Source organism: Malaclemys terrapin, chromosome 8 (assembly GCF_027887155.1).
Source record: "Malaclemys terrapin pileata isolate rMalTer1 chromosome 8, rMalTer1.hap1, whole genome shotgun sequence".
NCBI lineage: Eukaryota > Metazoa > Chordata > Testudines > Emydidae > Malaclemys > Malaclemys terrapin.
Genome location: NC_071512.1, coordinates 8,725,953 through 9,183,983, shown reverse-complemented (window position 1 = coordinate 9,183,983; position 458,031 = coordinate 8,725,953). Strand labels below are relative to the sequence as shown.

Below are 458,031 nucleotides of genomic sequence, written 5' to 3'. Positions count from 1 at the left end.
GCTGGGGCTAGGATAGAGAGGAGGAGGGAGCTGAGGGCAGAGAGGAGGAGGGGGAGCTGGGGTGGATGATGGGGGAGCTGGGGCTAGCATGGAGGGGAAGAGGGAGCTGAGGGTAGAGAGGGGAGCTGGGGCTAGCACGGAGGGGAAGAGGGAGCTGAGGGTAGAGAGGGGAGCTGGGGCTAGCACGGAGGGGAAGAGGGAGCTGAGGGTAGAGAGGGGAGCTGGGGCTAGCACGGAGGGGAAGAGGGAGCTGAGGGTAGAGGGGAGCTGGGGCTAGCACGGAGGGGAAGAGGGAGCTGAGGGTAGAGAGGGGAGCTGGGTGGATGATGGGGGAGCTGGGGCTAGCATGGAGGGGAAGAGGGAGCTGAGGGTAGAGAGGGGAGCTGGGGTGGATGATGGGGGAGCTGGGGCTGATGATGGGGGAGCTGGGGCTAGCACGGAGGGGAAGAGGGAGCTGAGGGTAGAGAGGGGAGCTGGGTGGATGATGGGGGAGCTGGGGCTAGCACGGAGGGGAAGAGGGAGCTGAGGGTAGAGAGGGGAGCTGGGGCTAGCACGGAGGGGAAGAGGGAGCTGAGGGTAGAGAGGGGAGCTGGGGTGGATGATGGGGGAGCTGGGGCTAGCACGGAGGGGAAGAGGGAGCTGAGGGTAGAGAGGAGGAGGGGGAGCTGGGGTGGATGATGGGGGAGCTGGGGCTAGGATAGAGGGGAAGAGGGAGCTGAGGGTAGGGAGGAGGAGCGGGTGAACTGGGGCTAGGATAGAGGGAGCTGAGGGTAGAGAGGAGGGGAGGATCTGGGGGAAAACCAGGAGGGAGCTGGAGGAAAGCAGGGGGTGGACGATGGGGGAGCTGGAGCTAGCACGGAGGGGAAGAGGGAGCTGAGGGTAGAGAGGAGGAGGGGGAGCTGGGGTGGATGATGGGGGAGCTGGGGCTAGGATAGAGGGGAAGAGGGAGCTGGGGTGGACGATGGGGGAGCTGGGGTGGACGATGGGGGAGCTGGGGCTAGGACAGAGAAGAAGGGAGAGTTGGAGTGAGATGGGGAGAAAAGGAATAGATGATAGACACAATGGAAGCAAATGGGAGGATGGAAAACAGTAGAAAATGTGCTGTAGTGCTTCAGTAGTGAGTATCAAGCCCTTCTCTGTTTGTGCCCAGCAAAGTCCCCAGTCAGAAAGCTTTATTTCTTTTTAAATACTTCCCAGGCACAGAGTGACTTCCAAACATTTTTAAAATGTAAGGAATGCCCCAGGGAAGGAATCTACCTGATGTGCATGGCATGGAAAGTCAGAGAGAAGTGTGATTGTGGTATTCATCGTGGGTAATACAGGGCCAAGCACATTGCTAATAGCGATCTGAGCACCTGTTTAGATTGAGCAGACTCAATTGTAATCTTTTAAAAAATGATTTGAAAGAACCTCACTCTTTAGGTAAACTACCAAAGCTCTGCAATGCCTTGAAATCAAACTAGGAGTCCTGAACATACATGTTAAGGATGTGTCTATACAAGGGAAATTAACAAATCCATTCTCACTGAGTCAGGAGAACCAGGGAGATTTGGGGGGGTGGGTAAATTTCCCCAGTCTAGACAAAGCACAAAAAAAGCATGGCATTGCAGTTAAGATTACCCAGATAACTATAACATGGCCCCCTGTCACTGCTTTCAGAATGACCAGAAGTGTAGAGGTAGCATTATCCCTTGAAATTGAAACTTGGGATAATTTAAGCAATGACCCCATGAAGTAAGAATGCATTTTTCTGGAACACCTCGTTGTTAACCTTCCTGTGATTGTGACATCCAATAACTTCAGTAGGGTTCCATGCAGGTTCAAAGCTCCACTCACAAAATTGAGGCCCAAGGCCTCATTAAATGTATAAATTATTTATATGTACTTTACTGACACAGGATTTCTGCCCTTTTTGTATCTGTAGTGTACAGAAAAACTGCAGATTTTACCATTTTCTGAATCAATTATCGAGAACAGTTATTCCTGAAAAGTATGCATGTCACCAGATTATAAGAATGTTATTTGAACCAAAAACTAGCATATCTAGGAATTAAAATTTCCTAAACCCAAATCTCCAAGGTCCTTTAAATTAAGGGCTTGTAAAGATTAGTGTGGTGACAGAGGAGCACACTGGAGACATGAAAAACAATACTCAAACCCCAATCCTTTGTAATAAATAGTTGCTCTCAACACAGAGACTGCAAAAGTATAGCAGCTTTTCCAAGTGTCAATTGGCTGTAACCATATGCTGCAGATTTATTCAAGTGTTAAGGAAGTTAACCTTTACTCAAAAATCCATTCAGAAAAGCCCTTGTTCGAAAAGGACCTCATCTTACAAAGATGATATGAAAGGATAGGAAGTTAGCAGTACAGATCAGAATGAAGGTTGTTAGGGTGAGATTAACTGCATATTCCATACTTTCCACTGTTTGGGGATCTTTTAAAAAGGAATATTAATTTTAAACATGTATTTTTGTAAACCTGGTCAAAGTTTTGAATTCAAAATTGGACAGAAAAAGTCACATTTTCATGTGAAATTTTCCCATTTTTAATGCTCTGTCTCTCTGCCAAAAGTAGTAGTATGATATTATGAGCTCTGTTTTTAACATGATGTTATGGTCAGGGAAAATGACCTCTTAGTGGGGTCTATATTTATTCACTGTCAATTGGCTTCCACAGCAGATTTTCCCACTTTAACAGTTACTAAGTTTTTCTCACTGTATAGCACTGAGCTCAGCCTGGTGTATGAAATTTAAGCTGTGCTCGGATTTTCTGATTTGAACCCCATAAGCAGCAATAAAGATATTGGAATCAGAACTTAGCTGGTGGTTTTGCTGATGATGCACAGGAGAGAATGGACTCCAGCTGACTCTTCTGCAGCTAGATTGGCCAACTGACAGCAGTAAAACCAAAGGAAATCTGACACAGAACAGGTGGGGAGGGAGACAGTGGAGGCTCCTCCTATCAGACAGGTAGGAACAGCACTGGCTTCACTGTTTTGGATCTGAAACAGTATACTCCTACTCTAAACTGACTCTGAGTGCACCTTTTTGTGCCAGTTTCTCCTACCTTCTTTCAGATATCGCCAACATTCTCTGTAGGGGAAAAATATACGCAGATCTAGGCTGCTGCTCTTAGGCCTGGTCTACACTGGGGGGGAATCAATCTAAGTTACGCAACTTCAGCTAGGTGAACAACATAGCTGAAATCGACGTACTTAGATCGACTTACCGTGGTATCTTCACCGCAGTGAGTTGACTGCTGCCGCTTCTCGTGGCGGTGGAGTACTGGAGTTGACTTTTCAACATGCTGCCTTGTGAAGTACTTTCCAGTGGTTTGTTTAGAAGAAAGAGAGGCTAAGTCCCCGGACTGAGTGTTGACTCTGCTCCTTTTATATTAAGATATAAAAACACTTTCCCAAAGTTTTCAATAGTGGCTTCTGATGCTGGGTGCTCAGTTTTTGGGTGCCCAGCTTGGGATGCCTTGGGCCTAATTTTCAGAAGTTCTGCAGCTCCTATAGTCTTCATTTATAGGTGTGGGTGCCCAGCATTTCCAAAAATCTGGCCTAAGGCATCTCAGTCTGAGCACCCAAAATTGAAGTCCACTTTTGGAAAGTTTGGCCTTTACTAACAAACTAAGCCCCACAACGTCCCAGTGCATAGGTTAAGTACATATTATCCATGCTAGTTGCAGTTCATTGTGCTGCTGTATAGCAACAGTGGGAGCCCAGATATAGACAGCCCTGGGTTCAGAAGATATTTGCAGACTGTTTACACTAGTAAACAAGCTCAGAGCATGTCTAACTGTCATGGAGCTAAAAACAACAGCTAGAGCATGTCTAACTGTCATGGAGCTAAAAACAACAGCTAGAGCATGTCTAACTGTCATGGAGCTAAAAACAACAGCTAGAGCAGTAGGGCTGTCTACACTAGGGCCTGTTTTATTAGCACTAGTGGAGATGATAAACAAGGCTTAACAGTTTAGTCAAGGAAACAATAAGAGCATATACTAGAAGGCAAGTGTCAGGTGATCTAGACATAGCAGTACTGCGACGTGACCAGCCTCCTGCCAGAGAGAGGGATTGTTGCCTCAGCTGCACACCCAGAATTCTTTGTCTCAGCCTGGGAACCTGTCTCTGTTCCCAAACATGGATATTTTTACTGGCAGCAAGACGGAACAAAAGGCACAACGTGATCTAAGAAAATCCTTTCAGTGAAGCTCTGTTCTGTTTTCTTTTTCAATTCTGCCAGGGACGGAGCAATCCTGGCAGGTGCTGATCACCCTCAATTGCGTTGAAGCCAATGAGAACTGGAGTACTGAGCACTGCATAGGGTCAGGCCCAGCACTTCTGATCTTAAAAATAAAAGCGTATATTTCCTTCTATAATCTCAAAATTAATCTACCTTGAGCACCAAAAATACCATAACATTTATGAAAATAAAATCACTTTCCTAGTTGAGTGGGTGTGTTATTTTGAGACGGCACTAACATGATAATAAAAATCAGTTGTCAGTTTATTGGCTCAGTTACAGACTTTGATCTGCCACAGCATCTATTCCTCTAAAGTGCTGCACTCTTAAGGGTACCTTGTCCCCTTTCCTCTCCACACAGAAAGGCTAGCAATCCAATTTCCATACTCATATCAACCTCCTCTGCATCCATTACCCAAAGAGAAACTGTCCATCTGTGTTATACTGAAACTTGGTACCTCCAGGCCTCATGTCTGATGGAATGAAGAGGGCTGAACACGGCATCCTCCAGGGCCTCTGAATGCTACAACCCAACTAGCCAAAGGCGTCAGTACAAGGTGTCTCCCACAGTAACTGAGTTCACCTGTTCCAAATCACTGCAGCCCAGGAGCAAAGAGACTGCCTGCCTTATCAATCCCCCCTTAAACTTTCCTATTCATTTGAGCTCTCTTTAAACCTTTCCTTTTCCCTATTACTGCATCCTGATAGTCTTTCCAAGTAGCCTTGTGCGAGAGGTGATGGCTTAGTGTTGTGAGTATCACGAGAGCTATGATGCACTGGAACCTAGGAAGGGTTGACTCAATTTACCACGGAAGGATGAAAGTCTAAGTAAAATGCAGTTTTTGCTATATAAGAGGTGTTTTTTCCTCAAAACCTTATAAATAAGGCTGTAATCAAGTTTTTGTGGCGCGTACAGTTCCCATGGTTTGGTGCATGTGTTTGTTTTAAATAAGTGGAGGGATTTGCTCTGTTGGGCTTGGCAAAATTTCTCCTGTCCCTGGTTGTTGCGGTGTTCTGTACATTGGTCAGCTTACAGTCTGCACCACAGAGATTGCTACATTTCCCTCGTATAACAATAGCTCTGAGAGCTGGTAATTCTCTGCGTCTGTTTCATTTAAACTATTGACTCTGAAGCCTATTGATGATTTCTCATAGCAATATCATTAACTATTTAACTGCTGATCATATTAGCAAATACAACCAACTCCACCGGGATTGCAAGTCTCATCATTCAGCTTCCCTAATATAACCCCTGACTGTACCCAACTCTGTGCAGTGCACTCTGGTCTGCCTGTCCCTCAAATGTTTTCTGACAGACTGTGCCCAAAGATTTGTATGGGAAAATAAGTGGCATTGTGCTGTGTGCAGCATCCAGAAACATGAAAGTGATGTTTGAGTCCAGTACATTTATTTCACCATAGTGAGTAATGTCCTAAAACTGTGGAAACTTAGCAGAGGCAACATGCAGCAGCAAAGGTGTTATCCCTGCAGGTGGCTGATGATTTGAATTCACAGTAGGCATGTTTCTTCTCATAATTACATAATACTACTAGCTAGTCCTGCTACAACCAAAGGGAAACCAGTCAGCTCAACAAAAAAATGTACCTGAAACTACTTTTAAAATACTAGACCTGCCCCAAAATTCTCCAACCAATTGGTGATTTTACAGTCACACAAATAAAACAACTCTCTCCTTTTGCTGTGTGCAAGACCCCTATACAAATAGCATGGGTGAGACTGGGGGTTGACTGACTCTGCAGGGGAAACAGTGAAACTGACTGTACACAGGAGACCAGATTCTTCAAAGGGCTCAGCCAGTTTTTCAGAAGACCTCAGTGCCCACAACGGGGGCCAGGTTGTCAAAAGTCTCCCGTTGCTCTGCATGTGAGCTTCTGGTTGCTCAGCACTTTTGAAAAATGTGTCGCCTCTCTTTGGAAAGTCTGGCATCTCTCCAGGGTGCTGAGCCTGTCTGAAAACTCTGGCCAAAAGTCCGGTCAGATGCAGAACCCCAACAATCTAAAAAACCAAAGTGTTTTCCCCTCATCTCTTTTAATCGTAACAACATAACTGTTACTTGTTACAATAGAAATAAAATATTTGTATAGATTCATAGATTTTCATGTCCGAACGGACCATTATGATTATCTAGTCTGACTACCTGCATAATAAGATGAAGTTGATGTGTCCCTTTAAAGGGACAGTCAGGTTGTTCCAATGCCAACTCTTAGTTACCATATAATAGTGAAGATTCCAGCAGCCATCTGCCTGTTCATTCCCACCTGATAGAAAGATACATTGTCAACCCCAATAACGCCTATATTTTCAGAGGGAGGGTGGGGGTGGAAATAACTGTTGCTCTTAGGTTTGGTTCTACATGTAAAAGTTGGACGATGCATATACAGAGCACCCCTCTTGGTCTGCTAATTGCCAGGGCATACCTCAAGGCTTAGCTGGTTCCTGCAGAGGGGGGACAAGAGGATGCATTAAAGAGTGTGGAAGTAGGTTTGTAGAGCTGTAATACTGATCCCAGTAGGTAAAAGGGGGCACTCATGAGGAGTTTATTTGGTATATTATGGTCATGATTTTAATGTAGGTGCATCTTGGCCAAAAGGGCAGGAGGCATTCTTTATAAATACACGTTAATTAATTTTCCTCAGTGCACAAAGGGAATTAGCATTGGCTACTGAAACCAATGGAAAGACTCCACATTGACTTAAATGGGCTTTGCATCAGGCTCCAAACAGCTAGGAATTCTTTTTTTTTTTTTTCTTTCAATCAATAACTTTAAAATAACTGGACTGAGAGTAGCCAGATTGAACAGCAAAAAGGATTACGCTGATAATCTTGCAGTGTATGTCCAGGGGTGCAGCTAAACCCCCTTGACAGTAGGATTTATCATCACAGAGATGCTGACGAATTGAGTGCAGTGGCATTAGCAAACACTGCTGTAATGCTTGGGACTAGCTGCGTTCCACATACTGTGTGTTCTCATTCAGCTATCCTATAAGATAAAATTCATTTCAAGGCTAAGCAAAGTACACTAAGGAGTTACCAACCACTCTTCAAAGTTCTGGGGTGGGGGGGAATCAGTAGTGCAGAGACATGATATTCTCCACGGTATTAGTTTCTCTCTGAAGCTAGGGAGTTCCTCTGGCAGCAGAACCAGTGGGATTCAATTGCATGAGAGGGGAAGCAGGGGAAAGGCTCTGCAAGGGCTTCTTGCACCAAGTTAGGGTCCGCTCATAGGCAAGTCTCCTGTTCTCCTTCAAGGGATGGTGGGGATCTCTCCAGAGATTAGGTTGAAGTAGCCTCTATGTAGCTTTGTAGCCCCTCCATGACTGGGAGAGAGATTCTTTGTCCCTTCTCTCCAACACATATTCCTAGCAGCCCTACTCAGGCCATTGCTGGTCTCTGGATTTGGCCCTAATTTTTTCCTATATCTCCAATTCAGCAAAGCATTTAAGCATGTGCTTAAGTTCCATTGCCTTAAATGGGATTTAAGAATATGCTCAGGTGTTCTGCTGAGTTGGGGGCTAAATACTATACTATGGTACATACCCTTTTAACTGCAAATGCTACATTATAGGATAATTCATGATCCAGGCCCCATAAAACAAGTGAAGGATGGGGAGAAAACTTTAGCTCTATATATCCTTGGTCGAGTGGCTTAAAAATCAGAATTGAATCTCCTTTTTGTGCAGGTTGATTTTTCCCTTAATGGCCTTCATCTCTTTTTTTGCAGCCATGGTCAGTGGTTCGCACAAGGGCTGAGATAGGTGAGCAGCAAACGAATCAATATTCATAGCGAGGGGACAGAGAGGAGGGATTAGTACGACTTTCTGAACCCCAGACTGGCTCAGTTATGAAGCAGCGGAGGAGAGAGCAGCAAAATGATAACAACATATGGCTTTAGTAGCTTTTCCTTGGTTGCGCCTGTGAATATTTACTTCTGGTGCTTCAATGCAGATTGCAGTAACATCAGACAGTTTTAAGGAAGGGATAAGGAATCATTTTATTTGCCATCTCTGAGCCAAATCCATCCATGAGGGAAGCTCTCTTGAAGTCAGTAAAATTACATACAGGATAACTTTGATCCTAAATTTCTACTCTAAAAAACAGCAGTTAGCGCAGGAGAGTGTTGACAGCAAAAAAGTGTTTAATACAGGTACATTCGCTGGATTTTTTTAAAAGGAAAATCTAATAAAAAACATTGAGCTTGCAACTTGAATATTGAGTGCAAGAGAGTTAACCAAGCATTCTGTGAACCAGTCCTCCCATTGTTAAGCAGAACTACTCACACCAGCTAAGCCAGAAGTGCATGTATATATTTAAAGTGTGCTTCAGGCAAGTGGAAACTTTTTGTTTTTTTAATTCCAGTCAGTGAGAAATCATATTTCAAATTATTTGCTCCTATTGGATTTGTGGTTTCACTGTTGGTTTACTGGTAGCAGATATTCTAGAAAATATTGGTGTGTGCTAAGTGAGAAGGGAGATTATTGTAAATTAATGCATTGTCTTTCATTAAATAGAAAGATATTCTTAAATTTCCATTTTTTGAATACTTTCTTTACACACTGATTCAGAAACAGCCAATACTTTCTCCTGCTGCTTGTTTTGAAAAATTGAACTCTTGGGAGACTTATCCCAGAATGACTCACATTAGATTGGTTTTAAAAGTTAGTTTTCAATTATTTACATTTTTAAAGCAGAAAATGTTTTACAGTGGCTGATATAGCACCAGCTTGTTTTTTCTTCCTTCGTCAGAACCCCTCATGTCTGACAAACCAGATTTTGCAGAAAGTGAAATGTAAAGAAAGTGAATGCATCTGAGGTTGATTGGACACAAGGCAACCGGCAGACAGTGTATTCCACTCAATATACAAAATGAATACTAATCAGGGGATTAATGGCCCAAATCCTTCTCTGGTTTAACTCTTAGTGAGAGGAGTTGCACCAGGGATTAAGTTGGTCCTCTGACTACACAAGTCATTAACTGATGTTTTGTCTGTACTTATGTGTTGGTATACTCACTGTGAGACTACTCCTGCTCTTATTGAAGAGAAGGTTACCTATATAGAAGCAGGATCAGCCCCTCTGGGTTTAACTTACTTTACCAGTCTCTTAAGAAACAGATACATAGTTTCAGAGTAACAGCCGTGTTAGTCTGTATCCGCAAAAAGAAGAACAGGAGTACTTGTGGCACCTTAGAGACTAACTAATTTATTAGAGCATGCATCCGAAGAAGTGGGCTGTAGTCCACGAAAGCTTATGCTCTAATAAATTAGTTAGTCTCTAAGGTGCCACAAGTACTCCTGTTCTTCTTTTTGCAGATACATAGTTGGATTCTAGTGTTAACACCCCTCACTGAATAGACTATATACTGTAGTTCCCCAAAGGATAGGCACATAGTCTAATCATGGGTTAGCAGCAAGTGTGTACCATTGCCCTCTCCTGGCTACCATGTGTCAGACTTGCTCAAGTGTAATTCTCTCTCTTGCCCTAGATGGGAGAAGCCTAGATTGTAGATGAAAACTACTCCCACCCTCAGCTAACCAGAAGTCTTCTTTAGCTCAGTGGCAGTGCCCTGTGTGGCTTTTTTGCCCACCCCCCAGAGCAGAATTCTGCGAGCCCTCTCCCTGCATGTGTGTGGTTGCTTGTAAATGTGGTTTGTATATATCTTTGAACTGTTACAATGGCAGCCATGGTGCACTCCTGGGCGACCTTGGTGAGTGGTTTTCTTTAGGGGGAGATGGCTGGGCAGAAAAGTAACCAAGGTCTCCTCTTTTGCAGGAAGTGTCCACCTAACAGTATCCAGCGACACTATGGTGGAGCCAGACTTTCTTTTAACAGATCATCTGAATGGCAGCACTTCCCCTACCACCAAAAACTTTCTGTCTGGGTATACAGCCAAGTCCTGGCTTGGGACAGGGACCTCCTGACATGCTGGTGCAGTAGTGCTAGCCACCACATCAGGCTTAATCCCACCAGCCAAGCACTGTCTGGAATCCTGGCCGCCTCTCTCCACTGCAGTTGTGGTTCAGTTGCAAGAGGAAGGAAGGTTTGTATACTGCACCCTCCATTCTGAGAGGCACTGCTTCGTGGCAGTATGGGGGACCTGGGGAGGAGATTTAGGGGTAGGGAGGAATGCCCAATGGGTCTGTGACTGCAGAACTGCATGGCGGGGGAGTGGCAGTGCCTGGCCTCCTATAACAGTGCCTGCCCCTGCCTAATGAGAGGATTCATTCCCCTCCAAACCTACACAGCGATCCCCTACTCAAAGCAACCGGCACACTGGTCCACAAGCCTGTATAAAGAAATAACATGAGCTCTATGGGAATGGTAAGGACTCAACTTCATCATATCAGAAGAAAAGGCACCTATATCCCCTCTCAAAGAGTTTCTGTACAAATCTGCATTTTGCAATCTGATCAGAACAGGACTTTATTGACACTTGGTTTTGTTCTCGAATCTGGCAGCTTTGAACAGAAAAGCAAAGTAAGCACATCCTGAATGTAAAACTGAAAAGATGACCGGCTTCTCATTCAGGGAGGGGTTGCTCCTGGTCGGTTCTGGTTTTTCAGTTCACTGTTCGGCGCCAGTTTCATTGTTTTAACAAATGTTGTTTATTTTTTGGTCTCTGGGGGAGGTAGGAGTTTTAATTAAGTATTCTGAAACCGATGAACTCTTGCTTTTGCAGAGTCCTAGAAGGACTGTGACTCAAAGTCCTGTATGAGCCTTCTATAGTGTATGTGTCCATGTCTAAGAGAAAATATTGCTCTTTGAAACTTACCAACACAATAGGTTTACAACTCTGAAATCCTTCCAAGTATTATTAATCATTTGCTTTAAACTAGCATCTGCAGGCCTCAGCCAGGTTGGAGCCTACCACACTCTGAGCCCTAAAGAGCTTACTATATGTAGCAGCTGAGTGAAATTCCAGCTATAGGCTATCGTCACAGTATACTGAAGTCTGACACAAAACCAAGCCCCAACCCCAACCTCCCCAGCATTTCCGCCAACATGGTGCCTGCTTGCCACAGCTCTCCCACTGCCTGTGCAGAAGGGAAGGAATGCCAACCATGTGGCAATTTAATCCCCATCAAAATCTCTTAGGCACTGCAGGGTTTGAGGCAGGGCTGAAAAGAAGCACTCCATGGTACCATCCCTTGTACTGCTGCATGGAATTCAGGGAGGGAGTCAACATGGCTTAATAACTCCTTCTGGGATTGCATTCGTCCCCTGGTTGAGGAGGGAGCAGTGCCTAGGAGCTTCCCATGCAGACAACTCTGCAGATGTGGTATTGCCTTTACACCTAGATCCCTTGGAGGAAGAGCTGGGAGGCCTATGTTCTTTTCCCACTCAAGCACTCCCAACGCTCCTCCCCCACATGGGAACCATTGGGCAGTAACTCCATGAGTTAAATTTCGCTGCCTCAGTGGGAGGTCAGTCTGACCTAACCTTGTGGGAGGAATTGTTCTCCAATTCTGCATTGTTGCTATCCCGCTCACTGCATCACTGAGAACAAGCACACCCATTGGCCCATGGATGGGTTACTGGGGTGGATCGTGGGCCAAATTCTGGTCTCATTCACACTGGTGCTGTGACTTCTCTGGAGTTACTTGAAACATAGACCCATTCAACAAACAGCATACAATCAGCCCAGTATTTGGAAAGCCTGGATAATGTTACTGAGCAGGCAGGGAGCTGGGGCGGGGGGAGGGTACTGTTTAGTTTCAATGCCTATAAAATAAATCAGCTCCATGAATTATATTCTTTGCCAATAAATTTCTTCCATTGTAGCCATGTCACAGATTATCTCCAGCAACAGCAGAAAACCAAACACTGCACTGTCTAAGGAGGGTATGGTGCTCTCTGTCTTACAACACAGAAGTCCAGGGATCTCAGTTATACCAATGTAACTCCACTGACTTTCACGGAATTACTCCAACTTAACTGCTGTAACAGAGCGGAACATAAACCACTATTGTCAGTAGCACTGACATTTTATCATGAGCCATACATTGCTATTATAACCAAAAATCTCATACACCCTCCTCTGCAGACCACATTCCCCAGAGACACCTGACTTCGGGGTTGTTTTCCATCTTAGCTGGAGTTTAGGATAAGCAACTATTCAAAGCAGAGATGGGAAACTCGGGAGATCAAGAAGTGAAGCAGAGGAAAGCCGTGCGATGTTAGAAAATGAGAAAGCAAAAAAAGTCACTATCTACTTCATTCCTGGTTAACAAGTCACAAATATCTTACTTTAAACATCCACTTGATTCTCCATTTGAGGATTCCTCAGTGTGACATTACGTTTTTCTACTAGTCAGAGAAGCAACAGCTCCCGGAAACTCAAATCCCACTCAGCCAGATAAGCCATTATAGTTCTCTGAAATTGCTTAGGCAGCATATCACAGTCCTTCTAGTGGGAGGCAGGAGGGAAGTTAACTCAGGACTTTTATACATGGGGGAAGTGACTGGCATAGCTATGTCTATCAATGGGCCATGGGGGAGCAGAGTAATTCTACTGCATGAGTGATTTGTATTCCAGAACAGAATATCCATGTGGTGAACTATACCAGTATAGTTCTATACCTCTAAAAGCCATGCCAGTCAATTCCCAAGCCCTTGGACTGAGTTTTATTTCAGTTGACAAGCCCTTCATTCTCTTGGCAGCCTGGAGATTGTATCCGGAGCTTTAGAAGTATTTGGACTCTTCAAATTAAGTTGTAATCACAAAAAAATTCCTTTGGTGCCACTGACAGTAGCAATTCTCTAAACATTGCAGGAAAACAGCCTTCCCCCTTCCTCTGGAGAAACCCACATTCCAGGCCACAGGCCTGGCCACTTTGCTTTAATAGATGTACTTGAGTATAGCGGGGAGAGAATCATTTGGCCAAAATAGGAAAGTGATGGGAATTTTTCCATCTCTGTGAATTTTGTGCTCACAAAGCAAAGAATTAGTAGTACACCTCTACCCCGATATAACGCTGTCCTCGTGAGCCAAAAAATCTTACCATGTTATAGGTGAAACTGCGTTCTATCGAACTGGCTTTGGCCTTTGATTGACAGACACCGATCCCCACTCTCTGGTCCCTAGCTAGTTTTCAGAGCTCTCACAGCCCCTACTCTAGGCTGAGAGGCCAGCATGACGGCAGCTGTGACCACAGCGGGTCTGAGTTACACAGTGGAGTTACAAGTAGCATAAGTCAGGGCAGATTGGCAGGGGGTTCCCCCTTCCATTGGGGTCAGGAGCCAGCCTATGAAGCTCTGTCTCCAGAGGCGAAAGGAAAACGTGCTAACTCACTGTAACAGCCAAACCCTCTGGATTATGGGCCCAATGCTGCTGCCATTCAAATCAGTGAGCGCTTCACCACTCACAGCAACAAAAGCAGGATCAGGCTCCTACTATATTGCAGCTAATAGAGCAGTACAGGGAGGAGTTTACATTGACTTGGGGGAGGGGGCACTTGCTTTCCCTCATGGCCGCCTCATTGGTTTGTTAGCTTTCTGCCATGCAGGAATCGGTATTGCTTCATACACGTCTTTCCTTTAATCCCTGAAATGCAGCTCTAGCAAGGCTATAAATCCTAAACCCTGACTTCTTTCCCCCGCCGCAGAATCTCTGCCAGTTTTGAAGACACTGATTCTGCAAGGGGTCCTTTCTGCTGCTGGCTGAAATCCCTTCAGTCCCATATCAGATCAGGAGATTTGGCTCATTTGAATTTCTGAACGCCCACCACGTTACTGTGCTCACATGCTAGTAACCCTCACTTGTTTTTTGCCCATTTCTGACTTTGTCACCTGTGCACCTCATATCACCAGGCTTCAGTGTCACTTCAGAAATTAAGGCCCTCCCCTGCCTTATTCCAGTGAGACACTTTGCCTGCCCCTTAGACTGGCCCTGTAGCTATCAGGGTGCCCACCCTGGATGCCAGCTTCCTGGGGCATCAGATCAACCATTAGGGGGAGGAGGACAGACGAATCAGGTTTGTTTTTTGTCCCCTCAGCCGTTCAAGGGGTACCACAAATATTTTCTACCCCAGCCAACAAACCAGCTATTTAGCTAGGGATAGTTCTAGCACTGAACTCTATGAGCTAGAGGAAACTAATATAAGTTTCCTACATAACTAACACCCCTTCATTATTTAGCTCAACCTCTTACTGCAAGCGATGTAGCAACAAGTTACCTTCCGGCCCTCCATAGCAGGTGGAGTTCCCACGCTACTCCTGGCAGAAAACACAAACATTATAATCCAAACACTGCTTTGCTAATTGACTGCCAGCACAAAGCCTGCTCCCACTCTGTCTCAGAAAGCTGCTCTCCGCTCTCATATCCTGGCTGGAGCTAACAGCATCCACCTGCCAGCATGAGTCAGCTGTAATTACTCTGCATCTTTATGCAGGATCCTAGCGCTTGATCACAGGGTGGCTCAGCACAGGAGCCCCTGCATTCCTAGGGGGATAATTATAAATAGAGAAGTTATGCAGTATCATACAGCTCATTAAACAGCTGCATTGTAGTACAGTAATTAGAGCTGGGCACAAACCACACCTTCAGATACAGAACCAAACTTTCTCACATACCAAATGTGGTGAAGCATTAGGTTGGCCAGATAGCAAGTGTGAACCATCGGGATAGGAGCTGGAGGGGGGTGTGTGTGAAGGGGGAATAGGCACCTATATAAACAAAGCCCTGAATATTAGACTGTCCCTATCAAATTGGGACATCTGGTCACCCTGTGAGGCATGCACTTAAAAAAAGTTGCAAGAGTTGACAACACTGTATCCACTATGCAGTTCCCGCTGCTCCCAAGACATGGGAGATCTTTCCCCCTAAAAAGGAAAGGAAGGCATGTGAGGGAGAGCCAGGCAGAGCTGAGGGAATGGCGTAAGGAGCAAGCCGGGCCTGAGGGAAAGAGGCATCTAATAGCGAAGGTTAGCGGGATCAAGGATCTAAGCTGCATGGGAACATCAAGGGCACCAGGGGAGCTCAGACAGAAGAGCTGGGTGGGAGCTGGAGGTAGGACTCAGAAGGAAATGCACAAGGCAGCAAAGACTCCAAAGAAAAGCAAGTGTGGAGCTGGTGGCTCTGGCCAGCTCTCAGTTTGTTTGAGGATAAAATTGGAGTAAACAGTGCTCCTTTAAAAAGCACTCACTCCTGCCGAGCCAGAGGGAGCCTCCTACACAGCACACGCCACTGCTTAGACAAAATAAACCATGTTCTCGAGGGACGCTGTGGTATACAAAGCAGACAGGACTCTGGCAACTCCACTTGCTCGCAGCCAGCTAGACGGCAAGCCTCTGTGACTCACGCCACTGACCCAGCCTCCCTATTTAGCACTCAGATGTGTCCCAGCAGTGAAACCACCTCTAGATGTAACGTAAAGTATAACCACAGCAGTAAAGGCCTGATTCAAAGCACACTGAAGTCAGTGATGCGTGTAGGGGGGAGACTGCGTCTCAATGAGCTTTGGCTCAGGCCCTAAGCGTAGTGCAAAGAGACAGTAGAGTCACCTGTTTGTTTTTATTTATTCAACATATATCTGCATTGCAAAACACTGTTCCCTCGTTCCCTTTTACCTGCATGTATCAGGGCACTTTGAAATAAAATTAGAGCTGAGCCTCTCATGTATTCACAGGACTCCAGGAGCTGGGGCTTTAAGAAAGCCATCAAATATCATGAGATTTGTGAGACTTGGCAACACTGTGCTGTGCGTGGATATTCTGGCCTGTGGATGGCAGTGAAATCCTTCAGACAAAACCCTGCCCTGCGTTGCATGGCTGCAATAGTGCAGAGTAGGCCTTGGGGAGACATTTCCCTACTGGACTCAACTCATCCAGCGCGGCTTCTGAATGCTTATGGTGGTGGTGTGGCAAATGAAGTCCTGGGCACAGCCCTGCCCCCCTCAAAGGGGCTAGTTCTGCTAGTGTGGTCGGGCCCCTGGCCGCACCCACCCTTGACAGCAAGCTCTAAAGGGAGCACACAGGAACAATGGGAGCAAGAGAGCACATTGGCTCAGTGCCGGCTGGATGGCTCAAGGGCATGTTGGGTGCCAGGTCCAGCACCTCCCCTCCCCACAGCTCAATAAGATACGGCCTGGGCTTTGCCCTTCAGCTGAACTAGTCACATCTGCCCTTTGCATGCATTTTGGTTTTGTTTAGGTCATAAGAATTTCCTGATCTAATCAGGCAAGATAACTGTGTATCTATAAAGCCTATTTGTGCACCTGCAGCACCAGCACAAAAGCCCACTCAGATGTGAAAGCAGTATGCAGCACATCCGTGGGCATCCCCAGCTGAGGCAGGAGGGATGGAGGAAGCCCAACTGCCCCTTGGAAACTCCGGCTCTTCTCTCCAGGGGGGAGGAATTAGCAGGGGGCTTCCCCTTCCATTCTCCCCTGTCCTCCTTCCTTCTCTGCCAGCCCAGAGGGAAACCTTTGCCGTGGTCCTTCAGCAAAGAGAGCACCCAGCATTTCCAGTGTCCGAAGCTGGGAAAACAGTTATTGAACTCTGTTGAGAGATTCTACATACGTGAGAAAGAGGCAGCAAATGACAAGAGCATATTGTTCTCTCCATTCAGGAGGTCTCTCTGGCAGGTTCAGGGGATCACTCTGCCAAGGCCAGGGACTCCTCCACAGCTAGGCTACTGCTTCATTTCGGCCCTAGCCCCTGGCCAGATTTTGCAGGGGACAGGACTCTTCAGAGGGCTGTCCCCTTTTAGAACTAAGGGTGCAGGTAACCCTTACCACCTGGTACCTGCCTTTCCTCTCCTCAACCGCTGACCACGCTACCTATTTGCACTCATGTTCCCAGACTAGGGCTCAGGTAGTCCTGGATTGGGGTGGTGAGGAATGGAACATGCCGAAGAGGAAGTCAGATCTCATTCTCTCAAACTGGCACAAATCTGGTGTCACTGCACTGACTTCCACAGTTACTCCAGATTTACACCAGGGTAACTGATGTTTGATTTTCACCCAGTGCCAGCCTAGTGCCTGGTGATGTAGTGAAAGGATGGACTCATTCTGCAGCTGGCTTTAAATGGGAAAGCAGAGCATTTCCCTGGAGGAAAGTGCACATGGGCTGTAGGTGAGCGGGACGTTGTTGTGAGCGCACTGAGAGCTGCCTTGTAAACATACGCATGCCCAAACCTCACTCCCATGGTGTGAGCCTCCAAGATATTCATCAGACATTTTTGCAGAAGGGTGTGGACCACATATGTCTTGGCTTTAAACAAAGAAGGGAGCCTTTTTTTGGGGGGGGGGAGGGGGGCTGCATATGGATCTTTATTTTAAGGCACCCAACTGAAAATCACCATTGCTTCGTTCCAAAGCGCATTCCACACCATTTTATTGTCCCAAGGGTTCTTTTTTAACAGCCCAGTCACCATGCCCAGTGCTTGGATCCCAATTTGACTTTTACAGCTTTTTTTTTTTTTTGTAGTGTGCTTTAAAAATACCTAACTACTTTGAAATGTCAGAACACCAGGCTCAGCTTTCTTTGCCAGCATGCGGGCTGCTCTAATGTTCACAATGGGTAATTGGAGACTGAATTGGCCCCAATTTGAAATACAGTGTGATTATTAGCGTCACACTGTGCTGACCAAGCTTTAGTCATGTTATTTTACACCTGTATGGCAGGGGGAATACAGCTGCAACTTCCTCCAAAGCCCGGTTTGGTAAACTTCGTGTTTTAAAGCACTCAGCAAAGCAAGGCCGTGGAGGAAAGAAGTGTGCTTAACCTCTAATATCAGTGCATGTATAACGTGCGATCTATGAGATGGATCCTACATCCATAGTAAAATACTAGGCCAGATTCTGATCTCCGTAACATGAATGTAAATCCAGTGACTGATTACGGCATGCGAGTGAGCTCAGAATCGACCTTGATGTGTATTGACGAGACAAGCTTTTACAAAAGAGAGCTCTATACTAAATCCAAAGAAATTATTTATTTCTCAGTACAACAGGGACAATATTAAAACAACTACGGCAGGACTGCAAATCCAATGATACTCACAGCCACATACAGCAGGTAAAACCCGGTCCCCATTAAAATCAATGGGAATTTTGCCATTGGTTTCCATGGAGCCAGGATGTCCCCCACTATCTTTGCTGTGCACCTGGAATTCCCACTGCCATCCATGCTGTTTCCGTGACCTCTATATAGCCTTTACCTTAAAGACACTGACCTCGTATGTGATAAATCGTTAGTGCCTACAGAAGACTGAAATCTCACTAACACACCATCATAATGCATGGGCATCTTATTAGCTTCTTGTGTAGTTCGCCTCACCACAGGGCAGTGCTACTATCCTCATTGAGCAGATGGAGTACTGAGGTACAGAGAGGCTAAGGGACTAACCCAAGGTCACACAGGAAGCACATGGCAGAGCAGGGAATTGAACTGGGGATGCAAAGGTCCTAGACTACTGCCCTAACCATGGCCCAGGTTTCCTCTCTAAAGATTCATCGCTGATTGAAGGGGAAATGGGGTCTAGCATTTAGAACACTAAACAGAGAGCAAGTACTCCTGGTTCTCCCAGTGACACACTGTGTGACATAGGGCAAATCACTTGGGGCCTGATTTTCAGAGGTGCTAAACACCTAGAGCACCCATTGACTTCAGCTGGAATTGTGGGTGCTCAGTGCCTCTGAAAATCAGGCCCTTACCCTTTGTGCCTCAGTTTACCCATTTGTCAGATACATATAATACCACCAACCTCAAGGGGATGAGAGGCTCAGGGCCTGAACCTCCTTCTGCTGAAGTCAATGGCAAAACTTCCATTGGCTTCAGTGGTCCTGAGTCTAGCTTTAATAAATGGACAAAGCACTTTAGGACCCTGGAAATGTTTTCTGCTACAGAACAGCCATGCATTGTCATGGCGGATATACCTTGGCCATTATTAGCGTTTGTTAAGGCACTTTAAAAAGAAAAGGCAGAAACGTAAGCAATTTCTAAGTAGTTTGTATTCACCTATCTGTGAGAGGCAGTGTGGCCTAGTAGCTAGCCTATACTGGCCTAGGAGTCCTGGCTTCTGTCCCCAACTTTGCCTGTTGGGTGACATTAGGGAAGTCATTTCCCCCATATATAAAATTAGCATAATGATACTTCTTTTGTAAAGGGCTTTGAGCTCTCCTGATGGAGAGTCCTACATAAGAGCTAGGTAATATCATCACTGAACCCTGCTCTCAATGAAGTTAATGTCCAAACTCTTCTTAACTCCAGTGTGAACAAGCTCTGGTCCTTACTGATTACAATTCATATTAAACAAGCACATGAATCTGTCATCTGCTGGCCTCACAGAGTTTATATGCAGACAAGCGTAATTTATCTTTAGAAGAAAACCTTCTAAAATGCAGGTGCTTCTCCCTTCGAAGAATGCAGCCACGTCAACCGTACAGCAACTGCATGTGCTTCACTATCTGGGTAGCCTGAAAATATATAGAGAGGAAAGTCAGAGAAACCAACAAGATAGCACACTTCAGAAAAGACTATGCAATCAGAGCAGAAGGATATTTAGGCAGGTTAGACCATAAAACACCTTGTTTTATTTCTCCCTCTATTTTCAACTGCTGCAAAGTAACTCTGCACCTGGAATATTGTATTCTTCCACTAGATGGTGCTTTGCTACCAAAAAAAATATTACCAAGAAAGCACATTCTCAAGTTCTTTCCTGGAACAGAGTAGGCAAATATATGAAGTCAATACAATTCATCTTTGGGAGCAGAACGTTGCCATTTGCTTTGATCAACAGCCAGTCTTATCATTAAAAACCAAAACAATCTAACTGGAAAGGCTCTCTTTTCATAAAATCTCTGGGGGATTCACAACATTTCTATCCTTTCTGAAATTAACGCTCTCATAAAAAGTTGCATGCAGTGTTGGTGTAGTCGTGTTGGTCCCAGGATATTAAAGAGACATATTAGATATAGACCTATAGAGATATTAGAGAGACTCACCCACCATATAAAAAGTATGCTATTGCACCCTCACACAGAAGTGCCCCTTCCAAAACTGTTGCATTTCGGTCTCTAGAAGCTAAGGTTAACACTTGTGATCTCAGGGTTGGGAGTTGTTAATGGAGGAAATTTACTTTCGAAGTCCCCCCTTGGAAGAAATCCAGAATGCAAAAGCTGACATGCATCGTCTAACCACAGTTTTTTTTACCATTTTTAAAGCTAAAACATCAAATACAGAGAATTGGTCACCAGTGGCCATATCACCTGACTGCCAAGAGCTACAAAAGGATCTCACAAAAATAGGTGAGTGGGCAACAAAATGGCAGATGAAATTCAATGTTGATAAATGCAAAGTAATGCACGTTGGAAAACAATGCCAACTATACATATAAAATGATGGGGTCTAAACTAGCTATTACCACTGAAGAAAGATCTTGGCGTCATTGTGGATAGTTCTCTGAAAACATCCACTCAATGTGCAGCAGCAGTCAAAAAAGCGAACAGAATGTTGGGAATCATCAAGAAAGGGATAGATAATAAGACAGAAAATATCATATTGCCTCTATATAAATCCATGGTACGCCAACATCTTGAATACTGCGTGCAGATGTGGTCACCCCATCTCAAAAAAGATATATTGGAATTGGAAAAGGTTCAGAAAAGGGCAACAAAAATGATTAGGGGTATGGAACAGCTTCTGTCTGAGGAAAGATTAATAAGATTGGGACTTTTCATCTTGGAAAAGAGACAACTAAGGGGGGATATGATAGAGATCTATAAAATCATCACTGGGGTGGAGAAAGTAAATAAGGAAGTGTTATTTACTCCTTCGCATAATACAAGAACTAGGGGTGACCAAATGAAATTAATAGGCAACAGGTTTAAAACAAACAAAAGGAAGTATTTTTTCACACAATGCAGTCAACCTGTGGAACTCATTGCTAGAGGATGTTGTGAAGGCCAGGACTATCACAGCGTTCAAAAAAGAACTAAATAAATTAATGGAGGATAGGTCCATCAATAGCTATTAGCCAGGGTGGGCAGGGATGGTGTCCCTAGCCTCTGTTTGCTAGAAGCTGGGAATGGGCGAGAGGGGATGGATCACTATTCTGTTCATTCCCTCTGGGGCACCTGGCATTGGCCTCTGTCGGAAGACAGGATACTGGGCTAGATGGACCTTTGGTCTGACCCAGGAGAGCCATTCTTATGTTCTCTCACAGATATCACAGTCCTCAGTCTATTGAAGAGATACTGTTACAGGATTAATCCACAAACTGCTTAAATATATATTAAAGCGATTACAGTTCATTGTTCCAGTTAGGAATGGAAACAACATCAAACATCTGCAACTGAACAAAGGGGATGGGGAGGCAAGGAGGATGAAGCTTTGTGATTATTGTTAGGGCACATGTCACCAGGTGCCATTGTTACACAAGTTCTTTTTCTTAGTGTGTGTGCAATGCCCAGTCCTTGGAGAATTGTGGTATTGTGGTTAGTTTTGTGATGCACATTATTTTGGGGAAACTGTTGCCAACAGCAGGAGAGTTTGCTCTCGGCCTCAGTCTAACTAAACTCAATTCTTAATGCAGAGTTGCTTTCTGGGAACCTGGCACTGGTTTTTGGGCAGAGAATTCTGATTGAAGGGATTAGCTATATGCCATTTGTGACCTCCTCTGTTCAAAGACTGGTGTTTATTAACACTAGATACAAGTGGCACTACGAAGATAACTATACTCCATGTCACTGATTTTTCCTCCATCAGAAAGCTGACTTGCAAGGCCCCAACATTTCCTACTGCTTAGCAGTGGGATGACATAAATAATAAGCTTTTATATAGCAGCTTTCACTTGCAGCTCTCAAAGTGCTTTATAAAATATCACGACCCCCATTTTTCAAATGGGGAATCTAAGGCACAGAGGCAAAGTGATTTTCCCAACACCACAAAACAGGTTAGTGCCAGAGTTGGGACTAGACCCAAAGTCTGTGGGAGGTAGAGAAAAGAAAGAGTCGGAGCATGAAAAGATGGGGGCAGGCCACAAAGGGGAAATGATTAAGGGCTAATTAAAATAGGGCTTGGAAGGAAATAATTAAGTGGGGTGAGACATTTAATAAATTATATATTTTTAAATAATCTTCTTCTGTATCCAGTCCCCAATCCCTTCTTGATTCTTGCCTGTTAGATTAGAAAGGCTCACCAACAGAGACCCATCCCCTTATTATACAGATGTCTGTAAAGTTGCATTCATGGCAATTTTTGCATTTCATTTTCCTTTAAAAAAAATGGGGGATAGGGAGGGAGGCAGGAAAAAAAGGACTTGCTCCTACTTCAAAATGTCACATGTAACGAGCCCTGTAGGCTTTGAAGGGACACCCCCCCCCATACACACACACCCATGGAAGCAAATAAAGTGGGGGGTGGATTCGGTCACTTCTTTGTGATTGCTATTGTTTGGCTCTCTGGACTGCTTGGTTACCAGGGTAGATGCCCATTGGTTAACTCTCGGATGGCTGTATCTTTGCAGGGGAAAAAGATAAAGGGTAAAACTTTCCATGGCTCCAAAGTGATTGAGGTGTTTAAGTTCCATTGAAAGTCATTGGGACTGAGGTGCCTAAGTCACTTGGTCAATGTTGAAAATTTTATCCCCAACCCTTTTTTATTTCTTGAAAGCTCTGAATGCAGCAAAAAACTTGCAGAAAGCCCAGGATTGCCCAAAGGTAGAGATGTATTCAGTCCCCATTTCACAGATGAGGAAAGTGAGGCACAGAGAGCCTAAAGCTGGGGTTTTCAAAGAGGCCTAAGGGAGTTAAGCACCCAGTTCTTACTGAATTTGGCCCCTTGTGCCTTTGACTCTCTCCCCATAAATCACTTGCTTAAGGTCTCACCCAGTGAGTCAGCAGTAGAGCTGGAAATGAAACCTACCAGGGAGCTTTTCAAAGGCACAAAAAGCAGGTAGATGCCCCACTCCCATTGACTTTCACTGGGCATTGAGTCCCTAACTGTCCTTTGTGCCTTTGAAAACCTCCCCCTATGGCTCTTGACCCATCTCTGCTTCTCTCTCCACTGGCCATTTTGTCTCCGGGCTACCATGAACTCTGCAATACAGTTACTGTCACTAAAACCCAACCACCTCTGGGGTGGGGAGCAAGACCAGCGAGCAGCTACAACTTCACAAGCATTCTAGCCAGGGAGTGAGGAATTGCTCATTCCATTGACACTACCAGGGGAATTTCGGGAGGGAGCGTGTGATCACCCCCTCCCAGCTCAGACAGGATGCTGGTGCCTCTGTGCTGCAGAACCACAGACAAGAACTTTATCAAGGCATTTGAGTCTGCAAGCTAATCTGCTTATTGCTCCCTGGCTGAGGAGAACAGGGTCTGTTCCTTTGGGGAAGGGGCAGGGAACAAGGAGGGAGGGAGGGAAGCAGAAGCTTGGAAGAGGGGGTGGGGTAGGAACATCACGAGAGGAGAACACAACTTCAGTTTTAAGACGTGTCATGTATGGGGGTGGGGGGAGAAATGTCCTTTGTCTGGTCCCATGTTCACATAGCCTTGGTCCTGTCATTAACAAGGTGCTGGCTAGGCTCCTGTGCGGCTGTCTCTCTGTCTAGGGGCTGTCGATAATGCCCATTAGATGGTCTGGTATGATCAATGTTTAACGTAACTGAATTCTCACACTAGCTATATCTTATCACAGGCTGCAAATTCCTCCAGCTAGCATTTCCATAGAATGAGTTTTAGAAACATATACCAGCCTGAGAGATAGCCAGAGCAAACAGGGCCCGGCCCATGTCATGGCAGGGCTAATCTCAGCATTTAACTGTACTGGAGGGCTAAAGAGGTGGCACTTTAAAAAAAAAAAATCTTTGAGAGAAAACGTACAGTTCGTTGTGAACTGTTTCCCTGGCCTTTGACTCTGACAGTGGTCCAGCAGCCTGAGAATGGGGCTGGAAGTCTGGGAAACGGGGCTTTACTCCTGGCTCTGCCAATGAGTTGCCATAAGTCTTGGGTAGTTGTAGAGAATCCATCACCTAAGCATCTAGGCTGTGTGACCTTGGGCCAGTCATTAAAGCTCAGCAAAGTACGTGGCGATCTCTGGATTAAAAGCACTACCTGCCACAGGGCAGAGACGTGTGTTTGTACAAGACTCAGCGATATGGGACTTGATCCTGATTGCAGCACTTGGATGTAATACAAGAAGTAGCAATTATGGAGGGGCTGTCATGGGGGCTGGGAACCTCTGTGCCTACTGGGGACCTGCAGATGGCCTGCAAAAGCAATGAAGTATCACTCCTGATTAACACATAAGAATAGGGTTGCCAACCCTCGAGGACTGGCCTGGAATCTCCCCAAATCGGCATTGGTCTCCTGGTGACCATTGAAAGCAATCCAGGAGATTTTAATAGGATATTTTAAGAAAATGACATTACATCATGTTGGGGAAAATAATCTCCTGGAATAGCTTCAGTCAGAGTTGGCAGCCCTACATAAGAAACATCATAAGAACAGATCCTCAAAGGTATCTGGGTGCCTAGCTCCCTGATTAAATACCTGAGGAGCTGGGCCATTGGGCCAAAGGATTTGGTCCTGCCATGAGTGCAGGGGACTGGACTCAGGGACCTGCAGATGGCCTGCAAAAGCAATGAAGTATCACTCCTGATTAACACATAAGAATAGGGTTGCCAACCCTCGAGGACTGGCCTGGAATCTCTCCGAATCGGCATTGGTCTCCTGGTGACCATTGAAAGCAATCCAGGAGATTTTAATAGGATATTTTAAGAAAATGACATTACATCATGTTGGGGAAAATAATCTCCTGGAATAGCTTCAGTCAGAGTTGGCAGCCCTACATAAGAAACATCATAAGAACAGATCCTCAAAGGTATCTGGGTGCCTAGCTCCCTGATTAAATACCTGAGGAGCTGGGCCATTGGGCCAAAGGATTTGGTCCTGCCATGAGTGCAGGGGACTGGACTCAATGACCTCTCGAGGTCCCTTCCAGTCCTAGAATCTATGAATTTATGAAAGGCTGGTTTCCACTGCGTGGTACCAAGGGACTCAAATGCATTCTAATCACAATGTCAGTGAGGCGAGGCCAGCTGCAGAAGGGGTGGAGCCAGAAAGCAGCATACTCCCCTAGGATAATCATGGATATTCACATGGATTTTGCCTTGGAAATTAACACTGTTCCCTGCAGCATTAACTTCCAGTCACAGCTTCTGCTCTCCCAGCTACGCTGCCATGGGGCAGAAGGAGCCTTAGGGCCTCATGAGAAGGGGCTACCGCTCGAAGGGCCATGGTGTTGGGGCTGGGATTCCTCAGGCTCACAGTTGGGAAACGGCGCTCTCCTCCCACTCAGGAGACAATGCCTCAGGCTATCAGCATGGTGAACCGCGTGGACGTTTGAAAGGATCCTCCATGCCTCCAATGGGTTTGTGGCGCTGGAAGGGAATAATCTGGCTCACTAATTGGAACCAAAAGAATTCATGCCAAATAGTGAAACCCGGCTGCTTACTGTGGTCTGATTTTCAGGGGTGCTGAGCAGCTGTAGCTCCCACTGACCTCAGAACCTCTGAAATTCAGGCCATTTCCAGGGAGGTGCCTAAATATGGAGTTAGGAGCCTCGGTCCAGGTAGGTTTCAACATTGCAGCCTAAACTTGCACATTTCAGTTCTGATGTGAACGTTGCAGTTCAACTTTAGTTAATTCACCCATATTCCTTATCCAGGCAAAACTCCCACTACATGAAGCACCGTAGGCTACTCACCTGCCTGGGGAACGTGGCAATCTATGGGGAGCCAAGGCAAATATTACACTCCATTTCCCCCAATGGGAGATTTGGGGCCTTTAGTTGGGAAGAGTAAAAAAATGCTCCTGTGTGGAACTGCATGTGCAGAAGGATTTCACCCAGGCCAGGGCTCTCAGCAAGGGACTATTTTAAAACAACACAAAATGTGGTAGGGAGAGAGCCATCCAGACACCCTGCTTGGGAGGGTTTCTGTATACAAACAAGTATATGGCATTACACGTGGGGACTCATGCTGGCTTCCCATGGAGAACAAAGCAGGTGAACACAATAAAATGAAGCCTTCCAGGAAGGGAGGGGGGATCTTTCTAATTACCCAGGTGGGTTTTTATTGTAACGAAGCCAGCAAGGCAGGATTTGACGCTGGGGGTCTGAATGTATCACTTGCTAAGAACAATATAGCCAATGTTGTTTTTATCCAGCTTTCCACCACCCGGGTGCATGTGTTGGGTTGGTTTTATGGATACATCGCTGGAAATGCTAGAGCCCTGACCACACTAGTGCTTGTTAGCTGCACCAGTGCTGAAGCAAAGATACTGGATTTTCTAATGGGCCTGGAGACATAGCCAGCTAGATTGCACTGAGGCCATGGTAGTGGTTGCAGGGCTGGTATTGCTTCTGCCACATGTTTCACAGGTGTTCCTCAGGGTCTAATGCCTACAATGACCTGGGACTAGAGACTTGGGTTCTACTCCCAGCTGTGTGGCTTTCTCCCAGCCTGTAGTTTGTCTTGTCTATTCAGTTTGTAAGCTCTTCAGGGCAGGGACTGTGCGTAGTTAAGCAATTATCACAAAGGGACTCTTGTCTTGGTTGGGACCTCTAAGTGCTACTGCAATATAAATATTAACAGAGCATTAGCCTTCTCCCAGTCTCTAGTGCTGGGTGAATTCTCCACACTGTCCACTATCTGACTAAAACATCTCCAGTTCACCTGTCCCAGAAACTACTGTGCCATCAGCCTCCAGTTAAACTACATGGTCAGCTTAATTCAGGACCAACAATTAGGTTTTTGGATACACGAGTTAAAAATCCTAATATGAACAGAAACATCTTCATTAATATTTCAGAGAAAAACACTATTGTTCCAGTCAATACAGCCCTTTCAGCTGAGCCTGACGTTACGGTCATCTCCCTGGTAAGAATTATCCTCACTTAGAGATGGGTTCAAGTCACAGCATATGTAGATGGATCCAGATTTCATACACACTGGAATCCAGAACATAGGCTGTTTTCTACAGCCCATTATAAAGAGAGGAGCTATTTGCAAACTCCATATTGGGATTCAGATTTTGAATACCTCTGATTGCAGGTGTGTTTGGGTCTTGATTTTGGTTCAGGCCCATCTCTTCAAGACCTCCGACACCTTCTCCTCCTCTCCCCCATCCTGCTGCACTCCACATCCACTCCCTCCATGCACTTTTCCACACTTAATATACAGTTTGTAAAATTATTGTTCAAAGAGGAAACAAAATTGGGTTAACCTGACAGTTACACCATGCCGGATAGTGGCTCCAATTCTCCTTTTTCTTTATTTAACCGTAGGGCCCCAAATTCTGCTATCACACATGTGAAAGCCCAAATGATCAAAATGCTAATCCAGTACAAGATGCTGAGTTTACTTTCCAGTCCAGCTGGACCAGCTATGACCCAGCAGATCTGAACCCAGATCCCAACCCAAACACCAGTGTTTCCGCAATAGGAGTGTGTCTATCTTAACAAAAACAACGTGGGGAGCTCATACAAACAACCCTTTCATGGTTGCGCAGGATTCCACCTATCGGATTTCTGAAATGTGGCCTTTAGGTTCCTGGTGAAAGACAAAAAAATTGCAATGAAATGCAATCTCACAAAATATACCCATGATCTGGGTGACAAAGCACACACTAAAGTCAATAGGGCACACAGGCGTAAGTACAGGCTGCATGTTTAATGAATGTCACAGCTGGTAGGGAAGGTGTCCATATACTTCATTACACTGATTATCTCCTGTGCCAAGGTCTGTGAAAAGCCCAGACCATGAGTGGATTAACAAACCAAAACAGTAAAAAAACCCAGAAACACCATATTAACATTTTATCAGTAAAGCCAACAGAATTCAGCTGAAACTCAATATCTACCAAACCACGGTGTTCTCTGGATCAATTGTTTCCAGTGATACCTGACACCAATATGAACCTTACTTGGTTTCATTGCAAACTTGAAACTGAGACTCAAGACTGGTTCTCGTCGTCCTGCTGCCCAACATAATGGACGGACGTTTGCCAGTTTATCAACCCACAATCACCCAGACCACATTAGACACTGAACATTTTGCTCCACCCAATTGGTGGCTTGTCGCTTTAGGCTCTGCTCAGACTGGGCATATCAAAAGGTTCATCCAACCTCTTCAAGTGAAAATGGGTTTTGATATAAAACAAGGTGAAAGTAACCGAGTTTTGCTTTGAGAGACGAGGTGGGTGAGGTAATACCTTTTATTGGATCACCTTGTCTCGCTACTATCCTGGTACTGAGACAGCTACAACACTATTTCATACAACTTTTGCTTTGAGATTTTAGGTTTATCTGAAGCTAAAACTCAAAGCAGATTTCTGGGTGATGCCAAAACCAGGCAGATCAAATGGTCAGTGTTCACACAGGTGTTAGTGAACTTCACCCATGCATGAGACTTAGGGATTTAGTGATTAGAGCACTAAGCTTAGTTTCAAAATACCTGTGTCCAATGGAGCTTTGTCACTGAATCATTGTGTGACCTTCTGCAAGTCATTCCACCGCTCCCTGCCTTGGTTTCCCCACCTGTAAAATGGAAATAATTCTAGTTACCCTCCTTTGCTTTGAGATCCATGGATGAAAAGCTTGAGAAGTGCAAATTATTATTGTTACTATAAATATCTGGAGAAAGCTCTCATGCCAGTCAAGTGACTCGAGCTCTGTTCACTTTTACACTGGAGGTAGGATAGGGAGAGAGAGGGAGAATTCTACAAAAATGTGAATATTTCAGTTCTACCCAGTTATGGCTTCATAGTCTTATTCTTGCCCTGAACACACACTGGGGCAGGTTCTGCTTTCAGCTATGCTGCTGTAAATGGAGAATAATTAATTGGAGCAGGCAGGCTGGTAAGAACATGTTTGTCAACGATAGGGTGATCAGACAGCAAGTGTGAAAAATCGGGATGGGGGTGGGGGTAATAGGAGCCCATATAAAAAAAGCCCCAAATATTGGGATTGTCCCTATAAAATTGGGAGTGTCATCTGGTCACCCTAGTCAACAACCAGCATAGGTGATAAAAGTTATAGGAGATTAAGATCCATGTGTTTTTAAGAGTAGACGGTGTTATTAATATCCCAGGCAGGCAAGGAAATGTGTGGTTTGAATGTAGGATTTTTAACTTGACAGAGACCCCATCAAATAACACAATCTCCCCCAGAAGAGTGCCACACCCCTAAAAGCTATTTTTCTATCACATGGTTAGGAGGATCAAGTATGAATTGAGGTAACTGACGCTCCAAAATCTTTGAGTTGCACAATCTCTCTCAGATAATGAACACTAACATGCCTGCATAGATAGTGGCACTAAAAACAAGAAAAGGCAGCTGGATATAAAAATGCATCATATAATCCAAGCTATTATACCTGGGCTTAAATGACTGAGTTTCTCTAAATACGCTAGCGACACTTTAATCTTAATACATTGCCCTTCTGCAGCTCTGTACGAGGAAGACGTCATTTCAGGATGTTAATAGTTAAGATGTTAACTCAGCCCTAGTTTTGTCATCCCTACAGGAATACACTAGGGCTGTGAACGCTCTGTGCTCGGGAAGAGGTATTTTTATTTTGCATTCTCACCAACCTACAGTTTTAATCCTCAAATTGCAAAATTGTTGTTTGAAGCTTTGCTACACTGGCTCCAGGTCTCCCTTACACATGACCTAGGGTGATAAGTTTCTTCTGTTGCTTGCTAATAAACCTGGAGCCAAGAGATAGAAATGATCTTTTCCTTCTGCTTTCCAAAGGAGCAGGGAGCTGACCCATATTTGTAGTTGTGGGTGTGTGACACTTACAGACACAGTGAGATGCAATTGGGTATATTTTTGCTAAGTGTTTCATAGATATAAGGCAGCCTAACTAATCCGTTGCAATTCTATGGTGCCTTTCATTTGAAGATCACCAAGTACTTGGCACACATTTAGTTATTAAACCAACAACATACCCTAGAGGTAGCTAATCATCATAACCTCCATTGTATACATGGGGAACACTAAAGAAGAAAGAGAGGCTAAATGACTTGCCCATAGATACACAGTAATTCAGTGGCAGACCCAGGAATAGAACCCCAGAGTACCTATTAACAAAGGCCTGCTGTCACCAATAGACATCACTCCAGCCTTGACACTATTGGTTTTTGATGCCCTTAACAATATTGCCCATACCTATATCCGGGACCGGATCCTTGGGACGGATTCTCCTCTCCCAAATATTGGCTGTATACTGGCGTAACTCTTTTAACAACAGTGAATTACTCCCCCCTTACACCCACATATGTGAGAAGACACTCCGGCTCCTCCAGTCCTGTGTTGATGGATACCTGTGAGGCTCACACATCTGAAGCCAGCACTGTGGTGAACTTTACTGTGCAGAACTTGCTTCTCCCTGAAAACTGTCCTCATATTAAAAAAAAAAGTGTGTCGCATATGGGGATATAGGCACGGAGCAAACCTCTCACCGACTCTTCGCACAGGGCTCTCAGGCTGCAGAAATGTAAATGAGTGAGATTTCCAAACATCCTGGAGGGATGAAATGCCATTTTTGCAGCATCTGGTTGCCCTTATGGAACACAAATTCTTTAATCGATGAAAGTGCGTGTGTGTGTGTGGGGGGGGGGAGGCGAGGGGATCTGCCTTTAAATAAATCCCTTCAAATCCGGGAGATCCAGCCCAACAGATCTTAATAAAACTGGCACTGAATGCTTCAGGAAATTCTCCTAGCAAGGAGCACTAAGCTAGTGGGGGAACTCTAGAAATGTGGTTGTTATTTGAGAGGAGCCAGGGAAGGCAGCCCCTGTGCAGAGGCAAAGTATCATGAAGAAGGCAAGTGGACCTTAGCTAGAGGGAGACAGGGAGAGATGAATGCTGGTGTGTTTAACAGAATGAAAGGTTGCCCATTGTTAGGGAAGTTTACTCTCCTTGAGAATCATCACAGGCTCTGGGTGACAACTGCTCCTGGGCTTTTGAAGTGCAGCTTTAGGCGTTTCCTTTGCTATCTTGTCACGCATTGGATCAGAGGTTTCTTTACCACATAGGGTCATTGGGTAGCAAATGAATAGGGGGTATTGGCCATTCAGAACTTCACCTTATAAATATCCGCGATTTGGATTCTTTTAACTTTCCTTGTCCTGAGTATCCCCCCTTTGGGTGTGGAGAGAAGCAGAGCTGCCCTGCTCAGTCAACCATCGCTGGTGCGGAGAGCTGTAGATCAGCTAGTGGAATAAAACTTCACCCTAGCTGACAGCCATGAAGAGCAACACCTTCATCATCTTCACCAGCATTGGGATCTATTGTGCTATTTTCCACACATCAGCATGGTAGGGGCTCAGCCCAGCTGAACGAGGACATTTTGGTGTTGCTTCTGAGTCTGTGTTAAATTATCTCACTTATCCTGTTTTATTTGCTACAGGTCTGTGAACAACTTTCTGATGACTGGACCAAAGGTAATTTATACATGGATTATTATGAATTTAATTATAGATTTTTCCTGTTAGCGAACCAAATGTTGCCTTTCTAAGGAACCACATTTACTGATGTGCATATGGGCACCAGCTCCCTCTGTGTAATGAGGGGAAACAGTTGAAACCCATTTGCATTTGCTTTCAAGTGGCCTTTTGAAAGGTTTGGGAGTTTCAGACCCATTCTTTTTCTATGCAAGGCGTATCTGACCTACTCCACCAGTGTGGCTGTGGGGGCCCATAGCGGGATTGAAGAATGTAAACACCAGTTCACCTGGGAGCGCTGGAACTGCCCAGAAAGTGCCCTGCAGCTCTCCACTCATAACAGACTGCGGAGTGGTAAGTGTATATTTAGAGGCAGAGCATGGATTTACCTACAGCTCCTTCCTTTCCTTCCTGTAATCTCTGTGTATGGGATACAGCCCGTTTCTATTTAGGTAGGATCTAGACTATATAGATACATATATTAGGATGACAGCAAATTTTGGAGCGGGGAGGGAGGGAGGCTCAACAGACAGATAAACTGCAGACACAGCCTCACACTAAGAGCTTGCTTGTTTACATGAGAAAGTTGCATCAGTTTAACCTCAGGTGTGACTTTAAACCCAAATTAGTTCAACAAATGAACACATGCACACACACACACACACTTACTTCGGCTTAAGAGTGGCTTCTTGCAGATTAGCCTCTATGATGGGAGCAGGTTTAAGATGAAATGAAACTTCTTAAAGTGAAATTAAAAAGTGTGTCCAGAGAGGAGTTTGCATGAGTTTAAAAACTGATTTAAGTTAAACTGATGCAACTTTACTGTGTAGAGAAGACCAAGCAGCAGCCCGCCACCAAATCAGAAAACAGACAGGGACAGAAAGCTGCTACAGACTAACCCTGATTGGATATCAAGAGAAGTCAGTGATAATTGATCTTGGTGTTAGGATCAGGCCTGTTATATAAAATCTCACTGTCACCATGAAACTCTTTTCCATACGTAAATACACACAAGGTGACACTTTGTCATGCCAGTAACCGTTGTTGAAACTGAAACAAAGCTGGCAGAAGACAGAATTCACAAGCACTTTGCCATGTTCTATGGAGGGTTTAATTCCCGCACCACTCTATCTTTTGTCCTAATTGCCTTATGCAAAGACTTCCCCCCAGCAATTGCTCTGTTGGAAGCTCCACAAGGGGGCCTTCTTACTAGTAAAATGAGACTGAGGGTTTCTGTTCTTGAGGGTGACAGAATCTCTTTTCCGTCTCTTTCCAGCTATCAGAGAAACCTCTTTTGTTCATGCCATCAGCTCGGCTGGAGTAATGTACACGCTCACCAGAAACTGCAGCATGGGAGACTTTGACAACTGTGGCTGTGACGATTCAAGGAATGGCCGTGTAGGTGAGCTGTGATTTTACTGGTCTAGTACCCTGGTCTGCTTTTGGCATCACAATTTTCAAACTTGGAAAAAGTGTAGGGCTACATTCAACTCTGTTCCAACTGTGCAGCCCCACTGACTTCCTTGTAACAGAGTGAGAAATTGGCTCAAAGGACCGTTCCTGCTTTTAACATTCGTAAGAATTACACGTTGAAATGATTCCGTGGTTCTTCTCATCCAGCTAACTCCCCGCCAGTGCAGGAATGGCTCCTCCAACATGTTTCCTAGAGCTCTGGGTTTACATATTGTACTGAAATCCACCTACGCCCTGAGCTTCTGCACATAGTTATTATTTGTGAACGATGCGTCCTTTCCTAGGTGGCCGAGGATGGGTCTGGGGAGGCTGCAGTGATAATGTGGAATTTGGCGAGAGAATTTCCAAACTATTTGTGGATGCTTTGGAGACAGGACAAGATGCCAGAGCTTTAATGAATCTGCATAACAATGAAGCAGGGAGACTTGTAAGTAAAAAAAAAAAGGTTGTCTGTATCCAAAATATCTTCATAATCAGCACATCTACAAAGCTTTAAGGCCCCATTCTCCAACCCTGAGTTGTCCCATTGACTTGCTTGCATGAATAAGTACTACTGCACGTGCATAAGGAGTAAGGATTTTGGAATCAGGCCTTAAAATCTGGACATCAGAAAATTATTGCACTAGGCTTCACTTGCACTTCAGTTCAAAGCAAAGCCAACAGCCAATATAGTGACATGCACCATTTCTCAAGAATTGTGAAACCTAGTCTTTGGAGTCCTGTAGCTAGTAAGCACTTGTTCAGACAGTAAAATAGAGCAAACCCTATTCTCACCTCTTGTCATGTGCAGCTCAAGGCCTTCTTTAGGGGAGGAAATGTTGTCTGTTGGTTAGAGCAGGATAGCAGGAGCCAGGCGATTTAGATTCTAATCTTGGCTCTGACAGTGGGTCCCTGGGCAAGTCACTTAATCTTTCTGTGCCCCAGTTTCCCTAGCTGTACAATGAGGATGGCAACATTCAGCATACCTAGTTCACAGGCTATATCAAAGCCTAACAATCTGACATAGATACTACAGTGTTGGCAACCTATAATTATCATAGAGAGGGATTGGTAGATGTTATTGGTGAAGTGCTTGGATTAAAGGTGCTACATAAATACTTAGTATTATTCTGTATCTAAGATTATTTCATATCTTCTGCGTGGACGGTGCTGGTTTGACAGCTCCGCAAATGAAGTTATCCACAGATCTGGGACAGCCCAAGTAATAGCATTACCTTGCCAATTTGCTTCACAAGAGGCCTGGAGAGACTCCACCTGTGGGGGTAAAGTAGCTCATGCCCATTGAATGTTAACATCTCTGCCAGCTCCCAGTTAGCAATGGAACATATGTCCATCAGGAGCTGGACTGAGAGCACCAATTCATTTCACATGGGCCACTACACAGTAATGACTTTCAGCCCCAACCAGCATGAGCTGGATTAGAACTGATGACTGAGAGATGAGCAACCCCTTACGCCACTATCTGAGGTTTTATTGCAACAGATCCTGTTTGTGCTGCGGTTTTCTGCTGTTCCTAACTGCTCTGCCTTTTCATCCCAGGCTGTGAAAGCAACAATGAAGAGGACGTGTAAGTGCCACGGGGTATCGGGCAGCTGCAGCATCCAAACCTGCTGGCTCCAGCTTGCTGAGTTTCGAGAAATTGGGAATTATCTGAAGCTCAAATATGACCAGGCCCAGAAGCTGGAGATGGACAAGAGGAGGATGAGAGCTGGGAATAGTGCCGACAGCCGTGGGGCCACAGCAGAGACCTTCAGCACTGTACTAGCCACAGAACTCGTCTTCCTGGAAGACTCTCCTGATTACTGCGTCAGGAATGCCAGTCTGGGCCTCCATGGCACCGAGGGGCGGGAATGCCTGCAGAGTGGCAAGAACTTGTCTCAGTGGGAGAGGAGGAGTTGCAGGAGGCTCTGCACTGAGTGCGGCCTGAAACTGGAGGAGAAGAGGACTGAGATTGTCACCAGCTGCAATTGCAAGTTCCACTGGTGCTGCATGGTGAAATGCCAGCAGTGCAAACAGGTGGTTACCAAGCATTACTGCTCCAGAAGAGATGGCTCATCCCCCAACACCACCAGGCGGCGGAACAGGGGGCACAAGAGATAATCGGCAACTTGCTGCTGTTAACAAATGGACTCATGACAAAGAGCTGCCCTTCCAAATAAGTGGGGATTGTCCAGGCAGGGTCAGGTGGGTGTACTCCACAAAACCAAGGAGCAGGCCAAGGGCCCTAGTGGACCTAGGGCCTTCCTGCCTACTTTCCTGGTTTTTATATTTCCTTGTAACACGCTTCTTCCTCATAGTCACTGTATTTGTGTATCTGGATAAAGAAGTAGTTTCATTTTTTGGTGATATCAGATGATAGTCTGTGGGCCTGATTCAGCTGTCATTTAACCACTGTCAATCTGGAGTAAATCCACTGAAGGCAGTGGAGTAACTGCAGGCATCAGTGTAACAGAGATCAGAATCTCGCTGTTCCAGGCTGAAATCTGGTCCCAGGTACCTATGTGCTTCCCTGTTGACTTCAGTGATGCTGCACAAGCCTAAGATCAGAATATGAACCTGTGTGGTTGATGCACGTGTTGCTTGTAAATATTCTTAATGCAATACTTACGCACTTTCTGATGTGAGAAGGGTCTTCACAACATCATGGTTTATATTGGGACAACTACAACTTTTTTCACCTTAAGTGCTTTCCTAGATTTACAGACAGTATATACAGATTTCATGCAATATATATTGTGTTATTTCATCCGATACAGATATATAAAACTGTCCGGGTTGAGAGAGAGAGAGAGAGAGAGAGAGTCTCCAGCTGATTTATATCGGATGAAATTTATAGTGCACCAATTGAAAAAAAAATCAGTAGAGAAGAATTTGGCACCCCTCTCTGCATAATATTGATTATTAAGCAAGTTGTATTATTGATTCAACACAATCTGTTTGCTGTATATATTTTCTGATGGTATCCAAAAGGTTATAATTTTGGACTAAATTTTGCAATAAACATTTGAATTAAATCAATGGTTTTTTCCTCCTGGACTCATAAAAGTACAGCATGAATATATTTATAAAAGAACCTGCCTCTTTTCCAACAAGTTTTAATTGCTAATCCAAAGCCTAGAAGTCAATGGGCGGCTTTTCCACTTACTTCAGTCTGCTTTAGCTTAGGCTCTAAATCGCTACAGAGGATTTTATAGGTCCTATCACTGTAGTATCTAACCCTCCCTGAGTACTAAGCATGCAGGCACTGGCTTGCTAAAGTAAATTTTGAAACTCCACATGTCTCTTTAATTTGTCTATGGCCTAACGTTCTACAAACAATGCAAACTCCTTTGTGCTTTGATGTGGTAAGTATCAGCACTTGTTGCAAAATTCTTTATTCTAAGGAACAAGATGAGCCCTTTGAACTAGAAGGCATGAGCGAAAACTTGGGGACAGTTGTGAATGTGTCTGCTAAGGTTCCCTGCTGATGCTTCTTATAAACAACCTGATGCCATGCATGCCTGGGAGAACAGGAGGAGACACTTGCTATTGCCGCTTATTTCTTAAGTGCGGATTCTGCCCTCCTCATTTGTGACATTGCAGTTATAATTTTGCCTTTGCTAAAGTTAATGGGCCTGATTCATCCTTCCACTGAATCAACAGGCTTATGTTAGAGACGCCTCCGCCGCTTTTTCTAGGGTTTAATTTGCTCCTAGTTTTGCCCAAGTCTGAGGTTGACATATGAGGTTTAATCAGGAAGCAAAATATTTTAAAAGTATTTATTTACCTGTTTTCAGATTGGCTGATTCCCTTGATATACAATGAAAATAGCTTAGTTAATAAATACATTAATCAAGTGATCAAGCAGTCCCCAGCAATAACCCCTTGCCCCTGTGGGAGGGACATTAAAATAAATACAGAGATATTGACCTTTAACGATCAGGTCTGGTTTTGTTTTTTTTAAATCAGTGCACTGTGATAAGGTTTTTTAACAAATGGTCAGAGCTGTCTAAGGACCAGCTCCTGTGTAGGGCACATCAGAGTGCTTGTGTGGAAGCAGATAGACACAAGAAACATTGGGGGGGTCCCCAAAAAAAGATTTGACCCCAGGAAGAGCCTAGAGAAGGAAGTGTGCCATGTGCACGCAATTGTGAGACTGAAGGCTTGTCTACACTACTGCTTAAGCTGATGTACCTAAGCCACCCCCGAGCGACACAAGTTACATCGACCTACATGCTGTCCACACCGCACTGTCGGTGGGAGAGTCTCCAGCTGACATAGCTTCTCCCTCTCGCTGAGATGGAATAATTATGCCAACGGGAGAGCACTCTCCTGTACACGTAGCGCGTCTTCACCAGACACACTACAGCGGTGCAGCTGCATCGGGGCAGGTGCACTGATGTATCGTGGTAGTGTAGACTTGCTCTAAGACCAAAAGTTTTAACAGCAGCTTGGGGAAGGTTTTCTACCAGAAATCACACAAAAGGGCTTTGTTTTTGCCAGGGGTGAGGGGGAGATTTGAGAGTGTGTATGTGAGAGGATTGTTTTATGCAGATCACAAGACAGCTATTCACTAGGCTAGGATTTTCAAAAGCATCTAAGGGGGATAGGCTCTTCTGGGGTTGTGAAATCCTATAGACTCTGGCAACTTGCTCCCTTAGGTGCCTTTGAAAACCCCAGTCTGTAAGATCTGAGCCCTTTTGTATTTTATTCTCCTTAGACTTAAATGAAGAGTTGCTCTAAGTTCCCCACTCCTTGTTCCTCCAGAATCTATAGTCATGTTATTGGTTTAATTTGGGCCCTGATCCTGCAAATTCTTATGAAAGTGCTTACCTTCGCACATATGAATAGTCCCATTGACTTCAACAGGGCTACTCACAGGTACAGTTTTTCCCCCAGTCCCTTATTACAAGGGACAGCCCTTCTTTTTTCATCTCTGTACAACAAGATCGGGAGTTGCTGAGTGCTGCAAAAAGCAGCAAGAAATACCCCTGCGAATGTAGGTGAGTACTGCTTATTATTAATTATTATCATTATTATTATTGGTGATTATGATAATATTGGGAGGATGGATGGGGCGGGGATGCTGAGAAAACAGTCCTTTATTTTTGAAATACAATGTTGACAACCCTACTCACAGGCCAAAAGTAAAACTCATCTGTGTCTGCAGGATCAGGATCATGGACTGTCAGCTGCTTGAGAGAGGGATCAATTGAAATTCCAGTCATTTGCACTGACCCAGTTCCCCTGATTTCAATGGGGTTGTACCTGAGAACACAATATGGCCCCATCATGTTTTCCTATTTATTTATATAGAACCATGCAAACCAATATTACTATATAAACAACCAATAATCATGCACTTGCAATATGTTCCAACCAAAGGCATAAAGATACTTTAACTCTGGTGGAATTAATTATTATTTGAAGAGGTAATATTAATGTCTGTTTCTTAGTCATTAGAAAAGACCTTAAGACACAAATGATAAACAAATTAAGTAAAGTTGCACCTTGAATAAAGCTCAATATTACAGTCCTTCAGTATTCTTTCTCCATCCATCTTGTTGCTTAGATACAGTACTCAATCAATCCCTGCCGGATTCAGTAAGAAACAATAGAAATTTAAGATCATCTCAATCCATCACCACACTGACAGAGAGCCATTACACCCCAGGGAGCTATTACTCACTTTCAACAATATTCACATTTGCAAATGTCATGTATACAAGTTGTCACATTCTAATAGTCCTTGAGGTTGCCCCTGAGACCCAGTCCAGCAGACCGATTTAGTTCTTTGAAAGGCAATTTTACCTAAATTGCTGCCCAGTTCGCTACATTTTATCCAGCAAAATTTAACATAACATAGGATGCCCAACATCTTTTTTTTAAGATTACAATAAGGCCTGCAATTATCTGTTCGCAAACCTTCTATCTCAGACTACATCGAGGGAGAAAACATTTGCTGAGACCAATGGTTATGGAATCACCATATTTTTAAAAGTCATTATTACTGAAGTCAGCTCAGACCTAGAGACCTGATTCTCAATGGCCCAGAAGGTCATTTGATGTTGCTGGAGCAAAGGTGACCAAGTGACTTTAAAGCTGCCCTAAAGAGGCATGCCATCGTGTAAGGAATCCTTATAGGCAGCTTTACACTGCCTGCTTCCGCCACTCAGCACTGGGGAGCTTGTTGGGGCCATCTAGAAGACACAGGAAAAGGATGCTCTTCTGAGACGGGAAGGGGGGTGATAGGGACTTGAGGAGGCAGAACTGGAACATGATATGTTTCACTGACCCTCACCCAGGGGATGATTCTTAGGGGAGTTGTTCTTGCCAGAGTAACTTAGAGCAGCCCTGGACATGGAGCCTTCAGAATCGGATAGTCTTTGCAAGGAATTTTTTCATGTGGAATACATTTGGTATGGGAAAAGTAATGTATTTTATAAATGGCTTCATGACTGGACTTTTGATTGGCCTAAAGCAGTGATTACATATCTTCAGCACGCACCTATACACAGTGTTGTGGGTTTACGCTCCTCTTCAGTGTGCTGTTAGCGGCTTTTATTGTGCAAAATCATTATTTTTTGTACTCCACATTTAGTGATAAACAGAGAGTTTTAAAAATAAACTGAGTAAAATTCATCCCTGGTGCAACCTCACTGACTGGAATGGGGTTGCATCAGGGATATATTTGGCTCACTATATTTAAGTCATACTGAACTATAGAATACTTTGAAAAATCGTTATTTGTTTTATGATACTCCCCCGTCAGGGCTGAAGGCCCCTTTGTGCTAGGTGCTGTACACAGGTATAATGAAAAAAAGATCTCTACCCCAGGAGTTGCAGTCTACATGGAGAGACAACAGGTGAAGACAAAAGTAGGGTGGCATAAGCCATAGGCTGAAGGCAGAGAAGATAAAAGTCAGTTCATATGTTGATTTGTTTTATACAGTGAACAGGCTAAACCAAGAAGCTTTCTGGGTCTCTGGGAACTGCTAGTTTAAGGTTAAAACTCTCCTCTCAGCTCCGTGCAGTGATTCTTGAATCTCTTCTCTGAAGTTCTGCTCCCTGTCCAGACACAGAACTCCGGTCAATGTCAATGGTGTGTGGGGGTGTGAGAGAGAACGCTTCCAGAGTGACTCGTGGCACCACAGTCCAACACCTTTGCTACCTCCCTACCAAACCATCTCCTCACAGGCTGGAACGAGTCATTATAAAGCCACTCTGCATGGGAATTCCCACTGAAGTTAATGGGACATCTGCCCAAGCCAGCTGCAGAATCACAACCTTCGTGTTCAGATTGGGCTCAATTCTGTTTACACTGGTGTGTGATCAGAGTTGGGCCCACTGGGAATGAAAAATAAGTCCACTGAAACAAAGAGTCACATCTGCATAGAACCATTGTAAGTGAGATCAATGTCAGGCAGGTGGAATCAACAGGAGCTTTTGCTCCTGACTGCAAAGAGAATGGGATTGGGCCTGTTGCCTATAACAGGTGCATGAGGGGCATGAAGGGTGGGTCCTGAAATAGCTAGTGTGAAGTTATGCTCTTTGCAAAGAAATTTGGAGGATGACTGCTCATTTGCACAGGAATACCATTCCCTCTGCATGCATATGAAGCCAGAAGGTAGGACTGGACAACAGAGGATGGATCACCTGATAATTGCCCCGTTCATTCCCTCTGAAGCATCTGGCATTGGCCACTGCTGGAAGACAGGATACTGGGCTGGATGAATCTTTGGTCTGACCCAGTAGGGCCAGTCTTATGTTCAGTTTCTCTCCCAATACAGACAATCGCTGCCTTTATTAAGGCCAGCCTCACTTCAGTTGCTTGTGTCCTGCAGAGGACAGGTCGTGCTATGTGCGCACTCTGTTGGCCTTTTGTCTGCTCTGCCAAGGCCCCACTCTGGTTCTTTCCTCTGTATTGGATGATTGTGCTGTATCCTCCCCTCTCATCATATTAAAGTGTCAGTAAAATATATTCTTTGGCCATCCATCTCCAGTGCTTCTGACAATTGTATGACATGAATATTATGGCTCTCAGAGTAGAGAATTGCCATCACTCAAGCTGACAAGTGTAAGAATCTCCTCTCTTGAACATGGTGAGTTACGTTTTCATATGCAGCGAGACTCGCTGGTCATGCCGCCTCTTGTTTAGTGAAACCAATGAGTCCCAGCAATTCCCTGAAGCCTTCAAACAAAAGTCACTGGCCCTTTTCGACTTGCAAAAACCTTCTTTAGCATGACAAAGTTAAAGGGTCTTAATCAGCACTTGGATGGCCTCTGTCAGCTCCATATACATGAATGGAGTGGAGGACAATGATGGTGTCTGCGAGATACACTATGCAGGATTTGTTGGCTGGGATTTTTAAAGGATCTTACAGGAGTTAGGTACCAAAATCCTGTTGACATTCAAGAGAGTTAGGTGCCCATCTCCTATTAGATGCCTTTGAAAATCCCACCTGTAATTTTTAGCTAAAATTGTTACAAGTGTGTGCTTGAAAAATGGCCCCTAAACCAAAGTGGCCTGATTTTCAAAGCTGCCAAGCATTTGCACTTCCCAACAAATTTAATTCAGGGAAGTGCAGTCTCCACACTTATTCCTGGGTTCTGGAGAGCAGGAGGTGCACGAGTGGCAATGATCCTTAACCCCCTTCACTCTCCTGTTGTTGTTTTTCTCTCTCTTTTTTCCCCTACATACACAGCAGTGCTGTATTCAGGAACATTCTAGACTGAACTGCTCGAAGGAAGCTGAAATATATTGCAACTAGTCTATAAGACTATCCACGTTAAAGACATCACTGAAAAAAACCCTCTTTTTTAGCAACAAAGATTTGCTCCAAAAATAAGATCTCATTAACGTAGCTCTTTGGTAAGCAAGTATCTAGATTAACTGTTTCCATTTAGACAGTGGAACTACTTTTGTGTGAGTTTTGATATCCATTCACTATCAAGGCCTATCTAATGTGTCATAGCCAGCACAATGCAGTGAAACCATATAAAGTTCTTTTCAATTCAGTCTCATTAGAGTCCAGATAATTAATAGTTTCAGCATTTACAAAACTGCTAGCTTTTGCAAAACCCAAGACAAGCGTTACAGGTATTGCCCAGATATTTTTCAGAGGGGAGAGAATACCTGGCATTGAAGGTATTTAACTTGGGCTCTGAATGACTGGAGAACACAACTTCATAATTATTAAATATTTATATTCTAATAGCATCCCTATGCCCTGTTCAGGATTGTACTAGAAGCTGTAACCAGAGGTAGGCACATTCCCTGCCCTAAAGAGCATACGACCTAAGATGATGAGCAATATGAAGGGTAAGGGGAACTGGAGACAACCAAATAAATATAACTTGCATATAAATTTGATGTTTCCACCCAGACCGCTAAAGTGCCATCAGTAAACTCATGACTTCATGAACAAATAAGGAGACAGTCCCTTGACCCCCAGTTGCCTAAAATGTCATTCTGAACAGACAAGTCTGTTTAGACCCGTGACAGGCCAGAAGACAGTTCTACATCGAGTGGGGACCCTCAGAAAGACCAGCACTGAAAAGCTTCAAAGATGAAGAGCACTTCCTGAAGAGACGGGCCTGATCTTTGGAGAAATTCAGATGTACAGCCAGCTGTATGGCTTGGATCCATAACTATTTTTCCCCCCGAGAGGTTATTGAGAGGGAGGACACTTGATGCCTGAGAAGTAGAAGGCAGCTCCCAAGAGTAGTGGCAGAGGTGAAAGTAAGCCGGTCCGGTCCGGCCTACTGGCAAGAGCCTGTGCACTGGCTTCCCCAGGCCCACAGTACTGCAGTGGAGCCCTGGGCCCTTTAAATTGCCACCCGAGCCCCACTGCTGGAGCCCCGGAGTAGCGGCGGTGGGTCTCCGGTGGTTATTTAAAGGGCCAGGGGCTCCAGGCGCCGCTACCACAGTGGAGCCCCAGACCCTTTAAATCTCCATCAGAGCCCCAAGCCCTGGGGTAGCAGTGGTAGCCGGGAGCCCCCGGGGCTCTGTCGCCAATTTAAAGGGCCCGGGGCTCCATTGCAGTAGCGGCGGCCAGAGCCCCTGGCCCTTTACATCACCCTGGGGCTCCCAGGGGAGGCCCTACCCTCAGCTCAGGACTCCGGCATACCAGTAAGTCCTTTAAGTTACTCTCACCCCTGAGTAGTGGGCAGCATAAGGACGACGAATGCAGCCAAGAGTGGGAGAAGACTTCCCGGAGAGTAACTAGGAGGAAATGAGAGCAGATATGTAGTCAGGAGCAGAGTGGTGCAGAACCTAGAAGGACAAGGAGCTGGAACCTGTTGTGGAAGGCGAGGAAGCCAAGGAAGAGGTTCAGAGAAGAGGGTTACATGGTGGGAGGGAAGAATGAACTGAGCAGTGGCCTTTTAGATTTCTTCTCATTTCTTTAAGAGTGCTTCCTTCTAGTCTCCCTTCAGTGCTTACTTGTGATTCCTGTTAACATTAATGGAAGCTATATATTGGCACATCCAGGAGAGAAGAGATCTTCGAGAGCCATATGTGTGCAAAGCCTAGGCAGTATATGGCCCTTAATTTCCTCCTCAAATGGTTTCAGTAACCCCTGGTATGCAATAAAAGATGACGATGATGATGGAATAAAGACTGTAAAAAACAGTGGGGAGAGACACAAAGGGTTAATGCTTTGACCTTTCACCTCAGATTGGGCTCAAACACAGGCCGTATGCAAAATAAGTTTGTTGGCTTCAGCCTCTTTTCTTTGGAGACAATTGGACTGCATCTCAAAATCACTGCAAGTGTGGCCCTGTTGAACAGGCTTGTCTCAACACAGAACTGGAGCATGCAAAGTGGCAAGTTCTGAAATGCAGAGCAGCTCATAGAATCATAGAATATCTGAGTTGGAAGGGACCTCAAGAGGTCATCTAGTCCAACCCCCTGCTCAAAGCAGGACCAATTCCCAGCTAAATCATCCCAGCCAGGGCTTTGTCAAGCCGGGCCTTAAAAACCTCCAAGGAAGGAGACTCCACCACCTCCCTAGGTAATGCATTCCAGTGTTTCACCACCCTCCTAGTGAAATAGTTTTTCCTGATATCCAACCTGGACCTCCCCCACTGCAACTTGAGACCATTGCTCCTTGTTCTGTCATCTGCCACCACTGAGAACAGCCGAGCTCCATCCTCTTTGGAACCCCCCTTCAGGTAGTTGAAGGCTGCTATCAAATCCCCCCTCATTCTTCTCTTCTGGAGACTAAACAATCCCAGTTCCCTCAGCCTCTCCTCATAAGTCATGTGCTCCAGACCCCTAATCATTTTTGTTGCCCTCCGCTGGACTCTTTCCAATTTTTCCACATCCTTCTTGTAGTGTGGGGCCCAAAACTGGACACAGTATTCCAGATGAGGCCTCACCAATGTCGAATAAAGGGGAACGATCACGTTCCTCGATCTGCTGGCAATGCCCCTACTTATGCAGCCCAAAATGCCGTTAGCCTTCTTGGCAACAAGAGCACACTGTTGACTCATATCCAGCTTCTCGTCCACTGTGACCCCTAGGTCCTTTTCTGCAGAACTGCTACCTAGCCATTCGGTCCCTAGTCTGTAGCAGTGCATGGGATTCTTCCGTCCTAAGTGCAGGACTCTGCACTTGTCCTTGTTGAACCTCATCAGGTTTTTTTCGGCCCAATCCTCTAATTTGTCTAGGTCCCTCTGTATCCGATCCCTACCCTCTAGTGTATCTACCACGCCTCCTAGTTTAGTGTCATCTGCAAACTTGCTGAGAGTGCAGTCCACATCATCCTCCAGATCATTAATAAAGATATTAAACAAAACCGGCCCCAGGACCGACCCTTGGGGCACTCCGCTTGAAACCGGCTGCCAACTAGACATGGAGCCATCCATCACTACCCGTTGAGCCCGACGATCTAGCCAGCTTTCTATCCACCTTACAGTCCATTCATCCAGCCCATACTTCTTTAACTTGGCGGCAAGAATACTGTGGGAAACCGTATCAAAAGCTTTGCTAAAGTCAAGGAATAACACATCCACTGCTTTCCCCTCATCCACAGAGCCAGTTATCTCATCATAGAAGGCAATTAGGTTAGTCAGGCACGACTTCCCCTTTGTGAATCCATGCTGACTGTTCCTGATCACTTTCCTCTCCTCTAAATGTTTCATAATTGATTCCTTGAGGACCTGCTCCATGATTTTTCCAGGGACTGAGGTGAGGCTGACTGGCCTGTAGTTCCCCGGATCCTCCTTCTTCCCTTTTTTAAAGATGGGCACTACATTAGCCTTTTTCCAGTCATCTGGGACCTCCCCCGATCGCCATGAGTTTTCAAAAATAATGGCTAATGGCTCTGCAATCTCACCCGCCAACTCCTTTAGCACCCTCAGATGCAGCGCATCCGGCCCCATGGACTTGTGCACGTCCAGTTTTTCTAAATAGTCCCGAACCAAGCTCCCCTAGGACTTGGTCCTGTTCAAGTCGGTGGGACTCTTGGCACTGATTCCAATGGGCTTTTGATTAGGCCTATAGTGCCTATCCACACCAGCTCTGGTTATCATTTGTGAGATCAACCTTGTCCCATGTGTATTCTGAAGAGGATTTTTTTGACATGTTTTTGCTATCTATTAATGCAGAGCACCCCAAGCCACACTACTCATTATTATTCACAATACCGTGCAGGGGCATTGTTGAAGGAGGCAAGGGGTTTCCCACAATCCCTACTCCACTCTGGACAGCAATAAAGCCCAGATATTCGAATCAGACAGACTCAGGTGGTGGGTCTTGTTCCCCCAATTCCATAGTTCAGTCCAAATTCCAACACTGGTGGCATCTGCCCAAATCTCTCACAGGTGCCAGCACTGATTGTTCAGGAATGCAACTCACAGCATAAAACATAGAATCGTAGGACTGGAAGGGACCTCGAGAGGTCATCTAGTCCAGTCCCTTGCACTCAGGACTAAGTATTATCTTCTAGACCATCCCTGACAGGTGTTTGTCTAATCTACTGTTAAACATCTCCAATGATGGAGATTCCACCACCTCCCTAGACAATTTATTCCCATGCTTAACCACTCTGACAGTTCTGAAGTTTTTCCTAATGTCCAACTTAAACTGCCCTTTGCTGCAATTTAAGCCCATTGCTTCTTGTCCTATCCTCAGAGGTTAAGGAGAACAATTTTTCTCCCTTCTCTTTGTAGCAACCTTTTATGTCCTCGACATGTACTTCACACAGACATGACAACTCCACTCTCAGTCCTGTCACACAATTCCTGCTCTGGCCCAGCTCCCCATTCCCACTTCAACACATCTCACTCCATCCTTCTTTTTCACGCCGGCCAATTTTCCTCAACCACTGTGTGGGCCTGGGATCACTTACAGGAAGTCCTGGTTTGGCTGGAAGCAGGAAGGGAACTAGCTGGCTCAACCCTATGAGGTGCTGAGCACCTCTTGCAAAATGCTGAACAATCCCAGCCCTTGAAACAAGATGCAGCGCTGCAGGCTGGGGACTGTGCTCTCCACACACCAGGGGAGAATTTAGTGGTGGCTCATGGCCACAACTGCGCCCACAGAAGCCCTGCAGCAGTAGCTCCTGTCCCACGGGGCTGGGCCCAGCTATCTGCTTTGGCGTTGTGACCTGGTGGCACCAACAACCCACAGCAGCTCCCTCCACCCCCCTCATCACCGGACCAGGATGAAAAGACCCCGGGGCGGGGGGCTGAAGCGCAAGCCCACCCCACACTCACCCAGCAGCAGCAGCTCCTCCTGACCTACAGGGCTGGGCCTAGCTCCCCGCTCTGGGCACTGAGACCCCATGTGCCATGCCGCAACACCACCCACTCAAATATGGCCCTGCTGGCCCAAACCTGAATGATGCCACGACCCTGTGCACCAGATCACAATGCCCAGAGCAGGGGGCCAGGCCCAGTTCTACAGGACAGGAGCAGCTGCTGCTGGGTGAGTGTGGGGCAGCCTCACTCTTCAGCTCCGTGCATTCGGGTCTGCCGCAGTGCCGGGGCAAAGGGAGCTTCGGTGGGTGGTCAATGCCCCCTCGGCAGTGCAAGGAGGCAGCAGTGGCCGGGGAGGAGTACTCGCACTGAATAGGGAGGTTACATCCGCCACTGCTGCGGCCCATACCTCTGTGACAGAGTTCAAGTTTAGCCCTGGGGCTCTTAGCAAATTGCAAATGTAACCCTCAGTCAGGCACGTGGGGCAACAAACACCCTTTTCACAAGACAGCATGACAGATGTTATTCCCATATGAAATGTTGGTATGTCTGCAGAGACAGCAAGCGTTAGTGCGCGCTTCCCTGGATCATGCATATCTAAAATTTACATCTACGGCAGAGGGGCTCAGGCTGTAGGACTTGAAGCTAGATTTCAAACAGCCCACAGTTCGGGGTTGATCAGATTAGCTATGTTAGTTCAGGCCCATCTCTCAGATCTGCAACTGTAAGTGTCTGAGACAACTCTTTTCCTGCATGATCAGGGGATAGGAAGAGGGCATGCATATATTGCAGCTTTATCTCATCAATCACCAGACAACTGTCACAAATCACAGTCCAATTCCTTTTAGGCAGTTGGAAGCACTAAATTGCACCTCGGGTTTCCAGAGCTCCTCAAATACAGGCCAGGTACCTTCAGAGAGATAACATAAATGGGTGATGAAGATGGATGCTCAAGACTTCCTGTACTTTAACCCAGAAAATGTCACATCAATAGGGAGCCTGCCTTAGGTCATCTCAGATTATTTCACTCTCTGAGGGATTGCCCTGAGTGAGGCATTGTCCACAGTTCAGAGCAGTTTCCCTCTTTGTTACCTGTTGGGAGTGTCTCTCTCAAGCTTCACAAAAATACAACTGCTTATAACACAAAATGCTATGATCATATTCAGCATGGATGTCATTCTAAACCAATATTGATAGAGCGTGGAATTTTGACAGAAAATATTGCATTCAAGAGAACTGGTAATGGCAGGAGTTCCTACTGATAGAAATTCCTGACTGCTAGAAGCTTGGACTGGATGACAGAGGATGGATCACTCGATAGAGTACCCTGTTCTGCTCACTCCATCTGAAGCATCTGGCACCGGCCACTGTCGGAAGACAGGATACTGGGCTAGATGGACCATTGGTCTGACCCAGTACAGCTATTCTTCTGGTCTTTTAAAGATGAACTCAGCTTTAAAAACTCTTTCATATCAGTGGGGCACTTCCATTTACTCTGTTCCAGAAAATAAGAGGGTGCTTTACAAAATCAAAAAGGAAACACATTTAAAACAGATGAACAGAAAAGCCCAGTGTTAAAGGATATTATTGGGGCAAATAGCTCACTAAATTCCTAAATAATTAAAGATCAGGCATTGATAAGAATAGGAACAACCTCTACACTACAATAGAATTACAAGGGTTATCAATCCTTATCACTTGGGACATGAACTGATCACAGCTGGCACCAGGAAGAACCTTCCCCTCAAGATATAATACTGCAAAGTTTGGTTCATTATAGGAGTTTCTCACCTTTTGGTGAGACATCTGGCATTGTCCCCTATTGGAGGCAGGATGCTGGAAGACGGATCATGAGTCTGTTTCAAATCCCATAAATGTACAAGCTGTCATCAAACAGGGACACTTATCCTGCACCAGTTGAAATCAGAATGAATTTTGCTACAAAATCAAACCCTGTCCCTCCATTTTTCCCCCCAGGGCTTATCATTTGTATCTAGCCTGACAGTGATCTCTAAAATCTGCCTGAGTTACTTAGGAGGTCAAAGAACTCATCTTTTGGGTGATTATAATTGTGAAATCATTTGTGCTGGCTTAGGTTCTGAAGCTAATTCTGCACTTGATAAATCAGCAACGTTGATAATGGTGATAGCCAAGTTCTCCCTTACATAGACCAGCTCCCACACAGGTGGGTAATTGTGCATGGGCATCTGTAGGAAGAATGTCACCTAGAGCTGGGAGATTATAGAATCAGAAATGTAGGACTGGAAGTTAAAGGGAGCTTAAGAGGTCATCTAGTCCATCCCCCCCAAAACTGATTTTTTATTTCAGTGGATTTCCCCATATGGGAAACTCCATTCCCACCAAGCACACAGATATTTTCAGTCTAAATGGTTTATTACGAGAATGACAAAACAAGAACAAGAGTAAAGTCTCTAAGTGAGAGCACACAGCGTATCTAGCTTCTGTAACAGTCTGTACTGACTTGAACACAAAATGGCTGCCAGCCCTCAGTTCTTACATTGAGGTGATTCTGCACCCCTGCAGCAATCCACAAGGCCCATCACACCCAGAAAACAATATAGGGCAAGCCTGAGGTTCTATGCCAGGCCTTCTTTAGCTCACCCCAGTGCTCCCCAAATAGGGAAGGCACCAGCCACTTCACCTCTGGTATTGCACTAAGCCCCAGAGTCCTTAGAGATTTAAAGGTGTAGTACACAAAGCCAGCATAATAGATACATAGATAAATATGACACAACATATGACAATTTTTATATGAAGAAGAAACCTGTTGACCCCATAACCTTTAGGGATATAAAAAGTCTTCTCTTAAGAGACATTTTGTAGTAGGTATTCACTCTGTATTGCTAGTAGTAAGGACTTTTTTGTAATTTGTATTGGTGCAGGGACAAAGTAACTGTTTTAGAAAATCTATTCTTTAATCGATATTTATGTAAGTGGGATCTGGTATATCATTAATCATAGTGCTAAGATATAAAATGCTAGTCTAGCCTGAAGAATTCTGCCTCATTCCATTTTCCAGAGTAAGACATTTAGAAAGCTGCACTCCTATTTTTAAATGCACATCACTTCTTAATAAAGTCCTGAAATACCCCTCTTGCTTGGTTAAATACGTACCACAGCACTGTTTTAGCAGGGTTCTAGCACTGTGTGGAACTGTACAGTAGCAAATCATCTCGAAAGTAACCCATTTTCATGTCACTGTGATTACTACAGTATTGTATGTTTAGCCACTGTGCCTGATAATCAAACTCTCTGCTGACAAAAATCTTTATTTCTTTTCTTTGAAACTTGACTGCAACCAGATGGTGGCTTCACCCTTGGGGAACTATGTCCTCCCAACTACTTGGTTATCTCCCTAGAGCTCATATTTCCTAGCAATGGAAGTACAGCTATGTATCCATAGGCTGCTATGTATTGTTGGGCTACTAAAAATACACATGAAAATACAACCATCCTTTCATCATAAGCACTTACTTTAGTTTAACTTGAAGGTTACAGTCTCATTACATCATCCAGCAAATTCTGCCTCAGTTTCCTTGACAGGCTACTTCTGTATTGGAGATGGGATTCGAGCTCCTGAAAAGACATCAGCTACTTTAACATAGGATGTGCTGACAACCATGGCAATATTATCTTTCAGATATTATTCACTAGGATAAATGCCACCCTGGATTATGGTTTGAATTACTGCTTTTTAACCAGAGCAGCGTGCCCATTAGGAGCCCTTCTAGAATTCTCCAAAACCTGTAAACATTTCTCCAGTTATTTTTAAAGACAGCATCCCCATTGAGTTGTAGTATTATTAACATTTGGCGTCAGTTTAAAAGCTTTTCTTAGGAACTTATACAGCCCCCATTAACCTATTATTTGACAGCCCCACAACCTTTAAAGTAATTTTATTCCTGTTTTACAGTTGGAGATACTGAAGTGCAGAGATACTAAGATACTACAAACTTTTGCCAACACAAGTTACGGCACAGTTAGTATATTTCTTGTGCATGTGTATGCTTGGCTCCTTGCATTGGCGCTGCATACGCTCATCAGGAGTGAGTGTTTCAATGCACAGTGTGGTGCACCACGGTGTAACGGACTGGGCTGTAGGCAGTCTTGCCTAGTAGTCACGGCTGGGCTGGTGTCCACATATCAAGCACAGCCACAAGACAGCAGTCAGGGATCAGAGGAATGGCCAGAGCCAGGATCAGTAAGCAAGAGTCAGGCTACGGTCAGATTTCAGAAGGCAAGGGATGATCAGGAACCACAGCAGAACAAAAGCCTGTGCAGTTACCCAGACAACTTCCTGGGACATCCTCCAGGACTAAATAGTGAGTTTGGCCAATCAGAGGGCCTCAGAGAACTGTCATTCTGGATCCTTTAGGCGGTACTTCCTGTGGTACCTAATCTCCAATATGCTCCCTGGCTATAGCTCTGCATGCACTCCTAGTAGCCATGTGGGAATATGTGCTGCCCCAAGCTCTGCAAGTCTGGGTTTTAGTCCATGAAGCCTTACACTAGGTATCCCAGGATGCAACTTGCCACCATCCAGCACAGTCCTTTGGGAAGTTTTGTCTATGCATGGTGGGGCAGAAGCAAGTCACACAGAGGTGACTGGCACTGCAGGGTCAAGTTCCCATCATGCAACTTTCTCCACCTCATAATGCCATCTCCTTTATCTCATAATTTTCTTACTTTATTTTGAAAAATCTCACAAACCTGTGTGGGACTTGTCACGGTCTGCCATCTCTGACGGAAGTATGGAGCCTGCACAGCTCTGCACTATTGTCATGAGTGTTGCAAGCACCGGACACCCGATCCGCCAGTATCTGTAGAGCCACAAGAAGAGCTGCAGGGAATATGATGATTTCCTGGAGATCAGACTGGTGTGGAACATAGTGAGAACCAATTCAAGGTTGTTAGTGGCATTCAAGGAGCAGCTGCAAACAGAAGAGCACCACTTCTGGGCCCAAGAAACAAGCACTGACTGGTGGGATCCCATCATAATGCAGGTTTGGGATCATGAGCAATGGTGGCTGCAGAATTTTTGGATCCATCAAGGCCACATTGCTGGATCCATGTGCCAAGTTCGCCCCAGCCCTCCAGCACAAGGACAGCAGACTGAGAACTGCATAGACAGTGGTGAAGCAAGTGGCAATCGCATGTGGAAACTTGCAATGACAGATTGCTACCAGTTAGTAGGCAATCACTTTAGAGTTGGAAAATCCAATGTGGGGATTCCGGTCATGCAAGCGTGCCTGGCCACTAATCATGTCTTGCTACGTAGGACTGTGACTCTTGGCATTGTGCAAGACATAATCGATGGCTTTGCAGCAACGGGGTTCCCAAACTGCAGTGGAGCGACAGACGGCATGCTTATCCCTGTTTTGGAACAAGACCACCTTGTCAAAGAGTATGCCAACAGAAAGGGCTATTTTAATATGGTTATGCAAGCATTGGTGGATCACTGGGGACACTTCACCAACATCAATGCTGTTTGGTCAGGGAAGCTGCACGCTGCTTGCATCTTTAAGAACCTAGCACTGTTCAGAAAGGTACAAGCAGGGGTTTCTTTCCCAACCGGACGATTACTATCGGCAATGTTGAAATGCCAGTAGTGATCCTGGGGACCCACCCTACCCCTTAATCCCTTGGCTCATGAAGCCATACACCAATCACCATGACAGCATCAAGGGAAGTTCAACTACCAGCTCAGTAGGTGCCGAATGACTGTTGAATGAGCTTTTAGTAGACTGACAGGGCCCTGGACTTGCTTACTCACAAGACTGGATTTCAGTGAGAAAAAGATTCCAGTGGTTATAGCTGCCTGCTTGGTCCTGCGTAATATCTGTGAGGCAAAGGAGGAAAAGTTGCCTCCAGGGTCACGGTGGAGTGGCTGTCTAGATAGACACAAGGGCTATCAAAAAAGCTCAATGTGGAGCTATACAGCTCAAGGAGGCTTTGAAAGAGCTCTTTAACAGTGGGTCACCGTAATGTGTTGTGGTTTACTGGGTTCTACCTGGCCCTGCAGTTTGGGAGCCTGTTATGAACTGCTTGGTGCACATCTATGAATGTAACACTGACAATGCACCTACTAATTTTGTGCTACTTGCTGTACATTTATGATTATTACTCTGTGTTTGTCAATGATCCTATGAGTTGTTTCAAAGTGTACAATGTCAAATAAGTGAGTGCCACCAGCCACGGCAGCATATGTTGTCAACTAATAAAGATGATTTATTTTCCAAACAATAGAGTTTTGCTAATTAATAAAAGCACTTCAAAAAAATTTCTGCACAAGTTAAAAGCAAATCCAGTAAAACCTTAACAAATGTATGGAACAGGGGAAGGAACATTCATGTCCATTTTAGCTATGCAAACATGAACCATGGCTCTCACAGGTCAGTGTACATGAAAGTTGGTTGTCCTTAATGTCCCCCGGTATGGAGTGGGATGGGTATGCCACATGGAATGCTGGGGGGGGAGAGGGGGGAGTGTTTGTAGGTGCTATAATGGAGTTCTCCATGGACTGCAAAGGGAGGGGAGCCTGGCATTGTTGAACCTGTAGGTCCGCAAGAGTGTGCAGCATCTGTGTTTGCTGCCGGAGAAGCCCCATTATGTCTTGGTGCAGCTCCCGCTCTGTCTCCTGCGCCTTTCTCCTGTCAACTCTTTTCTTCTCCATACAGTCTGCAATAGTCATGCTCCAGGCCCTCTGTTCATGGTCTAATGCAGCACTGGCTTGCAGGATCTTGCTGAACATGTCATCCTGTCCTCTTCTTTCTCCTCCTCATCTGGCTCAGGTGTTCTATGGGTGTGGAGTGGGGACCCCTCGAGCCCACAGCAGCAGCTACAGCTAAAACGCAAAGTAGTACCATTGTCGGTATAGTCACAACAGAAACTTGTTCCCCTAAAGTTTTAAACAAGACTTGCTTATTGACACTTCTGCTTCAGAGTGCTTGTGCACCGTGCCACTCACAGCTCCTGCCATGGTGCATGTGGCCTGCCAGGGTGAGGAAAATGAGGAGGGAATTGTTTGGTTGCATGAAACTATGAATACAAGGCAATAGCACTCAATACTGGCACCATTTTCCAGAGGTGGTAGTGATTTTAGCTGATATCTCGCTCTTGAGAGTAACAAAGGCACAGAGAGCACAACTGCTGCTGGCATCCCGAAGCCACCCTGGCCTGTATGCTGCTAGCCTGTTTACTGCAATGGTGCCTGCCGACGTTATCACCAGCTGGCATGGGAAAGTGTCCTGCTGCAGAGAAATAAATAAGGCTGCCATCCCTAGAAATCTTTGGGAGAAGATTGTGGAGTACCTCCATGAAAGGTTCGTCAAGATCTATCAGGAGAATTCAAGGGACATCCCTGTGTACATAAACAAACTGCTCTGTGTGTCCTTTTACCCCACCTAACTCTACAGGGGAATGAAAAACAGATGCAAACAACTCCAGCTCTCTTTGTTGTACCGCTACCTCTTCTAGCACAAGTAAATTAATGAAAAGTCAATAGCTGTGTCCTGCTAAGTTGGGGGTGCCATCACGGTAATGGAAAATAAATTTACACGCTTACCTGAGGTGCCTTTTCCCTGCATTAGGCTCCTCCATGCTCGACTGCCTGGACTGTGGTGGAGCCTCAAACAAGTCCTGGCTCGTGGCTTGGCTGGTCCCTCCCAATTGCATGACCCCATCCTCCTCTTCTTCCATCTCCACGCTGTTCACACCAGGGGCCTGTGACTTGGGCTCCTCTGAGGTATCTATGGTGGTCTGCAGAGTGTTGTGGAGTCTCCACCAAGTATGGTATGCAGTTCTTTGTAAAAGCAGCAGGTCTGTGGCTTGGCATTGGATCGACTGTTGGCCTACATGGCCTTCTGCTTTCAAGCAGCATTGCTGCTGATCCCAGTCGTACCCTTTTTCCTGCATCCCCCGTGGCAATCTGCTCATAGATGTCTGGTTTCTACAACTGGTCCATAGCTGTGCTTGCACAGCCTTTTCTCCCCACAGGCCCATGATATCCAATATCTCCTGTGTACTCCAAGCCAGAGTGTGTCTGGAGCGTGTAGCCAGCATGGTCGGCTGGGCCGTTGTACACAATAATGGAGAGATGCTAGGTGTGCTCAGCAAGCTGGCCAATCATGAAAAAGCATTTCAAAAATTCACGGGGAGGGGAGCGCACCTTCCGGTCTAAATCACTCCTGGGCAATGGAGTTCACAATTGTGACCAGAGTGATCAGTGTTGGGCATGGTGGGACAACTGCAGGAGGAGCGTTAGGACCAACATAAGTAACGCAGTGCCTACATTCGTGCTGCATTGACCTCAACACATCAACCATAGCTCAGGGCCATTCAGGGAGGTGGTGTTACTATGTCAGTGTAATGGAAAGCTTACATGGGTGGGAGACAGGTTTCAGAGTGGTAGCCTTGTTAATCTGTATCAGCAAAAACAACGAGGAGTACTTGTGGCACCTTAGAGACTAACAAATTTATTTGGGCATAAGCTTTCGTGGGCTAAATAAATTTTCGTCTCTAAGGTGCCACAAGGACTCCTCGTTGTTATTGGTGGGAGACAAATTTAAGTGTACATACATGCACAAGCAGGTCAATGCAAGGCAGCTTACGCTGACCGAACGTTGTAGTGTAAACCAGACCTGAGTCACTTGCCTAAAGTCACACAGGAAATCTATGGAGGGGATTCAACGCAGGTCTCCCAATTTACAGGCTACTATCCTAGATAATTGACCATTCTTCCTCTCAGCCTGATGCTACCCCTTGCTGAGCACCTTCTGTAGGAACTCTAGCCAAGCACCTCCTACAACTACATCACTGGCAGCCAAGGATACCCAGCACCTTGCAGGATCAGACCTAGACAGGTCTCTTCTATAAGGAGGATATAGAAGAGGGAACTTATTTTCCAAAGTCTGAACCTTTCTGAGTTTCAAAACAGTTTGATTAACTTTTTAAAATTTGTTATTAATTTAGCCCCACACTGCATTTCTGGTTCAGAAAAGGCTGGAGGGCTGAAATGCACCACTGAGATCCACTGCATAATTTTCGGAAGAAATCACAGTCACCAGATGATCTAGCAAGTCACCGACCTTTGGTCCCCATCCCCCACCCCAAGATCATCAATTTCAGAGCACAGCAACCTTTCCCTAAATATCTTAATTCTCCTGATCCCTCTGAGATGTTTCCACTCATCTATAAACTTGCCGTTGTTAGGCTGCAACAACTATCTCCCTTTGATGTGTTCTTACAGAGCCCCCAGCTTGCTGGCCAGCTCCTGAAGTGGTATTAAACGTGATAAGCTAAGAATTACAAGGGCAACCTAATAGCATGAGTATCAGTGGTAACAGACAGAAGAGAAATAGATAGCACAGAATGACATTAATGGTGAAAAACTCACCTTCCTTTCTATTCCTGCTCAGTGCACCCTGCTCTTCTTCTAATGTGAGGGGTGATCTGGGATGGACAAGAAGCCCAGATTCTATTGATTTGGCCTGGAGCTCCCATTAAGCAAAAATACCCCCAACACTGGTTTTGATATTATTTGACCATTTGCCTACTTCTCTGGAAGAGTGGACAACTTGTGTCCTAGACTCTGTCAGATTAGCTGGTGGCAAAAGTATAGGACAGAGTAATCTGTTTTCACAGTTGAATATGAATTTATCTGAGATTCCAGTTACCTTATGGACTACAACCATGACATTTTTCTTCATAGTCACTGAATTTTTAAAGTATACTGACTCGGGCAGTCCCCTGCAGATGAATGGTACATTTCATAGCACCGTCTGTGCTCTAATTAGGTAAGAGTGACACACCCATACAATCCTATGCACTGGTATGTGCACTATATAGTCATGTTCTAATAATGTTTTGAGTTTCATGACCTTTTGGTGCTCACAATGGGCCATAATTTGAAGCCCTTACTCAGGTTTTAGTGAGTTCTTAATGAGACAAAACTATCATTTAAGAAAAATTGAGGGAGGACTTCAGAATATTGTCCAAATGTGCTGGCATGCCAGGATTTGAGGAACAAGTCCATCAAAGCCAGTTCTTGGTCGTCTTTGAAGCAGATCAAGATACATCAACATGGACATGTAAGAGAAGGATGTGTTCAGGGAAGGAGGGAATTTATGTCCCCTGCAGTGGAGATAGGCTTAGTGATTGGGTCTGAATGGATAACAGACAAAGGAAGAGCCTGGTCTTTAGCTTCCTGCAGGGAAGACCACTGGAACTAATAGGCCTAAGGCTGAAACACAACATATGGATGAGTGATGGCTCTATTTAACTTGTAAACCAAGTCTAACAATTTAACTATCTTGCCATCATATGTAAAGCCACTGATCTGTTCCTACCACTTAAATCAAAACTTGGCTTCTAGGTAGATTAGTGCATTGGAAAAGATACTGAAAAGAACCACCTCACAAGCTTTTGGCAAGAGATTTCTGCTGACCTTGTTCTTTATATTGGTCTTTCTACAGAATGATATTTCAATCTACTTCAGTCCAATTGTTCTCAGGAGGCCTCCAGCATATCACAGAACTTTTCAAAACTACTACCACATTATTGGGTCCAATGCCATGAATAGTGGAACTGCATTAAGTATCACCATCCCCATTTTACGGATAGGAAACCTGAGACACAGAGGAGTTAAATGATCTGCCCAAGGTCAAACAGGAAGTCTGTGACTAAACTGGGGATGGAACCGAGTTCCCAATACCCAGACCTGAATTCAACTTTCCACGGGATGGCTGAGGCAAGAAATAAGAACAGATAAAGCCCATAATAAACTTTAAGGCAATTTTTTCATAGCTATGCTCAGTGGGTTAAGTGTGTAAGTCTTGTAACTTCAGAACACATACGACTAACTGTGCTGTACCCTGGTTATCCGGGTCATCCAAAATATCAGCTTTGCCCTTCAAAGAGTAGGACTGGAGGTCCTCTCAGGAAGCTCTGCCTCAGTGCTTTCAGCAATTTTGTTACAGGGTTAGGTTTCCAAAACTGTAGGGCGACTGCAGAAGTGATTGCTTTCCAGAGGTGGGAATCCAACGAAAGGCAACATGATGGCACTGTGAAGCAAGTAACAGATTACTCAGCCTATAGGCTTTGGAATATCCCAAATATCAAAGATCTTTGGGTTTAATAAACCAACTCTTTCTACCAAGAGATTCTTCAGGAGTCTTTAGTCTTCCCTCAGCTCTGGGTCCCTTGCTAACTAATTTAGCTGAATGGGTTAATTCTTCCCTCTTTCAAAGAAGAGATGCAGAAAGTTATTGCATTCTCCCTATGAGTCTGCACCCCCTGCTGTGACCTGAACTTAAGACACCCGCAGAGTTGCAACATTAGTTGTATTGAACTTTTTGGTTTTTCCCTTGGAAAACAGAAGAAATGTTAACATGTTTTGGTTACAGAAACCTGCTTCTGAGGGGGAATAAGAAAATCCTTGATCTGTGTATTTTAGGAAAGACTGTCCATTTTATGTTGGAAATGAAATTGAAAACAATGAATCCTTGACTTAAGGGATTTGCCTTACAAAATCGCCAGGGCCTAAAAGATAAGCAACTTTTCTTAGCCAGTTTTTATTCTCTCTCTTCAAAAATGGAAATTCTCTTACCTTGAACAGACTAGCCTCTCTGGGCCAAGTGTTCAGATCCCAGCACACCATCACTTGCATGTAACATTTTTGGCACAAATGACAGATTTGACTTGTGCAAAACCCATTGGTCTTATTTTGCATGGACAAATGAGTCGCAGATGCAAATGATAGTGATTTTGATCTTTTTATGTTCCAACTTTGTTAGTTGTAACTAAGGAGCAGTCTCTATAACAAAACAGCTAATCTAGTACAGAACTATGAAAAGCAGTTTCTCACTAGTAAGGTATATATTCTGATGGATAAATATGGGCCCAGTTCTCTGCCCCTCCAGTTTACACCGCCAGGGAATTTGACTGTGTATCTAGACAGCTGGCCAGATACCCAGCTGGTACACATCAGTGTAACTCCACTGACCTCAATGGAGCTGCAGTCATTTACACAAGCTGAGGATCTATCTCAATATCTTCTGTATGCATAAATCTATAAGCTATCCAAGAGCACACATCTGATATTATATTCTAAACATGGATTGCACAATACTCTTATCCCACACTGGGTCGCCCATCCCTAGCGAATAGCCTTTCCATTCATGTCTCAGGGTGGAGGAGGAGCTGTTTGTTTACTGTGTGTACCCAGACAACAGCAACTGGAGCACCATCAGCTGGGAAGTTCAGTTTCCCCCCCAGCCTGTTGGACATCTCCCAAGCTGTCCAAGTGAGAGCTGCCAACACTTAAAAATGCAACTGTTGCAAGTATTCACACTGAGTTGGGCGAGTTGAATGTGGCTACTCACGTACATACGTGTTTTCAGGGTGGAGGCCTACATAAATGTTTACGTTAAGTGATTGGTGGGAACAGAGGAGGAGGCTGGCTAAAAGCCAAACTGAGATGAAAGCAGATTATGGCTATATTACATACACCCCATTTTGAGCTGAATGGAAAAACATATTCCTTAATCTCCCCATTTTGCCTTCCCTCTACCTGTCCTTTTTACTTCATCACCCCAACAGAAGATCCACAGTGAAAGAGTCCCCAGCAGCAGTAGGATTTGACATAACGCCAGTGGTTTTTGCTTACGTAGCTGTGGCAGGACACCTCTATTGGGCTGAAGTGTGTTCTGAGCTTTTCAAGCGGAGAAAGAATCAGATAATTTCCAAGTGTTATTCATTTATATTATGCTTTCACATTTAGATCCCTTCTTCTGAGTACTTATTGGCTGCAACTAAAAGGAACAGAGAAAGGAAAACCAAGAGGTCGCTGGGGATGCAGCGAGTATATACAACATGTAGTTGATATAATACAATGCAATGGCTGGGAGTTGAAACTAGACAAATTGAGAGTGGAAATAAGGTGTAAATTTTTAACAGTGAGAATAATTAACCATTGGAACAACTTATCAAGGGTCTGTAAAAGCCGCAAAGAGTCCTGTGGCACCTTATAGACTAACAGACGTATTGGAGCATGAGCTTTCGTGGGTGAATACCCACTTCGTCGGATGCATGTATACGTCTGTTAGTCTATAAGATGCCACAGGACTCTTTGCTGCTTTTACAGATACAGACTAACACGGCTACCCCTCTGATACTTATCAAGGGTCGTGGTGGATTCCCCATCACTGACAATTTTTAAAATCGAGATTTGGATGTTTTTCTAAAAGTTCTGCTCTAGGAATTATTTTGAGGAAGTTCTATGGCCTTTGTTATACAGGACATCAGACTAGATCAGTGTTTCCCAAACTTGGGACACCACTTGTTTAGGGAAAGCCCCTGGTGGGCCGGGCCAGTTTGTTTACCTGCCGCAATTTGCTGCTCCAGGCCAATGGGAGCTGCTGGGAGCGACGGCCAGTACGTCCCTCGGCCCACGTCACTTCCAGCAGCCCCCATTGGCCTGGAGCGGCGAACCGCGGCCAGTGGGAGCCGCGATCGGCCAGACCTGTGGACGCAGCACGTAAACAAACCAGCCCGGCCCACCAGGTGCTTTCCCTACACAAGCAGCATCCCAAGTTTGAGAAACACTGGACTAGATGGTCACAATGGCTGCTTCTGGCCTTGGAATCTATGAATCCTCAGCTGGTGTAAAACAGCGTAGCCCATTTGAACTCACTGGAGCTAGTTTATACCACTGACGAATTGTTCTGTAAGCCTCATATTTTAACATGGACAGATGAGACATCTGCAAGTGAGAAATACACTCCGCCGTATTTGTTTGCAGAAATGGAACCCCTGGTTGTGTACATCATGCTCATGCACACACATACAAATGCTTTTCTTATGACTTTTTTTTACTTACTGTAGTAGTTTGTCCCTCTATGACCACCTCAAAGATTAGATTTCTTCCTTTCAGTTGTTAAAGTAATGCACTGGGAATAAGATAGTGGTTGCAAAACAACATATTCTATTCATTTACCTTCAGAACGGATTATAACATCAAGCCAGATGTGCAATTTACTGATTCTATAAGCTTGCAGTTCCATAAACTTTACTGTTAAAAATAAGCCTTTGTTGGACTAAAGCAAACTGGCCAATATAACCTGGTTTCGTGGGCACTGATTTGGGATACCCAGCATGACTCACTAATACCTCTGCACTGGTGAGTAAAGCAGTGATCCCAACTTTACTCTAAGAAAATCTTGATACCACTTCATATTCATGTATTCTCTACAGATATTTGGATGAGGGCCATTATAGCAAAACATTTACGAACACCGATGACCAAATTATCAAGGCCCTGAGCAATTAGTAAACTATGCAAAATACAGGCGTGAAACTCAGCACTTCTGTACACAAGTAGGTACTTGCATGTGCAGATCAGGTTACTGCATATGCATTTCCCATTTCCCTCCACAATTAGCCAAATTTCCACTCCAAAGTTTAGTGCCTGCAACAGGTGGATGTGCATTAGTCCCGTCTCTTTGAAAACTGGACCATTTAGCCTTGCAATTCCATTGTTGCTTGGATGGGAGGCGGATAATTACTCATCTATGTTACAGATAGGGAAACTGAGGCACTGGCCACACAGATTCAGTGGCAGAGGCAGAATTAAAATCTAATAGCCTTGACATGCACTATTCTGCTCTAGCAGTTAGGGGTCAGATCCAGCTCAAAGAAAACAGAAAGATTCCCAATGAATTCAGTCGATGTTAAATTGGGCCAGGTCAAATATTTAGTACTTATTGTCCTTTGATTACAAGCTGGTGCTTTTCACTGGAGACATGTATTTTAAAAATACGTTTGTAAATAACACGATTGATAGTGCAGAGGATCTGTTGTCATTTAAAAGAAATATTTTGCAGAAGTGAACTAGCAATTGAAATGGCAAAGAAGGGGCTTCATGTTGGCTTTGTAGTTCAGTGGCATTCTTTGCTGTATGTAATGATGGGTTTGCAGCTTTTGTAGCACTCAGTTAACATTTATTCAATGCAGACGCATTCTGCTCAGGGCGGGCAATATGTTTTATTGCAGTTCATAAAAAAGCAATAAAAGACTTTAAAACCATCAGGCTGATCTTAAATGCATGAACCTAATAATCAGTATGATAAGCTATCATTTACATGAATAGGAAATTGAATGGGGATTTCATTTCCTAAGCCTTTGTTGCTCCTATTGAATTGAGTTGATGGTGCTATTCAGGCAAGTCAGCATGGTGTCTTGTTTACAAGAGAAGTTTGCAAAACAAAGACAGTCATGGTCAAAACTCAATTCCATATATTTGCATGGGAGGCCCCTGGAGAAAAATGTATCCTGAAACGCCCTAATAGGATGGTTCCCTTGGAAGTGATAAGTTGACAAAGAATTATTTCAGTGCTTACCAGACCTGTGATGGGCAAGGAAAGAGGAAATTGGTCTTAAACTCAGTGGGCCTGATTAAACTTTCCTTGCAGGGGCAAACCCACCACTGATTGGGCTCAGTACTTCCATCAAAGTGCTGCTTGCCATAAGAAGGTGTTGCTGCACATTGGCCAAGATCAGCACTGGAGTAACCAGGCACAACTCCCATTGATTTCAGTGGGAATTGAGGGTTCTCTATACCTTCCCTACAAACAGACTATGCACTTCAGGTACATAATAAATCAGCTGAGCAGATCTCACTGCTGCACAGATTTTCATTTTTCCTTGTGAACGCAGACTATGGAGTCACTCTTCTGGATTCATACTAGTACAACTGAAAGCATAGTTGGGCCCAATGCTTTTAAAGCAGCCTTTGCCATGCCTAAGACTTTTCACAGCTCATTTGCTAAATTACACATTATAAAAATAAGTAACTGCAATTGCGGGACTGTGTTAATCTCAGAAGCTTAAACATCAGTCTGTAATGACTGCTTTCCATTGGTCTTCGGCAAACGACTTTATGGTGCATGCAGGAGATTTATCCACATGCGTATGTTAAAAACTCCTGGGAATCTTCTCACATAGAAAGAAGAGAAAAGGCCTAACACAGAAACTAAATAAATTCAAAACATTGCTGTCATTCATGCTGTAACAGAAATGCCACCCAGTAAGAAAAGGCTTTTACAACTCCTAAAGGAGATAAGAAACGCTGGCCAGCATAGCAATAACAAGATGCTTTTGGAAGTGCAGAATTTCCCAACCTGACAATCAGTACAACTTCTGGAAATGCCACAGAACATAATGGTCTCCTTATAAAGGAAATGAGAGTTTAGGAATTGACTATAAATGAGATTACAAAGAAGGATGGGTAATTTGGAAAATCCTTTTCCAAAGCCAAAAGAATTTAAAGCTAAATTTGGCCCTGGCACACACAAATTCCACTGGCTTCAAGAGTTTGCCTCATGTGAGCAACTGCTCACCCATGAGAGTAAGGGGTTCACAATCTGAGCCCAAGTTTCCTCTGCAGAATTTTTTTCTGATTATATGTGAGGAATTAAAAAATAAAATAAAATAAAAACAGCTCAGGTTTCAAATGTGAGGTTGATTTTTGAAAAGATGATGAACTGAAAAAACAAAACAAAACCTTAAAATCAAGCAAATCTGATATGGAGTCAGAGAGAGAGAGAGAGAGAATAAAAGTCTTCCCCATTTTTACTGTCAGGTTTCAGAGTAGCGTCACACACTAAACTAAGATGAGTAAACTAGTTTTCTCCATCGCTAGTTCTGCCACACATTTTAAGTTTCAGAGTAGCAGCCGTGTTAGTCTGTATCCGCAAAAAGAACAGGAGTACCACAAGTACTCCTGTTCTTTTTACACATTTTAAGATAATTTGAGGAGGGAAATAGAACACAGGACAAGACTATGTAAACATATCTTTCTAACAGGTCATGCAAACTATTTCATACAATAGCATCATCTCGCTTCAGCTGTGAAACACGCCTGTGAAGTAAAACTAAAGAGAATTCTTGGTCCTTCGGTGTTATCATTAGAATGTCATTTGCCCATTTGTCTGTAACAATGCCTCACCTCTGATTGGGAAGACCAACAAAAGGCTCTCCCCTGAGCTGAGAGCAGGAGGTAATAACACAAGAATTTGGCAGGCATCCTCTCTAGGAGACTACATATCAATCATGTTGCTGACACACCAAGCCCGCAGTGAATGGATCTCCAGAATTGAGAGCTTTCTGGGCTACCCGAGGCAATGGTAGGCCTTGCTGAAACAGAGAAGTGCACTAACCTTTAAATCTAATCAACTACCTATTTCCTGCTAAGCTCCAGTCTTTACAAATCACATTGCTACCTTGGTTTGAGAGCCAAGTGCATTTTATTAAAACACAACATAGCAAGTAATGGAAAATGGCATAAAAAGGAAAAACCTTTGTGGTTAATTTCCCCCTGCTCTTATTGTCCTTGTCATTCAAGCCTTCACTTTAATGAGTTAGTAGATGAGATGGAGCTTCTGTTGCCAGCGTTGCCACTTACTGTGTAACCTTGGACATGTCACCTAAAAGTGAACTACAAAGGAAAAATAATAAAAATGTGTTTTGCATTTTGCTTCTGCTTTAGGATGTGCCAAGAGTTTGGGTTTGTTTTTGTTTTCCCCAAAAGAAAAAACCCAACATGTTTTCTCCTCGTGTTTTACAATAGAAAGCTCAGAGGAAGTGGAGATTCAAGGGCTTGGAATTTCCAGAGGACACTAGATTGCTGCGAATGGCCATGGAAAACTGCAGTTTATGCTCCAGAGTGAGATGACTTATCTTAACCTGACTGCTCTGGTTAAGCAAGTTCAATAAAACCTCCTGTGTCTGCCTCTAGATAGGATCAGCTGTTCAAATGTAAGACTGAAAAGTAATTTGGTTTGCTTACTCTGCTCCTGTCATATCAGTCGGTTTAATCAGTTCATTAACAATGTGATGACTTGCTTAGGCCTCTAGTCCCTAGAGGGTGTGCAAGATTAGTAACTACTTTATTGGGGGGAAGAAGGTGCTACTAAATGGTCCCAAGAATTAAATTTCTCCTCTAGTCTTAGGTGAGAAATATGGGTTAGCAAATACCCATCTAAGTCTCTCCTTTCCTTATAGATGCTGAAGTCAAGTCAGAAGCTTCTGAGTAATGACTCCATCTGTGGAACTTCGTTCACTCCGAAGGCTGTGATCTCTGCCTCCTAAACTGGTTGATATAAAAGCAAGAGGGGAAGGGGCTTTGCTTGAAGTTGCTGCCATCTTAGAGGGTATGTTCAAGGCTCACTGCAGTTTACATAGGCTATTCTTAAAGATAAGAAATCACTTATCAGCCAAGGTGGACTGATGAGCAGCCATGCACTCCAATCTTGCTGGATCTGCAGTTCCAAGAATAGTCTTTATGGCATGTGGTAGGAAACAGATTGGATTTCTTGCAGGAGGATGATACAGTTTAATTTTTGTTGAAAAATAGGTCTAAATGTAAGAGGTTAAACTCCTTATTTTATAGATATAGGCTTCATGAGCTGTATTCCTGCATGTGGGTAGAGAAATAAATCTAAACAGGTAGTGTATCGATTTTGAGATGGTAAAGAAAGATATAAGTACCACCAGACCCTACATGGGGTATGTGCCAGGATTGGTTCACCTCTCCAATGTCAGGTCATAGTCATGCCTTGGCTTCTTCTCACCTTTGGGTAGCTGGGCTTCAGTGAGTTGGTGATTTGGTGTTTACCCCACCCACCAAACCAATCAGAATCTGGCGCAAATAAATATCTAAGTCAAAATCCAAATGAAACAGCAGTCCTTCAAACCTGTCTCTTGCTGGATCACAGCCCTCCTTTGAAGGTCTGTCCATCTTCTCAACTCTCCAAGGTGTAACAATATCTTACCTCCTAAGATGCCAACTTTTTGTCCACATCCTGCCCCCTTGGTTGTAGAGATTTTTGCATCATTAGGTGGCACTGTGGAGCGCTTGGGCCCTTCCATTACTCCAGGATCCAGCCTTGGAACCTGAAAACCGTGGTCAGATGTCTGTCCTCAAACTCCAAACTGCACTGTTTCCCAGGGCCACATGCTAGGACACCTTCCTTTTAAGTCTTCTAGGCCTTCTCCCAATCTTCGACCTTGGGCCACCTTAGAGTTTTCCAGGTTCTCCCTACTCTTTCTGAGTTTCTCACTATTCTGAGCCAGAGGGAGCTCTTTTCTATAGCCTGACATTTTCTCCAAGCAGGCCTCACTTCCAGTCTACAGTCACATGACCTTCCAAGGACTACAATTTCCAGAAAAATCAGTCTTTAAGAGGCTGGTACTTGGAACTTGCATGTGCTGGACCCAGCCCTGCCCTTAAAGGGACAGCATACAATGTGACAGTGATCCATCCACGAGAAGAAATGGTAACTACTTCTTTGTAGGGTTACCATACATCTGGATTTTCCCAGACAACGCCTCTATTTTAGCCTTTAAATTAGCACCATCAGCTGCTTCAAACCTTAAAGAATAGGACTCCTATATAGAGCTATGTGAATTACTGATTTGTCAGTTTTGTGGCTACACTAAGAAACCAGAAAAAAAAATCAACTTATACTGGTATTGTCAACTCTCATGATATTTGGTTTTCTTCTTAAAGTCCCAGATCCTGGGGTCATGGGATTATGGGAGAAACTCCGCTTTCATTAAAAAAAAAAAAAAAAAGGTTAATTTCTAGCTCCCAATGGTAGAGAAAAGCTTGAAAATGTGACCTCCTAAAGACTCAAAAGACAAGTAAAAAGCACCCACAACATTTATTATTTTTTTAAATATTATTTATTTAAGCCCCTCTCATAATAATTTCGGCCTGACTTGTGGGTTTTGAAAGCTTTTAGTTGGAATTACTGTAATATTCTCCAGTGAAAGGAGGGGAGAACAACAACAACTGGCTTGTGTTAAATAGTCACACTGTTCTAGTATGTCCACAACATATCAAAGTTCAGATACTTGAAAATTAATCTTGCTACTCCAGTAGATAGAAGAAAATACCTAACAGGAGGACATTTTATCTTGATGCAATATTCTGTGAATGTGGACAACTTATTTCTTATTCAATAAAAGCCCGCTCCTGCCATGGGAGCACTAAAGCAGTATGTAACATTGCTCATCTGGCTGGTATGGATCAAGCATAGCAGAATTGCAAAAAAGTTTCAGAACTGTTATGTTCAATGCATGCTAGCCAGGCAAACGATTAACTGACTGAGTGCTTGTATAGAAAGCCTAAAGGAAAAGGCGCTACTACAATATTCTAAATCAGCTTCCTTCCTTGAGAAAAGGCAGTAGATGAGGCGAATCAGCCTGTCACATTTTCAACAGTGCGGTTCATATCCCATTCTTGGTAAAACTCCCTATCTGTAGAACACATTAAAATTTTACTGTAAAAATAGAGATAATATGGAAAAATCAGTACTCAAGGTATACCTTTAACATAACTAAGGTAAAGCAATTCAAGAACTTTCTCACTAAGGGTAAGATTAAATTTTAACACTTCTTCCTACTAGCACATGCTGAAACAAAAATTGGAGATGGAGTAAACTATGGATCTCTATCAGAAATACACCTGCCTGTGGCTTTTAATTCGAAATCTTGGGATTTTGATTCGTAACTGCTCTGCCATTAGCTGCCAGTTACGGAAATCTGCCTTGAACTTCTTTCCTCCAAAGAGTATCTTGGCTAGAAACTCAGACACAAATGAATCATATTATTTCAAAGTAATTTTGCCACTTGTCATTGCTGATCGAACCACTGTGCTAAAATTGCAGGCATGCACACATGGTTCTTGGAGTGTATCTAGTCATTTAACATTATGTTGAGGTATAAGTAGATGCTGTAAGCAAGGCCTGATTTCACAAAGTACAGGTCACAAGTGTCTTTTGGAAACAGCCACTTGAGTCACTCATGGGAAACAATTGAATTACTTTGGATGTACGATGGTGTAAATAAGAACTTGGTTCTCTATGGGTAGGTTAAACCAAGGCAGAGAGGGAAAATGTCACTAAAAGTATGATGTCTTTTATCACCCAGCACAATAAGTTGCAGCATGTGATTCTATATTTATTAATTTAACGGGACTAGATCCTAAAACAAATAATTACTAGTTCAGCTTATCCAAGGATTACTAGTCAATTTATAGTTGGTTATAACACTAACATTTATTTCATGTAATATTCATTACAAATTCAAAGGATACACTTAAAATGATACTAATAAGCATCTAATTTGATAGTGTTTGACAAAATCTCCATTGGACTTTCATCCTTAAGGTTCTTCCACGGTTATCCGCTGCTGTAGCCTAGGTTTATTGGGATTATGTTCTATCAACCAATCAGCAAACCAAATCTACAGGATGAAAAGATCTTCAATGTCACTTCTATAACTATATAAAGAAAACATTAAAAAACATTTCACTCCCATAAAAACAGACCCTTTTTATTAAGGGCACTATTTTGATACAGACGCTACTAAACACACCCTTTGTTTGAGACACTATTAAAGTATGCAGAACTGTACATCCCAGTTTATAGTAAGCCATAAACTCTAGTTACCAAGTTTGCCTTTTTAATCTGTTCATACTACATATTGCTCTTCAGTCTTGAGCTGCTTAAAATGAATTTAAGACTTTTCATGTCAGGGAATCTCTCTATATAAGTGTTTGTACAGGGGCATTTTAGCCCTACCTCAATACAAACAATAAGTATGAGGATTCTATTTTGAAAATAGAATATGCACTCAAATGCTTACAGAAAAGTATTATTAATTATGTCAGTTCTATCAACACTGCCAGCTACTTCAACACGTTGAGCCCTTCATACAAAGTCAGTGTCACAACTTTCTACACTGCAATCATGTTTGAGTATCTTACAGTAACCCTTATAGGCAGGAAATGGAGCTGTAGAGAAGTCAACAAATGTGATGTTCTGGTACTTTTTGAAAACGCAGCACATCCTGTACATTTTCTAGCAAACTGTAATGGTATCTAAGCACAGATGTGAGAGGCAGGAATGCCTGAGTTCTAATTCCATTTGCTAATGACTCACTCTGGCCTTAGGCAAACTACTTAACCTTTCTGCCTTGATTTCTCCATTTGTAAAATGGAGTTTATCACACATACTTGCATACTTCATAGGGCTGTTGAACACTAATTAGTGGATGTCAAGTGTTAAGTACTGGTAAACTGCTTACAGTACTGTGAAGTGAGAGGAGAATTGATAGAGTAGTAGAAGGGAAATGGAAGCAGGGATTAGTATCAGATATGAACACAATGCTTTGTCAAGGGTTACAGACAGGTAGACTAAATAAAATAATCCTAGCAGGTTACAGGGAAGATCGAAACTGAAGAAGCAAAGGGACTAAGGCACTGAGCAGATCTAAACACAAAACAGTTGAATTCATATGCAGTGACAGAAAGCGGTGCAGTTGGGAGGCAGAGGTTATAGGTTACTGTATTTTAGAGACATGATTAAAACAACAAGAATAAGTATTTCAGCAGAGGGAGAGTCAAGGCAAAGAGAACAGTGATTGCAGATGTACAAACAAGATGATGTAGGAGTAAAAATTAGCATAGTTAAGGGGCAAGGAAGACTCCTAAATTTTTCAATTTGGGAGAAAATTAAAGATTTTATGTCCTGGACCAAAATTCATGCAGTCACATGAGAGTCTTTCTATTCACTTCAATGGGCTTTGGATAAGATGCTTATTTAAGGGGACTAATGAAGACAGAAGGTCAAGAGGTTTAGTCAGTGACTTGGGCCTTTATACCGAATTCATTGCAGCAATATAGATTACTGGAAAGGGGTCATAAGAAAACTGTTGGACACCTGTAGATGGTTTCATTGGAGAACTGCTCAGGGGTCAAAGTTTATGTTAACGAGGGTGAACGTGATCACATGACCAAGAGAGTCCCTACCTAAGATAAGCAGTGAATTGGATATTACTAATTGTAGCACATATAGCAGAAGTTAAAACACAGAAATCTCTTTTGAGGGAGCTTGCATATATTTATTTATTTCTAAAAAGCTGCCAAAGCTTCACTGCATATTCTCTGTATTAGCAAACTGTCACAAAGCATTTAATCTCACTCATGCTCACTGGTACCTGGTTTCTCCCAGCTAAACTAGGTAGAGAGGCAGATATTTGACATCCGTGTACCTTAGCTGGCCCTTGATTTCTACCAAAAAAAGAGGCAAAGCAGCTTTCCTCGAAATATTATAAGGAACCATGAACCTCACCATAAAGCAAACATAACATAGGTAAGAAGTGTGTATGACACAGTACATACCAATGGATCCGCTGGTTTCTGCTTACAAAGCTCGGTGAGCCCAGCTAGCAGTGTAGGATTGACATAGAGGTTCAGGTAATCCTTAGCAGCTTGTCCAACTGGAATTGGCTCAATAATCACTGGAAAGAATAGCCATGTGAATTATTGCAAAGCAAGTTGCTTATAATGTTAAAAAATTACTTTCCTTCAAAGGTTTATAACCGTGGTTATATTTTCCTTGTAATTGATAATACTTAACCCTTTGTATGGCTTCTCTGCAAGACATACACCATGACACAGAACTACTGCAGTGTGTTGCCCCCAAAGCAATTCTGAGAGGGATGGAGCTCCTGGATATTGTATCTTGGGTGATGGTACACTGGCGGTGGTTGGTCCAGGGGGGAAAAAAAGCACCCTTTCGTTGATTGGGGGAGAGGAAGAAATAAGACTAATTGAGGACCCACCCACTTCACTGGATATTTATTGGACAAAGGAGAGTCCATTGGGGGCTACTTCTTCAGTGCCCCATTACTGCTGTGGAGCTGGTTCTCGTCACCCTGAAGGACCTACATCAGATATTGCATTTTTATTGTGGGGCAAGGGACAGGATGTAGAATGGTTTACATGGGATTCTGAAGAGGGAAAATGCATGATCTCCAGGGGAAAAGAGAGACTAACATTCATACTAAAGAAAGACCTGCAACAGGCTTTGAGACAGGATTTCAAGTGGTTTGAATTCTGTTTAAACATTGTTTCAACTAACATGGTTTTAAACTCAGGACCACATGCTACTCCTGTTTGGTCTTCTGGTGTAGTGGACAGGAAACTCCATGAATATCTAATCATAGATTTTCCTTAGAATCACTCCTTTGAGGATTGTGTCATCTTTCCCCTCAACCTACGGGGCAAGCAAAGGGCTCTGTCCCTCAAAGCTCACAGGTGCCTTTGTCCACGCCAGTTGGAACTTGGCTCCTGAACTGTACTGCCATGTGACCCTCCACCAGTAGATGAGCATGAATCCCCGTACCCCAGTCTCAGAAGAGGGAATTCAACCATATCAGATCAACAGTAACTCCGGGGCAGATTTTCACTTGGAAAGCCACTCTGCTCCCAGTGAAACATGCTGAAATGAAGTAGCTCCATGGTTCTTCCCATTCCCTGAATTTGCCTGCCCCAATTCCAATGCCATAGAAGGGCATTTGCAGTCTCTGTGAGGCAGAAGGGAAATTAATTCCCAACCACTGTGATTTGGGTGGTTTGTCAAACAGATTTTGCTATTTTCTGCTCCACATGGCATAGCACCTCAGTCATAGTTTAGTTAGTCAATGAAAACGGGACCAAACTGTTCTAAAACATTTTTCAAACCCCCTTTATGAGCCTAGGTTCTATACTGAATGTTTGGCTACAGACAGGTAGGAATAGGGCAGGAGCCATGCGCTCCTAAAGACGACTTGCAGTTTACAGACAAATAAATGATAACTCTGTACCTTCAGGAAACATGAATCGAATTTCTCTTTCTGCTGAGGAAAATCGGATACTGCCATGAACTGCATTCCTCAGATCATCTGTCCCATAGATTGCTCTTAAACTAAAAGCAACAGAGAGAAGTGTTTGGATGGCTATTTCAAATCCCTTCCAGTATTTACATTCTCATTCAGATTGCAATAAATACAATAAGTGAGGTCCAATTAACAAAATCTTTCCAGTTAACAAAATCTTTTGCTTCTTTTTTGTGCCATAATTTGAAAATGAAAAAGGTTGGCCCAAACCTTTATTAATTTTATACAGTAAGGGTGAAATCCTCACCCTAGTGAAGTGAATGGCAAAGCACCCCTTGACTTCAATGAGGTCAGGATTTGACCCTAAATCTATTCTTCAGTAAGTTACCTGTCAGGGTGTGTTTCCTTAGCTCTTATGCTATTTGATGGTCCAATCAACTCTTTCCAGTAAGCGATAGCATTATGTCTGGCAAGAACCATAGCAACTAAAGGCCCAGAACTCATATATGCTGTTAAATTAGGAAAAAACATTTTGCCATATTGATCTGCATAAAAGTTGCTGCATTGCTCTGGGCTTAGTTGGAGCTTTCGTTTCTAGAAAACAAAGAAAAGGAAAAAGTAAGCTTCTATTTTAAGCATATACTATATTATTCATGGATGAACAACACCAAGATTTACGTAAAAATGCTATATTGCAGAATTTATATTTTCCAGCACTTGTAATGAATTACAACTCTCCAATTTCCTACATTAAGCTATTCATCAGCAGCCATTATGTCTTCTTTAAAACATGCTGAAATGTGACAAAATGGTATTGTGGGATCTCATGTTTGTGTCTTAGTAGCTTCTACACAAAATCTAAGCAACATACAAGTACAACATTTTTTTCTGACCGCCAACCCTGCAAGCTCAACTGGGCTCTGAAAGACCAGTTATATTTCTGTCTCAAGTAGTAACAAATATTCCGCAAATTGAAGTGTCAATTTCTGTTAATGTACAACTGGGCAAATAATCCAGCTCACTCTCCCAGAGCTGTATTGGTTCTGCAGTGCTTACAGGAGTAAAGAGTAGTAAAAACGTACTTTTTGTCAGTAAATTAAGCAGACACAAATCAGAATATACGCAAGAGCAGGTCGTCTGAGTAAGAAGATGTCATTTTAGTCAATTTTCTAACCATAAACATACTATGGCATTTTTTAAATTGATGTTTGATCTAATGCATTATTCTAATTAGACTATATACAAGAAACTGAATGTATTATCCGTGGTCTGTGGTTTAATTATTCAGCTCACCAGTACTATTTTGCACTTTTATGCAATCTCCTCTTCATCCTAAACCACTACCTATAAAACTGTTCTATTTTTCATTCAAAGTATATATATTTGTATATTCTCCAGAATAACTAACTAGCTTGCAGATAGCAAGGATTAAGGCAATTATCAGTGGGTGGGATGATCAGTGGCAGATTATTAGTGGGGAATGAGCAAGCATACAACATTCACTAAAGAAAGCAAGCAAAAGAAATTAAAGGAAAATTTGTGCTCTTTGGGTCCAACCCTCTGACATACGGAGCACCTTCAGTTACTATTGACTTTAATGTTGAGGTCACTGGGCATCTCACAGAACGCTTTAAGCACTGTACGTTACCAGGTCTCAGATTTTATCTTTGTGAAATTTGTGCATTACATGTAAAGCAAATAAAATATGTTTGGAGGGTGGTGGTGGGGGGAAACTTTGCTGATGTACTAAAAGTGATACAGAAAATTATAATTTTGAAAAAAAATAAAAGAAAGGAAAGTTTTCTAGTCCTCACTCCATTAAAGGTTCATATATAATTCCATAGCACAAATATACTATACTTGACACCTACTATTTTAGTAGCTGGAATTTAATAGGCTGAGAAGGAACATTTCAACTGAGCAGAATAAAAGGGTTTACTTGTCTATCAGGCTGTTTCTGAGCAGCTCAACTTGCTCCACTTAGGTTTCTGAACTGCCACCTCTAAAAGACAAAATAATTCAATACAGCTGTATAATGGTGACATCTAGTGGCCAGTTCCTAAAATCCAATGAACAGTAATTACTTTAAACCAGCGAAACCCAACCTTTACAGCCCGAGAGCTGCACAGATTGATTCAGAGGTCAAGAGACCACAATCCACACTTTGGGGTACATCTTTGCTCCACTTTGCTTCTTCTGCAGTGAAAAAGGAGCAAATGCACCCTATCGGTCTGCTACTGGGAGTTCCTGCTGGCATAGAAGTGGCACTGCCAACTCTTTTAACTCCCTCCCCACAGCTCCTGGAACATCCTCTGCTAGACATTTCCCTAGACTCAGCCACAGCCAGTTAATCTTCTATCTAGCTCCCACTGAGCCTCCAATGGCCTGCCAGGGAAGCGGGCAATGGAGGAGCCAGAGCTACTCTCTCCTCTCTCCCCTGCAATGCAGCAGGTGGCCAGGTGGTTGGCAGTTGTGGCAGTAAAGAGATAAACGCGGCTCAGAATGCTCCTGGTTCACATCAGAGCTGCTCCTGAGGCTGCAAGGGAAGGTGGTGCCTCTGCTTCCTTCTTGAAGTGACAGGGTTAATTCACTTCTGTTCTAGAATGAGAAAGTTTAAAAACCGCAGTGACTGGGAAATCCATTGCAAATCAATGAATTGCAATGAACTTAGCAAATGCACACAACAGAAAAGACTTGGTGAGGTTCTGCTGTATTCTTAGAAAAGTGATTCAGTTTAAATTGTTGCTTGACACTGCACGTGTCTGCTCCCTATATGTTGTCAAAGTCACGGGTACGGAGTTTATTGGCAAACCCATCGTTTTCCCTGCAACCAGCAATGCAGAGTCAATGTTTCTATGGAAGCTGCATTCTGTTCCACCTCTTGCAGCAGCAGCATAATCAGAGCCAATGAGAGGGGGGCAGGACCGGCTTCAGGGTTTTTGCTGCCCAAGTGGCGGAAAAAAAAAAAAAAAAAAAGCCGCAATCGCAATTGCGATCGGCAGCACTCCGGCAGCAGCTTCACCGCGCCGCTTTCTTCTTTGGCAGGAATTCGGGGCAGGTGCTTCCCTCCGAGAGGGACCCGCCGCCGAATAGCCCGACGTGCCGCCCAAAGCACCTGCTTGCTGGGCTGGTGCCTGGAGCCAGCCCTGGAGGGGGGGAAAGCCGGTATAAATTACCAGGACCCAGCAGTCCGGAAGGGGTCCCAGGGCCCGGCTTTCCCAGCTTCCCCCCCGGTCGGCCCTGTTTAGCCAGTCCGCCCTTGCTGGGGGGCCCAAAAAAAAATTTTCACCGGGGCCCAAACCCACTCTCGGCAGCCCTGAGCATAATTACCAGCTCATTTGTACTAACAGAATCTTTCCTTCTGCTGATGATGGTTGCTGATATTAAGAGTACTAATTGATTTTCAGAAACTATGTTTTATTTACAGTGCTGGCAGTTAGAAGAGTCTTGTTCTGACTTGTAAACAGTGGTGCCGGAACTATGAGTGCTGGGGGGTACTGCCGCACCCCTGGGCTTGAAGTAGTAATAACAAACACCACATACATGGTTTCTATAGTTTCTATGATCACCATCAAAATTGTTCCAACATCCCCACTTGTAAACTAAGCCATTTTATATGGAACTCCCAGGTATAATAAATATGAACCTCGGGATGTTATTGCCTATAGAACCCACTGAGACAATAAATATGGAACAGCAAGATGCTATTTTTTAAATCACTTTTCTTAGGCGTGAGGCAATTCTCCAAAAAGGGCCATATTTTTGGAGTTTAATGTACCCTCATTTGAAAGCTTATTTTATGTATGTTTAGATGAAGCATGAGGTTGAGCTGTCAAGTGGTGTCATAAGCCTGAAACTATAGTACCCAAAATGAGGAAGTATCATTTTTTGCACAGTTCTAGAAATACAACAACATGACTGTGACTACAGTTTTTACTGTTTAAATTAATTTCAACACCTTAATGTGGTGTTTATCAGTTACAGCTGTTTAGCATTTGGCAAAGACAGGGAATATCAACATTTTGCAACATACTAACGTGAAATGTTTTCACATTGCATATTCTTAATTGTCAAAGTGTCGCAAGTGATTATAATAGCTTTCTATTTCTTCAGTTGAAATTGGCTGACCAGATCAGTCTAACACTGAAGGTTGTTCACCAGTAACAGTAGATTGCGTGCCCATAATTTGTACTGCATAGTGGGTAGATATAAATATGTGAGAATTCCTAAAGGAATGTTTCTTAATTTGTAAGCTTTTGTACATATAATGTAGCATCTAGTCTGCCTCATAGAAGGTTTTAATTTATAATTACCTATACATGCAGTACTAGCCTTTGAAATATTCTAGAAACTAGCTTTTGAATTCAGTGACACTTATACACAGGTTAGTATTAGTGTTAAACAGGGATGAAAGTAAAATGGAGCTCTTACCAGTACGGGGCTGGCCCCACCGGAAGGGGCAGGACCTCGGGCGGAAGGGGCGGGGCTGGGGAGGGTCAGCATCACACAGCCAGTCCATCTGCACTCCCTGGCCCGCGCTGCCCGGGGCTCCAACGGCTATTTAAGGGGCCTGGGGCGGTAGCAGCAGCCGGAGCCCCATGCCCTTTTAAATTGCGGACCAAGGACAGCTATTTCTTTTGCCATCCCCCCATCCCGCCACAATCGGCGGCCATTTTAATGTCGCTGCCCCTTTTCCGCCCCCCATCAGCAGCCCTGCTGGGTCATCACTGCCCCTTTTGCGCCATCAGGGCCACCGATGGCGGGGGGGCACAAAAGGGGCAGCGACGGCAGCACTTTAAAGTCAGCAGTATGGGCCGGTACTGTCGGCTACCTTTTACTGGTACCACCTTACTTTCACCCCTGGTGTTAGAGATGACAATACACAACTTCTTATTATGAATATGCAAAAGCTCAGAGAGAAAGAAGTCACCTAACAGAAGTAGTGAAGACAAAGTCCACAAAGAAGTCCTTGCTTCTGTACTGTAGAGTGACGAGGAACATGTGAGAGATCTCACCAACCATATCATCAACAATATGACAAAAACTCATTTGACCCTGAATCACATTCAGAGATGCTTATCAATATATCTACTATTGTAACAGATGTACAAGATTCTCTACTGAAAATAGCAGATGTTGGTGAAGAACAAATTGAGAGATTTGTGAGAGGTGTACTTGATTCTGATGAGACACATAGCCTCTTCAGCCTAGTCAAGAAACCTGGCGTCAAAACATTAGCTGAAATGCATAGGTGCCGACTCCGTAGGTGCTCTGGGGCTGGAGCACCCATGGGGAAAAATTAGTGGGTGTTCTGCACCCACTGGCAGCCAAGCTCCCTCCCCCCCGGGCCCAGCTCCTCCTCCGCCTCCTCCCGAGTGCACTGCATCCCCGCTTTTCCGCCTAACTCCCAGTGCTTCCTGCCTTGCCGCCGCCAAACAGCTCTTTGGCAGCGTGCTTGGAAGGAGGGGGAGGAGCAGGAACGTGGAGAGCTCAGGGGAGGAGGCAAGGAAGAGGCAGGGCCGGGGCAGGGATTTGGGGGAGGAGTCGGAATAGGGGCAGGGAGGGGGCAGAGTTGGAGCGGAGACTTTGGGGAAGGGGTTGGAATGGGGGCGGGGCAGAGGTGGGAGGGGCTTGGGCAGGGATGGAGTCAGAGCGGGGCTGGAGACGGAGGGTCGAGCACCCACCGGCGGGAGCAGAAGGCAGCGCTGATGCTGAAATGGCCTAGACCAAATATAACTCTAACAAGGGAGAGAGAATCACAGCAGCTATCAGTCCAGAAATTGTTTTCTGCACAGCCCTGTCCTTAGCACGATGCAGAGATGATGTTTCAATGGCAAGCGTTCTTAGGGCACGTCTTCACTACCCGCCGGATCGGCGGGTAGCAATCGATCTATTGGGGATCGACTTATCGCGTCTAGTGAAGACGCGATAAAATCGATCCCTGATCGCTCTGCCGTTGACTCTGGAAATCCACCGCGGCAAGAGGCGGAAGCGGAGTCGACGGCGGCGCAGCAGCGGTCGACTCGCCGCCGTCCTCACAGCCAGGTAAGTTGACCTAAAATACGCAACTTCAGCTACGCTATTCACGTAGCTGAAGTTGCGTATCTTAGGTCGACCCCGCCCCCCGTAATGTAGACCTAGCCTTAGTCACCCAGTAGGACCTAAGTCTATGTCCTTCTTGTATGCTCATGGAACTCTGATCAGACAAAGCTTAATTAGGGCATCATCTGGAAACTCAAGCTGAAGAAATCCATGAGCTAAGAGCATGCAACAAAGAAATCAGTGTACATCAGAGATGACATGGTTTTCATACAAATTATGGCTGGAGACAAATTCCACACATTCAGTGAATTGGCTGCTGAATACCTGAGGCAGGTCCTAAAAGGATTTGAAAAAGCTGATTCTGTAACTGAAGTCTTTGACAGATATGACAACTGTAACTCTGTGAAAACTTCATAGAGAGAGAGCCAGGACAGGATCTAAGACTGGATGCAAGAAATACCAGGTGATTGGTGGATGCTCTGTGCTTCCATGGAAAAAGTTTCAAAATGTGGCATACAAGCAGCCACTTGTAAAATTCCTCTGTGAACATATTGTTCAAAATGCACTGAGAGGGTAGGAGCACCTCCAACACAAACACTCCTCGCTGGAGCCTTTTCCAATGGCAAAGTAGCAAAGTCCATCACTAGTAGACGTGGTGAAGAAGCTCAAGATTTGTACAGTACTGAAGAGAAAGTGGATACAAGGATGCTTCTGCATGATGTATGTGCCAACATGGCTTTTGGATCTCTTGGTGTCAAAGAAGCCATAGTAATTAGGTCACCTGATACAGATATTTTGGGTCTTGCTGGAACACAAAGATAACATGTAGATTGAAACAGGCACCATTACCAGCACACTGACAAGCACTGCTTCATACCCTGTGCATGCAATTTGTGACTCACTCACTCCTGATTTCTGCCACATATTTCCTGCTGTACACACATTAGCAGGATGTGACTCGGTCATCCCTATTTGGTATTGGGAAAAAAAATCTGTATTTAATACTGTCAAAACAAAGGGATCTTACTGCTTCAGAGATCTTGTCAAACTGGGAGAAAGTGATGGACAGCATGGAAGTTGGTAGCAGTGCTGTATGACCAGAGCAAGAAAGGAAAGGAGACCCCCCCCAGAGACATTAGTTGTTTGTACCTCAATCTAGCCATCAAAAAGGACAAGTAACTGGCCAACTCCCACCAGGTGAGGACAGTTTGAAGAACATGTCAAAAGAGCATCTTGGCAAACACAGATTTGGATGTCTTCACACATAGGTAAACAAGATATTGGATCACCATTGCAATATGGATGGAAATAGGTGGATGATGAACTGCTTCTTCAAGGGCCCAATGGCATCTGAGCTTATACAAGATCTTATCTGTGCCTGTAAAAGAAGGGATCGCTGCACAATCACTGACGTCTGTACTCAGGACAATCTTCCCAGCACAGAACGGTGTACTTGCTTATGTAACGAAGACTGTGATGATCCACGCCCTCTCGACAATGATGAACAAGAGGATGATAATGATGTTGACTAGAAATGTCCCCAGTGCTGTTACATTTCAGTCATACCTGTACAAATGTATTAGATTTTGTTGTACCCTTTGGATTGTCATGATGCTTTGAGGTAACAGAGAAATCCAATTTTATGTCTTGAAATAATACATAGATTCATTAGACTAACAAATGAATGCAAATATTTCATAGTGGCCTTTTTAACATGATGATGTTAGTGTTCGTGTTTATCCCCATTTCTGTGGTAATGGTACCAGGTGACAGCGCCACATCATACCTCATCTTAAAGTAGACATAAGCTTTCAAATGATGTATGTTGTGCATGTGTGTAGAAACGGTACATTAAGTCAACCAAATTGGTGGTGTTTGCATCTTGCTTATCAGACCATAAACAAACTTCAAATCAAAACCAACAGTGTGCAGAACCTTGTTTTATGTACAGCATATTACCTGAACAATGGTGAATCCTGATCTGAGAATTATATCTTCTATTTCTTCTTCTTTGTCAATTACATCTGGTTTGATGAGGGCCAGAGTTCTTTCTACATAAATCTGAGGCTCAGGCATTAACGCTTGCATCTTTGCTTCAAGATTAAATTTCCAGTGCTTCTCCCTTACAGAAAAGACAGTGTTTTATTATACTTACATTACATTCTTGTTACCTGAACATGCAATTACATACCAGCATCTTCTGTTATATTACCTTTCTAAAATTTGACAGATTACTCATACATAGGAGATAGAAGAGGAATCCCCCACACCCACAGAGGTTGCTCAGAAAGCAATGCTACTACTGGGCCACTGCCTGTAAGACCTTTCTGCCAAAGAAGGATTATGAGGAAGACAAAGTCTGATACAGGTGTTAGCTGATGCCCATGCGTCTGCTCTGCATATCTCGGCAGTGGAAGCACTTGCTCGTTTTGCCCATGAAGTTGCTATAGATCAGTGGTTCTCAACTTCTTTATCATTGTGGGCCACATATGCAGTCCACAATGTGTTATCTGGGCCGTAGGGGCTGGGTGGCAGGGCAGCGGCACTCTGGACACTGACCCAGGACCCTGTGTGGGGCCAGCTGGCTGCCCACCCCGGAACCCCGTCACATGGGGCTGCCAGCTGTCCTGGAGCTGGGCGACAGTCCCAGACTCCGGAGCGTGTGGGCTGCCCCAGACTCCCAACCCTGTGGGGACGGGCAGCTGCCCCAAAACTTGCAGGGCCGGGCAGCTGCCCCAGACCGTGGGTCCGCCTGGCAGCCCCAGACCCCTGACCCTGTGTGGCCAGGCAGCTGGGTAGCCCGGACCCCACTGCACTGGGCAGCCGGGAACCTGCACCCCACGCGGGCCAGCCCTTTAGCCCAGAGCTGAGCTGGGCCACAGCTATCTGCTAATTGGGCTGCACGCAGCCCTTGGTTGAGAATCGCTGCTATAGATCTTGTGGAGTGTGCCTTGATTCCTTCTGAGACTTCAGTAAGAGCATTCTTTGATTCTTGCAGCCCCTAAGGTAAGCTTGTTAATATGGTATCTGCATCAGGTTTTTCCTATTCCTCCCTGATCGCATCCTCAAAAGAGAAATACAGGATAACTGCTGCCTTGGGTTAAGATTTTGAGGAAAGGTATTTGCTTTGAGGCTTATCCTCGGGAATCTGCTCAGGATGGATCTGGATTGTGACCACAACCTTTTTGCACATGGCCTCAAACTTCACAGGGGGGAAAAAAGTTGTTGCATTTTTTACAAGTCCTACTCAGATTCAAAGCCTGAAAATCTCTCCTTCCTTGGTAGAGGAGTCCAAGTCAAAGGACAGTACCTTCTGGATTTTTTGTACCTATTCTTTCCCTTTTTAGTTCTTTTGGGCTGTTTGGTCTACTTTAAGAGGATTACTGCTCGGCTGTAATCAGGGCACGATCTTTTGCAGCTTGCCTTGTGCACAGCCCGGAGCTCTCTAGAAACTTCTCCTTCTGAGTCCTTCCTTTCAGTGTCCCACTCCCCCAAGCAGGGCATGGGGTCTCATTATCAGAGTTCCCTGGCTCTAATTGGGAGGGAAGGGGCTGGTTATAAGCCCTGCTTATCTTCCTAAGGCGCTTAAGACCCATTTCAAGACTTGTGGAAGAGGACCAGTAGCCCTGCAAGAGTCTTAACTGTGTGGTCCTGTGTGACCCCCAAGACTTACCTCCTCCTCTGCGTCATCTGGATAAAGTCCTCCTCCTCCTCAGAGCCTCTCCCTGTTCTGCTCTGTGACTTTTGCAGTGGACTCATGGCTATTTGGGGGGAGTAGGGGCCCCAACATGCCTGTCCCAACTCCGAGTCCTGTGTCCTAGCAGCGCTAGGGTCGGCTGACTGGGAGCAGGCTGGACATAATATACCCTCTGCCAAGCCTGGGAAAGCTCCCTCACATATTGAGTACCTTTTGTGCATTGCCTGTACTTGCACAGCTGCTGTGCCATGCCTAAAAGGGGGCAGAGGAGCTCAGCAGGGAAGAACTGCTGCAGGGGCTCCCCACAGCTGTGGCCTTGATGCTGCACCAATCCTAAACCACGCAGAAGGTTTGGAACAAAGAAAAAAAGCTCGCTATTGCCTGAAAATGGTTAAAAAAATCATAAAGACAAAAAAAGATTACGAGAAAACAAACTGCCCCTTGACTTCTGTGCCTCTGGGTAAGTGGGAGAAGGAGGAGTGGCCAGCAAACACTGTGTCACAGCTTTGCATTGCCTTCAGAAACTGCAGGATGGAGGGGAGCACCCAGACTAGCAGAACTGTGGGAGATGCAGGGCTGCAGAAAGTGCTCAATCCTGCAACCCGTAGCCACTCACATTGGCCCACTGAAGCCAAAAGCAATAAAGCACTGTTCCCTTGAAAGAAGGCTGGGACCCTTTTAGTCTGATCCGGCCCAACTAAACTTCAACGTCTTTCTCGCTTGTACAATACTATGCTCTTATGTTTAAATTAAGGGCTCAAGATTAGGAAATTATAAGCTTATCAAACTATGTCAGGCCATTAATGAGCTCATAAAATAAAAATACATACAAGCCCTTGTGCTAGGGTCCAATCCAAAACACCTGAAGTACTTGTCCTGGCGGACGTGTCAAACCACCAGAGAGAAATGAGAGGCTTATTCCCTGAAAATGGATTTTAACTGGCCAATACTTCATTCAGGTGAGAGACCACCGCGGTAGCCGTGCAGAAAAGAGCTGGTTCTTAGTTTAAACCATTTCGTTCTTTAACGCCGGGGTGTCGTTGGAAGAGAAGCAAAACAAGGGGCCCGATCCTGCAGCTCCCAGCGCTCCATGTGCAGTCGGTAGGAATCTGGGTGTGTGCAAGACACGTCGGATTGGACCCCTCCCCCCCCCAATCAGCGTGACACGGGAACAAAGCCAGGCTTGCTCTCACTCATCCAGCCTCACAACAGGGCTGCGCTGCTGGGGAGCGCTGCAGGATCTGCCACGGGAGACCGACCCACGGAGCCACCCCACCCCGCTCCCCTGCGGCGCTGGACGGGAAGGGGAGCAGAATCTGCCCCTGGTGCCCCCGGGGAAGGGCAGGGGGTCGCTGCCTGGCCCCATAGCCAGCCCTCTCCCCAGGCTACCCCGGCCCTGCGAGCCCCTCTCCCCGCACGGAAGCCCGCAGACCCTCAGTCCCGGTGGGTGAGACCCCCCCCAGGGGTCGGAGCCCGGGGGTAGAGCGGGCCACGCACTACCCCACACTCTGCCCTCGGCCCCCACCGACCTTCGGCCCAGCGGCTCCTGCCCCGGCTACGGTTGCTAAGAGACCCGCAAGGCAGCAGCCGAAGGAGCCGCCCCCTACGGGGTCGCACGAGGCCCGTGCCAAGCGCGCGTTCGGTGCCTCGGAGCCGTGGGCTGGGGCAGACCTGGCGGGGAGCGTGGGCCGGCGTTTGGGGGGAACGGCGGCGCCCGCTGCTCCAGACACGTCCTCGCGCTGGTTGTTCCCATAGCAACGCATCAGGGCTGGTGGAGAGCCACTCCCCAGGCCCTGCCCCTCACTCCGCTTCTGCATTGCTTTTTCCTCCTGCTCCTCTTTCTGGGGCAGAGCTCCCAGCCGCCCCGTGTGGACGTGCAGAATCCGGATTTGGGACAAACCCTGGCGCCTCTTACGAAAAGCATCGGGGGGAGCTGCGAGAGTTCTGCTTGTTGCATCCTGGATGCAGTGCTTAATTTATGTCAGGGCTGCGCCCTGGCACCTCTAGGCCTGGCAGTTCATAGCCCCAGCACCTCTGGGCGTGCTGCAACCGTTATGAACGTAAAAAAATTGCTTGAGCCCCGGCTCTTCTTTCATTACAAAATAACCACTGCCTGGATGCCAAGTACTGAGCAGCTGGCCATGGCCCATGGTCAGTCAGACCGAGAGACTCTGGCGATTGAGGTTTTGTGGGTTTGAGGCAGTTTAGGTCTTTGTCTGGTGACGAAGGGTTTTGGTGTGTGTGTGTCATTGAGACTTAAGTTTCACATCTCACTGATTTGAAATCTGGCTCATTTGAATTCTGCACGGGGGTCATACATACTATGAATTATTTATATAGCACCTCTGAGCTGGAAGGAGCCCCAAATGCTTTACTGTACTAACCATCAACCTGGTCCTCGAATTGCAGTTGAACACAGACGGGCTAAAATCAATGAGCATTCTGCATGTGGAGCAGTTGCTAGTTCATAACCTAAATATTTACAGCAGCCCTGCAATGCAGCCGCCTCTGGGGAGAGGATGGTAGTCAGGTGGCACACAACACAGAGGAAGGTACAGAAGGGAAAACTTTGGTCAGTCTGTGGAATCCTATCCAGTGCACTTTTTGTAAGAGAAGAGGGTTTGCCACCCTTCTAACATCCACTCCCCACCTTCCCTGGTATACTCTGTATACAATAGGATGGGTACAAGCAGAAAAAAATCATACACGGGCAGGGAGATAAAACTAGAAGACTGAAACTGTCTCTTCCATCTCTGATTTATAGGATATAGAAAACAACAAATGGTTCACTCCTGTTTAGTCTAAAAACAGCAAATGAGAAGGTAAGCAGTGGAGTGAGCTAAAATACTGGTCTTCAATTTATAGAGAAGTGAATTCAATCTTGTTTTATCACAGGAAAATAAATTTAGTGGTCGTCACTTTCTGGTCCTTCGTGCATATGTGTCCATATAAGGCACTAGTTAATATGGTGAGACATTCAGTATCCTCTAGAAATACCCAGAGCCTGGATTATTAGGGGTGAAGCAGGACAGGACAAAACTGAGATGGATAAGTGAGACACTATGCATACAGTTGAGCTTTATCTTTAGATACTGTACCAGACAAAGAATGTAAGTGGTTAGAAGAGGAAATGGGGGGGTTGGTTCTAAGTGGCCACAAGATGTCACTAGTGCGCCTCAGAAACCTGCCTCACTGTGTAGCTTGAAAAATATCCTGAAGTGGCAGTTAAGGTGTCTGCAACATTTCCGCTAAAATGTAGCATTCATCTCTACTACAAGAATTTGTTTCTCGTTTTTGACATGTTCTGCTTCACCCCTAATAATCCAGTCTCTGGGAATTTCTAGATGATACTGAATGTCTCACCATACTAACTAGTGCCATATCATATGGACAAATGACTTTTCAGAACAGCAGTTTCTTGAAACTGGTCTCAGAAACCCATTCCAAACACAAATATTGTAAGATCCAGATTCGAATATCTTTTCTCCAGTTTAGCAGCACCTTACTCAATAAGGCTACTTGTAGTGGAGTAAGGAGATTTACTAGTGTGTATCAAAATCTAGCCCTTGAAGGACAAGAAAGGCAAAGAAACCTTTCCACCAGTTTTAGTTTCTACCCTGAACTACTCACCAAAGAACAGTCATGTAAATACTTGACTTCTCTTATTCTTGTAGAATGCACAATAAATTTTGCATTTCTATACCTAGTTAACAAACAAATATTATGGAGTTGGTGCACTTGCAGCATACAGTTCTGTGCTACACTGAATGTTTCGGGGCTGTATAAAATTGAGTTTAACATTAAAATAAGTACTGATTATAATATTCACCTTCATATTTAATTCAATATGATGATTTCAACTATCTGAAAAGGGGTTCCAAAGAGGATGGATCTAGACTGGTGTCAGTGGTACCAGATGAACGAACAAGGAGTAATGGTCTCAAGTTGCTGTGGGGGAGGTTTAGGTTGGATATGAAGACAAACTTTTTTCCTAGAAGGGTGGTGAAGCACTGGAATGGGTTACTTAGGGAGATGGTGGAATCTCCTTCCTTAGAGGTTTTTAAGGTCAGGCTTGACAAAGCCCTGGCTGGATGATTTAGTTGGGAATTGGTCCTGCTTTGAACAGGGGGTTGGACTAGATGACCTCCTGAGGTCCCTTCCAACCCTGATATTCTATGATATTTTCAAAAAATTACTGGAATCCACTACAAAATTTCTAATCACCCTCTGATCGGGTGTGACTCACCACTACAGAACCTCCTGCTGACTGTACCAGCGATTAGCTCTGTTAGCCAGTGCACCCTCTTCTGGTGGTGTCTCACCACTGTCACTTCTGCTCCAGGACCCACATCACCCCCAGGACCATGGCATCATTTTCATGACACAGGTCTCCAGCTGTGCAACACTCTGTACTCTGCCCTTCCAGGGGAATGTACTGCAGCCCAATAGTCCAGCCACTTCCTCAGTGGCAAGGACCAGGAGGGGACCCAGGCCCGCCCACTACTCTGGGTACTGGCCCAGGGAGCTGGAGATAACAGCAAGTTGCATCTCCTTCAACCGCTCAGTCTATTTCCCTGGGCCACTTCCCTACAGTCCTAGCACCTTCTTCATCCTTACTTCAGGGCCTCAGCATGCCAGTCTTAACAGCCAACCAGGAGCTTGCTCTCTCTCCCCTAATCCTACCCAACACTGTCCAGGATGCTAGCTTTCTTCCACCTGCAAGGCAGCCAGGCCTCTATCCTCAAACTCTAGGGAGCTCTGCTACTAAACCTGCTTGGCCCTGCAGCTCTTCTTATGTGGGCCTGCCTGGCCCTCATTGGCTGCTCCTTGCAGCCCCCTCTCCTATTGGCTACTTTCTGCACAGCCTTTCTAGGGCTCCATTAACCCCTTACAAGCCAGTGTTGGGCACATGCCCCATCACACTTCCGCACCAGAATGCTGCAGAAATGAGGGGGCTTTGCTGCAGAGTACTTATGAGTCCTGACTCAAGAATCAGGGCCTTAGTTATATACGTACACTACGTTTCTGTTCAAGATTTCTTTTAAAAGACTAAATGACTAAATATTTGAAACTCCCTGAGCTTCCACAGCAAGTAACCTCTTTCCCCAAAATCTCTCTACACAGAGGAAAGGCTGAATTTAGTTACGTGTTTTCTCAGTTTCGGGGGAGGGAAAAACCAGGCATAAGTCAGAGCAGGAACCCCTTAAAAGCCATACTCAAACTGTGAAATCTGTAATGTGATCTATATCTACAGTAGGCCAATATATGCATGACTGCACGCCTAAGGCCAGATTTTGCAGCCTTGTGAGCAGCCCCATTAAAGTCAATGAGACATGTCACAGGAGTGCATGTTCATCATTGTAAAGATTGCACAACTGGACCTCTATTTTGCATATGTAATTACTATGATTGCATTGGGTTCTTGTATGCACATGACAAGAATTGGCTATTTTCATATGCAAATGCATAAACTGTAAGTGCAATTGTATTTAAAAGTTAGGCACACATTTTGTGAATCAAAAGCTTTCAAAAATCTGTCCCCATATCTACATCCTAGTATTAAATAGATTTCCATTTGAGAGGGTTCCAGTTCTGTTCTTCCCAATAATCTCTTTTTTTTCTTACGATCTGTGTTCCCATGTTGGCATTTATGCTATTCCTCCTGCTTGCAGCTTCCAGAAGCATTTCTGGAGATGTCTATTTTTAGTTTCCAAGAGAATCCTGCATTGACCAATGAGATGGCAATTGCATCCAAAGGTTTAGCCAGTTATCTTGGACTTTCTCATGCTGCACTTCACACGATGTCTTCATAGCCTTATCTTACTTACCAAAGAAAAGGAATAAATATTTCTCAGTTAACACGCATGAAACTTTTTATAGTATTAGACTCTGATGGAATCCTGCTGCTTTAAAACTTCTGACCCTACAACTTACTGCATTAATAACATTATTAAATATCATTATGATATTTGAAAAACTACTCAGGGTCTGATCCAACTCCCACTGATTTCAAAAGACTCTAGATCTGGCTCTTTGTTATGAATGAATAACAATAAACATGAGAGACAAAGTGGGTGAGTAATATCTTTTATTGGACCAACTTCTGCTAGTGAAAGAGACAAACTTTTGAGCTACACAGAGGTCTTCTTCAGGTCTTGGGACCAACATTGCTATAAGAACACTGCAATAAACATTACAATTACAGCATAATGAATGTCACTTACAGTTCTGAATACATCTCTGTGCATAGCTTTGCTGCTGTACTTTATCTGTTAAGAGGTTTAAGAAGCTTTACTTGTCCTTACTTATTTTTAGCCAGCTTGAAATATATATATATATAAAAACAACTAAAGGGTTCTGGTTGCAGGTATGTTTGCATTCTGGTAACAAAAATACAAATATAACTTTTAACCATCAATATGGTTTCAAAGCTTTGTATTCTCTGTACTGACGTAAAAATATGGAGAAATTAATTGGCTGTAGTTTTATAGAATAGTATAACAGCAAGAATAATAGGCTAAAGAAAGACTAAGGGAATGACGCTAGCTAGTACCATGAATAAAAAAATGTCAGGCTATTCATATTTGCACACAATCCAACATTATCTACTCTTTGATGTTATACACTGTAATAATTTCTGTGTGTTAGTATTAACTCACTGGCCATATATTGACCAAAATTAAAGATTTCTGAGGACAAATCTGAGGAACTGTCCCAGATTGAGGTATCATTAGAGGAGGTTTTGGAACAAATTGATAAACTAAACAGTAATATGTCACCAGGATCAGATGGCATTCACAGTTCTGAAGGAACTCAAATGTGAAACTGCAGAACTACTAACTGTAGTCTGTAACCTATTATTTAAATCAGTTTCTGCATCAAATGACTGGAGGATAGCTAATGTGACGCCAATTTTTAAAAAGGGCTCCAGAGGTGATCCTGGCAATTACAGGCTGGTAAGCTTGACTTCAGTACTGGGAAAACTGATTAAAACTATAGTAAAGAACAAAATTGTCAGATACATAGATGAACATAATTTATTTGGGAAGAATCAACATGGTTTTTGTAAAGGGAAATCATGCCTCACCAAGCTACTAGAATTCTTTGACAGAGTCAACAAGCATGTGGACAAGGGGGATCCAGTGGATATAGTGTACCTATATTTCAGAAAACCTTTGACAAGGTCCCTCGCCAAAGGCTCTTAAGCAAAGTAAGCTGTCATGGGATAAGACAAAAGGTCCTCTCATGGATTGGTAACTGGTTAAAAGATAGGAAACAAAGGGTAGGAATAAATGGTCAGTTTTCAGAATGGAGAGAGGTAAATAGTGGTGTCCCCTGGGGTCTGTACTGGGCCCAGTTCTATTCAACATATTCATAAATAATCTGGAAAAAGGGGTAAACAGTGAGGTGGCAAAATTTGCAGATGATACAAAACTACTCAAGATAGTTAAATCCAAAGCGGGAAGAGCTACAAAAGGATCTATCAAAATTAGGTCCCTAGGCAACAAAATGGCAGATGAAATTCAATATTGATAAATGCAAAGTAATGCACATTGAAAAACATAACCCAAATATACATATAAAATGATGAGGTCTAAATCAGCTGTTACCACTCAAGAAAGAGATCTTGGAGTCACTGCAGATAGTTCTCTGAAAACATCCACTCAATGTGCAGCAGCAGTCAAAAAAGCAAACAGAATGTTGGGCATCATTAAGAAAGGGATAGATAATAAGACAGAAAATATTATATTGCCTCTATATAAATCCATGGTATGCCCACATCTTGAATACTGAGTGCGGATGTGGTCACCTCATCTCAAAAAAGATATACTGGAATTGGAAAAGAGTCAGAAAAGGGCAACAAAAATGATTAGGGGTATGGAACAGCTTCCATATGAAGAGAGATTAATAAGACTGGGTCTTTTAATCTTGGAAAAGAGACGACTAAGGGGGGATATGATTGAGGTCTATAAAATCATGACTGAGGTGGAGAAAGTAAATAAGGAAGTGTTCTTTACTCCTTTTCATAACACAAGAACTAGGGGTGACCAAATGAAATGAATAGACAGCAGGTTTAAAACAAACAAAAGGAAGTATTTCTTCACACAACACAGTCAACCTTTACCAGAGGATGTTGTGAAGGCCAAGCCTATAACAGGATTAAAAAACAACTAGATAAATTCATGGAGGATAGGTCCTTCAATGGCTATAAGCCAGGATGGGCAGGGATGGTGTCCCTAGCCTCTGTTTGCCAGAAGCTGGGAATGAGCGACAGGGAATGGATCACTTGATGATTACCTGTTCTGTTCATTCCCTCTGAAGCATCTGGCATTGGCCACTGTTGGAAGACAGGATACTGGGCTAGATGGATCTTTGGTCTGACCCAGTATGGCCATTTTTATGTTCTTATGTTTCTACATATGTATTTTATAAGTTCTGAGCCATTACAGACCATCAGCTAAATATATACCGGGAAGTAAAGAGTTTTCAAAAGTTCTGTTAAAGGGGCCTTTTATGCTTATGTTAAATACATAAATAAAAACTGAAATCAAAGACTTAAAAAAAACTGCAAGGAAAATTAATATTTCAAGTTAAATGCACCACAGCAAGATATTCAAAGTTAAGTGGCAGATTTTTAACGGCATAATTTTATATGTGCCCAACCATCTTTAGAAACTGCATGCATGGAAATTTGATGTGGATCCATTTTTGCCTTTAGAAATCTATTCCTAAATGTTTCTGGCATCATTCATACATTTTTTCAAATAAGAATAATATTAGAAACATGTGAGGATTTCCAGGCTTTTGTAGAAGTCATATCCTCAGTGCTCCTTTACAACGTTTTTTTTTTCCTGCAGCTGAAGTCTGTGTATTGCATGAGGTTCAATTTTGCTATCCTTACTCACCTAGGGTAATACCTTTGTCCACAGATACATAAGGTAGCACTTATAAGAATGGCAGAATTGGGCGCAGCATCAAGAGGCCATACACAGGAAAAACTCACATTGATTTCAATGATAAATCATCCTCAACAAAATCATAATTATTGCAGGATCAGGCACACTGTGTGTGAAAACAGGATGTTATTTTTTCACAGCAGTAGGCATGCTATGTAAGGAATAACACACAAGAGGGTGTGTGGTTACTGGGAAATAACCACACCCTTTAAATACAGAGTGAAGCAGAAGACCAGAAAGTCTAGTTACTCTAACATCCCGGAAGGATTGTCCAAAACAACTCCTAGAGCCTTAGCTGTGACTGTGGAGCGTGCAGCAGGCAATGCAGTGGGATATACGTAGGTATACAAAAGTGATTTTTCAGTCCCCATAATCCTAAAAGCCACTCTAATTTGTGTCAACTGCCAATGGTAGCCAGGGATTGTCAGGATACAGCTTTGCTGTTGGATTTGGGGAGTTTGGTGTATCAGAGAGAACTGTACAGTTAGGAATGACATTTGGGACTGACAGTTGAAATGGGGCAATTAGGAATGGCAGCTAGAACTGGACAGGTGGGAGTAGCCAGCTGGAATTGTCTAGATAAGTGCGAGAGTTGGAATTAGCCAGCTAGAAATGATAGCTGGCATGGGGCAGTTGGAGAAAGGAGACTTATAGAAACACTTTCCATTTGTAGAAGATAAGGAAAGAAGAGTCAATGAGTCAACGTTAATCAGAAGCAGGATAATGCGTGCGAGAAGAGCAGTATGAGGGACGAGAAGGTGAGGTAAAGAAATGAAAACTGATAGAACATAACAAAAAAATCAAGAGAACCAGGGAAAAAGTGAGAGGAAAGAAAGGAAAGGAGAGGGAGAAATCCACCTGAAAAGAGAAGTGTGTAACTCCTGGTTAATAACGGTGTGTGAAGCTAACGGCTTGTCTACACGGGGACACTCAGCAAAATTAATTTGAATTAACTAATAATGTAAATTTAAAGTGGCTTAGCTAAACCACATTAAAATCACAGTAGACACTCTTATTCAGTATTAAAATAGTCATAATTCAGTTTAGTTTAGTTTAATTCACTTCCTAAACGAATTAAGATGAATGGAATTAAACTCAGTTTAAATAAGGGCTTGGCTATATGGGGACACAGGAAAATTAATCTGAATTAACTAAAGGTGTGAATTGAAAGTGGATTAGTTAAACTATATTTAGGCCTGGTCCCCACTAAGTCCCCACTTCGGACTAAGGTACGCAAATTCAGCTACGTTAATAACGTAGCTGAATTCGAAGTACCTTAGTCCGAACTTACCGCGGTCCAGACGCGGCAGGAAGTCTCCCCCAGTCGATGCCGCGTACTCCTCTCGGCGAGCTGGAGTACCGGCGCCGACTGTGAGCACTTCCGGGATCGATCCGGGATCGATTTATCGCGTCTTAACCAGACGCGATAAATTGATCCCAGAACATCGATTGCGTGCCGCCGGACCCTCCGGTAAGTGAAGACAAGGCCTAAACCTCTATGTGAGGCTGTCATACAGAATTAAAGTGGCCTTACTTCAGTTTAATTTTAATTTACTCCTTGGGCTGGAAATTCATTTTGAGTGGTCACTGAATTTTAAATTGTTTTAATAATTTTGTATTTGTAATCAACAAGAATGTGAAAATAAAAAATAGGTTTACAAACACAGACAATATGGCTGAGAATTTAACCACACAAAAATGAAAAAAAAAATTAAGTTACAATTTCACCAGCAGTTGTTACTCAAACATTACACATGGATTCATGGAATCAAAACATAAAACTCATCTTGGGCCTTTAAAATTCTGTTCATGGCAAGTGCCACAGGCATCAAGACAACAGGGGCTGGGAAGTGCACTCAAAATGGTGAATTCTTTGTTAGGTTGAGAGGCACCAGATTTTTCAAGTAAACTCAAAACTATCTAAGTTTGCTTATTTATTTAGAAATTCTCCATTAGGTCCTCACCCAATGACATCTTTTTACTGACTTCAAAAGGAACTGGATTAGGCTCTTATTCTAAAAATAGCATGTTATGGGATTGTGCTTATCCTGAGTACAACATTATTCTGCAATCCTTATTCTTTGCTTGTTACAAAGACATGGAAAAAACCCGTATTTTTCTGTTATGATCTTAATTTGAAAATGGATGAGGGGGCCAAAAATGTTTTGAAGTGATTTGTGTAAGGATGGCCTGGATCTTAGATCTGGTTGTCTAGCAAGAAAATACACCATCACATTTTTATTTTTTGTTAACCACAACCAGCCACCTGTGTTCCTCCTGAATTGCAGTAGAGAGTGCAATTACTTGAGTGGAGCCAGAAGAGAAATTTACCAGAGTCCGTGGGCAGACAGGTAAATAATCATTTCGCTTTGCCAATTAGTAACATTTACAGAGAAACTTAGGTGGCAATTGTCACTTTCATCCTTAAATCAAATCAGGGCTTGAACAGGAAAAGTAAAAAAGGATGGTACTCTCTGAAGCTCTGCCCAAAAGCCAAGCTCCACCTTCATGAGATGCCAAAATGGGATACCAATGACAACAGAATGTGCAGATGTTGAAAATATGATCACATGGGCTCTCTTGGACTTCTCAGGCTTGGTTTTTTGTCAGTGAGAGTCAGCCGCACTCTAGGGAGAGCCAGATTAAGGCATAGGCTCTAGGGCGCTAGCTCCCACGGTCACATGATAACATCAGAATCTAAGGTTCTATTTAGAAAAAACATTTCTAGTCCTCCTGATTGCAAAAGCTGGAGGGTGAGAAACATAAATAATCGGGTTTAAACAGAAATAAGAATGTCCACATAGCATTTTGCACCAGTTTAACTAAATCAATGCATGTAGACATACACACTAAAGCCATGTCTACACTAAGAGTGCTTTACCAGTATAGGTACTATACTGGAAAAGGGCTCCTAGTGTGAACGCAGCTTATATTGGCAAAACTGCACTTCTACTGGTATAGTTTTTACCTTGGAAGCAAAACCAGCTGTATTAATAAAAGCACAGTTTTGTGAGTATAACTGCATCTACACTAAGGGCTTTTGCTAGCGCAGTTATGTCAGTGTTCACACACCTGACCTACAAAGCTATGATGGCAGAAATTTGAGATGTAGATATAGCCTAAATCAGTGGGACTACTCAGATACACTTACTTATGTAAAAAGCAACAGAGGGTCCTGTGGCACCTTTAAGACGTCTTAAAGGTGCCACAGGACCCTCTGTTGCTTTTTACAGATTCAGACTAACACGGCTACCCCTCTGATACTTTACTTATGTAAATTGGTGCAAGATTGGGCCCCAATAATTAAAAGTCACTTGTCTCAAAGGGGTTTTGGTTGTACCAGGCTGAATGGAATAACCCTTCCATAGTGGTATTATTTGTACTATGTCAATGATGCTAATGAGCAATGAAAGATCATTACATTGTAATGTGAGATCACATCAACTACATTCAGGATTGTATGTCCTGCAAGCTGCAGCCATTGCAGAATGTGGGGCAGACTTTTGACTAGCCTGAAAAATTGAGGATGGAGGACAACCCTAGCAGGTTTCATACAAGACCAAGTCAGACTTTATAGTTTAAAATACAAGCAGCTTGGTAACTATGAAATTTACAAATTAACCCCCCCCCACTCTCCCAAAAAACCCTAGTAACAACCTAATTTTCTTTCTAAAAATAAACAAACATGTTGAAGACAATATATGTTTTGTTAAGTGATGAGAAACTTTAATAGTAATTATCTCATAACACTGCTACATACCTCTGTTTTTTTGGCTCTGTTTTTCTTCAAAATTAGAGAGAGGCATCTATGTTTATTTACACAGATAATATGAAGGCCTACTTGACAGAGCATTGGCCTGGAGCAAGGGGTAATCTTAGATAAATCACTTTGCCTCAGGCCAGGTCTACATCTAAAATTTAGGCATAACTACAGCCCTCAGGAGCGTGAAATTTTTTTCCACTAGGTGCAGAGTAGTTCGGTTGACTTAACCCCTAGTGTAGACACAGCTAGCTACTCCCTCTTGAAGAGGTGGATTATATCTATATCAGCGGAAAAACCCCTTCCACTGATGTAGGGAGCACCTATGCTACAGCAGCACAGGTGCAGCAGTGCCTGTGCGTTTGACTGAGGGGAGGCAAAGCTTCCAACCACAGACAAGTCACCAGCTTCAAGGGGTTGATCAAACCAATTCTCACCATCCCCCCTCCTTTAAACAGAGGCCAATGGGGGAATTAAGGAGACCCCCCGCCGCCAAGAGGTGGGCAGGCTGGCCGCTCCCCGTCTGCTCAGAACGACCTCAGCACTCAGGCTGGGGGGCTTCATTCCACACGAGGGCCAAGCCCGGGGGAGGGGAAGCGGCCCCGCTGGGTACCAGGCTCGGTCCCCAGCCGCTTCCTCCCTGCATCGCCTGTCGGCCTGACCCAGGCTCAGCCCCACTGTCCGCTCTGCTCGCTCCCAAACTCCCCCCCTGGGGCCAGCCCCCCTCTTGGTCTGGAGGGAGCCAATGAGAGAGGCAAATCCGCCTGAGTGGCAAGCGAGGGCAGCCAATGAGCAGGCGCCTTGTTGCCGGGTGGCTCGAGCGCTCGCTCTCGCGCTATAAAGGCGGCCGCGCGCGGAAGGCTGCGGTGCGGGCTGGAGAGTGCGTGTCTCTCGCGGGGGAGGGGTGACGGCGGGGCCGGTCAAAGAGCAGCCGAGCGCCGCGCGAAGGGATCCCCGATCGAGCTCACGCGGGGATTTTAATCCGATTCCGGCCGGCCCGGATTTTATCGAGAGCGGGTTTTAAGGTGAGTCTCGCCGGGCGGGCCGGGGCCGAGCCGCGGGGCGGGCGGCAGGACCGCGGCCTTTCTGACCGTGCGCTACGCTTGTGTCGCAGGCGGTTCTGTCTCCGGCCTCGGGAGACGGGCAGGATGTCCGAAGTGGAGCAGCAGGTGGCGGATCCCGCCGACGCCACCCAGAACGGGCACGAAGCGGCCGAAGGCGCCGGGGAGCAGCAGGCCGAGAGCGGCGGAGCGGCGGCGCCGGTGGCCGCCAGCCAGAACGGAGCCGAAGGCGACCAGATCAACGCCAGCAAGAACGAGGAGGATGCGGGGTAGGTGTCGCCCCTCGCCGCGGGCCCCGCTCTCCGCCGCCATGTGCCGCGCGGTCGCGGATCAGTAGGCCGCGCGCGCGGCTGCCTGTCGCGGTAACGGAAATGGCGGGGGAGGGTAGGCGGCCCGGCCGCTCAGACCGTCTCGGCCGCTCGGGGTAGGGCCGCGGAACGGCCCCGCCGTGGAGGGCCGGCTCGGCGCAGCCCGGCGGCCAATGAGCGGGCCGGGCGCTGCAGCAGCCGAGGCCTTCCCTTTGTTCGGGAGCTGCCTTTTGTTGGCGCCATGTGGAGGCTGGGGGAGGGGCGGGGATGCCGCCGGCTGGCTCCGCGCGCTCTGAAATGGCAGAGTTCGCCTCGCGCCCCGCTGGCTGCGGCGCCCGGGTCTTCCGAGCGGGGAAGCGTGGCGGGGCCTCGCTTTCCCCGCTGTACGGGCTGGAGAACTTCCTCTCTGCGGCCTGGGGGCCGGGCCCCTCCACTAGTCATTCCAATCCCGCTACTGGCCGGGTTTGAATAACGTATCGGAAGAGCCCGTCTCCCTGAAAATGGTTGGTGGGAGTCTAGGAAAGTATCTGGGGAGAGATGGCATCCTAGGGTAGAAAGGGAACGCGTACGTTACATGCCCTACACTACTTACTACAGTATATTCCTTGGTGCATTGTCTGCTAACTGGGCTTGGCTTCATTTGAAATGCTTCAGTGGCATAGTTGCAGCTGCACCACTGTGGCACTTCAGCTTAGATGCAACTACCTATGTTGCTGGTAGGCGGTTTTGCCTGTTGGCATAAGTAAAGCCACCAGCCCAGGAGATGGGGGGAAAAAAATTTGTCAATCTAGCACTGCCATGCTGGGGGCTAGGGTGGCTTAATTATGCAGTTGAGGTGTGAATTTTTCACCCCCTTGAGCGATGCAGTTAAGATGACTTAATTTTCTAGTGTACACAAGGCCTTACTCTCTCGTGACTTTGGGAGAGAGGGTGTAGTTTTTCCAGTGTTGGCTCTCATCCAACTATCTCTTGAGACTTGCTACTATTACCACCCCCATATTGGTGCCTACTAGTGCACAATTATGCCTGATTTGAAAAATACACATGCGCTGTATTTTGGAGAGTTGTGGATTATGCCCTCTTTTCCATTCAAGCTTAACTTCTGTCCTTAGTTTGAAGCCTTGTGATTAAGGTCCAAATACACTCACATGAGCCTCCAATCTTTGGATGCTTCACAATGGCGTGGTTCTGCTCCTTATGACAGTTTGCTTGTCCAGCAGGCCTGAGGAGTGTGGGAGCTAGGCCACTGGATAACATACTGTGCAAATCAGTGTGTAGGGCAGAATTTTTGAATTCTCTGAAGTGCAGTGCCAACCTATGGTTGCAGCAGAGTAGGAGATGTGATTGTGCTACTGTACCTGCTTCCTCATGGGGGTTGATCTTTTTTCAGTGCAGGGACTAGAATTTGCCCCAAAATCTAGGGATGAAACTGTCAGAGATCCTTGTATTATAAACTATTTGAAAGCATTACAGGATATTGTAATACTAAACTGCCAGAATTCACCATACAATGCAATCTCTAAAGTGTAACTACAGAATTGCCTTGCCATTAAAGCAAAAGTGCCACTGTAGATTACTCAAGCCTATTTGTCAGTCAGTGCAGATTAAAGAAGCCTTGCAAAAATTCAGATTTACATGATTTTCACACCTCATGGTAAAGGGTGTATGCCTAGTTTGGTAAATTTAACCATTTTGCAAGGGTGGGGTTAGTGTGGCTGTCAGGATGAACTGTTCAAAAACACATTCTTACTTTCCAGTTGGACTAATGACATGTATACTCTTTAAAGCAGGTGCAAACTAGAATCTCTCCATCAGGAAATGGTCCACTTGCCTGATAATTACAGCTCTTTTTGGATAAAAAGATAGATGGAGTAACATACATTTTAAGGCTTTTTCCTTGCTGGGAACACTTAAATTATCAACTAGATTGAATTGGAAGCCAAAAAGTAACATCAAATAACTTCAGTTCACTTTGCTGGAGTTCCTGTTGGATCTTGAATTGTTTTCTGAGCTCTAATCTGAATAGATGAGCTGGGGGAGCTGAATATCCTTTAAGTTCTAAATTTCTTGATTTAAATCTCTTCCCCATTGGTGGCTGTTTTCACTTCCTACCCTTGATGTCAATTTCACGAATACTCAAATTTTCTAAACTAGATAGTCTTAAATTTACTATGCAAGAGAGTAGGGAAACCCCTTTCTGGCTGCTTTTTCATAAACCTTTTTTAACAAAGAGCTTTCAGGGTTCTAGCTATAGAATTGTAAGTTGGTTGTTCCCTGCCTCTGATACCATTTTGTAACCATTTGTCATGTAGATGTGACATTAACCATGTTGAGGAACTGGGCCAAAATCCTTGAATACAAAAGCACATGTTTCAGCTTTATGGATGTTAACTCTTATCCCAAAAACTAAATTGAGAATATTAAGTACTCCACATTTATTTTTTTTATAAGCTAGAAAGTTATAAGTGGCAGTCAGTAAAGTACTGTTAACAGAATATTGAGGCTTAAAGACTACAAACCTTTGTTTCGAGCAGTAACTGAGTAATGTCTCTGCTCATCTTCTTGCACCAAGAACTCTTAGGAAACACTGCATAAATCCTTTTAATTTGGATAAAGGTCTTTAAAATGAAATACAAAAGATTGCCAAGTCCTTTAATAGCAATACCTTTGAAATGGCATATATTAACAGGCCATTGAATCCACTTCTTGCCTTTGGCCTTGTTCCTCACAATGCACAGGAGGCATATAGCTATTCATGTACATCATACTGTCTACTGCTGTAACAATTCTTAATTTAATAACTTTACCCCTATGAAATTTCAGGAAAATGTTTGTTGGTGGCCTCAGCTGGGATACAAGCAAAAAAGACTTGAAAGACTACTTCACTAAATTTGGTGAAGTGGCTGACTGTACAATAAAGATGGACCCGAACACAGGAAGATCAAGAGGTTTTGGATTTATTTTGTTCAAAGAAGCTGGAAGTGTTGACAAGGTGAGTTTAAGATTATACCTCTGATCTTTATAAATTCTAGTGAAAATCTCCTTTTACACGAATTAATCTTGCCATACCAAATTATTTGCAGGTATTGGAACAGAAAGAACACAGGTTAGATGGGCGACTTATTGACCCCAAGAAGGCCATGGCAATGAAAAAAGATCCAGTGAAGAAAATTTTTGTTGGTGGACTTAACCCTGAAGCCACAGAAGAGAAAATCCGGGAATACTTTGGAGAGTTTGGAGAGGTATGTAACTTTAATCCCGGTACGGGCTGAAATACAGCAGTATATGCTGTAATTATATTTTGTAAACTGAACATAGACTGGATCTTCAAGTTTACATAACTTCTGTTCCAGAATACCTTGAACTATTCAAAACGCTAAGCATTTGTTATAGTAGTAACTTAAAATTATAAGGGTTTGACTTTCAAAAAGTCATGCACGTAAAAAGATGACCATCACTACAGCTCAAGGCAGAAATTGCCTGATGTGCACTTGACATTTTTGTGGTCTAATTGAGTACTTGTTCTGTAATTTGGGAACATTTATCCCCATATTTAAATCCTATTTTGGAAGGCTGGAGCTCTAAACTTGTATGAATTGGCTTAAAGAAAGTTTATGCTATTCTGTATCATAAATACCATGATAATGCTAACATGTTCGGGCATGAAATACAGAACGTAACAATACAGTGAAAAGTAATGGTCCTGAAATTGTAATATTTAATGTTTTTCAGATTGAAGCAATTGAACTTCCAATGGATCCAAAGACCAACAAAAGGAGAGGCTTTGTGTTCATCACTTTCAAGGAAGAAGATCCAGTCAAGAAGATCTTGGAAAAAAAATTCCATAATGTTAGCGGAAGCAAGGTAGGAAATGATTCAACTTGAAGCAATTATTTCCCCAATTTCAGAGGTTGGTATCTAGTTTAAACTGAATCTCATGCTTTCTGAAATAATTGTTGTAGTGACTCATTTCTGGTCTTCAGGTACACGGATGCAGTAAGGACAACTTGTATTTCATTAATTAAGTTGGACTATTACTTGAAGGGCTCTGGCAGGCATGCATGCATACATACTCTTCTGGGATTTCTCAAAGAATAGACTTTTCCGCTGATACTGCAGCAAGTTTTGTAAAGGATAGTGTTAACCTCAGAAAATGAGTTCAGCTGCTACACTTGTGCAAGTCCCCTTGTGGTTTTAAAATAACTTTAATATTTTAGGGTAGGTAACTTACTGTGAGACCTACACCAATAAATTAGCTGAAGTGCTGTTAAATGCACAAAATTTAAACTTAAAATCACTACAACAGCTATTAAATCTTAACATGATCATTTTGACTTCAGTCTGACTGTGCCCCTTTAATAGCACTCCCTGGTGACCTTGCAGCAGTAAACAGGAGCGGAATATCCACAAGCACTGTTGATTTAAAATCTCAAATCTGCAAAAGACTACCAATTTAAACTTCTGGGATCTCTTTATTTGGATCCTCTTGACCAGTGGCTCTCAAGGAGGAAGTAAGCAATTTTTCAGAAATAGTATTTATTTTTGTTTTTTGTAAGGTGAAACTTGAGGTACACAAGACAAATCAGACTACTGAAAGGGGTACAGTAGTCTGGAAAGGTTGAGAGCCACTGTAGTAGACCAGTAAAATCACAGCTCCCCTACTTTACATTTTCAGTTACAAAGGCAGTGTTGTACTTAAGCACACTGCTCTTCTTGCTTTTTTTCAGTGTGAGATCAAGGTAGCGCAGCCAAAGGAAGTATACCAGCAGCAACAATTCAGTAGTGGTGGAGGAAGAGGCAGCTATGGAGGAAGAGGCAGAGGTGGAAGAGGTGGTAAGTGTTGCACACGCTACTTAAGTATGGACGCATTCAGAACTAAGACGCTTGTACTAAAATGGGATTTTGTGGATGGTTTTCCCTTCTGTAGCTCAAAGTCAAATTTGGAATCCAGGTTATGGCAATTACTGGACCCAGGGTTATGGGAATCAAGGATACGGCTATCAGCAAGGTTATGGTGGCTATGGAGGCTATGATTATTCAGGATGTGGGTATTATGAATATGGACCAGGCTATGATTACAGTAAGTAAAGAGAAATGTATTGGGTATGAGCACCATAAGTAATAGCAGCTTAATGCATTTGATCTCTTGTTTATAGGTCAAGGCAGTGCAAATTATGGGAAAAGTCCAAGACGTGGTGGTCATCAGAATAATTACAAGCCATATTGATCAAATTTATTCAGGTATGCAGTGGCATGGTCTCTTTTAGAAAATGACTGCATAGGTTTTGTACTCAATGCTGTAGATGGATATTACAATTATGTACCAAATTTAACTTTACAATAAATTTCTATGGCCTGTTAAATGTGCATCTTACTCAAGAGCTCCCTGGAAATGTCTTACATGTTTAATATTTACAGATAACTAGTTGTCTAGACAGTGTGGTGTGTAAACTTCAGTCTTGCTGAAGATATTAATTAATGATTTTATTAATAGGTTAAACTGAAACTGATTTTGAGGGTCTGCTTAAAGCTGCAGCTCTGCAACTAGGGACTGCCTCTTGGAGTTTACTATGGACTCTGCATTACTCCAGTTGTACAGAATGAGATGTATCTTAGGGAACCAGTGTCACTTTCCACCTTTTTATTTTGTATTGTTTTTGTGTCATACATTTCCTGTAATGGAAGTGTTAATTTTACTGTACTTTTTGGTACCTTTTTGGAATCTAATGTATTGTAAGGTATTTTACATGTGTTCTGATTCACCATGACATGGATATTGAAGCTATCCTAGCTTTTGAAATAAAAAAGGTGTAATCTAGTGTCTTGTGCTATTCTTCAGCTGTATCAGTACAACTTGGGTGTACTGCTTCCAGAACTGAAGTAAAATTAGTTGTTCATAGCAATTTCATCACAGTTAAAGGTTGGACTTTAAAACCAGACTGTGTTGGTCAGTGGTGTGCTCACACTTGAAAATGAGCATCTGCTCCAACTCAATCGTGAGTTTACAGAACAGAAAACTCAGTAGAAATCCCTCACTGAAATTGAGCTGTCCAGGAGTGGTGGCAGCTTTTGAATATCTTGTTTTCCAGACAACTGTAATGATCCTTTAAGCTTAACTATGTGTACTAGTAGTTGACTTTGCCTTGGCTTTCTAGAAAGAAGCCAAATCCTAGGCGAGGAGGGTTCTCAACCTATTTACCATTGTTTTATGTGGGGTGCATCCAATACTACCTGTATGGCACTAAGGATGTCACATGAGCTACAGCTCTGTGCTGATTGGGCCGCAGGTTGAGAACCACTGATCTAGGCAGAGACTGATAATGGATGTTTGCAGGTAGCTTCATTGAAGGATCAGAACTGTGGAGGGGGAGACTAAGGGGAAGAATCCCTCTTTCTCCTGCTTTTAACAGGCATTGTTAAACGGTGTCTTAAATAGTGACTAAAAAATTTCCTCATTTGTGTGCAGGTCTCATGTCCTTGAACTTGTGACTTAATCTTTCTCTCCCCCCCCACCCCCCCGGTTTCTAGCCTTCCAGGAAAAGTGGGATAGACAGAACTTGAATTTCTAATATAAAGACAAACAACTTTTCTGACTTGATATAAATCAAACAACCTGTAACGATGGAACTGGCATATTTAAAATGCCAGTCCAAAATTGTGCAGGTTACCCTATTTCTCCAGGGGTAGGAATATCAATTCCTCACAAACTCTTGTCCTGCATTGTACCTACTCACTGCAGTATCTCTTATTCTAGGTTTACTGACTACTCCAAATACCAGCTCAGAGTACTCTAGTTAATGGCACCTACTGTTGGGCTTTCTTGATGAGAACTGGAAGAACCATTTCAAAGTGACATTGCCACATACCTAGCATAGCTTTGATATTTCAATGTAGCAGAGACACCTAAATTTTAAGCAGTCTGGCTGAAATTTTAGTTCTTAAAAGGATTAACCTAACAGAGCACCTGAAAACCAAGACTACAAGCTGACCTTACACACAAGTAACTGACTCTCTCTTTAATGGTTCATTCTCTCTTGTATGGTTTTTAACTTCTGCTGCATTTCCTTTCCCACCTTACAATAACTGCATTCCCTAGTACCGAAGGTAAACTAAACTCCATTGGGAGTAAGTGTACCTAAAAAGGTCAATAGTGTTAATGGAGTAATGCCAGGGGGCTTGGTGGAAACCATCTACTGTAGAAGCATTTGTTAAATTGTCAGGACTAGCACCAGATTTAGTTCTAGCACTCATTTACTACCTAAAGGTTTACAAATTAGAGCTTAATTTAATTTTTTTGGTAAGGGTTTTTTCTTTTGGTAGAATGGATTTAGAGATGTTAGTTTAAAGGACACTAAGCTTGACTTAATGAAAAATAACTTTAGCTCCTAAAGTTGTTCCCTGTCTCTGGCTTTACAGCTGCACTTTTTCCAAATTGCTTAATACAGCACAGAGATGGGCTGTTCTCTATTTCCCTCTCTCCTATTTCCCACCCCCCCCCCTTTGCAATTTCCAGAGGCAGTCTAAAGCTGTAGCAGGACATGTGCATTTCCAGACAACTCCCCCACCACTCCTCTTACCTCCACGGCTGCTTAATCTCCTGCTTCTGCAACAGCAGTCAAGCACCACTTTGCTCCCACCTGTTCTTTGGCAATTTTAATTTTCTTCTTCCTCTGCATAATCAGCAGTGGGATAGCTTCAGCCACCTTGAACCAACAATCCACTACTTATTTCCAGACTCTTCGAGCTCCCCTCAGCCATGGCAAAATGCTGTTCTAGATTAATTCTGCAGTACTAGCTCATACAAAAGATATAGTAATCATACTGAATATCTCTCCTAAACAACCACCTGATAGAGAGATAAAAGGGACTCAAGGTTTCAGGGGCCATCCTCAGACTATCCTGCCCTTTGGAAGAGCCACAGTAGCCTAGTTATGAAGGACGGGCCATCCTAGCAGCCTTGGTGGCAGATCACACTTGCTGCAATGAGACTTTAGGCAAGGGCCATAGCATCCACCTCAGCAACCAGCGGTCTACCCATCCCTGGACAAATTCCTCACAATCCAGGACTTGATATTGATATTGGTAAAGTGCATGAGACCATAGTTAAATATTGACACAGATGCTGATTTTCATGCACAGAAATAAACCCATGGACAAGGTCCCCTATACATTATCTCCAGTACTTCCTAATAAAAGCATAGATCCATTCACAAGAATGCATGCATCAGGTGCTGGTTCTGAGCCATGTGTTGAATACTCAGCTAATGCATTATCCCCCAGAACATCTCCCTGTATGCATTCCAGACTCTTGGTACTTGTGCCTAGATGGAATGGGAAGAACAGCTGGGGCACAGGACAGTGCTAGGCACCTGGAACCCTGGGGGAAGAAGCATCAACCTGTGGAGCTCAAATGTGTAAGCTAGTGCAATGGAGATTTCAGAACTAAGAGGGCTTCTGATCCAGTCAGACAGGACTCCCATTCTGGTGTATATTAACCTATGAGGAATGTGGAGTAACTACTTGCAAAAGAGGGAGAGGAACAGGCACAGAGGATTCTCCCTGCTAGAGGAGCAATAAATGTAAAAGGAGAGCTGAACCAAGACAGACTTGGCTCAGAACAGTGTCTGACTCAGGAAGTCCATTCTGATTTTGCACAAGTTCAGCTTTCTGGTGGTCAACCTATTCACCCATCACAAGAACAACAAACATTTGAAATAATCTACCAGAGGAATCCCTGGGGATGGATGCTCTTTTGCAGATGGCACTATAGCCTGTATATGCATTTCTGCCCTTTCTACTTCTAGAAGAGATGATACAGAGAGAAGCAGCAAAGCTGATACTAGGTCTTCAGTGGCCAAGGAGAGCATAGTTCTCCAACCAGATAGAACTGAACTTGGAGCCACTGTTGCAGCTACCTGTGAGATGAGACACCCTTTACCAAGGCATATTCCTCCATCCACACCCAAATCATCTACAGCTGATATCCTGGCTCTTGAGATGGGAAGTATTAGGTGTGCTAGAGCTATCCTCCACTGGGTGGGGAATTGTCCTCTTTACTAGGTGAGCTTCAATACTAAAGGTCTACTCCTCCCTGTGGACTAGGTTTAGCTCATGGTGTCAAGAACAGTACAACAAATATCAACAATCCTGGACTTTATTCAGGAAGATGTAAACAAGAGACTTTAGCCCAGCACCATAACATGCCAGGTATCCGCTTATAAGAAACATCCTATTTGCAGGATTATCTGGTTCCTTGACAGAACCCTCGGCTATCCAGATTTCTCAGAGTAGTTCAAGTGGTTCAGCCAATAGTTGTGGAAGCCTTCCAGTGGCATTAAAAGCCCATACCACAGTGGGGCCACTGACTTGTATCTCCATTCTGCCTATCTACGAAAACTGTCTTTTAGTTACCATTATGTCTGCTAAGTGAGGTTTCTGAAGTGGCACTTCTATACCATATAAGAACTCTATTGTAACATGACACCATGCTGCTAAGAATCCCAGAATCATCATTCCATACCTCACAAGGAAATTATACTCCCTTCATTCTGTCCAAAGCCACAGCACCCAACAGAAAAAACTGTAGCACACTTCAGATGGTTAAAGAGCACTAAAGATTTATATCAGGTGTACTGAACTGACAAGAAGATTGGGCTTTATTGCCTGCCAAGGTGTCAGTGCTTCTGTTCCCGATGGCATCCAGGGTCACTCCACAAGATCTATGGTGACTTTGTGGGTGGAAAGAGCTTATGCTTCCACAATACAGATATGCAAGGCAGCAACATAATAATCTGTTTAACACCTTTATTAGACTCTGTAGAAAATAGGTTCTCTGTTCCCTGTAACAGCTTCCATGGTCTAGTAGAGTAGCACTGCCATTTTGTGCAATTAACTCTCTCTCTTTCCCTTCCGTATTTCAGTTCACTGCTCACTACTTCTCATAAGCAATGGAAGTGGGGGAGATTTTGCCCCAGATCCCTAAGTGGCCCCCTCAAGGATTAAACTCTCAACCCTGGGTTTAGCAGGCCAATGCTCAAACCACTGAGCTAGCCCCTTCCCCCCTCCTAACAAAGTATAGATTAGACCTCCTCTTTCCTCACTAAACATGTCCTCCAGAAGGCAATTCATAGGGAACTTTTGTACAGTTTGGGACCGAGAACCATCTGTTTGAAACCTATGGCTGAAAACCAGTCTAGCTCTTTAGACCTTATATTGGCACAAAATAAATCAGGTGGTGTACCTGGTGAGACACTGAAGTATGGCAAAATAAGGACAGATACACATGATTGTTGGGTTCTATGGGATGGCAGAATGTTTGGCCAAGCTCAGATGGTTATAGTCACTGAAATAGCTCAAACCAGAAAAATGAAATGCTGCAAAGTGTGGGACATAAGAGCTAGAATAGGAAAATAACTCCTGGGTAGTCATTGTTTTCTGAAACTGGCTGCTAATTAAGTGAATCCCACACCACCTTTCCTACAGCTGAAGCAAACTATATCACAATGCCTATGTATTTTCTCTAAAGCTTTTCACCGCTACAGAAGCGTTACTAAACGTTGCAGATTCAAATGTAATTGTTTAGCCTAAATGTGCACTAGTTATGGGGATTTAATGATCCTTTGTAGTAGATTTTGTCAAATTAGTGTCTGGAACCTATAGATGAAAGCTAAAACATTGTAGAGTATGTATCAGGTTTCATATTTTTCTTAACATGAAGGAAATTAACCAGGTCAATGCCTCTCCTCCTACATTGTATTTAAAGCAAAGTTGCAGATTCTGCCATGTACTGTAGCAACTGTTTCTTCTATAATGATATAGGAAATAAGCAACTAAAAAGGAGAACTACCTTCATAAAGTTTTTGTGATCAGTTACATTGCATACACCTGAAAGCTGACATCCAGCCCCTACAGCAGTCAGCATCTCTAATCTTAATGACAATTAAATCAGGCCTTAAGATTTCTCTACCCGCTGTTTAATTTCACAAATCTAGACTAAATACTAGTTAAGGTTTGCTGCTTATATGTTAATTCAGAAGCAACTTTTTCATGCTTGAATAAAACAGGTAATGTGGGCATGACCTGCTGTAGCTGATAATACAGCCTTTGCTTGAACTAAAGTTAACTTCCAGTGCAATGCAGAAGCATCTTAGTGTTTCTCCTTAGTTCACCACATTGTGTTTTTGCTTCTGGTCTTATTGCCACTCCCTTTACTGGCAAAATTCCAAATGACATCAACAGAAATAGGGTAGGGTCTATGCCTTATAGGAAGCTCAGAGTATTTGGTTTTTCTTCTTTGATTACTCCAGGAGAATAGAGTAGATTCCAGAATGGACCAAGTTGCGCTTGCCTTACTCAAGGGTTCAGTAGAGCAGTCACATAAGCAGCAACCAACACAATGAAATACATTGAAAATCAACTACCCTCTCTATCACCATAAACAGACAGCACAATGGGTGATATTCTTTTAATAGCAGCAGGTTCTAAAGGATCCAGCTGCTATTGGAGTAGTCAAATTTTGAAGTGCTTTAAGGATAAAGATTTAATTATATCAAAAAACAGGCATTTCACTTGAGGGAGAATAGATGGTTGTGGGGCCTGAGAAGCTGAAGTGATCCTACATAAATCAAAATAGTGATTAGAATATCAGAAGGGGTCATCTATTTTGAAAAAAATGTGACAAACATTTGATTGCTTAGATCTTTACACCAAATGCATTGTTATTACTAGTGTAGTGATTCTAATTAAACAAACTGCAAAAGATAAAATGCTTACCTGGCCAGATAGAGCTGAGGCCTGAAGTTAATGGTGATTTCCTACTAGCTCACATGTCTTTTCTCTTTCCATGTCTGAAATGCAAGCAAATTCATAACAATGTTCAGACATAAGACATTAATGACCCCACTGAGCTAACTGCAAACGTAAAAAAAGTTAATAGTTTAGAGATGCAAAGTATTGAACTCATTCTCAACATGTGCCTGGTCAGCAGATAAATATAATGAACCTGTGCAAGAGACCACCTTTACTAGGTATCCCTCTGTTCTAAGAGAGCCCCACACAGTTATCCCCCATTAAGTACAATTGTGTTCACCTCTTAAAGAGCTTCACTGGACAGGTTAAGGCCAAAATTTTCTAAAATGGCCTTCAATTTTAGGTGCTTTACTATAGGTAATGATGGCCTAGCTTTCACAGGTGCAAAGCAGTTTTGAGAATTAGGCCCAACTGCCTCAAATTCATCACCTAAAGTTAGAAACCATCTTGAAAAAGTTGCCCTAAATGGCTTCCCCTTGGTCACACTACAATAGTGACAGAGCCAAGATTATTAGAACAGGAGAGTTCTTGCTCAGCCTGCTAACCAAAACTGCTGAAAATTAATCTGACAGTCTTACCTGTTAATATTTCATCCATTTTGTCCACAACTAATTTGGCATTGTCCATAGTAAAGCACAGTGGAGGCTTGAACTTAAGCACATTTCTTCCTGGACCATCTGTACTTAACAGAATATATTCTCTCTTTAATCTAGAGAGGGAAGAAGATTTGTCTAAAAATCTAAATACTTTTTAGGTCAAATTATTAAATGTAATCCATTTATTTTTCTTAATATTTAAAATATTAATTACTGCAGTGGCAGCATAATAGAGACTCCAGAAAAATTCTCTGTCCTCCAAGTGTTGTGGTCCAATCACCACAAATTGTCAAGTTGTAGATAATATTCAGGATATTTAAGTAGCTTAGATGAGAGGGGATTACTTTATGTTTTAACAGAAATTCACATTAAGGACTGCATGCAAGATACAATCCAAATTACATTCTCTGATGTATACACTGACATTTTATATACCAAGTGTCAGCACAGTGTAATTTGAAACTGTTGAAATCCTCAATGCTTCTTTTTATAGGTTAAAGAAACACCAGCCCACTGGCATACACTAAAGCCAAAATTTCAAAAAACAGGCGTTATTGGAGCCTCAGTACTTTTTGAAGAATTAGGTGTCTTTATTTAAAAGTTTGGTTACTACATAAGTCTTATTCTATCTATGAAGTTTACGCAAACTTCCCAATGACATCAGTGAGTCTTCAAGGATAAGACATCACTTTGAGCCGTATTTGGAGATTGACAAGTTTAGTGTTAATACCCATTTTATCATCTTGGTGTCTGCATAATATTTTAGTCCCCGGTGGCTATGCACATAGTTATATATATGCTGTATAAGTGTTGAATGATTAGTACTTGCCTCTCACAACATTGTTTCATTAAGTGCTACAACATTGTTAAATCACATGGATTAATGTATAATCACATATGTATGTACTTAAAAAAAATACCTTGTTATTAAATACTCAGCTTCTTTAGTAGCTGGGGTCCTTTTCTCTTGATCTTTTATCAAATCCACTCCAATAAATAATCCAACACCCCTTTAAAAGAAAAAACAGGTATTCAGTCTAAAATCAGCTAGAAGGAATTAGGAATAATTTACAAAGAAGTGGATCAGCACCAAAGAAAAAGTGAGAACTCTGTTATTCTCCGACAAGCGACTGTCCTATGAGCATATACTGTTGTAATATTTTCATATTTCACTAATTCTATTCCTAACGTGATTAGTTTGTTAAAGGGATAGAAAAAGGGTACTACTAGCTGTCTTAACATAGACGAGGCGCTGTCATTAATGTAATTAATACAGCAAGACAAGATTTTAATTTTTTTCCCCTGCACACTCTAATTCCCCGATTGAGTTCAAGTTCTGTTTGTGAATTTAGTGATGGCAGAATCAATGCAAGTTTCCATATCTGTGTTTTAACTTGGATCTGGCAGTGCCATCATAAGGCACTAGGCCAATTCAAGTCTAGACATTTTAGTCAAGTGAAAGTCAGTCAATCTTTGTAGTAGCTTGTATGGGGGTGGGGGAGGGAAAGAGATACGCAAAAAGTATTTGTGATGCTGAATTGGTGAAGAATGCAGACCCACTGTAGTTCCATATTAGAATGTTAGTTGATGCATTGCCTGTTAACACAAGATTTAAAAAGCTTGCCACAACCTTTGTTGCTCCGATTTGATAAATGCTGACCTAAATCAAACTATCTGAAAATGTGAATTGGTTGTTGATACCTGACATCACCAATGATAGGATGCTTGACCTTCTGCTGATTCAGTAATTCCATCAAGAAGTTGCCTACTTGTGTGGCATGTGCTCGAAGATGTTCCTTCTCAATCACATCTAAAACTGCTAAACCTATTGCACATGAAACAGGATTTCCTCCAAACTAAGCTCAAAGGGAAAAAAAGACAGTGTCAGGCTCATAGGGAGAAAAAAAATTAAAGCACAGTTTTTACGTATCAATAAATATTTCAACGTTAACAGCCGAAAACTTTCCTCCATTGTTTGTGGACTATAACAGCTCAATGTTGCTTTCAGTTAACGTGTTACCTGTATCCTACAGGACTGTGACACTTAAATAGTGATGTCCTCTTTTACATTTAGTTGGTCATGTAATCAGAAAACAATGATTTGGTTAACTTTTCACTTACTGTATTAAAATACTCCACTCCAGTGTCTGCAAATGCTTCTGCAATTTCTTTAGTTGTTGCTACACAGGCGATGGGGTGCCCATTTCCCATTGGTTTGCCCATAGTGACAATATCAGGTACGAAATCCTCTCCCTGAAGCTGGAATGCCCAAAAACATTTGCCAACCCTGCCAAAGCCGACCTGAATTTCATCAGCAACAAAAACTCCTCCTGCCTTGTGTACGTGTCTGTAACATAATAGGGACATTTTAGACTTTTGGCACTCAACTTCCATCTCTAAAATTTGTAGCATAAAATTGTGATACTTCAATTGATACATTAATTATACTGCACATTTATACAGAAAATATTTTAACCAGTTAAGAAATAAAAACCCGATATGCTTGTTCTACATTACATAAAAATAGTAATAATATTGCTGCCCTGAAGAGCTTACAATTCAATAGGACAAAAGCATACTAAATCTAAGCTATTTGCATGTTGTGATAAAGACGGTGGTGTTTAATCTCAGTTTAGATAAATAAGAACACAAAACATGTATAAAGGGTTCTGAAGGGATCTACTTACTCTGCTATCATCTGGAAATAACCTTCTGGTGGAATGATCTGACCACCAACACTTGGCAAAGATTCGATGAAAAATGCAGCAATCTGGAAGAGTAACGTGCAACATTTGAACTAAATAGTAAAGGTTACTGCAGTAATATAGGCAAGTTGCAAACTCTACATAGCTGGATGAATAGTTTTTAAACTATTACTTTGTTATATATATAGTCAAATCTTCAGAAATTATATCTGATGGATGTAATACGAAAGTATAATTGTCGTTTATGCAATCTACATGCTTCTTAATTCCCTGACATGGATGGTCCTGAAATGTCTATTGCTGTTGATAAACTCTACTACTCATTCCCACTGCTAAAGTCAGCAAATAGATGAGGAAAGATCTTTTCACCTTTCTGCCCTTTTTTTGTGCTTGCTCAATTATTTTTTTCACTTCGTTGGCATAGGCTAGGACTGAATCCTTATGGTCTTCTCTGTATATTCCACGGTATGTGTCTGGGAGAGGAGCCTGAACAAAGGAACAATGCCTTATGATTAGTATGCCACAGATGAGGTGGATAATAAATTAACTGAAATAGTCAAGGTATATAGGCTGCAATATGTACATACCACGTGGACCCATTCCTTTTGTCCTTCTAGATTTCTGAATTTATATGGACTTATGTCAATCAAGGATGTCAGATGTCCATGGTAAGCACTTAAAACAAAAACAATATAGCAGCAGAGCTAAACAGTAATTTCCATATTATCACAGTTTTCTAGAATTCCAGCTGACCAAGATACAGTCACATAGCACAAAATAGCTGCACAGGAATTTATCAGCCAGGTCGACTGTATTTGGGATTTTGGCCCCTACTTTCCACCCCTGTTTACTTGGTACAAGAAACTGACATCAATCCCCCATTTCTTTGGCTTTTCAATGGCTTGTTTCTACTATCACAGCAGTGTGTATCAGGATGATTATTACCTGCTGGTGGTGATCAGGAATCAAATCAGAATTAAGCTCCAAAACTCCAGATGCAGAATATTTGCTGTTTCTTATGTCTGCTTTGCTAGCTACTGTGTTTTAAAAGGCCTATTTTTTGTTATACATCTTTACCTCGATATAACACTGTCCTCGGGAGCCAAAAAAATCTTACTGCGTCATAGGTGAAACTGCGTTATATCGAACTTGCTTTGATCCGCCGTAGCACGCAGCCCCCCCGAGCGCTGCTTTACCGTGTTATATCCAAATTCATGTTATATTGGGTCATGTTATATTGGGGTAGAGGTGTAGTCACTAGTTCCATTCGGACCTCTACAGGGCAAAATTATGTCAAAGAAATTTGCAGATGGGGTAGTTTGAATAAAACTGTGCCCTTTCTTTAGAAATGGCAATTAAAATTACTAAACAAAAATAAAATACCATAGATATTATTAAACGTTGTTTGATATACTTACTGGTCCAGAACAATAACATCCTCATGTTTTGTATATTGTCGTGCCAATCTCAAAGCAAGATCATTGGCTTCTGATCTGCAATTGAAAATTCAAAAGCTATTTCACTGCACATACATGGACAGGATTTGAAACCTTGGCCTTCCTTGCTGTGCCATTTTGCATCCAAAATGACATCAGTTGTATAGGCAAATAATCACAGGTGCAAAACTGCAGGCCACTGGGCTGGAATAGGACTAGGATTATGATACTACATTGTACTTACTAGCTACAGGCGTGAAAGGATTTGAGTGTTTATGGGTAAATGTTCACTGTACATACACAACCAGATAGAAAAATATTTCCATCTAGGATAATCAAAATAAGAAAAATGCTGCTTGAGAACTTAGAGTTTGAATCAAGGATATGACTTTGTATATTCTGACGTGATATTGACAATTTGTGCTTTAGCATTTTTCTTAATGTTTGTCATTAAATAGTTGTCTTCGCCCCCATTTTGCGTAACTGAAAATGTAAATAGATTAAAAGAAAATAAATAAAAATTGAATTCTGCCAAGCCTAGTTCTATAGCACTTTTCAGCAGAAGATCTGAAAGCATTTTACAACAATGGGTAAGTACATGATATAAATTACCAGAGAAGCAGGCCAAAACAATCATAGCCGTGATTAGTTTGAAAGAAAAATTATCATCTCTGAAAACAGAAATGAATACCCTTATACAGAAATCTGACTACCCGAAAAGAACTATATTTTAGGGTAGGAATTACAGAGAGCCAAGTAAGGATAATAATAGCTAGAATGCTTCTTTAACCATAGGATGCTGTTCCAGGAAGATGATTTGCTGGGAAAAGATGGGGGTCCACCTGAACAAGAAGGGGAGAGCATCTGCATACAGTAACTTACCAACCTAGTGAGGAGAGCTTTAAACTAGGTTCAAAGAGGGCAGGTGACAAAAGTTAGCATAAAAAAGGCAACTTGATCAGAGGGCTAGGTGTTGGGGTGGACATGGAAAATTAAAATGTGGTCATAGGAGCAACAAGAGGGAAATCAGTGGGAGAGTCTGCTCAACAACTTTGATGCCTATACACAAATGCAAGGCATATGAGAATAAATGGGAAAAACTGGAAGTATTAGTACATAAGCTAAAATATGACTTAACTGGCATCAGGGAGATTTGGTAATACAAATCTCATGACTGGAATATAGGGGTATAGCTTATTTAGGAAGGAGAAGCAGGATAAAAAGGGAGGAGGTGTGGCATATCACAAGAATATATACACTTGTTCTAAGGTTCAGGAGGAGGTGAAAGATAAACCAGTTGAAGGTCTTTGATATAAGGGGGGTAAATTGGGATGATTCATGGTAGGGGGTCTACTAAAGACCATATCAGGAAGAGGAGGTGGATGACGCATTTTTTAGAACAAACAGAAATCTGAAACACAAGACCTGGTAAGCATGGGGGACTTTAACTACCCAGATATCTGCTGGAAACACAATATGACAAAAGACAAAATTTCCAGAAAGTTCTTGGAATGTATTGGGGACAATTTTTTGTTTCAGAAAATAGAAGTAACCAGGACGATGGCCAGCTTAGACTTGATTCTGACCAACAGTAATTAGGGTGAAAGTGACCATGAAATTATCCTTTTCTTAGAATCATGAAATCTAAGGGGGGGAGGGGGAGAGCATAGCTGAATAAGGACAATGGACTTCCAAAAAGCAGGCTTTAACAGACTCGGAGAACTGGTAGGTAAAGTCCCATAAGAAGAAAATCAAGGGAAAAAGGGGTTCACGCGATCTGGCAGTTTCTCAAGGAGACAATATTAAAGGCAGAACTGCAAACTATCCCAGTATGGCTGCATCAAGAGCTCTTCAATAATCTGAAAAATCAAAAAGGAATCCTACAAAAAGTGGAAACATGGACAATTGCCAAGGAACAAGACAAAAGAACAGCACAAGCACATGGGGAAGGAATCAGAAAGGCTAAGGCACAAAATGAGTTATACCTAATGAGACATAAAATGTAGTAAGAAGTTCTTTAAATATATTAGGAGCAAGAGAAAGATGAAGTAAAGTGTAGATCCTCTACTTAGCAGGGAAGGAGAGCTAATAACTGATGACATCAAGAAGGCGGAGGTGTTTAATACCTATTTGGCTTCAGTCTTCACTAAAAAGGATGTAACCAGATACTCACCACAATTAATATTAACAGCTGGGGGGAAGGAGTAAAAACCAAATAGGGAAAGAACAGATTAAAGAATATTTAGATAAATTAGATATAGTCAGATTGGCCGGGCCTGATGAAATTAACAATTCTAGGATTCTTAAGGAACTAGCTGAAGCAATCTTGGAACCCTTAGCAATTATCTTTCAGAACTTCTGAAGGACACGTGGAGCCCCAGAGGGCTGGAGAAGGGCAAACGTACCCATCTTTAAAAAGGGGAACAAAGAGGACCCAGGAAATTATAGTCCGGTTAGTCTAACTTCTACGCATGGAAAGATACTAGAATACATCTGTATGCATCCAGAGGATAATAAGGAATAACCAGCATGGATTTGTCAAGAATAAATCGTGCCTAACCAACCTCATTTCCTCCTTTGACCGGGATACTGGCCTAGTGAATGAGGGGAGCAGTAAAAGTGATATAGCTTGATTTTAGTAATGCTTCTGATACATGACAAGTATCAGTGCTGAGGGCTGAACTCACATGACATTCTCATAAGCTAAACAAGGGAAATGTAGTCTATATGAAATTAATATAAGGTGGGTGCACAACTGGTTGAAAGACCATACTCAAAAGAGTAGTTATCAATGGTTCATTATCAAATTGAGAGGATGTATCTAGTGGGTGCCGCAAAGATCAGTCCTGGGTCTGTTACTATTCAATATTTTCATTAATGACTTGAATAATGGAATTGGAGAGAATGCTTATAAAAATTGGAGATGACACCAAGCTGGAAGGGGGTTACAAGTACTTTTGAGGGCAGGATTAAAATTCAAAGTGGCCTTGACAAATTGGACAATGGGTCTGAATTCAACAAAATGAAATTCAATAAAGACAACTGCAAAGTACTTCACTTAGGAAGGAAAAATCAAATGCACAACTGGTTAGGTGGTAGTAGTGTGGAAAAGGATCCGGGGGTTATAGTGGATCACAAATTGATTATGAGTCAACAATGTGATGCAGTTGTAAAAAAGGTGTATTATGGGGTTTATTAATGGGAGTGTTGTATGTAAGATGGGGAGGTAGTTGTCCCACTTTACTCAGCACTGAGGCCTCAGCTGGACTACTGTGTTCAGTTACAAGCGCCATACTTTAAAGATGTGGACAAACTGGAGAGAGTCCCGAGGAGAACAACAAACATTATAAAAGATTTAGAAAATCTTAGCGATGAGGAAAGGTTTAAAAAACGGGCCTTTTTGTCTTGCGTAAAGATGACTGAGGGGGAAGATTTTCAAATATGTGAAGGGCTGTTATAAAGAGGACAGGGATCAATTATTCTCTATCCACTTAAGGTAGGACAAGTAGTAATGGGCTTAAGCTGCAGCAAGGAAGATTTTGGTTAGCTATTAGGAAAAACTTCATAACTACCAGGATAGTTAAACTCAGAAATATGCTTCCAGAGAGGCTGTGGAATCCCCATCACTGGACGTTTTTAAGAACAAGTTGGACAAACACCTGTCGGGCATGGTCTAGGTTTACTTGGTTCTGCCTCAGTGCTGAGGGCTGAACTTGATGACCTCTCAAGGTCCTTTCCAGCCCTTCCTTTCTATAATTCTATGATAAATCAGTTTAGACAAGAAGCTATCAAAGCTAATACTATGAAAATTAAATTTACACTGACTGCTTTTATTGCAGTATAGATAGTACTGCCTTTAAAGATTTACAATTATTTGAAAAAAATTATTGCCTGATAGAGCAGAGCCTTAGAAATAGAATAAAATGCTCTTAAAAACCAGAATACTTTTAATAGTTTTTTGTATCAAAAGTGTATTTTACTTCATATCCTAATGTATAGTATATTTTCTTGGCAAAAGTAGTTAGCTGGAATTGTATGTGTTAGTTGATACAAACATGATGGAATTTAGTCTTGTTCTGTAATTCAATCCTGAGATAATATAGTATACATTTCTGTTTAGTGCACGGGGAACATTAATAGAAACATTTAAATGCATCATTAAATGTAATAATACATTTTCAAATTTCAGCATCCAGCGCTTGAATATCCCCATACCTCAAAAATAATTTAAAATAAGATTGGCAAGTCCCACGTAAGCCAGAGCAACCACAGACAGAGCAAGAAAAGGAAAAAACCCTTAGTATGACAGAGTGAGAACACATCTAAATAATATAAACTGTTCGTGTTTTCTTTTATAAGCTGCTTTTTAAAAGCTTTTCAAAACCATTGTGTCTGTGTTTGCCTAATAATTTGGTAATTTAAACCTTTAGAGCAGCAAAAGTTTAAAAAGGATAAAATCCAGCAGCTTTCTCAAAAAGTCTGAAATTATTATCTCGTCTGCAAAACCAGACAATGCATGATCTACACCCAGACTTACAAGATCCTGCAGCTATGAAGTGTATAGTCACTATACCTATACCTCAGGTATAGCTACGAGTTTATCACTAGTAATACCTCATACTTACCCTGAATTCAAAAAATAGAATTTGCACAGCTTCTCAGGCAGTGTTTTAGAAAGTCTCTTTGCATAATCCACCAAATTGTCATGGAGATAGCGAGAATTTGTATTTAGCAACCGATTCTGTTCATGTGCTGCTTTTACTACATCCGGATGGCAGTGCCCAACTGAAAAAAAGGGGAGTTTTAATGTTCTCTCCATTCATACAAGTTCTTTCCCTATGACATTTGTTGTTGACAAATAGATAAATACACACTGTCTTTGCCCACTGACACTACTGTTGATACACTACTGCTGCAATAAAGGGAACACACTGCGGGTATGCTTGGAGAGTCTACATTAGGGTGCATCATCTGGTTCACAAGTTGTTCTGGTTGTATTTGTTAAAAAATGGCTTTAGTTCATATTCTTAATCAGATTTCCGGAATCCTGTGTATCAGCTTGCTAAATCGGGTAGTATCCAGTTTGATCCACTGAACTGTGTGCGCACTCTGCCTTCTAAATCCTTCAAATGCATAGCTCTGCATAGGGCTATAAGCCTTGACCACTTTGATAGATTCCAAATACATGCAAGAGGAAACATGTTTTTCCACTGAAGCAGCAGTCAAGGAAAAGCAAATAAACAGTCTTAGGGGAGAATATACACAAAAACCCCTGCCTTACGGGAAAACATACACAAATGGAACAGACCATATAAAGTAATTCATTACTTACAGCTAAACAGTTGATCTACTTTTGGCTGCCTAAGCAGGAATCTTGTGAATTTCAGTTTACTGCGTTTTTACAAAGATTGGGCAGAAAGCAAATGGGGAAAATTTCATGTATCCACACCAAGAAATCAAATGTATTGCCCAAATTACAGACCCAAGAGATGTTTTCCACCCTTTTCCAATCAAATGACAAAAAAATTGGGCTTCTGCAATGCAACATAGTATTGCCATAAGAAAAACAAATGCTGTTTTTATTCTGTTTGGTTGAGTTCTCCCAGAATATTGTTGCCTTCATTTAGAACAACTTGATAATGAATAATGTTATTTTAAACTTACCATGAGACACATTGTTGATACAGTCAAGGTATTCTCTTCCATGTTCATCATATATATACTGGCCTTTTGCCCTAACAATCTTCACTGGATCTTCAGGAAAAAAGAGCTTGCAGGAAGAGCTGTACCAAACATCAAAACCACAAAACTTCTTGAACTATAAGATCCTGATAAAACATCTAAAAGTCACACACAATTAACTATTGCCAATCTTTTTGTAATTTTAACCAAAGGCAAAATGGAAGCAATATTTTCTCAAAATAAACTAAACATGAACTGCCTGCACTCTACTTCAGTCCCCTCAAACAAACCATGCGCTAACAGTCAGCCAACTTAGGTTTTGGTGGACCAGCAGGGAAAACCAACTTCAGATTCACAAGCCCTTCACTGAGGATGTCTGACCACCAAACTCCAGCATTTAAATATAGGGACTTGTATCTAGTGTCTCGTCTGATTTGAAATGCTGTGGTCCCCTCATTACATTATTATTACGTTAAAATTGTATAGAGAGCTATATGTCTCCACTCCCTTTGTCTCCTTCAAGAGGCACATACACTAAATTCTGTTAAGATTTCCTCCCAAATCCGATCTTCTCAACTTTTCGTATTTTTTCCCCACCTTCCCTGTACTCTCTATATGGTTCTGATCCTGCAAATTGGAACCACATGGAGAGACCTGTGCCCACATGCAACCTCGGTGACTTCTGTAAGTCTCTGCATGGTTGCTGCAGTCTGCCCACATAGTTTTCTTTGCAAGATTGGGACCTAACTGATAAGTGTTCTTTTATAATGAGGTGCCCAAACAAGTAAAGCTCCTAACTGCCTGCCCGAGGGAGCAGGAGAGATCATTCTTACCTGATGAAAATATGTAATTTCAAGTAGTTATTAAAAGAACAACATCAACTTGAAATCTAATCAGTGAAGTAGAATATGTTCTAGGTAAGACTAAGCTTTTGTCATGGTTATTTTTAATAAAAGACATGGACAGGTCATGGGCAATAAACAAAAATTCACGGAAGCCGTGACCTTTTGCTGCTGCAGCTCCATGGTTTCTCCCACCACCGCGGAGGCTGGTAGCTGTGGGGTTCCCCTCCGCTCACGGCGACTGGGAGCTGCAGAGTGACCATTTTTCCCAAAGAGAAAATGGGATACCCCATCTTTGTGCCTGAGGCATCCCCCTCCTCCCACGCGAGGCTGTTGCCCATCACTGGAACCCTGAGGAGGGCCTCCTCAGGATTCTGTCGCTGGAAATTTTCAGGGGGCCCCCTGTTGCCAGAACTCTGCCAGGGCCCCACTGGCTGTCAGCTCCAGAGTCTTGCAGCCCCTGGGACTGAAGCAGAGAATGTCACAGAGGTCTCTGGAAGTGATGGATTCTGTGACTTCCATGACCTCCGTGACATAAATGTAGCCTTAGTTATAGTACCTGTGCCAGTTTGTGTGGGTTTATAACCATATATCTCTATTGTCAAAATCTATTTTTCTTGCCTCTATTGCTGTGTGAAAGACCTACACAAACCACAGGGGACACTGAAAATGCATGCACACAAAATGCTGTCAAATACACAAATACAATGAAAAAATAGAGAAAAAAGTTTTTCTCTACTGTAACTCAGTGACAGCAATCTTACTGGTAACAACAATATAACAATAGTAGGTAAAAATACTCTGATTTTTCAGTTTACAGTGTTCCTTTTAGCACTTAGAAGATAGCACTTATTAAGAAATCTGGCTTCCAATGTCGATGACTGTGGACATATCAATTATGAGAAGATTAAATTCTGAAAGATTGTTCCTCATGTTGTGTGTACGACTGAACCCATAACACATTTCTTCTAACACCAGAGCTCACTTTCCACCCATATCCTTCTTGTCATAAAACCTTTACAGATTAAGAAAAGCCAATTGAGAGAAGTCTGTCCTTAGTCTGGTCTTTAATACACAACTTAATTTCAAAGGTCAACAGTCACGTAATCCAATTCCTTGCTATTGTCTTTGTTGCATTCAACAGCTCTATGGGGTTTTGTGATCTTTTTGAAGTGCAAAGAAATGTCCAATAGTTCATTTTCTTCTGTTGCCAATTAATTGAACTCTGCTGAGGAAATCTAGTACAATAAAGGTACTTCTGTTTTGTAAATGTCTCAACTACACTTCTGGTTTTGGGCTGTAGTATTATAAAATGAAGTGGAATATGTGAAATTAAATATATGAGAGACATTTTGCAATATAAACAAAAGTAGCCTCATAACACATAAGAATGGCCATACTGGGTCAGACCAAAGGTCCATCTAGCCCAGTATCCTGTCTTCCAACAGTGGTCAATGCCAGGTCCCCTAGGGAATGAACAGAACAGATAATCAAGTGATCCATCCCGTTGCCCATACCCAGCTTCTGGCAAACACAGACTAGGGACACCATCCCTATCCATCCTGGCTAATAGCCATTGATGGACCTATCCTCCATGAATTTATTTAGTTATTTTTGAACCGTTATAGTCTTGGCCTTCACAACTGTGACGTTACACTTCATATTCTTAGGTTGACTACCTTGTGTGGAAAAATACTTCCTTTTGTTTGTTTTAAACCTGCTGCCTAGTAATTTCATTTGGTAACCGCTTGTTCTTGTGTTATGAGGAGTAAATAACACTTTCTTATTTACTTTCTCCACACCAGTCATGATTCTACAGACCTCTATCTAAGAGCCTGATCACCATCTCAGCTCCACCAGCATAAATCCATATAAAGCATATCAACAGCACTGGTGTTGCTCCTAAATTATTCTAGCGTTAATCCAAAATAACCATTCTGGATTTACAGCGATGTAACTGAGGCTACCTCTTCACTTATGGAAGTGTGTAGACTACAGACACAGCACACCCAGCTAGCCCAAGTATAAACAGCAGTATAGACTGTGAGACCTGGCTTTAGGCAGGGGTTCTGGAACAATTTTTATAGTGAGGGATGCTGATGACAAAAACCATATATTTGGTGTTTGTTAATGCTATTTCAAGCCAGGTGGTGCAGAAGCAACCCCCGTTCCAGCAGTACTGGGCTTTGGTGGGTAGAGTGCCCTGAACCCACAGGTCATATACGCCACATAGCTCTTTATCTACCCAAGAAGTGCTGCTCCTGTTTAAACTGCTATTTTAGCAATGTCGTATCCCACTGCTTCCTGCTGCCAGAGTCTTTCCCCACTGCTGGAGCCTGTCCCTGCAGTGGTGTAGCTACCCACCAGTGACAAGTGTGGATGCAGCCTGCCTTTCACTGCAGCCTGTAGTTACCCATGGAAGGCCTCTACTCTCCCCCCCACCCTGAGTGTGGACATAACCGGAGATCATCATCAAGACAGTGAAAGTGATTAAACGACAGTCCTTTCAAGAACAAGTGGATTCAAAATGATTTTCAACTGTTGAAAAAACTGAAAGAGGGAGGGAATTCTGAAACTCCCCAAATCGTCAGATCCGTGAATGAGGGAAAAAGAAACCTAACGATTTTGGGAGACGGAGCAAAGACCCTGGGGGCGGAGGGTTATTATTTCTATTCGGTATAAAGCACCACAGCTGTAGACGTGAAAGAAGAAAGAAGCGGTCCCCGAAGAGCGCCGCTCACAGTCCCCGCTCCTAGGAGGCGCAGCGGAGCCAATTTCTGCCGTGAAGTTTCAAACTAACGCAACCGCGGCGGGAGTTGCGTCAGGAAAGGGGCCGCCCGCCCCGCCCTGCCCCGTCCAGGAGCGGGCAATGGGCGCCTCGGTGCGTCCCGCACAGTGTCGCAGCCCGCGGGCTCCGCTGAGAACCCGGCTCCTTGCAGGCCGGGGCAGCCCGAGCCGCGCCCGAAGGGAAGAGGGACCCGCTTATGCTCCGCGCCGTGCCCGAGCCCACCCCGCCGCACCTACCCGATGAGCCGCCGCCGCAGGGCTAACGTCTCCTGCCGGGAACTCGGCCGGGCCTGCATGGCTCTTCTCTTGGGGAGAGGGGCGAGCGGCGGCCCCGCCCCGCCGAGCTGCCTGCTCTCCGGGCGGGCTCGGCTCCCGCCCCGCCCCGTCCCGCCCCGCCAGGGAAGCGCCGCGCTCCTGAGGGAACCCGCCAGCGCAGCGGGCCCGGGCCCAGGGCGCTCCCCGCCAAGTCACCCCCCCCCCTTCCGTCTCCACGGGGCCTGCTGCTGCTGAAGGCGAGAGGAGCAAGCGTGGGGCGAGGAGCGCTGGCTGGAGAAGGGGGGTTAGAGTGGCCCCCTCAGGGGCATTTCTGCCCTGTGCCCGCCCTGCTGGCCTGGGCCCCACGGGCTCCCCCAGACCAGTTCTCTTCCTGCCTCCCTCTCTTGCTGCCCCAAAGAGGGGATGGGCACGCTGGAGCCGCCTCATTCTCAGGTAGGGTGACCAGACAGCAAGTGTGAAAAATCGGGACACATTGTGGGGGGTAATAAGAGCCTATATAAGACAAAGCCCCAAATATTGGGACTGTCCCTATAAAATCGGGACATCTGGTCACCCTATTCTCAGGCCTGCCCCTGCCCTTGCTTGTGTGTGTGTGTGTGTAATCCAGTGATGGAATCGCCCTCAGTGGAGATTAAGAGCAGGTTAGACAAACACCTGTCCGGGATGGTCTAGATAATACTGAGTCCGGCCATGAGCGCAGGGGACTGGACTAGATGACCTCTCTAGGTCCTTTCCAGTCCTATGATGCTGTGATCACTTTCAGACCTCTTGTCTGGATTCTGTGGAGATTATACCAGTGAAGGAGGTGACTCGGCTTTAGAATTCACATGGTGTTAATAATTATTTTATGTCATTGGCCTGGGCCCTTCCAAATCCTCATTATCTGTGTTGTAAGGTTTTCGCTTTTGAATATTTGTATTTTAAGGCAGGTGTTTCTAGATCTAAAAATTAATTGTGGTGTGTGGTTTTGTGGGCTACCTTTCAGAACGTTGTCCAATATCACAAACGTATTAGTAGCACAATATATACCCCATAGTCTTAAGCAAAGAAAAGTTTGTCTTCCCATATTCCTGTGTTTGCTCAGTGAAAGAGTAGCAGAGCTGTCAATGCTGGAGAAAAATGGCTTACTCTCAAACTGGTAAAGAGGGAACATGAACAACGGGAAATACTATCATTAATTCAGATTGGTCACATTAACTTATTTGCACAGATTTGTTTACACTGTGGAAGAACTATTGAAAGCCTGAGGGGAATTCTCCCACCCATTGCATAAGAAGTTTGCCCTGTTTTAAGCGTAAATGTTACAAAACAATGCCTACACCCACTAATGTTCTGGAGTAAGCAGTCTGCAGAGATTGCAGGCCTGAGCCCTTTTGTGAACTGTTTGAAACAGCTTGATAGATTTTGTTACTGATTAGAAAATAGGGTCATCAATAAATTGCATCTTTAGTTGCAGCTGTGGACAGATTTACGTGATAAATACAAGAGGAATTTAATTTCTGTGTAAATGTGAATGATTTGGAAATGATCTATCATGGCCTCAAAACTATGTTGATTTTAAAATCAAATTCATTTGTTTTATATTAGTGACTTGTTGAATAATTAAACATACATTAAAGGGGAAATAAATAAGGTGGTTAATTTTTATTTGAATTCTTGCCTCATTAAAAACATTTAGTAGTTATTTAAAAACAAACATTTAGAATTTGGAAAGTTTATTCTTAGTTACAGATGCTGCAGTTTAATATACATATTGACACCATCATAAAAACAACTTGTAAAGGGAGGCAGTTTTATTTTTTTTTAAATCCAAATATTAATTTATTACAGATTAAAACACAATGAAGCAATGGTTTTGAGGGTTTCAAAATAATGCACCGTTCATTACAGTTATAAAATAGAAATAAAATGATGCAGTACTAGTTAATACCATTTTAACATAATAAACAATGGATAAGAAACACTATTAATGCCTTTTTTAAAAAACAAACGAACAGTTGTTCCCCAACATTATGACTAAATATAACACTTCTCTTGGCATGTACATTATAACAGTGTATAAAAGGGTTTAAAAATAAAACTTGCTAAATAACTCTTTTGTATAAAGGTATCTATTTTTGTTTTAGAAAAGCAATACATTTTACTGAAACTTAGGAAAGCTTTGTAGAAGATACTATGTAAATACATTCAAACAGAACTGTTATTCACAAGAAGCCCAATATGCAAACACTTACTCATGTGGGTAGATGAACAGATGCAGCTGAAGTGAATGTGATTACCCACATGAATAAGGAATGCATGCATAGCAGTTTATAGGATCAGGCCCTACTGACATACTGAAACCAGGTGAGCTAATACACTTATTTATATTCTTCTAAATACTGTATAAATAGGTCAGATTTTCATTTAGTACAAAATACTAACAGTTGTAGCTTCTTCAACTGCAGATAATTGCACCTAGATTATAAAATGAGTGCAGTTTAAAAAGACTTGTATATCCACCCAAAATAAAACTGTATGGGGCAACAGATAGCAGGTGGTTTTGTTTGCACTTTGATTATTTGGATTGTAACTGTGATTGTAGCCTTAACTTCCTGCTCAGTGGCATTTCCAGCTGTATGTTTTATCATACTGAATATATCTTTTTTTCCTGTGAAATGCAGAAAGTAAAACATCAAAGGTAAATGGAGAAAAAACAAACAGTGCAAGATAAAAATTATTGTATTCTGAGAATTTCTACAATATTGCACTCCACCACATTGAAGTTACCAACCAGAATGCACCCCGTAAGAGACTGATCCAGCTTTCATTTTAGCCAATGGGCCTAATGCTGAAACTCAGTGAGTAATTGGGTGCTAAGCACTTTGCAAAATCAGGTTCTAACTATATTTATGTTTAACTAAAGAAAACAAATCTGAAAATACAAACTCAATTTTACACACACAAATAAAATAAATTGCAAAACCTAGGTTCTGTACATATCACTTTTTGAAGATGTGTACAAATCAGTGTTTATCATCGAAAAAGCAGCAGGGCAGGTCTTAGTGAGTTACAGATTATGTATTTTAAATATATGCATGAGATTCCTCCATTTTTACTTCACTCTTTTTAATAAGTCTCTGTTGTATAATGGAGCCTCACAAAAATAGTTAGCTGACTGTTCACATTACATGAAGCTCAGCAACAATGAGGCAGCCTCTACCAACCAGCCTGTAGTACACCTCTACCCCGATATAACACGGTAAAGCAGCGCTCCGGGGGGCCGGGGATGCACGCTCCGGCGGATGAAAGCAAGTTTGATATAACGCGGTTTCATCTATAACACAGTAAGATTTTTTGGCTCCCGAGGACAGCGTTATATCAGGATAGAGGTGTACACAGGAATTCATTGGTTTTACAGCAGATGAAAGGAGAACTGTAAACTGCCGATATACTGTTCCCTACAGTCAGTGGTTTTGATAACTGCCAGTTCTAACATAAGAATGGCCTTACTGGGTCAGACCAAAGGTCCATCCAGCCCATTATGCTGTCTGCCAGGTGCCCCAGAGGGAGTGAACCTAATAGGTAATCAAATGATCTCTCTCCTGCCAGCCATCTCCACCCTCTGACAGACAGAGGCTAGGGACACCATTCCTTACCCATCCTGGCTAATAGCCATTAATAGACAACCTCCATGAATTTATCTAGTTCTCTTTTAAACCATGTTATATAGTCCTAGCCTTCGCATTTCTAATGCATTGAAAGCTGATGCCTCAATATCTTTTTCTGGCTCCCCCTAAATTCTCTAGAATACTATATAGTCTCTGCCGTATATTCTCATGTGCCTTGACCAGGTCAGTTTAAAATTATTTTGACCACTTACTGTGGGCTCATATTCCACAAAATAATACTAGAACATTTTTGCTCATGATGATTACATGGAATACAAATTCGTGCAAGAATCACACAAAACTATGTATTAAATCATGAACCAACTATAAGCAAGAGAGACTGAGTGCAAATTAAGAAGAGTAACTGTACTCAGTGATTTACTTCGATGTTCAGTAGACTACAAAAGGAAGTAGATGAAACTACTAGTCACCAAAGTATTTAAAACTGGATTAAATTCATATATGGGATTTACAACAATCTTGGGTACAGCTGCCAAAGACTGGTTGATCCCCTAACAAAATGGAGTGAGGATGGACTAAAGTGATCAGTTGTTCTTCCTTCCTAATTTTCTGCGTTCCTAGAATAGTTATTCTTAGCAGTGAAACAGTTCAGCTCTGCATAAAGGTTGTCTTGTAGGGCTGCCAAGGTCAGTAACACCCAAGGTAATATGCCACATCTGTGCCAGTTGTGCAAATTAAAGTGACTTGGGCAGCTTGAAATCAGTGAAAGTATTTCATTAAATAATTTTAAAAAGATTCTTGCTAACAGATAAGAAGCCCAGTTCTATTTATTAAGTGCACCAGCAAATATTTACCTATAAATCTGTTTTTATCATTGTCCGGTAAAAAATGCTTATGAAGTAAAAACAATCACATGCATAAAATGAGGGAAAGCAATCCTGAGGATACAGTGCATCCTAATTGAAACAAGTACCATTAAAAAAAAAGCTGGCCAAATTCTACTCTTAGCTACACTAGCGTAAATTCTGTTGAGCAGAATTGGGCCAAGAATATATAGTACTTGTCTAAGGATCATTTTTTTAAGAGCAGCTTTTATTGTTTACATTTTATAGTCAGATTTTTAATTCTCTTTATTTGTACATTTGGCTCATTGTTCAGATAAATCTGTTGACAATATGGAAAAATATTTAAGAGTGTTCTCTCCTCTCAAAGAAGGTTGGCGGGTAATCTCAGGCAATTTTTTTTTGTCTATCTAAGAAGCACAGTGAATTAATTACTAGGACAACAATTAAATAAGAACAAATGAGAAGCTTATGGTGTTTCCCATTATGGTGACATGTCAGAAAATGTACAAACTAAAAAAAAAAATTGAAAATATGAAACTGTATTTAAATAAATATTCTGTTGTTTTACAGAGATATTTCAACCATAAAAATACATAAGCGAGAGAGTTATCCATACGTTCCCCCCAAATTAACATGAGAAAAATCAGATTCCCCTTTCCCTGACATAAAGCTACTTATTTCTCTAGAAAACATATCCTCTAGGGGGCAGCATTAAACAACCATTCAGTTGCCATGCAATCTACCAAAAGATGGGTACTACTTTATACCTCTAGTTTTGTTTATTGAATTTTCATGCCAAAAGGATGCATAATTATACATTAGGAAAGGTTATTTATAGCAGAGGCTGGCTGTTTGTCATGGCAATAAATCTGGAAGTGTCATAGCGTAACAATACTTTAAGTTGTTTGCCATAGGAAGTGATGAGAATATTTAAATAAATACTATTTATTTTATTGTGAATTGCATAACACAATTTAGTAGTGTTTAGCTAATAGTTGAAAACTCAAACTCCACTACATGGTATGTAGAGAACACCAAAGTCCTGATCCTGCAGTTGGATCCTTGTGGGTGGAAGAGTCTGCCTGCACAGGTCTGACTGCAGGATTGGGGCCAAAATTTGTAAAAAATCATGAAGGATCCTTGCTCCATTGTGGACTGATGCCAGTTTTACACTATCTAGGAATTTGATCCTGTGACTAAATAAAACAAAAACATAAACAAGAAAACAAACGAACAAAAAAAAAAAGCAACCCTAAGAACAGGGTTTCTGTCATGGAAGTCTTGGCCATAACAAACATACAACCTTTTTATAGTAGATAACCATGGTAATATATCTGACAGGCATAAAAAATATGGAATATGCTTAATAGATATTTTTGACATGGGTAGATTCCATCCTTTTCAGTTTTAGCATTAACAAGAATGACCAGTTCAAAAAGCACATATCAATGATTTGTTTAGTTAAAGACCATCAGACACCAAACATATGAAACTATAAAACTGAAAAGCTGACTAAGAAACATTTTATCCTTTGGTTTTCTAGAAAACACATAAGAAATATTTCAGCTTTAGCATTAGGAGAAAACATTCATAGATAGAGATTTTAAATATACAGGAGAAATAAGTTCATCATCATTATATATACAGAAAATGTTAGCAATCTGTGAAAGAAAAAGTATGTGGCAACATCTTGATTTCTTAATCTAACTACCAAAAATAACTATCAAGGCTTGGAAAGAAATATTTTCAGTTTGGGTTTTCTCCCAATCTCTTTCCTAACTAGGAGAAACATTCCTTGATTAACCTCTAAGTATGTAATTGCATCAACTGCAAACTACAGTTCCCCCCACAAGGGCAGGCTTAAATCATCAGGTTGTTTAAAATGCTGGCAGTGAGTCTACCTCAGGCTCCCAATGTCTATATGCTTGTGGCACTGAATTGAAGCTTGCAATGATGTGAAATATTTGGAAAGTAGTCAAGGCCAGAGGATATCTTCCCACTGGGAATTATAGGAAGATCTCCCACTACTACTATAGGATTGGTGCAATCACACTGTTGCTTGCATCGACTGTGCTACACAAATGCTAGACCAACAATGGAAGATTTCCCTAAAATTCTGCATAGACTAGGCCAGACAGGGCAACTGTACTGGAACTGTTAGCAAGAATCGGGCATTTAACATGACTGAAATGACAGGGTGCAGCATACGGCCAGGACTGCCCTGAACAACAGTGAATGAAATAAACCACTCTAGCTTTAGGGCTTGTTTACATTGGCTTGGCAAAATGCACTGGAGGAGTAGTGATTTGTAAAGCACTCCAGTATGCTGAACTCTAAATGCCCCATGTAGATCCTGTTGGCGTGCTCTAAAAGATATCTAAGTTCGTGTTAACATAGTCAAAACAGGACTATGTTAACATGAACTAGGGAATTGAGTGTGTACTGCCCTTTGTGCCTTTCAGAATCTCCCTTTAAAGTGATAGCTAACCTCATGAATTAGAAATAATTAAAATGACCTATTTCTTGACCTATTAGTTTATCTGATTTTTAATCAATATAATTATAGAGAAAAGTAAAAAATACAATATACACCTTTATAGTCTTTAAACAAAAAAAGACAAGTAATACAAAATCAGAGTGGCTGACAAATATAAGAAATAAAGTTAACTGCATATTCCTGTGAATCTTTTATGTAGTCCACATCTTCTATCATGATGAGCTATATGTCCATTTCAAACATTAATCAGTGTACAGGAAATGCTCTCTGTTGTCTAGGAGGCTTTCCTAAATAAATCTAGTAGAAATAATGCACCAAAGCATGGATGATAATTCATAGGCATCATTCTGAAAATTTCTACTATCTGTCTGGAGACATTAATGGAGAGCAGCATACAGTACTGAGCACAATACCCTTGTTCATATTACTAGAGCTGGAATTAACTCTGCACTAGGTTAACTTGTACAAGCAAAGCTCAATAATTCTTGCCTTTATCCCAGTATCCTCACTTCATCACAAGCCTGCATGTGCCCAGTAGACTCAATGGAATAATGATCTAAACACAAGGCTTGGATCAACACAGTAAGCACGACAGGCACAAAATTTTGATGTTTCCTCTCTCATTGTTCTTTAGTTACATTATGCTACTAAAGAAGTGCATTGGGAGGAGCACAGAGGTCAAAGGATTGCAATGCTTTGCCATGCAACTTTTTCCTTTTAGAGCCAACTCTCCTCAGCCAGTTCTAGAGCTCCTTCCAAGATGGGAACGCCATCCCTTCCCCCGTGGGTGGCACGCTGCTACTCCACTCTATATGGCTAGGCATGCAGTTGCAGCTCCTGTCCAAGACCAGTGTACTTGATGGCTATGCAATCACTCTAGGTTTCTCCAATCTGCCTGGCTACCTTACTGCTCCTGTTCCCTCACCTACTAGTACATCACCTACAAAATCAGCATGTCCTAAATGCCTGGGACTTGAGCTTTTGGTTAATTAGGCTTTACCTGATATAGGAAATAGGCTCTGATGACCTGTTTACCGGTACATCCAAGTTTTGTCTGTCCACTTTTCAATGTCATTGGCGTCTACTGTTAAGCCCTCTCCCCATCCCACAAAGAGAAGCCATTAGGCTTTCTGGATGTTCATTTCTTCAAGAATGGAATGGAACTGGTCAAGCTAATTTGCAGAATGAGATTTCTGTGTCACTGTAATCTCAGGTCACCCAGTATTTTTGAGTGGGTAAGTGGTCTAGACTGAGCCGGAGTTCAAACTCACTTACAGCAAAGAAAAAGAGAGACAGGGAGAAGGAGGTGGAGGAAAAGTCTGAGTCTGCAGATCAAATTGTATAATGTTCACAAAACAAGCCCCACCAACCAAGGGAATTGAATACCATATTTCATACTATGCCCTCTTCCAAGTTTTGGGATCCCCCCAGTGTAAGTGCTCTCTTGCTTTAGAAAAGATTAGCAGAGTTCTCACTATGCGCCAAGCCTAAGATAGCAATTTTTTTTAAAAGTGTGTTTGGCAGATGAGGTTCTCTGGATTCTGCAGTAACAAAGACGGAATCCCCAGCAAGACTCTTGCAACTCTTCAGCCACACACTCCAGAAGGTTAAAAGTACGTTTCTTCCCGAGATACAAGTTTTGTCATTAATAGTTGAAGCGTGCACAGATGGCCGAGTTCATCATATTGAGCCAAAACTTTACTATTTCCATCAGGGTGGGAGCATGTAGCAGCGAATGGGGTTGGCTTTGTTTTCTGTGCCAGCTGAAAGTCCTTTCACTCAGCCAGATGACAAATTAGTTTCTTTCATTTCTAGGGCTGCATTCTTCTTTTCTTTTTTGCTTTCAGCCATGTTTTTTCACCCTTTTAGTGAGTGTGCAACAGAAATGCAGAGTTGAAAGCCAAATTTAGAAGAGGGATCTTTCTCCTCCATGCTCTAAGGCACACTAGGCAACAAATTGTCTCAGTACTGTTAGTCCACACAGTAGCATTAGCAGCAAATACGATTATTCCCATCCACTGCAGCTTGTTTGTATATAAACTCCCAATAGTTCCATGCATGTCCTATGGGCTTGGGAAACTTTATAACATTTTAAAAGTCCTTAAATGACAGCATCCAGTATAAAAAAGTTCAATATATTACTGTTGATATTTTTTTACAAAAATTAAAAGATCAAAATATGTCACATTATTTACATACTTTATGCTTCATGGTTAGAGATCACTGAAAAAAAAAACACACAGACAATGTTTTAATCACAAAGACAGGAATGTTTCTTTACACTCATTCACTGCAAAGTAGTTAATTATTGTTAATGCTGTAAGAATTGACTCCTTTTGACTTTTTAATATTAAACAACTAAATGAATCAACATAGAATTAAATATGTTCCTTTAAGGCCCTGCCCACATTCTGAGTTTGTAACCAGCTAGTGATGTGGTCGACTCTGAACTTGATTTATATCCCCATATCACATGGTTAAAATCTGATTAGTAACTGTGTCAGCTACCAATGTCCCAGCAGTGCCAGAGTGTTAGTCTGCCTGTAACTAGTTTACAGTACTGTCCTTTAGTGGTACGGAGAAAATGCTATAACCATATGCAGGCAATTGGTTTGGGCAGTCCTCCTTCCTAGTTGTCTGTGCACTAGGTATCCCACAATGCACTGTCCTGTGTGCATGTCATTTAGGTGCTTTATCCCCACTACTGAGGAACTATGGAATAGCTGCCCAGATTTTCCTAGAATGCACTGATACAAACACTTTCAGGCAGTGTGGTAGGTGTGGACACATTATTGTGATGGCAGAAATATTTCTGTATTGGGGTGCTGGAAGTAGAGGTGTTGGGGGTGCAGCAGCACCCCATGGCTTGAAGTTGTAATAATCAAATACATGATTTCTGTTTTCAGCACCACCACGATAAAAATTGTTCCAGCACCCCTATCCTGCATGGAACCGAATGATTTGTAACTTGGTTAAAGAGACCAACACTCTATCTGGTTTCAAAATCATGGCTAAAAGCTAGAGTATGGGCAGGGCTTAACAGAGAACTGTAAAGCTAGAATGGACATGAAGTTAAACCCAGATTTCTGAGCCAACCACCGTCACTAATCAGGTGGCAGGGGACATTCAGCACAGGAACGAGCTTCCACCTTTCCCGATTCATTAAAGTTATCCCTGACAGTAATTTCACATGCACTATGGCATCCTTGAAAACCATGGTATCTGGGCTGTCATAAAATGATACGCTCTCCAAAATTGCTATATTCTCAAATACTTTGTGGTTCGTTGATGGGATCAAGAAGATTTTACACTGGGAAAAAATAATTTTAATACATTTATTTGAAACTTATTGCTGAGGAAGCATTTGGCACAATCCCCATTCTGAACTGCCTGGTTAGAGTGGGGGATATTTATCTCAAAAATCTGGGCTTAACTTAGTTTTCATTTGAGCATAACAACTTCAACATTTAATTTTTTTTTCATATCATTATATTTCCTAAATGGACTATATATACATGTTATACACATTCCCCTACACTCTCTGGGCAAGATTAGCTGTTTGGCAGGTGCAAATATTTGTCAGTGTAATGTAGGCCACTTGGATGCATAAACATCTAAGGGCTGGTCCACACTAACCCCCCAAGTTCGAACTAAGATACGGAACTTCAGCTACGTGAATAATGTAGCTGAAGTCGAAGTATCTTAGTTCCAACTACAAGGTACTTACCGCGGGTCCACACGCGGCAGGCAGGCTCCCCTGTCGACTCCGCGTACTCCTCTTGCGGAGCAGGAGTACTGGTGTCAACGACGAGCACTTCCGGGATCGATTTATCGCATCTAGACAAGACGCGATAAATCGATCCCAGAAGATGGATTGCTTACCACCAAACCTGGAGGTAAGTAGAGACGTACCCTAAGTGTGCCTACAAACCAGATACAAAGAGCTCTAAGTGACCCAGGGCTCAAACCTGCAAATTTTTATACACTGCGTAGCTTTCTTTACATGAATGATCCCACTCCCCTAAATGTGAGCTACCCATATTAATCAAGTTACTAAACTAACTAACTATGCACATGACTGGGTCCCTAAACTGGAAGTGCAAAAATGGAGCCCTGGTAAAGCCAGGCCTGAAAAACACTGGTTCTTTATGGACAAGGTTTATGAGTAAGGTATTCAGCAATTGTCAGCTGTTGCGTATCTTGCCCTTCCTCTGTAGCATCTGGTTCTACTATTGTAAGAGACAGGGATACATAAGTTCTGCTCTGATCTGGTAGGGCAATTTCTACGTCAGGTTCCTTCTCCATTGCACCGTTTAAGTGAAGCTCAGAAATACAAACAAAAACTCAAAATGCAACCAAATTCAAACCACTGACAAAGCAGGGAGGTTCACTGTACCTTGTGCCAACATCCCGGTACTGGCAGTCCATCTGGTCCCTGAAAAAATTAATTCACAGGTGTCATTTCTGTTGGAAGTTACCTAAGTGTCATGTTGAAATAAACTCAGGCCATTCATCATGATGGTGTAAGATTCAGCAGAACAACCGACAAAGACTGACTCTAATTATCATGCAAAACCATATATTTGTATATAAACAAAAATACATATGCAAGAGAAACAATCAGTGTATCAGGAGTAATAAAAAAAAACTTGGAATCATAGTGAATTCATTTCACAACCTGATTTAAAAGGCGGTGGGGTTTATGCTGTCAGAAGCATGTATGAAGGGAATTCTGCAGGAACACACATCTTTTGGTGGTTTTCTTGTTTTAGTTTTTTTTAAAATGACATCTCAGTTTCTTTTAGTCTGATCCTGCAACACTTAATCCCTTTGAGAAGTCCAGAGTCGTTCCACTGATTTCAATAAGAGTTCACTTAGATTGTAAATGCTCTGGGGCAGGGCCCATCCTTTTGTTCTGTTTTTGTACACCACCCAACACAATGGAGTCCTGGTCCATGACCAGGGCTTCTAGACATTACAGTAATACAAATAATAATGACTCATGGACTAACAGACTACTCAGTGGGAGCACAGGTGTAAAGATTGGGCCTTTTATGCTTCGTTACTGACACACAGACGTATCAGAGTCCTGTGAAGATCAGAAAGCTGATAAAGTTTGGCTATAGTGAGGGGGAAAAAATTAACTGTGTGCATGTGACACATGAATTAATTAACCTATCCTTAGAAGGGAAAGGGGCTAGACATGAATATGAACCAACTCTCCAGTTCAAAGCCACATTGGAAGAAATAGCACATTAAGACACCAGTTTTTGGTGCTGGAGTTTTAAAGAGCATGAGGCCCATCTGTGTGCATTTCTGCACATGTAATTACTGTGTGTGCATGTGCAAATTGGGTGTTCACACATAAGTCGGTAGAAAGGTAACTAATTAGGTATTGTGTGTGAAAATACCAGGTCTGTGTGCAAATATAAGTGAAAAATGCACATGGACTTGGGCCGATCCTTTTAAAAAACAGGCCCCTACTGTCCATCATTTCACAGCCTATTACTTACATTTTGCATTAACTTTCATAAGATAAGTTAACCTAACCTACATGAAGCCCAGTGTGACAGATGTGGCAGGGGAATGACACCCTCCCAACATTACTCATGTCATGATACTCAGGTCATGCTATAGTAACACATCGATAGTAACACATTTGAACACTGTATTTGCTAGAGGTAAATTCCTGCCCTCTGCTGCCGGGGGTATAGTAGGATGGGAGGAGCTTGGAGGATTGGAGTAGGAATCCAGCTCTTACATTCAGACACCCAACAGTCAAAGCCAACCCTGAGCTCACTCTGTCTTGTCCTGCACTTTCTGCTGGCAAGATGACTCAGGGTTCAAGTATGACCTATTCTTCTCCTTTGGCTCTTGCTAAGTAGAGTAAAGTCAGCATCTTGCCCCAGACAGAAACTTTTCATTAAAAATACACAACTCATATATTTACTTTGGCAATAATAATAATCACCTGCATTTATATAGTACCTTTCCCTCCAGAGGATCCCAAAGCACTTTAACTTAAAAACTAGTTTGCAAACACTACACAGGGAGCATGCTATCTACTCCCAGACTGAAACCTGTTCAGTAGCACACAGCAACATTATGCAGCAGGTTAGGAAGTGCAGGATGACAACTACTCAAATGCAGGAACTTGAAACAATCAGGTATAGGTTAATCCTCATGCATAGTAGTTAGGAAATGAAAATACTGTATCAGCAAGTGTATATACTGTCTACATACAGAAGAAACCAGATTCCATATACAGTGAATGCCATTAAAATCTTGATATTTACCACATCTCGGTATTTACCTGTACTGAAGTATTCCCTGCAATTTGAATGGGAAATACTTTGGTAGATAAAACTACTCGGAGGAGCAAAGGTCAAGAGTTCACTGGCGTCTCCTGCATATATTTGGTTTCCTTGATCCATGTGGGAACAGAATGACTGTGTAATGCCCTTTGGTTGCTTGGAAGAAGAATATAGACCAGCTAAACATGCATATTTTTTTATGTTTCTCACAGCAAGCTCCTTCAGTTGGCCATGCAGAGTCACTTTCCACAGCACAGCCAAGCACACACCTTTTCACATAATCTTTGCACTTTAACCTGTTGACTTGACAGCTAATATGTGCGGGCAACTGGGTTCTGACACAGCAAATGCTCTTTCAATGCATGGCCTGTCAGTGTACTCCTATGACCACCATTCCATAGAAGTACAAACTGGCTCTGAATCTTAGGGTAGGTCCACACTACCCGCCCGATTCGGCGGGTAGAGATTGATCTTCTGGGATCAATTTATCGCGTCTCATCTGAATGTGATAAATTGATCCCAGAAGCGCTCCCCCGTCGACTGCAGAACTCCTGCTCGCCAAGAGGAGGAAGCGCTGTCGATGGGGGAGCTTGCCTGCGCCGCGTGGACCCGCAGTAAGTAAACTTAGTTCAATCTAGGAAACGACGACTTCAGCTACGCTATTCTCGTAGCTGAAGTTGCGTTTCCTAGATCGATCCCCCGCCCCAGTGTGGACCAGCTCTTATGTGTGTTTCCTTCTCTCTTTAGGGAAATGCACTCATATATCCATCATGAAAGGGCTTTGCAGCTTCAGAAACAATTAGACACACGAGCCATGCAAGAAAGGAAAAGAGAGGAGATACTATACCAAAGGGCAGGGTATGCTCAACCCATGCAGGCCTGGTAAGCCTGGCTCCCCTTTATCGCCTTTAATATTACGATCTCCCTGTTTAAAAATGAACTGCTTGTTGAGATTGATGAAAGACACAGAAAAGTTACTTAAACAGGCATAATTTCATCAGCAACAGAAAGAAAATGGATTCAAATGACTGTCAATCTAATTTTGATGACAAGAATAGCAAGTTCATCTAGACACCATCAACTCTGTCATCAGACAAACGTCTTATAACTTTATAACAGCAAATTTAAAACCATGGAAGTAAAATAATTTGACACACAAAGAAAGCTGATTCACAGAAGCCAAAATGAGTTACAAATGCTGGTATAGCTTATGCCAGTTTCCTGAACAAAGTACGATATGCCGACAAAAGCACTTCTTTGCTGGTATAGCTGTGTCTACACCAGAGCTTTTGCTAGCACAGCTCTGTTGGTCAGAGGTAGGGAGAAGGAAGAAAAAAAAAAATCACATCTCTGACTGACAAGCTATGTTGGCAAAAGTTTTAAGTGTAGACCAGGCCTAACAAAGAATCATCTACCGTACCTTGTTTAAAGCATGTACCTCACAGTAGATCACTATGGCTGGAATAAGTTATAACCACTGATTTTAACAATGTTACTTTAATAAATAAAAAAAGTAACTTTCATCCATAATTCTCAAAGCATTTTACCAAGATGGATAAGCACCAACACACCCATTCTACAGGTATAAGGAAAACAGTAGTTTAGAAAAGGAGGACTACCTTGACCTGGAGAGCTTTGTGTAGCTGAGAGCTTTCTCTTTCACCAGCAGAAGTTGGTCTAAGAAAAGCTATTAACTCACTCACCTGTCTACCTTGACATAAAACAGAATCTAACTGTGCTATCTACAGGGCCGGCTCTGGCTTTTTTGCTGCCCTAGGCAAAAAAGCCACCCGCCACCCCCACTCCCCGTGCGGCAGGGGAGGGCGTCGAGCCCGGCTGCGGGCCCGCAATCCCCGATCGGGCCGAAGCGCCGCCCCCCTCCAGGCGCCGCCCCAAGCACATGCTTGGTGGGCTGGTGCCTGGAGCCGGCCCTGGCTATCTAGGCCAGTGGTGGGCAACCAGCAGCCTGTCAGGGTAATCCGCTGGCGAGCCATGAGACTGTTTGTTTACATTGACCGTCCATAGGCCTGTCCGCCTTCAGCTCCCAGTGGCCGCGCCGCATTCTGCAGCTCCCATTGGCCGGGAAGGGCAAACTGCGGCCACTGGGAGCTGCGGGCATCCATGCCTGCGGACAGTCAATGTAAACAAATTGTCACGCAGCCTGCCAGCGGATTACCCTGATGGGCCGTGTGCGGCCCACAGGTCACAGGTTGCCCACCACTGATGTAGGCCCTATCTAATTAATGTGAAACTCTGGAAACATACACAGTAAGTTTGATTAATGTTGGTGTCTAAAAACCAGCAATTTTGAGGAAGTGGATGGAAGTTTCTCGGATTCTCTCTCACTCTCAACCAGTCCCAATTGCTGTCTGAGGTGAGACAGCCCTTTGGTGCTAGTCACTGTCCCATTCTGAGCAGCTGTCAGAGGGACCACTCAATGGCATGCCTCTTCCCCTGGACTCACTGACAGCTTGGGGAATTCACAATGAAAAGGTGCCCCTGGTGCATGGTAGCACAATGTGCCAAGACTGCCAAACCAGCCCTAAAACATGGCCTTTGGACTAATGCATGAGCTGTCCTTATTTCGCAGGAAAGGGTGTCTAATTTTAACCTGAGTTAATTTATAAATTGAGAAATTTGCACTGCAATCAACTATAAACTTCTGAAGAAAAAAACAAGCCAAATTCAACCCCAGTGCAACCTCACTTAAGTAATGTTTGGTGACTTGCGGAATGAATTTGACTCAATATCTAATCTTCTTCTCATAGTCCTCCAATCCCCAAGATCTGAACAGAAATGTGCTGGGCTAAAAACACTCACCACTCTTTTAAAAGGGTGAACTACCTACTGCACATCTATCTTTGATTTTTAAATATAATGAGAAGGTCCTTAACACAAGGTCCTTATCTTTATTACTGCAGCCAGCTCTTATCTGGCAAGTAAAGGATCATTACATTGAGCTGATATGTCTTGAGCACTGATGCCTGAGCAACGCAGATTAAAAGAAACACTGAAAAAAAAAGTCAGAAAACAATAGCAATCTGTTCTGATCTAGTGCAAAATAACTGAGCTGTCAAACAGAGCCCTCCAACTGATAGCAGAGTGCCATGGGTACTCTTGGTGCCATGGAATGTAAGGTAAAGCTTTCCCCTTGTGCAAAATAATCACATACCACTGGACAAGGCTGATCCAACCCAGGCGGTCCTGGTTCTCCTTTTTGCCCCTTGGCGCCTTTTCTGCCAGGTATTCCTCTTTCTCCCTGTTGACGCCATAAAAAGATTAAACCACACTTGACATAGAAGGATGACAGTTCAATTTTAATGTGAGCAAGACTTCCAGTGTTACCATTTTCACGGAATGATTCACAATGGTGTAGATACACCGCGGGAGTTACAGTGATGCAAACCCATAATTAGAACCCGTCGGAAATTTTCCAATGGGATGGGTTTCTGTTGGAAAATGCCGATTCATCAAAATCTAAATGCTGGAATGTTGATTTTGATGAATTTCCATTTGAAATGAGGCAAATTTCTGGTTTTCTGCCAGCTCACTTGCCTTCCCGGCAACCTGCCTGGTGGATTGTCATGGAGCCAGGGCTCCCAGAACTTCCAGGCTCCCCAGCTCCCATGCTGGTTGGTTCCCTGGGCTGCCCAAGTCCCAGGCAGCCCAGGGAGCCATCTGGCTTGGGAGCACTGGTTCCTAAGTTCCAAGGCTCCTGGTTCAGCTGGGGCTCCCCAGGGCTTCCATGCTCCTATCTCCCCATCAGCCCACCTACACTGGCTCCAGAGCTCCACGGCTCCTGGCTCAGCTGGGGCTCCCAGTTCGCTGCCAGACAGAATTTAGTTTTGAAATTATTGAAACAAATTATTTTGATTTTTCAAAACAATTCTTTCCGCCTGGATTTCTGTGTCATGGAAAATTCAAAATTTGGGGGTTTTGCTCCAAATCAGAACAAAACCAAAATTTTAAAAACTTGAAATCCTCCATGAAATGGAATTACCATTCTTCACCCAGCTCTACCTCAATGTAGGTACACTGCTTTGACATAAAGAGGGACTCACACCAGTGTAGGCCTTGCTTCACATTGATGCAGTGCACATTTCTCTATTGTGGACATGGGCCCTGTAGTACTAACATGTTAGAAATGTTTAGTCAATTCCCATTCACCTTAGTCAGTGAAACCTGCAAGATAATATTTATACTTTTAACAACTGTCTTTACCTGGGTTACAAGTACACCTCTACCTCGATATAACACTGTCCTAAGGAGCCAAAAAAATCTTACTGCGTTATAGGTGAAACCGTGTTATATCGAACTTGCTTTGATCCGCCGGAGTGCGCAGCCCCGCGCCCCCGGAGCACTGCTTTACCGCGTTATATCCAAATTCGTGTTATATTGGGGTAGAGGTGTACCTTGGATCTGTACATTAGAAAGAGTTTTAAAGCATCTATGGACAGAACCTGAGACACTGACTCAATTTTCACTGGGTCTTTGCTTGTGCAAGATACCACTGAAGTCAGAACTTTAGGATCTGATCCCTAATTGATGTTTTTCACCACTGATGAGGTTTCATTTTTTTTTTTTTTAAACACTTCTGGCAGTTTGGTCAGTAAAATAAAAATTGATTAGACTACGTCCTCTTCATTCTTTGGTTCTCATGCTCTAGGGCACAGGGCTGCAATGTTTGTGTCGCAGCGACTGCAGGAGAAATTATTATTGCGGTGAAAACGTTTCTATTAAATATTTTATATACAATGTACAGGTTTTTTGTGTGTATGTACATATAGATGCACACAAAAAATTTCATGGATAAACTTTGGGCAAACTTCTTCTCTTATTTACATTGTTTTAACCTTGTTGGCTTAAAAGGGTTGCCATGACTGTGTGGACAGAATCTGGCCCTTTGTGACCAGGAAAGACATAAAATATACTGACCTTCTCTCCCCTTTCACTTTTATCTCCTTTCTCACCTCGGAGACCTGGGAAACCCTATCAAGAGAATTTTAAATATGAGAAAGGTATTTGTAAGTTTAGTTCCAAACAACTCCATCGAATGCATGCTAGCTCACAAGGTCAGTTAGAAAGAAACCACATATTTTGCACACATCAGTGGCTGATTTCTTTGGGGGAAAGCTAATGGTTAATATACCTTCATGGTACCATATCCCCTGGACCAGGATTTTGATTTTGTTAGTCTGATACATTCTTAATGAAGTTGAAATTCCTCATCCAGCCACTAGGTAGCATTCAATCAAGCTGTGGCACAGTTACATCCGTGGGGCATGAAGTGGAGTGGTCTAATGGCTGTACTGCAATAAGTGTGTTACAGTAAGTCCACTTCTCATCCACCAGATCACTCCTCTGGGCACAGCAGACTTAATTGAAAATGAGAGATAAAGTGTTTGCTATATTTCCTATATGGAAAATAAGTATTTGTAAAATTAAAACACCACCCATTTTAATGTTTGATGTTCGCAGATGCCACAATTAAAATACCATATGAAATACTTACATCTAATCCTGGTTCCCCTGGCTTGCCCTGGGGTTATAAAAAAAATAAAGAAGAAGAAAAGATGCCATGTTAAGTGTTTCTTATGTTATATGTAAACTTGGAACTATTTGGCAAAATAACTAAGTGAACTCTGTGTCTTGTAGTTTTGTTGGGACTCAATATAAATGTATATAACTAATGTTTAGGCAAACAACGGCTGGAGAGAGTTAAAGGGAAAGTATTTTTTGCAGCTCTCATATGCAAATGATTTTGTATTGCTGTTGACAATAATTCTCCTTAAGGCAGGTGCGTGGTACCTGGGAACATGGGAAATGTGGACAAGCTAAACTGTATCATTTAGAATCTTCTGTATGAGAAAAGTAGGTCAGAATTGTCCCTGGTGTAACTCTATTGACTTCCAATTGATAGGAAGTGATAGAGAGAGAACAGCAGCTAGATAGATCCAGATAATAAGGGACGGGATCACAGAATGCAGTAGTATATGCATATTAGATTTCTGGAAAGCAAATTTGGGGGAATTAAGAAATCTAGCGAGAAAGGTGTAATGGGAGAAAGCATTAATATCTATTCACATGGAAGGTGACTGGAGAATCTTAAAGACACTGTAATTACAGCACAGCTGACTACAGACTACTTTGAAAAAGAAGAAATCCAGTAAACTAACCTCTTTGGATTTATAGCAGGGATGAATTTGGTTCAGTAAGTCTATGATTGTCTTTATCTTTTTAAATATATTAATGCCCTGGAGAACATGGCAATCTCAGAAGACTCAGATGCTATCATTTGTGTCATACACATCTACGAGGAGAATAAAAAATGTGTGTGCAAAAGGAAAACTGGAGGGAGGTAAAGGGCCTTATGCTGCATTCTGCTGCTCAGAAATACATTTGGCTTTCTTTTCTGTCTTATGGATAAGCTCCGTAGATGCAGCCCTGCTTAGCCTATAAAGCTCTCTCATCAGATACCTATTCGCTAGTGATTTAAGTCCTCTCTGAATATATGTACTATGACATTTATTTAACAGGGCTAACAGGAACCCAGTGATTGCTGAGGACTCTATGGCTGATAGTCTACTTGTCAGCAAAAATGGATTTTTTTTTATAATTAAAATGACAAGATAGCCTATAATTAGGGTATATTTGGTTCAGCTTGAGAGTTAGATCTTTAGGAATTCTCTTCACTCCATTAGCTAATTGGCTTAGGAGATGGATGCCAAAGCAGACGGCAGAGTGGATTTCAAATTAATTTTCTATTTTTGCCTCAAAGTAAAAATGTCTCAAAGCAGGTGTATACCCCTTAAGGACTGAATTCATTTGATTTTGAAGTACTCATAATCCAACAATTCCACGGGTACCTAGGACTTCCTCTGTGTCACCATGCTGTAGGCTGTGGCCACTCTGAACGTCAAAGAAATAGCAGGAATAGAACTCAGATCCTGCTGCTCCCAAAACACAGGCCTCTGCTACTGGAGCTAAAGGAGCACCTGTTAGTGGTTAACAGTATAGTGCCTTTGACCCACAGTTTTGCAATTCTGATTATACCCAGTAGAGGGAAGGTTTGCATATACACTAGCCAGTTCATTATAATTACAATATATTTTCATCTTCTCTTTCCCTGCTGAATTATTACCTTCTCCCCTTTGGTGCCTGGTAAGCCAATAAGTCCCGGGGGACCAGCAGGACCCTAAAAAGAAAAGTGATCTATCAGAAGGATTTGGAAAATTGCTAGTAAATGTTTTTTTGTAGCAAAAATGCAAGCTAGCAGATTTCCCACATACAAACCAAGCTACTCACAGGTGGCCCAGTGTCACCAGTTGTCCCTTTCTCACCATGGTCACCTTTTTCTCCCTTTACACCATCCAAGCCCTGCATGAAAAGATAGTGACAATTACCAAGGGGAGACAGTGTACATAAGAGCATTGCACTGGGTAGGTTATAAATACCCTGGGCTCAATGTAAAAGTGAACTGCACTATCTATGCATCCGAAGAAGTGGGCTGTAGTCCACGAAAGCTTATGCTCTAATAAATTTGTTAGTCTCTAAGGTGCCACAAGTACTCCTGTTCTTTTTGCATTATCTAGGATCAGAATTACAGTACTTGGAGAAGGAAAAGGCCAGTTAGTACATCAACTCCATTTCATGCAAAAGCAGAAATGTCAATACCTCTGATCTATCTGAAGTTTATCTCCCTGCCTCCCTGTAAACATATAATACTTTGCATTTATATATACAGTTGAACAGTAAGTTTTCTTGAATACATCACATGAGAAATGTTTGGAACTAAAAGTTTAAACGTATGGGTTAGGAAACGGTTTACATCACACGTTCTGTGCATACAGAATCACAAAGAGGATTCAAGTTCAGAAGTCCATTTGGAGGAAATATTGCTGATACAATATGGGCCTAATTTTCAAAAATGTTGAGCCCCCACAACTACAACTGAAGTCAATGCATGCTTTTGATGCTCAGCAATTCTAAAACCCAGCCCCTATGTTGTGTTCTCTCTCAGTCATGCACCAGCAGCCTGGAAGTCTGGTGTGAAGAACACTTAATGTGTTGACTCACCTTGGGACCTGGGATTCCTTGAGGACCCTGCAGGGAAGACAACGGTGTATTTGAAAAAAACAGATTTTTAAGTCAATTAAATATAATCAAATACAATTCCCCAATCATTTTTTTGTGTTAGACCCGCAGATCTGTCTTTGGCAGTGATGTATTATAATTATTTAATCTCAAACATTTCTTCTCAAGGTGGATGGTAGTTTTTTGTCTCTCCTAGACCAACTCAATAGGAATGAAAAATCATTTCTTGCATAATGTACAAAATCCTTTGAAATTAACCTTGGATAACGAAGGCTACAGAAGGCTTTCTGAAGAGGGAAAATTATAAAGCATTCTGCTGCTTAACGTGCACCCCAACATTAATATCCTTTTGAATCCAAGTGAATTGGAAAAGACCTTCGGGATCCCTTCTCCTGAAACTATAGGTGCTATCTTAATTAAACTGTCTATCAGAAGTGCTCCCTTATTCAGTGTCTCAGAATAGTTCCCAAGACATGCTGCCTCTTCCTCCCACCTACAAATGTGCTCAGTACGTTGACTAGTCTGTAATCTTCTGGCATATCTCAAGGCTCTGTTTTGTCCTACGTTTGCCACCTCCCAGACATCTTAGAGGTCTCTGTTGCATAAGCTCAGGGGGTGTCAATCCTGCAATGGCAAAATTCCCTTGACTTCAGTAGGACCAGAATCCAGCCTAATTTGTACAAGTGTATATGCTGATGGCAGTTCTGGCCATTTCTATTCCTAAAATGCCGGGGCATGCACTGTTATCAACTGCAAATACAGTTACACAAGTGCTCAAACACATTCCTGATTCAGGGCCTGAAACACAGCATTCAGACCTTTCTAGAGAAAACTTTACAGAACACAAGAAATAGTGCTCAAGCTAGTTTGGAAACCACATTATGGCCTGTTAGTCCCTAATTCTTCAGACTGCTCAATGAAGTCTAAGGTGCGTAGGATAGCAGACAATAAAGCGCCTCCTTCTTTAATAAATTTAATGTGTTAATGAATTTTCAGACATTCTCTACTGTAAGTGCCGTTCGTCATAAACTTACCATAGGGCCTGGCAATCCAGGGGGTCCTGGTTCTGGTATTATCTGAAAATAGGAATTTCATTATGTATTAAAGTGGGTTGGTAGCATGTACTGGATTGTGCCAAATTAACACCTGAATAGTGAGGTCACTGATTATTGTTTAACTAGTTTTAGTTAATAACACCTGGATTCACAAAGGGACTTGTCAAGGAGGAGAAGAATGACACCTGCTGGACCAAGATGACAGCTGAATTATGGGATATTCTGAGATGGGTGCCCCTCAAGCTCTCCTATTGAAGTTGTTCCACGTTAATTAAATATTGATTGGGCCAGAGAAAGTGAGAATGACTCTACGGCCTAGTGGTTAGGGCATTCACTTGCAAGGTGGCATTTCCCTACTCTAACCTCTTCTCCTCAATCAGGCAGGGGTGGGAAACTTGAACTGGTGGTCTACCCTATCCAGTGGGCTAAAGGAGATAAGGGATGTCCTCCCTCCCTCTCTCATTGTATGTAGAGCTAGGTGGCCTCTGAGCACGCCTACCTGACGGGGCCTCGCAGGCAAGTTAGGTGTAAAGTGCCTATCGTCCCCCTGTTCGGGGATCACGCTGGCGCCTAGAGGGAGGCAGTAGTGCATATGCCCAGAGGGAACTTTTACTGTAAAAGTTTAGGTGCTGAGTGAGTTTAGGTGCTTACAAGGTGAGGCAGCAGCCAAGCTGGATCATAGTGGTGTCTAAAAACAGGACTTGGGCATCTAAGTACCTTTGTGGATCCAGCCCTAAACATCTGAAGAACTTCACAAAATACAAGTGCCTGAATGTGATTTCTCTAATTTTCTTAGGAATCTATCCCCTTTCATGCAGACCTGAGAAGAATGGCTTCCTATTTCATTAAAACAAATAATCTCAGTTCTGGTGTCATTAATAAAAAAGCTTTAATTGAAACCAACTTTAAAAAAGAATTTAAAATGAGCAAACAAAATATATATGTAAATACTGTAAAATCGCAATAAAGTCACAAGGATGTTTTTTCAGAATAGGACATAATTACCACATCGCTGCTCAACACTTCCATGACCAATGTACAATCTGAGGCTAAAAAGAACATTAACTTTGCAGAGTTATCCACAGATGCATCGCAACGCTTCACTCTGCGAGGAAGAATTGTGCATCAGTTCTAGTTGAAAATGCAGTGTTTTGCTCGTCACCATTACTGCTACATGTACCTAAAGGACTAAAAATACAACTGCAGCCTATGCACACGCCAGCTTCTTTTAATATTGATAGTATCAACAACACTGTGCTAATGTCTTACATGATTGTTCTGCAAACACGGGGATCCGGTTTCTCCTTTCTCTCCTTTTGGCCCATCGATTCCCTAAATGGTAAAAACATAATGCTGAGTTTACACATCCAAGGCTTCCAAAAAGGCTATAAGAAGAGAGACAAATATATTTTCCTCACCTTATCCTGAAGTCTTTATTCAAGCAAAATTCTTATTCGCTTCAGTGGGACCGTTACATGAGGGAAAGGGGTTTTGCCGAAATAAGGTTTTTAACATGGGCTCCCTACTGGGACAGCTACTGTTTCCATTGTCTTGCTGAAGCTCAGGGATGGCACAGGCTTGTCAGGCTCTGATCCTGCATGTTATGTTCTGCCTGAGCAGACCCTCCCTGTCATCACTGAGCTGCACTGATTTTCACCCACACGGGGCAGCTTGCACCACTGGCGCCTTAATATTTATGGCTCTGATTCAGCAAAGCAGTTAAGCACATGCTTAACTCTAAGCCCCCAAAAGGGCTGAAAGGGTCTTCAAGAAGTCGTCGAATCCAGGTCCCTGGGCCGAGGCAGGACCAAATAAACTTAAGACTATCCCTGACAGGTGTTTGTCTAACCTCTTCTTAAAATCCTCCAATGACGGGGATTTCACAAATACCCTTGGAAGCTTCCAGAGCTTACCTACCTTTATAGCTAGAAAGTTTTTCCTAATATCTAACCAAAATCTCCCTTGCTGCAGATTAAGTCCATCATTTCTTGTCCTACCTTCAGTGGACACAGAGAACAATTGATCCCCATCTTCTTTATAACAGCCCTCAAAATATTTGAAGACTATCATGTCTCCCCTCAGACTTCTTTTCTCAAGACTAAACAGGCCCAGTTTTTTAAACCTTTTCTCATAGGCCAGGTTTTTTAAACCTTTTATCATTTTTGTTGCTCTCTTCTGGACTCTCTCTTTCCTAAAAAGTGTGGTACCCCGAACTTGACACGTGCCTAAGTCCCATTGACTTCAAATGGCAGTTAAGCACATAATTTTAAGTGCTTTGCACGGGTCTATGAGAACTATGTTGTCTGGGGACCTGAGAATGTGTTTCTGCAACTTCCACCAAAAACCTCTCTAGACATCACAAATAGCTCCTTAATAAATCAGCACAGTTCTGTCCCCTCAAGTGAGTTTGCTTCACATTTTCCAAGAGCTAGTGCATTTTTCAACTTACATTACAGTACTGATGGAAAACAGGTTGAAGAACAAGGTACCTTTCGTGACAGCGCTACTCAAGATACAAAACACACAGGTGGAGAAAGAAGAACATGGGGAGAAAGCCTAGCATAAGTTTGTACAATAATAATCATATCTTACTGTATTGATTGTGGTATTACTGCTGAAGAAACAACACTGGTGGTGAACATGCAGCTCACTCCTCATGCCCTTTGCTAAAAATGTACCTCTTCTTATTCAGTTAATCACCTTTGTTTTCCATCAGCGAATCATTTCATGTATTCTAAAAGTGACTTTAGCTAAGCAATGCCATTTGCAAATATTTCTTCAGCTCCTTGAGAGTTCTGACATATCATAGCATTAATATTACTGTTAACAAGGAGAACTAAGCTTATGAGTTAACAGTAATATTGGTTTGATAGGGATATAATTTAAACTAACAAAGCATCTAGATATATAACACACATGTATGGAAACAATATGCTGGAGGCAATAAACCCCATGTATATATTGACAGACAGACATACCGGTAGGCCAGACAAGCCCATCTCTCCGATCTCTCCTTTTTGTCCCATTATCCCAGGATTTCCTGGGTCTCCTTTAGATCCCTGCAGGTCACAAAACAGAGCTTTATTAGGAGAAAGGTAGCTCTCTATCTATAGATACAGCTCTATCGATCTATCTAAATATAAAGGAGCAACAGATACCTCCCCTTTTGCTCCGTCTTCTCCATATTACTACTTCTTCAGTACACATCAAAACATCCCTTAATATTAAACATTGTAAATACTGATTTTGCAGTGCAGTAGAATTTAATTTAGTGGCTGAAGAGAATGCAGAAATTTAAGATTTACTAAAGAATTTGAGAGAATGTTTCATGAGCTACACAAAACTAATTCAACTTGTGTGGGATCTGAACAGCATCCTGGAAACTGCTAACTGCCCTACCAGAACAGTTATAATGTTATAAAACCATACATCTGGTACCTTTTCTCCATCAACTCCAGGTGTACCAGGCAATCCAAGCTCCCCCTAAAGCAGTACAAACGAATAAAGGTATAACATCAGGTGAAACCAGAAAATAATTTCACAAAAGAATTGGATGTAAAAGTAAATTCTCCTTTTGTACCGAGTCTGACGGCCATCAACTCATGAGCAGCCTGAGGTAGAAAATGGCATCTTTTGATTTCAAGTGAAGTGCCAGATTTCATTAGTCAAGTAGAATTTGGATTGAACTGATGGGCAGAGATATACATTATTCTGAACCAATCTAAATATCATTTCCTAGTAAGATACTTTTGTGCATATTTGTTATAAGAAATTATAACTGATTGACTATTATTTATTGCCTATTGATCTTGACCCTGAATGCGGGTGACCATTTCACAAGGAGTGGCTGGTACTGGTGCTGGTACTGTACAATACTAAATATGTGTATGTGAAACACTAAGACATGCTAGGTGTGAGAACATGGCTTCTGATAGGAGAAAACAAGATAAAACCTAGAATTTAGGACTATCAATAGCCAAGCACAGTGCATGCTCACAAGTATTTTCTTTATCAATAGGTGTAATACAGACTCCACTGAGTTCAGTGGCAAAACTCCCATTGACTTCAGTGGGGCCTGAATTTCACCCCAATGTATACAGGAATGTGTATGGGCTCACTTCCAAGTACAGTATAACACATTCATTCAGACAAGGCCGGCAGAAGAGTGTTGGTCCAGTGATGGAGTGAAAAAAAACAAATATACTTTTGCATCTAGGTAAAAGGCTTCTGTTGTTCAGAGAGGAGGGGAATTTAGAATGCTCTCTTTCCTGCAGACAGACTCATGAGTTAAAATACCCAGGTTCAGTCCTTTCCTGCCTCCCACTCCTTTGTGATTTGGGAGACATTTCTCCAGTCTTGCTCTAAGATGTCATCACCAGGGGACACATCCCGCCATAGTTCCGCATGGAGAACTCCCATTGATTTTGATAGGAGGTTTGCATGAGGATCAATGTCAGGATGTGGTGAGGGGGTACTGTATACGCTGCATGCCACGAAATACTGTCTGTATAACAGAGGTCAATCCAACCTTTGGTCCTGGAGCTCCTTGAGGGCCTGGTGGCCCTTGGGGACCTGGTGGGCCCTGAAAACACAGCAAAGAAAGATGGCATAAATAGAACTGTCTTGAATATCATTACTAATCCAGCACACGTTCACTTCACTCTGGAGATCAGCCATGAGCGCAGCTTCTCATATAGGCTACGTCTACACTTGGAGCCAGGGGTGTGATTCCCAGCTTCAGCTCATCATGCTGGCACGCTAAAAATGGTAGCATACTTGAGGTAGCATGGGCAGGAGCAAACAGTGGCACAGGCTAGCCTCCCTGAGTGCGTACCCACAGTATACCCACACAAGCTGGGAATCAGCCCCCTACACACACTCCAAATGTAGACGTAGCCATAGATTTATAGTAAATATTTTTCTAAATTATCATAGCACAAATGTCCATGACAAGATCAGCTAATATTAAACACACAAGGCTGTTTCCCACAACACAGGAAATGTTAGCTCAAAAAAGACTGTGTCCAATTTGGTGTAGAGGGCCGTGCTAGCACTGAAATACTCGTGCTTAAAAGGCACACATTTCTAGATATAAGTAGTTCTGGTCCAAAATCTGCCTTGTTGCCTGTGGGATCTTACTTTTTCCATCCCCTCATTACTGGCCAACCTTATGCTGGAAACACATCCAAGAGGAATGGTGCCTACCAATTCAGATGGACAGTAGACTAGATAGGCAAAACTCCCTTATCTATGGCTCAACGTGACCATGATGTTTGAAATCAACCAGCCAATTCAACTCAACTCTACTGGTAGGTGAAACACGAATTCCATTATGCCACATATGACATGATTAAAAATAAGTAGAAACAGAAAAGTGTACATGAATACTAACAGCAGGAAAACCTGCTAAAAGTTTGCAAGCTCATGCAAACTATTCTTCTTACCAGAGACCCTTGCAAACCAGGAGTTTGAAAACCCTTTGATGGGGATGTATTTTGTCATTTATAAGGGATCCCTAAATGGCACCACATCAGACATCTACCCCTTCAGCTCGAAAACCAACCAGCAACATGTTGCATTATTCTGAGCTCCTAGTCCCCATTAAAAAGCAACAGAGGGCCCTGTGGCACCTTTGAGACTAACAGAAGTACTGGGAGCATAAGCTTTTGTGGGTAAGAACCTCACTTCTTCAGATGCAAGAAGTGAGGTTCTTACCCACAAAAGCTTATGCTCCCAGTACTTCTGTTAGTCTCAAAGATGCCACAGGACCCTCTGTTGCTTTTTACAGATTCAGACTAACACGGCTACCCCTCTGATACTAGTCCCCATTGTTGTACTTCACAAACAAAACAGTTTTTAAGAGGCCTGTTCACTCAGAAGCCATGAGTGGGTAAATAGGAGAAATGGCTGAGATCCCAGCGAATAAGCAGAAGGACGGTAAAGGCCAGGTCAGTGACATTTTAATAATTTACCCCTGAGCATCTCAACATGCAGCACACAGTAAACTCAACCGTCTCAGAGACTGCGGGTCATTTTGTTAGTAAACTGAAACTCCAAACGTTTGGTGGAAGCTTTCCAATGATCTCAGTCCACAAATTCCATTCACAACGCCACATGCTGTGCTATTCTGTCCAAGCAACCCATGCAGACATCTGGCATACAGTAATTACCATCACTTTATGTTTCCCTGCAGCCTGTTATAAAACAATAAAATGGTTTTCAAATGTGTCCGTAATTAAATATTTATTCTACTCAGCTTCTTTAATCTTTGCTAAATGGCAGCATTAAACATGGTCTCACTCCTTTTCTTGTATAGCAAGTAGAGGCTACACAAGGGGGGCATAATTTTCCTTTACACGAACTTCAGGAAATTTTCCTTCTGAATACACTGTCTTATTGTTTTAATTTTATAGAACTGACAGAGACAAAGGGGCAAATGGTGCCTTCCTTTACATGTATGATCTTACTATAGTCATGGGTACAGACCAATTTTGGCTCAAGCCACTTATGTGTCATTTACTGAACAAACTACTTCAATCATCTCTAGTGGGGGGGCTATGCAAAATGTTTGCTGCAAATCCTGAGACTCACCTGATTCAAGGTTTTGTGGTGACTCAAACTTGATTTACATTTGCACATTTTTCAGGGCTTCTGGGTCATGTTTTGTCACTGCACCCAGTCCTTCCACTCCCAGTCAGCACCAGGCTGGGGCCTGCAATTCCTCTGTACTCTCAGCTCCAGTATCTTCTGGGGCTGGATGACTACTCCGCCTACAGTCTCTGCTTGGTTGGGGTAAGAACACCTGATTGGGGACTAAGGGAAGCAAACCAAACAGGTCTTCTAGGGACAAACGTGCCCACTTCCCTCTGCATTTCCTCTCCACCCTGCTGCATTTGAGCAGGAAAACCTCTTGTTCCTACTGTTGTGGCTGCTTTAGCCTGGAGCCTTAGCTAATACTTAGTCTAATTGGTCTAGATAATACTTAGTCCTGCCATGAGTGCAGGGGACTGGACTAGATGACCTCTCGGGGTCCTGTCCAGTCCTAGGATTCTACGATACCACAGGCTACACCTGCATGCTTGACAGGGAACAGAATGGCATCTGACCTCAAACCCGCTCACAGTGACTCAATGTGTTCATGCACCTTAGCCCATATTGTAAACATTAGCAAATCAGGCTGAGGTAGTCTGTGCTGCTCCTGTACATCCATCTAACCAAGCCCTCTCTAGTGCACACATCAGCATGGTGTCTGAACACTGCAAACTCCTAGGAACTCACCTGATGCCCTCTGTCCTCTCACTCAGCCCTCCTGCCAGGCCACCCTTGTTCCTTAAATGTCCTCCTGGGTCAGGAGGAAGCATTGGCCTATCGGCTCCCCATTTCTTCCTAGAGACTGGGTGACCTCTCCATCATTTCCCCACATCTCTGGGGGCACTGTGTGGTCATTCCTACAAAGCAGTGTCTTGGGTGTGGCTATATGGTTAGGGCAACTATGTCCACTGTTTAGGCCCCTGCTCCTCTCTTCTATCTTCTGGAGGGTGTGATGACTCCCCCACTTCCAGTAGAGCAATGAAAACAAGGAAAACACTTCCACTCCCACTGCCAGCCAGCTCTACTCTGTTGGGATTCTACGAAGCCTCATAATCCTTAGCACAGGTATTCCCTAGCAATACACACTAGCAGTTATGGAGCATCTCGGCTTTTCGGTCTCTTTCCCAGCAGCCATGCTAATGATTATGGGGCTTCTCTCAGGCCCAGATCTATGGTGATCAGTGGGGAAGGAGTAGCTGGAGGAAAGAGAGGGTCCTGTGTGGACAATGTGAGGTTCAACCTTCCTAATTATCTTGCAATTCCTGCTCATCAATCTGGAAGCTCCCGATCACTGCATCAACCAAACTCTGCAGGGTGAACTAACTTCCCCAAGCTCCTCTAGCATATGTTTCAAGATCAGCTCTCTCACAGATTCACTGGATTTCAATTGGTGCAGTAATCTCAGCTGGTTAATTTAATTCCAGTTAAGAACAGGAGCACACAACAAATTATCATCATCATCATCATCTTACCTTGAGTGCATCCAGGATTCTGCCATCATAGTCAATTATTACAGTATCTCCCTGTTCGCCCTTCAGGCCAGGTGGACCCTGGAGACAACGGCAAATTGCAAACTTTGTGATAACAACGATGGTGTTAGCCCCTGAAAACTGGGCAGCATGAAAACAACAGCTAGAACAGGGTTAAGTACTATTTTGGACCCTAGATACTTTTGTATTTGTCTCCATATAAATATTACACATGCAATCGATACAAGAATGTAGCTATACAGAGCAAATTCTGAAAGGACCTGAAAGTATACATTGAGTGACAGGCAGAATGTAATAACCTAAGCTGGAATTTGACTGGTACAACCTCATTCTTACGAAAAAAAAGTCATGGGATCTTTCAGTGACAGCAAGCGGTCAGCACCTCTCTGAGGTCAATAGTAAAACTGGATGCAACTTAACTGACTTCACGGGAGCTATCTCCATTAATTTGGCTCAATATCTATATGGTGATTTATTTTAATATGATCCATCTTCCGTATTATTCTTATACAGTACTGAACCCTTCAACTATACAGCAACAGATGACAGACAGAGTTGGATGGAGGAAATTGACCCATGTCAAGGAGAATACAAGAATCTAAATTAGTGAAGCAAAAACAAACACTCATATACCCTTGGTCCAATGGGTCCATCTCCTCCTCTCTCACCAGGATCACCCTGAAAATGAACATCACATTTATTAGTCAGAAATAATAAGGAAAGTCAGAAGTATTATGAAAAAAGTCATTTACTGCATGACAGTCAAATACTTATTTTAGGTAAAAGTATAGTCTCAATAAGAAACTCCAACTGGTCAAGGACAAATGGATTTTAGATATTTAGACGCATATGCCTTGCTAAAATAACCTTAAAATAATCTAGCTGGCAACAAAAGAACCCAGCCTGATCAGATATAAGACAGCAAAACCATTTATACAGATTTGACCTCCCACTGAATATATTTACAAGTCACAAAGTGATGCCGTTTCAATAGCTAAGCATTTAAACCCTGAAAGTAAAAGTTCCTAATAGAGTGATACCAGCTTGAAGCAGAAGCACCAGCAAGCACAAACCAGCACTGCTGCTATGGATTTAGAAGTAGAATGGCCAAGAGCGGTCTCCCGGTTTTGAATAGTTTCATGCATGACAGGAGCATGACTGCTCTGAGCATAAACATACTTGGATGCAGATTCCATTAAAGCAAAAGCAACTGTAGAGAACCAGCTGATCATGAAGGGCGGACCTGTTCTGTTGTCACTGCTCAATACAGCTAGGTCATGTTGGTGCATTTCTTTTCAGTTGTGAAGAAAAAGTAAAACTGTGAGACACACTAACACTAGCTATGTAGAATGGATATAGTATTAATCAACACACGCGATGTAGAGGACAGAACTTACAGATTTCTTGCAAGATAATGCAGCCAAAAATGTCAGAAAGTGGTGATTTGGGAACTCTATTCTCGGTCTCAACCCACCATGGAAAGGTAAAATGCTAGTGAAAATTTACAGGCTATGTTTTGTTTTTTGCCATTTTAATGCAATTTTTAGAAAACAAATGTTTAAAACTCTTGTCGAACTGAAACCCACTGCCTCAATGCTGTTGTGACCATCTTCTAGCTTAATGAACCTGTCTTTTATTTACCTTTGATCCTGGCAATCCATCTAATCCTTTCTCTCCTTTGGGACCTGGGCTTCCTTGCTCTCCCTGAAAATAAGATAATTCACACTGAACCTTACCAGGTATGAACTTTGAAGCCAAAACATCTTAAGTCTAACTTGATAGGACAGAAAGCAATTTTCTTAAGGTTACAGTGCTTTTGCCTTATCTTAAACTTCTACACAGATGCCGGAATTATCAAAGCTTTGCTTTTATTCTAAAATGTCTTCAAGTGCTGCCCGTGCCCAAAAGGGAATTTGAAAACTAAAATGAAGCTTTCGGGCTTTCAAACGCAATAGTGGAGGACACGTTCACCAGCAAACCTTGTCCCAAAGTGGCAGCCACCATGAACATTTAGGCCCTACAATGGGAGACTTCCATGGAACAGAGTCTGCTACACTTTTGAAGTGACGTTATTATAAGGACCACACACATCCTGAATTTCCAGGTCTGGGAAATTCCCACTGGCTTTGCCTGATTCAGTTCTGCAAGATCAGGTTCTAAATGACAACTTGCAGCGTATGTCTGCACAACAATCACAAGTGTCATTTAATTAATGTCATAATCTGAGTTCTGACTTGCAGGGCTAGCCAGTGCTGAAGCTTGTGCAGCTGCAGCGTCACTGCTCAGGTACCCACGCTAGCTAGATGAAAGTGCAGGCATGTCCCCAAAAGCTGCAAATACGCCCTCGATGGCCGTGGAGACAAACCCTGTGTTTTCATTTAGTTAGTGACTGTCAACACTTTCAAGTCAACAGATAAAAAATGACAAGTGAAAATATTTGGTATTGGCATTAATACCCTAGGCGTATAGATTACACGTCTATTGTGCCTCTCTTTGTTCTTTTTAGTTTCAGATCAAAAGTGTCTGCTTATGGCTCTCTGCTTTAGGAGCAATCTGCATTGACTGTGATATCTGGCCAGCAACAGATACCAGATGGTAAAAATAGCCACCAGGCAGACAGATATAGAGCTGAAATAATTTACCTTAGGCCCTTGAAGCCCTGGCTGTCCTGGGGTCCCATCATCACCCTGGTAAAATAAAAATATACATAGAGTGTCTATCAAACCGTGAAAATACACAGGGGTCAATAGGCCAGCCAATGTTACCATTGGGTAAGAGCTCAATTATACTTATCACCATAACTCTGATGCGCTCATGGGATAGGGCCAGATTTACAGGGTTTTTAGGCGCCAATTGGGATTTACATAAGAACCTACGCAGGTTAAGTGCCTAACTCTGATTGGAAGTCAACAGGCCTTTGCGAATCTGGCCCATAATATACATGAAGATTCTGCCTGCATTTCGGAAATCGAATGCATTATATTCACTAAGAATTCTAACTTGTCAAAAAGGAGATTCACAGGTTTAGCTAGTCACTTGCTTTCATTGTTACATTTAAATTAAAGATTGTTCATGAGAATGACAGAGTTTAACCCTTATATATTGAAGATTCGGAGCCAAATTCTGTCCAGAAACACACAAGCCCTTGATTGCCTTAAGGGAAGTAAGGATGGAATAAGGCATGAGCCTTTTGGAGTTTTGGTTTCAGTTCTCTGGGAGGCATTGATATAGAACAGACTTGGGCACCAATATAAAAACTGGATAGGCAGGATTGCTCATGCAAGGCTCCCTGGTCTTCAGTGGGCTACTCAGAGCAACCGTTTGTCCTCCTCGATGAAAGGCCAGTCTCTTGTAGAAGAGCAGACATGTGTTTGTGAGCTGCTCTCCTTCTTGCCAGAGAGCATACTTTCTCCAAACACAGAGATTATGTCCAGTGGGCTCCGCTCCTCAGAGTACGGTGATGTCTGTTTGGTCAGTCCTATGAGAGATTCAGACTGACCAACGCTGGCCTGATGGAGAGCAGCAGTCTCAAAAATTCACCCATTTTATTTTCAATTAATTCAGCAAAAGGGCTCACCCCTTCAGCCTTTATTCTTTGTTAGGGTTACCATATGTCTGTATTTTCCTGGACATGTCCGGCTTTTTAGTTCTTAAATCGCCATCCGGGAGGAATTTTTAAATATCTAAAAATGTCCGGGAAAATACGGACATATGGTAACCGTAAGTCCAAAGTCCCGGGGCTAGCGGTGCTTCCTGGGGCAGCTCCCGGCGCCCGCCCGCCAGCGGGAGCCTGCAGTGTGGGCGGCCCCAGGCACAGAGGCGGAGTGGGTCTCTGTGTGCTGCACCGGCTCATTCCTGCCCAATCAGAGCTGCGGGGGCGGGGCTTGCAGGGGCTGGCAGCGGGCAGAGAGCCCTCCGCCCCTCCCCCCCAACCTGACCCGACCCTAGGAGCCAGAGAGACCTGCTGGATGCTTCCCGGGAGCCGCCCCAGGTAAGCACCACAGAGACTCCCCACCTCACCCCCTGGCAGGTCCCTCTGGCTCTTAGGGTCAGGACAGGTCAGGTCGGGGGGTGGGGGGGCACGGAGGGCTCTCTGCGTGCTGCCGGCGCCTGCAAGCCCCGCTCCGCGGCTCCGGCAGCTCCCATTGGTGATTTCCCCAGCCAATGGGAGCCACGGAGCTCGCACTTGTGGCGGACACAGCACATGGAGACCCCTCGGCTGCCCCTGATCCTAGGAGCCAGAGGGACCTGCGGCAGGAGGGGTGAGTAGATGAGTGGAGGGGTGTGTGAAAAGGCCAGTGGCGGGCAGCCGGGGTTGAAGAGGTGAGCAGCAAGGGAGCCAGCAGTGGGTGGGTGGGCGGGGGTGAGGAGGCAAGAAGCGGTAAGCCAATGGCAGGCGGGGGTTCTCAGGGCAGGCATGGGGGTTTCTGACAGGGGAGCAAGGAGGTGAGTGGCAGGTGGTAGGAGGTGAACGGTGGGTGGGGGACTGAGGAGGGACGCAGCAAGCCAGCGGTGGGCCAGGGGGTGAGGAGGAGTGTGGTGGCGGGGCAGAGCGGGGAGGGGTGGGGCAGAGTGGGGGCAGAGCATGGGAGGAGCGGGGGTGGACTCTGGGCGGGGCTGACACCCCCGTGGAGTGTCCTCTTTTTTGAATGTTCAAATATGGTAACCCTATTCTTTGTTGACGAGGCTAATGTAATTACTGCTTCTGGGCTGATCACCATAATGAAAAAGATGCTGATGGCACAAAAATGTCTATTTCAAGGTCACAGAATTGCTATTGTTTAATTGAACATATGCTAGAAATCCTGAAGAATATAAAGTGTGAATCAGTGCAACCAACCATGACTAGAGCCTTGCTCAACCTTGTTTCTGCAAATGGCTCATTGTGTGTGATGAACATCTTTTTTTTTTTTTTTTTTTTTAAAGAAAGAAGAATCAGTATCTTACCTTTCTCCCTGGAAAACCAGGCTCACCCTTCAAAAACAAAAAGCAAAGGAAGGGAAATATAGTAATGAGTCATATTCATTTTTAAAATTATCAGTTGAAGTGGAAATTTTGTTCTCCTATTGATCTTCATTATCTTCTCCTGAAATGCCAAAAAATCCAGTGTGCCTACAGTATGCTAAAATTAAAAAAGCAAATTCCCCCCTCCTCATTCTAAATTTCATTGTTTTACTTCTCTTAACAATTAGCATACTTTCTGTCCAGAAGATGCAATAAAAAATTAACTTTTCGGTTTCCAGATAACGGCCAATTTGATTCCCTGGAATTCTTAGATGCAATTGATGAAGAGGAGATTACATCAAACTGAAAAAATGTGTGCAACCCTGCCCAGGCACATAGAGGCATTCTGAAGATTCTTGCCTTGTTAATATTAGAGGTATAATAAACTATTTACTACCTACCTTTAGTCCTGAAGGTCCCCTTACACCCTGTTAAAAGTAAAATTTATCAGTATATTTATTTGGAAATAAAAGCATAACAGGATTTAAAAATATATAGCTATAAATGTTTACAGCTCTGTAGAAAATGGCGAGGATGCCTCTGTCTGTTTTCGGTTCTGTATGAACATTACTACAGACAAACATTCTCAGTATCAATGCACTTTACCCCACAAATAATAAAGAAAATGCTCTCTAAAGATTTATATTTTATGTATGAAAAATGTCCCATAAATTGTTTTGGAATCTGACTCAGTACCATAACTCCGGGCTAGACCTTCGCATAAAACAAATAATTGAAATGTTACAGGTGGACTTGTAGAGCTTGGTTATGTGGCTATTTTATATATTCCATAGTGGGGCTCAAAAATATGCTCAACGGAGGATGTCCACAACATCAATGCTTTCCAAAAATCTGCTGGTGGGGAAGCAGGTGATTGGTTAGTAAAGCAGCATTAGAGTAGTTTGTAAATATAGCTGTTTATGAGATAATATAGACTAGATTCCAGGCACTGGGGCGAATTCATCCCTGACATAAACAGGCACAACTCCCATGATCTATTTTCACATTGTGAGTCAGCAACACTAGTTATTTAGAGTGGGTTTCAGGATCTTAACGGACAGGTTTCCAAGAGGCTATCCTATGCGAGGAAGGGGAAAACGGTCCAAAGGGTGTTAGAACAACTGTACCTAGCTGGGAAGGAAGTTCCTTCACTCCATGGTTTGAGAAGATGAATTTAGAGCTGTTTGAGTCATTGTAACAGGTGGAAATGAACTACCATCACCACAGAATCATAGAAATGTTGGGCTGAAAGGGACCTCAGGAGGTTATCTAGTCCAGTCCCCTGCTCTGAGGCCGGACCAAGTAAACCTAGATCATCCTTGACAGGTGTTTGTTTAACCTGTTCTTACCCCCCTCCCCCATGATAGGGATTCCACAACATCCCTTGGAAGCCTATTCCAAAGTTAAATTACTCTTATAGTTAGAAAGCTTTTCTGAATATCTAGACTAAATCTCCTTTGCTACAGATTAAGCCAGTTATTTCTTGTCCTACCTTCAGTGGACATGGAGAACAATTTATCCCCATCCTCTTTATAACAGCCCTTAAAGTATCTGAAGTGTTATCAGGTCCCCCCTCAGCCTTCTTTTCTCAAGACAAAACACGCCCAGTTAAAAAAAAAAAAGTCTTCAGGTTTTTTTAAACCTTTTATCAATTTTGTTGCTCTCCTCTTGACTATCTCCAATTTGTCCACATCTTTCCCAAAGTGTGGTGCCTAGAATTGGACACAGTGCTCCAACTGAGGTCTCACCAGTGCCAAGTAGAGCAGAACAATTACTTCCCATGTCTTACATACAACACTCCTCTTAAAACACCTCAGAATATTAGCCTTTTTCACAACTGGATTCCATTTTTGACTCAATTTGTGATTCACTAAACCCCCCAAGATCCTTTTCCACAGTACTACCACCTAGCTAGTGTTTCCCCATTTTGTAGTTGCACACGACCTTACCCACTCCACTGTGGGTGATACCTATTCTAAACCAAACATATCCAAGTAGATTCGGCAAAGATCTTGCAGCACTTTCTAGGATGGTCCTCTGGGGCCATCTTTTCCTGTATCTCCAGGGGGCCCTCTCTCTCTTCCATATCTTCTTTGTCTGTTGACAATAAATTCTTCACAGTCTTCACAGTGATTTCTCTGCTTTTTCTCCTGTTTCTACTTGTGATACCCAGCATAATTTTTTTTCTATGGTTCTTTGCCCAACTTTCAGATGCTCCACTGCCTTGCTGAGTGATCTTGCTTGTTGTTGCATATGACAAAGTAGGTAATCCACAGATGTAAAATAAAATAAAAAACAAAAAGCAAAACCTAATATTTTTTAATGCTGCAAAGGTGTAATACTTCATGGCCTTCCACATGGTTCAATGCTCAGAACTTTTTCTTCTCTCAACCTTCTTTTCTTGGTTTGAGGAAGGTGTGGGAAAACAAGTGAAAATAATCCACGTTTACCAACGGTGTCCCTTAAGAATTAACCCTCCCCTGAAAAATATAAACTTTGTCCTAGGGGAAGTGGGTGGCACCAATGAATCATCATCTGTCAGCCAGATTCTGTTCCCAAATTTTCACAATTCGATCCTTGTGAAACTCAGCTTGGCATCGTAGCTGCAATGACGCCAGTAAGTAGCATTAAGAACGTTTTCCCCAATTAAAAACAAAAGCTCAGCGGAAATAAAAAGTACCCCAAAATTCACAAAAGGCTTCCTTGACTCATTAGAATCCAAATTTTGGAAGTGTGGGACATCACAGAGGAGGCAGGGGTGGGGAAAGAGGGGGCAAAGGAGCGTTATGGAAGAGCTATAAGAAGAGAGACTCACCTCTTTTCTTTATGGTGATGCAGGGTCTTATGGTGCATCTGAGAGGGCTGAAGTATCAAGGCAGTATCTGATTGCTTCAGTTTCCTGTACAACTTTCTAAGCTCAACAATTGTCCATCTCTGGTCATGTGTAGCTTAGCGTAATAGCGCTGTACTTTTTAATTAGCAAGCAATGGCACAAACAAAATAATTTGCTCTATGTGGTTATGGAGGGGAGTAAATAGGACACCCAAGCCCAAAACTACATGCACTTCTGAGCTAAGCAAACAGTCCACACTAGTGAAGCATAATTAATCTGTTAGTGCTGACACTAAACACGGCAGGAAGAATACTACTAACCATCACTCCAGCTTCCCCCGGCTCTCCTTTTAAGCCCTGGGGGAAAGAAGTTAATCAAGTCAGTGAAGTTGATTACAGATATTTGCACCAAAACCCTTCATCCTCCAAAAAGTTAAAAAATAATTACTGAGAGGTTCATTGATTTTACATTCTGATTTTTTAAAAAATGAATTACCAGTGAGTTGGAGGTTTGCAATGGGATGGGTGAAGGTTACTCATCAGGGAGGAAATAAACTTTGCTTTTTTATAAATTTTAAAAAATATCCTGACTTCTGATTTTCTGTTCAGAATACTACACAACCTCCTTCTCCCCATACCTCCCATCTTTAGCCCACAACTTTTCCGGGATAATTACCATAATTTCACTGATTGTGAAGCTACCATTTCTCTAACAACCAGACAGTTATAGAGAATTAAAGACATTTGTCAGGTTGCATCCAGAGGAATCATTAGAAGTAGCTCTGAGGCCACCGATGGTGACTATTCTCCTCCAGTTGTGATAGGGAAAGAGAAACTCAAACTTTGTGGGCTAAATCCTGCCTCTGCTAAAAGCCTAGCAGTGGTGAGCACTGCTAATAACCAGAGCCAGTGTGCTGGCACCATGCAGGATGGGCCCTGTGGGCAAGCAGCCATGCTGCAGGGTAGGGTACACACTTTTGCCCTCTTTAACGAGAAACACACATCCCCTGCTAGCAAGTGCTGGAGACCCTGGGGCCTGGTCAGACACCCCAGCTGCCAGACCTAGCCTCCTGGCAGCCACAGTTTATTGACCTATGTCATAGCTCCCTTTCCTAATGATCTCAAGTGCTAGGTGAGAATCCTATCCTGATGCAGCATCACAGGGCGGGGAAAGGCTCCTTATATCCCCTTCCCCTACTAGTACCTCCACATGGCCCAGACAGGCATGGCCCTGTGCCAGGTGGCTCCCAGATGAAGTACACTGTGGGCATTCTTAGAGAGCACCCATTCTGTTTTACAATGTGAATACTCTGTATTCTTCATTCCTTACAGGGAGGCCTTGTGGTCCCCTGGGGCCATCTTTTCCTGTATCTCCAGGGGGACCCCTTGCACCCGGTGGTCCTGGAGGACCCGGTGGGCCAGCAGCTCCATCTTGACCTTGATCACCCTGTAGGAAGTTCAGACAAACATTGTGATGTGGAAAAAAACCAACACAAGTGCTGACAGCAAATTAACTACTCTGAGTAGGAGAGAAACCAGCAGGGGGCATGCCAGGGGGATAGGTCTTTCTGATAGCACCACCAAAATTGTTTGAATGGCTTGTCCCATAGTGATGGTTAAGATTTGAAGACAGCCAGTTATGGTGCTTGTGCGCACATGTGGGTGAGGAGAGCTCTTCCATGTGGATCATGGATCACAGCTCACCCTAGCTTTAATGCATGGTGACAATAAAGCAAATTTGACTGGATGATTTTTAAGGTGAATGCCCTGGATACAGCCTTATAGTAAAGGATTACAGCATCCTGGAAGAATGGTCCCAAACACTGCATGGGGACACTGCATGATTTGGGTGAAATTACTGTAGGCTACTGAAAGGTTTTGTTTGGTTAAATAAGAGACAGCAGAGAGAACCTGTGAAAAGACTCAAATTCCTCCGAAGTCCGCAAGAGCACCATGGCATGCAGGGGTGTGTTTAATTAGAAGGCTACAGCTGTAGGTCAAAATTCTCTGTTCAGATCTGCCAAGCAGTTCTCATTTCTGCTATATGCACAAAGTTGATGGTTTCTGCACATATCCCAGAGAAGTTTGCCCCGTAGAAATTTATTGGCATGCAGGGTATCTTCTAGCTTTGTGGCTGACCAACTAAGTTAAATAATCGGGATCATGGCCAAGATTTTCAAAACGGGGTGTCTAATTTAGGCTCCATAGTTAGGCACCTGAATAACCTGATTTTCAGATGTGCCGAGTATTCAGCACCTCCCTTTGATCTGACCCATATTTTTCCAAAGACGATCCCAACGGATTTTAACATTGAATGTCCCAATCATGCAGTACCTATTCAGACAAGACTCCCAATGGGCCATTAAGGTCTTTTTTTCAATTTTTAGTAATCCCTTATTCAGGGTTTTGACCCACACCTTCCAGCAGGAGTTTTGTCTGAGTAAGTTGTGCAGGACTTGGCCTCATAGCAAATATGAACATAGAAAACACTAGTTAAACATTAATGCCTGAATATTAAATCACATACTTGATATCATGCCTACTTCAAGCACGGTTGTACTACCACCATTTAGTAGATAATAAAGGAATCAAAACATATTTAATGACATCCCTCTAGTACGGTGGTTCTCAACCTATTTGCCACTATGGGCCGCATCCAATACTACCTCTATGGCCCTGAGGATGTCACATGAGCTGCAGCTCTGTGCTGATTGGGCCGCAAGTGGCCACAGGTTGAGAAACACTGCTCTAGTACAACTGAAATGTAATGATATTAAAATGCTCCACTTGCACCATACTTTGCCAGTAGATCAAGAAAAGATGAGTCTACGTCTCTACTTGCAATTTTAACACTAAAGAATTTAGTAGTGTACACTTGTTTCAGTTAAACTGCCAGAAAAGCTTGGTCAGAAGGTGGAGCACTCCTGATCTCAGAATGAATTTCACTACTCAGATGACCAGCTACTGATCCCCTGGTGAACTCCAATAGCCCAGCCTTTAGGATGCAAGCTGGTTGTTCTGACATGTGGAGTTAACAGTAAAAATCCCCATGAAAAGACTGGATCATAACTCTTAACAGCATCCGGACAGGATACCAATCTGAACAACACAGGAACAGAATTGTGTTTAATATGGTCCACCCACAAATCAGGGACCAGGGTGGGATTTTCAGAAGTGTCTATGTGAATTGGGAGCACAAAGCCTATTGCCATTCAATGTGATTCATTCTCCTAAATCATTCAGAGACTTGAAAATTCCACTGCAAATCCAGAAGACTCTACCCAATTTTGTCTCAGCCAGGAAATCTCCCATTGAATTTTGCCTAAGTAAAAATTCAAGTTAGGACTTGCGGATTTGGACTGATCTATTTCATTGTGCGATTACTACTATTATTCATATGGTACAAGTATAGCATATAGAACTATCCTTATCCCCTCCTCCCCCCATGACTCACACAAAGAGCCAGACCCTCAAGGCCTTAGTTTTCACTCCTTCCTTACATAGGCAGAACTCCCACTACGTTCACATGGAATTTTGGTTGAGTTAAAAACTGAGCAGGACTCTCTGGATTTGGCTCATCGTATTTATGACTTACAATGGCAATAAGGTGCTATTAGCTAATAAGGAAACATAATTCAGACAGAAGCACAGCAAGCCAGAAGACGTAGATTCAACACATCTACCTTAAGGATTCATCGGCTAAAGACATGCTGGTCATTAGAGAGAAATCCATGATTGAGGCGAGGGAAAACCATCTAGCCAGGTGAGTGAAACGTAGAGCGTGAAAGATCAAGAAGTCAAGACAAAGGTTACAGCATGGGAGTGATTTTTAAAAGGTTCAGTTAATATTATCTAACAAAGTAACTTCACCAAGGAATAAAGAAATGACACTGGAGGAAATAACCAAGAAAGAGAAATAGTGAGAGCTTTAAGGTCGTTGATTCAATTGGAGGCTTTGTCAGTAGCAAACACACAGATGAGAGCCAAGTCTTTTCATTAGCTTAATGCAGAGGAGGGACTTCAGAGCTGGCAGGGTACAGAAGGTTCCCACATGCCAGAGTTTCACTATACAATAAATACATTATTCCAACAAGACACAATGGAAGATATAGCCCACTGGAAGATATCCCCCGATCTCAAGATAGCAAATATATTATATTTCTTCAGTAGATATAATGAATATTAATTCAGTCATCTGCCCCCAACTCGCTAATAAATCTCACAAATTTAGTGGATGAAAAACAATCCAATCAAGCAAATGTCATTATTCATTGCTGCTTTTTTTTAAGCGGACATCTGTAGAGAAGTGCAAAAGACATTTAATTTCCGAAGAGACAAGGTGCGTGAGGTAATATCTTTTATTGGACTAACTACTGTTGGTGAAAGAGCCAAGTTTTGATTTCCACAGAAGTTGGTCCAATAAAAGATATTGCCTCATCCACCTTCTCTCTGATATCCTGGGCCAAACACAGCTAAAATAATGCTGCAAACATTTCATTTCTTAATAGCGCTCTTTTTTTTAAGATTCATGTGCATGAAACTAACAAAATATCGTGAGCTGAACGTAGTTGTATATGACAGATTTGTGTTTTATCTTTCTATTGGCAATTTGAGTTTGGCGAGTACAGATCACCTAGTTTTCCCTTCTTGAGAGAAGAGCAAGGGATACTATTCCAACTTCCGTCTCAACTACCGACTGTGGGAACATTTTTGTCAGCTTAACCATGCAGCCTGTTGCTTGCCAGTGTCTGTTTCTATAATTTCCCAAGGTACCAGAGGGATATAACACACATTATCAATAACATCTTTCTTCAAGGAGCACTGACAATGCTGCGGACAAGTGCTGAACACTTAACTGAAGGTGGAAGTGCTCAGTTATTGGCAGCTGAGTGGTATGAGACGGAGTTGCACAGTTCTTGACACCTTCATGACATGTCCAGATGATAAGTCCTGTCTCCTAAACTGCTAAGCCAATATGATGTCAATTAAGTTATCATCAACTAGGCTGTTATCTCCTGACAGGGAAGCGGCTTAGTAATTTTTGGCAAAGCTTACAACTTTCCCTTAACCTGACGTCCTCCGATGACTCCCACTGTAGTATCTTTCGCCCTGCTGCTAGGAAGTCTATTACTTGGGCCAGTCAGTAATGCATACACAAAAAGCATAAAGTTTTTTCCTTCCCAAGAACAAAGCATGTCGCTCTGGCCACACAAAACAAATCTTTGCTGGCCTAAACATTCCCAAGTCCATCACTTGCTTAAGCGTAAGTCACTTGTCTACACATGTGTATTGTCAGAGAAAATGAGATCATATGATGTGAGACAATCTATAAATCTAGAATGGATAAAATGGGGGCTTGAGTAGAGAGAATAACCATACCTTTGGGAAATAGAACTACATATTTAAGTGGTGGATAATAAATTCCCTATGGTAATATCCGGCTGAGGCCAGTTCATCTCTCACAATATAATGCTGGGGTCCAACATGAGATGAATATCTACTGTTCATCTCTCTCAGTAAATAAATGAAAGAAAAGTTCACAGCTAAAGTTATTGATCCTGAAAAGACTTATGCATACGAGTAGCACTACTAAGGATAGTTACTCGCACGTGTTTGCAGAATTGGCCACTCAGTTCTCAAAAATTAGCACATAATACTTGTATAAGGTAACTACGTGAGCAAGAGTTACATCCATTTATGCAATTGTGTGTTTTGGGCACACATTTTACATAGGTGCCAGTTTTAGAAAATTAAGCCCTAATAAAGTTTATGACACCCAAGAACAGAAATAGAGTGCATAGCAATGAATTTTAGTAGTTATTCTTTATCTGCATTGATCTCCTTTTCATTGTTTGTTTTCTCGAGAATATTCATGAGTATTTATTTTTTTCTAGTCTTTCCATACTCAACATAGTGATATTATTTTTGTATTAAGCTTTGCATTAAATAGGCCCTTTCCTCAGCCATCCTATTTTACAGATCAGGCTCTTATTGGATACATTACCAGTTATTTATCCTTTTTGATTATTATTACCAATTATTTATTCTATCTGATTCTTTATTCTTTTTGATTCTCATCACACAGAGCTGTGACACAGCTTCTTCTATCAGCTAGGAAACAACTTTAGGAAATAAAGCTACCACTGAGACAGCAGAGATAATACAGACTAAAAAGCGACAAAGAGTCCTGTGGTACCTTATAGACTAACAGACGTATTGGAGCATAAGCTTTCGTGGGTGAATACCCACTTTGTCAGATGCATGCAGTAGAAATTACCTGCCTCTGGAAAGTCCACTACATGCATCTGACGAAGTGGGTATTCACCCCTGAAAGCTTATGCTCCAATACGTCTGTTAGTCTATAAGGTGCCACAGGACTCTGTCGCTTTTTACAGTTCCAGACTAACAAGGCTACCCCTCTGATACAATACAGACTAAGTTATGGAAACAGAACTACTCTAGGCCAGATGGTATCAAAGGACAGTATGTTTTAGGGACAGGAACAGAGATGCTGAGCAGTGAGTAAGTGCCTGAGAAACCCAGACACGTCTGATTTATTTGTGAACCACAAACTTTTAGCACCAGAATCTGATTGCTTAACTGCTGAGGCCCCAGAGCCAGGGATTCCCCAGGGACACAACACATTGAGAAATTGGGGCACAAACATATTTCATAACATGGACGCTTCTGAATGCACATTGTTTTTACATGTAATTGACAACATCTGTGCATTGTTTTCAGCCTATTTTTCGTTATATAAGACAACTGCTGCACAATCACTCAGGAGGTTTTGTATTTAATCCACCACTGTGACACTCCAGGAAAAAGCAGAACAGCTCATTGTAGAGTCAAACCTCATCAATCACTAGACTCCTTTGTGTTTTTCTCTTGTCAGACAGGATCTCCTTGTTTGTTTGTTTGGCACTTTTTTAATCTAGCAGAAAAAAGCATAATGAGATCAAATGATTGGAGGATGAAGCTAGAAAATTCAGACTAGCCAGAAGGTGCAATTTTTAACACTGCCGGTAACTAACCACTGGAACAAGTTACCCAGGTTTGTGGTGGATTCTCCATCACTTGAAGCCTTTAAGACAAGAGCGGCTATCTTCCTACAACATATACTATAGTGCAAAGAGAAGCTATGGGGTGGATGCCAACGTTACTAGGTAAGGTTCTCCAGCCTGTGTTCTGTAGGAGGTCAGACAATGGTCATAGTAGCCCCTTCTGGCCTTAATAATAATCTCTTCGGTAATTCACATAGGCCCTGATCTTGCATTGTGATCCGTGCAGGCCATTATGGGTCTCTATTTGGACAGACTGGTGTTTCTGTTCAGAGCCACAGAGTTCATAATCTGGAATCAGGGTCAAAGGGTAGAAACCACATCCAGCACAAGGCTCACACCCCACTGAGACCATATTTTGAGGACTTGGGTGGGAATTTAAATGGTGCCTAAGCCTGGTGCTGACCCTCTGCACAGGGGTGAACTTCATCCAAAGAGAAAAGGGACAAATCTTGGAATCCAAATCTGCTCTAGGTGTTTTAAAGATGGTGGGTTAAGCATTTCAAAAGGACCTAAGTAACTTAGGAGCCTAAATCTCCATTTAAAAGTCAATGAAACTTTGCCTTGGGCACTTAGGAGCCACTTTTGAAAAATGAGACAACCTCCCAACTGATTTAGGAGCCTTTGAAAATTTTACCCTGAATTGTCAGTTTACCTCAGTCACTGTGACACCAGGTAGGGTTATAAAATGACATCCAACCGTAGGAGCCTGATTCTGCTGAATGCTGAGTGCCACAGCACCTTGTCAGAAGAAGCCCAAAACTTTTTAGCTCTGATTCAGAACTTTCAGTAAACATTTAACAAGCGATTATCTCTGCACCATGTCAAATAAAGCAAAATATTCCTCATGAGGATGAGAAAAAAACCCAAAGATCATTCCTACATCTCTTTCCTGTCACACATGGCCAGTAAGTGTATTCCTGGTAACCTGGTCTCACCTCTGAGTTATACAGGAGGAGTTTATATAATTTTTTGGGCTGTCAAGCGATTAAAAAAAGTAACCATGATTAATCGCACTGTTAAACAATAGTAGAATACCATTTATTTATCTTTAGGTGTTTTCTACATTTTCAAATATATTGATTTCAATTACAACACAGAATACAAAGTGTACAATGCTCACTTTATATTTATTTTTGATTATAAGTATTCGCACTGTAAAAAACCAAAATAAATAGTTTTTTTCAATTCACCTAATACAAGTACTGTAGTGCAATCTCTTTATCATGAAAGTTGAACTTACCAATGTAGAATTGTGTACAAGAAACCTGCATTCAAAAATAAAACAATGTAAAATTTGAGAGCCTGCAAGTCCACTCAGTCCCACTTCTCGTTCATCCAATGTTGCACGCTTCCTGTTTACAATGTCACCTGAAAGTGAGAACAGGTGTTCTCATGGCACTGTTGTAGCTGGTGTTGCAAGATATTTACGTGCCAGATGTGCTAAAGATTCATATGTCCCTTCATGCTTCAACCACCATTCATCCATGCTGATGAAGGGTTCTGCTCGTTAAGAATCAAAAGCAGTGCGGACCGACGCATGTTGATTTTCATTATCTGAGTCAGATGCCACCAGCAGAAGGTTGATTTTCTTTTTTGGTGGTTCGGGTCTGTAGTTTCCGAATTGGAGTGTTGCTCTTTTAAGACATCTGAAAGCATGCGCCACACCTCGTCCCTCTCAGATTTTGGAAGGCACTTCAGATTCTTACACCTTGGGTTGAGTGCTGTAGCTATCTTTAGAAATCTTATATTGGTACCTTCTTTGTGTTTTGTGAAATCTGCAGCGAAAGTGTTCTTAAAATGAACAACATGTGTTGGGTCATCATCCGAGATTCTGTAACATGAAATATATGGCAGAATGCGGGTAAAACAGAGCAGGAGACATATAATTCTCCCCCAAGGAGTTCAGTCACAAATTTAATTAATGCATTATTTTTTTAATGAGCGTCACATCAGCATGGAAGCATGTCCTCGGAATGGTGGCCGAAGCATGAAGGGGCATACGAATGTTTAGCATATCCGGCACATAAATACCTTGCAATGTTAGCTACAAAAGTGGCATGCAAATGCCTGTTCTCACTTTCTGGTAACATTGTAAATAAGAAGATGGCAGCATTATCTCCTGTAAATGTAAACAAACTTGTTTGTCTTAGAGATTGGCTGAACAAGAAGTAGGACTGAGCGGACTCCATAGGCTCTAAAGTTTTACACTGTTTTGGTTTGGAGTGCAATTATGCACTTTCACAACAAAGGGATTGCACTACAGTACTTGTACGAGGTGAATTGAAAAATACTATTTCTTTTGTTTATCATTTTTTCAGGGCAAATATTTGTAATAAGAAATAATATACACTGATTTCAAATAACACACAGAATTTAATATATTTGAAAATATAGAAAAACATCCAAAATATTTAATAAATTTAAATTGGTATCCGATTGTTTAACAGTGCGATTTAAACTGATTAATCATGATTAATTTTTTTAGTCGCGATTAATTTTGAGTTAATCACATGAGTTAACGGGGATTAATTGACAGCCCTAATAATTTTGTTTGTAAATAAAGAAAAAAAGATCATTCTTCACGCCAGAGATGCGGAAAGACCCTATCACAAAATACCACAATCCACAACTGCATGGTGACAAGATCCACTAGAACTTTAAACCCTCTTTTTAAGGTGCACCCACATTTAATTCTAATAGTCTGCTGGCTCAGTTTAACAGGGGTCTGTTCTCCCCCTCAGACACACCCCAAAACACTTCGCCTGCAGAACACAGTTCATTGCAGCAAGTTCCCAAGAATAAGCTTGTGAGGAAGCAACAGGGAACTCTGCAGATCAACCATCAATTTCCCTGGAAACTGTTGTGCTAGACAGACAATGATAGCGTATCCTCACAATACACTTTCCACAGACAGTGCTGTGCAGTAATAGAGTAATTACCACACAAGTGTTCATTTAATTGAGTAATATGGAAAAGCCACTTGGGTGGTATAAAGTTCCCTCCCCTTTTCAGGCTGAAGGGGTCCCAAGAGACCCTTCATTTTATCCACTCTTCTCTCCTTCATGTCCCTACATTGTGATTGCTGCTCGTTCCTCTAGGGGATGGACACCACTCCGTCGGATGCCTACTCCTGAAACAGCAGAGAGGTGTCGGTACAGACTCTACCTTTCCTGCTGAACACGCCGATCCTAGCAACTGCTAACCAAAGTTCACGTCTGAATCTCAAGGGCCCACCTACCACATTCTGCTGGGTAGTTGGGCAGCCCTCATTTTGTTGTGATTTTTTTCAAGGCCTACGCATCTTTGATTGTGATCTGAAGATCGGCAGGAATTTGTTTCTCTGCTCCCCATGTGCAGACTGTGACCAGCTCACATGCTGCCCAGCCATCAGTAATTAATACTCTTTGTGAAAATGATAATATTAACTATGTGGTACAATCAGAGTGGCGTGGGATATTCCGAGACTCCACAGATGGAGGGTCTGGAGGAAGCCTGGAGTCCTGGATCTTCTTAAAGTGACAGAACCACTAACAACAACCTCTTCCAGCCTCAAAGGAAAGCCGCCAGAATGTAAGAGAGACTCAAGTCTGAACACAGCGGTGCAAAGGAGAATGTTGTATATTTAATAATCAGGAAGGACCCATACGGGTTTTCTTTGCAAAATGCTTACCCTGCATTTAAACACAAAAAGAAGATTCCAAGAAACCACACATCAAAGCAGCCGCTGAGCCATCTTTCAACAGCCAACTCCTAGGTTACTCTCTCTGTATCAGCCTCTAGGCTTAGAGGTGCACACTAATTTAACAACGTTGAGCGTTCCCAGGCAAATCCAGCAGACATAGGAACTCCAGCTCAGCCTGTCTCTATACATTGCAGGCTAATTAAACTTTTACTCACTTGAGTAAAACATAGTACTTTGGAAAGCACGTCTGATGGCACCCACACCACATCATGTCTTATTTCTTGACATATTGAGCCTTCACTTACCATACCTGTAACCAGCTGCTCCATTCTAGCTAGAGGATTGATCCCATATATTTGCTGAAGGAACCCACACTGTTGTTCTATTTTAAATGATTTACTTCACAGGTTAGAAAAACAGTGTCAGTTCCACAACAGGTCATTAATTTCCATAAGTTATGGCGGAAACTGTTGTCTCTCCTCACTTGGGTTGGTTACCTTTATCCTCAATCAGAGGCAGCCCAGAGCAATTATATATAATAATATATGGATATATACCTATCTCCTAGAACTGGAAGGGACCCTGAAAGGTCATTGAGTCCAGCCCCCTGCTTTCACTAGCAGGACCAAGTACTGATTTTGCCCCAGATCCCCGAGTGGCCCACTCAAGGATTAAACTCACAACCCTGGGTTTAGCAGGCCAATGCTCAAACCACTGAGCTATCCTTCCCTCCTACAAGTAAGTGAGAATAGATCATGGAAAGAATCCACAAGAATGGAAGAGACACCAAGAGGAGAGAAGATGAAACAAACTTATAACACCAATAACCTCACTGGTACCTCACACTCCCACATGTGTCTGTTGTATCTACTTGCTGTCTCTCATCAAATACTTACATTGTAAACTCTGTAGGGCAGGAATAGAGTCTTTTTCACTATACGTATGGGTACAGTGTCTAGCACAGAGGGGGCCCTGATCCCTGACTGATGACTCTAGGTATGACCCCAATACAAATATAGAACAATAGTTGTCTCAAGTGAAACATGGAAGCTGATGGTATTTCTTTGTTCTCCTTTCTCAAACAAAAGAAGCTCTAGTAATGGGAAACCAACACAAAAGTGACCTGGGCTCATAGGACTGAAGGTTCTTAACTAAAGCTTTCATGTCGCCAGACCATAATTATCTGGGGAAGAAAAACGATGCCCAAGAATCAATACTGAGGGTAGAATACAATGTTTTCTAAACCTTCACCGCATTACAGCTTGCACTGACAAATAGTACACGTAGATTTGCTTTCCTTTATCATAGTGGGGTTTGGTTGTGTTTTAGAAAAATAAGTGAGTGCTATTGGTACTTACCCTTGGGCCGACGTCCCCTTGTTCACCCTACGTCACACAAAACAGCAAGGTACAGCAATTAGAGTTCAAATCTCAGACATGCAAGACAGAGTGGAAGGCATGTAGACTATGGAATGGTACCCCTTGGGAAATGGCAAAGAACCCCATAGCTTAACTCATTCAAAGCCAGGCCGGACAAAGCCTTGAGACAATGTGACAGGGAACAATTCTGCATTGGCAAGAGATGAACAGATACTCCAGGTATTTTCCATTTTTAAGGCTCCCACAGCCACTGTCTGTAACCTACATTGAAAAAAGGTGCCTGGGCTAAGATAGTTTTGTAACAGTAGCCACGTTTCAATGGTTTTTCTATCTCTCAGTGGGGGAGCTAGAGCATAACATGGAAAAAGGAGAGCACAACCACTAAGCTATCTGTGCTGCTGGAGACAAGGATGGCATGTGGATGTCTCAAGGTGTGTGGGGATGCTTGTATGCTTGGATGAGTTAGCATCTGCTAATTCTTTCCCCCTCTAAAGAGAGCGCGACACTATTTCTACCCTGTCATTTCAGAGCATTTCCTGCTGTAGCTTTTTCCATTCCATGGGTTTTGCCAAGGTAAAGGGAGAATTTAGCCTTATGGCTCCATGCTCCACTATGAAACAATTAGAAGACAGGACTCTACCATATTAGGTATTCTTAACTAAAAAAATCCCAGTGCCCACGAAACAATAAGTATTTGTTAATGCAGCGTAGAGGGTTTTTAAAGATGCATTTTGGTGAGTTTAGTCATTACCTTTTCCCCTTTTGGTCCGGGAGGTCCCTGTAAATAGAAGTGAGAGCAGAATAAAAAAGCAGCATATATAATCAGCATACACATCTCTGCTCCAGTGTCTTGACTAGAAAGAATAAAATTCTTTATTCATAATTTGATTCCCATTCAGCTCTATTTCTCTTTCTTTTTTATTAAGCTACATGTTGTTTTACATAAAAGATGCATGTCTAATGAAGCACCAATGAGACCTCCATTCTGTTTCCCTCTCATCAGCAGGAAACCCCCAGACTAAAAGAACAGAAAAAACATTTTAATCTGCATCTCAAGCACACATGATATTGATATGTACTATAAGCAAGACATTGCTTGAGCTATTAAACCATTTCTAGCAACACATGCTCAGTGTGTCATTACAGGTATGTTATTCCCAATTATCAGGGCCGGCTCCAGGAACCGGCCGAGCAAGCTGGTGCGTGGGGCGGCAGCTTGTAGGAGGCAGCAATCCTAGGGCGGCACAGCCACTTTTGTTGTTGTTGTTGTTGTTCTGCTCCGGCCGCCCTGTAGGGGGCAGCGGCGTGGAGGACGGGAGCGCCCTGCAGCAAGCCCAGCAGGGCAGCCTGCATCCTTCCCTCCCAGCTGACTGGAGCAGCGCAGAACCCTCCTGGGAGGGGGGGGGGCGCGTGGCCGCCCCCCTTCTCTCTCTCCCCCCGCTCCCTCCCCCCGCTAGCCAGGGCACATCTGCAGCGCAGGGAGTCCCCCTGCACCCTGGCTCCAGCCGCGTCGCAGGTTTCTTTGGTTTTTTTGCTTTGTTGTTCTGGCCACCGCGGTTTTTTTTTTTTTGCTTGGGGCGGCCAGAAAGCCAGAGCCGGCCCTGCCAATTATACAACTGTTTGAAATATATAAGGAGGGCAGGCTGCTTTCTTTGGCCTATTTGCTGTTCCCCCAAAATAGCTCTGTCTGAGATGGGCAGGAAGAGATGGGTTAGAGCCCCAAAAAGCCATGAAAAATGCTCTGATGTGTGTTTCACTCAAGGTTTAAGTCAAAAGAAGAATTTCATTTCCATTCAGCACAATTAATGGCGTGAGCATTAGCTAAAGCAAGGCCTCATGTGCCCCAGGCTGGAGAGGAGGCAGTAAGTCAAAAGGGAGGCACAATGGCAGAAGCATTCGCCTACTTGCACAGCAGCCCATTCGCTGCAAGTCTGGCCTCAGGCAATAGTGCTGGCCCCTTACTTTCAAGGGCATCCCATGGACGAGCTCAGGAGCGGTCTGGTCTCAGTACAATCATTTGATGGGCTAGGTTTGCTTTTTCTTTCAGTTTGGTTTTTGTCTCCCCAGAGGAGTCTCTTCCAGCCTTGGGGCTTGCATTTAACTTCTGACCATCAACACAGGCACAGAGAGGAGAATGGATCCTGTAGCGCATGTTGTATGTGTTTGTGGTTTCTGTTCCTTCTTTTAATTTATGGGTCTTCTTTTGCCTTAGGGTTTTGCTAATTTAAGGCCAGATCCCATTGGACAGCAGAATGCTCAGCGTGTTGCACAACCCGGGCCCCTAGTTTCTTGGGTTTAGGGGATTTAAAAAAAAACCACATTTGCCTTTTCTCTATTCCCATGTGTTCTCTGTAGAGATGGGCAATAGCCAGAGCGGGTTGGCTCTGCAAAACTAATTCAAGCTATTCACATCCAGTAACCATTCCCACCCTTCCCACTGCCACCAAAGCGTGAGGTGGGTTCGGAGTATTTAAAATGGCTCCAATGTAAGTCTATTGCTATGTTTTTCTTTCTCCCCCTTCCCCTCTCTTCCTTAAGGACCAAAAAAGTGAGGTTTCTTTCTTTCTTTCTTTCTTTCTTTCTTTCTTTCAAGATTTTAAACATTTGTTGAAATTAAAAGCATTACTGCTGAAGAAATTAATATCATTTGGAAAGAGAAAAAACCAGATTCACTTGTTCTCCTTTTAGGCCAAGCAAACCCTGTAATTTTATTGTATTTTATTTTTTAAAGAAAGAAAGAACTGTTAAATATTTCTGGTGGGGAAAAAACCTGAGAACAAGAAGTATGGGACATTAGCTCCAATTCTGCAGGAGAGTCCATGCTGATGGATGGAAAGAGCCACATTGCAGGGGATTTAGGGGTCTGCCTCTGGAGCCTGTTGCAAGATCAGGGTTATAGCCTATATTTGCTCTACACATGGATATCCTGCTTACAGACATTCATAGATTTTAAGGCCAGAAGCAGCCATTACAATGCTCTAGCTGGACATCCTGCCTCTCTATATGTCGGTGGATGTTTACTACATGGACCAAAGGAATTATTGGCCTGTAGAAAAGTAGATCACACTATAAAACACGTGGGTTTCATGCCCCTCTCCTCACTCAGAGTCCTATCCTGCAAACATTTGATTCCATGTGTATACTGACAACAGAGGAGCCTAGGGAAATCTATTCAAACTTCTTGGCTGAAATTTCCAAGGAGCCTAAGGAAATTAGGCATTTAGGGATAGATTTTTAAAAGGTATTAAGGTGCCTAAGTAGGTGCCGACTGTGATGTTCAAAAGCACCTAAATCCCATGGAAATCAATGGAAGTTAGGTGCCCGGATGCTTTTGACAATCCCACAAACCACCTAGCTACCTTTATAATCTGACCCTTAGGTCTCTCAGCCCCTTTGAAAAGCCCATCCTGTGTGTCCTGAAAACGGTGCTGGAAAACACACGAGACCTGGCTCTTTCACGAAACTTCGGCGATTTTTTTCTTTCCAGATAGACCAAAAAATACTGAGAACAGCACAGAAAATTAATTTTGTGAATATAGCAATAAAAACATACACCAACTTTTTCAGACCTCCAAAAAAGTTCAATTCCGGATTGGTTTGAATAATGGGCAAAGACTCTCGTACTGATCTAACTGGTTGGTCTGCCCCCAATTGTTTTCTACTAGTAGTCTTTTTTTTAATATAGCAACAGAAATAGAGCATATTTGCAGCTATAATGAAACATTCCCAAAGTGGCTAACAAAATATCTAGAACGACTTTGCAACTGAATGAATTAGCCTCTACGATCTTTCTGAATACAGTCACAATGATTTGTAGCTTGAAAAGATTTCAAATGCGGCCCTCTAGTGATCATGGAAGGAAATGCAGTTTGAAAACAAAATACACACAAGTGACAGTTCTTAAATATCCTCTATGAAAAAAATCAGAACTGACCAAAGTTCAGTCAGCATGTTATCAAAAGGCTCTGATTTTGTAAAGACAATAAGGAGATATGTACCTGGATTTCCAATAGGCTTCCAAGCAAAAGAAAGAAGTCAAGAGAACATCATGTAAAAATGAATTCCAGACTGTGCCCCATCCCAATAATTCACAAAATGCTACTTCAATAATCATGCACACTGAGACCAGTTCCAAACCACTCTGGAGAAATGTACACCCCTACTCAGCAGTGTGTGTATTCAGAGAGACTGGTCACTTTTGCAATTTAAATAATTTATTATGACTTTTTACTCCCATTAGCATCCAGCTAAGAGTGTGCACTTGATTTTGTTCCCTCCAGTGCATCAATGGAGTTGCTTTTTAAGTTCCAATTACAGGGACAATCTGTGCAAACACATGGAAAGCAATGGGGTTCATCAGATGTTACTGAGGGCATAATTTGTTTGACTAGAGATGAAGCTCAAGAAGGAAGAACCCAGCTTTGCTTCCCAACCAGTCCCAAGTTGAGTTTATAGGGCTGGCACTTAGAAAGGTACATCTTTTTATTTATAAACTCAGCACACTGTATATAAAAATTACTGAGACTCAAAAACCACAGAACTCCAGAATGACAGTGTTATGTTACAGTCACCTTTCAGAGCAAAAGCTCACAGAGGCCCCGATCCTGAAAAGACTTACAAAAGTGCTGAACTTTATACACGGTGATTAGTCCCATTGAAGTCAACAGGGTTTCGCCTGAGTGCTGCAATTTACCCAGATGCTACCATTTGCAGGATTAGGGCCTAATCTGATAAATCCTAAAATCAATCTGTGTTACAAAGCATAGAGTGACCTTGCTGTACTGCACCTTGTAATAATTATAATGCAGAGCTCCATTATTACAATATTTGGGTCTGCATGTATGTGTTTCATGGAGTAACTAGAAATAAATAAATGGTATATTTGACACTTAACGCACTACTTACTGGCTTGCCATCCAAACCAAGGGGCCCCTGAAAAGGGAAGCAAAGATACCAGATTACAAAAGGAGATTAATTTGTGAATGCAGCTATTTCAGTCATGCTCTAAAACAGGCTCTAGATTAGATCTAGTGCATTGTGGATTATATTAATAGATCTTATCACTTTTTCAAGATTCAACAATATTTCTCAAGAGAACAATAAAATAAAGGATGTCAAGTAATATATAATACAGAGTATGAAAGGGTGTGAAAAGAAACAAAGGCATGGTGGGAAGAATAAGATGACTCCCTTCATGCACGGTGCTTAGATCTGTCAGGGATTTTTAAAGCACCTAGCAGAGCAGCACAGAACCCAGGATGGATCCCACATGTGACTCAACTTCAGAACTGGGCCTTTATTTTTTTAAAACAATAGGGACAAGAACTTATCATTTACCCAGATTCTATGGGCCACCTATTGCTCTGCATCATTCCCACTGACAGCAACGGGAATCCCACTGTGCACAGAGGCAGCGTATAGCATGGGACTTTAGTCTCTGATCCCGCAACACATACACAGATGCTCAGCTTCACTCACCAGAGTAGTTGCATAAAGTCAGATGCATGAATAAGTGTTTGCAGGATTGGGGCCTTAGCAATCTTACCTATCCTTTAAATCTACCCTTCTAGGATTCCCAAAGGAAATGCACAGTAAGTACCCCGAGTAACGGTTGATTTATTATTTACAATCACGTCGTCCCTTACATGGCGGTTAAATGTCATTAAACATATGAGGCCAAATTGTGTCTGGCCCTTGAGCGAGTGTACATGAGGAGGGGAGTGTGTAGGTCCTGAGCACCGGGCTACTGCTGCTGTCTAGGAGAACCTGTGCAAAGGCTAGGGGTGGCTCCAGGCACCAGCGCACCAAGCGCGTGCCTGGGGCAGCAAGCCACGGGGGGCAGCCTGCCGGTCGCCATGAGGGCAGCAGTCAGGCTGCCTTCGGCGGCATGCCTGTGGGAGGTCTGCCGGTCCCGCGGCTTTGGCGGCAATTCGGCGGCGGCTCTGCCGAATCCGCGTTACCAGCGGACCTCCCGCAGGTGCGCCGCGAAAAGCTGCCTGCCTGCCGTGCTTGGGCGGCAAAAAACATAGAGCCGCCCCTGGCAAAGGCACTGACTTTAGTCCTGCTACTCCTCGACCAGAGCAGTTGAATAGTTGCAGTAAATCCCTGGAAGGACAGTGCTGTTACCGGCTGGTCTACTTGCCACCCAGATAACTTCATATCTTCTGTAACTGGATTTATAATAATCTCCTAAACAGATAAGGGACCGAGGCCCGATTCACTTTGGCACCTGCTTAAGTCTTACAGACGTCAAAGGGGGTTAAATATAGGCCTACCTTTAAGCACATGATTTAAACACTTTGTGAGGTAGGGATTGACTTAAGCATGTGTGAAATACTTTGCTGAATCGGGGCCTTAATAGGTTAGTTTTAAACAACTGTGCCTTGGAGCATAGCGATTCTCCAGTGGCAAAGTCTAATCCAGTTCAGCAGTGTGGCTTGCCATTCTACAGTAATTTTAGATGCCATTTATGGTTCAACTTCTGTTGGTCCAATAAAAGATTAATATCACTCACCTGGTCTTTCTCATATCCCGGGACCAACACCACTACAACAACTTTATGGTTCAGCCTTTTCCCTATGCTGGTGAGCAGCTGTCACTTTGTCATGTGAAAAACCCAACTACAAGACTCCGACACAAGAACCATGCGACCCATATTCTCATGCAGCTGAATTGCTCATTTGTGTCCCCAAACATGCAATTTTGATCTACAGTATGTTCCTATCACTGAATGTGATGTTGCTTTCATCACTTCATGGTAAGATAAGGGCCATGGTCACTAAGTTATAGCTTGGAATCAATGCTCTTTTATATTTCCACATCACAGCTACACTGTATGACATATGTCTTGGGTCTCTCTCTCTAAGCAACACTGGACATGACAGTGATGTAAATTTGGAGTAAACCTTTTGAAGTAAACAGAGTTTGGATCACTCCTGTACAACAATATATGGTCAGGATTCTCCAGATTTCATAAAGTAAAAAATAGGGTAAAACAATTCAGTTCAGCTCAAAGTCGTGTGATGTTGTAGTTAATTTAAAAAAAAAATGGTGTAAGAGAATCCCAAGCAATACATTAAAAAGTCTCTTTCCACCTAAACACTTGTTAACTTCGGAAGTAATCTTGAAAAAGTGTGATTCTGTTTTCCTTTATGTGTACACACTCTAGAGATTTTGTATGGTGTTTTAATCTTGTTAGAACAATGTTACCCAGTGAACTTTTTTCTGTTTTTTAACCAAATAAAAGGCAAACAGACATCAGAGAAGAATTCACAGGGCATGCGGAACTGGTTACATTTTGGTAGAGCCTGATATAAAGTAGCTCTGGAACCTGGAGCAAATTCTAGTTTTCAGAAGAAAGTTATTAAAAAAATAATGCAAGTATTTCAAGATGCAAACCATTTCATTTCAAATCCCAATCCAGCTGTTTTTAATTGCTATTTTGTACCAAACACACAAAGCAGTACCCAAAAGGGATTGGAAGGGTGGTTCTCTTAAGGAAAAACATTGTGTTTGTGGGAAGGTGTTTAATTAGTGTTTGGTACAAAAGGCATCTTAGACCAGATTGCCAAAGGGTCCTCATCCCAGCTCTGACATCTGAGTGCCCCCAAACTGAAATTTGCATATGCATCTAGTCTAAGCCTTGAATTCTCAAAAGCATTCTTTTACTGAAATCACTGGTCTACGCAATTTGAATTTGGGGCTATTTATTCCAGACACAGTAGAGCTATTTTTATTAAGTTTTTAACAATGGCTAGTGTGGGCCAGGATAGCTAGAGTGTGTCTGCCTGTACAAAGTGCTAGTATAAGGCCTATGCAACACTCAAGTCCTTAAAACAGGGCTTACATTGAATTTAAATGGTGCTTAGGTCCCATGTCATTCTGCGTAGGGATGAATTTCACAGAGGAAAGTATAGTTTTTACTTTTTAGATTAGAAATTAAAGAGTCTTGTGGCACCTAATAGACTAACAGATGTATAGGAGCATGAGCTTCCATGGGTGAACGCCCACTTCTTCGGATGCATGGAATAAATGGAAAGCCTTGAGGCAAATGTCCATTTCTGACTGGTACCAGAGAAACCCCACCCACCAACGCTCTTCATGAGGGCCTCCAGGCGCAAGCAGGACATCATCAGAACAAATTCCCATTGGCTAAACAAGCTGTGAGGACAGAACGCTTTCCCCTGGTAATTGAACCCCATTCTGTGACTGGTTCAGTACTGAACATTGCCTGTCTTGGGGCTGAGACCAGTGTAATTTTGTGGGAAATAATCCACCTTTGGAGGGAAAGGAAGAAATATTTCTCTGTCAGTTTGATTTAAAAAACCCAACATTTGTTTGGAGCCACTCAGAGGTTTCGAACAATAGAAGTGGCCTGGAAGGAGGGACTGGAGATGCAGAGTGCAGGTGATGGGGTGATAGGTGCATATATTCACCTTGATTCTACGATCTAAATGGTACATATGCACACAGAAAGACTTCTTTTCAGACTAACAATAAAAACCAGGGCCTATCTGTTCTGCCATGGCGTGTATGCAATGGTTTGTTTATAGTTTAATTTAAAACGTAGAAAGTAGTAAAGTAAGATGCGGGGTTTGGGCTGGGCCATCACCATTTGCTCCATGTCAGCACTTGGCATGCAATGTTTCAACCTCAGAGTAAACCGATTTATTCAGACATGTTTTCAAACAAATAATTGTGGCTGTTTTATCGTTCAAGCTGGGGAGGGTGAGAGTGGAATGCCGAAACGTCATTTCAGATTTATCTTTTAATTCTCAGCGTGTGAACTTCACGCCTGTGCAGAGAGCCAGCTCAAGGCCTGTGAAACATTCATGCCTTTGGCCTGGTTTACACCTAAGCTACGCTGCTCAAGAGAGACCCAGAAAGAGACACAGTTAAGCCAACCTAAGCCCTGGGGTAGAGACTGCTAGGGTGACAGAAGAATTCTTCCGTCAACCTAGCCACTGCCTCTTTAGGATATGGATGTACTACACCAACAGAAAACTCCTTCTGTCGCTGCAGCAAGTCTCTACGCTACAGCGCTGTAGCACTGCAGATGTGCCGCTGTAGCGCTTGTAGTGTAGACATACCCTTCAAAATAGGGCCTACGTGGGACTTGAAAGGTGCCTGAGTCTTCGACCTCTGGACAGGGATAACGTTACCACCGGTGGGTGGGTGGACGGACATGTATGTGTGGTTGCCAGTATAGCTATCCTGGCAAATCTTTTCTAGTGGAGATCTGGCCTAAATGAGCGCGCCTGCCACCTGTGGAGGAAGCAGTGGGAGGAGCCAGCTTAGCGAAATGAGGCTGCTGACGGCTGCTGCATGGAGGATTAGTTTGTGATTGCTGTTGGCAGTTACAGCCTTCTCCTCTGCTCAGTGCTTGCATGTGACTGAAGGGGGCTGGGAATAAGAGATGAATGGCCCTTCTTTTCCCCTCCCCACTTTTGCTTTATTCAATACCATTGACAGTACTGGGGCAGCGCCAACAGGATTGTAGTTAAAAGAACGTGTTCTCATCTCGCTCTAGGTTAGGTTCAGTTGGTATGTGCAGCATAACTGTTAATCGCTTCAGTTCTGTACTTACACTCTGGTGAGAATTCAATAAAACAAAGCACATAAGAAAAAGGGAAAGGGAAAGTTAAATTACTTTGCTCCTTTGAACTTAACAATGGGGGAGAAAAGGGGAAGATCAGGAAATGAAGGGCCAAATTTTAATAACCTAGGCAGCAACACGAGGCCACTGGCACTAACACTGATTAAGCCTTGTAGCCGCAGACACAATTGTGGTCATGTACCCTTTGTAGTATGACTAGCACCTAGCCCTACACCAATACCAATTTACTTGGTACTTCCTCCTCTAACAAAAACAACAAGGAGTCTGGTGGCACCTTAAAGACTAATAGATTTATTTGGGCATAAGCTTTCGTGGGTAAAAACCTCACTTCTTCGGTTGCATCCGAAGAAGTGAGGTTTTTACCCACGAAAGCTTATACCCAAATAAATCTGTTAGTCTTTAAGGTGCCACCAGACTCCTTGTTGTTTTTGTAGATACAGACTAACACGGCTACCCCCTGATACTTGACCTCCTCTAACAGTTTATAGTGTAGTTTGGATTGATAGCCATTTTAAAAGCATGTTTCCCTATTAGGTTTAACATCACCACTCTATAGGAATTGTCAGTCATTTTAAATGGTAGCAGAAAGGATTTTCAGACTTTTTCAGAAGTGGGTTTTACTTGCAAAATGAGTAAGATCTGGTCAGAAATTGGAAAAGGCCCTGCCCACACTATGACTCAGACTTTGTTTAAATGTGATTATTGCTAGCATGGACTCCCCTGCAGAAGGATTCCCCTCCTCCGAGAATCCATATTATAAAATCATGCTGCTGATTGCTAGCGGGTTCATCTGTAGCATGATACTGGGCAAAAACATCCAAATCTTTATTGTTCAGGGAAGCTTGTCAGGAACATGCTAACAGTAGCCATATTTAAGCTTTAAATATGGTTGCAGCTAGTTTGATTTTAACTGCCGTGCAGACCTAATGAGAACGGATTGCTGCAAAGCACAGGACAGTATAGGAAGAACCCTAAGACTTGGCTAATCTACTGTGCTTCCTGATTGTTACCAAACCGTTTTATTAGCCCTGGTAATTATATATAGACACCATGGTTTGGTCCCATCTGCAGAGGGCTAGCCAAACTCAGTTGTCAGCACAGCTGGGGTGCTACCTTTTAGAATCCAATCTCCCAACAACAAATTAGAATCCTGATGTTGGTACAAAAGCAACAGTGTCAGCTGGCAGCTCCAATGCCTGCACACCCCCACCCCCGAGTGCCAGTCCTCATCCTATACTGCCCTGTTCCCATATGGTGCTGTGGCAGGGGTTGGCAGACAGAGGGGTGGCACTTTCTCCCTGAATATAATAAAGACCCTCAGCTGCTCGCTTTAGGACTGTCCAGCAAGTATTGCTGGGCTGCCTGCAATGGATTAGGCAGTTCCTCCAGCACATGCTGTAAGAGGGAGGTGTTCCAAAGAGTGCTACAATCCAGCTGTTGCAAGAAGCCAGAAACAACTTGGGAGAAGCAGGAAAAAGCCCTTTTGAGAGCCTCCAACCCTGGCACTACAAAGCCATCCTCCTTGTTTTACATTTAGAGACCCAGTTAAAGGAAACCTATTGAACTCTTCCGGCCTGAGTCCCGTCCCACTTACGCTAACATAGCTCTGTCTTCATTGTAGTTACTCCCCATTAACAGAAACGTCAGCCGGGCCTGTCCCTTAGTTTACACACTTCACTGTGGGAACGTGATTTGTTTTGTTCTGACCAGGCTTGGTGTTCATTAGTCAGCAAGATTGCAGATCTCGGGGAATACTGGTCCTGTACCCACCCATGGCTCGCCTGACCCATCATACAGCCCCACTATACTAAGGAGAAAAATCATGGAAGCAGCATATACATCAGGGGTAGGCAACCTATGGCACGCATGCCGAAGGTGGCACGCAAGCTGATTTTCAGTGGCACTCACACTGCCTGGGTCCTGGCCACCCATCCGGGTGGCTCTGCATTTAAAATTTAATTTTAAATGAAGCTTCTTAAACATTTTAAAAACCTTATTTACTTTACATACAACAATAGTTTAGTTATATATTATAGACTTATAGAAAGAGACCTTCTAAAAACATTAAAATGTATTACTAGCACGCAAAACCTTACAGTGGATAAATGAAGACTCGGCACACCACTTCTGAAAGGTTGCCAACCCTGATATACAGTTATTAGCAGGACTAATGCTGGTTTCAGCCAGGTGAGCCTGTTGCAAACTCCTGGCTTCCTGAGAGAGTAGAGCAAGAATGTTGCAAACATTCTGAGGGCTTGTCTTCACTACCCGCCCGGATCGGCGGGTAGAAATCGATCTCTCGGGGATCGATTTATTGCGTCTCATCAGGACGCGATAATCGATCCCCGAATCGTCGCGCGTACTCCACCAGCCCAGATAGGAGTAAGCACCTTAGTCGGGGGAGCCGCGGTGGTCGATTTGCCGCCAGCCTCACAGCAGGGTAAGTCGGATCAGATGCGTCGAATTCAGCTACGCTATTCCCGTAGCTGAATTTGCGTATCTGAAATAGATACCACCCCCCCCCCCCCCCCGTAGTGTAGACGTAGCCCGAGATGCCTTTCACACCCATAGGTCAGCAATGAAGAACTAAAGTAAAGTAGCAAGGTGATGTAACTTAAGTTTTCATTTGATCTTGATGCAACTTGTGTGTATGTAAAAGGCTACATTAGTGTCTCCCAACATTATGAATTAAGTCTCTAAAATATTATGCTGCTCTGAAAATGTATAAGCAAGCTCTCCAACTGGAAAGGGATTTACCACATTTTCTCCACCCCCACTCCCCTGCTTTTGTAGAACTTATGATTTAAACCTCAAAAGCTAGACAGTTTATTTTTTAATGATTGCATAACTAACAAATACCTTCATTTACAAAAGAACCTGCATGCGTCATGTTTCATGTCAGTGTATTTGCATAAAAATACTTTCACAAAGCAAATTATATTTTAAATGATTGAAATTAACCAGCGCGGCATCCCCAAAAGGAACACTGTTCCCCTTCTTAATATTTTCTGTGTCAATCAATCACATGTTTTCCTTGTTAAAACTACTACAAAGAGCATCATTCCAAAGCCAGTCTTGGCGAATTCCTTATTGCCAGATTTAATAGGCAAAACCATTTGAATTCAATGAGGTACCTGATATGCATGCGGCTGAAATTTAAATACATCGCAGATGTTCACAGTTAAGCAGAGATAATTTGCAAATATTAATATTTACACAACAGAGATGCCCCACAGGAAACCCAACTGCCTTCTGAATGAAACTAAGCCACAGGATTTGCTTTATTCTCATGATTACTGTAATGCCCAGAGTATGAAGGGCACTTTCTGGGCTCTGCTCCTAAAGGCCCAATTCCACAACCCAGTCTCGTCCCGCACAGATACCAACTCCTACAATGGAGTTCCACTCAAGCCAATGGGACTTGGCATGTGTACCTTTTTTCCAAGATCAGGCTTAATGCAGAGATGTGCAAGAACTGAGCAGCATAAGGGCTACTCTAACTTGTGGCAATTTGTAATAGCAGCCTAATGAACATTACAGTGTTAAGAATCCCTGGAGCATGGTGCATTCTGGCCCTGCTTCTACCCCCATCCGGCGTCCGAAATACCTGCTATCCCACGGACTGAGGGAGGACTTTGCACCAATTCAGGATCCTCATATAAAGTTTCTTTGTGCCACTCGAGCAATGCAAAATAACCGCAGCATGGGCCAAGGAATTACCCGGCAGGACTTACACAAAACGTAGCAGCACAAAACTTACTTCATATAAAAAAATGCACCTGTGTATGGCCGTCAGAGAAACAGCAGCGATACCATCAGAGTTATGTGAAGACCTTTGGCTCTTTAAGTAGGCAAGGGAGATATTTAGTTTGAAAAATAACAGCAGGTGTGAGGGAAGAGAGAATTTTATCACAAAATGACAGAGGTTTTGAAGTTGGCTACAGTCCCAACATAACATAAAACAAGACTTGGGTGGACAAATGGCCACCCTCCAGCCAATGTACTGTGAGCATAATTCATTCCTCATTGCATGGACTCTCTCTGTCCTGATAGTAAATTAAGCAGAAAGATTTATGTCCCTAGCATTACTGCACCAGCGCTTAGAGAGAACAACACTTTGCATCTGCTGTACAGCTTTGAAAAGGCATTTACTACTCTCTAACCGACGATTACAGGGAGGGATTAGGCCAAGGTGTTGTGTACACAGTATCAGCTTGGAGGTGTATGGATTTCTCCGTTTGACAGGAAGGCAAGATATCATGGGAAGAAGGGATAAGTAAGAAGTGGTTATTTATTTAAACGGTCATATTATTGGAACGAAAGCTACTTCACGTCTTTGTTCAGAGGTCGCCAGCCCCATCACCATGAAAACAGAAGGAGACAGTAATTACAATGAATAGAGACTGCTCTCTCGCATTTGGAAGTGATGCTTGATTTAAGGGCCCCATGGGAAGTAAATGCATTTCACAGAGCCTGTGGCTTCTTAAGGAATTTGCACAGTATTCCACTTAACTTTATTCTTATGACAGCAACCTCTCTCCGCAGCCTAAAACAAGGAAGGGCATTGAAAATGAGACATTTGCCTTCATTATCTATATGATCAGCAAGCCAACTTGTTAGCCTAAATTCTGGGGACATTTCAGTGTTGCTTTTGTTTTGTGATTATACTTCTATTTTGAGCCACCCAGAATAAAGGAAATAGTTACCAGATGATTGTTTGTTCTGACTAGGTGGCACAAATGTTTACTGAGGAGTTGCTTTCCTGACAATCTTTCACCTCAAGCACATGGTGCTCTTACGATCCCTTTTTGGTGCTGTTCTGGACAGAGTCACAGCCAGTCTCTCGCTGTTCAGCTGACATACTGCACATCATTTTAAAGTATAAGGGAATTATGGGTTCCATGAAATCCATCCCCCTGGAACTCACGAAGTCCTGCACACAGTACCATATACGACCCCAAACAAACACTTTAAGAGCTTCATTTTTTGGTTCCAAAGGGATTATTTGAGCAACGTTGCAAAAGGAAGCCCTTAGCCCTCCACACTAACGAGAGAGTTTCTAAAGCATTCCCTGGGGACTGGGCTGCTGCCACCATCTTGCATTTTCCCTGGGAAAGAGTAAAGCCTTGTATGGGTTTTTAAAAAGGCCACCTGTATTCACTCCACTCACAGAAGACACTAAAGATGGCTCGCCAGATCTGGTTGGGACCAAGGAAGTCTCCAAATCCCCTGAGTTTGCCTCACAGGATTACCACATTTTCCGGGATGGTGCTGTGTTCCATACCAGAAGAAAGAAGCAACAAACTCTCTCCACAGAGGTATCAGATGACACATAACCAAACAACCTCTGATAAGCCAGAGTTCTGCTTTAAATGGAGGTTAAAATTCCTCACTCTGTTTCTAGGAAGATACACACCCAGACTGCAGAGCTCTGGGTATCAGTTCCCTGATGGAAAAAGAGCAGAAAGCAACAATAAGTTGCTAGCACCAATATCCATGATACAAAACAAACAGGAGAATTCTGCAATTAAACTCAGCCGTTGCAGAGGTTGTGTTATTTAATGGAGGGCGTATAGTCAAAGTATTGTTAGAATCCAGTGTTGCAGCTTTACATACTACTCTGAAGGAAGCTTCACTCTGTTCTACCTAAGGAGGAGACAACTGGCATTGAGCAGTGGTTTTCAAACTGTGGGTCGTGACCCAGTACTGGGTCGTGGAATGTAAGGCACTGGGTCGCCGCAGCTCTGGTCAGCACTGTTGATCGGGCCGTTAAAGGTGCTGCCCGGCTAAGGCAGGCTAGTGCCTACCTGTTCCGATACTGCGCTGTGCCCTGAAAGCGGTCACCAGCAGGTCCAGCTCTTAGGTGGTTCCTGGCCAATGGGAGCTGGGGGGGGGCGGTGCCTCTTGGTGAGTGTCACACAGAGCCGCTTGCGTGCCTCCACCTAGGAGCCAGACCTGCTGCTGGCCACTTCCAGGGCGCAGTGTGGTCCACGGTGTCAGGAGAGGCAGGAAGCCTGCCTCTGCACCCCGGCTGCACCGCTGACTGGGAGCCGCCTAAGGTAAGCCCACGCCCCAACCCTGCGCCCAAACCCCGTGCCCCAATCCCCTGCCCCAGCCTTGAGCCCCCCCCAAACTTGGAGCCCCTTCCTGCACCCCAATTCCCTCATCCCCAGACCCAGCACCCCTAGCCTAGAGCCCTGACCCCCTCCTGCACCCTAACCCCTGCCCCAGCCCAGAGCCCCCTCCCACACCTCAAACCTTTCATCTCCAGCTCCGTTGGGTTGCGGGCATCAACAATTTTCTTCAACTGGGTCACCAGAAAAAAAGTTTGAAAGCCACTGTCATAGAGGACCAACAGACTTCACTAAAACACTGAGGACAGGATTCAGATGTTCATTTTACTGAGAACATGACTTTGATGCCCTCAGTGCCTGTCCTCTGACCTATGACAACTCCTACCTGGATGCCCCAAGTCTACTCTCAGATGTCTGTCTTAATGAGATTGTGGAGGACATGATTGAGACATGGGCACAGGACAATGATTTTTTTTTTATTATTATTATTGCTTGGGTGGGTGTGTTCTCCAAAACGTTAAGGAAAATACCTGGAAGTGTAATGCTAAATAGCAAAAAGGTAGTGATCTGAAAATGCAAAATTCTTGAAGACAGAAGCTAAAAGGGGTTTCTGGGTTTGTGAACGAGACAGTGATCTTGAGTAGTTCCAACAACAGAACAATTTATTTCTTCCACTCTCTCCAATGAAAATGGCAGCGTTTGAGGAGTAGTAGTAGCTTATGGCAAGCCCATGAACCAAGTCACTGTAAGCTCTGAAAGGAGAGCCCCACCCCCCGCCAAGATCTCTGACGTGCACATCTTCTCCTCAGCTGCTGAGCTTCATGTCAGAAGCCACCACTCGCTCATCTGTGCATCACATTGCACCAATTTTCCTCCAGAACAACAAAGTGCTTTTATGGGGGAACCAGTCCCAAGGCTCCCCTCAAATTTCTGAGACTTGAAATGACTTCCATATGTCCTGCACAGTTTTTTTCCCAGGGTTTAAACCTCGGTTGGTATTTCACCTACTGCCCAAACACAGGAGAGGACACAGATTCTGTGCTGTTTTAATGCAGGTAAGCCACTGTTTTGGAGCAGTGTTTCATGTAGGCATTTCATCTCTTGATTCCTTTATATATTTTTTTTTCTCCCCAATCCTTCCTTGTTTTTCAATGCTGCTAGATTCCAGCTGGGTTTCCTCCACATTTGCTGCATGGGAGTAAACCTTCAGCTTTCCTTGTGCAACAAGCAGAACCTCCAACACAATTTCCACTCACAAATGCACTGGAAGTAGGAAAGCAGACAACAGTGGAGTAGAACTGGCTGGGTAGCAATATTCCAAACAAATAGGGAATATCCAAGACTGGTGGCATGAGCAGCCCAGGAAAAAGGTACGATACTAGGATGGGGGTAGACACCCAAAGCTTAGCTTGTGTATACATTTGTCTTTCGAGTATGTTGGATCCTGATGTAGTCAGTGCACTTTGTACTGGTGTGGAGGAGCAGGTTGGAGATAGGCTGTAAGTATCAGTGACCCCTGGCTGGGGACTGTGGCAGTACTGTGGTCTAAAGGGGTAAAATGAGAGATTTCATAGCAAGCTCAGGTTTGAACACAAAAAAACCTCACTAAGAGTGGGGTTTATTTCAGAAGTTCTGGTTTAAGCAGGAAAACACCCATTTGGCTGAGGACTTTGTATTCCGTCTATGCAGCATTATAGCAAGTAAACTCCAAAGCAAACGCACAAGTCAACAAAGAGAGCAGATCTAATATTTCTTCAGAACTCCCTCCTTTGGTGTCTGGTCTGTAAAACCACTTTATCCTCTTCCCATGGGCTGAAGCTAGCCCCCCACCCTCCCAACACACTTTTAAGATGCTGAGCTGAACCAGGCCCAGCTGCACCTAATTAGCTCCCAAGCTGAGAGCATCTCCTTGAACTGATTCTCTGAACACTTGCTGGAAAGGTTACTCAAAAAGCCCAAGGCCCCATCTGGCTTGACACTGTTTCCTCTGAGGGGCACCATCAAGATGGGGTACTGGAAGGATCACTTAAAGACCTGGATGTGATGCCACGGGGGAAAGAGAGAACCAAGATTTGGCAGAACACCATCGGCAAGCCTGAAGAGTGCCCAGCCAGACCACGCTTAGCCAGTGTCGTTAGAACTTTGGACACATGGGCACCACATTCAGAAAGAGAATGGCAACTCATTGGGCCAAATTCATCCCTGGTGTAATTAAATGGGCTTGAATGGAGTTACTCCTTTGGTCTGATGATATATGAAACATATACACCTTCAGAACCAGAGAAAGCGTTTATGCCTATGTCAAAACCTGCTTCTGTAACCTGTACCGAACAATGCTCATCACCATAGAACACAAGTGGCTACTACAGTCATCGCTGCTAAGACCCTCACTGCCTTGTTATGCCCACTGGAAAAAAACAGGGATCAGAAAGACTAAATGAATGCAACTGCAATGTCCCAACAGGGTGGGATGGGGTGGGGTCGCTTTGTCTTGTATTTAGGGGAAGAACCACTCCTAAATACAAGCATAAACATCCTGCTTCCTCAGAGAGCTGGTCTTACAAAATTAAAGTTGTCCCCACTTGTATTATTGTTAAATGAACACGGCAGAGAAATTCACAGATATGTTCGAGGGTAACTTTCTGCTTAAAGAGTTTTTCTAAAGTCACATGTCACTGACCTGGGCACAGAGAAAAAAAAGTTGCAGTGAAAGACAATAAAACTAATGCTACTCTATAGATTACCTCCATCCCCTTGTATAAATGCATGTTTATGCCACTATGTAGGTCAGGTTCTCATTGAGAGATCCTGAAAGCATGTGCATGTGTGACTTTACATAGGTAACCCCACTGAAGTAAATGGAACTTGTGTGAGTAAAGCTACTCAAATGGGTGTTTACGGGATCAGGCCCTAAATTATAGAGTTATAAACCATGGTGAAGCTACCTAGGAAAATTAAGTGTTTAACACAGTAGCCAAAATCCTCATTTAAAAGATGGACACAGATTACAGCACATAAAACACAAATGATGTCTTAAAATACTGAAGAGTTAAACAGCTGCTCGGTATGCTATTTCGTGCACAGAATGGTCTGTGGCTACGCAGTACCTGCAGCTCCGTTTCAGACATATTCCTGAATATGCATGGCTTAATACTCTAGGGGGGTATCTTGAATTATTAGGACTAAGTGATTATCACTCACCTGTTGACAATTCATCAAATTATCAGACTGTCAAGTTGTGAGTAACTTCTAAATTCTCTCTGTAAAAGCAGCTTTTTATGGTGTCACTGCTGGCATTCATGTAACCTTCTTTTTGAAAAGTCTAGCTACTCATGTGTCTTGGAGTGTGCGCTTTTCTGGTACACTAATAGACTGCCCTTCATTAGGAATGGGGGTTCTCTGAGGTTTTATTCCTTGGCATATGTTATTCATTTCTTGTAGATCAGCCTGTCTACAGTCTTAACACATTTACTGGGTCTTAGATAGGCTTTCCTGTGCTTAGTTATCTACACAAATTGAAATTCCTAATAGCTCAGGGAAAAAAAACAAACTTGATTGGTTACGGCCATGGTCTAAAGCTGCCCTCAATTCCATTATTCTGCTGTTCTACAGAGCTTCTGCATTAGGGATCTTACTAACAGGGATCAAGTTCCTTTTTTGCATTTACTCCTTTCCCTTCCAGACATAAGCTGCCCAACATTAGGCTTTAATTTTTGTCTTTAAAATTAAATTAAAAACGGAGTTTACCTCCCTTGCATATTGTGTTCCAGTTCTACCAGGTCTGCCTCATCATACGCTGGGGTTACGTTCCGCAGTCAGTGCGTAAAGCGAAAACCGCGTATAGTCAAAATTAAATTGAGTGTAACGGAGGGCGGAATCGCCCGCACTACAGGAACAGTATTTAAATTGTTATTTTTCTCATTTTTTCTGTTTTTGTTTTTGCCGACCATGTAAAGCTGAATTCGCACATGTTAAATGCGCGTAAGATGTGACAGACCTGTATTTCTACCCACACATAACTGACTTCGGTGAGATAACCAGAGTTACAGGAGTGGCTCTCAAAGAAGATTTTAGCCCACTGTATGTATCTTTAAAACCTATTTCATTTATTTACTTATTTTTAAAAGAGTCTCATCTGTTCGGTTACAGCACGTCATTACTGGGGCTGATCGTAACCTTACAAGTAACGTTCTTCCCAGTGAAGAACTATTTAGAAAATTCATCTCGAACAACTCATTCTTCATTGGGCAGCTATTCGGAGAATAGAAGAAATGGCCCTATGGCACAGACGCACTGCATGGGAGTCTCTCTTTGTTCTGTCTCTACAACGGCACCCGTGGCCATGAGTAGGCTCCTAGGTGATTGCTGTTTATTATTTGTACTGCAATGGCAACTTTCTCTCTCTTTTCTATTTTATTTGATTGAACAGTTTTGGGTAGGGTCAACCATCAACTGATTCTATTAGCACAAGTGTCCATCGTAAGGAAAGGTGGTTGTTACTACAGAGATTTAGGCTATTGTATTAGGCTAGGTCTACACTACCTGCCTGAATCGGTGGGTAGAAATCGATCTCTCGGGGATTGAATTATCGCGTCTCGTCGGGACACGACAATCGATCCCCGAATCGACGCACTTACTCCACCAGCAGAGGTAGAAGTAAGCGCCATCGATGGGGAGCTGCGGAGGTCGATTTTGCCGCCGTCCTCACAACGGGGTAAGTCGGCTCCGATACATCGAATTCAGCTACGCTATTCACATAGCTGAATTTGCGTATCTTAAATCGACCCCTCCCCCCCCCGTAGTGAAGACCTGCCCTTAGTTTGGGTAGGATCTCTGAATTTCCTTCATTAGAATTCCTTGAATTTCTTAAAATTCAGCCAAAAGCTGCAAAAGTTCCAACTGACCACAAGTCAGAACTTAATTCTAGTTTTCCTTTTCCTGCTCTGGTCATTCCCCAGGAGCTCTCATCACAGTAAGAAATGAGTTCGGTGCACATGCAGCACTCATGACAACTACGGTTTATAAAACTCTCTCACAATCAAAATTACAAACTAAGGAGCCAAATTAATAATTAACACCACTCGTGTCACTAATGCTGCAAGGAAAATTTAGAAAAATAGGAGACAACTCTTTATTACACCACATATGTTCTGTAATTTGCTCCCTCTGTGCTTTCTATTAATAAGGCCATTTGCAAAAAGACAGACTCTTGGTTCCTGAATTCATCTGATCCTGGTGCTTCTTTCTCAACTCAAAGACATAATCCTCTAATCTGCAACATCTCCATTAGTTGCTATGAGATTGTGAGGATGTTACAGAAGGATCATGACATCAGGTGGTGAATAAGCAGCAGAGGTACATGAAACTCCTGCAGAACAAAGATCCCAGCTTCAAAGCTCTTCTGAAATGAGAAAAGGAAGAAAAACCCAGTCCAGAAACAGAAGATCTACTGTGTGAAGAGAATCATTCCTTAACAGTAGTGATGGGTCTGAATCAAACCTCCAGACCCAGACTTGACCGTGAGCCTCTCTCTACATGCGGAATGTGAACACACTGTACCTTCCGAAAGTTCACATCCAGATCTCAGCTCCCTCTGTTTGGATCCCACGGATTGGTCCTGCTCTTAATAGAGATGGGAAGTTCAGTTCAGAACCAGGATTTTGGATCAAAGCCAAAAGCTATTCAGTAGCACCAGGCTTTTTGTTGAAGTTTTCCACGTGGCATCAGTGAGTCTTTAGTAAAGCAATCATCATCCTGGCTGCTGGTACCACAGTGCAGCCACCCGCCTGGAACTGCCTGAAGCCAGGCCCCCAGCAGGACCGAGCCCTGAAGTTCGGACATGCGGCTAGAATCTCAGAGTGTTTCCAGAATGGTGATCACCGCACCCTGATTGGGCTGAGCGGTGATGGTTCAAAGGCACCTTCTCTAGTAGCTGGGAAGCATATTAACCTCCTCTACTATTGAGGCACCGTAGTGGGACTTCAGGAGCCGTGCTGCATAGCATGATGTGGACAGTTAGCGGAGCTGTACGGCGACAGCAGCCTCGAAGACGAGACCCATTCACGTGGCAGCTTCTGTCTCTGGGAACTTAGTGGGGCTCCACAAGGAAGAAGGCGTCCCTGCATCTAAACATTCCACCCCCCCCAAATGTTTAGCAATGATGCCTCAGAAATTCCACAAGATTCACCTGACAGCTTTCCTGCCCCTCTTGCACGGGATGTGGGTTTCTCAGCAGGAGGGGGCCAAAGTTTGCATATTTTGCCCCAATCTATTCCCAAGTCCCAGAACACTGTGTAGTAAGGCACGAGTGTGAACGGCTAAAGGAATCAGGCTGCCCAGAAACTAGAGTGATGAGCATGCATAAGAAATTATATAAAATAGAATGGTGCTTATTTCTTCCCTACGTGACTTGAATTCATTAATTGGCTCCATAATGAGACGATCTCACTGCATTTAAGTGTTAGCGGGAAAGGTCTATGGTATTCTTCTTGCATCTGGTCTTCATTTTCTCTTTACTTCCTGCAGATTCGCTGTCTACACTGCTAACATAAGCAATGGAAGGCATCCCTGTCTTTGCTTCCTATAAAGTCAATCTGTATACTGCTGTTTCAGCTTTATGAAGATAAATGCCCACCAACAAGCTAATAGTGATGGGCTATCAAATCAACAGTAACTGTTCCAGCCCACATGAGGACCCGTCTAAGCCATTAAATCAAGGGTAAAGAGCTGAGCTGAGAGCTGGAAATGTTCTAGGCCAGATTTTGCCACCCTTCATTCCATGCAGTAATACCTTACTCCATGAATGCTCTCACTGATTTCAATGGACTACTCACAGAGCAAAGTCCTACTCAATGTGAATCCTTACGGAATCCAGCCCTGTGCCAACATTTTAGCAAAGCAGCAATCCAGTTTTGTTTTCCTGTGTCCTTTTTGCATTGACTTGGCCCCGAGCCAAAAATGGACTTTGGGACTGAAGCTGAAATCAGTTTTGTGACTCAGCGAAATTTGTTTTGGTGGAAGTGGAAGCAGCAGGCTTCCTAATTTTCCTGCTCCATTTCATCCAAAGGCAGTTGCTGTATCCTTGCAATAAATGGCAAGACAGAATGCCAGAATGTGACCATGAAACCAGACCCATGTCTGTCTCCTTCTGGTGGACCCGCTGCTTCCTCAGCTCTTAATCATTGCATGCATAACGACTACCAGTTGCAGCATCCATATTTACCAGAACAATGCGTTAGGGAGACAGGCTTGTTGGGATGTTCCACGGCCCCCTGACTATGAGGATCTATTCACGTCTTCCCCCACTAGGACCGTGCATTGACATATGCACCTCAGTTATTACGTGTCAGAAACTGTGGTGAATGGTGATGGAAAACCAGAGAGCTGTAACCCCAGAAAAAATTATGTATGAAATGTCGTACGTTGCACACTTCCTAACAACACAGTGCCACGGGAACTGTGCTACTCCCCAGATCTCTGGCCAGAAGGCTCCAGTGGGGAAGAGGGGAAGATATGGGGATCTAAACACACTTTTTGAAATAGGACTGTGCATGCACATCCATGGTGCAATCCACAATGATCATTATTTGTACTGGAGTACTGCTCGGAGGCCCAGTCACAGACCAGGCCACCATTGTGCTAGGTGTTGAACAACTGCACTGGGCGGCTGGAGATGCCATAGCTGGGTGAGGTGTAACATCAAGCTCCTGACCAATCCTGGTTATTAAAATCCCATGGGACTTTTACAAGAATTGGCTCATTATTTCCAACTAGAGGAGAATGGGGCGTTAACTTTCCCCCTGGCCGAATTTGGTATTTTCTTCACTTTCTGACCTGAATGGTTCATTGGATAGCTTTGCTCTCAGCTGCTCCACAACAAAGCTGGTTGCATTCCCATGGTGGACCGAACGACCCCTGGCCGTGCAATTGGTAACCGTTTTGTAGAATGTTTTGGGATCTTGGGATAAGGCCCCATTATGCTCTGACTATCAGTTATTAACAGATGCTGCATTTCCACACTGAGCAGCCATCCATTATCCAGATCTAGGCACGGTTAACTCAACAGGCAGCACAAACACTGGATGAAAATATGTAAAGAAAAAATATTTACCACATGTATGCAAAACTGGTCTTTGAATCTGTTTTTCTTTTGAGCTTAAGTCATTGTAGCTTTCTTACCAATGCACGTTTCTCAAATACTGTTCAGCATTTACAGTGAATATATTACAGCTGATAAAAAAAGTGGCAAAAAACCCTTCTGAAGCAATAGAAGCCATGCATGCATTCTGCGCTTTCTTCTCTCTCTAAACAAATCTGTTGTTCCTGTTTGCCTACAGTGCCAGCCCATCCCTCCTTTCCCTTAGGCACTTGCATGCTGGAGCCAGGGAAGACTTAGCAGAACCAGCCACGTGGTGGTCAGCTATGAAGCCCCTTGATAGTTTTCTCAGTTGGCCTGTTGCCAATGACAATCATTGTTTCCAGTTAACTCGAAGGTCTTTGTGACTTGTGTCCTCTCCATCTGCATTTCATCTTCTCTGAGGATTAACTGCTTAACACCCATTTGCCAGATCTTGTGCTCTCTGGACACAGACTAGCACTGAGAATTTAGAAGTAGCTTAATGCACAGGGAACTGTTCATAGTGGGCACTAATCTGAGACAAGGAACACAGCAGAAGCAGCTTGCTGTCACTCAGCAGTCTGCGAAGCACAAGAGGGCGCTTTTAAACTTTAAAAAATGCAAACAGCTAAAAGAAAGCAAAGCAAGTCAGTTCTAAGTCTCTTAGCAAGGCAGTTCCGCTTTTCCGTGCACCTAAGTGTCACCCATTCCTGGAAAGCTAATTGTGAAAAATAAAGACTCTACTGATGACAACAGATTTTTTTCATATATAGCGGTCATATTCCTCCAGTAAAGAGCAGAGAGAGTCATCATCTGCTTAAAAGAAAAACTCCTGTATTTTCCTAGGAACATAGTTTTGTTTCAACCTCTATATTTTCATCTTACTGCCAGAAGGGATTCAGAAGACAACAGTCACATCCATGAGGACTGGTATGACTCTGATCTGTCCCCTTTCCCTGCCTCTTCAACCCCCGGCTCACAGATGAGACTACTTCCCCAGAGGGTACGTGTTGGGTCTCATGCTGAAGGCAGGCAGGGCTAGATTGCAAGGTGGTTCTGAGGAGTGATGAGAACTCTGAGTAGTGGACTGAAGAAACTGGGAAGTGGAATGGAGATTGGCACTACCGTTTCTTATGTGGAAAAGGTTAGGGTTACCATTCGTCCGGATTTACCCGGACATGTCCTCCTTTTTGTGCTAAAAATAGCGTCCGGGGGGAATTTGTAAAGCACTCACAATGTCCGGGATTTCCCCCTCCCCCGGAGCGGCTGGGAGGGGTGCAGGAAAGTCCCGGGCTGGACTCCGGAGCAGCTGGAGAGGAGCTCCGCCCTGCATTCTGAGCAAGTGTCTCAGCACAAAGTGCAGCCCTCCCCTTTTGCAACTGGGAGCGGTTACTGCCATGCAGCGTAGCAAAACGGGAGCGAGAGCACTTTGTGCTGATACAAGGGCCGCTCTCCCCTGCAACCCGGTCCGGGCCAGGGACCGGGTTTTGTTGTGCAGGGCCAGGGACCGGGTTTTGTTGTGCTGGGGAGCTTAGCCACGTGTCCGGCTCACACAGAGCCCAACACCCTGTTCTGAGCAGCAGGGTAAGGGGGGCAGGAGAAGGGGCAGGGAGGTTCTGGAGGGGGCAGTCAAGAAACGGGGGGGGCTTTTTGGGGGGAGTGGAGAAAGTTTTGGGCAGTCAGGGTACAGGTAGGGGGTAGGGTCCTGGTGGGCAGTTGGGGGGGGGGTCTTAGGAGGGGGCAGTTAGGGGACAAGGAACAGGGAGTCTTAGGTAGGGGGTGGGGTTCTGGAGGGAAGTTAGGAGCAGGGGTCCCAGGAGGGGGCAGTCAGGGGACAAGGAGCGGGGGGGTAGGGGGCTGGGAGTTCTGGGGGGGAGCTGTCAGGGGGCAGGAGTGGGGAGAGGGATCGGAGCAGTCAGGGGACAGGGAGCAGAGGGGTTTAGATGGGTTGGGAGTTCTGGGGGGGGCTGTCAGGGGGCAGGAGTGCGGAGAGGGATCGGAGCAGTCAGGGGACAGGGAGCAGAGGGGTTTAGATGGGTTGGGAGTTCTGGGGGGGGGCTGTCAGGGGGCAGGAGTGGGGAGAGGGATCGGAGCAGTCGGGACAGGGAGCAGAGGGGTTTAGATGGGTTGGGAGTTCTGGGGGGGGCTGTCAGGGGGTGGGGAGTGGTTGGATGGGGCGTGGGAGTCCCAGGGGTCTGTCTGGGGGTGGGGGTGTGGATAAAGGTTGGGGCAGTCAGGGGACAAGAGGCAGGGAGGCTTAGATAGTCCTGGGGGGCAGTTAGGGGCAGGGGTCCCAGGAGGGGGTAGTCAGGGGACAAGGAACGGGGGGAGGGTTGGGAGGTCAGGGGGGGCGGGAAGTGGGAGGGGCAGGGGCGGGGCTAGGGCGGGGCTTCTCCCGTCCTCTTTTTTGCTCGCTGAAATATGGTAACCCTAAAAAGGTACAATTTACTAATCGTCACGAGAAATTCCTGAACAGCAGGAACACACAGGAAGGACTGGTTTCAGAGTAGCAGCCGTGTTAGTCTGTATCCGCAAAAAGAACAGGAGTACTTGTGGCACCTTAGAGACTAACAAATTTATTAGAGCATAAGCTTTCGTGGACTACAGCCCACTTCTTCGGATGCATATAGAATGGAACATATATTGAGGAGATACAGAGCACAGTACTTAACACTGGAAACAGTCCCAGTGATGCATAGGTGCTGGAACGAGGGGCACTGAGGGTGCTGTCGCACCTCCTGGCTTGAAGTGGTTTCCATGATATACAGGGTTTACAGTTTGGTTCAATGGCTCTCAGCACCCCCACTATACAAACTGTTCCAGCCCCCCTCCACTGATGCCAATAGGACCACTCCTTTAAAACCAGAAGGGACTATTATGAGAGTCATAATTCCAGCCAGAGAATGGCACCCAGAGACTCCTGCATTCAGCTAATACACTGTGGTTGAACTAGAGTGCATCTTTTAGAAATGTTCAGTCGTGAGCGTCTGCAGGATCAGGCCTTAAACAGGGACTCTGATGTGGATGTGCAGTCAGTTTATGAGTGGAAAAGAGTATTTTCTTCATTCAGATGAAACCTTATTATGGAGACTCCTCTGTGCTGTAGTTTAATTGGGTCAGGGAGGGGTAAGACAAGTTTTCATGGCCTTGCTATTACATTTTCCAGGGAAGACATATGTTTTACAACTTGCTAATTCTGGCTAAAGGGCTCCATGGAAATTATTTAGGATTTAGATAGTTATGGGTTTACTTCCTAGCCAGGGTTTAATCTCAATCTTGCTATATAACTAAAGTGGCTGTTAAGATATGAAACAACATATTAAATGTATACATAGTATATCATTTTCATTAAACAGGCCTCGTCTACACAGTACACAAATATAACTAGGTCCGTTGGAGATACGATTTTATTTTCCTTTCGCTGAAATAGTTACACTTGTACAACCCATAGTGTGGACACAGTTATATCAGTATAAAAGGGTCTTACACCAGTATTGATTATTCCCTTTCTTATAAGGGAATATTGTACACACACACACACACACACAGTATGTACACACACCATCTGCATACAAACAAGTGACAGACTGTCCAGGTGCAGGAACATAAGAACGGCCACACTGGATCAGACCAAAGGTCCATCTAGCCCAGTATCCTGCCTTCTGACAGTGGCCAATGCCAGGTGCCCCAGAGAGAATGAACAGAACAGGTAATCAAGTGATCCATCCCGTCGCCCATTCCCAGCTTCTGGCAAACCGAGGCTAGGGACAGCATCCCTGCCCATCCTGGCTTATAGCCATTGATGGACCTATCCTCCATGAACTTATCTAGTTTTTTTTTTAACCCTGTTTCAGTCTAGGCCTTCATAACATCCTCAGGCAAGGAGTTCCACAGGTTGACTGTGTGTTGTGTGAAAAAATACTTCCTTTTGTTTGTTTTAAACCTGCTGCCTATTAATTTCATTTGGTGACCCCTAATACATGTGTTATGAGAAGGAGTAAATAACACTTCCTTATTTACCTTCTCCACACCAGTCATGATTTTATAGACCTCTATCATATCATTAGTCATCTCTTTTCCAAGGTGGAAAGTCCCTGTTTTATTAATCTCTCCTCATATGGAAGCCGTTCCATATTCCTAATAATTTTTGTTGCCCTTTTCTGAACCTTTTCCAATTCCAATACATCTTTTTTGAGATGAGGCGACCACATCTGCATGCAGTATTTAAGATGTGGGCGTACCATGGATTTATATAGAGTCAATATGATATTTTCTGTCTTATTATCTATCCCTTTCTTGATGATTCCCAACATTGTTTGCTTTTTTGACTGCTGCTGCACATTGAGTGGATGTTTTCAGAGAACTATCCGCAGTGACGCCAAGATCTCTTTCTTGAGTGGCAACAGCTAATTTAGATCCCATCATTTTATATGTATAATTGGGATTATGTTTTCCAATGTGCCTTACTTTGCATTTATCAACACTGAATTTCATCTGCCATTTTGTTTCCCAGTCACCCAGTTTTGTGAGATCCTTTTGTAACACTTTCCAGTCCACTGGATTGGGCATTGGATTGGAAATTAAGTAATCTGAATTCTATTTCCAGCTGTGCCACTGACCTGCTGTGTGACCATAGGCCAATCACTTCTCTGTCTCGCTTTCCATTCCCATGGTTTGTCTGTCTTATTTAGTTAGACTGAAAGCCCTGTGGGGCGGGGACTGTCTCCACTGATGTGTTTGTACGGTGTCTAGCACACCGGGCCCTGATCTCATTTGGAACACGTAGGCACCTTTGTCATACACTGCTTTAGAAAAAGGAGAGAAGCTAGCCAAAATGATCAGAGTTAGTTTTACTGAATGGACTGGAACATTGCACTCACTAGTATCTCGGGAGGATGTTAAACAAAGCCACTAAAGTTTGACATTTTTATATCAGCAGGTCCAGATAATTTGAATCCAAGTATTTTAAAAGAACTGGCTGTGGAGCTCGCTGGACTGCTATTGTTAATTTCCCAACACTAGAGAAGTTCCAGAAGACAGAAAAGAAAGCTAATATCGTGCCAATTTTTCATATGGGTAAATGGAATGACCTGAATAACTATAGGCATGTCAGCCTGGCATTGATCTCGGGCAAGATAATGGAGCGGCTGATTGGGGACTCGATTAATAAAGAATTAAAGGAGTGTAATGTAATTAATGCAAATCAACATGGCTTTACGGAAAATAGATCCTGTCAAACTAACTTGATATCGTTTTTTTAATGAGATTCCTAGTTAGGTTGATAAAGGTAATAATGTTGAAGTAATATACTTAGACTTCTGTAAGACATTTGAGTTGGTAGCGCACATTTTGATTAAAAAACTAGAATGATATAAAATTAACATGGCACACATTAAATGGATTAAAACCCGGCTACCTCATAGGTGTCAAAATGTAACTGTAAATGGAGAATCACCATGCAGGTGTGTTTCCAATGGGGTCCCCCCAGGGATCAGTTCTTGGCCCTATGTTATTTAACATTTTTATCAATGACCTGGAAGAAAACAAAATCATCACTGATAAAAGTTTGCAGATGACATAAAAATTGGGGGAGTGGTAAATAATGAAGGGGACAGATCACTGATTCAGAGCAATCTAGATCACTTGGTAGACTGAGTAAAAGGAACCAATATGCATTTTAACATGGCTAATGTAAATACGTACATCTAGGAACAAAGAGTGCAGGCCATGCTTACAGGATGGGAGACTCTATCCTGGGAACCCGGGACTCTGAACAAGATTTGGGATCATCGTAGATAATCAGCTGAACAGGAGCTTCCAGTGTCATGCTATGGTCAAAACAGCTGGGAGGCACAAACGGGAATCTCAAGTAGAAGTAGAGAGGTTATTTTACCTCTATATTTGGCACTAGTGTGACTGCTATTGGAATCCTGTGTTAATTTCTGATGCCCACAATTCAAGATGGATGATTATAAATTGGAGAGGGTTCAGAGAAGAGCCACGAGAATGATTAACAGATTCGAAAATATGCCTTACAGTGACATACTCAAGGAGCTCAATATATGTAGCTTAACAAAGAGAAGTTTAAGCAGGGACTTGATTACAGTCTTTAAGTACCTACATGGGGAACAACTATTTAATAATGGACTCTTCAATCTGGCAGAGAAAGGTATAACATGATCCAATGGCTGGAAGTTGAAGCTAGACAAATTCGGAGTGGCATAACAATGAAAATAATTATTATTACATTGGAACAATTTAATAATACAATTATTATTACATTGGAACAATTTACCAAGGGTCACAGTGGATTCTCCATCATCAACAATTTTTATGTCAAGACTGGATGTTTATCTAAAAGATCTGCTCTAGGACAGACATGATCACATAGTGATCTGGCCTTGGAACTTCTGAATCTACGAATGATGGAGAGAAAGAGAGAGCAAAATACAAATCATTTGTGGAGGGAAGCAATATCTCTGATTTGTCTTGTTTGTCCTGATTCTGGCATTCTCTCTTTAGTCCCAGCCACACTTCTGGGTATTTTAAGAACTATGATAGTCAGACTCGGCTATCAGTGGCCCTGGTAGTCTATACCGGGGTTTCATAACATTTCAGAAAATAAAAGAAACTACAGCTACATTGATAGCAAGAAATCTTACTATGGCCCTGATCTCACAAAATTTACGCATGTGCTTAACTTTACACATCTCAATGGGACCACTTGCTGCACGTCAAGTCTTTGTAGGATCAGGGCCTATAACTGTACTAGTTAAAAATGTCAGATGTTAACATGGTTCCATCCATTGTATGGACAGGGTTAACACTAGATAAAATATAAGAAGTCAAAGTTTTATAGTATTTGAATTAGGAGTTTTTCTAGGCAAAACTTTTTTGTGGACCTGTTCCACGTCTAATCTAATAGACTTTTAGAAACTGGGACTTCACCCTCACCCTCTGGTTTTCAGGCTACGTATGGGAGAAAACAGTAGATTAAAATTCAAATTGTTTTAATTCCCCGAGCAGAGGGGAGAAGTAACAGTACTCCAAGGAAGTCACTAACCGCCTACCCCAATCATTATAATTATAATCAGACTATTGGATTGAGTTAAAGTGCTTCACAATAATAACAGTGCATCTCTAGAGGATTCAGTGACACGAGGCATAATGAAAACACTTTCCTCTTCACCTCCCAGCAGTTATGAGAACGTTAAGAGACAATAACAGTTGATCACTTTGGCAATGGGTAGGATAGTTTAATAATCTGTATAAATAAAATTGTTTCCATAAATATAGCTACAAAAAGAAAGGCTGTTTTCTGCTGTGTTCTTTGCCAAGAATGTTACAAAGTTTATTCCTTTCCAATTTTGAACCAAATATATAAATGCTAAAGTTAGTCTTCTGACAATTTACTAACTTTACTATTTTGCCAGATGAAGTCTGCATTTAGAATAGCTCAGAAGCTATAATTAGTGATTACATCGTAGCCTAAAACTACCTAAGAAGTTTTGGGATTTTTTGTTTTTAATTGCAATCTACATAGATGAGCACAATAAAATATTTTTAGTTGTTTTAGAGCTAAAATGAAACATTTTACTCCTTCAGCTCTCCTTAGTCTTAGATCTTGATCCAATGAAGACTGTGCATAAAGCTACGCATGTGCTTACGTCGTCACAGTATCTGGGCCTTATTTTATACATAGGCTTGGCAGAATGTGCTTTTTATTTTTTATAATTGCAATAGATAATATCAATGTTTATTTTTAAGCATTCTTTTTCAATTTTTATCAAATTAGATTTTCACAGTTGCAAGAAATTACAGGGGATGAGAAGTTATTTAATGACAATAGATGCTGAGATTCAAAGAGTTAAAGCTTTACAAACCATTAAAACAGAAATCATCAACATCATACATCAAAATATACAAATTAAATACCCTTAAACCAACAAATCATACCTGTTTTTATTACTCATTTGCTAGTCCATTTGTAACAAGCTTTACTGGAAAGTCTAAATCACTGGATAGTTACTCTATTAAATTCTTAATTTGCCTATCTATAAATTTCAGTTATCATCAATGGAAATATTTTGTTGTTGGCTTGTGTGTGTGTATGAAATTGACATTTATCGCCGTTTACTAATAAAAATCGAATCCTCCCAAGCCTATTTATAGTGTCTTTAAAACTGGTTTTCAGGAAGCTTTAAAGCAGTGGTTTTCAACCTGTGGTCCATGGAATTTAATATAATATTCAGCCATGTGGTAGAATTGAATATAATATTACACCTCTGCTATACAATTTTACAGTATGGTGCAAAAAGCTTCCTGAAAGAAGGTAATTCACTATTAAATTCTATATTTTTTCTTATAACCCTATTAAATTTCTATAGAACTCTAATTGGTTTCATTCCTTTCAAATTCTACAACAGTTATTTTATCTTCTTATAGAAATAACTTTATCAACTCAAGATTAAAATAGCCATATATGTAACAAAACACTCCAGTACATCTGCTGGATTCTACTGAGATCCCAGAAATGTAAGTGTCATGTGCATTTATGACACTGGATGAAGAACCATTTGACTTAGACTTGTTATTTCCTAATATGCCAAAGGTTACATGTAGTTATTTCATTGGCTGAGGGATATATAGATGAAAAGGAATTACTTTCAACTTTTTTTAAAAATACACTGTTCTTGGAAATTTAGAAGACGGTAGAAAGAGCATCCCTCTATCTGCTCAGAGAACTACATCCAGTTCTGCCCTACGTTACAGCCATGCAATCCTATTGGCGTGTACAGTTGTAACTGAGGGTAGAATATGACCCTAAAATGTAAGCTACATCAATTGTCAAAAAGCCATGTGTGGAATAGACAGCAGACATCCCATCCATGCATCACAACAGATGGAGGACTTTTTAATCCTCCTTTAAACTCATGCGACAGAAACAAAGCCAAAATTTCTTTCTTCCACAACAATGCCCGTTATTGAAAATATTAGGGCAGTTTTTGTATTTTATTTTACTGTCAAAACCTCAGGTAGTGTAAATATCCAGCCCCCCCACAAATGTCCTGCAGTGTTCAGAGCTACACTTATCGTGAAGGCAAGCAGTTGAACTGACCTCACCGCCAAACGTTTCCCATCTGTATATCATAAATTCACAAAAGGGCATCCTGACACAGTGATGATCACTAAAGGGACTGCACATGAATTCAGGTTTCCATATGCAGTATGAGACAGCTAGAGGACAGAAAGCAAGCCCGCTAGCTAGCTAATCTCTTTTTTATAAATCACGAATGAGTAACAAAGTTAACCGCAGCCGCATGTGGAGCACAGACCATCTTCCAAGAATCTACCTGTTCAGGAGTGACTCAATCATTAGACCAGTTTGATTAAGCAATTGGATGCGATGGAGGCCAGGATGCGATGGAGGCCAGCACGTGCTACTACTGAATGTGAGACACGAATGCCTGCTTTTATTTAATCTAACCCCTTTCCTCTCCAAAGGGCACTGGACTCTTCAGAAAAGAGAGATACTTTTGCCTCCTTCTTAGATAAAGCTACTTATTGTGCTTACAGCTCTGTGGAAGCAGTGGTCTGGGGTTCGGATGAGTTCTGGCAAGTCTCACTGGCAGGTTCAGCTCACTCAGTTTTGCAAATATTTTGACCAGGCTCTTAAAGCGAAACTGCATGAGCTACCTGGAGTGCAGGGCCTAGTGGGGTAGGAGGGAAACAGCAGCCACAGTGGGGCAGCTACAGGGCCCTGCCCTCCTGCAGGCAGAAAGGCGGGGTGAGGAATAGGTGGAGCTTTGACTCTGTTTCCTTCCCATGTTCTGACCAGCCGAGCTGTGGTAATGGGGGCACCAGGAAGGGGATTGTGACTAGTGTGCTCCCTCAGGGCAGATTGTAAGGTTGCATCCGAGCCCCGTGTAACTGAATTATTTATTTCCTTCCACCATTTCTGGTTTTCAGGAGCCTGTGACTAAAACAACACTCAGCAGTGCCAAAAATATCATTGGGATAAAAAAAACCACCACCCCAAACCCAACAAAACAATATTTCCCAAGGGCAGCACTAATTTATACATGGTTAGTCAGCATCCTGCTGAAGAAGAAAGTCATTCTAAAAGTGCTATTGAATGGTCCAATTAGAGCAAAACCTTCACGCTTAATCTTTAATAAATTAAATTCTTAACTTCTGATAAGCCACTTAAGCATTTCTGTAAACTGCTGTTCGGTGGTGTTTGCTGTTCTTCAGAAGGATTTCTACTGGTTGTTCCCTGGCACGTCGCAGTTTGCAAAGAGTTGTCTGTGTTGCTATGAACATTCATTCTGGGGTTGGCATTTTCTCCCGGTCATGACAACTGGGTCCTTTTGAGGGGAGAGGGAGGATGTGTAAGTACCTGAGGCCTTGCCAGCAGTGCTACTCTGGGCAGAAAGTGCAAGGAGCTTAAGAGAACTCACCACCCTGTTGCTGGATTGTTCCTAGAAACCTTTTCCACAGCTATGAAGAGGTTAACTCTCAAGCTGCTGCCATCTGCAAAGTGTTACCACGACCTTGGAGCCACTGGCAATCAGGATTGGTTCAGGCAGTAACCCTGCCTGCAAACATCCTCTCAAGTCTTTAACCCGGAGTTCACACAGCCCTAGGAAGCTACTCTATAGTGGTGTGTGGGGCAGTCAAGCAACTCAGGAAAAGCCCATGGTGCTATGTGGGGGAGGGAGCAGGGGATGATATGGTCAGAGCAGGAGTTGCAGAGGCAGAACAGGTTTTAAAAGGGAGAGTCACTTAGTTTTATGTATAATTTTGACCAAAAAACACCAAGTGACTTTGGACACTTGTAAGAATCCTCACGCTGGATGTGGTGTAGTGAGTACTCAGTGGTCACCATTAAAAGGCCAAAAAACCCAGGAATTGCTACACTCTGTCAGATACTATATTAGAAAACACTAACCCTTTAAACAGACACTCTCCAAATACCACACCCTTGCATTGGCTGTCAGCAGGGGGCACTGAACCTGGGAATCTTAAAGCATGTGCCTCTACTTGCCTGAGCTAACAGACTTATGTCTATTAACCAAAGTTGTAGCAGGCTCATCAACCACTATATGCAACCAGCCACCACTAGAGGGGGACAGGGTACCACTCTGAGTGGGTGTAGGTTACATGAACGGTAGTTGTAATTTCCTCTGGAAATAAGCAGTCCGGTTGACTATAAAGTATTACAAAGAATCTTGCAGGTCTCCTACTGTTCCTTTCAGAACGGGTTTTTATACTGAGTTTAAGTTATTAAAACCAACTGGAAAGGCAACTACATACTTTCCTGCTATTGATGTAATGGAATAAAAGGCTTGTCTTAGAAATTCATTTACTATTACATTGCCCAATCTGGGAGGCCGGCGTCCCCGAGGAAATCTCTGATCTTTTCCCGGGGCGGCTCAAAAACAAGTCCCGGGGAAAATGAAAAGTGGAAACGCTTTTCTTTTTCCCTGTAGTCATTTTTACTTCAGCCGTTCGTCCATCGCACACTGAAAATTTCTGCTGTTTGCAAAGTGGAATTAAGCCAGAGCACAAGGAGGAGGAAAACAAGAAAGTGCATTTTCCCAACAGCTTCTTTTAAAAAGATGTCTGTCATGGCAAGGAGAAGCCTAAATAGTTTTCTGTCTCTTAGAAGGGGAACATCAAGAAACCCTGACAGAGATTCAAGCTACATAGTGTGAATTGTACATTATTCACAAAAGCAGCTGCAAAACTGCGGTGCACTGTAACACTAATGGACGTACACTGTGATTTCACTGACTGATTGCACACAGCATATGGAGCAATCACTTCGCTCACCACCGAAGTGCAGGCACTTGCTCCATTCTGGGGTGGAGCATGGCAGGTGTTTAAAAATGCACAGTAGTTACACAACAGGGTAGAGGGGCAGATGTAAATCCACAATTTGGGATTTGGCCAGAATCAGGTTAATACTCCTACTCTTCAGTGTCACAAAGTTGTTACAAAAGAAATAGCCAGGACCTTGGTTTAGTCTCTCCTCAGAAAGAAGACACCCTCTGGCTGAACAGCATCCCTCAGAACCACTGCAAATGGGAACAGCACCACATACTGAATTACCAGTACTGCTCCATACCACTCCTGAGTCTTCCCCAAGTGAGCTAACTCCCAGCATGGCTGTCTCTAAGGGTGCGGGGGGCCTGGGGCGGACGTGACCAATCCGTCACTTCCAGGACCGGACTGTCACTTCTGGGATGACTGCACCAGCCAATCGCACTGACCGCAGGGCCTGGAGCGGTCGCCCTGATTTGCCGTACCCAAAGGACGGCTCTGACTCCCAGGGACTGAGGTCAGCATTGCTTAGCTGTGAGATCACAGTTGGAGGTGCTAGGGTGTCACATGCTGTAACACACTTTTGAAGAGAACAGTTGGTATATTTTTAGATATGGATACATCAAGGCTTATTTTCAGGTATCTGTGCATTTCCTTCAGAAAATCAACACCCAAACTAGGCCCCTCTACTGCTGAGCATTAACATAGGGACCTATCCAAAGGTCCTCACTCAGTTTATACTCTGGCAAGCTCTCAGTGGTTTGCTTGAGTGAGGCCTCCCTACAAATATGCAGGGAGTCAGGATTTAGCCAATAATCGTTAGTATAAAATACACAATCTGCTCTAGAGCTGTAGGATTAAATCCCATAACTACTGAAGGGAGAGGAAAGGAAAAAAACCAAACTGAGACAGGCAAAGAAGCGATGGCTGATGGAAAAAGAGCGAAATGCGAGGAGTAGCTTAGAAGAGAGTAAAATACAAACGGCATGACAGAGTTACCGGGTAGCCATCTCGTCCTGACTGCCCCTGTGTGGAGTGAATAAGCGAGACAAGAAGAAAAAGTCAGTCACAGTAGCATGACAACACATTGCAATATGTAAAACTCGGAGCCTGACCCACGCAGAGGGCTTAGTCCCTGCTGCATCCTCGGCAGCCAGTGGGAGGCGCAAGAACTCAGCAACATTTAAGGTGCAGGCTCTTACAAGAGGAACTTTTCCTACTGGAGGGGAAACTGACACACGTGTGACTCAAATACAAATCTCTTCACCTTTCATTTGTTTTTGACTTTTTGTAAACATTTGCTACTTACCAAAGGCTTTGTTCCCACACACCCATCCCCTCCTCTCATGCAATCCTACGGTGGAGACAGGGACATATTGCCAGGCCCTGCTGCAGGCCAGCAGGCAGAGTTCCCCACAGAAGTAATGAGGAACATTACTCCGCTTTAAGCAAACTGATGGCAAGATATGGATGTGCTTTGGCACGGTGCCCCCTCTGGGTTGGGGACCCTTTCTTGAGAAAAGTAATGGGGAGAAGCAGGAGGAACCCTGGCACTGCGTCTCCGTTTGTGTGTATGGCTTTGTGTTTCCCGGTCTGTGAAGACCTCAGGGGAATCTACAGGATTAGGAGCCCAATCTGTGACCTGGGGCATTTCAGCAGTATGTGGGGACAAACCCCAAACTCCGCCCTCACTTGATGGAGGGATGTGGGTGAAGCACTCCTGTGAGGATTTCCCCTCTCCACATCCCCCTTCCATTGTTTTTTCCATGGGAGGGGGAGATTTCCCAACCCCACTCAAGGTTTTGCATCTGTTTAGGGTGAAGCTAAAATAGAAGTTGGGCTCTACACAGAAAATATCTTATTTAATCATCCAGATCTGCAACATCAGCAAAGGGACACAAAACACAGCTGGCCAAGGACATTTCTCATTTTCTATTCTCCTTGTTTTTCAAAGTAGTGTTTGCAGCTAGATATAGGGTTAAACATGTAGTTAGCTGCCCACTAGGATATACAAAAAAGTATCCAAGTTATACAGATTCCAAGTACAGAGCTGTTAAATTTCAGGGTTGTATCTAGTACAGCAATGTCATGTGACACTGTATACATGGACTTTATTGGCATGGTGTTATTATACAATGGTAGCTGCATTCATACATTTCTTATTGCATCAACTTTCTATATTTTCTCCTCAAGTTTCCTCTAGTCTAAATACAGTAGCATCCACGTCTACTAAAGAGACACTGCAGTATTTAACACACACTCTACAGAAATGTAGGTTCTTCCAGGAACAAGACATTAATTACAATAACAACTCATTTAACAAATCATAGACTTCAGATAAAATATACAGTAAAATTTTTATGAAGGTTTATGAACACTGAAGCATAAAATATGTAAGTAGGAAACACTGTGTAAATCACAACCCTCATTTATTGGTAAGTTTCCATGGTCTGTACCTTAATGCATAAAGTGTTTGTTAATATCTGTTACAGTAAATGTTAAATTATAGTGTATGGTAAATCTATCCTTCAGATTGTAGAAATTTCCTACTCGGCATGTGATTTTAATATCCTCTGTAACTGAGTCTTTATAGAGTAGTTGACTAGCACACTCCTTATCCTACAGACAGAATGATCCATCATCTAACAGCCCTAAGTACTGTACCACAGATTCTAATACTTCATACATGCAACTAATTTATGACAGCTAAAAATAAAACACCAGAACAACTATTACTAGTGGCCAACATAATTGAGAATGCATTTTAGCATAATATGACGCTATATGTATAGAATGTAATCAGTTCCTTATGGCCAAAAATCAAGAAACATAAGAAAGCAATAGACTTAACTGCAATGCTGCTGACATAAAATAACATTGTGTTTCTGTGGGTTTTAGGACTTTTTTTTTTTTTTTTTTTTTTTTTAAAAGAAAGTCTTTGTCAAGAGTTGTAGTTTAAGCCACAGATTTAGGGCTTATTAAGAAAAGTTTTACAAAAGGTTTAAAAAAAATGTAAATGGGTGTAGGCAGAAAAGAGTCTTGTTTGTGAATAAAATGTTTGTAGTTGTGTAGCTGCAGGAGCTCCCCCTAGTCGACCTTCCTAGCTGCCTGACATGGCTGCGGGTCTCCCCAAGAGGAGGAAGTCTCTGTCTCCAGTGTCCACGGAAGTGGGCGCCAGCCCACCAGCTAATTGTTCCATCAGTCTTAACCCCTTCGGGGGCTACTGGAAGGGCTCAGCCCTGAAACATTTTGATGCAAAAAAGGAAAATCAACTCAGTACTGGACCACCCCCAAGCTTCCCGTGGGGTGTCCTTGCCCTTTCCTTAGGGTTTGGTTCCTAAGCAGTCTCTTAGAGCATTGCTCTCTACTGGGGGCTAACTGCTCCTCCCCAGGGGCTGCTCCAGCTAACCTCTCCACCAGCAAAGCTCCGTTTGTGCAAAGAGACAGAGCTCCATCCTTCTTCCTGGCCAGTCAGCCCTGGACTGGGCCAGGTTCTCTCCTTTTATTCCTTCAGGCATGGCTAAACAGCGCACGGTAACCAGCAAGTCAAAGTGACTGGAGACTAAAAGAAAATAGTTTCTAAATTATGTTGTTCAAGCTAAATCGGATTAATAGAAGTGAACAGACAGCACATACAGTGACATTTCAGGCCTCGATCCTGAACTTGACAGGATGCAGGCAGACTGCAGACACCTTGTGCTATCAATTGCAGGAGTGGAGCCTAAATTGTTAACATATTCGCTTTTAATAATTTAAGGTTCGGTAAGCAACAAATGCAAAGAAATGTGTCTTTTAAAATATATAGGGAGTTGGAAGCAGATCATCTTTTTAATGTTTACCTACAAATAAACTAAAAATAATAATAATAAAAAAATATTTTTCTGAATTCCAATCAAATTCAAATCATTTCATACATTGCAGAACACAAATTTAATCCAGAGGTAGGGTGACCATACGTCCCATTTTGGCCAGGACAGTCCCTTTTTTAAGCCCTGTCCCGGCCGTCCCAACTTTTTTGGCAAAAGTGGGCATTTGTCCCATTTGCTCTTGCCAACTTGATCACTTGACAAACGCACATGGGACAAATGCCCAGTTTTGTAAAAAAAGTGGGGCGCAGAGGAACGTGCGGGGAGGCGAGCAGCGATGCCAGCCCTGCACGGGGGGGGAGGCGGGGCTCGCACAGGAGGCAGGCATGGCTCGGGCGAACAGCGACCACAGTCTCATGAGGGGGGCAGGCAGGACTCAGGCGAGCAGGGATGCCAGCCCTGTGTGGGCAGAGGGGAGGACTTGGGCTAGCCCCAAGCAGTGTCCCGTTTTCCCTTTGGGAAAAATGGCCACCCTATCCATAGGGTACTGTAGTCATACTGGGGAAACTGCCCAAAATATACCATGAAAGCTCTCGGGGGTTAAATTCTGCTGGTGTAAATCCAGAGTAGAATGTCTCAAAGATGGAGCCTTATGGCTTAGCGCTAGTAGGTCAGGGTGTAGAATGATTTTGCTGAAGAAGCAAAAACATGCTCTGGATTTTGTGCATAACCGGGAAGTTCAGGAACCAATACCCAGCTCACCTCAGTGCCAAGTAATCTGGAATCACTTGCCTCTAAATTGTCTTTCCCCCAATAAATGTTCCCTCGCTAATATTACAGAGACCCATATACTCATTGTAGTATGTGGATAAACAGACTATGCTGAACTTTTTAATTAGAAAATATTTACAGGAAAATGATTTCACTGACAGACTAAACTCCTAAATACCAGCAAGCTAGGACAAATTCATTTGCCGGGGCTTCTGCAGACAGATACCCACACTGACTGATTGCTAATACCGTGCACAACTTTTATAACAGAATGTGTGCCTGGGTAGGGTTTCAGACAAGCCCCATTTCCCTCCCCTCAAGGGGGTTATCGGTCAAAATCATCGTTAACTGCACATTCTTCTATGGTTCCCACTAAAATCCAAGCCAACGTAGCAGTTTTGCCCACATTTCTCCAAGTTTTCAGATTAAAAAATGAACCTGAAATAAAAATGAAACCTCAAGGGACATAAACGCACATTAACTGAAAGTATAAACACAAAATATTGTTCAAACCCACACGAACTAACACTGTTGAGTTTTACAACCCTAACATTTTACTTGTGTTTCATCATCGGTTCAAGGTTTTAAATGAAATATATAGAATTGGAGATTAACTAGATCAAAAGATGGTTTATCAATGAATTGCAAAGATTACAGGAATAACTCCCTCCCAGTCTCGTTGGGCCTTGGCAGGAAGGGAATGGTATTTGAAGAAACAGACACTGACATTACATTGCTCATCAAGAAAAGCACGGCAGGTTTGAAATATAGAGTAGGACTTTCAAAAGCTGTTGAAGGTTTTAGATGCCTTTCATTGACTTTCAGAAATCAATGGAGGGTGGCCGGTGCCTAATTCCCTTAGGTTCATTTGAAAATCCCACCCATGACAGAATTTAACTGATGCCAGTAAGGCTAACTTCTCACTGTAGGAGCACTGGGAGAGTAACAGATTTGGGGATTTCATTGGAGGGGATAAAGACGGATGTGTCTGAAAGTTTTCTTAGGAGGAGGGATTAGCACATATTCAACTGCCATCCCTTCAAACAATGCAGTCACCATAAAGGTTCCGGCCATGCAGCGAGAGATGTTTATTACTCACCAAACAGGCCCGAAGAGAGAAGAAAGCCATACATTTTTTTGGCTGAATCACAGTGGTGTGGGGCTATCAACATCACTAACGACATGCAGTATCAACCAACTGAGACACAATAAATGGGAAAAGCGAGATGGACAGTTTTCAAATTTAAAACATCAAAACATTAAAATATTAATACAGTGTGCAAATTTTTTGAGCATGGAGACTGACCAAAGAATTCTTTAAAAAAAAAAAAAAGAGAACTATGTTTTTTTACAGAATATTTGCTGGGTTTTAAATTGCCACAGGCTCCTTAGGGCAGCGAGTTAAGCATTTTTAAAGCTTTTTTTTTTTAAACTACTTGTCTACAATCAAGAGGGGGAAAAAAAGCAGCATCTGGTACCAATTTTCCTTCCATACACACCTCTACCAAAAAAGGCTGTTCTTGTGAAATGATACAGAAAGGGAAAAAAGAATTGCCTTAACTTTGTTGACCCAAGAGTAAAATCCACGGTACTTACTGCAGGTCCTGAAAAACAAAAGCAAAACCCCAAACACTTATTAACCACAAGAAAGCAAAGTATCATTCAATACAACACAGTATGTGGCAGGGAGGGTCAGGATGTCAGAGCAATATTTCTACTTTGCATCAAGTTTGGTGGCATTCCACATGTAGATAAAACACAGCATCTACGACCCGGTTCTGGAGTGAGTGTTACGCAGCTGTACATGAAGATTCAATTTTATCCTAATGTGGGAGTGCTCGTCTCTAGCATGTGGGCCTTGGATAAGGCACGGAGCTGGCAACAGCAAGTGGCAATGCTGTAGAGCTAAAAGTCTGTGGAATGTTCAGTTGCCACTGTGGAGTTCTCTGCTCTCATCTCTGGTGTCTGTAGTAGGAGGCCAGGTCTACACTACAGCCTTCCGCTGGCATAGCTATGTCAACTCACGGGGGTGAAGCGCTGTGTGGACCCCTGTCCGACACAGCTGTGCCGGCAAAAGCCCCTAGCGTAGATGCCGTTATGCTGGCACAGCCGCGCTTCTGATGGTATTGCTTATTTCAGTTAGGGGTAGGACTGCGCTGGTTTTGCTGGGATAAGCTGCGTCCCCACTAGGAGTGCGTTGTTGCTATAGTACATCAGTATACCTATTCCAGCCAAGCGCTCCTAACGTAGACCTGGCCGATGGAAGGGAGCTACTGATGCATAGCAACTTACGAGGCACAAATTCCACCACCTCTGACCATTTGTGCAGCACATTTCACCTACTGATCTCCATGCTTCACTGAACATTCTCCTGGCTCCCCCTCCTGCCCCTAACCACTGGGTCATGCTGCTGCTGCTAACTTATGTTGCCATGAGAGGGGAACATGCCGTGAGCCAAGTACAGGGCAAGGTAACTGAAAACAAAAGAAAAAGACTCCTCTAGACTTCAATGGGCTTTAGATCAGACCCACAGAACTCAGGTCTCAAATGGTGATGGTGGCAGCGGGGAACACGGCATCTCCTGCTGCATAACCATCTCCACCATGCAGCTGCCTACTCCAGACCAATTTCTGCAGCATTCCCACACTCCCCTCCCCTCAGCACTGTGCAGCAGAGGTGAACATTTGGGCTGTGGACCAATGGCATCCATGTTCCACTCTTGTTTGAGAGGGTTTTTACACTGTTTTTGGGCCTCTTCATGCTCCATTTCCTACATGATCAAAACCAGAAATGGATTCAATGCAAAAAAATGTGGGAGAAATTAAAATAGAAAAAAAAAAAAGCAGCTTACTGGAAACTCAATTGTAAATGAAAAGCATATTTCTGTTTCTTTTTATGAGTCTTTTCAAGCTCTCAATTTTTTTTAAAACTTACTTTAAAACATCTAAGTGTTTAAAAATGAAACAATAAAAACCAAGTAATTGTGCAGAATTAGGATCCAAACCAACTATTTATTACGGCACGGAGTACATACTGCCAGGAACTGGCCTGTTAGCATCAATAGGCCAGCTCAATGTATTCAGCAGAAGACCTGGTAGCATCTGGGTCTGAACATGGTGAGTTCATTGTGAGTTGTGAATGCTGTAGGTTATATATTAGAAGGGCATACATCCAAAGTTTCATTTGTTACGGGGGCAACTTGGCCTGTCTCCGGATCACGACCATTGTCTTTACCTTAGGATATGTACATGGCTGTTATTGTACGTTCACAGGTTTAAATTCTTATGAGCAGATCCTAAGCTGTTATACATTCGTAGCTACATTGAACTTACTGGACCTAAGCCAATTTACCAGCAGAGAATCTGGCTCTTAATGTAAACCTGATTTATTAACTAATTTCAACCAATTTTCCCATGCAAGGCCCCTTTTCATCTTAATGAACAACAACTTAAGTGACGTGGTCAAGACATTTTAATATGGGATTGCAATGACATACCTAATTTCCTTAGGTTTTGTTGTCTTTTTGCCTTAATTCAGATACCGTGTCCCTCAAATATATGCAAGCAACTATGACATCTGATGTGCCACATGCTCTTATAAAATGCCTCAACCTTGGTCATGAGGCTCAATCGAATTGAATGGATCGCTGTAGATCATCTTTTGCAACATGCAGCTCAGGGCAGTAGAACTTTGATGTCCTGATTGATATCAGAATTATGTTAAACTTTTACTGATAAAGAACAGAATTTGGCTAGGAATTTTCATTAATACTAAAAGTTATAGGAGTCCCTCAAGCGATTTATGAATAAATCAAATTTGATTTAAAAAAAAATATTGTCCAAGAACTACATCATTTCTGACTTGCTCAATGTTTTTCACAGACCGGTCATGAGACACTTGTCTGCTACAGATGAAAGTCATTTTTTTTTTAACAAGGCAATAAGCAAAGAAGTTAGTGATGTGCCAAGGGGCTCTCTATCCTTCCCTTAGATGTGGGCACACTGCATGAGGCCTTCTCCCTTTTGAGAAATTTGTCAAAATTATGAATAATAAAGTTGACCAGTGAAAATTATTTTCAATGTTCTACAGACAGACTGAAATCAGTTGGAAATTATTATTATTATTATTATTACAAGTAAAAATTGGAAACAGCCTTTGTAAATTTGGGATTCCATAACAAATTACTTCAGAGGCATATTTCATAAAGGGAAATAGGAAGACAAAATAACCTACGGAACAAAATCTGAGCCATGTCTGACAGATACCCCATTAACAAACAGTGTTGGCAGGATGGCATTCTTATTTATAACCTGCAGCATTTATTACTTCTAGATTTAAACAACTCCTATAATTATGACTTTACCTTTAATAGCCAGAGCTCTAAATGCATATAACAGTATTTGAAAATGCTCACAGGCTCCCAAAGGTGGATGTGTTGGAGGAAAAAGAAGTCAGATTAGTTAGCTAACAATCCAGCTTTAGTTATTTAATATTAATACATATTTAGATTGTGGTAGTGCCCAAAGGCTTACCAGGATGGGGCTCTGTGGTGCCAGGCACGATACAAACATATGGTAAGTGACAGCCCCAGGCCCAAAGAACTTACAATCTTTTGCTTTCATTATTTTTGGAATATAGCTCATTCCAAACATGCTGTGCTTCTCTCGTCGACAGAATTTCTGCCATTTGCGGAGGTCAGAACAGAGCATCTTCACCAGACGCACTGCAGCACTGTACGTAAAGATGTGGCCGTAATCAGTTAGACCTTATCTACACTGGGAAAATGTTTAATGTTTGAAAACATATTAACATGATGTTAACAAGATTTTGCCCTTAGTGTGGAAAAGGACAGTTATATTTAAAAAATATATTAGCTAGCTATAGAGGATAACCATGAACAAGCGAACACATTTTTTAAATATCACTTTTCCTTGTCTATACCAGGGTGCCGAGTTGTGTTAGCTAAAACATGTCAGCTAACACATTTTCTAACAGGATGCGTTTTCCCTCTGTAGAAATTGCTTTGATGGCAACACCTTGGATGAGTTCTTTAGCTTAGATCCTATTTAACTGGTGCTATCTACATTGGTTTCTTCCCCGTGCAGATGAGAAGCCACCTGTGTTGCAGATGAATCAGCTGAGTCAGCCCTCCTGCAATGCCTTGTATATAGAAAATTATCCTAAAGCCTCCTAGTCCCCAGTGCTGAGCACTGTGGGATAAATGCTTCAGAAAGCTCTTGGACAGCCATGTACCTGTAGTACGCTCTACAGAAACATACTGTAGCCGTTCTGTCCAGAACAGTTTTGGCTGCCTGAACACGTCAAACGGTTGCAAAGATAAGCGAGACCCACAAGCCAGTCAATATTCATGTAGTGGCTTTCTTGCTTTCTGTAGACACACCTGAAAGGTGAGGCTAGGATGGTGCTTCCCAAGTGAGACTGATTAGTTGTTTAAAGTATCTTGGTCCCATAGTAGCAACATTAAGATACACTGATTTTTTTTAAAAAGCAGCCTCTTCCAGAAAGCTGTAACCTGAATGCCCATTACAAAGGTGATTCCTTCTTTGTATATAGCTTTGAGACATATGTGCAATTCATGGCATTGGCTGCTCCTCTGTCAGAGACATGGAAATAATTAAATAAGAGCCAGATGACTGCAGGAGTAAATAAAATGGGTCAGAGAGAGTCAATGACTCAATAAATCTGTGGACTGTTTAACTGTACTGACACTGACAAAAATGCTTTCCAAATCTATGCATTGTTCCTGTTTAAACCTGAAGGTCGGTGAAGACCATTAGAAGAAATCTGGGCTGTAGCCAGGGGTGTAAAAGGCAAGAAGGGTTTGGGGGACTCAAGCAACCCCCAAATTCACATTTGCTTTGCATGTTCCATAGACATTTTCACAACACTCAGACCATGTACAAACGTGCCTGTGCATTTACTTTTGAAGTGTACAGTCCTGGCTCCGTCCTAACACACTTATGTCCTGACCAGGCCAAAGGACAAGAGCAGGCACATGCAATGGAACTCACAGGGAGAGAGTTTCAAACTGCCCCAGTGCAAGGAGAGAGTTTCAAACTGCCCCAGTGCAAGGAGAGAGTTTCAAACTGCCCCAGTGCAGGGCTTCAGATGGGTTTATGGGGAAGTTTCTTTCCACTAAAGGCTGCCTCTGCACTGAAAATTTACAGCACTTATCCCACTGATAGCCTAACATGGTCCAGTACTGGCAGGCAGGCAGGCCTATGTATGTGGGGTGGGGAGGGGGCAGCTCTGGAAGGCTGTATCAATTCCAGAAGTGAGCAGCTGCAGCAAGACCAGGAGCCAGGAATTCCCCTCCTATTCCTCCCTTCATGGGTAGAAACAATTTCTCTTTTTGTCCCCAATCAGTAAGAGCAGAGGCGGAGGGGAAGGTGATAATCCCTTTGGAATGTGGTATTTAGCACCTATCTGGTTTGGTAAGAATTGCTGAATTCCAAGCAGATTAGCAGAGTGAACCCATTTACGTTTGTCTGCACTAGCACTTTTACCCAGTGTTGGTCTAGCACTAGGCAATTTCACCATGAGTAGCAATAGTGGAATTGCTAGCATGCCCAGAATATCAGCAGTTTTACCACCTAACTTTGGTTTGCATTTGGCCCAATGGCGCCACAGTTCAGACATGTCCTTTAAGTACTTTAGTTTTTCTAAAGAAATTTTAAATTAATTTTGAAATAGTATTTTATCCACCCCATAAACAATGCCCATCATCAGTTGTCTTCAGTGTGCTTCAAGAGTGACAAACTCTCTGTAAATTCCTATTCATTTATAGCTGTCTAGTTAATTTTTATACTGTCCAAATCTAAACAGAAAAGAAATGGAATTCAGTCGTGTTTTAAATCAAGAAGTGGGTGTGGTTGGAGGAACCAGGCTGATCTCTCCAACATCACTGTGGAAAAGCTGCTCGATTTTAAAACAAATTTATTGAATGCCTCATATGTATTAGAAAGCTTTAACATTATAATTTTAACAGCTGCCAGAGAAAGGCCTCCCCCAGGGCAAGCCTGAATCAGTGCTGAGCCTTCTGGCACTAAGACAGTATTTGTCTGGAGGCTGTGAAGTTGTAACCACATAGAGTCTCCAGGGAGGGATGCTATCATGCTAGGCAAACAAAATTTTATTCCCATTTATCAGCTGTGGTGAAAGAACAAGGACCTGGTTTATGTGTGGTAAGATTCTGAAACAAATATATAAATATATGTTCAAGCTATCTATGAAAACAAACTTTTGGCAGCTATGCCAAAACCAATACGCAGAGGGAAGTCTGCTCTTTGCCTTTCTTTATATCTGTAATACAGCATGACAATTCTCAGGGGCTTCATTACATAGGCTGTGTGTAACCACTTTGCTGTATCTAGTGTATTGCGTTGTGTGCTTTTGTTCAGTCTCAGAGTAAGGCATAGTTTAACCATCTACCACAAGTGTGCGCCCTAGGAGCCTCCCTGCCAAAAATAACTACAGTTTCTCCTTGGTTTCTCTCCTCAATTACTGAAAAATCTAAAGAGACATACTTGAGTCTCATTAATTCTTTATAATTCCTCTGCTGGTTGTCCGCTGATCCCAGGGCAGTTTTCTGTTCCTTAAGAGGAAGGATATTCTTGTGGTTAATGCACTGAACTGGAACTCAGGAGACCTCAGTTCAAGTCCCTGCTCTGCCACAGACTTCTGTATCACAGTGGGCAAGTCACTTAGTCTCTCTGTGCCTCTGTTCCCCATCTGTAAATTAGAGATAATAGCACTTCCTTTCTCTCACTCTTGGTGCTGTATATGTAAAATGTAAGCAGCTTTTTGGGGCAAGGTTGGTCTCTTACCGTGCCTGTACAGTGCCTAGCACAATGAGGCCCCGATCTCACATTGGGACCCTAGATGCTATTTTAATACTATTGCTACTAGCATCACAATAATCTTATTTTCAGGCAGTTCACGTGAAATATTAAAATGTAGTTTGAGTACGAATTCTCACAGGTTGTCATCCTGAGCCTCAGCGTTGTCTTTAAAATGTCTGATGACTAAATAGATGGACAATGTCGTAAGAGAAAATTCAATAAACTGATGTATTTAAACACTATTCATTGTTTGAATGTTGCAGTTAGCACTTGGTTGAATCTTATAGTCAACCAATAACTTTATGGAGCAGAGTGCAACATTAAGAAATCAAAGCCACATGACAGGATACTCCACCTCGACAGTTGGGCTTAGTCAAGCAGAACAGGATTCACTGTAGCAGACTGGATCGCTGTCCCATGAAGTCCAATATCCTTTTGCTGGTTGCAACAATCCCTGATGTTTACCTGGCCCAGTATGTGACGCTCTCTAGCCAACAAGCGAAGGAAATTATTTCCTGACCTCTATGGCAATCAGTTCTATGGCCTGAAGTGCATCATTTACCTCGCTCCACCTCCTCCTAACTGTAAATACTGATGGTCATAAAATTATCCAGCCCATTCTGAAAATTCAGCTAAAGTATTTGATTATATGTTCTCCTGCCGCACTGAGTTCCACAGGCTGACACCATGCTGCACTTTTACGGATACAAAATTTACCTACCCTTAATTCCATCATGTGTGTTCTAGAAGTTCATAACTGAGTATTTACATCGGTTTGGGATATGAACAGCTTGGGCTTATAGCAGGGGTGGGCAAACTGTTTTGGGCCGAGGGCCACATCTGGGTGGGGAAATTGTAAGCAGGGCAGGGGATTGGGGTGTAGGAGGGATTGGGGTGTGGGAGGGAGGGACTCAGGGCGAGGGAGGGGTGTATGAGGGGGCTCAGGGAAGGGAGTTGGGGTGCAGGAGGCGTGCGGGATGCAGCAGGGGGCTGAGGGCAGGGGATTAGGATTCAGGACGGGTGTGGGGTGTACGAGGGGGCCGAGGGCAGGGGATTAGGGTGCAGGACGGGTGTGGGGTGTAAGAGGGGGCTCAGGGCAGGGGATTAGGGTGCAGGATGGGTGTGGGATGTACGAGGGGGCTCTGGGCAGGGAATTGGGGTGCAGAAGGGGTGCGAGGTGCAGGCAGGGGCCTTAGGGCAGGGAGTTGTGGGGTGGGGTGCAGGCGGGGTTCGGGTTCCGGCCTGGCGCCGCTTACCTAAAGCAGCTCTGGGGTGGCAGCGGTGCGTGCCGGGGCAGGCTCCCTGCATGCCTGCCCTGTCCCTGGCCCCGCACCGCTCCAGGAAGCGCTGTAGCCCCTTGAGGGGCCCACAGGGCTCCGCGCGCTACCCTTGCCACACCTCCAGGTACCTCCCCCTGAAGCTCCCATTGGCTGTAGTTCCCCGTTCCCGGCCAGTGGGAGCTGCGGAGGGCTGTGCCTGGAGGCAAGGGCAACGTACAAAGCCCTCTGCTCCTCCTCCGGGGGGGCCGCAGGGATGTGGAGCCAGCCACTTCCGAGAGTGGCACAAGGCCTATGGTGCCATGGCTGGCGGTGCCACGGGTCGGATCCAAAGCCCTGATGGGCCGGATCCGGCCCACAGTTTGCCCACCCCTGTCTTATAGCAACAGATGTTGGACCATCTGAGAATATTTTCGGCTTGCCCTTGAAATGAAACTATATCCAAGGCACAGCAAACAGAAGCCCCGTTGCTAATTAAAAATACATATTTACAGCGCCACATTTGCTTAGACCAAATTAGAAGGGCACTGTTAAGGTTGGGAGGCCAAAAATTTCATCCTCCTTTAATTTATATAAATGTTCCCAAACTCCATGTAGTTCTTTAGATAGCTTTTTACCTTCCCAAACCAAGTACGTTCCACTCTACTTCCGTAGTACCTTCTAGCTTCAAAGCATAGAGCAAACAATACCCTTTTGAAGCTGATAAAGAAGCAGCATTAGCCCCATTTCACTAGAGAGGCAGAAAAACAAAGTCTTCACAAGGAAGACAGGTGTGTTCTTATCTCGAGTTAGCTAAAACATGGTGATTAACAAAAGTGGAAATCCTAGCGAAGGACGAGGAAGTTTATAGTTTTTACATGAGTTAGCTAGCTGAGGTAAAGGCTATGGGTGAACATGAATCTCAAGAATTTGTGCCCAAGACCAACACAACAAGTTAGGCTTAGAATTCACTCATCCCTGACTCCCAGTCTGTGAACATTTTAATAGACCACACAAGGTGTATAATGTATAAGTAATCCTAAAATAACAAGCCAGTGTATGGTTCCCGAGACACTGTACATGTGCCTTTTATATTTCTCTCTGTATTATTACCTGCTATGACTGTTCACATGCCTACCTCCCTTCTCCCTGTCCTATCTTTCTTTGAAAAAGAATGGGGCACACATGGCAAAAGGAAAAAAAGCAGCAGACTAATAAATTACACACAGACAGACACACACGTGTGTAATCAATGTGGCAGTGCCCCTTTAAGTCACTGCGGCTAGGTCAGACTAGAGCTGAAGGGTTTTAACATCAGTAGATAACCTATTGTGCATGGGAGATCATTGGACTTCTTCGTTTCACAGGTCAATTAGATAAAAGTGGCTAGTATCTTTATCAAGCAGTTCAAGTACTATTCCAGTTATCACTTGGGTGCACCACACTCCACAGGAGGAAACATGAGGCTTACCAGGTTCTCCTCGTCGACCCGGCTTTCCCCGCCTTCCTGGAGGGCCTGTGGAAATGAGAGAAAAGAGCTATTTATTACATGGAAATCACTGTCAGAGGAAATGAACCTCACAGGCAACAGGACCAGGAGAGAATATGCAACAAGCCATTCCTTTTAAAGTCAAAGCTTCCTCACATCTGCGCCATCCTCCCCTATGAATCAACTGAAAAACAGTAGGCCCTAAAGACACATTTTAGTATGTCCAGTATCGCAAAAAACTGTTTTGGAGAAAATGCCTCTCTTTGCTGATTCATTGCTACAGCACATGAAGGGAATGCTCTCCCCTTTACCATTCCATTTGGAGGGGAGTTCTCTGCGACGTTACACCCCATATTCTTCATAGAAATATGGCTATGATATGAACATGGTATAACTAAGATATACTTTATGCAAGATGGGTCTTGTAAGAGGACAGTGCAACCCTGAAACAATCAGTCCCCCTTACCATTTTGAGGCTCCCGTGGGATATGCGTGCTCTGTTTCGGACGGGAAAATTATGCTATTGTGTGTAGACCCTATGTGTTTTCTACTCCTTAAGTGCAGGGGGAATCATTACTCTGTCTGGTATAAACAATGCTGCCTCTGTTAAATGTTGCATTTTGCCTATACAGCTGCATCAACCTTGAGACCTCAGCCGTACCCCTTTTCGCCTGCTCAGAGACTGCAAAGACTCAAGAAGAGACCGCGAAAAAGCAAAGAAGACATGCTGCAAGAAGTGATGCGGCAATCTATTAAAGAGAATGAGAAAGCACAGGACTGGAGGGCGAGAGAAAGCAGGATCTGCCAGGAAAACGCAGCGCACCGGCGGCAAAGCACCGCGCACCGGCGGCAAAGCACTGATAGGGTGATAAGCATCCTGGAGCACCAAGCAGACGATATCCAGGAGCTGTAGCCCTCCCCCCCCAGCCCTTGTCCCAAAACTCTGTCCGTTGTGCCCCACTGTCACCTCCAACCCACTTTCCCCAACTTCCGTGTTCTTCACGCCACCCGCTGCCTCCAACACCAGTATCTTCACCACCCAGCCCTGAAAACCATGACCCTTACCCTCTGCACTCAACCCCCATCACCATGTAGTATAGCTGTCCTGAAGTGCAGCACTCACTGCACAGCACACCAGACAGGACATACGCGAATCTGTGATTGTACCGTTCCCCACTCCACTCCCTTGTTTCTTTTCAATAAATATTTTTTTTTCTTTTCAAGAAATGGATTCTTTGGCTTTGAAAACATTCTTTATTATTGCATAAAGTAAAAGACTCCTTAGCCCAGGAAATAAGGCACTGCAAGTCTGCTTGTCTGCTAAGCAGACACTGATTCCTAAAGATTGGAACTACTGTACTTCACTCCCGTGCAGGGCACCAGATATCACTGCTGGTTTTCAGCCCCAGATTGCTCCCTCAAGGCATCCCTAATCCTTGCAGCCCCGCGCTGGGCCCCTGTAATAGCCCTGCTCTCTGGCTATGCAAATTCAGCCTCCAGGTGTTGAACCTTGGAGGTCCATGCCTGAGTGAAGCTTTCACCCTTCCCTTCACAAATATTATGGAGGGCACAACACGCGGATATAACCGTGGGGATGCTGTTTTCGGCCAAGTCCAGCTTCCCATACAGAGATCGCCAGCGGCCCTTTAAAGGGCCAAAGGCACACTCCACAGTCATTCGGCACCAGCTCAGCCTGTAGTTGAACCATTCCTTGCTGCTGTCAAGGCTCCCTGTGTAGGGTTTCATGAGCCACGGCATTAACGGGTAAGTGGGATCTCCAAGGATCACAATGGGCATTTCAACTTCCCCTACCGTGATCTTCCGCTCTGGGAAAAAAGTCCCGGCCTGCATCTTCCTGAACAGCCAAGTGTTCCGAAAGATGCGTGCGTCATGCACCTTTCCGGGTCAGCCTGTGTTAATGTCAATGAAACGCCCACAGTGATCCACAAGTGCCCGGAGAACCATCGAGAAATACCCCTTCCGATTAACGTACTTGGATCCTAGGTGGGGTGGTGCCAGAATAGGAATGTGCGTCCCATCTATCGCCCCTCCACAGTTAGGGAACCCCATTTGTGCAAAGCCATCCACTATTTCCTGCACGTTACCCAGAGTCACAGTTCTTCTGAGTAGGATGCGATTAACGGCCTTGCAAACTTGCATCAACACAATTCCAAGGGTCGACTTTCCCACTCCAAACTGGTTTGCGACCGACCGGTAGCTGTTTGGAGTTGCCAGCTTCCAGATTGCAATAGCCACCCGCTTCTCCACTGGCAGGACAGCTCTCAATCTCATGTCCTTGTGCCGCAGGCTGGGGGCAAGCTCCTCACACAGTCCCATGAAAGTGGCTTTTCTCATCCGAAAGTTCTGCAGCCACTGCTCATCATCCCAGACTTCCATGACGACGTGATCCCACCACTCGGTGCTTGTTTCCCAAGCCCAAAAGCGGCGTTCCACGGTGCTAAGCATGTCCGTGAATGCCACAAGCAATTTCGTGTTGTACGCATTACGCGGCTCGATAGCATCGTTGGACTCCTCACCCTCACTTTGGATCTTAAGGAATAGTTCAACAGCCAAATGTGATGTGCTGGCGAGACTCATCAGCATACGCCTCAGCAGTTCGGACTCCATTTCCCGCAGACAGATCGCGCTGCACAGAAACCGTTGAAAGATGGCGCCAAAGGTGGACGGAAACAAAGGGATTTCTGGGATGCGAAGCGATGCATCACGGGGCATTGGGACAGGACCCAGAATCCCCTGCACCCACGCCCCCTTCCCACAACCCATGGCTCCAGAATGGGAAAAGGTGCTCTGTGGGATAGCTGCCCATAATGCACCGCTCCCAATAGCACCGCAATTGCCGCAAATGTGGCTAGGACAGTGCGCTGGGCAGCTATCAGTGTGGACAGACTGCAGCGCTTTCCCTACTCAGCTGCACGAAGTCAGGTTTAACTCACAGCGCTGTACATCTGCAAGTGTAGCCAAGGCCTGTGTCTCCAGCGGGGTGTGGCCCTGCCTGTGTGTGTGCTGCAAGAGGCCAGAAAGCCTAATCCAGCAAAGCAGGGAGAGGGAACCCAGGCTGGTTGGACAGGAGAGGCTCAGTTAAACCCCAGCACATCAGGTGGCATCCCGGATGGAGAGGTGGGGTGTCCAACCTGTCGCATTCTCATTATTTAATATTTTGCAATCGCCCTGTTGGAATAAAGCAGCCATTTTTCTGAGCTGGCAATTCCCATGATCCTTGAGACATGTGAATTGCATGATGAGGTCAAAAGAAAACACATGTTTGCAGTTGGTTGTCGACCCTTAGCAGGCTGGTTCTGGAGGAGTTCTCACTGTCTGATACGGACAATGAAAAATAAAAATCAAGAAACGGCATTGCTCATTTTCATCAGGAAAACCCCAGTGTTTCCCAACTATGCGGCTATTCTATTTCCAGCCCTGCCTACTGTTGTTTGATGGGGAGAGAGAAAATGGAACGGAGTCATTAAATATTCCTGCCCCTTTTACAAAGAACTCACAATTTGCATGAACGATTCCTTTTCTTAATAAGTAATGGAGTCCCTAGCCAAGCTCTGGAGTTCCCCTTCTCAGTGCTAATACACTTTTAGGCATAGTCTCCAAACATTTTATTTGCAAGCCTCCCATTGACACAAACGTACATTCCAGAGGCAAACTGAAAGGAGGATATTACTCTTCAGTGTTGTTTAGTATCAAGAAATTGAATTCCATTTACAAAGAAAGGATTTTTAATTTCTACCCCTCATTCTTGTGATCTGCAAATCTTTTTGTTTTAGGTTCCAGAGGTTTGCTAGCCAAAGGAAAAAAAAAAAAAAAAAACACATTAGCTAAATGGTCATAGTTTTAATTCACTGCAGTATGTGGTCTCATAGTTTTTACTCCAAAAGATGACAAATTTCAAAATTTTCTAACATATTTTCTAACAAAATTTTACTGAACTTACACCCAAATACCCGCATTTAAAAGGGTGTGGGAAGTACAAGACAGTGGAGAACTTTAGACCTTTTTCTGTACTCTGAAAGAATCTGTCTCTGACATTGATCTAAAAGGAACTTTCCTTAGTAAACAGAAAACATTGCCCAGATTTTCAGAAATGTTTCACGGCACCTAGTCCAAGTTTGAAGTGAACCTAGGCAGGGTCTTGGCTTAATTTGGAAACCATGGATGGATTATAGGTTCTGCTTGGTTTCAACCCATAGCAGACCTTTAGTTGCGTTTTGCTTTGAGTCTTTGGGTCTGATTGAATCCAAAACCAAGAAGGTTCACACAAAATGTTATGACCCAAAACTGCTCAGTTTTGCAGAGCTGTGGTCTCAAAAACTCTGTTGTATAACTTGAATAGCCAATAGATATCAGCTGAGCAAGCATCACAGATCCCTTCTACCCTGACTTCTGCCCATGAACCATGAACTTTCCCCCAAGGAATGAGAAGGTAAATTGGTCTTTATGCTGAAACAGCTTGCTAAAACTGCACTGCAGTTTTCTTATGCTGATTACCGGACAGTGGACTTATGTTGCAAAATTCTCCTTCCTTCTAAGTGAAGCCATATGAAACAATCCACTTTACTTGGCGTGCTGAACCAATCAGTTGGTTCAGGCTATCCTCTGAGATGACTCACTTTAACTTAAAAAGGACTGACTAATAAAGACAACTTGAAGAATGGCTAGAGACCCTGGGATGGTGGGCAGGAAGGGGGAATAAAAGGATTTAACTAGTTCAAGCTAAAAGAGACGAACAGAAGAGAATGGAAAGTCCTAAATCATCTCTCTAAGTGGAACTGGCATAGTGATATAAAATCTATTTCCAAAGTAGAATACAAACTATGTAATTGCATCTGCAAAGAAACAGGGTCCAAGGCAAGTTCACTAACTATACAATTATGATTATTTATTAAGTGGTAATGTACGCCACCCTTCCCCCCTCCCCCACCATGGTTTTGTGAATCTAGCCACTTGCTTTTGTGTAAAAAAAAAAAAAAAATTGTTACAATGGCCTGGGAACTAATGTTTCAGTTTTGGTTTGAACAAAATGTTTTTGTTTGTTTGTTTATTTTAACAATTTTTTCTATTCACAAAAAATTCTGAAAATTTTCATTTGCAGCATGATCTGACCCAGTTTTATTTTCGTGTTTTAGAAATTCCAGTGAACTGAAAAAAATCAGCTATTTGCCCAACTCTACTCACAGAGCAATGAATAATGAATGTGCCTCAAGTGCAGGTCAGTTCTTGGAATATGATATTTTGCTTGGAAGACAGACAAAATGAATGCCTCTCCATCTAATTGTGCCCTATTCGTTTTGAACCATACAGCAGCAAAAATTAGACTAAAGTTCAAGGGCCCCAGGGCTGAAAGTTCTCCCACAACTAAGACTACCATTCATGTCAAAGGGGAGTTTTGCCTGCATATGACTGCACTATCACACACTTGATCATGTAGTGATACATCCTGTTCACCTTACTTTTGCAGAACTCCAATTTACTTTTTTTTTTTTTAGACAAGGATAAGGTGGGCAGAAGTTTACCCATAAAGTATCAGTGACAAATGCCAATTATACCTTATCACAAGAACAGGAATGTGCACAGGAGACAAAGGTCAAGGAACCAGATTTGATTTGATTACGAGGGGGAAAGAGTCAACCACATGTGGCACAATGGGACCTGCTTTCCTGGTATGGAGAGAATTATGGCAGTTCATTGAGCGGGTCTGGCACCGCATTGCCCTATTTGCAACTCCCTTGGGCAGACTAGCTCAACTAGCCATAATTTACTGAACTGCTGGAAAACGTATGGCTTGAAACTTTCCCAATATTTTACAGTTCATTAGGAGTTCTAAAACAGTGTTGATTTCCATGTTTCATTTACTAGCCCACTGTTAGACAATATAAATGACCACTACACAATATAACAACTAGTCTGTTCTATGCTGCAGTGTGAACTTTTTACCTTGTTACTGAATGGCATTATTTCATTGTGCATATCAGCTATTCCTTGTAATGTTTCCAGACAGCAATATTTTTCATGCTCTTTTCTTGTATTCCAGTTACTAAACTTGCAGTCTTACTAGAAAGCTACTAATGGTTCGTTATTGTCAGTGCTCACGTCTCATGTGCTGGAATAAGACTGTTTAGTTTGAATGTGACACGATGTTTAGAAATAGACTGCTTTATGCTTTGTATTTATTCTCCTCTCCAAAAATATCTTGCATGAAAATGTAAATAAAGAACTCTCAGCACTGATATGGGATGGCCGATGAGGTTAGAAAAAAAGGCATAGCTATTACCCAAGTGACAGTAAGGCAACATAAATCTTAATTATATTGAACCAGCATCAAACTACATGAGGTTAAACAACAATTTATAATCCTTAACAATTATCTTCAAATGAATTATAAAACCTCAATTTTCTTTGTGTTCTTCTAACAAGGACTGAAGTAGGATAACTAGGAAAACCTTAATTCCACACTACACAGGAGTTGAAACTAAGCCTGGCTTTTTAAGTCTTTTCTACACTAGAGAGATTTTTTTTTTTTTTAAAATGTTTCTTGCCATTGCTAGCATTCAGCTGAACTGGAGATAACAACATTGGGACACCAGCTGTAGAGACAGGCCACTATGAGCTAGTGCTTAGGGTAGCACCACATCATTCTAACCTTGCATGCGAGCAAGTCTAATTGAAATGATGCTGACAATCTCAGCAGCAGCCCACAGCCCATGTATAGCCGATGTTGGCAACGTTGGTTTATCTGATCACTTTTATCGACAGCGGGAAGTTTTTCAGAAATGTCTCTAGTTTAGCAAAGAATTAAAAGATAGATAAGTTATTCCCAACTTCTGTGTATTGTGTGTGTTTTTATAGAGAACAAAAAAAGAATAGGAGTACTTGTGGCACCTTAGAGACTAACAAATTTATTAGAGCATATTATAGAGAACAAGGTTGCCTACTAAATTTGTAGCTTCGGAGGACCATGGTATATCTTATAGTGAGGTTACACTATCCCGTATTTTATAAATGCTAGTGGGGGCAGGAACTCTGATGCCTTTGGGTTCGGTCGCTTAGCAACCCAATGACTCCACTGGGCCCAATAAACCTTCACTAAGTCACTGTGCTCCCTGATTGGTCAGAAGAGCCAACTGATCACCATTTAAACCCGGTAGCAATACAATGGGTGCTCAATGTGTTGTTCTACTCCTGCAGCAGCACCAGACCTACTTCCTGCTTCCTGTCTGGCCCTTGCTCCAACCCCTTCTGCTCCACTCCTGCCCTAGTCCCTGCCTACCTCTGTACTTCTGATTCCTGACCCCGGCTTGTCTCCTGACCACGACTGCAACTCTGCCCTTTGGTTCTGTTCTGGCTCCTGCTCCTGGCTCTAACTACTGGCTTGTCTCTTGACCACATCAGTGGTTCTGCCCTCTGATTCTGCTCTGACCACTAGGCTAGACTCCTGCTCTGACCACTAGGTCGCACTGCTTACACCTCCATGTGTGACTGAGGTTTTTTTTTCCCCTCAGTTTGGCCATACATCAGTAATAATGGGATCATCAATAACTTGAAAATAGTGACTAAAGTTGTCTTGACCCTTTAATCGGTATCAAAACCCCCTCTCCTTTGAGTGCATCATCCATGTGGAAACGAAAGGCAGTACGACTGCTTATGACAACTGCCAAAGTAAGTATTCAATACTTCAAAAATCCAACTTTGCACCATGTAACCTTAGATAAAACCACCGAATAAAACAAATGAAATGCACATTTTCCTTCATTCAATTTGTTTCATGTCTTCCACAAGAGCACTGTTCTTGCAATTTCATGTGTTACACACATCCTGTAGCATTTGCTGGAGTGTTAGCAAAAGAAAAACTGCGTTAGCTGAAGGCTGACATATTTTAAAAGATGTATCAGTTATTTTAATTGCAGGTTATCAAAATTCTTCCCCCCCCATATTATGGAATCCCTTTCCAATCAAGTAGTATTACACAAACTCTGGCTTTCCTGGTTTCACTCACAGGTCTCTGAGCAGAATTAGGATACATCAGCATAAAAAGCTTCAGTACAGGGAAATACATTTCCATCTACCTAGTCACAGAACAAGTCACATGGGTTTTCCTGACCACATTTCTGAAAAAAATTGACTTGAGGATAAATGTGACCAGCACCATAAAAAGAACACATTGCACTTACTACCTTTAGGCCAAGATTTTCTGAAGTGATTCCTGATGTGGGGTTCCCAACTTGAGACACCTGAAGCGGATGTGGTTTGCTGAAATTTTTGAAAACTCACCTTTTGAAAATTAGGCCTCCGTAAAGCATCTCAACACTGGGCTCCCAAAAACGTAGACACCCAAGATCACTAATCACTTTTGAAAAACTTGACCTTAGCCTCCAATAGCTGCACTAGCAAACTTAATGAGAAACTTTTCATTTTCTAATTACTACTAGCAAAAGGGCTGAAGCAAGATGACACCACTATGTTAAGCACATCCAACAGGATTCAATCAAAACACACCAAAGGATTAAATGAATGGGGATGTCTAAAATGAACCTTCCCACACCATTACAGAGCGGTCTGTGCACATCAAAATAGAAGCACATTTAGGAACCACTCTCCTCTCCCTTTACCCAGAGGTCAGAATGTATCAATTAAGAAGGTTTATGTAAACACCAAGGCAGGCAATAGATTAGTTTTAATTGCTCAACGTTGTCTGGTCTGGAAAAACCGGTAAATTAGAATCCCAATTTCCCATTCAAAACCCATTTATTCTCAGCCCTACAGAATAAGTCTTTACTCCCATACGTTGCACTGCCCAAATACTACTGGTTATGAGACTGATTTAATCATCCTGGAAATACACATTTGAAATTTATTTTGATTTTTTCCTCCAAACATAACATAATATTGAAGAAAGGAAACAAGAAAATCCTCTCTCATTCACAGTCTCTGTTCCATTGATTTCAATGGGATCGCATGGAGGTCGGGGTGGACAACATGTGTCCCATGATCAGGAGAGATCACATGTTCTATGTTTCAGTAGCTTGTGACCACCGAGTGGCAAGGTGTCCCAGTCTATTCACATAGCCTGAAACTCACTCCTGTGCAGAGGACCAGCACAAAGAGAGGTGCGTATGTGGTGCATAGGCCAGGTTCTATCTCCTTGTCTGGGGAGTGAATTTCACCCTTTAAGGAAAACCAAATAACAGTCAATTGACATCAAATGTTCACTGAGACTGAGGAGAGCGATGCACTTTAACTAAAGACATTACAGCTCATCTAGAAGGCCAGAGGCATCTTTGGGGACATCCCATAATATAACTGATTTTCTTAATTCTGGTTAACTTCCATTCCTCTTACCTTAAGCAAACTCTTTTTGCAATGAACATTTGAAGAGTTAACTGAAGTGGAATCTTAGCATTTTACCACATGTTTAAACTACTGAAAAGCCCAACCCTGCTCCCTTTGGAAGTAATGGAGATTATGCCATTGCTTTTAATGGAAGCAAGTCTGAGCCCTAAAACTGCAGAATTTAATGCTGTAATATATATTTTAGGAAATTGGTTCTCTTTTCTACCCTCACCAGGCAGCTTCTTCGGATTGTCAGTGGCTTCAGCTCTTTTGTTTATTCATTAGCGTACAAGATAAAAATGAATTTTTAATTAAGATATACGTTAAGAAGTAACTGGAATAAAGCCACAATTGCACTTAGGTTGATTTTTCCCTTTCTTTTGTTATGACTGCTCTCTCTCTTGCTATTTTCAGATAACACCCTGGCATGGCTGCAGCACAAAACACATATGGTAAAGGGCAGGAATGGAATTATGGAATACATTTTTTTTTTAAGACAAGAGGACGCTTATGTTTTGGCAGCTGTGCATCCTGCCATATGCGGTTGTACCGTTTAAATGATAGATTTCTATTTCTCACATTTGCTTCTAGACAGCTGCTTCAGTGCAAATCCAGGACGAGGCTGATCACTTTGAAAATCTTTGATAAATTAAACACACACACACACACACACACACACACCCCTTCATGTTTCTTTGTCAGCACAATGGCGCTTCCCATTCATCTGACCCACCAGGTAAAAACAGTGTATGCAATGACAGATTAATTTACTGCATTCCTAAAGGAAATCTACTTTCCATTAGTTACAAATGTGATTATTTAATTATTTAGAATTAAATAATAGTAAAGAAGATATCTATACAAAAGCTCTTTGTGTCCTGATGCTTAACTGATGTTTTAATGTCACCATGGCACCCAGCAGCATTAAAAAGCAATCGAACTGAAACAATTAACTCACTTTAACAAGCAAATCAACTACAAGAAACCACCTTTCCAACCCTCATCGTTCTCCAGGAACATACCACTGCTCTCTCCAAAAACCCTGTCCAAAACTAGCTTTTCCTGTGTGTCCTCAAGGTCCAAGGCCCCCAAATTCTACTTTTATCAGACCAAAATAAGAAGCAAGTTTTAGATTCCTAGATCCCTCACAGTTTGTTACTGAATTCATTAATTTAACACTGCTAAATGCAAATGATTGTCAGTAGCTTCCAATGCAACTGATTTGCATGGCAGTAACTTATTTAGAATCCAGGGCCATCTGTTCCTTTATTCAGAAGAAATGCATTAATTAACATGGCACTTGGGCAACTGACAACTCAGGATGATAAACTTAATCCAGCATTTCAGTCAAAGGATGGGAAAGCCTCAAGTTGTTAAAATAAACATTGAAAAGTTTAGATATTCCTGCAAACTATCAGACCCTTGCTAGGTCTGCAAAACTGGCCTGGAAAATTTGACTAGAACAGAGTCCCACTTACCATTGTAGCGGGAAATGAAAAATAGAAACATTCATCTGGGCATTTCAAAGCCTCTAAAAGGATTTGGATCAAAATTAAACAGACTAAAAGCCCTTTGTGGCAAAGGCCATTCTTCTGTTATGTGGATACAGAACCTAGCCCAGTTGGGGGTCCCTGTGTCATGACTAGGCCTCCTAGGTTCTACTGCTATAGGAACAATAAACAATAAGCATAAGGTCTTCTCGTTTTATCCCAAAAGGTCTATTACTATCCATAACTTGCCCAAACACCAAAGTAGAGCTATCTTCACATAAGAGCTCCTTATGATTTCAGATTGGTTCCAGTAGAGAGACAGGTCTGGTCTACACTACCGCAGTAAATTGATCTAACTTGCGCAACTTCAGTTCTGTGAATAACGTAACTGAAGTCGACATAGTTAGATCCACTTTCCGCAGTGGCTACACTGCGCTGTGTCGACTGGAGAGTGTCTCCCGTTGACTTCCCTTACACTTCTCGGGGAGGTGGAGTATACAAATCTCCCATCGATTTAGCGTGTCTTCACCAGACCCACTAAATCAGCACTCACTGCATCGATTACAGCAGTGCCAATCTACCATTAAGTGTAAACATGCCCATAGTAAACAGATACCACAAAATAAACTAAGGAATACCATTCTGTACAATAATAGATATATGGTTCTGAGTTACATTTATTAGGAGCCCATTGTATTGTGGAAGTAGTGGGTTGCAAATGTTTGGAACAAAGACAAATCACCACAGGACTCAACATGTGCCTGGGAAGGTTCTGCCAATATAAGTCAGTGACCACAACCAGTTGGCCAACTCCTGTTATTTGAGAGCACAATATGAATCTTATGATATTATTCCATTGTCTCATGTGGCACTGTACTATGTCTCAAGGGTGGAGCAAATCAAACATCATAGCAGCGTCTTGAGTCTGGAATGAAAGAGACTTGCACTTTCTGCCATACATCAAGGGGAAATGGTTTAACACTCATCAACAATGACAATAGTGAACAACCAGAAATCCTATAATGTACATAAGAAGGAGTTTGTTCTCCTTGCTTTGATAAGAATTAATCAATCATACATACACATCAACACTATGTCACTTGTAGTGCCAAGGGTACTGTGTGGGTGACTGATTCTCACAGTAACTTGAAATACCACCACATGGTCAACTACAACAAGGTCAAATTGATGCATTTGGTCAACACACAGAGATAGCATTTGTGGGTAGAGAATAGAATTTTAGGGGCAAAAACAACACAAGACCACACACTGGAAAGCCATTCTGGTTTGATGGACTTATTTAAGTATACAAAGCAAAGGATTGCTCTAGTTGAGTAAGCAGATTTGCACATACCAACTCTGAGCTTGTTTACAAACAGTCAACAGGCGTACGTGCATGTGGAGAACATTCCATATAGCTAGTGTGTTTCTAGTAAGTGGCAACAATGTAATTCATTTTCCTGATCGCTCCTAGAACTGCAAGACATTTCCATAAACATCTATAAGATGATATAGTTTGTTTATCACTTTACGGTATTAAGTTACTTAAGTCAACTTAGTTATATTTTTAAACTCTAATGGGGCACTTACAACTGACAAAGTTAGAGTCATCTTTGGTAAGAGATGCATTTTCGGACCATTTAAATAATTAAGGAAATTTATACCATGTGCATTAGCCTCATGTAATCTCACACCAAAGGAAATTTTCTTGTTCAATCTCCAGTATTATTCAATGTGACAGCCCATCAATCAGTGAGAAACTGACAACAGATTATGACGACAGATGGACTGTGCAATGGTTCATATATCCCAGGAATGATCCCCATAACGACACAGACAAGTGCGTATATGATAAAGGCTTAAACCAAAAACCATGTCCTTTGTATTTAAAAACATTGTTCCATCTAGAGCAGGGGTTGGCAACATTTGGCACGCGGCTCGCCAGGGTAAGCACCCTGGCGGGCCGGGCCAGTTTATTTACCTGCTGACGCGGCAGGTTCGGCCGATCGCGGCCCCCACTGGCCGCGGTTCGCCGTCCAGGGCTAATGGGGGCGGCGGGAAGCGGCACGAGCGAGCGATGTGCTGGCTATGACTTCTCGCCACCCCCATTGGCCCTGGATGGCGAACCACGGCCAGTGGGGGCCGTGCTCGGCCGAACCTGCCGCGTCAGCAGGTAAATAAACTGGCCCGGCCCGCCAGGGTGCTTACCCTGGTGAGCCGCGTGCCAAACGTTGCCGACCCCTGATCTAGAGTGAACACATTCAAGGACACGATTAATGGGCAGTACAGAATTTTGACAAGATTTTCTATACTCTGTCTCTACGCACTCTAAAAGAGAAACCTGGCAAATGCAAACCATAAAGAGCTTGGGGAAAAGAGACAGATTTATCTTAAATATAAGTCCATGATGGTTGCATGGGCAATACTAGCAGGCGCAGCTATCATTCATGTTACAAATGATGTTTAACAAAATTAGTTTTCCTGTTTCAAAATTCATCCAGTCTTGCACTATTTCATAGCACAGTTTCAACATCTTTTAAAAACTCGTTAAAAACATCACATTTCCTTTCTGTTCCAAAATCCCATCATAATGCCTTCAGCATGCAGAATATATTTATTTTGACCTTTAAAGGATTAACATGTTTTGCACGTGTTACCTCACAAAAGCATCATTAGTAAGAACCTGAACTCCTTTCGAATAAAGGGATCGAGAGTTATATAAGTTTCATGCAAAAATGTTTTAGACAGCTTCTGGAAATGCTAATTATTTCTATAAATATACCTTACGGAAGAAAAAAATCCTTCCATGTTCATAACATATGGAATGGAAGCACCATAGTTAGTAAGTTTATTCCGTATGTAGATTTAGCAACACCCACATGATGGTGCCAGGTTATGCTACCGCACGTATAAGTCAAGGGAAATTTGAGAATACTAGTCAGAGAAATTTTGCTCTAAAGTGACATGCTGTGATTTTACTAATACTGCCCTTTGACATTTCCATGCCCTCAATCCACAAGGTCAACGCAAACAGTAACAATTCATCTTGAAGATTAATAATGTCAGTTTAGATTTCTGTAGGGGACTTGGAACTCTCTCTAATCAAGCCAAGAGATGAGCAGCAAGCTATTTCTGATGAGGCTTATGAAATTTAAGTAGAAAATACACTTAATCTGTTATGATTTGTATATCAGTTTATTAATGAACACGGAAAGATAATACAAATAAATCTAAGGCCTTGCTCTGGTTAAAATATGGGTAATGAAGGCTGTTTCTAAGTACGTTTACCCTTTATAAAATATATAGTGAACCGTATAACGAAGTTACAGCACTATCTACTGAAGAATCCAACATCTTTCATCACTTAGTGGAGAACCAGACACAGATGATAGATATTTAGGAGAAAAAACGATAGCTATTTGGGATTAAAGAACACCAGACAAGAGATTCTGATGCATGAAGCTACATAAGATATATCTAATCTGAAGAGTTTACTAAACAAATGTGCAATATTGGCAGTACTAGTCAAGGGAGATCTCGTAAAACAAATTTCAATTTCACAAAGAAATTATTTAAAAACAAAAATTCTGATATTCATGACATAGCAAGCATCTCATTTATAGAGGGACACCCAGCCTCTGTGACACTGCACCTTGCCAACTGCTTGGCAGCCGCACCAAATTTGCATGCACAAACTTACATACTGTTTTAAAATGAACATGAACACAGACACACTCAATATTTGCTTGTATTTGCATGTGTGGGGTGTGTGTGTGTGTGTTTTAAAGAGAATGTGGAATAAGAACTCAATTGTATTTTAAATTACAAAACACACACCAATTTCTGCCCTGCCTTCACATACCACTGTTCACATAAAGTTGCTGATGTTCTGGTACAGGCTTCTGTTCACTAGAGAACCAAGTGAATTCTGGGGAAAGAAAACCATATGTTCCAGAAGCATTATTACCATATTGGCAATGAGAAAGGTGTTCCCCTCAGAGCGTATCACAAATTGGGAGGAATACATCAGACCTATGGCAATCCCAAACCTTTACCTCAAAGCTGGATAGTTGTTGTATCGGTAGATACATTTTCAAACACCATTACTTGATGGTCACTATCTCCAAACTCTGATTTTGTAATTGCTTTCTAGTTCCAGGGATCAACTAACTTTTCTATACAGTGCAGGAAATTCCACAAACTCACTCTCATTCCAACACCCCCTCCCTCTCCAGAAATACAAGGAGAAATTTCTGGGTACAAAAGGGCACTTTGACATAGCAAAGAAAGCCATAAAAACAGATGGCTGGAAGTTGTAACCAGACAAATTCAAATTAGAAATAAGGCATGATTTTTTCATTGAGAGAGGGTGATTAACCATTGGAATAAGCTACTAAGGAAGTGGTAGATTCTCCATGTCTTGAAGTCTTCAAATCAAGACAGAAGGCCTTTCTGGAAGATCTGCTTTAGTCTACCACAAGTTATTGGGCTCATTACGGGAGTCACGATGAAATTCTGTGGCCTGTGTGATATAGGAGGTCAGATTAGCTGATCTAGTGGTCGATTCTGGCCCTAAAAATCGATGAATTTACACTAAAAGTAGTAGACTATTTCATAGATTTTAAAAGCCAGAAAGCACCAGTAGAGCATGACAGTGCAAAAATATGACATGGAAATTGTGCATATTAAGAGAAAGAAAATATAGTGGCAGATGTCCTCTTTCCTGGACAGGGCTCTGACCTTGCTGCTGCATTGTAAAAGGGGGTGTGTGAGCCTGGGAGCCCCTCAATGCCAACTGGCAGAAGGCCCACAGCACTAACTCATATCCGACCTGGCATACTTATTACCCCCAAGACATAGTTGTCATCATATGTATGTAAAAGGTGTCATGTATCGTATGTAAACTGGTGACACGCTGGTCCTGAAAAATCACTGAGTGATGTATGCATGGGTTGTGCACAAAGAGTTAGATATATGTGCTGGAAATAGGTTCTTAAAATGTGTTTGGGAGACAGCGCATGAACCCAGCCTGTCCTAGGCAAAGGAACGCATATTTACCTGTCTGACTGGCTTCATTATTGGCAGAGGACAATGAAAGCATATTTACACACACAATGAACAAAGCTATCAAGCTGGGGCTTAGTGAGCACATCGGGGGGACAGAATCTGCACCTCAGGAATCCTTCCTGGCTTTGGAGGCAGAGACAATAGACTCTGGGTAATATTCAGGGAGCCCAAAGGCATTTTAGTTATCCATCAGTTAGGGAATAAAGGGAACAGCACCCTTTGGTTTGGTGAACGTTGGGTCCCTTGGCAACTTGATGCGAGAAAGAAAACTGCTTAGGCACAGATTGTAACTTGCTAAGTTTAATTTAGTCACTGGAAATCATGTTTATTTGTAACCATACCTGTCTCCTTTTCTCTTGCTTAGTATCACTGAAATCTCTGTTCTTTGTTAATAAACCTGTTCTTGTTTATTACAAAACCCACTCAGTGCTGTGTATTAAAGTGAAGTGAGAGTCTTCAGCTAACCCAACAGGCTGGCGTGTGCTCTGTCTCTTTGGAAGCAGCAAGAGGGACTGGGCACTGCAGAAAGACGTCTCTGGGGGAACTCGTGTTCACTGACTTATCTACAAGGCCAGGTTCAGACTGGCAGATTCCTAAAGAGCAGACAGGCTGGTGTGTCAGGGAGCTGACCGGCACCTTGGCAGCAGCAAAGCTCTCACTTGCTGAGGAAGCAGGGGTGACACAGTGGCTCCTGATTCTGGGCGTCTTGAGCAAGATATCACAATCATTTAGTTTGACCTGCTGTTTGACCCCTGATTCCAGTCCAAGAGCAGTGCCTGAACTAGAGTATATATTGTTTTTTAAAATATCCTGTCATGGAAAATCCACCACAACCCTTGGTAAATTGTTCCAGCGGCAAACTACCCTCACTGTTAAAACAATGCACGATTCAATGCAAATTTATATCTGCAATTACAATGGTAACAGCGCTACATGAAGTATTTTTAGCAAATATTTGGTAATGAAACTGGATTGCTGCAAACTATGCCAGCAGAGCACACCTTCCTTCTGTTAACAATAACTTATTAAACCAAGGTGCAGATTTTGGCCACAATTTAAGTTCCCCCCACCTTTTGCTACTTCATTTGTAATAAATCTTGCAGAAACTAAAAATATAGCTGTATTCCAGCTACACATTTCGTCTCAATGTGTATGCAATAATTTATTTTTAGATTCTGTGGAAATCAAAACCTTTTGTGCAAGGCGAGTATCAAACAGTGTATTCTGCAGATACACAGTGTGTGGCTGAGAAGGTTCATGGGGATATGCTGCCAATGGTGTAGCAAGAGAGAGAGACTCGCTTCTTGGCAGTGTGACATCACATTCTTAAATGAGCTACCGTAGGTCTAAGTTCATATTCTGAGACAAACTGTTGAGCCAGAATACTTTATTTTTGTAATCTTCAAAAATAATGTTGTAATTGGAATAAAGGAATTCATCTATGTGGAAAAATTAGTCCTATTGCAAGGCCTTCTACCTCAGATATATCAACTCCTGGCTTTCTACTGTATGCAATAATTCTCATCAAATAATTCTCATCAAAACACCTTTACAAAACCCATTTGCTAACATTAACATGGCTGCGCTGTTCCAAATTAAGCTCTTCCCTGAAGACTGTGGCGTCTCTAGGGACAGGTGGCTTATTAAGTTAATGTACTAACCAACCTTTCGGCGCAACCTGGTTGCAAATTTGATTTGTGGTCTCATGCAAGTTCCTCATGGAAAAGTCTTCATGCAATAAAAATCAGACATAATTTGTTACAATGCAGTGCAATTGGCAGTCTGTGCTCGGAAAACAGGCCCAGTGCTGCAGCCTGAAAGCAACTAAGACTGGCAATGACAAGCTCTCACAGCACCTGCCAGCATTACATCTGGCTCAGATGCCTAAACCTTGCTTATCAGCGCTAAAATTCACTTACTAAAGGCTAGGAAAGTCAAAGGGCAGCCTGGGGAAAGTCTGAAGAGAGACAGATAAGAGGGAAGAAAACTAAAGAAGAACAAGGATAGAAAAAAGTTGAGAAAAGAGAATAACTAAGTAGAGAGAAAGTGAAAGTCAAGTACAACAATGGCTAAGATGGAATATTTCTTCATAGCATTTTAAAGAGGAAAGATGTGCATATGCAGACAGAATTTTGGGGGTGTGGGAAGGGTCTGCAAAGGTTTTATTTTCCTACCAATCCTCAGGATATATGTAGGGTTACCATACGTCCGGATTTTCCTGGACATGTCCGGCTTTTGGGGGCTCAAATCCCCGTCCGGGGGGAAATCCCCCAAAGCCGGGCATGTCCGGGAAAATCGGGAGGCTTGTGCGGGGCTGGGGGCATGGTGCCCGGCCGGGAGCCGGGCCGGGGGCCAGGCCGGGCCAGGGTCGCAGTGCCGGGCCGGTCTGGGCCCGCGGGGCCGGGGAGCCGGGCCGGGCCCGCGGGGCTGGGAGCCGGGGGCCGAGCCGGGCCCGCGGGGCCGGGGAGCCGGGAGCCGGCCCACGGGGCTGGGAGCCGGGGGGTGCGCCGGGGGTGGTCGGCCAGGGCCCGAGCCGACCCAGGCTGGAGCCGCCGGGGGCCAGCCTGGGCCGCGCCTCCTCCCCCCCCTCCCCCTTACCTGCTTCAGGCTTCAAGCAGGGGAGGGGGCGGAGACTTTGGGAGGGGGCGGAGTTGGGGCGGGTGCGGGGCCGGGGCCCCCGGGAGTGTCCTCCATTAGGAGGCACAAAATATGGTAACCCTAATATATGTGCATGGGGAAAAAGTCTCCGAACAGTTTTGGGTTCTCCCATTAAAGTTTAAATTACGTGAAAAATCAAACAAAAAGGTTTCACTTCCAGACCCGCAATAACAACGCGCTTTGTTCTAACAAATTGGGACCAGGAGATTGGCACAGAGACTCTGGCACAGAAATCGTTTAGCTTCACATTTGAGATCAGGGCAATAGCATTAGATCACTTCGTCAAACCCAAGTTGTGAGCAGCTGTTTGGCTTTCATTTCACACAAAAGTTTATCCTGTAAGAGAAATTCTGGCCCAAACCCAAATGCTATATTTGTTTGCAAGCAGTGTTCTTATATTTTAGTCCTGATAATGGAATGAAATCAGCGATGAAAAATTTTAACAGGAAAGATGAAAAAAACTGAGGTTTTTCTCTCAGCTTTGATTCTGTTGTGTTGAAATATATTAGTTCTTGAATTTCCAACAAATTAAATAGGATTTTAGTCACATGGACTTTACCTGAAAACATAGTTACAGTGCGCCCCCCACCCTCCTCCCAGGATTATGAATAAACACTAATTTCACTCTGTTTCTAACCAGTTTGACCAGCAGGGAGAGATGCTTTTAATAAAAATAAAAATCTGGAAATGAAGTATAGGTTTTATGGAAAATACAGCATCCATTATATAGAGAGACAAGGTGGGTGAGGTAATATCTTTTGTTGGATCAACTTCAGTTGGTCAGAGAGACAAGTTTTTGACCTTACCAGACATGAAGAAGAGCTCTGCGTAAGCTTGAAAGCTTGTCTGTCTCACCAACTGAAGTTGGTCCAATAAAAGATAATTACCGCACCCACCCTGTCTCTCTAATATCCTGGGACCTACATGGCTACACCACCACAACATAGCCAATACATAATTATCTACACTTGCAAATAGATGTAGTCCTCTGAAGCATTAAGCAAGTATGAATGATCAGAACAATACAGTAATTATTTCTAATGCAGTGTGTTTGAACTGCATTGTGCAACTTCCATCAGAAACATAAGAGGAGGTCTCAGCTGAAGATGTCAGCTGAAGTGTAGTTCAGCCCTAGGTAGGAAAGAGAAAAATATGGTTGACATGATGGATCAAGAAACAGTGTTTCAGTGTATTAAGTTTTTTTGTTGGTTGGCTAGGAATTCCCGATACAGTACTACGATCAAGTTCAAATTTGAACCAATCATGCAGCAGAGGGATGACAGCTAATGCAGAGGATTTATGAAAAAAAAAAGCAAAATGAAGGAAGAAAAGCATAATCATTTGCATTTGGAAGACATGCACCAACTGCACAAGCATCTGGGCATCTTTACAATTAACAAAAGTGATAAGCAGCAAGCAGACCCTCACCAGATTAACCGCAAATACCATAATAATGCAAGGGAATTAAGAGATGCTGCAACCAAGCCGTCATATAGATACAAGGTACCTCCTATCTAAATCTTTAGTTATGCATAGGCTTGAGTAAACAGACAGGCCCCGAAGGTTAACAAATCCCAACGTGATGTTCCAGAATCAAGGACCCAGTTGCAATGGATCTAAATGAATGTAAAATAAAGAAGGCCTGGAGAAATGAAAGGCACCTTAGCATGTATAAAAACATAGCAGAGGCACCAAAGGGTATGCTGAAGGCTTTCTGGCAGGCAGCATGCACAATAGGTGCTTGGCACTAGGTGGCAAACAAGAGAAATGAATGAAGTGCCATGGCCCTGTATGTCCAAAAACAGTCACTGAGACCATAATGGTACTACATTCAGTGGCTCTCACTTTCTGGGCTCTCTGGTGACACAGAATTCGGAGTTGTGTTACAGTTTTTAATTCTAGTGTTAAAAGGAGATTGTGTGTTGTTTGCGAGCAGGGACGTGGGTAATGATACAACAATTACTGTATTTTAGACAGAAGACTTCTTAGGAGCCATCAGACTGCACAAAACGAGAGAATTATATGATCACAATCAAGTACTGGAGCTGCACAGTTCCTCAGGCCTAAGAGATGCTCCATGGATCTTTGCAAGCTTATATTCAACTTGTGAATTAACAAATTACCACCGTGATTTGTTTAACCACGTTTGTTGTGCTTCCTCACTTATTTGATTAACAGTTTGTTTTATGTGGCTGCTTTATGTCAACTACTCTCAAAAATAGCTTAGAATGGTATAAGAAAGCTATTATGAAGTGACTAGCATTGCTTGGCTGCTTCTTCCAGATGCATAATTTATTATCTGCAACTGAAAACATCTTTCTGTGTGATACACTGGCCATTTCAGCTCCAAAGCTTCAGTCCTCTGTTGAGCAAAGGGGCTATAAATCCTTCTTTTATGGCAACCAAACACTTTCACTCTTAAATATTTCACAAGAAAAGACAGACCAGGATTGATACAACAACAGAGGAGATGTTTTCCTCCACAAAAAAGTAATGTACATCTCAAAGTAAAATTAAACTATTTATGACAATATTTGCAGGTAAAAAAATTGCACCTTCAGTACTTTACCTCACAACATCTGTACAGTTTACAGATCAACAGAATGAATGATAGATTGCTGGTTTGACTTACAATACAACATTCAGGAAAGGCTCACAGTTTTAGTTGTGATGAAGTACTGCTGTTCTTTAAATGTTGAGAGCACGATGAAAAGAGAGGCAAGTATTCTGAGTGAAACTATACAAGATGTTACTAAATTTGTACATCACTGTCAGTTTCCACTTGCACTTGAAGTGTCAGAATTGGAGAAAAATTATACAAAATATTGTGGAAACATGAAACACAGCCAGAAAAATAAAGACAGGAAAACATTCACAATAGCCAAACTTTTCCCCTTTAGTGATGGAAACTGAATGGTAGAAGTTAATGGATGGAGGTAGTTTGACTGGGGAGAGAAAGGTCATGTAACACAGACAAGAATTACAAAAGTACAGAATCAACGAAATCAGCACAATTTTGGGATTCATTTCCAATTATACTAATTTGGGGCTGCTATTTGGCTTAATTAACAAATTTATCACTTTATGGACAGCTTCTGATTTTGGACTGGCAACATATCTTATGAACATGATGTATGTATTGCATGCAAGGTTTTTGCTAAACATCTGTTCTACTGTGATATCATCTTTCAAGAACAACGCCAACGATACGCCTTTCTACAAACTGGGGCAGTGGGGATGGCCTTAATTTTTGTTTTATTGATTATTGTCTGGGACCCATCTCCACCTCTTGCCAATAAAGTCAAATTAGTTTTAAAGGTTAGTTTGCAAGACAATGGGCAGAATTCTGTTTCCAGTTATATCCACACTGATGACACATGGACTGCAAAGGACCCAATTTTAGGCTTGCCTATGGAGGTGAGCTGGTTCAGCCAATAACAAATCCAGTCACAAGATGGTAGACTTCATTACTATAATTAGCTAAGTCCAGACTGTTTGGACACAGTGAACTTCACTTTCTGGTTCTCAAGGCAGATTTATATAGCGTAGTTTATTTCATATGAGGATATCAGAGTGCTTTTCAACATTAATGAACCCTTAAAGCTCTGTGCAATGTTAGGAAGTGCTGTCATTTCACAGTAAGATGGATAAATGGAGGAACAGAGAGGGTGAGTTACCTAAAGATATGTAACATTACTGGTGGAAATGGGAATAGAATCTAGTAAGATCCCTGGTTCCAGTTTCCCGCTCTGGACAATGCTTCTTTCCTGAGATGATAATTTGCCAGCATAACATGTTTAATTCCGTTGTCCCAGGTGTGGATACATGCTGCTTGATTATTAACAATTGTCAATTAGCCTTTAAACTTTAATCACATTCAGTTTATAATGTACAACACAATCAGTTTGGGTGTTATGAGATAGGATTTATGTTCTTTTAGTGGGTTTTGAATGTTATAATTCTGCAGCAACAGAAACCAAGTCTGAATAAAAAAAAAGTTTTTCTATTCACAAAAATGTTTTGTGAAACCCTTATATAGAAAAAAGGCCCATAGAGCTGAATAGATATGAAATTAACAGGTTTCTACAGAAATTAAATGAGTTTCTAAAGAAGTTACTCTAAAAACAACGCAATATCATTCTCTATTAAACAGTCCTACAGAATTTAGCAGAGAATTATAACCCGGCATTAAAATTCTATAGGTTAATTAAAAAATTCTGCAGAAAGCTTGTAAGATTTTACCATAAGGGAATACACAATCTCAACTCATCCAAATTACTAGGCAGTCTCCCTTTAATTATATTACCTGTACATAATCTGAGTGGTTACTTTTCAGAGTAGAAGCTGTGTTAGCCTGTATCCACAAAAACAACAGGAGTACTTGTGGCACCTTAGAGACTAACAAATTTATTTAAGCATAAGCTTTTGTGGGATAAAACCCACTTCATCAGATGCATGCAGTGGAAAATACAGTAGGAAGATATATATACACACACGCACACACACGCACACACACGCACAGAGAACATGAAACAATGGGTCTTTCCATACACACTATAGCGAGAGTGATCAGTTAAGGTGAGCTATTACCAGCAGGAGAGAAAAAAAAACCTTTTTGTAGCGGTAATCAAGATGGCCCATTTCCAGCAGTTGACAAGAAGGTGTGAGGAACAGTAGGAGGGGGAAATAAACATGGGGAAATAGTTTTACTTTGTGTAATGACCCATCCACTCCCAGACTTTATTCAAGCCTAATTTAATGGTGTCCAGTTTGCAAATTAATTCCAATTCAGCAGTCTCTCGTTGGAGTCTGTTTTTGAAGTTTTTTTGTTGTAATATTGCAACTTTTAGGTCTGTAATCGAGTGGCCAGGGAGATGAAGTGTTCTCCAACTAGTTTTTGAATGTTATAATTCTTGATGTCTGATTTGAGTCCATTTATTCTTTTATGTAGAGATCTCTATCAAGTGTTCTTACAACTACAATATCCACCTGCTGAAGTGAAGAAACAGACTGACAGAGCCAGAAGAGTACTCAGAAGTCACCTACTACAGGGCAGGCCCAGCAAAGAAAGTAACAGAACGCCACTAGCCGTCACCTTCAGCCCCCAACTAAAACGTCTCCAGCGCATCATCAAGGATCTACAACCTATCCTGAAGGATGATCCATCACTCTCACAGATCTTGGGAAACAGGCCTGTCCTTGCTTACAGACAGCTCATGCTGTAGCAAATACTCACCAGCAACCACACACCACACAACAAAAACACTAACCCAGGAACCTATCCTTGCAACAAAGCCCGTTGCCAACTCTGTCCACGTATCTATTCAGGGGACACCATCATAGGACCTAATCACATCAGCCACACTATCAGAGGCTCATTCACCTGCACATCTACCACTGTGATATATGCCATCATGTGCCAGCAATGCCCCTCTGCCATGTACATTGGCCAAACCGGACAGTCTCTACATAAAAGAATAAATGGACACAAATCAGACATCAAGAATTATAACATTCAAAAACTAGTTAGAGAACACTTCAATCTCCCTGGCCACTCGATTACAGACCTAAAAGTCGCAATATTACAACAAAAAAACTTCAAAAACAGACTCCAACGAGAGACTGCTGAATTGGAATTAATTTGCAAACTGGACACCATTAAATTAGGCTTGAATAAAGTCTGGGAGTGGATGGGTCATTACACAAAGTAAAACTATTTCCCCATGTTTATTTCCCCCTCCTACTGTTCCTCACACCTTCTTGTCAACTGCTGGAAATGGGCCATCTTGATTACCGCTACAAAAAGTTTTTTTCTCTCTCCTGCTGGTAATAGCTCACCTTAACTGATCACTCTCGTTATAGTGTGTATGGTAACACCCATTGTTTCATGTTCTCTGTGTGTGTATATATCTATATCTATATATATCGTCCTACTGTATTTTTCACTGCATGCATCCGATGAAGTGGGTTTTATCCCATGAAAGCTTATGCTCAAATTTGTTAGTCTAAGGTGCCACAAGTATTCCTCATTCTTTTTGAGTGGTTACTGTTCAACCAAATAAGCATGTATACTGCAATATTTATTTTTGACAGCAGCTTCTATTTTGGATCCAATATAGTATACTACATAATTAATAGCAGGTATCTCATCTGACTCATACATCTCTCTGATGTGTGAAACCAAAGCCAAGCCAATTTGACATGGAGTAATCCACTTTACTATATTCGGGAGTGAAAAACAATCTCTCTTTCATAAAGCAAGACTTCAGAATGACTATCTGCTAGATTGTTAGGAATAAAACTGACAAGAAGGATTATCCCAGGAGAACCCTGATCCACCCATGATTATCTGCACCTGTGAAAGGAATACATTTAAGTGTCTTTTTACAGGATTATGTGAACAGAACAAATTCCCTTTCACTTTGGTGACAGCTATCACCCTTTTTTGGGATACTTACTGCTGTTATGTTAGTAGCCAAGTTACCCCCTAAAACTGACTTTGTGCTATGAACACCTGACAATATAATTTTACTCCTGTGCCTCATCTTCATAATTCATTTCATTCTTGGAACGATCATCAGTGATTTCAACTATTCTTTTGAGGCACAGCTGCCTTTCACAACTGTAGTTGCCTGTAAGTACTTGTAATTTATACTCCGCAATTGTTGCTCTACTTCCACCTAGCACTCTTTAAAATAGACTGAGACACATGTTTTCAGCTCCAGGTGCCACGTCTAACAAACAACAGACGTGTACTTGTTGCGCCCACAAACCATTTAATTGCACACCCACACTCGTTAATCATGAGATTCCCCCAATCCAAGTTTGGTTCATTGTTGGTCTTATGAACCTTTTGTTGAACAAGGGATATTTCGAGCCACAAAGACACAGACGCAGTGATGCTCAGTGTCACCACACCTAACTTTTAGGCACCTAGAAAAATCTCTGGGATTCACAAAGCCTGGGTTAGGTGCCTAGGCTCCCTGTACAATGAATGGGGAGAGCTAGATGCCTCAGAATGGGTTTCACAAAAGGCAGCATGCAGGAGGCACCTCACATAAGACAGCCAATGGGAGATGCCAAGCCGAGGGTTGTGTGCTAAGCCTCACTCCCTCTCTTGGAGATAGGCGCCTAAGTCTGGGCATCACTGGACCAGAGTGAGCAGGCAGGAGAATGACTCTGTAGTCTGCTGGTGAGAGCACCCCCATCTGTGAGGTGAGAGACCCAGGGTCCAATGCCCCTGCTCCAATGAATTTCTTATTGAGTTATCCACAGTGGAACAGCTTCAACAGGAGAGAGGGAGCCCTACCTCAGAATGCCCACAGCTTAAAAACTAGGGCGCTCACCTGAGAGGTGGCAGATCCCTGTTCAAATCCGTTCTCCCCCTCAGGTGGAAGGGGGGAACTTGAAGCTGAAAGTTATAAGGAAGGTTCTCCTCCTCCACCTCCCTCCTCTCCTGGCCATTTTGTTTATAGGGCCCTGATCTGTATTCTTAGTAGGACCACCTACCTTCTGGTTTGGGCATCGCTCTGGGGCTCAGGCATCTGGCAGAGGCAGAAACTCAGGTGCCCAGAGAACTTTTATTGCAAAAATTTAGGCGCCTACAGGCAGAAACTGAGCCAGGGTTTTATGAGTCCCAGTTGGGCCTGATTCTGGGTGGCAGTTAGGTGAAATCCCTTTTGTGAATCTAGCCCTTCATTATCAAAATGCTGATTGGCTGAGAATATGTCACCCACTGAGTAACACACAGTGCTGTAAGAAATGGAAAGAATATTATTCAGTTTGTACAGAATGTGATTATGAAACTTCTCTCTTGCATCCAGCCAGGAACTCAACCATATCTATTTATTTAACCCTTCTACTTGCATTTGAAGGTAAAATGAGTTCCATTTTAGCAGACAAGGCTGCAAATAGGCTGACAAGGTCACACCACAGGCCCCATTTTAATAGTCAGCACCATGGTGTCTGAGACATTCCAGTATTTCCCTATACTTAGCAGAGGAAATTACCAGGGCATCTTAGATAGCATGATGCGGTAGATGTTGGTCACTCTTTGTTCTATCATGGAATCATAGAAATGTAGGGCTGGAAGGGACCTTGATAGGTCATCTAATCCAGTCCCCTGCACTCATGGCAGGACGAAGCATTATCTAGAGCATCCTTGACAGGTATTTGTTTAACCTGTTCTTAAAAACTACCAATGATGGAGATTCCACCACCTCCCTAGCTAATTTGTTCCAGTGCTTAACCACCCTGACAGTTAGGAAGCTTTTCCTAGTGTCTAACCTAAATCTTTCTCACTGCAATTTAAGCCCATTACTTCTTGTCCTGTCTTCAGTGGTTAAGGAGAATAATTTATCACCATCCTCTTTATAACAACCCTTTATGTACTTGAAGACTTATGTTCCCCCTCAGTCTTCTCTTCTCCAGACTAAACAAACCAATTTTTTTCAATCTTTCCTCGTAGATCATGTTTTCTAGACCTTTAATCATTTTAGTTGCCCTCTTCTGGGCTTTTCCAATTTGTCCACATCTTTCCCAAAGTGCAGTGCCCAGAACTGGACACGAGATTCCAACTGAGGCCTTATCAGTGCTGAGTAGAGTGGAAGAATTACTTCTCATGTCTTGCTAGCTCCTGCTATTAGGTCCCAGAATGATGTTTGCTGTTTTTGCAACAGTATGACATTGTTGGCTCATATTTAATTTGTAATCCACTATAACTCCCAGATCCTTTTCTGCAGTACTCCTTCCTAGGCAGTCATTTCCCATTTTGTATTTGTGCAATTGGTTATTCCTTCCTCAGTGTGGACACAACCTCCAGACACATTATATAACACTGTTCTGGAGAAGTAATAACCACCACAGAACTTCTGAATCAGTGATGAAGCTGGTAAATAAAGCTGTTATATTAATTTCTCTTTAAAAAGTTCAGATTTCACAAGCTTCAGCTACTTTGTTCACTTGCAGCAGTGAGGCAAATACAGACTGCAGCTCAACCCGCTTGCCTCCTTTCCATGGTTCTCTTTTAAATCTACTAAACATCTTGCTGACAATGCCTGGATTCCATGCTCATTTTTTCCTGGCTATGGTGAGTTACACATGTTTACATTTTGCTGTAACAGTTTAAGGAGAGTAAATCTTACAAACACTTCTGCTGAAGCCATATAATGATAAATCAGAGGCTCAAAAAAAAAAAAAAAAAAAAAAGAAGGAATCCAGACTTCAGATGGAATAAAGGACAAGATGGGGAGTTTTTAAAAAACACACACTTCAAATGTTAACTTCTCTCCTTACACCAACTTCTCAGGACCTAGAGGTAAGTTGCCATTTGCCTTGACTGACACCTCTGCAATAAATATTCTATAACAAATGTGATGTTGATGGACAAGTCAGTTTCCTTCAGTTATCAGATTTTGCTTGATAAACCATGTAAAAGGAGATGAACAAATACTATATTCCAGCAGTTCTGTGAAACTCCTGCCAATTCCATTTCCCCCTGGAGAAGCTGATGACCTTATTTATAAGAGTTGGGGAACAAACTGCTGAATTTCCCGTCCATAATAATTTCATCATTGTCCTCACACTGAAAACTGGCTTTTACAAAGGAAGTAGGATCTAGTCACCAGTCTCATTTTCCAGCAAGAGACAAATTAATTTCACCCGTTTAGGAAGCCTATTAGAGTGCAAACCAGAAGGCTGTATCTAACGTCCGTTACAATTCCTGTTCTTTAGGGTTTAAAATTTGCTCTAGCACTTTTATGTATATTTCTCAGTTGGGGATAACATTTCTTGGAAAGTGTGCTAAAGTGCCATTTTACTGTAAAAAGGGAGTACATAAAAGTGAATGTCCAAATCAGGCCTTCTAAAGAAATGCAGGAATTCAATGGCTCCCCAGAGTTTGGCATGCTAAGAACAAAGAGAATTGTTTAGGGAGAAGAATATCTTCACATTGAAAAAGGCAAAGGAAAATGAAGTCCCAGCCCACCTATATTCAGTATTGGTCAAATTCTGCAGTATTTATTATTTTTATAACCCCCAAAAGTATTCTAGGCACTTTGCAGAAGAAACAGAAAGACAAGGACACTATCTCAAAGAGATTCCAGTCTAATTTTATACATGACACATGAGTGAGGCTAGCAAGCAATAGAAGGAAGAGGTAAAGAAGGTACAATACCACCACTCCATGATTACTCAATTCCCGCCGGAGTGCCTCCCAGTGGTTGCATTATATCTAGATAGAATTTTCTTTTTAATGAGGGAGAATTAACTCACTCTTTGTAGATGACATGGCTTCGCTTTTTCAGTCCTCACACTAGGAAAAACTCCCTTTGAAGTCAAGGGGAGGAGTGAGTTTTGCCTGAGCAAGCGCTGTGGGATGCTTACATGAAGCAATTCTCTTGAGAACCATTATTTGGGAAAATATTGACTGCAACAGGAAATTGCATAAAATGAAAATAAATTGGACACTTGACAGAATATAGAAAATATTTAGGCTAAAATAACTACCACTGCACAAAGCAAACAAATAGTTGCTGGAAACACAAATTAAGTTGCTGGAATCGGAGAAATAAACAGAAGAATAGTAGATGGAATCGGTAACAAAATCCTCAGTGTGCATAGAACTGACATGGTCTGCCTATTGCCGCTGAAAGAGCTGGCTTGGACGAGTCTGCTCTGCTCCTGACTGGACAGTCTCCCTTCCTCTTGAGTGCCAGATGCATTTCATAGAAGACGTAACATTGGACATATTTTAAGGCTTGATTTAAAAAAACGACAACCTTAAAGTCTAAAGAAATAATTAATTCCTCCTGCCCTCTGCTCCCACTAATTACCATTGCTGTATTTGAAAGATAAAACTCCCGCATGAGACACTGGAGAATTCATTCAATTAAGCAGCATGATTGGATTTATACCTGCCTCAAAATACCAACAGCTGCTGGAATTGAAGCAAAGCTACTGTGTGGCTAACACAAGGATTCTTCTTAGCCACTATACCTTCCTTCAGCTTCTGATGAACGGTAATTCTGAAGTTTATCCTGGCACTGTGAGTGGGGTTAGCGTCATTGGATTCAGAGTCTTTACAGCCAAAAAAAAGGATCGGGGAACTTTTTCTTCCTGTATAAGATACTCTTTGGAGACATATTTTGAGTTCATGGCTCTCCTTCAACCATGCTGCTCAGAGTCCTTCATCCCCCAAACCCCTTCTCTTGTCACCAGAAGTGGGTGGGACACTAGGAACAAACAAGAAATACTTGTGTGACAGTAGGAGTGAGGCAGTCACGCCACCATGCTTCAGCACCCAAAACCACACAAAAATGCTGAAACCTGGAATTATTTGGAATCATGTAAGATTGAAAAACAAACAGGAATTTACTTCAATGGACATTTGATTGGAACCATTATGAGGGCTATATGGCTGAATGGGAAGAAAGCAGTTTTCTACAAGCAGCACTATAGCCGTGGCTGGACCTCAGTCAGGGCCGGTGCAACCCATTAGGCGACCTAGGTGGTCGCGTAGGGCGCTACAATTTGGGGGGCGACGACCGCAGCGGTATTTCGGCGGCGGGACCTTCTGCCGCTTAGGGCGGCAGAAAACCTGGCGGCGCTCCTGTCCTCAGTTAAGGCAGCTAACTACTGTGCATAATATAATGCTGGCTAGTTGGCTGCAGTTCTCTTTCTTAATCACTAGCTGACACTGTTACAGATGAGTCCCAAGCTACAGATTAGGATGTGGAGCCAGAATTCTTCAAAATTCAGGGGTGTGTTTGGATCCTGTGTTTTGGTTTGAGCCCATCTCTTGTTAGAAAGTAATCACATGTAATAAGGGTTTGGCCCAATGGGTTTTTATTTCAGACTTCAGGCTGCTCTTTTTCTCCCTGCTCTGACATATTTTATGGCTAAAGCACACATAGAAGAATTCAAATATTCAGCTAAGACCAATTTTGTCTCACCCACTCTACTTTCACAGAACAGCTTCTGGACAACTTAACTTCTAACTCTTGCTACTTTACAAACTGTAGTTCATGTCAGATAAATATTTTTCAGTCACCCACTGTATATTTCTGAGTTATCCAGTGGGAAAATGAAATGTCCTTTCACCAAGCCAGTCAGATACCGCAGTGATGAGTGTAATATAAGAACTTATCTAGGAGAGTTTAGACAAGAACACATTGGGGAACAAGGGATATTACAATTGTTCAGAGGTATTAATCCCTTTCCCAAATATCAATCAATTTGGTATTTGCTTACACATACCAGTATGCATGAAAAAGTTCCCTCCCTGAACAAATAATTTTTGACCATTTTCTCTGGTGCTTGAAGGATCTGTAATTCACATCAAATATTAGCTTTAAAATGTTTACCTCAATGGTGGCTATTGGTTTACTTCTGGTTTTCCAATACAGTCTTTCCGAACAAAACAAACTCCATTGTAGATGGATTAAGGACAGGGTTCATGGCTGATTTCAGGATGCAAAAACTAGCAGTTTTCTGAATAGAAATGGGCTACAAAGCCCATTTGTCATTACAGCCAGCTTAAGAGCTCTGTCCATTTGTTTCTCCCTCACATCCATCTCCATCCCAATCCCAGGTGAAAATGTATATCAAATATCTGCTAATTATGCATTTACCTGCTACCCTCCCCTATACACAAATGACAGGATCCCAAAAATACCATATTTGATTATGGGATTTCTAGGGTGCATCGTTTTTTATTTTGATAGCCAGCCTAGTGGTGCTACAGATGATTTTCTCCACACTTTTTTTATAATCCCCTATTTCAGTATCAACATCTGGCTCTGCCAATTACCCCAACCCTGACCCAGAGAGTGGTGAGACAATCCTCTCCCTGAAACATTTCCAAGCTGTCCTCTGACTGCCAAAAAAAAGTCCGCATTCCTCATTTTCTATCACCCTCAGCTGTATGGCTTGTCAGTTTGAATTGTCTAATCATAAATACAAACATTTTTGAATACATCCCCTGGAGGGAACTTGTATTGCTTTACAGTGGTCCACAGTGATCACAAACACTACCAAATCAGACTTGCATATTAATTTCACTGAACCAGAAACCTTCTACATAGGTTTCGAGTTGTGGTTGGATGTATTCCTGGAGGTTTCATCACATGACAATCTTTAACTAAAAAGATTAATCTTTATTGACAACCCTACTTCTACATGTGCCTGGCACACAGGCTTGACTTTCCTCACCAGTGTATTTGGATAAATAAGAAGAGACTCCAAAATTAGTCCATCCCTTATTTCAAGAATGAACTAAACTTCTGTGGAGGTTCAAAAAGTTTTGGTTAATGTTTGTGTAGGAGTGAAGACATCAGCTACTCTGGTATTTCTGACCTAATCAAACTAGGGAAAGACCAGGAATCTCAAGAGAAAACTCGGTTTTCTAACCTATTCTATAACATGAAGTTCACCCATTACTCACTATAGACCACACTCCTCTGACCTTGTATAACCCACACACCTCCTGGGTGTGGTGTTCTGTCCCATCTAGTGGCACTGAGACCACTTAGAGAGAGTTAAATGAGCCTGCTCTGCAGCCTTAACTAACAGCCAGTTGGCTTTTAGTTCATGCGGTAGAGGCTCATGCACTAAGCTCTAGAGGTCACTGGTTCGATCCCTCCCGCCGACAACCAGGGTCTGGCAGTGTTACACTTGCCCCTTGAATAAGAACATAAGAACGGCCGTACTGGGTGAGACCAAAGATCCATCTAGCCCAGTATCCTGTCTACCGACAGTGGCCAATGCCAGGTGCCCCAGAGGGAGTGAACCTAACAGGTAATGATCAAGTGATCTCTCTCCTGCCATCCATCTCCACCCTCTGACAAACAGAGTCTAGGACACCATTCCTTACCCATCCTGGCTAATAGCCATTAATGGACTTAACCTCCACATCTGTACGCAGTATTCAAGATGTGGGCATACCATCGATTTATGTAAGGGCAATAATATATTCTCTGTCTTATTCTCCATCCCGTTTTTAATGATTCCTAACATCCTGTTTGCTTTTTTGACCGCCTCTGCACACTGTATGGACGTCTTCAGAGAACTATCCATGATGACTCCAAGATCTTTTTCCTGATTCGTTGAAGCTAAATTAGCCCCCATCATATTGTATGTATAGTTGGGGTTATTTTTTCCAATGTGCATTACTTTACATTTATCCACATTAAATTTCATTTGCCATTTTGTTGTCCAATCACTTAGTTTTGTGAGATATTTTTGAAGTTCTTCACAGTCTGCTTTGGTCTTAACTATCTTGAGCAGTTTAGTATCATCTGCAAACTTTGCCACCTCACTTTTTACCCCTTTCTCCACATCATTTATGAATAAGTTGAATAGGATTGGCCCTAGGACTGACCCTTGGGGAACACCACTAGTTACTCCTCTCCATTCTGAGAATTTACCATTAATTCAGACCCTTTGTTCCCTGTCTTTTAACCAGTTCTCAATCCATGAAATAACCTTCCCTTTTATCCCATGACAACTTAATTTACGTAAGAGCCTTTGGTGAGGGACCTTGTCAAAGGCTTTCTGGAAATCTAAGTACACTATGTCTACTGGATCCCCCATGTCCACATGTTTGTTGACCCCTTCAAAGAACTCTAATAGATTAGTAAGACACGATTTCCCTTTACAGAAATCATGTTGACTTTTGCCCAACAGTTTGTGTTCTTCTATGTGTCTGACCATTTTATTCTTTACTATTGTTTCGACTAATTTGCCCGGTACTGAAGTTAGACTTACCGGTCTGTAATTGCTGGGATCACCTCTAGAACCCTTTTTAAATATTGGCATTACATTAGCTATCTTCCAGTTGTTGGGTATAGAAGATGATTTAAAGGACAGGTTACAAACCCTAGTTAATAGTTCCGCAATTTCACATTTGAGTTCTTTCAGAACTCTTGGGTGAATGCCATCTGTTCCCGGTGACTTGTTAATGTTAAGTTTATCAATTAATTCCAAAACCTCCTCTAGTGATACTTCAATCTGTGACAGTTCCTCAGATTTGTCACCTACAAAAGCTGGCTCAGGTTTGGGAATCTCCCTGACATCCTGATCGCCATATTTGGGGTCGGGAAGGAGTTTTCCTCCGGGGTAGATTGGCAGAGGCCCTGGAGGTTTTTCGCCTTCCTCCACAGCATGGGGCAGGGGACGCTAACTGGAGGATTCTCTGCTACTTGAAGTCTCTAAACCACAGGATTTGGGGACTTCAACAGCAGAGTCAAGGGAAAGGGTTGGGACGGCTTTGTGGCCTGCATCATGAGGGAGGTCAGACTAGATGATCATAATGGTCCCTTCTGATCTTAAAGTCTATGAGTCTATCCTCAGCCATGAAGACTGAAGCAAAGAATTTGTTTAGTTTCTCCGCAATGACTTTATCGTCTTTAAGCGCTCCTTTTGTATCTCTATCATTGAGGGGCCCCACTGGTTGTTTAGCAGGCTTCCTGCTTCTGATGTACTTAAAAAACATTTTGTTATTACCTTTTGAGTTTTTGGCTAGCCGTTCTTCAAACTCCTCTTTGGCTTTTCTTATTACATTTTACACTTAATTTGGCAGTGTTTATGCTCCTTTCTATTTACCTCGCTAGGATTTGACTTCCATTTTTTAAAGGAAGTCTTTTTATCTCTCACTGCTTCTTTTACATGGTTGTTGAGCCACAGTAGCTCTTTTTTAGGTCTTTTACTGTGTTTCTTAATTTGAGGTATACATTTAAGTTGGGCCTCTATTTCTGGAGAAAGTCTGTTTTGCTGAAGGAAAACCCAAACAAAAGCAAAAACAAACACGCGGGGTTCCCAAGGGAAACTTAGCATATAGCACCTAGGAAACTACTGTGGATTCAGATTTACGTGCCAGCTTAAACACTTTATTGACTTTAACCCAAGAAACAAACATTCTTCTTGTACCCAGTTATTGGGTATGGGTACAGCAACACAACATCCTCTGTAAGTCTAAGAGGTCTATCCTCTCTGTGAGGAGAGCAATGAGGGGGGACATACATTTACTTAAAAAACAAAACAAAAAAAAACACAACAAAAGATACTTCAGTCTGTTTCCTGCTTATGAGGAAATAGCTGCTTGCCCCCTGGGCTAAAATAAACTTTGGGCCAACTTGGACTGTCATTAACTATTTTCATAGACACCTAGAGTTTAGGGGCAGAAGGCCCCATTACGACCATCTAGTCTGACTCTGTGGCCATGGAATTTCCATCAGCCAAATTCTGAAAAAGCAGGGGCCCCTTTAAGATCTCTGAAGTTGGGCACCGAAAAATTGAGACAACCCTATCACTAATAACTTTTTAAAAAAAAATTGTAGGACTGCAGGTTTATAAACTACTTAGCACAACTGGGCCCCAGGTTGGTTGAAGCCTCATAGCGCTATCCCAGTGTAAATAATAAATGTTTACCAGCCCAGAAAAAGGCTGTTACCAAGTTAACAGAATGTTTTACTTGACTCTCAGATATCCAGCAAGGTTCCTTAGGATATAAAGGTACCTCTACAATATAGTTGAAATGTCTGCCCTAGTGTAGAGTCATCAGTTAGAGTTATTGTTTTTCTGGATGAAGTTCTAATTTGCATTTTTAAATTTTTATTTTTAATGGCTATTAACTATGATTACGACAATCATCCTCCAGGCCAAAGAGTTACTGCCACCTAATGCCCAATTAATTCGCCGTTCAGAGGGGAGTGATCAGAAAACATTTGGGAAGAATGTTCCGTTTCTATGGCTTTACTCATTTCTTTACTAAGCGTTACAAAAAGGTCTCGGGTGCACCACCAAGTAATCGATTTTTTTTTTTTGCTGATCTCCGCACATCCGTCAGTGGAGTTATTTTGGGAAGAGTCTTTGTTTTTCAGCGTAGGAGCACAAACAAAGCTTATAGCAGAAGCCTCCTCACCAGGCTGGGAGTGCTCCTCTCCTGCATGGAAGGAAAGGCCCAACTACTTCCACTGCAACGTCTGCCCACTGCAGACATTGTTGAGTATGCTCGGTGGGACTAGCATCAGTGGAAGGATGGAACTGGAGAGACTTCATGAGGATCCAGGGGGTTAAAACCTGGGTCTGCTGGTCCCTGGACAACTGCCGCATCTATGCCAACACCCAAAAGCTCTGGCAGAGCAGCAGTTGACAGGCTGTGAGCCTTGTGGACCCAAATACCACAGGAGACGCTGGCCACAAAGGGGCTGATTGGCAATGCTCCCAAGGTCCCCAGATTGGTCCAGGCACACTACTTAAGTTTGGAGAGGACATCAGGAAGTTGTTTGTGCAACCAGGCAGATTCCCCAACAGGCTGCTTCTGTGTCCTGGCCTCCAACTCCAGCTTTGGCTCTGCTCCCTGGCTTCTGACTCTTGGCTCTGGTTACTGACTTCTGACTCTGGCTCTGACCCTTGGCTCCTGATACCAGCTCCACCCATGTCCCAGCCGTGACAGGCTGCAGGAAAAATGGGTAAGCCCAGGGACCCTGCTAGCAAGAGGAAGATTTCCTGGAAAAAAGTTAGGGGTTGTGTTATTTTTTCCACTTAGACTCTTCTGTGGGGGGAACCTTCTTCTACAGAGGTTCCTAGAACAGCTGCGGTCAGCAGAGACACTAGCCTAGTCTTCACTTACCGGCTGGTCCGGAGGCACGCCATCGATGTTCTGGGATCGATTTATCGCGTCTGGTTAAGACGCGATAAATCGATCCCGGATCGATCCCGGAAGTGCTCACAATCGACGCCGGTACTCCAGCTCGCCGAGAGGAGTACGCGGCGTCGACGGGGGGAGACTTCCGGCCGCGTCTGGACCGCGGTAAGTCCGGAGTAAGGTACTTCGAATTCAGCTACGTTATTAACGTAGCTGAATTTGCGTACCTTAGTCCGAAGTCCGGACTAAGTGTAGACCAGCCCACTGGTAATGCACAATCGAAGTTATGCTGGCAAAAGCTGCTGGGGACAAACAGATGATGCAGAACCACAGGCTTCCAAAAGGCCAATGTTGCTTGACGCCAACACTTGGGTGGTGCACCTCCTTCCCTCTCCCCAGCAGAGCGCTGCCTCGTACAAGGCCCAATTTAGCCCTTATTCTACAGGATGCATTTCTGAAATACAAGGCCAGGGGTGTAATTAAATGGAGCTGCTCGTTTAATGACACTCTTCAGAAAAGACAATTAATAGCTGAAAGGCATACCCTGTTCTGGAGCAGCAAAATCTGTACTGCATTACAAGCCAGCCTGCAGCAACAGGGACAAATGGGTCGCAGCATACAATGAACGCATGTGTGGCCCAGATGACCGCACCCCATATGCCAATCATCCAAAGCAGCACTTCATTCTAAAGGCTTGTCTACACAGTATGTTAGTGCTCACCAGAGTGGTGCAAATTGTAGTGTGCCCCAAATGTGTTATGCACTAACTGGCCCACGTGGACCCCGCCGGCGCACACTACAAATTCCCTAGTGCACACGTTAACGTAGTGCATGCTATCAAGTAGTAGGAAACTTTTGGTGTGCACCAGTGGGGTCCACGGAGGCCAGTTAATGCATGACATGCTGGTGCACACTAGAATTTATACCCCAGTTGATGTAAATAGCTAATATAGTTCTTAGCACTTAGGTAACACTTTTTATTTGAGATTTTCGAAGCACTTTACACTTTTTCGTATCATTATCCACTTTTTATTGATCAAGAACCCGAAGCACAGAAGAGTTAAGTGACTTGCTTAAGGTCACTGAAGAAGCCAGGGAGAGTTGGGAACAGAAGCCAACAGAAGGTCTCTTGGGTTCCAGTCCAGCGGGCCAGACTGCTTCTTTGTGTCAGCCAAACCTTCTGTACTACAACCTTCTGCCTTACTTACAGCCTCTCTTTCTTTAATCAATTGCAAGGACAGTTCAAGTTCTTCCTATGTTGCGGTAACTTTCAGATACCACCACATTCCAAAGAGAGCCATTAACTCAAGGTAGTATTTCTGTAACTATGCTCACATGCAAGTTGATGTGTGCTAATTTAAATGCATTGAGTACTATTTGGAGCAGCAGTTTGTAGAAAGCAGCTCCACCTTTTACATTTAATTCCACCCTGGAATAATGACCACACTCCTTAGAACCAGCCAATAGATATGTCTGCAGGATTCATGCTGGTGAAGCCTCACAAAGTCTACATCAACCAGAAAGGAAGAGAAGAGGTCAAGGTCACACTTCCCAAACAGCTGAAGGATGAGAACAACAACAACCTCCAAGTTTAAAATACTGAGGTCTAGCCAGCTCACCCGCCCACCCCTCACTGAAATTTTTGAAAAACAAACAAAATTATAATTTTCATTGAAATTTTCAGAAGAATTTTAACTTTTACTCAAAAAACTGAAAACACAAAAACTGAAAGCTTTGGGTTTTGGCCAAAATTTTTGTTCTCTAACCAAAAAAAATAAAAAATCCTTTTCTTTTTTTTAGGAGAGCACTTCCAATGAAAAAACGTGTCTTGTTGAAAACTAAATTTTCTGCTTTAAAAAAGAAAAAAGAAAAAATTCTTTTGCCAGCCCTTCTTCTCAAGTCCAATTACCTGGCTGTACATGGCTATCATGGACACAAGAAATGCTAGAGGTACAGTAACAAGGAGATGCACAAGACTAAGGATCATAGATCAACTGTCTATCAACAGAGATGTAGAATCAATATGAGCAGTAATATCCAATGTGCATCACATCAGAGATTACAAACACCTAATTCCAGTAACGCAAGTTCTCTCTCTTCCAGCAACTCTAAATTACTTCATTGAAAGTGGTAGTTTTCCTATTCCCACTCAATGCCTTTAGAAAAGCAGTGTTCCAAGAGAACAGAGAAAGCCTTTGTGTCCCATCTTATATTACTGCTTACTAAGGAATCCTTTTCAAATAAAAATAGGACACTGGCTGTGTAAAACAGTCTAACAAGAAGACCACATTGAAGTAATGTCTAAAGTCAAGGCCTTGGGCTGTTTTGAGAAGGAACATGCTTCTATGTCTTTGACCATAGTAACAAAGAAAGACAGTGACAAGCAGCAAGACTACATTAGGTGCATGTTTAAAAACATTTGGAGTTAATAGAGGCTTGTCTTCATACCAGTGCAGAATGACACATTGAATTTTGAATATGATTCAGTATTATGAACATTTAAAAAAAATCTTAAAATTGGTTATGAAATTCCGAGCTGCCCCCCCCCCTTCAAATACAAGCTTCAGGCCACAAGTCTCTCTCCCCATCAGCTTATCTGTTGCTTTCAACTTCTGTCAGCGCCTCATTTTACTCAAAGAAGAGAAAATCTTGTATGTTCCAGTTAAGGTCTTTTTTGTACTATAATATAGCTACACAAGGCCTTGCCATTTTCTGGTATCTCAAATGGATAAATTACAGAGTTCATGAGAAGGACAGTTTCTTGGAAATCGAATCATTTGTCACTGTGTCTATAAGAACCTACTCTGTTAATCTTGTAGATGATTCCAGAACCAAGTGCTTTGCCTTCTATACGAAGTCCCAACTCCTGCCATCAGCTCTACAGGTTGTATAATTGGGGGAGGGGAGCAAATCAAGCAACCAAAGGTGTGAAATCAGACTGAGTTCTGTTGTCCTCCAAAGTGGGTGGTTCTGCAATCTCACATTATCCCTGTCTGTTTTCTCAGACACCCCAAAGAGGGTTTTAGTTTGGTTTTTTTTTTTTTTTTTTTTTTAACCCAAAGCAGGCAGAGTTAGTAAAACATGGACGTTTATAATGTTACCTTCTTTACTAAGTGCATTTGGATTCTATTTCAGAAAATTAAGTTGTAATTGACTTTTTATAGATACACACATTCTGGAGCTGCCTCAGATGTTCAGCCAATAAGCAATTGTCTGTGTTTTTATAGCAACGTGTGTTTTGACCGGTTTTTAACCTTTTCCTCCAAAAACATGCGGGTTTTCAGAACGGATTTTGTTGTGTAACAGTGTCTAGTGTATGGGTCTATCTTAGTATGGTTTTGGAAAGGCTAATGCAAAGCCAACTGTGAAAGAACATTGTATTGATGGTTTACCAAAGACAATGCCAGATGGTAAATTCTTCAGGGCAGGACTCTCAGTGTGTGTTTGTACAGTACCCAGCAGGGACAGGACAAATAAAATTAGACCATCCCTGACAGATGTTTGTCCAACAGCAGTGAAGATTCCATAACCTCCCTTGGAATCCTGCTTGAATTTAACTACCTTATAGTTAGAAAGTTTTTCCTAATATCTAACCTAATTTTCTCTTGCTGCAGATTAAGCCGCCTTATTCCACCTTCAGTGCACATGGAGAACAATTGATCACTGTCCTCTTTATAACAGCCCTTAACATATTTGAAGACTTATCAGGTTTTCCCTCCACCTTCTTTTCACAAGACTAAACAGGCCCATTTTTTTTTTAAACTTTTCCCCATAAGTCAGGTTTTCAAAACCTTTTATCATTTTTGTTGCTCTCCTCTGAACTGTCTTCAATTTGTCCACATCTTTCCTAAAGTGTGGTGCCCAGAATTGGGTATGGTACTTCAGTTCAGGCCTCATTAGGGCTCAATAAAGCAGGATAATTACCCTACCTTGTCTTACATACAACACTCCTGTTAATACAACCCAGAACAATATTAGCCTTTTTTTTGCAACTGCATCACATTGTTGACTCATATTCAATTTGTGATCCACTATAGCCCCCAGATCCTTTCTAGCAATCCCACTGCCTAGACAATTAATCTTCATATAGCAGTTGTGCATTTGATTTGTCCTTCTTAAGTGCAGTATTTTGCACTTGCCTTTATTTAATTTCATCTTATTGAATTCAGATCAGTTCTCCAATCTATAATGGCTACCCCCACTGCTCTGGACTGGATAAGAGATGAACTGTAGTCATGCCATTGCTTTCACTGTTCCACTGTCACCATACAAAAGAAGAAGTTCTTCAATTTGTCATGGTGATTTTGAATTCTGTCTTCCAAAGTACTTGCAACCCCACCCTGCTTGGTATGATCTGCAAATTTTAATAGGCATTCAATCCTCTCTATTATCCAAGTCATTAATAAAAGTATTGAATAGTACCAGACCTAGGACTGATCTCTGCAGGACCCCACTAGATATGCCCTCCCAGTTTGACATACCCTTGAGTATGGTCTTTCAACTAGCTGTATCTTTCCAGGTATCAACATTAGGCTGATTGGTCTAGAATTCCCCAAGTCCTCTTAGTTTCCCTTTTACAAAGATAGGTGTTACGTTTGCCCTTCTCAAGTCCTCTGGGACCTTGCCCATCCTCCAGGAGCTCTCAAAAGAGAATTGCTAACGGTTCTGAGATTGCTTCAACTAGTTCCTTCAGACCTTAGGATTAATTTCGTCAGGCCCCGCTGACTTGAATACAGTACAATGTCCTTTAACCTATTCTTTCCCTATTTTGGCTTGCGTTCCTTTCCCTTTGTTGTTAATATTAATTGTGTTGACTGTGTGGTCACCATTAACCTTTTTTAGTGAAGGCTGAAGCAAACTAGGCATTCAGCACCTCAGCCTTCTTGAAGTCATCAGTAATTAGCTCTCCTTCCCTGTCAAGTAGAGGACCTATACTTCCTTCATCTTTCTCTGGCTTCTAATGTATTTAAAGAACCTCTTCTTATTGCCTTTTCTGTCTCTTGTGAGGAGTAACTCACGTTATGCCTTAGCCTTGGCTGCTTATGCTATTGTTTTGTATTTGTGGAAGTTCTGATCTATTAAGCATGATTTGCATAATTCTGTTGACTTTAAGAACCCACTTGAAAATGGACCTGATAGAGAGGAAGGATGGTTCAGTGGTTAGGATACTAGCCTAGGATGTGGGAGATCTTCCCAGCAGAAACTTCCTGTAAAGTGGGGATACAATGGGGTTTAAACAGTCTACCAGTCAGTGAGGATAAATTCATTAAATAGTGTGCAGTGCTCAGGTACTATGGTAATAGCTTCATGTAAGTACTCAAGACTGATCGTGTCTTTTATTGTTTGACGTCACAGATGGCCAAATGCTGAACTCCTGATCTTGTCTTCCAAACCTTCTCTACTGCCCACATTCCCTTTCAATGTGGACACCGTCCTTCTTATCACTCAGTTCAATTACCATTGGGTCATCAGACTCCTCTCTCTCTCCCTGCACGTTTAAATGGAGATGGTTCAGGGTGATGGGGTGATCTTGTTTTATATGACCTGATTCATCCACTCTCAGCCATAAACAAGTGTGAAACGAAATGGATACATTTAGTTTCTACGGACACACTTTAAGAACTGCAAGCATAATTGTATTAATGCCAGAGGTGGGTCTGAGCAGCACAGTTCAGATGTAAATCCAACCTGCCCCAAACTTAGGGAGAGTGTTTGGATCTGGGGTGCTGGCTCAGATCCAGGTCTCATTATTACTGTTAATTACCATTTTAGACACTAAGGCATGCAATCTTTGGAAATAGGAATAAGCAGAACATCTAGTATTTGGACAGCACCCACCTATTTTCCTTTTAGAGCTATTTATCCTGATCTCGGTCTCTCAGTTATATGCCATTGGGAGTGGGAGAGAAGACATCATCAATGCTACAAAAGCACCAGCTATTATTCTGCTTGCTTCAAGTTTCAGTTTTTCCTCAAATCTGCCTGTGCTAATTCTTGCTTTCATGAGAGGACACAAAACAACCACATGATGGAAAAGCGGAATGGTGAGAGCCAAGCCTGCTCTCACGTCACAGTGCACATTCCTATCCCACTAGGGAACACAACCCAACCCAACAACACAAACCTTGCCTTACTGTCAGCAATCAACAACCCTTTTCAGAGACGTGAAATAGGGACTCTATTAGTACAGTAAAGAGAAGCAGCAGCAGCAAAACAAGGTCCTTCTACATGTTTGTTCAATGGAACGCGTGCAACATTTGCCAGAAGTGACTTCAAAGAGAAATTCTGGTCCCTGCCTGTGTGCTGTGCTAATCAATCAGCATGTCTGATGAGTCAGAAAACCCACAGGGTGACATGTAGAACATTTTAAATTCTGCCTGGGTGCCTTGCCAGTCAACCACATTCTGCACGCTATGGGTCATAAAACCCAATGAGTAACATGAACCAAATTCCAGATTCTGCCCAGTGTGCTATGCCAATCACTCAGAATGTGCATGACAAATCATCACACGTTCACCGGGCGCCATGTGCAAGCATTCTTGGATTCTTCTATGACACCTCCCCCCACCCCCAATCGTTACTGCGGGGGGAGGGGAGTTTATTGCTCTCTCCACAAATTGAAATTAACTCTACTCTTGTTTATAATCCTATGTGATAGGTGCTCTTTATGAAAAGATCTCATAGAGGACTTGTGTGGGCTAACGAGATTACCCACTATTCCCAACACATTTACAGACCACTACTCTGGTGAGTGGACTGCACAGTTTTCCTACACTTCAGAACCCAATTTTGCAAGGTCTTTCTTACGCAAGTATGACAGAGATGCCAATTTCCTGCACAAACCCTATTGAATTAAATAAAATTCTACTGAATTAAGTTCAAGTATCTTTGGCAAAGTGTACGTAGTATTCTGGGATTGTACATAACTCTCTCAACGGGAGTGTGGCCAATGTAAATCTTGGGAAGTGTTATGAGCATCAACTATTTTAAAAGTGTGCCAGACAAACAAAGTTAAGTGGGTCCTTAGGAAATACCAGGTGGGAGGTAAATGCAAATTAGCACCTCCAGTTATGCAAAGATCTGGCACCTTTTGAAGCTTCACCCTGAGGAGGGGACCATTGTCTGGCCAGTTACCTAGTCACTATCTCTGTAGATCAAAGACCCAAACTGTCTAAAGGAGTGACCCACAGATTCACAGGCGTACTTGTTCTGACCTAATGGCTGTTATCAACTTGTGATAAAAAAAGACCCCTTGCTGGAGTTCAGGTGATCTCTGGCAAATCTACTGGAGAGCACATGGGCTATTGTTTTAAATGGGATCACCTGAAGAATAAATGTGATCACTGATATACCTATGGGCAATTATGTGGTTAATAGCTTCTGAGGAGAAGGCAGAGCAGGTTGCTTAGATAATCTGACTTCTGGGGAATTGACAGTATAGGCGGGGAACTAGGTAGCTTTGAAATACACCGGTCCGGAGGGAGAGAGTCCCAGGTCTTTGCCCAGGAGAGGAAACTGCTGGGGAGCCCAGAGCCTACAGTGGGTGTCCTTGGTGGACTACGGGGGGGAAATATATATACAACTTCCCTGAACTGTGACAGCAAATATCCTCAGTGACTTACTCTTGAAAGTAAGGGTTTGATGCGTGAAAGTCACACTGGCCTCTTTCCAGGCTCTTGTCCAAGGGCACTGGCAGTCTAGACTCTGCACTTTTGGCCCTGTAAATTTTGAAATGCAGTCTGAGCACCTGCGTCATTTTTAATCCCATGTTTTAATCATCAATCTACAGGAAGAGAATTCAATATATGCCTTCAAATTGGGCATCACTTTCCTTTGAAACGTTATTGAAACAATAAAACATTTCAATAACCATACAGCTGCAGAACAGCAGTGCTAGAAACACATGCTGAGTTAAAGCCCCCAGCAGATTTTTATAACTCAGTTAAAAAAGAAAACAAAAAACCTTCTGTGGTTCAAACCCATAGATGTATACACTGGGCAATCACCAAATAATTGTTCTGTAAAGAGCCAGTTCAACACACACACACACACACACAAACACACACACACACCCCACATTGGTGGAAAAAATACCCAGTGCATTATAAATAGCCCAACTGAACATTCTTCCCACTGCAATTTACGTAATGCTTTAAAGCACCGCATCTGAGCCCAGGGACAGTTGGAGTGCCCGTCGTTGGTTCAGTCTGAGAAGGTGCTTGGAACTGCAAGGCCTATCAGTCATGGCCAAACACACAAGGCCAAATCCTCATTGCTTACATAGCCTGGGGGAATGAGATGTTCAAAGGGCAGGGGGAAAAGGGTGATGGGGGTTGGAACTGAACTGACCACCCCCCCGTGACGCTTTTTTGGGGCATCCAGAACTATACACCACCTTGCTATACCTCTAGCCCGTCACTGGATGCCCACAGAAATATCAAGTCCACTGACTCCAAAGGAACAGAATAAACACCAGCCTGCAGGCTCATCTGAGGTTGCTCACCTCCCTGTAACGTAACAGCACTGAGATGGATTTATACTAAAACAAGAATAAATTTATTAATAAAGACTAGAGATTAACTGCTGCTAAACAGAGATACAGAAAATGCCTACAAATATAACGGAATTATAACATATGCTTCAAAACACTGAATATAACCATAGCAGGCTCCTCGTTTGTCTAAGTTCTCTCACTTTCAGCTACTTTTGACAGGTTTCAGAATTGTAGCCATGTTAGTCTGTATCAGCAAAAACAACATCAGCAAAAACAACAAGGAGTCCTTGTGGCACCTTAGAGACTAACATTTATTTGGGCATATGCTTTCGTGGGCTAAGGCCCACTTCATCAGATGCATGGAGTGAAAAATATGTATATATATCTTCCTACTGTATTTTCCACTCCATGCATCTGATGAAGTGGGCCTTAGCCCACTTTGGGAAAGCTTATGCCCAAATAAATTTGTTAGTCTCTAAGGTGCTACAAGGACTCCTCATTGTAGTTACTTTTGAGTGTCCCCACCCCACACAGTTGGGGATCCACCATTCATGGATGCAAAGGTTACTGACCTCTTTGGTCCCTCAGTATCAGATAACAAGATGCCCTTATACTCTCCAAAGTGCATTGTCTTTGTCGCAAGAGTCAGATGATCCCCTTGGGTTCAGACTGCGGGGTGTTCGCTGGTGTGCTGATACCAGGCTGTTTCCTCATCCTCCTGCCACTTGCTGTTTATCTCAGATGCAAATGAACTGTCCCATTGTCTCTGGCATCGCTGTGATTCCAGACACAGGCAAATCAACCTTCCTTTGCCTAGGACAAATGTGTTTACCAAGTCTGCCCCCAAAACATATTTCAGGAACCTATTTCCAGCACACGTGCATAACTCTTTACACATCATCCATCCATACATCACTCAATGGTATTAATGACCAGCGTGTCACCAGTTTTCATTTGATAACTCACACGATGCTCTTTACATATAAATATGACGATAACAATGTGTCAGGGGTAGAGAGTACATCGGTCAGGCCTCAGAGGAGTCAAAGAAGAGTGGGAGCCCTCTGCCAGTTGGCACCTTAGGTTACACCTCTGCCCTCATAGCCAAAGACTAGGGAATAGCTCAACCTTCCAACGGGCAAGAGTGGGACAAAAACCCCTGGGGTGGGCAGAGGGAGAGAGAAAAATCATTCAGGTCAGAAACTGCAAAATGCTCTGGGATGCCTTCCTTTAGGACTCTCTCTCTCCACCCAATATGGTGTTTTTTATTTCTAAAGGAATTCATTTTCAACACTAAAAGCCACTAGGCATTTGTGTGGCATAGCGGTAACTGGGTAGAAGAGGAGGAGTGCCGTCCCGCAGACTGGGGTGCAATTGTGCAGTGTGCTTGCTCCTGGCTAGGACTGCATCAGCTTCTAAAGCTTCTGTGCCTCCCTTATGCAGGGAGAGTTTGGCTAGCGGATCTGAGGAGTTGCAGATTCTAGTTGCATTAATCCCGAAACGTGATCATTCTAAACCGAGGGGGAAAAGGCTGTCTCACCCCACTCCTCAGCAGGAATTAACTGTAGTAGGGAAGTCTCCTATTTCCCAGGCTTTTAAAGTCTAACAACAGGACATTTGCAAGCGTGCTATGAATTGTGATCAGAATAATTAAAACTGAACACTTGGAGGGAGCGCATGCTTGCCAAGTGCTCAGCTTTTGCTCTGTTTGAGGCAGAGAAGCCCCTGCCCAGGGCACAGAAACGTGCACGCTGAGCGAGAGGGAAAAGCTTATGCGTACAATTAAATCAATGCTAGCGAGCAGGGGCTACTTCTGCTGCCACCCTAGAGAGCTGCTTTTCCTACTTGTGCAGAAAGGGTGCCTTTAGGAGAAAGTGTCTCATGACATGTGCTGGGCGCACCAGCCTGCCGGCCTTACCCAGTCTGGTTACTTCATCTGACAGAAGTAGCCGCAGGTGTATTTAAAGAGTAATATGATTCTGCTTCTCTCTACATTTGCACAAGTGTCTTCTCACATGCATTGTTTTCATGTTAGAAACACCAGTGCATCTTTTGTATTAATTTTGGGCAGCTGAAACAGAGGAAAGAGGGCTGCAAAGGGGGGGGGGGGTGCTGGAAAAAGGAAGGAAATGAAAGGGAACGAGAAAATATAAGGTTGGCTTTTATCAAAAATATTCTTTGTGGCAAAATATTCTTGTCCCTCACATTTTACTCTAATTTCTAGCTCACTATTTAACACTTTTAGCCTCTCCATCCTCACTCCTGACTCTGGTTAGAGAGCACGGATAAGAAAAACAAACTATACAAACCAACAAACTGGTGGTCTGAAATTTTCATTCAACTCACTATTCATATAGTAACTGACAAAGAGCTCTGATACCATCTCCTAGGCCTAGATAAAACCAGAATTTCACACAAGCACCAATGAAGTTCTTTAGGAGTTAATGACATAGGCCCCTATTCTGCAAATGCTGACACACATTAGTAGCTGTATATTCATCTAAGTGAACTTAATGGAACTACTCACATAGCTAAGGGTTTATAGCACAGGGGCCACAGCTTACGTCTCCAGGGCTATGTGTGTTCATAACTATGCCCTCTTTGGTCAAACTAATTCTTCATCCTACAAACTGTGGGTTGTTTGTATGAGCCCCTGCTACTCCTTTAGCACAAGTAGCAGAGCATGACCGGATGTGATACATGTATGTAGGGATTAGAAAAGGGACAAGACAGAGTCTGGATGTGAATCTGAACCTCTCAAAATCTGAGGGAGGGGGGAAGTGGATCTAAGTTTTCCAGTTTGGGCCCATCTCTAGAATGGACAATGTTATAACCATTTCAACCTTTTCAGAAACGCTCCAGCCATTGCTTCCAGGATGAAACTGAGGTACAACAAAATCACTTCCTGACCATTTTTTTGGCAAATAATGGCACTCCTTTACGCACAGTTTTATTGAACAGAGCTATTGCATTTAAACACAACAAATGTAAACCAAAAACATTCATGGCTCAGGAAGAAAAGGGCCTAATTTCCATGCCTTTATTAGCACCGAAGCTATTTGTCTGCTTTGGCAGCAATATGTATTTATAAAAACACCCAAAGCTTTGCAGCCCCAAGGAACATTAAAGTTCACTCTGTAAGAATTTTGCATACATATCAAAGAGCAAGACAACGCAGTGAAACTTTTCAAATAGCTCATTTTTCTCTTAGCAAAGCAAATTTTCCTACTGTAAAAAAGGTGCACACAGAGTCAGATGTACTCTTGCAAAACCCAGTGTAAGCTACACGTAAGACTGACCACATGTTCAAAGAACCGATCTATCTCCTCCCATTTGGCAAGTCAGATACTGGAGTCCTAAACACACTGCTTTGAAAGTCTGAAAAAAAGACAGAGAGGCTGGTCATTTTCACCACCTTTCCTTGGTGAGGAGGAGGAGTGAGGGGATTGAATCTTATATTAAAGTAATATGTGCTCTAAAGTGACTCTCTGAAACCGAACACATTCTCTAATTCGATTAAATAAAACAAAACAAAACCTTTCCTGTAACTCAACATCTCTGAAACGCTATTGTTTGGAGCAATGGTGGGCAACCTGCGGCCCGTCAGGGTAATCCGCTGGCAGGCTATGAGACAGTTTGTTTACATTGACCGTCCGCAGGCACGGCCGCCAGCAGCTCCCAGTGGCTGCGGTTCGCCATTCCTGGCCAATGGGAGCTGTGGGAAGCTGCAGGGACGTGGTGGCTGCTGCTTCCCGCCACTCCCATCGGCCGGGAACGGCGACTGCAGCCACTGGGAGCTGCAGGCGGCCTTCGCTGTGGATGGTCAATATAAACACTGTCTCGTGGCCCGCCAGTGGATTACCCTGACAGGCTGGGTGCAGCCCTCGGGCTGCAGGTTGCCCATCACTGGTTTGGAGTATATTAATCTCTCTACTAAAGAAATTGCCATATTTCACAACTCCCGGCACTCCTGTTCCCCTTCTCTTCTTTGAAATCTTTCATATTCCCATTCCATTTCTGTAAGATTTCTCCTTATACTAGTGGCCTGGAATTTATGTACAATTATTTCTTTCTCCAGATTTTTGTCTCAGTAAGCCACTAGCTCATTTTTAAAGCAATTTTAGAGCTAGCTCTTTAAAAAGTCATCATTCTCTTCTCCCACTGTGCCCCCAATCTATTTCAATTTCCAATGTCAATCAACTATTTCTAATACTTTTCAGCTGGTATATAAATGTTCCATCCATTTTAGTGTAATGGTTATAAGAGACTTGCATGTAACAAGCACAGTTCTGTTTTATATTAGTTAGCATTATGAAATATATAAACACATATTTGACTCCCCTCTCCTCCACTGATATTTTCTAAATGAATTTATTGCTCATGAAAGGTTCAGTATGACAATCCAACCCACAGGACAGATGAAACATGCACAACAGCAGTGAATGCTCTCTGTGTCCCGGTGTGCCTCAACTGACGCTGGTTGAAAACCATTTTTTTTGTGAAATATGCATTCACTTCAACCCGAAACAGTTGGCGAATTTATGCCAATTTTGCTGAATTGTTTTGAGGGGGGGGGGGGAACCTAAAAATACTCTGGAAAAAAAAACATTTCCAAGTTGGTGCTGTTTTGTGGCCCCCTGAATGCTGTGGCTCTCCGACATCGGATATCGGTCACTTTCAACCTCTCCCAGCAACCGTCAGGTCTGCCCGCAACCTCTCTGAACATTTCTTCCCTTAAAAGCTTGAGACCCCTATGCTGCTCCCAGTGCGTAGGAGAAGACTGTGGATGGAAAAAACCATCTTGGCCATTGTGAAAGACTTAGTGCTCTGAGAATGCCAGAACAATTTGCTGGTTTTGACAGCGCCAAGCATAGTTTTGACTATTTATTTATTTATTGTACAGCTTTAGTCCCTAAGGGCCTCATCCAGTTAAAGATATTACCAGTTTTTGCAATGCAGAAGACATTAAAAAAAATCTAATTTCCTATATTATCCTTTATACAGCAGTTTTGGGGAATATAAGAAACAGACCTAGTACATATTGTGACAAAGTTCCTCCTCTAAATTGGTGGGTCCTGCGCTTATTGGCGGATTTTCTTGCCTCAGAGATTCACCATGTGGGTTGGGGAACAACCCAGAGACCTTCCCCTCTGGGAGAACCCACAGTCCAGGTCAATTGGGAGGTTTTGGGGGAACCCGGGCCCGCCCTCTACTCCGGGTTCCAGCCCAGGGCCCTGTGGACTGCAGCTGTCTATAGTGCCTCCTGTAACAGATGCATGACAGCTACAACTCCCTGGGCTACTTCCCCATGGCCTCCTCCAAACACCTTCCTTATTCTCACCACAGGACCTTCCTCCTGGTGTCTGATAACACTTGTGCTCCTCAGTCCTCCAGCAGCACACCCTCTCAGCTCCTTGCGCCTCTTGCTCCCAGCTCCTCACAACTCCCACCACAAACTGAAGTGAGCTCCTTTTTAAAACCCAGGTGCCCTGATTAGCCTTCCTTAATTGATTCTAGCAGCTTCTTCTTAATTGGCTCCAGGTGTCCTAATTAGCCTGCCTGCCTTAACTGGTTCTAGCAGGTTCCTGATTACTCTAGTGCAGCCCCTGCTCTGGTCACTCAGGGAACAGAAAACTACTCATCCAGTGACCAGTATATTTGCCCTCTACCAGACTCCTGTACCCCACTGGTCTGGGTCTGTCACAATATATATTATAGCATCTGGAGAACAGAATCTTGGGCAAAATCAATCAACTACAGTAACAAGGCTCACTTTATTATAGCTTTTGAATAGGCTTTTGGGCACTGACTACACATCAGCTACCCAGGAGTAAACTAAACCATATCTGGAATGGATGATCCCTTGCACTTGACTTACCATGAGAGTGATCTAACACGCATCTGGCTTTCCAGCACTCTCCCCAAACGTAGCAGAAAAGCCTTCCCAAGTTTCCCAACAGTTTTTTTTTTTTAGAATACAGTTTTATAACAGACAGTTATAACTACATTGCACAAGTACAATTCCAGCAACCCTGTATAACTATACACTATGTTTCAGCCATTCTGTACAAGCAAAGTTCCAACCGCCCTTTCTCGGAGCGTGTTTTAGTCTCAGCAATGCCATCTGTTGGAGATCATGCTACAGCAGACCTCGTTTCAGACGAGGAAAAGGTTGTTGTTTTTTAAAAACACCATCAATAAGCAAACTGTATCAAGCAACATGGTTTATTACAGAAAAAGCCCGTTCTAGAAGACAACAGGCTTTTGTTTTGAGGTTGTTGGTATTTTTTGCCAAATTCTTTTATTCAAAAAATGATACAGTTTACTTCCTATTGTTCAGTGTTACATGTGCTAAATGGGGAAGTGAACATATGTTCCAAAAAGCAACAGAGGGTCCTGTGGCACCTTTGAGACTAACAGAAGTACTGGGAGCATAAGCTTTCGTGGGTAAGAACCTCACTTCTTCAGATGCAAGTCTGAAGAAGTGAGGTTCTTACCCACGAAAGCTTATGCTCCCAGTACTTCTGTTAGTCTCAAAGGTGCCACAGGACCCTCTGTTGCTTTTTACAGATTCAGACTAACACGGCTACCCCTCTGATATGTTCGAAAAGCAGCACTTACATTGGTGTTTGACAAAGAAATCTCCCAGAGACCTCAAAGTATGAATCTGGTAGGAGAATTTGATCCCTCTGGGGTAGAAGACCCTATCCACCCAGCAGGGCCGGCTCCAGGCACCAGCCCACCAAGCATGTGCTTGGGGCGGTGCCTGGAGGGGGGCCGCGCGGCGGGGCACTCCGGCCCGAGAGCGGGGCCGCAACTGGGCTCGCCGCCCTCCCCGCGGTGCTCCGGCCACCGGGGAGAGCGGAGCCGCAGCGGGCTCGCCGCCCTCCCCCTGGCGCTCCGGACGGTCAGGGAGAGCAGGGCCCCGGCCGGGCTCGCCGCCCTCCCCCGGCGCTCCGGCCGGTCAGGGAGAGCGGAGAGCCCCAGCCGGGCTCGCTGCCCTCCCCACGACGCTCTGGCCGCTGGGGGCTCTCCACCCTGCTCCCGGCGCTCTGGCCGCCGGGGGCTCTCTGCTCTCCCCCCGGTGCTCTGGCCGCTGGGGGCTCTCCGCTCTCCCCCCGGTGCTCTGGCCGCCGGGGGCTCTCCGCTCTCCCCCCTGGGGGTGTGTGTGGCTTTTTTGCCTAGGGCAGCAAAAAAGCCAGAGCCAGCCCTGCCACCCAGGCCATGCACATTTAGAAAGTATTTATTCTTCAGAGAAATCCTTTGAAGAAGGTGCCACGCTCTATCACTGTCCCAACTGCTTCTTCAGTTGCAGCTGGAAAGAGACATAGAGAGAGCTTGGAAGTCACCTTGAGGGGACAAAAACCAATTCATGTTCTCCTGGGAAAAACGAAAGGTTCTCGTGTGAGGCTGTGTCCCTGGCATGTCACATGACTAATACATGCGACTTCTCAGCTCTGTTTCAAAGGGTTTTTTTCTTTAGAACATTCCAGCTACACTTGACAGTGGAAGTTGGATACTGTGAGAATTGAGGCTGGATTTTAGCCAATTACATCAACTGTAATCAGAATATACAGTAGTGACTTCAGAAATCAGAAGCATGTTTATTATTTATTTATTTATTATAAAGAACTAACCAGATTGACATTACTTTGGCCTAGCTAAGATAAAATAGTCTTCGAGTCATTTTATGATCCAGATCAGTTACATACTAGGTACAATATGCATAATGAAATGACCACATTTGTTACAGTCTATTTGTAAGCAACACTTGCAAAAAGTTAAATTAACAATAGTCAGCCCTTTCTGTTCCTGAGAATCTCTCTATACCCCAAACAAATCAGTTTTATAAAGAGAAAAAGAAAAAAAAAAGGCTCATTAATCATAAGCACAGTTTGCTAAGTTTGAATATTTGTTGAATATTTGTTGAACTCCTCTAAATTAGAATTGAAAGTAGTAAGCTAACAGGCCCTTAACTATACCCAACACCGAAATAATACCAAGCACAGTACTGATTTTTTGGTTTTCAGCCAAAAACTTTGTCAGTTGTTAGTTTTTTCTGATGAAAAATCAAAATTTTCCACAGAAAGCTTTTGGACGCGCCCTTCCCCCCCCCAAAACCCATCTAATTGAAAGCTCAAATTTTCCATCAACTAACAGTTCGGATGAAAAATTTTCAACCAGCTCTAGTTAGTTCCACCTTTTAGCTTACTTGCCAGACCTGCTGCTTAGACAGAGATTCTTCTCTAGGTCTCATCTGTAGTAATGTACATGGTGCACAAATCCTGTCTCTGACACAAGCCTTATGGCTTGTCTGCTCTAGTGTCTGGCTGATAGATGCACTAACAGAAAGGGAAGAAAATGGAAAATATGGATTCTACAAATTCCAGATGAGATTTTTCTTGCATGTTTCCTACCAGCCTGGCCAGAGGAGATTCCCTCTTGGTTCATCTGAAAGAGCTGCCCACAAGACCACAGGCATCCTAGGCTGAGTTCTGAAAAAGTTAATATTCAGGATATCCACCCAGCGCATCCTAGTTCCTGGTTAGAGACTCAGCCAGATGGTTAAGTCCATTCTAACGTCTGGTCATCCTTCAACAGACCAGGCTGCCATCATTTTAGCAAATTGCTACCATACTGCATCAGCTGCAGATTTTTCTCTTATGAATTTGTCATTATTCTGCCTTATTAAACCTGCCAGTTACATTTTTTTTAATCACCACTACCACTGGTTTGATAATGAGTTTACAAAGTATCTTACGTATAACATAGGTGGGAGGGATCACATGTCTACCCTGTGATAGGAATTGGGATATGCTAAGGACAGATTTCAGCCCCAATCCTGTTAGAGTGTAAACTCTGACATGCCAGCCAAATTCCAGTTGTGTACTTTCATTTGGTTCAACTAACAATTCCCCCTGCAGTTTTGGCGGGACACACTTTTCACATTAAATTTCCTATGCTATGTTAATGTGGACTGTTAAACAGCTGTTATGTTTGTTCTCCTCAACCCATATTCCAAACTGCATTTCAACAATGGGCGAGTAATCTTTATACTGCATGTATCAAGTTTGTAAAATGCTTTAGGATGAAAGGCAGTATATAAATGTAATATATTATCAGCTGTAGTATTTCCAAGCCTTTCTCAATTCCACCAGCTGTGTCTGACTGATCATCTTCTTATGTCCTAGTTTGGACAGAGATTTAATGACAAGTACTTATGTCACCACTGAATCAGACAATGTTTTAACGTCATGTAGTACATTGTTATGCCAACATTCCTCCCTTCACAACCTCTAGGTGAAAATGAAAATGCGCTGAAGAAAATACAGACTTTAAAATCTACATTTGTTATAGGAACTTTTTGTAAGCTCAAAGATTTTCTTCAGCATAAGAACTCCTGAATCATGAGGTTATATAAGAAATCTAATAGGCAGAGCTCACACATCTAGTACAGTTTATCATATCTGTTACTGATTTTACATTTACAAGACTTGTTTGTAGGATTCCAGATTTAACAAAGCAACAGGATTTGCAGGTAAAATATAGAACATGTATTTGGCTTCAATCTTTCTACAATTATTTCTATAGTTAATTCAAGAAAATCACGCTTCCTATATTAGTTCAGAAATGCAAACTGATTTAGGATATTACAGATTAAGAAGTTAGATGGATTCATCAATTTCTTTGTTGTTGTTTAGTGAAAAGAGTATAATTCCGTCATTAAGGTGGGGGTTTTCAATGGAGTCTAAGTGAGTTAAGTACCTAAAATCTCACTGAAGTTCTATGGGAACTGGGCACCTATGTCCCTGATGCTTATTTGGAAATCCCACCCTAATATACGAAGTCAAAAAGCAAAGTACACAGTAAATATGGTATACTGATAAATAGCGTTACAATAGTATTATAAGAGGACACTGAAAAGGTAAAGAAAGCAAACAAGATTCTTGGATAAATACTGCAATTCACTATAAAGTAAATGAGATCCTGCCACAATACAAGACCCATGTCAGACCTAGTCAGATCTTGTGTACCAAACTTAAAGGCATTCAGATGTTAGAAACAGCGCGTAAGTGAACAATACGGCTAATTGGTGGCACAGAGGGAATGAAATATGTTCAGTCCTGAAAAAAAATTCAAGTAGGGCTGACATATGCGATTGAGCACAAGGTCCTGGCCAGGAATCTGTTACCGCTACATTACTAACCTAGACTTAATCAATAAATCTTTGGCTCCAATGTTAGGCAGGGCTTTTTTAAATCCTGTAGATTAGATACATATGAATAAAAATAGCCAATCCAGATACACTGGCTAGTGTAAAAAAAGACAAATGTTATCAGTCCTCATGCTTCAGGGCATAAACGGATCACCAGCTGGGGGTTAAGCAGAAGTTTCCCTCATACTGAGCAATTGTTCTAGTATCCTATGAAGTGTCCTCCCACCTTCTCCAGAAGCATCAAGTATATACCGCTGTACAAGCAGGATACTGGAGCTATGTAAACCATTAGTTTATTCTGACACAGCAACTACTACATTTCTGAAGCATATTTCTTTATATACTTTGTTTTCTTGGTCCATTTCTATGATAACCAAAGTTGATAAATACTTAATGACTAAAGGACACATCCAAAAACACTCGCTAAACAAACAATAGCCCTCACCGCAAAATAGGAAAACAAAGTTTAGAGATTCCCTCCCTTCAGGCTTATGTTTGCGTATATAAAACCATACTTGTCTTTAATACCTTACAATTTATTTCAGCAGTTTTAAAATAAGTACCGATACACTTAGTGCAAAAGAGACAAGTCATCTTAAACTAAACTTCGTAATCAGAAGATCTGAGTAAAGGATCCTGTTATCTCTGAAGCTGACAATAAAATTCCCACCTTTTTCAATAAGAGTAGGATTGAGGCCACAGGGGGTACAGATTGTCTCATGCTATTGGATTTTTCAGTTTCATTGATCGTATACTAGACAGTGGAATATTCTTCCCAAAGGAAGCAGCATAAGCCTTATAACTGGGGATATTTAAACCAGACTGAACAAAGAACACACACAAAAAATCTGTCAGAGGCAACAATCGTGGTTCAGGAAATGGGATGGGGATTTCCATCTCTACCCTTGGCAATGCTGTTATTTTGCTCAGGGTGGGTATCTCAGTAAAAATATGTTCAGTCTCTGCCAGCTACAGCAGTGTCAATGAAGTTAGGAGACTGCATGAAATGTCACTTGGACCTGGCTGCGAAAGCTTTGGGAGCAAAGCAGCGTTTGCCCAGCCTGTTGACTTCTGGTCCTTGTGTGTGAAATATGGTTCTCTGGAGAGAAATACAGAGAATTGAGGCTACTTATGTTCAGCTCCCTTCTTTCAGCTTTATATCTTGACCTATGCAGTAGTGATTCCTCTACAAAAGGCTGCAGTGAGAACGCATTTACTAACGAGAAGTGAATAATCTGCTATAAGAAAGGGGGGGAAAGAATAATAATCAGAAGACAAAAATGCATTTAAATGTTTACACAGCTGGTTTCAAGACAGCATTTCTAAGGACGGCTGTTTGCACAGTTCAATAAATAATTTTACCACACAACCAGCAGTTTAGCTGTAGTGACAGAAAAATGCACCGTACCCATGCTTCATTTGTCCCAGTTCAAATCCAGGTGCATCTTCAGCATGGAATAAAGATATCCTCAATCTATTAACATTTCTTAAGAGTATATCAGCTTCCTAGGATGACCATGGTGATTAGTAAATTGCTCCAAGTTTTGTTTCTTTTCCCTTTAAAAACAAATAAAGAAAGAAAGAACCCAAATGATCCCAATAAATAACTCTTAAAACCAACCTCTCTCCCTTTTGAAAAAGAATCATAGTTGGATTTGCTAAGGTTGAGGGTGGTTTTTTAAAAATATGTTTAAATGATTCAATTGCTTAACGGCAAGTCAAGGCTGCTTACGAATAACGTCAAAGTAATACAACTGCATCTGACTTTACTTTAATTCTCCGTGATTTGATGCCAGCACAATCACTGCTTAGAACTAGGAAATAAAACAACAGCATGAGATTTTCACCAAAGTCTGTGCATCATCTATATACATGCACTCACACTTTGTTTTAAAAGAAAGCTCTTTTGATCCATACCAGAGTTCTGACACTTGCCCACCCCCAGCCCACATCTCTCACATATTTTTTAAATTGCCATCAGGAAATAGAGTAGAACTTTAAATAAATCAGACTCTGAAGAGATCCTTGGTTCACTGTTGCATTCTGAAGATGGCATTTAGTGGAAGTATTTAGTGACAGAATTTCATTGGCTTGGTTTTACATACACTTAAGAAATGGAGCTGGTCATTAAGCCCCTGAGTCGTCAGTTCATTCCTATACTGCAAAGCACTTAAGCATTTGCTTAAGTCTCATTGACTTCAAAGGGACTTAAACATGTGCATAAATGCTTTGATGGATTAAAGCCTAAGAACAGAATCCTGCAAGATGCTGAGTGCCCTCAATTCCCCCAGAAGGCAGCGCTTCATTTCCTCACAGGGCATCAGAGCTGGTGGATTCTTTACAGCAATGACCTTTTCTCCCCTGAGTCACTAATTAATATTAATCTGTATTTTCTACATGCTCCAAGGACTCTACATCAGACATTGTGTCTCTTTGCACAGAGAGGTTTTCTTTCCCTTAAGCATAACTTATGAGGGAGGATAAGTGCTTTGGCTGCATGGTATTCAGCTGAAACGCCATACAAAACCCCAACATTGGGTTTGAAGGGGGAGGAGAGTGGAGTAAGTATATTGTTCTGTATGGGTTTCTAACACAGGAATAGTAACTCCTCTTTCTAATTGACCCAAGGCTGGTCTTGGTCCTAAGAAACAAATCTGCAGCCACACTCAGAAGAGGCTTAATACTGCACAAAACACAGACAAAGCAGATGGTTCAGGATCAGGACAGTCCACTCATGCCAATATCCCAGATGTTGCCACTTCTGATGTTCTAAAAGCTGTTGCCTTCAAAGCCAAGCCCAGAGGACGGAGCCCCTAAGAGCTGGTGATCAGCAAACCTCAAAATGGATCAGAGGCTGAGTTTAGAGTTTCTTCCCGTGCCCTACCAGCACTACAAGCTGGTCTGTTACATTACATGCTAGCATACTTAGTTAAAATGCCATGGCGTTTAATGTGGGTGTATTCTAATTCAATTAATCAGGGAGCTACTCACATAAATATCTGTCACAAGAAGGTAACTCCATGGTCAAGAGCAGTTTGCAAGTTACTAGAATGAGCCTTGAAGTTACATTTTAAACAAAGCCCTTTGTTGTTCATGTGTATTTTGTCTTTTGAAACTTTTGCTGCTTTTTAACTACCTCATCTTTTATACAGGGAAGCACACGGATTAAAACCGGGTTTTTTATTAATGCTATTTAATATTTATACTGAAGTAGCAACCTCAAGATTAGGGCTCCATTACACCAAACACTGTACAAACTTATATGAGAACAAGCAGGTCACTGCCACAAAGATGTCACAGTCTAACCTTTCCCTTCCACTTTCACCCCCACTTATGGAAAAACTTGGTCTTACCAGCAAGGGTTTTAAAATGTCTTGTGGGCAGGATAGACTCACAACAAGCCTCATGAGAAGTCAGAGTAAGAGGAGGCAAACATGTGACACACTCATGAAAGATGCTTTGGCCAAAGACCACCTCTTATAAATGTGTGTCAAGCACACAGACAATCATATTAGTAAATAATATTAATCAATAGCCTATAAATATTAATAAGAAAATAGTTTGATGCACTGTTTGAAGCTTGCAGTGGGATACAATTCCTTCTTAAATGCCTTCTTTATACTTCGAGTCCATTGGTCTTCCGGCCTAGTTTTTCCCCATTTTAAGTGATTTGAAACGTATCCGAACAAAATGTAGTTTTGTAAGTTGAACAAAAAGCTATCTGCAGATAGTATGTTGGAACACACTCCGTATAATTACTCTCCAATCACCAAGTCTGACTTTCAATAAAAAACCTGAGTCTTCTTGGTAATTATATCTCACTTGTGTGATTGTTGCAACATAGGAACTGGTTGTCTGATCCACACAGACTTGAAATGATTGCTCATGAATATTACTTTACATTTGTAGTTAACACCATCTATTCATTTCTCTTCCAAACATCAATTGCAACAGATTTCTAAAGGTAAATAGAACACATCAATTTGAAACAGTAAACTGATGACATATCTTCAGAACAGGAGACAGTACAGCCAGAAGTTGCTGGGAAAGAGGAAGTAATTACCGTACTTAATATATATTTTCTCATTAGCCAATACGTACTGATCAGTAATTTCTCTATTATATATGAAATTAGCCAGGTTTTTTGCACCGTCAGGCCAAGCACTAATTCGGGGTTTCTTAATACTCAGTGCCCTTTCTGGGATTGTTTCTTGATGACAAAGATGAATACTGACAGTGTCACTTTTTTGTAAAAAGTACATAAAATATCAGAGAGAGGGAGAGAGAGAGAAAGAGCAATCAGTCGCATAGTATTACAGCGGTTTGAAAAGACTGTCTTGAAACCAAACAGTGATCAAAAAAGTATATGAAACATCATACAATAGGATGACAATATTTTTTACTATTAAAACATTCTGCATTACAGGTACCACTGTAAAGGGATAATACCATGCTGGAAAAATCACTTGAATAATTCTTATCCGTTTTAATAATAAAATCTAAACATTGTGAAGTTGAAAGAACTTTAATTTATACTATTTCTTTACTTACTGCTGTTTATACTACTTTGGCATTTAAAATGTTGTGTGTTTCTAGTCAGTTTCACACACTTTATACCTGTTCCAATAGACACAGAATTTAGGTTGCAAACATGGCACAAATGTTTTGAAAAACACTTTCTCCGATTTTTAAAAAAATATTAAAATATTAGTTTGTAATGTATTTGTTTTTTAAAGAGAACCAAAATTTGGAGCCAGACTATCTGGCAGTGACTATTTAAACAATATAAGGGGGCAGCACAGATGAATGGACATTTTATTATATGCAGATACAGTACATCATTAATGTAAGAGGAATAGATTTTTAATAGAGAGTGTAATGTGATCATTTGTTAGTAGTTTAAACCCTGTTGAAAAGTTTATCAAAGCAGGTATGAAAAGTTCAAGTCCACATAAATGGAAGGAAGAGATTAAGATAACGTATCAGAGCTTTAGTAAGTCTTTCCACTAAAATGCTGATAAAGGCAGATAATTAATTGTTTCACAGTTGAAAATTTTCACTTTTGTATAGAAACTCTGATGTTGAAACAAGGATACAATGACAAGTTTCAGAGTAACAGCCGTGTTAGTCTGTATCCTTAAAAAGAAGAACAGGAGTACTTGTGGCACCTTAGAGACTAACAAATTTATTAGAGCATAAGCTTTCGTGGACTACAGCCCACTTCTTCGGATGCATATGCATCCGAAGAAGTGGGCTGTAGTCCACGAAAGCTTATGCTCTAATAAATTTGTTAGTCTCTAAGGTGCCACAAGTACTCCTGTTCTTCTTTTTAAGGATAGAATGGAAAGTCTGGAAGAAAGACTAGGTCATTTTATTTGGTCCCTTTGAAGAGATCTAACTTAGCTTCCCCAGAACAAAACTGGAAAACAAACAGACTTCAGTAGCTTTCTAGAACTCCCCAAGTTTAGTTCAAGATCATACTTTTCTTCTGGAGTATGAAGAGGGAGATTTTACTTTTGACTTGAGGTATTTCTTGTGTTTGACTATCCTTCTCTTGCAACCAGATTACGCCCAACATTATCCTATCATGCCACAGGGTGTGAGCAGCAAACATTTACACACATGAAAACCTTTACGCATGTGAATAGTCCAAGTGAAGTCACTGAAAATACTTGCATAGGGAAAGTTACTAATGTGTAAGTGTCTGCTGAACTGGATTCATAGTTAGTAATTTGGGAAACAACAGTTTAGGCAGGGGTGTGCAAAGGATATTGATTAAAAGCTTGTGGGAGACCTAAGAAACCAAATACAAACCAAAAGCTTACACCCTGTAGACTAACTGTTAAATGCTTTAACTGTATGGGTACAGTTAACTATACAGTTATGGTTAAAGCAATATAACCCACCACTCTCCATATGGATGCAATTATACAAGCACAGCTTATATCCATACCTTTCTATCATATAACTGTGTCCACCATTGCGGGTTGTGCCAGTAAAAATATACTGTTAAAAATCACTCCAATCAACATAATTTTACCAATATATGAACTGTGTGTAGACCAGGCCTAAGTTTACTAGCTGAAGTCAATGGAGCTATGCTGTTCTAAACCAGCAAAGGATCTGGTTAGTCATGTCAGGTTATCCACAGAGCTATTCTCAGTCTGTAAAATGAAGAGAAGAAAGGAAAATGAACTAGTCTTCTGATCTCATTGAAACACATGTAGTTGCTGGGAAGGAGGCGCATGATGACACCAGGATGGGAAACACCAAAGATGGGAAGGAGAGTCAAAACAGACCTGCTCCCCAAGCATTGACCAGAACATATATAAATCTAATAATGTCTTCATCCTAATTTTCATTCTTCCAAGGAAATAACCTTTTATTATTTTTCAGGAGTTCAAGCTTGAACTCTTCACACCCATGTCAAAGGAAAATGTTACTCCTCCACTTCTGGCTTCCAGTGCAATTGAACAGTGTGGAACACGAGGAAAGAGCTGTTTCTCTGCATTTGTTTTCTTAAACATGTTTTAGAACACGCAGTATGGTTAATTAGTTGGGCTGCATTCAAGTTTTACAAGCCAAGCAGCATATTGAGAACAGACACCACCATCTAGGGCAAGAGTGACTATGTAAATCATCTCCGAATGACACGGTCATCCGCAGATGAGGGCTGCTTTGATTTGGAATGTGCCAAATGCTGCTTTTTGCCCTGGTCTGCCAGCATCTATGCACCAGCCAGCTACTCCCTGGGGAATCATCATTCTTGCCATGGACAAATGCATAGCAGATGCTAAAATCGTCATAGAGATAGCAAAGCAGCCATTGCTCAGGTCACCGGCGTAGCTGTAAACAGTCACGAGCCTCTATAATACATCCAGCTACCGACACCCAAAGTTGATACAAGGAAAATTGGCTGAAGGAAGAAAAAAAAAATCAGTGAGTGAACCAAAACCGTAAGCGTTCAAAGCTCAACAGTCCTAGAATTCTAGAGACATATAAAATAGTTCTAGATTTTAGAGAGCTATACGATCTACTAAATCCTCTCATCCGTTTCCTGGATATTATATTGTACGCTCAGGTGCTTTGCCTACTCTAGGATTAAATGCAGTGGCAGCTCTAAATCAGAATGTCGGGTGCTTTGTTTCTGTGCGTACTAATTAAGGCCATTTCTGAAAATGCCTTAGCAAGCTGCTGTGGTGCCAAACTGTTCCCTGAAGTTCTCTTATTGCCTGGCAGTCCATGGCAAGGGTGCATACAACAGAGCCTAGGACTTGGAAATGAAAGATCCATGTGGGGTATCATCTGTCAATTTTACCAGCTGTGAGTGGTACACAGAACTGGGCTCATGGCCAACGTATTTCCCTTTGTCTGATGGAGAAAGTACCCTAGGGTGTGCCAATAGGAGAAGCGAACTGACGGTTGGGATAAAACGATTGAAGGACTTCCAAACAGTGGTGCTTCCACCTTTTTCCTTGACAAACCATCCTTCTACCAGACCTCACCATTAAGAAAGTCATCTTGATATGTAATCTGGGGATATACTCTCTCCTATCATAATGAGAACATGAATCCTTTCCATCAAAGGTCTCATGACCACACTGAGATAAACGCCGCTGCTGCTCTCAGTTACACTAGTGTCAACCCATCAGGGCCGGCTCCAGGGTTTTGGCACCCCAAGCAGCCAAAACCAACCAAACAAAAAAGCCGCGATCCTGATTTGCGGCAGCAATTCGGCGGAAGGTCCTTCGCTCCGAGCAGGAGTGAGGGACCGTCCGCCGAATTGCCGCCGAACAGCTGGACATGCCGCCCCTCTCCGAAGTGGCCGCCCCAAGCACCTGCTTGGTAAGCTGGTGCCTGGAGCCAGCCCTGCAACCCATAGTGATTCTGCTGAGGTCAGGGGACTTTCATCTGGACTGACCTCAGTGCAACAGGCATAGAATTTGGCCATTCAATGTATGGTGTTGCGTAATTTGAAAGACTTTTAGAAATGTTCTCGCTTTTCTCAGACTGCTACACATAGCAGATGACGTGATTAGGAGAGGAAAAGCTATTTGCTTTGACAATGCACCAACTCAGTCATCATAGAAAATTTGTACAACCATTTAAACCAGTCACTCACTCTCTCTATCCGATGAGAAACCACACAGCATGTCAAACTGCCTGGAACTACAGTAATTTAAGATGCTCAATATTTATCAGATTTCAAAAATAAACTTAATTCTGAATTAGCATGGGCCTGGGATGGCGGGGGAGAAACAGGAAACTTAATATCTCTGTACAAATGCATATTTCATACTAATACCTGTATCTATGCATTGAGAGATATAGTGAAAGGCTAACATGCCACTCTAATGCATGCTACTGGCTGCCAGTAACTGGGATAATGTGCAGATCTTGAAAATCTGTGACTGACATGGTGGACCACAAACAAAATCCTACTCACTCCTGGGGACATTAGGGTCATGGTAGGCACTGATCTCCTACATACCTTGCACAAGACTGTGACTAACCTCCGTGCATAGGCATGAGTAGGAAATACTTCTTGTGTCCTGGCCTTGTGTGCAGCTAGCCACAATCTAGCCCTGAGTAACATTATGTCTATTATCCTAGCCAACATGGGATCACTGCATGGAAAATATGCTGCTGGAGATGAGCCTACTGAGGAGTGACTTTACCATAACAAAACTACAGTCATTATCTTAGGAAAATTTACTCATACTGTGAATCACCAGAATGAACAGCTGGTTTCTAAAAGCTCCTGCAGTGCTGTCAAACTATCCTCTGGGGCTGGTTTTCATAAACTGTCACTCTGTTAGCACGTAACGCATAAATTTCAAGCTTGCCAGGAGGAGCACCGCTGCCAGATTACTGACCAAAGCAGAATGGGTGGTGCAGAATGCTACCATTGGGGAACCAGTTTCTCAGATGCTAACTTGAATGGCTGTTCTGTAACAGGGCTGGGGAAGGATGGCGTTTTAGTTAAACAGAAAGAGGCCTCCCCACCCCTGCTACACACTTCTCCTACACAAGCAAACTTAAATAATTAGATGGGAACATCAGAAGTTAAAGATGGGTACAAATAACTGTAGGCCTTCTCCTAACGTAGTGTAATGTGAGCTTCTTATCAAAAGTTCCTATAGCTCTTGCCTTCTAAGTATAATGCATATTTCTCATGAGAGATGGCTTGAGACCAAAATGCCCAACCTGCTTGGGGTGTTGTCATAATGCCCCAAGTTAATCTGGCCCTTTGAACGTTGCTAGTTGCATATTTGGTACCCAAAAGAAACCATCTGGGCATAACGGCCTGGGCTTAGACCACCTCCCATCTCATCAGCATGGAAGGCCAACTGGCACAGCATAGAGGCAGTCACCAAAATAGCAACAATAAAGCCACTTGAAGAACTAAAACTAAATTGTGCTTATGAATTTTCTAATACTTTATAATTGTATTCACAATAGATAAAGTAATGGACAAAAATAAGATCAATTCAAAAGCAATAGAGGATCTAAGATATACAAGAAAGTTATGGACAAGTTGATTATGGAAACATGTCCCATGAAGCTAAGTAAGAGATGAATAAAATATATTTCCTTGTGCTTAGAAGCCACTAAGTTAGAGAACAATGTCTACACAGGATTTCAAAGAGGAATGGAGGAAAAGGATATCTAAGAACTCAGAAGACAAAACATTTTATTGCGTTTTCTTTGGCATTTTTCCCCCCCCTCAACAAATAAGTTCAACAAATCATCCAACAATGCTCCACCACAGGCCTGCAATGGCATACAAGTGAGTTAGAACAGAGCTTCCTAACTGTGATGGACTCTTACTCTTTTTTCAACTGACTCTCCTTTCCTCCCCAGGTTAAACTGAAGGAAAACAGCAATTTATGGATTCGATTTTGGAATTGCTCCATCTAATTAAATAGAAGAGTAGATAATTTGTTTCCTTAGCTAAAAAAAATAATATTAATTAAAGGAGGAAGCTGCCATTTTACCAGTCTGACTAAGAACCATGTCAACTTCAGTCCACTCTCAACTCCTATTTGCATCAATGGTCCATTCACACAAGAAACAAGAGCAAGATTAAACCCATAGATTACAATGTACATATGTTGCTAGACATATGAAGGCGTTAGAGAAGCTAGAGCAGTGGTTCTCAACCAGGGTTACCCATAAGTCTTCCAGGGGGTACATCAACTCATCTAGATCAGTGTTTCTCATCCTGGGGGTCGTGATCCCAGGGGCGTCACAGGACAGGCTTAGGTTCGCAAGTGCAGAGCTGGTGTTAACGGGTGGCAAGCAAGGCAACTGCCCAGAGCCCCTTGCCACAGGGGCCCCGTGAAGCTAAATTACATGCTTCAGCTCTGGTCAGCGGGGCTCGGGCTTCAGGGGTACCGTCGTCTGAAAAGGTTGAGAACCACTGGGCTAGAGACTTCCCCGGTTGTTTTAAAGTAAGCTACAGTGATCCAAGAACTGACAATGTTGCACTCAGTGCTGCAACGGCACTCTGTGTTGAGCAGCTTGGTGAGCGTGGGCTCACTACACAGAAAACCTGCTACTGCCAATGAGCTTTCTGACTGAGGAGTTCTTAAGCTTTGCTATTTCATGAGTTACCCAGGCAAGTAACATCTGATGCCACTGGACTTGTGGGGTGTGGGGGTTATGGTAGAGAGGGTTTAAAAATAGGAGTAATACGGCTATCCCAAACTCATGCCCATAGAACCCCTTATACTATCTCATACCATCCTGTGTTTTATTCTGTGGATCAAACCCTGAAATCTTTTATTCATAAAACAGCACCCAGAGCCTTCAGTATCTCCTTTCCCCTCAGATATTCGGTTTTAGTTAATATTCCTTTAATGATATAAGGCGTTGGAACGAATCACTACAGGTTTCCTTGAAGTAACTGTACCTGGCATGTATTCTGTTCTGCAGCTGGAGTAGTAGTGGCACTCCTACAAATGTATTTTTCTGGCATATAGATGAATCAGTTTGTATTTGAAAACTGGCTACCCAGAAACCGAGCAGGGGGAAAAGGTGGTGATTGCGGGTTGGGGTAAGGAAGAAAATCACCCACAGATGTTTCACAGAAAGACCAAAAGAGCATTCCGCTCTCTGAAAAAATGCAGCTGCCAACAAAGCCTCTCTGATCGGCTACATCATCCAAGGTGCAAATGTTTGCAGCAGATGTATAATCTGAGAAGATTCCCCTGTTCCTCCTGAAAGAGTGAGGTGCTTGGTACAGCTGAATGGCAGGGAGAAAACAACATTTGCCGGAGCTGTTCGGAGAATTTAAAACAAAGTAAAGTAACAATCCCATTAACAATAGCAGGTGCAACCTCAAAACCTGTTCGTGTTCTTGTGCTTATTTGGATGGTTATAGTAATTGCTAGCTTGGGTCTTGTCTCACCAACCAACCTGAAGTAGGGCTATGCAGGCAAAATCATTCCCTCCCACTCATTGGGAAAATTTTCCTGGTGAAGCTCTATAGTTATCATAAAAGATCCTTTCAGTATATTCTGGGCTGAGATTCACTGGAGGACACTCCAGTGTGTGCTTCATTAGTGAGTCACCTTTGGGACCTGTGGTGGGGCAGCTGCCCCACCCCCATGAGAGAGGGGGCTAGAGTAGGCCAGAGCAGCTGCACAGGCCAGTAGCCAATTAGGGAAGGGCCTACTGAGAGCCAATCAGGGCCGAGATTAGAGCCAGTCAATCAGGGCTAGGCTAGGCCCTATATAAAGGCGGCCCAGGAAGGGAGCAGGGAGTCCGTTCCAGACTTTCATGGGGGAAGGTCTGTCTCCAAAGCAGGAGACCAGCACCTCAGACTGGGCAGGCTCAGGCGGAGCATAGTAGGGCTCCGGCCCAATACCTGCCATACTGTGGGCCCAGATAGAAAGGGCCTAGAGGATGCAAGGGGCCAGAGGGGAAGTGGCCCAGGGGCAGTTGGACAAGGGGAGAGAAGGAGGGCAGGGATGCTGCCACTAGAGGGTCCCTGGGTCCCCCCCTTCCCCCTTGTACCACACCTCGTGGTGGAGAAGCAATCAGAGCAGGCTGCAACCAGCCCTTGAGCAAGGGGCTAGACTGCGAGGTTGCGGGTGGCCACTGCTATTAACCCCCTCCAGAAGGGGGTGAGGGTGGACTAAGGGGCACTGCTGGAGGGCAGTGTCCTGAAGAGGACGCCGCTGAGCAGGGAGCAACGTGGGGCCGGACACCGACGGAGGACAAGAGACGGATGGGACACCGCCAGCAGAGGACTCTCCAGGACTATTAAGAGCTAATTCCCGGACTGAACAGAAGGAGGAGCTGCGGTGGTGAGTCCCAGAACCATCACACGACCCCATAAATGGCAATCTCAGCTTTCATTTGGGGAAAGAGCCCTTCTCTCTGTCGAGAGTCTTGAAGACGTAAATTGATATAAGCATATTATTAGAGCTAAAAGGAACAAGGAGCTCACTTCCTCTTAGGAACATAGGAGTTGCCATGGCTCAGGAGACCAGTGGTCAATCTAACCCAGTATCCAGGCTCTGACAATGGCCAGTATCAGTTGCAGGAGGTTGGGAAAGACCTCAAGATCCATATCCTCTCCTCAGCCCTCACCACATATACGTGCTAACCTTTCAAATGAAAATTGACCCACTGAGTTTCATAGGAAACTTCTCTGCAGCCCTTATCAAAATCCTTAGGCCTGCCCTGTGCACAGTGGTGGGATCATGGAGGACAAAAATCTGTAGGTTTTTGGGTAGCAAGGGCAGCAAAATATAGTTTCACAGCCCCCGTTTTCTCCCCCCCCCCACCCCCCAGTAATGCTAAGCCAAGTTAAAATTTTCAGCCCTTTGAGGTTGGGACTGAGCCCCATTGCTGCTTTGCTTTCTCAGTCAGGAAGCTCCTATACCACTTTTTTGACATCCGCTAGAATTTAAGCATCCTCATAGCTCAAACATCTCTATTGGTGGCTTTCCAATCTAATATGACCTATATAAGCCCCGTCTATGAACCACATCCTGAAGTCCTTACTCAGCCCCAGGGGAATTATCCTGGAGGGAGAAACAAGCAAAGATTTACAACACTTGGTCATATTATTATTAGTGAGCCTACACACTTGCACCCAACAGCTGTGCTTCCAGACTTGATATTTTTACAAGCCAAAATGCAGTGATGCTGTCCTAAATATTGGCACGGCTCTTGCTAGATGCTCAAAGCTCAGTGAGGGTATGAGTCAACTTACAAACCAATAAAAATCTCATTATTGTTGATTATAATTCTTTTGTTTACACCCCATGTAAAAGGCTAACCAACTGCTTATGTGACTCACCGTAGGAGCCTGATTTACCAGCAATCTGGTAGTGATTTCTATCACACTAATATGATTTAAAAGGGTATCCTTAAGATGAAACAGAACCCACAAAGCATTCCTCCAAATTGTTAGCAAGTAAGGAAAAGACAACTGAATTCAATTTCTTACTCATGTGACTGTCGAAATGGTGCTTGGTCTGCAATGGTACTTGAGTTTTAAAAAAACAAAACAAAAACCCAAGCCTGGTTAGTGCCCATTAGAGGATATGTTTCATAATCAAATCTTAGAGTCAGACAGAAACAGACAAGTTTCCAATATCTTTTCCTAATTGATTAAAATCAGCTGGAAGGTGTCTATGCAGAGATTGTTTAAAAATAGAAAGAAAAACAACATAGTTATGTACCAATGGAAAGGAAAAGGATTTGGGGAAAATCCTAAAAAAACAGAATATAATTAAGTTCCAGCTTGAAGACAGCAGTAAGTGGTAGGATTTTCTCTCTGAGTACATGGCACTGAACTAACTCTGGCCACACATGGCATCAGTTTTCTGGTCTTCAATAGACCCGTCTAGTACAGCAATTCCTGCTGGAAAAGAGGTCTGATTTAAACACAGTGGGGTGCATTTGACAATGATCGCTCAACACAGGGCTAAATACTTAAAGCTGAAAACAGCCTTTTTGCCTGCTTTTTGACTCTTTAAATCCCTCTTTAAAACACTTCTTTGCCAGGATGCCTATAAAAAAAATTGACAAAGCTTAGGCTGCTAGTGCACTGATACGACTGCCAATCGTGCTAACTAATACTGTCTCATTGTTTCCTTGTATCCCCTGTTCAGTCTGTCTGTAAACTCTCTGGAGCAGGAACCAGTGTTTGCACAATACCTCGCACAATGGAATCCTGGTACTTGACTGGCGCTCCTAGGACCTATGGTGACAAAAATGAATAATAGCATTGACTATGGCCTACAATTATTAGCAGAACAATTTTAAAGAGTCTTAAAAATCTTCTGATTTGTTTCACCGCCTATTTTTATGCCCCACCCATTGCCATGGGATTCAGGTGCCATAACCAAATTGAAAACATACAAGCAAAAACAGAAAGTAAAAAAAAAAGTGCCCATAAAAGCCCTGAAGCAAGCCAGGGCATTGGGGTATCATGGCTAAAACATCGGAGACTGAGTCAGGGAATGGTTGAGAATAGGCAAAACAAACATAAAACTGCCATTTTAGTCAGCCATTTTAGTAGTCCATGCTGTTCCACACATGTAGACATCTCCATGCAAAGGAAAGAGTGCAAAAGTTGCATAAGCAGCAAGAAGGGGAGCAGTAGGGGATGGGACTTGACACTGTTTTGGGAGGCACATACTTTTCCCTTCCCCTTAGCTTGTCTTCCATACAGAAGGGCAGTAATGGATGTTCAAGGCTCCAGCCCCTGGAGCACCTCAGAAGAAAAGAGCAACAGGCCAATTGTTCCTTTAACCAGAGTGGCAGCCCTGGAAGCACAACTCAAGATTTGTGAGCCCAGTTTGTCCCTTCTAGACGGTTTGTTTGCTGAAGGTCCAGGTGCTTCAGGGAGCTCTGGAACCACATGCCTGAAGCTCTGGGAGGCAGAACCACCTGGCAGGCTATTTACGGGCAGGGGCACTCTTCTTCTGCCAGCAACTGGCAGGATCTGTCCCCAAATCATGTCGGCTGGAGGGCCAGTGTAATCTTTGTATCTTAGGGCAGTATAGTAGAGAAAAGAATACCATCCCATTGGGAAGCAAAGTCTAGCTTTGAAGCTGAAAGACACTCCAACTAGAGCCCTAAGAATTGCAGACATGTCACTTTGTGGCATAATGTATGAGTGAGGTTCAAAATGAGACTGCAGAGGGAGTTAATGTGGCTCACCACAGCTTGTAAAATAAGGAGCATGGTGGTAGGCATATCCAGGGATTCTCAAGGTTAACAAGACCACCCCTTTCCCTAATAATGGTTTATTTCAAGGTGATTTTCAACATGTTTTATAGTAGGTGGAGCACAGATAACAGCAGGGAGATTAGCATGGACACTTCACATATAGATATGGAAGTTGGTATGGAATAAGTTTATACACTTTCAGCATTGCTCATCTAAGCAAGTAATGCCATGGAATCCCAGCTACTGAAATTACAATATCAACAAGCATCTAAGTGGGAGTAGAAAGGACAAAGGCAATTTAACCCACACAACTGTTAGTCTAAAACAAGGATCCTCAACAAGGGATCCTGTTGTCTGCAGAACCATACCTTAAAGGCTGCACTAATCAACCTCCTGAACAAGTGGCTTAGTTTTGTTACTTGCAGCATGCACTGGTATTCCTGGTAAGAAATGATTCGGTATTATTTGCAGTTAGGTTGGGTACTCAAATAGCCCATTGCTGGTCACTCTACAGTGGATAACAGAGCAATGAAATACATATTCTGTCTGAGCAGTAACTGTGCCCGCAAGAGGGGACAGGTGGGATTGTGCCCAGCCCCAGGTGCTCAAAGCGCAAAAGGTGGAAGATGGTGCTTGAAGACTTCCTTCTCTTGTTCCCTTGTACAGGAGCTGGAGGTAATCTGAACTTTGAATTTCATTGCGAGCAAGGAATCCATGATGCCAGTACACACAGAGGCAGGTAGCCTCCTCAGGGGGCTGGAAGGGGTCAGCCTGTGACCCCGTATCAGCAGTCTGTTCATTCTGTTGGATCTCCAGAAAATCAGAACCAACACTGCAAAGGGTGGTGCCGCAATCACTCCCCGCACCACACACACACTTGTGTCTGCCTGGTGCACAATGTCTCCCATAGCTCTTGCTGGGGTGGTGGATGTGTGCACTTGCCCCTATGTATGGCCTGCCTTAAAAAGCACAATATAGACCCATAATAGATGGGAACATCCTTAACTAAACGTAATGATCTCTCAAGTATGCAGCTTGACAGAGGGACAAGATGGGAAACATTACCTGCTGACCAGCCAAAGATACCACTTAGTTTAAACACAAGTGGACAACGTAATGAGCTACGAAAAATTAATTCTATAAATTTAATTTGTAATTTGAGAATAAATATTGTAATGAGGCATGATACTGAAAAAAGAAACACATCCAGCATTATCTCTTCATGTAAGAGCAAGGACCTGCTAGTATTACTGGGGACCAGAGGATATATCTATATATATATAGAAACCCTCCAAAACCTCCAAATCAACCTCTCTCTCCCCAACAGATTTCTAAAGTGAAAAATGACACTGTGTGTATTAAAATCCATCAACTAGGTCATTAATCTTTAAATCCTGGATTTCTCTAAACACTTTTCTGGCAAACTAAGTCTCCTACAGGAAGTGACCCAATGGCCTGAACACCCAGTTGTCTGTGCTTTGAAGTTGTGGAGACTTCTTAAAAATGTCTCTATGACACCTACTCTAATGTCCTTCCTCTGAACACCAGATTTTGACCTTTCAGCCTTGTGAAGGCTTTTTGACTCTTGCCCTGTCTTACAAAAGAATGCCTTTTCTGTGCATTTATAAAATAGTTCCAATTTCTACAGCTTCAAAAGGCCAATGAAGCACTAATCCATATACATTTTACCAGCCTGATAGTGTTACTACAAGTTGATATCCGGTTGTATTTAAACTGAAAATAGGCCATGCTAGGTCAGACATTACATATCTGGGAGCCCTGGTGGGAATAATTCACAGTGGAAGTCTGTTTTCCTGTGGGGTTTTAACTGCCAGTTTTGCAAATTCTTTTAGCCCAAAAGGAAAATATATTTCGAAAGTTCAAATGACGCCATAAAGACAAACTGCTTTTACAAGATACTTTATTTAACCTGGTAACTAACCCCTGATTGCTGTTTCCCAAAGTAAAGAAACAAAAAGTGTAAGGATTTCAATTGTTTCTACATAAATGCAAGTAAGGAATTTGGTCATTCAATTACCCTAACATTTTGAAACTGCCTAAATAATCAAGAGATAAAACATTCAGCTTTATCCAAGATAATGTCCATTCTTAAAGGAATAGACTCGTTAGTGATTAGTATTGCTTGCAAACTAGCTGGAAAGTCCTGAGAAAGAGGGCCCACATATAAGAATAAATAGACACAAATCTGACATCAGGAATCATAACATTCAAAAACCAGTAGAAGAACACTTCAACCTTTCTGGTCAGTCAGTAACAGACTTAAAGGTGGCAATTTTGCAATAGAAAAGCTTCAAAAACAGACTCCAATGAGAAACTGCTGAACTAGAATTAATTTGCAAACTAGATACCAGTAACTTGGGCTTGAATAGAGACTGGGAGTGGCTGAGTCATTACACAAATTGAATCTATTTCCCCATGTTAAGTATCCTCACACCTTCTTGTCAACTGGCTGGAATGGGCCATCTTGATCATCACTACAAAAGTTTTTCTTCTCCTGCTGATAATAGCTCATCTTAATTAATTAGCCTCTTAGAGTTGGTATGGCAACTTCCACCTTTTCATGTTCTCTGTATGTGTATATATCTTCTTACTGTATGTTCCATTCTATGCATCCGATGAAGTGGGCTGTAGCCCACAAAAGCTTAAGCTTATGCTCAAATAAATTTGTTAGTTTCTAAGGTGCCACAAGTACTCCTGTTCTTTTTGCACATATAATCTGTATGTTACTAAATATTAACAGTGTATGTGTGTGTGCTAGGCACCTTGTAGACACAAGGAAAAACAGACTCTGCACCCTAGAATTTACAAATCCAATTAGACAATTTGCAGAAGGGGTGGGAGGAAATAGTTATAATATAAGATTTTTAAAATATCTAATTGTTTTATATGTTGCGCCTAATTCACAGTTTTTATCATTACTTGACCCCATACCTAATTGCCCCCGTTGTGATCTGTAATTGATTTTGTTATGAATCTTAGTCTATTGTCCCATATTTGCTTATTTCTATTTTAGGCCTTAGTGGAATTACACTATTCTACAAAACAAGGCAATCTCAGAGAGTGCTACTCACCAGCAACAATAGCAGGTAAACAGAGTTATGGAACTGCAGCAAGCTCCAACACACTTGTGATAAGTGGTGAATTTAAGAGTGAGTTCCCATATGTAATATAACTCAGGCTTGGCACTTATATAGCTTTTATTATCAGTGGAACCTGAAGCACTTTACAGATGTGGGATTTTACAAGTAAGGTAACTGACGTGCCCAAGGTCACACAGCAAGTCAATAGCAGAGCTGGGACTGGGACCCAGGTCATCTCACTCCCAGGTCAGTGTCTTAACCACTGGACCATGCCACCTCCCTCTAGCTCACTGCACAATCAAGCCCTCAATCCGTCTTAGACAAATATACACCTTCCCAAACCGATTTCCGAAGGAATGAGAGTTTGGCTAATTGCTGCTAAGGGGAAACCTAAGATGTTTGATTACATCAATGGGAGATAAATTGTGCCTGAAATGTCTGTCAAAACTAGTCAAGTATCAGGGGGTAGCCGTGTTAGTCTGTATCTACAAAAACAACAAAGAGTCTGGTGGCACCTTAAAGACTAACAGATTTATTTGGGCATAAGCTTTCGTGAGTAAAAACCTCACTTCTTCGGATGCATAGAGTGAAAGCTACAGATGCAGGCATTATATACAGACACATGGAGAGCAGGGAGTTACTTCACAAGTGGCGAACCAGTGTTGACAAGGCCAATTCAATCAGGGTGGATGTAGTCCACTCCCAATAATAGATGAGGAGGTGTCAATTCCAGGAGAGGAAAAGCTGCTTCTGTAGTGAGCCAGCCACTCCCAATCCCTATTCAAGCCCAGATTAATGGTGTTGAATTTGCAAATGAATTTTAGTTCTGCTGTTTCTCTTTGAAGTCTGTTTCTGAAGTTTTTTTGTTCAATGACAGTGACTTTTAAATCTGTGATAGAATGACCAGGGAGATTGAAGTGTTCACTTACTGGCTTGTGTATGTTACCATTCCTGATGTCCGATTTGTGTCCATTTATTTGATTTGTGTCAAAACTAGTGTGCATGTGCGTGAGTGACCTGTATGACTCTTCAAGCCAGACTATAATTGAACCTTTGTCCAAAGCAGAGAGCATTCAGAATCAACAAGTTACCAGAAATGAAGCCCTTATCAGTACATCTAATACAATCACTTCTCCTTCAGAAATTCCTATCGTCTCCCACTCAGGGGGGGTTCAAGAAATGCCGTTTCCAAACCAGACAAAATTGCACAACAAGGGATGGTAAAAGAGTGAGTTTTATAAGGACAATAATTTGGAGGTTGTAACAACAGTTCTTGGTTTACTTTAAAAATGGCATTCAAGTGATAATAAAAGCCAGATTAAAAAGTAATATGAAAGGGATAATTCTACTTTCAGTCAACACAACACTTCCACATCTTGATAAACTCCTGCCATGCAGACCGGGAGTTGCTGCAGTCTGACTTCTAGTGACTAATGTTTTGAAAGCAATGTGGGATTATACTTCATATTGTCCTTGTAGCCCGAGCTCTTTTAAATACCTCACTTTAATAGTTAGCACAGACACACAGAATCATACACTTTGCTTTCCAGAGTCCTGCACAGTACTTCAGCAGAGGATGCCACTTCCGTAGCTTCAACAACACTGAACTGTCCGTAGTTGCGACATGAATCCATAGATGTCATTTAAAGTATATCTGTCATTTCACAAATCAGTGTCTGAATTAAGTTTTTTGTTGAAGTTTCCATATTTTGGCAGTGACTGGAGCTCTGAGGCCATCAGGAAACATTTGCAGAGATACAAGGTTAATCATACTTCTTAGTGAATCAGTATTCCTTCTCTCTCTTTCTCCAATGTTTAGTTCATTTCCCCTTTTCCCAACACCAGCAGAATGTCTCCATGTTCAAAGTTAAGAGAGATGAAAGCTTCCAAGGGCACAGAACTTAAGGCAGATAAAGCACTGTTCACTCATTGGCTGGATGTCAAACTGGAAGCTCCCAGCAAAAGATATTGGTCCCACTCCATATTTTTTTAAAAATCTAGCTCATTAGAGAGCTGCTGGCGGTGAAATCACAAAGGATGAGCTTCCTTTCCACAGATCTGGGGATCTCACAAGAGACACAGGGGCAAGTCTGTAATGAGAGTTTTACAACGACCATTGACAAACTATATGGTGGATGGTGTGGTGCAAAAGATGATGGTTTAAGTGGTCAGTTTGGTTGGTGAATCAGTCCCATGCAGGAGAGTCCTAAGGTAGAAGATGTGAGAAGTATGTTGCAGACACAAAATAAAGCCAAAGAGAAGGAAAACGAAGAGGACCGGTCCAAAGTCAAAGAGAAAAGAAAGGACAATTCTGAAGCAAAAGGAAAGAAAAAGAACAAATCTAAAGTCAGAGGTGAAAGGATTCCAGTAGGAAGCCAGCTGAGTAGCTGACAGGTCTTTCTGCCTCCAAGTTCTGGTACACAGTCCTGTCCTCCAGTTAAAGTTAGACATTAGGCCTCATTGGGCTTTTCATTGGCAATAAGTGTTTTGAAGTGGAGTGACCGGGGTGTGCTGGAAGAACGTGGGGATTTAAAACTCCAGTCTTACTACACTCAGAATAGTGGCTGATCCAAAGCCCAATGAAGTCAATAAGAGCCTTTCCATTGACTTTAACAAGCTTTCGATCAGGCCCTCTCTCTCTGATCTTGTGGCAGCCATGGGTACATTTCTGGGCCCCTTACTTCTTCCTGCCCCACCACATGACAAACACTCATCATTGCTGCCTTTTGACAAAATGGAGGAAAAGGTAAACACAATTGAGAGAAAAGAGAAGGGAGTAGTGCCCCCTGAATCAAAGCAAGGATAAAAACATTGGAGAGTAGTACAATTGGTCAAACAGACCAAACAAATACATATCATCTCAATTATCAGGAAATGTGTTATCTGGGAGATACCATGGGAGAGGTATGCAAAAGCAAAGTGAAAGTTAGGTGCCCAACTTCCATCAAAAGTTAATGGAAGTTGGGTACCTACCTGCCCTTTTGTGTCTTTGGAAAACTGCCTCCTCCATTTCCTCCAGGTTAAGCTCCTCTTGTGTTTTGGATGCCCATCTTTCAAGGGTTACCATTCCCAGCAAATCAATGTTCTACTCCTCCATTCTCGGCATATAAGCTGACTTGCACTTTTGAAGGAACAGCCACTCAGCTGAGAGAAATCATGACTTAAATGTTTATTCAGGCTTCTTTTCAAACTGGAAAGGCCCAAAATAAATATTTCTGGTTCTGAGATTTGTCCACATGCTCACGTCCCTCCAAAAAGTGATTACTTTAGAACATTTCCAAAGCACATGGATCAACAACCCTATGACTCTTCCAACACCACCATCAGTTCTCTGGGCCTTTGATCCCTGCTTTTAAAATCTAGGAGGGAGTCCAGTGCATCTGAAATAATCTTTGCTGTATCAGGCACAAGTAAGGATCTAGAGAAGATGGCCTCATATCACATCCTGTGCTCATATCATGTCCACAGGGCAGTTTTAATTTGCTCTTTGGCTCAAATACCTTGCAATAGGCAGTAGGAAGTGAGATAATGAATAAATACGTTTTGAATATTTGCGTTGTAGAAGATTCACTCAAGCATTGAATCTACAGCTCAGAAAATCTTAGAACAACATGTATATGTATATGCTCCTTTTAAAAAATGCTGGACATTCAACTATGTATGACTGTTTCCTTAAGAGACTGGTTTTATTTAAGATGAATTAGCTACAAACGGCTAATAGTCACATTTTGAAATGAATGCGTTATTCTTACACCTAGAATAATTCAGCAATTGGCTGGGAAGGGCCACTTTATAAATGATTATCTTTCTACTTAGTATTTAATGTATTTCAAATGCTTTGTCTTTGTCTTTGCATTTATAGCAAACGCTCTCCAAAAAACCAACAACTCCCTCCCCTTCAAAAAGCCTTTGAAGCTTCTAAATGGGTATAGACACACCACAGTGGAGTGCACAAATGTGGAAAAGGCTAAATTACTGACAGCATGACAATGTATGGTGTCAGAGCAAAGACCTAAAATATGGAATTTATTAATATGTTTGTTTAGTGAATACAATACCACAGTGTCATCTTCAAAGAAGACTGGTTTTATTACTTGGAAGGAACAGTCATATTAACAACAACAGTACTTAGATTGTGTTTTAAATCCCTTGTTTTTCTTTTCAGAGTTCAAGCCACAGATGAGGTGAGCTTCTTTGGTTTAAGTGAGTAGAAATTTTAATTCTCCTCTAGTGACAAGTACAGAGGCTTAAAAAGTGTGGTGGAAATTCAACTGCACCACATGCAACCCCTGTTACAAATCTGTTACTTCAGTGGAGCGAATCCATCCAGCCATTCCAGTGCTTTGTTCCTTTATGCTGGAAGTACCTGGCTGAAAGCGGACTGTGTTGGCTGGCTTGCTTGTCGACTATTTAGATTTAGGGAAGAGTTTTTCATTTTTAAAGCTGACATGAGCTAGAGCAGTGTTCCTCAGCCTGCACTCAAAACTTGAACCAAAACCTTTTTGTTGAAGTTTGGAAAAGTCTGGCTTTTCATGTTATTTTTCCATTTTCAGGCACCTCTAACAATTCCTGGTTCTGGCCAGGAATTTAGGACATTTCCATAACACTTGATGCTATGTTCATGTGAAAGGCCATTCCAGCCCAATATTGTAAACCCAGGGAGGGATGGTTTGAATAAAGTTTGCTTAGAGAAACATCACCTCTGAATCTTACGAGGCCCACTCAATGCTCAAAGCTACTGGGGGAAGTATAGGCCCAAAGGTTACTACTGATCCCAGTGTCTGTCCTGTCTCAGGGCTTTATACCTAGGCCAGGGCACACATGCTCCAAACCCAGCCAATTAATTTACAGCATAAACACCAGACAGTTTAACAAACACAAATGAAAGCAGTAAATTTATCAAGAAAAAGGAAAATGTACTAGACTTGTGTCTCCACACCACCCACCAATGTCACATGTCCCTCGCCCACCACTGTGTTCCTCCACCAAATAAACGACTCTGTGTTTGCCTTAGACAAGATTAACTTATTTAGATTCAACGGAGCAGCTGTCATAAATCAAAATGAAAGAAAAATATCTTAAACGTAATCTCTGTTTATCTAACTGTTTCTGGCAGTGTCTCTAATTTCTTATTAACTCCACACTGGAGCCTTCTCATGGTTTCCCAGAGGCTGCCACAACTCTATCTCATTAGACAGTTTGATCGACAGAGGGAATACTACCCACTAGTGGTTTGAGTGAGCGGGCTTTTAATCAGACTCACCTCAGAAGTCCACTGAGTACATTTCAACTGCCTTTTGCTATATGTTAGTACATCATTGACGGGCAACATGAATTCACCCAAAAGAGCTAGACTACACACATCCACACCCTGGTTCTTGTATAAACCTATCACATTTTTAATCAAGAAATCTAACCTAATCCTCATGAAAACATTGGCTGATGAAGTGTATTGGCAACTGCAAGATTTCTGTGGGTTGTTAAGCTGTTTAATTCTGCATAGTTGTCCTTCACATAGCATACAAGCAGTGCCAGTTTTAAGTCTCATTGGTGATTGTGTAGGCAAATAGAACAGTTGTTAGCAAAAGCTCGCATATAACTTTGGACCTCAGAACCATTTTTTTTTTTAACCCAGAGGAAAGAATACAGGACCCTGGGGTTATCCGATACATCTTCTGAACATACCATGGAATCTTTAGTTTCTATCTGGACAGCCACCAAATACAGGTTTAAGAGACCTCTCAACATTTCATCTGAATGATGGCAAATCTCACAGTGCAACTTTCTACTAGCATTTGAGTGTGAACATTGTGTACAAGCCCGAGTCCCAGAGTAGGTTATGAACCCATTGCCTTTGCGCTAAGAGTTCACAGAGCTACTAAAAGAGCTACAGGGAAACATTCATCATATATGCTATGCTTCACACTTTCAAATCTAGTTCACTTGTGAACATTATGCATTCATCTCACTTGATTTTTTAGGAGGGGTTTTAACATTCTCTGAAGCACAATTTCTGGAGCTTGAAATGACTGTTCTGTGCAAGTTATAGTTTACACCATTCAACTGCTTCTGAATGATGATGTGATGACATTTCTATGTATATCGAATCAGGGGATATTCAGAGGTATAGCAATTTAGGCTTATTTTCAACCCCTATTACATAAACAGTGGTTTGGCTTTTCAAAAACATATTTCTGAAATCAAACATAGGCTAACATTTGAACATACTCTCTGTTGTAGCGTGGTTATATTTTGCAGCACTGAAGCATTAATTCTGTCACATCACCAAGGGGGACAGGGGAGGAGAAAACATACAGAATTTTTCCAAGATTTACTTTAAACATCTTCACTTAATACTGCCTAGCAAAGGAAAGGTCTAGTCCTGTAATGCTTTACTGATATGAGTAGCCCTACTGACTACACATGAGTATGGGTTTGCAAGAGCAAGTTCTAAGTTAGTATATGTTTTCACTCTGAAAGCATTGCCCTGCTTGGCAATCTGGCTTATAGTTCTTACTGTGGGCTCCTGGGCTGATTTTAGAACCCCCAGGCAAGGTCAACAAATCAGACAGGTTAACTGGCAGGATAACAAAGCCCACTTGCTTGGCCCCCTGTTGGTCCCGGATGAATTCCAATAGCAGAAACAGCAATAGCACCAGCATGGAGGAGAATGCTGTTAGCCCAAAAGGTTTTCCCCCTGAACTCTGAAGAGCCAGTACAAGGATAGAGGAAGGCCATAAATGAATCCCGTCTTTGTAGCATGTGGATGGCCCACAATCATCAATGATTACAAAAACACAACCCTTGTGAGGTAGGGAAGCATGACAGATATATGGGGAACTGAGGCCCAGGGCAGACTAAGGGTATGCAAGCACTGCTGCTGGGACCAACCTGGGTACACAGGCTTGTGCTAGCAGTATGGATGTTGCAGCTCGGGCTCTCAAGCCTAGGGGATCGAGTGGGCTTGAAAGCCCAAGCCACATTGTCCACGCTGCTATTTTTAGCAAGCTAGCTTGAGCTCTGCTAGTACGAGTCTGTCTGCCCAGGTTGGAGGCTCGCTCCTGGCTGCAGTGTAGACGTACCCTAAGTGACTTGCCCAAGATCATATGGGGAATCTGTCGTTGAACAGGAAATTGAACCCAGGTTTCCGGAGTCTCAGGCCAGTGTCCTATTTAACGGGACCCTCCCTCTTCCTATGGATAAGTGGGCTTCACCATGCAGTCTCGTGTGTTTATATTTAAGGTTGGTGTCAGCATCAGAACATTATCAGAAATAGCTAAATTAAAAGGGTTACTGCAATACAATGAGTGCTGAAAGGAGAATACTAAATATGGCGGTCGGAGGGGGAACATGCAACAGTGAGATCTGGCTACGGAAACAAAGAATCACAATCTTTGGCATCTCCTGTGGAGGCCCCACTGGAAAATGAAAACACAACCTCTAATCTAGGGTGTATTTATTCCATGTTTGTTTATTTATTTAACATACGCACATCCTTTAGGATTTTCCCAAGAATATGAGGCAAATAATTGTTTTCAAAGCTTAGGAACCTTTGTTCTCCTGCAAACGGTTCTGCTTTTCTATTTCGTATGTGTGCGCAATAAAAACCAGACCCATCCTGGGTGGTACAGAATCTCCCCAAGTCCTGCACTCTGTACCACGCGACACACTGTTTTATTTGATGCCAAAGAAGAAAGAAAGGGGGTTAGGAGGAGGGAGGGTGTGTAGCACATTCTCTTCTTCCCTTCCTTGCCCTGGTGCAGTCACTTTCCTTAAACCCATCAGTGCAGCAGTTTCCACCCAAAGGGCACTCACATGGCCTCTTGGACACATGTTCTATATCTCAATAAAACATCACCAGAAACAATTTAAAACAAATGCAACAATCTGTTCTCCTGAGGTTACTATCAGGAACTACATCAAATGGGTCAAGAGCAGTTGTTACAGTTCTTATGAAACCTTTCCCCAGTACTTTGTTTTTTGTTTTTTTTTAAATCTGTATAAAAATTATGTATAGAACCTAAATGAAACAGCTACATTCATGTTCAGGAACTAAATTACTGAAGCCAATGGGTAGTAAAATGGGCAGTTTTGCTCACTGCATGCTTTCCTTTTACTATAATTTAAGGCCATTGAATTGACATTGAACTCAATGACACATCATTAATGGGGTTTTAGTTCAATTTTCAATCAGATGTTTTTCCTGTTTCAAATCTCTCCTTATAAATCTCAAATTAGGTTTCATTCAAGGCAATTTATCATTTAAAATATAGGGATAGCGGATGCCTTCACTGATATACTGTAACAAACCATCAGCCACAGAATGCAGGCACAATGCTTTGTAGCATACACTGTGGGTTTTGTTGGAAAAGGCAATTTTCACACTTTTTCAGTGGGAATGAGATGCTGAAATAATGGTGAATGAGACCTAGTTGGTGAGAGTGGAAAGAAAATGAGACAGGAGTCTGCAATGCAATATGGTTGCCAAGAAGAAAAAAAAAATCCAACACAATTTTAGGCTGCATACACAAAAGGTATTATGTCAGAGAATAGGGAGATAACAGTCGAATAGTCCCACACTCTTCAGCTCTGGCATTAATGCAATATTGCTATTGATTCTATGCACCTAAAAATGTATTGAAAACCTGGAGTTCAGAGAAAAACAAAAGTGATCACGTGGCTGGAGGAAAAATTAACAAGGACTAAACAGCAACTGATTAAGCAGCACTTCAATGAGGTATAAACTGACAGGAGAGGAATTACCTAGTGTGGGTTAGAAATCATCATCAAAAGGGACTAAGTAAAAGGTGCTAAAATTTAGGCTGACAATCAGGAGAAATATCCCATCAACAAGAGCCATTATACTGTGCAATAATTTCCCAAGAGAAGTGGTGGAAGTCCCGTCTCTTGGTACTTTAAATACACGAGAGATGTGGTGGAGGGAACAATCCTGCGTTGGTGGAATGGGGGTGAAGGAGGACTAGAGGATCTAAGAGGTTTATCCTATCTCTAACTTCTGAGAAAGGCTATTGGCACATTTGTTGATGTTCTCAGCAGAGAGTACGTTGACTAAATGGACACGGAGGCTGAATTCTCTCTGATCTCTTCCAAACCAAGATTGTGGCATGTTTCCTGGGCAGTACCAGGGGCATTTATACTGACACAGACTGGTTCCATGAAGAACAGCTGCTGCAGAGAACTGGTTCAGAGTCCTGGATAAAATCCTTACACATCATTAGGGTTTCAAATCAGAATGTACATTAACATGCAAGGATGATGAGAGAACAGTAAGGGGGAATGAATGGCTCAGGGGACTGGCAATGAGGTATATAGTCTTTCACCTCCAGGTGGCCAGTTCAGTTCCAACCCAGACTGGAAATGACTACTAGTTTTTACTACCCAACAGGGGTCTAAAAACCTAGGTTAAATGAGTCTGTGGTCTCACTCCAGTTGCCTGGGAAGAGCTCTCTATCAGTACATCAATAACAGCATTGCCATCTCTCACAATTTTATCTGAAATCTTGTGACACTGGGGGTTCTCATTAAGTTTCTGGACTCCCATGATTATGTGACAAACTGCTTTGTCTGAAAAGTACATTTCTAGCCCGCCCGATTGCAGAGAAAAGCTTGACAACATGAGCTGAGCATCTCCTAAAGGCTCAAAAGCCAGAAGGCCAAATATATATATATTAAATCTCACGATTTCTATCTAAGCCAATTTCTTCATTTTTGAGGGGTAGGGCTGACTCGATCTTTCAAAGCTTGGGGTTGGCAACGTCAGAGTGTATATATAATTTATTAAAACCAAATACTCACCAAACCAAAAGTAAACCATTGCATGCACCATTCCCTCTCCCCCCCACCCCAGGGAGAGAACAGGAGAAAAGAATGAACCACAAGTGACCCAAGTTGGTCACATCACTTAATGCATTGCTGCAAGACGCTCAGATGCTACGGTGACGAGGTTACTACAAAAACCCATTAGAATAACATCAAGTCTAACTAATATTGCAGAGAAGAAAAGGACCGAATAAAATGGAGAATGAACTGGCTTCCCACAGGGAGGTGGACTTTTCAGGATAAGTCTGAGGCATGTTGGTGACGGGCGGGGAAGCTTCCATTGCACTGCCTATGCCTTACCTGTTCGGAGGAGATTTCAGTCTGCAGAACTTAATCTACTCTTTAAAGAGCAAAACTAGCTAGGAGAGCAATAGGAAGAAAACCATATTAAAAGCAGCAAGGCACTAACATCCCAGTACAGTAGGTACAGCCGCAAAGTAACTGTCTTTCCTTTCCCTGCTCATTGCATAGACCCACCATCTTTAAAAAAAACAAAAACCCCTTAATTGCAAACAAATGACAAACAAACACTGAGTCTCAAATGACTAATTTTGGCTCTGAATTTACTTCTCTTCTCCCCCCCCCTTTAAAAAAATAGCTGCTAAGGTTTAATGAAAGCAACATGTTAATGCAACGAGCCAACTGCAGAGCATTTAGCGGATCTGCATTATGTAAGGTTCGCTGAGATTTACAGCAAGGCTCTGCTTTGGCTCGGGGTGGAGGGAGTCAAATAAGCAGCACTGCTTGAACTCAGGCACAAACACAACTGAAAACGCAGAGCATGCAATTTGGCTGGTCCTGTAGGAGAGATACAAGATTAAATTCTATGCAAAAATATAGACGTTTGTGGCTGTGTTTTCCCTTTTTTTAACATCCAAGATTAAACAGCAGCAGGAGGCTTGTTTTCAGTACAAGATTTCACTCAACAATGTGACTTTAACTGTTCAGCTTCCACTGTTAGAAACCATGGGGCTGATTCTTTTCAGGCTAAGTGGTACTGTTCTCCCAAGTAGTTCCACTGAAATCAACAGAAATGCAAAATAAGACTCCTAGGGTGAAATTCTCCCCTGCAGAGAGGCCAGTTCAAGACCAGCGCACCTACTGAAATCCCACTTAAACCCTATTTTGATGTAAATGGTGCATAGTCCTGTGCTGCCCTCCACATAGGGGTGAATTTCATCCCTAATGAGTAAGAGAGTGGCAGAATTGGGCCATGTATCTAGGGGCTAACCTAGCAGTCTAATGGCAGCTCAACACATGTGGGAGATGCAAGTTCAACTTCCTCTACGAGATCCATCTCTCCTGGAATAAACAGGGACTTGGGAGGAGCACGCTGAGCTCCACCACAGGAAGAATGACTGTATTTGACCAACTGAGGAAGAGATGACAGACTCTGGGTTGAACTCTTGCCAATTCTCCTCGCCAGAGAGTAAGCCAGTTGATATGTTGCAGGATCTATAGCAGGGGTTCTCAAACTGGGGATCACGACCCCCTGAGGGGGTTGCCAGTGGGTCACATGGGAGACGTGAGCTGTCAGCCCCAAACCTGGCTGTGCGCGGGGGCTGTCAGCCCCAAGCCCCAGTTAAATTAAAATTAAAAAAAATAATTTTTAATTTGTAAGGGCGGGTTGCACTCAGAGGGCTTGCTGTGGGAAAGAGGTCGCCAATACAAAAAGTTTGAGAATCACTGGCCTATAGGGTGGGGGAGAGCATAAGAGTTGGGAGAAGGGTATTGTGGGTGGCACCCTTCCAAGAATATGCATTTAGAAAAACAATATAAACAGTTGCATCATAAAAACCAATGGACCTGACCATACTCCCACTGAAGACAATGAGGGTAAATGCAGGACAGAACCATAATGGGCTCTTCTATCTCACAGACATAGGTATAGCACAACCTAATGGCTGAAAGTTGAAGCTAGACAAAGTCAGACTGGAAATAAGGTACAGACACCCCCCTGGTTACGCAAACCCGACTTACGCAAATCCGCACTTACGGAAAAAGTTTGTTTTTTGTTTGGTTTTTTGGCGTAATGGTCGGGTATACGTTTCCGACTTACGCAAAAATCGAGTTACGCAAGGCGTTTCAGAACGGAACACTTGCGTAAATCGGGGAGCATCTGTATACATTTTTTTAACAGTGAGAGTAATTACCCACTGGAACAGTTTACCAAGGGTCATGGTTGGTTCTTCATCACTGACAATTTTTAAATCAAGATTTGGATGTTTTTCCAGAAGTTCTGCTCTAGGGGTTATTTTGGGAAGTTCTCTGACCTGTGCAGTACAAGAGGTCAGACTAGATTATCACAATGGTCCTTTCTGGCCTTGGAATCTCTGAATCTATAGCCTCATTGCCTAACCATCCCCCCTTTGCAGAGCCACATGCCCCAGGAATTAGGGAACGAGCAGCCCCTGTGGTCTCAAGTACAGGGACTGGTACATTGCTTGGCCTTTGCGCACACTGTGCAAGGGATGGGGATTCTTCTAACAATCCTCTTCCTCTCCCACCCTGGGCACCAGGCAGTATCTGGCCCAAAATTACTCATCCAGTTAGTAAAAAAATCTCTATTGCCATTTCAAGTAATTAAGCCACTATATATGTATTTAATTTCTTATTTTTTATCCTTTCCCTTTATTTCACGTAGTTCCTGAACTTTCTCTCAGCCCCGTGCAGTTATCAAAGCAATTAACTTCCCACTTTAGATTATGGAAAGACGGCAGCTTTTCTCTGCATAAAAAAAAAAACAAAAAAAACTGTTAGCCCTTGGGATTATTTCAGACAAGATTAGAAGGCTGGAATCTAGACAAATCTCCTCCCCTCCAACGTCCTATTTGAGCTGATGATAGGCAGATGTCTCAGCTGAACAATGACCTCAAACAAAAGCAAAGATGCTATGCACGCTTTGTTGAGCTTTTTTCAGATGCTGACCAAATGACACTGTCTCCAGAGCTGTGATGACATCATCCAAGGAGGCCGATGCACAAAGATGCTTTGGCATGGTTCTCTAGAAGCAGAAAGGGCTGTTAAACAAAACCAGGCATGTCAACGTCATCCGCCTTCAAACGACATGGTAATATTTGCCAAATGGGAAAGGGCAAAAATCGGTAGTTCTTCACAGAAGGATCCTATGCCACAGAACCAAAAAGTGGAGTTTTATGTTAGAAAAAGGTGGCTTAACATTGTCCGAGTCTCTAGGCAATACATACTTGCTCCTTTACAGTCAATTAATAGGAAATTTGAATTAAAGCTCACTCTAACTAGAATAAAGAACAGTATTTCTATTTATTTAGTCTTCCTAATTTAGGAATTTTAAATAATATATCAAATATAGACATTCAATTTGGGGGGGGTTATTTTTCAAATGTAACTACAATTGACACACTCCAACCACCATTTAAAATTTCAGTAGGATTCATCTCTATACATTTGCAGAAGATTAAGATTTTGCCTTACCATTATGTTTTAAAGATTGGAATAAAAAAAACCCATGCAACTTTAGTAATTACTACGAAAGACTAGGAGCTATGAGAGTTGTTGTTTTTTTTTTAAATCTAAAATAAGCCATTGATTCACTGGGTGACCCAGGGCAGGTCACCATAGACTTCCTTTTGCCTTCGTCAACCCAGCTGGAAATTTGGGTAAAAAAGGCAGGACCGTGCTGAAAACCAGATGCTACATCTCAGCTGATTTTCCCTGGGTAAATAAATAAACTAGAAAAAAAAACCTCATGCACTTTGGAGTCGATCAGTGGAATTGCAAAATCCAGAACACCCTATGTTCATGAATAAGACTACCACATTATATAGGCAAGACGACTAGTGTAAGAGTCCAAACCAACAATCCCTGCGCACACAGAACTCCAATCACCTTTAATGGAACTTGTGAACAAAGGGACAGAGGGAGCAGGCCCCAAGTGTGCATTGAAATGGATTCTGCTGACAATTTTCCTAGAAGACTATGCTGCATGTCATCTGATTGCTATATTACTTTATGTGGCTAGTAAGTCAAATCCTGCTCTCTGATACACCTGCATAATCTGAAGTAACTCCTGATTCTCGGCCATGTAATCAAGAGCAGACTTGGGCCCAGCCTCTCGAGTTACAAATCTTATCATGTATCAGAGGGGTAGCCGTGTTAGCCTGAATCTGTAAAAAGCAACAGAGGGTCCTGTGGCACCTTTAAGACTAACAGAAGTATTGGGAGCATAAGCTTTCGTGGGTAAGAACCTCACTTCTTCAGATGCAAGTAATGGAAATTTCTTATCATAGAGCTAGAGATATTTTCTAAGCTTTTTCATTTCAATCTCAGAGTCTATTTGCCAAACCACAGACCAATACAAGCCATTGCCTGGCCATGGTATTTTGTGGCAGGGTATATAACAAGAAAGTTTGGAATGACCTCTTGGTAAACTATGCACATGAACTTATTTCAAAGCCACATAAAACTTCATCATGTCATAAATCAAAATGATTTCAGAGCTTATGCAACACAACATTCCATGGGAGAATTTTTAAAAAACATTTGTCATTAGAGTTGTCTAAAACAGTAACATGGGCCTTGATCAAGCAAGTTGATTCACAAGCCTGGACCCTGTGCTCAAGAGGAGCATCAGTGGCTGCTGGGGGGCTCTGGATGGGTGCAAAGGTCCATTCACATGAATCAACTTGCAACACTGGAGCTTTGGTTTGTATTCCCCCATGTGCTATTGTTGTCTATCTTTCTCAGTTGTATGAAACCAACTAGCAACATTGTCAGTATAGAGCAGGTGAAGTACATGCATTCAATTCCAGCAAAGATGGTGACATTTATTATGAAATGTGTACTTTCTTTACATGTCCTTTTTTAAAAAAAATACTGGAAAATCATTCCCCACTGATTATACAGCCCCTGTTATAATGAAAGCACACTTGAAATCTGTATTCAACTTTTGGTTGAAAAATCAAGACAGTTGCTGAAATTAGCAGTTCATCCGTTAGTCCAATGTGACAGCAAAGGCCATACTATGCCCTCCTCTTTGTGGCAGAGAGGAGATAAAAGGAGAGGATATTCATCTCTTATGTCCCACAAAATGACAGTGAGCAGAGGAGACCTTATCATCGCTAGCAGACCTTAGAAGTTCTTGCGGGTGATCTCTAATTGTGTTGCTGGCTGCAGCTGCTCTACACAGCACCGTCCTCCCCCCCACCCACCCCAAGTTCCTATGGGAGTTAATGTTGACAGTCAGCATTAACTTGCACAGCATTCTGCACTATGTAGCCATCAACTGGAAGGCTTAGACATTCAGCGACCCAGAGAATAACATGAAGGTACTAGTCCTCCATGCACATGCCCACAGGACTTGGGACATCCTTCTGTTGGGTGGCCAAATCCATTGGCCCTTCTGCTTCTTTACTGACTAGAAGGGTCACCTCACAGAATTTCCCATGTGGTTTTGTGCCCTGGAGTTTTATTTCAGTGGGAGGATATAGTCTCAGGATGGATGATAGTTGAACACAACTTTGTTAGTCAATATTTTAACCTGACCATTAACATATTCCCCTTTTAAATCAGAATATTTTATCGAAGCTGTTGATAGTGTTACAAAAATCAATTTCTAGCACAGCCAAGGAATCTCAGTGCTACCATGTTTGTTGTTACTACTTCTCTTAGAGGAAGTGCCAAACATTTTCATGGAGTTCTGCCTCCTCAGCCCACACAAGCTGCTATCTTGAACGAACAGGTGCACAGACACAATTATCAATGTTCAAAACAAAACAGCGAGATTAATGTGCTAAAATGGCCAGGATTTAAGATTGAAAACCATGTCCACATCCAGCCTTGCTGGGTCATTTAAACCCTGACCTTGGCCTGTTGAGACGCCTTAAAAGAAACAGGACCTTCAGAACCAATTCAGAATTATTCATTGGAATTCTGACAGAAACAACAGCATCACCAACTTCCATCTATTGACATAGTTTCTAACATCCCCATAATTCTCAAAACTGCACATTCTCCAAAGATAAAAAGGAAAACAAGTAGTAAACCAACACCCTTTCCTGAAGATGTCCTCCCTGGAAACCTATTGTGTTTGGCATTGAGCCACTCAAATTCATCAGAGACAAGGAACTGTTTATTAGTACACCAACTACATCTTATTGTCTCTGGAAGTAGTGTATGTAAATTGTCAAAGTACAAATTTATTTTTCCACTGGCTTCAGGTTTTTGTGCTCTATGCGGACTATATTCCACAATGCCTATGTACACGCAATGTATGTTTAAAACATCAAATTTTAGCATGTTGTTTGTGTCCATTAACACTTCCCTTGCAAAAAGTCATGCTGGATTCAGGATATGATGTGTTGCCAGTGACATACACGGCCTCATCTTCAGGTGTGGTGAGCTCACGTACCTCCTACTGGCTTTGACTGGAGTTGTGGGTGTTCAGTGCTTAAAATCAGGCCCCTGATGTGGAAGACAAACTATTACTGGCAATCTGGCTCTACACGCTGGTCAAAAACATTACTTAGCAGTTTCTGCAAATATTTTGTGAACTTTACCACTCCAAAATTTGTAACAACCAGTTGCTACAAAATCAATAGTGTCCAAATGAGAAATCTTTGCTGATACAAAGCAAAATGAAGGAGCCGTTCACTGGGGCTATTAAGAAAGCTAGGATTAAAGACACAGGTAGATCTCTCTGCTCCCAAAGTGAGGGGTGAATTCTGTGGCATCTTTAGACAGGGGAGCCACAAACTGGGCTGAAAGGCAGAGGCAGCAACAGAGAAGTGATGCAGAAGAAACCAAATGGATTATTTAGCAGTAGAGGTGGGGTGCTGGGAAAACATAAGAAAGGTGGAGTTGAAGGGTATGTCTACACTGAGTCACATCAGGGCTGGGAATGAGATAGGGGAAAACGTGGGGAATAACAGGATGATTTGGCACAAAAAAGACAGGATTAGAGCAGGGCTTGAGACAGATTAAATGCACCATAGTCCTCTGGGTAGGACACTGGCCTGAGTCAGAAACCTTGGGTTCTACTCCTGGCTCTGCCCATTGCTGTATTCTTGGGCAAGTTACTTCTCTGTTTCCCCTCCCATACTTTGTCTTGTCTATTGAGGTTATAAGATCTTCAGGCTATGGACCATCTTACTATAGCTTTGTAGTGTCTAATGCTTTGGGGTCTAGGCGGTACCGATCTACAACAACCACAACAAGAAGGCAAAGGGATAAGTATGGATGGAGTTAATTGATGGGCTTTTCGAAGTTTTTTGTAGCTACACAAATGCTCGGGTTTATACATAATGGAGAAAGCCAAATTTTATGTGCTCCAGTTTCTTTTGCAAGTTTCCATGGATTACTATAAAAACCAGTGAGTAATTATTTAAAAAATTTATAGAAAAGTCTCAGGCTCCTTGATGTGATTTCTCATGTTCTCACAGTAGGAGAACACTGAAGAGCTTTATGACAATATTGTTGTTTAATATAGAAAGCAGATGAAAACAATAAATGAACTAGAAGTGGTGTTTTGGATTGGCACCTGTTTATCATTTAAAGCCCACATTGCATTTAGCATCCCTGGCCACGAAAGCTAGCACCAACGCTGGACTACTCGTTGGCATTTAAGTTTAGCGTGGCCAAGTGTTACAAACCTGTCTGGGGGAATTTGACCCCACTACTTTGGACATGGTAGCAGTGTCTCCCTCTCAGAATCCTAATTTTAGTTTTTCTTCCTAGTAGGAAAACATTCACTGCAAATAATAATAAACCCAAAGGTAAATGCCAAAAATAATCAAGAACACAAATGTGTTCTTCTTTGTTTTTTTTTTTAAATAGATTATCAAAGAACCTCAAAAGAAGCACTATAAAGCTAACAAACCCTTTTTTGGCAATAAATAATAAAAAGAAACCCTCACAAAACTTGACCTTATGGTCTGAAAGGTGATCTTTCCTCTGATGGAATCCAACTTCCCTACTCATTGTGAGTCCTAGATCTCTCTGAAATCTAGTGTGATTGACAGAATAAGTAGGAACTAAACAACTTATAAGCCTGATGGGGACTGAGCAGACTCTTATTTCAGTGCAGGTTTTAGACTTATTTAAAACTGCAGTCCATTAGATAAACACTGCTGCTTTCAGCAGTCATCTATCACTTCACAACCTTACCACGGTTGTCTGCAGGCTTCTCTGACATACTTAGTTGTGTAAAAAAATCTCGGGTGTTTTTAGGCAAAATATTTTCACAGGAAAATATATGTTATCAAAGAACTGACATCCCATTTGACAGGACATTCACAGACTGGCCTAAATTCTGGTAGTGAGATGAACGTTTTAGCCCTTGATGAGCTTATCTGATAAAGACCACTATATGTTTTGGCACAGCTAATATTCTATAGCCTGGTGAAACCCAGCACTGAGGTAATTTACAGATTGAAGTGTCCTTTTTGCAACCAGGGTCCTTGAGCTTGAGATTATAAAGTTATGAAGTGTGACTATAGTACAACTCAGCTGATATCTAAACTAAACGAAAGAAAGTACCTCTACTATCTGAGGAAGAGCAAACAACGTTGTTTCCAGGCTCTCTCCATGGCTTGTACCACTGAAAGTATGATGTAATCCATGGATTCGTAGATCCCAAGGCAAGAACGGACCATTGCGATCTGATCATCTAGTCGGACCTCCTGTATAACACTGGCCATACAACTTCCCCAAAATTATTTGTAGAGCATATCTTTTTAGAAAAACATTCAATCGTGGTTTAAAATTTGTCAGTGATTGTGTGCAGACAGATAACTATCATATTTAAAATACAGGATAAACAACTCAGTCCATCCTAAAAAGTAAATTGACAACAGCTGAGCCAAGGTGAAGATGAATTCTTGGTTATTTCAGTATGACTGATGCCATTTGTTAAGAAAATTGTTGTAGTGGCAGAATTTCCGGCAAAAATTATAAATTTCCATCTTGTTATGACTCCAGTTCTACATGTACCAGATTTTGTGGTGTTTTCTGGAACTGAAGTGATACATTACGGTTTGGCAGTAGTGCTAATAGTTCCTTCTCATTTTCTGTTGTTCATTAAACTTGTTGGAAATAGGACATTAGTTGTTGATTTCTGTATTGCAGCATAACTTAGAGTAAATGGATATCAGAAGGGAGGGAAGCCAAAAGGAAATAAAAATAAATAAAAATCCCAGACACACAAGAACAAAAATCAAGTCAGAAAAGTTATGAAGAACTAAATCAAGAGACGGGTCAGGTGTACAAAAACAGGAGGCTAGAGTGTTCCTCGTAACACAGTACTCCTCTTAACACTCTTGTAAGCCTGACTGCTTGTCCAAAAGGAGGCAAAGAAGCAGATATGGTGCTAATTCTTGGGGAGTCCTTGGGGAGTCCTTGTCAACACCATCTGTGTTCACGTCAAGCTCTTGGATGATATCAAGATAAATCAAATTCCCTCACAAGAGGCAGTTTGTAAAAGCTAGAAGGCAAAACAAGGAACAGGGCTGAGAATTAGCCTTAGGGTTGCTTTGATTGTCTCAGTTACAAAACAATAACAACCCATTTATTTCATTGAAAGCTCATTCTTGTTGTCTCACAGTGCTGCAACCTGCTAAACACAGCACTCTGGGCTACCAACACTGTAATCTAGTTGTGCCTAAAGAAAAAATAAGACCACGGTGCCATAGAATGAACTTATCTCGTAAACCTTGTACTATTTGCATTCAACTAGATATTCTATATGGAAGTTCCTAGCAATTTCATACCACACTGGTAGCAAATCCATGTCTTGGCTACAAATCACAGGGTGGTGAGGTAATCACAACTCACCACAGATAGGTACAAAAATGGCCACCACATTGCTTCCATGCAATCATATAACTGAGGGGCGGGATGGTCCCATGGTTAGGGAAACGGACTGGGGAGACCCAGGTTCAGTTCCCTGCTCCAACCACACACTTCCTGTGGCCTTGGGCCAGGCACTTAGTCTTTGTCCCATCTGTAAAATGGGAATAACAGCACATCTCTACCTTACAAGAGTGTTATGGAGATAAATACATTAAAGATGGTCAGGTGCTCAGATATTACAGTGATTGCCGGACATTGAAGTACCTTACATAGATAAATACAAAAATCAAATGCAGAACCAGCCTTTTGACAGACTTCCTATTTTCTAATGCCAAAGCTGACTTCAGATTACTTGGCATGGGTGAATAGAATTGTGAGACCACAATACATTCAGTTTACATAACTTTCCAACACTTTTTATACATGCATATGTGTGCACACACCACACAAAACCATGTGCATAATGCCCATTAGTGTGGTGTATACTATGCCCAACGTACATGTACTGGCTAACATATGAATCAACAGATGTGGGTGTGTGTGTGTGTGTGTGGGGTGGGGTTACGTAGCAATTGCTAAATGGGAAATACACTCACCCACCTACTCCAAAGGAAGGAGGAAAATGTCTTTAATGCGAAAGGTCAATTGTGCAATACTGCACCCTGGGGGAAATTTTTCTCTGTCAAAGCAGTAACTAAAATAAATAGATCATTCTATCCACTGGTCACTTAGAAGTGCAACAGTCCAACATCTGTATGTGAGTGAATTTTAAAATAGGGAGTTAGCCTTTAGAAAAGGAACTCCAACTCCTCAATTAATAAGTTATTTCCCATTTATCACAATAGGATAAGGAGAGTTGGACAAAAAGCAAGCACCATTAAGCTAATTAAAAGACTCATAAAATCCCAAAGTAGGAGCAATGTCAACAAACTGCATCATTAAAATAGAAATTTTCTGCTTTAACCTTTTTCCTATTTAAATATGTCAGCCAGCTATAATATTTCTCTGCTTAGCAACTGTGAGCCATAACCTATTTAGGAGTATAAGGGAAAACTTCCACAGTAAAACAAAATTAGGCCAGAGTGCAGATCCAAGTCGCTTGTTACATTTTATAGCACTGGACAGGGATTCAAATGCTTGAGCCAAATGTTATACGCTGAATAACAATGAATCTGCTTGAAATTTATGAATATCTTTCAATTTATTCATAAGCGAACACATTGCTGAATGTCACTATGAAAAAGTTACATTAGAATAGGTTTGTTATTAATGCAATCTGAGAAGAAATACACTAATGGAATTAATATTTAGCCACACAGAGCTACATTGTTCTTTCCAGAGGCAGCTTTTGGTAGCATGAACACAATCTCCTAATCATCCTGAGCTTTAAATGTAAGTTCACAAGAAGCAGTCATTTTTGCATTTATCTCCAGCATCAAAGCCCTAGTACATTTCTTGTACCTATATTTTGACAGCCATCACGCTCAGCGCTGTCTTGAAGCATCAGAAACCTTGTTCCATTTTAGGGGAGATGGAGGAAAACCCCCAGATACATCCTAGGTATAAATGAGCTGTAGCATGATCTCTTCAACCCAGTAATCAGCACCCCACCAATGGATTCCTTTAGCCCACAGGAGAGGAGTTAAGTGGATTCAACCTATACCCTCCTGAGAAGCCGGAAAGTCAGATTTAGCAAATTAGTCGGTAAAAGAAAGCAACAGGAGGAACTCTTTCAACACCATTCACTGAAAGGCACACTGGTTGGTTTTTTTTATTTATCATTATACCAAGCTGCCAACAAATGTTTTAGCAAAACAAATACTCTTAGACGCACACCACAGTTCTGAGGCTGAGGGGCCAGGAGTTGCTGAAAAGTGTCTGGCATTTTCTGTCACTCTTGTTTCCTGAAGAGGCTTCTAGGAAATTTTTCCCCTTCTGCAGAAATAGAATTTCTGTGGATCCTCACTACTTCAACTAAAACAGAAGAAATGTAGCAGAGGACTTACTACTGGCTTTTGTCATTTCCCCTTTTCTGAGAGTCATCCTCTTTTAGAAACCTCAATGTTAGCGGTTTCAATAAATAAAATAAAATTAGTGCAATAAATATGACAGTTTAAATTTTTTTCAATAACCAACTATTTATTGAGCTAACACTATTGGGCAGAGTTTTCTAACTCCGCTTCCCTAAAGTTAGGTATATAAAATCCATATTTAAACACCTAAATAAGTGGTCTGATTTTCAGAGGTGACTTCAAATGACAGTTGCAAGTATTCAGACCCTTTGAAAGTCTGAACACTTGAAGCAGACTTTCAGAAAGTTAGGCCTTTACTAAATTTAGGTTTGTAAATAAAAAGCTCTAGAGGCAACATTTTCTAAAGTGCCTAAGTGATTTAGGAGCTTAAAATCTCATTTTCAAAAACAATTAAGCACTTAGGAGTCTATTGGGCACTTTAGAAAATCTTGGCTAAAGTTAGGCACAATGGCTAAATACATTTGAAAATTGTGCTCTTATGTGCACTTAAAGACGCATGGGGTGTGCAACTCAGCAAGCAAATTCTATCATGCGAGTTATAACAGAAAATACACATGGATCCATTAGGTTTATTGTGAAGTCAGGTATATGGTTATAGATACATATCTACCCCTACGAGCACTAGCAACTTCTATGACTGCTGTAATCACCCAAATTAGTATTTTCAAAGGAGACAAAGGAAACGGGGCATCCAAATCCCTCAGGGCTCCTTTGTAAATCCCAGTTTAAAAGACTCCCACGCAATACCCTGATTGCTTAAAAGGGAAAAATAGTTTAATTTGTTCCTCCTATACACATCAGATCTGCATATAGTTTATGCCATTTCATTTTAACAAATGAATAATTCTGAACATTTACATGGCATCACCAAGAATCCCCCTGCCCCCTTTTGTCCCTTGAGAATCAGCTTCGATAGCTTCAGAGAACACTTTTTAAAAACAGACTCCTTGTTTGGCATCCAGCGCCCAAAACTGAAAATAGAGCTCGGGACTGCGTGAACAAAACCAAAACCAAGAGAGGGCTTACGTTAGTCCCCTTCAATGTGGGCAAAGGAGAACGTCACACAGCTTTGATCTCCTAGCCCTTTCCACTTAATTAACTGATTGAACAAATACGCAGTGTTAAATATGTCTTTTCCAGGTTGTTAGAGAAATTCTAAAACTCTGCTTGCCCTGAGTACACACCATTAAAATCAATGGGAGTGCTACCATTGCAGGTCTTTTAAAATTCATCCTAATAGATGGACCTCTGCCTTAAAGCTAGCTAGCCATGTATTGTATACTCTCAAATATGCACTGGGTTAGCTAAAGTTCTGTTTGAAAATTCACTTAGCCACATCAGTGCATGTTTGTGTGTAGACATTCTTATAAGAGTAGCTTTTTTTCTGTTAAGCTTTACAAAATGGATTAAACTCAACAGAAGTCACACTTTTATTCTGGTTCAAGTATCTACACACAAACGTGCACTGATTTGACTAAAATTGTTTAAAACCATACATTTAGTTACATTGGTGCAAATTTGTGTGTAGACAAACCCACACTTTTCCCACAAGTATTACCTGCACCTTGACAGCCTGTCTAAAATTATAGGATACCAAACTTTGATAGATTTCTCTTTGCTCTGTAAACAAAGAGGTACAGTAGCTGTTCATCAAACCTGCCAGTTCCTTATTCAACATCTCCAGTTCCTTTTTCCCTTTTTTCTTGTGTCTATCAAGAACAGATTTGAAAAGCCCTTTAGAGACTATTTTTCAAGCCGTACTAATTTCTCTACGCTTCCCTTATTAAACTTTTAACTTACTTCTGGTTATTTTTATAGCTCTCCTGATGCTCCTCTTCTTTGGATTGTTTATATTTTTAGAGTAGAGTAGTCTTGCTTATTGCTTATGCTAATCTTTATAGCCTTGCTTAACCACATTGGCCTCTCTTGCCTTTTATCTTGTTTAGATTAAAAGGGGATAAGTTACAATTACAGCTATTCCAACTATTTTTAAAATATTTTTCACTTGCTCCAGGAGAATTCCCAGACATTAATGAATTCCCATCAGAATTCCTTGGGTATTTCACATCCCTTCAAAGCTGGCTTTTCTATAGTCAAAACCTTCTGCTGCTTCCTCTTACGTTTGCCATGAATATTTTAAATGGAAGAATACTGTAACTGTTAGATCCTAGCTCTTCCCCTACTTCAACCTTATTTATCATACTAGGCTCACTTACTAAAATTAGGTCCAAACTACCTCTGACCCTGTAGACTGTTAAATCAATTGTTCAAGTATGCAATTCCAATCAAGAGTGGGCTACAGACAACAGTACCTCTAAAAACAGGTCCTTAGTTTTGCACACTTGTTATCCCACTTAATACCCTAAATTAAAAACTCTACTCAATCAAAATGTGGACCATTTTACACTTCTCAGATCTTAAAAGAAACATCTTAACTGCCTTGGAGGTCTACAGTAACTGCCAAGAATGACCCAGTAGCTATCTTTATTGTCTTTAGCTTCTGTCCAAATGGTCTATTCTGTCAGCCAAAATGCTTAGATCACATCTCTCTGCACACTCAGTGTTGACATCTTCTGGTTTATTTTTGCTTATATCTTCTATAATTTGTGACCCTGAAAAGCCAGTAATTTTTCTTGGCTCACTGTTATTCTAACACCATATTTATTCTTGAAATTTGCAACCTTCTCTCTCCTAGGATTACCTACTCATTACATCCTACAGTTTAGCCAGATCACATATGACCCACAGGCAGGTGCCCTCCATATTCTTTACTTGCCTCACATTAATATACCACTTCTGTTTCCCTCTCCAAATTAGGGTGACCAGATGTCCTGATTTTATAGGGCAGTACCGATATTCAGGGTTTTTTCTTATATAGGTCCTGAATTTTCACACTTGCTATCTGGTCACCCTGCCCCAAAGAGACCTTAGTAAAATAAGAATCCACTGGAATGTCACACTTCAAGGGCAAAATTAGGCCCAAAGCATCTTATTTTGTTTAAGCACCAACTATATGCTCCGTCCCATTTTGACACAAAAGGAGACAGTCCTGGCCCCAAAGAATTCACCTCACAAAAGAAAAAAATTTATCCAATATACTATCTGATTGAGAGTCAGGTTGCTTCCTGCTCGCAACAGACCTTGTCTTCATTTGGAAGAATTTAAGTATGTTCTTCTCTCAAGATAGCTAACACATAACAACTATAGGGGGAAAATCCTACCTGCGATTTTGCCATGAATTAGGATGTCAGGGTAAACCCTAAACTCCCATATAATCTTGATCTGCCAACTTGAATTAAAAACTGCAGACTGCCTTGTCCTCACTAGGATTTTTCCTCCTGATAGTTGTTACACATTAGCTAACATGAGATAAGTGAAGATTCCTAGTGAAGACGCATCCACAAAGGCTTTGTCTTCCCTGACACAAACGTGGAGTTTTTTACACCAAGATAATAAACCTGCAATAATTATTTTGCTGTAAAACCCTAAGTGGAGACAAGGCACTTGTAATGTTTATTATGAGCTAGCTAGGTGAGGTCAGCATCATATTCTCTGGCCTGTATTTGACCTCATCTAGTTTACCTCACAGTAAAGCTAAAGTGCCTTGTCTCTACTACGTTTCTTCCAGTGGGATAAGCAACATGCATTGGTTATCTCATGGTTAAAACATATCTTTTTTCTATCAGTGAAGACAGCCAAAGACTATCATGAATTTCAACGAGAGGAGTGCTGGCCTATGGCATCCTCAAATCTAGAAAATGGAGGAGCAGCCACCTGGAAAACCCATGATGGAGTAACCAGGCTCACAAAAGGACCACGAGACAGGTCACTGGATCCCAGGAGGCAACTAAGAAAAGGGATGTTGAGGGTGGGAGTGACTAGGGAAGGACTTGGGGTAACAGAATGTGTTCCCCCTTCTACAGAGCCCAAACCTCCATGTGAACCAGCGAGAGTTGTCCCAGTGCCAGCCCCTTCAGGATCTGATTCACCTATCCCACAGTCAACTGAATATCCTGGGATTCATTTCCCACTAGTTCCAAGGCCATTTGGATTAGCATCAAATGGAAAGCAAGGGGAGCAAACTTTGTTGAAAGGACCAGACACTGATGGATTTTGGATGAGAACTCCAAACGCAGACGTGTTAACATACAGAATGAGCAGCAACACAACGGTGCTGGCAGTTGAATAAAGGACTGTGGGTGCCGCAGGATGTGATTCAGAGATTTGCACAACCTGAATTGACATAGCCACTTTTATGCTTTGAAGAGTATTACTGTAAGCGGTCTCTGTTGAAATATGCATCTCTCATCCATAATGAAGCATTTAAAAAGTTTACCACTCAGAGGAACAAGTTCAAAATGGAAGCCACAAGCTAATACAGTGAGATAATACATCTCCCTCAATGCAGGGACTTGTGGGATTGTTACACTTAACGTGCCAGCCCTGTAGCAGGGGGTTTTAAAACAGGAGCTAGCCAAGCCCATGAAAGAACAGTATTTTGGGTTTAGATAAATAAATAAATAAATAAATACACATTTATATTCCATTGCAGCACTGTTTAATTTCGAAACAATTTACAAACTCTCTCACAACAGCATTGTGGAGGCAGGATCAGAAGTATCACAATGTTGAAATGGGGAAACTGAGGCAGATATGCTGAATTACTGACCCTGGCTAAAACACAATCGTGTGAAACCTTGGCCAAAAGAACCCAGGAGTCCTCAGTTATGTTTATTATTCTAGGAGTACTATCTAATAAATTCCTCTCTGCAACAAAGCCTGCATGAGCAGAATATACAAGTTTAGTTAGTATTCTCTCAACTGAGAAATAACACGATTTTTCAAGAAATTTGGATTCCTTGTTTAAATACAATGGCATAAGATAGCAGATGCCGTTCACTGCACTCTGTATAGCCCTGACCCTACAATCTGACTCAGGCAGGCAGATCCCAGTGGGGTTCCATATGGACAGAGGGGATCTGTCCACCCGGGTAAATCAGAATGCAGGACCAGGTTGTATGTTTGCAAAATTGAAGTCCTGATACGTGCAGCAGGAATTGCCTCAAAATTCCTTGGATTCTGTTTTTAAAAATAAACAAAACCCTAGTTCTCAAGTCAGACTCATGTTCCAATAACTACCAGACCTTGCATCTCCCTGCTGGGTACAACTGCTAATCCAGATATAGGGATAGATACACAGAGAGAGTTAACATCTTTATGCCAATCTACAGTTTCCTTATTTTCTAGACAAAGCAGGGTCAGGTTTTTTGGTTCACAGTCAACAACTGCACGGCAAACAACGATCATTGCTTTCTGAATTAGTAAATTCTCTCGATTGTAAAACTGGCCACCTGCTGGTTTATAGATGGAATTTTAAGTTGTTGGTTTTAACCTATGAAGCCCTCAACGGCTTGGAACCTTGATGCCTGAGGGTACATCAATACTGTGGCAAAAAACATGGCCGTGAGCCTGGTCAACTCACTCAGGCTCATGGGTCTTGCACTCTGGAGCTCAAAATAGCAGTGTAGATGTCCCCACTCGGGCTAGAGCCTGTGCTCCGAGACCATCCCCACTAACTGTGTTTCAGAGCCAGGCTCCAGCCCAAGTGGAAATGTCTACCCTGCTACTTTTAGACCCATAGCATGAGCCCAAGTCAGTTGATCCAGGCTATGATCCTCACTGCAGGTTTTTTTTGGTAATGTAGACTATCTTGAGAGATCACCTCCCTCCCTGTATGATATCCCTATAGCTGTGATCACTGAAGGTGCTTAAGCTAACAGTCCCTTTGGTTCAGAGAGACAATGCTGCAAAAAGGCACTCTTCATGAAGGACCACAGGCTCTGGAATTTCATTTTTCTTCCACACAGAGCCAGAATTTGCTAACCTTCAGAGCTTATTGTATGTCAAACTTATCTAAATTGGTGAAGGAAAGGGCTGATGGGAGGAAGGGGGTACTATTAATTTGTACAGCAATTTGGTGGGAAGAACTTGTGTGCGTTTCTGTTTTAAGTTTTTGTAAACAGCCCAGGGAGCCATGGATAATTGCTATTACATTAAATATAAATAGGGATACATATCTAAATCAAACAACTTTAATCCATTATCTGATTTGAAATATTTTCTAGGTTTTGGTTTTTGCTACTGGAAGAAACAGGATGCTCACAAGCAATTATGCCGGCCTTACTCACGTCAAGAAGTTGGATCCCATTAGCTCTAGATCAAGAGCTTATAACGATCTTCAGCCATTACCATCTACTAGAAAGAAACTTGTTTAAAAATGTACAAAAAGGTTACAAAAATCTGAAAAAGATGCGCTAATCATGGGCTCTATATTCCTCTTAAACGTGGAGACACAATGCATTTCTGACCAAGGGAGCAGAATTTGGGACTAATGCTCCACTTCCCCTTTCTCTCGTTGACTCGTGTTGAAAATTGTAAGCACTGAAGAAATAAGGCATTTCTTGCTCCTGTGAGTAAGGAAGGCCTCCCGTCACTATCTAGCCACCCATTCAGTTGACACAGTAGCAATTTATGAGTAACAGTTTATGGGCTCCAGAGAGCCACAACCAGATCTCCTCATCTTAAGGGAAAGTGAAACCAACGTGCAGTTGAGGGAAAGGGGAGACAATAGCAGACATGTAAGGCTCCAAGGCCTAGAAGACAATCCAAGGTGACAAACATGGCAGCAGCTATATCTTGCGTCCTAAAAGAAAAGGGTACTTTATCTTTGGCCAAAGTGGTCTGAAAGCAGCTACTTCTCTAAGCACTGAATGGATGCACCAGGAAAGAGTTGCTGAAGGGCAAACTTCCCCTTCCCTTTCAAAGGCACATGAACTGAGGAGTATATCACTTCTGGGATTCATTCAGCATGCACTGGCTTTGGGCCCAGGAATATAAATTCTGGATTGAGTTTGTTTCAGTCTTTCAATTGGATGCAATCCAAAGTGCTGTCCATCCTTACATCAAGCTCTTTATGTACCCGTACCTCTGTCCTTCGCACGGTTCAAATGCAAAGTGTGCTGCAAACCTATTAATGTTGTTTGTGGAAATATACATCTTGCCACAAATGGTTAGTCAATCTTACAAGATGTCTTCAAGAAAGGCCATGTCAGGTTCAGAAGACCCAGAATGCTCCCACATTTGTGGTACCTTTTCATTTGCTGGTAAGAAGGAAAACTCATTAGCACTTCAGACCATCTATCACAGTCAACAGCATGGCTGAAAAAAGATTTCTTGTGGGAATGTAGAGGGCAACCTGGAGGCTGAACTTGTATTTGTGGAGACAAGCTCAACAGATCCCTCCCCCGGCACCCTCCACATCCCTTTTTCCAGCTTTCTTGAGTTTCTTATTATAAGAGAAAATAGAAGCAAGACCCCGGAGGATCAAAAGACAAAGTGTCAATGTCATGATTCATGACCGCCTGGTTCCTCTTCATTTCAAGAGTGACAAAGTAAAATAAATGAAAGCCAGCTGACTAAAACAAGCCAAGCTAATTCATGGATGAACCTGGGAGAATCAAAAGCGTATGACAACATTAGCAAGAAAGGCTGCTTCTGCATGCAAACACCACTCACTGTGTAAATGGCCAATTAATTTATGGGAGCCAGATGTTCTTGTTTACTGGAGATGTTTACCTTGCTGCTCCACTCTTTGGTGGATTGATAGATGTCACCATTTTTCAGCAGTGGGTGACCAGGAGGCCTGGTGCCTCTTAAGCTGAAATTCCCCCACCCTTTCCAAGCTTTACAATGTTCTTCTCCCCACGCTTTGCCCTCTATTTCCAAATTGAAGGGTCGTAGGAAAACAACTTCTCTTAGTAACACAAAGATGTTTCTTCCCCCATTAAACAAATCCTTGCACAGGGCCAGAGCTAGTTCATGTTGCAATAGGCAAAGAGATAGATGAGGTTTCTACAATGCACAGGGTGGAACTACACTGCTGAAAATACACTTTGTATTAAATCAAAGCTGATCAAAATGCAACAACTTAATTAATTTCTTTTAAACAAGACAATAAATATTGTAACAGAAAAGACCATCAGAAATAGCCACCTACAGCAATGAGAGATCAATAGACTTCCAAATGGTTTAGCACAATAAAAAGCCAACAATATATATAGACTACACATTAAAAGCAGGATGTCAGGCAAATTGTAAGCAGGTTGGCAATGTTAATTTAGTCATCTCATTGTGCTTGCCTGGAATGGCTACCTCCACAGACAACAAATTAAAGAAAAATATAGGAAAGAATAACAGCAGTTTATCGATAGAAAACAACAAAATCCAATCAAGGTAAAAAGTAGAATGAACCGATAAATGAATAAAGAAGAATGGCAATATTCACTGGATCCATGTCTAAGCAATTACTAACCCAGCAATTTAATAGAGTATATATTCTATCACTTAACACAGTGTGTGTGAAAAGTTACCACAAATCAGTGTTAATCATGCTTGTGATCGATGTATAATTGAAATCAACCCACATTGTGGGTAGAAATTGTGCCATTCATTCTGTGCATCATCTCTACAGGAGAGGTAATGTTGGGCATCAACAGAAAAAGCAACCCTTCAAAGTGAATGGAAAATGCATCATCACCGATTAATCAAAACAGGTTTAACACATGCTGATGTAACACCGAACTACTTCAGCAAGAGGTGCTAAAATGACACTGGTGCTAACAAGCAGGCTTTTTTTTTTACTATTTGAATGACAATTATAACATATACTTATGTGGACAAGAACAATAACTATGCCCAATATCACATTTAATACCTTTGCATCTACAACTGTTAATCCACAACATTTTAGTCTAGCTGGTGACTCATTTACAAGGCAAATGATGAGTTTGAATTTAGCCACTGTGGCCTAATCATGAAGCGAATGTTGGCATTTGAATCATCATCACTGGGCATCACTCTTCCCTGAGATTAACTGGGCAGTTCACACCTCTCAGAGCTATTGTTCCAGGCTCTGCGCTGACTCAGGAAAACATCTCTGCATGGGTTACAATCAGTTCACGTTTCTGAGGTTGTCTTTGCAATCGTAACAGCTAGCAACTTAAAAAGAATAAAATAACGAAAGCAGAGTTTGTGCTGTGATGCTGCATACCAGCGGAATCAGAGACCTGCCTTGTAGCTAAGAAAGAGTCCACAATATTATTGTTTGGAAACAGACGGTTTGAAGCATGCCCACGGTTACCAAGAGTGTCTGGTTTTGAGGTTCTCTCTTGCTTGGCATACAAAACCTAGATGTCCACTGTCCTTTCTAATTCTTATTCTAGTCCTCAAGCCCCTTGCAATTGTTGGTAATGCTGAAACAGAGATATTGAAGTGGAAGATGAGGAGCAAGAGACAGCCATAACAAACATGTGCCTGTGAACAACGTGCACTGCACTTGGCAGCTCATTTGCCAGGGAAAGAATGTAGGGTATTTAGAACATATGCATATGAACAATAATTTCCTTTAACTTTATCCTTTGTACACCAAACCCCAGCCTTAATCACACAAACTTAAGCAGTACTTATCCCCTATCCCGCAGACGGCAGGGCTACATACACACTGTAAACCAAGTCATTACAGAACAATTCATCCAGATGGCATTTTGCTATCGTTTGACAATTTGGATGCAACACTAGAAACTTAATTACAGCTCTAGAGCAGTTTGCATATAACCAGCTGGGAAGGTGAACTGGAATAAGAGTGAAATTTTGCCTTTATGTAGGGTTCATCCTAATATGGCCTTGAGTGAGTAGCAATTTCTCCAGTCTCCCTAAAAATATCAAATGGTCAGGGAGAATTAAATGAGAACTTGACATTAAGTTCACTCCTGTGCAGACAGCTACAGCAAAGCCTGAGTGCTTCTTAAACCCCATTTAAGCCCTATTTTGAGGACTTAGGCACAGGATGGAGAACAATGTTGGAGTAATATAATGTCAATCCCAATTTTACTCAGATAAGTAAATCTAATGGCATGGGGTAAATTAAAACAACCCCAATGAGACTACTTAAAATGACTTATTAAAATGACATTTGTCCCTCTCCTTAATTAACGAGCTTCCTCTAGTGTTTCCCTAGAAGTTCTTCAAAAGCATAAGTAATAGCATCAGACAATGAAGAAATACAGCTTATTCTATCACCACCCACAGCACCATTGCACATGGGAGCATTACAGCTTCCAAATACTGGATATTGTTATTTGTCACATGGCATGACATGTCGGTGCTGGTAAAATTAAATCCTGCCGTGAAACAATGGACGGTGCTCGAGGCAACCATAGTCCATCCACATCCTATTGTATCATTAGTAGTCCGGAAAAAAAACAGCCCAATAGTAATCCAGTATGAAAATATATTAAAATTGTTTGGGCCAGATGTCTTCATATTAGTAACACACATTTCTTTCCTATCTCTACTGTGGAATCATCTTTCCACATGGCTGTGGGTGGAGAGTAAAGCTGGGTTTTTGAATTGGTAATATTGTTATGGCTATTGCTGAAACAAAAAGCCATTAACTATTTCTGGGTAAGTGGCAGTGATTGAATTCTGCTCTTGATGACAGTGTGTATCCGGGGGAATGCTGCTTAGATTAACAGTTACTCTGGGTTTACACCAGCATCACAGAGCAGAATTTGGCCCACTGTGTGTATACTGAAGTAATTGCGATAATAATGTGAAGAAAGTTATGGTATACACAGCTAAGTAGTCACAGTCAGAAAATACCTGCTCCATCTTAACTCTGTTCCTTTGTGCTGATGTGCTGCGATACAGGGGGAGATTCTCAGCTGTACTCCGTAAAAACTTAGCGCAGCTGAGAAGAAGGGGTTGCCTGGGAGTCAGTTGTGGCTTCCTGATCCCAAGACCAGTACTACATTGGTCCTACACCTATGGGCTGCTCTAATTTACATTGGTTGGCTATGGCTCCCAAGGGGACATGCAGGGCTTTGCTTTGCTGCCTACGCCCACCATACAACGCCTGCGCCAATGGTTCTAGTCAGATACTGGCATAGAAGCCAACTGTGCAGATTCAGTTGCTGTCCAGCCGCTGTGTGCCAGCTGAGCCGCATTGGGGGCTGGATAGCAAAGAATCTGGTTCAGTGTCTTTAATTATATCAATCACATACAAGTCTCACATTACTAGAAACCGATCTGCCCAGCAAACCTGTATGGTTCCCATCCACTCCACGTCCCTTCCACAAACCTTTGTCCAACTATACAATATTTTAGGAAGAGTAGGAAATCTTATATACAGCTGTCAGCGTTGAAGGGGTTAAATCTTTTTCTGCCAAGACATAAGCATCTAAGAAAACATTAGATTTGGTACAACTATGTACAACTTTAGGGCCTGATCCAAAGCACACTGAAGTCAAGAGGAGCGTCTCAATGTGTAGCAGTTTATCCTTATGGGGGCCATAGAATCCAAAAATATTTTATATGAAATAATTCAATCTAGACAGTGGATATGGTTGAGTTCTTGAGTTTAATTGGAAAGACACTGTTAAACTACTTTATGAGAAGTTAATGTCTAATGGAATAGCTACCACGAAACAATGATCTTCAGAATGTTCACTGAGAAGATTCTGCTATTAAGATTCTGCTATTTACAGCTGCTACCCTGAAGTCCAGCCGCGTGCATTGCTGACTTACCACTCGGACTGTTCATAAAGTTTTAGCTATATGCATCTAACTATTCAGCTTGCCACGCAGACTGCAGTACGAAGGTGAACGTTACATTTTTCAGTTATCCGCACTGCTGAACTTTAATTGCAAGCAATCCTTGTTCTAGAATGTGTGGTCAAATTGTAGTATTTCCAGCCTGCAGCTCTGGTGACAATGCAGGAGAGATTAAATAGGGGATTCTCAATAAGCCCAAGGGTCCCTTTCTTGAGCACAGGCTACTGGCTTTGCTGACCTGTGAAGCAGGCACAAGAAGCCAGATTTACCAGGGTATTTAGGCTACTTACAGAAGTGCCTTGGGTAATTAGGGCTTAACTCCTATTGAAAGTCAGTGAGCACTAGGCACCTACAAAGGCCATTTTAAGATCGTGACTCTGAGACCAACCTCTCTGATTCCAGTTTTCCCCACGACAGGACAGGGTTAGCTGTTATGGAGGCTAATGGGAATTTCTCACAACCATAGGATCAGAGTATCAGGCATCTAATCTCCAGAGACGAAAGGTTTCCGGCTGTGCCGCTTGGAGCACAGCAATTCTTAGGGAATTTCTTTCTTGCTTAGCTGTTTACAGTTTTGCACAGAGAGCTGATGACACGGGCAAGGAGGTAAACCACCACATGCCCACAACAGTTGCAATTCCTGATTTATTCAAGAAGCTTAAGACTATAAATTAGAAGATTTTATCATCCTCGATTTAAAAAAACTACAATGTTCTTTAGAACACGTGTTTGGCTTTGACCTGGAAGAAAGCTCTCACTGGTAAGTTTTCAGCAGAGGTTTCCCCCAGGCTCATCCTGCTGTCATGGAAACAAAACGGCACAGCACAGGTTGCCACTCAGAGGACTGCTTTACCCTAGGAAGTCTGGAGTCAGGAAGGAGGTCATATACTAAGAGCTTGTCTACACTGGCACTTTACAGCGCTGAAATTTTCTCGCTCAGGGGTGTGAAAAAACACCTCCGAGCGCTGCACAGTGCCAGTATAGACAGTGCACCAGCGCTGGGAGCTACGCCCCTCATGGAGGTGGGTTTTTTAGAGTGCTCCCACCGCTATGCCGCGACTACACAGCCACGTTAAACGCTGCCGCAGCAGCAGTGCTTTAACATTGCCAGTGTAGACTAGCCCTGAGTCTGGGGGTCTGAAGATGGGGCTCAACTGAATGGCTCTGCCGAGAGCAGAATTGGTTGATCCAGCCTTGTCAGGAAAAGATACTTTAAAGACTCCTCCTTGCCCCCCCAAAAAGTGCAAAGAAAAATAGGATTCCCCAGAGGTGCTGTCAGAGCTCCCTGTCCCACAATCAAAGTTACCACCCTGCTGCATATTCATAACACAGACCTTTTATTTTGCTTGTGGAACATTTCACAGTAGTAATAAGAATTCATATGTTTCAGACTGGTCAGAAATGAAGAGACAATTATCAAAAAGAAAAAATCTATGCCAGTAGTCCACAAACTTTTCAGTGTCACGGCCCACCTTACCCCTGTCTGCGCCCCCTCCCCAAGCCGGGGCCATGGCTCAGGGGCGGAGGGTGCGGACGTGGGTAAGGGGGTCGAGGCTGGAGCCACAGCTGGGTGAGGGTCTGGGTCCAGGAGTGGAGCCACGGCCAGGAGCAGAGCTGGGGGCAAAGTGGGTCTGGATGACATTCCCTCCCCACTCCCTGGGGGTGGGGGGGCTGGCCCAGACCCTGCTGTGCACCTCCCAACATTCCTCTGTGCCCCCCTTGGGGGATGCACCCCACAGTTTGGGGACCTCTGATCTATGCACTGTTCTCTCTTCCGTATTCCCTATTCGCTGTTCTCTTCCATGTAAAAACTGTGCTGCAATGTGATCAACTGCATTCACTCTGCCTCACCTGCATGCTGGCTAGAATCCACCTCCAGTGGGATCATTTCTAATCATTACAAATTCTGAGCAGCTTCTGGGTCTCTCTTTTTTCTAACTGCCAGGGGAATGCTTCCATCTTCCCCCCAAAATGTGCAACTTCTCCATACCCTGAAGCATAATTACACTGGCCTGGCCACAGTCAGAGGTTTGAAAGGTCAATATCTTATGATCTATCAGGGCTAAACAGGAGAAATGGGAGATTCCCAGCTTTCCAATGGGGCCCATAGCCCTTGCTTCTACACCTGGAAGTGCTGGAACCAGCACATTTTAAAACCAAGACATTTCTATGCGACCAAAAAAAAACAAAAAACAAAAAAAAAAACAACCACCCACCAACAACAACCCACCCAATATCTTAGGTTGTTTTGGGAAGATTTCAAATTATATAGTAGAATTAAGTTACCCAATCTGGATATATGGTACTAAGAGAAACTCAGAAAAATATAATCCAAACATAAATTTTGGAAATTCTCTAAAAAACTTTTTTAAAATACACATGCCACATTCAGAGTAACTAAAAATGATGTGGTCTGAAGGTTTCACTAATTCTCACTAGGGAAACATAACTCATCTGTAGCTTCACCCCTCAACAAAATCAGCATTAGTTTGCAATGGCTGCATTAAAGGGCCCAGTTGTTTTACTCAGGTACTTTCACTGACTTCCGTTATATGAATATACCTTCCATGCGACTAATCTTTAAAAAACCCAAAATCTTTACACTACACTATCAAATTCTCTCTCTCTTATACAAAGATGTATAAATGCATTGGTAAATATGTAGTACATATACACAATATATACCAAATCTTACCTGGAAGTAGTGATTTCATGTAAATGAGGGACCAAGAAGAGTCCGGGCAATCGAAGTGGGTAAACAAACATGCAAGGAAAAGAAAAAAAAGGGTACACGCATTAATAATGCATCCACTTTTTGCATACTAAGACCCTCCCTCAGAGTCTACAGCCTGATAAAACTCGGTGTTTACATTGCTCATGAAATACTAGTGGAGAGAGAACAGGACAGTACAAATTTCTATAACATTTTTATTGTGCTCTGTTTGGGACAGCCCAGTTGAGTTAGGAAAACCTTCAGAAACAAGAGACAATAAAATCTTTACAGCATCTTGATCACACAGTGTGTTTGTTTTTGTCCTCTTTAAAGCCTCTCTTTGGTTTATCCCCTTTGAAGTGCATTAGGCTGGAAATGTGTTAGCAGTTTGCAATGCTATATGTGCCAATGAACTTTTGTTTATAAGTAACAGTCAACTTTGTTGCCCATTTTTTTAAAATAGGCCCATTAAAACAGTGCACCTCACTCAGTGTTAAATCCGAAGAATGACCATTTGACAAGAGCCATCCATTTAATATCTCCCTGGTTTGGGTTTGTTTAAATTGATTGGCATAGCTACGGCAGAGGAATTATGCCATAAGGTAGCTTATTCCAGAAAAGAGGTCCATATAGGGGAGTTATACTGACACAGCTATAGCAGTATAATTATTCCACTATAGCTATACTGATCAATTTTCCCATGTAGACAAGCCCTTACATGATCATCAAAGAAGCCCAACAGCTGACCGTTAAGTTCCAGCCTACACAAACGTACAATGCAAGAGATTTAGAGTCCCAAATCTTATGTGACCACCTGTTTCTCAGACAGACACTTCCTGAGTGGCTGTCATGCCACAGCACTCGCACTGAGATACTGTTACACTGTCGTGCGCATCATGCCATAAATCCTGAGTGCAGTCTTTTAGTTATCTGCATTAATATTAGGTGTTATGTTTACTTCTGTAAACAGTGCCGTGTGTGACATCTCTACCTTCCTGGAGCTCCCGGTGGACAGCGAATTATTAGCAAGGGAAGTAAAGAAGTCAGCCAAGTGATGATTCCTCCAAATATGCATCCTTTTTGATCTACCATTTGTATCTAAAGTGATCTTGGGTTGTGAAGCTGTCATGTCAAGATGCTGGAGAATGACAGCTGCGAAGTTGGAACTCTATGTTACTAGCAGTCTCTTTGCTGCATTCTGCCCTTGCGTAGAACCAAAGAGCCCTGGAAGGGAAAATATTTTAAATCTAAATAAAAATATTTTCATATTCAGATCTTAAAAATAATCCTCCCAACTGCTTCCGTCTCTAAATTTGTAATAGGCTCCTCTCTCAATCACAGGCACTCTTGTGTGCTAGCAAAGAGCCCATGCACAGCAAGGACTATATAGAAGGTATTGTACATGGCCTTAAAGCAAAATATTTTCTTCACTTAGTTTTTGAAGACAATATAGGAACTCTGATGTCAACCATAAGGAGGTTAGCTAAATACAAGGATGTTTCATTGTATTTGGACAAGACAAGTAGTGACATGAAAGAAATCTCTTCCCCCCCCCCCTCACTTCTTAGCTGTGAATTTCAATGCCAGCAGGCAAGATATCAGCTTTAACAACTGAGGTAATGTTGCAGATCTGCTGCTGATACCATTAAGAAGCAATGACAGAGATTACACAGTTGTGCAAATGATTTTCTCCTTCGACTAAACAGCTGGCCCCATATTCTTTATCAGAAGCAGCGATCTGTACACTCTGCCCCCAACAGAAAATCACGAGGTTGCCATACTGAATTCCTTTAGCAAAGCACAGCCTTTTCAAAGAAGACAAAAACAACTGAGGTGTTTTGGCAAGAGAACATAGGCGAGCAGGCCACTGCTGCTATCGATCAGAACATTTATTCTCAATTTAACAGTTGACTATACACCAAAAAGAAAGAATTGCTAGACACATTTTCAGCACTGTCATTAATTTTGATGAAGCCCACTTGTTTTTCTTCTTATCTGGCAACCAACTGCAGCACTGACATATGCAGAGACCACGTTTGTAACTTTGTCTCTGAAAATGGAGCATGTGTAATTTTTGAAAAATGTGCACAGAAATGAGCCACGTAGGTGCTGACATTCAATTATATTCTAATCTGTGTCTCCTGCCTGGATCGCGAGGCCCATGGAACACAAAGTGATGTCATTGGAAAAAAGACTCCACATTCACAACTCTGGTAAACAAATGAGAAAGAGAGCTGGAAATAATGTAGTTTGGCAAAGAAAGTCACACCATTTAACTAGGAGATCAAAAGATAGGTTCCATAACCGAGTACTTCCTTTCGTCTCCAGATCATACCCAACCCATCATGGTAACGATTGCAAGGGGCCAACATTCCACGGCTATTCATTGGCCTCGTGCAAGTGGCATCAAACCAGTTCCCAGTGTACAGAGGGGCTACATAAAACAACCACTATAAAAACAGTGCTAATTGGCTCCATTATTATTACTACTTGTATTACAGTTGGTAATCTCAGCAGAAAGGCTAAGGACTGAAAAGACCACAGAGGCAAAGTTTTACACTCACCCCTAGAAATGGATCTACCATCTCACATCACTGGTTGGGAAACAAAGGGAAGTTTATACTGTCCACGATGGATCTGTTTTGTGGCTAAACAGAAGACTTCCGTCTCCTGGGAGCTGGCAATTTTTACCCAGGTGGTATAGGATTGATCTTGACTTTGAAGTAACAACTACCTGGGTCTCGTCTTCACTGGGATTTTACATTGAAATAGCTATCTCACTAGAGCTACAAAACAAAAACAAACAACGCCTCTTCTGCAATGAAGACAAAGCAAAAGTGCTGAGCACCATCCGCTGCCCCACTGTGAATGCGCTGACTATTCTTGGTACTGAGGCATACATAGGGCCGGCTCCAGGCACCAGCCCAGCAAGCAGGTGCTTGGGGCGGCCAACGGGAAGGGGCGGCACATTGGGCTGTTCGGCGGCAATTCGGGGGCGGGGTCCCTCTCGGAGGGAAGCACCTGCCGCCGAATTCCCGCCGAAGAAGAAAGCGGCGTGGTGGTGCTGCCGCCGGAGTGCTGCCGATCGCAATTGTGATTGCAGCTTTTTTTTTTTCCCCCCGCCGCTTGGGGCGGCAAAAACCCTGGAGCCGGTCCTGGGTGTACACAGTTGTAAAAGTAGCATGCTGTGCGATAGCCTTTGATAACCAGTTAGATTGGTTACGTGACTGGTCATTTTATTGCACAGTAACACTTCTGTTATTTGTCTCGTTTTCGCTGCACCCAAAATGCAGATGGGAAATGAAATTCCTTGGGAACTGGAGGGCTTTTTTGCCAATTTTGCTTCCTGCTAGGTGGAGCCAGCGATCTTCCTAAGCGAGGGATTTCCTGGTTCAGGTAGAGGAAGAAACTAGGTCTGACAAGATCCAGTACCAAACAAAAGGGGACATGACATAAGATACTAATCTGTGGGAAGTGATCGGAGATAAATATGAAAGGAAAAGAAAGCCACCATGAGACTAACAACTTGTTTGTTATTTCTCTCATAGGAAAAGCTATCACGTCAGTAGTGTATGTTATTACACAGGCCACACATTCTCATTCTCCCCAGATCTGTGGCCTACAACAACTGTTCACATTTACTGCCAATCTTAAGACACAGACAAATGCGTAATACAAGGTAACAGGTCAAAGTATTTTTGAGCCATTGTGTTGATAAGAAACAAACCCTCCAGATTTGAGGTAGCTAGGGTTACCATTCGTCCGGATTTACCCGGACATGTCCTCCTTTTGTGTGCTAAAAATAGCGTCCGGGGGGAATTTGTAAAGCACTCACAATGTCCGGGATTTCCCCCCTCCCCTGGCAGAGCGAGCGGCTGGGAGGGCTGCAGGAAAGTCCCGGGCTGGACTCCGGAGCAGCTTCCTCCTCCCACCCCCCCCTCCCTGCATTCTGAGCCGGCCGGCAGCTCCTCCTCCTGCAGCCCGCTCCGGCAGCCCTGTGCAGGGCCAGGGACCGGGTTTTGTGTTGTGCTGGGGAGCTCAGCCACGTGTCCGGCTGGCACAGAGCCCAACACCCTGTTCTGAGCAGCAGGGTAAGGGGGGGCAGGAGAAGGGGCAGGGAGGTTCTGGAGGGGGCAGTCAAGAAACGGGGGGGGCTTTTGGAGGGGAGTGGAGAAAGTTTTGGGCAGTCAGGGTACAGGTAGGGGGTAGGGTCCTGGGGGGCAGTTGGGGGGGGTCTTAGGAGGGGGCAGTTAGGGGACAAGGAACAGGGAGGCTTAGGTAGGGAGTGGAGTCCTGGGGGGCAGTTAGGAGCAGGGGTCCCAGGAGGGGGCAGTCAGGGGACAAGGAGCAGGGGGTAGGGGGCTGGGAGTTCTGGGGGGGAGCTGTCAGGGGGCAGGAGTGGGGAGAGGGATCGGAGCAGTCAGGGGACAGGGAGCAGAGGGGTTTAGATGGGTTGGGAGTTCTGGGGGGGCTGTCAGGGGGCAGGAGTGCGGAGAGGGATCGGAGCAGTCAGGGGACAGGGAGCAGAGGGGTTTAGATGGGTTGGGAGTTCTGGGGGGGGCTGTCAGGGGGCAGGAGTGTGGAGAGGGATCGGAGCAGTCAGGGGACAGGGAGCAGAGGGGTTTAGATGGGTTGGGAGTTCTGGGGGGGGGCTGTCGGGGTGGGGAGTGGTTGGATGGGGCGTGGGAGTCCCAGGGGTCTGTCTGGGGGTGGGGGTGTGGATAAGGGTTGGGGCAGTCAGGGGACAAGAGGCAGGGAGGCTTAGATAGGGAGTGGAGTCCCGGGGGGCAGTTAGGGGCAGGGGTCCCAGGAGGGGGCAGTCAGGGGACAAGGAACGGGGGGAGGTTGGGGGTTCTGGGGGGGTGGGAAGTGGGAGGGGCAGGGGCGGGGCTAGGGCGGGGCTCCTCCCGTCCTCTTTTTTGCTTGTTGAAATATGGTAACCCTAGAGGTAGCTAGGTTAAAAAACAAATATCAAAGGTTCTCAAAAGTCAGCATAGTTTGGTATATTAGGAGAATATTGTCAAAGGCCCAATGCATCTAACTCCCACTAAAAATCAATGGGCATTAGGTGCCTACATGCCATTTGTGCCTTTGAAAATCTTCTCCTTTTGGTATTCTACTCTGCAATTAATAACCCACAGCTGGCCATGCTAGATGACTCAGACTTGTGGGGCTCCTGCTAACAAGCTGTTTACCTGCAATGTAGATATTTCCCTCCACCCTCACAGGGTCCTAGAGCCTGGGCTCTAGACTGAGCTTCAGTGTCTACACTGCAATTAAACAGCCCCTTAGCCCAAGTCGGGCTGGCCTGGGCCAGCCCTGGGTTTTGAACTGCAGAGTAGACATACCTTTAGAGGGAAAAAAAAGAGTCTTGAGATCTAATGGAATGGCCAAAGTTGTTCCTAGTAATTCTGACACTGATGCTTTACAAATGTGTGCTTAACATTTCAGGACTCTTTCTATTTAGACCAAGGCCGTAACCAGGGTGGGGCGAGCGGGGCAGCCGCCAAGGGAGCAAAGCTGTGGGGGTGGAGAAATGATGGGGACCCAACAGCAGGGAACACAAGTATGCTTGCTCTCCCCAGGTGCTGAAGAGCCTAGTTATGGCTCCGATTTAGACAAATGCTCTGAGAATCTGCACTGTCTTTTTAAAAACACACGGTATGAAGCAATGAAAGGAAAGGAAGAAAAGAACAAATGTTCTTTTAACAAAAGAGTTTGAGAGATTTCAGGAGAAAAATACATTCATTCAACCGAAGTGATTACTTCAAACCACCACAGAGTAGCAGGCAGCAAACATATGTTCAATTTCTCATGCATGAAGCAGCAAGAGTATCAAAAAGATTTTCCAATAAAAAGCCACAAAAATATTTTCCTCCTGTTAAAACTTCTGGAAAAAGAAGAACTTATTTTAAATAAAAAAAAGTCTCCATGAAGTTGGTTTCAACAGGGGGTTCTTCTCTCCAGGAAGCCATTTTGACAGTGAGTAATAAGACTTTGTACAGCATTTGGGGTCAGGCAAGATAATGAACCATATGGTAATGTAGTTTTATCATCACTTAGAGAAAACACCCTTGCAAAGAGAAAACACTCCATGGACCCGAGTCTACCAGCTTTACCCATGATAAATAGAGCTCACCAAGAAAGAAACTGCTCTCCATGGGTCAGAGTGGCAAAAATCAGGCTTTTAGTGATTAGTTGCAACTAATCTCCACAGAACTTTAAAAAAACAAACAAACAAACAAACAAACAAAAACCCACAATCCCACTGCAACTCAAGACTAGTGGACACTAGCTATCCTCTGCAAACTGAACCCCAAACAATCAACTAGAGCATGTGAACAAGGCAATCCACATCTGTGTTATGTAGCAAGTCTGTTCTTCCAGGTCCATAATTACAATGAACATAACTAGCTGTCTGGCATCTGCCTAACACCCAATTATAAGAACTTTTCTTCTGGGAGCTTCATCAAGCATGTTATATGATATGCCTGGATATTTCAGCTGTGATTGCACAGTGATACCAATTCATGCTGACAGTGAAGAGGCAGACAGCAACCCAGGCCACCAGGTTGAGCTGTAAATATCATGCTCCTAATTAGTTTAAGGCTTTTAAAAGCTACAGGCTCTTTCCCCGCCATGGGCACACTTCACATTTTGTACATGATCACCTTATCAATTGTGGTAATTCACAGTAGTTTAACCTAGGTACTTGTTAACACATCCACTTCACATTGGGTTAGGGTGGCCAGCAGGTAAGACATGATCCCATCCCAAAATATCTTGATGTGCCATTAGACCACAGCCTTACATACCACCTGCACCTAAAAATGATTCACAATGAAATAAAGATGCATGCAAATCTCATCCAGAAACTGGCAGAACAACCTGCGGAGCCGATGCAACAACTCTATGAACCTCTTAATTGGACCGTGTCTACTCTAGTGCAGAATACTGCTCACCCATCTGAACACAGCTTCCACACACCGCTCGTCAATTCTCAACTTAACACTGGTATGCAGAATATTATGGGCCTAGAAAAAAATCAATGCTACAACCTTGGCTTCCCACACTGGCACATATCCAACCACCCCAAATTCATCGCAACATGAGAATTGTTCAGGAGTCCCATCATATTCGAAGGAACAAGGATCTTCCAAATACAGTAAGACCTAAATACCACGATTCCAACTCAAAATCGAGAAAACTCTTTTGGCTTGCAAACGCAAGAGCTCAAAGATTCAAAGGTTTTTCCTGAAGATCAATAGTAAGCAAAGTGGAAGGACACAACATCCCAAATAAATACCTCATCAAGGATCCAAGCAAAGAACCCAGTGGCTTTTCACTCCCCACGGAAAATATAGTCCACTATGAATCGCATCACATAGCGGATGAGCCTAACTTCACCATAAATGAGGACTGAGATACAATCCTATTTGTAACCGGGGAAACAGACTTAGAAGTATGGAACACCTCATCAGTCAATGCCCCAAATGATCTTATCTTGGTGATATCTCTGCCATCCACTCTGCATCACATGAAGCAATCAACTGAATAACCACAAAGACATCCAACATTGATATTTTTAAGTCCTGTGGAAGAAGACGACAACGCCACATGAAAACACACAGGATGCCATGACGTCGTCGTTGGCGGCTCATGCATTTTGCACTAAACATTCCTGTGTTCATGCCCTGCTATCAACCCAATGGAGTTGTTTACACATGCAGGGGCTGCATAGACATGCATACTCTAACGCAAGTCTGCAGAAGCTGCCCACAGCAGAGGCGGTAGATTCCGATCTGCAGATCCACCAAGTACGGCCCATTTCAGAGGCAAGGTGAAATAGTGGCAGCTGAGCAGACTTGCTGCTACCCAACAGACTATGATGGAGGTTTCCTACCTCCTGCTCCATGCAGAATCCCGTGGCCAAGCCCAGCTACCTAGACAGGAGAAAGAAGATTTACACTTCATTCACCTAGAAACCAAATAACTTATTATTTGGAGAGTTGATCTTGCCCTGTATGACTCTGCACAACATCTCATTCCAGTCTAGCCTTAATTTAAAATAAGGCTGAAACAGAGAAATGCCTCACAAGATTCAGTGAAAAGCTTCTCTTTAGAGCATTTCCCCATGAATGGTAAATCTTTTGGAGTGTACAAACTCCATCAAGTGCTGCTGTGGATCTAGTTCGTTACCTAACTCCTTCCCCGTATCAGTCTGATACCATAAATTTCCCCGGAATTCTTTCTAGCAGATCAGTGCTACAGATAAGTCAGAACAGGGCTTCTGCCCAGTTTTAGACTCCATTTCTGGTACTTCTCTTGCATTTTTTACCAATGCAAATGGACTGAAAGTTTATGGCACTGACAGGGACACACAGCTATACAAGGTAAACCTTGTGCCCCCCAACTTTGATTATTGGCCATTAAAGTATCTTTTCCTTTCCATCTTGTTCCCCATTGCTACTCTAAATATACACACGTTATTGCACTTTGACCTATGACACAATGAACATTACATGGTATTCTCTCCCAGGAGACCTCCATTTATTTATTTGTTTGGTTTTTAATTTTTGGCCTGGCCAGCAGCAAAACTCTGCATTTGTGGGATAGCCGAGAAGACTGCAGTGTGTTTTTCAGCAGGCTATCCTTAGCGCTCTCCATATGCTCCTGATCTTTCAACCCTGCTTCATTTCCTGCTCTGATCTTGGAGATAGCTGGGGGGGAAAATATTTCCCAAGCAGAGCCTTCTCAGGCAGGGAGGGGAGACGGGCAGGGAACTCCTTGAAATCCCCTAGTGAGCTTACCATGCAGATTTACATTTCTGGGAAGTGCTTGGATGCGACAGTGATGGGTCATACAGGAAACCCTTAAGTTAGGTTAGATCAGATAAAAATACTTTGCATCTACTCACCAAAGTGCAACACTAAGTTATTCAGAAAAGGAGTGGGATAAAGGACAATCCCTCCCTTGAGGGCTTCTGCATTAGAGCTGAACTGGCAAACCCAGCAGGCATTGCAGAGGTGAAATAAGCAATCACTTATGGCAGCAGGTCAATTGACACCCTGGCAACACAAGGAATGGGTCTGGCAATTGGCTCCATTTACGAAGAAGGCAGTTCTTGTCTGCATCTCTTCAAGAAGAGCACCAGGCAACAGCAGTAATGAAAGACGGTATCGGGGGGGGGGAGAGGGAAAGAGTTATGCTAACCCTTCCAAAAATCAGCTTGGAACAGATTTGCCAAGGCTGGGTTTTTTTTTTTAAATACATTATGAGACAGGTCCTTAAATCGCTACCCTCTTCTCTAAAATTATACCATTGCAAATGTAAATCCCATCAACAGAATCCCACGTGGACTCTCTCTCTCTCTCTCTCTATACACTCAGACTCACACACACACACACCCCAACTGGCCTCAACAATTCTGATTATTCTCCACAGTGAAGGGCAAGGCACGTTAGTGAGCACTAAGTAAGAGAGAGGTGGGGGGTCTTATCTTGTAGTATCAATAATATTCTATACACCTACGGCCCAGCTAAGGAACCACCCAGCTGCTCAGGAACACCCCCCCCTCTGGAATGTAAACCCAGAATGATACTGTCTTGTGCTGCACAGAGATCTGTACAGTGTAAGCTCATGAAATTCAACCCCTCCCTCAATGTGGAGAAAGAATATAAAACAGCTTTTTGCCCCAAGTTACAACTCCCACACACTGGTTTGTGATAAAGCAAAAACAAATTTATTAACTACAAAAGATAGATTTTAAGTAATCTAAGCTTAATATACTAAAGAGATTGGATACGAGTAGCAAATTCTCACCCTAAATGATGATTTAAGCCGTCTGCAGGCTCTTAAGGGCAAGCTGCACTTGCTTGCAGCTTAAAACCCCAGGTATTCCTTTCACAGACTAGAAATCCCTCTAGCCTGGGTCCAGCACTTCCCCCACAGCTTAGTCCTGGTTCCTCAGGTGTTTTCAAGAGTCTCCTTTGGGCGGGGAAGCAGTGAAGAAACACGATGATGTCACTCCCCTGCCTTAAATAGCTTTTGCATATGGTGGGAACCCTTTGTCTCCAAGCTTGGTTCCCACGCCTGGTCAGTGGAAAAATACTGGTATTCCAAGATGGAGTTCAGTACCAGGTGATCTGGTCACATGCCCCTGTAGTGTCATAGCAGCCATGACTCAGAGGCTGTTTGTAGCATCCTCAGGAAGGCTCCCCAGTGGGAGATTAGCTTCTTCTAAGATCTGTTCTCCCTAATGGTCCATTGACTTGAATGGGCCGTTCCCAGCCAGCCATCTAGACTGACAGTCTTTTGCCTAGTGGACATTCCCTGGGTGTAAGCGCATTTGTAATAGATACATAGACAATATTCTTAACTTCAGATACCAAAATGATACATGCATACGAATAGGATAATCATATTCAGTAAATCATAACCTTTCCAATGATATCTCACAGGACCTATTTTGTATAAAATACATCATAGTTATGCAATAATCATATCACCATAACAACACTATGAATAATATTGGGCGTAGTGACACGGACATATTAAAATGATAGAACAGAATTCTCCCTATCTTCTGACCAACACACAACTGAGGTGGAAAACATTTCCCAAGCTCAACCCAAACTGGATAGAGCAGATGGGAAAGGAAATGAACCTGACTGAAAAAACTAAATTGTTTAGGTTTCAGATTAATTTGTATATTAACTTACTGAGTTTACAAACCAGAAAAAAAGGCAGAAACGTGCTGCGTCAAGGTAAAGATCCAACTTAATCCAAATTTCGCTTTCTAAACATTTTTTTTAAACGTGAACTGGAGGCAGATGGCACGATTCTTATAGCTTACAGTTTACTGAGCACTTTAAAAACACCTGCATTTTTAAATATACTTGTGCGGCACCCAGCCAAGTCACTGGATGCTACAAATGCCTTTGCTGCTGCCTGGGCTGCAGAGATTAAGGAGTACTGGTTTATCATGGGCTGCGGTAGGCAGCTGCTTTCAGTTTTGTGACACATCACCTACTTTATCATCATGTCTAATCCTTTCCAAATTGGAGTATTTGTTTTACCTTGCAATTGATTTCTTGATTAACCAATTACAAAAACCAGGGTCAACAAAGAACAGTTGACAAATCCAACAGAGTTGATAGCATGCTAAAATCATTACCTTGCATCTGGCAGGACTCCAGATTATTTTCCTTGAGCGCCCAGCTGCTTGCCCTGCTGTTTACATCAATGAAACGTCAACAAGAATGGAAGTGATCAGACCAGAGATGGCAACACTATCTTTTATTGATTCAACTGTAAATACAGGTTCTCTACAGAATCGTCACCTGCTGTGCTTAGTTCAACCCCCTTCTGTGACAAGTTACAACCCACCCTCGGTCTAATTTTAATTCAACATTATATACTTGTAGGAACAGGTTATTTGTAATTGCAGCATCCTGTATTCTACTTTTGTTTCCTGTAATAAAAAAACTATTATTTTTCCAGACTACAGCAGAGCAATTCATTTGCAGAGAATAATTTACTTGATCAATGTAGCCTCTTTCTGCTTGTGGAATGTCTGGGAGCAGAGAAAAAACTTCTTTAAAAAAATTATCCACTGTGGTGATGTTTGTTTTTAACTGAAGTGCCCACTCCTGCAATGAACTCTCCATGGGCAGACCATTTCTACCACTGAGAGCAGCAGTCTGTCCATGCATGGCTTATTGCAAGATCGGGGCCTTTATCACTAACCATCCCTTCAAAATTTGATCTGTGTCACTGAGCTCTGATTGGTCACACAAGTCTCCTGATATTATTTCTGTTCCCTGATTAGAAAAGCACTATTAGCAGCATTATAAGGATAGCTTGAAGAGGCCACTGGGGCTTTGACTCTCTCAGAGCTGGGAAGCAGTTTAAGGAAAGATCACAAATATTCCAGATTAGGGGATTTCAATTTTACATCTTTTCATAGCAAATATGCCAGTGGGTGAATCAAAAAGTAAGCAAAAATGACAAAAGAAATTACTTTTAGACACAATGGACTGTCATCAGATGGAAAGACCAACAAAATCCTAAATATTCTCTTAAGGAGTATGAGGTTTTAATTTTACAGAAAAGTAAAGTAACAATAATGAGACCTGAACTCATTCCATATAGTAGAAAGGCAGAGATGTCACTTAAAGGAGTTTCATGGAAACATGAACAACAAAAGAAAACTAAGCCCAAATTTAGCTCATAGCGACTGAAATACTTTGAAAAGAAAAATCCTTTTGTGAACCACATAACGGAAAAGATTTCTGCTTCACTAAGCCCCTTTCCCTTGCCTTTCACCATTCAGGAAGCACCTCATTAACAGTTAACATCTACATAATGGGTCACATTTTACCACCACATGATTTTAAGTTCACCCAGTCAACCTTGTCAGGAGAAATTGTAACTTAGACCGCAATACTAATTATATAACCTGCCCATCAGTTATCTCCGCTTTGCTTTCATCTTTCAAATCCAATTCAAGACTACTTGCCAGGAGGGAGGACAGTAACAGTCCCACTTAGCACTGGTTACGTTTTTCCCAGTCCTTCCCTTACAATTGGATACATTTCCAAGCCCATATAGAAACATATTCTTAATGTTAAAAGCTGCAGATGACTCCTATACATACTTTGATAATAAACGAATCATCATTCTTACCGTCCCCTCCTATTTGTCCCCGTAGACAAAGTGACAGGCAGTTATGTCACTGCAGTTTCTCACTTTCCCTAAGAGAACTTCAAAAGCAGCTGCTAACTCACTAACTCAGGAGCACACATACACTCAATTCAAGTATAAACTACTCCGATTTCTTCCCTATAAATCCCCCATCTCTTGTGCGAGGGAACCAAGTGAAAAAACCACCAAAACCAAAAAAACAAAGCCTGTGTGCCTCTAGCATGTCCAAAGAGAATGGAAATCCACTGATAACAGATCCTATATGGTTTTCACCTACATTTTGTTTATTGCTAAACTTACGTGTCTAATGTTAGTATAGGGGAGAGAGGAACTAGTTCAAATGAAAGTCACAAAAGCACCCTTGAACTATGGCTTAGAACAGCAGCTCTTCATCTGAACCTTAACATTTTTGAAAGCTTAGGTACATGGGTTCTTTCAATTCCAGTTTCTGTTTAAACACTTTTGGTTCCAGTGCCAAATACAGCAAGAATGGCTGCTACTGTATTATCTGCAGCCATTCATGGCTGCAGAAGTGCAAGGAAAATCATGTCAAAGCCTGTTCCTGTTAGTTTTCCATCCCCGTTTTGCAGACTCAAAAGGTCTGAACAGTTCTGATAAACTTTGAGTACAACTGCAAAACTCTGTGTGCTAATCTGAACCTAAATTTTAAGCCTTTGCCATTTACCCGTAACTATTTAATATAATCAGTGATGGATGAACCTGGAGAGATGTCAGACAGTTACTATCAGAGCCAAGATTAGAACTCAAGAGCTCCTGGCTTCCAGTTCTGTATGAGACCTTGCAAGATTTATTTATCCAGTTGAAACTACAAGAGGAATTTAAGCAGATTAATACTTACTGGCTTCTTGCTCTACAGGTGTCCACTGCAGGCCAGAGTGTGTTTATAGCACTTTTCATCTTCAAGAACCATGCAAATATTAACTAATTAGTCACAATAACCCTTAGCCTTGGGCTCAGTTTTCCTTCAATAGGTGTCTGGGGGGAAAACTGCATGAATCTCTAGACTGCCTTCCATCTTCCATGCCATTTTCTCTGTTGAATTTTATACATACATACATACATACATACATACACACACACACACACACCCCATGTGGGCTAAGCCCAACGTCAGATATCACATTGAAACTAAACAAGACTGGGAACCAGGAATTCCTAAATTCTAACCCGGTCTCAGAGACAGACTCTTCCTATGGCCCTGGACAAGCCACCTGCCACACAGTGTCACTCTCCACCATCATTTCTCCACCCATCTCTTAAGGGTGTTTGTCAGAATCAGTTTGCAAGCCACTTTGAAAATGACATGCCCTCTTTTAGTGGTAGGTATTAATTTATCCCTTTCTCCCTCTCAAACACCAGGGTGTATGTTGCTGACTCAAAATAGCTGCATTTTAGAGGTGGATGAATGATGCCTATGCACAGAGACTGTTAGAAGAGCATGCAAGTGACTGCTAGAATCAGAAGGTTCTAACAGCAGGAGGCTATTTTTGCTTGCTGTGAAGAAGCTGTTTGTTAGTCTTAAGGTTGTACCGCTAGCTCGGTAGAAGCCTCTCCTATCTCACCATTGTACAGATGGAAAATGAGACAGTTTGTAAAATCCAGGCGATCTTCACAGTTATGATACACTCTGGGATAATCGCCAAGTATTGTGCAGTGTTTTTTCTGCGTTCTCCAGGTATTATTCAAACCAAACAGAGCACTTCCTACCAAAATTGTATAATGCACTGAGATGCATCAGTTTGGATACGTTTACTGTGCCTCACACATGGTCCTGGTAGGGCTCCCCGGTTTGACACCATGCCTTCCTGAATCCTACCTGTCTCCTGCCTGTGTTGAGTTTTTATTATAGTGATTTTTGCCCCTCTGCAGTCAGCCTTGTACCATGATACTGACTGTTCACTTGATTTGCTTATCCTGTGTGACTGTGGGGTTGAGTTCTATCTCAATGTCGTTAGCAAGGCTTCACTGTTATGTTATAGCTGGTTGGTTGAAATTTTCTGATGGAAAACAAACATTTTTTTCCATCAGCAAATGTGTTTTTTTCAAAACCGAAAATGTCAATTTTGACAGTCTTTTGATTTTCTGAAGCGACATCGGAACACCGATTTGAAACGAAACTTTTAGCTGCAAATTGACATTTTGTCATGTTACGTCAAAATGGGAATTCAATATAAAAGGTTCACTTCAAATCAATGTTACAAGTCAAAATCTTGAAATGGTTCATTTTCAACAGAAATGAAGTTTTTCTGCTCAACAGTTCCAAATCAAACTTTGTTACTTTTCACTCCATGACAGGTTTCATTATTTGAAACTTTTCCTCCTAACTCAGAACAAAAAAGAGGAAATGCCAGCATTTTCCACAGCATGGATATTCCATTTTCCAATCAGGTCCAGGTACCCAAAGTACCTGATCATCAAATAGATATCACAAGAAACAGAACATCAGCTTCACTGGGATTTACACAAATGATTTAATTTTTTCTGGATAATCACATTTTCTAGTGGGAATGAAATGAAACAAAGCATGAAGTTCATGGTATGTGCAGTGCTGAAGGGCTCCGCTAGATTTGAAGGCAAAACACGTGTGCATAAGCAATGTATCTCCGAGTCACTGAGAATTTGCTCAAACAATGCCACCATGGAAGCAGTGTTTTCACAGGCTAGACAGGTCTAAACAGGGTATTACTTTCCCACTTATATTCAACTCTAATTTAACACGTCACGCAAATGGCACAGGAGGGAAAATGAGATGGAAAAATCCCCTCCATACCCCAAAACTAAGAGACCATCTGCCGTTTCAAAAGAAATTCTAGAGAGCACAGACAGCATCTGCACCCAATTAGGATTTAATTTGAAACTTTTGTTATTTGCTATCTCTCTTGTTTTTCTGGGGACAACTGCTTTGATGTATGCCAATTGACAAAATATGTAAGAAATTTGTATTTAAAAAACCCCTGCTGATGGAAGATAGAGGGGTGAACCTCCACTGGCTTACCAACAGGTAACAAGGCTAAACAAACAGAAAACAAGACCCCCAACTTCTCACGTGCCTTCCTTCTAATTTACAGCTATGAGGACAGGACTGGCCAGATGGCTAACTTGTTCTTTATTCAGCACTGTGCTCACTAATCAGAATTCTCTGATCAAAGGGTGCTCATCTCACAGCAGCAGATTCTGGAGAAGAGGATAGGGCCTTGCCAAGTCAGAGCAAGTTATATAGTTTCTCAGTAGCATGCCAGCTCTTGCTCTCTATCTCTATCAGTGGTTCTCAAACTCTTGTACTGGTGACCCCTTTCACATAGCAAGCCTCTGAGTGTGACCCCCCCCCCTTATAAATTAAAAACACTTTTTAAATATATTTAACACCATTATAAATGCTGGAGGTGAACTGGGGTTTGGGGTGGAGGCTGGCAGTTCGTGACCCCTCCATGTAATAACCTCATGACCCCCTGAGGGGTCCCAACCCCCAGTTTGAGAACCCCTGATATATCTATAAATGGCAAACATTCTATGCTTGGAGTATTTACGTATTGCATACTACGCATGCACATTGCTTGCTCAGTCACGTATATTGGTGCAGATCACACATTTCTTCCCAATCTCTAAGTGCCTATCAAAATATGAAATTTTATTATTAAAAAACAGCGTGTATGCAGAATTTGTCAGTCAGAAGACAGCAAAGCAACTAAACAGCATTAATGCATTCTCACAGCATTCCCGGAAGGAAGTCTCATTATGCATTTGTAAAATGCATAAACTGAGGCCCAAGAGGTTAAGCGGCCTTGCTTAAACCAAGGCGGGACAGAGGAGGGATGTGAAGGAATCCTATTCCCATCAGATACACATTTTGAACCTTCATTTTTTGTTCTCCATACAAATGTCAAAGCCAACAAGCGGACTATTACCTCAAATATCACATTACCAGATTATAAACGGTGTATGAAAAGTTAATTAAATCTGTGTAAAGAAATGAATCAAGTCAAACAATTAATTTTGAACTTGGTAAAACAGATGTCCTGCTATTTATGGGTACAACTTTTCATCTCTTTACTCCATAGCAGACCACAAAGGTATCATAAAAACATGTTTGCTTCTAAATAAGCCAGGCATCTAAAAGGTGATGTCCCCTCATGTGTTTACTCCTACTACGTGACTCGTTTTACTGTTTTCCTTATAATGAAATTCTTGTCCATTGAAAAAACGTCTCTACCTACGTAGGTACTACCCATCGGCTGAAAGTTTGTGAGAATGTCAAAGGAGGCGTTGGTTTTTCAACGCAATCAGCTGGTGTCCAAATGGAGATTTTTTTTGAAGGAAGTAATTACTTTGCACAACTTCCTTAGCAAAGCTGGAGATGAAGCAAATGGGAGATTCCCATTTAGTCCATCATCTTCTGATGAAAACAGAAGGAATTTGGTTCTCTTGCAATTGCTAAGAAGTGGAGTAATGCTTCAACCAGCACTAACATGGCTGAGTGTTACAACAAACTAGCCACCTGGGGAGAACTACAATTAAATACATAAAACCTCAACTTGCACTTTTTACTAAATGTATTATCATAGGATGGGCCCTCCAGTAGCACGGTATGTAAAACAAAACAAAACAAAACAACCCACAGCTTTCTGCCCTTGTCCTCAATACCAGGGTTGTTCTTTCACAGCTCTGTCTGCAACTGTGAAGGGTCATTTCAGACACTGATTTATACCCTTCTAGGTGGTCAGAATATGCTCCATAGAGCATGCTAAAATGTGGCTTGTGGTCCCAGTGTTCAGTGCTCCACTAGACCCTGTGGGCTGCAGCTCCACATTAAAGGTGGTGATGGCAGCTGCGCAGGGCCCAATTTGCCCCAGGCCCCAGGCTCCGCAGGGGCCCCCATGAGAATGGTTGAGGCTCCCCTCCCTGGCCCCGCCTCCGCCCCTCTCCCGGAGCCTCAACGCATCCAGAAGCATCCCTGGCTCCGGTGGGGCCTGAGCTCCTCCCCGCTCAGAGTCATGTGGTAAGGGGGCGGGGCTGTGAGCTCCAGGCTGAGCGGCGGGAGCTCAGGCCCCGCTGGAGCTCGCAGCCCCGCCACCTTACCACGCGGCTCTGAGCGGGGAGGAGCTCAGGCCCCACCGGAGCCACGCTGCAACGCTGTGCAGGGACGCTCCTGGATGCGGCGCGCTGAGGCTCTGGGTGAGGTGGGAGCCGGGGGTAAGGGGCCGGGGGGGGTTGGATAAGGGGCAGGGAGGGGGCAGAGGTTGGGGGGGCGGTCAGGGGACAGGGAGCGGAGGGGTTGATGAGGGTGGGGACCTGGGGGAGCGGTTGGGGGGGGTCTGTGGGGGACAATGAGGGGACAAGGAGCAGGATGGGTCGGGGATTCTGAGGGGGACGGGCAGTCGGGGGCAGGAAGTGGGTGGGGGTCAGATAGGGGGCAGGGCCAGGCTGTTTGGGAGGCACAGCCTTCCCTACCCTAAAGCTCATTCAGCAGTTTGAGGCTTGCAGAAGAGCCAAGCTGTTAGCTTTTCCATTAGGGCTGCCGTCCCTTTCACTTCTCAAATGCCAAATTATAGTCTATATTTAATTTCAGTGCCATAGAGAGATTCATGTCAGGGGAGGGGAGTTTCATTTAAAATTAGCCACTGGGGGAGGGATCACATGAGAAGAGCAATATCCTACACCACCTACCTCCTTCCCAACCCTACCAAGGGAGACCCCCCCCTCCCCTGCATTCCCTGAGGCTCCAGAGGGGTTAATTCAGTGGTTCTCAAACTTTTGTACTGGTGACCCCTTTCACATAGCAAACCTCTGAGTGTGACCCCCCCTTATAAATTAAAAACACTTTTTTTATATATTTAACACTATTATAAATGCTGGAGGCAAAGCGGGGTTTGAGGTGGAGGCTGGCAGCTCGCGACCCCCAGAAATAACCTTGTGACCCCCTGAGGGGTCCTGACTCCCCAGTTTGAGAACCCCTGGGTTAATTTAGTTTTAGCACCATGTGTCCATTCACATGTATGTGCTATTTTGAACATTTCAGTTTTCACAACATAGGCTCATCCCAGATTCTGGAACAAGCTCAAACGCTCAGTTCGTGGAGTATGTACATAAGCTATACTAAAGACAAACCCACAGTAACCGTCTCCAGTTTGTGAGGGACCCCATGGAGCCAGTCTCTAGGAAACAGATAAATGCATGGAGGTTAAGTCCATTAATGGCTATTAGCCAGGATGGGTAAGAAATGGTGTCCCTAGCCCCTGTTTCTCAGAGGGTGGGTGGAGATGGATGGCAGGAGAGAGATCACTTGATCATTACCTGTTAGGTTCACTCCCTCTGGGGCACTTGGCATTGGCCATTGTCAGTAGACAGGATAACTGGGCTGGATGGACCTTTGGTCTGACCCAGTATGGCTGTTCTTATGTTCTAACCTAAATGAACCCAAAGTTATGGAGACAGATATGAGTCAAGGAAGCCGGCAGAGTATCAGAAACCTGGAAAAATCTCTGACTGGATGGGCTCAGGCGTTTGGTCACAAGCTGAGGTGGTTCAAAAGTTTTGGATTTTTTTTAAGCAGAATTTTTTTATTGTTTCTTTAAACAATCAAGCAAATATTTGGCCACACACTTCTGAAACCCCAAACCATATTCAGGTTTTGGCAGACTAATTTCAGCTTTTCAATTAAAAAAACCACAACAAATTTTGAAGGAAAGCAGACATTGACCGTGATTTTTTCTGCTTTTTAAAAACCCCTAGTTTTTGATCCAAAAGAAGTTTTGACGGAAAATATTTGTCCAACCCTTTTAATGAGCTTTAGTGCCTTTTAGCACTAGCTGATGCTGAGAACCAGTGATACTTTGTAAAGAAGTTTTCTCAAAACTGGGTTTGTGCTGAGATGCGGAAGGTTTATTTTTCCCAGGGCTGACTGGGGGGGGGAGGGAGAGCAAGTGGGGCAATTTGCCCCAGGCCCCGCAGGGGTCCCCACGAGAATATAGTATTGTATAGTATTGCAATTTTTTTTTTATGGAAGGGGCCCCCAAAATTGCTTTGCCCCAGGCTCCCTGAATCCTCTGGGCGGCCCTGCAGCTGCGAGTTAGGAGCAGAATTTTAGATCCCAGTAAGCCACGGTGTAATCCTCAGTCGGGCAAAGTTTGGGTGAGGGTAAGAGCATGGATGCAAGTGCCTTGCCCTGTGCTAGATGCATACAGCTCCCCATTAGAATTATTCATGCTCACCTGAAACTACAAAGCCCTATTTTTCCACAGACCAAATTAGTAATATATTAAGGGTAGATCATCTGTGCTCAGAGAAGCACTGGGACGATTTCTTCTGTGTGAACGCTGCCCCAAAGGAGAGAGAGAGACCCAATCCTTTCCCCCACGCCCAAGGTTGCTCAGGAAAAGACCATGGCCTGGGATGCCCCCACTCAGAGCAATGCTGATAAACAGTCTACTCTACTGCCAAGCATGGAGCAACACAAAGGAAGTAACCACAGTTAATCGGTGATTCAAAAAGCGTTCCATGTCCTGTGCACGGCCCTGACTGGCCTGGAACGGTCTCAAAATTAATTCAGAGGAACACTTCTTACTGGAGGAATGGCAGCTTAAAAAAAAAAAAAAGGATGGAATTTAGTATGAGCCTGATCCAAAGCCCATCAGATGCAGTGGATTTGTTTAATTGGTTTCCATCACCGGTGGGTCAGGCCCTACGTATACATTATTTGCTAGTATTCTGCTATCATCATGTCACCCTCTTGTAGTACAAGTTGCTGGGAAATAGCAACTTGGTACAAACATGCACAAACTTGAGGAAAAAAATCTTGGCTACATCCTATCTTAATCAGAGAGTCAGAAAGTTTCAAGTTGCACATTGTGCTGGTAAACAAGTTTTCCCAAGCCCTGGGTTATAAATATTTACAAGATATGTAGTAACAATTGGTGCAGAAGAATTATAACCTACAACACACCAAGAAGCACACTGAGAACCAGCTACAAATGCTTAGAGTGACAGTATTATTGGATTTTCTTTCCCATAGATTAGATGATACATAGAAACAAAGTGTTTCTGTTGTGCTCATCACCATGGTGTTATATTTTAGACAGAAACAAACATGCATGCACAGAAGTGAAAGTGAAAGACTGTCCGTGTTTGGCGGGGGGTGTGGGGGGGGAGTGTGAAACTGGAATCTGGCAGCCATTTAGAGATGGGCTTAAAGTAAATTTACAATAACCCTTCTACTCCTTATGTCTATGGGGCATTTCACATGTCTTCCAATCCTACCTTGTCTCTACATACCCCTGACATTCTACAGTCAGCAAGGAGATCTCTAGGGACTGGGTCTACATTAGGGGTTGTAGTTTGATGTAACTAAGTCAGTACAAAACCATATTATAGATATACTGCCAATAATGTAGGCTAGGACTTACACAAATGCAACTTATCCTAGCCTGAAACCGGTGCAATGCAAGTACACTGGAAGTATACACAGGTATAGATACATCAGAAATCACACCAGTGCAAAACTCCAATGTAGACAAGTCCCAGGGCTCCCAACCCACCTGCTACATCCTTGGCTTGCGGAAAAAGTAGATTCAAATGCTTGGGGGGAGCGGAGGGGGGAGAGAAGCCAATTCTATGGTGTAGTCTGGCATCTCCAAATTGTCCTATCTTGAGCTCCTGGAAATTTCCTGTAAAACCTGGGGTTTCAAAGTGGAAATATTTAAAATTTATACAAATAAAACTGAAATTGACTGGATCCACTTCGGAAATCCCCCTGTAAACTAAAACAACGCAAGAAACATTTCAATAGCAGGAGTTTGTTAAAGCAATGCTCACACACAGACATACTACTAGACCATGGGGAAATGACAGCAGCAGCTGCATAGTAGAAAAATTGGGACTACATCTGCAGATAAAAATTAAATGTGCTAGATTTTTGTTTATTTTACTTAAAAAAAACCCAACAACAAAATAATGAACACCTAATGGTCAGAACAATGATACCAATGGAAAACAAAGTACAACAGAAATTATGTTTATCTGAATACCCATACAGTATGTGTATGTGGTATGGTGTAAAATCCTAACCACTAAGGGCTATATTTTCAAAAAATGTTACAGAACAGATACCAAGGGTATATCTACACTGCAGCGGGGAGTGAGCGTCCCAGCCTGGGTAGACAGACTTGCACTAGTGTACTAGAAATTGCAGCGAGGACATTGCGGCTCAGGGCTGCAGCTCAAGATCTCAAAGCTAGGGGGTTGGGTGGCCTTGAAACCCTGAGCTGCAGCCCAAGCCGCAATATCAGAACTGTTTTTAGCTAACACAAGTCTGTCCACGTGGCTGGAGGGTTGCTCCCAGGTACAGTGTCAGCATAACCTTAGTGACTTTTTCATAGAACAATTACATCAATGGGTACTTTCAAAAATATCCAACTAATCACCAGTCTCTAGGCACCCATATGCCTTAGAAAATATGGGTTTAAGTTCATGGACTAAATTCCTAAAGTCTGAAGAAATACTCATATTTCTTCATGGTATATAAAGCGAAACACGCTCACCGAGTCACCAGTTTCCCCTTCCATGGGTCACCTGTAACTTGATTCAACATCTGCAGTGATGGATTCTTACACTGCCCTCATCACTGTAGCATCCAAACACCATCTAGTCATGCAGTAAGCGATGTGACTAGCATGTGTCACATGTGTCTCTCCCTTCTATCAACAACTTTGTGTGCAGTGCAAAACTTTCATGTTTTGATTTGGAATGGTTTTGTCTTTAAAATGCTCATGCCACCATGTATTTATGACAGAGAGTGGAAGTTGAAGAAGGGCACCATGCACTTGGAGTGGAAGGTGGTGAGGTTTGCAGTGGTCTTTAGTTCTTATGGGAGTTTATTCCACACTTTCAGACCGACCTGAGAAAGCCCCATCTCCTGCACAGACATGCTTGACACTTATAGTAGAGCGTTCCACTGTGCCTGAGGAACAGAGTTGTCAATCGCAGTCTTCATCCTGGAACGTTAGGCAATCTTTTCGATATCCTGGGCCCAGGCCATTGAGCACCTTGAAGATAAGGACCAAGACCTTGAACTTGACTCTATATTCTATAGGGAGCCAATGAAGAGAGCAGAGGAGAGGTGTGATGTGCTCATGGTAGCTAACACTACTAAGGAGACATGTTATAGCATTCTGAAGTTTCCCCAAGGGCTGATAGCTTCTCGCCCAGGTATATTGTACTCCAGACAGGAGGTGATGAAGGCATGTATAATTCAGGCCAGGTCTTAAACTATCAGGCTGGAAAAGAGTCTCCTAGCTAAGCTGTCATGACAGATGCTTGCAGATGCTGCTATGTGAGTTTAGGGTCAGCAAAGAGTCCAGGAGCTATGGTCTCAATTGACCAATCATAGGCATGGGCCTTAAACCAAAGGAGACCACACTGTGGCTGCAAACTCTAAAGTGCTTCCCTCTGCCCACCAGCATGATCTCTGTCTTCTCCAGCTAAATTCATCCTCCTTGGCTGTGAGAAACGGAAGTTATTCCCCAGTGCTTTCACAGGTCTCAGTACATAGAGGTGTTCTCTGTTGAAGAGCATTTACAAAAGGTACAACATGTTACTGCTACACATTTTTTATGAAAGCAATCGCAGTGGAGACTTTTCCAAGAGATGTCTGAATTGTGCCCAATGACACTGCAGGGAGTTGAGAATTCATAGAGAAAAGGACATTTTCTGCCACGCTTTTGGCACTGAATATTGACATATGTTTTATGAAGAACAAGGCCCTTATCTGGGTGCAACCAATGTTAGATAATGAAGAATCTCTTTATGCTCAAGCCCGATCTAAAATTACTATCCCTTCTGGGTGAGTGCACAATCTGAACCCTTCAGGGCCCATTCTGAGGGATTAACAGTGGGCCCCAAGTAGAGGGAATTTCAGGTCCTGGAGTTGCTGTTTTCAGGTACAATTTGGGATGTTCTGGAGAAAGGGGAAATTAGGGATATTATGAAGAGCATCTACTGAGGTTCAAACTCTTGCAGTCCTGAACTGTTTTAAATAGAACCTGAACGCATCCTACAAAATGGGAATAATAATATGTATTCCTCTTAGTAGAGTCCTTTGAAATCCTTGGATGACAGGTAGTATTCACATAAAGGGCAGAACATTATTATTATGTCCTCCGTACCCTGTAGCGTTTGGAACTGAAACACCTTGATGGCTTTCCTGTGTCAGTCGGGCTGTCTCTCACACATTCCCAGCCTGGTGATGGATTCAACATACCATACAGCTCTGGATTTTGAAATTCTACTAACTTAGATGGTTCTAATTATCGGTTTTGAACAGCAACAAAGCAGCTGAATATGATCATATAGTTAACAATACAACAGTCGTGCCTGCACAGAAACGGTGTAGTGTATGTAAACCAAGCTGCTAGCTCGAGTGATTTGTTTCCAAGGTCCTAAAAATATGGACACTATAATGGAAACATTTATGAAACCTTAATTACAGCACTGCAAATGCACCATATCAGTGCAAAGTTTAAAGCAGGAGCTAAACTTTATAGAAGCATACTACATTGCGTTCATTGGGTACATTGCATGCCATGGAAATCATTCCACTTTTTATTTCTTGTAAGAGCTACTAACTTAGACTGGCAATTCCCCATTTGTTTTTTTTTCCTGAAATAGCCACTCTTTCATATATTCTATTGTCCTAAACCTCAGTCTTTGCGAGAAAGTTGGGAACAGCATGAAGACTGCACTACGGGGGGTGACCAAGTGTTTCATATTTCCCAGATGTGGTCCATCTCCTAGCTGCCTATATCCCATAATTAGGTCCAAATGCTCCTTTATCTGACTCTCCTTGTCCTCAGGCCTGAAACGTGATGCCAGCAATGGGCAGAGTCTTCCTCTGACCTTTTAAGCAGCGTCTGACTCAATTTTAAGTTTTAAACCACTGCAGTTTACAATAAATATGTAACCACTTGTTCTTTCCTTCTCCTTTTCTCTGAGCACATTTCCCAGCTTCTTGAATCTCTGCACTGCTTCTCATTTTCATCAGTATTTCTTCCATCCTACACCACAACCCATTTCCCTCTATACTCCCTTGCAGGGCCGGCTCTAGGTTTTTTGCCAGCCCATGCAAAAAAAATTTTGGCTGTCCCCCGTCCCAGCCCTGGGATCCTCGCCGCACCCCCTGGGCTCTCCCCCCCCCCACCCGCACCTCCCTGCCGCCCCAGCTCTGGGCTCCACCCTATCCCCCCCACCATTGCCCCACACACACACCTCCTGCCGCCCTAGCCCTGGGCTCCCCCCCCCACCAACCTGCACCCTCCTTCCGCCGCAGCCCTGGGTCACTGGTAACTCGCTCCCACGGCAGGTCATTCAGCAGGAATTTTAGATGTGCACAGAACACAGACAGAATTGGTTCCCATATCGTTACAGAACTGCAGTAAAGTGGAACAATTTTCAGCTTGTGTGATTGGAGGATAACTGGATGCACATTATAAGACTGTCCTACATAAATGAGGAGAAGTTGAGGTGCCTTTATTATTCTTTTGTTCCACTCTTTCTTTCTAAATTTGCCAATGCAATATCACTGTCTTCCTTTTAAACAAACAAACAAACAAAAGGCAATGGCTGTTGAAAATAGCAATTCCAGTCCTAATAACCACTGGGAAGCATTTCTTGCTCAATTTTATCCTACTTTTTCTATAGCAAGTTACAGTGGATCAGTCTATTTGATTTGGGAGAAATGAAGTAACAGCTGCCCAAACTGAGCTTGAGCACTCCTTAATTCTGAGGTGTTCAAATCTGGAAGGCAGGTGCGGGGGGGGGGGGAGGGGGGGCAGCGCTGTGGCTCCACAGGGGAGCACGGCAGCATGTATGCAGCATGGTCTGAGTGGCAAGGTAAGGGGGCTGGAGAAGGGGTAGGGGGTTCTGGGGAGGCAGTCAAGGGACAGGGAGCACGGGGGGTTGGATGGGGCGGAGGTTCGGGGGGGCAGTCAGGGGCAGGAAGAAGGGGGGGTTAGATGGGTCAGGGTTCGGGGGGGCAGTCAGGAGACAGGCAGCAGTTGGATAGGCATGGGAGTCCCAGGGGTTTGTCAGGGGACAGGTAGGGGGTGGGGTCCTAGGGGGGAAGTTGGGGGGGGTCTCAGGAGGGGGCAGTTGGGGACAAGGAGAAGGGAGGCTTAGATAGGGGGTGGGGTCCTGGGGGGCAGTTAGGGGCAGGGGTCCCGGGAGGGGGTGATCAGGGGACAGGGAGCAGGGGGGTTGGATGGGTTGGGGTTTCTGTGGGGGGCAGTCGGAGGAAGTGGATGGGGGCAGGGTGGGGCTACCCTCCCTCCCCGTGGAGTGTCCTGTTTTTTGAATGTTAAAATATGGTATCCCTGCTCTTCCCAGTGCAGCTCTCCAGTCACAGCAGCATGAGGTCTCAGCTACCGCACTCCCTCCCCCTCTTTCCTGTTGCTAGTGGCCAAGGGAATGCTGGGAAATGTAGTTCTTTCCCTGCTCCAGGGCTGGCTCTATAGGCAGGGAGCTAACCAAGGAACTACAGCCTCTAGGGCCCCCTGTTGGTTCTCAGCTCCCAGGCTGGATCCCTGCCGCCCCTGCAAATGGGCTGCCCCAAGCACGTGCTTGCTTTGCTGGTGCCTAGAGCCGCCCCTGCTCCCTTGGTCTTCTATGCAGACTCCCGCCTCAGTACTTTCTTCTGTATATTCATCTAGCTTCCCAAGCAGCACACACCCAGCTCTACCCATCTGTTCAAAGCTTTTAAGAATCCATCAGCTCAGAGACGCATCTCAACTATTGCCATGTAGCATTTTATTTCCTACTAGTCGTATTCTATACACTCATTACTCTATATCGTAACTTCAAGACAAGCATTCTGTTCTTTATCTTTTATTTTACCTACTATAAAAATCACAGTATTATATAACAACTTCCCCCTCCAAACACAGAGTTCCTTCCCTTCAAGTGGCTGTTTGCCACACTTCCTCCTCATCAGCAAGGAAATCCCACTTATCTGTCTTGCATTCCATGACGATAGCTACACATATGCTTAAGCTTTTTCCATCACCAAAAATGCAGTGGTATTAGTGGTTTAATGCTTATTTATTAGCCCTACTTCAAAATGCTCCAATACATTCCTCCACTATCATAACTTGCAGATTTGCATTTTCAGTATGGTTTGCATATTTCATCTGGTGCTTTTACAAGCTAAGTGATTCAGCTACTATGATGTAACACAGATCCACAGCATCGTACAAAAGCACTAACCTCTGAAGTACTATACTGCACACGCCACACAAAATACTTTCAAACGAACATTAAAGTTGCAAAGTCAAGCTTTTAAACATCAGGATATGCAAACTATAAAACTGACCATGGAACCTTAAACTCACATAATACATTATTGATGGAAACTTTAATTAACAATACCACATCCTATTAATTCCACAAGACCCGGTTCTTATTCCATATGCATGATTCCTTCTAGGAAATTCCACTCAACTTATGCACATGTGGCATATCAACAAACTCTTTGAAAATCATTTATTTAAAATAAAACATTAGTGTCACAGTTACAGGGCTCACTGCACCTCTGTCCCCTTCTGGTCTCTCAGAGTGCACACCCTCAGATGTCAGGGCTCCTGCCTTTACCTATCCTGGAGAGGATTTTTGCAGTTCTCCTACTCTTAGACCAGGCCCTGGCCTACACCATTCTGTTAATCCACTATGATTACCCAGAAGGTCTGGTTCAGCACCTGCTGTTCTTTCCTTTGGGAGTCTTTTGCCAGTGGTGAATACAGAGATCAAAAAGCCTTCTACCAAAGTACTGTTTAATTTTAATAGTTGGAGTAAAGCTTTTAGAAGAAAAGGATTTTAGAACACTCTACATGAATGCCAGTCGTACCTGATGGTACTCTAGACCGGCCTGGCTTCTCCAGTCACCCTAGATTGACACAGGCTCCCTGGTTTCCTTCAACAGTTCCCCCCAACAACTACCTTCCCTCTTGAGACAGAAAGTTCCCTATAATCCAGCTGGAGTTCCTTTGTTCCTGTCAGTTCAGGGTTTTTGCCCTACTTGTCCAAACCAGTTTGGTAGGCTCAGTACAGTGGTTCTCCCACTGTCCTGTAACAACCCCCAAGTGTTTACCCTGGGGTGGCTTATCTTGATCCATTGTTTCCTTCCTGCTTCTTTTTCTTACAGCATCCAATTATACAAACCAGTATAGGCATACAAGTAAACATCCCAATAACAAGGTCACCACACAGTATTCATGCGTTATTACAGAATAGTTCAAAATCTGTCATCTATTTTTTCAAGAAAAAAAATAGCCCTTATAATTTTGCAAAGTCAAAAAGAATGTTCAGTGCACCACAAAAAGCTCCATGCAGTAACAGGCCACACTTGTCAGAGGTGGAAGCCTGAACAAACAGGTATCCTTCAGTCCAGGTATAGCCTCAAAAATATTGACACCAAGAAATGCTACCTCATGATTACCAGGCATAACAGCTAATATTTGTGTCAAACTACACCACTACCACATGCTTATAATTATTTTTTTTAAAGGAAAAACTGAGGATTGCAACATTAAATTTATTGTAGATTAGTTAAAGCTATTAAAAGTTGGATGGAAAGAATGACAAATACTAAAAATAGAATCAAGTGTTGGGAAATTTGACATTGGCATAAGTAAACTGTCAAGGAATAAAATGGTTTCAAGCTCATTATCTGCACAAGTGGCTGCCATGAACTGCACAGGAGTTTTTAAACCTATATGCTGCTACATTTCATTCCAGTTAAACATTTGACTCCACTGAAATATTCTCCCAGATTCTGGACAAAAGCAGCAAAACTACCTAGGTTTAGCAATTCTCTAAGTGTCCTGAAACGGATGTTAACTTTAGGAGCCTACAAGACTCCTCCATGGGAGCACTTATCAATGTCTAAATAAATAAATAAATAAATAAAAATAATATCACCATTACCTAGGTGTTACATAGCTCTTTTCATCAGTAGATCTCAAAGCGGTTTACAAAGGAGGCCAGTATCATGATCCCTGTTTTACAGAAAAGGAAACAGCCTGAGGCGCTCACAGAAAGAGCTCACTAGCCAGCCAGATCCTTACATACAAATTAAACTGTTCAAGCTTTCATTTCTCTATCACGTGTGTGTGTGTGTGTGTGTGTGTGTGTGTGTGTACACACACACACACACTTTACTGCATTTGACACTTCCAAAACTATGGGCCTGATTCTGATCTCACATATGCCAGTGTGAAATGAGTTTCGGGTCCCTCTATTGGAAACTTTTATGATCTTCAACACAGAGAGATTTTTGGAAGATCTGTTAACAGTGCCTCTTGCACTCACTTATAAATAAACGTAGGAAAGAGAAAATCTGAATACAGCAGTTTGGTCATCCTCTAGTCCTTTTACATCCACTGAAAGCTAGCAATCAGTCTGGTAACTAATGATGGCTAAGAGGTTAACCTAAGATAGAACAGCCTTGCCCTGTTATCCTGTAATTGCGCAGCTCTGTCCTTGGAATCTGCAGAAACTTTTCATTAGAATAAAGCTTGTAGAGATTTTATTTTTTGCCTGAAATTTTATGGTCAGTTCTCGCAAACATCTAGTAAATATGGGTTTATAAAATATTCCACAACAATCCAAGATCGGTACTTTTGAAAATCTTAAGTGACTTAGGAACAAAAGTCTCAATTTAACGTGCTCCTAAATTACTCAGATGCTTTTGCTCATATTCTTACCAGGTGAGATTTTCAAATTTTAAATAGTTTATCTGAAATGTAAGAAATTTACTAGTTTCTCCTTATTTTCTGGCTATTGGACTCTGTTCCCTCAGTTATGTTCAAGAGAAAATAATAAGATGAGGGGTACCACCTATCATGTGTGCTGCCATATCTGGGCACAATGAAGTTAGTTAACATGCATCACTTTCAACCAGGAGTCAAATATACTCCATTTAACTCAGAAGTTGCAATGAGCTAGACATTACAGATTCAACCTTTAAGATGCCTCTATTTTCAAAATTATTCTAACAAAATACAGGGGCAGAATATTTAAATGCATGTCTTTTGTGATCCAGATGAATGTAATTGCTTGGGCATTGAGTGTGCTTCAATGCTATATAACCGGATGATTGATTTCTTATGGCTGAAACTGTCATGTTCAAGCAACATTAAGTTTGAACTCATGGTATTTAGTCTGCAATGTGTTACGGGATCTAAATTAAAAAAGACAACTGTATATTCATTTCCAACTTGAGAAGCAAATAAAATTTAACAAAAACATACTGATTACAGGGAATTAAGAAGCCTTCTCTATTTCCTTCCCTCCACTTGGCTAGGAAATGTCATCAAACAAGTAACTTCATCCCATCTGACTCTCCAAATGAAACGAATGTATAAGTCACTATGGGAATTTATTACATAACAGCAACAAACAAAGAGCAACATTTTCCTCTCAGAGCCACACCGCAGATCTGGATTCTGATATTCAGCTCTCCCTACGTGCTCAGAACTCCCAGGGAGAGCAGACTATCTGAGTCAAGATCAGCCAAGTGGGTCTCCGAAAGCAAATTCTGCCTTCAGTCATTAAAATGAGCTCACCAGCGATCATGCTCCTCCACACACTGGAGGAAGTTCATTTTCACCTCACTTTAGTATATTGAAGTCAGAAGAGTGCTGCCTTATGGTGAATCTCTAGGACAGGTTTTATTCCACCGTGTACATGGTATCACAGTATATAGGCTTTCTTTGAGGGGAACTATAAAAAACAACAACTTTTCTTAGGTTATCCTACAGGCTGAAAACCAAAGGGATTAAATTACATGGCCACTGACTCAACAGAAATGCTCCCACTGACTTCAACTAATATTTGAAAACTAGTTATCCCATTTATTACCTGAGAAGCTAGAGTTCAAAATTCCAAGTCTCCCTTATTTCACAGAATCATAGCAATGTAGGGCAGGAATGCACCTCCAGATGCCATCTAGGCCATCCCCCTGTGCTGAGGCAAGATTAAGTGTACCTAGTCCATCCCTGACAGGTGTTTGTCTAATACATTTGCCTGAATTGTTGAGGCCAACCCAAAACACAAAATACAATGAAAAGGCAAGGAAGCAATATTCTATTGGGTAATCATCTTCCCTTTTCTCTCCCCACCCACATCCCTGTAATCCCTGCTCCATGGCCCACTTCCCCTTTAGCAATGCAGCATAATAGGAAATCTGTTACCTGTCCAATCTGTTCAAACCAGATAGTTTATTACAATGATCATAAACTAATATTTATATTGCAGTAGTTTACAACTAACTTTAAATAAACAGGAAGAGGAGGTCAACAAGCAATCAGACGCCAGGCAACAGTATGTGATGGGGACACATGATCAGAGACACACCTAGCTGGCTTTCAGACATTTTAGAAGTGGTTTTAGAGTAAGCTGGGCTCTTTTCTTCTGATCTACTGTCACCAGCAATAAAAGTTCTGTAGGCCAAGTTAAGCCCTCAGTGACACCTGCAGCAACACAGATTTCAAATGACTGCCTCAGTGACTTCTGTGAAACTCCATGGTCTTCAATGGGTTTGTACAGGTTGGCATAGCTCCGTAGAACTCAGCAAACCGGTCTGTCCCCAATGCACAAGGCGAAATACAATCTTGCTCTCAGTAGCACTTCAGTGGAAAAAATTATATCATTCTCTCATAGCTGAAGTGAGATGACCTGATTCTTGGTACACACAGAGGGCTGACCTGCTGAGCACAGCACAGTCCCTTAGGGTATGTCTACTGGGGGGAGGGGAGGCAAAACTAAACTAAACCAGTGAGTCTCAGAGTCTGGGTTAACTAACCTGGGCTCTGAAACCTGGCAAGGGGAAGAGGGGGTCTCAGAGCCCGAGGTCCAGCCCAAGCAGGAACCTCTACACTGCTATTTTTAGCCCCATAGCTTGTGAGTCCGAGTCAGTTGACCGGGCTCACTGCTGCGGTGTTTCGAGGTGTTTTGTTTTTGTTTTTTTGTTTTTCCAGTGTAGATGTACCCTTAAGAGACCCTGTTCTGAGTCTAGGCCAGTGGTTCCCAAACAAAATGTTACAGGGGGTTCTTGGGGAAAAAAAAATCCCTAATGGTGGACAGAGCTGTCCCTAGGGACCCCCAGGCAACACGGGACCAGCAGCCCAGAGCCCCTGGACTTCCAAGAGCTAAGCAGATCAAAGCAAGCATATCTATCACACTGAGGAGATTTAAACTTCAAGAATCCTTATAAGACATGGAAACGGAGGTGGATATTTTTTGCGGTTTCTAAAATTAAATAGGCAGCTAGTATTGTTTTTAAAATGATTATGAAGAACAAGTTTAAGCTTTGTTGTAACGTGCATTGTTTGCCTGGACTACTCAAGACCTGAATGCTTGTGTAAGAGGAACTCTTTGAGTTAGTTTCTTAAATACCTTCATGCTGTTTCACAACTGATACTCCTTGATGAAACATAGGAGCCTTGTCTTCTAACAGGCTTATTCAAAGTGATACAAGCTACGAAAGTGAGATCTTGGAAGAGTGTTGCCATTTTCATAATGTAATAAAAATATTGTAATGATAAATAATAATTAATAATAAATAGTGTGTAATAAGCATGTCATAAAAACAAATGTTATATTTCTAAGATCACTGCTTTTATAATTTATACTCAAGTAAAGGAGAAAATCCCTGGAAATATTCATTCTGAGGAGGGGGTTTGCAAGACTTGACATTTTAGTGAAAGGGGTTCACAGGTTGTTAAAGTTTGGGAACCACTGGTCTAGGCTGTAGTAATGACACCTACACAGAGCAAATCCAGCCACTGGATGGGGGATTCAGATCTAGCCCACTAGCTGGCCATGCACTGCAGCCACAACGCTCCCATGTTATTCAGTACAGAGCATTTGCTCTCAGATGTATATCTGTCAGTCATCATTCTGACCAACAAATTACAGACCTAAAGCACAAACAATAATTAGAGACCCAATTAGGGAGGTGATTATTTTAAAACCTGATTCCACTTAAAACAAAACATATACCAGCCTTCTCCTCAGATTTCCAATTTAAAAATCATACAAAGCATTTTAATTTCATACTTTGAATTTTGCAAGTGCCAAATAATACAAGAGATTGGGGGAAAGTAATTGTCCACCAGCTTATTTAACTTGTTAACTGAAAATATTTGAGCAGGAATTTCATGCTGGGATAAGCCACCCAGAACAGCAAGAGGTTATGGTAAAGATATAAGCTATTATATGTGTGCGGGAATATGTTACTGAGAATGTTACTGTTAGGATTGAGATGGTATTTCCAAATTAACTCCCCTTTTTCAGCTGCAAATAATTTTCACAAACAACTTCTTTTAGGGGCTAAAGTTTTCCATCCTTGGTCTCAGCCCACAGGCGAATCTCTTTGTAAGAGCCTGAGCAAAATAAGTTATGTTTGAGTTATGAGAGCAAGAAAACTAAAACAAGATTATCAAATTGTTTTTTCCCTGTGGGACTTAAAAGTTGAAGAAGTTGGAAACTTCAGACTTATCTTGTTTGAAAGACCTTACTGGTGGAAGGAAAAAATCAAACAAAAAGAACGGTTTCAGAATTTTTCACATTAAAAAGTCAGGATTTTTTTTTTTTTTTTAAGCACACACATACATACCCTCTTATAACCTGCCCAGCTGCCTTCCCTCAAGCCCCACTTTTTTCCTCCCTATGATTAGGGTGACCAGGTGTCCCGTTTTCGACCAGAACACCCGTTAAAAGTCCAGTCAGCAGTGCTAAGGCAGGCTAGTCCTGTGGGCATGAGGGGGGCGGCGTATGGAGCCTCCTGGCCCGCCCCCGGCTTAGGACCTGGACCTGCTGGCTGCTTCCGGGGCACCCGCAGCCCGGTGCCAGGACAGGCAGGTAGCCTGCCTTATCCCCTCCTTCCCCCTCCCAACTACGCCGCTGACCAGGAGCCGCCTGAGGTAAACCCACGCCCCAACCCTGAGCTCCAACCCCCTGCCCCAGCCCAAGTCCGGGGCCCCCTCCTGCACCCCAAAACCCTCATCCCCATCCCAGAGCCCCCTCCCACACCCTGAACCCCTCATCCCTGGTCCCAACCCAGAGCCAGCATCTCCAGCCCAGAGTCCTCATCCCCTCCTGCACCCCAAACCCCTGCCTCAACCTGCAGCCCCCTCCCGCACTCCGAATCCCTCAGCTCCAACCCCTAGCCTGGAGCCCCCTCCTGCACCTCAAGCCCCTGATTCCCAGCCCCACCCCAGAGTCCACACCCCCAGACAGAGCCTTCATCCCCTCCTGCATCCCAACTCCCTGCCCCAGCCCGGAGCCCCCTCCCGCACTCTGAACACCCTTCATTTCTCTCCCCACTCTGGAACCCGCATCCCGAGTTAGAGCCCTCACTCCCTCCTGCACCCCAGCCCCCTGTCCTGTGAAAGTGAGTGAGAGTGGGAGAGAGCGAGCCACTGAGGGAGGGGGAATGTAGTGAGCGGGGGGGCCCTCTGGGAAGGGCGGGCCTCAGGTGTTCAGTTTTGTGCGACTAGAAAGTTGGCAACCCTACCTATGACTGGAGAAGTGTTAACTTGAAAGGTCCCTTGAAATGTGTTAACTACTTGTGCTAAACAATCTGTTCCACCTTGTATTTAGCTGTGGCACTCTGTGTACATTTCCCAGACGCAAAGAAAAGGGCTGTGTAGCTCAAAAGCTTGTTCCTCTCATCGGAAGTTGGTCCAATAAAAGGTATCACCTCACACACTTAGTCTCTCATTTTAGCAAGCAGGCATTCGTGAGTATTGACAACTGATGGCAAATATAGGGCCTGCATTAGTAAATAAAGGAAACGCTGAGTCTGGAACAGAAGTTTATCGACTTTATTAGAAGTGGGGGAAGAAAGTCATGGTACAAAACTACTCCTTAAAGCAGATTTGACTGCTATTATTTGTTTCAACTTTACTCCCGCTCCCAAATGAAAATAGTTGTCTACACCCCCTGCATTAGAATTTCCCAATCAGGAAATGGGACCCTTCCATGCTAGGCGCTCTGCACACATATTGACAAGATGATCTCTCCCTTCAAGGGCCTATGATCTAAGGCCTTGATCCTGCAGTTCATTGATTTCAAATGGAGCTCAGCATAGGCACAGCAGTGAATTGCCATGTTGGGGCCTAAGTATATTAGATGGATACTTTAAAACGGGAGGGAGGAAGCAAAAGGTAACAGTGAGATAATTATGATCACACAATAAGCAGTGGTCACACTGGGTTTTCTCCTCCTAGAAGATCTCCAAACAGGTTAGAAATAGTAGTCCAAAAGTTAGCTTGAACCCAAATTTTGAATTTCCTTGCTTGTATGAACTTTAAAGCCCAGGCCAAGATGATTTTCTAGAGCAAATAAATAGCACCACATTGGTCACATCAATTAACAGTGCATGAAAAATCATCAACTCTGTGTATAGTTCAGAAATCCTCATCAGAGAAGGCCAAGCCCCATCAATACAATGTCCCATTGTCTTAGAAAGTTTGTTTCCTTCTACCATTATTACTAGATTAATTTCTCATAAAAATATAATTTTTACTTTAGTAATTGGTGTTTCACATTTGCCTATTGAAAGGAAAAAACAAAATAAAAAACAAAAACACTCTTTTAATGATCTAATGAGAAAATGCTCTGGGAAGAGTTTCTAAGAAAAGCAAACTCAAAGCTTTCACACGCATGTCTCAGTTATTCCTTTGCTCTCAACATTACAATGTAATTTCCTCTCAAAGGTATTCTTTATCACTGGAGATTAAAGACACATTCTGGTGCTGTTTGATTTGGCCTCTGCTCAGATAAACAAGTAAACTGCAGGAACGCAGAAGTCAACAATCAAGAGCGGTTGAATTGACAGCAGCCAGATAAAAATAAGCAGGTCAGAGTCTGCTTTACTTCATTTCCTTACACATCCTGGTGCAGTGCTACAAAGACTTTCAGAAGAACTATTACTCATTTAAACAGAGCTACTTTATTCAAAACTAGTACACCTATTTAAGAGATTTCCCACAGTTAAATACATCATCCAAATATCTTGGTATACTTTACTTTCTTGACTGAGTGGATTTCTCTACCAAAAATAGAACCAATGCCTTTTTTTTCCTCCCAAATTCCCTTAAAAAGACATACCAAAGGATACAATATCTTTTATCCCCTAGAATATCCAAAACTAGGGATGGAAAAAGATATACGAGGTCATCTAGTCCCAGAGTTGTCCTTAGCGTCTTTGAATGGTCCTGCAAAACAATTACTCACTTCTTCCTCCCAAATGTTACTGATTCCCATCCACCACGAGCACATAACTATCTAGACCGCCAGCCTTAAGATTAGCAGAAGGGTCAGCAAAACAATCTTTATGCCTCCCCCAAACTTAAGACTCATCTTCCATAATGGGGGTGGCGGATTTGTGGCTCAATACCAGGACCATACTCTTAGAGTATTAGGTTTATAAAGGAAAGGAAAAGAAAACCTGACTTACTTGAAAGAGGGGACACTACGAGAGTTGCTAGTCAGGGGTCACAAGATTGTTTTATATCCATGTGCCTATTGTTAGTTGCCCCATAGTCAAATTTCAGATTTTACATAGATATGTTTACTACTAACAAGTTTCACACTTTCAAATGTTCACCTCTGCTGAAAAAGGCAAGACATTAACATTCTCACCACGAGAAGAACACAAAACACAAACAAAATTGATCAGCAAACAGCCTGTACTTCATTTACAACCACCACCACCTTCCCAGATACAGTATTTAACTTCCCCATGTTAAGAAAGTTGAAATGCTTACAGCAGGCTGTACTCCTTCAGATACTGCAGTTTGAAGTCAGTGGCACTCATGCTCTTAAGTCACATAAATGTTTTTAGGCACCTCATCTGAGAGTGGAATTTTTAAAGACGTGTGAAAATGTTGGTCTGTGTGTATAAAACAGTCACAACAACCTTGTTAACGTATTGACAGTCTGAGTAATTTTTTAGTGCTAACACGGCAGCTTTAAGTAACAGATTTCATAACAATAAGCTTTTAATAACACAACTTGAGACCCTGATGCTGCAAACCCTTGTACCCACGACTAACTTTAAACACATGAGCAGTCTTATGGAAGTCAATGAGAATGTCTACTCTGCAAAGAAAAACCCTCGGCACCAAGTCTCAGAGCCAGGATCAACTGACTTGGGCCCAGGTTGAAGGGCTAAAAATAGCGGTGTAGACATTCCCACCAGGGCTCTTCCCTTCTCCCAGAGTTTAGATCCTGGGCTCCAGCCCAAGCAAGAACATCTACAGTGCTATTTTCAGTCCCACAGCATAAATCCCATGAGCCCAAATCGATTGACTTGGACTCAGACTCGCTGCCACGGATTTTTCTTTACAGTGTAGACATACCCACTGGGACTACTGGTGTGACTAAAATTATGTACTTGCAGGATCAAGGTCTTAATTCTCGATGTTTTGAAAAATTCAGATACGATACCAGAGTGTTATATAAAGTAAAAAGCATTTATAGTTAGAGTCATTATAAATTGTAATCTAAAGTTGTAATACCACAAGTTTTCAAAATTAGTTGTACAACGCCTTAGCTTGATTTAAAAAAAACCAAACAGGTTATTTAAAATTGCCACCTAGTTTTTAAAAAATTGAAATATTTTATTGTGCTCTGGTAACTTAAAATGGGTTAGATTTCCAACTTGTTATGAACGTCCTCGATATGGAAAGTTGTCAGTGGAGTTCAATGCATTTAAAGACATTTATTTCATAAAAGTTGTAAGTGCTCACAGATTTATTAGTGAGCCCAATTTATGTCAAAGGCAGACTTCTGTACAGAGGAGTGAATCCATGGCAAATTTTACATTCATACATCTTCAGTAAGGAGTTTAATCTATGTGCCTGTGTTATAGTGCTGCACCAAATTCTCAGTCCCAGCTACACAAAGTTGAAAGACCGATATAACTTTTAGGTAAGTTGGATCTTTAATTGTAGTAAATAATTGTCTGCCTACTATGCAAAGAGTTGGGATAGCTGGGAACACCAGCGAATGGCACTACATTTTTCTGCATATGATGCATCTCCCTCTCCCAGGCAGCAGTAAGATGAAATGGTGTTCATTTAAACTCAGCTATTTACCATGAAACCTATAATTCTCCAAATGTTTCACGCTGTGCAAAACGTTGTCAGCTGCAGGGGGTTAAACTTTCAGTGACGGCTGAAAACTATTATGGCAGTTTGCCCACTCACTATAGCCATTTACCAAAGGTTTTCCAAGGACATATTTCTTAACAACACGGTTAAGGGTTTCATTTATTTCTTCTTTCTATATCTGAATGATTATTATAATTTTAGGAGGCTGCTGGTGAAGAGGTTCGTTCACTGAGAGGAGTATAATGCTGCCAGATCTCAGATGCTCCCTTCGAGGCGAACCGGAGTAAGGTGCCCAGAGAGGATAGTGATGGGTGCTCTTAAGGAAGTTCAGCAGAGATAGATGGCTATTCAGTGCTAACTCGTGTCTGGGCCTCTCCCTCATTAGGGTCCTGATTCAACCACACACATAAGCATGTGCTTAAGTGCTTGGCTGAACCAAAATCATTAAAGATCCCAAATGATGTCTCATAACATGGGCAATGCGTTGCATTCTTAAGTCATTCCTATGAAGCACTCTGTTGTGTCTGAAATCAGGTGTCAAACACAACAGCCACTGCAGTTTGTGAGAAGGCAGTGGGGGCTTCTACACTGACAGACGATATTAAACAGCAGTTCCCCAGGTGTAAACACAGACTTACATAAGATCACAGGATCACAAGCAGGCCCATGGAGCTTTAAGGTCAGTCATGATTTGATGACTGCTCTCTTCACCCAGTACTGACTTTTCTTTCGTACTTCTCATGGGAATTATGCAGAAATCCAAGACCTCTCAGTGTAAGAATGGAAACGTGCTATGTTCTCACCACATCGCTTGAGAAGAAATGTTTGATGTAGCAAGTAAGGAAAATAGTCAGAGGCTCCAGACTTTGCACACTGCAGCGGGTATGTCTGTCAGGCATCCTTTTTCTAACAGTTAGTAGATTTGTATTTTTGTTCGCACAATTACCAAAGTTGCCTGTGTAAGGTGACTTTTCAAAATAAAAATCCACCAAAATTTTGTGGCAAAGTTTTTTCAGGTCACTAAATACTCATGCACGACGTCAGAATACACCTTTTTGTTTTAAATGTGTGTGGATTTTTTCTGGATTCTTAGGGAATTTACCACAAATCCCTCACTTCTGACATCATATCACAAGCATAAGATTAGGACTTCAAGTCAGGAATAAATAAGTAGAAAGAGGACAGGTTTCAGAGTGGTAGCCATGTTAGTCTGTATCAGCAAAAACAACGAGGAGTCCTTGTGGCACCTTAGAGACTAACACATTTATTTAAATGTATTATGCCCAAATAAATGTGTTAGTCTCTAAGGTGCCACAAGGACTCCTCGTTGTTTAAGCAGAAAGAAGAGATTATATTTTAAGGGACCAAGATTCTGTCTCTCATGCAAATGTCCTCTACTAATAAAATAGGCCAATAGAAACAGATGTGTGATACGGAAGCAGATTTCTTTGAGAACAGAATTATTTGATAATGCAGAGTCATCTGGCCTGTGTACACTGGTCGCAAGGTGCTTCTGCTATTGGTTGAATATAAACTTAAATGCTCCCTTTTGATTTGATAAAAATTCAAGTACACTTTAACTAAAGGTTGGGCCATGTTACATTTTAGCTAATTTATTAATTGTCTGCTACTGACAATTAGAGCCCAGACACGGTCCGGAGCCCGGGTATGTCCATACGAAATGATCATCCACCATGTGCCACCTGGCTGTAGCATAAATGCTATCTCAATTTCAGCTAATGATAAAAATGAACCATAGACTTACGTTTTAGAAGGAATCCAATGGGAAATTCTAAGATACAAACACAAAAAGACCCCCCTTCTCCCCATGATTCTCAGTTCTGCTTTCTTTAATATTTCCATATGTAAAGTTGTTGGACCAGAGTTTTGGATAATAGCAGCTTATCCCTTTAAGAAATTATTTTCCTACATAAAGCAGCACATAGTGCGTCAGGACAAGAATGCTTCAGCCACAAGGCTTTAAGGTGCCATAGTGAAGACCACAGCAGCTTTTCAGGTTATTCTCATCACATATTTTGCAAGGAAAGAAGATGGAGAAACATCTCTCATTTCTAGAGCAGCTGCCCCCCTTCTGTGATTCTATTCTCTTCCTCCCCACCACCATGACTTCATGCAGTTGATTGTAACAAATCTTTCCATAGCCTGTGGCACATTTTAAGGAGAAATAAAATAAAGTCTAAATTTCATCTGTAAACTGCTTTAAAATCTGTGGATGAAAAGTGCTATATAGATCAAAGCATTATAGTCCCAGCTTCCATCACAGAGCTCAATACGTACAAAAATGACGTTTCCAAGCAAGATGACCAGAAACGTTCTAGGGAGCCTAACACACACATGAAATATTACAGATTAGCAAAAACAGAACAGGCTACCAGAATATTTGTAATTATTAGCGTGAAAAATATTTTAAAACAAAGTGACTCCATCAGCCACTAAACGGAAAGGGCTATATACCATGTCTTTTAGATCTTGTCATATGCACGAAAACCCAAATCCCACCGGCCTCACCGCTGTCAGCCTAGGAACATGTGTTAAGAAGATATCCGATACTTCAGGTTAACAGCTTTGTAAGTAGCTCACTGACAGCCACTCTGTAGGAGGCCTATTTTTAACAGACGCTATATTCAATTCGGATTCACTTGATTCTACAATCCATTCACTTCAAGAGTATTTATGACTGATAATGCAATAATGCTCCAAGGTCCCAGTTGGGATTCTCATTGCGTTCGGTGACATACAAACGCACAGGAAGAGCTTGCAACCTAATTTTAAACAAAGGCTCGTTCACCTGCACATCTACCAATGTGATATATGCCATCATGTGCCAGCAATGCCCCTCTGCCATGTACATTGGCCAAACTGGACAGTCTCTATGTAAAAGAATAAATGGACACAAATCAGATGTCAAGAATTACAACATTCAAAAACCAGTCGGAGAACACTTCAATCTCCCTGGCCACTCGATTACAGATCTAAAAGTTGCAATATTACAACAACAAAAACTTCAAAAACAGACTCCAACGAGAGACTGCTGAATTGGAATTAATTTGCAAATTGGACATCATTAAATTAGGCTTGAATAAAGACTGGGAGTGGTTGGGCCATTACACAAAGTAAAACTATTTCCCCATACTTATTCTCCCTCCCCCCCAGTTCCTCACATCTCCTTGTCAATTGCTGGAAATGGGCCATTTTCATTACTACTACAAACAGTTCTTTTTCTCTCCTGCTGATAATAGCTCACCTTAACTGATCACTCTCCTTATAGTGTGTATGGTAACACCCATTGTTTCATGTTCTCTGTGTGTATGTGTGTATATATACATCTTCCTACTATATTTTCCACTACATGCATCAGATGAAATGAGCTGTAGCCCATGAAAGCTTATGCTCAAATAAATTTGTTAGTCTCTAAAGTGCCACAAGTACTCCTGTTCTTTCTGCAAATAAAACAGACTCCCCCTAATGGCCACACCGCCTAGCCACCGTTGGCTGGCTGAATTCCTGTAAACCTCACAGCCTATGCAGATTTAAAGGAGGAGGAAAAGATATCAGATTAATTCAAGGAGGGAATGCCTGGCACATAACATTTGTGCAAGCAGGCAGGCAGACAGACAGACACGCAGGAGCTGTTGTCACCCTTCTGGGTATGGTGTTCTGTCCCATCTAGTGACACCGAGACCACTTAGAGAGAGAGAGAGAGAAAGAGAGAGAGAGAGAGAAAGCAATTAATGAGTTTGCTCTACAGCCTTAGCTAAGAGCCAGCTGGGTTTACAGCTTGGTTCAATGGCTCTCAGCACCCCCACTGTACAAAGTGTTCCAGCACCCCTGGGACATGGTGGTGTTGTCAACAGTGAGGGAAAGTGGGGGGAACAAGGAGAGTTCAGGTTGCAAGTCACTGGCACAAATATGGCTGTTGAAGTTGTGTGACTGGATGAGATCATCCAAGGAAAGGGGTGGGGGGGAACCAAGGACAGAGCCCTGGGAAAATTTTTTCTTCCCTCATCTGACCCTGGAGAGTGAAAAACGGGAGGAGAACCACAGTCTAAAAAAGTTGTTCTAAAGGAAAAGACAGAGGTGGGAGAACCCGGAGAGGACAGCCTCACAGAAGCCATTTGAGAAACAGAGCATAATCCACACTGTGAAAACCAGCGGGGGGTTGGAAGGATGAGGATGGAGCAGAGGGCCTAAGAATTGGCCACCAGGTGAGAGTAGTGTTAGTGGAGCAGAGAGGACAGAAGCAAGACTGGGTCGGATCCAGGAGAGAACAGTGTTAATAAGAGTTTGAGGGAAAGGGAGGTAGAGATTAGGGAGGTGCTCATCCAACCTGTTAGCAAGGTTCCAGTTTGTCTGGAAATCAAGGCTGGGGATTACGCTAGGTCAGGTTCTCTTTGGGTATGTCCATCCTGGGGAAAAAAAAAGTTTGTTCTTAACTCTGATTACCTAATCTTCATTACAAACTCGGGTTAAAACAGCAGTGAAGACATGGCAGCTCTGATTTTAACTAAGTTTAGCAGCTCCAGTTAAAACTTTTAAGGGAGGCTAGTTAAAGCAGAGTTACCGTGTCTTCATTGCTATTTTAATCCAAATTAGCTAATGCGGGTTAGCTAACCCGAGTTAAGAACATACCTTTCTTGCAGCAGACACACAACCTTTGGAAGACCTTGCCCAGTAGTTGTGTAGCAAACCCAGATCTGCAGGAGTTTAGAACTCAGACACAAACATTCACTATATGTGAAAATCTTAGTATGGGCAGTTTTAGCATAAAACCACATTTCATTGCACAAATTAAAAACAAAAATATAACATCCATTATTTTTAGAGCTAGAATACAATAAAGTGAAAAAATGCACAAGCAATTTGAGATGCACATTTATTTCTTATAGCTCTAAAGGAATGTAGTTTAAGAAGTGAAGTTTGGCAGTTCATCATATCGTCCATTAGCCTTCAATATTTTCAGAGAGGAAACAAAAATGACCAAGATGTTTAACACTGAGAAGTGCCTACCGCATAAACACAGGAACTATAATGCATAAGGATATCTGTTAAACATGCTAAGCTAAACTCATCCCTGGTGCATCTTCCTTGATGGAATTGGAATTTAACCAGCAATCAATTTGGTCCACATGTCAGAGTACCTCTGCCAAAATACATATTTACACCAGCAGATCACAAAACTCCAAATGGCCAGTTACAATCTAGACTGAATTGACTGGAAGGTTTTTTAAATTCTAAATATTTATTTACTGCAAATGATAGATAGGGCCATTATAACTGCCTGTCAAATAATACATGCTTAAATAAAAAAAAAATCACTTCATATATTTACATGAAGACAAGGAGATCTATGGATTAGTCATTGATCTTGATCGGGTAAATACTGTCAAATTTTTTTTTCTTAATGGTCTAAACATATTAATTACTATGACACTGAATTGTTTGCATTGATGTTTTTTCAAGTGTGTAGAAAGTCCAGGGTTTTGCAACAGTGAGATGTCAGCAGTCACACTCTTGTCCACACTGCAACATTAATTGTACACATTAATCCCATTATTTGTTTTGAATATGCCACTCTTATTATTATTTGTATTATGGTGGTGGTTAGGTAGCCTTATGGAGCAGGACCCCATGGTGGTAGGCACTGTACAGACACAACAAGGTAGCCCCTGTGCCAAGGAGTTTATAATCTAAGTATAAAACAAAAGACATACAGGTATCCATAGACAGACAGGAAAGCACAAGGAAGCAATGAGAAACTATTAGTCAGCATAGATCATGATAGGCAGCGGGCATTGCACTCCGGCTGCCGGGGCATGAGTCCTATTTTGTGAGAGAACAATACTAGCCAAATCCTCCTTCATAGATTGGAAGGCCAGAAGGGACCATCTAGTCTGATGTCCTATAGAACACAGGCCACAGAACTTCCCTGAAATAATTCCTGTTTCAACTAAAGCAGATCTTTTAGAAAAATATCCAACCTTGATTTTAAAATTGCCAGCGATGGAGAATCCACCACGACACTTGGTAAATTGTTCTAACAATTAGTTACCCTCACTGTCAAAAATGGACACGTTATTTTCATCCTGGATTAGTCTAGCATCCACTTCCAGCCATCAGCTCTTGTTATACCACTTACTTTACTCATTGAGTAGCCTCTTTCAACCAATGGGATTATTTGCACAAGTAAGGCAATGGGGATTGGGCCCTATTTGTACAATATTTAAATAGTCTACCACCTCTCCATAGAAATGTTCTCTACTTCCATCAGCTGCACCCCAGACTGCTTCATTTCTAAAGCCATCACGCAAACTGTCTAGACAACAAAGGCTCTGATTCTGTAACAAAACTGTAATCTCTCAAACAACAGCACATTTTAAAGATACACCACCATTTTATTAGGCTAACAATTTGTTCTTTTTAACATCAAGAGCCACCTCAAATGCGTTGGGGGTCATTGTGTGGGGGCGGTGGTGCTTTAACTCAAATTATCATAGGCCAACTCTTAAGTGCCACCCTGCAGCCATCCTCGACTTCAGGAGAGCTGCAGGTGCCGGGGAAGTCTGGGACCTGGATTCATATTATGACTATAAGGAGCAAAACTGCTAACCGTTCAGAACAAATTTAGCATTGAGTGAGAATGCTTTGTAGGCCCATGCCTCTTCTCCCATCATCAGTGAGCCCAATCCCTGGCTTTAATTTAAAAAAAAAAAAAAAAGCCAACCTCACCCTCCCCTTTATATGCCGCTGCTCACTGCCAAGTGGATGCAGAAAAGGAATGCCAAATTTCTGCCCTACGACCCTCCCTCATTGTGAACATGGCCCAATTCACATTATCTGGGATCTCACACTCTAAAATGTAAGCAGCACAGATATTCTTACACTCTGCTCAACTTAAACAATTTCCTATAGTATTTGACAATGTGACTGCAGCCTGCTGGCAGACACAATGGAGTCATAGCCCCTTACTGAACTAGTTTGACCCCTAAGAGACGCTATGGGGATATTCCATTGCTGTGAAAGCTCAACCAAATTTCCTCTGTTTCATAGTGAAATCTAACAGGACAGCTATGGTAAACACTTGTGAAAAAAGAGGATTGAAAAAGGTTCTCGTAAACCCTTTAATCACCAGATGCATGGCATCTCACATTTCAGCTCCCCATGCCACATGATAATGATGAACATAAATTTGAGCCCTCATTCTGCAAGGTACTTAAGCACATGCCTAACTTTAAACATGAGTTCTTTCACTGAAGTCAAAGGACCAGATTTTTAAAGGTACTTAGGGTGCACAGAATGATTTACAGAAGCGTCACTTTTGAAAGACCCAATAGGTGCCTGAAGTACCTTTAAAAATCTGGCCCAAAGAGACTACTCACATGCTGAAACTTAGGTACATGCTTAAGTATCGTGCTGAATCAGGGCCACAGTCCTGAAAGAGTAAGGTGCTCTCACAAGAACTAAAATGTAATAAATAAAATAAAATTGAGAGCAGTGCTATGCTGACAGCAGAGTTTCTCCCACTGACATAGCTAGCACCTCTCAGGGAAGCAGATTACGCCGACGGGAGACGCTCTCCCATCACCATAGGAGCATCTTCTCTAAAGTGCTACAGCATTTTAAGTATAGACCTCACCTAAATGTTTTCTTTGTGCATGTCTGTGGAATTTGTAAATGGATAATTACATTCTAATTCTTCTGGCGGAACGTGGCTGTGCTTCCAATTCACGGATCACACCCCACAGGCAGATTTCAATCGCAAAACCATCTTCCAGTTGGGTGAAAAGTGTTATGCATGATCATCAGTAACACAACTCGGAAACTGCTAAACCCAACGAAAAAATACTGGGAAACTTCTAGAAAAAAATATATATAAATAAAAATTTGGTCATAAAAGGAACTCCAGGTTCCAAATTTCTTTTGAGCTTCTTCTGCAACTTGCCAAATATCCCACGAACACACAGTAGCTCTGAGCATTTAATGGAGCAGCAACAGATTTCTCAATGCGAAAGAAAATACAGATCTCAAGCAATTAGTTGGGACACTTGAGCAGAGGCACCAAGCAAGAGGCACTGTACAAGTTCACCCTTCCTTGTTATTTTTCTCCTGACATTTGAGGCTGTCCAAATGTAGATAATGGATTTTACAACACAGACAGTTGTTAAATGTCATTTCCTCCCTTAGCCAGGCTATGCATTAGAAACCAATATAATGCATGATGCGTGAAGTGGGCACTGGGCCTTGGGGAATCCCGAGTTTTCATTCCTTGCAGGGTGTGTGTTATTCAGCAGGCTGAAGTGTTTCACTTTGGAGAGAACTACAGAAACTCTGAAGCTGGGGCTTTGCTAAGACTTTCAGAAGGGACTCTTAATTTTGCAGATCTCTGGGGAAGTCTACACCCCACAATTAAGTCGGCCTGAATTACATAGACGTACAGCCACCACAGTAATTGAATCACTTTTGCACGTCCACACTATGCTCTTTGTGTCGGCAACACACATCCTGTTGGTGTGGCGGCACAGAGGGCAGCTTCTGAAAGACAGCAACAGTCAATGTAAGCAACACAGCTGCCTAACTACATCAACTTAAGCACTGTGCCTCTCTCAGACAGAGTTATTAGGTTATGTAGTTATTAGGTTATGTAGTGGGAGCTACATTTCAGTGTAGACACACAGTTAGGCACTTACATCGACCTAACTCTGTAATGTAGATCAGGCCTCTGTTCCTAGGTGCCCAACGTAGCATGTCTTACAGGGTCCGGATTTCCAGAAAGTTCTGAATACCTACTCTGAAAAACTAGGCCCCTTTAAAGAGTGTTTGGGCACTAAAAAAAAAATGGAGGTGTATCATAGAATCATAGAAGATTAGGGACCAACCCCAACTAAATCATCCCAGCCAGGGCTGTGTCAAGCCAGGTTTAAAATAATCACTAAGGATGGAGATTCCACCACTTCCCTAGGTAACCCATTCCAGTGCTTCATCACCTTCCTAGTGAAATAGTTTTTTCTTAGAAGCCAACCTAGACCTCCCCCACTGCAACTTGAGACCATTGCTCATTGTTCTGTCATCTGCCACTGAGAACAGCCGAGCTCCATCCTCTTTGGAACTTCCCTTCAGGTAGTTGAAGGCTGCTATCAAATCCTAAAAACAAAGATGCCATTTTCACATAGTAATTTTCACATAGCCCTTTGTTATAATATATGTGGCACACTTACAGCCACGAATGATGCGTTGAGAACTCTAAACTAATATATGATTAGTAGTACAGAGAGAAGGGAATGTATGTTGCATTAAAAAAACTTAACATTAAGTAAAGTAGCAAGCAACAAGTGAAACTGCAAGTACATCCAACTTTAAACCATTATACCAGGGGTCTCAAAGTCCCATCCCATGGGCCATTTGGGGCCTGAGAACTTCCTCTCTGCAGCCCATGGAGGAGAGACGCAGGCCAGACAGGAGGCCGGCAATATCTGCTGCAGGCGCCACCCCCCGCAGCTCCCATTGGCTGGGGGAGAGGGACAGAGATACCATCATTAGTCACTGGGCAGACTCAGCCATGGAGGCAGCATCATTAGTTTCTGGGCAGAGTCAGCCATGGAGATAGCATCACTTTTTTCCACAATGAATATAAACAAGTCAAAATACTGAACACAACTCTCCGAAGCACACTTGGCTGCAATCCTGAAGATTTCAACTGCTCAGTCACTGAGGCCAAACATCAAGAAACTGAGATAACTGAAGCGTTGCCAGGTGTCTGGCAAACACTAAAAACTCTCTGGCAGGCGAAGAATTGTATAAAGTTGTATGACAGTTTTATTATTTCTAAGAAATTTGAAATAAAAAAAATACAATATAAGTGTTTTTTTTTTTCTGAACACCATCTTCAGTGACACGATTGGCCCCCTGGGAGGATTTGAGGACTGGCCCTCAGGTAAATTGAGTTGGGGACCCCTGCATTACACTAACGGGGTAACTTTCCTGCTACAGTAGGAGGTGCGTTTGAATGACAGAAATAGCATAATTCCCAGACACGAGCCATATGACTCTGTTCTACTTTTGTTTCAAGCCGTGTTCCATGTCAGCATGACATTAAGGAAGACTGGCACATGTTGCCAGCTGATCCTGTGGAACAATATCCACTTTGTCAGTGCATCCAGGGGTTCAGACTAAACGATAAGCAAGAACAAAACAGGCATCGATATTGATTCCAATGGGCTTTTATTAAAAATAATTAATAATAAAAATAAATTTATATATATAAAAAGCATATGGCAAGAAAACAGATACACTTTGCAAGATTTCACCTGCACAAGGCTTTGAATTAAAACCGTTAGCAGAAGATCCATGCAAGAAAGGAAGAAAGGAGTGGTAAAAGAATGATCAACTGTGAACGTGGCATTAGCGTAGAAAGAACTTTTGCAAAAGGGGAACCATATTGTTGCCTTTCTGAGCACTGCAGCTGTATGCGCACAACAGTATCCAAGTTTCAGAGGGGTAGCCGTGTTAGTCTGAATCTGTAAAAAGCAACAGAGGGTCCTGTGGCACCTTTAAGGCTAACAGAAGTATTGGAGCATAAGCTTTCGTGGGTGAATGCCTTGCGTCTGATGAAGTGGGCATTCACCCACGAAAGCTTATGCTCCAATACTTCTGTTAGTCTTAAAGGTGCCACAGGACCCTCTGTAACAGTATCCAAGAGACAGACCCCTTTTTCTTTGTACTTAGACATTCAATAGTATCCTCCCAGACCCAAGACCAGTAGAATTTCTTTACACAATCTAAGTAAATTGATATTGAGTATTACTCTTAAGTGCAGCCAAGATTCTGTTTTCAAGGATACAGGCCTCTTAAGGTTCAAGGACACTCAAGAAAACAGACACCTCAGGAGACCTCCAGGCATAATACTTCAGAATCTACAGGAAGGAAGAAGCAGCAGGCTCACTAATCTGGTTTAATAATTAAAATACATGCATCCAATTTTTTTTAAATCACCTGGAATTAGAGCAGCCATGGTACAGAATCTCTCTAAGGACCCCAATCCGTCATCAGCTTGCAATGAAAACATCTCATGAGCAGTACACACAGATTTCTGAAACCTAACATATATTCCAGGTGCCAAGCCCCAAACCTCCATACCTACCCAAAAGAGACTGCATGGTGTTGCCACCTCTCTTGATTTTTAAATAAGGAGTCTCAGTTATTTGGCATCTTTCTTAAGTTTCTTGTAACCCCAATTCATGGAGTCAAGTGATTATACGAGAATCTCAGCTTTCATTCTGAAAACACAGTTGTGGAGAAGAGAAAAAAATGTGACCTGAAAACCAGAAAGACTCAGCAACCAGAAGACAATGAAGAGAACCCTAAATCTCATGATTGCTTTAGTGACTTGAGGATAGCAAGACTGCAATGACCTCCCATAGGTTTGCCATCTGGTTGGTTTTCAACAAGCCTTTAACCAGCCTGGCCAGTCTTTGTATTGCCTTGCTGATTAAGTTTTAGTGTGCCTAGTTTCTCCCCTCTCCTCGCCACTTGGGACAGAGTGTACTATAATTCACTTCCCCAGAGCCTGGACTGCAGCACTGTGTTAGTATAAGGTAAGAAAAATAACGTTTTTTATTTGTGTACATTGTTCTCTAAAACATTTTTTATAATAATTAGCTATAGTCAGTCCTGGGCCCCTTTTTGTTGGTGGTGGGGAGGGGCAGCCAGTGGCCAGCTTTGAGGCGTCTCAGAGATGGCAACCCTAATCTCCCATAACAGTCTAGGCTCTACCAGGGATACTAGCCCATGTCTCATGAATACAGGAAACAGAATTTTCTCTACAGCTGACCCACTGCTGTGGAACTTGTGTCTGGGACAGGGCTTTAGAGCCCTAGTTTTCCCACAGTAAAACAATCCCCACTGTACTGGAGATGGACACAGCTTTGTGTGCTCACTTTGAAATTTGGATGGCACTTGGATACCACAGTGGTGTAAAGGGCATAAACACTGAGATGGTTGCAATGCATGCATCTAGCATTTTGTCCATTGATCAGGCACATGCCCAAGGAGTAACAGTTCAAGCCACAATGTCTTTGGTTCTAAGTGAATAATCAAATTCTCTCTCCCTTCCAAACAAAGACTATGCCTTCTCCGGTTTCCCTGTGGCTTCAGGAAGAAGGATCAAGAAACTGAAGCTACACAGAGATGCATGTTGTCCTACCACTCCCCTCACGTATTTGATATTAACCCCCAACAACCACTGAGTTTATTACAGATGTCAGGGAGTTGGGTGAACTAGAAACTGCCTTTAACTGATGAATCATGTCATTCACATGGGCAAAGATATCTGAATGGCTGTCAGCCCGCAAATTAAAATAAACCAGAGGAACGCGTGTGAAATGGTCTTATATCAGTGCCTTCAAAAAGGACATTAGAGTCAAGTGTCAAAATAGTACCTTGCTATTGCACAGTGCTTTTCATCAGCATATTTCAAAGCACTTTACAGAGGAGATCAGTATCATTATCCCCGTTTTACATGTGGGGAAACTGAGGCACAGAGCAGGGAGATGATATGCCCAATGTCATCCCACAGGCCAGTGGCAGAGGTGGGAATAGAACTCAGGTTTCCCGAGTGCCAATATGGTGCTCTTGCCACTAGATCACACTGTTGACTGTATTTGCTTCATAACCGTGTCAGTACAGCTGAGACACTAAAGAAAGAACAACCCTCACACAGGTTGCAATAGTGATCCCCTCGATGCACATTCCTTTAATTAGTCAGTGATCAAGCATTTTCCATTTGACACAGCATCACCAACAGTCCATTTCAAAGGGAGTGGGGGTGTAAGAGTAGTTGCTGTGGGTCAGACAGGGATATTAAGGGGAGTGGTATCGAGGTACAATCTCTTGGGTATAAGTCAGTGATTCAGATTAATGCGTGGTCAGTATTGACTTAACAGTCATGGATGGCTGTCTGGTGACACCTATAAAAAGCAATTTGTAATCTCAGCCAGTTCCTTTACGGGCACCATGGTTAGCACAGAGACCAATAACTGAATAGGCATGGTGATCGAGTCACCTTGCTACCTATGACCTAGGTACTGCCAGAACAGAGCCAAGTCATATTGGGTTGGCGTGAAGGAGAAATGTTTGGAACCCGGCACTGTCACCACCTTTAGAAGTCAGTGCAGAAAATGTACTGATTGATGAAAGAGATTCCTCCCTGCCAAAAAGCAGGGATGCCCATGGACAATGATTTTACAGGGCCCATATGTTGCCTCTGGTCAAAACACCAGACACCCTAGACATTGCTTTATGTCAATAAATGAATTAAAAATGACAAAGCCAAATGGAAAGTCTGCTGTGCTAGCAGTGATTGTAAAGGAGCAGAAGTTCCTGATGTCTGATCCCTACTTGCCTGCTGTCAAAGTCTGGAAACAACGCTCATGGGCTGTGAAGCCTGCAGTAGTCAAGAAAGAACTGGATGCCACTACAAAGTACTGGGGTTGTGTGATCAGGCACACGCAATAGAAAAGGGGCTGATGTTAGGGGTTCAGCCTTTTGATTACCCAACTAAGCTTTTAAACAAAAGCAGCTGATACATTAACAAACTGGAATGGAAAGCGAGCACTCTGCTATAATTTACATAAACATTCATTTATTTCAGCTTTTAAAAAAAGGGGATGTGTAGCTATTTAATTCGTTTCAGTCATTCAACTTTATTATTTTTTTTTAAAGGCAGAAGAGTACTCAGGTCTCCATTAAATCATGTAAACTGGCAGACATTTACTAGATTTATAAGTATATGTTATGCAAAAATACCCATAACCCTCTTTATGGTTTCAAATGAAAACAGAAATGAAGCATCCACTATAAAACATCTGAGCTTTACAGATGCATTTTTCATTCAATCCCCTCTGAGACACCGCTGTTCCAGACAACCTAAATGTGAGCTTTGTAACTTTGATTTCTGCGTCATAAAGTTGTAATGTATATCTGGAGTCAAAGCAAGTAAAAAAGCAAGGAAACCAAAAGATCATAATCCCTAAAACAGTAGAAATTAAAATACAGCTCACATTCATTTGAGAGGACGAGGGAAGAACAGCATATAGCTTCCAAACGAGAGCCAGATGGACTTGTTCTGGTCACTGCTGCTTTACCTAGCCCGAAGAGCAATGGTTGAGGCCAGTTTTTCATCGTAAGTGTGCAGTTGAGCGCTGAAATAAAATTATGCTCTAAAGGGTCATTTACCAACTGGGGAAAACCAGAAATGAGACATTTTGTGTCTCCCCAATGGAGGAGTTAGTTATTTCCTTGACTAGGGACTCATTATAAATCAAACTTCTCATGTCAAACTACTTGCTATAGTGTATTTTCATGATCAGATACTGAAATTAACGGGCAAGATACATTTCCGGTTCAAGTCTTTAGCCTGTCTTCATTACCCCCATCCCCATCCCAACCCTAACAATAATTATTTAGACTGCAAGCTTCTTGGGGCAGGGACCGTCTCTTTGTTCTACACTCGCACAGTGCTTAGCCCAACAGGGCCTGGTCTATGACTGAGGCTCCAAGATGCTACCCCAATATAAGTTGTAATAATAATATCACGTGCAAAACAGTTCCTAAAAGGGAACACTGATGTATTATACAAATCTCAAGACTGAATTTTACAACATTTTAGTTCAATTGATTTCATGGGTTTACGCCAGTGATTAATGTAGTCCATTGCATTGTTTTTTAATTCAATACAACAAAGTCTTTTTGTTTATGGGTGTTATTGTTTCTGAAATTCATCTTTATTCATTTACGTGAGCAGCTGATGCCAGTCAAGCAAATATTTTCAGAAATTTCAGAAAAGCTCGTCTTAAAAAGACGTTTTTCCCCTATATGAGATTTAAAAATCTGTGTGACATTGGGATAACACCTTGATCTTTTTTACTTTGTGGAGGAGATGTCTGGTCCCATAAAGTGCTCCCATGTTAACATATTAAACAGCAGAGATAAGGCATCTGGCACTTTTCCCTCAGGTACGGACGCTCTCAGTATATGTGATCCAGTTGTATCCTTTCATCAATACCAGTCTTCATCCTAAACCTGGGTCATTCCTTTTGCTATTTCAGCCTTATTTTATAGTCCATCTGGATATTTTCCTCAAAGGAGGAGAAAATACAGAATGAGACGCACCTTCTTCAGTCAGAAATTCAGAGTGATTTTTATTGGACAATATATTCCATTATAGGTAGGAGAGCAGAGATCAGTGGCAAGCGACTCCTTTCTGTAATAAAGATTTATTTACCCTAATAGCAAATGTTATTTTAAAGAGCGCACATTATGGAACAATATTTGAAATCATATAGTTTGTCAAGGAAACTTGCTGTCACTGTTTTGACACTGAAAACTAATAGAAGGAGGGACCAGCTGGTGCCGAGGAATTATAATGAAACCTGGAGCCTTTCATGCCTAACTCTATCGTTTGAAACAAGCCTATGTGGGGAGCAACCAAGAGTCACTACACTTGGATGGCTGTTCAATGACCTCTGAGGGAGGACTGTCATTATTCATATTGCAGTTGCACCTAGAGGCCCCAGACAAAGATCAGGCTCCTTGGGGGTAGGCACTGTACACAGCTATAACAGAGATAGTCCACATCCCCAAAAGTTACTGGAGTTGGTTGCTTCAGCCCAATCCCTAGAACGTAAGCTCTTGTCTTGTCTGTTCTACAAATGCATATCTGGTGTAGCGGTAAAAGCAGAACTCCCTAGTGTAGATGCACTTTATGCTGACAGAAGGAGTTTTTCCTCTCAGTGTAACACCACCACCTCCCCAAACAATGTTAGTTAACAGAAGCACTCTTCTATCGGCAGAGCTTCTCTACTCTGGGGGTTTGCTGGCATAGGTTTGTTGGCTAGGGGATGTGGTTTTTTCCACAACCCTGACTGACATAGCTATGCCGAGAAAACTTGGTAGTGTAGGCCTGACCTAAGCCACCTGACAACTAGTGAGAATCAGCAGAGAAGCCAAAGACAATTACTCCCCCAGGTTGACTATCCAGATCGAGGCAAGTTTTGCAGGGAAGTTTAGGGAAACTGGCATTGCTGCTGTTCATGCTAGATTTTTGCTTTGGATAAAGAGAGGACCTCATTTTCCAGAGCTGTCAAGCGGGCATAATTTTTCAAGAGCACTACATTAAATAAGCTCAAGTCAAACATTTGACAAGGAACTTTTTTTTTTTTTTTTTTTTTTTTTTTTGATCTAAAGGACTATTTGACCTGTGTATTCATAATCACAGACTGCCACCTGAGCTGCCAAACAAAAGCTATATAAAACCACATATTAATATAGGATCAACTGTCTAAAGCAAAATTGATCCAGAAATAAAGTCTTCACAGGTGAATTTGCTGAATGGCTACTAGTTGGGAAAGTGACCAGTACACAGGATAACATCTAGTGTATTCTTTCTGTACTCAGCCTAGTGGAAGAGAAGTTGGTTTCATATTGTGTTAGTTCTTTGATGAATAGGAAAACCTGTGTTAAAACATGGTGCAAGAGTGCCTGCAATAGACTGCAAGTGTCTGAGATGTAATTACCACATAGATAAATTGTAAGCTGTTTTGGGGCAGAGGCCTGACATCATATTTGCTCTATGAACACAACACAAAACGGCAGCAGTGTAATCGGGTAACAAGAAATTTAAAATGCATTTTGTTTACCTAAAAAGGTACCAAGAAGAAGAGACAACCTAGCATGGAAACACATACTGTATATACACGATTACAAAGATGACTTTGAAACACATCTGTTGCTGATTGGACCTGAAAATCCCTAATTAGATACTATAAACAGTTACGTAAACAATCCTTTTTCCTAGAAAAATCCTTAGAAAGAGTAGTCAGTTCTCATGCACAAAGTCTATTTCTCAAATATAAAGAAACATTCAACCATGAGGATTTAGGAGAAAAGACAAAAAAACAAGCCAGTGAAACTCCTCAGCGGGTGTTAATGGTCATAGCGCTATTGGTTTCAATAGAGCTATGTCAACATACACCATCTGAGGACGGTCCCTTAGGCACTAGTTAAACGGCATTGTTTGAACCGATGCAAATTTTTGAGCTATACCAAAATCTCTCTTTCTTTCTAACTCACTACATTTGTTTCTTCCCTGGAAATCTTCCTCTCAGGCTGAAACCATATTTGCCAGACTTTGATCTCTGAAATTTTGCAGTCTAATTATAAACCCTTGAAAAGTTAGACATATATTGGAAACACAGAGGCAAACTAACCTGTAACAGATGCAAGGGACAACTTTAGAGTAAGAGTCTCTAAAACACTAGAGTAAGTTAAGATTGGTTGCTTTTAAACATTTTCCTGCATCCTTCTACCCCAGCATGAGACCGACAATTAGTTCTCCACATAGGTCAAGAGCCTTCCATTAGCAGGTTTAAAATCATTCCATTTGTAGCTATAGATAACTTTGATGACACCCACCACCAACCTACTCCGCTAGAGGTTCTTGAGGTTTATGCTTACATCTGGGCTACCATTTGCTGCTTCTGGAAAACCTATCAAGATTCACTTAGCAAGGAAAGTAGTTTAGAAGTTACCTCCCTCACTTTGAGAGTCACCATCTGCTTGGTAAACCCAAGCGGAATCAGAAAGGTACGGTCAAAGACTACACCATCTTCTCTGCTTTGCAGAGAAACAAGTGCAATGCAGTGCTCAGTAAAGAAAAGATAACCGGATGAAGCGTGTGACAGAAATAGTGAGTTGTCCCCAGATTCGGTGGGTGATGCTTATCTTCATCAAAACACGAAGGCTTGTTCCTCTTTTACACACTAGGCTAAGTATATTCAGTCTAGAATGCCGAGGCTCAGACTCTTTAACCTAATGGCTCACTAGCAACGTTAGAAATGGTCATTATTTATTATCTATATCAGGGTTGTGTCAAGAGCCTCCAGTCAGGATGGGGGCCCTATTGTGCAAATATGCTGTACAAACACATAGGTAGACATGGTCCCGCTCTAAAGCACTGCCTTTTGAGCCAAGCACTCCAGTGTCCAACCCATGGTAATATTTCATGCGCACAAAAAAGCCAAGCTAGAAAGAAAGCAGTTCAGCCACGCCAAGATGGGGTATCTCGGGCTTCCCCACATGCTTGAGCCTGAACAAAAGGTAATGCTAGCACCCTTCTAGTGGAGTAGAAATTGAGAGTCACTTCCATGCAGCTCAGATCTTAGCGAGCACCCCTTCCTTGCCACCACTGGGAGTGCTGTGAGGGGAATTCAAGCCTGTGGATCCCTTGGGTATGTCAGACTCTTGGAGCCTGAACAAAGTCCAGCCACTCTCCCAATCTTCAGATTCCTTGGTGCACACTCAGGGCACAGACCTTCTATCTGGCAACCCACTCCGAGTGCTGGGACCTGCTGTCCCACTGCCTAGCCCCTCAGGGGGCACTACTGTCCTTTCAGACTCTAAAAACTCCACCCCGAAAGTGTGGAGCTTCTGGCTTACAGTTTAACCTCTCAGGTACATGCAGTAGTTGTGAAGCATACGCACATACCCTGTTTCCCCGAAAATAAGACAGTGTCTTATATTAATTTTTGCTCCCAAAGATGCGCTAGGTCTTATTTTCAGGGGATGTCTTATTTTTCAGAAATGAAAAATGCCTTATTATCGGTGGATGCCTTATTATCGGGGAGGTCTTATTATCGGGGGGATGCCTTATATTACAACGAGAGGCAAAACTATAAGTAGGCCTTATTTTTGGAGGATGTCTTATTTTCGGGGAAACAGGGTATGTACACTTTGCTCAGTTCAACATCTTTATGCTTCTTAATCATGTAAAACACAGGAGAGTACAGCTCATACAAAGTAATCAAGCATCCGAAACGCGATGTCCCTCACTAGCTCACACTTCCCTTGGGAGATCATCTATGTTCCAGCAAGCAGACAGGCAGGGTCCTCCGCCCCTAGCCTACCCTACCCCTGCAGCAGCCTCCCTCATCTTAATCTGGTATAAAAATTCTCTCTCTCTTCCTCAGCCCCCCTCCCCCGAATCCATTTACAGGTGCCTGCTAGGGGCACCTGCTTGGTTTGTTCTACTCCTGGTAACTTTCCATTACACCAACACGTCCCCCCCCACCCCCCCAGTCCCTTCAGACAAGAAGAGGAAGTGTGCTTCTCACGGCTAGAGCAAAACCCATCATCTCAAGATGTTTTACTTTCAATAGATCACATCTGAATGCTGACCACTCACCATTGTCTCTGGCCTAGCAAAGACATGACATAACCCTGCTAACTCATGGTGGAGCCATATTTTTTATTATATATATATAGGCCTCCCAGGAGACAGAGAGACAAGGTGGGTGAGGTAATATCTTTTATTGGATCAACGTCCGTTGGTGAAAGAGACAAGCTTTCGAGCTACACAGAGCTCTCCTTCAGGTCTGGGAAACGTACTCAGTATCACAGCTAAATAATTTAATGATAATTTCATAAAATCATCCACAATTCAGAACTGGTACAGACGAGAACCTCAAATTGTCACATGACAACTCCAAGTATGCCCATGTCACGGTGCTCATGTCAGGGTCCTGCACTGAAGTCTTTAGAAGGCAAAGGTTGAGGATTTGGGCTGAATTTTAGAACTTACTGTAAAAACTGACTTGGCAAAGCCAATACAATTAAGAGGAGTCCTAAATATAGCATGGACAAACTGCTACTTCTTGTTTTTAAGTAATTAGATGACATTGTCCTATCTGGAATACCAAAAGAACAATGTCTTCAACCAACTTTTAAAGTGCCTTAAATCTGTCAATGGGAATCAGGCACCAGTTGTTCCAGTAACGAACTGAAAACAGCAACTAGGGACAAGAGAGGAAGGGAATTTCCAGAGAGAGTTCCTCTCACAGTCATCACTCCAGGAATAGAAATATTCTCATGCTGCGGCCTGTAATAGCTCTACAGAGATCCTCATATAGGGTTAGGCCGAGACTTACACCTGGCAAGTCATAAGGGGCAGTGCATAGCTGCATCACTCCAGGAGAAGCCTAGAGAGGGAACTGAGATGCTGTCATGATTCCTTCCCCGGCTCCCCCTTGCTCCGTGGGGGAAATAGGGCAGTATCTGCCTCCTGCAGGGTGCAGCTTACTTCCCTCTTAAGCCAACTCAATGTGCTGATCGATGTGGTCCAGAGTGAAGATAAGCCTATACTTTGTCCCTACCCACCTACATGTGGGAAGGGCGAGTAAATAGCTCTATCGGGTCCATCTCTCTCTCTCTCTCTCTCTCTCTGCCATGTTCAGAGACACACCACTACTTTCCTTTTCCTCAAAATACTTTCAGCGGAGGTTTTCCTTCAGAATTAATGGGATTTTAAATTTATGAAAGTTGCTTATTACATCAACTTTGCAATATCTCACTGTGACACTCTGTATCTCGGGGGAACACCCTGCACCCCCATGTTCATCCTTATAATAGGATTGTGTGGTATCCAATGCAAAGTTTGTCATGTTGGGTGTCTTTGGAAGACTCCTGATGCACTGAGCATTATTGTTATAGTGATGTTATAGGTTGTAATTTCATGTATATAGTTATGAGGCTGAAAATGTGTCCTCATGGCTTAAAACAAGCCCAGGCAAAACTCTCCAGGAGCAGAGGGGCAGTTCACACCTCATCAGGGCATGTATGGGACAAACCCAGCCCAGCCTCACAGGAACAAAGGACACTGGCCTAGGCAGTTGGACTCTCAAGTGAGTCACCCCCCATTCCCTCAGTCAGTCAGGGACTACGATGAGGTAATGCTCACCTGACCCTGAAGTGGGGGGTGGGGGGGGCAAAGCCAAGAGGGAAGAAAGAACATGATAAAAGGGAAAGACGTTTGCTCTTCCTTTCTCTTCCACCTCCATCTACAGACACTACACCAAGCGACTGAAGCACTGATCAAAGGGGAGAGCCTGGCTGAAGAGCATCCAGCCAGCCTGTAGTGAGAAGCATCTAAGTTTGTAAGGGCACTGAAAGTGTTAAGATCAGCTTAGAATGCGTTTTGCTTTTATTTCAATTGACCAAATTTGACTTGTTGTGCTTTGACTTAAAATCTATCTTTTGTAGTTATTATAAGTGAATAAATTTGTTTGTTTATTCTATCTGAAGCAGTGCGTTTGGTCTGAAGCATGTCAGAGACTCCCCTTGGGATGACAAGCCTGCTACATATCAATTCTTTGTTAAATTGACAAACTCATATAAACTTGCAACGTCCAGCGGGCATAACTGGACGCTGCAAGACAGAGGTTCCTAGGGTTGTGTCTGGGATTGGAGATATTGGCTAGTGTCATTCAGTTGCACAATCCAAGGAGCAGCTGACATGCCAGAGGCTGTGTGTGAACAGCTCAGGAGTGGGGGTTCTCACAGCAGAGCAGGGTAAGGCTGGCTCCCAGAGCCGAGGACTGGAATGACCTAGCACAGGGGTGAGCAAACTACGGCCCGTGGGCCAGATCTAGCCCTCAGGGCTTTGGATCCGGCCCACAGGATTACCCCCCGTGGCACTTGGGCCCCACACTGCTCTCAGAAGCAGCCGGCACCACGTCCCTGCGACCCCCGGGTTGGGGGGTAGAGAGCTCTGTGTGTTGCCCTTGCCTCCAGGCACCACTGCCGGCAACTCCCATTGACCAGGAATGGGGAACCGTGGTCAATGGGAGCTTTCAGGGAGGTACCTGGAGGCGCGGCAAGGGCAGAGCACATGGAGCCCTCCTCCTTCCCCCCCACCCCCCGGGGCCTTTAGGTAAGCAGCGCCGGGCCAGAGCCCGAACCCCTCCTGCACCCAGCCCCCCAACTCCCTGCCCTGGGCCCCCTCACACAGTCCGCACCCCGCCTCTGTCCCAATCCCCTCTGCACACCACACCCCCTCCTACAGCCCAACCCCCTGCCCCGACCCTGCATACAATTTCCCCACCCAGATGTGGCCCTCGGCCCAAAAGATTTGCCCACCCCTGACCTAGCAGATTACCGGTCCAGATAACACCAGGGGACTGTCACACTCACTTTGATCACTATAAAGTTTACACTGCAGCAAGTATCCTTTTTTAAAGTCCATCGTTTCAAAGGCGTTTCCACGGGCCTAAACCTGCTCTGAACTGCTAACTACAAAGGGTGCACAATGGAAAAACAAACCAAGGATAGCGTGATTTTAAAGAGAGGACAGCACTAGCTCTTAATTTGTTAGAAGCTACCCAGGTGCATTTATATCAGCTCGCAAAAATACTAGTAAACCCCAAACACAATTTAGAGAAGAGCAGAAAGTCAGGGCTATGTTTTGTACTGAGGAGATTTCAGACTGAGAGGGAATTCATTTGGATATTTGCCCATCACATTTAAAAAGGACTGCATTTCCTCTTTAATTCTGTATTCACTTTGAAAGCTGGGAAGGGGTGAATAAGAGATACGTGTTAATATAAACATGCATGTTTTCAGTTTAAAACTATTCAAGCCATTTAGAGCTTTCCAAACAAACATTAAATTTTCTTTCAAGTGCTTTTTCCTCATGGATTAAGCAACACATACGTTGATTAAAATATTCGTCTAACTGATAAGTCAGAACTGGTCAAAGACCTACTGAAACCTGGTGGGAAAAGTAGGAAAACATTCTATTTAGAGAGAAAAAAAAAAAGAAAAAAAAAAAGGAGTCCTTGTGGCACCTTAGAGACTAACAAATTTATTTGGGCATAAGCTTATAAATAAAATTGGTTAGTCTCTAATGCCCAAATAAATTTGTTAGTCTAAGGTGCCACAAGGACTCCCCGTTGTTTTTGCTGATACAGACTAACACGGCTACCACTCTGAATTCTATTTAGAGACCTTTCTGTTTACCCTATATATTGCTCACTGCCTGGTTTTATTGGAGTCACTTGCCTGTAAAACCATATCTATTTAAGGCTTAGTCTCCTGTATGACAAAATCATAATGTTATATTCATGAAGTGTTTCAGGAACGTTTCTCAAGAGAATTCGGGACTAAAGCTTTGTGTTTAGCCTCACTGTTCCAACAGATATTGCAAAGTGCATGTAAAACCCCATCTAGTAAACCCTTTGTGTTCACGTTTACAAACCTACAGTCCACTTTGCAAGTAGAGGGTGTGCTTAATCAAGCCCATTATCTATAGCCAAGATACCTGCAGACACTTAAGCATATGCTTAATTTTACTCATATCAGTAGTCCCATCGATTACAATGAGGCTGGTGTGAGTGAAGTTAAGCACATACTTCAGTGTTTGTAGGATCAAGGCCCAAATCTAGACACACACTGAGATTTGTAAGAGGTGCTATCTAGTTCAATTAACAGTTAACTGGGAAGGAGTCATTATCTAGGTGTTTCACATCAGTATGATAAAAAGAGATCTGCAAGATAAACTCATTAATGAGAGGACAGTGAGGCAACATCCTCGTGTGACCTATACGTGTCACCGCGTTAGGAAACATGGTGAAATAGCATCTTACCAGCCAGTCATTTGCGGGATGGTGAAACGGTCCTGCAAGATATAGGGCTGCCCCCCACTTAAGCGGGAATTAAACCCATACAATGCTGGATAGTTGGCAACTATACATCCCCAGCTGTGCCTCTTCACTGCCAAGCGATAGGATGGGAGGGATTGTGGTGAAGGCATTGCACTGGAACGCAGAGGATGTACAATCAGACAACTTCCTATGTGATGCTGGCTAAATCACTTAATCTCTGACACTGGCAAATTGGATATAATAATATTTCCCCTCTCTTGCCCTTTGTCTCGTTTGTTTAGATTGCAAGCTTTACAGATAAGGATACGACTTGCAATGTGTTTGCACAGCACTTAGCACAATGGAGCTCCAATCTCATTTTGGGACCTCTAAGCACTACTGCAATATGAACATTAATTATAATAATGTGTGTGCATGGAGGGCTGCTGCAGAAGGGATAACAGCCCCTCCCCCAACTTTTTTGGAAATAATATTTGTACAGAACACCATTGGGGTATATGGTGCTTTACAAAGAGCAGATGGGACAGCATGTTGTCCCGGAATTTCTCCCATTATTAAATGAACAAAATGTGACTTTAGCAATAATAGAATTTGGTAATGAACATTCTTCCATCAACAACAACAAGAAGTCTATCTCAAAAGGCTCCTGCATTAAATAAATATATAAAATCTTGGACTGCAAATAAACCAGCCACAATCTGTGTTCAAAAGCCAATGACCTCAGTGTCTCTGCTAAGTAGCTAAAGTAACAGAGAAGGTAATTTACTGCAGAAACACTTATGGTAAATAATACAGGCATCAACGGTGAATGCTATCTGGTACAATTAATTTATGGTTAACTGCTCAATAAACATTTAACTATTTTGTTTTTTAAAAAAGTTTAGGTATGTGAAACCACATGAATACGCCTGTCAGAAGGGTTCTAGGAACAGCCATAAACATTGTGGACACCATAAACAAATCTAAATTAGTTCACTAAACAAACAGGTCATTGATATACCCATTCAGGGAATGTTTAGACTTGCAAATCATCAGGTTTGAGTCATGCATCCTAAATTAACAAACAAAAAGACACTTTCGCATGTAAAGCTACATATTTTCCTCTTTAAAACTAGAACTTTCTGGAATTGCTGTGTAGCTTGTTCCATGTGATTTAGTAAAAACAATGATCTCTTGTCCAAACAATAGTTACGCTGTAGAGAAAGGGGCCTGAAGTCAGAATGGGTTCTGGATGCAAGCTCGCTGCTCTGAACCCCATGAGTCAGCCTGGCAGAATTCGACGGTTTGTTTTTTTATACAATATCAACGGACAACATGGATATTTATTTTTAAGCATTTCTTTTCAGGTTTTTGTCTATTTAAATTTTCACCGTTGCAGGAAAATTTAGACAATTATTTAATGACAGTAGATTTTGAGATTCAAAAAGTGAAAGCTTTAGACCGTTAAAAAACAAACAACATCACATGCCACAATATACTGAGTAAATATCCGTAAATCAATTTCTAATAAGTTCTCAGGCAATGCAAGAAAAACGCTACTGATCTGTACATTTCAGTCATCATTGATGGAATGACTTTTTGGTCAGTTTGTCCACATACAATGAAATCAACATTTACCGATAAAAATCTAAGCCTTCCAGACCTACCCACGAGTTGAAATTGACAACTGCAAATTATCCCAGGGAAGTGTGGGCAAATTCTTATTTTGATTCCCCCTCCTCAATTCAACATGCTTCAGATCTAAGCTCTGGGCTCCATCTGTCCGTTACAGGGAAGTAGGCACCGATTCTTTCCTGACTTCTAGATTATTTTTAAAGAAGGTGGAAAAAAATCTCAGTTAAAATACCATGAATATTAAATGATAGTAATATTGATTATTTGTACTATACTAGCACCACAGAGCCCCAGTCATGGACCACGACCCCACTGTGCTAGGCACTGTACGGACAGAACTAAAAGATACTCCCTGACCCAAAATGGCTTACAATCTAAAAATACTTCCTCATCTGTGCAGTATATGTAGCCTACCTAGTATTAGAATGAGGGAAAGGCTGGCACAGCAAGCTCAAAATGCCAGAAATATAATCAGGAAAGAACAACAGTTATAAGACATCATGTTTTGAAGTTTTAAAACTGTCACTGCTACTTTTGCTAGTAGGAGGAGACAGAGCTGTATCAGTTTTCCTTATGGGATTATAAGAATGTTTTTTGGCAATGAACGGGTTGGTATGTTCATGCATGACTACCCTTTCTCCAGAGCAGCTCAACTGTTTTCCATATGCCCTGTATAGCTAACAGAGAATCTCCTTTAATCAAAGCCATGGAGGAGGGGAGAGCTTGCTTCCCAAGAGGAACCTGTGTATTCTAGCCCTAGGGCTACTATGAAGTTCTGAATTACAAGAGTACGTGGCACCAGTGATGACTGTAAAATACTAAGAGGCCATGGATTTGATACAGTCTCCCTTGTGAGAAGTGTTTAAGATTAGTTGTTTCTCTCCCCTTCTGACAGATTCTGTCCGGCTAGTCAGCTATTGTAGAGGGCTCATATCTGGGGGAGATCGTAGCCTGATACCTTTCAACGCTGAAGTGATGTGCTAAGGGCTGATTGCCAGACCTTACTGTACAAAAAACATCAAGCTTTGCTATTTCGACCTGCCCTCTTCAGCAGCCTAACCCAAGGTACCACTGCCCTAACGGAAGACAAAACAAAATCACCATCAATCATATTTCAACAAAAGAGACACTTGTGTATTAGCAAGAAGGCTTTGATAAACCTGTGCTCCACCCAGTTCCATTGAATTTTCAGTCCTAAAAGTAGAGACTTTGAGGGGGGAAAATGCTGCTGGTGCATTCCATCAAAGTGTCTTCTCTGAAGTCAAATGCTGGAACCACAAAAAGTGTTCGAATTAAACCAAAACCCAGAGACTGAAGCCACACATCAGTGCCAATATAAAATCTATTTCTTTTGCAAACTCCAGAATGGAGTTTTATTGGGTATAAACTGCCTGTGTGAAATGTAACCACCACTACTTTAGGAAACAGCATTTAATTCTCTTTTCCCATCCAGTGGAATAGTTTGTGTTTTCTTTGGCATTCAGGTCTGTTTCTACTACACCTACCAGAAAAACCACATCTGGGCAGATATGAAAAGGTGCACTTCAATGTAGATAGTATTTGGTATATGTAGCAAGTATGAAATTAATTTCAGCAATGCAAATATCCCAGGCACTGTGCCAGCTCTCGAGAAATTAAAAGGCATGTACAGCAACTTGTTTTCCCATTGCTTTCCCCAAGATAATGTAATCTTGCCCCCTTTAAAGGATATTTCTTTAAAATTATACAGGTGTGCAACTTGACTCTACGTTGAAGTGACAAATTATTAATGTAAAACCATTTTTCTGTAACACTGTACACCAGGTCATCTGGTTGAAGCAGAATGAAATCCGAGAGGTAAGGTATGTTGAAAATACTCTTAGCCCACATATTTGTGTAATGGTTTGTAGTGCTTAGCTCTAAGAGCAAGACATCATAGGGTACAAGTGTCTTCTGTTGCTTCATCAAGGAAACTAAATGCAGAACAAAGCAGATCGCTTGCTCTCTAACTACAGAAAATTGTGAACCATGTAATAGCTGACTGGGCAGGATAGAAGTGACAGGTTCAGAACATGGGCTATTCAATCAGTTTGGGCAGGGACTAGGGTTACCTGGCCGGTATTTGACCGGGCTGGCCAGTTTCTTTATGGATTTGCCAGTTGCCAGAAAAATTAATTAAATCTGCTGGGGTTTTTTTAAATGTGGGTTTAAAGATTTGCATTACCACCACAATACGCTGGGACATCCAATGTTAAAAGTTTCTGTGCCCTGCTAAAGATGCTGCAGTGTTCCCACTTTCAGAGTTTAAGTGATAACAGATCAAAACTGTTGCAAATACAGCACGCCCACCAACATGCAAATGCAGCACGCATGTGTGTGAGAGAGGGTTTGAGTCATCGGAGAGTGAGAAGACTGCAGTGTTACCCATCTTATTTATATGTGTTCTCTCTCTAGATACTATGAGTGGCTGTTGAAGAGGGCTGCGGGGAGGGTTGCAGAGTTACTTTGTGGTTGGGTTTGCAATGAGCTTGCCTTGTGGAGGTGGGTGAGTGGGTTTTTTTGCATGCCAAAGGTGGTAACCCTAGCAGGGATCCAAATCTAAAGTCATCGGAATCAGCCTGTTGACACTAGCTCAAACTCCGCAAGTCCAAGGTGGGCAGACATGAAGTCACAATATTGTGATGACGGACACAAGAGGTAGTTTGTGTCACCTGTTGTCATGCACAGTGCCAGCACAGGAAAGGCTGGGCTCTGGAAACTCATTCTCTGAGCATAGGTGACGGGACGGCCTGCTGCTTCCCTATGCGCTTGGCACCGCTTTCTCCTGCTCCCGCCACAAGCTCCTGAAGCATAGGTATCCCAATGCGATCACCTCCCCGCATCACAGGTTGGGCTCAGGTCCAAACTTTGTGGTTATAACCTGCACCCAACCTCACTGCATGCAAACAGCTGGCGTTAGTGCAACATTGACATTGAGAATCTGAGCTCTCAAAAGCCAGGAAACGCAGCGTTACGGCTGAAAGTTGAACCTGGGTTCTGTTCCCATGTGCCCATGCTTTAAAATAGGGACTCTTCACTTCATTGGGAATGGTTTGTCAATTTATATATATATATATATATATATATATATATATATATATATATATATATATATATATATATATAAACCCACACCTCACACATGCGCACGCATGCACAAGACCAAAGTGCCTCTGGGGTAAGTCATTTAAGTTCATTGTCTGCACTGCTACATTAACCTCATTGCGTAAGGCCGTGGAGAAGCCCAGCTGCCACTCAGCTATCACTTCCCTGGCCTCGCACAGCATATTAAAGGCAATTTCTGAACACTGGACACACACCATGTGGTGTCCAGCTGGGATTTGCTCCTTCTCTCTGGGCCAAACACCCCCCTCCAAAGCTGACCTACTTGGCGCCCTTGCACGCAGGACCCGAGTCCCAGTTATACTAAGAGCTCTTGCCACTACTCCAGCATGTAAAAGTGGCATGGGTGAAAACAGCCCCCTGGTGCAAGGAGCCTTCCCAGCTGGTGAAGGGCTGTACACCAGCCCTGCTCCAAACCACCCTGTGTAGGAGGTGCAGATCTGCAGCCGGTCACGAGCATGGCCAGAGCGCATTGGGCTACAGCTATTCGCTGCTGCCCAGGGCCTATAGGAGGCTATGGGAAGCAGAATGTAAATTAGAGCAGCCACACCAGAGGCCAGGCCAGGCCTTGCACAACCCCAAAATATTGTTCAAAGGTGACTTCAAGCTAACTCCCTGCTGCCTCACCACTGTCCTTTTCTCAAGTGCAGGAACACAGGATCTAAGAATCTGGCCCACAGCATCAGTGGCCTGACAGCTGGTCCAGACCCTGCTTGCAAGATGAGTTGCCTTTCCTACATGCCTTCCAAGTCAAGAGAAGAAAATGGCAGTAGATCAAATGCCAGTTTCATTGAGAGGCACCTCACGTGCCATCCAACACTACATCCTCTGCCACATTTTGTACGTAGAATTTCTACTCGTGATTGCTAGTGCAAATTCTGCCTTTGGACATGTGCATGCAACTGCCACTTACTTCAAAGCTGCTACGGTGCTGCAAATCCAGGAAACAGAAACCATGCCTCATTTTTCTCAGACTCAAATTAGGTTTCAAAATTTTTATTTTTTCATACTTGAAATTATTCCCCCTGGGAGTCACATCTTTGGCGTTTCCGAAGCACTGGTTCTCAAGAAAAACTGGCCTTGTTTTCCTTTCACAAACATGAAAAGCGTAGCATCTGTCACAGATTAAAGTACTGTATTTATGTCTCAGGCTATGCCTGCACCTACGGCAGCATGCATAGTACAGGCACTCCATATGTAGCTACACGCTGCAGTGAAAGGCTCCAGCAGGAGGGAGGCAGCGAGACACTATACTACTAAACATAGCAGCGCAGACAAGGGAGGTCCTACTTGGGTGCAGAGAGAGTCATGAAGGATATATACCCTAAGGGTTCAAGTGTGTAGGGCACTCTACTCTTCCCACCTAAGCTGTTCCTCCCCATCTACACACTTACTTACATCTGTGCTGGCTGGGTGTGTAGTGTCTGTTCCCTACACGCTTCCATAAGTGTAGATGTATGTCCTCCAGGAAGGATCACAAATCCCCAGGATGCCCTTGAGTGAAGGATTTTGCATTTGGAGATCTGATTTGACTGAGAGATAAGCTGCCAAACAGCTCCCTCTTGACTACACATCAGAAGAGGATAAAGAATGCATGTTATTCCAGCTAAGGTCCACATTAATTTACAATCAAATGATTCCCTCCAAGTCTCTGTTTTAGACCATATCATGCAAGGATGCTCCCCTTTCCTAAATCACATATTTCAGTCCACATTGCACCCCCAACAGAAACATGGAAGACAAGAGGAACTGAAGCACTCCCCTGTAGGATGCTTATCAGCACACCAACTAATGCATAAATGAGTAATTAAATACAGAACTGGAGATTCAAAGTGAATTTTTCCCTAAGGGTTTCACTATCTATTTCTAAAATCTTCTTCACCACATAGGCTCTAAAACCCTCTGAGAATGTCAGGGAGACATTCCAACCAGAAGGAACATTGTTTCGGTCAATAAAGAAAGAGCATCAAACACACGCTCAGAAGAGCTGTGTTCAATTCCCAGCTTTGCCTTAGATTTCCTGTGCGACTCTGGATAAGTCACTTACTCTCTGTGCCCCATCTGTAAAATGGGGATACTACTACTACTACTACCTTCCTCTAGCCCTTTGGTTCTCTTGCGTATTGAGATTGTAAATTCTCTGGGATAGGGATAGTCACCTATCTGCATGCAGGGCCCCTACCACAATGGGCCCCTGCTTATGGTCAGCTCAGTTCATTAAACTGCCAGGCCCAACAAAAAGAATTTTTTTTGATGTTGGGGAATTCTGACTGGCTGATTGTAGAGAATGGAACCAGTGGTACCACAGTCATAGGCAGTGAGTTATATGGGCCCATGGTGCCTGAGCTCCACCAATATTCAGAAATGTGGGCCCAGCTCCACTTACATTTTCATAGCAACCGCCCCAGGCCCCACAGGGTCCCGGGTGGCCTGAGGAGTTAGCGGGGGGCCTGGGGCCGGCAGCAACAAGTGACCCAGCCCCAGCCTGCTCTGCCCCTTCCCACCCCTGCTCTGCCACACCCTTTCCCCAAGCCTCTGCCCCGCCTCTTCCTGCCCCTGTTCCGCTCCCACCCCGCCCCTTCCTGCCCCATCTCCCAAGCCCCTGCCCCTTTCCGGCTTCTGCCCCCTCCCCTGAGCGGCGCCGGGAGCCAGCAAGGCAGAGCGGAGCAGGGCAGGCTGGGGTCAGGTCACTTGCTGCTGCTGCCGCCATGTCCCCCAGTAATCCCCCAGGATGCCCTGGACCCTGCGTCCCCCTGAAGCACAGGGCCCACGGCAGTTGCTCTGGTCCATCTTAAGGACAGGACAGTTCTGCTTGGACCTGTTTTGGCACCACCAAAAATTATACAAACCTGGTGCCCATGACCACAGAGCAACTTAAGAAATTGCTGTCCCTGTGAAAAAATTAGTAAACTAATAACCTATTCTCTCTCATACACATGTATTAAAACATACATATTTCACAGCACAAAGAGAAAGGGCTTCAATGTACTTCTGTTTATAGCCCCTTCTCTAGTGCCTCTGATCCCTGGTTTCTAGGCACTTCACATAAAAGCATAGGATCTGTCCAGAAAGGAAAAGCAAGTTTCCCTCTTCCTCTTTAGTTTAGATAGTGGCTGCTATTACTCTTGTGTTTGTATGTGTTGGTTTGGCGCATGGAAAGTTTCTGCTTTTAAACCGATTAATTCCTTTAACACAGATTGTATTAATTAGGCTTTGCTGCGAAACAGTTCTCAATATTAGAAAAACACCACTTATTGAATTTTAATCATGATTGTGGCATTGTTGTTTAATAAGCTTTGAAAGTGTCATGTCACAATCTATTTCATCTTAAATCTTACTTTCCAGCTAGGCACACTTACATCCACCCCAAAGAAAAGCCAACCCCTCTCCTGTGTATGTCATACTGCAGGATCCTACTTACAGTGAAAGTTATCTGCAAATTACTCTTCAGGAGGACTGAATCTTTCCAGTCATTTTGTGAGGACAGCTCTAAAACACACCACCATTTGCAGAAAGCCATACATTTTCTTGTAGGCAAGAAACATCTTTCACATGACAGCAGCAATGCCAAGCTAATGGAAGATGTTAGCAAAGCTCTGCAGACTCCTCAGGTCAACTGCAGACTTGAAATCAATGCACTGGAGATAGAACTTATTGAATACCCAACAATCCACAAAGAATGGGGGTCATTTTCAAGCATATACTTTTGTCTTGATCAAGATGTAATTAGCACCAATGCAGAAGAAAAGCAGATTTTAGCAGGCAGAAAAGCAGAGATATTCAGACTAAACTTCTTTATTAACATAGGAATGAAGCTTGATAAGATGCCCTCATTCCCATTATCCCCCCCAACAAGGGGACATGGCCAGCTCTCAGGTCCTGCCCAAGCATGTCAAAGCCATAGTGGCTGGGGCACTCAATAAGCCAGGTAGATGATACAGCATATAGAGGGCCTAGCACAGTGGGCTCCTGGTCCATGACTCCCTGTGCTACAGTGATACAAATAAATAGTTACAAATACTATCACTAGAGAGTCACACACTTTGTTGCCCCCCAATTCCTCCCTCCCTCATACTAGGGCTCCCTATTCTCCATCCCCATAACGCCAGGGTCTGCGTGTGCCCTCCTCTTTCCCCTTACAATTATTGTTTCTTTTTCTTAAGCTGGCAGATCAGTTATTTAGGGTTTCAACAATTTAAACTCCATGGTAGCAAAAGGCAGATCTGAGATGAGGGTGTTGTACTAGGAGAAGTTAAAGGTTGCTATCAACTGGTTCTTTGATCTATAGACAATTAATTATCCATGATGAGTCCGCTAACCAGATGCCTTGTGCCTTCCCTCTTTTCCACTTCCGCTGTTCCAATTTTCACCAAAATCAATAGGATTCTGCCAAGTGGTGCCTAGAACATTCCCTGAAATTTTGGAATTGATCAGAGGCAGTATTCAAAGTTATCATGTTACTGACAGAAGGACACCAAATTGAGTGTAGGTCTTGCTTTGCTTGGCCACATAAAAGTGTCCTGATCATATGTCATACTGAGAGATAAGGCTGCCCTATCCCAGACCAGTCCTTAACGGTCAGCTTAGTTCTAGTTCTTAGAATCATAGAATCATAGAAGTCAACGAATGGCTACGCAGGTGGTGTCGGAGAGAAGGCTTTGGATTCTTCGACCATGGGATGGTGTTCCAAGAAGGAGTGCTAGGCAGAGACGGGCTCCACCTAACGAAGAGAGGGAAGAGCATCTTCGCCAGCAGGCTGGCTAACCTAGTGAGGAGGGCTTTAAACTAGGTTCACCGGGGGAAGGAGACCAAAGCCCTGAGGTAAGTGGGGAAATGGGATCCTGGGAGGAAGCACAAGCAGGAGAGCGCAAGAGGGGAGGACTCCTGTCTCATGCTGAGAAAGAGGGACGATCATTGAGTTATCTTAAGTGCCTATACACAAATGCAAGAAGCCTGGGAAACAAGCAGGGAGAACTGGAAGTCCTGGCACAGTCAGGGAACTATGATGTGATTGGAATAACAGAGACTTGGTGGGATAACTCACATGACTGGAGTACTGTCATGGATGGATATAAACTATTCAGGAAGGACAGGCAGGGCAGAAAAGGTGGGGGAGTTGCGTTGTATGTAAGAGAGGAGTATGACTGCTCAGAGCTCCGGTATGATACTGCAGAAAAACCTGAGAGTCTCTGGATAAAGTTGAGAAGTGGGAGCAACAAGGGTGATGTCGTGGTTGGAGTCAGCTATAGACCACCAGACCAGGGGGATGAGGTGGACGAGGCTTTCTTCTGGCAACTAGCAGAAGTTGCTAGATCGCAGGCCCTGGTTCTCATGGGAGACTTTAATCACCCTGATATCTGCTGGGAGAGCAATACAGCGGTGCACAGGCAATCCAGGAAATTTTTGGAAAGCGTAGGGGACAATTTCCTGGTGCAAGTGCTGGAGGAACCAACTAGGGGCAAAGCTTTTCTTGACCTGCTGCTCACAAACAGGGAAGAGCTAGTAGGGGAAGCAAAAGTGGATGGGAACCTGGGAGGCAGTGACCATGAGATGGTCGAGTTCAGGATCCTGACACAAGGAAGAAAGGAGAGCAGCAGAATATGGACCCTGGACTTCAGAAAAGCAGACTTTGACTCCCTCAGGGAACAGATGGGCAGGGTCCCCTGGGAGAATAACATGAAGGGCAAAGGGGTCCAGGAGAGCTGGCTGTATTTTAAAGAATCCTTATTGAGGTTGCAGGAACCAACCATCCCGATGTGTAGAAAGAATAGTAAATATGGCAGGCGACCAGCTTGGGTAAACAGTGAAATCCTTGCTGATCTTAAACGCAAAAAAGAGGCTTATAAGAAGTGGAAGATTGGACAAATGACCAGGGAGGAGTATAAAAATATTGCTCAGGCGTGCAGGAGTGAAATCAGGAAGGCCAAATCACACTTGGAGTTGCAGTTAGCAAGAGATGTTAAGAGTAACAAGAAGAGTTTCTTCAGGTATGTTAGCAACAAGAAGAAAATCAAGGAAAGTGTGGGCCCCTTACTGAACGAGGGAGGCAACCTAGTGACCGAGGATGTGGAAAAAGCTAATGTACTCAATGATTTTTTTGCCTCTGTCTTCACGCACAAGGTCAGCTCCCAGATTGCTGCACTGGGCAGTACAGCATGGGGAGAAGGTGACCAGCCCTCTGTGGAGAAAGAAGTGGTTCGGGACTATTTAGAAAAACTGGACGTGCACAAGTCCATGGGGCCGGATGCGCTGCATCCGAGGGTGCTAAAGGAGTTGGCGGGTGAGATTGCAGAGCCATTAGCCATTATTTTTGAAAACTCATGGCGATCGGGGGAGGTCCCAGATGACTGGAAAAAGGCTAATGTAGTGCCCATCTTTAAAAAAGGGAAGAAGGAGGATCCGGGGAACTACAGGCCAGTCAGCCTCACCTCAGTCCCTGGAAAAATTATGGAGCAGGTCCTCAAGGAATCAATTATGAAACATTTAGAGGAAAGGAAAGTGATCAGGAACAGTCAGCATGGATTCACGAAGGGGAAGTCGTGCCTGACTAACCTAATTGCCTTCTATGATGAGATAACTGGCTCTGTGGATGAGGGGAAAGCAGTGGATGTGTTATTTCTTGACTTTAGCAAAGCTTTTGATACTGTCTCCCACAGTATTCTTGCCACCAAGTTAAAGAAGTATGGGCTGGATGAATGGACTGTAAGGTGGATAGAAAGCTGGCTAGATCGTCGGGCTCAACGGGTAGTGATCAATGGCTCCATGTCTAGTTGGCAGCCGGTTTCAAGTGGAGTGCCCCAAGGGTCGGTCCTGGGGCCGGTTTTGTTTAATATCTTTATTAATGATCTGGAGGATGGTGTGGACTGCACTCTCAGCAAGTTTGCAGATGACACTAAACTAGGAGGCGTGGTAGATACACTAGAGGGTAGGGATCGGATACAGAGAGACCTAGACAAATTAGAGGATTGGGCAGAAAAAAACCTGATGAGGTTCAACAAGGACAAGTGCAGAGTCCTGCACTTAGGACGGAAGAATCCCATGCACTGCTACAGACTAGGGACCGAATGGCTAGGTAGCAGTTCTGCTGAAAAGGACCTAGGGGTCACAGTGGACGAGAAGCTGGATATGAGTCAACAGTGTGCCCTTGTTGCCAAGAAGGCTAACGGCATTTTGGGCTGTATAAGTAGGGGCATTGCCAGCAGATCGAGGAACGTGATCGTTCCCCTTTATTCGACATTGGTGAGGCCTCATCTGGAATACTGTGTCCAGTTTTGGGCCCCACACTACAAGAAGGATGTGGAAAAATTGGAAAGAGTCCAGCGGAGGGCAACAAAAATGATTAGGGGTCTGGAGCACATGACTTATGAGGAGAGGCTGAGAGAACTGGGATTGTTTAGTCTCCAGAAGAGAAGAATGAGGGGGGATTTGATAGCAGCCTTCAACTACCTGAAGGGGGGTTCCAAAGAGGATGGAGCTCGGCTGTTCTCAGTGGTGGCAGATGACAGAACAAGGAGCAATGGTCTCAAGTTGCGGTGGGGGAGGTCCAGGTTGGATATCAGGAAAAACTATTTCACTAGGAGGGTGGTGAAACACTGGAATGCGTTACCTAGGGAGGTGGTGGAGTCTCCTTCCTTGGAGGTTTTTAAGGCCCGGCTTGACAAAGCCCTGGCTGGGATGATTTAGCTGGGAATTGGTCCTGCTTTGAGCAGGGGGTTGGACTAGATGACCTCTTGAGGTCCCTTCCAACTCTGATATTCTATGATTCTATGATTCTATGATTTTGTTTCAATTGAGCATTTTTAAACATTTTTGAATTTAAAATAAAATTGCAGGAAATGGCTAAACAAAAAGTTGTTTAGAACAGAAAAATATCAAAACGTTTCATTTTGAAGGTGTCAAAGGAAAACTTTTCAACTTTTCAGGAGGGGTTTTTGTTCTGCGAAATTGACACAACTTCCCGAAACATTCCAGCATCACCGAGTCGGCATTTTTCGCTGAAGAAAATGTTAGTGGAAGAATTTCACCCTGCTCTACTGTGAACTCACACGGGTAGAGTAAGGATGAACTGCACTAATTACACACAAAAAAAGCATAGCCACCCAACTGTGGAGCAGCAGCCATCTGCTACCCATTCAGAAGGGGAAAATGTAATGCTATTAACAACTGAACTCAAAACCTTTAAACACAGCCAGGAGCGTGTTCTCTGGCCTGTTTTATACTAGTCATCAGATCAGATGATCACAATGGCCTTGGAATCTATGAATCAACCAAGTATGGCGCAAGCAAGGGGCTGAGGGCCAGACCCCTTCCCTGGGCTAGCTCTTATGCCCATTAGGAAGACTGGGCAGCCGTTAGGGCATAAAGCTGAAAATAACAGACCCAGCTACTAGATAAGTCAGTACATATTTGGGGAGATGGGTTTAGAACACTGCTTTCTGCTTTACAGGCCTCTACCGCTTGATTCCCTAGATAACAGTAGATCCCTCATCCTCTCTGGACCAGCCACTAGAGGGCATCATCACCCACATAAAGTCAGTATATCAGAAATGGGGGAAAGACATATTTAGCCCTTCCGCCACCTGTCAGCGATCAGGGAGCGAGCACTGGGCCCTGCCTCCTTCCCTGCAAGGAACCAGTGGAGCAGCAGCAAGGGAACTGCCTGGAGCCACCGCTCAGTGCACCTTCGTTCCCATCACACCCCAAATAAACACAAGGTGGTTATAGGGCTAGGCTGACCCAGCTCAGGCAGCTAGTCATTAAGAACAGACACAAGGCTGGTCTACACTGAGAACTTACATCGGCACAGCTATGTCTCTCAGGGGCATGAAAAATCCACACACACCCCAAAGAGACACTGTGATAGTGACCTAACCTCCGGTGTAGACAGTGCTAGGTCGACTGAAGAAGTCTTCCATTGACCTAGCTACAGCCTCTTGGGCAGGTGGATTACCTACAGCGATGGGACTTGGGAGAAGTCCCGTTGGTGTAGGTAGCATCTACTCTGAATCTCTGTAGCAGCACAGCTGTACCACGTTAAGTGTAGCCATACCCAGACTCTGGAAATCTTGAAACAGCTACATAATATGCATATTCAATAGATTTTATGCATATTTCCTATCTTTTCTGGCAGGAGAATGGCTCCCCAACTGGAAAAAAAAAATACAATACTGCTTGCTGAATAGGCGGATGGAAAAGCGACTTTTCTACAACATAAGGTACTAATGAATAATATTCAAACCAGCAGTTCTAAAACTATAATACCTATGTCCCTTTCAGTTGTTGGTTACTGGGCTCCAGTGTTTTTTAAAGGTGCGATAGATTTATAATATTTATTTAGCTTTCACAATGTTGGATAAGTTTTCATCAACTCAAACGTACATCTAAATAGATGCCCCTACAGTATTAATCCTTGCCACAATAAAGACACAACATTCTGTTTACAGCCGGCTATAAAGCTCAGGCTCTTTAAAACAGACTCATGGGGATGGTGTGGGGGGGGGAGGGGGGAGAGTTTATTAGTGGCCCACACACAAAACCCAAGTCTTCCCCATTTGAAACAGCATTTTGGGATTTCTGCCAGGGCCTGGTGGAAAGTTTTCACATCTGTGCTTTACCATTAAAATGTCAGAGTCACAGCTCAGACAGTACATTAGAGATGAACCTACAAAGCAACACAGATTTTTAAAAAAGTCATAGTCTTCAGTGAGTTATGCCAAGATCTCCCAATTCAGCATGAACTAAGATTTCATTTGCTGACTTTCAAAAAAAATTGTCACAGGACCCAGCCACTTTTAAACTTGGGGAGGGGAGTTTTTTTCTTTTTTCCCTTTTCAGAGCATATCAATTCCCCTCCCCCCATGTAGTGAGAACTTAAATCATCATAACACTGCGATTGTGAGCATCCCCCAACATGACAATTACATTGGCACATATACTATGGCTAATACAACGCGTTTGGTCAATTAGATTAGTGAGCAAGGTTCAATAGGAATAGCTGAAAAATCTAATTTAAAATGGCCATATGTTACGGAACAAAATATTTCTGTACAGTACAATCATACAGATGTATGGATCTGGAGAATTATGTTTCTATCTGGATAACGAATGCAAACCCTGAGTATCAATATGCAAGAGAAACAAATAAGAGCCCCTCAACACAAAATAAAACAGATTTCAACTAGTATCTATCACTGCACAGATTTCACAAAACAGAGACAGACTTTATTAATATACACAACTAAGGAGTGAAGCTTGAAAAGTCACCCCCATCCTGATTGTGCCCATAACGAGGGGACATACCCAACTCTGGGGTCCTGTCCAAGCATGCCAGAGTCACATATTACAGCTATTTTAATGGATACTTGACAGAATTCTACTAAAGTCAATGGTGCCCCAATTTAGAGTTGGAGGGTCTGCACACTGTAGATTCCAATCAGGGACATTCAAATCAGGATACAAGCCTGATGAGGAATTCAAACAAAAATCCAGCAACTCCCAGGGGGTCTGTTTACACCCTTTGATGATGCATCCGTTAAGCGTGGATCCAGTTCTGCAGACTCAAGCCCCTCGGTAAGAGACAGGAAGGCAACACAGGGATTCAAGGAGGGAATGTGAGCAGAGCAGTAGAAGAAGGTTCTAGCAGCTGTATATTAGACAAATATGCACACACGTGTGCATATTTTGGAGAGGTAAGAGGAAAGTTAAAAATATGGAGGCCAGAAAGGTTACAACAGTCCTGGTGAATATGCAAACACACAAGTAAATCACTTCATTCGTTACTGTAAGGCAAACTCCCCAGGTGGAAAACCAGCAAAGGGTGATTATTTAAACCAGGGGTCGGCAACCTTTGAGAAGTGGTGTGCCAACTCTTCATTTATTTACTGTAATTTAAAGTTTCGCGTGCCAGTAATACATTTTACATTTACAGGGGCCAGCGGACAGAACCCCAGACTGGCAGCAGGCTTAGCAGGGCCGGTGGACAGGACCCCGGCTGGCAGGGGCTGGCGGACGAAACCCCAGACCAGCAGCAGGGGCAGCAGATGGAACCCCAGACCGGCAGTGGGCTGAGCCGCTCCGCCCGCTGCCGGTCTGGGGTTCCATTTGCCAGCCCTTGCCAGCCGGGGTCCCGGCCTCCGGCCCTTCTCAGCCCACTGCTGGCCCAGGGTTCCGTCCATCCAGGCCGACAGTGTCCGGGACCCCGGCTGGCAGCAGAGTGCCACTAAAAATCAGCTCACGTGCCACCTTTGGCACTCGTGCCGCTGGTTGCCGACCCCTGATTTAAACCCTTCTCTTACAGTAGTGTCTAGGGGCCAGGACCCCATTGTGCTAGATGCTAAACAAACATATAAAGACAACCTAGTCCCTGTCCCAAGGAGCTTGCAATGTATGTATCTGCTAACATGTGAACAATAGGACAGGAAATTAACAATACTGAATGCAGAATATTAAATACAGGGAATTCCCCAACTGGAATCTACACCCTTACTCTTGCAAAGGATGCTGGGAGATCTTCTATGATCACAAGGTGTCAGGACCAAACCTCAGTTTTATCTCACTCCACAAGAGTGCACTAGCAGCAGGGTGCCCCCGAAGGCAATACAAGAAGACTGGATCAATCAGGGTATATGTCTGCAGTGTAAGCCTGGACTCAGACTCTTGTTCGAACCCAAACCCCCATTCTGTCCACACCCAAATCCGTTTGACTCAAGTCAGTAAGCCCTCAGGACCTGCAACTGGAGGGGGGGGAGGCAAGCCCAAGTCCCACTGGGATTCTGATTCATACTATCATTTTGCAGTGTGGATGCAGTTTAAATGATTCACTGTGTTATCATTAGCTGACTCACCGTCCTGATTGCTGGACTCTGTGGACTCACACTCTCGAATGGACGTGCCTTGTTCAGAATGGAGTTCTTGACTTGATCACAGCTCAGTGGCATTGCCTGCAGGGCCAGTCCTTTTTAGAGCTGGGTAAGCACTGTGGTACACTAACGTGTCACACTTTTGCTGCCTCTACCCACTGTATCATCGAAAATGCTTCTCAAATTCGTCTTTTCTTAGTTTGCTAGTTTGGCTGCAGCTTTCTGATTACGAATTATATCAGCATTCTCTAGCTTACAAATGACAAAAAGTGAATAAGATACTATTATAATTATTTCAAACACTTGACGTAAAAATACTGACTCTCTTTTTTCCTTTATTTTTAGTTACTAGGGTAATTATTCAAAGTATTTTTCTGTGCAATACAGACCATCAAGAAATGTAATGATTCTCTGGGGAAGGTGAGTTGCGCTACAAGGTCTTCTCCAACCACAAATCCCTGTGAACAAACCACCCCAGAGCGGTACTGATCTGTTAAAACTGGTTATTTGTAACTGAGAATTCTCAAGAAAAAAAAATGACAAGACATTAATGTTACCCGTTTAAATCTTTTAGGAAGCAGTGGTATAACTGAGCTGCTCTAAGTATGTCCTAATTAGATTGAGTCATCTCACTGGGCATTCATCCTCCAAATATATTTTACAGAATGAACTGAAAGTACAAGATTTGGACACAGCTCTCCAACCCAGCACCAACGTTAGGAAAACAGGTTTTGGTTTTTAATCTTTTATACGGTTCAATCTAGCTAGTCAGACTGTGCTGCTACAACACAAGAGAAACCACACTACAAGCAAAGGGAGGAGTTGGAAAAAGTAAACCCAGATTTATTTTTTTGGTGTGGGGGGAGGAGGGGGGCGGAGTTTTAGAAGTCCTCTTGTTAAGAGAGTAAAGGATTCCTTGGTCTCCATTCCCTGCATTAATCACATAGGTACTCTAAACAGGGGCCTTTCTTTTCCTCTAAACATGACAGCCCTGATTACGGTTTGGCTGCATAAAGCTGGTAAAGCAAAACAAAAACATTTCATGGTCCACAACATTCCTGGCTCCCCTTCAAGGTATTGGCAGCCCTTCCATTCTAGGGCTGTTTCTTTGAGCTGCTCTGTCTGTTAATCTGGTTTCTTTCAGCTTTTACACTTACACAAGTCAAACTAGTCAAGTACAAATTGCCTTTCATGTTAATTATTTAAAATAACTTCAGGTGATAGTGGCTGGTATCATCTAAAGATCAGGTCAGTTCATCACAACAAACCTGAGTGGGATCCGCCTGATTACATGGCCTAGATCAGAGGGCTTTCTGAACAGTTTTCAGCTGAAAGCCCTCTCTCAGATGGACTCATTCATTAGCTGTTCATTAGTCTTTTGCATTGTACAACTCCTAAATACAAGAGGGGTCCATCATACTAAACAATGTGCACAGTGTGATGTTCATAGCAGACAGAGATGTTAGATAAAAACATAAAATACTACTTCTGCAAGGGTGCGACACAACACTACTTCCTCACTTGTCACTTCAAATCCAGAAGCCTAACCAGAGGCAAATTCTAATTGCACCTAAGGAGAGGGCCCAGACTAGCTCTCCCTCCCCTGGCCTGCACCCAGCCCCACATACTCCCCCCCGCCCCGTGCCCTCACACCCAGCCCTGAGCTCCCCTCCCCTGCTGCTCCCCCATACCCAGCCCTGAGTTGTCTCATGCTGCCCATGCCCAGTCCCTCATTCTTCCCCCACATTGCCCTCCATCCAGCTCCAAGCTCCGCCTCCTGCACTCAGACCCAACGTCTCAATGCCCCACACCCAGTCCTGTGCTCTTCCCCCCCCCCCGACACACATTGCCCTGTACCTGCTTTGAGCTCTGCCCCCCGCACCCAACCCTGTGGTCTGCCCACCCCACACCAGTTTAAGGGTAAGATTCTTAGGCACCTCATATGAGCAGCTCTTTGCAAACTCATTAAAAACAAAAACCACAAAATTGATATTTTCCCTCTGGGTTCCCCCTCTCCTTTTACTTACTTACTTACTTACACACACAGAGTCTGTGGCACAAGTTAATTAATAAGACCTAAACTACTTTATTTGCAAAACAAATATCTTTGAGTTCAGCAACTTACTGCTACAGTACCTTTAAGAGGTTTAGACTAAAACAAGTTCATTGATAAATTTAAAGGCGCAAATATGGACCTTAATAGCCTACAAGTATGGTGGGGTTTTACACTTCAAAGATATGATCCACACCAATCTATCACACACAATGGAACATATCTCTCCATTATCTTTATAATAGGGATGTGTATGGCTCTTTATCGGTACAGATTAGCACAAGTTTCCTGACCAAATGAGCTTGTAATCTAATTTGTAAAGATAATTCAAGAAGTCAAGACATAAGTGGAGGGAGGGTTAGTGTGGGTGACAAGGACTGAGGGAGAAGAGGGGCTTGTAGAGGCATGTTAGATTTAATTTTAGCAGTCTTGTGCAGGAAGTTTGTGTTGTACTTATCTATCAGGTGCCCCATTCACAGCTCTGACCCTATGTGCAACATGTATTACCCAACACATACAAAATACAAATTTGACCAATGTACATAATTAAAACCCTCCCTAGCTTAACAAAAGAGATGCTGTCATCAGCCACTCAGTGCCCCCATCCAGCACAAGTCTGGGAAAATAGATAAGCTTTGTAACTAGACCCCCAACAGGGGCTCTGGGAAACCAAGAGGGGAAGTGACTCCCTGAATTGAGGTCCCTTCACTGAAATTGCCCTGCAGACTATGGGGATGTGTCCTATGTTCTCTGCATGCAGGCTGTTAAATTCTGCACTTTCCAAACCTCCTAACTATTCCTCGTCCAGCAGAGCTCTACCAGAAAGAGGCTCCCATCTGTGATATACACGGATTTGTGAGGGTTCCTAAGACGACGTGTATAGAGTGTGTCCTTCAACCAGATCAAAATCATCTGTTCTTTCCTTCCCTTCCCATCTCAAGAGATTTCTCTCAGCCAAGCAGAACTGCTCATTGGAGGAGCTGCACTCACAGTACAGTAATCTAGTGAGGTGCAGCATCGTGATCTGAGACCTGTCTTGAGGCAAAGAAAATAGAATTAGGAACATCCAAGTATATCAAAAACTCCTGCTGAGCCACCATCTTTCTAGAGGAGATTGTATAACTGGATTCAAAGAGTCAAATTGACCCTGATCCTGGAACCCTCATTGACCTAAGCCCTCTCACTGAAGCCAATGGGATTAGGATCACGAATAGGGACTCTCACATAAGGATCAGAAGATCAGTCTGACTGGAAGCAGAAAGGGGTCTTGTCAAAAAATATTTTCACGTTTTGTCTCAGAGACCATTTGTGGTTTCTTGGTTCATGGTGTTAAATTTCTGACGTTACCCAGAACCCAGCTCTGGAATCCCCTTGTAAGCAAACACCCTGGTATTATGAGTGAGATAAGAACAAAAGAGAAATCAGCTTTGTGACTGCTGTTAAAAAGAGACAGGGTTCTTCTCCCTCAAACACATGATAGCAAAATGGGCCAAGTATCAGCAAGAGAAAGCTGAAGAGGACTAACTGCGTAACTTCCAGCAGAATGCATTTCATACAGAGTACTCACATTAGAGAATTTGTAAGAGAAGAAAAATTATATGCAGTATATATATTAAAATCAGGGGTAAAATGTATTACTTGGAAGCCACAGCTTTAAGGAACCAAATTAAGTCTTAAACTGAGTCTCACACACGTGTTATTTATCTATCTGTATTTTACACATGCAAAAACTGTTCATAGAACATTATTTCACTTGCAAAGTTAAGCACTCAAAAGTTCAGAAATGGCAGAATTAAGTTTTCCTGTGCAACCTTAATTCGGCCCCTTTGCGCCCCTGTATTAATTACCAGCGAGCCCCACATCAGCCCTGGGAAGGAGGAGAGAGTGTAACACATTCTTGGAGCTGCCCCACCCCAATCTAGATCTGCGGGGACGGGGAGAAGAACCCCAGGAGCTGCAAGAAGTGAAGAGGTGGGGCTGGGGACAGAACTGATGTGGAGGTAGGTAGAGCATAATTAATTGCTAGGCTGGGCTGGAAGGTGGAAGTTCTGGACTATCAGACAGCCAGGAGACCGCAATAAATTTGGGATAGTTGGCAACACTAATTGTCCCTCTTCCCCACCAAATACACAGAGTGGGCAGGGACAGTTAAAAGTAAAATATAAAGACGAAACCAGGAAGGCACAAAAATAATTGGGGGGGGGGGGGAAGTATCATGATTTTTTGGGTTCTGACTCATGATTTTTGAGCTTTTGGGGTTGCCAAGATTTGTCACTGTTCAATAATGACCAACAGTCTTTAACCACTAGACAATGCTTCCTTCCATATCATGCATCTCCATCAGCGAGCAATGCTCAGCAGGTCCAGATATCGCATTGAAGAGTGCCCCTGTGCCCAAATTCAGGTGTACAGCTGTTCTTGTAATTCAAGTCTCCATAGGTTTAAGTTTTTCCTCAATAGACAATTCCCAACCATGCTCAACTGCCCTCATTATTTCATAATAAAAAAATGTTGTGAATTATAAAACTAACCCAAGAAGTCTTATTTCGCTGGTTTCTCAAACTGTAGACAACTATTTTTCAATTAGTTTGTTTGTCTTAAGTGCACCCAGTTTAAGACCTTAACAACTACTTTTCAGACTAAGGATTATATTTTTGGCCAAGATCATAAATCCCTAATGAAAATGCTGACAGACCTTTCATTATAAGTGCAACTCACTCACATCAGAGACCAATGACCTGTTGGATGTCAGCACGGTATTTGAAGAGAATGAAATAGTCATGTGTACAAAGTTGCTACACTATGATGATGTAATAGACTCTAAATGGCCTGGCTTCAAGAGTACACTATATATAACCAGCTTTACTGTTTCAGCAGTGTTGCCTTAAAGTGACACTGCTGACATCCCTGTAAAAATTAGTCAATTATTAGAACAAGAGGGAGCCATGATGTGTGAGAGATGGCGGTGTGGGGAAGCTGACTGAATGGATTTTAGTTGCAAAACTGAATGTGCTACATACATAGGTCAGACAATAATGTCAATATTGTGAAGATGAGGTAAAACTATTGTAATATGGCAAAGCATATGGGCAGGTGGAGGAGGGGGGGGTAACATATTGCAGGAAGATGTACGACATCCAAAACAGATACTGGGACTTTGCTATATTTATGCATCAAATCAGCTATAATGCAGAGCAGGGAACTGGACAGCTTTGGCTGGAAACACACAACTTGTTTTATTGTTGAACAGCTCGAACCAAGAGAGGAGTTTGGAGTTGTTTAGTTACATGTAATATTATAAAATATCATCCTTATAATATAATTGTTTATATGTTTAAAAGGTGGTTAATGTAACTGTATCCTTCTGGGGGAAAGAACGGAAACTAAAAACAAATGAGCTAAAAAACAAAACCAAGAGCCTTGCAATGCACACAGTTATGAGCTGCTGGGCCCACAGTGGTGGCTTCCAGAACACAAAATAGTCCTTCCAAAATCCATTGAGAGAAGATAAAAGGAAACTGTCAACAATAATTGGACTAAATCAAAGCCCAGAATAAGACAATAAAAAAGCAATGAAAACATGTTCAGTGAGGTAAAGGAATTTGGTTCTCTCTCTCTTTCTGTAGCTTTGTTTTCATTTCATTTTCCTTCACTCACTTTACTCTAATAAGCCCTAATGAGTGCCTCTGTCCAGAGTTTCTGCATTGCTATGGAAAGCTTTGAACTTCCCTCACAAGTAGATAGAAGCTGCCCTTAAAATGTGCTCTGTAGTCCTCAATGATGCTATTTGCAAAGCAATGAGCGGACAACAGGCCACTTCAAACCCATTAGACACTTGAGAATCACAGCCCCACAGGGAGATAGAGCTAACTGGGTTTAGCTTCAGTTCATGTCCTGCTGGTCTTGACAAAGGGAGCCTCTTACTGACTGTTGTAAGCAAGGGCTATTACCGGAGAAAGACAGCTAACTGTTTGCATGGAAGGGCACTAAAAATACTCAAGCTAAATGCAATCCACACTTGATCAAGCAAACCAGATTGGCTCTTCCCCAAGGACAAAACAAAGGAGTGATTTTTAAAAAGCAGTGTTTGAGAGAGAATATTCAAATCACAGGATTAAATCATCAGGTTATCGCTGTAATAATAATATTGCACTGAACGGGGAGAAAGTTGCTCATTGAGGCTTACGTAGGGGCTGAAAGTTCTCAAAAGCTAAAGGTTTTATTAAACAAGAGAGGGCTATTTATGAAAACCCAAAATCAGTCTCATTCCTCAAGTTTAAAAAGAAGTTCCAATTAAACCAGAGAATTTAAGTCACATTCTGTGGACCTTTAGAAAGCCCTTAGGAAGAAAACCATGATACAGGATGGACATCAGGAATCAAAAGCCCTACCTCAAAAGAAACCACAGCATACAAAATCTGTCTGTAATTATCTGTGGTCTGTCCAATATATCACCCACCAGGACTGCATGCACTTTTGCCAGGATACAAGCCCCTACTGGATGTCTATCCCACATTACACTATTAGGACAGTGCCTCTTGTTTGAGTCGACATAAGAATGTCCCAAATTTGTTAATTACCTGAATAAAGCATAGATATAGCTACTAGATTGGTCTGAATTCCATCACAGCAGCACAGCCGGAAAGGCAGTTTCTCAAACCACACATCTTAGAACGGGGGGGGGGCGGGAAGCGGGGAGTTGATCACCTTCTGTACAGGTACCCTGCACTATTCACCACACCACTCCTTCCAAAAGCACGCACTACATCTAGTTCCACCTGATGAGGCAGCTCATCTAATGGCTGTTTTCATACAAGTTGACAGTAACTGCCATTAGCCAACAGGACAGACTTCAGTCTCTTAAGAAGAGATGTTCAACTCCCATTCATTACATTTCCTCATCAAGGCCCAACATGTGCACTCATGCACATGCTAATCTTTAAGAGTGTGTTTTGTTCCATTGACTTCCGTGGATCTGGGACTATGCAGGTGCTAAGGTTAAACATGCATGTAAGTGTCTGCAGGATAGGGACCCAAGAGTGTCCCTGTGTGCAGCACAAGTACTACACAACCAATTCAAGATGAATGGGATGCAGAGCATATAAAAGTCACCGTACCAATTACTCAGAGAGAGTGTCTGAATCCAAGAGAATCTGTTCAACATCTCCGGGGGCAGCAAACTCACCCAGGCTCTTCAATCATTCTTATCAGCCAAGCCACACAAACCGGCTAGATCCTTCCCTACGCAGCATGTGGGCAATCCATCTCGACTGCCCTGGAGAGCTGCTAGAGAGCACTTGTAGTCACTGTGCACAAACAAGGCAGTACAGAGAGAAAAATACACACCCAAATAAAGTTTGTCTGGAAATAACCATTTCCAGACGAATATGCTTTGCTGGTAGACATGTTCAAGTTATTTTTTTAAAGCCTGCCCACAGATATAATAAAGAATTCCCAACCATCTGTATAATTATTATAGTATAATTATTATTCATTTTTTTAAATGATTGACTCTAAGGCATATTTTAGAAATGAAGTAGCCTGAGAGGGTGGGAAAGGATGCTATTTTATGGCAGTTAGGAGAACTGATGGTCTGAACCTGAGAACTCCCCACCTCCAATTATCTGTGGGGCACACCTGGACCTTCATTACAGAGCTGAAAACACCACAAACTGGTGATAAAAAACAAACAAAAAAACCTCATACAGATCGCAATCCTGAAGGGACTATTTCCAATTGTGCTGTGCCTATAGTTTGAAACAATGGAAAGGTGTCTGTCAGACGGATGCGATCAGATCAAAGTCAGGCTATGCGTAGACTTTAGATTCCCCACCCCATCCCCACATCACAAAGCACATTTTCCCTTCTCAAGAACTCATGTCTGGGTAGTTATGCGTCAGATGAGCCAGATCCCACATTTGTTGTGCATCCTGAAATCCCCGTGAAGTAAGTGGGCATTTGGGGTGTGAAAGGAACAAAGTCCCTACAAGCATCTCTACCTGTTGTTTCTTATTAGCATGGAAAATATGTCATTTTGTTTTCAATATTCCTTTACTGAAATGTATCTACCGAGGAATAGCACACAAATTTCACCTACATTTAGCAGAGCTTCTACCTGACAAACATGGGTTGATAAACTTTACTCCCTACAGTTTCACTGACTCAAGAAAGCTATGTGAGTAAGAACTACAGAACTGGGAGCAAAGGAAGAACAATGAAAGGAGTAGCCTATATTATTCAATTGCATCTAGCCAATGATTTGGCTTGTAGGATTTTGGTTTTTTTTAAACCCATGTCACTATTTCAGCCTATTTTTGTAATATTTTAACATAAGAGCCAGCTGCTGCTCAGCAAAAGCCAAGCTTTTTTTAGTGTCTTCAGAATAAAATTATTAAAATGTTGTGCACAAAAGGGAAGCACATGAATATGAGCAAAGCATTAAAAAACCCACCACCCACCATCTAGCCAACCCACAAGATTTACCCAAAATTTAGCATGGCCAATGCGCCTTGGAAAGCCTTCAGAAAAAGATTTTGTTCCGCCAATTAACCGCTATGTCTACAACTCTGACACTTGTATCAAGAGGAGGATTATTGACTTTTTTAAACAGCAACATACCCCCACTGCTTCTGAGAAACAATCCCACAACTTCATTCCCTCACCTTGCAGAGAGAAAATCACCATCAAACATAAATATCAGAGCAAGAACCAAAAATTTTTGCTACTGTTTCCAGAAACTTTTGGCTTAAAATATTTAGACAAAAAAGAAAATTCTTGACAGCAAGATATACGAGACAGAGGAACAGGATCCCCCAAAGGACGGGAGGGAGGGAGCAGCAGCAGGTCCATTAATTGAGTCTTCTAATACTACATTGGACAGGACAATACAGCAGTGTAGCATGGGAGATAATCCCTCCACTGCCAGGGATATGGTCTGAATGATTTACTGCTGTGTGTATTACTTGTGTAAAACCAACAGCGTGCTTGGTGTGCTCTCCTCAGTTCTTTACATCTGGCTTCCAAGGGTTTGATCCAGCAAGATGCTGAGTCCTCTGGCCCTGATCCAGCATAGCACTTAAGCATCCAGGTAGTCCCATTGACTTCCGTGGGACTATACCCAAGTGCTTGAAGTAAAATCCATGCTTTGCTGGAATGGGGCTAGGGCACTTGGCATTTTGCAGGATCTCACCCTAAGCATCTAGATGGCAATGAATATTGCATGCATCCGACGAAGTGGGTATTCACCCACGAAAGCTCAGGCTCCAATACGTCTGTTAGGCTATAAGGTGCCACCGGACTCTTTGCTGCTTTTACAGATCCAGACTAACACGGCCACCCCTTTGATAAATGAATATTTGTGATCATCAGGCAAATACGAGCCCACGATCTCCAGGAATTAAGCTTCTAAAGAAAACTTTAGTTCCGTCAACTTCAAACCAAACAGTTGTGCCTGAAAATGTTTTCCCTCTTAATATTTATTATTTGAGGTAGCATCTAGAGGGCCCAATAAGGGATCAAGGTCCCACTGTGCTACACACTAGGCACACAAATAATAAGACAGACCCTTCCCGTAAGGGCTTACAATCTAATTAGTTGGTACAAGTAACTCCTAAAAGTGATTGCAACTGTAAGTGACCAGGAGAGAATATTTCTTTCCCTCTCTCCCTGGCCCCCATTTTTCAGTTTGATTAGTCCGTGCATATGTCAGCAGAGTGAGCCAGGTTTTCCAGTGTGCTCTGACCACTTTCCACCATGCCATGATGCAAAGAAGCCCTAATGTTGGCACTGTGGGTCCTGGGAGGATCTCCCAGTACAGAGGAATCCTCCAGTTGTGTAAAGCCACTGTAGTGGCACTTACGGTACCTCCTTCCGTGCTGCCAGCATAGGGAGCCTCGCCTGGGTCTCTATACACGTCACTAATCTCTGACTGACCCATTGTTCCCTTACCTGCTGCACGGCTGGCCCAAGATCAAGAGCAAAGGTGGCTGGATGGTACTTTCTACCCCTTCTCCTGGGTTGTGCTGTGCACTCTTTGGCCACAACCCAGGTTGCAAGCCAATACGGTCAGCTTCACCAGTCACTTTCCCCTTTTTTTATGTGGGTTGTCACAAAGGAACAGTGAAGAGGAAAAGATTTAAAGTTAGGAAAATAATACCACATTTGATAGGGCAATTCAGCACCTGAGACCTCCTTCAACTCATTTTTCAAAACTGATGAGACTTCAAGTGAGCCTTGAATTTCCAAAAGCCCGTTTAAACAGTCATACGCAGGGACGTCTGGAGCTAAACTCATCTACTGCAGGGATGAAATTAAAGAAGCACATTGTATTTCTGTACGCTGCCAAATGCTAATGCTGAGGGATAGCTTCTATCTCATGCAGGGAAAAGCCTGACTATGACAAACATATAAGAACAGGTGGACGTTTAATTAGGTCATTGTAACTTGCAAGGATGTAGTAATGCGAGTTATTGTGCTCGCTGAATTCCTCCAGGCTGGAGTGGATGGCAGATATAAATAGGTTATAGCGACATATATGAGACGTGCCCCTGGTTGAAAGGTTCTGTGATTTTTTTGTAGTCACATTTAGTGGGGGTGGGAAGATGACTGCATCTTGCAGGAAAACCCAGAGTTTTTAGAAAATAAATTCTGACATGTCCACGTTTCATTTGTCACACTAGGTCTGATCCAATTTTTTTTAAACCCTCCATAGTTAAGATTGATTGATTAATGGAGATATCCCATCTCCTAGAACTGGAAGGGACCTTGAAAGGTCATCGAGTCCAGCCCCCTGCCTCCACCAGCAGGACCAAGTACTGATTTTGCCCCAGATCCCCAAGTGGCCCCCTCAAGGATTGAACTCACAACCCTGGGTTTAGCGGGCCAATGCTCAAACCACTGAGCTATCCCTCCCCCCGCCCTGGAACAGGTTAGCAAGAGAGGCTCTGGAATTCCCAGACACCTGTCAAGGATGCTCTAGTTTACTTGGCCCTACCTCAGTGCCATGGCTGGGGGAGGCGGGGACTGGACCACATGATCTCTCAAGGTCCCCTCCAGACCTACATTTCTATCATTCTATGATCTTCATGACAGCTTCATAGGTTGGTAGAGGCAGCAGTAGCAACTCACCTACTTTCTGAGCTCGTACATTGTTGCTACATTTTAGCCCCTCTTGAAGAGTTAGCAACTGGAGAGTCACCAAAATATTTAGTTAGGACATCAGCAATCAAGGGAGCGAGGGACCCATCCTCTTCTCCTACTTTTCCATGCACTGTATTGCCAGCAGGACCCTGTCACTCAAAGAACAGCTTACCTTAACGTACACACATGGAAAGGTCACTTCAATTGTATGCCGTCTCAGGGCACAACGTGAGACCCAGCACACAGCGTACGACAGGCTCCTTTTCCACTGCCAGGTTGAAATACCAGGCTCCTCTGCAGCCATTTCTGGCATTCTGGTGCCAGGCAGAAAGCCTCGGGGGAGGGAGGGTACCAGGGCCGACTCTAGCTTTTTTGCTGCCCCAAGCAAAAGAAAAAAAGAAAAAAAAAGGGCAGCCAGACTGCCGAAGCAAAAAAAAAAAAAAAACCCGGTAGCTGCAGGGAACGCGTGGAAGGCGGCTCGCCGGGGGGGGTGAAGGGCGGCGCCCGCCTGCTACCTCCGCCCGTGGGCAGCCAGGCGCTGCAGCCTGCTCGCAGCTGGGCGAGAGGGGCTTCCCGCTCCAGCCTTGGGGTGTCTCTTCCGGCCGGGCAGGTGGAGCCCCCGGGGGCTGCAGGAGGTGCGGCTCAGCCGCTCCTTTAAAGGCGGCTCGGCTGGGCTGGGCTCAGAGCGGCGCGGGAGGCGGAGGCCAGTGCAGGCGGCGGGGAGTGGCATGTCCCGGGGAGCCCGGCGACACAGTGAGCATCGGGGATCACTAGTTCCTGCCCCCCAGACCGGGGTCCATGCCCCTGCAGGGCTGGGCTGGGACTGGCGGAGCGCGGGGAGCCGGCCGGGGGCTCCGGAGCTGCGGACCAGGCTGCCAAAGCAAAAAAAAGAACCACGGCAGGGCAGCCGGAATGTGCTGCCCCAAGATTGGCCGGAATGCTGCCCCTTACAATGTGCCGCCCCAGGCATGTGCTTTCTCATCTAGTGCCTGGAACCGGCCCTGGGCAGTACACAATACTGCTGAACTTGCCTCTCTGAACACTTCAGAATCACTTTAACTGACAAACCCGCCAGATAATGCCTCAACACTTTTGAATTAGTTTTCTGATGTTGAAAATATTGTCCTCCCTAGCCGGATTGGCTTCATATGAACTAGTAAGGAAGAATGCTCATGCAAGCCACAAGATGAAAGAGGTGGTGGGGGGAGGGTGCTTATCAGGGGCAAATGCATTCTCTTCCCAAAGGCCTTCTGTCAGAGTTAAGTTGGCAATTGCTTGGTGTATCAGACACAAACAGCCATTTTAGATAATTTCATCACTCCTGAAATGACCACTGCTTGCTTGGGTAAGGGTAGCTTGATGGCTCTATTTATAGACTGAGAGCACATTTCTGTCTGTTTTAGACTTCAAATTAAACAGTGAGAGGGGTTAAAAAGCCCTGGCCACTGCAGACCCTCAAAGGAGCAGGGTTTCCAGATAGGCTATGAAGATTCTCAGCGTAAACTGAGCAATTATGGCTTCAGCTCAGACCATTCAAGCCTTTGGTAAAGGAGAGTCTTGCATCGTGGCTTTTAGGGATAAGTCCTGACCACCCAGATAAACTTCTCCAACTCCCTGAAGGAATTCAAGTGCCCGCTCTTGTGGATCTTCCACTAGTTTTGCTCATAAAACAAAAAATCAGGGCAGTCACAAACAAATGAAAGTTGGCTTACACAATACAGACCCCCCCCAGAGCTTGGTCTCCAATGCTCAGGAGATGTTAGGGGCCACACGTCTCACACCAAAAGAAGCTGGGAAAAGAATGTTTCAGTGGAAAACTTCCATCAGGAAGTAAGTGGCACAGGAACATTTTTTCTGCTCGTTGCCGAATTGAATAGCTGTAGAGAGAGCATAATGAAGGGAACTAAGCATGGGACCGAAAGCCAGGAACTCCCAGTCTCCATCTCTGCAACAGACTCACTGTATGATTCTGGACAAATCATTGTGCGGCTCCATCTATGCTGAGAATTTAACTACACTAGCTGAGCCGCTTTCAAGTTCTAAGAACGAGTCTGGCAGAACTATCTATGCTTGATTTGGCTGGCCAGCCAGGGGTGGCGAAACACTGTGATAAATCCATATTTGAGCCATTTCATGTTTCTAAAATGGTTTATCACAGCACATCCCTATCCACACTGGTCAGCCAAAGAACACCTAACCCAGACCTGAAGAACAGCGCTGTGTAAGCGCGAAAGCTTCTCCACTCCACCAACAGAAGTTGATCCAATAAGGGATATTACTTCACCCACCTTGTCTCTCAAACAACACTTAAGTCCTTTTAGCTGGAATCATCTTTAACCAGTTACATAACTCAGTTAAAATCCTATTATGGCACAGTTTATTCCCAACAGTGAGTCTTAGACTATGTCGACTCTACCACGGCAAGTCAACCTACGCTATGCAGCTCCAGCTACGTTATTCACGTAGCTGGAGTTGACGTACCTTATGTCGAGTTACCACGGGGTAGTACATTGCAGGGGGCCAACGGGAGAAACTCTCCCATTGACTTACCTTACTCTTCTCATTGGGGGTAGAGTACAGGGGTTGACTGAAGAGCAATCTGCTGTCGATTTGGCTGGTCTTCACTAGACCCGCTAAATCGACCACCGGAGGATCAGAGCGTCGATCCCGGCTGTAGTGTAGATGTAGCCTTAGGCTATGTCTACACTACAGACCTTACAGTGGCACAGCTCTACTGCTGCAGCTGCGGCACTGTAAGGTCTCCTGTGTAGCTCCTCTATGCCGACCGGGGGAAAGCTCTCCTGATGGCATAATTAAACCACCCCCAATAAGTGGCGGTAGCTATGTCGGCAGTAGAGCATCCTCTGCCAACATAGCACTGTCCACACCAGTGCTTTTGTCAGTGCAACCTATATTGATCAGGGGTGTGACTGACAAAAGTTTGACTGACAAAAGTGCTGGCGTAGACAAAGCCACACTGTCAGGATTACTCCGAAAAGTGAAATGGGGATTGTAATGCTTACCTACCTCTCGGGCGGAGGGGGTGTTATGGAGATTAGCAAGTTAGAGGTTTGAAGATGTGAAGTATTAGGTGGTAAGTGTTCATATTCCTAGACCTTAGAAGGATCTTTTCCTTTACAGAAAATGCTCAGTAGCAACAGCCAACTCTGATTCTCTAGCACAAAATTGTTCTGGAAAACAAACCAACAGCAAACCCGGCATCTACCTGGCACCATTGTACCTGTAGCTCTGGCAAGATCAGAGCTTAATTCTCCAGCACAAGGCAAGCCTCTATGTCTTTGATAAGAGCAATGAAGATATTTCTGGATTCTTTAAAACTTAGACTGCTCTAAACCCAGTAACCTTACAGTCCTTACAAGAAAGGGATATGGCCTTATTATCTTAAAGCAACAGAAACAAACAAACCAACCAATACAAGATGTATTGGTCCGGGTGCAGCAACACAACTGGGCAAGAGATGAGAATTTATTAATGGCCCAGGATTTCTTGCATCCTAAACTGAAGGCAAATTGAACAGTTTAACCCACTGGATTCTAGAAACAATCAATCCTCACTGTGCAACTCCTGCTGCTGAATAATCCATAGGTTGGTAGTGGCAGCAACAGCTTTTCTCACCTATTTTCTGAGCTGGTACATTTTTGCCGCGCTGGAAAGGAGTTAGTGGCATGAGTCAGTGGGGGTCCCCAGAATGTCAGTTAGGAAAACGGCTATCAAAGAAAGCAGATTCCTCCGTCTGATGGGGGTTGAGGGTGCAGAATGTAATTCATATAAATCTAATCACGCTTCAGCTCACATTTGGTTTTGACATGACTCAGGTCACCTCCTCACCCCTTAGTACGGCACACCAAGCACAAGGGGATGATGCTCATTACGCGGTGCAGGTCTAAAACCCAAATAGGTCACTAGCAGCCTGCCGATTCGTGGTGGCGCAGCGATCACTGCAGGAATGCTGCCAAGAGTAGCTGACAGGCCAAAATCATTTTCACACAGGGCTTGTGCTAAAAACCTGCTTCTCTCAACACTGCATGCATGATCAGATCAATCTAAAGTCCATTTCAACGCAGTCTAATCCCATTATCCACACAGGGCTGATCAGAAATGATAGCATGATTGACTCGCTGAAATGGCATAAAGATACAGTAGTTGCCAAGCCATACGTAATCTACTTTCAATAATTCCCACTCATTCAGGGGAGCATTCAGACAGAATTCAAATAAGAGGGGGAAGGACACTGAGGGGAAGCCAGTGGGAAATTCCTAGACAAATCAACACACTCAAAAAAACAACCATCAGTCTAGTGTCATGAGTCTAATCTTTGGAAACCCAGAACCGATGAGGTCTACATCAAGAGTATCTGGGTGTAGTTAACTAATTTCATGCATCAAGACAAAGATAAAGTTACATACAGATTCTTACAGAGGCCATGGGCATCATGTTTATTTTTATAGTTTTCATTACTCACAAAACAGCTTTGGGAGCCTTACGAAAAATGTTAGAAGTCTTCTCCCATTGATGTCATTGTTTTTAAAATAGTTCATGTTTGTTAAAGTGCTCTGGAGATGAATAGCACTATGAAAGGGCCCGCTATTACTCTACTGTTCTGGACCTTCGTATTTGGTAAACTCTGGAACTGTGTCCTACTCCCAATTCACATCAACAGGAGTTTTGCCCTGGGACTTCAACTGGACCAGGTTCAGGCCCATTGTTTTATTTTGGTGTGTTAAAGCGAGCTGGAAACTAAGGTGACATGACTTTCTGATTCTTTCCTTGGTCACGCACCGGTGTCATTGCGGTCAGTACCACTCTGGAACTAGTAGCCCGCTCACAGCTGCTGAGCAACCAGAAGAGAGCACCCACCCATAACATATTCAAAGGTCCACAAGAGATTAACACCATTACTAGAAGACAGTGACAGATTTTTTTAGAATCCAGAGGACATGCCTCACTGAACTAACAATTGCAGGAATTTTGGGGAACCCCTATCTGAGAGCAGCCATTTCAGTTCTCAATCAGTCACTATCCCATTCGATGGAAGCTGCATTTCTTTCCTTCTGCCAGCCAAAAATCATCTCCCTCTGCATGCCCCTTTAATGTGGTTCTCTCTCACTCTCCCCACCAGATCCCCCAGAAGAGGAGTGAAGCAGCAGTAAAAACAACAGCAGGCACTGCCAAAGATACCCCGTGGGGTAGAAGAATCACATTAGTGCAGTGAGGGAAAGCTCAGCAGGCAGCATTGAGACCCCCTGGGGCTGCAGTAATGGTGAGACCACTCTGTGGGGCACAGATCAAGCACATCACTGATACAGAGCAAACATCATTAACTAATTCACTTGCTTCTGTGGGGAAAGCTTCCATGATTAGTGGATTCCTGTTAGCGGCAAGGGTCACAGATGCTACAGTGATGGAGGCCACTTACAAACATTACAGAGAGCAATAGCAGTTGCTCCATAGCAGAGATTGCAACCGTTTATGGTACCTACCTAACTCAGACAATTTGGCACTGAATGAGTTAACAGCCCAGCCCTCTGTGTATATCTTCAAATGCAACACTAGAGTGACCCTGTTTCATCTGAGGGAGTGGATCATGGCCTTGGAGATTAGAATCTTTTCAAGGAGTTTTAGGGTATCACTAACTACTACAGGTAGGTCATGGGAAAGCCAAGTCAGACATTGCAGTACACATGTGGTGCACAGATACCACTCCAGATGCCCTTTGAGGTCTTTCATCACCACCCAAAGGGAGTTAGGGAGAGCAGTGGGGTCACTGTCTGGACACAGCCATCAGAGGGACACCACTGGCAATACGGTTAGCAGCATTTTTGAGCTGTAAATGTTGCTTTGTTACATGAAGTTGCTAACAGATCTGTGATGGGGTTATATTAACCAGGCCCAAGGTTATCAAATCAAAGATAGATTGCCTGAGAGTAGGCTTCTAAACAGATGGCCTGATTTTTCAAACATGTCACACGCCCAGCAGCTCCTATATACGAGCTGAACGTTAGGCCCCCATTTGTGAAAATCTTAGCTTAAGTGCTACTGTGCAGGAAAAAAAACTGATTTAATAAAACCTGCTAGTTAACCTGACTATGATTTGCCTAACGCTCCAGTGGGCAAAGGAGGAAAGGGAAGATGAACCTTGCTGAAACGAAGGGTGAGGTACAGGGAGATGCCAAGACACGGATGAAATTGCTGTAGAGAGGAATAATACAAAAAAAGTGGAGTTTTAAAAAACAAGATTTATTGGGGGATAATCTGTGTGGTTTTTTTCTAACTGGGGAATTAATAAAAGCAAATACTGTGTTTAGTTAGGGATCATTACTCTGCTTTAGAGAAATCAATCTCACAGAATGGAAAAAAAATCTTAGTGTCTTAGACATTCAAGTTTACCAGTACTAAAAAAGACAACAAAGGAGCATAGGATCCCATGAATTTTAAGGGTAAATGAAAGATTTTTCTTCCATTTGATGCACCATTCATTATTTTTACTATGTCCATTTAAGTGATCAAAAATGAGGATTTTGAAACTCACAAGGATACATCTTTCATATACACAGCCCAGGAAAGATATTAGAAGCCTAATGTTGCAGAACATAGATAAACAGAGACCCTGCTAGTTAAAATTCAATTCAATCTGCAAACTCAGCAGTAATCATCTTGCCCCCTGTTGGGTAAAGTCTGTCAGTGGTCAACACTAAAAAAATGAGATGAGCCCCATTACCTTCGAACTCTGCTAATTAGGGAAATTCCATTTCAATATTGACATGGGGAAGACAACCCAGAGGGCTCAGATAGCAAGAGATGTTTGAGGACTCCACTCACAATAAAAATGATGATTTTACTGGCCAGGTATTTCAACGAGCTGGGAGCCATAAGATCTACTGGTACACTTAACTGTTTTACAACCTGAAATATGTTCTGTACAGCCAAATCCTAGCCCTTAAGGGTATATCAACACTGCAGTAGAAGACCCATGGCTGGCCCATGGCAGCAGACTCAGGGTGCGGGGCTATAAAACTGCAATGTAGATGTTCGGGCTCAAGCCTCAATGCCTACACTGCAATTTTATAGCCCTGCAGCCCAAGCCCCCTGAGCCCAAGTCTGCTGACATGGGACAGCCGTGGGTCTTCTATTGCAGTGTTGACGTACCCGAACAGGCTTAGGGATGATAACTGGGATTTTTGAAGTTGCCTGAGAGAACTGAGCACCCAAATCCCACTGAATTCAGTGAGAGTTAAGTGCCAGGCTTCCTTTGGCTCCTAGAAAAATCCCAGAAATATTTGAAAGGAAGTACAGGCTATTAAGTTGCTCTGCAACAGGGAAAAATAGTATGGGGCCACTGAGCCTGCAGAGGTGTATTAAAATTCACCTAATCTCCTTTCCCAGGCACACACGGTTCCATTTCTAGACAATTAAAGCCATCTGCTCTCCTGCTGGTACGAAGCACCATTCCGCTATTTTTGTGGCTAAGACATTATTAGGAAATACTTGTCATGTATTAATTTGATGTTCCAATCACTTACACTGAACGTTTTATGCAGTTTGTTATACACACACAAAAATCCAACATAAATTCAAGGTGAAGACTAGAAAATTTTATCATACAGAAATCAGGAAATTCTGAGGTAAGGTTTTTTCTCTGGCCTTGGCTACACTTGCGGATTCACAGCGCTGCCGTGACAGCGCTGTGAAGCGCAAGTGTAGTTGCGCCGCCAGCGCTACGAGAGCCCTCTCGCAGCGCTGCAAGTACTCCACCTCTCCGAGGGGAATAGCGTGCAGCGCTGCAGGCACTAATTACACTGGCGCTTTACAGCGCTGCACTCAGGGGGGGTGTTTTTTCACACCCCTGAGCGCAGCAAGTGCAGCGCTGTGAATTGCCAGTGTAGCCAAGGCCTTTGTATTTCAGCCTGTTTGAATATAGCGATGACAGAACTGTTGTGTGACTGTGGAACGAACAATAGATAGGCTCTTCTTACACTGCATCGAGGCATGAGTGAATCAAAACAAAGCTGATACATATCAGACAGTCACCAAAACTCATCATTGTTTGATGGCTGTTGGGCATGAGTTGGAGATCTCAATCCAGTGTCTAATGGAGCAGCATCAACACCAAAAGAAACCAGTGAAACAGGCACCTTCGTCTCAGAGGTCAAAGAATGATAGGCTTTGAGGTGGTGGGGACAACTCTTACACCTACAGCTGCCCATTCACAACAGATTGGAGCACGCCAACAGGGGGAAACTTGCACAGAGATTCTGGGTAAGTGTGGGAGAGAAGGTGGTTCAGGGGAAGTGTGCTGAGACACATAGCAAATGAGGTGGTGTACAAAAGCCACTTCATGGATGGCCCTGACCTTCAATGGATCTCAGAGGATCTGCCAGATTCGGGAGCAGACCTAGTCCATGGAAGGCACCCTCCTCCCCGTCTCCAAGAGAGCAGTCAGAGGGGAACTTGTTGAGGGGGATGCTTGCAGGAATTTCCTCCATCACGGCCCAACTTTCATTTCTTTTACTGACAGTAACCAGAAACAACATATAGACGTCTGCTTTGTACTTCTGCCAGCAAAGCAGCTGTCGTCTTCTACACCTGCTGCAGTCAAGGCCCTGTCTAAACTATATACGAGGTGACCATTTGGGGGTTTCTTAAATCCACACATTTAAAAGGAAGTACTCGCTTGCTTCTAAGATGATCTAACATCTCAAGCTCGTAGGGCTCCTTTACCACCGATTGGAAGCCTGCAGAAAAATTTCTCATAAGGCAAATATTACATTTATAAGGGGTCTTTCAGGCAAAATATTTCAAAGCACTGTGGATGAAAATACAATAAAAAGCCTCTTTAATAAAAAAATCAGCCACAGGTTTCACAACTGTTAGTGAGCAAAGCAGAGGGTTTTCATTTTGCTTTTATCTGTCTCCAAAGGCCCATCGATTGAAAAGCTATTAGGAGTTCCACCACTTGAGTGCCTTTTAAGCAAGTGTTCTTGCACCTGCTGAAGTTTATCTAATAGAGGCCACATGAGGATCAAGCCAGAAAAAGAAAAACTGGTACAGAGGAGTTAAAGGCCTCTGCAAATTATAATGGGCATGAGTCAGAGAATGCCAGTAAATCTTCAAACCGAGGTGGTGCTTCACAGGGAGTTGACGTAAGGAGGTGGTTGTTACTAGTTCTGGTCTGAATACAAACAGCTGTATCCAAAGCCACAGAGTAGTTGGAGACATTGAAAAATGAAAGGTCATAGTAGCGACACAAAGCCAAGATAGAAAACAAGCACTACCATTACTATTCACACCGCACTGAACTTGGCCAGTGAGGGGTACCGCCCCGAGGGTACCAAACACCGGAACTTGTGCAACCACCTTCTCACACTAAGGTCATGGAGCTGAACAAGTTATGGAGAAACTTCTAGCCCAAACATTTAGGCAATTTTTGTTGTTGTAGAAATGAAAATACAACGTATATTAAGTTGGATTTTCATGAAGTGCTGCAAACACGCAGACCTTGCAGGGAGCTAGGGAATGCACCTGATTTTAGCATCATAGACTTGAGCCAAGGTTTTTCATGAGCTACTTTTCCTTGTCATTCTCATTTTGTTTCTATGGCATTCATGAAATAATATGGGCTCCCTCTGGTGGCCAATGATACCTCTATGGACAATAACAAAAGAGTCTCTCAGTGGATCAACTGTCTACTTTCTATTTCAGAACAGAGACAACTGAAATCCTGCTGGGGTTCTTCTATTTATTAAGAATTCTATTGACCCCCACCCCCAAAACAATATAATTAGAGTCACTCATTCCTACCATTTTTAAAAGATTTTTTTTAAATCAGTACTGAGAGCTGAACACATAAAACAAGCCAAGTTATTAAAAAAACAAAAGCAATTAAGCCATATGAAAATATCTAGAAAAATATCAGCCATTTGGTCAACAAAGCACAATTAGTGCTTAACTGGTGTCCTATCCCACCATTCAACCCTTATTTGGGGCTCCTGCATGTGACTTTATGATATCTAGGACAAGGGTCAAATTAGCTTTGAGTCTCATTTAACTTGATGGTTTATCATGGTTAACCCCTTTCTTCAGGAGATTGTTTTTCCAGCTCTCACATCTTTATATGTGGCTGAACTGTTCTTTTTCCCTAGCCTGCCCCGTTTCCCTTAGGAAGTGCTTTGAATCAAGCAATAGCGTCCCAGCCTGATAATGAACGCATGGAGGACAGCAAAAAAAGCTCTCTTTGTATAGAAGAAGCAAAGAAGAAGAGAGTTACATGAAACACAAACATATACCAAACATAGCAAATAAAGTTACAAAAGCTAGCACAAGTATTGCTTTAAAACCAAATACGGATCCAAATAAAAGGAAGGATCACCTTACGTTAGCTTATGTTCTGGAGAGGGTGAAATTAAGCCTATGAACTTGAATCTCTCCTGTGACTGAGTTCCACTCAGTTCTGGCTTGTTGGCCCCCACGAGAGTTGGAGCAGCTTCCAGGCAACTTTAACTTGCACCACTGACCAAGGGTCCTTAATTGACCCTGTAGAAGTGGAGGATTGCCCTAGTTCAGTCCCCCAACTCCAATCACCTGCGCCAAGGACTAAGGGGGCTGGCAAGACCCAGTACACCCGCACCAGCTCCCCTCCTACAGGGGAATCCTCTACTGGCCAGTGGCAGTCAGTTTCTGGCCCCTTTGCACCTCCTGACTGGTGCAGAAAGGCCAGATCTGAGTACAGATTTTGTCCTTAGCTTTCTAACGATGTGACATATCCCTGCAGTTCTAGATGACTTCAATGACAGTTGCAGGTGATCAGCACTGTTGGGATCAGAGTATTTAACTAGGGGTCAGAGGGGAATTCAATGTTCCTCAGCAAAGAATATTGGAGGAAAGGCTGCTACGACAAATAAAAAAACCTGTCAGCTGAATTTTGGAGAAACTGAAACCTCTTCAGTTTTATGTAAGGGGAAGCGTGGTCACCCCCACCGACTTAATGAAGCACTCATCTCTCTGGAGGAAGAGTACTACGCAGGTACAAATATTATTACTGATTGATGGGAGTCAGGACTGGTAGCAAGTTCAAAGTAACTGTGTATCACCAGTCACCTCATAAAAGCTTTTCTTCTTCCTTTATCCTTACAAATTACTCTACTCTGATTGCAACAAGTATTTCACCAACAAATCCATAGGCCCTTTAACAGAGTGGTGGCTCACCCATGCAACAAAAGAGACTCTTGGATCTCAGTTGCCTTTTGTACTTAAAATGCTTTTTCAGAGCTTAGCACTTAAATCAGCAGACATCCGTACCCTCCTGATTGCAAGTACTCCGGTTAACAAATTTTGTGGCTCAAGACCTCGATCCTGCAGTGAGCAGTGTGCACCCAGAGCCCCACTGACTCGGCCAGCTTCGATCCCAAGGCAATAATTTGCCTTGTCAGGAGTAGGAATGCATAGAACAGAGATGAAGAGCATCAGGTCAGCTATTGTTAGTTGGGAACACCAAGGGAATAAAGTTAATTTTCCCTCCTCTGAGCCAAAATGTGCATGAGAAAAATAAAAGGCTTTTCTTCCAGACTTTCCCTGACATTCTGATATGGGATGAAATAACCCTGATTTATTTCTCAACTAATCTAGTCTGGTTGCAAGACAATCAGCCCAGACACGGAGCATAAAGGCCGTTCACGTTAGCTAACCACTAGCAAATAAATTAAATAAAATTACTACAATTGCATTAATGCATTTAAAAGAGCCATGAGTCAAATATTTTATAGGCTATTATGCATAATTTTAAGGCTTAACATCAAAAGGAAAAAACACCACCATTTTTGTCTCATGAGTAAGGAATAATGCTGGGGGCCAGACTGTGATAGTTTTCATGTCCAGTATGTTGGGAAAATCCCAGAATACATTTTTTATCTATTGTGTTTCCAAATGCTGGAACTTTCAGCTTTTTATACAAAAGTAATTTCATCTTAATCAGTGCTGTTTAGGTAGACTTTGATTTCTGTACAAGATTAAAATACTCTCATATGGAAGCTTTTGACCTCAAATGTTAAAATTAGCCCTCCGTGCACAATGTACAGACAGCTCTGCATACCGTACGCTTTCCATATTGTTCTAAAGAGGTTACAGTCAATTTTGATTATAGTCAATAATGATTGAATAAACGTTTTAAAGAAAATTTAGCACTTCCGTGCATTTTCCATCATCAAACGTTGTGCAATCTAGCTCATCTTCACAACAAATCTGTGCAAAAAAAAAATTATGATTCGCCCTCTGGAGCATTTCTAACTATTTACTATAACAGCTGAATATTTTGAGTGTATTTGTGTAAATGTGATTCCCACGCAGACTAATTGAAGATGTTTATTGTTTCTAAAGAGGGTGCTCTTTCAAAACAAAACAGGTTTGTCTAGGAAGTTCATTAAACTGTGTGAGGGAATTTAAACAGTCAATGAGAGTTTTCATATGCCGAGCAATAATGGAGAAGCCACTCTAGCATCTTAAAAGGAAGTGGTGATACAGCTTTTAATTATCACACTGATGTTTAAACTGCAGAGGTTTTTATATGTCTTTTTCTGAATGCCTTTCAGTGGACTGTGTAGGGCACACAGTAGATATGTTAGAGTAAAACAGTTATTATATATGTTAGAGTAAAACAGTTATTTAATAGAGCATACGGCTTCCCCACTCAAGCCCCAAACACCAAGCACACAAATGCAAGCCAGGGAAAGTTAATCCAGTTGATCAGAAGGGGGCACTTCATCTTTGGAGGTATTTAAACTCGTTAGCATATTCCATTTAATACAAAGGAGCAGCTAAAAGAAAGAAGAGGAATGTGGGTAGTATTAATGCAGTAAGACTGTCAACAATTTACCAACTGTCAAACTTTGGTGGGAATGGTATAAGTAAGATGTCACTGTTCCACATACCTGGTGGGCAGACACATTCAGATGGAGCCTCTCGCACTGTCCGCAGCTTGGCTAATCCTTCGCCCAGTTTCTGTCCAGAGGGAGGGGGAGGGGGAAAAAAAAAAAAAAAGATATTTAGAGAATAAATGTATACTCACTGCATACGTACAAAGGGCCAAATTACAAAACAAATCCTCTTCATGCTATGGACAAATAAGTCCACCCCATTTTCGTCAGTCCAGTTTAACAATAGCTTCTTCTAAAATAACACACAAGATGTTTAAAATTGGTCTGTCTGCCACCCTTACTAATGGAGAGTAAAACCTTTCCCCTTAGAAAGCAAAGAAGTTACTTGCCAAACAAGATACTACTGAAGCATGGCAGAATCTGACCCAGAGATATTACAATTACTTTATCTAAGACAGTTCCCCCCCCCACCCCCCAGCAGATCCAATGCAGGGTGATAACAGTGCAGTGAGGTTTAAGTTGTAAAGGTGATGCTCTCAGCCTCCAAAGGGAGCCTTACTGTGCTACTCAATCTCTAGCACCTCTTGGAGGATGACTGGAAGAGTGACTTATTTGCCCCAAGAGGGGCACCTTTGCAAGGCAAGCACAAAACTGCTTCAAGGGATTGGGTTTCATAGGAGTTAAGGGTCAAGAATGCCACACGGAATTATCCCCTCATCTTTCCATAGGCTTAAAAAAAATAAAAGGGTGAACAATATATCATAGAATAATAGAAATGTACGGCTGGAAGCAACCTCAAGAAGTCATCAAGTCCAGCCCCCTGCACTGTGGCAGGACCAAGGAAACCTAGGCCAGGCCTTACAGGCATTTGTCCAACTTGTTTTTAGACGCTACCAATGATGGGAACTCCATGATCTCCCCTGGAAGCTTATTCCAGAGCTTAACTACCCTTATAGTTAGAAAGCTTTTCCTAATATCTAACTTAAATCTCCCTTGCTGCAGAGTAAGCCCATTACTTCTTATCCCACCTTCAGTGGACATGGAAAACAATCAATCACCGTTCTCTTTATACGAGCCCTTTCTGGGGCATGCGCAAGAATTTAAATTTGACCACTTTTGGAGGGACATGTTCCGTGCCCTCGCTGCAGCCCCGGGGCCAGAGGAGCTCTGTGCCCGGCTGCAGCCCTGGAGGAGTTATGCCCCTGCCAATCACTGGGGTGGGACCATGCCCCTGCTTGCCCCCGTCCCCTTGTGCACGCCCCTAAGCCCTTAACATATTAGGAGACTGTTATCAAGTCTCCTGAGTCTTCTTCTCACGACTAAACAGGCCCAGTTTTTTCAACCTTTCCATATAGGTCAGGTTTTCTAAACATTTAACCATTTTTGTTGCTCTCCCCTGGACTCTTTCCAATTCGTCCACATCCTTCCTAAAATGTGGTGCCCAGAACTGGACACAGTACTCCAGCTGGGGCCTCATCAGTGCCATGTAGAGTGGGACAATTACCTCCCGTGTCTTACATACAAGAGTCCTGTTAATATACCCCAGAATCACATTAGCCTTTTTTGCAGCTGCATCACATTGACAAGTCATGTTCAGTTTATGGTCCACTATAACCTCCAGAGCCTTTTCAGCAGTACTACCACCTAGCCAGTTATTCCCCATGGTGTAGTTGTGCACTTGATTCTTCCTTCCTAAGTGATGCACTTTGCACTTGTCTTTATTCAATTCCATCTTGTTGAATTGAGACCAATTCTCCAATTTGTCAAGGTCATTTTGAATTTTAAACCTGTCCTCCAAAATGCTTACAACCCCTCCCAGCTTGGTGTTATCTGCAAATTTTATAAGCATACTCTCTACTCCATTATCCAAGCCATGAATGAAAATATTGACTAGTTGTGGACCCAGGAATGAGCCCTGCAGACCACCACTAAACACACCCTCCCAATTTGATAGCAAACCATTGAGAACTCTTTGAGTTTGGTCTTTCAACCCGCTGTGCACCCACCTTTTAGTAATTTCATCTGGATGACATGTTCCAAGTTTACTTATAAGCTATATTGCTTTCTACAAACTTATGGGATATAGAAAACATTAGGCACTATTTATTCACCCCCATCAGCAGACATCAGCACAGTACTGATACTTATTTTTTCACTGGAAATATTTGGACCAAAAGTTTTCCCCCAGTTTGTCACAAACCGTGGGAAACAACGTATTCACAGAGATGTAAAAATGTCCCCTAGAAGTCACCATAATAAATCCATGGTGGTAGCACTGATGGTATATTACATGACTGTATATTTTTAAGCCCATGTTAACTGCATATATATTTTAGAATATACACCTCTACCCTGATATAACGCTGTCCTCGGGAGCCAAAAAAAATCTTACCACGTTATAGGTGAAACCGCGTTCTATCGAACTTGCTTTGATCCACCAGAGTGCGCAGCCCCACCCCCCCGGAGCGCTGCTTTACCATGTTATATCCGAATTTGTGTTATATCGGGTCGCATTATATCGAGGTAGAGGTGTATGTAGATATTTCTGTTGGTTTCAGGCACACAGTAGAACAAGTCCAACTACAGGAAGGGTTAATGGAAGGGTGAAAACTGCTTGAGTTTTAAAATTGTTTTCTCCAAACACTATTTTTTATACACACACACATTATATATATATATATATATATATATAAAAATAAAAGAGAGAGAGAGAGAGGTCATACATTAAAAACTTTTTTTTTTGGGGGGTCACAGAGCATGGATGCTGCTGCTTCATTTTCAAATATTCTGTAATACTACAACAGCATTACAACATCCATTAGAGAAAATAAGGGCACACATGCAGTACACCTATCACAACGTAGGTTTGTAAATATTATCCAGTAGGAGCACAATCCAAAGTCCCTTGAAGTAAATAGAGAGGTTCCCACTGATCTGAATGGGTTTTGAATTAGACCCCCAACATGGCTATCACTGATTTTGGTGGGGAGCGGGGAGAGAGGAACATATCTATTTAAATGCTTTGTTCAAGTTAAGGAACTAAGGCGAAGGGTTATCTGTCATCTAAAAATGCCCAGAAAACTGTGTTTAAATAGGGTTACCATATTCTGTACCTCCAAATGGAGGACACTCCACAGCCCCCGCCCCCGCCCCCAGCCCCGCCCATACCCCCTCCCCAACCCCGCCCCCTCCCCAAAGTCTCCGCCCCCTCCCCTGCTTCCCGCGAACATTTGATTCGCGGGAAGCCTGAAGCAGGTAAGGAGGGTGTGGGGGGGAGGAGGCGCAGCCCAGGCTAGCCCCCCCGGCGGCTCCAGCCTGGGTCGGCTCGGGCCCTGGGGTGCCGGCCCCGGCCCACCACCCCCGGCCCGCCCAGCACTGCCGGACCCCGGCTCCCCGGCGGCCCGGCTCCCCGCCGGCCCGGCCGACCCGGCTCCCCGCCGGCCCGGCCCCCCGCGGGCCCGGCCCCCCGCGGGCCCGGCCGGCCCGGCCCCCCGCCGGCCCGGCCAACCCGGCTCCCCGCCGGCCCGGCCAACCCGGCTCCCAGCCCGGACCCCGGCCCGGCACCATGCCCCCGGCCCCGCACCGCCGGCCCCGGCCGAGCACCACCCAGCCCTCCCGATTTTCCCGGACATGCCCGGCTTTTGGGGATTTCCCCCCGGACGGGGATTTGAGCCCCCAAAAGCCGGACATGTCCGGGAAAATCCGGACGTATGGTAACCCTAGTTTAAAACTTTCGTCAATCTTGACTGGCTAGGAGAAATCCCGTTGTCCAGAAGTCTTGGATAGCCACATAACTCAGTCCAGACACAGGACACCTAATTATTCACTGCTCTCAAGACAAGCTGCTGACTTGCACTTAAGACTGATAGGCCAGCACTCCTGACCCAAGGCTGAAAGTGTCCCTAGTGTCCTATAGGTGAAAAAGTCTTTTTATTGACACAGTGCAGTGCTTGCAATTGTACATACATTTGTATCGGTTTGGATTACAGAGTTTTATAGCCACATATTATAAAACTGCACAGATCCCTAAAAGAATACAGAGAGTTCAGGCAACTGTTAGTTTTGGGAACAAGAATGGTCTAAACTATCATGCATTTCTCTGACAACCACATACTGCAGTTTGAGCATTACAGGTGAGTCATTTATGCCTTTTACAGTCCTCTCGATTATAAAATTGATGAAACTGCCCAGGGCAAGAATGTAAATTATCCCATCTTTAATCCATTCATTAGATTTAGATATTTTGGGGAGTAAGGAAAATATTTGCATCTCTTTCATTCTGAAATGAGTGTTGCGTTCTTCCACTGAATTTTCTTAAGCATTAAATGGATTAATCTGAACACTATATGGCTAATAAGGAACCATAAATCCATTGTGAACTAAACTGTCCTGCTTGGTTTACAACTAAGTATTTCTTTAATCCTCACATTAAAACTTTTATGCATCAGAACTATGCCTTTTGAATTCAAGCTTTTGTTAAGGAGCAAATGGAGATATTACTACACCTGGACCACATGGTGAATTACATATTGTATTAGAGCAGTGGCTCTCAATCTTTCAGATTACTGTACCCTCTTCAGGAGTCTGATTTGTCTTGCGTACCCCCAAGTTTCACCTCACTTGAAAACGACTTGCTTACAAAATCAGACAAACACAAAAAAGTGTCAGAGCAAACGATTACTGAAAAATTGCTTGCTTTCTCATTTTTACCATATAATTATAAAATAAATTGATTGGTATATAAATATTATACTTGCATGTCAGTGTATAGTATATAGAGCAGTATAAACAAGTAATTGCCTGTATGAAATAGTTTGTACTGACTTTACTAATGCTTTTTATGTAGCCTGTTGTAAAACTAGGCAAATATGTAGATGAGCTAATGTACCTCCGAAAGACCTCTGTGTACCCCAGAGTTACAGGTACACCTGGTTGAGAACCACTGAGTACACAGTATTGTGAATCTATAGAAGGTTTTCATTAAAGAACAACAGACTCTCAGTGAGGTTCTATGTAAACAAAACTTCACAGAACACCAGTGTAGCTATGTGTATATATAGGGTCAAATTTACAAAAGCATGTATGAAATCCCTGAGGGTTTACTTGGGTCTACAACTAAATGGGAGCATAAACCCCACTTTGGGCACCAAGATATTTGTTTTGCACATAAACTTCATGCGGTTGAGTTTTTTATTTACCCATTGTTTGAATCTCCTCTCAGAGAAGTGGGGGGGGGGGGGAAGGGGAGGAGAGGAAATCCTATCAACAGGCCCCAACTAAGATCAGGGCCTCATTGTGCTAGACCCTGACAAACACATAGTAGGGGACAGCCCTTGCCTCAAAGAAAGTCTTTCCATCTAGATAGACAAGACAGATAAAAGGCAGGAGAAAGAGATACAATACACAAGCATAGGGTTACCATACGTCCAGATTTTCCCGGACATGTCCGGCTTTTTGGGCTCCAAATCCCCGTCCGGGGGGAAAGCCCAAAAAGCCGGACATGTCCGGGAAAATTGGGACATGCCGGCCGGCGGTGCGGGTGCTCGGGGATCGGGCCGGGGGCTCGGGCCGGGCCCGCGGTGCGGTGCCGGGCCGGGGGCTCCGGGGCTGGGCGCTCGGGGGCTCCGGCGGGGCCGGGTCGGGTCGGGGCCTCCGGCGGGGCCGGGTTGGGTCGGGGGGGCCGGGCCGGGGCCTCCGGCGGGGCCGGGGCCGGTCGGGCTGGGTCGGCCGGGCCGGGGCCTCCGGCGGGGCCAGGTCGGGTCGGGTCGGCCGGGCCGGGGCCTCCGGCGGGGCCGGGTCGGGTCGGGGCCTCCGGCGGGGCCGGGTTGGGTCGGGGGGGCCGGGCCGGGGCCTCCGGCGGGGCCGGGGCCGGTCGGGTCGGGTCGGCCGGGGCCTCCGGCGGGGCCAGGTCGGGTCGGGTCGGCCGGGCCGGGGCCTCCGGCGGGGCCAGGTCGGGTCGGGTCGGCCGGGCCGGGGCCTCCGGCGGGGCCAGGTCGGGTCGGGTCGGGGCCTCCGGCGGGGCCAGGTCGGGGCCTCCGGCGGGGCCGGTCGGGTCGGCCGGGCTGGAGCCTCCGGCGGGGCCGGGTCCGGTCGGGTCGGCCGGGGCCTCCGGCGGGGCCGGGGCCGGTCGGGTCGGCAGGGCCGGGGGCTCCGGCGGGGGGATCGGGGGCGCCAGCCGGGCCGGGGACTCGGGGGCCGGGCCGGCGGTGCCAGGCCGGGCCGGGGGTGGTGGGCCGGGGCCGGCACCCCAGGGCCGGGGACAGCCTGGACCGCGCCTCCTCCCCCCACACTCCCCCTTACCTGCTTCAGGCTTCCCGCGACTCAAATGTTCGCGGGAAGCAGGGGAGGGGGCGGAGACTTTGGGGAGGGGGCGGAGTTGGGGGCGGGGCTGGGGGCGGGGCCGGGCCCCCGTGGAGTGTCCTCCTTTGGGAGGCACAAAATATGGTAACCCTACACAAGCAGAAGATAGGGAACTGAAGCACAGAGAGAATAAGCAACTTGTCCAAGCTTAGGCCTTGTCTACACTGGCAAGTTTCTGCGCAGTAAAGCAGCTTTCTGTGTTGTAACTCCCAAGATGTACACACTGCCAAGCCACTTAGTGCGCAGAAACTGCACAGTTGCAGCACTGTAACAAAAACACCCCGATGAGAGGTGTACAGCTTTCTGCGCTGGTACTACAGCGTCGCGGTGCCAGTGTAGACACCCTGATCAATTACAGCACTGCAATTGGCCTCTGGGAGGTGTCCCACAATGCCTGTTCTCGTCTCTCTGGTGATCGGTTTTAACTCTACTGCCCTGCCCTCAGGTGACCAACCATGAGCCCCACCCCTTAAATTCCTTGGGAATTTTGAAAGTCCCCTTCCTGTTTGCTCGGTGACGCGTGCAGTGGTCTCAGCGCATCTTTCCAGGTGACCATGCCTGCTCCATGCACCAGGCAATCCCCCACTTGGAGCAATGCCGAGCTGCTGAACCTCATCAGCATTTGGGGAGAGGAGGCTGTCCAGTCCCAGCTGCACTCCAGCCATAGGAATTATGATACCTACGGACAGATTTCACGATGCATGACAGAAAGGGGCCATGACCGGGACACACTGAAGTGCAGGGTCAAAGTGAAGGAGCTGCGGAACGCCTACCACAAGGTGTGGGAAGCAAACCGCCACTCTGGTGCAGTGCCCACGAGCTCCCGGTTCTACAAAGAGCTGGACACAATACTCGATTGCAATCCCACCTCCACTGTGAGGGTCACTGTGGATACTTTGGTGGTTCACATACCAGTCGAGAATGGACCGAGCCAGGAGGAGGAAATCTTGGACGAGGATGTAGCGGGAGAGGGGGACCCAGAGGCAGAGGACGACTTGGAGGTCAGAGATGCATGCAGCCAGGAGCTCTTCTCTATCCCGGAGGAGGCTAGCCAGTCACAGCTGTCGGAGCTTGGTGAAGTGCAAACAGGAGAGGGAGGCCACTGGCAAGTGGCTTTGATTTTGGGAATTGCTGAAGCAAGTTGTTGAGGGCAGGAGGATTACAGAAAGCAGGCTTGTGTCTGTATGATGCGCGTACCACCACATGCCTAGTCTGAGCAGTGGAACAGGGTGTTGATTGACTCCCTCACTTCATGGGAATCTGCCTCAGAGATCTCCATAAGGGCCAGGGTAGAAGCCACAGTCTTGGAGAAGACCCTCCCTTGATTCCCTGCTCACCCTCAGGAGCGAGATATCTTCTATAATGAATAGAGCCTGTGGAAAATGTGGGGACAATAATGATTATAAGGCCCCCCCCTTACAGTGCTGGCTCTCCCCAAGAGCCACGTGCCCAGTGTACAGTACGGTCCTGGAACACTGATTTCCCCTGCCCCTGCAGTTACTCACCATTTTGGGGGTCTTGTGACTCATGTGTGCTTGCCTGGGGTCAGCCAGTTAGTGATAGGTATGTGAATAGTGGCTGTTTTAAAATCACTGAATCAGTGGTCTGTGTGTTGCAAACAATACTGCTTCTGTAAAATGTTGCATTTTGGTTTCACAGAGATGACCTTGAGAGCCCAGCCTCCCTCTTTGTTATCCACTTGAACAGCTGCACAGAATTAGAAAACGGCCACGAAGAACTAAAGAGGACTTTCTGTGTGAGGTCATGATGCACTCCGCAGCCGAAAAACAAGAATTGAAGGAGTGACGGGACAGTGAGAAGAGGGACCGAAAGGAGACTGCGGTGTGCCAGAATGAAACCACGGAGCGGCTCTTAAACGTTATGGAGCACCAAGCAGACATGCTCCAGGAGCTATCAGCACTGCAAACCGAACAGCTCCGTGCCCACCCTCCCCTGCAGCCACTGTCGCAAAACTCTTTCCCATGCGCGCCCCCCCGCCCAGACACCGCCAACACATTCTTATTAACCTCCTGGCTCCCGTCTGTACCCGCTGCTTTCCACTCCTCCCCCATCACAGTCCAGTACTATGGACACCCAGTACCCACTGCACTCAACACCTGTCCCGCTTCAGTTTAGCCCTGCTGAAGTACAGTACTCCACTGCACTGTACTCCCAGAGAGAAGGTTGGATATGACACCTGGACATACACAAATCTTTAACCATCCCAGGACCCCACCTCCTCCTGGGACCCTCCCCTATCCACCTCAGTTCTGATGTGTTTTTATTGTTTGTCTCTCTCCTCTGGTTGTTGCTTTTTAATAAAAGAATTGTTTGGGTTTGAAAGCAATCTTTATTCCAGTAATTGAAAGCAAACAGAGCCCTGCAAAGCAACAAGCAATTTTCTTAAACCTTCATAGTGCATCGTCTGCACCAATCACAATCACCTCCTAGCATTACAGGCCCTGCAATCCCGACCATAGCAACAAATATTAGTGGCTTTCAGCTTCAAATTGCTGCCTCAAGGCATCCCTGATCCTTATGGCCCCATGCTAAGCTCTTCTAATAGCCCTGGTCTCTGCCTGTTCAAATTTAGCCTCCAGGCGCTGAGCCTCTGCAGTCCAGCCCTGAGTGAAGCTTTCACCCTTCCCTTCACAAATATTATGGAGCGTACAGCACGCGGCTATAAGCATAGGAATATTGTCATCGGCCAGGTCCAGCTTCTCATATAGGCAGCGCCAGCGGGCCTTTAAACGGCCAAAAGCACACTCAACAGTCATTCTGCACTTGCACAGCCTGTTGTTGAACCACTCCTTGATGCTGTCAAGGTGCCCCATGTATGGCTTCATAAGCCACAGCATTAAGGGGTAGGCATGGTCTCCAAGGATTACAATGGGCATTTTGACTTCCCCTACGGTGATCTTCTGGTACGAGAAGAAAGTCCCTGTTTGCAGCTTCCTGAACAGGCCAGCATTCTGAAAGGTGTGTGCGTCATGCACCTTTCCAGACCACCCTGAATTAATGTTCGTGAAATGCCCACGGTGATCCACCTAGAGAACCATTGAGAAATACCCCTTCCAATTAACGTATTCAGTGGCAAGGTGGTCTGGTGCCAGAATTGGAATATGCATGCCATCTATCACCCCTTCGCAGTTAGGGAAGCCCATTTGTGCAAAGTCATGCACAATGTCACGCACATTGCCCAGAGTCACGGTCTTTCAGAGCAGGATGCGATTAATACTTTGCCTCGGTCTTTAATGAGGCTAATGAGGAGCTTAGGGATAATGGTAGGATGACAAATGGGAATGAGGATATGGAGGTAGATATTACCACATCCGAGGTAGAAGCCAAATTCGAACAGCTTAATGGGACTAAATCGCGGGGCCCAGATAATCTTCATCCAAGAATATTAAAGGAACTGGCACATGAAATTGCAAGCCCATTAGCAAGAATTTTTAATTAATCTGTAAACTCAGGGGTTGTACTGTATGACTGGAGAATTGCCAACATAGTTCCTATTTTTAAGAAAGGGAAAAAGGGGATCCGGGTATAACTATAAGCCTGTTAGTTTGACATCTGTAGCATGCAAGGTCTTGGAAAAAATTTTGAAGGAGAAAGTAGTTAAGGACTTTGAGGTCAATGGTAATTGGGATAAAATACAACATGGTTTTACAAAAGGTAAATCGTGCCAAACCAACCTGATCTTCTTTGAGAAGGTAACAGATTTTTTAGACAAAGGAAACGCAGTGGATCTAATTTACCTCGGTTTCAGTAAGGCATTTGATATGGTTCTACATTGGGAATTATTAGCTAAATTGGAAAAGATGGGGATCAATATGAAAATTGAAAAACGGATAAGGAACTGGTTAAAGGGGAGACTACAATGGGTCATACTGAAAGGTGAACTGTCAGGCTGGAAGAGGTTACTTGTGGAGTTCCTCAGGGATCGGTTTTGGGACCAATCTTATTTAATCTTTTTATTACTGACCTTGGCACAAAAAGTAGGAATGTGCTAATAAAGTTTGTGGATGACAAGAAGCTAGAAGGTATTGCCAATACAGAGAGGGACCGGGATATCCTACAGGAAGATCTGGATGACCTTGTAAACTGGAGCAATAGTAATAGGATGAAATTTAATAGTGAAAAGTGCAAGGTCATGCATTTAGGGATTAATAACAAGAATTTTTGTTATAAACTGGGGACACATCACTTGGAAGTAACAGAGGAGAAGGACCTCAGAGTATTGGTTGATCACAGGATGACTATGAGCCGCCAATGTGATATGGCTGTGAAAAAAGCTAATGTGGTCTTGGGATGCATCAGGCGAGATATTTCCAGTAGAGATAAGGAGGTGTTAGTACCGATATACAAGGCACTGGTGAGACCTCATCTGGAATATTGTGTGCAGTTCTGGTCTTCCATGTTTAAGAAGGATGAATTCAAACTGGAACAGGTACAGAGAAGGGCTACTAGGATGATCCGAGGAATAGAAAACCTGTCTTATGAAATGAGACTCAAAGAGCTTTGGCTTGTTTAGCCTAACCAAAAGAAGGCTGAGGGGCGATATGATTGCTCTCTATAAATATATCAGAGGGATAAATACCAGGGAGGGAGAGGAAATATTTAAGCTCAGTACCAATGTGGACACAAGAACAAATGGATATAAACTGGCCATCAGGAAGTTTAGATTTGAAATTAGGCAAAGGTTTCTAACCATCAGAGGAGTGAAGCTCTGGAATAGCCTTCTAAGGGGAGTAGTGGAGGCAAAAGACATATCTGGCTTCAAGACTAAGCTTGATAAGTTTATGGAAGGGATGGTATGATGGGATAGCCTAATTTTGGCAATTGATCTTTGACTATTGGCGGTAAATATGCCCAATGGCTTGTGATGGGACACTAGACAGGGTGGGATCTGAGTTACTACAGAGAATTCTTTCCTGGGTGTCTGGCTGGTGAGTCTTGCCCACATGCTCAGGGTTTAGCTGATCGCCATATTTGGGGTTGGGAAAGAATTTTCCTCCAGGGCAGATTGGCAGAGGCCCTGGGGGGTTTTCTCCTTCCTCTGCAGCGTGGGGCATGGGTCACTTGCTGGAGGATTCTCTGCACCCTGAAGTCTTTAAACCACAAGTTGAGGACTTCAATAGCTCAGACATAGGTCAGGGGTTTGTTACAGGAGTGGGTGGGTGAGATTCTATGGCCTTGGTTGTGCAGGAAGTCAGACTAGAAGATCATAATGGTCCCTTCTGACCTTAAAGTCTATGAGTCTATAATGGCCCTGCACACTTCCTTCAACACGAGTCCAATGATCGACTTTCCCACTCCAAACTGGTTAGCGACCGATTGGTAGCAGTCTGGAGTAGCCAACTTCCACAGTGCAATCGCCACGTGCTTCTCCAATGACAAAGCAGCTCTCATTCTCGTGTCCTTGCGCTCATCACACAGTCCCATGCATGGGGCTTTCCTCATCCGAAAGTTCTGCAGCCACTGCTCGTCATCCCAGATGTGCATGACGATGTGATCCCACCACTAAGTGCTTGTTTCCTGAGCCCAGAAGCGGTATTCAACTGTGGTCAGCACCTCCGTGAATGCCACAAGCAATCTCATGTCATATCTAGTATGTGTGGCGAGATCAATGTTGCATTCCTCTTGCCTTTGTAGTTTAAGGAATAACTCCTCTGCCACTCATGATGTGGTAGTGAGAGTGAGCAGCATATTGGTCAACAGTGCGGGATCCATTCCTGCAGCCCGAAGAGGCAGAGCAGAGCGTGCAGTACACAAACCGTTGAAAGATGGCACCAAATGTGGACAGAAGCACAGGGATTGCTGGGATGTGAAGCAATGCATCATGGGGCATTAGGACAGGACCCAGGATGTCCCGCAACCCCCTCTGCCTTCCCACAACTCTTAGTGGCAGAGGAAGAGATGCTCTGTGGGATAGCTGCCCAGAGCGCACCACTCCAAATACAGCTGCAAGTGTGAACACACTATTGTGCAGGCAACTAACAGTGTGAACACACAACAGTGGTTTCCCTTCACCACTCTCTGAGCGGCACTGTCTCTGTCGCAGAGCCAGGAATTGAAAACTAGTCACCCAAATTCCAATCCAGTGTCTTAACCACAAGACCATCCTTCTTCCCTACTCTGCCGACTTTCTATCCTGTTCTACTTGTCAAACATTTCCCCCTGTATTTTTATGGAACGCATCCCAGCACGGCTGTATTGTATTTATGCCCTTGTACGTGCCTCACCTTAAAGGATAGGTCAGCAGAACCCTAGTAGCAGGGTACATTAATGCTCTGCAGTAACAGAGGACACAATATTATATCTAGTTTTAGTTTTGTTTCTTCTGTGATTTTGTGGTAGAATTTGAAGGGGGAAAAAAAACTTTAAATATCAATGTATGGTCATGAAATAGACTGGCAAAACAGTCTTACCTCTGGTGAAATTCTCAAGTGCAAAGGAAAGTTACTTTGCTAGTCATATGTTTTATATAATTAACAAGAAGTTAATCAAAGAGCGTTTTTGTTACTTAAAATGAACATAAATGAACAAATGTAGTTTAGCAGGACTGACACGCCTATCTACTGTACATATTAAAAAGATAGCAGAATGACTAATTAGCATTCATTCCTTGAATCTGTTACTCATTTAAAAATTTGTGCTCTCATTATTGACAGATGTTTGGTCACACTAAATGTTTCAACATATTTATTCTTGCATTAGGAATTCAATTATGTGGTTTCACTTTAGTTTCCCTCTACAATCCCCATCTGAGCATTCACAATACAAAGCAAGCTTTCTACACTTTACTAAATCTCAGTGAGAAACTGCATTGCCTGAGATCAAGTATAATTCCCACCTACAAACATATTTACTGACTGAAATAACAGATAGAGCCAGAACTGCTGTCATGAATGACATGCGAATTCTTAGCAGAACACAAATTAGTTAGAGTTGTTCAATCAGCTTCCATCAAGAAATGAAATCTAACACATTTGAAAGTGTCTCATTTGCAAGCACCCTCTCTGCACTGATATTCTGGATTATCCCTTAAATCATACCTAGATGACTGATTGATAGATAGGTGAGAAGGCATATGGCCCCCCCACCTGTATTAACACTACCCTCTGTGCCTGGAATAGTCTCCATCTTTCTGAATGCCAAGCAACTATGACAGGTTTCAGAGTAGAAGCCGTGTTAGTCTGTATCCGCAAAAAGAACAGGAGTACTTGTGGCACCTAATAAATTTGTTAGTCTCTAAGGTGCCACAAGTACTCCTGTTCTTTTTAAGCAACTATGAGTTCATTCTTCCTTCACATCTCTCAGCTTTCTATTAGCTTCACAGCACAGACCTCCATGTGGTTTCACCAATTCCCTTCTTTGACACCTACCCATAATTTAAAATGTAACAAACAAGCAACATATACATTCTGCTTTCCTTGCTAAATCAGTGCTCTCTCAACAGTCCCTTCCCACCGTTTATTGTTGTCTCCTTTCCCTTTCCACCGTCAAGTACATGTGTAACTTTACTCCCATGAGTAATCCCATTTAATTCCATGGAACTACTCAAGTAAGTAAAGTTATATGTAAGCTTTCTACAGTATAGAGGCTTTCAGATTGCAAACTTCTTGGGGCAGAGAATTGCTTATATGCCAGTCACAATACAACACAATCTCTTGTAAGTCAATGGTGCAATACAAGAATAAAAATACGTCAAGCTTACATTACCCACTAATATCCATTGGAATCTTGCTGTAACCTGCTTAAGTTTTATGAACAATTGTTATATTCTAAACTAGCAAATCAGTTCTAGTATCCCAAAACTCTTTGCTGCTGGACAAAAGCCACACAAACAAAATCCACCTGAACTAAGTACTACAGTTGGCACCAAAAGTCGTAACAATCTCCTGAGTACTGTTAGTTTTTGTATTAGAAGATAGAAACAAATATAGAAACTCAGTCTGGAAGCAGAACAATTCATTCAGCACAAGAAACTATGGGATCATAGCAAAAGACTCAGTAAATACAAGAACAGTAGCTGTTGGTGTTCCCATCATCCATAAATCAACACAGCACCATTGTACTATATGATGCATTATGATACTCTGTAAGATAATGGGGGGACCATGTTAAAGCACATGTAACATAAAAATAGTTGTCCATTACAGCCAAAGATAAAAGTTTTTTTTTAAATACAGGGATTCTCTTTTCCCCACAGGAATAAAATTTGCTGTATTCACAAAACATGTAACTAGATGTAATATCACCTAGGATTTTTTCCTCCTTATAAATTGCTAATGAAAGGCCAAAATCTTCCATATCTTACTCCACAAGTTAGTCACTTTGAAATCAACAGGGCTACTCACAAAGTAAAGTACTCAGTGTGAATAAAGGTGGCAGAATCTGACCCGCAGTATTTAGATGTTTCCTTTCATTTTTATCAACAGTATTCTTCTCAAAGTCCAGATGTGCTTATACAGTTTAATCGATTACTTTAGCTGCAAGGTAAGTAATCAATAATCCCATCTTTCATGGTCTGCTATTGAAACTTGTACTCAACAACTACTGCACTTTAAGGGGTTTATTGTGCACCCTGGCATCAGGTACCATGTAACCTTAAGCAGTTCATTTAACCTCTCTGTGCCCGGGTTTAATTCTGCACCCTGCCACCCATTAGCAGGTAACACTGACTGCACACATGTAACCTCGGGCAGTCATGGAACCTCTCCTGTCTCCCTTTGGGATAATGATACTGGCCCGCATCAGAGTCACAGCTGGGCTCGATCCCCCCTAGTACTCGTACCTCCCGCTCACTTCACTGGGAACTGAACCCCGGGCATAGTCATTACCCAAGCTGGGGAGGCTTAATGTGAAGGATGGCCAAGCCCGTCCCCTTCGGCTCTATCGGGGTCAGGTATTGATCGGAACGCCAAGGCCACTCTGGCCCCAGCCCCCTGGTACAGGGGGAGCTGGGGCTCGTCCTGGGACCCTCGCAAGCCCCCCATTGCCCTATGCCAGGCAGCCTCCAAGCCAGGGCTGTGCCATACACCCCCAAGAGACTTGCAAAGCCCCCAGGCACCGGCCTGCTCGCTGCAGCGCTCCCTCCGCCCCACGCAGGGGCTCGGGACTCAGCCCCATCCCTGGGGGGCCCAGAGCCCAGCGCCGGCGGCCAGGAGGAGGCAGAACCCCTAGCCCGTGCCCGCCCCCCGGAGCACTCACCTCCTGGAAGAGTTGCTCCATGTGGGGCTGCAGCAGGGCGAGCAGCGGTCCGGGGCTCAGGGGGGCTCCCGCTGCCCAGCCGGGGCTGCCCCGCTCCTCCAGCGCCGCCACCCTGCCCTGCAGCTCGCAGGTCTTGGCGCTCAGCAGCAGGCAGGCGCCCAGCGAGGTGAGCGAGAGCAGCAGGCAGAGGGCTGCGGAGCCGCCGCCCCCCGCGCACCGGGCGCCGGCTGGAGGCAACCCGGCAGCGGCCGCTTGCAGCCTCCTCTCGCCCGGGTTCATGGTCGCGCGGCAGAGGGAGCGGTTCTGCGGCGGCCCCGATCCGCCCTCAGGCTGCAGCGAGCGGGCGCCCGTGCGGCTCCTGCCCGGGGCGCGCAGCAGCAGCGGAGGCGGCGGCGCTTGGGAGCCGGCTGCGGGGGAAGTGGGGCGGGAAGCGTCGGAGGAGCTGGTTTTCTCCTTCGGTGTGTCTTAAACTGGGGGGGAGGGGTGCCCATCCCCCGCTATTCTGGGGAGGGGGGAGAGCCTCTGTAATCCCCAGTGGGGGGGGGAGATGAACTCAGTAATAATCCCACCCACTCCCTCTCCCAGCGCACGCGGGGGCTATGCAAATAGCCCCGGCCAGAAAAGGAGATGGGCGCCTCCTGCGCTGCCCAGGGGTGGAGCAGGCTGGCGGGACAGACGCTCAGCCGCGGGCCGGGGTGGGCTGCGCCCCCCGTCACCCCCACCCCTGGGCTTCGGTGTCCGGGGCCTTGCCGAGCGCCCCTCTGCCTGAGGACCCCCACCTGGATCACACCCAGCCACGCCCCTTTATGGTCCCCACCTCTGGGGTGGGCTCTGTGGGCCGCGCTCACCCCCAAAGGTTGGGGGTTCCCAGCTAAGCTTCCCCCCTCCCCGGTCTGGAGTGGGGATTCCCGGGGGGTCTCGCTGCGCTTGGCCTGGTCTCCCCTCACCCACCGGGGCTGGGGTCTCTAGTCAGCGGCCGCTGCCCTCCCCCCCGCCACCTGATTACACCCCAGGACAGGGGTGCTCGGCGCGGGGGCGGCGGGGCCTGGCTGCGGGACGCACCTCCTGCTGTCAGCATCCCCTGCCTGGAGACTCCAGCCACAGGGCAATTGAATGGACCGGCTAGTCAAGGGGCTGACAAAAATCAATGCATCGAGGATACGCTTTGCAGTGGGCTCTAGCCAGCCCCTTGCATATAGGGTGACCGGACAGCAAGTGTGAAAAATCGGGACGGGGTGGAGGGTAATAGGAGCCTATATAAGAAAAAGACCCAAAAATTGGGACTGTCCCTATAAAAGCGAGTTTCAGAGTAACAGCCGTGTTAGTCTGTATCCGCAAAAAGAAGAACAGGAGTACTTGTGGCACCTTAGAGACTAACAAATTTATTAGAGCATAAGCTTTCGTGGACTACAGCCCACTTCTCCGAAGTGCATCCGAAGAAGTGGGCTGTAGTCCACGAAAGCTTATGCTCTAATAAATTTGTTAGTCTCTAAGGTGCCACAAGTACTCCTGTTCTTCTTTTTGCCTATAAAAGCGGGACATCTGGTCACCCTCATAGTAAGAGTTGGTATCCAATCCTCTCCTCAAATTCCCCAGATCCAGGTATTGACATTTGTCCCTGCGCAGGCTAACACACAGGGGCAAACCGAGCCAACCCCAACCTTTTTACAGGGCGATGTGCCACATCATGACAGACAAGCAGCCATACAACTTTATCTTGTCTCGCCTGATTCGCACACATTGCATCCCACAGTCCTCGAGAGGGTTAAATACAGCATGGGAGAGGAGAAAAACTAAAATGTGTAACTAAAATGCTACTCTGAAATCTGTAAAATGTGTAAGGCAAAGGAAAACAGGAGACTGAAATGAGGCAGTCTGTTGTATCGCATCAGAAAAGTGGTGCTGTTGGAGCGGGTACATCTAACCCTTTAGTTCTGTTCAGGAAAGTTTCCTCAACCAAGTTTGCAATAGATTTTAGTTTAAGCTCTTACTTCTGCGTTGAACTGTCGCTGTTTTGCCCGTAGAGTTTAGCGCCCTCCAGCGGCAGAAGATTGGCCAAACCAATAATACTGAATTTCCCTGGTTACTTCCAGGAAAGGAAGATTGAAAATAAACGTCAGAAATTCTTATCATGCGGACTGAGTGACAAGATATCTATAAGAAAAGAATCCTATTATCTCCTTCTAGCTACCTTTCATGCTGACTGATATCTACAAGACAAAATGTCTGGCTAATACAAAAGCTACTGTTTAAAGTTTAGATTGTCAACAAGGACTGCCTGCCAAACACCGTGCACTTTTGTGGTGGCACTAAAGTAATAATGATGATGCCATGCACGTGTCATAGTTTAATCAGGTTAAAGTGCCTGATCTTGTTTGGAAACGTTTGTTTGCAGGAAACTGGTATTGGACAAAGTCATTCAATAAACTCATATTATGATTATCAAAAACACTTTCTGCAGTTTGTTTATACCAAACTGCCCCCCTTTTATTATTTGCATTGTAATGTATCATGCAAACTATTAATTTAGAAGCATCATAGCCTAGAAAAAGTAATGCTCAGACAATTTTATAGTTTCCTAGCCTCTGGCACACATGCTATAAAATATAACTTGTAATTCCTCTTTGGGGAACAGATTTTGCCAGCCTTACTCACAGTGAGTTAGTCCCATAGACCCAAGTAAGGGTGGCAGAACGTGCATTTCTAAGAGATGTTGGCATAATTTTAGGGATAAAGTTTTGTAGGAGCAACCGCATGAGTGGGGAAAGAAAAGAGAAGACAGAAAATATGAATAAATCCCTGGTCTCTGTTATAATATACAGAAATCAATTCCTAACACACCATATGCCAACAGATATACATTTAAATAATACTTTCCTCTTCTGTAAACCACCTCATCCCACTTGTTCATTCTGTTGCCATGGAAATTAATATAATTTGCTGATAAGCACCAGAGCAGAGGATTTTTTTGGAATTCTAACAACTGAGAAGAAACATGCTAGGAAGGAAACCCCACGTAAATTGTTTTGAGCAAGCCTGCCCTTTGCTGAACTTTCTTTTAATCTCTAGGGGGTGGGAGCCACCAAGGGATTTGAGGATCACAACACTGATATCATGGCACCTAGAATATCAGAAGAACAACACTGTGATCCACAAAGCTGAGTTCCCTATACAATGAATGGGGAAAACTAGATGACTACAAGTGCAATCCCCCAAAACGCATGCAAGGTGGGGGTGCTGCCTAAACTAGCCAATGGGAGATGCCCACGGGAGGGGGCTATGTTAGGCCCCGCCCATTTCTCCTACTTAATCGCTCAAGTACAAGCTTCAGGGAGGCACGGGAATCCACTGCCTGCAGTCAGGGGGCTTAGGCACCTAAGCACTTTTTGAGAGAATGAGGTAGGTGCCGCCACAGAAAATGGCTGGAGGAGAAGCCCCTTGGTTAGGACACACACCTGTGACCCAGGTTCAATTCCCCCCACTCTCTGCTAGCTGGGGAGAAAGGATTTGAACAGGGCTCTCCCACTCTCTGGAGAATGCTGTAAGTCTACAGGCCACTCTGATGTTGAGCTCCCTCAATCTCTCCTGGTGAAGCTGTTGCCCTTAACATAAATAATGAAAGAGTGATTGAAAAGTAGGGGAACTGGACCCAGGCCCTCCCACGTGGGTGCTCTAACCACTGGTCTAAAAGCTATAAGGTGGGCATAGGCTGTAGTGGTTTCTCCTCTGCCAGCCAGATTTTGAAGGGGTAGGCGGCCTCTGAGCATATCTGCCAGATTAGGCCCTGCACATGATTTAGGCAGCTGAACACTACCTATCTTCCTCTGGTTTTTGCATCATTCTGGGGCTTAGGTGAAGGATAGGCAGCAGCATGCTTGCTCAGAGGTAGGAACATAGGCACTGAGGGAATTTACAGCTGATCTACAGTGGGAATATCAGCATAGCTACTGCTCTCAGGGGTGTGAAGAATCTGCACCCTCCCAGAGACATAGCTGTAGCAACCTAACCCCCAGGTGTAGACAGTGCTAGGTCAATGGAAGAATTCCTCTGTTGACCTAACTACCACCTGTCAGAGCAGTGGATTACCTACCCTGACAGGAGAATCCCTTCTGTCCACATTGGAGCACTGCAGCTGTGCTGCTGTAGAGTTGCAAGTGTAGGTAGGCCCTCATACTCTGAAAAATTTAGGGGGCTGAGTTTAGGTACCTACAGGGATCATCAGGAGTTTTGTGGATTGCAGTGGAACTGCAATTGGAAGTGGCGTTTAGGTGCTTAAGTCCTTTTGTGGATCCCTCCTTTGCTCCTGAGTACATGTATTGTAGGAGTGGCCAATCATAGGTTCTGAGAGGATGCACATGCAGGAATTAATCCCACTTTTCCAGAGACTATTCGTTTACAAGTAGTCCATTTTACTAGGAACAATACAATACTGCAACATACAGATCCAGTAGAGTGATGGATCCCATAAGCTTAGTTGATGGTGAGAAAAATGGAATTGCGATGTTGGCATAAGCAGCTCCCTGCACAGAGGAGCAGTGCAGTAAAGTACGTAGGCTTGTGAGAGTGGTTTATAAAGGACTCAATAAGCTGGAGGACTTTGAGAAAATACAGACTAGAGCACTCTGGAGAATAACAATAATGTTCTAATGCTGAGGAGGCATCAATGTCGTCTTGCATTTCTGTACCATCACCATTATGGCATGGACTGTTCTCCTTCTTTCCAGGTAAGCCTTTTCTTCCTGGCTTGCTGTGAATCTTCATTCTTTCTCTGGGTCAGTCCATGGTTTCAACCTTTTGGGATGGGAGACATGCTTTGCTCCATACCTGTGATGACTATATGGCTCTCTCTTGCACCTGGTGCCTACATGTCAACCTTGATGTGGATCCCACCTCTTCCCTTTCCATCAGTTCCTTTCCCTTCTTGTCCCAAATCTATTTTGCTTTATTTTTGTTCCTATTTTTCTCTCCATCTCAGTTCCCTCACTTTTCTCCTTTCCTCTGAACTTTCTTCCAGTTCACTCCTAGTTATCTCTTCTTCCTATTCTTAATTCCCTTTCCATCTCTCCTCTTATTTTCCCCATCCTCTTTTCCAGTTTGTCCCTCCCTCCCCTCTTAACCGTAGGGCTTCCACCTTGTTTCTACCACTATTCACCAGAGGGCTGCATTCTGGAAGGAAGGGAAGCTATTGGTGGCTGTATGCTGCACATGGAAGCAAAACCACACAGGTACATCAGTACTAGGAAAAAAGGTGGGTTTATTGCCACATTAGCCAACATGCAATAAAATTCTAGTGCAGTCAGGGCAGCTCTAGCTTTCATATAGGCTAGCAGGTTGAGATAAACACATAGGGGGAAGTCTACAAACTGCCTTGTCCACACTCACATTTTAAGATGTGTTAGCGAACAATGGTTAAACCTCCCTCCCTCCCCCACCCTGATTTTTTCCAAGTGAAGATAATACCACTGTGGGGAGTCAAGGAAGAGAGCAAGACAAGTTGGACAGACATCTTAGAAGAGGATTCTGGAAGTTTTCTGGTCCCCAGCTGCAGCCACAGCTTCATAGTACTTCTATAACATCTGTGGAACCTCTTGCACTCAGCCAGGAAAGGTCTTATTCCACACCTGTATCATCATTTGGGACCCGCAACAGAGCTGCTATATATCTTGATTTTACTTTTTTTAAAGTTGAAACAAATATTGCATTTCCATCTCAGAGCAAACAAGCTAGTGCTTGTGACGGTTTCCTTTTCAAATCTATCTCTGTAGGAGCCTATGTAGCATCTTTTAGGAGCTGTGTTATTGAAAGCTACAATACTCACTTTTGAGCTAAGCAGGACAGAGCAGGGACACTGATCTTCTCCCTCTCTAATTTCTGGACTTTCCTGAGCCTGGTACAACTCTGGAGTTTGATGGGATAATTATAACAATGCATTTATTTAGACTAGGTGGTCATTGTAAGGACTGCTACCTAGGCAGAAGCCCAACAGCTGCCTCTGATTTGCATAGCATTGCCAATGTGAGCTTACTTTCTCCCACTTTGCCTCAGCGATAGCCGTGGTAAATAAATTTGAGAGGAGGACTGAAATTAAGAACAAAGGGAAATTACTCATTTGGGAGAGGCCTGTATTTCACAGCAGTAGGTGTTGCAGATAGGAAAGAGGAATGCATCACCTGTCTCTCCTTCTATAGGGTCAGCTAGGCAAAGTGAAAAAAAAGTACTAGAGAGGTGGAGCTTGCAAGGGAGTGGAGGGGGAAGACTATATTAAAGGGGTGAGTGTTATGAAAGATTATCATGCATGGTGAGTTGGTATGTCCACAGAGAAGAATGGGCTGTGAAAGATCTTCCCCAGCACAATTCTGTTTCAAAAGAGTGGTTAGAAGATCAGATGAGACAGAACCAGACAGAAGCAGCTCTGCCCCAAGACCTAGTGTCCACCCCTACCCAAAAACAGTCTAATGGAAGGTGACCACTAATCTGAATCTTATTCTGATTTATGGATCACTTAAAGAAACAGACTCGGAGCCTGGTGTCTACGCTGCAATCAGCCTTCTGAAAAGCTGAACCATTTTTCTGTTTTTTTGCTTTTAAGGAAGGCTGGGTTGAACAACATTTCAGCTGTAAAGAATTCTAAATGGTGCATACGTCACCTCCACACACATGCACCTTTCCTGTTTTAACTTGGCTTTACTACATAGTCTGTAGGACTGCACTGCAGCAAGGTATGAAAATTAAGTAAAGACCTGGATAAATAGCTATATCTTGCACATCGCCAAACCCAGACTCTTATGGGGACCACCAGATAAATGACGTTCCAGAAGCATAGACCCTCCCACCCAACAAGCCAATCATGCTGTGTCGAGTGAGTTAAGTAGCACTGAGTAATACAACAAAACCATGATGCAGGTAGGAGATGGGCTGGCAATCTGCCAATTTTTTCTTGAAAATATGTCTGAAAACGACTTGGTTTCCACACTCAGCAATTATGACTAAGAATCGATTTTCTCTTCCCCCTTTTGCACCAGTTGAAAAGGCCTGCCAATCTTATGTTCATTAACAAGAGTTATGAGTTCCTGAGGCTAAAGCAGAACTATTAGTTCTTAAGTAAATACAGCCCAACTTCATGAGAATATTTACAACATGAAGACTTAATACTTGGGGAGGAGTTCATGCAAGTGTCTGTTCCATTAATGAGCATGATTTTGCTACAACTGGGACAGAAAAGTGTAACATTCAATACACAAACTTCCAATGATGCAGATGGAAATTTGTATCCACCTTTTAGGCCCCGATCCTACAAAGAGAACTGCATATGTGAACTGATGTGCCCATGTGCAGCACCCATTTCTGTGACTCTGCATGAATACAGGTTTTCCTTGCAGGATCAGAGTTTCAGTGATTAACCTTTGTTCCACTTTTGACAGCCACTGATACTTTGAGATGTCACATTGCAATTCATAGAAAAAAAGCATGACTTTTGCAGCCATATTCCTGCTGTATTTATCCACAGCTGGCCAACCTAAAATTATTTAACAGAACTACAAATTTGCAAAGAGAGTCTTTCTTCTGGTAGTCAGAAGTTTAGTGATTCCCTCACCCTGAAATTCATGGGTAGACAATATTTCCTCCACCCTCTTTTTCATTAGGAGTAAAGGGACAGGTTTTTATGTTTGGGAGAGCAGGAGAGTCCTACAAAAACACTCACCGTGAGGCACTTTACTAAGGAAATTATTGGTATTTAGAGATTCAACAAACAAAGTGAAAGTGCCAGTGATACTCTTAGTAGACTGTCATCTTAACCAAGGAGTACTTGTCAGTGTGGGCACCAGGGCCAACAGAAATTTCCAGGAATTCAGACTAGTCAAGATTATATTTATGCACATGCTCATTACACCAAACATTTGGTAAAAAATGACCCACGCAAATGTACGTTCCCCTCTCTTTAGATTTGCAATTGTCATTAACCATAGTTCAGAAGATTACTGCTCAGTAGGTTTTAAATAGCAAGGTTACAGTAAGACCTACTGAATTTGAAAAACAAAAAACAATTAAGGGCTTCTAAAATTAAACTGCATGTAAAATATTTGAAATATGTAAAGGATACTAGTTTATAATGTTACATGTCTCCATACAGAAATGTATGGGTACATACCTAATGTCAGGTATATATGCAACGTTTTTTCCAGCATCGTTTAAACTTTAATGATTAAACACATGGACTCTTGT

General features: G+C 43.1%; 5 protein-coding genes across 10 annotated transcripts; 2 read left to right on the top strand and 3 right to left on the bottom strand.

Moving 5' to 3' along the window:
• The first annotated feature begins 31,526 nt into the window (after window positions 1-31,526).
• WNT8A (Wnt family member 8A) lies at window positions 31,527-35,666 on the top strand. The gene is made up of 6 exons (XM_054037945.1): window positions 31,527-31,597; window positions 31,690-31,723; window positions 31,939-32,077; window positions 33,000-33,125; window positions 33,481-33,623; window positions 34,736-35,666. Exons 1-6 carry the CDS (start codon window positions 31,527-31,529, stop codon window positions 35,294-35,296), a joined length of 1,074 nt encoding a protein of 357 aa, XP_053893920.1. The 3' UTR covers window positions 35,297-35,666.
• Window positions 35,667-66,655: 30,989 nt separating this feature from the next.
• On the bottom strand, window positions 66,656-83,081 carry NME5 (NME/NM23 family member 5). Of its 4 annotated transcripts, none has more exons than XM_054037675.1 (6): window positions 83,031-83,081; window positions 79,622-79,784; window positions 72,009-72,214; window positions 71,609-71,709; window positions 70,143-70,261; window positions 66,656-68,203 (listed from the first exon to the last, which is right to left on the bottom strand). In XM_054037675.1, exons 2-6 carry the CDS (start codon window positions 79,748-79,750, stop codon window positions 68,123-68,125), a joined length of 636 nt encoding a protein of 211 aa, XP_053893650.1. In that variant the 5' UTR covers window positions 79,751-79,784; window positions 83,031-83,081; the 3' UTR covers window positions 66,656-68,122. The 4 variants fall into 4 exon arrangements, with proteins under 4 accessions (XP_053893650.1, XP_053893649.1, XP_053893647.1 ...); XM_054037674.1 differs by lacking the exon at window positions 83,031-83,081 and adding an exon at window positions 82,889-82,995; XM_054037672.1 differs by lacking the exon at window positions 83,031-83,081 and adding an exon at window positions 81,336-82,435.
• Window positions 83,082-94,925: 11,844 nt separating this feature from the next.
• On the top strand, window positions 94,926-101,264 carry HNRNPAB (heterogeneous nuclear ribonucleoprotein A/B). Of its 3 annotated transcripts, none has more exons than XM_054037337.1 (8): window positions 94,926-95,101; window positions 95,191-95,406; window positions 98,269-98,437; window positions 98,529-98,687; window positions 99,178-99,309; window positions 100,173-100,287; window positions 100,373-100,525; window positions 100,602-100,808. In XM_054037337.1, exons 2-8 carry the CDS (start codon window positions 95,225-95,227, stop codon window positions 100,670-100,672), a joined length of 981 nt encoding a protein of 326 aa, XP_053893312.1. In that variant the 5' UTR covers window positions 94,926-95,101; window positions 95,191-95,224; the 3' UTR covers window positions 100,673-100,808. The 3 variants fall into 3 exon arrangements, with proteins under 3 accessions (XP_053893312.1, XP_053893310.1, XP_053893309.1); XM_054037335.1 differs by lacking the exon at window positions 100,373-100,525 and adding an exon at window positions 100,940-101,264 and having other exon boundaries at window positions 94,928-95,101; window positions 100,173-100,278; window positions 100,602-100,686; XM_054037334.1 differs by lacking the exon at window positions 100,373-100,525 and having other exon boundaries at window positions 94,928-95,101; window positions 100,173-100,278.
• Window positions 99,141-121,665, bottom strand: PHYKPL (5-phosphohydroxy-L-lysine phospho-lyase). Its single transcript, XM_054037333.1, has 13 exons — window positions 121,539-121,665; window positions 117,655-117,773; window positions 116,616-116,775; window positions 111,973-112,047; window positions 111,142-111,229; window positions 110,924-111,040; window positions 110,537-110,619; window positions 109,971-110,196; window positions 109,551-109,705; window positions 108,770-108,859; window positions 107,832-107,962; window positions 107,218-107,291; window positions 99,141-99,272 (listed from the first exon to the last, which is right to left on the bottom strand). Exons 1-12 carry the CDS (start codon window positions 121,595-121,597, stop codon window positions 107,245-107,247), a joined length of 1,350 nt encoding a protein of 449 aa, XP_053893308.1. The 5' UTR covers window positions 121,598-121,665; the 3' UTR covers window positions 99,141-99,272; window positions 107,218-107,244.
• A 1,561-nt stretch (window positions 121,666-123,226) lies between these two features.
• Window positions 123,227-450,239, bottom strand: COL23A1 (collagen type XXIII alpha 1 chain). The gene is made up of 29 exons (XM_054037338.1): window positions 449,809-450,239; window positions 434,287-434,356; window positions 222,834-222,878; window positions 213,841-213,848; window positions 208,667-208,693; window positions 176,941-176,967; window positions 172,787-172,813; window positions 172,015-172,041; window positions 161,241-161,357; window positions 160,232-160,267; window positions 157,480-157,506; window positions 157,022-157,048; window positions 154,717-154,761; window positions 153,716-153,778; window positions 152,708-152,752; window positions 152,057-152,134; window positions 148,522-148,575; window positions 147,432-147,476; window positions 146,972-147,052; window positions 145,263-145,325; window positions 143,973-144,014; window positions 142,921-142,947; window positions 142,150-142,221; window positions 141,986-142,039; window positions 140,357-140,383; window positions 139,780-139,833; window positions 138,017-138,103; window positions 132,927-132,965; window positions 123,227-130,392 (listed from the first exon to the last, which is right to left on the bottom strand). The coding sequence occupies exons 1-29, from the start codon at window positions 450,085-450,087 to the stop codon at window positions 130,342-130,344; spliced, it is 1,644 nt and encodes a 547-aa protein (XP_053893313.1). The 5' UTR covers window positions 450,088-450,239; the 3' UTR covers window positions 123,227-130,341.
• Between the last annotated feature and the right edge of the window lie 7,792 nt (window positions 450,240-458,031).

Bases quoted from the DNA above. Each gene is read 5' to 3' on its own strand.
- HNRNPAB (XM_054037337.1), top strand. From the start codon at position 95,225: ATGTCCGAAGTGGAGCAGCAGGTGGCGGATCCCGCCGACGCCACCCAG. The intron at 98,438-98,528 runs GTGAGTTTAAGA...AATTATTTGCAG, and splicing joins AAGCTGGAAGTGTTGACAAG to GTATTGGAACAGAAAGAACA. The intron at 100,288-100,372 runs GCACACGCTACT...TCCCTTCTGTAG, and splicing joins TGGAAGAGGTGGTAAGTGTT to CTCAAAGTCAAATTTGGAAT.
- COL23A1 (XM_054037338.1), bottom strand. From the start codon at position 450,087: ATGAACCCGGGCGAGAGGAGGCTGCAAGCGGCCGCTGCCGGGTTGCCT. The intron at 152,753-153,715 runs GTAAATAAAAGA...GTTCATTTTCAG, and splicing joins ATGGATTGCCAGGATCAAAG to GGTGATCCTGGTGAGAGAGG. The intron at 148,576-152,056 runs GTAAGATGATGA...CTGTGTTTTCAG, and splicing joins GAATCCTGGATGCACTCAAG to GGCCCACCAGGTCCCCAAGG.
- WNT8A (XM_054037945.1), top strand. From the start codon at position 31,527: ATGAAGAGCAACACCTTCATCATCTTCACCAGCATTGGGATCTATTGT. The intron at 31,724-31,938 runs GTAATTTATACA...TTTCTATGCAAG, and splicing joins TTCTGATGACTGGACCAAAG to GCGTATCTGACCTACTCCAC. The intron at 33,624-34,735 runs GTAAGTAAAAAA...TTTTCATCCCAG, and splicing joins ACAATGAAGCAGGGAGACTT to GCTGTGAAAGCAACAATGAA.
- PHYKPL (XM_054037333.1), bottom strand. From the start codon at position 121,597: ATGCAGGCCCGGCCGAGTTCCCGGCAGGAGACGTTAGCCCTGCGGCGG. The intron at 116,776-117,654 runs GTAAGTTTAAAA...CCTTTTTTTCAG, and splicing joins TATCAACAATGTGTCTCATG to TTGGGCACTGCCATCCGGAT. The intron at 108,860-109,550 runs GTATCAACAACC...TTTCTTTTAAAG, and splicing joins CCTATCATTGGTGATGTCAG to GGGTGTTGGATTATTTATTG.
- NME5 (XM_054037672.1), bottom strand. From the start codon at position 81,580: ATGCACAAAAGGTACTCAATATGTGAGGGAGCTTTCCCAGGCTTGGCA. The intron at 71,710-72,008 runs GTAACTTACTGA...TGTTGCTTTTAG, and splicing joins AAGGAAACACACCCTGACAG to TTTAAGAGCAATCTATGGGA. The intron at 68,204-70,142 runs GTATGTACTGTG...TTCATCCTGTAG, and splicing joins AGAAACCAGCGGATCCATTG to ATTTGGTTTGCTGATTGGTT.